The 576,716-nt window shown below is 43.3% G+C and overlaps 10 protein-coding genes and 1 long non-coding RNA gene across 37 annotated transcripts; 6 read left to right on the top strand and 5 right to left on the bottom strand.

Annotated features, from left to right (window-relative positions):
- The first annotated feature begins 160,804 nt into the window (after positions 1-160,804).
- On the top strand, positions 160,805-279,995 carry SPAG17 (sperm associated antigen 17). Its single transcript, XM_074809456.1, has 48 exons — positions 160,805-160,900; positions 169,387-169,527; positions 169,915-169,974; positions 184,269-184,400; positions 188,181-188,385; positions 189,557-189,751; positions 198,379-198,560; positions 201,791-201,946; positions 202,650-202,731; positions 203,095-203,213; positions 204,100-204,237; positions 204,320-204,433; positions 206,899-207,049; positions 208,715-208,945; positions 211,205-211,293; positions 211,957-212,073; positions 213,598-213,752; positions 217,862-218,046; positions 219,682-219,773; positions 221,101-221,334; positions 222,540-222,651; positions 223,199-223,327; positions 226,508-226,621; positions 230,217-230,425; positions 236,164-236,284; positions 239,062-239,426; positions 240,468-240,597; positions 242,217-242,437; positions 242,734-242,878; positions 243,694-243,848; positions 245,658-245,834; positions 247,935-248,062; positions 249,889-250,019; positions 251,666-251,793; positions 252,179-252,361; positions 254,691-254,804; positions 256,805-256,850; positions 258,442-258,544; positions 258,994-259,047; positions 262,733-262,835; positions 263,456-263,552; positions 264,778-264,876; positions 267,369-267,520; positions 267,992-268,161; positions 272,058-272,118; positions 274,651-274,795; positions 275,977-276,114; positions 279,419-279,995. The coding sequence occupies exons 1-47, from the start codon at positions 160,805-160,807 to the stop codon at positions 276,111-276,113; spliced, it is 6,603 nt and encodes a 2,200-aa protein (XP_074665557.1). The 3' UTR covers position 276,114; positions 279,419-279,995.
- A 2,348-nt stretch (positions 279,996-282,343) lies between these two features.
- On the bottom strand, positions 282,344-308,300 carry WDR3 (WD repeat domain 3). 2 transcript variants are annotated; one of them, XM_074809436.1, is made up of 26 exons: positions 308,018-308,300; positions 306,355-306,564; positions 305,414-305,532; positions 303,599-303,677; positions 303,158-303,253; positions 302,614-302,724; positions 301,521-301,622; positions 301,309-301,406; positions 300,296-300,391; positions 299,746-299,976; positions 298,263-298,356; positions 297,803-297,904; positions 295,407-295,492; positions 294,196-294,331; positions 293,429-293,485; positions 292,263-292,363; positions 292,001-292,112; positions 291,751-291,885; positions 289,913-289,963; positions 289,267-289,332; positions 288,369-288,461; positions 287,763-287,810; positions 285,336-285,379; positions 284,716-284,844; positions 283,861-283,954; positions 282,344-283,142 (listed from the first exon to the last, which is right to left on the bottom strand). In XM_074809436.1, exons 1-26 carry the CDS (start codon positions 308,186-308,188, stop codon positions 282,987-282,989), a joined length of 2,817 nt encoding a protein of 938 aa, XP_074665537.1. In that variant the 5' UTR covers positions 308,189-308,300; the 3' UTR covers positions 282,344-282,986. The 2 variants fall into 2 exon arrangements, with proteins under 2 accessions (XP_074665537.1, XP_074665544.1); XM_074809443.1 differs by lacking the exons at positions 305,414-305,532; positions 306,355-306,564; positions 308,018-308,300 and adding an exon at positions 305,222-305,298.
- A 120-nt stretch (positions 308,301-308,420) lies between these two features.
- GDAP2 (ganglioside induced differentiation associated protein 2) lies at positions 308,421-334,367 on the top strand. 7 transcript variants are annotated; one of them, XR_012621172.1, is made up of 14 exons: positions 308,421-308,521; positions 310,167-310,413; positions 311,962-312,101; positions 316,266-316,419; positions 317,993-318,081; positions 320,494-320,570; positions 321,620-321,779; positions 323,810-323,960; positions 324,851-324,927; positions 326,294-326,370; positions 326,943-327,082; positions 327,684-327,738; positions 330,488-330,598; positions 332,586-332,719. XR_012621172.1 is itself a non-coding variant. In XM_074809380.1 (14 exons), exons 2-14 carry the CDS (start codon positions 310,238-310,240, stop codon positions 333,657-333,659), a joined length of 1,488 nt encoding a protein of 495 aa, XP_074665481.1. In that variant the 5' UTR covers positions 308,421-308,521; positions 310,167-310,237; the 3' UTR covers positions 333,660-334,367. The 7 variants fall into 7 exon arrangements, 6 of the variants coding, with proteins under 6 accessions (XP_074665481.1, XP_074665515.1, XP_074665528.1 ...); XM_074809380.1 differs by lacking the exon at positions 330,488-330,598 and adding an exon at positions 333,612-334,367 and having other exon boundaries at positions 332,586-332,729; XM_074809397.1 differs by lacking the exons at positions 308,421-308,521; positions 330,488-330,598 and adding exons at positions 308,560-308,665; positions 333,612-334,367 and having other exon boundaries at positions 332,586-332,729.
- Positions 334,368-366,803: 32,436 nt separating this feature from the next.
- Positions 366,804-384,042, bottom strand: TENT5C (terminal nucleotidyltransferase 5C). 2 transcript variants are annotated; one of them, XM_074809348.1, is made up of 2 exons: positions 383,933-384,042; positions 366,804-372,835 (listed from the first exon to the last, which is right to left on the bottom strand). In XM_074809348.1, the coding sequence occupies exon 2, from the start codon at positions 372,806-372,808 to the stop codon at positions 371,636-371,638; it is 1,173 nt and encodes a 390-aa protein (XP_074665449.1). In that variant the 5' UTR covers positions 372,809-372,835; positions 383,933-384,042; the 3' UTR covers positions 366,804-371,635. The 2 variants fall into 2 exon arrangements, with proteins under 2 accessions (XP_074665449.1, XP_074665439.1); XM_074809338.1 differs by lacking the exon at positions 383,933-384,042 and adding an exon at positions 375,710-375,775.
- Positions 383,253-387,177, top strand: DUSP12 (dual specificity phosphatase 12). 2 transcript variants are annotated; one of them, XM_074809361.1, is made up of 6 exons: positions 383,253-383,668; positions 383,759-383,872; positions 383,960-384,078; positions 384,994-385,146; positions 385,828-386,078; positions 386,697-387,177. In XM_074809361.1, exons 1-6 carry the CDS (start codon positions 383,385-383,387, stop codon positions 386,856-386,858), a joined length of 1,083 nt encoding a protein of 360 aa, XP_074665462.1. In that variant the 5' UTR covers positions 383,253-383,384; the 3' UTR covers positions 386,859-387,177. The 2 variants fall into 2 exon arrangements, with proteins under 2 accessions (XP_074665462.1, XP_074665470.1); XM_074809369.1 differs by having other exon boundaries at positions 383,260-383,668; positions 385,050-385,146; positions 385,892-386,078.
- Positions 387,178-387,675: 498 nt separating this feature from the next.
- ATP6V1A (ATPase H+ transporting V1 subunit A) lies at positions 387,676-419,978 on the bottom strand. Of its 2 annotated transcripts, none has more exons than XM_074809317.1 (15): positions 419,853-419,978; positions 406,898-406,992; positions 405,070-405,198; positions 402,887-403,101; positions 402,044-402,181; positions 401,391-401,542; positions 400,521-400,683; positions 399,239-399,347; positions 398,308-398,430; positions 398,104-398,218; positions 396,853-396,916; positions 395,883-396,086; positions 393,804-393,898; positions 391,892-392,063; positions 387,676-389,878 (listed from the first exon to the last, which is right to left on the bottom strand). In XM_074809317.1, exons 2-15 carry the CDS (start codon positions 406,977-406,979, stop codon positions 389,786-389,788), a joined length of 1,854 nt encoding a protein of 617 aa, XP_074665418.1. In that variant the 5' UTR covers positions 406,980-406,992; positions 419,853-419,978; the 3' UTR covers positions 387,676-389,785. The 2 variants fall into 2 exon arrangements, with proteins under 2 accessions (XP_074665418.1, XP_074665426.1); XM_074809325.1 differs by lacking the exon at positions 419,853-419,978 and adding an exon at positions 410,474-410,621.
- Positions 419,979-420,310: 332 nt separating this feature from the next.
- NAA50 (N-alpha-acetyltransferase 50, NatE catalytic subunit) lies at positions 420,311-442,751 on the top strand. 7 transcript variants are annotated; one of them, XM_074809251.1, is made up of 6 exons: positions 420,311-420,465; positions 424,795-424,885; positions 434,620-434,756; positions 435,226-435,345; positions 436,286-436,352; positions 438,819-442,751. In XM_074809251.1, exons 2-6 carry the CDS (start codon positions 424,818-424,820, stop codon positions 438,997-438,999), a joined length of 573 nt encoding a protein of 190 aa, XP_074665352.1. In that variant the 5' UTR covers positions 420,311-420,465; positions 424,795-424,817; the 3' UTR covers positions 439,000-442,751. The 7 variants fall into 7 exon arrangements, with proteins under 7 accessions (XP_074665352.1, XP_074665394.1, XP_074665386.1 ...); XM_074809277.1 differs by lacking the exon at positions 420,311-420,465 and adding an exon at positions 431,140-431,251 and having other exon boundaries at positions 422,651-424,885; positions 434,623-434,756; XM_074809260.1 differs by lacking the exon at positions 420,311-420,465 and adding an exon at positions 431,140-431,251 and having other exon boundaries at positions 422,651-424,885.
- A 4,569-nt stretch (positions 442,752-447,320) lies between these two features.
- USF3 (upstream transcription factor family member 3) lies at positions 447,321-485,070 on the top strand. 5 transcript variants are annotated; one of them, XR_012621155.1, is made up of 7 exons: positions 447,321-447,449; positions 463,625-463,689; positions 465,856-465,884; positions 468,224-468,306; positions 469,829-469,925; positions 471,060-478,865; positions 482,114-485,070. XR_012621155.1 is itself a non-coding variant. In XM_074809213.1 (6 exons), exons 1-6 carry the CDS (start codon positions 447,402-447,404, stop codon positions 477,539-477,541), a joined length of 6,804 nt encoding a protein of 2,267 aa, XP_074665314.1. In that variant the 5' UTR covers positions 447,321-447,401; the 3' UTR covers positions 477,542-485,070. The 5 variants fall into 5 exon arrangements, 2 of the variants coding, with proteins under 2 accessions (XP_074665314.1, XP_074665331.1); XR_012621158.1 differs by having other exon boundaries at positions 471,060-482,286; positions 484,099-485,070; XR_012621159.1 differs by having other exon boundaries at positions 471,060-484,221; positions 484,528-485,070.
- Positions 485,071-492,387: 7,317 nt separating this feature from the next.
- SIDT1 (SID1 transmembrane family member 1) lies at positions 492,388-540,196 on the bottom strand. 5 transcript variants are annotated; one of them, XM_074809172.1, is made up of 26 exons: positions 539,244-540,196; positions 521,219-521,340; positions 520,072-520,242; positions 519,825-519,870; positions 516,874-516,975; positions 515,625-515,708; positions 514,907-515,000; positions 513,596-513,667; positions 513,106-513,199; positions 511,393-511,436; positions 507,391-507,462; positions 505,570-505,718; positions 504,825-504,898; positions 504,210-504,276; positions 503,486-503,559; positions 502,795-502,918; positions 501,618-501,735; positions 500,462-500,598; positions 498,630-498,738; positions 498,208-498,222; positions 497,356-497,432; positions 496,177-496,223; positions 495,240-495,345; positions 494,845-494,955; positions 493,960-494,073; positions 492,388-493,666 (listed from the first exon to the last, which is right to left on the bottom strand). In XM_074809172.1, exons 1-26 carry the CDS (start codon positions 539,442-539,444, stop codon positions 493,604-493,606), a joined length of 2,487 nt encoding a protein of 828 aa, XP_074665273.1. In that variant the 5' UTR covers positions 539,445-540,196; the 3' UTR covers positions 492,388-493,603. The 5 variants fall into 5 exon arrangements, 4 of the variants coding, with proteins under 4 accessions (XP_074665273.1, XP_074665297.1, XP_074665281.1 ...); XM_074809196.1 differs by lacking the exon at positions 539,244-540,196 and adding an exon at positions 521,446-521,539; XM_074809180.1 differs by lacking the exon at positions 498,208-498,222.
- Positions 540,197-540,264: 68 nt separating this feature from the next.
- LOC141916542 (uncharacterized) lies at positions 540,265-545,449 on the bottom strand. Its single transcript, XR_012621148.1, has 2 exons — positions 545,278-545,449; positions 540,265-540,823 (listed from the first exon to the last, which is right to left on the bottom strand). It is a non-coding gene; the product is annotated as an uncharacterized LOC141916542 (long non-coding RNA).
- SPICE1 (spindle and centriole associated protein 1) lies at positions 545,011-570,433 on the top strand. Of its 3 annotated transcripts, XM_074809141.1 has the most exons (17): positions 545,011-545,153; positions 545,664-545,711; positions 546,776-546,922; positions 550,854-550,956; positions 551,730-551,851; positions 553,471-553,568; positions 553,870-554,012; positions 554,249-554,389; positions 555,188-555,453; positions 559,428-559,559; positions 560,216-560,363; positions 562,771-562,995; positions 565,068-565,462; positions 566,780-566,951; positions 568,144-568,246; positions 568,577-568,664; positions 569,536-570,433. In XM_074809141.1, the coding sequence occupies exons 1-17, from the start codon at positions 545,070-545,072 to the stop codon at positions 569,587-569,589; spliced, it is 2,469 nt and encodes an 822-aa protein (XP_074665242.1). In that variant the 5' UTR covers positions 545,011-545,069; the 3' UTR covers positions 569,590-570,433. The 3 variants fall into 3 exon arrangements, with proteins under 3 accessions (XP_074665242.1, XP_074665257.1, XP_074665249.1); XM_074809156.1 differs by lacking the exons at positions 568,144-568,246; positions 568,577-568,664; positions 569,536-570,433 and having other exon boundaries at positions 566,777-566,863; XM_074809148.1 differs by lacking the exons at positions 568,144-568,246; positions 568,577-568,664; positions 569,536-570,433 and having other exon boundaries at positions 566,737-566,854.
- The last annotated feature ends 6,283 nt before the right edge of the window (positions 570,434-576,716 follow it).

Below are 576,716 nucleotides of genomic sequence, written 5' to 3'. Positions count from 1 at the left end.
AGAGTGCCATACTTAAGACACACCATTTGTTATCCCGAAAAGAAGCCTGCCAAACCAAAGGGCCATGTTGTTTTGGGAAGAGGAATGAAGAGCTGCAGCTGGTCATGTGAGAGCAGTGGCTAAGGTGGCATTTCTGTTTGCCTAGCTGGTCACTCAGAAGATTGCTGCCAGGAACAATGCACTCAGGGATTTCCTGCTACATAGTGATGGGAAGAAGGCAGGCTAGAAGAGAAGGATCCATCTGCTTCATTGGAAAGCTCCCTGCACCCTGCAAATGGACGGTACACAGGTTCACCTGTGGGAAGAGAGTCCTGTGCTGTCCAAGACTGGTAGCAAAAACAAACTGCTGCAGGCTTTGTCTGTTATCAACCAACTATTAATCATGTTTGGAGACATAGTCAAGCTTGTGCATAGCAGATAGGGTGTCCAGTTGCCACTTGGACTTCTGAGAGCCCACTCTGTTATGGCAAGCACAGGCCATGATTAGCGCTAACCGTACCGTGAAGTGGTTGCAGGCTGAATTAAAACATGTCATATGCATAGCCACTAATGTGATTGTTTTGGGTTTTGGGGAAAAGAGTGAAGAAAAGATCAAATACAGCACAAGGGAATCCCTGAGAGACAGAAAGACTCAAGCATTTGTATCTCCCAGCTGGAAAGTTGAGCTGTTGAAAGGACACTGTGGTTTTAAGGAAGCTCACTGGGTAAAATTTGACAGGGCGATAAAAATAGTTTGTATTTTTGTTCCATCTCCAGCAGCACCCATGTTATTCCCAGCATGGTCATGACTTAGGTCTCAGCCTCCATCTGCCTGCTTAGGGGAGATCATTTCATTGTGTCAGCTGTCTCAGAGTCACAGATGTGCACAGCACTGCTAACCTCCTGCAGCAATCTTTCATGGCAGCAGTCAAATTCAGCAATATTCCTTTACCTGCATTTATCTGAGTGACAGTCTCTGCCCTGCCTTTCACAGCAAATGCCTTTAGAGACCAATCCAATATCCAGTGGTGTCACCTGGGGCTAACCTCAAAGGCAGTTGAATCAGATTGTTGGGGTAGGATTCAGCATGTCTAATTTCAGGTGTCTGCAAGGAAGGATTTTATGACTCAGTGGGTTGCCCTGGATCCTCTTTACAGTCACAAAGAGAAATAAACACTTTCGGGACATGATCTGTTTCACTCATTTTAGATGTCTACATTACAGTGAGGTAACTAGCACTCTTATGAAAGGAGACTGCATCCAGACATCTAACTCAGAGGAAGAAGCCCGCATTTGATCAGCTGCATCCCACCCGTTGTGACTAAAGGAAGAGAGCCCATTGTACTCACTCACATTCAGAATTTATATTATCCAAATCCCTCTGTTAAAACCAGAAAGCTTCTCCACATGGTGAGACAGTACTCTGTTATTGGTTCTCAGTTAATCCCTGAAACCTGAAGAAATCAGAAACTGTATGTGCAAGGAACTCTTTAGTGCAACATCGACCTTATCACACAAGAACATCTTTGGTACGTGAAAGCCCAGCTTCTACTCACAGCTTCTGGATGATGGCTCCATGCCTTTAACTCACCCACTAACTTAAAAGCTTCATAAAAGCTTTGTGTAATAACAATGGATACAATAAAGGAAAAGAAAAAAGCCAGCATTTGCTAAGAAATATGGTTCTAATTGTTCTTACTAAAGCACAGGCAAAAGTTTTGCCGAAGCAAGGCAGACTAAACTTACAGCTAGGATTTAAAATACCCCAAGTGACTAAACAGTACATGACCCAGCAAGATTGCAGCTTGAGGTTACTGGCAGCTCATTGTCTAGAAACTGACTAGATGCAAATATGAAAATAAATAGCTGATTACATCGCAAGGAGCAAAAGTGAGTTTATGTGAATTAATTTTCTTCAGATCCTTCCATTACTTACAGTATGAAGTGATAGTTGTTACAACAATATTGTATTTGTAAAATAGTAAGTAGTTTTGCTGTGAATTTGCCTAGAAGGTTTTGTCACAGGAAAAACAAGGAAAATATATCTGTATTGAATTTGACAGGCCGGGACTTTTACATCCTCCGTGACTCCAATTATTTTGCTTACATTTGATCAGAATGAAAAAGCCACGGAAGACTTAAAATTGACTAAAACCTTACATCTTCCAACAGTTTTGTGAACTGTATCTAGATGCTTCTAAATCTGAGCTTCACTTCAGTGTTTAACGACTGGGGATTTTGATGCTAACCTGTAATTGTTCATTCTGTCTTGTGGCACCAGATAGTTGTGGTCCACTTTAGTCTAACTAATTGTGCCTTCTCTACATCCTGATTTGTTGCTGTTGCAGTTCTTATGCTACTGGTTGGTAAATATGTGGAATCCTCAATATTTTAAGCCCTGAACAGAATCATAGAATCATAGACTATCTTGCGTTGGAAAGGACCCATAAAGATCATCAAATCCAACTCCCATACAGATCATTTATTTATATAGTGGGCCTGATTCTGTACCATCTCACATCTGGAGGTGATGCAGTCTCTTTGCAATGGAAAGGACCTGTAAATGACACTGTTGCCTACTAGACACTGTGCAGGATGGAACCTTGTAACCAGGAGAGCAGCACTAGGCTCTTTGTAGAGGCTCCTCAGCCTCAGTCTTGAGAGATACCTGTGCTCTGCTCCTGTCTGCTCCGACTCTCCAACGCAGCACTGGTGTAGACCATGCTTGGTGCCGAGCACAGAGTCCCAGGGCCACTGCACCCTTCTTCAGCCCCAGACATGGGGAACAATATGCACCGCTGAGTCAGCCGCTCACTCTGGCCTTTAGCTTAAGGCCCGCAAAATTAAAGGTTTCTCCACTGTGTTGACAGCTGGATCCGTTTTGGTTATGACTACCCCCCGGCTTCACACTGCTTTTTTGATTTTTTTCAACTAGATGACGCTAAACAAAACTCAGCTGAATTTTTCAAACTAGAAACAGCTTTGTGAAACCAGAGTGCCCCTGTCACACAGCCCTGGGTAACTACCATCATTCATTCTCAAAAGCCAGCTTCAGACAGCACCATCTATGTTTGATACGCCCTTTCCAAACATCAGGATTTATTCTTGGGAGCACACAATGTCCTGGGTCTGTATTAAAGAACTCATTGTTAGAGCCCACAGGACTCAATAAATATGTCCCAATCTTCAGCTTGCCGTTTTAAAGGAAATAATGTCAATTATATAGATAAAACTAGAAAAAAATTGCCTCACACTTCATCTGCCTACGATTAACAAGCTGTACCCTTCACTGAGACTGGAGAAAGGGCACCATCCAGCCTGGCTGCTTGGGGAGCTCCTGGAAAGGACATCTGTTTTGAAACCCCCATGTAACACTTGGCATTGCACACCATTGCTCCAAGTGCCCCTCTACGTGAGGATGAGTAGCACAGCCACCCCTTCCCCACCAGCGTGGATCCCTGTGGAGCTTCATGCTGAAGCTCTTTACCCATCTTGCACTTCTGCAGAAAGCCAGTGTCCTGATGTGCTACATCTGAATGTGCCTGCTGTCTGCAGCGACGTCTATACAGCATTTATCTCCTGAACTACCTCTGGCATTATTCAGCTAGATCCCTGCCTGGTGGAGACATGAGGGAAAGAGCTGAAAATCAATTGCAGTAAAGTTTTCTGATGAGAGGAACGTCACAGGCAAAAAGGGGAAAACACACCAAAGATGCAGGGGGCCAATAGAGCAGCATGTTTTACTGAGAGAAAACTAAGCCAGTTTCAGTATCTCAGATCTCATTTTTAAGAAATTATGTAATACCATTGAAAAGGGCATATAGTGAGAACCACAGTCTTGTACCCTATCTCTGCAGCACTGTCTGCCTCCGAGGTCAAGTGGACAAAAGCAGCTTACACTCTTGGTAGCAAGGCATGGATTTTGCAGGAGATGAGAATGGCCCTGGGTGGAGTGACCTTCAGAGCAAACTCTTTTCTTTAGCCTGTCTTTATGAAAGGAAGAGAAAAAAAAGGAAGGAAGGAAGGAAGGAAGGAAGGAAGGAAGGAAGGAAGGAAGGAAGGAAGGAAGGAAGGAAGGAAGGGAGGGAGGGAGGGAGGAAGGAAAAGGAAGGAAGGAAGGAAGGAAGGAAGGAAGGAAGGAAGGAAGGAAGGAAGGAAGGAAGGAAGGGAGGGAGGAAGGAAGGAAGGAAGGAAGGGAGGAAGGGAGGGAGGGAGGAAGGGAGGGAGGGAGGGAGGGAGGGAGGAAGGGAGGAAGGGAGGAAGGGAGGAAGGGAGAAAGGAAGAAAAGAAGAAAGGAAGAAAGGAAGAAAGGAAGGAAGAAAGAAAGGAAGAAAGGAAGGAAGGAAGGAAGGAAGGAAGGAAGGAAGGAAGGAAGGAAGGAAGAAAGAAAGAAAGAAAGAAAGAAAGAAAGAAAGAAAGAAAGAAAGAAAGAAAGAAAGAAAGAAAGAAAGAAAAGGAAGAAAAGGAAGCCAGGAAGGAGGAAGGAGAAACTGGAGACTAGGGATGTAGGAGAACTGAAGGGAAAAATGGTGAGAGGAAAGATTAATAAAGTATAATAAAAACATAAGGAAAAAAGCCTGTAAGCATGATTACAGAACTACATGTAACCTTACTGGTTTGTGCAGAGTTCTGCTTAAACAAGTAAGTCTGATTAAAAGTCTAAGGAGACAGGTAACCCACTTCAGAAGGAAAAAGAAATTGGAAGAAGGTTTCCTTGTTCATGGGCAGCGTGATGCCAGTTCTTCTTTTCCTCAACTATTCCAGAAACTTACAATATGGTCATTGCTTCTACTCATTTGTGCTCCTTTGCATTGTAAACCAGGGGAATGACTTCACTGTACAGACAAGAGGAGAACCTTGGACCACCCTGAAATTTTGCCATCTCTTGTGAAGAAGGTTTAAATAGTGACAGAAGCTTTACAGCACAACACAGGCAGAGAAACAAGACACTCCATCTTGGGGAGATGACACATACCGACTTGTAGGCTTGTTACTGATGTCCTATCAGATACAACCACACCGGATTATACTGGCAGGAATGGTAACACGGAGCACAGGAGGTGCAAACAGTCATTTTAACTAATGGCAGGAGTACACGCACTCACACACTACACATTTTGAGGATGTTATCATGCGGAAGGAACACGTATCAGCTAAAGAGAGGCATAAAACGTTTATATAAAATAATTTATATAAAATTATATAAAAATGTATAACATTTATATAAAAATGCCTCCACCGGGCATTTTCATATACAAGCAAGCTACTTCTTGAAAACAGAGGACTGAAGCTCAGACAAGTATTTATTTGGCACACACCTACTTAAAATGCTGTTTTTGCTGCCAAAGCACCAGACTCAGGAAAAGAGAAGGAATGAAAATCAAGAACTTTTGAACTGAAGTCCTTGAAAAGCATAGACTCATGAAACCACAATGGCTCTGAGTAAATGTCTTGTCTGAATGCTAATTCTTGCCACTGAAAAAGTACATATAACATCAACAATAGCAACAAGCAAAAAGATGTATGCTTTAAACAAACAAACAAAACCCCTCCCAAACCACCCTGAACCCTACGCAGTGAGGGAATACAATTACTTGGGTATATATTCCCAAGGAGCGGTTTTTATCAGCCACTGGTTGGTTTACATCTCCTCAAATAAATAAATTTTATGTGTGACATTCTATCACTTCATGAAAACAAAGTTATTTAAAAGCCAGTTATTTGCAGCATAACCTTTCTGAAGAAACCTCAGCTGATGTCAGGTAATTATTTGTCACCCGAATCTAATACTTTCTGCCCTGTGCCAAGTCATTTTCATGGGATCTGCAGGGTGTGATGTGGATCAGAAATACCTTCACCATCCGTCACTGCTGAAAACCACTGGCGCTGGATCCATCTGCCTGTGTTTACCCAGCAACCAGAGTCGCGTTGCTAATGCGAAGGTCGCCCCATGTGAACCCATCAATCAGCGAGCTGGCGTTTTCACCCTGTACCAATATCAGAAATAAGTTCAAGGGAACAACTTTTAACCCTTCACTGTTTCTAAATGGCCGGATACATCTATCTTTCATGGAAGTAATTTTCAAAGTCACATCCAAAGTGACCTTCGGTATGCAACTTAAACGCCGTACCTGTGAGATACCCCTGTGACGTGCCTATCCAAAACTGTAACTTACCTGCTGAATACATCACAATATAGATAGTGTAGCTAACCAAGCTGTAACTGTTGGATTTAAGTTTCAAGAAATCTCCTACAGTATATGCTCTAAACTGATTACCAGCTATACTAAGAATACAGTTTAAACATTTCAACTCAAAACACAATGTTACATTTAATGACAAGTAGCTTTAGATTTTTCTGTAAGGTTTAAATGGTTCCTGTGTTTGTTTATTCCTAATTTGATTTTTTGGGGAGGTCTATGTCAAGATTATAAATGTAGTCAGCTGCTCAGTCATACTTTAATGTAACGTGTTATGTCCCTTTTTGCTTTGTACAGACCCATGCCTTCATGCTCTTTTTGTGATTAAAGCTAGCTAGACTAATTAATTCAAAAAATTATTTCTATTTCTAAATTGTCTGCAGACAGACTGGGATTTCCACTAATATCTTTCTTGTCTGAAATCATTCAATGGATGCTTTGTCCAAGAATACCTCAGACCGTAAACTCTTCATAACTGACCTGCAATGACTGATCCAACCATCTCATGTTCCCAGTACTGGGCCTGGGAGAATTGTGTCTGTGTGTGGGTTGGAGCCCTGAACAGAGAAGAAAAGATTTTGAAAAAAGTATGTGCTACAAAGACTCACAATCGTAAAACCTGAAGTAGCTTATCTTGGAGCTTGTGGAAAATAAACTTCTCTAAAAAAGACAAGATCTTCATGTACCACTGAAGTGTATCCACCTCTGGGCAATAGCTTGTAATAGTAGCTAAAATTTCCTAAGCAGTTGAGGCCAGAGAGTGAAATATATCAATGGAAACTGAGGGAGTTAATTTTGATTGGAGGCAACCTACCTCCTCTTGGTGGACCCTGCCCTGGATGCTGACTTTGTAAAATTTTAACCCTGTGAGAATGTCCTGGAAGCACTCCGTTCAACACTTGAGGTGACCCAGATTACAGCTTGAGCTAATTAATGCCGGTCTTCTAAATTTTTCAACCTTGTTGTGTTCCCAATCTCTTTGTGGGGACACAGTTAACTATGAAATCATCCATAACATTTCCCTATGTGTCCTAGATTATTTCACTATTTGTTTTTTATTTATTTGACTGCTTTTGGTTTTTAATAAAACTGTTTTAAAGCATGTACTCTTAAACAAGGTTTATAATACAAAATGGATCAATCAATCAAAAGTCACCTTGTTTTGAAAAAAAACCCCACTGTTTTTAGATGGTGCGATTTTGTGAAAACTTCCAAGAAATGTGTTTTATGGCATGTTTTTGCAGTATCTGTCACTTGTGCTTGAGGCCATTAGTTTACATTCTCGCCTGTATCATTCCTCTAAGGTGTTGCAATGGGGAATGATTTTGGCTTCTTAGGTGTTTTGTTGCTTACACAAAATCCAGTGACAAGTCATCAGAATGCCTGTGATGAGATGGTGGTCTCAGCAGCTTTCTGCAGCAGCAGAGATGTCAGTGAGAGGTGCTAATACAAGTCAGTGATTAATGGGATATAAGAACCCAGCTAGATTAGATTGGATTAAGCATGCATATGCTTCATTTAAATTAAAACCACCACCAAAAAAACCCCCACAACCTGTGTCTTGTTGCCTTGCCAGAGAGAGCAGGTTATTCCAAGTCACTGTCTGGCTTTCCAGTGGCAGGGAGCTTTTACTGCAAGAAGTCTTATGTAGCCCGGCAAACCATGGTCTCTAGGCCTGAACTCTTTCTGTCTAATACCTGTTTTATACCTGTCACTGCAGCAGCAAAGACAGATAAAGGAACCAGCAGCAGGTTCCAGGACAACCCTGGCCCTTGCTATACTGCATGTTACACTGGTGTAGACAAAGGTGGGGTTTAAAAACAACCAACCCATGTAAGTGGTCACTCCTGATCCAGTAATAATGTGGTTTATATGGTGTTAATGCAAGGTAGCAAAGAACTGTTGTTTTATTTTTTGTTCAAAAGAATTGAAGAAATATTAATCAGTTGAGAATAATCCATGCTACAGCAACAGCAGTAGCTCAGTGTAGTACTATTAAAACCAGTCAGAACTCAAGCTATATCACAGATGTACTCACTGTGCCTCATTTTTCCACAGATGAAAAGGGGGTTCGGTACTTAACAGAGTTTGCAGTCTGTAGGAACCCGTGGTAAAGATTGTAGGAATCCATGGTTATGTGTTACCATGTACTGGGACATCAAGTGATCTCCTCCTTATAGACTCCTCCGAAGTTTTTCCTTCCCTGTAGGACCACTAAGACAATCCTCTTATGAACTAGAATTTCCTGTTCTCCTGTTAGCTCATATATCAACCTCAACAAAGCCAGGTCCATGCAAACATGGTTTAAGCTGCCTCTTCCTTCATGAAACAAAATATAGTAGTAGTTGGGTATCTTCCTATTATTTCTGTGGACAGTTTAATTTGAAATATTATGAGGCTTTATTTTAAAAAAAATCCTATGTATTTTCTTTTTTGCGCCAAATCATGCTCTCCCCTTTCCTCTCAGTGCTTAAATACTGAGTGACTTTAATGGAATTGCTGAGATAAGGAATATGGAAGATTAGTGTGTTGCCTCAGATGCAGCTCCTCACATGAGTGAGAGAAGTGTGCTTTGGCCTTTAGATATTTTTTCCCTTGCCTGCTTCAAGGTCTTGGTAAGTCGTTGCCAAGTCAGAGCCCTTCATATCCAACATGCTCTAATCCAACATTGTTTGATCCCAGGAAAATACTGAGGGGCCTACTCAGAGAAACCTGGCTTAGATAGAGGAAGGAGCACATCAATAAACACCTTGGCTGGGTATCTTTACCATGGCTAATACAAAGGAATTCATGGATGTGGATGGGGATAACAGCTGCCAGTTCAGTGCAGAGACCCCACTAGCAGGGCTTTGTATGAAGCAGAAACCACCCACAAACCAGCAGGCAGTGCCATGCATTTGGACCAAGGCACTGATATACTGCCAACACTTCGGCAAAGGTCTCCTCCAAAGCTTTTTTACCACGAGAAAGAGAAACAAAAACATTTGTGAATGCACTACTGCTGAGCTCCGTCTCGCTGGCGGTGATCACAGGCATGCTCAGAAGATACACAGACCTGTCTGTAGTGCAGCTTGGGCTTGAGTGCATCAAAGAAAGGATGAGAAGCTAATTCCACCTCATTCTGCTCCAGCATCTGAATTTTAACCTGGAGTTCTTTGTTGGCCCTGAGCACCCCTTTCCTGGACAGCTGTGATGACCATCGTGGGAGCAGTGAGGGACACCCCAGGCAGGTACCGCACAGGGGTGCCTCGGGTCAGTGTGGAGGTATCTCAGCACAACTGTGGGACATCCGAGGAGCCAGCTCCAGCCATCTCCCAGGTACCACGATGCCCTTTGCAGCCTGGAGGGAAGAGGGCAGTAAAGGAAAGAGAGAGCAAAAGGAGTGTTTAGAAGTGAATTAGTTAAAAAGTTACTCTCCATGTGAACCTGTCAATCTTCTGTAGAGGATTAGGCTCACTGGGGTGAGAAAGCTCAGGCGCGCACGCGCACACACACACACACTTTCACATAGTATCACTAAGGCCTTGCAGTTAATTATAGCTCTGAAATCTGACAGAGAAAAATTAGAGGGGAGAGGGACAGCTGCGGGATCCTGGAGTGTAGGGTCTGATTTCCAATGTAATCTGCAGCCCACCAAAGATCTTCACTTTGGAAAAATAAAGTTCAGCCATTTCTAGTCCCTGCCTGCTGCTTTTCCATTGCCTCATGTGTGCCGTGAGTCTCTGAGCTCCTAGCAGGGTCCCCATAGCAGCAGCCTGGCCCATGCTAAGCAAGGGTGGCTTGTGCCAATGAAAAATATACATAAGTTGGGATTGCTCAGACCTCCTCCTTTCTTTCTACCCTGTTTTTCTTTCTAGCCTGTTGTAAGAGACAAGTCAGGAAGACTAGTGCTGGTTTCTTTCTTCCCAGGTTTGCCTGCAAATCTCTCCTAAACCTGGAATTAAAATGAGGTTGGCAAGTTTTAACCTTTTCCAATCACACATCTTTTGGCGCTTCTGGCCTCCACAGCTGGATCCTGCAGAAACAATCCTGTCGATCCCAGATTTTGAGGACAAGGATAGTACAAGGTCTGCATATTGTATCTGCCTCCCTTTGGAGCATGGGAGACTTCAGGGGGTCTTGCTGCCCATCCTGAACTTGCTTACCTGCTTATATGTAATGATCTCATACTTAAAAAAATAGAGCCCATAAGGTGGTTACAACACGAGCTGAAAGGGTGAGCTCAAAGATTATACAAACATGGGATCAATGTGTTTAAGGTTGGTACCTCTGGTCTGGGTTATGGTGGCTTGATAGTCATTTTAATGTACACAGACAAATAATAACTCCTCAGAGGTCCAAAATACAGTCAGGGGTTGGGAGCGGGTCTCCACTACAGGGTCAACACCATTTCTGGATGCAATCATAACTTTTAATGCATTGTGGAAGGACAATGAAGCTCCAATGAACTGGAAAATATTAGTGATGTGCCAATGCTTGAAGAGTAAATGTGGTGGGGAATTATAGGCGACTTAGCTTGACAAGAACCTGAGGCAAAAATCATGTACTGGCTGATCAGAAGATGGAAAATCCTACACAACTTTAATATCTTCTTTAAGATAGGAATTTCTCGTAGCAGTTCCTTCTTTAGTATTACCGTTGTTTACCAGTATTTTCCAAGGAAGATTAATTTAAAACATTCATACCATCTTAATGTCTTACTGTACTACCAGACACGTATTAAATGTGATTCATCTTCAACATAAGAATAAAATGCAAACCTCACACAAACCCAGACCCCAGACCCTGCCAGAGCTCATTAGAGTTAAGCACAATGCAAAATGTCACATTCCTTTTGAAATCTATGACAAATTATTTTTAAATTTTATAATTATGGTTAATAATTCTCATTTCCCTATTCATAGCCACTCGTCCAGAACACATTACAACTTCCTAGACTTCTTTTGGGTAACAGATACAGTCAGGCATAGAATCATAGGATCATTTAGGTTGGAAAAGACCTTTAAGATCATTGGGCCCAACTGTAAACACTGCCAAGTCCACCATTAAACCATGTCCCTAAGTGCCACATCTACACATATTTTAAATACTTCCAGGGATGGAGACTCAACCACTGGTTGGCCAAGCAGGCACCTTTAGGACATAGGTGAAGTAGAAGAACACATTATCAACCCATGTCCTTCAATCAGTCTTTCAGTAAGAGCTCAGCTGGCATAATATTAACCAGTGCTAAACTGCTGTAATGTAAAACAGGCAGGTTAGTTAAAATTACCTTTGCCAGTGACTTGAACCATAACAGTTTGACTTTGCTCTCACACCAAGATGCAAAGAGCTGGTTTGCCAGCTCTCTGGAGTAGACAATAAGCAGCAGCATGGGTGCAAAGGTAGTTCAGATTGCTCAAAGTCTTGTCCAGTTGTGTTTTGAAAATCTCCAAGGGTGGAGATCTTAGAAAAGCCTAAGATGACATTTCTTCCTTCACAAAATACCCATTCTCCTTTGGAGAGAACATTTCCCCTTTGCTGGGGTCTTAAGAATAAAATCCTCTGTATCCATGTACTGATTTCCAGCCTCTTCTCTATTCTGCTGGCTTTACAAAACAATCTCTTTCCTGTTAACCCATGCATGGGGGCATGCCCCAGGAGACACCGATGCCGTAACCTAACCTCACTACCCACACCGGCTTTGCAGGTCCCACTTGATGCACACATTTACTCCAGGTCACAAGTTTTTCTTGCAGCTGATAATAGCAAGGCAAGAAGCCTTGTTCCAATTTTGATTGCATAGCTAGGTGATGGTGGACGGCACACGTCACCTATCCAAACGGTTCCAACTTTAATGCAGTCACCATGATAGCTAGCCAGTTAGGTGGTTTCACCTCTCAAGAATGCTTTGGGGTTGCCAGACGGAGGCTCTAGTGAAAGACAAAACACTGTGAGCCTGATTCCACACTAACTTACCCCTTTGTGTCATTCAAGAGAAAAACTGCTGAAGGTGTAAAGACAACCTAAGCAAAGCAGGGAATCTGGTGCTGTAGGGCTGCTATTAGGACCACTGAGCCACCCACAGGGAGCCAGAGTTCCCAGAAAGGCAAGTCTGTGATGTGTCCAGAGGCAAATTGGGGCTGCGCACATCTTTGTTGATACGTTGCATTGAAACATTGCTTTGAAGGCCTGAGTTAGTGGGCAATGCTGAGACTAGGTCCAGAGCGCTGACAGAGCCTGTAGCCACAAAGCTGCTTAAGCACTTACTGTTTTCTCCATCAGGGCAGAAATTGCTCCCTGCTTAACTGTTTACACCACAGCCTAGAGAGAATGTAGTCTGAGATATTACCAAGTATTATAACACCGTAGTTATCCCACAGCTCAACTGTTCTTATTTCTGCTTGCCTTTGTTTCCTTCCCTTCCCCTCAACCCCTTCATTCTCTTGGCTTACCCACCATTCATTCATTTTCTCTTCTTGGTATTTTTTTCTCCCATGCCTCCTTTTTACTCTCTTTCTCTGAACCATTTCTCCTCTCCTCCCCCTGTCCTGCATTTTCTGGCAGAGTTTTGGACTCTGAGTTCAGTTTTATTTTTCCCTGGAGAAATGACTTAATGCCTTGGCTCTAATGAGCAGTTTGCTAACTGTGAGACCTTGCTGCTTAGCCTGTGTGGAGATGTGCATGCCAGTAATTGGGAGCCCCATTTTTCTTCTGCTTTGCTTTTCTTCTCCCCCCCTCCCTTCTTTTCCCCAGTCTCATTTAGCCGTATGATGGCTGAAGAGAGCAAAGAGTCAAACAACTTGGTAAGACCTTTTGTATTAGATCACTGCTGTTCAGGCGCTCAAGAGAACAAGCTCAACAGCTCAGGGAGCACGGACTGCAACAGGAATGAGCCTCCCGAGTATATATAAGGTTTCCCCTGTGGGGATATTTTCCCATTTATTTTGCAAGCAGATTAAGCTGCCCACGGATTGCATATGCTCTGCAGTGAGGACACTGCTCTGGGTTGCCATCTGTGGAGGCATATTTCAGCTGAGCCGTGCTTTCCCAGAGCTTGGGTTGGCTGAAGCCAGTCCATTCACCAACAACTTTCCAATGTTCCCAGCTCTGACCAATTCCCCTCTACCTCATAAACACAGGATTTCTCTAAGTTTTAAAGGCCCTCGGGTGCCCTAACTTGATCTGTTCCGTTCAACCACTTCCTGTAAACAGACATTTATGGTAATTTTAGAGGCCACCAGGGCCCCTTCTCTATTCAAAGTGAACCTTTGCTCCCAAATGTCTAGACTTTGACCTCCTCCTCTCCCCAGCTTTCATGCTCAAACTCTGCTGTGCTTCCTACTTCAGTGTTTGCCTCTGAAGTGCCTGGTCCAGCCCCTCTGGTTCTTTCTTGCAGTCTTCACAGATGCTGGACACCCTACTTGTGAGACATGAGATGACACCAGCAGAGTTGTAGTCAGCAGGACTTCCTTGCACAAAGTAGTCACAAGGCACCCCACCAGCCAGAGGCCAAGCTTCAGTGCACTGCAGCTCCCCATAAAACAGAGGCTGGGAATACAGAAGGGATCTCGGCTGCAGCTGACAGAAGGAGACAGACTTTTAAAGTCATTTTAGTGCCTGGAAAAGCTCAAAACCATGAAATTTCACAATGAAAGAGCCATTGATGTTTCTAAAGCTGTAGTTCACATGTCACCAAACCACAGAATTAGCCACATCCCAGAGGTCTCTGCATGTCTCTTGGATGGCCTTTTCAGTCACCTAGTGGCTTCTGTCCTCTAATAAAGGTCATCCTCCTGCCTACCTTCTTGGGATCCACCAGGGCCTAATGCTTGGTGAAACTGCATGTGCACCACCCAGATGGTTGGCCACTGTGGCAGTGCCAGCAGCTATCCACAAAATCTAGCTAGCCTTTGTCCATTGCTGTGTGCCATGCCATGGTTGTATCCAGGTCCCTGATTCATTGTGTAGTCTGGGAACCACACGCAAGACCTTTATTCTGAGTGTGTTCACAAGAGCTGTGCATGATAGCAATCAGTGTTTCTTTAGCTCACAGCCTGGACTCCCTGTCTTAAAAGCACAGTTTTTCCTTGTGCCATTCAATACCACATCCTCCCTTCCAAGCCATAAGTTGATAACAAGACCTAAAGCCCATCATTAATAGAATGCGTAATTAAAAACATTATAATCAACCTGTTAGCTAAGCTGATTAACAGTGGCCAGTTAGTCCCTTGCACTCATACTTGGCTCTGCAAGTTTAACCAGGATGTCAGTGACGTTGATCTCAGGAGACAGTCAACTCTCATGTTCTAGTGATTCCACATTTTGAAGGCTACTGTGCCTCAGACTGCTGCTGCTGTTGCCTGGTGTTATTTATCTCACTCTCTTTGGGAACTGGATAAGGTGACTACTGTCCTCCCACAGACTCAACCTATCACAGGTGATGACCTCATGTCATCATTTTCAAGAAGTGGAGGCAGTTTTGAACACCATGAATCCCATCCTTCTTTTTTTTTCCCCCTTATTTGATTTTTTTTTCACTTTGGCAGGTCTCTAGTATCTCTGACATCAGCTTCTAATTGTTTGGGCCATTCTTGGCTTTAGTTTTCTATTCAGCAAAACATCAAAGGGTGACAAGCCATGATGACAATCTGCAATTTAACAGAGCTAAATATGGATCAGAATCTGACTAAGCATTCTTCTTCAGTTATTTTTACACTATTTCCCACCCATTTGTTGTATTTGGAATAATAATAATTAATAGTTCATGTCCAAACCCCAAATTCACTTGCAACTTCTTGAACTTATGGCCAAAGATTGGCATTAATTTGTCAGACCTCACTGCACCAGTAATGCCATATAAAAGAAAGTTAGATTTGACAGCTGCTTAAATTGCAATAGTACACACTAAGCGTATCTTATGTTGGTTAGAACAGTAGTGTTTTTGCGGATAACACAAATAAACATGTGCTTACTTTTCCCCATGAAGCAATTATTCTTTTCCCATGGGAAGTGTCTCTCTGCTTTTATACTTTTTAATGGCATGGATTTTTTTCCTGTAGTACATTAAGACTCAACAACCTCACACCTTTAAACAAAATTCCACCTTGTAATGAGGTCTTACTCTCAAACTGATGCAGGCAGCAGTCCTAGCCATTCTCAACTAGTAGTTTGAAGAGTATCCCCAGCTGCAGCTCTAGGAGCCAGAGTCCATGTTTCATATGATAGTTACCATCTTTTTGGTTTTATTTTGGTTTTTTTTTAAACCAAATATCATGTACGCTATCTAGTTCTGAAATTTGCTCCATTGTTCTTCAATTTAATGTTCTAAAACATCTCTGAAACCACTGAATGTTTCCCAGATTTGTCTTTAATCTTCAAATTGTACTCTTGTACCTAAAAAATAAATGTGTGTATTGTACAGCATGAGAGGTTACCGGGTCCCTTTTGGCAATGTTAGGAAGGTTTTATGGTCAGTTTAGCTAGCGCTGGCCTCCCATAAATAAAGAAGTGAAATTTTACACCTGTGGACTGGGGCCAAAGCCGCCTTCTCTATTTGAACATGCTGACGCTCTGTTTTTGTTGGTGTGTGTGACATATAAGCCACTGGTCTCCAACTCTGACCACACTGAGAAAGCCATACTGATACCCTCCTCAGAGGCATCTGTGGACAGCTTGCTTCTGCATTTACTGTTATAGTCTCCTGGGACTCCAGCCTCTTTCATTAACTGCTTCAGCTTTGCCAGCTGTTGAAAGTTTGCGCCCTGTGTCTTGTGGACATCTCTTGGTGGTCACTTCCTATGTTCCTTTCCGAGCTTCATGAGCACATCACCCTTGACTAGTTTCTCTGAGCCTTCTTCCATTGCAGGTGTTTGTTGATCTGTCACACTCTGCATGCCTGTGATCTACAGTTGCTACTTCAAGTAAATGACCTAGTTGCAAACTTTCCTATGCACTACACACTGGTCCAAAGAATCTCTCTGTGGCTTCCTCAACTCTTGTGGCAGGAATACTCTTTTTCTGACCACCCTGAGATCTGTTGTCATATCCTACTGCTTTAGCATCTCTTCCCACTCGTTTTTACACTACAAATAATTTATATCTGTAATTTTTTCAGTTTTACTCCAGCAACATTAGCTCTTTCTTAAGATGCCTGAGGACCTGGTCATGCTCTTCTGCTGTTTCTCCCCAGGTCAAGATGATATGTGTGACCTATTACCCTCCCTACCATTCAAAATTCACCGCACTGTCTTAGCGAAACACCTGGAATACTAAACACAGCCCAAATCACAGCCTGCAGAAATTGTCTCCTGAAGAGCATGTTGAATGTGCACAGACATGTGCTTTGTATTTTGAAGGGCTCTTGCCGGAATCCTGCTGGGACATCCATCATAGAAGATAGTTGGCATCAGCTACATGCCCCCAATATTTTTCTCCTTTCAGGTAGTGGAAGACTTGCCCTTTCACATTTTCAGTTCTTCTAAGGATCCAAGTTCATCAGATGTACTAACAATTTCACTTCTGTCATCCCCAATACAATTCTCAGCATGACTAGCCTATCCAACAACTTCTCTCAGTCTCTGTTTTAAGGTAAAAGGAATCATGACAGTTGTATACTTTCAGACCTATTGTTTACTCTTCCTACAGCTTCCCTATCATCTTGAAGATGTTCTCAAATTCTTCCTCAGTGTTTTGCTCTCTCCCTCCTCCAATAAAGGCACCTTTCTGGGAAGACTGAAGGATCATGTCTTCAATCCGATAAGGGCTGCTCTTCCTCTTTGTACTTTTCAAGACTTCAAATCAGTAACATAAGAATCAAGCTCATATATATACTTTTCAGTGGGGGTGAAATCACTACATTTTTACTGTCACCTGTGTGTAGATAAGCTTTTACAGTTAGTGTCCAGTATAAAAGTATAAGTCTCATTTATTAGTTGGTGAGTCCATTCATCTTGAGTTACCGCAAGAACATTGATCCTATGAAAAAGGCATCTGTGTAGCGCTACTGTTATCTTCTCATCCATACGGCAGATGCTCTGTTGGGATATGCAATGCTTAGTGAAGTGGTAGGAGCTGTTCCTTTTCCATTTTTCCTCTTCCTTCAGAAAAAAGACTATCACAGTGTGCACTTTGATACATTATTTTTGCTTGACTCTGGCTGAACACTGCACACCTTTCTGCTTCTGCTTATTTTTTCCTCCAATGTAGTTGAAATCTCTGTCATGTTGCGTAGCCTTCATCCCTTCCTCCCTTCCTTGCCTTTTTGCCACCCTCCAGCATCACATTCTGCACACACCTCTACAGTCTGAACAATCAACCTGTGCACAGTCCTCACTGAGGGCTTGATCTGCACTCTACCATGCAGTTTTCTTTTTCTGTCTAATTACATCCCAGGAAACATCCAGGTAAAGTATGACAACAAAAGTAGTCAACAAAGCCCTCTTTTATCCATAAATACCTATGATGTGTATTAAATTGCTTGTTAAATATTTCTGTGGCTGTTTTTCATCCTGAAAACTGTTTGCTTTGCTGGCTCATTTTTGGTAGCCTATGCTTTTTCATTTAAGAAGCGTATTTCCAATCTCTGAATGGCTGACAGGACTTTTTATAACTAGGAAGGATAGCAAAGCAATTTCAAGGCAGAGACACAAATGCTTCTAGAAAACACTTTGGAACTAATTTCATGATGTGTTGATCTTCCCTGGACTTGGTAACTTAGCTCTGGGGAGCTCCAGACTGAGCTATGCATAGCCCTTTGTTCAGTGTTCATTGTACTTCCCTATTTCCTGTCATTTTTGTAACTGAAATCTATTACAGTCTTAATTATGTTAGCCACTGTTAAGCATATCAAACCATGGATCTTGGTTTTTTTGTAATAATTCGGAAAATTTAATTTAGCTGTTAACGTGACAACATCAGCTACAGGATTACTAACTGTGATTCAGTAATTTAGATACCAGTTGCCACATAGGTATTGCTCATTTAGTCTAGCCTTGAAGAATAATGAGAAACTTTCTTCTTTCACATAGTAGATTATCTGCTTGAATTTTATAGTGTATAATCACTGACCTGAACCATACCATGCTGGATCTGCTTCATGACTACATCAAGACTTGAAAGTTTTAAAGATGGTGTAAAAACAACAAGAAAAAAATTCCCGCAAATCCAGGCATAATAGATTTTTTTAAGTTGAAATTCATTATTTTTAACACAGTGGGCATTTGCTTGAGTGTCTGGAAATCATTCTTGTGTACAAATACATGTGAGTTACCAAAAACCCTAATCATAACCTAAACTAAACTGAGCTCCTGTCTTAAGATTTTCTAATAGGATTTGTCACTGCTCTGCTTATTTCTAATTGATTTTCCAATCATTACCAGCTAGCAAAGGTTTGGTTAAAGGCTCTGATCTCATTTATTCTCAGCTATCATTCATATTGCAGAGTCACAGACTTTCACGCTCTTTCACAGCAGTACACTCATGCCTGAGCAGATTTAAGTAAAACTTTATGGTCCTTGAAACATCTCAAAGCAACATTTGTGTCAAACAGAAAGGCTGACCCCTCTCAAATTCCTGTAAACTCAGGCATTAAATCCAACTTTTGAGCCGCAGTGAAGACAACTGAATTACATTTGATTGTCTCACCCAGACTGCCCAACGGTAGGATGGCTGGAGCATTCCTGCCTCGCATCCTGGTGACTCGGAGCATTCTCCAGTGGGCTCTATACCTTGTCTGCAGTCTGGTCACAACTTTCTCTTCCACCTACTGTTGGATTGCATCGTCAGTCACATTTCATTTGGGGACGATGTGAAGATGGCTGCACACCCTTTCTAGATTTTTTTTACAAACCATGTCTCCCAACTTCCCTGGTATTCCTGAAGAACCCGAGGAGGATTATAGTCTCAAAGTTGGTACAAGACTTATAGCAACTGTAAGTAGCAACATGACAGACAGAACTATAAAACAATTACTACAATAATGTTCTCTTAATATATATATGAGTTGCTGAGATTTTAATTCAGTGAACCAAAGCATACCTATATTCAATGGGATTCACACTGAAAGTTTTTTATTCTTGTATTATTTTTGGAGGAAAGAGAAGCATATCTTCCCCAGTGTGCTGGAGAGGTTAACATGGAAATCAGCCTTAAACTTGGAAATCCCATAGAAATGTGTATGTTAATGAGGATTGTGAGTTTTTCTAACTTTTAAGGAAATAACAAGATTACTTCTGTTCGAAAGTTTACTTGTTCTCAGATAAATGGTATTAATAATATATTTTAAACTGGAGTTATGAACTCCTAGGTCTGTGCAGCTCTGTCCAGCTACATTTAAACACCAGGTATATTTGAAAAACAGTGCCACAGCTGAGGCATAGAATTACTTCCCCAAAGCCAGAACCCTGCACCATAATATTATTATAATCACACTTCTAAATCTATATGAAAAATCTTCAAGGACAGAAAGTCAAAGTTAGAAAACTGGGAGATGCTTATGCAGTATTAACATGTGATTGAAAACTCATTTTCTCATAGGATGCCTACCTCCATCAGCTTGCAAGAAGACCCCAAGGCCCCAAGAATCCAGGCTGAGCAGCAAGAGGAGCTTTCTTACGCAGGAAGCTCACATCATCTGCTGCAAGAGCTGACAGGCGTGAAGCAAAGGAAGGAGAGAAATGTAACAAGACATCCTTTATACATTATGGATTTTCCTAAGTTACAAGAAACAATGTAGGAATTTAAAAGAAGAGAAAAAGTTTGGGTCATCTACCAGACCAGGATGACTAGGCTCACAGTTTATTGTTTGAACTGCAGGCTTGTAACCCCACTTGATCATCTGTTTCCCCTACTCCCACACCACAGCCTGTGTCCTGCTCCTGGAAACATCTCTAGTCTGTCTGCTCAGCAGGGGTGAGCCCATGGGCACACCAAAGGCTACCTCTAGACTAACTACAATGCTGAACAACTGCCTGGTTCCTGCTGCACCCTGTCACGGGAGACACAAGCAAGGAAGCTGGCAGTAGGCGAGAGGGGAGAAAGTGAGGAGAGGGAAAGGAAAAAGTGAAACCTCTGTCCCAGTCAATGTGCAACACTGGAACTATGGGGCCAGGAGCATGCCCAGAAGACATTGAGTCTTCAGGAGACAAAGCTGCCAATGTCTGAGAAACTTCCTGTTCAGGAAGCACAGACTTACTAATTTAGAGGCTAGCAGGTTGGTCAAACTTAGAAGAATTTTCGCAGGGACAAGGAAAAGCACATGCCATATATAAAGGCACCAGCCCTATGCCAAATTTCAAGCCCTTACTTCAAAGCTTGGAGTTTCTTAATGAAATATCTCTCCTTCTAATCTTGTGTTTGGAAAATGTTGTTCCAGTTTACTGAAACAGTTGATTCATCCTCCCAAAGTCATCATTAGGTAGACATTTGGCATGGATATCTTCCATCTGTACTGTTTGTATTTGGCAGAGCATTTCATGGGGAGGTGTTTTAAAAGAGTATAGCTTTGGAAAGTGTAGAACATTGTTAACGGTGAGATGTGTTATGCCATGAGCTGTGAATATTATTCAAGGAGGCTCACAGGCCTTCATGGAATAATTTGCAAAGCAGGGGGGGAATGATCCTGAAGGCATACACTTACTTGCTCAGGACTATAAAGAGAACTAACAAAAGAGCTTTGAATAGAATTGCTGGGGATGGTTTCCCAAGGTTTTTTCCCAATGAATACCAACTTCTAAGACCGAAGCCTCCTCATCTTGCCTCCTTTTTTAGCCTCTAAGATATGTTGACATTGACACCTGTACATCTTTAGTGTGGTTGTTGCTATGATTGTATTTGCACATCTAGAAGAAAGCAATTTCTGCTCAATGTAGGAATTTGACACTGTAGTAGGGTGTCCTCAACCCCACCCTCATCCACCAAATCTCCAGTTCTCTTTTTGGGGCCCCACACAAGTCATCCCCTTACATAAACCCTTGCCCTGCTATGCCTGCAGCTATGGGGCAGCCACAGAACAATCCATTTGACTATAAAGACTCATATTGCAACTCATTCAGTAACACGTCCCTTCCCAAACCATGTGTTGGTTCAGTGGAAGCGGAGATGGCAGTAGAGAAGGCTAATGCATTTTGCAAAGAGAGGAAAGAGAAGGCAAGCTGTCCTTCACCAGCAAGTGGAGAAAAGCAGCTAACCGCAGAATGGTTTCCTCAAGCAGGGCTAAAAGTCCAATGGACTTATCAGTGCAACAGTAGCTCTGTCAGGAGCTAAAAAGGGGAGTTGTAAGAGTTTTCTAGTGCTGCCCTGGTGAGCAGAGAAGGTTAACCACAAGGGATGAGCAGTCATATGGTTCTGAGACCATCTGTCTCAGTTTAAGTCTCCTTAGTCTCTAACAGAAAAGAAAGGTCACCAAAAAAACCCCAAGATCATAGAATCTGCAACTTCTGCGGTGCAGGCTGAAAGTGTCCTGGGAGGTTATCTCATGAAGCTGGCTAGTGCGGGGCTGAGGGCAGGGACAGGTGAGGGTCGCCTTGTGGAAGAATGCTGGAAAGAATACACACTTATTATTTCTTTTCTTCCACTATTTCTGGCTCTTCGTAGGCTATAAAATCACATCATTTAAAGAAAGAAAAGTCACGAAGCACCAAAAAATGGATCCAAACTGACTTTCTAGTCACAGATAGGTCAACACAAGCCAACTGACATGACCACTGTGCAGCTTCCCGTAGCTCTAATTAGCTACTTCTCTTTTCCATTTTGCTCAAGTGATCTATTTGGACCCTCTGCAAAGGGCAATTCATGGAATGCCTTTCCCCATGTAGTTATTCATAAAATGCCAACCCAAAATCGATAGCTAATGAACCCCAACCTGCACTGAGTTCGGCAAGGGTGATTTCATCTTGCTTCAACCTTCTTTCCCCATCCATGCTCATTGAATGTCAGGAGTTTGTTTATACTACTTGTGCCTTTTCTCTCTGTAGCTGAAACTCTTCTAAATGTGTCAGGAGTATGGGAAAACACAAAAGGAATTTCTCTGGCCTGCAAAAAGTGCTAAGCTTAACACAATGGTATCTAATAACAGCAATGCCAGTGTGACTGGCAGCTGGCCAGGGTCCATACCGACTTCAGTGCTAAACACAGTAACACATGCTGAGGCCTCTTTCTTTGGCTAAGTCTGAAGACTTTTGCCTCACACCCAGTCCACACTGCGCTTGGCATGAATGAGTGTGGAGACACTGTGAGGTCCGGACATAATGGGATATCCGTCTGCAAGTTGCTCTTTCTCTAGAGTGACTCCCCTCCTCCTCCACCATTCTTCTTTTCTGCAGATTTAATTTTCTGTAAAGTTCACACTTTCCATCTCAACAGCCAGGATATGCAAACATGAGCTCAGCTTCCACCCTTGACCAAACTAGAAAGGAGATCTTGTCTTATTGTTGTCATTGCAGAGGAAAGTTCAGCTGGAGAGGTGTCAGACGAGGGGGCACAGACATTACGCCTTTGCACCACCACCTCTGACAACACTGTCTCTGAGCTGGACAGACCACCTGAGCATGGCAAAAAGGAGTCAATGAGGGAAGCAGTCAGAAGATGAGGGTGATCTGGTCCAGTTTCAGAAAATCTAGGAATTTCTTTTCAGCAGCTCCCTAGGTTCAGGCAGACTGACACCAGCCCCCTGCCCAAAGGTCAGAGCCCACCACCCTGCAATGTCCTTGACATTCTCCTGGTTAAAGCATTTCCTACTCCTGGAGGATGGGAGGAAACGTCTTGCTCTCCCATCCTCTGGATCCTTTCCAGTCAGTGAAACACTGCATGCTACATGCAGTGCAGCAACGGTGGAAAAATACCACCAGTGTTTGGAAAGGAGCTAAATGCTCCTTCACTTTTGCCAGGACCAATGGAGAAAAGATGGGCTGGAGCTGCAAAACTTGTGACCCAGTCCCTTCAAATGCACTGGTGAACAAGAGACATCCCTCCACACACAGGGTGACGGTTTTGTTGTTTGTCTGGTTGAGACTGCTCCGTAAGTAGACAAAACAGCGCTCGCCCCAAGACTGCTGGGGATGGTTTAGAAACGTAAGCAATGGGTTTGAGGCAGTGAGACTTCAAGGAACTGCAGTTTTGAATCCCAGAAGAACCCATTAAGCAGTTTATCCTTGGACAGATAAAATGCCTATCATGTAGTTACTGTGCTCAGATCTTTTCGATGAGACCTCAGAGACTGAGCTCATTGCTGGGCTTAGCGGAAAGTAAAGACCTCATGATGCTAGTGGTAAGAGCAGAAGTTTTCCTCGGTGACTCTGGTTAAGTTTTTTTCCAGACTCCCTTCTGTGCAGTTGTGTGCTATCCTGCGTGATTTTTTTTTATGGCAGCCCAGCCTACAGAATAGTTACGTGCATATGCTGTGCTCTCTGCAACGGTCCTCTGAGAGGTACCCACTCCAGAAATATACAGCGTATCTAGAATCAGATCAAACAGAGAAGGTGTTGTTTTAAGATTAAGAAAGCTCAACAGAGAAAAGGCTTTCTGAAAAACAAATTCCATTTCAGATCAAAGCAGCAGAGAGGGAGGAAGTTTTCCTGCTGAAAAACATACTTTTGTCAAAAAAAGTCTCTGCCTAGAAACAATCTTCATTTGCAGTTATGTTTTTAATGTGCAACTTCCCAGATTGATTCAGTGTGGCTATTTTTACTGTCTTTTTTTGTTTGTTTCCTGTTGTAATGCAGTTTTCAAGTATTAGATAACTAGGCTGTCACTTCCTCCTTCTTTTTTCTTTCTTAATTTTCTCCCTTCCCTCCCCAACCTTTCTCCACCGGAAACATTTTTTAAAATTCAGAAGCCTGAGGAAGTGGAAGATGAGCATTTTGAAATATTTATTTCTTCTCTTGGAAGACAAAAAGCAAGAAAAAATGTATGTATTTCTTTTTGCTCTTACCTTTGACAAAACCGAAACCATAAGAAAGATTACTTGGGTGCTTTCTTGCATTTTTCATGTATGTACATTTCTCATTTTCCTGTATTTCTTCTCTCTCCTTTTTACAGAGGGAAAGGGAAGAGAAAAGAAGCAAGGAGCAAAAACTAAAATGTGTTTCTCTTTAAGAATCAAATTTAAATGAAAACTTCAACATGAAGTGAAATAAAGTAACTCATTTTATTTTGACTAGAATTTTTCTCCAGAAGTTGTATGAGAACTATGAATATTTTTTTAAAGAGCTTTTTGCTATATAAAGTGGCTTTTTGAGCTAATGTTTCAAAGAGGTACAGCTGGCAACAGGCAGTCTCCAGGACACATTTCACCCATACATCTACAGTAGGAACATATTTTATCAGAGCAATTACCAGACATATAAATCTAACATTGGACCTATTATAAGTCACAGCATAGACATACATTTATGCCAATCAATAATAAGTAACTGCTTAAAGCACAACAGGAATTTACCTCAAATAAGAGAGACAGTGTAAGGAAGGAGTGATTTTATTCAAGGAGAGATGACGGATTTACCATCATCAGATATTCTGAGTGCAAACAGGATGGAAAGATTGAAGCTCCTCACATTTAAGGGACTGTAATAGAGGCTGAAACATTCTCTATAGGAAGGAGATGAAATATTATCAGTTGGTCTTAATAAGGTTGCTCTGAAAAAGAACAGATGGTTTTACACAACTGGACTTGCAGCAAAGCTCAGCAAAAGCTGAAAAAAATAATTTTGGCTAGAATTTGTCTAACTTTTCAAATTAATTCACTGTGGCCATGCTTATACTGCTTCTTCATTCATTTCCCATGAACATCAGAGCGATCAAATTTTACCCACACAAATTCCTGCAGAAGGCACATTTTCAGCTTGCTTCCTCACATACTCAGCAATGATGTATTTTAAAGTTGCCCCTAGAGTTTACAGTCTGATATGAAACTGGTCTTGGCTTAAGAAAAGCAGGCAAAGGCTTCCAAAGTCCCTTACTAGAGCCATGGTGTTGCAGGTTTTCAGTTTATAGGAACTTATATTACCTCCTGAAATAAGGATCCACAACAATTTTCACACTGTGTGACTGTGATCACAGAAAATTAAAAGAAACCCCACACTCATCTGCTAAAATTCACATGAAACAATGTTTGCTAGAGAATGATGCTTTAGGTGTGGTCTGGCTCACCGAGAAGGGGTTTTTTGTTGGTTTGGGTTTTTTTTTTTTGGTTTTCTTTTGGTTTTTTGTTTTTTTTAAAATATTGTTCAGCAAGCCAATCTGAATTCTCTGCTGTTTTACCAAGCTGCAGCAGCTAGTTCAAGCCCTCCTATTGATGAGGGCATGCTAATTAGCAGAGAAGTATATTATAAAACTTGAAACCAAGCACAGCTAATTAACAATATTTCAACTGTGAAATAATCCATAAGAACACAATACCTTAGAGAGAGAGAAGAAAAAGAACAGAATAATTTTGAATGAGGTGTGGCTTGCAAGGAGACTGAATTTGGTGAAGAAATGACCAAGAGATGGAGCAAGCAGCAGGGGTAGGTCACTGACTAAACTCTCATTTGTAACTTTATGAACAATATCTCATTTGCATGATCTAACCTGGCCAGTCCTCAGGGTGAATAAACTTTCTTTATATATATAACAGGGGCTAGGAGGTTTTCCTGACATTTGAGACAGAGACAGCAGCCACCTCTTTTCATTTCAGAAGAACTGCAGAACAAAGCTCTTCCATCAGATTTGCTGGTTTGGCTGAGGGAGGAAGGGAGAAGAGCGGATGCTAACATTGCTGTTGTGAGATTTTCACCATGGTACCATCAACGACATATAAAGGATGAGGCACCTGTGAGTAACAGAGCAGGCGTGTTGCCAATTCTCCTAGACCCTGAGGGAAAAGACCAACAAAGTGCCACTGGTATTTCCTCATCCTATCTGGAGTGAGAAATGGAGAAAGAAACCTGCATTCCTCTGAGAAGACACTGCCACTGGTGTCAGTCCAAGGGTGATGCAGACTTTCTGATGTGATGAAAGCCACGTGATGAAAGAAAGATCACTGAATTACCTGGCTGAAATGCTGAGCCTTACCCCGAGGGTGCTTTGTGAATAGCGCTGGCACATCAGCACTGGGGACCTGCCAGTGACAGCTTTGAACCCTGGAGTGCTGCCCTGCACTGAACTTCTCTTGTGCTTGCCCTCGCTCTCTCCCCTTCACTTTTGGGGGATGGTGGTGGTTAGGTAAATGTCCCCCACCACCACCTGGAGGAGAAAAGACAGTCAGATTGTTCTTCCGCCCGCCCTCTGGAGACATGTAGCCTGGCCTCTGCAATGCCGTAACATGCCAGAACTGTGTCACATGTCATATTTGAGCACAGTGCAATCTCATATGCTGTGGCTGAGCTGGACTTTCCAAATGTCACACTGGTTTGACACCGGGACCAGGTTCACAGTCTGCGGGGAGTGTCTGCAGCACTGAACTTCTGTGGTCCCCCAGCATAGTGCAGACCCTTGGGCACCATCACTGGTCCTGATACATTCAGGTCCTATCTAAACTGGCCTAAACTTAGACTGGAGCTAGTCCTCCTCAGACCACACAGGCCCCAGCAGTGCCCTTCTTGCTGGCTGTTCTGAGAGGTGCAGCATGGGGCCCTGATGCATATTGGTGCTGCTCCCACAGCATGATATCCCCACCCCATCGCAGGACAGAAGCCATTTGCCTCTATCACTTCCTGTCATTTTCCTCATCCACAGTGCAGAGCACCAGATGTCCTATAATGGTTAACAGTGGCGCGATAAATCTGTGCTTTCATTTCAAGCAGCCTCCTATGTGGTTCTCCACTTCTGATTCCTGCTGCAACCAAAGACGCTAAACGCTTCGTTAGTGAGGAAGTCATTCAGTTATGTATTTTGGATCTCAAAGGAAAACCCCACATTCAGGCATCCTTTCTAAATGAAAAACCCCCCAGTTCTGCCAAAATCTTTATTTTCCTACAGTATGCCTATGTTTTCACTTCTGGTCAGAGGTGCCAGAGAGTAAAGAAGGGTGGAAATCAAAGCACTTTGATACACCCAGTTACACCCAAAGCAGCAAGAGCAAAAGCCCCCTCACACCACCTTTGCTCAGGCACTTCATCTCTTGCCTGGAGATGCAAGTCTCAAAAGGAATTTTTAGCTCCCAGTAGCACATGGCTCAGCAATGGAGAATGACGGAGCAGATTTGTGCCCTTGCTTGTGCTGTGTACCTTCAGGACAGGACTACACACCTCGCTCTATTCCACACAGAGCTGTGAGAGCATAGCTTCCAACCACAGCTTCCAGCCACTGTCAGCTTAGGGTGGATTTCAAATCATAATCTAGGGGTGAAAAGACATACATTCCAGTAAGCATTCCAGATCTCACAGAGCTGAGTTCACTGGGAAAAAATCTTGGATCAAGCCAGCATTAAAGGGATCACTTTAAAAAAGAAGGAAAATACAGGCTTAGTATCAGGAAATATTTGCTAGCAGGGAGCTTTGTTCAAATGTGCAGCTTTTTCCCAAAGGAAGAGATGGGGCTGCAGTCAGTTAAAACTAGACCTGACAAAACCCTGAAGAATAATTCACTTGTACTGGCCGGAGGGATGTATTAGATGGGATAAGAAGTCTTTTTTCCACTTCTAAATTTAAATTATTCTTCTTTAACCTTTTTCTGTATCCTCACTCCCCTCAGCTGGGTATTGCAGGAATGGATTTCAGCTAAACGAACACAGAGGAGTAGAAGAGGCACAGAGCTCAGTATGAATTCCTCTGTGGGCCTGAGTCCAGGAAGAAAATGGTTTCTCAAGGCTGGATAATTAATTTCTGATTTAATTATCAGCTTAATATCAAACATTTAAATACAACAGCTATCTGTGCATACTGCAGCCTTCTATTTTCAGGCACTATCTGCTTCAAAACTGCAGCTCTAATGCTGTTAGCAGATGGATGTGTGTTATTGCAGAATAGGGAACTGGAAATTCTCCATATACCAAGCTATAAATATTTCTTTGACATTTATTATCCTCACTTGAGTTCAGGTGCTAAAATACTTGGACTGAAGTCATGTTTGTAGCAGAAAAAGTCAGTCTTGGATCTTACCTTGTTGCTGGCTAAATTATTAAGAACAGACAAAGACAGCAGGGAAAGGGAGTCCCTCACTTAGTGGAGGTCATGCAACCTTGAATCAAATTAGCTGAAGTTTCGACTCATTTAATGATACCAAATCTCAAATGCTCCTGTTCAGACAATATGATAGATCACTTCACCAGATCTTTTCTTATTCTGTCTTTCTTGCTTCCCCCCCCCCCCCCCCCCCCCCGCCCCTTTTCTTGTCCTTCTTAGTGTGTGTGCAGTAGGATTGCATTTGCGGTCATGAATCTGAATCCCAGTTTTGCCAGCTGCATTGGATTGTAAACTCCAAGTCATATGAATCTCAATTTTGATTGCCCTAAGGGAAGTGTTGGATTATGTAAACCAGGAGATAATAGCCCTTATAAAATCCCTCCAATAAAATAAAATCAAGGTGTATGTGTCATGGTGGATTAACAGACTTGCCTTTTTTTTTTTTTTTTTTTTTTCTTTCCCCTATTTCAGGCTCCTGGTTGCAGTTGACTAGAAACACGTACCACAGGGGGAAGGGGATCATGCTGTCGTTTGTGAATCATACAGAAATGTGTGATAACCTTTAAGATGGTAAATCAGTTCCCTGTGGTGAAGATTAAATTGAAGAGAAATGGTGAATTGCCTGTGTGACAGTATTCAGCAACTGTTTATGTAGCAAAGAGCGACCATCTGAAACAGCATGAGAATGTAGTGCAGCCAAATTGAGTGGCCTGACTTGGCGTTTGTACAGGACAAAATAATGACCATCTCTGCCCTTCAAAAACTACGGAGGAATTTCTAATAACTAAACCCCAAATCTACTTCTATCATCAAAAAGTCTAACCCAATGTACACCTTGAACAGCACGAGATCCCACAGCTATTCACTGTGGCAGAGGTGTATTGTCAGCTCAGAAAGGAAAGTCCCAACTGTCCAGCCATTCCCAACATACTCCCCACCTATGGTGCATGTATGGATGGCTGGGATCTTTCTATGAAGATGATTCTTTTTTATGGAGGAACAGGGGAACATCTCTGCAGAACAGGTGTTTTTCACCAGAAAACTCCACATTGGCAGAAGTCCTTGATTTTTGTTTGATAAAACCAGGATGCCCCATTTTATTTGGGGCAACTGGGTGTTAAGGTCTGCAACACTGCAATCCCCAGCCAATTATTGTTTGGGGGACCTAGGTCACCAGTCTTTACCACAAGTTAAATTACCCTGTGGACTGTATCTCCCATGGCACCCCACTATCACAAGGAGGAGCTCCTATCTACAGGAGGACCATGATGGTCATAAGGTGGTTGGGCTTTTCAGCTCTCTTTTTATACAGATCAGACACATCGAACATTAGGAATAGGGAAGGTATACCAAGCAGCCTAAAGAGATGGAGTTGTGGTCCCCAAAATCTTGTGCCTCAGGTCTAGGCTGCAGCGCTGCCATCCTGCTCTGAGGATACTCTGCCAGTCCTGGGCCGCAGGCTGCCACGTCCAGCAGTGAGGAGGTGCAGCTCCGTGACAGCCCACAAGTGCAAGTCAGTGTTGATCCAGAAGTAAATGAAAAATTTTGATTTGTTCAAAAGGGAAAAATTTTAGAACTCTTTCTCCCCCACAAAATTTCAACATCTCAGCCTTTGTGGTTTTTTTTCTCCCCCTTTTGGGGCTGAAAACCAGATGTCAACATTCACAACAGCAATTCTCTGTCTGTCTATTCTCCAGGTTACTTTCAAGATAATTCTGCCAAATACTGTGTCATCCGGACACTACTTCGCTGGCAGCATGGTTCAGTCAGTAGCCTACAGGCTGCATCTGGCCCATCACAGACAAGATGAAGAACGAGGCTACTATAATCACAAATAAAATCTGAAGAACTAAATAATCCTTCCTCCTACCACTGCCCAAAACAGAAAGCCCAGATGTTGGTGCTGGTGCTACAAAATCTGGCCCTCCACAGTGGCATGGTTGTTCTGCAGGAGTGGGACGGGAGCATGTTGGGCTAGGAGGAACACAGTCAGGGTAAAGGGTCCCTGAAAGACAGATTCAGATGCCAGTGTCTTAAAGTCAAACCACACTTATAGAATCTGGTTTAAAGTACAAAATGGATTCAGAAGTGAGTTGATAATAGTATTTCTAGCCTGAGAAGATTGTTGAATCTAGCAAACAAAGGCAAAGTAAGATCAAGACCAAAAAAAAAAAAAAAAAGAAATGCCATGCCTGTTTAAAGCCCTGCAAGTAATTAACCTTTGCAAGAAAACTACTATAGGATGTGGTAAATTCTCCATCACTTGGGTCTTAAAAATCAAGGTTAAACAACTTTTTTTTTTTTTTTTTTTTTTTTTATAAGATACACTTTGGTTCAGCTACAAGTTGTTGAAGTTAAGGCAGGATTTACTTGGTGACATTATTTGGCATGTGCTATGTGGGAGGCCAGGCCAGACCAGATGATCATTAAAGTCCTTTCTGGCTTTACAATCTATGAAATTACTAACCCGAGAACAGAGCCCTTGAGCTTGACCACATTGCTAGTGGGTGAAATAACTCCTCAAGGTGTGGACAGACCCCCTACAAGCAGTAAACCTCTTGCTCTACAGGGTTCAGATTGAGTGAAGGCATCTACCCGTAAGGAACGCATGTTGCATTCACTGCTCAGAGCACCTTTACTGGTGTTGAGGGGGTAAGGCACTTCTGTAGGAATAAAACAGTGTCTTTGCACACTCATGGGTTATTTATGGCTGCTGACATGTCTACATTAACGCTGAGCTGTGTTTTTCTACCTCCAGGACTAGTTAGATAACTTCTATTGCCAGATTCCTACTGGCCATCTTAGCTTCATAAATAAAGGTTGAAAGCTGTCTTGTGGGACAAATTGGAAATGGGGACACTCTTGGAAAGGGATGGAAAGAGTCTTAACCTTTGGATCACTGGCTAAGGTAGACCCTTCCTACTAAAACTGTATTGTGAAAATTCGGAGAAGTGTCATCATCAGGTATTCATTCTTCTCTTTCCGTTCGAGTTCCTAGTTTCTCGTCTGAATTCATGGCAATCTTCCTGAGAGAATTCTCCACCTATAAGAATCTCTTATTCTCTCAACCTCAATCTGAGTCCTTCCAGTATGTGCTTCCATCCACCTTGGTCCTGACTAGTTGTCTTCAGACTTTCCTATAACACACTTGCTCCCAACTCCATCCCCACATCAGAGCAGCACATGGTGGGCAGGAGGGAGAGCACCTCTTCTAGAGGAGCATCAAGAAAACAGAAGACCTTCTTCCAAACGTGGGTTCCAAACTGCCTCTGTGGTCAGGAAGTTGCCTTGAAGTAGTTGTAGCTCAGTTCTCAACACAGACCACATTTGAAGGTATATCAGTCTTGGTCCAATATTGGTTCTAGAACTTCAATAATGTCTGTTGCTGTCCTAGTAGTAAAGTGTTTTATTTCTCTTGACATTCACCCAAATTTTAGAAAGGCTAAAAGGTTAAAAAATCCTAAAGCAGAGGGAGTTTAGGTCTGGGGTTAAATGAATAGTTGGAGATTGATGCAAAATGATTTTACTGATCCAACACGTTTCTTTTGAACTCTCTCAATGTCTTCATTATTCCCACAGTTGTCTCCAGCACCGTATGGCCAACTTCTAACTACATCTACTGTCTCAACAGGAACTCCTTGCAGTTCACAGAAGGGTCAGCTGAAGGGAGGAAGTGGGCAGTTATTTGGTCAACAAAGGCTCCAGTTTATTAACTGCTACAGGTGGCCAAGAGGATAGCAGACAGCGAAGCAGAGAGCACTTCATCATGCAAGTAACCAAGACATTTTCACATGGTTTACATAAAGATTACACTGTCAAGACAGGAGCACAGCCTGAAGTCTACTGTGATTATACATCATGTACAGGGACTGGTAAGAAAGCAAAGGTAAGAAGGTACAGGGAAATAAAATGAAATGAAGGAGACAAAGAATTGTATGCTCTCCTATTTCTGACCTCTGTAAATATGACCTCTCTTTTTAGCTTTGAGCCAACCATATCAAAGACATGGGAACTCTCATTGAGAGCATCCTTTGGAAACCTGTGAAGTCTGTTTTCTGGCAGTAATGCTGTCCAACTGTATCGGGGCTGTTTCCTTCTGAACATATTGAGCTGACTCAGTAAAGTGCAGGTCTTAAAAAATCCCTCCTACAGGGAGATCTGCAGCCATGCAGCCTATCGACAGCTACAGGGAAATACTGGGGGAAAGTATCTGAGAACCATGTGCACAATCCAAACGATTCAGCACTGACCTTCTAGTGTAGTGTTTATTAGCTCTTAACTATTAGCATTTGCTCAGTGTGCTTCATTGGGTGAGACTGACATAATCCAACAGTATGGTGTGGCATCTGGATGATGTTATCACACATAGTCCTGCATGCACAATCACATTCATGCACATATGCATGTACGCACACATGTGCGCATACATAGAGCACAGTGCAAAATGGGCAACTGGAGGCCTTTCTTTTCCTAACATTGTAGGTGACAAACTAGACAGGAAGAATGGTATCAAAGCCTTTCTTTCCTTTCTTGTTGGAAAGGGCAATTTACTTCTAGCACCATTAATGGGTTTTGAAAATTCAGAGAAAGATACAGGAGTACACGCAAAATATAGAGGGAAATGTTTTTGTGTGGCTGGAGGGTAACAACAATACCATGTGCTTTCTGAACAGACTTCACAGGCAGCAACCCATAACTTCCCACGCTGAGATGGAAGAAGCCCATTTATACTTGTCTTTATTCAATAGTGAACAGACTAGTGATTACTGCTGGGCACGATCATATGTCCCTAGATACAGCCCTTCATCCCTTAGCATAGGGTAGCATAAACTGAGATTATAATCTGCTATATTTTCTCTCTTTCTGCTTCCCTCACCTCGGGAAATGAAGGCCACATAGGACTATAGTAGCCAGAGCTGGAAAGGACACCTACACTAAATGTTGCTCTGCTCTTCTTACTACATGTTTCTTCTCTCTGTTTTAATGAACTGTGCTGAACCTGAGACACTGGTGGAGTTGTTGGAACAGATTTTGCCCTGCTGTGGGGGGTCTTCAGGTGCATTTGTTTGTTTGGTTGGTTTTTTTTAATAGCAGCAAAGAAAAAAAAAAGGCTCAGCTATATCCAAGGAAATTGATTAGGCAGAGATACACAGTTTCATCCTTAGTATAAATTTATGGCAGGGATTTCACCAAGAAGTTGGTGCTTCAAATCTTAGGATCAGCAGTGGTGGGGGCTCAGGTGGAGGGGTAGATACAGGCCTGGGAGGAGCATCATGGAGAGAGACTGAGAGAAGAGACTAGAAATAGAAGGGGAGGGTGGGACAGAAGGAAGCAGCTGGTGACTGTCTGGAAACTGAGATGAGAAGGTGGAGATGAGGAGCTGAAGTGTAGGGGGACAAGGGCAGGCTGGAGGGTCATGGACAAGCTGGGAGGGGAAAAGAAGATAAGCATCTGCAATCATTTGATTCAGCTTTTCCACGCCAGGAAAATGCTCTTCACTGCGGAGCCACAGGCACTGCTGCATGGTGGATGTTGCGTGTTGCACACAGAGTCCTGTGTCCTGACAATCTCCGGGCTGTTTCTGCATGGGGCTGGATGGGCACCTCTGCACCACTGTCCTGGAGATGGGCAACACAGCCTGGGGCAGGACGGGGTGACAGTGGCACCTCAGGGCAGGTCAGGGGGACCCTGAGCTCTATAAGAAGGGGGACACTGCCAACTTTTTCAAGTGAGGTCCAGCCAGGATTTCTGGGTTGTCTCCTGTTAGCACATTGTTGCAGACCTCCTGGGCAAAGTGTTTGCCTCCTCATCCTCTAGCCCATATACAAAAATGACCCTTTCCTACTACAGCCAGTTGTGCTGCTCCCTCAAGGGACAGAAGGAAGGGAGGACTCTGGCAATGTGGGCCTTGCTGAAGAGAAACCACCACCACTGACCAGTGTGTGTTGTTACTGCTGAACCATTTTCAGTGATGTGAAAATCCTGAGAATCTAAATGTTTCATTCAAACACTTTGAAAAGGAGGAATTTTGATTTTTCCATGTGGATTTACATCTCGTATAGAGACACACTTCAGTTTGAATCAAAATTATTAACATGTCACATGAAAAACAAAAACTAGAATGAAACCACTTTGCTTGACCCCTGTGATTTTTTTACATTTTTGAGACTTGCCTTTGAGCAAAGGAATCGGCCTTCCTGATGGTCCACATGGGAGTAGTTATTGCTTCTTACAAAGGAATTTCCAGGTTTTCAGTTTGCTGTTTTAAAAACTGAGGAAATTTCCACAAAAACTACATTAAAAGATCATCAGTGTTGTACAATCAAATACTAAAAAGTTAGAAGGGACCAAAATTAAGATAGCCATGAAATTTAAGTTCAGTCCTCTTGCACATGTACACTATGATGATTAATTATAAACGCAACCATTTTTCTCCAGGATCCCCATCTCATGCAATATGCAGATGGGCAGTGCTTTAGCGATGAAAGGGTATTGTGTAATGAAAAAAGCTGTTGTCTACCAGACCTTGCACAACTGCTGAAGAAGACAGAACCTGCAAAATAAATGTGACACTGGGAGAAAAAAGAGAGAAGATGAGAGGGAGAGAGGATCACACTATGGCTTAGACAACTGAAAGCTGTCCTGAGAGAACTGGCATCCAGCCTTGCTTTTGTCTCAGAGCTCCTGAGCAATGTCTGTCGAATCACTCCAACTGGGTATTTTGGGGGGATGGTCAGTAATTGTGCATTCCTTCCTCCGTGTGCCAAAAACAAGAGGCCAAGACCAGTCTGCAGAGCTGAGCACTGAGTCAATGGGAGCTGTTTTTTGAAGACGGGGATGTGCCATGAAAGGAGACACTTATTTATTTATTTTACTTTGGGTTTCCCAGCTTGGCGCTCACATGCTCACAGAGCATGTTGCATTAAAAGCCTGCTCATGGACTAATAGCTCTGCCTTCGTACACAGAGCTGAAGAGTAATCGGTAACACAGGGCCAGGGACCACACACCGAACAATGGGGATTAAACCAAAACACTGAAAAACTTGTCAGTAACTGAACACCACACTCCGAGTGGGGGGCATCTTTGGATAGAAGATGACGTGATCTCATAATAAAAGACTGCAGCATATGCATATTATACCGGTCACCTTAATTGGGGTATTTCCCAACTTTTGGTATTGGACTCTGCAATTTTAATATTTTTATAATCAGTTTCGCTTATGGTGGTAAATCAATGTAACTCATTTCTAAAACACGTTAAGAATATCCACATGTTCAGCTGAATCAGTGACCAATCATATGCCTTTATGTATGGAGAGACCTTTGGATTAAATTCCTTATGGCCATGCGCTTTGGTGAGCTGCAAAATAGTCACATGCGGGCTTATAATAGTTTCAATTCCTTGTTTTTTTAAACCAGTTTACTCTAAGCTGATGCAAATTTCTCGCAAACATGTCTCCTGGGAGACTTTGTGGGAGATTTCCAAAGGCACAAATAGCAGTTCAAGCATTTAACTCTGTGTGAACCAGCAAGACACAAGTTTCATAAATAGGCTGACCTTTTCTTGCTTCCTCTGCTTGCAGCAGACCCATCTGTAATTGCTCATCTGTTCCCGGACTATTTCAGATCTACTTGTTTCATCACATTATCTTCAGGAGGAAAGAATTTGGGGGGCCATTTATTAACAGAAAATTGCCTTTACAGTAGAAAAGCTTCACCTTAGACACATTCCTCAAACATGAAGGAATCCCTGCCATCATGAACCTATTTTAGCTGTCTCTTCTCTAATTGCTGCTCTGTATATCTTTCTTTTCTTCTCTTTCATTTCCCTGATGTTCTCTTTGTTTTTAATTGGCAATGCCAGCCCCGCCATCTGGAAAGAGAAACAGGAAGGAGAGTTTACAGAGAAACAAACTTTGGGTGCTTCTCCCCGTGCAGTGTTCAGAAAGTCACCACGATAAAAAAAGTGTGTGGTCAGTATCCCTTATCAGCGGTTAATGCTTTTCATTCAGTGCCTTTCACTCTAGGACATGACAGCCCTTCAGTCAATGTCCTCAGGTAGCAGACGGGTGTCTGAGACACAGAGAAGGCCAGCACAGGCGAGGCTAGTGGCAGAGGCAGAAATAAAGCTCAGGTCACCTGGTTTCCAGATCCTCGCTCCCAGCTGCGTAGCAGCAGTGGGTCCCTCAGTTCATGGCTTTGGAAATTTATTTCCTATTCTTTCTAGAATTATTTACTTCCCAGTTTAGGTATGTGTACAGTGCATGCCCAAGCAAGTGTGCGTGCACACACACTCACACACACACACTTTCCTTTGTCAGGGTTTAATGATACTGAAAGAGTTTCCTTATTATATTTTGTCATTCACCAGTGCTAGGATTACCAGATATTGCCTGTGATACGGTGTTCCCCATATCATGGTTTCAAGACCCATGTTCCTTAGTGACGAGGACACTGCTGCTCCTGTGTTTTCCCACCTGCATCCAGATGGGAATTCATTACCTACCATGAACACTCATGAAGCCTCTTCTGCTTGTCTCTTGTCACTGCTCAAGGCTGAGACTACCCAGCTGGGGCAGTACTGGTACCCTAATGCCTGCCAGTCCTGCCAGGGTGCTGGCAGCTGATGGGACTCCTGCCCTGATGGATTCAGGGGGAGGCTGCTCCATACTCATTTCCATTTACCCTTGGGCATAAGTGGAAGTGAACCTGTATCCTCCAATTCCCCCTGAACACTAGGCTGGGTGTAGGGAGTTGCACAGGCAGAACACTCCAGCTGAGAAAAATGAGCTGTGTCCACGCTTCTTAATGTAAAAGCTGCCAAATCCAGGTAGGACTGAGGGACTGGCACAACAGTGTGATGGTTTTTATTGGGATGAGATTGAGGGTTTGCTCTGGCAGCGTACATGTCTCATGTGGCACCTTTTCAGGTACCTTTATGACGCAGTGGTTTGCAAGGAGGGAGGATATATCCATGAAAATATTCACAGACAACCCTCTCCAAGGAGTAAAACCAGAATTTGTAATTGCTAAATTATGCTGCTCTTCAAAGGCAACAATATTCTCTGCAGCTAGGAAAAAGATTCAGTTGTGGCGTGGACAGTGTACTCAGTATCCAGACATAAGGATGAAATTTGCTAATGACAGGGAAATGGCTCTCCGGAGTCCACAGTCCCCCTTTCGTATTACACCACAGGGGGTGATTTAGTTTCAGTGTATGACAGGTCCCACAAAGGGAATTATGCTATTAACTTCTGAACCAAAATTAATGTAATCATATAAATAAAATGCACTGTTTCCTGTCTGCACAGTGCATAAAGCTGGAAATTAAAAAAGCCTCCCTCATCTTCTATTTTACATTTAACAGACACTGCAACCTAGCCGCTTTCCCCTTCCATCTTCTCTCTTTATAGCCATCTCTACACACAGAGGTCACACAGATTCAAGAGATCAGTTTAGAAACTTATATAGCTAAATGTATGGAGCCCTGGCATAGTGTCAGTGTAATCATTGAGAAATCAAGGCAAATTAAACAAATAAAAGTTACTTTTCAACCTTTTCAATTGTTTCCTGACTTAAACTGATGCAACTTTTGAGTGTAGAGGTGGTCCATGTACCAACATTTCACTTGCTCTTCTAGTCCAGAAGAGCAGAGCAGTCCTTTGCAGTCTTCCAAGCACGCTTGCCCACAGATGTATATATATAGATCTTCCAGAGTCCTTGTTCCTATTGCAGAGTAATTCAAAAAATCAAAATCAAGGAATCATTCAAAAAAAGTTTAATCTCTCCAAACCTGCCTCTTGAGAAAGATGCATGTTCAAAACTTGTACTTCTCACATTGAATGCAAAGATTCCCCAATTATTTTCCTCTCTAACTTAATCTATTTCTTTAGAAAAATCTATGATAATTGCATGCATCCTGGTTGTACAATGTATTTGAAATATTTTAATTTTCTATTTAAATCTTTTCTGACATATCCTGGTACAAAGCATAGACTCATATACTAGTGACAATCTTCAAAATGCGCAATCTATGCATACATGCACCTTCCAGATGTGCATATAAGTCTGTTACCTGAAGATGAAGAACTTTTTATTCTTTGGGTATTATTAAAGGACACTGTCAACCTGCCCTTCCTCATGCTCTGGGGAGTGACACGCAAAGGAACTCGTTCCCACTTTTCTTTCTTCTCCCTCTCAGCTAAAGGTCCCAGTACAGTGATTCCAGTAAGCAAAAGAGAGAGTGGTGATGAAAGATTGTTTGTGGAAACTATATATCCTGAAGAACTTCAGTGACTGATATGAAATACCATATCTGATATGAAATCAAACCTGTTATGATATATGAAAAAAAATCTTCTTTTTCCATTGGTTCATGTGCACGTTCACCAGTTCGCGTCTCTAACCTCACTAACCTCACAATTACCTGCAAGTGGATATCAGCATCTGAAAGATCACCCACAAAGTGCCCCTCAGTTTTAAATCCCTCTATGGTGACAGAGTGATCAGGGAAGGTATAGGTAGAGCCCCAAATGGCTCATGGTCATCAATAAGGATCGCACTCAGTAAGTGCACAGATGAAGCTTGTGACTGAGTTTGGTCTGATGACCTAAAGGGTCTTGTTTGGCCTTTTGAAGGTCTCATAGCAAGGTCTGGTATAGCTTTCCATCTATTTTTATGATCTTTGGATGAAGATAGCTCTTCCTTTGGACACGTCTATGACTGACACAGCCAGTTTGGGAAACCATTCATAGGGTCCAGTCCTATCAAGACAGAGAGCCATCTGGATGTCCAAGACAGGTCCTATGGGAAGGAACCTCAGGGTATAAGAGAGAAAGGTCAATTTCTTAGATAAGGTGAAACATGTGATTTGGACTATCAGAATGTCCTCAGCCTTAATTTCTTCAGTAACTAGGAAGTTATCACTGCTCAACAGAGCCATTACCTTCAGCTCTGGGAAGCCAATCTCAACAGCCTCCCAAGCCTCAGCCCAAGGGATCTGAAGGTCCCATCATGCCTCACCTGGAGTGGAGAAACACAGCACAGATCTGCAATGCCCTGGTCTCAGATTTTTTCAGGAATATATTTGTCTGCCTGCTGTTTCAACCACTGCCGCAACATTATGAGTGTCTGCTGGTGCAGAGGGAGCAGTGCCCTCCGGGAGGGACCAAATGCCATGTACTGAGATCCAGTGCTGAGTTAATATCCTTCTCACCAGGATGTGTCAAATGAATTTATTCCCTGTCTTTCCTAGTCAGCAGATGACAGTCTTTCAGCATGATTCATCCTGATGGATTTCAGCCCCAGACAATAGTGCTGATCATTCCCCTGTGACAGCCCTGGCAGGAGCCAGACTGGGATGCTCCTTTTTCTGGTCAGGCTATTGGGGTTCCTCTGCTTGCTTTTGTGTTTGTAGAGACAAGACTTTAATCACATAACTCAAGTGCCACCATCACCTGAGCTCTGCGTGGAACATGCTCCGGAAAGCTGAAGTTCCCACAAGAGGTGTAAAACCTGTGAGACAGGTTTCAAAGGTCCTGCTTTGTCTAGGTTTGTAAGAACGGAAGAGGGTGAGCTCTACAAGAGTTCTGAAGGGGCTACAAGTTCCCATCCCCTGCCTAGCTGCGTCACACCCTTCCACATCAAATGGCAAGGTCTATCGCAACAAAATGCACAACTTCCATTGGGGCTGTGACTGCCTACACTACCCTCATTTGAGCACATATGTGAATACACTTGGAGAGAGGAGGAACAAAAGACCTCATTGAATACTGAATAACTTCCTCTTTAACCCAGACTGACTCAGCGCAAAAAGAAACTGTTTATTTTTCCTTTCAGTCTCTTAGACTGAGCTGAGATCCTCGTTTTCTGGAGACTGTTTGTGCGGAGGTGTGCAGGTGGCTGGGTGTGGGTGTGCTCGTGTTTGAACTTGCGAGCATGTGCTTCACTTGGGGTAAGCTGCACGTCTGCAATCTGTGCAGCACTTCAGCTTGGCTATGCAGCCTCATGTAAAACATACTGTTACGTCTATTACCTTGCTGCAGCCACTTACTACCTCTTTCCCATTTATCACTTCCTTCCTTTCTCTACCCTCTGTCTTTTATTGTTTCTTTTATCAAGCCTGGCTCACGTCACTTCCTCTGTCTTTCCCACCATTTTCACACTTTTGCTTTGCCTGCCTTTTACTCTGTTATGTCTCTCATCCCATCCCTTTAACTTCATTCTAATTTTCTTTTAGTTTTCATCTCTGTACTCCCTTCTTCCTTCTTTCTCCACCACCCATCCACCTCCCCTCCTTCCCTTTCCAAACTCTGCTTTTCATCTTGCAGCCACCGCTCTACTCTCTTCTTTCGAGCACAAAAGGTCTCTGGATATATCAGTTCGATCCAATCTGCCTAATGTCCTGTCTCAGATTGGTGTGAAAACTGGAACAGCAGCAGTTTGCAAGATTTGTAAGAGCAGAATATTTCCCACAAGCTGACTTGCAATGAGCCTTTGCTCTTACTTTAGGAAACCCAGTCTCACAATTAGCTTCTCTGAGGTGCCAGACCTAGATTTTAACTCCCAATATATAAGTCAACACAAGCACCAGCACCAAAATATAACTTTGGAATATACACTAGAAAAAACCACACTACTGTAAATAGGTTTTGATGACACTGTATTTCTTTTCTGATCATACTCGTTTGGACCTGCTTTTAGAGCCAAACTTTAAGATTGACCTGGCTAGGAAAGCCAATACCAGAGTTGTGAGTAGCAGAATCAGCCATGAAACTCCACATACATGCATGGAGTATCATGTACATGTACATAGCATGCATGACATACACGTATTACAGATAAGGTCGTTGGTCTGGATTTACATACACCAAAGGCCTCCAGGAAAGTTCATGTCCAGTCAGACGGTTTCCCCTCTCCAGGGGGATGATAGATTATCTCAAATACAAAAGCAAAGACAGAGACAAACTCTCTGTAATATGAAGGAAGTCACAAGCCATTTCTCACTGCTGTTCCTGCTATTGCAGTTGGCCGTGTGCTCCTTGGCCAGATAGTGGGCCATCAACCTAAGGTATTATATGGCTCAAGTGCTGCACCTGGGGCCTTAACATGTTACATTTGGATGTTTCAGCTTTAAACCTTCCTCCTGCAGACAGATGAAAACCTTTAGACAATGTAAATGCTCCTGGGAAGCCTTCTTCAAAACAACCAGATTATGCAGATAACTGAACATGTGGTCCTCTGCAAATCTGCAAAATTGAAATCCTTTAACCTTTTGAAGGGTACACAGAGAATTATGAAGACCTAAAGAAGTCACGCTGGACTGAAAAGTCCTCCTTGAAACACAGACTTGGGGAGATATCTGGAACCTATTTCCACTGTTCAGAATCAGAGTAGGAAAGCAGTACATCCAGACAACTGCATCCAAGGTTTCAGCCTCTTTGAGGCAACGGATATTCATCTTCTGTGGTGTTTTCTTTAAATTTTCCGCAATTAGTCCTCAAATAGAGACACTGTTTATTTTGTAAGTGACATCTCAAGTGCCCAGTACTCCTCTGGCTGCTGTGGAGTACTCTGTGCAGGACTGAGAGTTTGACTTTCACATGCATTTTCTGGTGAGACTCACAAGTGTGAAAAAACTCCTAACATATCTTCTTTTCATGGAGGGTTTTTAAATGGAGTTACTTCTGATTTACAGCAGAATGAGCAGCAAATCAGGACACTGTCACTAATTAAAGTCAAAATGGAAGCTCTTTCACAAAAATTACTCTGCCTTTGTCTGGCATAGCTACCAGTTTGAATGCTCTGGGTGCAACTCCCAATGTCATTAACAGCAAATGTACTTGGACTAGCAGAGGGGAGCATTTTCCTTCCTGGATCAGGGATAGTCATGGGACACTGCTGAAAAGGTATAATAAATCATTTTGGTGTCATTGACAGGTTTTTGCTTACCACTAGCTCAAATATCTGTCATGAAAGTGCACCAATCCAGGCACAAAACACTTCTAACCCACCCTATACAGCAAGAACATCATTACCACCACATGTTGCTTTACCAGTCTTTAGGGAAAGGAAGGAGTATTCATCTTGGCAAATTTTCATTATCTCTGTCCTTATCCATGTGAGGAGTGGGAGGAAAAGTCTAAAACAATTCACCAATGGACTCGTGCACACAGTAAATCTAAGTGAAACTGTAACCTCCTTTTTCCTGTTGGTTTTTTTTTTTTTTTTTTTTTCTCCCAGTGCATCTTCCATGCAACTTCCACTGGCAACTAGTTAAACCTAAAAAGCAAGCCACAGGTGGAGACACTCACTACCCAGTTTTTCCCTCTACCTGCAGTATTCACCACCAAAATCCCCTGAAAGTGTAAAAAGCCAAATTAGTTTTTTCCTCACCTAGTCTGGCTATGTTACTCAGCAGTTACTGAGAATAGCCAGGCTGCTTTAAGCTAAACTACTCTAAATTAGGAGCTGTTTTAAGAATCTAGTTTGGCTTATTTTCCATTATATTAACACTTCAAAATACTCCATCTGCTTACAAGATGGGTGTGAGAGAAGAAGAGAAACACAGCTGTCCCAGAGTGGGAAGAATGTAAGTTTAAACAGCCTCACCCCTTCCCAAATGTCTTTTTGGCGGTACTTTGTGACTTTCTGGATATTTTCAGTTCTCGCTTTCTTTTACAAAAGCTCATCATACCCAATTTAATTTTTATAATAAAAAAATGAACTGAGAATCGCTGCCAGCCCACTTTACTGCTGCTGAAAATGCACTGGCATTCAAGATTAAAAGGAAGAGAAGGAAAGGTCCTGTGAGAAGCCCTAAGAAGGGGAAACTTATCCATTACATTTAAGTGTGAGGATGCTAAAAATTGCAAAGAAAAGATGTTTTTCTCTATCTCCTGCTTTAGCGGTTCTTCCTGATCCTTTTTCTTACAACTATTTATTCATAGACAAATGTTTTATTACTTAAAACCTTGAACTTTTTCCTTTGTAAAGCATGTAAAGAGCCAAATTCATAGATATATTCCAGAAACGATTGCACAATTTCTTGCCATGTGATCTTCAATTACATGCCCCAGAAAACATATCCTTCCAGAGCTCATTGCTAATTTCTTCCTTGACCTGAGACAGACCAGCTTGCAGTTTCTTATGATGCTTTAATTCACCCTAGCCATGAACCTGGAGGCACAATGGGTGCCACTCTCAGCCAGGTTCAGCCTTGGTAGCTTGTAGCCAGATTACAGCCATCATCTGCTGCCACGAAATTTAGACTGTTCCCAGTGGTGTCAAAGGAACCAGATGAGAAAAGGATGTGGTGCTCTTCCAAGCTCCACCTATTGAAATAAATCCTAAGCATGCACCTAAACAAGAGCAGCTCACAGCAGATTTTATAGAGATTTAGAGTATGACGTGTGCTCTCTGGGATCCCATCAGCTCAGCTTTCACTGACTATGCCCAGGGGCTCTTGACCTTGGCTCCTTTTTGACTAGGGGTAGAAACCTAAGATGCAGCACCTCCCAAAGGCCACCATTTAATGGCTCAGTAAACTGTGCGGTTCTACAACTCTCCATCTTCTTTTCAAATGAGTAATGATATCACTGATGGTCATGACATTTAAATAATCATATTTAACTTAAGGTATCATTTTGTTGGACTAAAGGAGGTAATTTACCTTTCCAACATGCTGGCTGCTGGTTCCTATGGGTATCTCACACTCAGACATGGTCAAGTCCTACCTCTGAGTTTTTCTTGGCAATTGCAAAAATGGGAGAGTCTTGCCTTCTTGTTTTCCAGTACAAGCTGAAGTTGTGTGGAGCAGAATAAGACAGACATAGGTGCACTGAAGCATGCTTCTTGCAAAAGGTTATAGTACCCTTCCCTCACCTTGCTTCTGTCTCCACTGGCTGACTCTTTCCGTCCTGTATGCAACAAAACCAGTGGAGGTTTCAATCATAGGTTGCAGCCTGGCTCCCCATGTGTTGGTAGATAGTCACACCTCTTCTTTCCAGTTCTGCCTCCCCTCTTTTTCCTGTGCAGGTTAGAAGATGTTAGTTCAGGCTTCCTTCAAGGTTTGTTTGACCAAGGAGACTATAAAACAAGTATGAAACATTTTTCATATAAACCAGAATGAAACAAACCTTCATCAGAGAGGAATTTTACCAGGCTCGCTTGCAGTTTAAAACAAAGATCATCTCTTTAGCTGGGCTCAGGTCCAGCCCAGAGGCTTCCCCCTTTTGAAGGTGCAATGAATACAAAGGGTCTGGCATGCACCTGAAAGCTGGTACTTTCTTTTAGGCTTGGATTTCAGGAAATAACTAGGGAGAGCACTTCTTGCCCTTAGTAACTCCCTATGCTCATTACAGGGTTTCATGTTTGGGTGAAGGCTACGAAGGATTAAGGACAACTTGAAACTCTGAAGTCAGAAGTGCCTCAGGCACTGATTTTCCCTTCCAACTAATCCATCATTCCTGCTGTGATTTCAGGGAAGTGATATAGTAACCTGTCTCCTTAGAAGAAAGGATGGCCCGCTGCTGTCTTTTATATTCTGTTGAATTATAACACTTTCCTTTTTCATCTGGCCTTTCATCACAGACTTAAGTGTTTTTCTTTCTGCATATACAACTGTGCAGGTTTCTCATTCATTATCTACACAGGGATGGCCACACTGAGCCCATCTGCAATCCTTCCTCTCTGCTCCCATAGGACCTTCTGAGGAGCAAAGTTTTTCTAATTTGGAACAGACTCTCAATTCCTTACCAGAACCTCACCGCCAACTGCATACGAACTCACCACAGAAGAGGATTTTATGCAGAAGTGTGGCCTTCCCCTTCATTTCTAGCCACCCGCAGCAGCAGGCATCACACTATCTTCGAACACTGTAGTCAGATGTCAGTGACAGAGCAGTGAAGCATGAAAGGTCAGTTCTTCTGGTCCTTCACTTTGCATGTGGTCAAAACAAAACATTAAAATCTAGGTATTGGTGCAATTTCTATATATTTAAAATGTGTTTTATACTGTGCAGTGGTAAGTTGCAGCACTCACTCTTTTACCCTGATCAAAAGGTACAGACTATCTCACATTCTGAGACCACATTAAGATTTTATTAGAGGTGCTTTGTAAGATTTTAAGGGTAATTCATTAAAGGTTTGATAGAAATTACTGAATCTCTGCTCAAGCAGGATCATCTTAAGAGGAAAGCAAATGCATGGGAGGTGCAACATTTTTCATTCAGAATGTACAAAACAAACTTACTTCTGAGGCAAAGCGATTACTGTATACTTGGTGTTGCAGGTATGTCAGATGGATTTTCAGTCATGGAAACAAGGTGCTCTGCAGTCAGCCAGCTTCCTTTCTGTCATTAAATCTATATTTTTGCTGTTGATGCTTTGAGGCTCCTCTACATTCAGAGGAGTGCCTGCCCCAGCTCCTGTCTGGAAGTGCTCAGTGAGGATTTCTAAGAAGCAGTGCGAGACATAGTGAAGTTACAGAGTTACAATCACAAAAAACTCCACAGCAGAAAGCAGGTCCAAGAACTTCCCTCTCAGTTTGTGCCCCACCGCAATCTGTTTCCCCCTTGGAGGATGCTGCCCCCAGTCCATCATTTAAAGCACCCATAGAAATATATCAGAAGGATAAAAATGTGGAAATATGGGAACCCAAATGTATATGTGATACTCCAAAAGTTGTTCAGAGTTGTGCATCTATTCCCTGACTTATTTAATCAACCCTATGAATGAATAGGCCTAATGAGGTCACCATTCCTAAGTTTTATTTCTTTATTTGAGGAATAGACATCAAGTAAAAGAGTTCAGGTTTAGTTTGGAATTGTCTCTCTGCTCTTCTCAGTTTCAGTCTCTTAAGAGTAGAAATCTGGCATGGGTTTCATTTCACCTAACTCAGATAATACAGTTCCCTCCACATGGGCTGGTTACCATCAACTCCATTTAGAGTCTACGCCAAGAAACAGGCACCTCTCTGGTGCAGTTCATGACCTATTTTGGATGAGATACATTTTTTCTTCTTTGGACTACAAAGGGATTCCAGACAACTATCACAGTTGAAGAAACCCATATTCTTCAATTCTCAGTTTAAGGGATGACAGATCTTACCCCTGCAGCCTGAAACTGAAGTCCTGATTTTTTACTGCCCAAAACAAAAAGATTTGTGAATTTCTTGATAGGCTGGAGTCTGTTGTGCAGGCCAGTGGAATACCCTCAAGCCTGGTAATTTCTGAAAGCAAGTATTTAAACAATGCATGCAGACAGCATGGTAGCTAAATACAGTGAAGAATTTTGCAGTAAAGGCCATGGCCTTTTTGGTTCAGCATCTTCATGTACTGGATAATCCCTCCTTCTAATACTGGCACTCGGTTCTTTTGATTGAGTACAAAGACATTTTCTTCTCCTGGGTAGTCTTTCTCTTTGCAACTGTTGATACATAACACTGCAATAACCTCCTCTGTTCTCTTCTCACTATCTCATTCCCAGATGCTTATATCATGGGTTGAACCTGTTTTCTCAAAGGCCGTTTTATGTGCTTCCATTTATTTGCATTCCTTAAGTTCTGCTGTAGAATAAATTTGTGTGTTTTGCACTGGTTGAGTACATTTTTCACTCCCCTCTTCACTGAAAACTCTTGAATGTTTTGCTTGTTCAACAGCTTTTCTGATTGCTTTGGGAGTTTATAAATTTAACTCCCATACTCTCAGTAAAGACTCACATATCTTGTCTAGAGCTGCATGTCTGTGGCGTGTTCTTTAATGCTTTCCTGCACCTGTTAGATTCTCATGAGAAAAATGAATTTTTCATGAGATGCATTCTTTTGTTGGACACAATAGGTTTCAGTTTGTGCAATGATCCTATCAATTTCTGTGCAGCTGTGAGTAAGATCTAGAGGTAACTGAAGATATATAGGACATTCGCATCATCAACAGTAAAAATAAGAATTATTTTTCAATTAAGAATATCTTGAAGCAAAAATTTCCTGGCACTGTTCAGTGCCTCTGTTCCTCTTCCAAACATATATAGCAAAAAAAATCCTATTGAAAATGGTACCAAGATTCCACAAAAATAAAACCTCAATTCAGGATATAGTTTCATGCTGTCTGGGCTCATTAGCTGTGCTATGTATGTTGTCCTCATCAAATACTGGGCAGGTGCATTTCATGGGAAAACAAAAGTCCCTTGTATTTGCACTCTAAATTATTTTATTTTTCAGATGGCTTTAAGGGACAAAAGTGAAACCCTGCTGCTAAAATGTATAATCCAGATTTCTGGCCAGGACCACTGGCATTTCTTTGCTCTGATGGGTAAATGTGCAGTCACCAGGTTGATGGGAGGGTGCAGAGGGTCCCCTCAAAGACTCCTGACTGCCCGAGTGGGTGTAAAGGGCGAGGAGAACACGGGGAGGGGGGGGCAGGATACATATTTATTGCATCCCGGTGTACTTTCTGTGTCACCGCTTGTTCCCAAAGCAGTGAGTTCAGCTGCATGGGTCACTTTTGGAGTCAGAGCCCCACAGGATGGAGGTTTCTGTTCATCTGTGGTGCAGGAACACTCACCAAGGTTTCTCCTGCTGCTCTTCAAATGAGACTTGGTCCCGCCTGACAGACATCCCCCTTCCCCCTCTCCCAGGAGACTGTTTCAAAGAAAGTCCGGCCATTCCACTCATGCAGCAGCACAAGAGCATTCTGGCATATGTTTTGCTTTGCCAGATGAGCTGTTCAGGCTCTTTCTAGGAACAGGTGCCTTTCTCCAGCTCTATCTGCTGTTTCCAGCCACAGCTCACCTCAGCAGGATGATGATGAGATAGCTACAAACCTGCTAAGGCCCCTTCTTCTCCCTTTGAAAAGCAGGAGTGTGTGCACTCCTGACACCCTCCAGGTGTGAACCACATGGTCCCAGGCCACGCATTTCATCTTCAGTGGCCCCAGTCTCATCTTCTTGAAGAAATAGCACTATTCTCAAAAGACAAGGGACTTCTTCTGTGGAACTGGTCCAATATTAATCAGCCAGTAGAAGAGATTTTCAAAATTGTTATACAGACAAGCTAACTGTGCTAATCACACAGTTTTGCCCCTGCCTTGCCTATTCAGGGATGGGAATACCCTCCTCTTTGGTCCTTTCTGTCAGTTTCCTTTTACTCTCCCATCTCCTTGGTCCCTTAAATTTATGCAAAGACCATTTTAAAACGTGTCAGAGGGCCATGAAATGATTTTCCTCATGCAGCAGATTTCAGGATCTTTAGCAATGACATCACAGGCCATCTGGAAAGGCCAGCAGCAGCCACATATCATCCCAGAACACACACATACCCAACACCTCCTTCCTATGTGGAAAAACGCAATCAAGTTCTCCTGGCTCAATGGAGTTGTAAATGTCCTTTAAATCTGTCACTTTAATGTCCTCCTTGGAAGAGGCAGAATGAGGAGGTAGTTTTTTTCTTTATGGCTCCTTATATTATAAAGCAGAGGAATTCAAAGTACTCCATGGATTTGTTACAGAAGTTCTTTGAAAATAATGTGTTGTCTTTTGGCAGCAGCAGCGGCAGCAGCAATAAAGTTTTGAACTGTGTTTCCTTCTGACATTCAGGAGAGTCAGTCAACCTGACCATGAGTGGCTGAGACAAGACAAATCTTTCATGGCAAAGTCAGGCATTTCATACCAAAGTCAGGCATTCGCTGTAGGGAAGGTTTCATTCTTTCAGGATACATTTAGGGAAGGTGTAAAAATCAGGTTTTCCATCCCAGGGAAAAACATCATGCTTGGGGGACAGGACTACAGTGAGTGCTGCCTGTGGAATATTAACAAATCTGTAAAAAAATGAATGCACAATTTGTAGAGCAGTTAGCAATCCTCACAAGCACATAACACCTCTCAAAAATTATGTCAGCAAAACCAGGGGTAGTCTGTACTGTAGTACACTGTATTGCTGTACCCCAGCACACCAGTATTTCAAGCACCTTTCCTGACCATTGGAACTACAGTGGCTTATTTTGCTGATCTAACTAGAAAACTTCATGCAATGAGGAGACCAGCACAATGGGACAAACGGCAAACAGAACAAACAGAACAACCAGCAAGCACAACATGGAAATCATCAAATAAGGAAAGGTGCTATAATGGGAAAATCAGGTATTTTCAAGTTGAAAACTTCAGACAAGCTTTTCGTTTCAGTTCACTTAATGCTTACATATATAAGGAAGTTACACTATATTCCTTTTTGTATTTTTTTTACTTTAATCCCTTTTTTTTCCACTTGATATTTATTTTTCAGTTCAGTTTTTCCTTGCTTTTTTCCTTTAATTACCTTTTCACTCTACAGTTCATTTTAGCTTAGTGGCATGCTTGACTGGCCAACCTGGCAGGCATGTAACATTCCAGTACTGCATTTATGAAAGCAATGGATGAACGGGTTTCCCTGCTCACTATTTTTTTTTTCAATTGTTGAGGATACACTAAAAGACATAACCAGCTTTTGCATTTTGATTTTTGTAAATTTGTCTTTTGTAAACTTTTTTGCCTTCTAATTTCTCACTCTCACTGATATTCTTGGTTTGATCTGAAGTCAGCATCGTGGTCTTCTTTGCCAAGTCTTCAGTAACCATCATATGATTTTTCTTGTTCTTGTTTCTTGCTCAGATTTTGTTCCCTTATTTTTCCTGCATTTGAGTTTCATCCTTGTACTTACAAGCCTGACAGAAGGCTTGGACCTAAAGGGCCCTGAACACTATGTCCCTGCTTGAAAGACATGTCACAGCAAGCATTTGGAAGATCTGATCCCAAACATACATGTGGTGTTTTCTGTACATGAGTAACTCCTTGGTTTGCTTCTGATTACTGTACTCATTTTTCTTAAAATAGTTTTGAATCTCAGTCGGTGTAACCTCCCTTCTGCATCCATTGGAATTGTCTTACTGTGTTTTTTACTCAATTATTGCAATTTTCTCCTTTTTTGTGGTCAGTCGCTGTTTCACTTTTGTGTGGGCAGGAAAAGAGGTTTTGTGCTGACAATGTTGATTAATCAGTACAGCCACATGCTGGGATATTTTTAGAGGGAAAAAACCCCCAAGTTTTGAAACATTTTTTATGTGGAAAATGAACAAATGAAAGCATTGCAACCAGAATGAATACTTAGGTAACCATTCTTAAAAGCAAATAATTATTCAGTGTAAAGGACAGATGAAATTAAACTAATTTTGAAATTTTCCTCAGCACTTATAAAACTCCTTCAGTTCTGGCTATTTTAAAATGGTTCTGGTAACGCAGACTGGAAACTGAAGGAATATATACAGACCATGTAATTCTCTGTGAAAAGAGAGAACAGTGAGGCTGATATTTCCATAGACTGATTTCTTAAGAAACCTTCTTCGGAAGGAATTGGAAATGAGTTTTCAGGACTCAGCCAACTTACAAATTCTAAGCAAACACAACGAAGATCCCAGAATGCAAAACCTATTTAGGCATGTAACATCCACATGAATGCTAGACAGAAAGGGCAAGTAAGTGAGACTTTTTAAATCAAAATTACTTTAAAAATCTGAATTCTTCCAAACTGAGAGCTCTGGCTACAGTTTGTAAAATGGCCATTAGATAAAAGCATTCAGTTTGCCAAGCTTAGGTTTATGGAGCCCTTAAGGTCCCAGAAGTTTAGCACAGCCACCTAATGTGGACAAGGGTCAGGGTGTACCAGCCAGATTTTACACTTCTGATTGCACTGTCTGCACATTTTCCAGATGTTCTGCTTGCAGCCAGCTGGCTGGCATGGCAAGTCCTTGTCACTTGCTGGCCATTCTCCGCAGTGCTGGGCTGCTCTACTGGACCAGTGGTCCAAAGGTGGCCAACGGTCTCAGCACCTGGACTTCTGCCAGCCAGCTCCTCCCTTCAGCGAGGCAGCGCTTCAGGTTTGGTTATTGCAAGCGGATTACCAAAACTGTGGATCTCTTAATTTTACGTGTGCTTCTGGGACTTCTGGCACTGTTAAATTGGACTGCTACATGAAGAGAAATGATCTGGGGGGCAGCCAGAGAATTACAACTTCTCCTGAGAGACTTTTTGCACAAAGAAGGTATATGGTACTTTTCTTATAATACCTCTCACCTTGTTAACCAGAAAACCACAACCAGGGGCTGTGTTTCAGCATCAAGTGCAGAGCAACGGGGGGACAGCAACATCCTTTCAGTCTTGCATACAACATCCAAGAAGGGGTTAGGAGACTCCCAGCAGAGCTGGTGCACTGGAACCCTTCTACTTTTTCTGTTTCATTGATCAGGACTCGGAGAAATCTCCTTCTCCCTACAAATGGGAAATTCACACAGATCCTAGTAAAATAAGAACTTGCAGGAGATATGGGCAGTGCAGACTATCAGTGTGATTAAGCAATGCCAATTTTATTGTGGTGAAGCAAGCTTTTTATAATGCAGGTGAGAATCACATGATATAATCACATGGTATAAGTCTTTCTGATTGGACAGTTAGCTTTGCACATGCTCCTTAAGCTCTCTCTTCTGGTTGGATGAAAACTGCCACATTGACATTGTACAAACTTCCTTCTCTGCCCAAACCCACACCCTGAAGTTGTTTAACTTCCTGTGTTCTTCTTCATTCTTTCCGGGTTATGTCCTTGCCGACGCTGAGGCTCTACCAGTCTTGCTCATATGCAGGATTGCTCCCACGTCCATTTTCTCGCGGGGACTCCTTCCGAATCCCCACAGGAACTGAGCAGGGAAGCTTTTTTATGTGCATTTTTGAAGCATCATTTCACTAATCTGCAACCTTAGAGCTTTTGATAAACCCTGTAATTTGTACCACTGAAGTTCCATTAATCTGTATCATTGAAGCTAACGGAGATTTGTTTGAGTGACTGTCTTCCACAGTCTACATTGCTTCATAGATGCAGTGGTAGTGGTGACACACTGATCAGTAGTAACTACTGGAACACTGTGAAACTGCCCAAAAGAGTGTTTTCCTATATGTCCTGAAGGAATAGGCCTCCTACATTTCTTAGAAAAGACTGAATATAATTCCCCTGTAAACATAATGTTTGTCTCCAATTCATTTAAGGAAGATTGTAACAGTGTGGTTACGTGGCCTGCTCAACTGAACTTCACCTGTAAAAGTCACATGCACAGCAAATGTTACCTTAAGCAAAAAAATTATCCTCTATTCAACAAAACAGGTGAGAGAAGAAGGAGAGACTGGGTCCTGGAAAAGACCCAGCATGATCCTGGTATTTCCCAGTGGGATGAGGGAGGAGCAATGCTAAATTTGTAAGGGTAGGCTTTAGAGTTATGGGAGAATTTGGGCTGATGCAGGCTGAGGGCAAATAAAAGCTTTCACTGACATTTTCAAAAATGCCTCAGCCTTAGCAGTTAATGTTCCATTTTCAAGAGTATTTCCAGCCTGGCTTTCTGATGTTTTGAGGTGCCTGTGAGTACAGAAAGTAATTCCTTGAGAATTTCAGCAACAGTCTGTCATATTAAGCACCTAAATTACCCTGAATCAAGAGGCACAAGGAGCCTAACTTTTTAAAATGCTGGTAGATAACTGTTTGCACCGGAAAATCTGATCTAAGGCTCACTGAAAATCAGCAGGACTCCAATATGTTCAGTCATGTAGATGCCTAACCCTCACTGATGTAAATATTGTCAGATTTACTTTTGTAAGTGGGACCTTAGCCATTATGGAGTATGTATAGCATGCTTCCCTAGGTGCTAGTGGGAGCACAAGGCCCAGGAGAAGGACAAGTGAGTAGGGGAAAGCATGAACTAAACTGCGCAAAAAAATTGCATCTGTTATGAGGGCTCAAAAACTTACTAAAAAAAATCAGCCTTAAAATAACAAAAGTCATACCACAGAGTTGAAAGAAATTGGAAATAAAAATGGGGAAAACTGACAGGAAGTACAGATAAACCAGAGACACTGAACCAAACAAAAAAATATGCTGGATGCATTAGAAACAAGAAGGCTCTAGGTATATCTGGGAAAGATGATGTCATAAGAGCAACTTTCAGGTTCTCTGCATGTTTTTATCATGGAAAACAATGGGGAAATTCTTACTGCAAAGGTCCTTTTATGGGAACTGAGTGTAACCATAAGAAGTGTAATTTGCAAGCAAAAGTTTCAGAGCAATCTAAAATACTCAAGTGACTTAAATCACTGCGAGCTGATGGCTTTGTCAAAGGGTATAGAAGGAAAGAAAATATCAAATTGCACAGGTATTTGTAAGAATGTGGAGTTTATGCAGGAGTATAGCAACTGATTCTGAAGATTAGAAAGCCTCTTGCATGTAAACTTGTTCAGCTTTTGAAAGGGGCCAAGAAAAAGCTGGGGAACTGAAGATGACTTACCTCTGTGCTAAAGAAAGATAAAAGACTTTCTCCCTAAAAGCCGATAGACTAGTCTGTAGCACAACACGTATGGAGCACTCCTTCATTTCTTTCCTTAGGGAAGGTGAGTTCCAACAAGCACGATATTTATTTTGCAGCTTTCCTCTGACATGAGTGCATATCAGCATGACCTTTTCAGCACCCTGGTTTTTTACTACAGTACTTCAGTGAAAATGATCCTTGCATATGCCAGGATAAACCACAATTCTTTGCATCATACATAAGAACAAACCATAATCAGATTTTAACAGCAAAAATCTCTGCAAAAATTTGGCTACTGGAATGCACACATTTTTACAATGTCGTATACATTCAGAACAAGGATTGCAGAAGACAATTCCCAACTGCCTTTTCATCCATTTTTCTTCCTCAGGTAGAAGTTCCACAGATACTGATGCTGCCACCAAGCTAGTGCCTTACCAGCCTGGCCAACATTATTCACAGCTTACTGTTTGCAGCAAGATAACTTCATTCCCCAGATCTGTTTCTAACTTGAGAGGGTTGCACATCAGAAACTCGAAGTGGAGCAGAACTGATGCATTCAGGACATTGCAGAACCTCATTGGACAATCATGTATTGAAACAGGCCATTATTTTTAAATAGCCACAAAGCTATCCTGGGCTTTAGCAATGGCTTTAACTTATAAAGGCCCTACAGACTCTCTGTGCTTCCTTTAGTGATGCCGCAGGTGCCAATTCATATTCACAGACATTAAGTGTACAAGCAAGCTATCAAACTTTCTTGAGTCAACTAAATAAGCAAAGATGCAGCCTCCATACTAGCATTTCTTGACCTATGTTTAATGCCTAATTAATAATATTTAATTACACAACCTAAATTGTCACTTCAGAGAGTGCTGTGGTGATTTAAAACATCAACACAGTTATCAATGATCCACTGAGCATGCAATTCTGAGAATTTTTTTTTTTAATTATTCCAAAGCCTACAGTTAATCATGTAAGTATATAAAGGGAATAAATATAACTATGTACCACAGCTTTTTCAAATGTTAAAAAAAAAATAGCTTATTAATACCAATGTACAGTGTACAAAGCAGAAAGTAAGTGTGGCGAATAATGTGGGGAATACAGAAGGGAGAGGGTGCTTGGGCACTGCGTGCCAGAATGCTGTCACAGAAGGTATTGCATGTCAGAAATGCAACCATCTGAAATTTATTAAATATTGGAGAGTGGAATTTACGAAAAAATAGTTTGATACAACTCACAGGATCTTATTTCACATATATACAAACACACATGCTCATACCAAAACTTTCTTTCGTGACGTTACTGAGAATAACTGCTAAGGGAGAGATAGGGGTGGTCTTTAAATTCTGCAACTACTGCTTTCTGTCATTGTCCTGCTCTTCTTTTTGGTCCATCATTTTTGTCATCTTAGATGTCTTTTGGGCCCTAAGCCTGAAGAAGCACAAACACTTCCCTTCAAGTCTTCTATTTCTCATACATAACCTTCCTCAGACCTTTCTTCCTGTTTGCATTTCCTTTTGGCAAGTGGGACCTGTAGGTAGAGAAATATCAGGTACAGCCGTCTTCTCTCTCCAGACATGTATCAGTCACCAGGTTGATGCAGCTGCCTCACACAGATCTTTCTCTTCCGAGCTCAGCGAAGGTCCCTGCGAGAGCAGTTTCCTGGTCCTGGAGATAGGTGACTTGTCAGTTTTTTCTCCTCTAAAACGTAGTGGAAGCACAGAAAAAGCCTTAACCTCAAAATCTGTGGTAACAATAAGATGCTCAAGTGAATAAAGTGAAGAATTTCCACCAAAAGGAGTGTAAGTGGTTTTATTCCAGCTTTGGGGGTATCTCTGAACACGCTGAACAGTAGACCTGACCTCTTTTTTCTGGTGTCTGCACACAGAAAAAACTGAATGAGGAAAAAAAAGACATTCTTTAAAAAATCAACTCCTTTGCAACTTAATAGGACTCTGATCACCCATGTAAAATGAGTCATGTTTTATTACACTCTTCTCTAACCCTGACCTCCTCCACTCAGACACACCTCATGGAAAGAGAGGTGGAAACACAATTTCAAGGGCAAGAAGCAGGTAATAATATTAAATGGCCACGGTGGGACCACAGCAATGGATTGAGCAGATTGGATTTGCCCAGTGCACCAAAATGCCCATTCAGCCCTCACCTCTTTACAGGCTGCCTTCCCAGTCCCTCTGTGCCATATTTCATGGTCAAATTCAGGTGATGACATGGACAATTTAGTGTCTGAGTTCTTTCTAACCCAGGACATGGTGTTGTAATTACACGCTCCAGTGCAGGCCTGCATTCCGAGATAACAAACAACCTTGTAAAAGAGGGGAAAAAAATCCTTTAATAGAGTGCAGTTCCCTTCTTCCCGGACTGAGAAAGCAGAACAGCAAAGGAAATTTCACAGCATCGCCGTGTACGTGGAAGGGCCGATCGGAGTGAGCCCAAGTAGTGCCAGAACTTATTCTCCAAGAGCTAATGACCACTAAAAGCATGGTTTCTCCCTTCATCCTAAGTGTTTTGCTGCAGGCTTAATGCAAATGCAATTTTCATAAGTGGCTCTTTCCCAGATACATTACCTCTGACAATACTACTTCAGTCTCTGGTCTTGCTCGAAACACTCCTCGTTGAGCATCAGAGGTTCATTCCATAAAGCAGTTGTCATGCAAGCAAATTATCTCCTAGCACACACTCAATAAATCTACACCCAAATCATCTGCATTTCCATGCTTTGGCCTCAAGACTGCAGGTTAGGGCTGCAAAGTGCTGTGGGACGCAAATCACAGGAAAAAATTCCCATGTATCGAAGGCAGAAGAGACAGGAGAGTAGAAGATCACACAAAGTTTCTCTTAAAGATATAATTAAGGAGACCTGGTAGGGGCAAGATGGGGCTTGTAGGTAGCAATATCATGACATAGTTGCTTGGAAAAGGTGCCAGTTTTTTGCCAGGGTCAGCTTTTATTAAAAAGATGAGAGTCATGACCTGATCAGTTTGTTGAAAAACTTATGGTTAGCACTGCCTCAGCCACAGGGTTGGTCTCTTTTTGAGTCCTTCAGCTCTCAGTCCTTTGTCCAAGTATGAAATTTCAAAATACTTCCATTTCTAGACTTGGTCCTCAAAGTTTATCATTCTGCCATTGCCTTTTTACAGCCCTTGGCTATTTGTGTACTTTGAGTCCCTTCCTGCTTGTGGTTTTTCTTTTTTCTTATAGTCTATTTATAAATGTGAATGCATTCACAGCAAATATCCTAAAAATCAAGTCAAGATACAGTATTCATGTATTGTCATAGACAAGATGCCCCCTTTTCACTTACATTTTTTCAAGCTCTGTCGTGAACAGATGTTATTTTATCTTCAGGCCAACTGGAACAACAGCTCTAAGAGGTATGAACCATACCATTCATCCCAGCGCGGTGTTAATTCAGGGTTGATCTATAAATAGGCTGGAACTAAAAAAAGACTAGCCCTATAAATCATACCTGTAGCTCAAGTGTGTACATGAATATTTTGGAGGCTCATCCACATACTAACCTGATCTGGTTAAATTGCTACCAGAAGGGGGGATAGACAAACCCCTATGTCAGCTCCAGTATCTTCTGTACAAATCTGATGGAGATTTGTTTAAACAGGAAAAGGCCACTCTGAATGTAAAAGCACAGCATCGTCACAGCAAGATTCACTAGTAAATTCAGATTTAAACCCAACTTGCTATTTTGGTTCCAGTTTGGGTGCACATAAGCCTTCCAATTCCTGGAGATAACAGCTTAAATGTCACTATAATTGACCTTTTCATTCCTGATCACAGGTCTCTGTAACTTATTTACTGTGCATCACTCCATTGCCACGTATGGACAGGCATAGGAGACATGATGCTTTATGTTTCTCCTTATGTTTCTCAGTAAAGAACTGAACTGAACAGAGCCTTGGGCCCTTCTGGTATATATCAAACTCAAGGAACCCAGGGAAGCCCTTTGGATCCTATTTAAACCTCTGCACAAAAGGGAAGAAGGCTGGGTGTGAAAATTTTCCAGCCACTGTCCCTTCCTGCCTTCTCACTTTCTTGTCTTTTCTATGTGGTTTTGCGTCTGTTGCTACCCTGTAAATGGGTTTACACAGAGGTGCACACAGATAGAGCTGAGAGATAATGAGGGGTCTCAGGGATCATTTTGAGTTTCAAGAGCAGCACTTAAAGCTCTCTTCCTCCTTTTCTCCCTTTAACAAGGTATCTTGCATTTTGCCATGTCCTGAGGGCACATCCAAGCTGGCTTTAGGCTACCTAACACAGGTACAAGTGGCAATCTAACTGCGGCAACATATACTTAATATCAGGGGCAAAATTCATGCTAGGGGTTTGATGGCTTAACTATTGCCTCTACAGCTGCCTTGTCTAAAAGCAGCCAAACACGTTAGCTGAAAGCTGGACAGTCTGGGTATGCTGTGCTCAGAATAGTCATGAGACAGCGGATAGACCCACCAGGTGAACAGCTCAGCTACTGCCTCAAGCTGGAGGGGCTGCTCTGGTGCTCAAAAGGATGCACCTCCCTGGATCCACTTCTGCTGCTCCCTGGGCAGCCCCCCCGCCCCGAGAGAGAGATGGACAAAGAACTTGGACTTCCCCCATGCTCTTTCCATAAACCTCTCTCCCTTTCTCCTCTACAGCAAATTATAGGAGAGCAAAGATGCAAAACATTTGGGGTGCAGGGAAGAACAAGGTAGTTGTGGGTGGAGACTGGAGGAAGAAAAAGAGCAGAGTGAATGTTCACCAGTGGACCTGAAACAAGGCAACAGAGCAGCTGGATGGCAGGACAAAGAGGCAGAGACCAGGAAAGAAAGAAAGGATCACTAGGAGTTTGGGGATGCACAGCCCACAAGCGAGTGAGAAGGCTAAGCTGGGGAGGAAAAGAAAATTGATTTCTAAGTGAAGATAGAGCAGAGAGGGAATGGAGATGAATCAGGGAAAGAATTAAGCTCGTGATGGCAAAATGCTGGCACCAGCAGAGATATGGCATTGCACTGGTGGCAATTAATTACAGTGCCATTTTTTTAATCACAGGCTTATTCCTCTTATAATACAACAATACATGGTTTCATTATATGCAGGCTCTGAGAATAAACATAAAAAAATACTCCTTATCCACATTACTGCAAACACAGCTTTAGCACTCTATGCAACACCTGCTCTGTGTTTTATGGGTGCTGAGCCTCCAAAGCAGGCTTGATACATAGCAGAACGTTATTTAAAGGCTAGCAGAGTAAAACCGCTAGTGGTATATACAAAAATGTTTACAGTATTTATTATGTGATTTAGCATGCTGCATAAACACACCCAAGCTCTGTGCACAAGCAATCACTGACATATTTACACTATGGCTCTGGAGCCTAAATGCAAAAATGCACAATAAAGCAGTAGACTGAGACTTTCAGGCACGAGGGAACAATCAAGTACCATGTGATGAAACAAATTTGGAAGCCATTACTTCTTCTGGATTCTGAAAGTAGATTTAAAAAATTATTTTAGTGTTAAATGCTATTTTGAAAGGCATCATAAAAACTTGTTTTCCAATGAAAGAGGATAAAAAAAGGATCCTTCCCTTTGGAAACAACAAACATTCCTAGGCACTGCACTTCATTACAGAAGTTTCCAATGACAGCAAATAATATTGTATTGACAAGCTCTCAAGCGGCAGGCTGCATTGCACATCAAAAAGTGCTATCTGATGGTGATTTCACAGGAGGAACAAGCATCTTCTATGCCAAGCCATTATCTTAAGCCTATGATAACAAAACTGAACTGATTGAATATAAAATGCATGCTAAACAGCAGGGATAAAGTTAAAGAATTAAGTTGGACGATTACCTTACAATTCAACTAGCAGATGATTTAGATAAACATGATGGTTTTTCCATTAATTTTGATGAGCTCATTGATATAAGGTCTGTAATATAGCTACACAGATGCACAGAGTAAAGGAAAGAGAGGGTACTATAGCTATATACATATATCTACCAGATGCTGAAATAAAAAATACATTCATGAAGTTGCCTAACTTCAAGGGCCAGTTGAAGGTTAAGATGTGTGTACAGAGCAGAAGTAAAGTTAATGGCTGAATTGATATTGATGTATCAAAACTTCTAAGCATCACTACAGATGCTCGTGAGATATGACTGCTACAAAAGTCAAATTTGAAAAATCATTTTGTTACCAACTTGTGGCATCATGTTACTGTGTACAAAGAAGCATTCTGGATGAACAAGAGTAAAAAAAACCAGGAAAGATGGTAGTAAGAACTTTATTAAAGTAGTGTTGCTTCACATGGGTTGCCTCTTCACCTAGGATGAAGAGGATGGGTGAAGATGCTCTTAGAAAAATAGAGCACTCAACAAGTAAGATCATTGATTTGTAACAGCAAGAAACACCTTTGCTAAGTGTTTGGAGAAAACAAGTCCATTTCTGATCTCATCAAAATGGTGGAGGAAGGAGATGAGGGGCACTGTTCCAAGAATGAGAAAAAACAAGCATTATCAAGCTCTGTCCTCATCTTTCCTCTTCCATAGCCTCTTTTTCTTCTTCTCAGGCCTTCTGTCCTTTGCTAGTGCAGCTGTCTAAATAGTCTGGGGGAAAGGAAAGAGAAAAATGTTCCTGCCTTTCTTCTTTCTCTATGCCACAAAACTTTCTCATCTTGAATTGCAACCACAGCAGTCTCCTTTTTTTTTCTGGCCTAGGCTCCCACAAACTTCTCCCCACTAACAACAACGTCACTAAAGATAAGTTTTAGGTCCATAGTTTTGGCCACTAACCAGTGACATGCTGCCTAAGTTTTATGAAGAGGCCCTCCCACTCCTGCCAAATGTTCTGCATTTCATACGGGGATATGTGACATACAGGCTAATCACAAATCATGAGCCTCACTCCATCAAGCAACTCATTTTTAATCCCTCATGACTCTTACAGACACTGTAAATCTCCAACCCCCAGCATCTATTTCTTGTCCGTAAGAAAAGTTAGCACCAGCGTTCCTCTAACACACCCATGCTGGGAGACTAACGTAGCCAGTGCAACTGCTTAAGGGTCTGTTTGCTCAACTTACAAGATTAAAAAAAAAATCAAACACAAGAAGCCTGTTACAAGAAGTAATTACACAGCCTCGTTTTGCTATAAAGCTTTGGCCACCCAGAGACAAGAGGCCCCACTCCTCTTGTTCCTTGGTACATTCCCACATTTCCCCAATGTCTGCTAGTCCCTAAAATGCAAGATGCCCTCTTCAGTGCACTCAGACTTTCCTTCCCTGACTTTGTCATTTTTTAAGCTAAAAATAATATATATAATAATAATAAAATAAATGGCCTTGGCATCTCTTCCTAGATTCATCAGTGTTTATTACCCCATAGGAAGGTCTGTCAGATCGAGCCTCAAAGAATTATAACCTCCCTTGTCCCAGGGGCAAAACCATTCCTTGAAAAACAAACCCAAAAAAACCCAGTGAAATTTCTCTCTCAAGCAACCTTTCTTCAGTGAATGCCCTGTGGTCTCAGCAAGTAGGCAGACAATAGCCCAAGAGCAACATCAACAGGCGCTTCAGCAATTTTACAGGGACATTGTCTTAAACAGCACGTTTCCATCTGCTGTAAACCTTTCCCTTCTGTTCCTTGTCTTTTCCTACATTAACTAAGTAGTGAAACAGAGAGGATAGGCATTTGCCCCTCTACTAATGCAAATAAAGATTACGCAAAGCAGTAAGATTGTCAGAAAGCAGTAGGAGTGGGGCTGCCACACAAGGGAGGACAAGCGGGGAGCCAAGGGCCATCCCAGCCCAGGCAGGGACCTGGAGAGGATCTGCAGCGGGAGGGCAGCACTGGGGGGGCTGATAACCATTTCTGCTGAGAGCCCCAACCAAGGCAGGATGATGGATCATGTCCAGGGTCCATCTGGGGAGCTCAGTGAGGAACAGATGGAGAAGGGGTCCAGAGATGGGACTGGAGATGAGACTACAACATAGGTCTATAGGTCCCTGAGCTGAAACAGAGCCCAGGGCCCATGGGCAGTGCGGGTGGGTGGAGTGACCTTGCTGCTCAGGGCCATCAAGGCCTACTAGTGTATTAAGGGCCCTCAGAGATATATCCTGTTAACTTAGGGTAAAGTGAATAATGTTTAAAATTCTGGAGGAACTCCCCAACAGAGAGCTCTAGTCCACAGTCTGCAGCTTTTGTACCTCCCACACGAAGCATCAGTGGGTTATTGGAGAACCAGCACACCACCTCAGTAGTAATAACAGTGGCGATGTATAGTCTCCTGTGTGGTGGACTTAAAGAGGCAGTCACGGCTCAGGACTCCTCAGCGGGGAGTGGTGGAAGCCAAGAATACTGCCAGTGGAGGGGAGGGATAATCCTGTGTAACGCTGGGACACCACAAAGATGAACAAAGAAAACTTTTCCATACAATTTTTGTGGTGGTTTCTTTTTTTTTTTAAAAAAATATTCTTACTGTATCCCTGAGCTGAACTATTCCTTTCCGCCGTAAGCAGATATGTCAATTTGCTTCAATTTTCTGAGAATTTAATACACCTGATGCTTTGCAGGTGTGTTAACTTGTGGTATCTTCTGCATCTCAAGCTTGCTATTCTACACAGCTCTTAATTTTGACATGTAACTGCTGTAAAACATCTGGACTGTAAAGAACCAATCTCTGTCACCAAATAAGGAGTTGTCCTACATTAAGAGGAATGTTATTCCTTTCATTTGCTCTCTCACTGACTTCCCTAAGAAATTTTGCTGGTCCCTTTCCTGCCTCTCTTCTCTGCAGTGTTAAAGACCAGAGACTCCTACACCCCTGCTCTTCTAAACCCGAATTACCTCCACTCCTGCCACAGCTGAGCCTTTCTGTGGACTCATACCCCTCTGTGTCTGTGTTCCCACTCATGTGGGATCCTTATTCACCCTTAGTCTGAGAGAGGACAAACATCTTTCATCTGAACATCACACCAAATGGGCTGCAGGCCAAGGCCACTACCCCACACAGGGCAGGCAGGTAACACCGCACATTGACATCACTTTTTTGAACAGAAATCCTAAGAAACATTTACTTGCTTGTTTTCTCTCCCTGCTTATTTTGCTCTGACATGTACTTTTGCTGTATCTTTCTTTTCTTTCATACAGTCTTCATCAGCCCATTTTTTTTTTCTTTTGAAAAACCTGATGCAATTTTCCCCAAGAAAGACTATTCTCAAGAGGCATTTACTGTACATTTTGTCTTTCCCTTAAGGAACCTATTGACATGGCTTGATTAGTTTCTTTTTATTTTCTTTCTATTTCTTTCTCTATTTTCTCATTGTAATTTGCATATTTGTTTTGTAACATTACTTTGTGAGTTGCTTTGCTTTTCTAAGGGTGAATCCATATTTTAACTTAGATTTTCCTTATTTCCCCTTAGCTGTCTTGGTTACGGCATGTGTGTTCCTCATGAAAAAACAGATCATCAGTGCTTCATTAAGGTGGTTCATGTGGATCAGGAAAGGAGAAAATAAAGGTGAAGAACCAGATCTGTAGTGGAAGAAGATATGATGTTTGGAGAAGCATTTTCCCACCATCTTCACTATTGTGTACCCAACTGCTTTCCTGTGACATCCTGCCAACACTTTTCATGTTCAAATTTGCCACTTTGAAAACCTGTCAAGCCTGTTAGGGAGGACGGAAAAGTGGTGGGGAGGGCCAGCCTCTTCCATTAGTTTCTGCTACCGGCCATGGAAGATGAAAGACCCTGGGGTTTAGAACATGGGGGGGTGTATCTGTGGGAAGAACTGAAATTTGAGCAGAGGAAGACGCTTCCAGAGGCAGCAAAGCGCAGGTCTGCATATTGAAAACAGAAAGCCGTGTCAGACGATACTGATTCCTAGATGTCCCTCTCTTGCCCATGTATACTTCCCATCTGAGCTCCACTCACATTAGGATGGGCCTGTGTAATCTGTCTTCCATATGTTGTAAAGGGAAACTGTCTCTTCAATGGCAAAACCGTATCAATTGTTCCCTGCCAGACCCCTCCTCGTGGCTTGTGATGAATGGCCCCAGCATGCAGTCTGCTCTGGGAGATGCGCACTTTGCTCACTGGAGATTGCAGCCTTTCTCCAAACCTTTCAGCAAGGTTTAACAAGTTCATATTTCTTAACCAGACCCTGTTCACAGAACTCTGTCAGAAGTGGATAAATCAGGCTGGAGAGTTACAAAGAGGCAGTATCTTGTCACTTGGGTTGTTTCTGGTAGGCACTTGGGAACCTGACTCCCACTCCCACTGCAATCAATAGCAGAGATGTAGTAAGCTCTTTGGGATTCTGGGCCTTAGTGGCCAAAGTAGATTTTTCTGCATATTAGGATTTTGCTGTTGCATTTTTATGCTGCCCGTTGACTTCAGTATCAATTCAGTGGTTGTGCAGTGGTCCCATGCTTTAGGGGGCAGGAAACTATTTTTAATCATCAATATTACCTGTGAAATAACTATGGGCCTTTATCACTATATTTTTAATTGAGGATGTTATTCAGTTTCCTGCTTAAAAACATGGTTTTAAAGATGGGTGATTTGAGTTACCACAGTTTGGGTCCTACAAAAAGTTCAGCAAAATCTGAAATCCTGTACCTCGCAAAGAGATTTTACATACCAACACCAGTTACCACAATAGCAGGAAAATGGTATCTCAGGTCAAAGCTCCTCAGCAACTGCAGCATCCCTGGCAGAGTGGAATCAGACTGCACTGTGCTCATTGTCTGGGCATCTATAACATAATCTCACCCAAAGATTGTGTGATTTACCCTAGTGTTTGTGTAGGAGTGAACACAAGGGGCACAGTGCGGCATGGAGGGAGACAGAAGGGTCAAGTGCTTCTTTTCACAGGAGCATCATGACCTTGTCTCTTCTCGTTTCTCAGCATCCTTCCCCTTCTCTATCTGGCTTACTTTTTCTTGTTGTTCTTCCCACCTCGCTGAAACCTTTGTTTCTTCTATTACTCCTTTTTTTTTAATGTTCTGCTATGCTCACTCACTGCATCTGAGAGTTTTGCACCTGCTGCTGTCCTAAGAAAAGTGCTGCCCCTCCCATCAGAGCCCTTCTTCTGGGACCAGAACCTTCAACCAGAGCAGGTGAAGCAGTTGCATTAGCAAAGTCTCCCAGAAAGTTGTCATCCCTGGCTTCCTCCAACAAAAGTATGTTCAGGAGGGTAGGTGCTAGTGCATCCCGTGCCAGCAGGTCTGATCAGTAAGCTCCTGCATGTCACTCTCAAAGGAACGGGAACAGAAATAAGGCAGGAACAGCAACCTGGCAGCAACATGACCAGGAATGGAAGCAAGGCTTGCTTCCCTGCCTGAGATCCTGTGGGTAACGGTGGCAGGAATGAGGATGTGCTATCATCATCTGCATAAGACTACCGAAAAGGCAGTGTGGTGCTCCTGGACACATCCTGCTGAGGGGCCCACACCCTGGAAAACACAGGTTTATAGGATGGCTTCCCCTCCTACAGCTTCAAGCCACGTGAGTAGCAGGGACACTCTGTCTCTCAGGCTGCAGTAACTTTATTACAAAGCCAACCTCCCCGAAATATGTACAGTGTTGATGTAGTTGCCTCAGCACAAGCTTTTCTGATCTATTGGTTTGCTCCTCCTGTGCCACGCTACATGGTAACGTAGATGTAAAGATTTATAGAGGAAATACCGCATTGGTGTACGTGGAGTGTGAATGACAGCGTGCCTGTACATGGGCATCAAAAGGCAGGGCAGAGCAGGAGTTAAACACTGCTGATCACAGAGCAAGTAAAGAGACTGAGACATGCTTTGAGACCCAGAAAGACCACAAATAACACAAAGGAGTTAGAAGGCACTGGACTGCACTGAGTCAATCACAGATGTGGAGTAACAATGGTGTAATACAGCTCTACCTTGTCCTCAGCCTGCCGTATCCACAGGAATACAACCCAAAATTACAAAAATCACTTAATAATGTTTTAATCTCTTTTCTCCTTTTTCTTCACTGAGTAAAAGATAAGTCAATGTACCAGAGTGCAAGCTTGTAACATCCCCTAATTGACAGAGCTGTGCCAATGCTGGAATTATCAAATAGATGTGTTCAATTCAGAAATAAATCTAATGTGTAGCACTAGTTGAGCCACTAGCTGCATGCACATCAAGAAGCCAGGGTAATGGTTTAGCAGTCCAATTGCCTCCTTTCCCTTTTGAAGTGAGACAGGCATAAGGCAGAAAAAGCTGAGGTGGGTGCTCTGTGCACAGCTCCTGTCACTGGGACGTGAAGATGTAGCTGCTAGTGGGAGCGTCTGAAGGTCTCTGTTCTCAGCATTTATGTGACCAGGTGCAAATTTTCTAAAGGAAGGCAGTGGGAGGCAAAAGGAGCAGGGCTGTTGTTGCTGCAGGTTGTTAACACCTCCTGGAGCTGTGCACATACTCCAGGTCATGTAAGAGGGGTCCAGCCAGGCTGCACAATCCTCCCTCTCCTCCCAGCTCTGGTCCCTCCCATGGTCCATGCACATGGCGTGTCACATGTACAATAAATTTGACATGTCCATCTACCCTCTCCTTAGGGAACAAGGGGCACTGACTACACCCACAAGATTATTACTTTAAAACTGAGGAAGTGAAGGGGGGAAGGTGAGGGGCTGATTGGTTTTCTTCTTAAACACAAACGCTGAACCTGTGGGATTCACTATATCACTGAGGTCAACAGTTTGTTGCTGTTCAGAAAGGGATTAGGGGTTTATATGGATAATGAGAGCATATACAGTTTTATTAGACAGACTTGGAAAAAATGCTTTGAGAAGAGATCTAAGTCCTTCTCATGTTTCAGGGCATAAGCCAAACATTAAGTGATAGAGGCTGGAAAGAAAAATGCTGTGTTCAGTAATCGTCTACTTCATCATTCCTTTCTGCCTCCTCTGATACAGCAGGCACAGAAAAGACACTGTAGACTTCAGCTCACTGGTCCTTCCCAGGTCATGCCAGGGCTGTTCATAAGGCAGGAAAAAAGAAAGGGACTAGAGCTTTCCAACACTGCACTGCATGTGCACCTACCCACCCAAACAGGGGCAAACAAGTATTCATCTCTACCCAGGCATGAACGCAGGTCTCTTAAAAAGTAGGCACAGCATTTCCACATTTTTTACAGCAGGATGTTGTTCAGTTTGTGGCACGTTAATTACTATTTACGGGGCTGCTATAAAAATTAGTTACCTTTTTATAACAAAAGGCCCATAGCCAATATTTTATAGACAACACACAAAGAGGTTTGGAATTGATGATTTACAGATCAGGAAATAACACTTAATCAGCTTCCCTACCTTCCCAAGCACGACTGTGCAGTTTTACACCACCTTGCCGTTTTCAACTCATTATTTATTGATGTTGATTGCTTGACATTTCACGACAGGATACACTTGCTCTGAGAGGTGCACTCTGGGATTTATCCCAACGTGGCAGAGAGGTGTGGGCTATATTATTTTGCCCGCAAGTCAGCTATATCGTATGTCCCAGCACATAGAGTGGTCTCCAGCGTTTATGTCACACAACATAAAACCTGCTTTCACGGAGGGCAACCGCTTTTCCTGCACCACACACGGAGGGAGCCCAAGAATGCGAAGCAAATACCTCATTTACACCATCCCCACGGCGTGAAACGCACATTGCCGTCCTGCCAAAACACAGTTTCTGCTTACTGCCACTTCTGTAACATCTTTCATCGGACAGTCTTAAAGCTCTTTACCCCCGTGAATCAATTAACTACACACTGTCACCATGATGTGGAAAGACAGGGGATAGCTGTAGGTAATTTATAGATAGGTAAATGGAGGCACTTCTTATGATCGTATTCCATCTTAAGCGCTACAAATCACAGTCAGTTGATTAATGTCTGCAAACTACTTGGAGTGGCTTGTGCTTTGTGCATCACTGCTGAAACACTGCTAAAGCAGTTTGGGCCATTATGGAGTGAAGGATAGTCTGATGTGCTGCCGCCAGCAGCAAGAGAAGGTGAGCAACCTGCTCAGCGTCACACCTGATGCTCTGCAGAGCTGACAATAACACCGTGCAGGTGTTACCCATGTTCTTCCCCCCACTGTTCTGCCTCCCTCTCTTGCTGGAGGAGACATGGAAGAAGGAGAATTAAAAGCCTACAGAGAAGAAGAATTAAACAAAAGCCTACAGTCTCTGACCCTGCAGATTGCTACCTGCACCAAACCTGGGGTTACAGCGTGATCATCCATACCTAGAGCTCAGCACTCCTATCACAGGCAGTTTTACCTTGGGATCTTCCAGACCACAGCTGTCAACATATTTTTTGGAAATAGTCATTGTAAAAGGATGTCTGTAGCCCAAGATAATCCAAAATAAAACAACAAAAAATATGCTTCTACTAGTTCTACACTCTCATGCAGGCCCATATGAGGTTTTGCAGCTACATGCTGTCCTCTGGGAAGAGTGTGTTTACTCTTGAAGTAGGCACAGATTTACATTCATCTCTGTCATACATGCTGACAAACCAAAGTATGGAACCACCGCTCATTCCTTTACTTGGAAGTAATTTTTAACATAATACTACTTCATGGCCAGCCAAAAGATAAAGTACCCAAGGATAATTTATTGATATATTTTGCTAACTATGTTTTTGAGGAGAGAGCTGGTTTTAAAATTTGACTTCAATGACTCTTCATTTTACTAACTGGGTAACAGTTTTTGTTCTATTTGTTCTCTTTTTTAATTTTTATTTTTATTTAAAAATGTTTATAAAATTATTTCTTATTTGTTCACGAGTATTGCTCTAAGACAAACGAATCAACACACATTTTTATGAAACAGTATGAAACATATTTCAGCAGTTTATATGTTACAGCTGGCTGAAGTGGAAAAAAAGCATCTGCAAATATGCCAGCAAACCCCCCTCCGATGATCCAGTCCCACAGCCTGTCCCACATTTCTAGTCATTTTTCATCATCAGTAGTATGCCAACTTTTAGTTTCTTTAAATGCTTAACCCAGGGCACACACACGCACAGGCATTTGTTACAGCTTTTATTTGAAAGTACTTAGCACCTATTTAAACTCCACTTCACATGCTTGCACAAAGTAATTACTCACAGTTCATCTCATCAAGAAAAGGAAACAATACAGACATGGCAAATGAAATATATAGTAATCTACAATCTGCAACTTTTGGGGAAAAAATGAATCCATGTATGTGCTGGAGCATGAAACTAGTAAGAGAAAACCTTTAGGAGCTGTAAGTCGTGAAGACAAAATGTATGGCCCCCTGAGTTCAGATTTTTTGAGAGCTTCACAGTGAATGACATCCTGATTTTTAACAAATGGCATCTATTTCAGTAGGAAAGATTTTCAGTGACACTGAAGTGAGAGCACAAGTCCAAAAACTTGGTCAGCCTTCGTAAGTGGACAGAAAAAGAAAGGTAATGAGAAAGTTAAATCAGCAGCTAGTATATCTACAGGAAGCATTTAGTGGACAAAAGGGGGTGGTCTGCAAGGCTTTATGAGGAATGATAAACCATTGTGTTACACAGGAATGCACAGTTTCTGGTGCCCCCACCTCAAAAGACCACTGGAAAACCTAAGAGCATCTACATGGTGTCTGTACTGATATAATGAATCTGTCTGAACTCACTAATGTTACAAAACTCAAGAAAGGAGTAGCAACATTAATTCCCATGTAAGATATTCCAATAGCTTGGAATATGTCTATTCCAATATGTCCTACTGTAAAATCCATAATCAGTGTAGTTTATCCAAAATAAAGTTAAGCGCTGACTCAATTCACAACCTTGGAGAGCTAAAGAGCATTCAGACATCTAAGCAGTTCGCGTGGTTACAGAAGACCTTGAAATTCAACCCTTTGTATTGTTCATTAAGATACATGTCTAAAGAAAGGCAGAGATGCAGACTCCCAGCATTGTTCCTGGTAATTTGTAATGACTATCTTTATTATCAAAATATATGCCTATTTTCAATCTGGGTTTGTCTGGCCTTAGCTTCTGTCATCAGTACTAATTATGCCTTCCAATGGTGGACGAAAACCCCTAAAGCAAGTAGTGTTTGCTTTCCATGGAAGTATTTCCACAGTGTAATACTCACCTCTGAATAGTCTATTCAAGGGAAAAGAGCAACTGAGTCTCAAAGTTTTTCCACTTTTTCTATAACTGAAGTTTCTATAGCATCCAAACAACTGCTACGGCTCTTCTCTGCTCTTGTGTCAATTTTGAAAATATTTAAAAATAGGGAACCTGGAATTGAATCCCCACCCCATTTTCACCTGTGCTCTATACAGAGGTAAAGTCTCTGCTCTTCCACACACTTTCACACCTATCTAATGACTGCGTCTGTTCTTTCTGCCATCTGCACCAGGTGGAAAGATGGAGAGATCATGCTGGATGCTTGTTCACTAAGACTTTTAAACCTATTCGGTGTGCCGGGATATAATTTCTCTTTCAAAAATATAGTTTATTCTTCTATCTATAACACTGAATTTGGCTGTATGTTAATTTAAAAAGAATGGTCCCAATTTGCCATGTAACTTAGGCTTGCCAGTGACTCATTTTCACTCTCGTTATTTCCAGTCTGTACCATTTCTTCAACGATCCCTAGTCCTTAGTGAGCTTCTAGCACAGACATAGACTAATTTCTGTCTTGAAGATGGAACTTTGTATTTGAACTGTGTCTGGCTGGGATGGAGTTAACGTTCTTCATGGCAGCTTGTATGGTGGTGTGTTTTGGATTTGTGGCTGGTGTTGATAGCACACTAATATTTTGGCTATTGCTGAACAGTGCTTGCACAGTGTCAAGGCTTTTTCTGTGTCTCACTCTGCACACACACACCCACCCCTCCCAGTGAGTAGGCTGGGGGTAGACAAGAGCTTGGGAGGGGACACAGCCAGGACCGCTGACCTGAACTGACAGAAGGGATACTCCATACTATGTAACATCATGCTCAGCAATAAAAACTGGGGTAGGTGAAGAAATTGGGGGTGCCTGTTGCCTTCTGAGGTTGCTGTTGCTTGGAGACTGGCTGGGCATTGGTCTGCTCATGGGAGGCAGTGAGTGATTGCCTTTGCATCGCTTGGTTTTTTTCCCTCTTCCTTTCACCTATTAAACTAGTATTTTTTAATCTCATCACAGAAGTTTTCTCATTTTTGCTCTTCCTATTCCGTCTCCCATCCCACTGGGGCGGGGGGAGTCAGACAGTGGCTGTGTGGGTGCTTGTGTGGGGTCAACCCACAACAACATTAGATACAATACCTTTCGTGATGAAAAAAATATAGCACATATGTCTTGTAATGCTACTGATATGTAGCATTAGCCCCCTTGGATGGGCCCCTCCTGAGCATGGGGTAAACTGGTAGTAGCTGCCTACTCTAGGTAGCCAGAATGACTCCTCCCTCACGTAGTGGGCACCCTGAACCTCATGATGAAGATTTCTGTCTCGTTGAGAGGTTGATGTGGCAGAATCCAATGGCCTTGGGGGGAAAACATCACCTGGGAAAACCTCGCATCATTTCCTCTTGTGGCAGAAGTCTGTTTCCAGCCTGCACCTTTTTCAGGGGCTCTTTAAACTCAAGGAACAGGGAATGAGCAGGAAAGTGATGCATAAGATGGACAGCTGAACTGTAAAAAACTGTAGGAGATGTCATATCTACTGGGCCTGCCCAGCCCAACTCTGTATGATTCCCTGCTCCTGGAATAATGTTTGTGACTTCTTTGTTCAGAAAAGGACAGGCAGCTCTAGCCTGTTTGAGACTTAAGTTACATAGCTCAGTGCAGAAGTTACTGCTGACATTCTTTGGCCAGTGTTATGCAGTGTTACGTGCAAGACTGACACTGTGGCTTTAAAGTTGATGGATCAGCTGAAGGCAGACTAAAAGAAGAAACATGTCTGGCTTGATTCTGCTGCAGTGATGAGATGGCACTAGTAATCTCTCCAAGGCTTCAAAGATTATAGGGAGAAAGTAGCATTGCTAAAGCTGACTTAGGTGCATATGAGTGAAAGCAAGGGGATATATTGAAGCAAGTGAAAGATATTTTCCATCTTGCCATGGAGGTGTGTCAAGTGGTGATCTGATCTTCTATGGGGAGAGTAGGGACACCACTGCTGTGGGCTTGTTAACCATCAAAACACTGGAAACCACTTGAGAACCCACTCCTTAGAGTACTGCAACAAGGACTCTTGCCCCATCCGAAGTCTTGCTTGCTTCTCATTAAGGATCCCAGAAGAAACATGCATCAGGTCCTCCCCACCACTTGCCCTGGTGGCAGGAATATCCCTTCTTTGAGAGCTAGGTCTGTTGGCTCCCAGTCAGTGAGTGGGGTCCCTCTTCAGTCGCCCTTGCACATGTGCACTTCATTGTACTAAAGCTATGTAACAGTGCTGGCTTGATTTATGAGGGCTGCATTTCTTCCAGTGATCCCTGCTGGTACAGGACTCACTACTTCCCTTTTATGTGTCTGTGTCAGAGGGCAACTGGCAACCAGCTGTTGGAAATTGATTTTAAGAAAAAAAAAAAAACAAAAAACCCCCTTTATTATCATTGTGATATTATTTCAAGTCCCAGTACCTGTCTATAGTCTCTGTAAGGAGGGCAATGGAGACTGTGGCTTCAGGCTAACTTTATCACTGGTGTGAAGAAGTTAAAATGAAATCATCAGATTTCCCACTTGGACAAGTCACAGGAATTAGTGAACCAAAACACATCCCCACTACAAAGCAACAGTGATTCAGACCGAGGATGTATTTTCCCAGTAGGATTTATACTCAGGGACCATACAATATACCAATTTCCCCCTCCTAGGTGGCTATAAAAGGGGGTGGCTATATAAGGGGATATAAAAAGCTCAGGAACAGTAATTATAATAATAACAATATCTTTTTGTTGAAAGTGAATCTCGCCTCATATATCCAATCCTGTTGATCTATTGTGCTGTCGTACACTGTGCAGGTACAGCAGGGCTGGAGGGAGGTGGGTGGTGCTCAGCATCAGGGACAGCTCCAGAAGCACTCTGCCTTCTTCCCTGTCCAGGCAAACACAAGGCTTCCAACACTCCCCAGGTGGGTCTATAGCCTCCTGCTTTCTTTCTGTGCACTCATCCTGGTGCCTCTCCAGGACTGTCACCTGGGGGTGGCTCCCCAGTTCAAAGAGACTCAGTTTCCCAGCTGTGCCAGAATTACTGGGATGTCTGGCCGCAGAAGTTTGGGATGCACAGACAGACACCAGCAAATGGTCCAAGCGTCACAGAAATACATTGGGGAGACATGGCCAAAACCATCAGTTTGAATGTTCTGGCCTCATGAATTCTGCAGAAATGTGCATCTGCAGATCCACACATGTTGTTTACAGAACACCCTTCAGTCTACTTTACAAAGTAAAAAGCCTTTATCATCGCAGTATCCATCCTCTTGAGCATGTCAGTCCCTTCTAAGACCTGCTGAATTTAAAGGACAATTGCAACCAAATTTGAGGGAGAGTTGAATGGCTCTGAGGTAAATTCCTTAAATTTTTATGAAAATTGGCAGCTGAGTAATGGAGAAAGGGCCATATTAGTGTTTTCAGTAATGCAAAGGCATAGGAAGGAACTGGGGATATTAAGGTCAGATGGAGCGAACAGGGAAAAGTCTAGGAGAATCCAGGAGGACCAGAGGTACTGCCGAGGGAGAGGCAGGGAGTTGGCTTCGTGCAGAGAAGAGCTGTTGGGATGCAGGGTACAAATCCATAGGAATCCAGGCTTTGTGAGTTTGATGACTTACGGATGCTACCAGAACTCCGCAAAACCAGTTTGCTAAAAAAAACCGCATAATCTACCTCACCCGATCCTCTTTACCTCTCAGTGAAGTGCAACCAACTCTAGGTACACACAAGACCATTTTTGAGAAGTGTTGTGTCGCTGTAGCACAAGCACGGAAAAATGAACAGAACAACCGAAATGACATGCGTTCAAATTGAGACAGGTCGGCAGGAACTACCTGGGTCCCTCTTTGATGCAGGCAGAGCACCTTTAGATCCCTGCTGAGGGAAGTCATGCAGGAGCTGAACAAATACTCCATATCTTTTTCCCATTGCTATCTTCCCCATGGAAGGAAGGTGTCCCCAGCCAAAGAGCAAACCCAGCTCCTTCATGCTGCCCAGCTCCCTGTGCCTCCCAAGCCGTCTCCATGTCCCCCCCTTGCCTTCTCCTGCCTCCGCACATGCCAGGTGACAGCCTGTCTCAGGAAGGTATTTATTTTTGCATTATTGGTTAGCTTTGTTTTACCTCCTAAGTAAACCTTCCAGTATTTATAGCCTCGCCTCCGCACTTGTAGTATATATTAGCCTTTTATGCCTTCTCTGTCACCTGTTGAAATGAGAACTCAGGGTCTTCGGGCCTCTGCGGCCCTTCCCTTACATTAACTTAAATCACACCAGATGTGGGCCCTTACTGCAGAGGAAGACTAATTGATTTCGCCAGTCACAATATGCCTATTGTTTTTTAACACAAATAAACACTGTGGTGTGTGGGGTTTGGGTTTTTTTTGTTTTTTTTTTTCTTTGCCACAAGAGCCAAAGGTTATTCAATTAAAGGACTCCAGAAAGTGTGACTAATAATCCACGGGCAGGGTATTTCTACAGTAAAAAGGCACGGGGAGAAAAAAAAAAAAAAAAAAAGAAGGAAAAAAAAAATCTCCATGCTACCCTGAGAACAGCGGCCTCACCGGGGCTGGCCATAACTGTGATGGATGGCTGGTGTGTGTAAGACGTTATTATTTGTTATGTGAGTGGGGGGAGATGGCAGGCGCATTGGGTAGTACACCTGCTGGGCTCCGAGAAGCAAGAACAGCTGTGTGCATTGATTTAGACGCTTGCTACTTGGGGCTCCAGGAACGAATCAAGCGACAGCTCATAAAAAAAGAGGGTTTTATGATTTTTTCCCCCTTCTTTCTGCAAACAAACGGCCACATCATATGTTTTCCTAACGCTGCCATAACTCAAAATTAAATCCCAGCCCAAGGTGTCAGGCTGGTACCATGTCAGAATTGTAACGGCTTATTTTAAAGGTCGTTATGGATGTACCAGGGAAACACTGGGGGTTTCTGCACAAAGGTGCCATTTCGTTTTGCTGGAGCTCAGGCACTTAAGGGCAATTAGCTCCACTGTTAAAAAATGAGCTGAGAGTGTTTTAACTGGTGATTTTATGCTAATAACAACTACTAATTCATATTGTTAAAAAAGAAAGTGCAGACTGCCAAAGCTGCTCCAAGCAGCATACTGTATGGCCCCAAAACTTCCCCTTGTCCCCAGGTCCTTCCCCCACCAAGGTGAGTTGCACTCTGAGCTGAATGTCACAGGGTCAGCAAACCTCTCAGAGCAAATGAGAGCAAAGCCTGAGCACAAACACTGCAGCAGGGACAACTAGGACCCCTTTCTCCATCCTGCACCCCTGCACGCCTCTGTTTTGGCTCTGGGCACTACAGCACTACGGATGCTGCTGGATCCCATCACTCAGCACCAGGGAAAAGTCACCGACCCTCCAGAGCATCATGCAAGGCTGCAGTCTAGGCTTTACTAGGCCATGCTCACGGGCTCTGTGCGCCAGGGTGCCTGGGAGAGCCCAGCAGTTACGCCCTCAGGGACACAACTGCAGTCCCATGAGCAGCTGGGGATCTGATGAGATGCTGCCAATAAAGTCTCAGCAAGTCATGCGGCTGCTGTCTCTGGAGGAGCCGGCTCCAGACTGTGCTCTCTTGGCTGTGCTGGCACTGCTTGGAAGCAAGGATAAAACCTCACAATAAATGGTGCATCTGTACTGAGCAGGTACAGCTCTGACATGCAAAGGAAAAAGATCTGCATGAGCTCTCTTTACGCAGATGCTCTCCAGGACAAAAATATACTTTAAGCAGTGCCCTAACATCTGTTCCTCCAGGTGGGTGCAGAAGATGTCAGAGAGGAGCAACTCCTGTGTGTTGCTTTTCAGATGCTCTTTTTCCCTCCCTAATTCTGTTACTGATGCAAAAGATCCCAGGATTTTAGATGGATTTTATTCAGTGCATTATGCTTGTGATGAAGAACTAGTATTTGGCCACTTGTGCAAAAGCCCATAGAAGAAATAGGCAAAAACACTTAAACAAGGAGATCCTTATAGGAAGACTAGACCACATGGCTGGGTTATCCAAGAAAATGCAATTGGTTTTGCTTATCTTAAGAGGGAAGGAGATAATCAGCTTTCAGAATTGGGGGAAAGTTGATCTATTCCCACTAACTGCCAAACAATAAGGTGCAAAGCCATAAAAATTATAAAAATGAAATTAATCTGAACACTGTAATATTATCCGGTCTGTTAGACTTTCAGCCTTGCCTTTCAATTATGAGAATGACAGCAGTGAAAAAGAACAAATGTCTTCACAAACATAAACTTGTACTATGGGGGCTATTTATGAAGCTCCTTCTCTGACCTGCCTCACAGCTTTGACACGGCAGTCAGCAAATAGAAAATTCGAAACAAAACAGGAATAGAATAGAAAATACTTGCACAAATAGAAAATTTTATCACTTTCAGAATGAAATTCTGAAAACAAAACCAATAGATCCCTCCCTTACAAGACATGGATGCGTATGGCCAAGCTGCCATAGGGCAGCAAAAAGCCTCAGAGACCTTTGCAAGCAGCAGAGGAGCCTTTGCTGCTCTTCCTTGGTCTGACTTGACATAGTCTTAGGTCTTTTGGCTGCACTGGCTGCACTGCTTGGAGGTACCCTTGCTCCCCAGGCAGAAGGCAATGCTGATTATTATTATCTCTGAGGATCTTTCTGTAGTGCTCAGCACTTACCATCTGAGCTCTTTGCCACCTCTACTCTAGCCAGAAACATGCTGTCTGTTCCTCAGAAACAAATGGGCTGGCTAGTACACCTGAACCTGGCTCTGCAGAGGCTGTGGCTGGTTTCTGGTGCAACTGCTTCTCCCTGCTGCCAGAGGCCGCTCAGGTAACATCTGTCAGAGCAGAAATGGAAGATGCACTCTGCTGTCTCTCTCTCTGCTCCTGTGCTGAAGCCCAGCAGATTTATGTGAAGAACTGAAGAGCTGTCTACCACTCATATGGTTTTTGTGAGGTGCTGAGCAAGGGAAAATAACACAACGGCTTTCATGGAAATACAAAACTATGTCAGGCTACGTTTTAGATACAGGTTTCAAACACCAGCCAGTGGTCGAGGGGAAAATGGTATTATTTGGATAACAAATGCAACTCAACATAACAAACCCATGCATCTGACTGTAGGCAAAATCCTGAAAGGACATTGAGCACAAGAGAAGGTGATACATGTCTTAATCTTCAGGGCTCAGAAATCTCTTTCTCCTTCATGGGAACAGAACAATAGTCATAGTAACCTGGTGCAATGCATCACTTGCTCTGTTGTCAAATAATAAAAAACACCGTGGAGCAAAACCTCAACTGTTTTAAATTGTCATAACTTCACTGTCTTTGATAATATAACGACACTTTCCCATATGTTTTTGTTTTAATAAAAAGAAAAAAGAAAAAAAATATTTAAAACACAAAGCCCTCCATGGTCCTGTGAATCTCAGAGTGTTTTCTTACGACTCAAGAGTTTTAACTCTAACTTCCCTAAAAACAGGTACTAGAATAAAATACAAGAACACTACCTCAGCCTCTTTCACAATGGATAGACTTCTTTTTGTGTAACTGTATAAAAATTGTTAAGACACCTGTGTTTTTCCTGAAAAGTTCCCCTAGATAGGGAGTACCTGTGAAGTGTGGTTGGCTCACAGAGTCCTTATTTCTTCTGATGTTCTCATGCTTTTCCCATTCTTCTCTCCAACTTAACAACAGGCATGTGTATCTCTCCCTAGATTTATTCTGTACTGTGCAGGTCTGATGGAAACCAAGATCTGGGGTAAAAACACACTTAGGGGCATTGTTGACATCATTATTTTTAAATTGTGCTAAGTGAATGTCCTTACGCGGCTCTGGTAACCTGCTAGGACAAAATCCCACTTCTCAATATTTCTCTGTTAAACTTCTGTATATGTATTGCATCTTATCTCTTTGCTTTCTTAGATATCTCTGATTTAGTAGAGCCTGGGACTTGCAGCAGCAATGGAAAACAATTAAGGCAACTCAAGCAAATAAAAAAAAATCTAAAATTACGTGAAGTGTTTTTTTTCTACTACCAAGATGAAGTGAGGCACGAAAGGTAACAAATTACTCTCTTACAGAAACTGTCTCTAATCCCTGATCTTACCTGTTACTCAAGCAATGAAACTGTCATTTCCCATATGAATTTCCACCTGAGATATGTTATTCCATATAATTTACATTGTTAATGGGTGTGGGTTTTATTCTATTCATTTTAGATTCCAAGAATCAACCCATGCAGTCAGATGCCCGACACCATCTTATTGCATAAATAGGGAAAAATTTCCTTAATATTTTAAGTCATCATAAAGGTGATCCTATATTAATTTACAGAAGCTGAGAATCTGTCTCAATGATTGCAGTAGGGAAGAAATGTGTTCTAAGTCTACTGTCCATTTAGGTTCAGAAAAGTGCTGCAGGTACTTCTCTTCATCTGCTAAGAGCAACAACAATATTCCAAAGCATCTCTAAACTGTAGAACTTATTTATAAACACACCAGTACTTTTCTAGAAAGCAATCCAATAGATTTTAATATTTGTTTATATTAAAATTTATCACTATTTTTTTATCCAAACTACTCTATGTTTTATTTTTGCAGTGAAGACAGTATAGAAGCATAAATAAAATGTTAGCATTTAAAACCACTGATACATGACTTTCAAGCATGTGCAAAACAAATAACTTCAAGGAAAGCAGAAGAATTACAGAAGATATGCACTATAATGCATGTACAACAGCCACAAACCAAATTTTATTCTATGCACAAATAAGATGGCAATAGGCATGTTAGACAAAATAGTCACTACCTGCATCTCTTGAAGGACAAGCTTCTCTTTTGATAGAGGCTCCAGGAGGTATTTTATGAAACACCATACCCCTTTAAAACAGTGTAAGGCAGAGAGTGAAAGATCTCCAGTCCTATTGGAGTAAAATTAAAAAATGAGATGGTATCAGAGGTAAAATTTGACTGAGAATTGTGGTTAATATTTTAATTCTAGCAAATAGCTCTGTAAAATCTTCAATGGTCCCACTTTTTTTAGGACTAGACATTTTCAATTAATGAGAACAAAATTCCTCATAATTTCTTTGTCTGCTGTGAAAAATCTGACATCACTCATTAATATTATTTGCCCAGAAGTAGGCAGGATATGTGTTTTATGTCTAAATTGAGAGAGAGGATGTCTCCAGAGAGAGGATATCTCCAGTAACCTTACTGCATTGATTCTTCCTCTTCAAGAGGAGCATGTTATCTTCTCAGCTTCCGATATCTTCTTCTGACACTCTTCTAATACCTCAAGGTTTCTTGGAAGTTCCCTATTTACATGGTGACCCTAACCTGTCTCTTTTTAGGATGCAAAATCTGATAGGATCATAGCACACAGGAGAATTTATTTGTTTTAAAAATATGTACTGGTTACCTCCTTCCCCTTTCAGGGTTTTGCATAGGGGCAGGCTGCCAACGTTTGACATGTTCCAGATGGATATACAGAACAGCAGTGTGGGTCAGTGGTGCCTTGTTCTGTGGTTAGACCTCAACACAGGAGGATAGGAAACAATGGGGAAAAAGTAGAATATTTCAGGCAAAGTGTCCTAGTTTTGGAAAGGGCCACAGGCTTTTTGTACATTTACAAGCACTTTCTCACATTACGAGCTGACGGGTTTCTACTGAAGCCCTTGTCAGTCAATCTCTCTCTGTATTTCTCCCTGGTGTTCTCTTAAAGCCAAATAAAACCTATTTGCCTCTGCTTTTCCCCTTGTTGATGTATGTAAAGTTATCAGCTTCTTGCAGGTGTCTGCTTCTTGCATTTGTAATGACAGTTTAACAAAAAAATCAACCAAACTTGAGGCCACAGAAAAGCTTTCACAAGAGGGGTCAAAAGGGTTTCCTCTTCTGCTAAAGGTCTGCTACATTATTAGCAGTGCTGTGCTAGAGATATTTACCTGTTGGTTGCCTTTCAATTGATTCAGCATGTGGCTACAGGGAGGTTGGATTCTTTAGATTAAACCCACTTCAAGTTAAAATCTTGGGATAATTCCAGTGAAGAAAATGACTGCTCGTCCTACTTTGGCTCCACTGTGACTTTTCTCTCTGTTTTTAAGTTTAGCCTCAAGTAAAAGAAAACAAGCAAACAAACAGAGAAGAACAATCCCAAACAATTAGGGGTTTGACATCTAAGAAAGCCAATTTTGGATGAGGTCATCTCATCACAGTCCATAAAGCTATCTCTTCCTCCCTTTGTAATACACATGTTCCAGTCCAAGTTCCTCCTTAGTCTTTTCATGGCTAAAAAAGTGAACTAAACATCCCAGGCAAAATATCTGTCTGATTTATTGGTTGTCTGGGAGAATTAATGCTACAAATGCAATAATGTCTAATTTCAATTCAAAAGGAAAAGCAAACCCCAAAAGCATAGACCTCCCCATGAAAGAATTAAGGAACTGATTCATGGTTTATAAAGCCAGAGGGGAGCAGCCTACACATCGATCCTGACCTCCAGGATAGCACAGGACAGACCATTTCTTCCCTGAATTACTTCCTTTTGGAAATAAGGCACATCTTTAAGAGAAACAGTCAATCTTAATTTTCAAATTGCCAGTGATAGAGAACCTTGCATAGTCACCAGATCTGCTCTTTTGATGATTAGCTGTCCTTTTCTGGTAAAAATATGTGTGCCTTATTTTTGGTCTGAAGTTACCATATTTCTGTTTTCAGACATTAGATCCTGTGACGCCTTTCTCCAGTAGATAAAAACAAAACAATGTTCTCAGTGTAGGTAGATATGGACAGTCATCTTTATAACATTCTTTAAGAGACTGAGCTCTTTTGAAGTCTTTTACTCCAGTGTAAGTTTTCCAGCCTTTTAATTATCCTCTTGATTCTCCTATGAAACTTTTCCTGCTATTCAGTATCCCACTTGGATTGTGGACAACAGTGAATATAGATGTTATGGCCATATTGTCACCAAATGCCATACCTGTATTCATTTTTCTCCTTTCTAATTCACCTCCGTAACCCTTTCTGGAGGTCCTCAGGGAGGTCCTAGTTGACTGTGTCTTCACTGTGGTCCCAAGCACCCTCCAGAGTACACATACAGTGTATTCTGTCAGTTATGGCCTGGTTTCTTTTTTCCAAACAAATGCCTTTACTTCCTAATGTGTTGCTTGCATCTGTTTCACCAGGCAATCTGGTCCGCATCACTGTTTTATCTTCTTGCCTTCTTTTTATTTTTTTTTTTCACTCCATAATCTTTATGTCATATGCAGCAGTAACTGCATATTTCTTTCCTGGTCATTGATACTAATATTAAATAGTTTAATTCTGAAAACTGACCCATGCAGGGCTCCACATAAAACACACCTATTTAACAAAGATTCCAGATTTATAGTATTACTTTCCAATCTATCAATTAATTTTAAAAATATTTAACAAATACTGTATTAATTTTTTATTATGCCAGATTCAGAATGAAAACACAGTGACACTAAATGAAGTTCCATATTGAAGGCTATTTTATTGACATACTAATCTTTATGCACTATATTTAGAACTTGATCTCCCCTATATCTCAAGATACTTGGATAAGATGTATTTTACATAAATCCACTTTGAACATACTTATTTTTGACTTCAGAAGCTCTGTCTCAGCCTCCACTATTTTGCCTACCAGTTTTAGACAGGCATCTGATTATTTCAGTCACCCTACTTTCCCTTTATAAGCAGTGTTATCTGAAAGCTTTTACATAGATATGAACATATCTTACATTTCTAAAGACTGCCAGAGTTTACAGCCCTGTTCTGGAAGTCCAAAATTCTTCCTTTCATCTTTAAGGCTCTTTAGTGGTCCTTTGGCCAAGGAGGGCTTTTTACATAATTTCCATCTTCCTTGAAGAGCTCAGAGCTTCAACAATCTGGAACATCTGTATTGGCATTTAAGATACAGCATGTTTGGTGAGTACAGCGACCAGGAGACAACCATTCCTCTCTTCATATCTATAAAGTGTATTTCATGTATATGAATGCATGGGGAGATAAAGCAACAAAAGCAGGGCCTAGAAAATAATTGAATGAGTAGAAATATGGGCAGACAGCAACCCACACAGTGTCCAAATGCATCTTTAGCCATCCTCCTTTTCTCAGATGTGCAAGAACAAGCAAGGGAGATAGTACTGAGCTTTGTGAAGAGAATGAAGACACTAATTTTGAGTAAGGTGTGTAACTTGTGCATATTTTACCATTGATACAGGTCAGACAGACCCTGTTTGAGCTGCAGACACTGCTTTTGTGTCATGAGTCTTAACCTCCAACATTTAAGCTTTGTCTTTAGGATACCAAAGAATAAATATCCACTGCAGCCAGGAGTTTTAAAAAAAAAGGCTAAGGAGTTTTCTGAGCCACTGACATAGCTTTTAAATAAATCTTAGATTCCTGAGGATGTTCCACAGAACCGGAGAAAAAAAGCCAGTCTCATGCCTGTAATTATAAATGATCAGCAGGAAGACTCAGGAAACTATAATCCCCTAGAAACTTGGCTTAGCAGCCCAGGGTCTGGGGCAGGTGGAGAAGAAAGATTGGAAGAGATACTTGTAGAGAGAGATAAGAAGATGTACATTTCCCAGTGGCATATCTAACATCTCCCTGTAGTATTTTGTCTTCTCTTCTCTTTGACTGAAAAGTGGAAAATATCCTTAGCTAATCATTTCTGGAAGAAATGGGAGACTCAGAGTTCAACATATGGAGAAACCCTTTGGTTCCAACAGTCTACTTTTCATGTGCACGTCTGAAGCTGCCAGACACATGCTTCCTTCACATCTAAAGTATTTCTTCTGACCGCTGGTCTTCCTTTTCTTTTTCTTCCCTCGAGACTGGGCTGTGGAGGGAATACTTCATTACAGAGAGTGGATGCTTTGTTTGCCTCACACTTTTTATTTACTGCAATCTGTTGTGTATAATAAGGTCTCTTATTCAACTTGCCCTGGAGAGTATTTACCAGATATCAAAGATCACAGTTAATTTGATGTGGGACTTTAATCTTAAACCACCTGCTTTGACCCTGTTTTGGCTAAACTGTAACAGGCATTAGTCTCAGTGCAGAAGTGGATATTTTTGGAAGCCACAAGAAAAACATCAGTTTTCAAGTTACATGACGTATAGCTTTTCTGAATTGTTTTTAATGTGTTTGTTCTAAAACGATGCTTTTTGTGCCTTCATAACTGAAGAACATCTGAACTTTGCCAGTTGAAACTTCCCAGGTGTTTACTTCATGCTATTCTCATGTTGCAAATAAACAAGTTAAAATAGTGGAAGCATAATCCATTTAGCACACTTCTGTGCACATTCATATTCCACAACCTCTTTAAGTTGAAAAGAGGAGACTCTGGACTCCTAGGGCTATGAGGCACCTCCATGTTATCAATGACAATTCATTCCAACATTCAGACCTCGCGTAGGGGGGATGAAAATATGGGGAGATACGTTATGAAATCAGCATAGTTCAGGAGTTTTTAGCTGCTGCTGCCATTTGGTTGAGGCTGGCCCCACTGCTGTTCTAAGCAGACTGTGACACTTCTTGGCATGGAGTTTCAGACTGGTTAATGGAAAGCTGATAGCTAATAGGTCTCACGGATTTAATCATGAATCATGTACTTGGTTTTGTTCAGTAATTTCTCTCTAGCATGACTGAATAGTGGGGAAATTTGAGCAGTAATAGTTCAGATTGAAAAAAGCTTTGATTCCCCATGTGTTTGCATGACAGTTTTCAATAAATATTTCAAATGTATCAGGATAATCAGTGCATTAATCTTCACTCCAATGATCCATCTGTTTTGCTTTTTCATCTGTGACAGCATCAATATACAGGCTTATTGGGCAAAACTTGCCAAATAGATAAACAACAACGTAAGAGAAATTTTTTCCTATCTTTGATTAGAAAATGAGCTTACATGTTAAAATAGCAAGGTATACACCCATTATCAGCTTTAATTTATTTGTATATTATTTTTGGCACATTGTTTTACCTATGTAGCCTGGCATCATGGTTGTTGCACACTAAGCAGTGCCCATAAGGGAACTACCAGCACTGATACCTGCATTTTTTGTGATGTGGATAAAATAGATTTACAGCTGCAAGGATGTCAGCTGATCTCTTCTCTCGTGCTCAGCTTTCTTGTGGCATTGACCGCTTCTCATTCACTGGAAATTCAATGGCCACGGATGTAAAGAGTATTCAACGTCCACTCTTCAGAACCTTCATTTTTCAATCCTTTCTTAGCAGAACTTCTGCCCACCTGTATTGGGTTTGCATGGCAAGGTTTTGGTAGGGGGGGGCTATAGGGGTGGCTTCTGTGAGAAGCTGCTAGAAGCTTCCCTGATGTCCAATAGAGCCAATGCCATCCGGCTTCAAGACAGACCTGCTGGTGGCCAAGGCTGAGCCCATGAGCGATGGTGGGAGTACCTCTGGGGTAATGTATTTAAGAAGGGGAAAAAATCCCAACTGCACAACAGCAGTTGCAGCTGGAAGGAATATGTGAGAGAAGCAACTCTGCAGACACCAGATCAGTGAAGAAGGAGGGGGAGGAGGTGCTCCAGGCACTGGAGTGGAGATTCCCCTTCAGCCGTGGTGAAGACCATGGTGAGGCAGGCTGTGCCCTGCACCCATGGAGGTCCACGGAGAAGCAGATCTCCACCTGCAGCCTGTGGAGGACCCCATGCCAGAGCAGGGGGATGCCCAAAGGAAGCTGTGACCCCATGGGAAGCCCGTGCTGGAGCAGGCTCCTGGCAGGACCTGCGGACCTGTGGAGAGAGGACCCCACTCTGGAGCAGGTTTGCTGGTAGGACTTGTGACCCTGCGGAGGACCCACACTGGAGCAGCCTGTGCCTGAAGGACTGCACCCTGTGGGAGGGACCCACGCTGGAGCAGTTCATGAAGAACTGTAGCCTGTGGGAAGGACTCATGTTGGAGAAGTTCATGGAGGACTGTCTCCTATGGGAGGGACCCCATGCTGAAGCAGGGGAAGAGTGTGAGGAGTCCTCCCCCTGAGGAGGAAGGAGCGTCAGAAACAACGGGTGATGAACTGACCACAACCCCCATTCCCTATCCCCCTGCACCACTGGCAGGGAGGAGGTAGAGAAAATCAGAAGTAAAATTGAGCTGGGAAGAAGGGAGACGTGGGGGGGAGGTGTTTTTAAGATTTGGTTTTATTTCTCATTATCCTACTCTGATTTGATTAATAAATTAAACTAATTTCCCAAAGTTGAGTGTGTTTTGCCTGTGATGGTAATTGGTGTGTAATCACTCCCTGCCCTTATCTTGACCAACGAGCCTTTTATATTTTTCTCTCCTCTGTCCACTTGAGGAGCAGAGCAATAGAGCAGCTTTGGTGGGCACCTGGTATTCAGCCAGGGTCAACCCACTACACCACCCCAGGGAAGACCTGGGTTTCCATCCACAGTGTCCTCGGGGTGGTTGTTCTCCAGGGAGGAGCAGCTGGATGTGATGCAGTAGATGGGTGGAAGCTTCCTAGGACAGGAGGTGCATTTTGCCCTGATGCTGTAGGGAGGCTGAGGCTGCAGCTTCCTGATGGGCTGCCCCTAAGGCAGGCTGGAACAACCACCCCATCACAGGCAAAGCCTTTTGTCTTGGCAGAAGATGAACGTGCTGAGAATCTGCCAGGAATTACCCATGTGAAGATTATAAATAATTGAAAAAAGAGATGTGGAAATGACAGGAGCATAAAAATCTGGCATTTCCCTTTGTGATTTGCAAAGCAACACCCGGGGCCCAGCTGATAACACAAAGAAGATCCTTAGCTTTGGCTTGCCAGAAACAGAGGCAGGAACCAGCAACCTGAATTATGTGAAGTCCAGCAGGTGCTGGCACAGGTAAAAAGAAGGGAAATTTCAAATAAATAAGGTGAAGTGGGCAGGCTTCCTTAGAGCACATGTACAAAATTTCATTATTGTTAAACAAGGGAGCCAAGCACAGCTTTTCATTTTCAGCTCCCTGCAAGATTGATTTGACCTGTATTTAGTGAGGGACTTCAGTCTTTTGTAGCCACCTGGAGCAGGGGACAGGCAAAGGCCAAGGTATTTCCCTGTCCAGGTGGCCCTCATAAATATCTCAGTGGAATTTATTTTCTTTCATTTACTTTGGCATTGCTTGGGCACTGTTTGATTAAGGGGTGGTGTGTAGGAACTGACATGCCCAGAGATAGACAGCCACATCTGCTAACCATTTGGATTAATTATTACACCTGTACCATAAAACACATGTTAATAAAGGGCTGCTGAACAGGTTCAGGTTGCAGTTTTAAAAAGGCCCAAAGAAAGCAGAATGCTAGCCATGTACAACAGCAAGCCAAACCTTTTGCTGATAAGATGCTGCAGGCTCCAACCATATACAAGGAAGAGGCAATGTCAGATATACACAAAAAATAAATCACACATAGGAGGAAAATGCATATCCTGGCAAACTATGCCTTTGTAGTCTATTGGCTAGAAGGTGAACGACAGTACACGTTCTTTCTTTCCTTCTTTCTTTGCTGTTAGATGTAAAAGGAAAAAAATCATTAATCACTCTGCAGGATACAGCACTTAAATGGGTAAAGTTGCTGAAGGGGTCTGGTTAGCATCAGCCGATTTTTCATTTCCTTTCAGTGGGGACAGTGTGGTGCTCTGGAATCCCTGGAGCCCAGGAGCATGAATGCAGGTATTGAATTTTCAGGAGGAGACAATTAAGAACAAGCATGTGAGATACAATTGTATTTAAATTAATTCAGGTACCTCAGCTGAAGACCTAAACCCTCTGCCTTCCTTCTTCTTTGGGAGGCATATTTGGGAGGGCTTTACTGGGCTGGCATTAATCATTAATCATACAAGCCGTGTGTCAGTTGTGATGGAACACAATGGAGCTCTGTATTTATTATTTCTTCCACCGAAAAGGTTTACCATATCCTTTCTGTCTGTGGAAAATAATTTTTCTGAACAAGTTCTTCAAACAGCCTTTGCCAGGTTTTCACAGCGCTTTATTCTGAGATTCCCTGCAGTTGGAACAGAGTGAATGTGGGCCCTGAGCCTGGTGCCAATTCTTCATTATTTTTAGATATCTCCTGACCAAACCAGCTTCCATTGTGACGTGCAGATGGGCTGAAAAGGAAGAGAGAGCATAGGACCATTGTGAGGACACCTGCAGACCTTCTCACTTTGGGCTCCATCTGTGGTTGATGCTGGTCCGTATCTGTTATCTTTGAGTGTTCCTTTGGCATATTAACACTCATCACTGCAAATATCACCGAGGAAGGGGCACATCATGCTGCTCTGATGCCCAGCACCACTGGGCAATAATGCGTGATTAAGGAAAACTTTCCAAAAGGAGGAATCCAGAGCGTGCACCTGTCCCTCAAATCTGCTCAAAGAGTTCAGTATCTTTGGTCCTGAACTTTGCAATTGCTCTGAGAAACCATGTGATCCAGATGAAAGCTGACGTCTGTGCTGTGCCACCATACCCTGCAGAGGCAATGGGATCAGCTGGAGAGCAGCTGCATGCTTAGCAAGTTGACCATGGGTTATGAATACCACTGTCAGGTTTGAGGCTCTCCAGTCACCAGCCTATTTCAAGCCCACGTCTTCCTTGGGAGGATGGATTCACAAACAGTGTGGCTGTTGGGTTACTTTTAAATCTTTGCTTTTAGACCTTGTTGAACTGTGGAGATAGCAAAGTTGTCTGTGGTGGATGCTTCAGTTGAACACTTCCCAGGCTGAATTTGATACCAAGAGACTGACAAAAGACTGGCAGGTCAGCCAGGTGAAGAAACTTTCCTCCAGGGAAATTCAACTTCAAAAGGAAGCTGGGGCTTTCATATCATCACAACCCCAGCTCCAGTCTCTGCTAAAACGCCTACAAGCCAGGGGCAGTGTATAAGACTTAATAAGCCTAGCTGTGGGTTGAACAGGCAATCTGGCCTGCCACAAAGTGAAGAATGCTTTCAAGGCAATTTTTCACAAATCAGGACAAAAAGATGAAATGAAATGTCTTCCTCACCTGCCCAAAGAAATATTTGTATGGAAATATGACAACCTGAAGGGGATGGGAATAAGAGGTAGCCCATAATAAGTCTGATAAAGGTGTTTATATGTGTGTTTTATTGTCTGAAGGTTACTTTCTCCTACAGCCTCAATTTAAGACTTTGAGCTCTTCACCTGTATATGTTGGTCAGTCTGTTGTGTTCACAATATAAAAATGCAAAGTATTTCCAGAAATGAGGTTATGGCTAATGGCATATATATGGCTAACATCATACTCTTACAGAGGATAACACTGGTTTTGCCATATTACCTTTTCTGATTGCTATGATCTTTTCCAATTGACATCAGTGCATGCAGAAATTTTAGCAGATGGAAAAAAACTAATGTTCCTATGTATTTCTATTTTAGTCTAGAAAAAAAATGGCTTGTGGCAGAGTGACATTAAAGTAAAGGCACCCTTCTAATAGATGAAAAACTTTTAGGTCTGACCTTGGTTACTTCAGTTGCTGGTTTGTTTTGGGTTTATTTTGTTTTGTCTTGTTTTTTTAATATCTCTTACATACAATGCAGGTTGAAGCTTCCTGAAGAGGACTTTAACTCAGTAACATGCATATGCACAGAGTAACTGTTTACAGACCCAAAACCATGCATATACTTAAATGATTTGGAGGATTTGAGTTAAAATTAGCATTTAATTTTCTTTATTTTCAAACCGTACTTCTGCAGTCTTTGTATTACCACTACATTATTCAAGAACATTTTTGTGACTACTCTGGTCATTAGGATTCTGTCCAGGTAACAGATGCCAGCTTTCAGCAGTTGTAGTATCTGAATTGCAGTGCAGAGATACTCCTGGTGTATCAACCACATTCATCCTTCTGTACTGGAATGATCCTTGGAATGTATTAATTGCAAGTTATTGTTTAGATTTACTATCCAGCTCCACCTTCTGGTAAACTTGTATTAAATCTAACTTGTTAAGTTTCTTTCAACTTCTTAACACCGAAAGCAAATGCTTTGCTTTGTAACTATGCTACTGATCAGCATTTTAAAGATTAATTTACTGACCCTGTCAATCACTGAATTTGTACCCCATCATCAGTTTCAGTGATACATGGAATGAAAGCAGGACTTTTAGAATAAGAAATAAGGGACATCATCTCCATTCTCAAGTCACTGAAATTTCGGATTCATGACATGTGTTAATGAATAGCTCCTGGGCTCCAAAATTACAGAATGTCTTCTTCAGCCCCACACTGCCACAGTCCTTTGCTGTTCTTGAAAAAGAATGTGCAAATGTATCCAATAAGGTATCCATTCATTCTTGCACAGTTTCTCAAAAAACATAAGCATGAATACATTCATACTCAAAACTGAGCACTGGGTTTACTTAAAAATTGCTCATTTATCTCTTTGCTTCTTTTTCCCCTTTTGAAGTATTTTATGCAATCAGATTCTTAGCTGTCAAGTACAGGGAACATCCAGTATTACTGGTTTATGAATCACCTAGGAGAACTGCATTCCTATCTCAGACAGTGTGTGGGGACACTGTGAATATCAAAACTAGCTATTTAATTAATCCATTTATCCAGGCTCTTATCTACATTGTTTTTATGCATACACCTTGCCCGTGAAATTGCAGTTTTCTTTTTCATCTTCACCTTCTGTATTAATGCGCTTCTGGTGTACGTGGCTACATCTCTACTTATAAACTAAACAGTTGAGACACGCATGCTCGAGAACTCGTCAACAATCATCTGTAATGTTCACTTCTAGCACACTCCTTGACACAGTTTCCCCAAGCCAAGTGGACTGGGATGGACAAAGACGAGGCACAATCTAAGGGAGGGTGCAGGCCAGTGAGTATTTCCCATAGGCATTTTGGGCACTCTCTTTCACTGCTCATTTTATTTTTTAGGATTGTCATAGTCTATAGCTCCTGAGAACACAGAAGACTGGCACCCTGGTTCATCATGTGGCTGTGCAGGAGATGCATCAGGGCATGTAGTCCTGCTAACATCTTGAACAAACCACAGCCGAAAAGGTGCAGTGTCTTTTCCACTTACTCCCCATAAGCAGACACCTTTGTGTCCGACTGCTGCTTACAATGTGCTCAGAATGGGCTCTTTGTCATGTCTGTGTGCAGATAGCACGCTTTTCAATATGCAGAAGGCTGAGGACGGTGTGTATTTTATTTACTTTCTCCTGAGCCAAATATTTAGCTTCTTCCCGTGTTTCTACTCAAGCAGCATTCAGCTGTGCCATAGCTAATGGGAATTTGCCTGAGTAAGAACTTAGCATTTGTCTTCCTGCTGAAAGCAAACTTCTTATTGTTTCTTGCATATGTTACCATAGGGCACAAGATGCCTGTTTTTAAACCAAAGTCCCACAGTTCTAAGGACAAAGGGAAAACATAGTTCTGCCCCTCAAAGTGATCATAAGACAAAAGACAATGGGCAGCTACAGACAGATGAACGAGCACACAGACACAGGGAGACAACACTGGTCAGTGAGATGAGCTGAAACCTAACCATTGTCACCGTAGGCATCACTGGAAGAAAAACAATTGGAAAGAGAACCGAACCAAGAGAGGCAATTTATTTGCAGAGGAATTTGCATCTCAGCACTTGGAGGCAGTCCAGCCAGAACAAAAACTGGAATTGTTGCAATGCGGGGTGAGAGGGGGCATAGAGCCCCCGCCGAGGACGCTCTCCTGGCAGGCTGGCCCCGTGCGGGACTTGCACAACCTTCCAGTCGCAGCGAACCAGCACATGCCAGCAACCACGAAAACACTTCCGTCACAATTTTTCCAGCCAGTCAAGCCTGAAAGAGGCTGGTGGAGCAGTTTTGTCTATGATTACAGGGAACTCATCCAGGAATGAGGGGCAGAAAAGGAGAAAACATGGTCATTAGATCTGAAAATGTAACATGTGGACACTATGGTATGGCACCATAGGCTGGCCAAAGATCTTCCAAGTGAATGAGAGATGATAGTATAAGAATTGACTGCAGACAGCTAGAAAGGAGACTAGCTCCTTTAATGCAGGAGGTGCAGAAGAAGCAGAGGGAGGTTGCAAACAAAAGGTGACATAATCACAATGGCAGGCTACGAACACAAAATGCAAACTGACAGAACCTGGTTGAGAGTTTAACTGTGTACATGGAAGCTCAAACCCCCGTCCCACTGTGCAAAGTGTGTATATGGCCTGGATGGGACTCATGTGTCACAGGCTCTGCCCACATAGACTGAGTAGAATGGTGATGTTGTGCCCAAGAACTGAGAAAGCGATCTTTAGTCAACCTGAATTTAAACTGTTAATTAGCTGTACATAAAGAAGTGCAGCTAACACAAGTGAGATTTTACTTGGAAGAGAAAGGGATTCTTCTCTAGCAGTGACGTGAATTGCCCACGTGGAGCGGTCTGTGTGGAGACAGTTGATGGATTTGTGCCTGTGCCTGACTAGCAGTTTGAGGGATTTACATTGAAAGAGGTGTCAGAAAGGATCAAGATCATAAGGAAACTTGAGTCTGACTGGGCTCTGGCCAGAGGAAAGAAAAGTTACCCCCAAATTCGGTCATCTGCAGGATATCTTTGTTCTAGAGTGTTAAAAATAGCACAGAAGAATGGTTGGCCACCACCACCAGACTGAAATGGCTAGGACACTTCCTATTCTCTGAAAGCTCCTCTTTTCCTTGGGTGGAAAGAGACTCACCCAAAAATGCCCTGAAATATGATGAAAAGGAGACTGCTTGGCTGAAGTTTCTCCTTACCATTTTCTGTTGTTTGCAGTCTCTTCCTCTGAGCTATGTCTTTTTTTAAACGTCAGTCCTGGCAAGCAGTACTAAGAAACTCCATAGCCTAGACAGGCGGGGATGTGTCAGAGGTATAGATGCATCAGAAAATCTGGAAAGAAAATCAGAAAGTCTCTCCTGGTTGCTGTCAGATGTTTACTTGAGAAATCTGGGAGGAGACCACAGTTTTCTTTCTAAGTCCCTAACCCTGTCCTTTTCTCACCAACCAAATCAGATGTCCTCTGCAAAGCTTTTCCCTACTGGTCTCATTCTAACCTATATGACTTTGGAGGTCAGTAGGAAAGCTGCTTTGCTGGCCCACGATTTTATTCTCATTGGTAATTCAGTGCGTCACTTGGTTTTTGGCCTATAATGACAATATTTACCACTCTAAAAAGTACTTCATCTTGCTTTTTCTTGCCAGTTGAGTTCAAATGTCTTCCGTGCTATGTGGAGACCCATTATATTTAATAATTTTAAACTCTTTTCTTCAAGCTTAAATGGAAGTTTCCACGCCTCTAATGAGTAACGGGATACAAAAATTATAACCGTGATTAAAAAAACACAACTTGTAGTCTGTCACAGTATTTTAAATTTCTTTGCGTTTAGATACTCAGTACAAAATTTTATGCGCTAGACCTCTTAGTGGTTAGGGAAAACAGTGGGGAGTTACTAGTCTGGAGCCAGAGGGTGTCTGATTTTCGTTGGAAGCTGGAATATCCGAAGCAGGAGTTGGAGGAGCCAAAAGTCCTTCAGAATAATTTTCCTGTTTTGCAAAATAAACAAAGGAGGATTCAAATGAAAGCAATGCTGGGACAGATTCCCATAGGAACACACAGCATATTCTGGTGGAGTCCTGGGCCTCTTTTCTGCTTTGATTTATATCAGTAGCATAAATGCTCTTTATCATTTACCAGCTGCCAAGTACCAGGAGAACCTACAGAAATAATGTGATTCAATAACCCACAATACAGTTATTTCTTTGTTACCTTGTAGTTTCCCCATCTCTGTGTTCTCATCTAACTGTTTCTGTGCACGTGATCTGGCTGATTCCTTCAGCAGGAATAATAAGATCCAGTACAACATCCTGCCTCCTGCCACTCTTCTCTCCTTCAAAAAACAGATTTTATTTTATAACAGCCAAGTTATGGTCCCTATAGAGCAGATAGTTACACCAATGCCTTACACCACTGATCATCTGTATGTGTTGTACAAGAACAAGCTGTACCAGTATGACATAGTTATACTGGAATAACTGTATCCACAGTTCTCTACCAACTTAACTACGCTGAAATAATTAAATCAGTGCCAACTGCACACTCAAACGTGTTCTTAGAAATTCTAGCCATAAGCAGGGAGTTGCCTATTTCCTTAACCCCTGATCCAGCTTCAGAGGAAGGTCTCGCCTCCAGTTCCACATCTACCTTGATATCCATTATAAACGGCCAGCTTAGATCAGAAGAACAGTTAGTGGGAATTGCTGTTTTCCAGGACATTTTTCTGGTTACAGAATGGGCCTGGGTCAGCACAAAGTTCCACTCCCGCTCCCTTGATTGTCGCTCCTCCAGCCCCTCTACCTGCATGCTATAACCATGGCAAGCAACTAGGAACCGAGATGAACGGACTTTGTTCATCTTGCATGACAGCAAGACTCTGTTCTGCACTGAAGCCTCCGGTCAATCACTTAACAGCATGTGATTGTACTATCTTTTCCTGCTGTTTAAGTGCCTTTTGGCACACAGGGAAGGTATACTGTACAATGCAACAATGTGTACTCCTGTGTGTGTCTTAAGGAAAAAATACATAAAGGAACATTTTTTTAAAAGGAGAACTGTTTTTTCCACTTCTGGGTTATTTCAACTACTTGCAAATATTTTTCAGGATTAAAATATATCATTCTTGGTTGTTTAAAGCAATATTTGAAGTAGGATGTTTGTTTAAATTCTTTCTGCCAGATACTTTAGGCTAAACAATGCACTGGTGTCAATAAGTCACTTCCCACATATGAAAATTATTTGCAAGGTCATAGACATCAAATACTGGGATATATTCAAGGTCTTCTATTCTCAGCTTATCATTTTACCCTGCACAACCATAGAATTCCAGAAAATGGTCCTGAAAAGGATGTCCAGAGACCATTTTCTCCATTCCTTTGCCTCACAATGTAACAACTCCACCTACAGCATCCCCAGCATCTGTTTTTCTCTCTGTGCAGACACAGCAGTGAAAGGGAATACCACCTTCATTTCTTCAGCCAAGAGAGCTGGAGAGAGGCAACACTGAGAGCTGTGAGTATCAGTGAATGGAGAAAGCGGTTACTCAAAAGCAAGATTTCCCATGCAAAACACAAATGATCAGAGATTTAGGTGACAAATTCATGTTGGTCTGCCTAACTGCTGCTGAAAGATATTCATCCCTCGGGTCCTAGTTTCCTCTCCTGGCTGCACCAGTCCCAAAACTTTGTCACCTGCTTCTGTCCTGGTGCTTACCTGACCCCACTGGAGGCTGATTCACACAACTAGCCCAGCAGTAAGGTCAGTATTATGGTAATTAAACTCCCTAAAGAACTGTGGGATCAGACTAGCACCAGAGAGATGTAAAAGAAACAGCAGGAGCACAGAAGTGGGAAGATGTTTATTCTGTGGAGAAGGAAGCAGGCCACATAAACACCTTCTCTGACTGCCATGTCTTAGGCTTATCTGCAACCTGGAGTAGCACCATCAACCTGCTGTTGATGTTTTAAATGGCCATAAAGCAGCAACCCACTTGGTAGCTGCTAAACCCTTCCTCCATCCTGTGCTCCCCCTGGTGCTACCCTGTGTGTCTGTGTGCCCACACGAGCAGCCAGGCAAAGAAACCAGAGCAAACAGTTGCCCAGGTACAAAGAAAAGGACGAGGCAGGACCTGTGCTGCAGGGACGAAGCAGGGCTGGCTCACTGCCTGCTTGTAAAGCAGGTATGGAAACTGTGCCCCAAGCTGGGACACGGCTTGCTTGAGGGACATGTATGTACCTGTCACACATCCCACTGCAACCACCATCCCTCATGGGCACTCTGATAATTAGCTAGCTACCTTTCCAGTGACCGGTGCTTGTGCCTTATTTGCCCCACCCTTAATATGCCTTTTCAGTATCATTAATATATTTTAATGAGGGGCGGCAGGAAAATGTTTTGTTAGCCAGCACCAGGGAAAACATCCATCTACTTTATCTCCAGTCTGGCACTGACCACTCCCATCACCTGTGGCTGATGTCCTAGCTAAACCATGCAGTTGTGCTGGCCAAGCAGCACTTAGTGATTTTTTTAAAAAATCATTTAAAATTAGGCAAAGAATGGAGGGAAAAGAGTTAGAAGCTAATATGCTAAAATCATCATTGCATGACATGCTTGGGGATTTCATGGGAGGGATTTCTGAGAAGGGACAGGGAGCTCAGTGGTAATTTGTCTCTGTTACTTCCATGTTAGGGGCATGGCATTGGTAGGGTTGATGAGAAACAGTGACAGCCCCGCATTGCTCAGCAGCCTCAGAGGTCTTGCACTGCAGAGATAGTAGCTGTAGATTCACTATGTTTTCCTACCATATAGCATTGCTTCTCCCTGCAACAAGTCACTATGACATCCTTCAGTCACAGTACAACAGCACTTGTCGAAAACGTTACCTTTCACAACAGCAATTGCTGTTGTTATTATCATCACAGCTGCCGCTGCAGACTAGTTTTGCAACACTGACAAGACCAGAGCTATTCCCCATGGCAGCTTCAACTCACATTATCTGCTCTAGCACCAGCTCCTGCTTGTGCTCCAGGCAACTGCATCTGCAGGGAAGGTTTTACAGCTTATAACTCTTCAGTAACATCTTGGTACCTGCAGTGGCTTTTCATTTATTGCCGTATCATCTGTACTGCACAGAGCCCTAAAGGAACTCCAGGCAGTAGGATGAGGGGGAAGACTGAGCAGCTGCAAACCTTTACCAGTGGCAGAATGAACTCCCCAACCGTTTCTGATCACAGCCTGCGATACGAAACAGCTCAGTGCAAACAAAAAGCGTGGCAGGGGAATGCTGTGTTCACAGAAATACATGTTTTCTTCTGTGAAGGCGCAGTGGCCTGGAGGATGAAATGCTACTGCTGAGTGAAGACCGCCCACCTGAGCCATGGTCTGACTGAGCGCTCCACTTGGACTTAGATTTTCCTCGAACCACAACCCTGCATGAATCCCAAATTATCCAGAGAAAGAAAAGGCACAAATGAGGTGTTTGTGGCGAGACAGTCTCCACTTAAATAAACCCAAAGCGACAAGGAGTTTTCTGTGGGACTGGCGAAGAGAAGCCTTGTGGGGCAAGGATGGGGAGGCTGGGGTGAGTCGGGAGACAGGCAGTGCGGGATGCTCGGGGAAGCAGGAGGGACAGCTGGAAACAGGCAGTGCAGCTGTCAGCGTCTTGGAGATGGGGAGATGAGCCATGGCTGGAAGCTGGAGCAAAGTTGGCCGTTCTGCCTCCTGGTCAGATCTGGGGGAGCGTGTCCTTGGTGCTACTGCGTGGGATAATTCAGCGTTCTCCCCTTGACCTGCAGGCAGGAGTTCTGCCAGCTGAACAAAAACAAAACCTCTCTGACTATGTAGAATCCATAGTCTCAGCTGGAAATGCCTTTCTGCAGTCCCGGGGCCTCTCTCAAGAGCCAAGTCAGCATTTTATACCGGTCTGGGTACCAGAACTACAGTCATATTACACTGTCGCTTGTTGAAGACGTCTAGCAGAGCTATTTGCCACGAGGGAATTAATTTCATTGAAGCAGAATTGTTTCACAAGCCTGTGATGATTTCATGGAGGTTTTGCTTCAGTGACAAAGCTGAAGGAGATGGTCTAACACTATCAAAAAGGCCAGGGTTTCTCTGAATGAAGACTTGGGCTGTGACCTTGAAATTACTTTCTGTAATATTTTTCTTTGTATTTTGATTTAATATATTTAAAAGAGGGTGTAAAAATGAAATGTTTCAATCTATCTGAAATGAATATTTTCTAGAATATTATTTCACAAAGAGCATGTCTATTTCAGAGGCACAGGAGTGGATCCTCACTTTTAAAATTCTTTTGCAAAAAAATATTAAAAATATTCCTCCGAGCTATTATCAGTCTGAGCTAAAATCTTTATTTTCTCATTCTTCTTCATAAGCATAGTGCTATGGTAAATATGCAATCCTTCTGAGGAATTCACTTAGTGGAAGCAGTAATTCAGGAGTGCCGTGTCTTCCTAGGGAACGTGTCTGAATCTCCCCAAACTTTTGACCTCCCTCTGATAGCCTGCAAAAACACTAATGACTCTAACGCCTCTCACACTCTGTGCCTAATGACAGCAACTCCTGTTGCCAATTAGATGAGATTAGGGGAGAGCTGTCCTGTGCATACTGTACATGACAGCCTATTCCTAGAGCCATATATTGCCTCTAAATTGGCTAATGCCGAATTCAGGATGGAAATGGAAAGCTATTTGTGGGAGGCTTGTCCTGAGTCCCCAGCAGGGTGTGAGAATTCGTACTTAGTGCTGATGGTACGGTTATGCTGTGTTGCTGATGGATGTAAAAGAGGGCTGCCAAGAAGAGACTCCAGAACCATTTCCTAAATAGCAGCGATAAAAATTACTGTTAGAGCCTGAATCTGCACTGTTTTCCCGTATTCCAGGCAACTCTGAGCTGCCTAGGGAAGCAAGGACATAATTCGCCCTCAGAGTACCATTATGTGAGTTTTTGTACGCTAAGCTTTTTTATACCCACCTCACAAGAAGGAAGAATGAAAGGGAAAACTTGGCAGGAGATTGAGAAAGAAGAAAGTGGAGAAAAGAAAAACAGCCAAGCGGGCTCACCAGGACGGGAGATGTCAGACCACATCGTATCGCTGCATGGTCAGAGGTGTCTTACGAGCCCATGAAAAAAGCTGTACCATAGTAATCAAACCAAATCTTCATGCATTCCATTCACGTTCTGGAGTCTAGGTGGGCACTGGTTTTAAAATGCGAATTTTGAATAAATATCCTTTTTTGATTTGTCTTAGCTATTTTAAACATGACACTGAATTCTTGCTGATCAAAAATTTCTATTGAAAATTTCTATTGCACAAAAATAACTCTTTCTTAGAAGCAGAATTTTCTTTAAAACTGTAATTTAATTTTTTTTTCTGCTTTCTGTCAATCAAAATGCTTCAAAATCCTGGAACGTGAATTACAATAGACTGAATTATATTTAGAGCTTTGTTCAATTTTTCTTTTGTCTTGATGTTTATTTTGTTCAATCTTTCAGTATTTATTTCTTTTCGAATTGATCACAGCACTGGAAAAGTTACAGGAAGAAACCTACAACTCAGCTGCTCTTTTTCAAAGCTGATGAGTTGCATGTTAGCAGTTTCAGTTTCAATTATTTTCCTTCTTAAACTAGTTTTTCTAAGTCTTAAAAAGCCATATGAAGCAAAATTGAAAACTAAAAAGTGAAATAAAAGCATTGACATTCTCAATGATATTTGCTTTCAGTGATCAAAAGAAAAAAACAGTAAAAGTAAAACTGTACTTGGGAAAAACAGAAAAACTGAAAAACATTCTACCTTTATTCACCCAAAGAAAAAACAAATTCATATTTGGTGCTTTTGTGTGAAATAGTTTTGATGTTTTTCTAACAGCTTTAATCCACACATATGTTTGTGCAGTGAAAAAACCAAAAGGGGTACATTCAAAGCTACTCTGTTTTTCTCCAGCGTGAGTGGAAACTATCCTTCCCGATGCCTATAGCAGATACACTTTTATATTGTACAAACAGTAAATTTATCTAAAACATATCTACCTCACCCCCCATGCACTTCTTTAAATAGGGAAGATTTTTAAAAAGAGGAATGTCCATAATAACATTAGGAGTATATAAGAATGAATTCTCCTTCAGTTTTATTTTCACATATGCTGAGTGGCAAAGCCACACAACAGAGAGGTCATATAAAAAAAGAAAGAATATATATCTGCTAGCACATTCTCATTTGTATTTTTCTGTTTACACAGAGTTTTGTGTTTGGCAATCCGATCTAGTTTTAACTTTCACCCTCCAGAAACTATATTTGTCTACAGTCTGTCCCTCTTGTTGGTCACAAGGAAGAATTGCTTTTCAGGCAATTTTTAGACACCCTCTGCCCTCCTGTTGCAATTTAGTTACATCCTATCAGGAGGTTCTGACTGACATCCCCAGGACTGGACTCCTCTACCACGGGGAAATCTCAGGATCTGATATTTCCTCCCCTTTATCTTCAGCTAGAGAAAAAATTATTTTTAAGAAAGACTGCAAGACATATTTGCCCCCTTTGACTTCCTAATTTGGGGTAACCCCGTCATGTTAAGATCAAGAATGCATTGATTACAAACTCAAGATTATAAAGAGGCTGATAAAATAAATAAAGAATATTCATCCCTTTATCCCTTACTTCTTTGCCACCTTTACTACATTTCATGCTTACTATTCTGCAACATGAAACCATTATTGAGAACTTTTTTCCAATTTCCTGATGCTGTTTTCCATGTATCCACCTTCCACTCTTTTCCATTACCTTTCTTCTGTTTTTTCCCTCTACTAGGCTGCAAATGTTGTACAGGACCTTCATCTAGAGACAGCTTTTACCATCTATAACCAGGGGCCTCTACATGCTTCCTCATTCAATTTTATTGGTATATTAGTTTAAGGAATAATGTTAGCCAGTTGATCTTACTAGCTGTGTAGACTAGCAGTTTATATCATACACACTGTTACGATCTCCATCTTACTAATTCATTTAGCAACCTGTTTCTATTTTATCCCAGAAGCTCCCAGGAATATTTCTCATAGTCTATAACATTCAGGTTTGTTTCCTGCGGTATCCTGAGCCAGGTATACTGAGCCAGGTCCCATGTGATAAGCATGACCTGCCATCATAACATCTCTAGTTTCTCTCCTGTGCTGTGATTTAAAGAGAATTGTGATATGAAGATTGCAGAAATCAATATTTCTTTTGGAGGACTCCTTTGCCTCCCCACCCACGGCTGTGAGATCCTCGGGAAAGTCACACAGCAGATCAGATGCTGGTTCATCTGCAGCCAGTAACAGAATATTTTGGGCAAGTGTATATCCCACCAGGTCAGCTGCTAATATTTCGCTCTTGCTTTTCAGCGAGGCAGGCAGGCATGAGATACTCTGACTAAGACCCAACTTGCACATTCCCACTAAAGCTTAATTTGGCTGCATTACAACATCTGTGTTGTGCTGAGTCCAGTATCTCTCTGTGCTTCCAGGGCCAAACTCATCTATCATCACAGGCAGCAGTTTGGAAGATGACAACTGTTGTTGCCTCTGGTCCCAACTTACTGACAAATAGAAAAGAAAAAAAGGTCCAAATTGTATTTTAAAAGGTGCCCGAAATAGCTGAGGCTACCCATCTAGGCAAAATCAGGCCAGAGCTACTCCCCGGACACTCCTCCCACACAAGAGGTGCATACGCTTGAAATTTAATAAAAAGAGCAAATGACACACCGTAATTTTTGTCCCAAGCACTGACTGAAAGGTGACATTACACAATAAGAGTAAATCTCCCACTCCACTTATACCAGCCAAGCACCCAGAGACATTTCTGCCATAACTCCCAAACCAAAATAGCAATTGGTGAAATACAACCTGCGTGCTGTTGTCAAAAACAAGTGCGAGTATTGTAGTTAATGCTTGGCAGCAAGCCGGGGAGCCAAAGTTCACCGGAGGGGCCCTGCTGGGGATTCCTGGAGGCACTGTATAAATCTCTGCTCTGCTCCCCGCCACCAACAGAGGCTCACGACACGCTGTGTACGGGAGCACCCCGAGAGGCATGCCCCAGGCTGCCAGCAGCAAATACGTGGCACAGCCCGAAATAAATAGCGTGAATGCACGTGCCTTGTGTGTGCGTGCACACACGGAGGAGCGAGGGGCAGTTCTTTGTTGCACGCAAACAGATAGTCAGTTCTTCATTTGATGAAGCAGATAATCTTGATCTGCTAATTGTTAACCAATCACTGAAACTCCCATTCTTACTGGGCTCTTACAGGGCTGATATCTGATAATTGTGGCCTGATCTTTTCGGCTCTCACTGGCCTGGCGCCCTCCATGAATCTTCCCCCAGTAATTCAGTTTCTGACTCAACAGCTCAAAGCCAATCCGCTGGGCATCTTTTAGGGAACCATGCAGTCTTATTTTAAAGGTTAAGGGTGATACAGAATTTACCTCACCTACTGCTTTTCTGTCCCGAATCTTAAGTACATTCATTATCAAAATCTGTGCCTAATATAATGTTAGGTTTGAATTGTTCAGCTGTCAGATCTTGTTATACCTTTGTCTGCTAGACTGAAGAGCCCTGTAATATCAGATATCTTCTCCTCGCATAAGTAATTATAGAACATGACTGAATTGTTTCTTAAGCTCTTTTACAAGTGAAACAAATAGATCCCTTCTAATCTCTCATAGTAAGCATGTTTTCCAGGCCACAAATCGTCCTGACAGAAGTCAACAGAGTTAACTGAAGTCAGTGGAGCTACACCAGTCCTCACTTGCTTAGGATCTGATCCCACAAATGCTAACATGAATATTTACAAACTAGAAAGTGTCTAAGTATGTAACTAGACACATTCTAGTTTCATACCTTTTATTCAGTTCACAGAAAGTATTCACTATGTTGACCACAAGCACTCCCATTAAATATAGAATATTCATACACCTACTCAAATACACAGACTACCTGTAAATGCAAAACTAAGCAAAAATCAGAATATTTATCCAATAAAAATTCTGACATCCCACCTTCTCAGTTTATCCCAGCTTAACAATTGGAATGTTAACATTTCTCAGAGAAAGAAAATTACATTTTTACAACCAATGGCAGAACATTGCATGCTCATATTCTTCAGTGCAGACGTATCACATCAACATTCCCCAAATTAAAGCACTTCCACGGGGATTAATGTTGTTGTGAATCTATGTTTCCTCATCATGGTAAATTGTCTCACAGGGACTGCAGGCTGGTACCCGAATGAATGTCCTTGGTGCTCTGCAAAGGGCCAATGCTCCCTGATGAGACCACGCTCCCTCTCCCCGGCCAGCTCATGCCTTCCAGAGGCAGGCAGAAACTGGGCAACAAGAAACCTGTATGGGAAACTGCAGAAAATGGGGACTTCCAGGGAACTTAGCTCTGGGAAATGGTTAAGAGGCTAAGCTGTAACACCAGCATTTGGGCTAATGCTGTACCAAGGTGCTCTGAAACATTTTAGGTAAGTGGAGCATAGCAGAATTGTCTGATCTGAGTTGAATGAAGACTGAAGTATTTCATACTCACAGTATGCTCTGCAAAAACTCCTGCCAACTGCTTGTCATGCGTATGTATGTACACAGACATTGCACAGGTGTCTACATGCATATTTGCACATACAAACCGAACTGCGATATGGACTCCAACATATATAAATATATATCACAAGCAAACGCACATGTCCTTAACACCTACAGTCAGCATACCTAAAAATTAGATGGCTAGTCTAAATAGATGTCTTGCCCAGAGTGCCTCCACCGCCAGAGGAGATGAATGTTAGGGCAGGATGAGTTGCTTGCTCTGAAATTTTCTCTCTACTTACTATGAAGTGCTTAAGTGGCTGATTTAGAGTAGAAGCTAAACTTTAATATGGCTAAAAATACACATTATGCACACCAACATGTGGTAAAAGCACGTAAACATTTAGTTATCCTACAGATCCATGCAAGCACAAAGCATGAGTATATAAGACTGCTAATACGAGCACATACCCAGGTATCTACCCCGCAAACAGACTCTTTTTACCAGCTCCCAAAATTTAATGTAGGTCCTGCTGTTTTCTTCATGCCTTTTCTTAAACCTCAGCTCTTGCAGCAAAATGATCACTGCAGAATCAGAAATCTACTTTTACAATGAAAATGTTGCTCTTCTGTCATCAAAGCTGTAAAGATCAGATTGAAAACATGAATCTGACAAGCAAAGCAAAGAAAGAGAAAGTAGACAAAAGAAACCAAAATCTATCATTTTCCCCGATCTTATGACTGACTTAGTCTCGCTCTGTTATTTTTAACACAGTTGGCAACACTGCAACAAGCTCATACACATTAAAAACGCATTCACAAGGAAAACCTAAAAACATAAATACATGTAGATATTACTGGCATGAACTCAACATATGTGTGCATATCGTACCACCGCTGTGGAAATATGGATGTACAAACTATACGGATGAGGGTACATTCTGCAAAACATCTATGTGTGTAACACCTGCAAATACTCAACACGCATCCTGCACAATACAGTCACATCACCACAGTTATGCACACACAAACATTGCATACCCACATACCTGCAATTTTGGAAGCATGAAATAGTCTGACTTTGTGAGGAGAAATAATGAAAATATTTTCATTTGTAATTGATACTTTGAAAGTAAATGAAAAATTTTGTTTTGGTTCAAATTAAAATGTCAATTTTTGGTTAGAAAAATAAATGAAATGCTTTTATGTCAAAATAGCAATTTAAAATGACAGATTTCCTTTGGTTTCATTTTAAATTGCTGTTTTGTTTTGAAAAAAAAAGAAAAAATATTTAACGCAGAAGGAAAACAAAAATGAGCATTGTGTTTCAACGGGTCAACGCAAGACAAAAATACTGTTTGGAGAAAACGAAAACTGATTAGAGAAATTGTAATGAAAAATTTTCATTCAGGTTTTCTCCTGGGAACCTTTACCTTCTAGACAGTGCTAATGCACGCATACAACTGCCCTCTTATTCCACGTACACGTATGATCTGTAAGAGTGTTTCATAAGGGCACACTCCGAGCACTTTACACACACACACTCACGGGCACTCTGTGTTTGTGCTTTCGACATGTGTGCAAGCATCAAACACGCATTGGCCTGCAGCAGACACACACATGTGGTCTCTGTTAAGAAACCCAAGAAATAAAGCCAATTTTAGATCAAGTGAGCTGTGGTCCCCTGGCTCAGGTTCTACTGCAGGTGATTCTATAAACAAAGTTTAGTGCCAATGTGAAAGAACAAATACGCTATAAATAGTTCATGACTTCCAAAACCCCTTGTCTCATTCCAGTCCTTGTTCTAAACCAAACCAGCAGATGGGCTGAGAGCACTTCAAACCCACTCCTTGAAATAAAATACTGGAAATAAAGGAGAACAGCATGAAGGCAGTAAAACAAAATAGGAAAAGGAGGGGGGGCGGGAGAAAGGCTTTAATTTATTGGGGAGAGCACTGGGAATGTAAAAAAAACAGGAGTGGAAGGAAGAAAGGGGACATCACCCTGCCTGATTGCAAATGTCATTAACTTGCAGCAAGGGTATTAAATTGCAGCGTGGGTGCAAGTGCACGCGGCCCACCTCCAAACCAAACCTCCTCAACATCTGATTCTTCTCTGCACTGAGTGATTTAATGCCCTGGCCCATGCGGTTTATTTACTGCCTCTTGCTCCATTTAATTGAACCCAGGGGCCTTCACACCAGTACGGGTCAGTGACGAAGCATTTGTTACCTGTGCCAGGCAGCACACCAGAGGCAGGGGAGAGGGAGGGGATCGGCCATTCAGGCACAAAAAGCAACAGTTGGAGTCTTTGCCGGGGGACGTGGTTCACTGTGGATTCTGATTAGTTTTACGAAGCAGGAGGTTACTCTGACATCTGGAGGGAGTTTGCAAGGAACTGAGACAACACGGGGCTGATGCAGCAGACTTTGCATGTAATGTGCATTTACACACAGACAGAGGTGTTAGAAGAACTTGAGAAAATCCCCAAATTCTCTGGGGCAGATTAAGTGCCCTAAACACAGTTAAGGAGGCAATTGGTTTAGCTGTAACCTTTATAGCTGCTGAATGTCACATAATGACAATTACTGTGCATTTAAGCGTAAGAACACAAGAGTATTAAGGTATTTACCTCCACAAGAAATTGAGGATTGTGGCAACTAAACAAGGTGAGACAGCATTACTACTAAGTTATTAAAATTGAGATCTACTGAGATTAAATACAACTGGAGTTATATGCAATGCAGTATTTCCATTCAGCTGGCTGAAAAAATCAGTCCCCAGCGCTGCTGAAAAAGTCTCCACAGAAACAAAGTGGCGATGATAGAGTGATAGTGGATCTCCAGGAGAGGTCACTCTAATATGACAACATATAAATATTTAGGGCACACACAGAGCAGACAGTGGCATGGAGAGATAGTGAGGCAGGCTCCAGAGACGATCGTTCTGCATTAGCATGGTGCTCCACACAGACCCAACCGCGGTGCTGGGAAACATGTTCTGTTACACCAGGGAAAGCACAGGGCTGCAGAATTAGCTTCAGTGCATTCTGCCATGCAGACACAGCTTTAGGGAACTCTCTTTTCAGGAAGTGTGCTATGAAAAGGACAGTAGGGCTGGGAGCACGTAACTCAGGAATAGAAACAAGCTGGTCACAAACACCGTACGGTGGGCAAATAAGACTACAGGTACCAGAGACCATTGAAGAGCCGCAGGCAGTGTGAGAAAACACAGTTCAAGCAGAAAGGAAAAAAAAAAAAGAAACACATAGTATGGTCCTGAGCACTGCACTAAAGCAGAAAGTGGATTTTTTTCACAGGAATCCATACAAACTACATTGGTACTGTTAATCACTATACACACTGCCGGCAGCTAGATGTACTGCCAGACATTACAACAGTAGCTATCAGAGACTAAGCAGAGACATTTCAGCAGGCATGGCTTACCAAGAAAGTATAAGACTTTGGTTTTCTTTCAGAAAGGTTGTGGCAGAAGACCTCATCCCCATCACACAGCAAATCAGACAAGGACGCTGTTAAAATTGCTGAAATTCTTTCAAAGTTGAAGAAATTGCTCTCTATGCTATTCCAGGGCAGAAAAATGTCCCAGAGGTATGATATCTAAACAAGAAGTGGCCCAGATTAACCAGTTCTCTTAGGAGAAATCTCATCCTGGGAAAAAAAAGTCAGATGTCAAACAGTTAAAACTTTGTTCATAAGAGTGGATGGTCTTTTTCCCTGGAAGCACAGATAAACCTGTCCATCTCAAACACACAATCAAGACATAAGAGCAGAAGAAAGAAGCCCATTGCACTTGTCGGCAAGAGGCAAGAGGAATTTAGCCACATTATGCCATATGTCAGCCAATAAAGGTTTTATGAGAATATTACACAACGTTAAATATGCAAACAGATTATCCCCCTTATGTTTATTTTATTCTAAATAAATGTGCCAAAAAAAAAGATGGGACCATGGTCTGTAGTGGGACCATTTATATAAAAATTTGCACTCTAATTCCAGATCACAATACTGAACATTACGTGGGCATGTCTGAATAAAAGCTGAACATTGCAGTATCTTGGCATGATATTACACAGAATCAAAACACATACCAGAAGTGTAAGCATTGCCACTCAAATGCTTTGAGAGGATGAAAAATGACACTGGAGTCACTGGATAAGGGCAGAAAACTTGTCTGCCACTGGTCTCAAGCTTGCCTGGGATTGTAAGGATGCATGGTGCTTCTCAGGCATTCCTCAAGGAGAAAATCAATATAATCTTTGCTATCAGACTGAAAGCAAGATGAGGACAAAACCAGAAAAACCCTGAGCCACGTCTCCTAAATTCTAAAGCTTTAAATCATAGGCGTAGGGTGGTTTAACGGTTGTGTTACCAAACATTTGGAAAGTTTCAAAAGGAATACAATCTGTAAAATCAGATCAGTACCTAGGCAAAGTTGTCAGCTTACTGGCACAAACTTCTTCAGTTCATCAGGGTAATTTCTCATCTTTAGACTGCAATAGTACAAAGGTGTTATATTTGAAGAAAGTGAACCTCAGGGAATAAAGGCAGCTAGTAGGTATGTTCAGTGAGATCTTTTAATAACCGTTCTAACAGCAGAGACAATCGGAATATCATAGGTAAGGTCAGGAGATTATGGGTTACATATACAATGCTATTTAGACATCTAACTGGCTTTAGAAATCTGGCCCCGTACTGCTCTGGAAAATAAGGAAGGGAGTTATGTAGTGTCTTCCCTATAAGACTTTTTCATTAAAGAGAGTACACACTGGAAAAAATGTAAAATTGGATGGCTTTTACTTCTTGTAGAGGTGAGGACAAGATGGTTAATAACGAGTGAACTAGAGGGTTCATTTATATCACATGCTTGATTAGTAGGGTTGGGTGTTATTTGCAGGGTGCCCAACCATAGCTGGTTTTACCAAGTGAAATGATTTCCACTAAAGGCTGTTTTGAACTTTACCAAATGGAAGGAGAGCTGATTATAAAACATCAGGCTTCAATTGCTTCAGAGAGAAAATCTGAGAGAGGGATCAGTGATTAGAGAGGGTTGCCAGGAAATATTTGATAAGCAGCAGACCTAAGAAACTGTTACATGTCCATTTTCAAAATCCCTTTCTTTCCTGCAGCGCAAAACCAAGAGCATTGTTTGGCTATGTGTGAACCACGAATCTGAAACATCTGAGGGGGGTGGTTAGACAAAAGGAAGGACAAAGAAGGAAGCATTTATGTATTTCTGTTCCCTCACTGAAAAGGATATTTTTCTGCAATAGAGGTACTCTGTAAGTGCTGGGTATGCTGCAGTATGAGGCAAGAAAGGAGCTTGGTTCTACCTAAGTGTTTCTGTTGAGCACAGAGACAACTTCAGCAGAGCAAGCAGCCTTGCAATCACTCTGCATGTGTAGAAAGAAATATATTTCTGTCAACAGACCAAATAAATTAAGGGTGTCATAGAGAAATCTGTCTCGTGTTCACAGATTTACAGCAAAGACAAGAGAGATGAAAGAATGGGAGAAAGCAGGTGCCACAGAATGCCCATTAAAGCTGTTCTTACTTTGGTTGAAATGGGAAATATCCATGCAGTGGAAGTCCACACCCCACATAGCCGTCAGACATCCTTGGACCACGGCGCTCCATAGGCATTCAGCCTGCCCTGGAGCTGGCAGCCCCAGAGAGACAGTGTGCACTCACTTGGGCTTCTGCAGAGTGCATGAGGGTTTTGAATGTGTTCACACGATGAAACAGAATATTCAAGGCTGCCATGATAGTATGGGGAAACATCAGGTAAATTATTTTTTCAGTGCCTGGGTTTCCTGTTTTCAGACTTTACCAGGCATCTTCTTGTTGTGGTAAAAATCAGGTGATTTTCTTCCTCCTATTTCAATCCACAGAGCATCCTCTTGTGAGAAATTATGAGATTTGCTACCACCTTTTCCACCTTGTTGCATCCATTCATTGTTCCTGTTAATCGGTGGGGTGGCAGCTCTAAGCAGCCAAGCAACTAGTGAGGAGCAGAGGAAAGGAAATGGACTATAAGTGATGGGGCTTAGCCCTTGAGGACTCCTGCAGAAAGAAAACTCACAGGAGAAAGCCTCCCCTGGTAGCTTCTCTAGCACCACCAATGCTGTGCTCTGTTGCCTCAGGACTCTGCATGTCACTGATTCTCCTCTAAGAAAAGATGTGAAGCACAGCAGGAGTAGACAACAGATCAGTCAGCACAGGGTGGTAGGTAGGAGTAAAACTTTGTGAGAGCGATAGGAAAGGATGCTCACCTTGCTCTAAGTTGAGAGAGACATATAAGCCTCTTCAACAGAACATTCCCTGTTGAGGGGGAAACAAAGGATCAAGCCCCAAACAAATGGTGTCCTGTAAATTCAGATTACAAGCCAGGAGCAGGGTACAAAGAGAGACAGACAAGTTTTCATTATTTACACACAAGTGGAAGGGCAAAGACAGATTTGGAACTATTGCCTGCATACTACTGGAGTAGTAATCTCTCCCATAGTGTATTGTCCCAGATTTGACAACTTGATATATCACAACATCCCCTTTTACTGACTGCTGTTGATTTAAATCTTTCTATGCAGCTCACAGTATGGCCCATTACTGACTGTCTGGACAGAACACTTTAGCTTCTGTGTTTCTGCATGAGGTCTCAGGGTGGGATTTCCTCACATCTGCTACAAACTGGACCCCTAGGTCATGTTTGAGACTATATCCATTTGCCTTGAATCTTTTTCTGATGACAATGTGACAGTAGGAGAACCAGGGAGACAGACGATGCCCTGAACACTAGTTTTGACTACTGCTTGCTGTATCTCTGCAAACATCTGTCCTGCTCCACTGCTGAGGGGGAGACCTGGGATAGCTGTGTCACCTGCTGCTACTGCTAATTTACATACCACATCATTGAACCCTGCTTGGAACAAGTCTACTTGACATGATGCTTAAAACAATGGTAGCCACAGATTTTCCTCCATTTACACAGGGCTTTAGGGGCAGCAGGAGTCCCAGTCCAACACAGGTGGTTTGTAACTCTCCCAACGTCACAACTTGGTGCTAGAGTGAGGAGCTGTAACCCCACTGGTTTTCCAGCTAGGGGTAATGGATCAATTCTTTGTCCTACAGCAGCAGGGCACAGCAGAAGAGATGACAGACCCTCATGTCCCATGTTTTGGTTGTTGGGGTTGACATAAGAGAGCCACTAAGCAAAGGCAGTACTTAAAATAGTTGGGCATAAAAGGTGAAAGAAGAAGTAATTTCTATTCAGGCTGTACAAGATTATATTCTATTTGATTTTGTCAGATTCCACCTTTTGAAGTGCTGCATTCATCAGCTTAAAGAAAGCTCTTTCTTTAACAATACAACTTATCTTTTCTGTTAAGAATTTTTAATTAACATCTCTGGGTCTTTCCCATGAAGAATTTTAGCAAGCGTGAAAAACAAGTCTTGTATGCATGATATTCCTAAGGTTTTTAAAAAACCAATAAACCCCAAAACTTCTCTGACTAGATATCTTCTATTGAACACTGCACTAGTTTATAAGCATTGTAGACTGAAGCTCTACATAAACTAGAATTGGAAGGACATAAAATGGCACATTTTTTTCCATACTTCATTTCATCTGTGTTACAATGATGTTGTCTATATTTTAAGAAGCCCATGAACAGATTCAGGTGCTGTCACCACAACAGCATATGACTGTGAGAGCAAGACGAGGAAATAGAGACAACATGCCGTCTCGGTTTTTGCGAACCAAAAGCATCCTGAGCAAGTGGCGTGGCCATTAAAGGAACCAAAACCACACAGGACACATCTCCTGTAGTTGCTTACACAATAAATGAATGGAAGAACCAGTCTCTAAGTCATGCATGCTTGCGTCCCCACACCTTTCCCTATGCCATTAGCCAAGGGGACTCAGCAGGAAGGAAGCCCATAGGATTAAGTGCTCACCGGTAAATATCGAAATCAAATTTCATTAGCTTTGGAGGGGTTTGGGAACTAAACACTGATGGGTCAGATGCACACATAGCATATGTCATCAGGATGTGATGCACTGCCAGTATGATAAATTTCTACCAAAGTTGCTTCAGCTGACCAGCAAAACACAATTTCATTGTAGCACTGAAAGCCACATCGGCTACATCATATCTCGGATCAGGTGATTACTAAGCTGTGATGAAAATTTGCAAGAAATGTTTAAAAATGGGAACCTTCTCTGTTCCCTGCTCCACAAAATGGATGGTGCTTTCTTCAAAAAAGCATCCTATGCAAAAGGTTAGGTCTGAAAAGTTATGTAAAAGACTTAAACTTGGGCAAACTTAAAGATGTACCTGTCAACATGTTTCTTGTGATAATTCATAGATATTAACACTAGAAGGACTATAACCATTGAATCTGTTGCAATGCAAAACATATCTTCACTGAGAGATGCATTTCCTTACTGATGTAATGTCCTCCACTGAAGCGAGTGAATGATTCCCATTTCCACGACCTGGAGAAGGCTTTCATGAAGGAATTGCCCAGCAACCTGAGAGTTGTCTGGAAAGTAAGTTTAAAATAGACATACATTCTCAATTTGAAACCTGCAGCCCGTTACAAATCTAGCTTTTCCCTTGATAAAAAATTGGTGATTAATTATACTCATGGTTGAGAAGTTGAATGGTTTTTTTTTTCAAATTTGCATTTTTCTAACCTCAGTTTTCAGATGCCACATCTAATTATACACTCATCAGATAAATTAAAGGGTATCAGAATGACATACATCATCTCCTTTTGTAGACATCTACTGATCATGATTAATTTACCCATTAATGTTCCCTTTCATGGGCTAAATAAAATAAGTTCTTTCAGTCTCTCATTTTAAGGCAAGTTTTCCAGACTTCTTTCTTTCTGTTCTTCATACCTTCTTCAATATTCCAACTTCATTCTCTAAGTCAACACAAAAATAAAGCAGAGAACTTAAGGAGTAATCTTTGCAGTATCTTACACAGAGGTTTTGTCCCTTCCTTAGTACAAAATCATTTGAACTGCTTCTGGTTTTCTTCTCAGGCCCACAGGTTTGCAGTGCCCTCAAATGATCAAAGTCTCTGTATTAATTTTCAAATCCCAAACTTAGTCACTCAGAGGATTCAGACTATGATGTTTCTTAAAATGTTTTCAGTTACTATAGCACAGGTAAACTCTCTGATCTAAACTTAGTTTAACATTAAGCGTTGGTCAGTAACTTTACAAAAGAAAGGTACAAAGGATGTTACAATTAATCATTAAAGTGAACGGAGCTAATAATAACATGAAGATTATGCAAACATATATTGAACACATACATTCATACGTTTCAGTTCATGGATTTTTGAACAAATGTTCCTATTTAGAAATGATTGATTCTGCTGTAAAGATCTGTGGGAGTACACCTTAGAATAAATACAGGGGATTGTTTTGTTAAAAGTGTGAATAAGCCATTTTGCAAATAAGAAACATATACAGAGTTGGTTGAATACAGTTACATGTGTGCAATACAAATTCACAGAAACAGGCATACCCAAATGTGAGTTTTTATGTGATTACACGTTGCATAGTCTCCGCTACTGTCAAACGATATTTGCACTGACATAAAGAAACTCAAAAACATACAATACCGAGAAACAAGTAACCTTTTCAGAATAAAGAGGGAATAATAAAACACTGAGCAGGAAAAATCTTTCACTTCAGAAAGCCTCATCTTTTTCTGCCTTGGGAATAAAAAATCCCTTTACAGTCAGACTTGCAGCAGTTCTCTCTAGACAGGCTACAGTAGGGTGCTTATTTGTAACATTCATGTTTGTATAAGGCAGTCTGTTGAGTCAAAGACTTTTTTTAAAAAAGAGGCAGCATATATAATCCTTTTTTGCACTCACTAAAATCTGTAATTGTTCCCTAAAGTGATGTGTTTCTGTAATTAAGAAGTTTGAGAGAAACCTTTACGGGAAAATCTGACTGATTTATTTTTCATTAATTAGGCTAATCCAGGAAAGAAGTACTTTCAGAGCCATCCTGATAAAGAACAATCATTTGAAAGAAGTATAACCTGAGAGACACTCTTTCTTTCCACTGTGTCAGACTTATGGTCTCATTTAGTTCAAAAGGAACCACTGAGATCAGCCAGGAAAGTGCATGTGTGTGCGTACGCGGAGCAGAATAGTTCTGTAAAAAGGAATAATTTCTAGTAAACCTGGAGAATAAATATAGCTGTCATGTCAGTCTGCAAACGAACTTTTGGTGAATCATTAGATGGTACTAATTTGTTGAAGTCAGAAGTCAGTGAAGAGGGTGAAGTCATGAGAGGATTGTGCTCCAATGATTAGATCACTGATTATTTCATTTTAATGCCCATGAACCGAAGCTATCAGGTTGTCCCAGCATTTGTGCAGGACTCTTTATGGAGTATTCAGTAGTCAGTGCCAAGGATGTCACTGGCTTTGAGATCTGTTCTTTGCTAACTTTTACCTGTCATTCATAATTTCCTACATAATTTTTCAAAACAATGATAGGAACACAAGGATGAGAGAAATTTAAATCCCCTAAAAGTGGGCTGTTGAACCAGCCAGGAAAAAAAGGGATTCAGCTTCTAATAGATAACAGTTACCCTAGATATGCTTCCATCTCAAAATACCATGTGTAGAGAGAACAAACGTGCCGATGATGTGGTAAGGCATTTGGCCCAAAAGAGGAAGCTACATTCAAGTACAAAGTATTGAATCACTTGGATATGGTTTTCATACTGAAAAAAATAAAGTTATTTTTGCCACAATTGGCACTAAAGAAAAGCTGTTTTAAAAAGGCCTGTCCTTGCCAGTTTTTGTAAACTGCTGTAGCAGGTCACCTTCTGAGGGTGACGCGGGTGCTTTGGGTGGGAAGGAGGAGAAGGCACGCACCAGTACAGGCTTACCAATTGCAAGGATGGCCTTCATCCAACTCCATTATGTCAACCCAGGAGTCCTGATGTTAAGGATTAGTTCTGCTTTGTATGACCTCCTGAGTTCCTAATATCGCATCTGACAAAAATCACAAGATGTTACTAGGTCTCTCAACTCTAACTGGTATTGATCTACATGAAAGTTTCTGATACATGTTGGTTAAGACAGAGTCCTACGCAGAAACCAGTTGTGGACATGAGATGTTACCACTTACAATGAAATACCTACACATTTCAGGAACTGCATGGATCAGGATTTCTTACAGTTATTGAAAAATCACTTACTACAGTGTATTTCAACCTCCAGTTATTCTACAGGAAGACGTATTACATGTCACCACCTATGACAATAAGCTATCCATTGCAACACCTCTAAAGTAAGGGAGAGTGTAGGGTTTTATTTCTTTTCAGTGACCCACCGTATCACCTTTAGCAAGCTCACTTCCCTCTCTTGAAATAACATTCACAGATTTTGTATGAAGCACGCTATTTTATTACAATGAAAAAGTCTTTCAAGCTTGTCATGTTGTCATATGATAGCACAGATGTCCCACCTGATCAACAGCCACTACTTTATGTGAACTATCAGGACAATGCTCAGCCTCTTAGAAGCTTTCCTATATGTGCATGATACCTATAATGTAAAAAAAAAATATTAAGGCTAGGAGGGGTTGATAAGTCATTTGTTTGATTTATAGACTAAAGGAGAAAAGTCCAAAATTGCATATTGGCCACTGTTATGTTATTAAATATTTTTTCTGGGCCATTCTGAGCTAATCTGCTGTCACACTGCCAGGAAAACAACAGTGCTATGCTGCCGGATTGCTCAGGGTTAGGATAACTGATGACATCAGATGGATCTGTAGCAGACTCAGGTTTGAAACTTCATGGTCCATAAGAGTGATTCTTAGAGAAATTATCAGTCCTCTCAGATCAATGCAAAAGGCACAAACTAAATAAACTCTTAGGTCAGTGGGGTGACAAGAAGGTAGCCTAAAAAATGGCAGGGAGGGTTGACACAGTAGCAGGAGGATGTCCTGTTGGCACCCAGTACTGCCACTGACATATTCGACTGAACGGCACTTCTTGTGTGGTGGATTCCAGTGGATGTGGTTATCTTCACCACCGCAGGAGGATGATGTTGTTAACTGGCTGGTACTGAAGACTGTGTGTGTCCATGAATTCTTGCCTTCCCAAGAAGCCACTTTTTCCACGATGTGCTCAGAGAACCACCAGCAGTCAATCTTCTGTTCTGTCATGTACCAAGTGTTGGCAGATAGAGTTGTGATGAAATGCAAGCATGAATTTGAAACAGCTAATAACTTAAAATTGTAAGTGGTTGCTCAGACACTGGCTGTTGATGGAAAAAATAATTTTCTGTGCTGGTAATGCTGCACAGAACAAGAAAGAAACTTCTATGAGCACAATGGATGAAGCAGAAACCACTTATAAACTCAAATAAGAACAAACTTGTCAATCCTTGCCCAAAACTTGAGTCAGGCTCCTGGTTTTACTACCACAGTGCTTCATTGATCTTGTCTACCCACACCTGCTTTCCCCTTTTCAACAACATTCAACTGCCTGACCTGGGACACTATGAAATATCATGTCCACCTTCCACCATCTATAAGAAGTGAGGCCTAAGTTACATCGATATGTACCTCCTTAACAACAAAACCCTGATCCAGTCTCTAAACACCCTTTATTTTGTGCACTGAATGAAGCAGGTAACCAGCAAAAAAGTAGAACAACAATTAAGTTAACAAAGGTAACACCGTAACACATTTCCAAAAAAGGTTGAGCTAAGCTTGGGCAGGCAACTTTAATCCTGGGATTTCTTAGTTTTTAAATACATAACTCCTTAGGCTTTTTATTCTTTTAATATTTGTATGCAATTGAGCATACAGAGGCATAACAAGTATGAACTTCTGCCAAAGAGGTGGCCATATGGCCACTTCTGCCAGCATTAACTAGCCACATAAGGGAAGAGAAGATGTACTCCCTGCCTGCTGCTCCAACCATCGCCAGCGTGCTCAGGGGATAACCCACTCCAATGACACATCTCCTGAACCTCTGTCCTTCTCGCCCCAGCCTGAATGGAGCCTGGATCTAGCTACCTGTCTGAAAATTGCTCTCCCAGTAATAAAATTGTGTCTATTGCATCTCTTGTATCCATTGCAGGATTACTTTTTAGATTGTCCCATTCAAGTCTAAGTATTTCACTGTACTTGCAAAGAGGCAAACATAGACTCAGCCTGCCTACCATACGTGCGTAAATACCGGCTAATGCTTGCGCACAGAGCACAAGGGTGCAGCCTGTAAGCATCCGTCACATCCTGACTCACACCCAGGGCTATAAAATGCGACTTGAAAAAATAGCAGTTCTGTGTTTTTTGAAGGATGGGCTTTAGTTTAGAGAGACAGACAGAGCCCTGGGGGTGCGTTCTGGGCATTTCCTGCTGGACTATGCAGCTGTAAAGATCAGTCACATTATAAGCCTAACCAATTTGACAGAATGTCTTTAACTAAATCTGCAAATGAAGGCAACCCCTGATGGGAAGGAAGGGCCACTATGGCTTAATTAACTGTTAATGAAGAACCTGGGCCTTTCCAGTACTAGTACAGAACAACTTAAAGTAACATAACCAGTTGGGGATCACTCTTGGAAAAACAGAAAGCTTGCAGTCCCCTTCACAGAAATGATACTTCTCTGCCTTTTAGTGTTTCTGGTGTGCTCAGCAAGCCTCCAAAATATGAGATGTAAGGCGCAATTTTAGCCAACCATTGCCAATTACCCTCTTATCCTACCCTGCCGTCCCACTGTCCCCACATCAATGTACTAGCCATGCTTCCAGAGTATGCTGACCTAGAAATTATCATCTTCTGTAAAATACATTGCTTAAGTGCAGAAGTCGCTTAAAGTCTATCCTCTAAATCTCTTTTAACATTACCTTGAGTGATGGCCTTATTTAATTCAGTCAGATAATTCCTGGATATCAAGCAATGGTTACATGTTGTCAGTTCCTCAGCTGCAAACCTGCCTGACAGTCTCAGGTACTGACCTGTTAAAAGACTGAGCGACGGGTTTCTCTGTTTTTCCACAATAGTCAAGTAATTCATGATCACCAGCATTCACTGATGTACTGTAGCAGATGAGATGCAGAAGGAGAAAAAAAACCAGGGGTGATATTAGCTTCCACGTTATTGACAAAGCTTCACTAGCATCCGAAACATGAACATGCCCGTGGATGTTCAGTCATCAGGAGTAATTTTCCCATGAGCTAGCTCTTCATTAATATTCTCCAAATGTTGCACATTGTCATAAAAATCATGGGAGTAGAAGTGGAACAGTCCATTGTTTTAATAGTCTGTTGGGACCAAAGAAGGCACACTCCTTTTGCTATATTCAGCAATTCTGTATTCCTTTAAATGCAGCACTGTTTCAAATGACTTAAGAACTGGCTCTCACCATCTCTTGCAGATGGAGTTCCACAGCTAATAAATGTCACTGAAAAGATTTTTTTTTCCTCAGTGGCCCACCTATGTTTTGGTTTCTTCATATTTATCTCATTACTCCAACTGTAATACTTTACTCTGTTTGCTGTTTCATGCTGGATGTACATGTGGATGGCTCACACAGATTTATAGGGTCTAGAAGAGAAGTCTGTGATGATTTAGTTTGACTTCTATATAACATACTAAAAATTTTTTTGTCAAGCACTTGCTTCATCTCAGCCATTAATTTGTGGCAGAACCAAAGCACACCTTTTAAAAAGACAGTGAGTCTCCATGAAGAGGCTTCAAGTGGTAGAGAATTTATGACGTCCCTGGGTAAAGTGCTACAATGGTTCATTATTCTTATGGCTAAAATTTTAATTCTGGATTTTATTGACCTGACCTCTGAGCCACCAACTCTTGTTACAGCTTTTGCCATTAAAGAATTCTCTATTTTCAACTCTGTTTGAGTAACACCTTAGTTTTCATTTACTTATACTAATTGTGAGAGTTTAAAGCTGTCTATGGTATTTCAGTCCTCACAGAAACAGATCTCAAGATTACTCAGAACTACACAGCCAGTGTTGCTCATTATGATTGAAAGAGGTCCTCCTCTCCCCATATCTTAAGACTTCAATCTTTGTGCCTCTTGTCTTTCCAACCTCCTGTCTTTCCAGAAAAATGGCCAAAAAAAAAAGGAAAATTAATTTTGAATGAATAATTATTATCACTTTTTCTGTTCTACTTTTGTGGTACTTTTCACCCAGAAAATCCAAGTTATCTGTGCTAAGGCAGAGTTCACTTTCATGGAGAGTGGGAGCCGGAAGGGATGGCTCTGAGGAATATATGCACCAATATGGAAAGGAGGAGAGGGCATCAGTTTTCTCCAGAATACTATTGTTATTAAACGAAATTGTTATTATAGAAACCTGTATAAGCCTGTTTCACACTAGTGCTGGCTCTGAGTAAATAGGATCTTGGCTTTTAAGGATTCATCCCAAAAGCCTTTTCACATGCAGAACAGAAGGGAATTCATCCTAAGCACCTAAAATATATGGAAAATAATAATAATCTTTCACTGTGGTTTACACATTTGGCCTTGTTGGGCATACATTTCTGTACCAGCATAAACTGTTTTGGTTAGAGGCTTAACTTTATTTTTACCTTTGAATTATTGCCTCAGCTGTGGATACAGTCACACTTTATGCTTATCCTGGTACAGATTATCTTCCTCTAGTAAAGAACTAAGCTACACCAGTAGAAACAGGTGTGGATTCGCTCACCATAGGTGACTGTGCTGCCACCACCTGCAGTCTGTGCTTGCCTGGGTCACGCTGTGCATTAATGGCCATGCAGCTGCACAGCTGCCTTCCCCATCCACCCTGCCCAGCTATTAGCACCCCTTCTTCAGCCTCATAGCATGGATACAAGTGAGGGCCTTGATAAAACTTTAACTAAAGCAACAAAACAACTGTGTCTAAGTAAGGGGGTTGCATAATAAGTCCACTGTTCACAAAGGGTCTTTTGGATACAAGCAGCAATTGGGTACCCCAGCATGAAATAATATGATGATTTCATACGAAGATTTTAGGTTCATTAGATAACTCCTAGTGAAGCAACGATCCCCGTGCAGGCTCCTCTACCCTGCTGCTCTCTCTGACCTTGATCAGAGATCTTACAGATAGTAACTTCCCTTTGCTTGTTCTCCTTGGCTCCACCATTCAGCTGGGGCTCTACACACAAATGCTCCTACCATGGCCTGGGCATTTGCCAACACATCTTTAGTGCTTCAGTTAAATAGATTTATACAAGTCTTGGAGAAACAACAAAACTTCTTATCACCTATGACCAAACTCTCCAAGCAATTCAGTCCTTCAGGCAGCATATATTTCACATCTGACTTTGATAAGATTTGATAAGTCAGATGTGGGCTAATTTTTCCCTGTAATTTGGGGTCACGCAGATATGGCCCTCAGAATTAAAGACTTACAGGCTTTAAGTTCAGATTCCAAGTACTATTCATTTCGGGAACTGGTCAAAGTATAGAGAATGCTGGTAGCTCACCTCCTAGGCTGATGCAAACTCCATTTTAAGATGAAGCAATGGGAACATAAATGCAAATTCACAGAATTGAGATCAGAAAGCAGTTAGGCCATTTTTTTCAATCTCCTACACAAAACTTCAGAAGGTTTCAGAGTATGACCTTGATACTCTTCCACAGAGTCCAGAGACTTTCATTTGACTGAGGCATATCAGCCAAGAAAAGGACTGTTACAGAAGATGACTGGTTTGGAAACAAAGGGAGCAAAATTTTTTCTGATGCCACAGTAGCGTGACATCCGAGTAAAACTGAGACAGGACAATGAGCAGAAGCCACTTCTCCATCTGTAGCAGAGTAAGAGAGGGAAAATGCTCAAGGATGGGTCAACAGAACCATTTTCTATAGTGCTGTATCTTCAGCATCATGCAGCACCAGGAGCAGTGCACAGCCCACTACCAACTACTGACTGCAACACCTACGATCTTTCTTGGACATGAGACAAAATCCAAACATGGAGCCATCTCAGTTCTGCAGAGATAAGAACTAGTGCGTTAGCACTCCGTGATGGCACATCTCAGGTAACAGAAATGACATATCAAACCTACAGAAAATCTCATCTGGTAGATGGGCTGAATAAAACATAAAGCCCAGATTCTTTGCCACAGGGTGATCTCTACTCTGTGCTGTTTCAGGATTTCTGCAAGTCTATTTAGGCAAAATAAAAATAACTTTTCATAAATAAATAGTTTATTGACCAAACTTGCCAAGGCTGCATCTCTCCAAACCTCAGGGGAAGAATTGGCTGTACTGAATCAGTTACACTGAGAAAGATCCCTCTCTTCATGCCTTCAACACCTACAAATCTTCCAGGGCCTGCCGGGCTGCCCACAAACTGACAGCATTTCTGCAATTAAAATAAACTGGCCCAGAGTCAATTTTACAAAAGGAAAGTGCAGGATTTCTTTCCGGCTTATAAGGAAGAAGGTTGGGGGAGGGTTTTGGGGAAAGATGGAGTAGCAGGTACAGAATAGAAGCAGTGTAGCAGAGGAGGGATAGGGTGTAGTTGCAGAAAGGTCTCCTGTGTTGCCCTCAGTGCTTAGAATTAGTTGAGCTTTGGCCATGTGAGAAAAATATAAGTCTTTCCACCTAACAAGAAAAAGACTTTTTTGGCCTTTTTTTTGGCGTTAAACACCTTGTTAATTTTTCAGCGATTAACAGCCGTTTAGCACATGGAGAGTGCGGTGGGCAACTTATGTAGACGAATAAATTAAGGCTAAGAATGCACACTAAGATGAAAATCAAAGCTGTCTGTTTTATTGGAAAGGCATCTGCAAATGAGAAAGGAGGAAATTGGTATCTCATTAAAAAGGGAAAGAGAGCGACAGCAAGAGAGAGAGAGAGAGGAAACTGAAATCTCGTTAAAATAACTGGAGAGTCTGTCCTAATTATACTTTTCCAATTGCTAACAAGAGGATATTTGTTACAGGTTCAGATTGCTTTTCCTCCAACCAAAACAAACAATATTAATGGCATTATTCTGTCTCCTTGCTGCAGTAGCAGTGACAGAATCTTTTTCAAAATAAACACTTCAGGGCTGGAGATCAGCAAAGTTAATACAAGCAAAAAAGGTCAATTGCTTTTTCTCTTAATGACTAGTTGGAGTGTTGTGGCCTGACCTCTACCCCACTGCACGTAAAGTGGCAGGTGGGGCTTAAAAAGAGGCAGCTCGGCTTAGTAATGAACTAGTCCACAGGGCACCAGAGGCACCCTTGCCCTGAACTACAAAGCTAACAGCTCCCTTCAGCCTCACCAGGTGCCTGTGTCTTGTGCTGGAAAACAGCGAGACCCGTCACTTGCCTCTGAACTCAAAGATAAGCCATTGTGCCTAGCAAACAGAGAAGTGGACTGAATGCCACAAACTTGTGACATTTACTCCCAGTTCTTCCACTGGCTGATTCAATGACTTTGTAAAGGTAGCCTTGCCTCAGCTTGCTTCTATATAGACTGAGGGTAAAAATACTTTCCCCTATTATTTCAAGATCCCAGTAGAAATGAGACAGAAATACAAAGTTCCACCACACTGCAGGAGGAAGCCTAAAACCTACTTCGACTGCTGAACAAACTGCAACTCATCTCAGCTACAATACTCCAGAATTTGTCCCTCAAATAACCAGTCAGGTTTGGGAAACCCATTGCAGGTCATAACAGGGCTTACAGATGCAAGGGCCTGACCCTGTAGCCTTCAGCCTTATCCCTACCTTCAACGTGACAGTGACAGTGACACAAGCTCCAGCCACCAACTGGATGACTTTAACTCAGACTCAGTCTATCCCAGCTAAATGCTTACTTAGCGAAAAACAGCAGCCTGCTTCAAGCAAAAGTAAGAAAGGCATATTTTACACAACATCCTGGTTTTGGCTGGAATAGAGTTAATTTTCTTCCTAGTAGCTGATACAGTGCTGTGTTTTGGGTTTAGTGTGAGAATAATGTTGATAACACACTGATGTTTTAGTTGTTGTGAAGTAGAACTTATCCTAAGTTAAGGATTTTTCAGTTTCCTGTGTTTGCTGGCACAAGAAGCTGGGAGGGAGCATGGCCAGGACAGCTGACCCGAACTAGCCAAAGGGCTATTCCATACCACAGAACGTCACACTCAGTATATAAACTGGGGGGAGTTGGCCAGGAGGGGCAGATCGCTGCTCGGGCATCGGTCAGCGGGTAGTGAGCGGTTGTGATGTGCATCACTTGTTTTTTCTTGGGTTTTATTTCTCTCTCTTTTTGTTATATTAATTTTCATTACTATTATTTATTACTACTATTTTTTAAAATATTTTAGTTATTAAACTATTCTTATCTCAACCTGAGATTTTTACTTTTTTTCTGATTCTCCTCCCCATCCCACTGGGAGAGGGGATGAGTGAGCAAGTGATTGCGTGGTGCTTAGGTGCCAACTGGGGTTAAACCATGACACACAGCTTGGAACAAGGAGGCTAAAACACACTAGAAATGGTGAGCTGGTTGTCATGACAAGCCTTTGCCCAGGATCCTTCTAACAGAACCTCAAATCTAACCCAAACCACAGTGTCCCCATGGCACAAGTTCCCTTCCCTCCTTTCCAACCCAAGAATTATCCAACATGTTATATAGGACATGTTTCAGACATAAGGATGGTAGAAGGTGCCACCTGAAATAGCACAAAATTCTCAGTCTGGAAATGATTCACCTAGCATGCTATCATCTGCCTCCACCTGAGGAACTTCCATACTCTGGCATACTATGCTGTCCAGAGCTCTTCTTCAGGCTATCTAACCTGGTTTGCCAAGCATCAAATCTAGACAAGGCATCATCCTGTAAAGCTGCAAAGTTTGGCTATGGGACACAGGAGGTTGCTGGTTGGCAGCAATACAATACACTGTTCTCCAGACAGTATCTTTGCCTGCACGTGTGACTAATGAATGTTGCGTACAGCTACACCTTCATTGCCACCTCCTCCCTACTCCAGCACCCTACAAAAATGCAATTAGAGGTAGTAGGTGATGAAGAGAGCTGCAGAGAAAGTCTGCCTGTGAGACTAATCCCAGGCAGAGGTAAAGACAAAGGATGCCTACTGGATGGAAGAGAATGATTGCTGGGAGAAAAAACATATGGAATTCTCAGCAGGAGATAAGGGGGTGTTCACATCCCTGCTCAGTATTTGATTTTCCTCTCCCAAAGAGCTTGTGGTCTTTCACCCAGGATGGACAAGCTGCTTGTGTCCCAGAGGGGTGTTCAGATCCTCTGGCAGCAGAGCCCTCCAGCCCAGCTATCCTGAAGGAACTAAGAGCCAAATCCTCTGAGAGGGCAAGAGGTGGAGTGGTTGTGAGCACTTCCAGGTGAACCTCAGTTTTTGTCCAGAAGAACCCAGGTGTCAAGTGTCATGCTGTTGTGGTGCCAATCTTAGTTTCCATGTGCACAGACAGCATCACCACAGCATCACAATGCATATTCATTCCCTGCCCCATAAGCCAACAGCAGCAAAGCCGAGTTGTGAATAGCTGGATCGGTGGCTCAGTCCTGATGTTGTCTGCTTGGAAATAGGCAACATTCCTTAAATCATAGGCGGGTACTCTGAGGCCATGAAGACTGGTGTCTCCTTGGGAGGACAGGGTGCTAGCCTGGTCACGTCTGTCCCAGGTTGCATAAGAATGGATATAACGAACTGAGTTGTTGTAACTGGTACTAGTGGCCATGGGTCTCCAAAGTAATCCAAAAAAATGTTATATATACCTTATGATTAACATGATCACAAGAACATCATGGCAGTAGTGTGCAGGGATGTGAATGCCATCCACTACCTTTCCTACTGGGCTGCTGTGAAATCTTTTTCAGGTGAACAGTCCCATTCAGTAGGTCCTGGCCTGGAGCAGTACAGCTGAAGACCAACTTGTACCACTTGGCCAGAAGACTCAGTTTATTCTTTTGCATGGAGGAAAAAAAGAAACCACCAGAAAACACCAAAACAACAGAAAAGGACAATGTAAAATCTCCCAAGATAAGTCTAGGTAGCACATTCCATGAAACTCACAGGCATGAGAAGCAGCATAGCTACCTCAAGGCAACACTGCACCAAAATCACTCTTGTGCTGCAAAGAAGCAGGAAATACTAGCTTGGTACTATCCTATCTACTAACTGAGCTCTACTGCTCTTGGAGATAGTTTTGAACACGGTTTCTCATCTGTCTCTTCCAGACTGTGCGCTGGGCCACATAGGCATAGCCTTGGGTCCTCCTGCCCTGTCTCAAGGGAAAGAAAACATATATGGCAGATTGTGAGATGTTCAGACATTGTGAGTGGATGAACAGAACCAGGCTCAAGTGAATGTCACTTTAAGCTACTAATCATTTCTGACTTATAAGGAGCAAAGTGAATGCAAATATCAACTACTCAGTGACTTGGTTTGATAATGTTACTAAAATCGATGTTCAAAATAGGCATGTCAGATTCTACCACAAGGAGCCAACAGCAAGCCAAATCCAGTTTATGATCTCTTCATTATAAAACAAAACCCACAAGTACCTTCCCCACTGCTTATTGCTTTTACAGACCGGAACCAAGCTGCCATTAGGCTGTACATAAGTCTAACAGGGCAGGCTGGCTCTAATTTATGTCGCTATGAATCATGCAGTAGACTTCTGCTAGTGTATAAATACTTACAATGATGAGGACAGAAAAGGCCCTGAGTTACTTCACTATGTTCAGAGAAACTCTATGCATCTGTTGTGGAAACCACAGGAAGGCAAAGGAGTGCACTGGTCAAAGTGGATGACGCTGCCCATGCAAATGCAGTGTGGGCCTGAATCAGACAACCTTCTTTCCAATTTCCTTTCTTCCCTTCTCCACTTTTTTCTTTTTCACAGGCGATTTCTCTGATAATCCTGCATGCTGGTATTACCAGCAGCACACAAGTGTGTCTAAAACCTTGACGACAGTAATTAATGTATTCCATCAGCACCCATGTCTCACAGCCAGCTGTTTTGTTGTGAAATCTGCCAAGCCCTAAAGGCAGAAAACTGTGCCCCCTCCTTTCACTCCATACAATGTCTGGTGTAACTTTCACTTAACGATTAGTGGCTTTATTCAATCCATCAGCATAGGGCAGGGGTTACACTACTCTCAGGGGCATCCAGCAAAACCTGATCGGATAGAAATCACTCTGCTGAAGGAGAAGTGCCTATCAGAAGAGTAGCTGCAGGTGGAGAAATGAGAGAGGAAAGAGGGGAGGCCTTTTAGGGAGAGGAATACCACTTTTGTTCTGCTTAGTTATCAGGACATACAATAGGATGCCTGGGGAAGAAAGATCTTGGCTGTCAGAGTAGGCAGATAAGATAGGAGCTATGCTTGATTATTGCAGTGACCACCAGACCGTGCATCTGGGCTTTCTGTCTTATTCTAATCCAAGCAGAGTCTGAGAAACCTGTTTTGTACTGTCAAGCCCCTATAGCTTCCCTGTATGGAAAGATCCACTGCTAATGTCTCTCAAAATAGGAATGAAGTGTTTTTATATACCATACATGTTTGCCAAACTACAAGTAGAAAAGGAACTTCTGATCATCTATAAAGAAACCCACTTGTTTATCCAAGATTTAGAGGAGCTAGAAATGGAAAACCACTTTAATAAATCCTCTTTAAAAAACCTTGGCACTGACTAATGAGTTTATGAGTCATTAAGGTTACTGCTGTCCTCTGATTCATGGCAAGAATGCGCATACAAATTAATTTTCCATTACTATTGTCTCAGTAAAGGCAAAGGAAACTCAGGTAAAGAGATGGGACTTGAACTTTGCCCTCAAAACGGGTAGGTTTATGACCTTTCTCAAATCAGTAGTGTCAAGGCTGTAGTATCAAAGCATTCTCCACCAGGAACATTAAACTTTAAACGTGGCAGACATGAATGCTGCATAAGTTCCCCGTTTTCTCTGGACCCATTCCCCAGCCAAACCTACCTGGCGGCTCTCAATCACTCTATGTCGGCTGCCTTAGAAGTCCTTCAAATCCACCACCTACTTCCTTCCTGAGCTGCGCTGCAGGCTGCAGTTGTCATTGCTGGTTCCTGCATTCCAGGTCCCTTGTTTGCAGTAGCCCTCTCCAGCTTAACTCTTGCACCTTCCGCCTTCTCTTTGCACAGTAAGTCTACGTGTTTTATTTCCACCTTCACAACTCTGCTCTTAATTCTCTCTCATCCACGAAATCAGGAAGGCTTCTGTGTTGCCAGCACTGATTTACCGGGTGGATGAAGAAGCCGTGCATCCTTCCGCTAGAGGTGCATGTTTCTGCAGCATCTGAAGCAGTTGTCACCGCTCAGACTCCCAGCTCGGGTCAAATGTTGGTGACAGCAAATGCTTTCCACCCTCGTGAGGCTAGATGTTTTCCTATGCTGTTGTCTTCTTCTCAGAAATATCCTGGACCATCCACATTTAGGAGATCTGTTTCTTTTCTCCCAGGTTGTTTGTTGGTTTTTTTTTTCCAGGACTCCTCTCTTTTAGCAAGGTCTTCTATTCTCTTTTATGGAACACATGGCAAAGTTAAATTACCTTCATAAAGTCATGGGGGGAAAAGGGAAATCAATAACCTTCTAATTTCTAGAAGAAAACTGAGCTTGACACTTCACTGTAAAACAACCAGTGATGCTACCATGTGAATGTGTAATTTTTTTCATAGACTTTCCCCAGTTTGCCAGACCCAAGTCCTGAGACCTGGACCATGTTGACTGAGAGTGTGCAACCCCATTTGATCCACCACTCTTTTGCAGAAAAAGCAGAAATCAGCCCTTACCAATCATTACTGTAGGTGACAAATACCTTCAGTAGATACATGTAGTATGTAAATATATGTAAAGACTCCCTCCTGTGGAGCTTATGAACTCTGCAAAACCCTATCAGGTTTTGAGACAGCTCTGCAAGGGAAGTTGTAAGTACTAAACAGCATTTGGAACAGGCATTAGCTTTGGGGACAAATCCCTAAAAAGATGTAGGCAGTCAGTCTGAGCCAGTGGTGTCCAAGTCTAAATTTACTAGCCTGAAAAAACGGATTCAGCTGCTGCCTATGTCAGCGGGCAGCTACAGCAAGGTGGCTGCGCATCACTAAAACATTTTCGGAATAACTAATGATGACTGTGATGCTGTCTGTCACCGTGTGCCTGATCTCATGCTCTTTGCACTATTGATGTCATGAGAGGTGTGGGGTCAGGGGCAGCTGGGGGCCGTTGTGGCTCGTGGGGGAACTTCTGCCCCACATTCATGCTTCTGATGACTGCTTGGGCCTTCACAAAGACCTTCTTCCAGTCAACAGGCATGAAGAGCAAAGAGGGCACCTGTGAAAGACTGCATGGATGAAAACTGGGGGTCTGACAGATGAAGTCTGAGCTCCAGACAGGTCAGGTTTTAACACTCAAAGTTTCCCGGGTATCAACATGTGTCTGCAGACCCTGCAGTAGCACAGCCAGTGAGACTCAGTGCCCATCTCACACTAACGCCCCGCTCCAGCTCCAGAAACCAGGCACTGCTCCACACCTTTCCCCTGGCACTGGGGCTGACAGGCATCCCCTCAGGTGGGCTCCAGTCCCACCCCATGGCGGTGGCCACTGAGAGGGAGCCCAGCCAGCATGTTGAAAGGGCTCAAACAAATGAATTTCTGACAATTATTAAGACTAAACTGTGATGTATGAAAGCTTTGCTTGTGTTTTGCTTCATTGGTTTCTCAAGGACTCCTGACTCCTCAACTGTTTCCTTAGGCCCCTTTGTCTATTTAGGTAAGATTGAAATGCTCGTCAGGGTTCCTACGTAAATCACTGATAGCAGACTCAAGGCCTTCAGTGGACACTTGGGCAACTCCTAGAATGGGAAAACTAAGATAAGGGGGGCTCGAACAAAGAGACACAGAGACCCTATTATGGGAGAATAACATAGCACTTAGGAATATGGTGAAGTTGAGAACGGTCAGTGTGAGGTTAATGGTTGGACTAGATGATCTTCAAGGTCTTTTCCAACCTAGATGATTCGGTGATTCTGTGAGTCTGCTGATTTAGGAAGGAGGCACCTGGACTTTACTTCACAGCGCACGCTCTGGAAAGCGTGTCAACTAGTGAACACTGTGAAGAAGACTATTTACTTCTTCCCTCGACCACCAAAGACCCTCACTCTATTTTCACTATGCATGCTCAGGCTATGTAAATGTATTCCAGGAACTCATTATCATAAGACACCCCTTTCTAGGAGATCTAATGAGTATGTATGATTTGTGTGTATGTAAACTGATGTCCCTAGCTAATTCTTGGGAGCCCTTATGGTGGAAAATCCCCAGGGTGACCCCAGTGCTGCTAATAAAGAATACCTGCTTGACAGTAAAAAAACCTTTTCTGTTGAGTCCATTGCTTTGTTTCAGTGTGGAGGCCACTGTGGCTGCTCTCCCTCTGGCTCACTTCAGGCTGCAAAGAGACCTGGGACTGGGGGAGTTGTTGCCACCTGAGCCTCCCCACCCAGATGGCTTTGGCAGTGAGACCCTCCTCAGACCGCCTGTCCTACCTTCATCCCCTTCCCTCTGCCGCTGCAAAGGGACTGTTGCTGCCTCCATGGAAGCCCTGAGGGGGTCTTGGCACCGGGCAGCCTGGTGGGGGGGGCTCCAGGTGAATCAGTTCACATCCCTTGCAGAGCAATGGGCAAGGCTGCCAGCAAGCAGAGGCACAAACACATTGCCCGTTGCTGAGCAGACTTCGCCATCAGTTTTGCTCCTGTCATGCCCTTTGGTCAGTATTTGAGAAGAAACACAGGATGGCCACAAAGAGCTGGATGGTGGCTGCGGGGAGAAGCCCTCGAAATAGCCATGGCTCAAAGCAAGGCAGGACGCGATGGTTGGAAGCCCCCAGTGGTGCTCGGTACAGTGGGGATGCATTTGAGGGGAGTTCAAGACCAGTAGCAAGTGCATTTCATCAGCCCAAAGGAGACAGCTTCTTTAACTCCTTCTTGATCCGAGGCTGGCCATTTAGGCTTCCCAGAGGCAAAGGAGGCCTTTGTGCATTTTATTTCTCTGAGAAGATTTGCAGTCAGCTCTATCATACACCTGCCACCCTGCCAAAAATAATGTAAACAAGGTCCTTCTGTTTAGTCTGTAGCCAAGAAAATCTCTGTATATTTTGAACAGCTCTGGCCCTGATGATCAGGATTTTTTTGAACACACCTTTTTTTTTTTTTTTTTTTTCTTTCACTTGTGCTGCATATAATGCCTTGTAGATGGTGTGTTCTGTATTTATGTACAGCCTCACTTCTACAGGTCCAGGGTCAAACTCCGAAGCATGGCTCAAAGGACTGCAATACTACGTATAGGGATATCTGAGTTCGAAAGTAAAATGTGCTGGATACACTAACAGCCCTGCAGCAATGTTGGTGCCTCTTGCAGAAGGCCTGTGTAGGTCTGTAAAAAGAGAACAATGCTTCTACTGCTTCCTTCAGTTACCTTCTTTATATAGACAGTTATGTGCTGCTGGGGAAGGGAAGTGCACCCAGTAGGCAGAAGACTAAGTTTTAAAACATGTTAATTGCTTTTGCTGCAGTGAATTGTTTTAGTATGATTTAGGATTAATTTCACATTTCAAAATTCCTCTATTTTATTTTAATTTTTTTTAGTATTCCTTGCTCAAAAAGCATCTAAACACATCATACAATGGGAAACTTTTATCACTTGCATAACTAAGAAACATACAATGGGATTGTGGTCAAACTTTCTAAAAAGTTTTACCTCCGGAGCTGAGACCATGCACTGAAATGGGAGATTATAATAAAAGTCCAAACATAACCTTAATGATAGGTTTTGCTGTTTTGAAAGCTATAATATAGGGTAACTACTTGTACCAGCCCAGCATATGGGGGACTTCTTTTGTCTCTGACACTTACAAAAGCTTCCTTTGAGCTAGGAAAACATCTTTGGGTTCCTTAACTGAATCACCAGAAGAGAAGGAAAAAAGGAATAAAATTACAAGAAAAAAAAGGCTTATTGACTCCATCTAGTTCAACAAGCTCCCAAAATAGCAACAGAACTGTGCCAAACCTCTAATGCCACAAGGTTCACTTATTCCCTGACCTGATCTTGTGTTTTTCATTCCACACTGGGATAAAAAATTTCACTAGATTCTTCTGGAGCTGCACGTCTTGTCATGTATTGTCTGCTCTTTCTGTACTGGGAACACCTATGGTCATAGAATACTAAGAGCAACGAATAAGACCCAGAGGAGGGAAAGACCGAGAAAAGGATGGTTATGTGGAAAAGCCAGAAGATAGAAGAAGCTGAAAGGCTAAACAAATTGAGAAGAAAAATACAGGGGATGGAGAAGAGAGGAGGAAGGTGATGAGAGGAATAGAGGTGGCCCTCAGGAAGAAAAGGAGATTATAGAGAGATATTTTACTTTCCCATCCATCTGTTAGAAGCAAAGAAAGCCATAGAATTGCACTCCTCATTTCATTGTGTACTCAGTGGAATTCTCCCATCTGGTTTGACATACCAGCTGAATCTACAATCCACCCTGTAGCCTCTACAAATATGTCAATCAAAATGACCTGCTGTGAAAGCTGTGAGAAGGCACTCTTTTGTGTTATCCTCACATGCATGTTAGACCCACACAGAATCCCTGCTGTATCTTATTTTCAATCACAGGACATTGGAAAGCTCCTGCAGATGTTATTTTTGCCATGCAAGTAAAGGAATATTGTGATGTGACTAAACCATGAAAGATGAGGAAAAGCCATGAAATGGGGTCTGGTGTGTGAGCCAGCAGAAGGGGATCAGTCACACATGGGAGACTCCAACACAGGACAAGCTCAGCACTCTTTTACATGACTCATTCTGGAACCATGGAGACAACCAGCTTTGCAAATATTGCTAGAGAGCTGATGATGAAATTGCTACAGTCAACCCAGATGTTCCTATAAAGAAGCCCTTCAAGAAACTCCTGAAGCATCAGTGATGGCCAAAGAAAACTTCCCCATTATACCACAGAGCAATTTAAACAAGTTTCACCATCCAGCTGCAGGAGCTTTCTTGGGGTTCTGGTCTTTCCTTCTTCTGTGCGTCTCAGATGTTCTTGGACCCACAAAGTCATTTTGGTGATTCAATAACAGGTCTAAATCCCTCACCTCACAGGAATTTTGGGAAATAGCTTCACTGTAGTGCAATGTAAAGTTTAGATTTAATGAAAATCTGAGGAAACTGCCAGACATATGCAGCCTGCCTGGTCTGCCATTGCCAAGTCGGGCTTTATCCAGATACGGTTATATATGCCGGTCCTAGCGTTATCCCTCAGCTGTGTAAGTAGTAGTCACAATAGGTACATGATCATTGTTCATGTTTACACATCTCTATTCAAATGACATATACCTGGACTTGCTGTTGGTACTATAGATAACATGAAACTTTAAGCTATATGAACGTAATTTAAAGAATTGCCTTGCAAAATGTCAGATATTTTTCCTCACCTTATGACCAAGCTTCCAAAGGAGAGACAGGGCCTAAATGTTTTCTTAAGGTCATTCCATGCTACTACCTTTTCATCTTATACCATATGCTTCCTTCATATTCCTAGTCCCATCAGATATAGTGAGAGAGTCCTATCTTTTTTTTATTTAAGCAAAAATGTGATTAATTCCAACCCCATGCTGTAAATTGACCTCAAATGAGAAGTTCTGGCATTTCTGTGAAGAGGACAGAGTCAGTATTTTCACATTTCTGGTACACAGTAGCACAAGTGAAATCAGAATTATTTTGTGAGCATGCTGAGGGTGAGGACTGTAGTAGAACATCCATTATCTTGTGGAGCAATGATGATCAGTAGATAAGAGTAGGCAGGGTGGAGACTAACAATAAAATATATGACAAATATATAATGAAGAGGCATTATTTGTCCCTCTTTCGTAGACGGGTAAAGTCAGAAGTATAGTTTTCTTGGAAGTCCTTCATACTGACTCAGAGAAAAGCATAAATACCCAATAGCCTTACTCCCACCTCCTAATTCTGAACATCAGACTCTGATGCCTTTTCATTAGTATTGTGCTCCTGTTATGTGGTCTTCTGCAAAAATAAGGTGTCATATAGTTCCATTTTAGGGCACTCCTGTGAAGAAAGGCACATTATTTCAGAATAACCAGAACCTTACCAGAGGATGCCTTAGGAAATGTTGCTACTATTTCCTTCCGACAGGTAGTCACAACTTAAATAAATGTGTCTGGGTGGAAAACTGATACAGCAGTGAACACTTGTGCATGATCCCTGATAGAGTCCTTGGATGCTTCACTGATTAATTCATTTCATCTTTAACCGAGTTGCTTTGCTGGCCCTGCTGAAGTTAGTTAAGCTTTCAATTGGCCTGCAATTGGATCTTAATCATCCATCTCAAAGGTACAGGGAGACAATTTGAGCCAACCTGATGACTCACTGTCATGCTAAGCAGGTCACACTTGTCCAAAAGGGTTGTGTAAGGGTGGGGGGAGGGAATTCACCAGGATGAAGCTAAACTGATCTGTGCTGATCTCAATCAAGCCTCTGTCCAGCAGTAAATCAGATCCTGTGACAAGTAATCAAAATAGAAATCTGATGTGCAAGTGTATTTGTGAGATGAAGACTGTTCCTTTCTTTAGACAGCAGACTGGTAAAACGATGCCTCACGTAAACTGAGGTGGAAACAGTTTTAGTAATTAAGCAGATTTTCTGTTCATAGTGAGGGCATTGAAAGTACCATAGGTGTTGGTTTTGCTGTCAAGTTCTGATAGAAGGAATGACAGCTCTCACGCATGTTCTGAGAAAACCAAGAGCCTGTGTTTCAGAATAAATAAAGAAGAATGAGAAAAGTTGACTGGGGTTCAGTTTATGCTTTCTGTATTTACATTGCTTTCTTGAGCATTGGATAAAAAGGTTTTCATATAAATAAGCAGCCTCTTGACATCTCCTCCCATAGGATGTTTCCCTACAGTGTCTTCTCTAGGAGCCTTCCTTGCTACCCTGCTTCGCAAAATTCCACTCTCCATTCCCCATCAGATAAACAAGGTAAAGTTTTAAACAGGGGAAGCGTGGGGCCAGATATATCACCTCATATGGGAGAACTGCTCTCCCTCTCCTCTTTTCCTGTCATATGATCAGATGCAAAACCACCACACGCCAAAAATGCCAGCATCCCACATCATGTAGTCGCATAATGGGGAATGACATTCAGCCATGTGATCAGGCCACTCCTTGTCACTTGATGGAAGGAAGCACTGTGTGGACTTCAGGAAAGAGGATAGCAAAGAAGAAACTAACAGAAAAAAGAATCCAGCCTGCAGCACACTCCCTCCTCAGCCACCTCCAGAAACACTTGCTCCTTCTGAAGGGCAGCTGGAAGGCTGTCCTAGCAGAAAATGCTTTGGCCATGTCTTTGTCATCACATGGCTGAACTATAGCAATGTCATAAACTTTGGGAAGTAGCCTTTAGCCCACAAGAAATTCCAGCTACATCCAGAGGGGAGCAAGCTATCATTTCATCCATACAGATTTGTGAGACATGATGTCTGATACCCCTGTGCTCTGGGTGTGGACTCTAAAGATGTGCAAAATCCAAATTGGGATGTAGGAAATTAGGATTGAAATCTTCTTTACCATCAGCTGCTCCATATACCTGTCATGCTTTTCAATATAGTCTTCTCTAATATAAACACATAGCAGTATGCTCTTCTAACTTTTTAAAATAAACAAAAATGACAATAAATGTCCCTATGAAGCAACCTTTTCCCTTCCAGCAGCAGTCTCTTCCACTCCTAACTCCACTGCTCTGGATCAGTTCCTTCATCCAGACATTCTCTGAGCCATCTCTGGTACTGTTTATGGCATGCCTCCTTGGATTCCCATCCCTTCTGTGCAAGGAAAGATGATAACTTCCTTTACACTTTTTTGGGTAGTTACAGGTCCTATCCCAACAAGGTGCAAGGACCTGCATAAGCAATAAGTGGTACGGTTGATGCTAACAAAGGGGAATGAACCTCAGTAAATCCTGAAATGCCTCATCTAGGATCAGATCATGTGATGGCCTCAAACTTAATGTAACTAGAGCATAGACAGGAAAGTTTATATATTTGACAATTCCTTCAGAATTAGTCTTGCATAGCAGACTATGAGGAGCAAGAGAGAAGCTTAAGCACATACAACCTCCAGGTAGCAAGTCTTTGCATCAGATAAGAGCCTTCTCCTCCCTCCAGCCTCTTGTCTCCACCATAATTTTATCTGGAAGGGGACTATTTTGTGGTTTTTGTCTGACACTTAGCATAGAGAGATCTTCATCCCACCATAGAGGCCTCTGAGGTAATAAGTACAATGATGAGTGTTATATATTGCATGAAATCTATCATGCTGGTCCCATTAGTTTGCATGTTCCTGGACAATGCAAGGATGATTGTTCCTTTGAGGCCTTGTTATCTATAACTTTTGCCACCTCAGTTCAGTAAATTTTTGAAATGCATTTCCCTATCAGACCATTGATTATTTGAATTCACAAGTGTCTGTTCTGTCAATCAAGTCCCCTGTGAATTACCTTCTTCTTCATGTCACAGTTTTTCCTTTCTGACTAAAAACTGATCATCGTGGGTTCAGGTTGACAGCTGCAATCTAGGCACAGAGCTGCACTCAGAGCTGCCAGAGAGGGACATCAGCCAAGCAGCTCCCCAGACAACATGTGGTAGTGGGGACAATTCAGTGTAACGTGGGTTGATGTTTCACAGAACAAACCGTGTCAGTTCAAAAAAGCAAAGTCATCAATCTGAGGGCATGCATCAAGGTTTTTGCTTGGTCAAGATATTAAATAAATAAATAAATAGTCACTATTTCTGAATCTCTCTTCTTTTTTTTTTTTTTTTTTAACAGGAGAAGTTTTGGTGTTTAAATTCTTGTGTTTTGGGAAGAAAAATGAATATTGAAATACTAGGATCTCCCAGAACGTCATGCAATGTAGATAACTCTGGTGTGTCATACAGAGTCCAATTACAGTTCCTTCGGATGGGAACCGGTTGCTTGCAACCAACTGATGAGCTCTGCTGAATTTTTCTGAAGTGGAAGAATGGGCATTATGTCTGTTCCTACTACCCATCACAACCTGGCTTGGGAGCTTTTGGGCCAACCCGAAATGCCAGACTGTGAACTGCAGCGTCTAGGCATAGAGGTGCTTCCTATCCTTCCACTTCTGCTGAAAAAGGTGGTGCCTCCAGAAGAGGACAGAGGCAGAAATGCCAGAGAAAAGCCGTGTCTTTGGCCATCTCAACAGACATTCAGTGTACTTCATCAAACAAAGCCCCTGTGCTTGCTGTACTGCTGGACCTGCATTCCAGGAGAGATATCTGATCCCCTCAGATGAAGGCTATTGCCACGATATTTCTGTGGTTGGCCTTTGGCTTTGCAACACAGCTGTCTTAGCCCTCTGCTCACCTGGCAGCGTGTGCCTTTTTGTTCCCTGACATCTGGCAGAACACTGCGATATGACTTTGCGTAATATAAGTGCAAGTGAACACTAATAAAAGAGGAATTTGGGTTTGTGTTTGTGTGCACATTCCAGTACTTAGTTTTTAATTTCTGCACAAAAGTTTGGACTGAGCTGAGCTAGGGTGTTTCCAGTATAAAAATAAAATATACCTGAAAAATTCTAAGTAATTCACTGACAGTAAGAATGGTCTCTTGATATTTATAAGCTATCCTGACACACTGAAGTGTTAATGATAATGATAATTATCTGCATATAAAATTAACTGAACAGTCAGAGTTTATATCAGTGCTGAATCACTTTTCTGTGTGGCACCTTGTGAACCACATTTCTTTTCCTTAGCTGATCATTCTTCTCTACAAATTTTACTGTGATTTTTTACAAAGTGGAAAAATCTTGATTTGAAGAATACTCACATATCAGCTGAGCAGTCAAAACTACCAAAAATGAAAAGCTGTATATTTTATCATTGGATTCCATTATATTTTTAAAGAATTATTAAAACTAAAAAATCTTTTTAAAAGTATTCACAAAAATAACTTTTGGGGAAAAAACTGAGATGGGCTACTTCAAACTCATAAGCCATTTGCTATTAACATTTTCCAACTTGAGATCAGACTTACGAGAGTTAATGTAGAATATATTGAGATATCTTAAAGGACAATATGACAGAACAGCAAAGTACACTTAACCACAAACTGATTGAGTCCGAAGTATTCTCAATGAGATGATTTTAGAGCTGAGAATGAAACTTCAGGCTTCTGGCTTGAAATCCGCCCTTTGAACACTATTAAAATAATGAATACAAATAATGGAGCAATAAATAGTACTGTTCCTGAGGCAGGCATCCCCAGATGATCCTTGCACTTAGCAAAAAAAGGAGACATTTAATTATATGAAGATTTTATGCATTATGGATTTCAGCCCTTGATAGCATGAGTGTCTGAAGGCAGCAGCTGTGCAAGCAGCAGAAAAATTCTCTCTCTGTCTCGATGCCTGATCAGAGTAAATTCTTGAAACATTGTCTTTTGTGAACTGCATAAGAGGCTGAGATTCCCAAAGAAACAATTACATACCCAGCACTTGACAGCCTGTGTTCCAGAACACATATCTTGTGAACAAAGCAAGGTACATGCAGGTACTGAAATATGGAGAACCCTTTTGTGGGTGTTTCCCACCAATTTGGGAAGCTAACCAGCATAGCCCAGGTGTCTCCATTTCACATGGAAATGCCACCAGCACCTGAAGAGAGCAAGTGCCTGAAAAAGGGGCATCAATATTCTGAAGAACCCCATGAATGAAAGAGTGCAGCACATGACTGTAGACTCTACTTAATAGCATGAGTGTTTAAACCTCTGTTTTTTCTGCAGTAAAACTGTTATTATCTGAACTCTCCATCTTGGTTCCAAAGATCTGGATTTTATCACATTCACCTATTTTTGAGAAATTACAAAATAACAAAATCCATTTAGAAGGAGACAAGGAATAAAAATCCTTCAGGAAAGTAACAGTTCCCTTTAAAAACCTGGAATGAGGCTCTGATCCGCAGTGCCAGATCACAACAATGGCAAAGGAAAAAGTCATCAAGGAAAATGCTGACTTCATATCACACCTGATGGTAACAAACCCAGCTGCAATTTCAAGCAGGGGAACAGTACTTCTCCCTCATCACTTGAAAGTCTGCTCTGTTTTAAAGTTCCTGCTAAATTTGACAGTTTAAAGGGCGTTTAATGGAATTGCTCCTTGTACCTTGTGTTATGCTTTAGCTCTGGATGGAAAACTTGCCAGTTTTGCTGAAGTCATGCCAGGAGTGTGGCAATGTGCGCTATGCGTGATCATCCATTTGGGACAGAAGCGAGATGGTCACTTGCACAGACCTTTTATAGCCATCTGAAGATCGAATGACCTGCTGTGGTTCTAATCAGGGCTCAGCTCTGCGGGAACTGCCAAAAGGAAAAGGCCAAAGGAGAGAGAGAATTCAAAGCTCACATCATAACAGCAATCAAGCGGGGCCATAGTTACAGGCAAACCACAGAAATGAGCAGGGTAAAAGAATTATCCAACTATCACAGGCACATTAACGCTGGTTGCATTCCAAAGCACTCATTACAGCACTCCAGTGTGGCTCCCTGTACAGCTGGTCAAATAATGCTCATCAAATAAACGATTTGACAAATTTTGCAGAGTTTCAAAAATATATTATCCAAAAAAGTGTGCTTTTTTAATTATTCCCACAGCTGTAGTCTTGCGAGTCTAGAAATATGTTCAAACTCGCCTCTTTCCCTCAGCTTGCTCACTCTCTACATTTTCTTAATTCATGCTCCCCAGTTGCACTTTCTGAGCAACCCTGTTAAATAAGTCTCTGGGTGCACATTGCAGCCTTCCTAAGCAACTCAAAATAGCAATGCAGCGTACCTTATCCAGTCCTCCTGCGCACCCCTAAGTTTTAATAATATATCAGCATGTCAGTACACATGACAAAGCCCAGAACCTCGAGGGTTTCTCCCAGACAATTTAGGCATCCAGTTGTACTTCATCAATGTTCCACTGAAGCTAATGGCACCGTGTTGATTTACACTGCATGAGGATCTGCTCCATCATCACAGTGACTCAGGTCAATGCACATTTGAGAAAGGGTCATGCTAAGTTGCCTCCCTGAGTTTGCTTCTCTGTTGTCTAGTACACTGGAGTTTGTAAATAAGTACAATCCTGCAAATTTGTAATTTCCCCTGCTGACACTGTTTGAAAAAAAATACAGAGCATATATTTATTGAATTTCACTTCTTTTTTTCCTTTTATTAGTGGAGCCATCAAAATGGCTATTTATACATATCAGTGTATACTGAGTGCTTCTCCCAAATAAGTATAAAGTAACAGGTCAGCAAATTTCTCCTAGTTCTTCTGAGTGACTTTAAATGACAACTATGTTTGTACAGCCAAGATTGTGCCGTCACCCCTGAATGCTAGACCTGACTGATTCAGTTCTCCATAGATTTTTCTTGAAGGCCCTTCAGGTGAGAAACATGTAGATCAAAGACATTCATTTTTTTCACTATGGTTAGGAACAGAGACACAATGGCAGGAAGAGAGCTTACTCCTTATAAACAAACAGAATTTCATTTCCCTGCTGGACCGACTCCTCCAATAGCATTAAGTGTGCATTTAATTAACAAAAAGGAGTCAACGTAGAAACAACTCAAAATTATGCAGATCATACATTTATTAAATTGTTTGATTCTGATTGCAGATTCAAAGCCCTTCTGCAAGAGGTCCCAGATACCTGGCAGATGAGCTCCTGCTCTTGCTTCTAACCAAAGCTTCCTTCTGTTGAATAGTGAAGTGGTCGGTCGATAGAGGGAGGCTTCTGACCACGGGAAGCAGCAGCCTGGCCAGGACTGGGGCCAGGCGGCAGAATTTTGCTGTCTGGTGAAACAAAAGTGAATGTTCAGTCTTGCTACTTTAAGAATTAAATGCAAAACTTACCTGTTTGGAAAGGTTTGGCTTTTTCTTTTTTTTTTTCTTTTTGGTAATAATACTGCATTCATTTTTTGTGATGCATTCATTTAGGAAATCAAGCCAAAGAGCATTTCCTCATAGCAAGGGAAGAGGAGAAATATTTTTTATCACTTATTCACTACAGTCAAGATAACGAGGGACGTACAAGCATCAGGGTTATTAGCAAAATTATATTGGAACATCATATTTAGATTCAGAAGGAACTTACCACTTCACTGCTGTCCACTAAAAAATGTGTATTCTGCATATGTGAAACTCACAGGAACACAAGTCTCTCACAGTTTCTCATCTCTTTTTGACTATTTTTTTTCAATCTTGATGGGTTGGCTGTGGCTAAGAGAGAGTAATGGAGAGATGTGCACTATTTCTTTAAGTCCAGAGCAGGGGAAGGTCATATGCAATAGTAAGCCTAGAGACTAGCTTTGGAGATAGATTGATTTTCTTTAATCTAATAAAGTTGAGGGGCAGGGGAAGGTGCCTGTACTGATCCATATCATTCTGGTAGTTCAAGACCCTCACAAATCCTCGATCAAAATGGGTGTTAAGCAATGTGGCAGTCTCAGTGGGAAATTAAGTTGTGGATTGTTCTTACGATTAGGACAGGAAGAACGGTGTGTGCTCGTGGAGGCTGTGTTGGTGATTTTAGGCACATGGCCAATAGATATTTGTTAGGATCTGGACAAAGATGTGCCAGTTCACTCCATGAAAACTCCTGAACTACTCAAAGTAGTTCAGTAAATTCATTGGAAATTTAAGCATAAGGAAAAAAAGTTTCAAAAACAGAAACGAGTAAAAATGAAAATGCGTATCTAGGATGGAACCAAAATGTTAAAAGCAGAAGCAAAAAAAAAAAGTGTTTTGAACTGTCTGATTCTATATGTATTGCAAGAGTTCTTAAAACACAAAATCTTATGCATTTACCTTTCTTTCTCTTTCCTCAGTTGTGTAATTTTTCACCTTTTTGTATCTTGCTACCCAAGACTGGATACCAACAGCACTTTTATTATCCAAGGAGGAGCTTTCAATTCTGTCAGAATATTCAGTCTTTAAAATATGGGAGAGGGAGGGGAAAGGAAAAGGGGTGAGAGATGCCAGAAGGCAACAGACTGTTTTTTTCCAGATGCAGAATTACCATTTATTTTGATTTCTATAGGCCGGTACTGAAACACAAAGGACATGCTTGCATCCTACAGGATTGAAATTCAGGACTGTTAGACTTGTAGGTCCAAAGGTTGCAGCCCTTCTGGGGGGGTCTTTCATCTTGCTGTTCACATACAGGAATTGGTTGGACATGGGGTAAGTAAGTCTGGGCTCAAGTGTAGCTGTCATGCAGTCTCAGGAGTCTTCCTAGAAGCCGAGGGATGAGGAAGCTGGGCCTGATCTGTGGCCTCGAAGCAGCGCGCAGCAGTGTTCCTGGTGGTTCTCAGCTACGTGGTTAGTCACTGAAGGTAGAACAGCTGCTGCCACAGCTCCATGGGTGAGGAGGGCTGTGAAAAGATTTCCTTCCCTGAGCCACCTACACAAGTCCTAAGAGAGACTCAGAGAACAGGGTTGAAGAGACAATTATTTGGGGCAATGAAGGAGTTAAGAGGAAAAGAAGGAAAAAAAAAACATGTCAAAGGTAGATGAAGCAGAGTAGGTGTGGGCACAGATGCTAGAGAGGCTGTTACAGAAGAAGACACTATTGACATCCTAAAAGGGCTGAGAGACAAATAAGGAAGAAATGGAAATAAAGAGAAAGAAACTTAGAGAGATAACTATAAGAAGGTAGTGCTTCACAGAAAATGTGCTGTAAGAGCAGCTTGAGTGGGTGAATAAGGGCATTGGGCCAGCGATGAAGAGGATGAAAGCAAAAAGAAATCTACACTTGGATCAAAACATCACTGATGCAACCAGTGAAGTTATTCAACATAAGGACTGAGCACCACAGGGTGAGGGAGAAGAAGCTGGACAGATGAAAAATTTGGAGAAAGAAATTAGAGAAACTGGAAAAGGAACAAGGAGGAGGTTCGTCAACAACAATCAGCCAGGATCCTCTGTGCAGTAGTTGAGTCAGTCCTGTCATCAGGAGAGGCTTGGTCTCAGTGATGGTGAGCAGGTCCAAGGAGAGATCACAAGGTTTAAATGAGTGTTTTAACTGTCAAGCAGGGATTTGGGAAGAAACAAACTAGAAAGAAGAGGTAAGACATATAAGCTGGAGACTACGTCAAGGAGAAGAAGAGAGTATAGGGAGAGCCTGGTATTTAGAACCTGCATATTTCTTCCTTGAAATGATTAAGTGATTTATTTTGGAGAGCTTTATACTTTGTGGAGGGCAAAGGGGCTGTAGATGATCTGTCTCCTGCAAGTTACACTTGAGCCATTGGTGTCAGGTGGCACAGGAAGGGTTAACTTCAAGTCCCACCAGGCGGCTGTACAGCTGGTGAAATGCATCTGTCAACAGAACTATTACTGTCATCCCCAGATCAGCACAACGTCCTTGACCCTGGAGGTCAACTGCAAGGCATTAGCTGTTACAGACAGAGCTGTCATGCTCCGGTGGGAACCAAAAGGTTACAAGACCAATTGGATCAGCCCAAGAAGTAAAACTGTTCCGCCTTATCCAACAGTGGCTTAGAGGCACAGGTGAAGTGCAGTGTGATGGAGTTACTCCAGCACCTTTTCCCCTTGGAAACCTAGATTTAAACATTCCCTTTCAAACAAGCAAGGAAAGGGACTCTGGTTATCGTCCTTCACAGTCCCCATTTATGTGCATCACAACACCATTGTGTAGTTTGCTGGGTGCAAAGCCTGCACTAGATATTGAACGCCTGAAGGCTGGAAGGGAATGGGAAGTAGATTTGAAGGGGGGGACCCCAGGGATGGCACAGCTGGGGGGAAAAAGGCAGCTCGGGACAGAGGTTGTAGGACTGCAAGAGTGAAGAGCTGAAGGACAGGACTATGATGTTTGTGCTTTCAACCATAAAAAGATGAATGCAGGGATTAAAAACTCCTTTTTGAAGTAACTGGTGGCATTCCCATTGACTTCAGCGTTGTTTTTTTATTTTGTTTACAGTGCAGTCACAGTAACAACTTCTCGGTCATAACAGAGGCAGAGGGCTCTTAATGTCACATTTGTCTGAAGGGATGTGAAGTCTTAGAGCTAAGATTTCATTAGTGAACAATTTCATTAAACCTTCTCTGATGATATATATAGACATATAATCCAGTGCTGTTCCATTGCCAGGCCTGGCAATTACATCCCAGCTTAGCTGAAATATTATCTAAATTGCATTTTTAAACGGGTGATTGACAGTGGAATGGCAGCATTTCCCTCAGTACTAGAATATGGCAGTGTGAAAGGGAGATGAGAGAGCTACAAAGAGACAGAGGAAGCAGAGAACAAGACAGAAAAGGGGAAAGGAAAGGGAAACATAATCGTGTTCTGTGGGTTTTTTTGTAAACTGATATTCAACTGTTGATCTGGCAGCACATAGTTCAGCTTGTAGGAATGCCTCCTGTCTTGCTCCTCTAACCTACTCCCCCCTTCCCCCCCATTTTTTTCTTTTGAGGCAATCTGCATTAGCAAGACATTTTTGCATTACTTACATCGGGGAAAACCTCCCACCGCGTGCTGTGCAGGGAGAGGACTCTACCCTTTTGTTTGTCCCTGGGTTCTGCAAATCCTGCAGCATTCGTGAAGTTAGCTCAGTGCTCGTAGCAGGTGGAACCTTCCAGCCCCGCAGCAGCTGTGCACAGCCTTGATCTTCAGGTTTTCACACACAGTCCTCAACCTCCCCTGCCCAAGCCTCCTTTCCCTGTTTTTTTTTTTTTTAATGTGGAAAGCAGTAACCCTCTGGCCTGGCTAGCCCCCCACTATCAGATTCCACCAGAGGAATTCTGGGCATGAAGCTTCACAGGGCAAACAGGTCTCCCGCCCTCTTTAAATGTCCCCCCTTCTCTCCCTCCCTCCCTTTCTGTTGCTGGGAATCCATCCTTATCCACTGCAGCAGGGACAATATTTTTGAATTGTGTTTATTTGTTGGCACCCTGGTGTGAAAGCGCTTCCCATCAACTGCATATTAATCTTGTCAGCAGTTTGTGAACATTTTCCTCCCTCTCTACCGTAACTAATGTATGACTTTTGGGTCTCTTTCTCCTTTCCATCCCCACCTCTCACTGTAATTAAAGAGAAATTAATATTCCTGATTTTTGTTGAAGTGTCTCCAACTATGTCAAAATGGTAAGAAAGGCACTACTTCAGCCCTAGGAAGAGTGAAGTTAGGAAAGTTGTAAATTGACTTTTAGAAAAACATAGGTGGTGATACAGGTATCTAGCCATTATGTGTTCAGATGATCTTTAAAAGTCCTCGGTCATTTGTCCCCGTGCTTTCTCCATTGATCCATAGCCACTGGTTGGAACCTCTGCTGGGTTTTCCTTATCTTGAAAACCCCAGGAACACTGTCAACACCCAAAACTGTATCACCATTAACCTGAAATCTTTGAGACCATTTGCTTTATTAATCAATACAGCCTTTTATTCACTATATCCATTGATACATTAATACTTCTGTTACTTGATTATCCAAACATGCCTGAGAATTTTTTGCAATCCCAGCCTCATGGTCCCTATTTCTTGGGTACATAGCCCACAGTAATTTTTATTTGAGGGTGGTTTTGGGGAGCTGAATTGAATTTATTTGCACTGAGCAGTATTGTTCAGGAAAAGGCACTATTAAAAGCTCTCTGGCTGATGGGGGAAAGTGCAAATGGTGTAATGCTGTTAATGCATGGGGACATTGACTTAAAGGGCCCACCACACAGGGAGCTCACATCCCCCCCCTGACCCTCAGAGAGGAAGGAGGTCCCCTCACCCCCTTGACAGGGTAGAACTAGAAGAAGCCCTGTCCCTTTTTTCACTCATTTGATGGTCACTTCTGATGAGCTGCTTCAGCCTTTCACTTCCTTGGGCTAGTGAGGATTCACACGTCCACATCAGTGTGGACCCAGATGGGTCCTGGACCCACTACCAGAACACTCAACTATATCTAGGATGGATACTGCCAGCTTGAAATAAGCTCTAGCTGATTAAAAGTGGAGCTGCTTCCTTATACAGCACCCCAGGCTATATTTACCATCTTATTTTCCCAGGAACTTGGCTTAACAGCCCAACCAAATGCAGAGCTTTGGGCAATACCTTCTAGTTCTTCTATGGTAAGAGCCCCAGTTATCTGGAAAACTCAGCACATGCAGTCTCAGCTTTTCAGACCTACAACACAAATGGGCATAATTCAGAGAAGCCTCTGAGCTATGCCCATCTGTGAGCTAACTAGATGTCTTCTGTAGCTGTTTGGCATTCATGCAATGGTAGTAACTCTCAGCCTTTACCACCTACATCAGGGTGTGACTTTTGCACGGACCTAACCACTATGCCATTACAATTCATACTTTCATTACTTCAGAAGCAGATCACTGTTATGTTCTAGGGAGAGAGCTATACTTGAAAAACATATGCAAAGATGGGAGTGTGAGGTGAGTACTTGCCTTCTCAAGGAGCATCTTCCTGAGATCACATGTCCCTGGGGCCCTGGGATTTGTACCACATGCCTATTAGACTTCAGCTTTTTCCCTTTGACTCAAAATAGCCAGGATTAACCTGCATAAAGCATCCCCTCTTCCCTGCATCCTGAGCCCACTGAAGCTAGGGAAGGTAGTTTGACAAATCCAGATCCAGAATCTCCAGATCTCATTTTATCTTTCCTCCATCATGGTGTCCAAAATTGCCCAGATCTGTCAGCCTTTTTGGTAAACTATATAAATTGTTTATATGATCAGTGTTTCAGGAAAAGGGTCAGCTATAGGATGAAATGAAAAGAAGGAGCTTTTATCTGGGTGAAGGAAAGTGGACAGTGGTTTGGATATATAGTGTTGGGCTGTCCGAGTAAGAATACTTTGTGATGCTCGCTGACAGACATTTTGGAAGAATTTGATATTGCTAAGTACTTTATCACTATTGTATTTGCATTTCTATTGTTTTTACAAAGCATGTCACAGTAGGCAAATAGAAATCATCCCAGCTGAGAGGCCAATGGTTTGACTGAAAAATTAGCAACTTGTTTCTTGGGGCTGAAAGTAAACTGATCTTTCTTTTTGTCAGCCAGGTTTTTCTACCACACAGTGGAGCTCTCTGCTTCAGGCAAACTCTGCCTCCTTTAAAATATCAAAAGATGGTGCTAGGCACTGAAAAGTACAGCAAGGTGAGTAATCTTGTACTGGTTGAAGACTCGAAATGCAACAGGCAGAGGACACGTGACCCTTTAGATGCTTTAAATTCAATTAATTCCATAACTCAGTCTCTTCCTGCATAGATTTTATTTTCATCCCGTCCAAATACTTGTGTCCTCTTCCTGTTAACAGAGCTACATCTTTCCATTCTGAGCTCTGATAGTGTCTCTGCTACCAAATTTACATCAGTTGAAAGTATGTCACTTTGTTATTCATGTGAGCATCATCCTGGCTGAGATTAATAAGGCTCTGTGTATCCCAGGGCTGCAGCTATTTCTCTTATTTATGTTAATGAGTCCTGCATAAAAGGTTTGGCCAAAGTCTAAAAAAGTGTAAAATTGATGACATAATCGTGGGAGAGTCTATTAAGGAGGATTAGGATACTATCAACAAATCAGGTTTAAAGTATTGTTCCGCTGGGCAAGGAGTGTTTTCAATTAATTTGTAATTAAATAAGGGAAGCAATTTAGTGAACTCAGAGAGATATTCCAGCAAACGGTTTATCTCATCAGTCTGAACCTCACATTCCTCCAGAACAGGATCATTGTTTAGATCTTGGGCATGTTATATGATCCGACCTATAGGAGTAATTTAATAAAACATCAATATTTTCCTTCTATTAACCCTCAGTGTCATGCTGAATGGAGAGAGCTGCCTCTGCCTCCCTTCACAGTCTCTATTAGATCTGCACCGTCTCTAACTAGTAGGACAGGTGTTATCACTAAGCAGCCCGGGGCTTTCAAACATAGACAAACCAGACACATTCTTCAGCAAATTCACAGCACAGCAGTAATATATGGAGGAATGGAGATGAAGCAAGGGAGGGACAGATAGAAAGGAGAGAGAACAATGAAGGGGAAACACACCCTGCTTTCACAGTGGAAAACATAGTGTCAGTTGAGGAGATTTCCAACTAAAATGATGGGATTTGCTCTAATTTTCTCAAAATATGCTTTATAAAATCCTTTCTTCAATCAGACACAGAAGTATAAGGTAGTTTAAGAGGACCTGAGAAGAGATGAGCAATTCCAGATGGGGTTCTATGCATGAATATATTCAGGGCAGGCAGAGCAGGGATTTGTTGATTGCTTAAAGGGCTTAGTGCAACAGCTGGGCACATTTTGTGTATGACCAAAAATAAGAGCACAAATGAATGCTGATGTCCAGACATCTGGCCTTATAGCTATTGTTCTTGGTTGTTGGGTTTTTTTCATAGTCAGAGTTATTCCATGGAGCAGATTGAGGGGGGAAGAAAATTATGACATGAGGGAAAAGGAGCCAAGAGAAGAGATTTAGGAGATAATTAAGAGGTAGAGTAGGAAAGAAAAATAAAATGAGGTTCAAAGGGTGTATAAGCAGATAGAGTAGGAGATGAAACAGGTACAAAACTGAAGAATAAAAATGTTGAGGACAAGCAATTAGAGATGGGATTGAATGAAGTAGGAGGAGACAAGACAAGCAGGGGGTTAAAGAGAGTACCATAACAACCATAACTTACTGCAACCAGTGATAAAGAAAGGAAGACATAGACACCTTTGGCATAGATTTCTTCCTTTTCAAGTCTCCACTCATTTTGGCTTCTCCTTTCCCTCTCTCTCCCTAGGCTGCCCTGATCATTGTCATATTCGTGTAAGACACTTGTTTGGAAAAACCGACTTAAAAAACTGAAAAATGAAATTATGGACTTTTTTTTTTTTTTCTCATATTGAATGTGTTCTGATAAATATGTTTATTTTAGAAGCTGTAGCGGTACTAATGTTCAAAAGGAAAATGTTGTCCTGTCAGAAGGAATGGCTTTTGAGTCAGGAGTGTTCCTCTTTCCTTGTGTAAGCTATCAAAGCTTGGCCAAGTTGGAAAGGTCACATTTTGATATGTGCAGGTCAGAGTTGTGCAGGTAAAGTCACCATGCTCTGCATGCATAAGAAGTCAAGTAGGTTGCTTCTTATGGACGCTGCTCCTAGAGTTAATAGTGGCAGGGCAGACTCCCTCAGGATTGTGATGATCTGCAACTGGCACTCAGAAAACATGTTGGAGAGGACTTACTGAATGGAAGCGGATGTGGAGGGGAGAGAGAAGGAATAAAAACCAATGATACAGAGCAGAAAATTGACTGGCGCATAGAAATTGCAAACAGGAGTTGTTTGGATAATGCTCAGGGCAGGGATCTGAGGAAAAAGGAAGGCTACATTCAGAAGAAAAAAGGAGGAGGAGGAATCTGAGGAGGAAAGACTCACCTTGCGGAGAGGGCTGGAGCTATACTGGAAACCTGTCAGATGAAGAGGTGTGGCAGTAGAGAGATCAGTTTTAGTAGGAGTTGTGTTCAAGGTAAAGGAGTTAGTCTAGATAAACCCAGAGGCTGGAGAGGGAGCAGAGAGTATGGAAGGCAGAAAGGAGTGTGAATGCCAAGGGTGAATGAAGAGTCTGAGAAGCTGGGGTGGTACAGAGCAACAGAGATTGCGAGAAACGCATGTAGAGAGAAATGATTGTAAACTCAGAGAGGCAGAGAAACGTTGATCAGGGAACAAGTCAATGCTGGTGACACAAATCAGAGAAGTCATCCAGGGACAATCTGAGCCAAGAAACTGGGGCAGAGATGGTGAGAAGGGATTGAACTATAATATGTAATATTATAATAACTATGTAATATGTAATATATAATAACTATCTAAGGATGGGGAAAAGATAGAACTGCAGCAAGGACCAGGGAACAGAGATAGGGCACAAGGGTCACAGCTTGTTTGGAGCTGGTAGAGGGGATCCCCTTTGATCACGGTCCCCACTGGAACAAAGTCCACATCTCACCACTCCTCCCCTGCCATGGAGTCTCTCTGAAAGCCAATAGTATGTGGTAGTACAAATTGTATGACCTCATCTCTTTTTAATGCTCATTCACCTACCAAATAGCAAACCTTTGCTGTTACAAGTTATTCCAGTTAGCTCAAGTGACAGGCACTGCTGAAAGTGATCTTAAGTTATCAGTTGTGGAGTTAAGGATGTCAGTGTGATCTTACATAACTGGTTTATTTTTCCTCGAGTTCACCTTTCCTCTTTGAGGCCTAGGAATATAAACTCAGCAAAATATTTTAAGAGAATACAATTAAGCTGTTAAGGTCAAAGACTTTTAAGTTGTTTAAAATAAGGTCAGCATTGTGAGGCATGCATCAGGTCAAAAGTATGAAGTTATGCTACTGTAAGAATTTCACTCTGTTTTTTCTTACAATTTTTCCTGTGATGTTGTATTACTTTCTCTTTTTCATCTAACAGTGAACTCAATGTCCAGTCTGATTTTTAGTACCCTGAGACACAGTGTTCAGCATATCTGGAAATGGTTCTAACAAAAGAATAATGGACTGAGCCCTTCTTCAGCTACATATCCTGTAAAGAAAATGCCTATGACAAGAAACATCTCATATAGCTTTCTCCTTCTCTAGAAACTCCTCCTTTCCCACTCCAGCAGCTGTGGTTCACCCTGTTCCTCTCAAGCTCCTAGAGGTAGGTCCTTTTAAGCTATACAGTGGATTGGATATTTTAAAGTTAAATATTGCTTGAAGAATTGGATCATATTTTCCAGTTCGCATTTAGTGATGGCTCCTCGTATGAGTGTGGCTCAAGCAAGCCCAGCTTCACTGCCCATACCTGAAACAACCACGTGCTGCTATGTCTAAGTTGCTTCAGAAACCTGGAAAAAGATTGTTTTCCTTCTGGAGAGACCAGGCAGGACTGGGTTACAGAGCAGACAAAACATCACGCACGTAGGAATTGATTTGGTTGTGGTGCTGGGGTTTTGTATTTATAGTCTGTCCAACTCCAAGCATGGAATGCAGCCACAGACTTGGCTTGTTTATCTGTGTTTTGGTTGCACCAACACCTATAAATGAAACAGAAACCCCAGAAAAGGGTTTCTGAGCTTAACCGCTGCTGAGCTTTGGCCTAGCTGTACAACCTCTGGCTTTCCCCTCAGATAATTATGGGACGACCAGAGGCTTGATCCTCAGTCATATATGAATTTTCTCCTCTGCAGAAGGGGAAATAATAGTTCTTAAGAGGGGCCAAACAAGACCAGAGGATGTGCTGTATGAAACAACAATGCATGGAGCCCAAGTTATGGATTAGGCAGGGCCTAGCTGGCATCGTTTGCTTCCATTACAGACGATAAAGCCAGAAGAAGCCATTGTAATCATCTGCTCCAGCCTCCCGCATAACACAAGGCATAGGACTTTCCTAAATTAGCTCATCTTCAAGCTATAGCGTCTGTCACAGGAGGAAAAAAACACCAAATCTTGCCTGGAAGCCTTCTAGAGAAGGGTGTTTGTCACAATGTTTGCTGATTGTCACCACCCATTAGCTGTGTTCCACATTAAATATGTGGGGCCTAGTTTCCAGTCTGAATTAGTCAGTCTTCAGCTTCGCCCACTGCATGCGTTTGTCCGCTGCAATGAAGAGGTCCAGTCTGCAGTCTGCCTTACCTGTTATGGTTGAATGATAGGAGGACTCCACCAAATAGTCTCAGCTCAGCAGCGCAACTCTGTGAAAGACCGTGGACCTGAACACCAGTCGTGAATGACCCCCCCATCTCCTTACCAAGGGTGGTGGAGCATCGCTGAGAGAGCCCATTTCTTTTAAAGCCCATGGGGACTCCTAGCGGGAAAGACACAGTGACTTCCAAAACACTGAAAATTGTTTATAATCGAAGTGGTCACTTATAAATAGCTCTCGCTCGTTGTCATGTGGCCAGCTTAATTAAGTAGTGCAGAGCATGTGCGGTCACTCACCTCAGATAGAAAAATCTGTATTGGGCCTTCACCCTAATGTGAATTTCCTGACCTGACAGATGGGGATTGAGTGTCTGTTTATGTCAAGAGGAGTTTGCTAACATTTTTCCTCTAATTACTAATTATACCAGTGAAAGGGGCTTTACGGCTGCAGTCCTGGAAACGTGAAACTCGATCATCAGAGATTTGCAGGAAAGATGGAAGATTGATGGGCGACATCAAACAGCTGACAAGGAGGCCAGGGTAGCCAGACGGACAGCAGCTGCTCCAAGGGGCTTCAGGGGTGGGGGGTGGGGGGGCAGCTGCTCAAGGAGGGACACGGGTCCGTGGGGGAGCAGCACCGAGGGGTTGAGCCATTTTAACAGTTCGCCCCCCACAGTAATTACAGATATGATTGGGTCTAATCTCCCTGGGCTCGAGGCCGCGTGTGACAGTGGATCTACCCACAGGTGGTAAGGCAAAGCAGTGGGGATGAAGGCAGCGGCCGCCGCAGAGGGACACTAGCTCCAGCTACGGCAGATGGCTCTGCAGGGAGCTGTGAACTCCGGACCGAGGAAGAGGAGCTGGAGGATGTAAATCAGCTCCTCTGAACCTCAAGCCTAAATATCAGTGTGTCCTTTCCCCGAGGCCCCAGAAACCTGTCATCCCAGCCAGCTATGGAGTGAGGCCAAGGTCACTGTGAAGAGATCCCCGCGTGGCAGTTTCCTTCTCTGAATGAGACAGAAGTTTCATATTCTCATCAAGCTGCACTGATTCCTGTTTACATGTCCAAACCCAAATCATCCTGGTGGTCTCTGACTCGATGGTGGGATCAGCACATTGCCTGATTCTCCAAAAGATGTTTGGCCAAGGCTGGGCTCTGTTAGCCCTACCCTATTAGCATCCGGCAGGCTGGAGAGCTGTGCTGCCTCACAGCGCTTGTACAAGCTCAGTCTCCGGTGGTCCTGCCACGGTGTACTTCACGTGGCCTCCAAACCACAGGTTTCCTTGGCATTCTTGGGAATTGTGAGGATCAGCTGCTAGACCTTCTCCTACCCGCTCCCTTGTCTAAACTGCAGATCTGCCAGTGTGGCTGTCCACTCAGAGACTCCCATGCTGACAGGAGGCTTTATTCCTTTGGAGGAGGTAAACCACTGTCTTGAATGACATTCCCTGAGTGGACATAAGAGTCCTGGTGCTGGTACAGCTACTCCTGCTCCTGGCACTATTGCCTGCTCACCGGTGACACCCTGAAGAGGATTAATTATCATGCTATGAGCCCACATCACTCTGCCAGCAAACTGCACTCCATATCCTGCCCAAAGCCATTACTGTAGAAAGCAAACAGAGTGACCACTGGAAATACATAAATTGGGAGTCTACTGGGGAGTCGAGAGAAAACAGGCTTTCACTGTCCCGGAGCAGTAGGCATCTGGCTGATTTGTATAATGTTAATTAGAACTTTATTCTTGAAAAGGGCCAAGTAAATGGTGTTTGGTTTTTCATTCCACGAATGTGGAAGAAGCATGTAGATAAATAGTGAGCCATCCTTATGAAAATTGCTTTCTGCTGGATGTAAGAGAGCACACAGAAACAGAAGCATGGAGATGAGCAGATCTGTGATAATAGGAACTTTTTCACTGGTACAGTGAGCTGAATTTCAGACTGGTAAATAGTGTGCATGTACTAATACATAAATAACTCCTACTGCCACCTAGCCAATAATGGAGGTAGCTACCACAAGCTCCATCTTGGGTAATAGGCCTGCCTTTCACCAGATTTGGCAGAATATTACAATTATTATGAGTGTTTTCCAGAGCTCTAGGTCATGAGTGTAAGCTTGAAACAATCAAATGACCACATAGGAAATACTATAGTTTTATGGTTCAGCATGTACACTCTCATCCCACTGTTTCTGGTCCAGGTGGGTAGCCCTCATATGAAGTGCAGTTGGAGGGACAGCACGGGGGATAACTCTGTAACATATATTTTCTTCCATGAAGGAGCCTGGTTATCTATTCTACCTAGGAAAGGCTGTGGTCTCTGACACTGATGTTTGCATTTCTATGTTTGTACTTTTCTTCTCATTGAAACAAAGTACTGAGCATCTGTTAGCTCAGGGGAGAACAGTCTTGCTCTTTCACTGTGTAGAAGAAAACTGCTATCAAGAGTCTAGCCTGAGTTTTGCAGCTCCAGATGTATAAACGCATACAGAACCACACTGAAAATATGGATATTTAACATTACAACTAGCTTCATATTGTCTTAATTCTATCTTTCTTTTTTCAAATTGTGTTTTAGACATACTAGAACAGAAGTGTCTTACATTCTTTGAAAAAAAAAACCCACAGGCTTTTTGAAGCACCCATGATCAAATCCTCAGAAATATCCTAGAAATCAGCTAGGCAAGACATCCCCAGCTTGATGTTTATCAGACTGATAAGCTGTTCTTTTAAAAAGTCTAAAGCAAATGATTTCCAGGGCTTCCTGTCTAGGTCAGGAGCCTTTCAAAACTTGATTAAAACATTCTATTTCCCCACTGACTTGAGGATAACAAATGGATGAAAGTCTGCCTATAATGTTTCCTCCCTTCAACAATTCTTTAAATTCCAAATATATAAGTGGAGGTCTAGAGCCCAGCATGGGAGGATGGGCAAACAAATGGGTTAAGGCAGGTCAAGGTATCTCAGTTTAAAAAGACATTAAACACAGTCCCTAATGGTAACATTGCCGTGCCCCACCAGGACCATACCCCACCAGCAGTGTATTTGCAGGGAGAGAACTGGAATTATTTTCTCCTAGCTTCAAACGCCTGCCTTTAGTCTCTTCTCACCCTTCATCACACTTCCAGCTGCACAGACTGCTTGTTTGTGTGTAGCAGCAGCAACACAGTGTGCCCCAGGGTTCTGAGCTCTGTCCCTCCTTTGTTCTCTCCATGCCTTCACATCCCCTCCATAGCTAAAATCAGGAACAGGAATGTGCTTATTCTTTCAGAAAACCACACTGTTCCTGGCTAGTTGATGAAATAATCGATGATGGCATAAATGCAGCCTTGAGGAATGCCTCCTAAGGCCAAGCTGCATCATCAATAGTCCTTTCTCATGAGCACTCAGGCAAAGAATTTGGTTTATAGCACTGTGAAGCTTTCCATCATTTTGCTGTATTTCTGCAAAGCAAAGAGGATAGTGTTTTCTGCAGGGAACTCCACTGTTCTTAGCAGTAAAGACCTCCAAGTCTCCAATTTGAACAGCACCCTAGTACATGTAGTGGATCAACAGACCAATGTTTCATTAAAATCTTAGAACCACTGCATGAGAAGTTCTGCCAATCGTATCTACTACGTGTTGCTAATCCACTCATTCTGGGCAGAAAAGAAAGGTAAGCCAGCTCAGTCTGCCCTGTTTTGCCCTATTAGACAGCCCTCTAATTAGACATGAGTATACCTCCAGTGATCCAGGATGTGTGGCCAAAGGTGTGTGAGCCAGGTACATAAGCTCAGATCGTTCAAGGTATCTGGGGAGCTAACTGCCTGCAGATCTGGGCCTCAGCCTGTTGTTCGAAGCATCTAGAATTACTCAAACTCTGATGGCAAGGTCTGAATGAGGTAAGTGTTGAACTTTAGTAGTCAGTATTTTCCTTGCTTCAGAACTGATCAGCTTTTCCCACAGCTAGCTTACTGCTCCAACATAACAGCAATATATTTGCACCAGCTTGGAATCCCAAGTACTAAACTCTAAAAAGGAACATAAAGTGCTGATTGAACCTTTTGTGCAAAAGCTACGTTATGATCTCCGAAATACAATTCCATCACCTCTGAAATGAAAACTACCCTAGGAGTGATTCAGTTTCAGAGTAGCCTTTTATTACACCCAAACTCTCACACTTCTTGGTGGCATAGCTCCGTCATTCTAGTGTTGTCTAAACATCATTAGACCAGAAGACAGCCTTTCAATTTCAGTTCATTAATTTTCTGTCCTGGAAAGCAATAGTTGGTGTTGTAAGATCCAAAAAAAGTTCAGATAAATCTTGCAAATGTCAGACTTTTGTATAACAGGAAACCAGACAAGTTGCACTTCACCGATCCACGCTGGTAGTAATGGCACTCAAAGTTTACTGACAGGAGTTTGCAGTAAAAATAACTAATTCATCAGTGCTTCCTTTAAATTGTTATTGCTTAGTCATCATAGGATTTTGTGGGATGATGAAGAAAAGCACGGATAATTCAAGGCAAATGGAAGAAGACGTGTTCACCAAAAAAAGCTTTCTGTTGGCATTTAACATATATTTTAAGGAAAGCTAAGAAATTCTGCTTTCTTTCATTCTGCTCACAGTCTTACTTTGTCATACCTGATGACAGACAGTCACAATGACTTTATGATGTTTGTATACTCAGAATATATCTGCGCAGAAGAGAATTAGGGTTGAGACACCACAGCCGGTACATGGGGTCAAACTGCTGAGCTCAGCTGTTTATCTCAAATCTCTCCACATTATTTTCAAACACTGACTAGTACCTCTCTTCAAAATTACTAAATACAAAATAAGCGTCAAGGATGGCATGATCTGAAAACACTGCCACAAGCAGGTCAATACATTTTAGCTAACGAGTGTACCTTTTCTGGCCCTCAGCATTTTGCAGCCCTGCCACAGTAAATGTTTTGCTTTGTTTGAAGTAATGAGATGGAAAAAGGTGTGATTTTTCATTCTGACTGCTGTTAATGTGAATTAAGGAATTTAGCTGATGGGAATTAGTGCTAACACAGTTCGTTAACTAAGAAAAGTGCTAATTAGAAATCCTTTTAAACTCGATCTCTGTAATGATATAATGTAAACCCTTGATGCATTTTATTTGCTTAAAGCTTACTGAATCCATATGAATGGCTGGTCATGGCAGAAGCTGTGCTATGTTGATGATAAGGTGTTACCAATTCTTCTTTGCAACTTCTATTTATTATACAACACCTCAGTAGTAAGTGGAGCTTTTACATTAAAGCAGGTGTTAGCATCTGATAAGGATGCTATCCGATTGTTTACCTTTCCTAAAATTATTTAATTTGCTCTTTAAATAAAGAATTAGTTTTCTGCAAATTTTAAATTAAATCTGCTCTCCTTCATATAGGTAATTTAAGAAATGCAGAAAATCTGACAGAGCCTTGGTTTTGCTGTCATTTGCAGAAACAAAGACAGCACAAGTTCTTTCAACTTCCCATATTGTTAAGACTCACTAAAATCTTACACGTAGGATACGTACACAGACTTTGGGGGGCAGGCAACTGTCTTTTTCTGTGGTTACTTTGCATAACTGCACAGTGTCCATCCAAAGAAACTGAATACTCCATTACAGATAATTCCATAAAGGTAAGCCACATTTCATGATACTTTCCATCCCTCACTTACCTCGGTAGGAGGGTGCAAGATGAGGCCCTGGCAGTCAGAGACTGCTCATAGCCTGCTCATCCCCATCAGCTGGTTCTCAGCGTGCTTTTCCTAACAATACCTGGGCCTACAGCACTTGCAGGGGGCACTATATAGCTTCAGCACAAGATCCTGAAGCCCTCAGGAATAAGAAAATTCCCAAATTATCTATAGGAGTTTCTACAGGATGGCTGGCTAAATTTCAGGTAGTGAACTCGACTCATTAGCTACCGCAGTACCCAGCCTTCCCATATTCTTTTATTTCATATGTTGCCTAGGAAATGGTGGTAGTGGTGTACTCAATGAAGTGCAAGGGAGGAGGCACTGCAGCACAGCTGACGAGGGAGACGACCACATCTGCACAAATCCATTCGTTGGAGCACTGTGCCAGGAGCTCGCGGGCTGGGGTGCTCGGTGGATGTATCACAGATCACCGGGACCAGCTGCATCTAGAAGCAAGGACTGGCAGGAGGGAGGTGCTGGTCCTTCAAATGTAAAAGATCTGCTGCTGCTGGGAGATGCTGGCTTTGAGTCTTTGTGGTGCTACGGTCTGCTGACACAGGCAGGGGTATGTGCTGGCCAGGGGGAAGCATTTTAGGGAATCAGGGTCCAGCTTGAATTTTGGAGATGCAGAATAAGAAAAACTTGTGAAATAGGAATGATGCAGGTGGGAAAAAGAGAAGTGCAGGATGCTGTTCTGGTCTGAGATCAGGAGACAATAGTCAGATTTCAGATTTATGGAAGAGTAAAGGATTTAGTGGATGATAAGGTAAGGCATGACAGTGTTTTGGGATACAGTCCTAGGACTGGGAAGTTTAACCATGGCTGTTCCATAAAGCAGATTTTAGGCACAAGTATGACCGAGACAGGTGCCAAAACAGGGCAGGAAATAGTCATTACTCCATGTACTTCTTTCCAAAACCTACTCATTGAACTATATCTGCTGGGGAGCATATGTGCTCAGGGAAATAGATTGGAAAGAAAGGAGGGGGACTTAGAGTTGAAGCAACAGTTTCAGAATAGTATATATTGTTGCAATTTAGTTACTCTGCAATCAGACTTTACCCTCAGAAAATTCAGTTAAAAACCATCCAAATACAAGTTCACAGAATTAGGATACCAAGGCCAAAGAATTATGGTTCTAGACATTTAATTAGTCCGAGTTCTGAATGCATGTATTTTCATAAATAATCTCTTCTCCTTTAAAAAATAAACAACCACACCATGTTTTTCCACCACTTATTATCAATATTTTCAGTGCAAACTCTGTCATACATCTCAGGTCTGTTTACCCTCCATGGTGTTAATGTTTGTTTTTAATGGATTAGAAATGTTTTTATTTTTGCACCAGCAATGGTATAATGTTTCAAATTTCCCTTTTTCAGACTTTGCTTTGTTTGGCTGTTGAGAAAGGTTAGTGGTTAGTGCTCAGCACTACTGTGTAAGACTCCCTTTCTTAACAGTGGTAGAAGTGAGGAGTGCTACAAAAGCAGATCTCCGTGGAGGAGGACCCTCTAACCTTAGGGAAACTACTCCTTTTGTGCCAGAAGCAAGCAGGCAATGATACAGGATTTGAAAGTGAAGGAGAATGGTGTGGATGTGGGGAGCTTGGCTTTCTAGAAGGGAGGGAAAATGTTTTCTTTGGATTTATTTCTTTAGGGAGAAGAATAAAACCTTGTGATCTGTTTTGGAGAGGGGCAGGAATAAAGCCTGAGATATCTGAAATTGGACTTTTTTGCTGACTGGCAGCACTGAACTGCTTCCAAAGTTCAGTTACCTAGAGACAGTAGAACTACAATACCAAATGCAGAGGGAGTCTTTCTTTAAAGAGACGGTTGCACAGCATCCAGCTGGAATTTGGAAGTCATTTTACTGACAGATGATAATGGATTTCATTTTGAGCTTTGCCAGGAATTCTTATACCATTGGCCATAGAGAGGAAAAAGCATTCTCCTCGCACATGCATGCACGTGGGAGAGAGCAAACCACGAAAGCATCTTTTCTGAAATTAAACGCAGGGCCTTGTAAGTTCAGGGGGTTTTTTTCCCAGTAAAACAAAGTTGGTGGAGACTCTTAAATGTAAACTTATTTGTATGCATAAAGGAAGTTTGATCTGTTCTGCGTGTTACGCTTGTGATAAACAACAGAGGCTACATACATTTGTAACTCAGCTTGACGGGAAATATTTGAGTGAAGAAAAAAACAATGACCGGCCAGGCCAACACTAAATGCTAGAGCTGGAGGGAGAAGGGAATATCTACAGCTTGCTTTGATTTTGGCCAGGTTATTAGACAGACAGGCTCAAATAGATGAGGTCTATTGATTTGTGCATATAGTGGCCCAGCATCAGAGGGTGGGTCTTGCCGTGTGGTGGAGGGACTTGACTGAATTGTATTGTCTTTACAGTTTAGCTCTTCCCTTTCTCTCTAACCATCCCTGCACGTTTCCATAGTTCAGCAAGCATCTAGCAAGCCTTATATTGTTAGGAAGGACCTTTACAATCTGAGGAGGACTTTATTTTATTGCTTCATTCTGGTTAGAACTCAGTCTAATTAAGAAATTATTGACCTTTGGCACTAGAAATATGCTAAGTGCACCACGCCACATTTGGAAGGGGAGTACATGAATATATTTACACTCAGCTTAACCTTCATCCCTTTCGGGGCACATTGTTAACTAAACTGCACTTATAATTTACTGATGTACAAATAAGTTTTCTAGATCCTAAAGCCAAGACAGATATTTGGTCTGCATCCACGAGGCCAATGCAGTCCATGTGGGAAGCTTTATGCAAATTATATAAACGAATTTAGAGACTGAGAAATAAAGTAAAAGGAATCATTTGGTGGCCAGAGCAGCAACTGTAGGCAAAGACCTCCTACATCCAACTTGGCATGTGAGAGTTCAGGGAGGCTGTGGAAACACACGCCATAGCTGCCAAATCTGTGTAACTTGTGAGATGGTTGTGTCCTGGGGGGCTGCAAACTTCAAGCAAAAGCTGTTCCCAACCCAGATGCTGCAGTGCTATGAAACTAGAAAGGAAAGCAAAATGAGTTTTATGTTCTTCCCCATCTTAATTTTTGAGGAAAAAAAGACTGAACAGTGTTCTCTTAGGAAAAAAAAAAAAAAAAAAAGTGTGCCCTTTTTTTTGAATACTCTTCTTCTTTTAGAAATATAAGGAATATGAAGGACTGTTTTCCTTAGCAGTGCTGAAGGCCATGCTTGCTGTTCTAGACAACCTTCTGGAAAGTTTTCTAAAACGGAAACAGCTTTCTGAAGTCATAATTCAGGAAGCCTCCCCATTTAAGAAACATTTAAATCTTATGAAAGCAATATAAAGCAATTAAGTGTGTTCTTAAGGACTCAAGCAAAGAGGACTCTTTGCTCACTTCTCAGCTGAAGGCGAGAAGTTGATGGTTTTTACTGAAAAGATCATTTTTTCCAAATATTTGTCAAGCATTTAAAATAAGCACTTAAAAAAAAAGCAAGCATGATTAAAATTAATTCCCCTCTCAGTCAATCAGGCTTTAATTATTTAAGATTCAAAACCTTTACTAGTTCTTTAGTCAACTGTAGTCTCTCAGGAAATATCAAGTAGAGAAGACATGACTTTTACAACTAGTAATGCCTTTCCACTCTCCAGTGCAAATGTTCTTTAACTCACCCAAAAATAAAAGGCAACCAATGGTTCTTTTTCCTAAAGGAGGTAAAGAGTATACCTTATTTTTAAATAGTCCTTCTATATTGTTATTAAAAGTGAGGACACAGGAACTTGTTATTGTGTCTAGCTACTTTGCAGTATTAATCATGCATGCTTTCCTACCCTGCTGTGTAAGTTCAGAGTACACAGGCTTGTTAACCCTTCTCCCAGGGAAAGGCAAACTACAGAGTATTATTCAGAATTGCAAGTGTATTGTAAATTCATGGCTTTGGTTACTCCAATCGTGTATTCACAAACGATGTTTTTTAATAAGCCAGAAAATAAAAGGCTGACTTTATGATTTTTAGGTTGCCACTCTCCCTGAAAATCTCACCATAAATATTCTTGTCATACACAAAGTCATCACAGACAGGCCTATTAATTCTTGCACTAATGGTAGACCCAATTTCATAACATGGAAATATGAGGCTTATATCTGCACCTTCCTTTTTTGTGCAGAAGGTACCTCAAACTGTGTATAGGCTCTCTGGATCCTTAATTTGCCTATTCCTCTCATCTGTGGCTTATCAGTATAGTTGAATTACATTCAGCTTTGCTAATACAAGTTTTAAGATTGCAGCAACTTCATCTTTTAGTTATCAGAAGGAAGCTGAAGATTTTCAGATGGCTCAGTGACAACTGGCTGTTTTGCAGTCCAGACCATTTGGAGGAAACAAAGATTGTACTTTCCCAATATTTTTGATTTGTCTCTTTTGTCTGTTGGAGAATTTAACCAAGAGGGTTTCAGTGATCTGGTTTACAGCTTGGCCTACAAGCATCTTTGGCAGCACAACTGAATGGACAGGGTCAAGCAGCCAAACAGGAGATGTCTTTAGCTGACTTCACTACTGGAGAACTTATTTTAGGACTATACACTAGGGCCCTTTGTAATAGGGAATAAGTATAAATTCTTTCTCTCCTTTGTTCAGGAGAGTGGTGGAGGTAATTTTAAATGAACTGGTGTAAGCTCACAGTGATCTGCTGTCCTACCTCCGCTTGACTCGCTATCTGCTACAGCATCCAACAACAAGCTGGAGTAGGCAATAAGCAGCAGAACAAAACAATTTCCTTCAAATAATTCTTATGCATCCAAGCAAACACACCATAGATATAACCAGGCCGGTTCATGGTTGTCACAGCTATTGTTCATGTTCTCAGAGACGTTTGTAGGCTGACATCAGTATTGCTGGTTTTTAACCTTCCTAATGGTCCTGACCATACAGATCCAGGTGTGGGCATAATTAAGCAGCTGTCATCTCCCATAGATATCACAGTAGTGCATACCTCCAGTCATACCGTCAGGATCTGGGTGCACAACCCTCTCCTGTTGGTCCTCCTGAAGATTACATCCAGCCCTGAAAAACTGAGCCATGAAAAATCAGAAGGGTGGTTCTTAATAAGGATATTTGTGCATTCTGCCCCATACCTCTGACCTGTCCTGCTGCATCGACTGGTGATTCTGCCCTGCTCCTCCTTCCCGTACTCTCCCAGTGCACCTCAGCAGGCACAGACTGCATATCCAAGACTTTAATGAAGAGCAAGGATGTGGTGGGAATATCACACCGGCTGTTTCTGTGAACAATTGATGTCTGATGTTTTTTTCTGGACAACAAAAGAAAACCTCAAAAAGAGAAAAATGGACACCAGCCAAGAAATGGGGTGGGAGAAAATGTTTATGGGTGTTGGCAAATCTACTGTGCAGCTTTCCCATGTTATAAACTACATCACTGTCTGCAAACCCGGGGAAGACACCCTTCTGCAAACTGAGATGATGAGACTTGCCTGTTACGTCCCCTATGAACCTAAATTCCTACTTCTCCACTAAAACCATGTAGTGAAAGGTGTTTTATTCGGCACATACACTATGTCAGCATCATCCCATAATGAAACTCTGACTAAAGCAGTAATGCGCTGCACAGCCGGGCGTTAAGGCTCCGATTAAATTAAAATAAAAATCTGGAGGCTCTGAGCAACCCCGGTCGGTATAAGGGGGTGGGGGAAGGGCAGCATGTGGTTTGGGATATTTTCACCAAATGTTAAAGCACACAGAATATTTCACTCGTCTCCAGTGTGAGATCACGACATGACTCCTCTGTAATGAATTCTTTATCTTGGCAGCTCTCCTGCTTTCTCCCAACTGTGCCTCCCTCTCCCCTTCTGGTCCCAGGGAGTCAACATATGGTAGTATTTGGCGGGCGGTCCGGCCCTGGGAGCGGGCCCGGCTGCCCACACCTGTGCGCTCCCCCGCCTCGCTGCTCCGCGGGCGGCCGCGCTCGGGTCGCTCCCCCGCCCTCCTCCCCGGTCAGGCCCAGCGCTTCGGGCAGCCCTGGGGATGCGACATTGACTTTGGTGGCTGTGGGACCGCGCACGGCCCGGAGCCTTCCCGCCAAGCCTCTCCGTCAGGCCGCCTGGCCCTTGGGCAGCGCCCAGGCCGCAAGGCCGCCGCCGGCCCAGGAGGGGCCCGGGCGGGACACACGCACAGCCGGCCCCGCCGAGCACGGAGGCTCCCCCCGGGGCGGGGCCCAGGGCCTCCCGGCGGAGGGTCCGGCCGCTGCCCGTGGCTCGTACGACACGAACGGCCCCGCCGGTTGAGCGCGGCCGGAAAGCGTCACCCCGCGGGGAAGCCGGTTGCCATGGCGACGCGTGGGGCCTTGCCCGCCATCCCGCACCGCCATGGGCCCGAAGCGGCCCAAGACCGGCGGGGTCGCCTCGGCGGGGGCCGCGGTTAAGAGCTGGGAGGCCGCGCTGGTGTCCGCCCCCCTCGAGGAGGTGAAGGCAGCCGAGGGGCAGCCAAGGGGCAGGGCAGGGGCCGCTCGGGGCCGCCTGAAGGGGAGGGGGGGGGACGGACGACGGGACGACGACACCAGGCCGGAGGCGGCCCTCACCGCTCCTCTGGCCTGGTTGTCGCAGTGTCGCTGCCGGGGGCTCCGCGGGGTCCCTAGGGTCGCCCCGCGGAGGGCTGTGAATCGTCTCGAGGGGCGGGGGAGCTGCCCCCCTCCCCTTCCACCCCCCCCCCCCCCCCGAGCAACGGCCCAGCAGGTTTTTTGCTTTTCCTCCTCGGCGCTTTTCTTTCTGGGGCTCTGGGTGCCAAATTTCGGCTCGGAGTGAACTTTTTATAAACTGCTGAACAACGAGGTTTGATGGAGGTGCTGACACAGCATTAACTGTAGCGTTGAAAATGTGAGGCTGTAATTTTCCTGCTTGAGTGTGTGCAGCTAAAAGGCACTTTTCTTTTTCTTTTTTTTTTTTTTTCTTTTACAGCGTGTGAGGATCTAAAGGCATATTTAGGTTTCCAGGTTCTATGTAAGCAATGTAATTCTAATAAATCTTGACTTGCAAGAGAGAATTTGGTTTCAAAATAGGGTCGTAGTTTAGCAAACAATAATATTTATCTAGCACGTGTTTATCTAGCGCTGCTTCTGCAAGTGAGACAAATGACTTCCGTGGCTTCCTTGTTTGGTGGGTTCCTGTTGTGCCCCGTTAAAAAACCGAGGGTGTTTTTTGTTGTTGTTGCTGTGGGTTTGGTTTTTAATAACATGCCAGCAGTTCTGGTTAAGTATGAAGACTTTCGAATTCAGGAGGAGGCTTTTAAACTAGCTAATCAGTTTTCCTGAAAATGCCACAGAGCTCCAAAAATCTCTTAAATACTTGCTTTTACTTGTATTTGGTAGTAACCATATAGTACAAGTTTAGCCAAACAGAATCACTTTTTGAAGCAAGCTGCTCAGCTACGGCTGTTGTTTCCCTTTTTTCCCTAGAATGTAGATTCAAAGGCACTTGAGCCCTTTCTTACTTGCGAATTTCACCCTGACTCTAGGAGAACCTCCCTGAAGCATGAGAAGGGGGTGGAGGTTCAATCTCCATCACATACTCAGTTCCTGACCTTTCTCCTGTGCTTACTAGCAAGGTGCCAATTAGTGATTTATTTTTTTTTTTTATGGTGGTGTTTATTGTGGTTGTGGATATTGTCCAGTGAATTCACTGAACGAAGTGCTTTGTTTACTCTGCTGCTTCCACATGTAATTTATTACATTTGTTAAATGCAAACCATTATATTGGAGTATTTTAAAAGGTAGGAAATAAAGTGCTCAAATTTTAGGAAATGCCAGAATTTGGATTATTCAGGACCACACATTGAGGCAGATGGAAGGAAATGTTGAATATGTTCACTGAATGGGGCAAGAATTCTGTGGGAAAAAATATGCGATCATCTAATTAAAGGTTATCATAATGCCTATACTCATAGGGGCTGAATTAAGATTCCTTGGTTCCTTAATTCTGGTATTGTCCAACTGTTTTCTGTTCCTGTTAAGCTAATTCTACTTTCTGTGTCTCGCTGTTAGCAGACAGAACCTTAGGAACATGGGAAAAACTGTCTCCCTGCTGCGGTCAGCTTAACTCAGGCTTCTGTGATGCTGGGCGGCCGCTGAAATTTCTTATTGCAGGAAGATTCTTATTCAGCTCTTATAGTCATGGGCAGGAGCATACTCCGTGCAAAACTATCAAATGCCAACAAATCTCTTCTGAGCATGTGTGAATCAAGATTCATCAAGTCTGGCCAAATGTGGGTATACTTAGTGTAAATAAACGTGCTCTGTAAAAGCACATCTTTGACTCAAGTATGTCTGTGCTGCCAAATTTAGTTCCTTCCTCTTGAACACGGGGGGAATTTAATATCTTAATTACTTAATCACATAGGGTTTTTTATTAAAGGATAAACATGATTTTTAAAAATCAAATCTCATTCTGCAAGTAGTCTAACCACACTATCCCCACCACCTCCCCAGTAATCCTGTAGCATACAAGATTTAAACTCAAATATATAAAGGTCAGGAACTGAAAGCAGCCTGTAAAAGAGAATGTTGAGCAACATTAATTGTAGGTGTCACCACACACTGCACAAAATTATTTCTTACTCCTCAATATTGTATGTGATATACCACATCAATCTGAGATTATTTGGGATATGACAGGAACTCCTATCAATTAAATAAATTTCCCTCCTTGTAATCCATATATAAAGAATTTTAAAATTTTTCACTCGTATCAATTTAGAGAATATTCTTTCCCTTTAGTGGAGTCAAAGGGAATTTACTAGAACTGGTTTTAAATTGTACCAGATAGACTGAGCAATGAAATTTCACATTTTAATGTGTGTTTATGACTTATAATATTTTATTAGTCTGATCTATGAAAAGGAGTCATTTTTCCAGTGGTGTTAAGATTTTATGGACGGGTATGCTAACTAAAATATGATTTAAATGGTATTTACTAACCAAATAATTGCTTTTACTAAACACACTGTGAAAACTGGCAAACAGACAACTTAAAAACATGTACAGAGGAAATATGGATTTTGCAGAGCCCCACATTATAGTTTATATACGTCTTTTTTGTTTCTAATGTGCTATGCAGAAGAACATGGAGCTGCAAGTTGTATTTGCCTTCAGATATTTTATGAAGATATTTTCATTGGGTTCACTGCAGAATTAAATTACAGAATATAAAATAAGATTCTTAGTTTTAAACTTTGCATGCTTTAAGTAGTTAAAGGGCACTATTTGCTAAGTGAAAAGTGAATTCTGGGCAAATAGAGCCCTTAATTGAAATAACTGTTATCTATTCTATGTTCTTATTAGATAGTATAACTAAGCATAGCAACTGGAAGCCCCATTGTGCTCTGACTTCCCATCTTTATGGTTTCTCTCATTTTATTGGAATTTCAGGGCCTGAAAATTGAACTGAAATTAAACCTTACAACACTTAAAATGTTCTGAATAGGATGGCTCCACTCTTGATTACTATTCACGTTGCTTCCTCTTCAGAGAAGAATTAACATTCAATTGAGCTTTGATATTCTCTAACCTGCTCATATTATATAGCAAAAGCTCAGGCTCTTAAAATCAGAATCCATTAGCAATATGGGGGTGTGTTAATCAGTAGATAATGAAAGTGGACTTGCAGATTTCTTGGCAGTGATGCCCTACACAGTCACTATGTCAGGGCTACAAAATTGCTGATGAGCAACCAACCTTTTCCAGTAATGCAGCTGTATTTACTGATTTACAAGCTTCCTCATTGTTGAAAGCAAAGAGTGCTAGAGGTAATACCACTCTAAATATTCATAAATCACTAATAAATCTCATTATTTCTGAGGCATTACTTAAAAATCAGGAGATTAAACAAAAAAAAAAAAGAGAAAACCCCCCAAAAAAACCCAACAAAAACCCCCCATTAAATACCACAAGAATAAGTGATGATGCAAAATGACAGATACTGAGATTGCCTGGAAATGGGGGGGGGGGGGGGGGGAGATGGCCGCTTGGTGCTTTTCCTGGCCAAAGAGATCTAGAAACTGGTACTGCAAAAACAAACAATATACCTGACTTGTTCAAATGTGTTCTCTAGAACAGCTCCCCTTTTGTGTCTAGGAAATGAAGCAGAAAAAATGAGGTATGTTTAAAAAGGGAACAAAATTTTGTGAGCTACATCTGCTTTTTCTTCAATGTGAATTGAAGTTAGAGATTTTCTAAATATACCTATGTTATTCCAATACTACTGTGACAAATAAAATATATAGTCTGCCTGTACTGGTTTTTAATGGTTGGAAAAATCACATTACAGAGGAACACAATGGAGTCTTGAGAACAAAATCGGGAGAAGATGAGATACCTTCTGTGTTTTGTGAAAACAAGGATTTTGGAAAACTGCTAGCTGCTTACAGGGAGCTTTCAGGGTTAGGTGGATCTTGCTGGGATTGGAGACTCTTCACCTGCAGGCATACAAGCTTCCCACATAGATGGTTATTTCTGAGAGAGACTTTGGTGCATTTCAACTTTTGTCATGGCCAAGAGTGTTAAAATGGCAGAGAGTGTCATTTCTGACAATGATTGTCACTCAGTGTTTTCCAGTGAGAGCGGTCTGGCCTCCTCTTAATTGGAACTTGTTTCAGATTGTTTAAGGAGTATTCAGTCACCAATGCCACATTTCCAGCTTCAATTTTTTTTTCCATTTATGTTTGAATCAGCATTGTTGATTCTGTGGGCTATCTGCTTCCTGCATTTTGGTCTTTGTTCACAGTATGTAGCGCTTGCGTTGTACTCTCAATGACAGCTTCCCTAGACTGTTTCCATGCTTTTCCAGTAGTTATTTTTATGGTTTTCTCTATCCTGTTCTTTAAGCTGGGAACCTCATTTGAGGTAGCCTTAGGGTCACTAATCTATCCTCTTTCAGATCCTTTCTCAGGTCTCACTTCTACAATAACATTTGAAAGAATTAAACTAAGTAGAGGAGCAGTTGTATATTGAGGGAGAAAATATTTTTAAAGTAACCATATACATTTTACTGCTTTTCCTTCTCATTTTTATGTTGTGATTTTAGGTGGTGAGCTGTAGAAGCAGGGTCTGTTTCTTCTCTATCCTTTCAGTGCCTTGAACATTAAGGATAGTGTTACAGTATTGATAATATAAGGGCAATATTGCAAAAATAATAGATTTTTTTAAGGTCAGAAAACAGCATAGTCAATTAAACACCTTAAACTATATACTAACACTGCACATTCACTGTCCTTATTGACTTCAGTTGCTGCTCTCAATGTTCAGCTTTTCTGAAAAATGATTTCGAGGGCTTCAAAATTGGTCAGTCTAGAAATGGATGACATGCTATTAATGACTCTGGGAGTTCTTGATCATTATTCCCTGTTGAAGTGCATGTGGCTATTTCTGGTATTTATCTAGTTCCAATTCCCAGGTATTACACTTTTTTACAAAAGGAATATATTTTTCTTCATTTTGCAGCTAGGGAGATATGGGCTATCTTTAATACTGTTTAAATTTTTACGCAAAAAACCTTGTATTGAGTTGCATATACTTCTGTAGAATTAAGTTAGGTGGGACTATAATTTTCAATACCAGTTATCTTGTAGAGGCTCATTCCATGTATTTTATTTTTGATATATTAGCCTGTGTTTTGCCTATGCTATAAATATTCTCATAGCTGTTCTGTGGAGAAGCTTTAGCAGCTTGTTTCTTTGAAGCAGAGAATTTATGGAGGGGGAGGGATGTGGCACACTGATGTCAAGGGCATACATTTTTCTGAGAATGTTTGTGTTTGGATAAATGCGAAGTTTTTTTAAAAATTCATTTTCCACAAGCAGGACTTACTTTGGTGCTTTGTTACAGGCTGCTGTGAAGGTGAGCACCACAGTGGAAATCAGGAAAGTTCTTTGTTCCTTATAGTGTCTTTCCAAGGCATGCATAAGTATCATGAAGGAGAGTCTTATTGCTCAAACATAACTCTGAAAGTGCCTGGAAAGTATTGGAGGGACGAGAGAGTAAGAGTTTGGAGAAGGAATCTGAGGATGGAGAAAACTGGAATGGGATCAGATAATGAAACTAGGGACTAGCTGGACAAGGAGACTGAGGACAAGAGCTAGGGGAGCAAGTAACAGATGTGGGAAGCATTAGAAGTGGTGGAACTCGGATGAGGAACAGAGTGAAAATGGAAGGAGAAATGAGCTAGGGACAGTTGTGATCAAGAAGAGAGAGGACTATAAGGAAGGCAGGTTTCACAGACATCCTTGTTGAAGGATGATGCTAATCAGCGCTGAGCAGGTTTGATTTGTGGGTACCAAGATACCAGCAGGTTTTAAGGAGGAGCTGAAGAAGGCGTAGGCAGAAGTTTTAGGATTCTCTGATGGAGATTTCTTTGCGTATCTGAAAAACTGCAGGAAGTTGTGGGAGCAGGCTCTATCGTGCTGCTGGACCATGCTTCCCCTAGCATCTACAGTAGAACCTGACATTCTGCTGCTCTTGTGCTGTCAGCATCTGTCTGTGGGACTTCCTGGGCCTTGTTCCCCTCTTTTGGTGGTTCTCACTGAAGTAGGCAGCGTAGTGATATCAGTTGCTCCATTAGCAAATGTTGTAGGTGTTCTAAAGGCTCCGTCTCTGCTGGCGAGCTCTGGGGACACCACAATACTGTCACATGAAGGCATTTCGATCTCAATTCTGAAAGCCTAGAAAATGATGCATTTGCACACAGGTATGGCTGTCTAAATGCTCTCTGTTCAAAGAACGGTAAAGTTCTTGTGTCCCAACTCTTGGCAGCTATACAATGACATCTTTAACTTGAATTCAGATTAACTGTGACTCCTGCGCACATGTTTTGGTGACAGTATTGGAATACCTAGTTCTTTCATATTGCTGTGCACCAGTAGATATCTTGACAACTTTAGGCAGGAGGAGGTATTGTCCCCCGTCCTTCCCCCAACTAGAAAGGGGAAAAAGAAATTCAGTTTACTTGAGGCAGTCTCCACACAGACCATTCCTGCTGCTGCTTCTCCAGTGGGCAGTGCCTGCTGCCCCAAGTCAGCTGGACACTCTCCTTTCATAAATTCCATCGTGTTTGCATGCTCCTAGAGCATCAGTGACATGCTTGCACTCTCCTGCATTTTGTAATTTAAAAAACTTAAGGTTTCTTTTGTGCTGCTGTAAAACGTCAAGGAAGTTTATGGTGTGGGGAACTGTAGGGGCCCTTTTGGATTCGGTATCTGCTCTGTAGCTACTTGCAGTTTCAGAAGACTATGCTTAGTGACCCAGGTGATCTTTCCATCTTTTTTTGTTTCGCTGAATATTCTGTGGTTTAAAAAATGAAGCATGTATGTATAATCACATCATGCCGTATTCATGTGATGTTATGCTTTTTTACCTTAATAGTATGACAAATTGTTTCCCTCCCTGCAAGCATTTATTAGTTTGAAACTTAGGTCAAGTGTTGCTTTCTCCCATTCCAAGTCATTAGTTACTCAAATTGCAAATATTTAGGTAGTCTTTTTTTCTGCTAAGAGAAGGAACAAATGAAGAAGGGTACAGTAAAATGGAAAAAGAAGCTTCTCCTTTTACTATTTATATCTAACTTTTTTTTTGGAGCAGTCCTTTCCCTCACTGTTTTTGTTCCTCTTTTCCACAAGGACTTTATATATAATATACACATATTTTATAATATATATAATTCTATATAATTATATATAATATACAATATACACATATTAAAATATTTCCACCAAAATCCTAAAGTTACCACCCTCTCTTAAATTTGTCCTTAAAATCTTTCCCTGCTATGATGCACGCTGGACTGGTATGTGACACTGCTTAACCTGGTCCTGATCAGCGTGACAGTGTCTCAGGACTACCTTGGTCTTACTGAAGCTCTTTCCTTTTTTACCTTTATGCAGCTTTATTGATATCCTTGCATTTTACACATGCAGGTGTGCAATGAAAAACAAAATATTTGGTGGTTATCCTAAAGAGTGTACAGCACGACCATTGGAAGTAGTTATGGTTCAGGTGCCACTGATGCTGATAGACAATACTCTGGAGTGAGATGCAGATGTGCTGGAGAGCCACTCACTTTGTGAAAGGGATTCCAGTAGGTTAAAGCCAAAGAAATGGGAGGGAAGTGTAGCCAGTAAAAGTTGCTTAAATTACATAATTTTGAAGCTTTTGTGGATGTATATCACTAAATAACGTGTTCCAGTCTTCTCCTGTTCTGCATTTCTTTAATGCTGAAATCAGATTTTTTTCATAAAAATGTGTGTTTTACTGCAAATGTTTGAAAACTGCTAGTGTTTTTCATTTGCCAATTTGTACTGAAATATAATTTGCCATTGATAAATATTTTTTCTTAGTTCAGAATACTTAGTGAAACTGTGTAAGAACCATGGTATGCATAAATACACTCTCATAAAATATAAAAATATATACAAATAATGCTACAATTTTCAGAAAATAGTATCTGGCCATTATCTAATTCTTGGGATGAGGGAGCTGAAATTTGGTTGCTTTTTCCTACAGCAAATTATCACAATAATACATGTATTCAATGTCAATAATACTTACATTCAATATTCACTTCTTGTTTGCATACTGAACTGTCAAATCTGCAAATGACGTTTGAAAGTTACTTTTATCTTTGTGTGCTGCTAACGCAGCGTTTGCCTGCGAGGAGGTTTGTAGGGGTTGTTGGTAGGCATTTGTGTTTTCCGTAGCATGCTGCTGCCACCTGATGGCAGAAAGAATTGGGACGAAGTAGTATGTGCTTGGGGTTGTATACGGTTTATTTCAGTGTGATTAATACAGTGATGTTTAACATGTCTTAAAGGGAGTAACCATCTCTACAGGATTACTCCTTGAAACTGCAGAGAAGCACTTTTGTTTGCTTGAGCATTAATACCTTAAATGTTTTATTTTGGAAAATAGGATGACTGGAAGCCTAGCATCGCTTTCGTTATTGGGACAAAAATTGAGGATGAAATCCACACCAAGGCCCTGTCTCTTGCTGTGCAGGTGCCACAGCGGAAGCTCTTCAGCGTGGTAAAGCGTGAAGACATTTTCAGACAGGTAGTCCAAGACAGGAACTTTTAGTAACAAACCAAACCCTAGATCTTACTTTTAGATACTAACTTCTTTGGCCTGTGGTAACTATAAATTTCATACTCAGTTGAATTACTCTGGAAGTTTTAAAAGTTACACTAATTCATAGAAGTTAAAAATGGAAAAAGAAAAGTTTACTGTGTAAGCTGGTCTGCTCCCTGTAAATAGTGAGGTTTTGTTAGACTTTTCTTCAAGGTGCTAATCACAAAAGCTTCCTCCCTAAGGTAGAAGGGTACCATAAGATGATTCCTCACTCTTTTGGAGTGTGAGTGTAGTGTTTGCAAAAGGGAACAATGGGTAAAATAATTTGTGTAAACTTAAAATCTCACAATAGAATGCTTTATTTTCTTGCAGGTCAGAGAATCTGGGAATCAAAAGGGAAAAAAGGTTAAGAATGTGCCTATGTACTCTGAGGTAGGTTAAAACATGTATTGCAGAGTCAGTGCTCTTTTACACTAAAATAAGTAGAGCCATGTGATTGTGTTACATACCTAAGTAAATGCAAATCTATTGGATGTAGCTGGTAAAAACACTCAAGCATCCAGATACTTAAAGTACTTTCTTTTTGTGATACCAACAGTGTTCTGTTCGATTGCTAATGAAGTGAGGATCAAGATGTCTTCTTAGGGATATAAGTTTTGTTATGTTACGAATATGTTTTGTAGTCATATTTTGATGGTGGTGTCACAAATTATACAAAAATGATTGATTAGACTCTGCTTTCTCAGATGCTCCCAGTAATTTAGGAACTTATACCTTCATTTATGGGAATGCAGTCCCATAAATGAAACACCATCTCTGTGTGATAGTATCCCTTATAATCTCAGTTTGGTGTTAAATTCTAGCCTGGTTCATCTAGTGGGATGTGTCAGCAGGATTAGGAATCATGCTTAGTACAAAGAGTACTTCCTCCTACCTTGTTAATGTTTTACTTACAGCTTGTGAGAGGTTATAAAATCCTGTGATTAATTAGAAGATTGTTTAAAATTTTCTCAGGTAGAGTTTTATGGCTCTACAGACCTGGAGCATAAAGAATTTTGGATCCCTCTAAAAAGATCTTGTTTGCGTTTTAGTCCTGCAACGACTAATAAACTTTTTATGTGTCTCAGGTTTTGGTGGACTTTATAACAGGTCTTTTTAGTTGCAGTCTGTTTTTCAGTAATGCCAGACTACTATCTGAACAAGTCCCTTTGGAATTATTTACCACTGACACAACTGTGAATTTTATGCAATTAACCCTCTTCGTTTAGGACTAGCCTCCCAGGCAAATTCACCCTTGTGTTACCTGGTATGTAAAACCTCTTCAGTCCTACTGACAGAAGGATTTTGAAGTCTGGCTCTAAGCAGAAGCTTTGTATGATACCTGTATTTAATTACTAAGAGCAATTTTCCTTGTGAAGTGGATACTTATTAAATTCCAGCTGTCAGTGCTGTGTCTCATTAGCTACTTACTTTACTCCTCAAAGACATTTTTTTCCTCCCCTCCTTTAACAGAGAATATAAAATGCCTGTTCTGACCTTTTGCTTGGACTCAGTTTCCGTTCTGGCTGTAGCAAATTAAAAGATTGATCATGTTGCCACAAGCATTAAGATCCTGCCTCTCTGGGCGAAATTTGCTCCTGAGCATTCACTTAAAGTCCACGTGCAGTTTGTGCATTCAGAGCTTTCACTGCAGTAAGGAGTACGAGGTTAGCACAACAGAGGGTTGGGAAATGCTCTTCTGAGAGGAGCATTTCTGTCTTCACTGCATAGGGTTCTTCTCTGTGGTAGGATTCCATGCACTGGCATTTCCACAAGCACATATTCATTTGGAGGCAGACTGTAAATGAGATTCCTGACGTTTAATGGTCTTTGAACATAAGACATGTACATGTGTGTGAATTTGGGGCTGATAACATGCATAGTAATGCAGTTGTTAATGGTATTTATAGTAACATTGTTACTTATGTCATTGATCTTGCACACTGTCTACTGAAATGCAGGGGTTTTCATAAATTTCAGTCTGCTGTGCCTGCAAGCCAAGAAACTTTAACTGTTCTTGGTATATTGCAGGCTAATTATATATCATATACATATATATGACATATTAAAATAATTCCTGTTGTCTATTCTAAATCAGGGAATTTGCCCTTCAGGGAATTTGCTCTTATTGTACAGAGTGAAGGATAACAGGGCAGGATTTACGAATATGTAGCTAAAAGATTTCCAAATCCAGAATTAGGTGTCTTAACACCTTTCCTGTCTCTTAAGTGACTTGATGGGAGTAGGAGTCCTGCTTGGTAATTCTGTGCTAATTCCAGCACTTAATTAAATGATGTTAGGCTGAGACTCTCATAAAGATGCTGTGGAAATTATTTTTTTTCTTTGTATATGGAAGGGAGAATGTTACACTTCCTGTAAAATATCAACAGAGTTCATAATGAATCGGATTAATTTATCATGTACAGTTTTTCCAACAGAGAAGACCTAAAACTACAGTATGTTTGAATAAAATATATGCATTTTATAAGCAAAGTATGTATCTCTTATTGTTTATGTACCTGCTTGTTTTGTCAGCTTTCTATTAAGGTTGGTAATGTCATGTGTAATTAAGGTGCATTACCACTACTAAATATGAGAGTGTTCTAGTTTCCAAACTTTGAATTTTGAAAATCTATTCAAGGCTAAATTTTCCGTACTAGATTTATTCATTAGGCAGATTTATTCATTAGGCTGATTTATTATCCACACACACACCCCCCCCCCCCTTGAAAATTCTGGTGAGATTGAGTTCAGGGCCTCTGTGGATGGAAGGATTTTTTTTGGTGTTGTGGGGTTTTTTTTCCTCCTAAGAGTTGTTTTCCAGTTTTGTTGGACTCACTGGGATGGGATCAGGAAAGTTGCCTTTATGTTACCTGGGAAATTTTGAGGAGTCTTGTCCCATACTCATAAGGGAAGAAGCTGGAAATGGGGAGTAGTACCATGGTGAAAAAAGACTGTGAAAGAAGATGGAGCCTCATGTGGCCCCTTCATGTGAGAAGACTGAAAGTAGATAGATAACGTTGCTGAAAATGGACAGTTGAATAAGGGACATGGCCATGAGACAGAGAGGGGTGGGAGGGAGAGAGATATGGAACAATTCTGCGGTTCTCTCAGATAAACTGAGATGCCTGGGAAAGATGAAAAAAGCACAAGTTGCAGAGAGAGAAGCAGTTTTGTTTGGATGTGAATCCCAGAACACTGCTTTCAAAATGTGTCCCTGTGAAGCCAGCAAAATTGAAGGCTTATAACAGCAACATCCTTCCACACTGCTCTGGCTCATCTCCAGGACAAGCCCTCCTGTCTAACCAAAAAAGCTTAATTGCAATTAAAAATATTAATTCTACTACCTGTCAAGAATCAATATATTAATTCTGGTTTCTCACAGAAAGGCTCCTACCTATAGTTGTCAAACTGAAAAATATAATCAAATCATGTCCCACTCTCATCCTGGAATTCTGTGAGACTGCAGCAAAATAAATAAGCTGTAAATAAGTTTTTCCCAGTTGTTAATTACTGGGTTGATAGCTAACTCTACTGACGTCTCCTGCATTTTGAGGATGGGAGGCAGCATGAGCAGTGTGCACTGCACTCCAGAAATCCTCACTAGACTTACGATTCCTTGAAGGTGGATACAAGTTACAAAAGCTCCTAGGCATGGCAGAATTTTATAAATAGATATATATGTAAAAAAGCAAACCGAAGGAGTAAATTAATCTTCTACTAGGCTCTGTATAGTATGCTGTGGAAGAGTGGAAGCATTCTTTAAGTAGAAGAGTTGGGCACAACCCAGGGGAAGAGGCCATTACACAAGTGGAGTGAAGTCTGTGATAGCAGCAAATCCTGTAACTTGCATGGGGTGGGAGGATGATGTGGTTGGAGAACACATTCATACTGGAAAGGAAAAGGTAAATGGATTATCTGGGCTTTGGACCTCAAATGTAGTGGAAGTGTTTGGTGTAGTTGGAAGGAAAGTTTCCTGCAAGTGATGATTTTTTTTTTTTTTTTTTTAAATCCTGCACCCTGTCTTTAATGATGCCGTTTTTCTCCTCTTTGTCTTTCCTTCCCCTGTGAGACACAGCTTCAAAATGAAGAGTTTTACTTCTCCTTTCATTGGTTCAAAACTGACTCAATGCTCTCTGTGTTATTCTCAGTCTAGGCTGGGGAGGGCTTGGTAAATACCTAGTATCTTAGGCTTACATTGTTATGGTTTACACTGTTGGCTTACAAGAGGATTTAAATGGGAGTTATGTCCCTTCTCTGAGAGCTAACTTTTCTGGTCAGGTTTGAAAACTTCAGACTTGTTTTTCAAGTGCGGATATGATCTGGTTTCCCAAGAGACCAGTGAATGCTGCAGAAGTAAATAAATAAATATGCACAAAATGAGATCACTAAATTGTTTTGATTCTTCTTTTTTGGTGAGAAAGGCTATTGACAAGAAAATTTCTGAACACTGTAGCCCAAGAGTTGGATTTCTTACCAGTGTTGCTATCACCAGTTTGGTTTATGTTCTGTGAAATTAGTAGATAGATAGATTTGATTGGCAGAAGAGGCTATCGTGAACTGTAGCACACGTCACAGTATTTTTTTCAAAAATCATCTGTGTGCTGAAATTTTTAAAATCAAGATTGGGTGTTTTTTCTAAATGATTGAAAACAATTGAGAATCTGCTACAACTTCATTTGTTTCTGGGGAGGACCTTTCCTGATAAAAGTTACTTCTAGTTTCAGTGTAAATATATGTTTCAATGTGTGGCTTACAGCCATATTTACTAAATTAAATAAAATCTTGCAATTAATCTTCTCTGCGTAGAAACTTTGAGATTGTGTTCAAATTGTCCTTTAATTTTTCTCTTTATTTAGCAACGTGTAATAAATTCCTTCATGGTTTTTTTCAATTCTTTAATAATTTCTGTGAATCTTCTCTAACAAACATTTACGATTCATTAGTTTTATTTAATTGTGGACAGTGAATGGACTTAGTGTTTTTGTTGAATGCATGTCAAAAACAAGCATAACATAATGCATGTGCTCCTGTTGGATAGCTCACTGTATACAAATCTGAAGGTTGCATAAATTATCTTGGCTGCTGCCTTGCACTAAGAGCTAATTTTGGATTGATTGGTTCATCCTTGACCAATGAGTCCTTCCCAAAGTTACCACTTTACAGGTTCTCCATCCTGTAAATTTGGCCTGTTTTCTTTCTTCTGAGATATAAGTCTTGTAATTTAACAAAATCAAGTCATATTGCTTTCTGCACTATACTAACTACATTAACAAAATTTCTTTGTATGAATGAGGTTTCCACTACATTCTTTGTATTTCCATGGTTATTGTGTCTTCTAGAGATCTTATAATTGAAGACTTTATGTCTTTTCCCAGATCACTGACAAAACTTTTAAATAAAATAGTCTTAATATGTTGTATGCTTCAGACCCTACAAGAAACTCACCCATTTGATGATGACTCTTTGTAGTTGCATATGTAGATCTGTCAGTTGATGAGTTTTAATCTTTGTCACTGCTTTCTAAATCAATAGGCAAAGAATATTTAGGGAATTCTGCTTTTCACTGTATCATATTGTCCGTTTCAACTAGAATTGCAGTCTTACCAGAGAAAGCTATTCCCTTTGTGAAAAGGCCAACTTTTTTTTTTTTCTTTTTTTTTCCCCCCCAAAAAGAACAAAACTGAATTGATAGTAATTATTACACCCTCCTTTTGTTTGTTGTTCATTGAATCCTCTGTTAGGACATCAAGGAAATAATAGCAGCTTTTCTGTTACTCTGCAATGATCAGCATTACATTGCCAGTACTTAAAATACTAGTTTCCCTTTTTTAAGCATTGGTGTGACATCAGCTTTCTTTTATTTGCTTTAAAACTGCCCTTGTTCTCCAAGAGTTGATTAAAGTCAGTATTCATCATCTAAAGAACTCCTCAGCTACCTGTTTTTAATACTTCTTTGATTACGTTGTCCAGGTCTACTGGTTTTTGGTATGCCTAGCTTTAAAAACTACCTTTTTGCAACTTTCTATTGATACAGTATGAAATAACTGCTTATTAATCAAGTGATACAACCATATTATCTGTTGTTTTCCCGAATATAGAGCAGAATAATCACTGATTAGGCCTGCTTTTCCTGCATCTTTATTGAGTCTTCTACTGTTTCCATTTAATATCAGATCAATGCCATGTTAATGATATTTTGTTCTGGATACACTTTAAAAAAATAAAATCTACTATTATCCTTATCTCTGGGGCCATATGTTGTCTTTCTCTTACTTTTCTTTCTTTTCTTCCTTAAATCTGAAATAGTGAGGACTTTTAAATCAGACTATCCAGGATCTTGTTACCCGTCTGATTGCACTGAATGATCTCTGTTTGCTTCTTGCATGTGAGAAGCAAGCAAACATTAGTTTGCATGTCACATGCTGGAACTGTTAATATTTAAACAGAAGAGAATATAGAATTCTGATTACAAACTGTTCAGCTGCTTGTCATTACTGGCTGAACACAGGACCTGTTTGATTCTCCTGTTGACTTCCTTCCAAATGTGTGTGGTAAATGATTCTCATACAAAACCTCAATTTATTTTACCTCCTTGCTAACAGGGAAGTAGTATCAACTCAGATACTTCAGACTTCTGGATTGATAAAAGCAGAACAAGTGCCAATTTTACTGAGTCACGATACATAACAGCCAACCCATATCACCAGGCATATTGAGATACCAACCTCATTGTGCAGTTTCCACAAACAAACCAAAGAGACCCCCAGATTAAATCCTTCTACTGCCAAGCATAATATGCACAGTTTTGCCATTAAAATCCATGTTCAGTTGCGTGCTTGCATGTAAATCTTAATTAGTTCATGCTTTGTACAGCTTATTTTGAGGACTAAAAGGTTATTGGTTAGAAATAGAATCTTGCATTGTTTTAAAATCGTTTATATGGTACATGGCTTTCTCTTTGGTTTATTTTGGTTCCCTAAGATTGTGCTGTCAGAATCCTTGGGAAATTGTGTAATATTCACAGTTCTTCTTGTCTTAACAGGCAATAGGCTGTAGCAGAAACAGAAGGATCCTTGGATTTTCTAGGTGTAAATGACACGGATTCCTCTCATTGCACTGTAGAACAAAATGAATTTTTAAAGTTATCGTGAAATGGAACAGCTCAGGAGTCAAAATTTGTCTGGTGTCATTGTTTTGATGAGAGGGTTTGACAGTAAAAACAACTTTGACAGCCATGCTGAATGGTCAGAAGGATAGAAAGATTTAATTTTATTTTCCATTCCAGTACAGACAGATGAATTTCAAAAGTGCTATTGTGTGGATGCAAGTTAAGAGAATTTTATTGCAGAAGGACTTGGCCCTTACACTGTATGGATATGCAGAGGATCAATGCTCAGGAAACAGTTGGGAATGGTTGTTAAATGAAGTTGCCTTTTAGGGATGTACTGGCTCCAGGAAAGGGTAAGGGACTTTAAGTCCTGCTGTGGGAACCATCTACTCATCTGTTTTTGGCTCTGCTCTATCTGTTACCAAGCTCCTACCAGGTACATCATGGTACAGAATGCAGTATGTTTTGTAAATGAGGTGGTACATTTACCCAGGATATTTATTGTCTTGTCTTCTGAGGAGAGTTTAACTACTCTGCCTCCTGAGTCCAAGTATTTAGGTCAGTTTACTTAAAAGGATGTTAAGCAAAAAAACTGTTAGCTTAGGTTTAGCAATTTTCACATCTCCCATTGGTCTTCAGCAGTTTGTGAATATCAATATGAGCGAGCCTTATGAAAGACTACCAGTGTCTGTGTTACCAGCTGAGGTTAGACTTACCCCCCTCTTTATCTCACAGGAGACCTTTACAGGCAATTCAGTTTGCTCTGCTGCCAATTTATGGCTATGCCAAACTATTCCAAACAAATACTGTCACACCTCAGGTCACTAATCTTTGGCATCTTCAGATGAACTTCAAACTTGGGTTATCCCCATTCCTCCTAGATAATGTTAAGGTAGTCCAAGATTTCCTACACCTTGAAGATTTTGCTAGAACTCACTGAGAAAAAGCTACATGAGCTTCCATCTGTCCTGCTCACCTTAATTCTGACTTCATGATGCCTTTCACTGGTGGACTTCTTAGTGTTTGCTAAATTGCTTGGACAGACAATTGCCTTGCTAGCACAAATATCCAAGACAGTAGAATATCTTTGTCAAATGCTTTCTTATAACTCAGCCAAATTGAAACAAAAGAAAATGTCCTGACCAAAGAAAAGGCATTCACCTGGATTCAGCTGCCTTTCCAGAACAGCAAAGAACAGCTTAGTTCTGTGTTCCATATGCCAGTCCACTATGCATGTCTTCATGACCTAGATCATCCTAGAGGCATTGGAGGGGTCTGTGTGAGATCAAGTAAATAGTTCTAAGCCTCAGATAATGGCAAAGGGATTTTTATTTCAAATATAGGAAACCCATGCCACCTAAAAGGAATGACATACTGCCCAGAGTAAAGACATACCATCATGTCTTTGCATCAGCCTTTGCCATTGTCAGAGCATCTGATGCCACTTCATGATCAACAGTGGCCTGTGTAGTCCTTTGAGTTACCAAATTATATGCCTTCCCTCTGGGATTTATTTATTCTGTGAGACTGACCTATTGTTGCTATGAACCAATCAGTCCTAGAAATTGTAGACAATCCATTACTAAAGTCTCTCCAGTTCAGTATCCCTTTCCAGGGACCTCTCTAAGGACAATATGTCACGTTAAGAAGTACCAGGATTTCTAAATGCTGAAACTGGGGCAAAAAGTCTTGAGCTCCTGCAGGAGAACAATCCATGTCTTCTAATTTTCTGTTTTCTAAAATCTGAGATGTCAGGTTCTATTATTTACATGAGACAATTGAAGAGGTTAATCTTTTCTTTCCATTTCAGAATAGCAATTCTTCGTCATAATCCTAATTCTAGGATTCTAGAAGTAATGCTCTCTGCGTGTATTATTATTTTACTACTGTTAGTTGTAATTATTTGGGCTGAGGCCATTCAAAACTAAAAATTGTTGATGATTTATTTTCTAGGAAGGAAACTTGATACCTTTTGAAATTCATCTGTCTGTTTAAAACCTGCTTTAGAACACTGGTGAGATCTTGGTTTTTTGCTTCCTTGATTAAAAGGTTTCCTGCATGCATGTAACTTGGTATTAAAATCTCCTGCTTTTTCTGTACAGGGTTTGTTGAAATCTCTGTGTAACTAGAGCAAACAGCAATTATGTCTGTAGGAATGTCATCCTTAAATTGGTAGAGGCACCCTCTGGAGTAGGCAGAGGAAACGCTATTCTCTGTTTTGTTGCCTTCAAAAATTGCATATGACTATAACTGGTTAATTAAGGGCAATAGAGTGTAAGACATTTTTCTCAAGTAGAGGAATGAATCCCAGAATTGTTTGTTACCAAAGGAAATTTTTAAAAAATTTAAATGCCCGAAGCTCTGTTGCAAAGCTGGACCAAGGTGGAAAGATCCTGTCTAGGAGTTTTGCGGTGTGAAGCCTACGAGGCCATCGGGACTTCCAGGCCCATGAGTTCTGAGGTGGCTTAGGAAACTCTGGCAAGATACAGATAGATGGGTTCTGCCAGCACAAGGGTTGATGAGACAACTTTGCTTCTTAAATCTTTTTGTTACCCTCTGATTGAGTTCTTTTCCTAGCCAGATGCGATGTTAGAAGCGTGACTAAATCCTTTAGCTTTGTAATGTTCATTGTACGGATCCAGTTGGCTGGAATTCCTAGAGACAATTTACTTCTTGGAAGCATAAAATATTCTTCTCCCTGATGGAAAGACTTGCTGGGCAGTTTCATACCACTGAAATGTAAACATTTCAAGATTTGATCATAGCAATATAACTCTTCTTCTGAGCACAGATCACAGTGAACTGGCCTGTCCTGTCTTTTTAAAAAGGTCTGGGTTCTGTAGGAGTTCTTCAGAAATCACTTAAATCCTATTTCAACTATCTTCCCCAATCGGAGTGTTAAAAGGAAACAGGTATCTGAAGGGTCACATGAGAAAACCTTCTCTATGCATAAATCTTCTCCTTCTAGAGATCGCAATGCCAATGGCTGATCTTTGGAATCACTGGATATTTATATTGTATTTTGTCTTCCCTTAAAGCAATTCATTTTGGTAGCAGTCAGGTGGTCAGGAAGCCATAGGAGATATATGTCATAGATGGTGAGAGCTCTTTGATAAAGCCAAGGTGAAACATCATCCTAATTTGTATGTAATGTATTTTTTTATTTTTACTTAAATTAGGTTATTCACCTGTTTCTATTTCCCTTAAAGCATTTAAGTACTTGTAACACTAAGACACGTATGCTGTACACAGGTCTTAGAAAGTTCTCATTCTGCATTGCTGAGATTAAACCAGGTATGCCCTCAGGTTGCACATTTTCAGTAGAGAGAGGTTTAAAGAGTAAATGTTCTTGCAATGGATATTTCTAAATAGGTTTCTGCTAACCAGATCACAGTGTGTTGTGCTTTGGCAAAAAACAGACTCACTCATATGAGTGACAAGACATTTTTCTAGGGCACAAGCAGCCATTGTCGTTGCTTTGAGAAATGTTCTCGCAATTGAAAAGCAATTATTTAGTACATGAACAATATATGTAATTGCTCAGTACTGCTCAATAGTGAAAGTGTCCTATTCTTATTTTAGTAGGTTTGTTCAAAAAGGACTCTGAGGGGCAGGAGGAGTCATCAAATCCACTTTAATTTTTTTTTTTATTTCTCTGGAATACATGTTGGTAGTCTTCATTGATTAATGAAGATGATTTATTGGCTTAGCTTAAGTTTTACAGTCTACCTTGTGGGTATGTAAGCTCTATATGGAGCTCTGTTCAGATATGCAACTGATTTACCGATTTACATGAGTCCTTAAGCTCAGTTCAGATCGTGAGTCATTAATTCACCAGTGAAGGATAATGATTAAGCAAGTGATCTTTTGACATCATAGTTGGGAAGAGGTTCTGAGAGGACAAATGAAAGTGGGTGAATGGTCTGATAGTGGAGACTAAATTGCCTTTCAACACACTGCAAGTGTGATCTGAAAGAAGTTGTTTCAGTTAACTCAGTGCCTGCCTGGTATACTTTCAAAATAATTGATCTATATGCTATAGTCAGTGAAAGGAAATCAGCAGATTCAGAAATATTTAATAGTATGTGTGAAATCTTCTTTGGACAAAAGAAATTTGTCGGTATGACACGTGCAGCTTTTGTTCCCTAGTCTGTCTTGACAGCTGCTTGTGAGGGATTCATGATACTGATGGCAGATTGTAATAAGAGAAAATCACTTTTTTTTTCCCTCCTGCTTTTATTAGCTTGCTCAGGAAAGTACATTTGAACAGTAAATAATAACTTGGTTGGTACGTATAGCCTCTTGACTGATGGCTCCTCTGCTTCAGATTGACTTGAACTGTGTCAGTTACTAAGGGATTGGAATTACTGAGAAGTTCTTCTAGGAACCATTATGTTTCTTTCAGGAAGTGTTATGTGAGAGAGATATATGTGATGGCCTGCATTTCTTATCGTTTCAAGAACAAGAGGGAAGACAGGGCTTTAGAAAGCTCACCCTGGATGTGGGAGAACTACACTATGAAGTGGGCTGACCACTGTTCATAGCCAGTGATGCTACTGTTTCCAAGTAGTCATAAAGCTGTGAAAGTTGGTAATGCAATTTATCACTTTGAAAGCTTTTCTGATTATGATTTAGCAGCCACAGTGGTTCTGTATATTGAAAAGGAGGCATTTCAAAGAAGGATACCATAAAGACTTTGGCTTTAAATGTTTCCCTAACTTTTAAGACCTGTCTCCTATCTGGTGCTAGCATCTGCCAATAATGTAGTGTCGCTTACAAGCACTCATGCAGTGTTTGAATGGCTTGAAATCTATGCCCTTTGCACCAGGCAGCTACATCTCTGCGTGGTTCATGCTGCCACCATATGAGATCAAATACTGCACCACTGAAGCCTTTCTGCACTTCACAAATGTGACCCCTGCTGTGTGAGGAATGCTAAGTTTCCTCTTCCTTTAAAGGAAAAGAGGCCCTACCTAACTGAGTTTGTCCATCCAAGTTTCCATGGTTTCTCACACAAGTAAAAGGTCATCACTGGCGGGATGAAGTATAGCCAATCTGAAATGAATCCACTTTGTAGTATCCGAAAAAATTCCCTCTGTACTCCTACCAAGTCTTTGTCTTCAGCTTTTTTTATTTTTTTTATTGAGGCTCTCTGGGTTCTTAACTGTTTATGCCAGGTGCCTTCATAATTCACAGGACCACAGATGAAGTAAACATGCATAAATGTACTAAATTTAATTTCTTTTATTTACAGTGCATGGATAGATCCATGTTCTGTCTTTAAACTAGCAGTGATGAAGGATTGCTTTTTATTTGCTTATGCATAAAACAGATCTTACATTGCTGTATGAAAAACTTACTTGCTTTCTTTGTATTGCCAAATGTTGTGTGCTCATTTTGTCTGTGTCTTATTTGTCTGACCTCTCTCCGCAGTCATGGAATGTACTCCTGTTAAATAGTTTGGTTTATGCTTCTCTAATGCCTCACGTAAGAAAATTTGTCCTTCCCACCCACTCGGAGTTGTCCAGCTCACTATAGACTTTGGACAAGTCTCTTCATTTCTGCGTTCTCTCTCTACAAAATAGGAATAGTCATGATGCATTGCTTTTGACTGGTAAAATGCTTTGAACTTCTCAGGAACAATGGGTTGTAAAAGAGCCTAAGCGTTCCTTCCTTCTTCCATGAACAATAAATCAGCAACTGCCATCGAGCCAGGTTACTATGTATGTGCTTCTCAGGAATCCTTCCAGAATCCCTCCGTTTTCCCTCTATTGTGTTTCAAGAAATGTGCAACTCGTCTAATTAGGCAATTGGGAAGCATCCCTTTCCATAGGCTGTTAACACCACTTCTGCAAAAAAAAATATATGAGAATTTTTCTCTCTAAGGGAAATCACTGTGATATTTCTACCTAAGTCTCTTTCTTTCAGAGGACAGGTTTGTGTAGCTAGCTCTGGGTGACTATTTTTTGTTGGAATAGCTAGTAGTTTCTAGTGTGCCTACAGTCTTTGGGAGTTTTAAAGTCTGTTCTTATCATATCCTGATTTTCTGCTGTGACTCTGAAGTCAATGGGGGTCTTTATGGAAGCTGCCTATGGATGGCTTGTTGAGATAGTGACCAGTAAGTAATCTTACTCTGAATATGAAAGATGCAGAGCAGAACTGAGCTTAACCATGATGTATTTTCCTGTGTGTATGTTAAGATCATCAGGTTTATTAGTGTTGGAGGGGCAGGATTGTTTTGGGAGGATTTATAAATGCAAATATTTTGGTGGTTTTGTCTCCCTGTTACGCAATTCAGAAAAATCTGAATTTTAAGAGATTACTTTTTCTGCACTTTGCTTTCATTTGTATGAAACAGTAATTTGGCATATAATAGTCTGGATTCATTTTGCCTTGATTCAGAGAAGCATTTTTAGTGGCTACGTTTGCTTACCTAGGTTTTACTTGAGAAGTGAAAAATTTCTAAGCTGGCCAAGAAGCTATGAAAGCTCAAAGCTAATGGTGGTGTTTGCATTAGACAAGACACAGTTCAGTGAGATGCAGTGTACACCTTCATTGTCTGAATGTTAGCAAGCAAAATTGACACCATATGTGCCCAACTGTAATTGCTCCAAGAGGGGAAAAGAGAAACATGTCAGAACATTTGAGTAACACCTAATTCAGTCCATGGTTATAAATAAAGCTGATGGTCGCTTAAAAACAAAAGTAGGAAAATATTATGGTTATATTATTCCTCAACATCCCTTCCTACATAGGTGAACTTTATTACAGAGACAACACAAGTGAAAAGAAACATATAACAAGTTTTTATGGTATTTTTATGTTATTTTATTTTTTTCGCAGTAAATAAAGTGGTTATGAGGCTCCAAGGAAAACGGCCCAGATGTTAGTGAGTTGTATGAAATTTAGTGGAAACAAGCTGTAAAAAACATAGTCATAAAACAGCCTGTCAATGCCACACATCTGGACAATGCAGCTGTATGTTCCCACTGCTGTCATCACCCTAAGAAAACTCAATAGCCTTATTTCACCCCAATTAGGCTGCATACCAACAGAATCAGAATTACACAGGGAGGGGGGGTATATTTTCACCAGGAGAGACCCTCTCAGATTCCCTTCAAGAAGTTTTTATCTTTCATTCAGGGCTAGTGCCTCAGACACTAGTCACTTTGTAAACAGTACTCCAAACTATTCCCCTTGATTTGCTATCAGTTAAATGCTTTTAAATTTATTACTTTATAATAAGTAGTTGCTTAATGTTGCTTCTTTGTTTAAAACCTAAAAAATGACATTTTACTCTGAGAACTGTGTGTCTGTTGACCTTTACATAAATCATAGAAATTTTCTCCGTTATAGTTTTATCTCATACTACAGCAGATATAACTTCATTAGAGGTCTTAGGAACCAATGAATAGCTATTCATCTTACTGATATGTTGTTTTACTGAAAGTGTGGCCATTTTGACCCATGCATTGTACAATGTGAGATAGCTCTTCCTCATTTCAGCATGCAAAATATATGTCAAATGCAATATTAAAAGTGTACAGTAGTTATTTTTGGCTTTTTTTCTCTGCAGGTGATAGAAGTAGCCAAAGCCATTCTGGATAGTGGTGAAGAAATTCCCATAACACTAACTGGAAAGCTGTTGAAATTTCAACTGCTTTGTCTCAAACAGAAGGACCTTCAGAGAAGAGAAGCTGAAAAGAAGGTGCTACAGTATGCCTTGGGGAGGATGCTTAATTAACTTTGTGAAGACCCTTCTCTTCTAGTGTTGTTTACATAAATTCAGCTTTCTTCTCATGCTTGACTTCCTAGATCTGTAATTGAAGAGAACTGTGAATAGAAATTTATCTTGAGTTAGATTTTGGGGAAGAAGCTCTCAATTACTCAAATGCAGGTGATACAGGGGAAAAAAAAAAAGAAAATAAAAAATATTGTGCAAGAACTCTTTGATAGAGTGAGTAGTAGTAATGTCTTAGCTGAGTCTTAGGACCAATAGGAAATAGAGCTAGAAACTGGCTTCACCTTAATATATCTCTGCTGAGGTAAAGGTGCAGAGCAGCACTGTGAAGAAGTTATTACCATGAATCACCTCTCTGGAGGAAATTTGGAGAAGTTATCTATTCCATCCTCTGGCACTAAGGCAGGATATAATTTACATAACCTATTCCTGGCAGATGTTTGTTGAACCTCTTCTTAAAACCTTACACTGCTGTGCTTTTGCTTTTCTGCGGCAATCAGTATTACTGCTCAACTATCTCTGCAACATAGCCATTTGGAAAAGTTTTCTAATCCTATCAACCTTGCTTTAACTTAAACCCATTACTGCTTCACTTCTCACTGTGTGTGGGACAACAGTTCTTACCCTCCATTCTACAGAAATCTATTACATATTTAACTAAACAAACTCAAATATATGCTATGGTTTCTAGTTTTTGATTATGCTTGTTCCTCTACTCTGAACTCTCTCCAAATAGTTCATATCTTGAAGTCTGCTTTTCAGAACTGGGTACCACATTTTCCAGTGTTCCCAAAACTCACTTCCACATATTCTCCAAGATTGTCACTACTAGCTCCAAGATGGCCTTGGTCAGATTGCTAGGAAGAATTTCACCAAGTTTGCACAGAATCACAATCAGATCAGAACTTGCTCTCTAACATCTGTAATTTAAAAAAAAAAAAAAAAAAGTTGTCAGTGGTACCTTTCAACAACTTACTGAATAATTGGTCTTTTCTATAGTCCTTTTCCAGCAAACGTACGTGCAGCTGAAGACCATTGTCAGAAAGTCATATAACTGCTGCAATAATTTACCCTGTTAATTGATCAAAAACTATAAGGTAAAACGTGATGGCATGGAGACCTAAGCATTCTATGCATGTAAAAGAAACAAGAAGAGAACAGTTTCATGCATTTCTTGTAGTTGAAAAGTCTGTAAATTTCTTTATCAATAATTCTATTTGTGGGAATAATTGGTAGATGAAGTATAGCGCACAAGCACAAGAGCATTAAATGCTAGGTGGTAAATTAAAGTTGTATCCTGCTCCCATAGAAGTCAGTTGCAAAATTGATTAGCAAATGATAACGTAAGCCACGGAAATACATAAAGAATCTTAGAAAAAATAAATGCATTTTCAACCTGAAGAGAAATTGAAAGGTTGAAGCTATAGAGCAGATGTTTTATAGTGAATGGAGAAAAACTGGCTTTTCTCTTAGATATCAGTCAGTGCAGGTAAGTAAACTGTAAAACAAGAATTTGAAGTTTAAAGATTAGGCCCTTCAATATTAAAATGGAGCCTTTAACTTTGATTTTGCAAGGTTACTCTTATAACTATAATTTTATTTCCCTGAAGAATCTGAAGATGGTCGATATGGAAGGTTGAAGAATCTCTGGAACTTACAATTTCTGCTCTGTTTTAGCCAGCCACTCTGGACAAAATTGTCACCTCCCCTGGATTATATCTGTATCAAAGCATGACAGGCAAACATGAGAGCAGCAGCTGAAGGACAAAGACAGAGTCAAGATTTGGGAAAGCTTTTCGCTATGAAGATGCTCTGCAGTACAGAATGGGCAGAAACTGGCTTTTAATTTAGAATTCTAATTCTAAAATTGTCTGCCATAACATTTTTAATCCTTTCCAACTAGCTTGTACAGTATCAGCTCGATTGCCAACAACTCAGGGGTCGAAACCAGGATTTTACTAGCAGATCAGTTCTCAGAAAGCCCATGTAACTGTCCATTGTTTTTTAGAATAGACACTGGTTAATACAATGTATTGGCAGAAGAAAAAGAGCAAGTGAATAAACAAAAATAAATCATTATGAAATTTCTGTATTTCATTAGGAGCAGAAGCTTGTCCTAAATTGACAGGTGTATGCATCTAAATTAATATGCAGAAGAGAAATGTGTCTGAATTAGAAAACTGAGGTAGTAAGATTCTGTAATATGAAGCTTAAAATAACAAAATTACAGAATGTAAAGCTAATGGAAGATTAGAAACTCCACAGAAAGCTGTACCTTGTAGGGAGGGAGAAATAGGACACTGAAAGGAAAATGAAAGAATCCTAGGAAGGAAAGGCTTTTACTTCCCGAGGTATTAAGGTCAACTAGTGTTCTTCATTGAAATCTTGGCAAGTTTGGAAATGTCTCTGCTTATTTGAGACTTATTCACATAAAATGATGCAGTTGCAATAGAAAAAGCTTGTTGTGAACTTTGTAGCCTGATGATTGTATAATCTGTTTTGATGTGCTCATCAGCTTAGAATTCAGAGTAGTACTATCAAAATCTTTGGTTTGAAATGTCCAAAGACAAATAAATTTGAAAGAAAATAATGAAAACATCCAATTCCCCCATTTCCCAGCACAAATAGTTTTAAGAATCTCTTGAAGTCGTTTCTAAATTTTACAGAAAGGGGAGGTATGATGAAGGGAAAAGCAGGAAAAGATTTTCTGCTTTGGTTTTGAATTTGTACTAAACGCAAGTTCTACAGCTGGGAAGTCTGCTTTTCCAGCTGGATGTAGGGAAAGCAACTCTGTAGAGTCAACTGCCTTGTCTCATTTGCATGGAGAGCTTTTCTCCTTGCTTTAATAGCCTTTAAAGGGACACCAGCAGGATGGTAACAGTAAGTTAAGTTAATATCATTTTATTGTATTTAATTTAGCTTTACAATCCTTAAATGTCATTCTTGCATAGTTAGTGCATAGTAGTGCTGCTGGGTAAAAATAATGTGGAGGCTTTCCTGCTCTTACAGCACCTTGCTTTACCTTAATATAGTCTAGATTATTTTAATTTTAGATTGGCTCTGAGCTTTCTGGATTTATAGTGTGAGGCTTTGGGATACTTACAAAATCTTTTTTCATTCTTTACTTTTAAATTACTGAGCAGAACTTAATGTAGTTCTTTTGTTTGAACTTTTGTTTGAAACTTTTGTTTGAAAATAATGAGAATGGCTGAGTAATATCCTGTGTGAAATGAGCACAAGACTCTTGGTTTGAGTTTATAGTAGACAGATATTTACATCAAAGACAAATAGTGCTGGTACCATTTTACACCATACTCAAGAGTGTTAACAGAGATGCTAAAGACTTAATAGAAATTGAATTTTTGTCTTATTTCCCTTCAGTCCAGGGAAGGTTTCTGGCTGATGCAAGTGCTGTAGTGGCAGTAACTGAAGCGCAGAGATTCTTTACTCATCTTTCCACCAGTATGCATTTCATTAGTTTTGTAGGTATAATGTCTACCTACCTCTCAAAGTTCCTTTTTAATGTGAAGTCTTAACACTATGGTTTCGTAAGAATATAATAAACTGAATGGCGTGTTTGAGAAGGATAAAGCAGAGTGTTCAAGACAGCTTTGCCACATCAACATTATAGTGACTGAATGGGAAACGTATTCAAATAAAAAAAATTGAACTACGAAAATTTTACAGCAGTCTGCCCTTTGTTCTGCGTAAAGGCTACAATGAGAACCTAGTTTATTTATCTGTCAGGCTGAAGAAGAGCAACAAAAGGAAAAATATGGAGGGAAAGAGAAAGCTAAAACTCCTGACAAGAAGAACATACATAGCACCAAGACAGCCGAGAAAGAAAAGAAAGGAAAAAAGACAGAAGGAGGCCCTCTAGTACCAGTCATTGTTAAAAAGGACACCCAACTGAAGCGACGGGGAGAAGTGGAAGAGGAAGACAAATACATTGGTATGTAAAAAAAAGCAGATACACTCCTGATAATCTTGCTAGAAATCTTGCAACCTAGCTTCAGAGTACTTTGTTTTGTTCCATGTTGAAAAGTCAAGATCTATTTGGCAATATTAAGGCATTGCCACTTTGCATTTGAAGAGGGCACTGTGTTCTGCTCAGTATTAGGATAGATTGTACAATCCAAGAAATAAAATACAGATGTGGTATATGTAGCATGTCAACATGTTTTAGCATGTTTAAGACTAAAAGAAGGTGGCTAAACAAATCCTACAGAAAACCTTTCTACAGAAAGATTTCAGAGTAATTAAATGCATTTGTGTCAGTATCCAAACGTGTCTTTCTCCTTGTATTACCTACATTTCTCCATGGGCTGTAAAGGGGATCTACACAATTAACTTAGACTAGAGTCAAGCTTCTGGAGGACTCGTTTTTACTTACATAATGCTTAACCTTTTGCTTTGGTTCTGAAATGTTGCTATGCATATTTCTACAGAACTAATAAGACCATAATGCAGGCACTCAGTGAAACGTTTTATCTGCACTTTAGGATGAATTTGGATATGCCCCTTGCCAGCTGAAAGGGCTAGTGTGAGCTGGTATTACCAGCTGATGAGGATTTTGACAGGGAGTCCATCTAGCAAACATGAACCTGTTGGGCAGGGAGCAGTCAGCAGTGAGTCAGCTCATACCTGCAGCTTAATCCTTCAGAATTATTACAGCTAATGTAATCTCTTGTCTAACACACAGTAACTTTGTGTGTGCTCCCTGGACAGTTTTATGCAGGATGAAATAGGATAGCTTAAACTATCATTAGAGCATGTGAATATGTCCTGACACTAACTCCTCCTTAAAGAGAAGCAATTACAGAAATGCTGCTACAGCTAGCATTCTGGTTATAATCAGCTTCTCCAGTTTTTCTTTGGTGCTTCTCCAAGCAATTATTACTTCTGACTTGTATTCTTCCTGCTGAGTTCTAGGTGTTTTCCTACATAAGACTTCAGTCTAATGCACATAATATTTTGAAACTTGTAATTATCCCAATGAAGTTATAAAAGGACTGTTTCTCTGACCTTAATTTGCAGCATCCCTATACAATCAAGAAAAAAAAGGATTTTGTTTAGCTGTTGAATGTCCTTGCTCTAATCTGGTTTTGTTGTGTTTTGAACAGATGATGAACCAGATGATGGTGCCCATCATTACTTTATAATTTTGGATTTCCACAACCCTCAGCTGTTGCCCGTGATGTCTGAGCTTGGGATTAACGTTTCAAGTGTAATTAGAATTTCTTCTGAGAATTATAAACCGTTGCAGACATACTTGGAAGCAACTAAACTTCAAGGAGAATCTTTACTTTCACATGAAGGTAATCTGGTCATAAGAACAAAATTTGTGCAGAAAAGAGACTATTTTATATCCAAGTAAAGACTGTTCCAGCTGTATTTTTCTCCCTCTCTGTGCCTTGTGTTTGTGCATACTACCTGTGAGCAGCTGTGTTTGTCAGTGCAGAAATGGTAGTGCCCTTGGTGGTCACCAAACCAAATGGTTTGCCAGTGAGAAAACTTGCCTCAGCTGGACAGTAGAGAGAGGAACTGGCTAAGCAGGCAGTGGCTGCAGCCATAGTTTTCTGCAGCAGCCACCAAAGAGCAACATTTATCAAATGCATACTTATATGAATTGTTAGCCAGGAAGGTGTGTTGCTAAGCAAACTTGGCTCATTTGGTAATTTCAAGGGAAGTGCACAGATGGCTACTTTGGGACTGTGGCCCCAGCCAGAGAAGAATACACCACAGAATAACACCCTGTAATTGTAGTCGGTTGTCCCCAGGCTGTAACGCCTCTCTTGAACTGGGATCCTGGTGAACAGCAAGCTAAATAGGAGTCATCAGTGAAGGCTAACCATACTGAGCTGTAGTAACACAGCCAGTAGGTCGAGGGAAGTAGTTATTTCCTGTTACTTGGCTCTCATAAGAACAGAGTTCTGGGCTCTATAGTACAAGAAAGATACTAATAAACTTGACTGAGTCCAGCAGACAGCCACCCTATAAGGACTGGCTGAAGAACCTTGGCTTGCTTGATCTGGAGAATAGAGGGCTTACAGGACACCTAACTGCATCCTTCTAACACCTCTGAGAAGGTTATCAAGAACACAGAGCAAGACTCTTCATTTTGAGGTACATGGAAGAAGAAAGTTGTGATCGTGAATAGCCTTTGGAAATCTCAGGCCCCAGAGACAAGGGGACAGTCTGGAGCAAGGAAAATATACCCTTGGTGGAAGAGGATCAAGTCGGGGAACACTTAAGCAAACGACGTGTATGTCCATGGAGCTTGATGGGATGCACTCACGAATACTGAGGCAGCTGGCTGTGATGTCACACTGAGGCCACTCTCAATAACTTTTGAACAATCATAGCAATTGGAAAAGGTGCCTGAGAACTGGAGGAAAGCAAGTGTCACTTCTATCTTCAGAAATGGTAGGAAGGAGGACTCATGGAACTAAAGGCTGCTCAGACTCACCTCAGTCTCTGGGAATATGGTGGAACAACTAATCCTGAAAGCAATTTCCAAGCACATGAAGGACAAGAAGTTGGTCAGTCAGCATAGATTCACCGAGGGGAAGTCATTCTTACCCAACCTGATAGCCTTCTGTGATACAATGACTGGCTTGGTAGATGAGGGGAGAGCAGTGAATATTGTCTGCCTTGACTTCAATAAGGCCTTTGGCACTGTCTTTTCATAAAGAAACTAATGAAGTATAGGCTGGATTAGCAAACACTGAGGTGGATTGAAAACTGGCTGAGTGGTCTGGTCCAGAGCCTAGTGATCAGTGATATGAGTCCTGCCCAACATCTTCATTAATGATCAGGATAGTGGGGCAGAATATACCCTCAGCAAGTACTCTGATGATACAAAAGTATGAGGAGTGGTTGACACCAGAGGGTTGTGTTGCTGTTCAGAGGGACCTTGACAAGCTAGAGAAATGGGCTGGCAGGAACCTCATAAAATTCCACAAGGGCAAGAGCAAAGTCCTGCACCTGAGGAGGAATAACCCAATGCAGCAGTTCATGGAGGGGGCTGACCAGCTGGAAAACAGCTTGGCAGAAAAGGGCCTAGGGGTGGTGGCACTAAGTTGGACATGAGCCAGCAACATGCCTTTGTAGCAAACAAGGCTAATGGTATCCTGGGCTGTATCAGGTCAAGGGATTTGATCCTTCCTTTCTACTCAGCACTGGTGAGGCCACACCTGGAGATCTGTGTCCAGTTCTGGGCTCCCCAGTACAGGAGAGATATGGAGCTACTGGAGAGACTCCATCAAACAACCACAAAGATGTTTAAAGGACTGGAGCATCTTTCATATGAGCAGAGGCTGAGAGAGCTGGGAATGTTTACCCTGGAGAAAAGGAAGCCCAGAAGGATCTTGTCAATATGTATAAATGCCTGAAGCGAGAGTGCAAAGTAGAGGAAGCCAGGCTCTTTTCACTGGTGTTCAGTGACAGGACAAAAGGCCATGGAAAAAACTGAAACATGGGAGGTTTTACCTGAACACAAGGAAACACATTTTTACTGTGAGGGTGACTGAACTGTGAGGTTGGACAGAGAGGTTGTGGAGTCTTTGTCCTTGGAGATATTCAGAAGCCATCTGGACACGATCCTGTGCAGCCTGCTCGAGGTGATCCTGCATGAGCTGAGGAGTTGGACCAGATGACCTCCAGAGGTCCCTTTCAACATCAACCATTCTGTGATTCTGTAATTGAAATAGAAGAATCTGGCAACATGGCGGGGGCGGGGGGGTAGCGGGCAGGGTATGGGGATACGAATGAACAGAAATTACCCCAGAGGCAGTCAAGCATTGCAACAGGTTGTGGGATCTCTGTATTTGGAGGTTTACAAGACTGAGCTGGATAAAGCCCTGAGCCTGTTGTCTGAATTTCCCGTTGACCATGCTTTGAGTAGGAGATTGAGGTCCCTTCTGACCTGAATTATTTTAAATCTAAATCAAAGTCTGGTGATAAATAAACATAAGTGAAAAAACTGAGTTGGTAGCTGTCCTGGTTTGAGTGAGTGGCAGGGTTTTTGGTAGTGGGGAGGGGGCTACAGCAGTGGCTCCTGTGAGAAGCTTCTCAAAGCTGCCGTGGCTCCAAGTCAGACCCGCCTCTGCACCAAGGCCGAGCCAGTTAGAGATGGTGGCTGTGCCTCTGTGATAACGTATTTAAGAAGGGGAACCTGGGAGGGGGAGTTGGAGTTGTGAGGAGGTGTTGAGGGGGACATCTATGCAAACACCAAGGTCAGTGGAAGAAAGGAAGAGAAGTGGGGGTAGGTATGCCAGAGCAGAGGCTCCCCTGCAGCCCATGATGAGACAGCAGGGCTCCCCCCCCGCCACCCATGGAGGTCTACAGTGGAGCAGAGACTGATCTGAGGCCCATGGAGGTGACTGCGTCTGAAGAAGGCCGGGACACTGTGGGAAGCCCCCCCGTTGTAGTTCGGCACTGGGAGGATTGCAACATGCGAGGGTGACCCACGTGCCTGTGGGAGGGACTGGTGGAGGACTGTCTCCTGCAAGAGAGGGACCATGCTAAAACAGGGAAGGAATGCCAGAAGTTCCCCTGCCCCAAGGTGGAAGAAGCAGCAGGACTAACTATATCCCCCATTCCCTGCTCCTGGGCTGCTGGAGGGGATGTGGAGAAATCAGGAGCAAAGCTGAGCCCAGGAAGAAGGGAGGGGTGGGGGAAGGTGTTTTCAAGATGTGGTAATGCTCCTCGTGGCCCTACTCTGTTAAGTGTTGTCGTTGTTAGCGTCTGTATTAAATTTATGGGTTTTTTTAAATTCTCTTAACAAGTCTGTCTTTTGCCTGTGCCTTAAAGGATAAGATCATCCCTCTTTGTCCTTACCTCAAGTTCCTGGATCTTTTGTTTCCCTCCTTCTCAGTGCTGGGGAAAAAGGGGGAGTGAGTGGTGTCTTTGCTTATTTTCCCCTTCTCAGCACTGAGGGGAAAGGGGAAAGTGAGCGGCTGCATGGTGCTCAGTTGCCCTCTGAACTCAAACCCAGACAGTAGCTGTGATTGTTCATACATGTGGTTTTTTTACTAATAATTATGGTTCCAATTATAACTGTGCATACTGATGTTCTGCAACGTTCTCTGTGGTGCTGGGAAATCCCTTGTGATGGATTCTGACAATGTTGAGATGGCACAAGCAACCCAGTAAATAAGGACATGAGATGGGATGGTGTGACTCACTGTCATTCTGACCGCTGATGAATACCAAACCATTTACTTATGAGTGTTGTGAAGGCTGAACTATCTCAGTGTGCTATTCCTTCCTTCCCATTCATGTTGACCAAATGAGATACTTGTATTGCCTCAGGGCAAATGCTACAGGTTAGACTGTGTGGACACTAGGGAATCTGCACCCCAAAGGTGCAGAGATGAGCTAACATGAGTCATGGAGGAGATTAAGACTTAGGCAATCACAACACCAACTGGTAGACTCAAGAAGTAATGTCGTGTTTGAATTTGTATGAGCAATCTTATCTCTGGGAAAAGAATGAGAGGAAAACATTATTTCCAGCTTCTTGTAATTTTGTTAGAACTTGTAAAATTTAAAGGTAATGTCTTGCTAGAAAATAGTGGGAAGTGCAGAGAGCAGAAAGCGTTGGTTTGTTTATTTTCTTTTATTTACAAATACCTGCTGGGGGTGAAGGTTTCCTGAAATATTTCCAAAGTTCTATTATCTTTTTGTCATGTATGTGTAATAGCAGGAAGACTTTAGTAAACTTAGATAATTAATAAGTAAAATTTTTTAGGAAACTTTTAAAAGGGGAAAAAATGTAAACATAGATGATAGTATTTTGTGTAAGTAGTGTTATAGGTAGTAATGTAAATTTTCCCCATTACTAAGAAAGGATAGGTTACATAGTAAGAAAACATCTTGGCTAAACCATGCATTCTTTGTGGACCTTGATAGAAGGAAGCATTTAAGAATTAAAAATAGGTCAGATCACTAGGAATGAGAATAAATGTTCATTATGAGCCTATTGGCACAAAATCAGAAACACCAAGATACAAAACAGGATGCAGGAGGAGGACTGAGAAATGTTCGTCTGTTGCTCAACAGAGAGGAAGAACTGTCAGGAGGTGATCCTAGGAAGGCTGGCTGTGGGTGGTGTTTTGGGCAGCTTTTTGTACTTCTTGTTGACATGTGTGTTGTGGGGGGATTTATCTGTTCTCACTACAAATACCATTGCAGACAGGTGATAGTTATAACTAACCACAATTAATGCTGGTAGCAGAAACATTCAGCTTCAACAAATTGTGGAGGAATGGGTAAAACAACTGAGTGCTGCTCAGGTAAGGTAGAAAAATTTTCAGATCAGCTGATTCAGATTAACTTAAATTGTATTCTATTTAAAGATTTGCCTGCCGTTCTCATTTATATTTGAGAACTCATAGAAAACAAGTAAGATAGTGGAAAAAGAGCTGTGAGGAAGAAGGAAAGGAACACAAATAGCCAAGGCACTGTAATCTGCTTAATTTCTGTTTCTGGAAAAATACTGGAACAAATAATTTATAACCACTTAAAAGAAAAATGAGGACATGAGTAACAGCTAGTGTATGCTGTTCGAGGGAAAATCATGCTAGACAAGTTTAATTTCCTTATAAAATGAAGTACTGGCCTTCTGAGCAGAGGAATAGTCTGTATTGTATATTTGGATTTTAATAAGGCTACTTCACAGAGCCCACGCTGAGCAAGGTAGGTCTAGATGAAAATAAATATATAGTAGGTGCAGTCTTATTCAAAACTCTTAGCCTCTCTAGAGTAACTGTTAAAGGTTTACTATCAAATAGAAGGATATATGGAGTGGACTCAAGGGAGTTTGTGCTGGATCTGGTATTATTTGGTATTGTCGTGGGTGTTGGAATAAGGGGGTGTGATTCCAATGCAAAATATTCTTGGCAGAATAGAGAATAATAATCTGGAAAAAAGACTATTCTGTTTAATATGGACAATACAGTATGCTTATACAAGAATAATTAAATGTACAAATAAAGACTAGGAGACATGGGTAGGTGACAGGTTTGAAAGATAAGCTGTCACGCTAACTTCACAAATGAACATAAGTCAGCAATATTGCTATGCCACTAAAAAATAAATACCATCTCCAGATTAAAAATGAGAATATATCCTTAAAAGTACCTGAAGTAATCTTATCATGCAAGTTAACAGTGAGGTAAGCCTTGTGAGAAAAGTGTGCCAATCAGAAAAATTCCAAATGGTGGAGAAGAGAATTATTAGGGTTCTATAAAATTTTATCTACGAGGAAAAAAAATGAGAAGAGAAGGCTTAAGGAGGTAGTGGAGAAATGATAAAAGTTTTCAAGTTTGTAAAAGGCTAGGACAGAAAATGAAGAGTTTAAATTGCAATAGAAAAATATAATGTAGCAGGTAGAAACTTTCCACAGGTGAGGTTAGTGAAGCACTGAAGTATACTGAGTAGGAATTTTATTGAGTCTTTGAGGATTTTAAGGTTGTATTAAGACAAACATCTGTCAGCAGCGATACAGGTATAGTTAATTGTGCCTTGGAGCAGGCATTAACTCAAGTATTTCATAGTTGAATGACTTACAAAATAGATTGTGGTTGATCATTTCAGTAATGTACAGAGAAACTTTTAGACAGGAAGACATTAACCTGTAAGTGCAATTATGTTACAGTGTTTCTGTTCTTAGCATGAATACACATGAATTGTGGATTAGGGACCACAGCTTTCATGTTCTTTTCCTTCCCAGGTGTTTGCATCCCCTAGTGACTCTCATTTTGTGAAGTTACCAAGTCAAGAGCTTAGTCCCCTTTCATACTGTTAGTCTTCTGTTCCTCTAATCACCCTCATAGATGTGCTACTACTAATTCAGCTTTTCTGAGAGCTAATGAGAGAACTCAGACCAATCTCTGAGCCTGACAAAATGGAATTAATTTTTCTCCATTTCTGCTGGAAACATGTGACTTGGACACATCCTAGTGATTCTAGGATTTCTGTTTTCACAGTGATGTTTGAAATTGCTATTCAGTGTATTAGTATACACTAGATGTTTTTCTTCCACTGTTACATGATGATAACAGATTTTTTGGTCGATGTTTTTCCAAAATCATGTAATGTACTGCTGGGTACTGTCTCATTTCTATTACTGATGACTTCAAGGTAATTCAGTTCCTCTATGGGGTTATGCAAAATCTCTTCTGTATTGACAGAGTGTCTCCCAGCTCCTGCACCTTTTTGAGGGGTTACTCATGAAAACTTTAATGCATTCTGAGAGAGTTTACATGTTGAAAATATACTTGAGGAAAGAAAAGCCTTAGGATTGCAGACAAAAGAATGAAGAGAGGAGGCAGTAGTCAAGGGCAGAGGATCTCATGATTGATCCTGGCAAACTGTGATGTTTCTGTGAAAGGGGAAGCCTAAGTGTTATACACATTTTTGTGTTGGTTATTATTAAACTATGGGACAGAATTAGTAAAATGTTATTACTCTTCTATTGTAAAACAGGAATGTCTAGCTACAATGTTATTAGAACAGTGCCATTCACCTTTCATTCAAAAATGCGAAGAGGTGAATCCATTGACAGAGCAGCCCTAGATGCTGTTACACTGTCGAGATGTATTTTCAAAGCTGAGTTTGTTAGGGGGACATTGCCGTGGGTGAGGAATTATCCTGAATTAGAGGATATCTTTCATGAGCAGATGAAAAACTAAGAGAAAGGATGGTCCTGTGACTGAGATGAGCTATTAGGAGCATAGAACAGATCAAGGGACCATCTAGACAAGAAGTGATCTATCTCCAGAAGTGCTCATAAATTAATGTCCAAGGAAAAGGAAATTAAAGGAATGGAAGGAAAAGGGTAATAAGTAAAACATGTATGAAACTTCTCAATGCATACATCACCTAGCCACCAGTTATTTTCAAGTCAGTGAATTTTCCTGATCCTGATGTGTTTTGTCTTTTTAGTAAACCTCAATGGATTTAGTTTGTCTGTTTTCTAAGCACTTCTTCAGTCTCCCCTTGAACTTATGAGAATGTCTTATATCTACAGAATCTTTTGGCAGAGAGTTCCCAGGTTTTTTACCCAGTGTCTCAATGGGACATATCTTCCAAATCATGATAAAACCATTTTGTAGGTTAATTGGCAAACATTTCTGATGGCTGCTATAGGAGGTGTATGTAACTTGGAAAACCTTAAGAAGATCAGCATTTTTTGAAGAGTCCACAGCCTCATCGAGTTGTTTTGTTTTAAACCTGTGGGATCACTAGAATTATACAAGTGAGGTATTTGGCCTTCATACTTAGGTTTTAGAAGTGCTGAGCACCCATAAGTCCAAATGAAAGGAAGTCACTGCAGGTTTAGTGTCTTTACATCTCTTAAATTAGGTTATAAAAAGTATGGTTGATCTTAGATTCCAGAGTGTGATTGTAAGAGATGGCTTTTTTTTTTTTTCATTGTAACTAGAGCATCTTTGAAAGTTGATCATTACTATGCAGTAAAAATGGAAACCATACAACTTTTAGGGTCGCTATTCATAGTCATACTGTGCCTTAGTCTCCTTTTGCCTCAATTTCCACATCAATAAAATTGTCATAATAAGGATTTCTTACCCTATAATTAAAGAACAGGTTTGTCAGGGTATGTTCTGGCAGCTTTGGAAAAGTGCAACCTGGGATTTTTACACTTCCTGGGTTTCAAACATTCACTGCTGTTGTTTAGTTTGGGGGGAGAGGGGTGTGGTATTGGTTTTGATTTTTATTTCTTCTGAAGGAACTACCATGTTTTACTGAGGCTTTATCTTCCTGGAGATTTTTAATCCCAAAGTTGAGTGTCAGATTTTGCTGAGACTTTGAGGATGGGAATATTTTAACAGTGCTTATGGAAGACTAACGTGTGATTTGTGCCTTGTGTAAAAGGGAGACATTGTACCATGATTTACCTAATACTTATAAATGTTAGTTGTAGAAGCAGAGAAAAGAAAGAAAGATGAAGCTATCAAAGACCTGGAGACATTTTGGAAATACCTGGGGCCAGTTCTGAACAGTGGAAAGCATGGATCAAGTCTCTTTGATGTTGCCGTACTTCATCACCTAGTTAAGGAGAGTGCCTTTCCCCCGGATTGGTCTGATGGAGAAATGCTGGTCAGTAGATTCTGCTTTCACAATCCATGGCATGCTTTGGGGTTTGTAACATAGACCAATATAGAAATGACAGGACTTTTAGTTTAGTCTTCTATGAAACAGAACCAGAGTAGTTAGTATATTTGTAATCTTGAAAAAAAATTATTTCTTATATATCCAACAAGTTTATTCAGCATGTATTCACAAGGAGTCCTCTGAATAAAAATACCTGACTTGGAGTTTCTTATATCGTAGGCCACAGCAGCTGACTTTTAAAACAGTTTGCGATATTAAATTTATTCAGCATCTTAACATAGATGCAGTTTGGATCTCATTAGAGAGTCAGATGTCCATATGAAATAACACAAAAATTATATTTTTGTGCTCATAACAGCAGGTCTACTTACTGTATCTCAGAACAGTCACATGAGAACAAATTAAATGAATGCAAGGATGCTTTTTGATGTAAGACTTTGTTTTATCATACGCAGTGCTGCCTCTTTTTGTCCATCCCAAAACATGGCTTAGGCTAATTACTCATTATAGCCTGCTGAGTCAGGACTTTTACTGGGCACTGCAAGAGAAAGTGAACCATTAGAAAATTTTTTCAGCCTCAGTTCTCAAGTATAGTGAGGTGAAAGTGTCCAGTATTTTTCAGTCCACAATGGCAGCAGTAAAATATAAACTGCTAAAGCAAAATAAAGCAACATGACATAATTTAGCCTACTGTATTTGTGGTCTATTTTATTAGGGTTAAAAGACAGACTACATCCTCCTAACGCCTATTTTTAGTACACTAAATCCTGTATATAAACAGTCTGGTGAGCTAGGAAGTACCCTTGATCCTGAAGGGATCAGAACTGAGTTTGGCTAAATCCAGAGTGGTTTCCAAACCATCCACTAAAAATGCCTCAAATTGTGGAAACATGTAGGCTTGCTACTTACAACATTACTTATCATTATACTCTTGATCTAATCTTACAATATGAAGCCTATTTGGGAAATAAGTTTTTTATCTTGTGTATCTTCCCCATAATCATGTCTTGTAGGGGACTGTTGCTACTCATGAATATCCTGAGAGCAGCTATATTATAGCTGAAATAGAAGAAAAATGATCTGTCACTGAAAGTGTTCCAGCAGACTGTAGTTGTAATTTCACATTCTTCAGTATCTCAGAATTCAGCAGAGCTCTAAAGAAGTAGGAACATTTGTAGGCTTTCAAAGAAACAGATGGAAAGAATGTATGTTATGAAATCATAGTGGATAGAGTAAGTCTGTTCTGGTGGACTTGCTGGAGAGCCTCCGAGTCCTAGCTTGCTGCATCTCTGAAGTCCAAGAGACACAGAAGAAAAACTCCTGTGACAAATTGTTAGACACCAATATAAAAATGATAGAGTATTACATACAGCAAGTCGTCTCCAATTTCAGATCTCTAGGAAGGAAAATACTTTCAAAAATATTTTTCTTTGTTCAAGAGTCACTAATAGTTAGACTCGGAAAACTTTTGACAAGCATCTGTGTCTGTCCTGAGAAGAGGAGAGAGCAAGCAAATTGTAATTATACTAAACTTTACATGTGTCCCATTGAGTAGTGCCAGGTATTGTTACTTGTAACTTTGTAAAAGATCTTTTTTTGTTTAAAATATTGCTCATTCAAAACACTCCAATATTTTAATCAAAATGTTCGTGTGCTCTAGTGATCTCTTTTAAGTAATATATGAATGGAACGTTTTTATACTAACCCATTCTTCAGAAGAGTATTGAATTGGAAAAACAAAGGTGCAGGAATATTAACTCTGAAAATTCTCTTTTCACAAATAGAAATTCTCTCCCAAATATCTCCCCTAGTCTTTAAATGTTATGAAAACTTTGACAACTATTCCGTAACTGATGGAACAATGATTTGGGGTGCTTGTTTTGAAGTGTCATAAAGAGGGTCTGAGTTGAAGAAAGCAGATGCTTAATACTTCTTAAGGGTCAGTTAATATATTTGGTGCTGATTAACACTTGTCAATCCTTATCTTCACTGTGTTTTATTTTAAGAAACTTAAAATTGAGACATCCAATATTGATAGCCACCTGTTACAGAATCACAGAACCATCTCGGTTGGAAAAGACCTTGAAGATCCTGCAGTCCAACCATTAACCTCACACTGACCGTTCTCAACTCCACCAGATCCCTCAGCGCTGGGTCAACCCGACTCTTCAACCCCTCCAGGGATGGGGACTCCCCCCCTGCCCTGGGCAGCCCATTCCAACGCCCAACAACCCCTTCTGGAGAGAAATACTTCCTAATAGCCAGTCTAAAACTTCTTAATACGAGACTTCCCCTACTTTCACAAAAGTGAAAGAATCACTCAGAAAAGGGCTGTTGACAGAAATTGTCTAAAAATTAGAATAATTTCATCTATTCCACAATTTCTAGGATGTACAGGGGGAGAATATGTGCATTAAAGCCACTGAAACTTGAGTGTGTGGCATGTGGTCTCAGATAGGATTTTGGTATTTGTACAAAAGCATTTCACATTTCAAATAACAGTTGCTGTTATTCTTTTTATTCCTCACAAGCTTTGGTGAAAACCATAGTACAATACCTCAAGAACCTTGATTCTTTCCTTGTCAGACTTTTGCAGATACAGCGCTCTGCCTTCAGACGTTTGGGCCACTATGCTGATATTCCTTTGCTTGCACAACTGTGGAACTCAGAGTTCAGTTTTTGAGGTTTTCTTTGTTTTAAAAGGGCAACAGAAAGAAAGAAAATAATATAATATTACATTTATTACTTGGCTGGGGTTTTAATTTTTGGTTTTTATCCCTCTAGGGCAGGAGAATGGTTGACATTGCAAATATGCTGCAGGTTGATCACCAGGAGAAACATGCACACATGATATAAAACAGTTATTTTAAGTTACCTCTCCCATTCCTTCCCATCCAAAAAAATAACCTAAATTCCAGTTGCAGGAGAGCAGACCTTGAAGAGTTACTGTTAAGACAAGTTAGACTTTATAACAACTAAAGCAGTTAGTTAGGCAGTACTCAGTCCATACTGTGGTGTGGGCAAATAAAAATGAGGAGGTCTTGTTTTCTAGAATAACTCTATAAAACATTTTAAATTAGTGGAGAAAAAATCCCTTGGAAGTTTTTTAAACAGTTGTAGATCTGCTCAGTAGAGAGCTAATGACTTGTGTGGCCAAGTTACAATGACACTTTTGTATGCAAACTTCATCCTTTGTATCTGATTTTCTGTCTTAGCTTGCATTTGGCACTGCACTGTTTGAAAGCATTGCTTGTTTGATGTATGACTGCCTGGACTGGAGAAGACAGCACTGTAACTACTTGGAAAACACCAAGTTTATTAATGTGCCTGCATTATCGGAGAGCAAATCAACACAACCACCTGTAACTGAGGCAAGGATCCTTCTCTTCTTATAGAGAATAATTAGTTATAGGCTAGAATTGCCTGTCTGTAATTCTGCACTCAAAAATTCACCTTGGACTGTCACTCCATGTGTGATTTTCTGTGAATGAAAATGGGATTTCTATCTTCAGCATTTTTTTCCATTTTTGAGGTTTTAAATTAGCAGAGCATTGGGGAAACAGAAAACAGAAAATTTGAAGGATCGTACAGGCATAAAGTATGACAGGTGTAAAAATTCCTTGAATAGCTTCTGATGACACCTTCTTGTGTCTGAAAAATCAATATGCATGAACAGAGCTACTATTTTTTGTTGCAGATCTGTGAACTGTCAAAAAAAGATTGTTAGTTCCATGCAAGATCAATTTCTTTCTTTTATTCATGGTAGACAAAAGCTTAAGTGGTCAGAAGAAAGTGGCTTATTAGGACATGTACTAGTGACAGGGAAAGAATGGGCTTACTCTGTAGCAGTACTACTGAATGCTCATTTAAAGCATTCATAAAACTGCATTCTTACTATCTTGTTCCATTCAGAGTTAGGTGGGATTTCCCTCCCCTAATAGCAGCCATTTAAAAGTTTAGCATCTAGGGTAAGTAACCAAAGGTAAATGAAATTAATTTCTCACACCTATTTGTGCAATCCTCACTTGTTCTACTGTTTCTCAGGTTTTTTTATCTTTATTTTTGTTCCTTTAGGTACAATCAACATCACAGATTACACCTTCAAAGAAAAAAGGACAAACAGAAGAAATTCTGCCAACAGTAATATTGCCACAGGGTATGTCTGAAGGATTAAAGCACTTGTCTGTAGCTGTTCACTCTGTCGTACCATTCATTCATCTGACAGCACAAATCCGTGAAATTATTTACACAGTAAGCCGAAGATGTGATTCGATGTTGTGGGAGTAGTTTCTTGGTGAATACATTGTGAAAGTCTCTGGAAACTGTAGTGGTGATAGTTAAGTCCTTTAGAAGATAACTTTTTCTGTCTGTTTCTAGTCACAGTCATATTTAAGAGCTCTACAGTAATGGACTTTGTTAGTCTTTTTAAGAAAAATTGTCTGAAGGCTGAACTGGTTGGTAATATAAATTGGCATTTCTGAAGAAATTGATCTTAATGTTTTATCTTCTATTATAATAGAGGAAGAAGATTTCTTTTCGGCTACTTTTGTGGACATGAGGTATTACAATGACTTGCTGAGTCAGATTCCTGAGGAATACTTTTCTGTACCCTTAATGCTGAACTGCATGTTGGAACAGGTGGGAATATTCTCTTTATAATTCCTGTGGTTAATTTGGTTTAGGCCTGGTATAATGAATTGATCAAAGATCAATAAATCCATCTGTTTCAGCCTAAAGTAAGAGACTGTGTATGGAGGCACTGACCAGGGAGGTTCAATACAAAGGAATCGCAACTCAAAAGTGACATCTTTGGGTTTCTTTTGTATTGTGCACTTTTCCTGTATATACGATGTTACTCCAAAATTATTTTTTCAAGACTACAGATCCAGTATAATCAAATGAGGAAAAAGGTGTCATTCTTAGCTAAGTCAATAAGAAGTTTTCATGTCCTGCAACAATATTTTGACACCCAACTTTACTGTTTTACTCGGTACAAAGGTCTTAGGGCAAGCCTAACATGTAAATGCTAGGGCTAGACAGTTCTGACTTCTGTTGAGCTCAGGCACAATCTATGAGTTAGCAGAGACCCACAGTATGATTTAGAAATCCTCCTTCTTTTAGAAATAGAATTTCAGCACAATCTTATTTTTTTACTTTTGGCAATTCAGTCTGAAAATAGACTCAGGCAAAAATACTCAAAATAAGGTCTGACACCTGATACACAATCAGTTTTTAATTATCTGTGTTCATTAGCAGTTCTTAACATTTCAGGTTGAAAATACTTCTTATCCTTCCAAAAGTGAATAATAGGAAAAAACATTTAATTCTGTTTTCCATAATTTTTGTTTTGGGCAGGAACTAACATGGAAATCGTATTTTTGCTACTTCTAGAAAAAAGTTATGGTTTTCTTTCCTGAAAAAAATGTATGGAAGTGTGTTTAGCTTATAGCAGGATCTGCTTGATTTAATGGAGTTAAGCAGCAGTCATACTGTAATGAAAGCTAAAGTATATCGTGTTTGGCAGGTTATTGCAAGTGAAGAAGACCTTATACCTCCTAGTCTGGTGGTACCAGAGCCTCGGGCAGATGGGCTACATCACACCATTGCAGATCATATAGCCTCTGTCCTTCCTTCTCTTTCACTTTCTGAGAGTGAAAAAAAGGTTTGTGTTGTCTTTCATTCATTTCCTAAAATGACAAATAAATCTGATTTTTGGGGTTTAATACATCTTTCTTTTTTAACAGAATCTATATGACTACTTTTCTCCTAAATACAGTGAAAAGGAGACTGTCACTCCCAAGTATCCTCTGTTATTTAACTACCATGACACCCTGGCTCAGCGGTTGCACCTGCTGAAGGTATAGTGCTACCTATTATATATAAACAGTTCTAAAGTCCACAGTCAGTGAATACTCAATGCACTACTAGAAAGGATGGAGTGGTGTTTTTACAAAGCAGAACAGTATAGCCTAGTTTTGTTTCCTGCTGAGACACACAAACATGTGTTTAGTCAGCTTAAGAAGCAATGAGTTACTGCTACTGACAGAGGACACATCACAAACATAGAGCATTATATTGATTTCAATGATCTGTTTGCATTATTAATAAGAAAGTTTAGCCTTTGGCGTAGATGAGAGATATTACAGAACCCTGTTGATTTACTGTAGTCATACACTGATGAAACTGGAAAATGAGTTACTAACTTGATAACAGTGATTTAGCATGTAGACGAGGTTAAATACTAAGATGCAGAGAAGTATAAGAAAATATATAGAGGCTGTTAGTGAACACAAGAAGTGTGTTCAGGTTGGCTAAATAGTTGGAGCATAGTGTATAACCAAGACATTGCCAAATTCTGACAAAGGCAGAAAGGTTCAGAGACTGCAAGGTTTGGGGTTATTGCAAAGTAACAGTTCCCAGACTTTCTGAACTGAAAGACCGCTGTGATTTTCTCGGATTTTTCCAAAGCCAAGATGTAGTTTTACCACTGAACTTTGAAAACACTCTGAAGGTAATACAAGTGATAATACAGTTTTAGATTTCACAGCTAAGGTGTGTCTGCCTGGCTTCATGAATTACAATTTGTCTGTGGAATACTTTGACAACCATTGATTAAAACAGTATTCAGAAGCAAAATGAGCTTGACACATTGGAGGTATTCAAGCACAGGACAGGACTGAGTAATCACTGAGAAAAATGCTCTTAGCAGGCATATGCTTGATGTATGTGATGTACTTGCTGAAGAGGAAATTCAGGGTATAGCACAATGTTTGAGGAGTGGATAGAGAAAAAAAATAGTAAGATATGGTCCAAGAAAAAGGTACGGTAAGTGCGTAATACTAAAAAGAGCTGTTGTGGTTTAAGCCCAGCGGGCAACTGAGCACCATGCAGCTGCTCATTCACTCCTTCCCCCTCAGGGATAGGGAGGAGAAAATAAAGCAAAAGGCTTGGGGATGGAGAGAAGGACAGGGAAGGATGACTCAACAGGTATGGTCACAGGCAAAAGACCAACTCGATTGGGGAAGAAAAAGAACATCATTGTAATTTGAACACCACCACCACCAATGCTTCATTTACCAATCAAACAGAGTGGGACATTGAGAAATACTCCCACATATTAAAACACCTTCCCCCCACCCCTCCCTTCTTCCTAGGCTCAGCTTTTCTCCCTGTTTCTCTACCTTCTCCCTCCCAGGGCGGGCAGGGGATGGGGGTTGTGATCAGTTCATCACCCATTGTTTCTGCTGCTCCTTCTTCCTCAGGGGGAGGACTCCTCACACTCTTACTCTGCTCCAACGTGGGGTCCCTCCCACGGGAGACAGCCCTCCATGAACTTTCTCCTACATGGCTCCTTCCCATGGGCTGCAGCTCTTCACAAACTGCTCCAGCGTGAGTCCCTGCCATGTGTTTCAATCCTCCCAGCAACAGACTGCCCCAGTGGGGGTTTCCCTCAGAGTCCTGGCTTTCTTTGGGCACAGATACCTGCTCCGGCATGGGGTGCTCCACAGGCTGCAGTTCAGCATCTGCTCTACTGGTGAACTCCATGGGTGCAGGGGCACAGCCTGCCCTTCACCACGGGCTGCAGGGGGGTCTCTGCTCCAGCGCACTTCCCCCACCTTCTCCTTTCTTCCACTGACCTCGGTGTTTGCAGAGGTATTGCCCTCGCCCCTCCTCCCAGGTTGCCCTTCTTAAATATGTTATCACAGAGGCGCAGCCACGGTCACTAATTGGCTCAGCCTTGGCCAGAGGCAGGTTCAACTTGGAGCTGGGGGAGCTTTGAGAAGCTTCTCACAGGAGCCACTTCTGTAGCCCCCTCCCCCTCTACCAAAAACCCCATCACACAAACCCAGCACAAGAGAAAATCTGAAAAAAACCAGTAAGTCTCAAAGATAAATCCTTAAATATATAGGGATGCTGCTGGCACAGACTGATCAATGAGTTTACAGACGTCATTACTATGCGAAGTAGCACAGACTAGCTGAGAGATACATGGAAGGTACCTGCTGCCTGTCTGAGTAGATCAGTACATGTTTCTGTATTCCAGAATTTTTGAGTCAAGCTAGCACAGGCATATATCTTCTAACAAGTGTCTGTTGTTATGCTGTCAGTTATTCTCTTGTGGATCTCATTTTTTTCTGCCTAAAATATCTGACACCACGATTCAAAAACACACTGTGAGCACATGCTCAAATTTGAGTTTATATCCAGCTGACTTAAGCACATGGTTATGTCTTTCGCTATAAAAAGACTTCTTTATTCAGACATAATTTTTAGAAATCTACTGGTGTGAAAGTTTACTTTGGTACTTTCATTTTTGTTTCAGGTCCAGGAGAACTTAAATCCAGAAAAGATTGAACGTGAAATGATGGATAAGCTGCCTCTTACAGAACTTACCCATTTCACCTTTCCTTTAACTGAAAACAACACTAAATGCTTGGCCAGAGTTCATGAGCTCATGCATTATTGTACCAGTGGTAAAGTGATTTTGTTTGTCATTGATATCAGTTCCATTTTTTTTTTCTTCTGGTTGATGATCCTATTAAAGAGCAGAAATTTTGGGACAAGTTTTTTCAGCTGCCTAAAACCTTTGCAGAATTTTCCATTTTCACATTCTTGCTTATACCTTTAGCCTACTATACAAGTTAGGGTTAACTTTAGACCTCAGTTTTATAATTAATGGGAAAGGCTATACAAGTATTAAATATTGCATGACTAAGAGCTGGAAGTATGTTAGAACTCATTTATTTATTTATATTCACAAACATATAAACACTTACTAAATCTGAAAAAAATAAATAGTTGTACAAATTGCTATTTTGATCCTAGGTTGTAGAATGCATTTTAGGAGACACTGAGATAGACTGTGTGTTTATTTATCAACAGTGTTTTGGTGGAGGAGCACATGTATCTTAGCAGATTTTTGCTGGACAATAAATGGCTTTCAGAATGTATTCTGTGTAAGCTGTTGGTGTTAATAATGAAATGGCTTCTATAATAGTCCCTTTATCAAACCAAGTATACATTCACTTCTTCAACCATAATCACTTCTATGGTTACCTTTTCTTGGAGTGTGCATATCACCATGATGTACACTGTGAAACAATCCTAAAGACTGAATAAATACCCTTAGGTAGTTTGGGAAGTTTACTCTAGACTGCTAAGAAATACAAACATCCAAATCCCTTTGGTTACATTATGCCATCATATAAGGCACAGGATTTGAAGGTACTTTCCCAACTATTCAGTCCTGAAATTCCATGTACTGGATTAACTTACACTCACTGCATTGTTTCTAGTTGTTGGTATGTTCTTTTTGGACACTAAGCTATTAAGGTATCCTGTATTGCTGGAGAATTCCAGCTGATGGGTATCAAATTTGATAGTCTTCACTGGACCATACTAAACTATCAAACTCTCCCAACTGTTAACTTAGCTAACAATGTCTTCACTTTTATCAAGAAGGTGATTCATTTGAACAGGAGATGAGATATCCAACATTTTCAAGATGTGTGACATGCTTGGGTCTTTAACTATTGTAAAGAGAATACATTTCAAGATACTCTTTGTATGATTTGGGCACTGAACTACCTGTCTTACAATTCAGTCCTTGTCGTGATTATCATTGTTATGTGGATACCAATGCACACAACCACAAATAGGATCTCTTATTGTCTTTGCACCTTGTGTACTTCTGTGTAAATTACGTGTAAAATTTTGTCTGAAGAGAAAAAAAGCATTTGATACTTGGTTGGAGAAGCTACAGATAATTAAAATGTTTATGATAATGGAAGCCTTTTCATGAACTGAAAATAATTAGTTGTGAACTGGTTTGATAAAGTCTGCTCAGTATTTTAAAATCAGCATAATTTATATAAAGTTAATGAGCCAGAAGGTATTCAGATGTAGGAAGCACTTCATTTAAACTGCATTAATAGTTATGCATATCACTTTGCAATTTGGAAGCATTCAACTTCCAAGGCAGTGTAAAATGTAGCTCACATAATGTGATCCAATGCCATTAAGGAAATTGTTGTTGGTTTTTGCAGAGTTGCCAAGAACAATACACTTACATAGTCTTCTGTTTATCTTCTGCTGAGCTGTAAGGACACTTTCAGTTAATGATTGTAATTCTTTTATAGAATTTCTGAACTGGACTGAAGTAGAAAGAGCCTTCAGAGTGTTTACTTTTGAAAGCCTGAGGCTGACTGGGCTGAGTGACTCTGGTCTCCTGCAGAGCTCTGGATCTATGGTTGAAGGCGATTCTGAAGTGTCTTCTATCCCTTGGGATAATCCAACCAGGTTTGCAAGACAGCTGAGACAACTCTTCCTTATGGAAAAGAAGCTTAATAGGAAATCTCCAAGAGGCTCTGGTAAAAACCTCTCTGTTTACATTACTCCTGAAGAATTTGAATCCACTATTTACGTTACCATATCATTTGGTATTGCAGGGCTGTGATTTTTCTTCCTTGTACAAATCACTGAATTTTCAAGTATTGTATAGTCTGTGCATTAAGTATCTTTGTAGGAATACCAGATAAAGACAAAGGCTAGCTATTTTGTATGACAACATGAACAGTTTATTTAAGCAACTCTTTAAAATATCTGTAGAAAAGTCTGTACTAGAAAACTGTTTTATTGCTTATGACATCAAATGTATTTTATAGGCATAAATTACTGAAGACATGCTTCAATACCTTTCTGAATACAGGCTCTTGTGAGTTATTGATGGCAGACGAGTCTTTACAAAGCCAGTAGCAACCACAGAGTGAAATCAAAAGTGATGTATGAGGTTAATTAGATGATCACTAGTGAATGAGCATTAGGAAATGCAAAAAATACATATTTTACATGAGGACTCTAGAAGGTGATAGAAAAAGCTGAAAATTAAAAAAAGGTGTGCTATGCATTGTAATTACACGTGCATACATACTTTTTCCTTTTAAATTTTTTTCTTCCAGGCTTCCCTCAACTTTCACATACAGGTTAATCCAGCGTAGAGTTTTGGCATTTAAAATTTGGGGCCAAATTCAGAAGTAATGGGGAAAGAGGAACATATCTATTAGGTGTTGAAGAAAGTGAGACGAATGAAAAGAAATCAGAGTAAGGCCAACATGGTAAAACTGATGTCATAAGGTAGAAGTTTAAACAGCCAGTTTTCATAGTCACATTAGACTGTATTTGGCCAGAAATATGTGAAAACCCTCAAGTTAAAATCATAAAGAATGTCTGAGCTATGTTTCAACTTCATCAGTTTCTCTTACTTCATTCCAGCCTGTGCAATTAATATATCTTTAGCAGGTTACTATGTGGCATTTGAGCCATTATAAATATCTCATTCATACCAGAATGGGAACATTTTAGAAAGCAGGAACAGAGAATGGAGAAGACCTCTTGTAGACAATGCAGAGTGACTTTTCTGAAAGTTCTGCATTTTCTCCTGCAGATTCTAACATAATGAAAAGTTGTTGCCCTGGTTAGAGGAGCAGTGTTGGCCAAGAAGCAACATTAAAAACGTGATTATTTTTCTGGGATGCAAGAAAAGTAGAAATTAGGTCAATTTAAGCAGCTATACCTTTAGGTTCATGATGTTGCCTATGCTTTCATAATATAGATGTCTAGGCAACCAGCTTAGATGGGATCCTTTCCTTAGAAGGTTGGAGCAGACAAATATGAATCCTGCTTATCTGCCTCTCTCCTGAATTTTAGGTGTTAGTTTATTTTACTTTATACTAGTCACAGTACTAGATATTACAGTTACAAACATAGCCACCAAGATTCCAAGACTTCTGCAGCACAAAAGCAGATACCAGGAAGAGAAAACATTTGCTTTCAGATTTCTTAAGTCTTCTCAGGGCAGTCAGTAAACAGGTCTAATATCCTAGAGAAGCAGGGTTCTGTTTCTCCCAGGAAGTGTATTTTTCTTGTACATGTGAATTTTGATCAAACATTAGTGATCTGTGCCCTAACTCGGGGCATAAAGAATTCCATTAAAAGGAAATTATTTCAAAAAATTACGAGAATATAGAAGTTAAAGTCTCCATGTGATCCTGTTCATACCAAGTGTCCATTGTAACAATGGAATGACTGGTCAGATCCTCAGCAGAAGTAATGTTTTGTCAGTAGCTTATAAAACTCTATAAATCCAATGAATTTAAAGTTTAAAATTTACATTTTTCAAAAATATGTGAAAATATCAAAACAGTTGATTTTGCCTTCTTTTTTAATACCATCTCTGCAAAGGAATGCTTGTTATTGTTTCTCAGTATGCAGATAAAAAGGTTCTTTGTGTATAAATGTGGAGGACACTTATTAGAGTATTTTTAATGGTTTTGATGATGCAAGGCCAGCATAGGGCAGATAAAGAGGATGATTTGAGTGAGTCTTATAAAGCGATGTTTTTGGTGGGTTTCTTGTAAATTATTTGACTGTCTGGCACTTGCTCTCCCCTGGATTTTAAAGTGCTTTTTCGGCAGAGCTGATCATGTATTTATAGCACTAGTGTCATGAACGGAAGCTTCAACTTGATGGCAATCTCATCAGGGAGGCTAAGGAAATTGCATCACTCCAACCTTAGTGTTTAGGGCTGAAATTTCTGGAACACTTCTTAAAATTCTGCTTTCAATTTCCAGGGCATACAGAAATGAATGGCAAAGATGGAAGAGATGGTCTGGCTGATGGTGTTTTGAACAAAGAATTGGATCTTCTTATTTCTGATATGGCAAGTGTGAGGAATGGAATAAACTGTGCTCTATGGCATGAAACAACAGAAGATATTGTTCAAAATACTGTTACTGGGGATTCCTTCGCAGTGCTGTGTGCACATGTTAATTTTGTGGTGTTTGGCAAATAGTCCCATAACTTTTAAGCACTATGAAATCACTTTCTTTGAATTCTAAGGTGACGGGTCTTGGTGAAGCTACTAATGACAATTCTATGCTGGTTTCACTGAATACCGGGGGTCTAATATTAGCATGAGAGTTTGAGAGAAATTGCCAAACTGTGTCACACTAATAAACTGTGTAGTTTGGCATCTTGAGAAACACCTGCCTGCCATACAGCCCTGGATAAATATAGCAATTTTAAAATTACTTCACAGGACATGTTTAAAAATTCATAATTGCTTACAGAATTCGAAAACATCTAACCTAATAATAAAAATATTTAGATTATGTTTGCCATAAAAAAGCCAAGACCAAAAACCTTTGGGAGTAATTGTGTTTTTATTAAATAGTGCCATACGGGTCTACACATGTGCAGCATTATGCAATTAACTGTGATGCAACATGGGATGCTGTCTATTAAGTCAACAAGATTACAGTTAATTTAATACAACTGACACTGAAATGTTGATACTCATTATTTTGTTTTGGTGTATTTTGAGGTGAGTCTGGAAAATTATGGCCTAGGACCAAACTTAGAAGAAATAAAAAAGACACAGAGGCGTTGTTTGACAGACTGGAATTTTGCTGAGCATTTTCAACCCCATGTTCTTCTTCAGGTATCTGTGAATGACAATCTTATACATACAGTCGCCCCTCAGAATGCTGTACAGAGAATTAGTAGCAGAGTACAGGGTATTTCCTCGCTAGATAATTGATTCAGTTTTATCCCTTTTACTTTTCTACCAAACCCCGTTGTTCTTCAGCTGCTTTTCAGTTTCTTGTATGAAATTTAGCTTGTAATGGGTTTTTATTTCCTGGTTTGGCCAAACTGCAGCTGTCCATTTTGGTTAGTGAGTCTTTTAGCTAAATGTGTGATGTGGACAAAATGATCTTGCCCTTCGGGGTGATCCTCCCTGGCAGTTATGGGACTCATTAGTGCAGTGGATGTGAAAGCATGCTTTGCAAATACCTATGCAGTATATGTTTTATGGGCAAATAGAAAAGTTTCTTGTAGTGGTACTTCACCATTTCAGGGCTACAAGCTTAATTTATAGAAATCTTGCAACCTAAATACTAAAACTCATCTCGCAGAAAGACAGAACAACAAATGGGAAAGACAAATTCAAGTGTAGATGGCTTGTGTTGATAGACATTCTCTTGGGAGGAGTGGATCATCGGTTCCTCTGCTGCCTTGAGCTTCATATGCTGCAGCATCTTATTTGATCCCGACACAGGCTGTACATAGGTGAAGAAAAGGCTGCTTGGACTTTAAGCACCACTTCAGTATCACAACTTTAAAGTTTGGTCATACATGTCAGTACATGGAGAATTCCTTCTTAGGCAATATAAATAGCTAATACTAACTGAACTGTCAATAATTAGCGAGTCTAGTCAAAAAATACTAATGGAAAATAACTGCAACAGAAAATAACATTTTATATTTCCTTATACCTCATGTGATATCTGAGCATAATTTTTACTCCAGCTGCTATTAATGTTTTCATCTTTAAAGAGAATATTTGTTGATATGGAATTATTTTAGTTGTACTTCAGTTACATAGTTCTGTAAAAATAAGAGTTTTAAACAAGGCTTTCTTCTAGCTATAACTATAAAATAAGTTTCAGCCTGAAGACAATGTAAACATTGAAGATGATGAGGCAGTATAGAACAGAATGGAATCATGTAGAACACAGTAAATCTCAGAGATGTGCAGGTCATAGTAAAGCAAATTGAATACCATATAAACTGAACTGAGCTAAAAAAATATATTTGCTTTCTTTTTACCTGGTATATGATAGTTCTGCTTTTCTTTTACTATTTATTTATTTAAATACTTTAAATTTGTTTAAGTATTTATTTAATATTTAAATTTATGTGTTTATTATTTAGCCAAACTTTTTCATTCATGGTCAGTCTGTGAAGGTGAAGCATAGTGACTGCCTCTTCTGGATATGATAGCAGTGGAGTTTAAATTTCCACCTGCCTGAACACTTCAGATTGCTGGAATCCAAATGCTTTGTGTACATCTTCCAGGAGGGTGAAGTTCTGATGGACCTTTTGCTGAAAGCTGTGCTGTGTAGCATCTGTACATACGCTACTGTCAGCAGGGAGGATGTACCTTTATTTCTTTCCTTTTCAGGTTCTTCATACTGCATCCCAAGAATATAGATGTATTGATTCCTTTCATCGTACCCAAGATAACTCTTTGCTAATGGTTCTTCACAATCCTATGAATCAGTATCGTTTGTGCCGAGAGACTTGGGATATTGCATTGCACTCTAATGTTGGATTCAGGTAATTGATTTTTATCTTTCATGTCTCATTCACAGTCATTTTCAATTAAAGTCTGGATGGCTATGCTTGGGGCAAAGCTTTGAAATTAAAAAGATATCACAATGTAGCGCATTTATGAGAAAGCAAGTCATGCAGGTGGAAACAGTGCTATATCAAAGAATTCTGTTGAGACGAAGCTTTTCTGACTGAGAACCATGCAGTAACTGTATATGACTCCTTATTACAAACTATAAAAATATATATAATGCACACATACACACAAAGTTATATTAGGGATATCCGCAGCAAGGCAATTATGCTGAGGACACTTAGGTGAGGGAGGTTAAAAAGAAAATTCTGTCTAAGAATATACTTATCAAGTTTTTCAACTATGTGTATATAAATTGGGTGTCACTGTGAAATTTTTTTGAGAAAAGCTAGAAGCCTTTTATTAATATTAGAATAATGTTTTCACAGAATACCACATTCTTCTGATTTCTTGTCACTATCTGCTCACCAGTTGGAGGCATGCAAGTGGTCAATGTGTTCACTATTAGAGCTTTTGTCAGTGGACCTACTCATTTTTGAATACATTTTTGCACTGAAACAGTGATATAAATAATTGACTAAAAATAAAATATGTGTCCGTGTACTGATATGTAAAGGAGTTGCAATGTCATGGAGAGTCAGCTGGGCTGTCTTCAACCATGTAACTCCAGTGCTCTATGGATTAATTAGAATTGATTTATCAAATAGAATTTCAAGCAAATTACCCAATGGACACACACACACACACACCCCGCCCCCAGTTTGTCCACAGGAATCCCTTTCTAAGTGCCATGCCTCATTTATCAGAGTATGGGAATCTTTTAATGGATACTTTTGTTGGTACCTATATATTTGAACAGGTTTGAATGCTGAATAGGCAAAGCGTGCCTTCCTGAAGACATATTTTGTATTGTATTTTGTATCTTTGCTCTCAGTCAAGGAACTCTGTGTGAGTCTATCTCAGCTTTCCAGGCACTTGGACTTAAATTATTTGCCATGAAAAGAGGCTGTTGTGAAATCTCAGCAGAGATTTACCAGCAGAAACACAAAGTTCCTTGGAGAAAATGCTGTCTGTTTTGTGGTTGTTGGGCAAATCCACTAAATATCTGGTCAATCAATGTTTTTGCATGTATATAATAGTTGAAATCTTCCCCAAAATATAGTGAAAGATGGTGTGTTCAAGTAAGCCTGGATCTTGCATTCAGATAGACCCAGGCAGAGCGTCAGTGGTATCAAAGTCTGTTACACAAAAGTCTATCGGAGCCCAAAGCTGTTCACTTCACTAGCTATTCTTACTCTTTTTTGGGGCACTGGACATTGATATCTGCAAAACAGAAGGTGCTAATTTTGCATCCGGAGAAGGAATGAAGCATGTTCTCTGGTAGATGCATTATAATTCAGTTGAAGTTGGATTAGCTATTTGCTTCCTCCTTCTTACTCTTCCACATACACTGGAAACAAGGCTTAGAGATTAAAGATAGCTTCTGCTTGGGGCATGCCATCTTTGTTCAGTGACACTTTGTTGGGTTGTCTTTCAAAGCAGCAAGGAGTTCCTAAAGAAACTTTCATGAGAGCTAACAAGAAGGCTTGGCTTTGCTCTTGTTTCATAGAAATACCTCACTGCTATGTATGCTACTTAGTATCTTTGAAGAGCTATGGGCTCTTACTTGGTTCTGTTACATGGCATCTATACCTGTCTTTTTTCTGCAGATAATCAGCATATTTTCAGACCTTACTCAGCCTTTTTGCTAAAGATCATTTCAGATTTCCAGACAAAGTATCATAAATATTTGCTAGTGTATGTTTCCAAGCAACATAACACTCTAAGACAGTCTCTAAATACCTGGAGTGCTTCAAGCTGTTGCCTGCAATTAGTTTCCAGATCCTGCTGAGCTGCCAGAAACAGGCACAAACCCTACTTATTAATTAAGCAGTAGTATTACTAGTTTTTACCTGTGTATGAAATAACTGCCTCCTCATGAGTTTAGTAACAATTTATTGGTTTTCCTTTTATTAAAATTACTATCCTTCTAATTTGAGGGATATATTTAAGAGTCATGCTTTCACCACAGGAGAGTTACAAATACACAACAGACACTGTGCTTGACTATCTCTTTGTTAGGAGTTCTTTACCTGTGTTTACTTGTTACTTCTTTGTTGTGACATCTTACAGACCATAGACCCATTTTGTAGGGTTGTTCCATAGCTGTTATCTGGAATATACTTCTCTTACATGCTAATCAGTTAGTTATAGTGGGTCCTGTTACAGCAAATTCTCATGCAAGGAGGAAATGAAGTTTCTGATGTTGCAGCAGCTTTTGCTCCTGGAGGTCCCAGTTACCCTTCCTTCTTCTCTATGGATATCAGGTCCTGTAGTTCATGTAGAACATCCAGAAGTTCAGAAACTGTGCTGTTCAAAGGGTAAGGCATGTGAAATCCAATGGATGCTACTGACCAAGGGGATCCAAAGGCCTGGGCACATGTACCTGCAGTGATACATGTGTATAAAACATTTCAACTCTGGTTAGGATAAGTGGCCTCTCTATCAGGAAGCCAAATGTATTCAGATGTTATCAAAACTATTCTTCTGCTCAAAGTTAATCTTAATGACATTTGTTTACTGTTTCATAGTAAACACATTACACAAGTTACTGGAAAAGAATAATCCTTTCTGAGAAATGATTCTGAGTCAGACATTGGAAGTAGTGACATCAGAATACATATTAATAGAATGTGTATTTTTGACTTTGAATGATTGTTTCATTGCCCTAAAATATTTTCCATGCGAATAATCTCTTTTTATTTATAACGTATATTCATCTTCAAGTTATTCCAGTACTGGCAACTCTAGGTTCCAGCCTGGTTTTGCCTTTTGTTTTCAACACCTTTGTTTTTATAGCTTGTACACTTTTCTTCAGATACAAGCAGAGTCACCTTGTCCCTGCTGAGTATATGATCAATACTTTCTCCATACAAGTTTCCCCAAGCAGGCTCCACCTACGCTGCAGGAGCTGGGAGAGATGTGTATCTTTAAGCTGTTCATGAACTGTATACTTCTCCAGTCTGTGTAGATAGCCTACATATTAATTGTCTCAGACATAAAATGTAATGCTGCAATAAGAACTTTAAACTGTCATGAGGTCAAGAATTGGGTATGCTGCCTACATGTTCACAACAAAAAACTGTAATGCATCCATGAGTGCAGTTCATCTGTACAATCATCTTGAACTTATAAATACAAAACATTATAAAGACACAACAACTGAATCTCATGCACTCTTTAAAAGCCCCTTTTAGTTGTACCCATGGGAAGAATTTTACTTTAAAGAATTGCGGTAGCACTCCAAACAAGGCGTTGAGTGGCAACTGCACATAAAACTTCCAGACTTCATCCTACCTTAAAAGCAGCAGTTGTTTCAGACACCTTTGGAAGGTGAGACAGTGCAACTACTGATAGCAGCTGCAAACTCTGGATCAGTTTGTCACTCAGTGCTCACTTCAACTGTTAATTGTGAATATTCTTAATTTACACCAGTCTACAGTGCACTGATTCTCTAATCTGGATTTGGATGACAATTTCCAAGCACCTTTCTTGTCACACCAATGAAGAAGATCTAGAAATTAAATAGACTAACACTTCCTCAGTTGCTGAACAAACAAATGAAGCGTATTCTAAAAGACAATATAAATCAAGAGCAACTAAGAAAATAAGTTATCCTAGTGGTAAAACAGTGAGGAGGAGGAGAATTAGTCTCAGCCTTTCTTAAACTGAATGTCTCTATGTTTTCTGCCTTTCTGGATTTTCTTTGAGGGCAGGCATTCTTTGGAAGACAAGTTTCTAATATCCCTGCAGAAAGGAGGACCAAAATCCCAAATGTAAGATATATTAGGCAAATACCAGCCAGGCACAACTACCAGCTCCTCTAAAAACTGAGCGAAATCGTTTCAAATGCAAACCTTCTCTCAAAGGTTATAGAATAATATTTGTATGAGAAACTGAGAAGTCAAGTGATCTTGTTTAACCTCAAATCATATTAGTGAAAACTTTATTATGGTAAATAGAGGAATGTCGTGCTTTTCAGGAGCTATCTTGAGCTGGTGGCAAACTCAGTTGAAGACTGGGTGAAAGAGGAGGAAGTCAAATACCAAGAAGAGAAGATGGCTAAGGAAATAGAATCTCTTAAACTGGAAAAAGCCATGGCAGAAGGACCTTTGGAATTGTCTGCATGTGCTGTCAAAACACCTGGCTTCCCGAAGAAAGCCAACAGTGGGTATCTTTTTGTTTTATCCTAGAAAATTAATTTTTCATGTTGAGTGCTGAGACCCAAAGTTGTTCAGAGAGAATTGCATGTATTTTTTCATCTGTATTACATAAATATATTTTGAAATTAAATACACCTATTTACATATTCTGCATCATCCTCTGTTCTGAAAACTGAGACCTTTAATGTCAATTTACATTTACAATAGCTGTGTTTATTTAATGGAGTGACTTTAAGGATTACATAAAAATATGAGTGTTTAGATGACTGAACACATGAAACGATGAGCAGTAGTTGAAGTTGGCAACATGGTTCAGGAAAATTCCTTTCTAAAAGGGCAGGATCAAAGCTGGAAGTCAGAAGCTGTGGGCTAGAAGCTAAAACTGGAAACTGGAATTGACTAGACTGCAAAGCAAACTTTAATTACAAACAACACTTTGGATAATGAAAATTGTAAGCAGTTCATACAGTAACTGTTGAGCAGGCAGCAAAATCTGAAAACCCCTTTTGAACAAAAGAGAACTTCTATCTAAATAGTCTATTTGTATATTTAACAGTGGTTTGTTGATATTTAGCCTTTGCTTTGTTCACCTTCTTTGAGAACGCACTTTGAAACCTTCATAGTAGCAATTAGCATTTACAAAAGTAGGAATGTTATTCCTCAACCCAGTTAACACATCTGATTATAGTTTGGAAACCGAAAGGACAGTTATGATTTCTAAACATAGTTTGTACCTATCTGCCTGTCACAGGAGCTAGATTGAGTCTTGCCCATCTGGTGCCTCATGACAAATATGATTCATAGAGAAGTTCACTTACTGAAAGAAGATAATCACCTGTAGCTGGGACATGCAGATGGGCAACAACCATATCTTTAGGTGATTTCAATTTCACTGGCACTGCTGAAACCCACACTGCAATTTTTACTTTTTAATACAAAGTGATGTAACTAGAAGTTTCTCATAGTGTACTTAAATTTACCTCTTCTAGCAGGTAAATACCAGATATCCAAGCACAATATAAAACCACATACCTAGAGAGATACCCTTTTCATGAGTCATAGGTACTATAAAGCCCTAATAGTAAACAGGGGATATGGTAAGTGTTTCTTCAGTGAAGGTTTGAAGGTTCAGACAGCATTTATTCACTTTTTTGACTAGAAAGGTTGTAATATCTATGATTCTGGTATTAAGCTTGTTCTAGTGTTTGTGAGCTGGTTAAAGCACTGGGTCTGAATTCTGGAACAGTGGTAGTAACAAAAATAATAAACACTGCTTATCATTTCTACAGCATTGCTCATCTGCATAAAAAAAATTGTTGCAGGAGCAAAGCCTTCAATAGCAAGAAGCAGAGAGTCAGTCTTTAAATATGTTGATATATATTGTTTAGCATATTTGCTCTCCAGTTATGACTACAAAGTAATACTAGTTGTCAGATAAATTTCTTCTAAGCTGAACAGTGTTTCTGTCTTACCTCTAAAAATATTTAACATTTTCTTGATTCTACTTTTGCGCTTTTACTATTTACAAATATACTTTTTTGTTTACTTGCACTTCTTTTATTTGTATTTTTTAGTTTTTAAAAATTACTCCATTTTCGTATATATATAATCTCATTTATTCCCTTTTCATTTCTCAAAGGCAGCACGTCAAGACCTGAGAGCATTACGGAGACTATTCCAGAATCTCAGTCCGACTATGAAGAATCTTTTATCAGAGAAGGTTCTCTAAAGGTGAGACAAAAATCTGTGTGTTTTTGAAATGGACTAAATAACACTGCTTTCCCAGGAAGGTAAGCCTTTATTCTTACATAGACTTGACTCAGTCCTCTTAGTTTTTCTGCTCTTGGCTATTTTTTATATACTTTATTTCTTGTTTTCTTTAATTTATTCCCTATTGGTTCAGTTGTGTTATGTTATTTTCTTAAGGGAAGACTGTTTGCAGTTAGACCAGGCATTCCAAAAGCCATTCATAATTGCAGTACTAGGAAATGAGTTATGGATAATATCCTACTTCTCATTGAAGTTTGCTGGTTATAAAGCTATGAAAACATAAGATCCAGATTCATTGAAGTACTTATATACCCAACTCCTACTTTCATTATCTACATCTCTTTGAAATTAAGGCATGTGAATATGGTACCTCAGAGTTCCCTTATGACAGAGAATCCCATTTTATAGATGTAGACCATGGTCATGCACAACTGATGGATTGACTTGCCTAGGCTCACACAGTAAGTTTCAGGCTGAGGTAGGAGTTAAGCAAACGTAAGACGTTAATTCTTAGCATTGCCACTATCCGTTACACTGCACAAATCTAGCTTAATTGGTGTATTCCCCTGCTTTTTTTGACTCCTCACAGCCATAGCATGTCTCATCTTTCTTATAGCGTGTAATGCTCTACGCTTGAAGTACTGATATTGGAATGTAGATATGAAATCGTGTTAACTAATTCCTGGGTACTCAACTTGAGCTGGCATGGCTCAGGTGAGGCTAATGCCTAACTTGTAACTGTCAGTGCTTACCATTTCTTCCACAGAAATGCTTGTGCTTTGGTATGCTTGGAATATAGAATGCTACAAAGTCCTAAATACTCTGGAAAATCTTGGATGTGTCTTGTTGTCTTCCTGATAGAAGTTGGTAGTTCTGGCATTGATATCTTATTCCTCTTTCTGTAAAAGCATAAAATAATTTTATCTCACAGTTGCATTTTAAACTACTACCAGTGATGCATTCTGATTTGGTGATAAACATTGTGGAAAAGTGCACAACAAAATAATTATGACTGAACATGTAAGATACAAATAATCATCCGATACATCTCCTGTGGTCAAGAATGATTGATCCTGTGGATTGAATGAGTCAGTAATTTTATGCAAAATATAATGTGTAATATTGTAAAACTGTAGATACATTTGGAAAACATGTGAGTGACTTAGAGTGACTTAGAACATTGGTTCCTTTGAGTTCATTTACTTGTACTCTTTTCAGCATGCACATATGAAATATCTTGTAATACAAAGAGAACCACAGTCATTTGAATTCCTAACATTTAATGTAGGCTTGGAAGAAAGAGCAGGACCGATTACTAGAGGAAGCAAAACTTAAGGAAGAAAAAAAAGGAGAAAAAGAAAATTTGGGAGGTAAAAAGAAAGGACAGGAGGTAATAGATGAAGAAAGTAAAGGTTCCAACAAGAAATTTTCCAAAGAGAAGTTTAAAGATGAACCAGCAAAAGCCCCTGAACTTGAGGAGGATCCCAGCATCCCAGAACCACGTTCTGAGAAAGTTTATAAGGTAAGGAGTCATATTACTGCACCATGTTAGGAAAGTGCTAACTATTTATATAGGGAGTCAAGATTACAGCAAAGCTATTATCCATTGTGAAATTGGAGTTCAGGGCAAATTAAGCCTAACTAGGCTTTGTTTAACTCCATCATTTTAGCAGCAGATCCTTTCCTAAAACTTTTGGAAAGCAGTTTCTGATATTTAAGATTATCCTACAGAAGACTACCACTTTACAATTAACTGGGATGGTTTTTATTGTATATGACATGAACACAAAGATAAGTTGATCATGGTTTTGTGCCCATGGAAAATATATTTATGGGACGAATTTTGTCTAAAAATGTGATTTTCATGGGAGAGAATAGGAAAGGGGAACACAAAGACCTGTTCCAACTCCCATATTCAGGGACCTAGTTGAAGTTTTGGCTGTCCACAATGGAAATCAAGTAAAAGGAGTTCACTGTTTCTTCCATTTCCTGTTTCAAAATTCATGTTCTTAGAGTGCTCTAATGCAAGGTATTCTGCCTGTTATACTAACAGAGGGGTATTTCTTACAGAGGGAACCCTTCACTAGTTGCATCCAAACAGTTTTTAGGCATTTTGCACTGCTTTATATTTGCAGAGTCTAAGCCTTGGATCTGAAACTTGAGTAAGTCAATATATTTTAGTCCAAACTTGCTGGAGTACAGACTTCAAACTCAGAGATATATAACATTTCAGTCTGAACTTGAGTACACTCACCTAATTTTTGCCAGTTTGTGGCTCTTTGGAATGCACAGAAATCTAAGAATCAAGATTTACAGTGTCTGAATTCCAAAATTTAGAGGGTGGAAAGCTGAATCTTTATTTGCCCTTTATCTGATTGCATGCCATCGTACGTTGTCTCTTTATAGTTGGCCAGAATTTTTCTTTCCTTTCCATTATATGTTAAGCTACCAGTCTGCTTGCTACTCTTCAGTTTCCATGATGGCTCCATACCACTGAAGGATCAGATTCTGCTCTTGTGTGAAACAAGTTACTTCAGTTAGTAACAGAAATTATTTGGATATGAGAATAACATGCTATGTGTTTGGTCAAGTTGTTATTGCATTAGTTAAATATCTAAGAAAAATGTTGCCTAGGACAGTGGGATTCTGAGGATCTGTCCTTCATTTGCCTCTTTCCATAGCTTCTGCCTTTCTCATTTATGCATAATCTAAAACTTGTTTTTCCAGTTTCTTGGCTACAACACAGGGGAGGATCTCATTCAAGTATCAGGTACCAATCAATATCTCTTCCCATCTGATGGAGGACAGATTCAAGTAGAGAAGATAGAGTTTATAAAAGGTGATTCTTTAATTCTTTATGCTTTGCTTTGACTCAGTTACTAAGTGATGGCATAGTTCTTAATCCATAAATGCTTTTTCATGTCTCAGTCATAGAAATTCAGTTAAAGACATTGTGAGAGTACCATGTAATTCCATATTAGCCTCTATGACTACTAATGTTTAGATTTTCCTGTAGTTTAATAATTGATAGATAAATAAAGTACCAGAAAATTAGAAATGAAGAAAATAAGGTCATATTTATCTGTTCAGTGGCAACCAATGCATGGTATTTCAAGAATACTTGTTCCAATAATTTGTCCAGTCAAATGCAATATATCTAAACAACAGGGTTATTCTGCAGATCTAGCTGTCATTAAGTTTTTGAATATTTAGTCTAAACTCAGCTAACCTTAATTTTGTTTTCTTGGTCTACTACTAAGCAGTTCAGTCCACTTTGAGCAATTTTCTTTTTTGTGTGCTTTATAGTCGCAGGTGCAGGGGTTTTTTTGGGTGGGGGCAGTTCTGAAGCCTGATGGGAGCAATAATAGTATTCTGTTGCTTTGCAGGTCTAACTTTGGTAAAGGTGAAAGTGATAAAAGACAACCACAATTTCTTCATTCATATCACAGACCCCAAGAAAAAGTTAAAAGACATTGAAGTGCAAGAAATTAATGAAGAACAGAAAATTAGATCAGGTGGGTGGATTGACATCACTGATATAAAGAATTAATAGTTTGACATATTTAGTAATTGGATGCAAATCTTATCAACTAAAATAAATTCCTACTACTGGCAGAGGGTAAATAAGATCAGTGTTCTGTAAATAGAAGTAAAAATCCAGTTGGCTGACTTAGGCACCATGTAGAGAGATCTTACCAAGATGTAGAAGCCCAGTACAGGTCAACAAGTACAAACCAGTCTCTTTTTCAAAGCAAGGAAATCAATGAAAAGAGTCACCATTCCTTAAGAAAATAATTTTCTTCTTTAGTGGAGGACTCCTTCAGATCTTAATGTGTTCTGGGAAAGCCAGAGAAGCTGCAAAATGAATCATGTCGATTGTGACTAGAATAAATGTCTGCCCTTCAAAGGAAAGATTTCCCCCTTTGAACTGGACCTTCTTTTGTGCGTCAGATGACCATAGCATTAGTGCCTCCTCAAGACCATTGCTGTGGAACCAGATCTTTCAGCAGTTCGGCAGCTTCTAATGCTGGTTGACATGTTGCTAACACTCAGGAGGCATTGAATCCAAATTCATTCTGAAGCCAGATGAGAGTGTTTCCAAGAAGGAAAACAGTCTGTAACAATTTGTGTGTATGTTGCCAAAAGCACTATGGAATTGCTCTCACTGAACTGAAGAGTGTTGGAAAAGTATAACTTTTGGTAGGTGTTAGCTCTTTTAATCTTCATTGGTGTTAGAAAGCATCCTGCTCTTGTTCCTCTCCTTGGCTTCAGCTGCCACTAGTGATTCAATTGTAGGTTGTCTGAATAGCAGATTTGCAGCCCTTCCACAGATGAGATGTTTCTTGTCTGCACTTCTGAAGGTAGACCTGTATCAGGGAAAATCCTGCCTGACAAATTTGGTGGCCTTTTATGATGGAGTGAGAGCATCAATAGATAAGGGAAGAACAACTGATGTATTTACCTGGACTTGTGCAAGGCCTTTGACACTGTCCCACATGACATCCTGGTCTCCAAGTTGGAAAGACATGGATTTGATGGATGGACCACTCAGTGGATAAGGAATTGGTTGGAAGGCCGCACTCAAAGGGTTGTGGTCAATGGTTCAATGTCCAAGTGGAGACTGGTGACAAGTGGTGTCTGTCAAGGATAGGTACTGGGACTGGTACTGTTTAATATCTTTGTTGGCAACATGGACAGTGGGATGGAGTGCACCCTCAGCAAGTTTGCCAATGACGTCAAGCTGTGTGGTGTGGTTGACATGCTGGAGGGAAGGGATGTGCCATCCTGGACAGGCTGGAGAGGTGAGCCCAGGCCAACCTCATGAAGTTCAACAAGGCCAAGTGTAAGGTCCTGCACCTGGGCTGGGGCAATCCCAAGCACAGATACAGGCTGGGTAATGAGTGGATTGAGAACAGTTCTGGGGAGAAGGACTTGGGCATGTTAGTGAATGAAAAGATCAACATGAGCCAACAGTGTGTGTTTGCAACCCAAAAAGCCAACCAGATTCTGGGCTGCATCAAAAGAAGTGTGATCAGTAGGTCAAGGAGGGTGATTCTGCCCCTCTGCTCCCGTGAGACCCCACCTGGAATACTGTGTCCAGCTCTGGAGCCCCCAACACAAGAAGGATATAGAGCTATTAGAACGAGTCCAGAGGAGGGCTACCAAGATGATCAGATGGCTGGAACACCTCTCCTATGAGGACAGGCTGAAAGAGTTGGGCTTGTTCAGCCTGGAAAAGAGAAGGCTCCGGAGAGATCTCATAGTGTCCTTCCAGTACCTGAAGGGCGCCTACAAGAAGGCTGGAGAGGGACTTTTTACAAGGGACTGTAATGATAGGATGAGGGGTAATGGGTGGAAGCTGAGGGAGGGGAGGTTTAGGCTAAATATAAGGAAGAAGTCTTACTGTGATGGTGGTGAGAGACTGAAACAGGTTGCCCAAGGAGGCTGTGGATGTTCGATCCCTGGAAGTGTTCAGACTCAGGTTGGATGGAACCTTGAGCAACTTGATCTAGTGGGAGGTGTCCCTGCCATAGCAGGGGGGGTGGAACTAGACGATCTTTGAGGTCCCTTCCAACCCAAACCATTCTATGATTCTAGGATTCTGGGGTCTGCCAAATGGTACTTCCAATTACCAGTGTGCTAGCACCTGAGGCAAGTTGTATTCACAGCACGAGTGGGAGGCTTTCCTCCAATGTAAACAGGAGTACCTTATAGAAGGGCAGTAGGGAAGAGAAGAATCAATCTACTCTGATATTTGGCAGTAGCTGAATGGCACAATGGTAAGCTTTTAATGCAGTCAAAAGGGCAAAACAGGATCCTGCAGATGGTAGTCACCAATGAACACTTCAATGACAGACAGTAAATAGGAACAGGCGAGGTCTCAGCATGTGTGCCTTGTTGATGAAAGAACTGGAAGATGGCTAAGTGTTGGGTGCCAGCCTTAACCTTCTTTTGTAGTCTTCTCTGCCGCTCCTCACAGTTTTAAGAAGCTGTTCCCCATATTGGAAATGCCAAAGATTTTCTCTTACCAACAGAACATTTCTTTAAGGCAGTAGGAGTTGTACTCGAGGCAAGGTAGGATCCAGTGTCACTGTCTCAGAGGAGTTACCTTGCATAGTTCACGTGGTCTTCAAGGAGGACATACTCATCACATGACATCTTGTCCTGCACCTCTAAGTGAGCTTGTCTCATGATCCACTTTCACAAATGCCAAACATATCTTTGGATCTCATTTCTCAACTTTTTCTCCTTTCTTTTACTTTCTCCTCCAGGTATGGTACCTGTGACAATATCTGAGTGATTTTTATTAGTGCATAGGCCACATGCGATAGAAATGAGCAGTTTAACGTTCTTGTCAACCAAGCAGGGAACAGAAGCAAGGATCCTCGACTCCAGAACTAGGTTCTTTTGCTGTTTAAATTCACAAAGACTTTTCACTAGTTGTTACTATTAAACCTAGTTTTATACACCTAGCTAATTAGAATGAAGCTTCTAGATGAAAAATTACAGCTGTATTACACAAAACTGACTATTATATACTACTCCATGAATGGAATTATAAAGTTTTCCCCATCCTATATTAACCTATTTCATCCACATTGAGTTGCCACTGTTCACACCAGTCATTGGTTTGCAGGTCAGGTGGTTCTGGTATGTGTTGCTATCTTTAAAATTAATTCTAATTCTTTTTAAAGGAAAATTGAAAAATCAAAAGAAAGCTGTGAGCAAGTTTGGATCTTTTTCAGCCACCTTGGAAAATGGAATCCAGCTGTCCCTGAGCTATTATGGACCTACAGGGAAGACAGCAGGTAAAGTAAGCAAATAGAAGTGGATATTTGAGAACCATAGAGGGAATTTTTTCTCTTTTTTTTTTTTCCTCTTCATACACTCCTTAACCCAATAATTTGTTGCATGCAGTTCTGACTTTCTCAGCAGCTGTGACTACATGGTGGAGAATTTTCAGCAAAGCTTGAGATGAGATTACATTGTCAAGAATATTCTATGATTCAGATTTCAAAATGGAGGGAGGTCTCCATGCTTTTTTACTTACTCTGAAAACAGAACAGTGCAGGGAGAAACTTGCAAGTATTGTTATTAAGTAGCCCAGCAAAATCAGCCAATTAATGTGAGCCAAAGAAAATGTAATTTGCTGAGGACTCTTCTTGGTTTTCCAAGAAATAATATTTTTGTAAACTTATATAGGTGATTATGGAACTTTCATTTTACGTTAGGAGTTGGACTTTAGGTTACAGTTGTGCAGACATAATGAGAGATTTCTCTCAGCCTTTCAATAAACACATTCACCAACTGGAAGCAATTGCTTCACAAAACCACAGTGAAAATAGCGTCTGCTTTTACCAAGAGCTTTTTGTTTCCATTACATTTGAAAGGCCACTGAAACCATCATACGGATAAAAGTGAAACCCTCCTCTGATCAGAAAATAATCCCAGCGTTTTTCAGCTCTTAAAATATGAAAACATTTAATTGAATGCATCTTTGTGTGGACTGTGGTAAACCATTCAGCTATAACCTCAGTTTTAATTATTGAAATACATTTTATAAACTAATTACTAAAAAAGAACTTTTAAAATTTGGGCCAAGAGAGCATCCACAATGTAACAGACTGTGAAAACTTTTATTTTGGCATAAAAGAGAGACATGTCTAATTAAACACCTACACATCAGCTGTGATGTTCAGGATTTTTCACCACATACCATAAGCATCCTATTCTTCATTAGAATAATCCCTGCCATGTTGAGCTTTAGTGCAGCACTGCTGACTGGCATTCTTTGATTGTTTTCAGTTTTTCTATAATCACTTACTTATGGCTCATTCCCCTCGTGGGTGTTTGTATCGTAAGTGCTCAGAAAAATTCTGACCAGAAATATTCTGGTTTAGACTATTCTTGTATGCCATCCATCCGTGATGTAGGATGGTATGCCATGTAATCCACAGTTTCTCTCCACTGATTCGTTAAATTGGGTGCAAATTACTCATTTTCCCTGCATTACTGAAATAATTTTCTGGAACCTCTCTAATTCTCATTTTTCTTATTTTCTTATTTTACCTCTTCCTTCTTCCTTTTAGGGAAGCTAAAATGACAAAAGTCCTCAGGCTGTTTGCCAGATTTATGCATCTTTTTTATGTCTTGGTTAAATGTTAGTATTTGTTTAAGTTTTGAATTATTATTTGTTTTCTGTAGCATGACCAAAATCTTAACTTCAGGCCACCTTACAACCAGACTTAGAAGTAAGCTACTCACGGCTTTGTGAATCTGGCACTGCTTGAGCACCTGCAGGGCTTTTGCCTCTGGGTATTACAGAACCTTTGCACTTGCTCTTTGTGCCTTGATGAAATCATGAGGGTACAACTCCAACTGCTAGAGATCTGTATGTGTGTGCAGGAGGAAGGACACCTTCCTTAATCTGACAGTCCTCTGGAATTTTGCATCTCTCAAGATTTCTGAAGACATTTTTCCTCAGTCTCAACAATCCACTCTTTTTCATCGTTGCCCTCAGACACTCTGTTCTCATTTTTCAGGGCAACCAAAGTAAAGGGGTAGGTGAAATTTTCTTAGGTGTCAAGAGCCTATAACAGCTTCTATTCCTAAATTCAGCACTTAGAAAGTAGTGTCATCTGAAACTGAGCATGTTCCACTTCATAGCATGGGTGGCTGTGAAGGACAGCTTCCCTCACTCTATGGAAGAGCTTGCTTATACCAAGTTTGCAGTGTTCACATAGATATTTATACTCACCTGACAAGATGGATTACATTCATTAATGATTTTATTGGACAGTTGCCTCAGAATCCTTCATTTTGCCTATCCTACTTCTCTGTAGAGCACTAGCTCTTTCAAAGTTTATTAGTCAACTGTTTCTTCTCACCTGGAGATGGGTACTACTACTTGTTTATTCCATGGCCATGCTGTCTAATAAATGTGTATCAGAATGGACCCCATGGAGAATTTTAAACTTTCCTATTTTATATAATTAGCTGAGAATTCCTCTCTAGCATATTACAAGTAAAACAGATTTGTTCACCTTTCATCAAACATCCAATCAGCTGTAGAAGCCACACAACATAAATGTCAATACTTGAAAGCAGAGCCACCTAACAAAGCATCAGATTCTCATGCATCAGGCATGTATCAGCTAATGAAAATGGGGATTTCAAAAATCTTTGTGGTGATCTAAATTTTCCTTTCAGGCTAAAGGTCATGGATATATTCAGATATCTGTGCATTTCCCTAAGGCTGGCACCAAGATAAAAACTGAGATTGAAGGCTTAAAAACTAAGGTGGAAGGCCTGTTATCCATCGACTCCTAAAAAGGACTTTATCACCACATGATCTAATAGTTTCTTCTAGCCTTAAATTCTTAAATTGTGGGTCACCTTTGCATAAATCCAGAATCATCCATAAAGTAAATGAACATGCAGGCAGCCTTTCTAGTGCTTTAGAACTTCGTTTTTAAGGTGGCCTCTGCATTTTGTTTTGCAGAGCTAAAACCATCTATGCCAAAACCTTTCAGGAAACAGTGGACATAGTAGCACTTAGGCCTACCTTTTATCTTTTTCAGACAAAAATATGCTAACACTTCATCTGCATTACAGGAAATGCTATGATCTCAAACCAGAATGGTTCTATTAGCATGCTTCCGGTGCATTTCATTCCTTCTTTGTCTGAATGTGATCTGGCTTGCAGTCTGTCAATGAGTTATTTAACATTTCTTTGCCTGATGTATTGGTTTTCACATTAAATAATACTGTTCATTGGAAGAAACAGAATAGAAATGTAATTTTACCAAAACAAAAAAAGGACTTTGGAAGTCTTCCTAGCAACATTCTTGAAATGACTGACTTGGTAAACTTCATACTTTGTAGAAACTACTAAGCAAATCAAGCTTGCTTCATTTATTTAAGAATTGGGAGAATCTTAGCAAGTCTAGGTCATCAGAATCTTCCTGAATCGTTATAGCAAAACAGAGCTATGTAGTGCAATTACTGTTGGAGTCAGTCCATGCTGGATCAGCCCATGATAAAGCATAACAACAGTGATCATTTCCTAGATACTAGACTCAAAATGTCTCCACCTATCTAAGTATTCTGGAGGTAAAAGAGAATTTAAAAATCTGTATTTTCTATTTTTGAGAGGCAAGTGACAACCTGTGGGAAACAATAGTTTCAAGATGCCTTTTAGGCTGATGAGTAGTCAGTCTGTGGAAAGATTTTCTAAATAATTTCATATATTCAGTCCCTCTGTCTGAAATAATGAAGTCCCCCACTAAGGTTATTATTCGAAAGGTAAAATTCAGTGTACAAAATCTTGTTAAGAAATAAAATGTGGCCATTTACATTTATGAAACCTAAATGCATTAAAAATATTGTTTTTCTCTTCCTTAGATGATGAAACAGATCCTGTTTTATCAAGAATTCTGAACATCCCTTCTGTTCACGTTCCGACCGTAATTTCTCCTGTTACATCAGCTTCAGGGAAAAAAGATAAGTCCATCAAACAAAAATCAGGAAAATCTCTATCATCTACAAAATCAACTCATAGCAAAATAGGCCCTCCACCACCTGATGACCTGGTAAAGCAAGAAAAAGGAAAGGTAAGAGAATAGACATTATCCAGTGAACACAGAAAAGAAACAAACAAAAAATCCAGATACATAAACTTACATAAGAGAAGCATATATTCTTCTCAGAGGACTTTGAGCTGTGCCTTAACAAATTCCTGACAATTTATGGTTCTTCCAGGATATGTTTTACTCTTCCAGTTGTTCTCAGATGTACATATTGGCAGCTGCTAATGAAGCTAGCCTTTACAACTCCATGATGTAGAGCAGTGTGTCTTCCATGATCCACATACTTTTGTCAATTTGGGCTTTACAGTTACACCTGTTACATATCTCAGTGACTCAAACTGCTCTAGAAATTAATTTTTAGTTTAACCAAGTAAGAGAACTTCTCTGTGCTTTCCAAAACCTGTATTGCCAAGTCTAACCAACCAGTAAATTAGTGGAGACAGTTTTGCAAAAGCTTGCTCTGCAGTTTGTTCTTTCCAGCTGATCACAAGCCAGGGACCAACCACTTGAGGAAGTTACTTTTGCCTATAACTGAAGTACTTCTATCACAGGACGGGTCTTTGGAAAGGATGGATGATATTTCTGTTATGGAATACTTAGCACAGAGTAATACAGGAATTACAGGACCATGTGCCTCAGAAATGCACAGCATTTGATTTTGAATATCTTCCACAGACCTCTGTGAGAAGCTTTTTGGCATTAAAACATGTGAGTGGGGGAGGCCATAGCAGTTCAGAATTGGGTCACAGTTCCCCTCTGCAAAATGTCTAACCTAGATTATTTCAGGTCGTTAGTAAACTATTGGTAGAATATTGTAGGTAAACACAGGAGGTTTGTTTGGTCCAGTGATCTCACAGATCAGCCAGAGTATGAGTTAAATGAAAAGTTCTTAAAGAAATACGGGAGGAGATATCAGCAGGATGGTGGGAGAGGGTGCAGGAGTTTTCTATTTGAGACGATTTAACCTCTTTTCTTTTTTGACACTGTTTTCTCTAACCAGCGGTGTCCTAGAAATGAACACAATTAAAATACAAAATTCTGAGACAAGGACAAAAATGAACATGAATAGTATTGAGAACCAATTTAGTTACCACCTTCAGTTTAGAAAAGGACAGTCTTCTGAAAATAGGCATAATCAGCACACAAAGCAATGAGGTCCATAAACAGTTTCATTTAACACTAATGCTCTAAAGTATACTGTCTGGGATAATTCTTTAATGATAGTTATGATAGAAAGCTATCCCTTTTAACCTGATCAAGTTACAAAATGGTATCATTTCTACATAATGTGCTTGTTAAATGTGATTCTTAATATCTTTCCAGACTAACTGCAAAAATATTTAAAACATGTAGAAGTGTGTTTTAATTTTCCCCCTACTTGGTTCCATCTTTAATCAAGTATGACTGAAATGTCATACTGAAATTAATCAAGTATGATGCAGAAAGAACCGCTAGTAGAATGTCCCAGTTCTCACCCTGAGCCAAAGTCCAATCTACTGCATATAATACTTTTCATGACCAATTTTCCTTCCATTAACCCAGTCATTCCTCCTTCTTATGTTCTGCTTCTTCTCTAGACTGGTGAGGGATATGTAAAGAACATGAGTGACACCAGGTCTACCATCTTTTCCTCCACTGTTTTTTCTTTTGTCCTGTTCTTCAGAATTTCTCCATGGAAAATTAACACTAGTTCATCCAACTGTGGTGGCTTCCAATTCCAGAGGCATTTTGTGAAACTCTACTTCACTACTTCTTACCATTTTGCAGGGCATTGCCCTGAAAAGGTTCACCACCTCCTGGTCTGAAGATCCGATTGTTCCTTTTTCAGAACTATTGTCGTGGTTTAAGCCCAGAGAGAAACAGCACCATGCAGGCACTCACTCACTCCTTCCCCCCACCAGTGGGATGGGGAGGAGAAAATGTAACAAAAGGCTCAGGGATCGAGACAAGGATGGGGGTATGAATCACTAATTATGGTCATGGGCAAAAGACAGACATGACTTGGGTGGAAAGAACATCAATTTAATTTGAACACCACCACCAATTTACCAATCAAATCAGAGTAGGATAGTGAAAAATACAACCACATCTTAAAAACACCTTCGCCCCACCCCTCCCTTCTCCCTGGGCTAAGCTTTGTTCCCGATTTCTCTATACCTCCTCCCCTGCAGTGGTGCAGGGGGGCAGGGGTTGGGAGTTGCAGTCTGTTCATCAACTGTTGCCTCTGCCACTCCTCACACACTTTCCCTGCTTCAGCATGGGATCCTTCCCATGGGAGACAGCCCTCCATGAACTTTCTCCTACATGGCTCCTTCCCACAGGCTGCAGCTCTTCACAAACTGCTCCAGCATGGGTCCCTGCCACGTGTTTCAATCCTCCCAGCAACAGACTGCCCCAGTGGGGGTTTCCCTCAGAGTCCTGGCTTTCTTTGGGCACAGACACCTGCTCCGGCATGGGGTGCTCCACAGGCTGCAGTTCGGCATCTGCTCTACCAGTGAACTCCATGGGTGCAGGGGCACAGCCTGCCCTTCACCACGGGCTGCAGGGGGATCTCTGCTCCAGCGCACTTCCCCCACCTTCTCCTTTCTTCCACTGACCTCGGTGTTTGCAGAGGTATTGCCCTCACCCCTCCTCCCAGGTTCCCCTTCTTAAATATGTTATCGCAGAGGTGCAGCCACCGTCACTAATTGGCTCAGCCTTGGCCAGTGGCGGGTCTGACTTGGAGCGGGGGGAGTTTTGAGAAGCTCCTCACAGGGGCCACCTCTGTAGTCCCCTCCCCTGCTACCAAAACCCCACCACACATAAATGCAATACAACTATGTCTTGGAAAACTGGTCTTTTGTCTACTCTTGTTACTTTTGGCCACTTCTCCCAGAATCACTCTTGCTCTGCCCTCACCAGAGGCTTATAAGTTGTCTTCTCAGCTCCCTTGGCAATAGAGATCATGATTCTTTTGACAGAGCTGGGCTGAACTGTTCAAATATGTAGAATGGGCAATATGGAAATGAAGGGTTAAATGCAGTGCAGGTTTATTAGAAACAGAAGATAGCTTCCATTACAAAACAAATGAGAGAGAGTAATAAGACAGACAAGAATGAACACCTACTTAGAGTTGTAAGAATAGCCTTGGAAGACTCTCTAAACACAACATACTTATGCTGCTTCCATGGTACCTAGTGAATGAAGTAATGCTGCGGCTCTTGTTTCAACATGGATTCTGTCCATGTCCAGAAAAAGTCCAGCTGACCTAATTTCAACAAGTTTAGGTATTTAAAGAGCATGAGTATGGAAAGTGGTGTTAGAGAGTTGCCAAACAGCACTCAGCACAACATACAGCAATTGTGTGGCACAAATGAACCCTGTACAAACAAATACCCCTACCATTAAAATTCTGTCAGGAGGACATCTAAGTTCATTCTCTTCTTCCAACAGGCTTTTTACTCTTTGGTTTAGAATGTCTTCAGACAGAGAGTATTCATATTAGTGCATACAGCAATTGGCTGTGTGAGTCTGCAAGTATTTTGGAGGACAGGATTAGATTCTGAAGTGAACTTGACAAGTCACATGGACATGGTCTGTAAAATAGGATGCAATTCAGTAAGAATAAGAGCTAGGTTGTAGAATAACATATAAATAATCAATACGTATCTACAGAATGGATAATAGTTATATCAATAACAGTTCTACAGAGAAAGGTCTGAGAGTTGCAACAGATCACAAGCTATACATAAGTCAACAATGCCATCTTGCTGTGAGAAGGGCAAAGACCACATTAAGGTGAACAAACAGGAGTGCAGCCTGCTAAATATGTGAAGTTATTTTCCATTCAGGGCTGGTAGGGCCTCAGCTGAAGCACTGTGTCCAGTTATGGATACTGCGCTGCAGGAAAAATACGTGCCACACTGGAGAGTTTTAAGGAAAGCACCAAGAAAGATCAGACGTCTAGAAAACTTGTCTGGTAGGGAAAGATTAAAAGACTTGGCTTGGGTTTGTATGATGTAGAGTTCAGAGACAGAATAGCCTTTGGTGGAGAGCTAAAGGGACACCATCATCTCTTATGCTAGCCCAAATAATCAGAAGAAATGATCAGAAGAAAACTAATTTTCTGCAAGAGAAATTCAGGCTAACAGATAGGAGAATGTCAGTAAGGTTAATCAAGGTAAAGCACTGGAATAGATTGCCGGGAAACCTCCAGCCCTGGAAATTTTTAGAATATGTTACATTAACAGTTTTTTCTAATGATATAGGTATACTTATTTTTTTTACCATTAGACAGGGAGAAGTAGATGACAACTGAGGGTTACTTCTGTATTCTGCGACTTCTACCCCACGATCCTGTGACTATGATCTTAGGGTATTGAGAGTAGCCTTAATTATCTAGTAATATTATGTAAAGTAACCATAAAATGTACAACATCCTTTATGGTGAAAAACAGGTGGCAAAATATCTGCCAATTTTTCCTTATATTTTTATTCCTAAAAATCAAGAATATGGGGTAATACCAGGACAAGTTCTGTGTGTTACCTCTGTCTGCAACCCAAAACTGTTTTTGTCTTATGACTGCAGGCATAGTGTAGTTCATTGTCACAGACGTGGTTTAAGCCAGCAGGCAGCTAAACTCTACAGAGCCGCTTGCTCACTCCCCGCTCCCTGGCAGTGGGATGAGGGAGAGAATTGGGAAAAAGAAAAGTCAAATTCGTGGTTGAGATAAAGACAGTTTAATAGGACAGAAAAAGAGGGAAAATAATAGGAATAATAATGATAAAAGAATTAGAACATACAAAAGAGGTGGTGCACAACACACTTTCTTACCACCCACCAGTTCCCAAGCAGCGGCCCCCGGCCAGCTCTCCCCCTAGTTTATATACTGAGCATGATGTCATATGGTATGGAATATGCCTTCGCACAGTTTGGGTCAGCTGTCCTGGCTGTGTCTTCTCCCAGCTTCTTGCACCCCCAGTCTACTCGCTGGTGGGGTGGTGTGAGAAGCTGAAAAGTCCTTGACTTAGTGTAAACGCTGCTTAGCAACAGCTAAAACATTGGTATGTTATCAATATTATTCTCATCTTAAATCCAAAACACAGCACTGTACCAGGCTACTAGGAAGGAAATTAACTCCATCCCAGCTGAAACCAGAACAGTCACATAGGTTTTGGGGGGATGACATCAAAGGGGCCAGTGCTGTATTTTTTCCAAATGTTCCAGGGTCTTCAGACATTCCTTAGGTCAACCTAATCTTTTCTAGTTGCCAGAACAGTTTCCACTACAGAGCAGTGCAAAGAGGATTATGTGTTTTGACTGTCAAACATTCCTTCCCATCCTCTTCTCAAGTCAGTGCTGTATTTGCAGCAGACTGGAAGTATTTCTGCTCTACTTACCTTTGTGCTCTTTTAATGATCATAAGTAAAATAACTGATGTGCAACTTCAAGAATTATTTCGCGCTCTTCTGCTTCACATGACCCATTTATTGTCATCTCATCTTGACACCGTGCACAAGATAGCATAAAGACTCAGCAAAATGAATAAAGTTAGGAAGGGTTGTTTTTCAAGGGTTAATAAAGAAGAATAAAAGAAGATAGCATAATCAAAGATGATAAGCTAATGTTTCCACTTCAGAATCCATAAACTCTCAAAATGTTAAACATCAGTGGTAGAAAGCACTTTTTAAAAAATGTTTTGTTACAACTGAAATCTGTAGTCTAATTTTTTCTTTATTCTTTTAAAACATGGAATAAAACTAATTCATGTTTCATTCTGTAGATGGAAATGGAAGAATCGGCTTCACAAACACAAGTGATGTCAAATGCTCTCACTTTCCCAAGTTTGAACGTCTCCTGTCCCAATGGACTAGTATTAACTTTCCTTGGTGAAAGTTTTGGAGGTTGGTTTTCAGAGCCACTGCAAAACAAGGAATTTAAAAGTTAAAATTACAGAAGAAAATTATTTCTGCCTTGATGGGTTTAGATGTAACAATATGAATTTTTTAATGTCTCAGATTAAGTCTGTCATAATGTCTATTTAATAGTATTTGCAACATGAATAATGTGTTTTAATTCAAACAAATCTAAAATGTAGAAGTTCTTGGACATAACAGATTGGAGGCAGGGAAGCAGCAACCCTAAAAAGCACTTGGGAGTCATGTTGGATAATCAGTTGAATATGCATGTATATTGGAATGCTAAAGAAAAATTAACAAATTCAATTCATAAATGCATGTATATCAAGGAATCGTGAGTGATAACAGGAAGATTGTTATGTTACCTATATCTGTACCTCCTTTGGAATTGTATGTATTGTTTGTAAGTCCACAAGATGTTCATATTTTGAAAGAGTGACAAGAACGATTAAAGCATAGGAAGATGATTCTTACAGTGAGCTCATGTCACCAGAGAACTCAATTTAATAACCAAAGAAAAGGCCAAAGGAATGACTGGTGCCAGTCTGGAAGTACAAGGAAACCGAATTTTGGTGGTAGCTTGTAAACACAGTACACAAAGGTATTAGAAATTTCAGGGCTTGAAACTGAATAGTACTTTATACTAGATTTAAGTACTCATTTCTTTACTAATTTTTTAATGGTAAGAATGATTAACAGAACTAACCCATGCTGTGATGGACTCTCTGCTACTGGGTATTTTACAATCAGGTTTTCTTGCCTTTCTAAAAAACACAATCAGTTTCAAACACGAATTATTTCCCATAAGTCCTTTGGTTTATGCCACCTAGTACATACAAAGAAGATGGTCATAATAAGCCTTTCTGCCCTTATCGTTGAATTTCCTTCAGAAGACAGATAGGGTATATAGATACTTGTAAGTTTCTGTGTTTGGCATATCCTTCTGTAATGATTCAATTTCCCAGTGTTTTTGAAAACCAGCATGAGGATTATCTTTGCATACTGTAAACTGTAGTAAATCTTGAGGTTTTGTAGTCATGCCATTAGGTTTTGAAGCAAACAAGTGTGAATTTTGTTGTTGTCATCTGGTCAGTTTTAAAAACAGTCACCTATAGATGTCATTTAATACCTATGTACAACAAATCTGTCCAGTCCAGGCTGTATTGGAGATACTGAGTATGTGAAAATAGATCAGCACAACTGCAGAGGTGCCCATATCCAGGAATAAACCAGATTTATCACACACCAATTATGTGCTAGCAGTAATTCCAACACATCCTATGTGTGAGCTGTTGCATAAAAAACAGCAGAAACATTTATCTTCCTGACAACTGATGAAACAACATATCTTTTAGAAACCAGCCAAGTGTATATAAATTAATAAAAAATAGAAATTTGTATTAAATAGCATTAATAAATGTATTATGGTACACAAGGATCCAGCACAACTTTATAATCATGCAAGACAACAATGTCTTGATTTTTTTTTTGGCCGCATAGACCTGAATTGCTAGTGAAAGATTCCCTCATTTTTTCTTCTCAGACATCTCTTTACTTTTTATAACAAAATCATAGAATCATTGAACAGCCCAGGTTGAAAGGAACCTCAAAAGATCATCTGGTCCAACCTTTTGTGGGAAAGGAAGCCTAGATGAGATTATCTAGAACCTTGTCCAATCGCATCTTGAAAGCCTCCAGCAGTGGGGTCTCTACCGTGCCCCTGGGGAGGTTGTTCCAGTGAATAATTGTTCTCACTGTAAAAAATTTCTTTCTTATATCAAGTTGAAACCTCTCCCAGTTGTCCCTTGTCTTCTCCATGTGGCTTGTTGTGAAGAGAGAACTTCTGCCCTCTCTCTTCTTTTAAAGCTGCCCTTTAAGTACTGGAATACTGTGATGAAGTTCCCCCTGAGCCTTCTCCAGGGAGAAGAGACTAACTCCTGCAGTCTTTCCTCCCAGGACAGGTTCTCCAGCCCTTCAGTCATCTCTGTGGCCCTCCTTTGGACCTTCTTGAGTCTGTGTGCACCTTTCTTGAATTGTGAGGTCCAGAACTGGACATGGTACTCCAAGTGTGGTCTGACAAGCACTGAGTGGGATGATCACATCTCTGTCTCTGTAGATGCAGCCAGCTTGGCACATTTTGCCAGTTTAGGGTAAATGTGCTCTGCTGCATCTGGTGTGAAGTAAAGAGCATGCAGAGGGTTTTCAAACGTACATAGTTTGGCAAGTAGCTAATGGTTGAGGTGAACAGAGCAATTACGGACACATACATGTAGTCTGTTGACACAACTACCATAATTATACTCATTAACACACTCAACACTGCCATAATTCAATATAAAAACCTTAGTTGTTCAAGTAGATAAAATATGTAACTTCAGTTTCTATACAAACTCAAACTTAGTGAAACTCAATAACTTTTTTCACCTGTATGGGCAGTTAGGAAATTCCTCTCACCTAATGTCAGTCTTCCAAAAGTTCAACATCCATAATAAATCCATCTTCAGATCTCCCTTATTTTCATTTGGAATGACAGACACCTCCACAGAAGGATGCAGAGTTTTTGAGTAGATGACTGCTTTGAATTGTTCTTTGTAAAACAGAGTCTGTCTCTCACTCTGTGGATTATGGAGGAATCAGAGGAGGGTTCTTCTTACTCACCTAAAGTTGCGTACCTTCTGTAGACACCATGCTGGTGTTTAGCACTGTTTGAATGTTTGCTATGCAGTATTAAGTAATTCAGAATTTGTTTTCAAATTTGAAAGGTGAAACTGCTACAGCTGAAGCTGAGAAAGAGGTCATAAAGAAAAGTGAGTCCAAAGCAGATGAAGCCAAGGATGAGGAGGTTGGGGAAAGTGAGGCCAGAGCAAATGAAGCAAAGGCAGAAGAGGTTATGGAAAGTGGAGAGAAGGCACATGAGGTTACAGAAGGTGAAATAAAGCACAAAGACACCAAAAGAGAACGGGCCAAGCAGCCTACTCTGGAAATTCTGGTTAGGCAGAGTTATCCCCAAAAGGTAAAGAACTCTCATTTGTATACATCTGTGGCAAGGCAAACAGAACAAGAGGTGTCAAGAGTCATCACCAGTCAAGGAACTGTCATAAAGTACATGATGGATGGATCTAGCCAGGTATGTTTAGTAGAATTCATTGAAAGCAGCCTGCATGTGTGATTACCCTTGAACTTGTGCTTGTCAACTGAGATAGTGTTCAGTTACCACTGAGTTATGCAGCCATGTCAAGACTAAAACGCTGTCAGCTTTTTTCAGAATCAGAACTTAAGGCACATAGGGAGCTTTAATGATGAAAATTTTAGGCATGTGAAGTTTTTAGGCAACTTTGGGATTAGGTGATAGCTGAATTTTGAGAACTTCGTTCCTGGATTTAAACATCTGAAGTGTAGATTAATTGGGCTTTGGGTATTTTTGGCAACACAAAAGCATCCATATATTGTTTCAGTCATCTAAACAGTCGTATGGGATCCAGACAAGATCTGAATGTATTGCATATAGATAAGTATTCAAAAAAGAAGAAATAATTATTTTACAGTAACTCTAGCTCTTGAGATGTTTCTATATGTTGTCCATTTGTTTTCCACATTGTACCATCTTCTCCCTAGAACATCTGTACTGTATTTGTAAATTAATTCAGGGACAATTGTTCCCTGCCACACAGGAAACATACATATCAAGAGTGAAGTATAATGGACAGCAGATCTCCGAAGCCAGCTATGATAAGATAAATAACCATGACTTCTTTTTGTTAGCTGTCTTGATGGCTAAAAAATGAACAACAATCCTGGACATGGGGAATACCTGAATACAGATCAATATGATGATACAGATGCATTACCACTGCTACAAAAACAAAAAAAAAAAGGCATCAACCTTTGATCACTTAAACATTCGAAGAATAATCTTTATTGTTTACTTCTATAGTGCCTGTTTGTTAATAGAGTCCCCATTAATTATATTTGTGAACTGCAGCAATTAGCAGTCCTTTCTTTTTGAGATAACTTCTTTATTTCTTGTATTCATTCAAAGTCTTTTACTTTTTTCCTCTCCTTCACCTACAATATTCTAGTGACTCTTGCATTTGTGACACATTCTTTTGAGACTTTTTATTGGTGTTTGAAGTGATTTTAACCTCTAGTATGTCCTTGATTGCTGTAGATTCTGTTTGCTGATGGCACAATGAGTAGGAGTCCTGATTCTGGTCCTGTCCTACCACCACCTACAATTCCAGATAACATGCAACTGTTACCAGAATCAGAGCCTTCACCTGAGACTGGCGCTAAGAAAGGTAACATTTCCAGTGTTTTGGACAGATTTAAAGTTAGTAGGGCTGATGATACTTGATAAAGGGCTTATTTCTTTAGTCTGATAATTCTGCCAGTGTGAAAATGCAATTTTATCTGTACTCAGCATCTGTACTCAGCTGCTAATTTGTTACCTTCATATCAAATCCTTTTTCTCCTACTCCAGATTTCTTTTTCTTTTAACATGCTAGGACTCTTAATTTAAAGTAAAAGGGTGTGTAAGAACTACATCAGTAGCAGAGTGATTCAACACAAAGCATTTTAAAAGAAATCCTCGTAAATACAGCAGTGTCCAAACATTACATATGTGTTACACAGTTTGAGTCTTGGTACTGAGAACTGCTTCTCTTGCAGAGGACTTGCTGTATTTTTCTTTCTCATTGCATGTACCCCAAGGCACCTACTATTGGTCATTATTAATTGGTTGTACGGACTTATGGTCTGTCCCAGTATAACCATTCTTAACATTATTTTGTTTGACTAAGAAAAAAATAAATAAAAGTTTACTTCATACCTCAGAGTGTAGTCCGAGATCACTGTCAGTGCTCCTTAGTGCAAAGAATAGTTATGACCTGTCATAATATTAACATATAATTTATTGAAAGTATGTGAATAAAAATTGCTGCCAAAGAGAAAAATCTCTCAGAAACAGACTTTCAAGTCATCAAGTCCAGTCCTTGTTCTTAGGATATTCCTTAGGATAACTGGAAGGATGTATGAGAACTTCCCTGACAAACCGTCTTCTAATTTTCAGTCTCAGTATCTGTGACCAGTGTTTATCCTTTATTCTTTATCTTTTATTTATGATCACTTTTCCCCCCCCACCTTTCTTCTCCACTGCTTAGTCTTGACAACTTTACAGTGAAAAATTTCATCTCTTTTTGGCTTTTTTTTTTTTTCCTGGGATGTATACGCTGTGAGCCTTTTAGACTCCTCTCTGGACTACGCTGCTGTCTTTTGCATACACTTAGTCTAAGTTCCTTTTCTTGAATATTGGAGACCAGAGTTCTCTATCACATTCTTAATAAGATCTCTCCATTAGCTTTCACAATGGAATCTCCATCCCTTTTCTTCTGATGCACCATAAGATTGTGTTTGCCTTTTTAGTCACCATATTTTCACACTGATAACTTGTAGTCATTCTGTATGGATGATACCTCCGGGTCTTTCTTTTCTTCTACTGTTGCAAACTTGTCTGAAGCATAAATTATTTTTATTCCTTTTTTCATTCAATTTCATTCTAATAGGCTGTATTGAATTCCTATTACTTTAATCTTCAAACTCATGGGATGGTTTTGGATTGTTTTTTTTTCCTGTAATCCATTCAGATTTTCTTCTGCATTGGTAGTCCCTTCCAAAGTCACATCATAATCAGATGTCATTACCATGTTGTTTACTTTTTCTGTGTCATTAATGAACACATTAAAAAAGATCAGTTCAAGGGCACACCTTTGAGTAACAACGCTTGTAATTTTCCTCCAGCCTGATAAACAGTTCTTTCAATTCTGTCAAAACCAATACTCACAGAAACTCTTCACTTTACTAATTTTGTCTTTTGCCTTAAAGAATACCAAGTCCGATACAGAAATTTTTGTTTCTGCAGGAAGAGGCAGTGACAGAAACAGCATATCACACCCAAACAAGGACGAGTTGTTTCAAAATTCAGTGCAGGGTCTGGTTAATTCTGAGCAACCTAAGGAGAACCGGGCAGGAACCTGGATAACAACAACTCCATCGGGCATTCGAGTCGGCACTGAGGGAGCAAAGAGAATGGATCTGAAGCCACTCTTAGTCTATCAGGCAACTGACCCAGCTGATGGAACGGTATTACTGTTTTTGTGTTATTATAGCACTGTCCACTAATTTAAGAGACAGGACTGCTATCATATCAGTTGTAGGATTTGTTCTTTGAACATATATCCTACAGGTTGTGTTATTACACTATTACTAATACAAAAGCTGTAGATTTTGAAGAAAATGTAAGTCCTTGGTCTCTGAAGTAGATAAAATTGCGGCAGTCTAGCTTCATCAGAGTTTCAGTACATAATGCCTGTTTTACTGTTGTTGCTGTTACAAGTATCACAGAGCTGATATAAATGACTATTCCTTCATTCTTTCAGGTTATGACTGTACGAGATGATGAAGTGATAATTGTTGAGAAGCTAGATGGCAGCAGAGTGGTAGATCATGCTGATGGTACTAGGATCACCACTTTTTATCAAAACTGTGAAGAACTTTTTGTACCAGAGGATAGTGAGAAAACAGGTAAAATCAAAAGGGAGCATTTATCTCTGTTGTATCTTGAGGCAAATAATTGTCACAATATTCTAAAGAAGGCTAACACTAATAGCCTAGATAATAAATCCACTAGTGCAGTCTAGGCTTAGTTTGTCTGCTTGGTCTTTTTTTCATCAGTATTCAGTGCAAAAATTACATTGCAGCAAACAAGCAAATTTCTTTCTTTCCATGGATATACTTACATGACCCTGGGTAAGTTGTGTAACTAACATGAAGTGTATTTTGTGGGTGTCAGGACAGTTGTGTTCAAACACAGTAGAAAGTTCTGGTTGTGGAACACCTCCCTCTGAGATTTTAAAAACCAAACCAATGATCTTGAACTGGTCTCTCTATTCGATGGGAAGGCAATGGCCAAATTAACATACCAGTTTGATTTGTTTTCCCTGACTTCTTCTGCTGAAAGAGAATTTCTTCACATCTTAGAGCTTGTATCACACGCATAAAAAATTTCAGTGGTCCAACTTGTATGGTACAAATATCCAGATCATTACGGTTAGTACTGTACTTGATAAATTAGAGAGTACTCTCCTCACCACACCAGCCAGATGGTTACAGACATGTTTTGCTGTTGCATTTTCCTATATTCAATTCACAGTCCAAAAATTTGAAGGTCGCATATTGTTCACCTAACATAAAATTGTGTGACAAAGGATGATATGAAGTGTGAGGGTCTTTCACTGAGGAGATAAAGGTCCAGCCTTATGAGAGAAAAAGCAAATTGAATCCTAAGACTTTTCCATGGTTCATGTGCTCCTGTCTAGTTGTTTTGTATTAATTCTTAGATGAACCCTCGGAAGCCATCACAAGGAAGGTGAAATGTGTACAAGTAGAGAATCCTGAGTTTGCTACTGTTACAACAAACTGTGAGGATGGTACCTGTTGTACCATCTTTGGAGACGGGACATCTATTATAGCAAAGCCACAGGGAACATATCAGGTGGGAATTATTTTTAGTTTGTGACAGTGAAATTTATCTTTGTGTTCCAAGTTCCCTGACATTAGTGTCTCTCACCTTGGCTATTTTAACTCCCTTCTCTATAGTCTTCACAAATCTTATGATTCCATCTTTTTTATACTCCACCAATGTTTAGATATTAGAGGTCCCAGTCAAATGGAAGCAGGCAAATGTTGTCCCAATTTTCAAGAAGGGGAAGAAGAAAAACCCTGGTAATTACAGGCCTGTCAGTCCCACTTCAGTGCCTGGTAAAATTATGGAGAAGGTTATTCTGGGAGTTGCTGAAAAACACCTGAGAGACAATACAGTCATTGGTCATAGCCAGCATGGGTTCACGAGGGGAAAGTCCTGCTTAACTAACTTAGTTTCCTTTCATGACAGTGTCACCCATGTAGTTGACCAAAGGAGGCCAGTGGATGTGGGTTTTTTTTATTTTAACAAAGCTTTTGTTACTGTCTCTCACAGTATCCTTCTGGACAGCGCACAGCTAGACAAGTCCATAATATGCTGGGTGAGCAATTGGCTGATGGGTCAGGCTCCGAGAGTTTTAGTAAATGGGGTTACATCAGTCTGGCAGCCTGTGGGGTTCCCCAGGGCTCAATTTTAGGGCCAATGCTCTTTAATGGTTTTATAAATGATCTGGATGCAAGAATTGAATGTACATTAAGTCTGATGATGATACTAAACTAGGAGGAGCTGTGGACTCCCTCAAGGTTAGAGAGACCTTACAGAGAGATCTGGATAGACTAGAGGACTAGGCAATCGCTAGCTGTATGGAATTTAACAAGAGCAAGTGCCAGATTCTCCACCTGAGACAGGGTAATCCTGGTTACATGTACAAACTGGGGGACGAGAGGCTGGAGAGCAGCCCCGTGGAAAGAGATGTACGGGTTTGGGTGGATGACACAAGTTGAATATGAGTCAACAGTGTGCCCTGGCGGCAAAAAGGGCCAACTGTGTCCTGGGGTGCATCAAGCACAGCATAGCTAGCCGATTGAGGGAGGTGATTGTCCCACTCTACACTGCACTGGTGTGGCCCCACCCCAAGCACTGTCTGCAGTTTTGGGCGTCTTGATATAAGGACATCAAACTATTAGACTGTGTCCAGAGGAGGGCGACAAAGATGGTGAAAGATCTCAAGGGCAAGACTTACAAGCTGTGACTGAAGTGACTTGGTTTGTTCACGTTGGAGAAGTGAAGGCTGAGGAGTGACCTCATCACAGTCTACAACTTCCTTAAGGAGGGGGACGTACTGATCTCCTCTCTCTGGTGACCAGCGATAGGACGCGAGGAAAGTGTCAGGGGAGTTCAGACTGGACATTAGGAAAAGGTTCTTCACTGACAGAGTGGTCGATCACTAGAACAGGCTCCCCAGAGAAGTGGTCATGGCACCAGGCCTGCCAGAGTTCAAGGAGCATCTAGATGAAGCTCTAGTTATACGGTTTAGTTTTAGGTAGTGCTGCAAGGAGCAGGGAGTTGGACTTGATGAGCCTTATGGGTCCCTTCCAACTTGAGATATTCTATGATATTTCCTCACAACTGTTTGAATGTATGTTTAAATCACAAGCTTAAATTTCCTGAAGTTAAACTATTACAGAGACTAACATCAGCCTGACTCCTTGACCTCATCTTCCTTCTTTCTCTCCCTCTAGTCCTTCAAAACTGGATGATTCAGTAGCAAAGGTCTTAGAGCTCTCCTCTTGATTTGCATCTGTTCTTCATTTTCATGGTACTTCTAAACTGAAGAGTTCACCTTTCAGGCCTGAACCTCTTCCCTTCTTACTGTGATAGGTCTTACCCTTCAAGGCAGGTTCTCTTTTCATTGATGAAGATTGCTCAGCAGTTTATACCCATGAAGTTTACGGTTTCATCAGCAAGAAAGAAGAGAAACAAGCAGGGAGATACATTATGAAACACACTTCCAGCACTATTTGTGAGATGATGGATCCTGAAGGAAATCTTTTCAAGGTAAGATACATGGAAGGAAACAAGTTTCTGCATTTCAAGTAATTTTATCTTAGAAACATCTCTCAGAGTCAGCTTGTAGCCTTGTAGTACTTATTCTTAAAGTAACCTGGCTAATCAGAAGGAAAAGCTCCTGAATCAGGTCTCTAAAATGTTCTTGAGGATGTGATGGGTTTCCCTTTTTTGGTCTTTCCACCTTTTTTAGAGAGACTGAAATAAAACATATAGTCTAGAGTTTACTTTACCTGTAAAGCTACTTTAATTAACATGGCTTGTCTTAAAGCAAAAAATTATCTCTGCAAGTGAGAATTAAAAGTGAGATAGGATATTGACTTTTCAGAAGGTCCATAGAAACACTCTAATCTGCCTGATAAAGCAAATATTGTAAAAGGAATGATTCAGTCTTTAAAGTCATACTGATTGTGCTGTGATCCTTTCACATCTAAGGAAGATTTTTGAGCTAGGTTAATACTTACTTTTGAGTTCAGGAAACATCACCTAAGTGTCTGTGACGTACATACTGTTTTCTAATTAAAGATTGTAAATGTGATTGTAAATCTTCAGAGTATACTTTCTATTGTTGCAATTCTTATCACTACCATTTTCCCAGATCCCTGTGAAACAGCACTGAGGTTCAGCTGGACACATGTATTATAATACAGTTTTTAACCTGGTTTCCTAGGCTGAAGAATGTGCTTATATCAATCTATACTATCTGTCAGTCTCTCCCTAACAAATTTTGAACTGATCAACAGAGGGGAAGAAATTTTAAAGATACAAAATCGATGCAATTCAAAGCAGCACAGAAGTTGCTTGGCATCAGATCAGCACATCCTCCTTTTTCTCAGCTGATACTTAGGAGGCTGAGGAGGCTGTGGGGCAGTTAAAGGTACTGTGGGAGCACTGATCACAGGGGATATGGGGGGTGTAGTAAGAAAGGTACGATTAATGGTTGGTAGAGATGGCAACTGGGTGCAGTTATAATAGGAATGGTTTTCCCTCTGTCCTGGTCACACCTGAGACTACAATGGTCATGGACTGGGTATGCCAGATTCAGTTCATGGGCCACCCTTTGCATCACTCTGGTTTAAACTGTATCTTCCAAAGGCATCTGTCCTTAACTGACTATACTAAGAATTAAAGGCATTATTATACCTTGTGTGCATATATTAATGTCATGTAAGTTAATAATCACAAGAAGGAAATAACTGTAGAAATTCACTTAGTGTTATCATCACATTATCTGAGCCCATATTTTTAAAGCGAATAATGCCTAACAAGGGACCCCTCTATACATACATACCTATATATATCTATAGGCATATATAAGTAGATATAAATATATAATCTGTATCTATATCTATCTATATCTCTTCATATATCAACACATATATAGATGTGAATATATTTATACACCATACATATATAGGTAGATAAATATATATAATGCATATATATAAAATTAATATCTCTTCATATGTCAATAATGTGTATATAAATGTGTGTATATATGGGAGTATATATTCATACATTCACTTATATATCTATATATAGATGAATATATACACATACTTGTATGTATATACACGTTTATAAATATACAGACATGTATATTTATATATATACCTATATATAAGTATATATGTATGTACTATGTAATTATTAACTAATGTATTAGCATATAGACATATATATATAATTGTGTATATATTTGTGTATATCTCTGTGTGTAGGTGTATATACCTAGATACATGTATACCTCACAGAGGTACATCACTACCTGTCTGAGTATACAGTTACCTGACTTGACCAGCAAGTGAGTATTTTTGTGTGAAGTTGCCTGTTGATGCCTGCAGATACATATGTTGAAGATGGAACGTAAGCATGGATGGCCCCATTTGACAGCTAACACTCCTTGAGCATTTATTAAATATCAGCATGTGATATTAGCATAGTTTTCTTCTTCATTTCTTCAGGTTGCTCAACCTGAAATATGGTTCTTCTGTCTCTTTCACTGGGCTAGGTCATATTACAGTTCAGCACCAAGTTACTGTTTTAAATGTATCATGTAACTCAAGTCATTTTATGTAATTTCTGGTATAGGTCATGGCTGATGGCAGCACAACTGTGTGTGTTCCTAGCATTGGCTCTGATGACAAGGAAGACAGAAGTTCAGCATCAGTAATCCCAGAAGTTAACAAACCTATCACTTATGATGAGCATGTCCCCAGGTAAACTGCAATGGATTCATAGGTTTACACTTTCTTTCTTCACTACACTGCATTTGTACAGGGTTTGTAGATTTGTGCTTCCTTTGTTCAGTACTCTGTATTTGCACATTTGATGTCGTCATCTTGGAGTTCCATTTTCTTCTCATGTCATCACAGTACTTTTTCATTTTTGTCATCTAGAAAGGAATGCAATTTGAAAGCCATTGAGTTTTATCAGTGTGGTGGGCTGCCAAACACCCACCCAGCCACTCTCTCACTCCCCCTCTTCAATGGCACAAGGTGGGAAAATAAGATGCAAAAGGGTGTGAGTCAAGATAAAGACAGAGAGATCACTTTCCAATTACTGTCACATGCAAAACAGTTTCAACTTCGGGAAAATTGATTTAATTCATGGCTGATTAAAATAGAGTTGGATGGTGAGAAACAAGGATGAAAACTGAAACACCTTCCCCCATCCCCTCTTTTTCTCAGGCTCAACATCACTGCCTCGTTCCTGACCCCTCTACCTCCTCCCCGTCCCGCCAGTGCAGGGGATGGGAGGTTGTAATCAGTCTGTAGCAGCTCCTCTCTGCCTCTCCTTCCTCCTCACACTTTTCCTCTGCTCTATTGTGGGTCCTTCCCATGGGCTGCAGTCCTTTTGGTTAAACCTGCTACAGCATGGGCTTTCTGTGTGCTGCAGTTCCTTCAGGAAATACCCATCTGCATCGGCATGGTCCTGTCCACGGGCTGCAGGGAAATAGCTGCTCTGGCACCAGGAGCACCTCCTCCTCCTTCTCTGACCTCAGTGTCTGCAGGACCGTTTCTAGTACTTTTTCCCTCACTCGTCACTGCCTGTGCAGCATTTTGCCCTTTCACAGAATCACAGAACCACAGAATCATCAAGGTTGGAAAAGACCTTGAAGATCATCCAGTCCAACCATTAACCTCACACTGACCATTCTCAACTCCACCAGATCCCTCAGCGCTGGGTCAGCCCGACTCTTCTACCCCTCCAGGGATGGGGACTCCACCCCTGCCCTGGGCAGCCCATTCCAACGGCTCACAACCCCTTCTGGAAAGAAATACTTCCTAAGAGCCAGTCTAACCCTGCCCTGGCGCAGCTTGAGGCCATTCCCTCTTGTCCTATCGCTTGTTCCTTGGTTCAAGAGACTCATCCCCAGCTCTCTGCACCCTCCTTTCAGGGAGTTGTAGAGAGCGATGAGGTCTCCCCTCAGCCTCCTCTTCTCCAGACTAAACCCCCCCAGTTCCCTCAGCCGCTCCCCATCAGACCTGTGCTCCAGACCCTGCACCAGCTTCGTTGCCCATCTCTGGACACGCTCGAGTCATTCAATGTCCTTTTTGGAGTGAGGGGCCCAAAACTGAACCCAGTCATCGAGGTGTGGCCTCACCAGTGCCGAGTCCAGGGGTAAGATCCCTTCCCTGTCCCTGCTGGCCACGCTATTGCTGATACAAGCCAGGATGCCATTGGCCTTTTTGCCTTCTGTTCAGCCAGCTGTCAATCAACACCCCCAGGTCCCTCTCTGACTGGCAGCTCTCCAGCCACTCCTCCCCAAGCCTGTAGCGCTGCTGGGGGTTGTTGTGGCCCAAGTGCAGAACCCAGAATTTGCCTTATTGCTTTCTTACACACTTTCCCTGAGGTGCCACCATTTTGGCTGCGGGGCTCAGCTGTGTCCTGCGGGGGGTCTGTTGGAGCTGGCTGGGACCATCTTTGTCTAGCGCAGGGCAGCCCCTGGCCTCTCCTCACAGAGTCCGCCCTGCAGACCCCCACTGCCAACACCTTGCCTCCCGTGCCCAATACAATCCAATCTGTGTGACTGGCTGTGTAGGTTCTTCATCGTCTACGCAGATGGTTCTGGAACTGAGCTCCTGCGGAGCAGGGATGTACACAAGTATCTTGCCGAAGTCTCTGGTGATCCTGCTGCTGCTGTCTTGCAGGATCCTGTACAAGAATGTCCAGGTAGGAAAATTTTATTTCTTTTCTGTCAAGCTAATAACAGAAATAATTACAAAGGTGGAGTCAGAAGTTTCAAAACTCTTATTTGGATGGGAAATTTGAAAATGTTTTTCCCCATGAAGAGAGGTGCCCACATTTCTGGCAGTGAAGCGGGAGGGAGAAGGAGCTTGTGGAAAACTCTGGGAAGCAGAGAATTAACTGAATGACACTGTGAAGGGATAAGTGAACAAACAACTGGCATATCTTAATCTGCTCTCAGACATGCAAACAAAAGCGATTACCAAATGCATGGATTCTATGTGTATTTACCATCAAAAACATTGAATGTATCCAGTTTTCATTAATCCTATACCTCTATTTATCAGTGAAGACAATGATACTCTGATGTTGACTCTCAGTCTGTCTGTTGGAAATGATACAGTTATTAAGAAGCTGGAAAAATATGGCTGAAATAGGGGATGCTGGTAGTGCCTGACACCAACCACCTCATAGTAGCAATCCAAGAAGTTACATCCTGAAATATTGGTTATCATTGTAAAGTTAGTTGGAGTTACCGTGTTGCTATAAAATACATTGTAGTGTAACAGGTAGATCCTAAGAAAACAAATACATCTTTAAAAAGGCAGAAACATGGGTGCCCTGAATATGGGAGGTGTGATAAGGATAGTTTGCTTCAAGCTGTAAAGTACTAAGACATTCTTATCAAAGATGGAGAACAGCTATCCTACCTACTACTCTTACCAGGTTTTGCACATTTTTAAAGGCTACTTCTATGCACAATAATGACCGGTTCCCCATTGTATAAACTGAATGAAATAATTTTTTGCTATGGGAAAAGGAAAAGAGAAAAGGGTCTGGGGGAGACAGAAACATAGGGAAGGTGGAAAATCAGGAAGATGGAGAAGATACATACCCAGTGAAAATCCCAGTCAAGAAAACCTGCTCACAACCAACAGTCATTTGTAATAGTAGCACATCTGCTTTTCCAGACTTTATACTCTACTTTTCTCAATACTGGCTCTATTTTCCTTGACACCAAACTCTACAATTTTGTATCATTGTGACAAAGTACCTCACTGGTCATACCCATTTTGAAGGCCACCTATGGGGTAGATAACAGTAGATTAAGTAGATTTGGGGGCTGGAAAAGATATTTTGAAGAACATTAAAATTAATTAGAACAATAGAAAGAGATAATAAATCATCTCTAATGGAATCCAACCAGTGATCAGATTGTGAAGAATTATGCGTGTTCTGAATATGATGTACTTCTGAGATTAGTATTCAATAAACATGGGTCAATGGTCTGCTCTTCCTTGTTTAGGATACTCCACACACTGTACAACTAAGCCGTTGCCCAAGACTCAAAGCAAGTATCATAGGCAGTTAAACATGGTCTGAGTAATCTGAACCTGTCCAACTATTCTATAATCACCTCAGTGATCCGAGCACGTCCAACTATTCTGTAACCACCTTAGTGATGCAGTATTATCTGTAGCCATGAGTATTGAATTTTCACATGGTGATTTGCCACTTGATAATAAGGGGTTTTATACTTAGGTAAGTGTATTTTTATCTGGAGGTTTGAGACACTTGTCCATCATTTTTGAATTTGAACTGATTCTTAGCAAAATGTGTCTTTGAACCAGGTGTTTTAAGTATTACTATCCTCCACCCTTTGGCTGAAGCCTCCCCCTGGGTCGTGAAGAAAGAACCAGAAAGTATTGTTCCTCCAAATCTTCAGACAAGGACCCGGGACACATTTTCTCCTCCTGAGGTATAATTGTTTCAGAATTGTCTTTTGCTGCTTATGCAATAGATGTTTGTCACGGGGAGGGAAATGCAGCTCTAAACAATGTGACATTGTCCAGTTTATTAAGCAGGCAGAGTAAGGGACAGGGGATGAAAAATGTAGTCACCTTGGTCGTCTTCTGCTCTTTGTAGGGTGATATAGCAATTTTAAGGGGAGTTCATCTTGCCAGATGGAGAAATTTTAGAATACGTAATTTGTGCCCAAGAATCTACTGACTTTATTGTCTAGATCTGTGGTGCTATAAGGACAGCATGTGCTTTTCAGCTGAGACGCATGTTGCTGATATCTGCATTTAGTCAGTTAAATAAGTAGCCTCTTGCTCTTTTTGCTTGTTCTTGTCTATGTTCAGAGGAAGATCACAGGTCCCTCAGTCAGAACACGGAATTGGAGGGGTCTCTGCATTGGATCCAAAGAGCAGACGTGCTTGCCAGTACCTGTGCGAAAATGTCCTAATAAACTGCAAATCCGTCAGCTGTTCCAGTATGAGCCGCTCAGTGATGAACTAAGAGAAAAGCTGCGGCTTTCCCTTAAGGTAATACAATCATATTTATTCATTCTTTCAGTGAACAACAGAGAACAGACAAATTAGGTGACATGAAATTGCAGTATATGCCTGAGACAAAAATTCTGCTACTTCTGAAGAACAATCAGCATTTCATATGTAGATGGGTGCTCTGAGAAAAGTGTATTTTTGAAGCAGCTCAACTGTTTTCATTTATATCTTGTGGAACCTACTTTTCTGTGCAAATATGTGGGATCCAGAACTAACAGTTTGCTTTCTGTCAGTATTGATATCTATTACTTTGCTTAAGGTTTGTTTTCCTTCACAAAGCCTTAAAAACTTAAATGTATAAAGTTGTACAAGAATTGTTAACCCACCATAATTCTACAGTTAACTTGGCTATAAGGTCACTGAGACACACTCCAGTTTTGGTTATGTATTTGTTTTCATAAATCAGTACAGAACATTTCCAGGTTCAAGTCTGAGTTCTGTCACTCTGTCCATGTCTAACAAGTAGCTCTGTAGCCTTCTGAGAGCGTGTGTCCATCCCTCATGAGTGACTGGTTCATAACAAGGTGCAAGCTACACCTCATGTGCAAGTATTCTGAGATGGAAACTGAAAGTTCTGCAGTTGATCGTTGTCAGCATCTTCATAGTTCTTAGTTTTGGTATAAAACTTTGATTTATTTAATTCACGTTATGAAGATGCTCTTAGAAGATATTTTAGAGTTAAAAACTCATTCTTACTTACCAAATAGAAAATAACAAAATACACGTGTTCTATCATTTATTCATTTAACATATATTGATAATGGCGTTGCAGACTAAATTTGAAAGTTAACAGCATGTGAAATTTTTGAAGTTAGTAGCATGTTGTAGCCAGTCAGGTTTGGTTTTTTTTCACATTACATTTCAAAGAAGACATGCTTGCAATAAAAAAACATTGACAGCTGTTCAGCCGTGGGATGTTTGGGATGTGCTAGTCTATTAGAATTAAATTTTACCCTTTTACAGTTTATAAATATATAAAAATTATTCTTTAATGTGCATACTGATCTTTCAAAGGCAACGCTATAAAAAAAAGTTCCACACCAAAATCCCAAGGTAAGTCTATTAACTTAATGTTGTTCTTTTAGAGAAAGAAGAATGCTGTTTGTTACATTGAGAAGAAAGAATTGCAATTATTGGCACTGAGAAAACGTTTGTAATAATTGTGTTAATGTGCAATGAAAATATCCTCGTTGCTCATATATCAGTATTAATTAATGGATTTTTCCAGAAAGAGGAATCTTCAATCTTTAGTCAAATATACACTTTGTCAAAATTAAATCAGGATCTAAAGAAAAAGGTATTCTTGCTTTCTCCATCTCCTTTAAGATTTAAGAGCTATAAAGGAATGAAAAAGAACTGGAACTGGAAACAGATTGCTTCTGCAAACCTTGTCTATTCACAAAGCTCATTACTGCATATAGCTTTCTAGTAGAGTTGTGTGTTAGGACAGCCTTCTGTAAGAACCCTTTTTTTCCATCCAACTGATCTTCTAAAGCATAAAGAAGTCTGGGAAAAGAAAAGTGTTCTTTTCTGTAGCACTTAGTGTGATTCTGGCAAAGTAAACACCTGTCTAAAAACAGAGGTTCCAATTTTCTTCTGAATGTAATTTTTCAATTATGATGTTGTAAATTTCCTTTTCCCTAATAGGAGATCAAACAGGAGGGAGATACAGATCACAAACAATGTTAGAACACCTTATATTCATAAACTGATCTTAATAATATAATTGATTATTATTAATAGCAGCTATTTACTCAACACATTCCTTTATTCACTCACAGGGTTTACTCAGACACTTGCACGCTCACTCATAGTTGCCTGGCTGGTGCAGGGAGGCCAAACCTACCTGCCTTGGAAGCAGGGGGTCACACTGATGGGCCAGGGGCACCTAGAGAGCTGGTGGATGTGATCCAAGTCACACAGTTCATTGGAATCTAGTGTGTGCTAGTGGCCTGCTAGAGATTCAAGAGACTCTTGATGTCCTTAGTATATTAGTTCTTGCAGATTCAACAGTATTGTTAGTCTTCAGAGTTGATTAGTCCTTGGTCAGCTTTTACCTGCTACCTTCTCAGCATGTACTCCTCTCTTCGATGCGTTGGGTTTTCTAAGAACTATTTCTCCATGCAAACCTTTAGATATCTATATAACCCATTCACACAAATTCACAGAAAGGGCCTTTATGACATTGAGAAGCATCATATACGTCCATTACGTCTACAAACTCTTTTCTCTGTATATGTGACCCCTAAGTCTACCTCTGGAAAGAAAACATCTGCATCTTTCTTGTTCTTTCTCATTGTTCTACCAGGAATATATAGACAATATTTTAAAGCAGGAAAATGAGCTGGAAGAGATGAACATAAAAGAACCAAGAACAGAAGAGGAAAAACAGAATGCTGCAAGTCTCCTTGAACTGCTTGCGGTGAGAAAAATACAATTTTTAACTACTTTTTCAAATAAAACCATTGTATTGCATTGGAAGTGTCAGCCTTAAAACACATCATTATCCATTAATAAAACAGCAAAACTTCCATTAGGATGAGAATGTTTTCAGTCTGTTGTCACTGCAGCTGAAAGATTTGTATTTCAACCACAGCCACCTCCATAGTGAGAGTTTAAACCCTGCTTTTGGGATAATCCCAAACCAGTGTGGAGGAATATTGTTGTTACTGCTGAGCAGCATTTTTATTTTTTGTAATATGTACTCTGCTAATTTGCACAGATAATTGGAGCATGAAAAGAAAAGGGAGCAGAATAGGTAATGGAAAAGGTGGGTAAATAGGGGAAGAGGGACTTGGGGTAGCAGTCAGGAAGCAGTGAGGTTAGCAGAAGATGAGTGGTAAAAAAAAATAGAAAAGTTCGAGCAGCAGAAGTGGGTGGAATAAATTAGGATGAATGAGAGAAACACATATCTTATGTAAAGACTGATCAGTTTGCTCTATTTCAGTTCTTTAAATAATTTGTTTCCTACAGCTTCCTTTAAATTGGGTACCTTGCATGATGTGAATTCACACACTAGATTTTTAGTAGTTATTAAACACTGTTTTCTTTTTAGTCTCATTTAGGAAATACTTTTATTTCCATTTAATCAAATAACATGCAGGTAGTGAATACAAACATACTGAATTAAAAAAATCTGGCATTTGAAAAATAAAATCTAGACATGTTAGCTTAAATATTCACTCCTGGATGATCTATCAAGCTTTCAAAAGTGAGTGTATTCTAGCAAACAAACTTCATCCTAGCTTCAGATTCTACCTTTTAAACATTGTCGCAACTTGCAAAAACATTAAGAATGAGATCTTTCCAGTTTTAAATGTCGTTAATTTCCTTTTCCTAGCTATCTGGGTAGATCTATAACTTTACTTTTTTTTCTCCTGTACAAGCTTAATAAAACCCCATGTAATTCTAGAATTTGTCTCTGAACTTTTTAGCTAAGTTAGCATTTTCATTTGCTGAAACAAATAAGGCCTATTTTTTGGTACTACAAGCTTTCATATATATTTTTGCTCAGTACTTTCTAGTGACATACAAGTCTTAAAAAAAGAGTAGAGAAAAGAAGTATCTAGAAAAAAACCAGGAAGGAACTCAAAACTTTTCTGGAAAGAGGAACATAGAGAAGTGATCTATTCATAACTCCATCCACCTCTATCCTCTAGGCAGACATTTATTTGCTTTGATGAGATCCAGGTGCTGAATCTCACATGCTGCTCAGTTCAAATGAACTTGTCTAGTGACTAATTATTGTTGATTGTCCCAGCTCCATGAGCACATTTCCAGGTACAGATTTCACATTGGACTACTCTTTTCTGAGCAGTAGAGTCTCACTGTGGACCTGCTGTGACTCAGGAATCGGTGTCACACTCCTCTCAAGTCTCCACTGTTCCCCAGCTCTGTTACAACCTAGACTGCCTGGTCACAGGAACTCTGGTTTCCAGGTAACTGCTTCAGGGACAGCATGAGAATCAAGGAAACAGCTTAGTTTAGAGTCTCTTACCCCTCAGACACTTTACTGTAAACCAACCACAAGAGAGCTCCTACAAATTCCTGAATATGTTTCCCATTTGACTTCTTGTTGTGACCATGAGATTTAGATCTGGTTCAAATCTTTTGTGGAAGGATTTGAGTTTGATTATGAATTGGCTTAGCTGATTTAGTAAGCAGCAACCATATAAAATACAAAGCCATCTGTGAAGTAGGTCATCAAAGAAGGAAACGAATATCTGTTTAGACCAGCGAAATCATACTTCATTTCCTTTTTTCCCAGCTCATGTTTTCCAACACACTGAAATACCTCCATTCTTGTAGTTACAGTCTCAGGTAACAAGATAACACTTGTATGGATAGAACCCCTTTGAACGGGATGCTGTTTGTGTGAGGTCTGTTTCTCACGTGATCACAGTTATTCCTTCTTCATTGCAGTCCTTCCCTAACTGGGAGAAGTCAACTGAAAATCTCAGTGACAGAGGTAATAAAAATTGAGTATCTATCTTTTAAAATTGTAAAATATCATAGTAAGTTTTAAAGTACTGCAGTATTATTTTTAAAGAGGGAACATAAAGGTGAATTCATCTATATGCTACCTACGAGCTTCTGTGTGATTTTCACAGGTGATTAGACATTGTTAGTATCAATGGTTCAGTACCTCTAAAAAAACAATTCCTGTGTTTAGGCATGTGTATTTGGGATTTTGACTCACATTTCCACATGCATTGCGTTTTCTTAGGTATAAGAACTATGACAAGTATCAACTTTCATACAAGTTTTTCAAAGCAACTAGATAAACCCTGGTTATTTATTACTCTTGAAAATCTGATCTCAAACAATCATGTGTTTTGCTTACGTTAACCTTGCCTAAGGGAAAAGATGGAACGATGTATTAGCTTTCCCTCATAAATTTATGTTAAAGTTTTTCTAAGATACTCATTAACATTTATTGATGTTTTCAATATGTACAAATAAAAATTAAGATGTTTGTTTCTTTTAAAAATCCATAAGCCTTTTCCATAATAAAAATTCCATAGTATTCAATCCCATAGTAATGGTAGCCTTTAAATTTAATGTTATTTTTCTGCCCTTCCTGCCTTGTCGAGAGTATTTCTGCTTGTTAAAAAAAGCATATTGTGCAAAGTAAATAGAAACTGCTGCAACAAATGCTTGCTACACAGTTTCCTGATTTAAATAGAGGTGCAATTTTAACATAACATTATTAATGAAGAAGAAAGTGGGAAAGAAAAGCTTTTTGCAAGAGGTAAAAAATAGAAAAAGCAAAAAAATAAAAGTATATTTTATGGTGAAAAAGCTGACCAAAAAACCAAAATTTTAAAGCTTGCAGTTACATAATTCTTGAAACACTAGGAGATATTGTCATAGTCAAATATCTCTCAAATACTCAAATCTCTTAAGTTTTGCCGAAGAAATTTGTTTTCTTTGGACTCACAGTTTAGGTTCAAGGCATGAACAACACATTTTATAAAAGACATGAGAGAACAAGAAAACATTTCATTAAAGCCCCAGAGCTGGTCACAATCTTAAATATGGAAAGATTGGCTTTTCTCTATTATACATATTGAAGTAGTAGTTCCTTCCATGAGAATGTTGATTATGGCTGCTTCACAGCCACAATTAAGCACAACTTAAGTAAGCTGAAAGTAATAAAGGTCCCTGAAAGCCCATATTATTTTCTTCAGCTGGAGATAGAGACCTGGACCTGTAGTCAGAAAGTGGCTGAGTGTCAGCAACCTTTCCTCTTCACAGGTATTTGATTTGTATCTTGAAAGAACAAAAAGATATTTCAGGAAATACAGGTCGTGGTTTGAACTTAATCTGCTTCTTGGGCTTTCTACATTGAACTGAATTAATTTCATATCTGTTAACATTCTGAACTTGATTTTGGAATGAAGTTCTTCTGCCTCTTCCATCACAGTAATAAAGAATGATAGGTTTTCATCAAGTGACAAAAAGATGCATTAAAAATACATCCTTTTATGGTTTTTATTGATAACACTCAGCAGTGCTTAGCAGAACACACACATTCAGTAATACTCTTTACCTTGCAGCTCACATAACTGAGCTATATGAACAGGCAGTGGCTTCTCATCACCAGTGTCACACAGAGAAGACAATCACTATGCAAAGAGAGGACCAACAGCAGAGGTTCAGGTAGGACAGACTAGTGAGAACTGATGCAAATGTAAATAACACAAGATGGAACCAAGCACACAGGCAAGGCAATGTGCTCTACTGACTGTCATTAAGGACCGGGACCTAGATCTCTGATACATATCACAATTTTTACCAGCTTTTCCTATGATTATTTTGTCCCTCTGTGCCTCTCTTTCCTTATCTGAAAGATACTTTAAAGTTTGTTGGAAAAGGATTTTGAGGGTTTCTTTGATTGAATAATATAATAAAAATGCAGATACGAGCAAACAATTTTGTGCAAACCATACAAGTCCAAGTCAGGAGTCACCTGAGTTGTTAACATAACATACTCTCATAAAAAGCATTTTCTTTCCAGGGTTATCTTGTAAATAAATATTTTTGTATTTATAGAACATAATGCTAGTTTTCTCATTTTCACTACTTTTTTTTCTTTTGTGATCATTCAGGCCAGAAGGAGTAACACCAGTGTCCAAGTGGCAGAGCAGACTAGAAGAGCACAGGTAATAGTATCAGTAGGACAGAAAATTATTTTTTTTATGAGCCAAATTAAGTCTGCTTTTGGAAAGACTGTTACTGATTTCACCAGGTCTTGGGTAATGGTCCAGTGGTTTGCTAGCAAATAATGGGGTGTTCTCTGCAACCGAAATGCTGAAGGGATGGTTTGAGTGCTATTTTTTTCAAAACCTAGCAGCGCTACTGTTAACATGCTATTCAAAACAAGGCTGAAGCCTGGAGCCCTGTATTCTGTTTTCTGGTTCTGCCACCAGTGTGGAAAATAATTTATATTTTCAAATGCTGATGCTTTAGTTTAAGTTTCAGGTATTCCACAAATCCCAGCTGATTTTTCAAATAGAACCCCAGACACATATCTATCACATCTATCAGCTTCAAAGCTTCTCAAGGCAAAACTGTCCCAGCTCTCTCAGCCTCTCCTCATATGAAATATCCTCCAAGCCCTAAATCTTGTGGCCCTTCCGTGTATCAGGGAGCTCAGAAACAGACACAGTACTCCACATGTGGTTTCACCAGTGCTGAGCAGAAGGGAAAAATTCACCTCCCTGGACCTCCTGACAGCACTCCTCCCCCTCACGCAGCCCAGGATTCTGCTGGTGGTCTTTGCCACAAGGACACACTGTTGATTCATGTTCAATGTGGTGTCCAGCAGGACTCCTAGGTCCTTCTCCACAGAGCTGCTTTACACTGGTGGGCAGGGTGGCTTAAGTCTCCCATGAGGACCAGGTATTATGAACCTCATTGCCCTCTACAACTACCTGAAAGGAGGTTGCAGAGAGCTGGGGATGAGTCTCTTGAACCAAGGAACCAGCGCCAGGACAAGAGGGAATGGCCTCAAGCTGCGCCAGGGCAGGGTCAGACTGGCTCTTAGGAAGTATTTCTTTCCAGAAGGGGTTGTTGGGCGTTGGAATGGGCTGCCCAGGGCAGGGGGGGAGTCCCCATCCCTGGAGGGGTTGAAGAGTCAGGTTGACCCAGCGCTGGGGGATCTGGTGGAGTTGGGAACGGTCAGTGTGAGGTTAATGGTTGGACTGGAGGAGCTTCAAGGTCTTTTCCAACCAAGATGATTCTGTGTTTCTATGAACATGAGACTTCTTCTGGTTGTCTGAAGAAAGCCACATCTACCTCTTCTTCCTGATCAGCTGGTCTATATAGCCAATGTCATCCATGTTGGTCTGCCCACTAATCCTAACCTCTCAGCTGGCTCATCACCCATCCCCAGGCAGAGCTCCATGCTTCCCAGCTGCTCTCTTAAATACAGGCCAAGTTCCCCTCCTTACCTTCTTGGCCTGCCCTTCCTAAAGAGTTTGTACCCATCCGCACAGCACTCCATTCGTGTGAGCTATCCTTCCACTTCTCTGGGATAGCAGGGAGGTCATCACCCCGTAAGTGCACACAGACTTCTAATTCTTCCTGTTTGTTACCTGTGCTGCACAAAGCAGCGTACAGGCATTTCAGAGAGGAACCCAGCCCTGCTGATTGCCCAAAAAGGGTCTGAAAGCTTTCCCCACAGTGCCATCCCATACACATTTCCTTATTTACATGCATATGCTTGGTGTGACCCCACTTCAGCCCTGTTTTGTTGATCGTGATGTCCCTTCTGTTCACATCACCCCAGGCCCTTTGCTTGCCTACCACATCACTGCCTCCTCACTTGATTGTTGAGGCTTCTCTCCCTCCCCACCTCATTGTGGAGCACACTATAAAGTGCAGGATACACTCATGGTTTACAACTTGGAAATGCAGCTGCATTTCCGAGGACATTTTAGGAGGTAAAACATGTGGACAGTAGGTAAACTCATTATCTTTAAGAAGAACTTTAAGATAAGGGTCATCTTAAAAATCAATGCCACACTAAAGCAAGGCCTGTGTTGGCACATTTGAACGTTCTACATTGGGAATTACCTGTATCTCAATTTCCTGTTTGTAAAGTATTTCTCATGGGAATTCTGAGGCAGGTGCTATAATCCTCAGATCAGAAATGCTTTTCCAGGAGGAAATGTGTGTGCATGTGTGTATGTATATAAATGTAAAAATCTGCGTAACACTGAAAGTTGTATTTAAGGATGACCCTCAATTTTAATTCTTAATCCCCTTGATTTCACTGGCTCCAAATTTGTAAAAAACTGCCCTTTATCTCCTGCTGATGAATGGTGAAGCTGTTTGATGAGTTCAGGAAAAAAATCTATATAGATGCTTGAAACAGTATATATTGCTAAAAATGTACATTTCATGAATTTTCATGAGAATTTCTGCTCAGATATAAATCAAAAGTCGCTGGATTTCAGTCTGCAGATATGGTAATTCACAAAAGCATTTGAAAAAAAAAACCAGGAGTGATCTCAAAGCCTCTATTAACTGAGAGAAAAATACTATTTTTGCAAAGGAAATTTACAGACTCTTATTCTGTGGAGAGACATAATCATATTGCTGCATTATATAATTCTTTAGTACCACACAAAAACTTCTAATTTAAGCACTGTGCATTAAAACCTTTATCATTTTCAGTTCTAGAGGAAAGGGCTTTGTGAACCTGATAAAATGTCAAATTCCGCAGTGTAATCCAGGCAGGACTGTTTAAGTTTGAAGAATTAAAAATATGCATTTAATTTATGTTGAAATAGAAAACCTGAAACATGAACTAGGATTAATATAGAGAAAGTTATCAGTAACATACCTTCATTCACAATGGAATTAAAATAATTATAGTGACTGCCATTTAGGTCATTTGCTATTTCTTACATTAAACAGAATAACTTGAAATGGTGATGAACTAATATTATGATCAGAAACTTGCTTTTTCTGTCTTATTTTGTGAAAGGTTAAATAAAAATTGAAAAATAAGTTCTTTTCCATACTACTTCTTAGTTACTTGCATGAGATTAAAAAAACTTGTATAATTTCAGATTTATATTTTAATATAGCATTTTACACTGGTTTGCATACTATTTAAAGAATTTCTTTAAATATATATATCTGAGTAGCCAGCACCCAAGAGTATCATGTGTAATTCTGGCTCTAAAGCCAGTGTCAAAACTCTCAGTATGATTAAAAGTGATAATTTCAGAGCTGATCTTAGACCTGCAAGTCAGTGAAACTATAGTAGTGCAAAACTGGACTAAATCAAGCTGAAAACATCACTGGTCTTTACTCTGGTGAATCTGACCTTCAGAAGTTTGAACAGCTTTTTCTGTATCCACTGAGCCATCAAGTTTTTCTGCGATAAAATAAGGAAATGAGATTAGTTTTGTATTACAGATTTTATCAGTGCATCTGAAATACCAGTTTCCAGATTTAAATGTTTGGTGGAAGGTTGGAAAGACGCTATTGGCAGTCTCAGACATGTTCCACAAGATTTAGAGAACTGGAGGAGCTCTTCATAGCAGCCAGCCCACTGTCCATATGCATTTTGGTCAGCCCCTCCATAAATCATATCCTCCATATCTGAGGAGGACACTGTCTCTGTGTGCCAGACCAGCCTGTTCTTGATCTATCCCTGAGAAAATTGCCAGTTACAAGAATATCGCCTGATGTGATTAACCAGGGAAAAAATGCCCCTTGCCTTTATCAATTCCATTCCTCAGGGTTTTAAACTTAATACTGAAAACCAGAGTGAACTCAGTTATAATGCTTTTTTTCTTTGTTTCCTTACCAATGATGTTAAAACTTACTTAGGAAAAAACTTGATGAAGAAAAGAAGTCTTTAATGGCAATGAGAAACAAAATAATCCCTCCATATTTTGAATCAGAATTCAGCAAGGAGTTTTTCCTAAAAAAGGTAATGTAGCTGAAAACTGTATGAGTTTGTGTTAGGCCAGGTAGTTTCTGCCATACTCCCACGAAGACAGTTGTGGGTTTACATGTCAGCCTCAATTTATCTCAAGAAACCATTACAGAGTGTAGTCTGGCAGAATTAATACTGGGAATTATACGCCCTTGTCAAAGGAAACGTATCTTGGAGATGGTATATGTATATGGAGTACAAACTGTGGATTCCTTACATAAACTCTGGGGAGACTCTGATTCAGAGCAGGAGCTGAACCTCAGGTCTTTTCACCTACTCCTCAAAAACCTCTCTCTGCTAACTAGAAAGGGAATTAGTAAGACTAACCCTCCTGAGTTAAAGGTGGCCTTGGGATCTTTCCTGTTGTAATCTCACCTGACAAATGATGTAAGTGCATGAAGCATACTCAAAAATGTACTTTGGAATCTGAGGTATACTTATGTATAACTTTTTTATAATTACCACTTTGGTTCTGCTTATTGCATTTGCAATAAGCTCCTTTGCACCTTTTTTTTTTTTTCTTTTTTTTCCCCAGGAGGGTGGGGGCTGTCTGCTGGGTTTTTTTCTAAATGTTTAGTTGGGAGACCTAAGCCCTCTTTCTTACTTTTCTGTAGTTTCCTGATGTGGAAGCACTGTCTATGGAACTTCCTCCAGTTCAGAAAAAAGAAAGTGGGAATTTCCCTCTAGAGATGAGCAAAAAACCCAGTAGAGGTAATCTACTGTCTGGCAACATTTTAGTGTCTTCTTCATTGTTTTATCCAGTTGTCTCATTTCATATTGCAGTTAAATTTAAGATTACGCTCTCTGACCCCACGTATTCCCAATCATTTTGACACAGGAACTACTTGGCTATATCTATTCTGATACATGACACGTACCCAACAGCCCTCCCTGACATTGAGATCCACCAGTATGGAGTAGGCTGTGTAAATTCAGTTTCCCAAAACAAGGTTACCTTTTCCCTGGCCAAAACACCCAAGAATGTTTTTGGGGAAACTGCTAAGTTGCACAGTCAATATCGTACCAGTGCTCTTAACAAGTTAACAGTATAGATTAGCATGTTCCAGTATCTGGGAATGTTCCTATTTAATCCATTAATATAAATGTGGCCTATGAAACTTCTTTATTTATTGTGTTAAAGGAGCCTTTGCAGACATCACTGAATGTGAAAGCACCGTAAGCTTTGGGTGCAAAGGTGAAGAATTGTGCTATGAATGAGGGGTGGATGGATGCAAAATGCTCAAGAAAAACTTAAATGGAATAAACAGTAGTTACGGGTGGATGAGCAAGAACCAACAACGCAAAGTTTAGAAAAAGAATTCTGAAATGCAGTGGTAAGAGAGGCTGCTTGGGGACTGCAGGAAAAGCAATGTGGAAGAGGAAACATGCAGGCTAAGGGTAGTTTGAAGGATATAGAAGGAGTGTAGTGACTGGATGACAGGAAGCAGTGAAAGAGTGAACCACCATCTTAGGTTTGAGCTTTACAGCACTGAGAGGAATCCTTCAGTTCTGTTTGAAAAGCAGCCTTGAGAAGTTACTGAAATCACATAATGAAATTAAAAGTTATACCCAGCAAAGGATCAGATCAGGAAAGAAGTCCTCTGTGGGGCTTTATCAGACCCCACTAATTCCCATATTTCCTCATTTTGCAATCACCAGAAGACCTGTGTTGGATTGTCCATTAGCCCTGTATGGCTTATTGCCAGAGAGCAAGAAGTGACTGTTCACAGGAGACACATTTTTGATTTCTGTTGCCCAGTGGAGCAAAAATGCAGCATGCAGAATTTACCTAGCCTCTCATGGCTACGTAGACAGCTTCCAGAGATTGTCTAAATGAAAGTGCCAAAGACTTTGTGAATTTTTTTTTCATGTGTTTATGAAAATGATGATGATCATGAAAAACACCTGTCACAGTATTCTGTTATTTTCCCTTTAGCATCTGAATGTCTCAATACCATGAGTGATTCCTCACCCTCACCTGGCCTTCTGCTGCAGGCTCCTTCCAAACAAAATGAAGGTTCCAGTAGCACAACAGGTAAAGCTACCGTCCAGAATGTTGTTTGGAGCAGGTTAATAACTATCTTCTTATAACTTTTGGCAAAATATTTACAATAGAAATTTAAATCCACTTATCTCTGTTCAGCATTCTGAATACATCTGAATGCAAGACTGGAAGAAAGGGAGAGAGGTATAAAACTAATGGGAGAGATTCTTCACCCTAGGAGACTGCTGTAACAACATGGGGATGATGGGGATGGCAGAACTGCAGACAAAGCCAAGAAGTAATTTCTCTACAAAAAAAATTTGCACAAGCCAAATTTTCCTGCTCATTAAGGCCTGTGACAGAAGACTCTAGAACAGAGTTTGCTGTGGTTACATGGTCTTTGCCTTTTAAACATCCCTGTTCAGTTTTGTTTTCCTTGCTACATCTACTGTTTTCACTTCATTTATGCATCTGCATGTGGTGACAGCCTTCTATGATCACCACTGAAGAGCCACCAGTCTGCTTTATTAGCCCCAACCTTTGGTTCTCCTATAATGCCACATCAGCTGAGCTTTGGCAGTGTGTACTTGCAAAATCTATCCTTGCATCCCATAGTTAGAACTTCCCTTCTCCCCTCCTTTCTTTCCCACACATACCAGTACCCTTTCTTAGTAATGGGACTCTGCAAGAGCTGTTGCCTTCAAAATTCCTAAATTTCTGCTGTTATTTATGCATATATATAGAAATAGCGTGGCCAGCAGGGACAGGGAACTGATCTTGCCCCTGTACTCAGCACCGGTGAGGCCGCACCTCAACTACTGTGTTCAGTTTTGGGCCCCTCACTACAAAAAGGACATTGAATGACTCGAGCGTGTCCAGAGAAAGGCAACGAAGCTGGTGCAGGGTCTGGAGCACAGGTCTGATGGGGAGCGGCTGAGGGAACTGGGGGGGTTTAGTCTGGAGAAGAGGAGGCTGAGGGGAGACCTCATGGCCCTCTACAACTGCCTGAAAGGAGGGTGCAGAGAGGGGGGATGAGTCTCTTGAACCAAGGAACAAGTGATAGGACAAGAGGGAATGGCCTCAAGTTGCGCCAGGGAAGGTTTAGACTAGATGTCAGGAAGTATTTCTTTACAGAACGGGTAGTTAGGCGTCGGAATGGGCTGCCCAGGGCAGGGGGGGAGTCCCCATCCCTGGAGGGGTTGAAGAGTCGGGTCGACATAGCGCTGAGGGATCTGGTGGAGTTGGGAACTGTCAGTGCTAGGTTAACAGTTGGACTAGATGATCTTCAAGGTTCTTTCCAACCTAGATGATTCTGTGATTCTGCATAATCTATAGACCTCAGGGCAGATGTACTAACCTGTACTTCCAGAGCCACAGGGTGGGTACAAAAGGAACAGCAGCTTGGGGGGGATGGGGGGAGGGTGTATGTGGAGAGATGCATGAACTTCTAATGTCAGAGCATAAATGTTGCTTCCCTTTAGGCAAAAGAAGAAATGCTAGTGTTTTTTCCATCATGTCCATGCTTAGCTTTTTTTCATAGGATCTGGGCATTTGCTGTGTAGATGGGAAGCCCCTCTCTGCCACCTGCAGTTCTGTTGTTTGGAAATAAGAGGGGAATCTAGAGAAGATGCTATTCTCAAATAACATTTCTGCCTCCTCACAATGACTAACTGACCAGACTTAGCTTTCCAGCTAGACAGTGCCTGCAGTCCAAACTGAGAAAAAACAATTCTCTTCCATACCAAATGCTGATCTAGAGGTTGACCTGTGGTGAGAAGACAGACACCATAATTGTCTTGTGTTTTCCCCTCAGAGGTTATCAGACTTCACAAGTCTTAGGCCATCAAGCAAAAGAAGTTGTATTTAGATCTGAGTTGGTCTGGCCATCCCTGCGCTCAGTATATCTCCATTATGCAGTAGAACACAGTTCACAGATGAAAAGATAGCTAAGATCATCTTAACCCCAGAGTCAGAAGCATACAGGTCATCCATACAAATGAATTGTTGCATTCAAGACAATAAATTGTGCTCAGAGACAGGGCTTCCTAGTTGGTTGTGCTGGCAGAGCTGTACTGCTTTGGGGCCTGGGCTGGAATTCGTTGTTAAATGGACATGTAAATTTGAGCTGGCCAGCCTGGGGGTTTCTGCACAACTGGTGGTTGTGCTCTGCAGGCATGCCTTTGGAACAGTAATGTCCTCGAGTTTGATTTTAGTGCTTGGGATTTTGTACCCCCTCTTCTGTTTTTAATCACTTTCACAGGTATTTATATCTTCATTGCGAGTTTCCACTGAGATGCTTCCAACTAATTAGTTCTAATAATTGTACAACTTTACTTATTAGTTAAATTTTAATTACTTGCTACTATTAGGGGGTTTCTTAATGCCTTTCTTGACCTCTTAAATAAAAATGAGACCAATTCTTCTGTCCTTGTGCTAATCAAATGCTTTCACAGAAAATAAAAATCTTATCTGATCAAGAACTTCAGGATTAGGCTGAATATGATGCTTAGTTTTTCATGCTTTTGGAAATCTTTCCTTTCCAGACCTAGGCAAGGCTGCAAGATCACAAGAGACACCCTTTAAACATAAAGTTCAGAGTCTGCTGGTGAATGCTGCAGGACAGCCAAGAAAAGAGAAAGTGAAATTACCATCATCCCTTCAAGGGAGAAAACCAAACTCCATACCAAATAAAAAGGTAAACCAACATCTTTGTTGTTAATATTAATATCCTCTCAATCATCTCTTTTGCATAAAATCTTCACTCTGGAGTAATACTAGAAAGTATTTTGAATCTGTTTACTGAAACATAGTGGTTGCAATTTATTTGTAAGTTTAATGGCAATTCTAAAAGTACCTTTCCTCTCAGCTGCTAGGACAAACTCATATGCCAAAACCATAGTTCTGCACCAAGCACCCACATAAAAGCTCTGATTTCCAAAAAGAGCTGAGCTTCCCCCACTCCCCCTGTGATATCTCAATGGCTTAAAAAGTCTGAAAACTCAAACCAGTATAAATTTGCAGAGAACATTCAAAGTGCCTCTTCAGTTTTTATTCAGATTCTTCAGGAAGAGTGGACAGAGGTCAAATGTAGGTTAAGTTACTCTGAACTTAACTTGATGGCCACCAACTTTCACTATCATCTAATATTTTAATTCTGTTTGCAAAGATAGAAGATCCTGCCGCAGGAAAGGTCAACACATCTTCTCTTGCAACAGCAAGACAGCATCTTAGTGGCTTCCATCTCATTCCACCCAGAGTGACACTTGGAGTGCTAAAGGAAGGCTGCACCTATGCAGCCACCGTGATCCTGAAGAATGTTGGTGTGAACTTCTCAAGGTTAGTTTGAATTTTCAGTACCTTGGTTTTTAACTGTCCAAACATGCATTGCTTGTTCGTCGTCAACCTTCTGATCTGCTTAACTTTGATAACAAATGGTATTTTTATATGTAGAATCATTTGATAATGACTTGGATAGAGGAGAGGAGATAATGTTAGAAATACTTCAACATTATTTGCATATTACTGTTACTAGGAAAATAGAAAGCAGTAAGAAATAGCAGGTCCTGTATGCATAGTCCTGGCCCATCACAGATGATTCACTGTTTTTTATTGAAGTTCTTCGGTTCAAGGAACAAAGTCTTTCATGGTAACCAGCACTACATTTGGCTTTGGGAAATGCGGATGTATTCAGGCAGACACACGTCTTCAGTGCACTGAGAAACAGCTCCAGTGATGACACTGGGAACAAGAAGAGGCCAAGGATGAAATAAAGCACTTATTTGTGCACACATTGCCCTTACTGTTACCCCTGTCAGTGCGTGGGACAAAATAGCACTGCACTGCCTTCCAATGGATAAGTAAGTCCATTTCTAGGTCTGCAGTCCAGCAGATTGTCTTGTGCCCTACATGACAAATCACAGGAAATTATCATATTTACTCAGCTGTGGTTTAAAGAATATATAAATACATTAAGAAAATGCTTCTGATTGCTCTTCTCTACTTAGAATTCCCCTGTTGAGTGACTGCACATACGTTCATTCAGTCACTCCTGCACCAGCACAGTTCCAGTGGTTTTACTTTAAGCGTTATTCAGGCGGGTGTGCTTATGACCCCTGTCCTCCCAGGTGCCATAAATGTGACAGAAAAGAGGGAAAAACATATTCCTCCCACTCAGTTTGCTCAACTGCACTTGCCTTAGCAGTGCTATATGTACCTTGCTTTTTAGCTTAGAGGAGAGCCTACAACAACAATCTCTTTAAGTCCTTACAGCTTCTGGGCTTCCACCTAAGGTTTGTCACTTCAAAACAGCTTCATTTGAATGGTTATAATCCCTCCAGCTGGTTTCAAGAATTGCAGTACTCGGTGGGAAGCTTTCATTTCAGATGGCTCAAAAGCCCCAGGAGCCAAAAAACAAAGCTTTTTAAATTCCTGTGTTCTAAGATAGCTATTTCCAAGAAAGTTTTCCAATGTCAGCCTCTCACTCCAGCTGCAGGAGGTGATTCTCAATCACCTCCTGCAGCTGGAGAGGTTGTTAGTTTATTTACCAGTTAACTGAAAGCTGCTATTTAGGCCAATCTCATCCATTTGTCCTAATGGACAATTACATACAGTTCTTTCAGAAACTTAAGAATAAGCCAGGCTTGGACCACTCCTGCTATATGGGTCTTTTTTCTGCTAGACCCACAGGTCCCAGGACAGGGAGGCTAACTGAAAGCATTGAAATAAACGTCCTACTATCATGTTGGTCTAGGTCATCCATTCAAAAGCTGGTTCTTCTTCTTAGCACTGGTGATAAACAGTCTTTGTTTCTTCCTGCAACATTAGCACTGGTTTAAGAAAAACAGTAAGGAGGGCATGAAACATTCTTGGGCTTGAGCGTGCAAGTCTCATGGCCCTGATGTGCTGCAGCTTCTGGATCCTGTTTCTTTGGAGCACTCTTCACATGAGCAAGCACCTGCCAAACTTCCTTTTTCCGGATGCAGGTGACCTACAGTTTGATGTCCTCTTTAAAAAGAGAGTGGAGAGAGGTGTCACAGTGACACTACCTCAGCAGTCACAGCATCCCTTTACTATGGTACCTGTCTGGTCCCCCGCGGTGGGTTACGAGGGGGGTGAATCTTTTGAATTCCCCAGAGCCTGTGTGCGGGTGGACGAGCCGGTCACTGCTCGGCAGAGCTGCGGGGTGGACCGAGTCACCACGATGACTCAGAGGAAAAATTGTGCTGGTGACTTCATTAACTGACCACTTTACTAAGTGAATGGAGACAATTTGGCAACAATCAACTGATAACCGTCCCAAGAATGAATAAAGGCGCTTTGGCAATGAGACCCCTCAATGATCAACCGATCGCAATTCAACTCCTACAAAACTTATACACATAAATATGTGTGTGAGAGAGAGAGAGAACAGAAAGAGGAAAGAGGAGGGGATATGAAAATCACCACCCTTGGACCCCATGTTGCCACAGAAGAGCCAGCGTGGTCCGCAGGTGGCAGGTCAACAAAGACATAGGTGGGGTATTGCCTTTATATAGTCTGTTTTATGCCTACGCAACAGGCTGTTTCAGAAAATTCTTGTTTTCTCTGGGTGGTACTTGCACAGTGAGGCAAGTTCTGTCTCTGGGCAACACCAGGAGGGAGAGGGAGAGAAATGACCCACTTCCCCATCTCTGCAGAGCTCGGTCCGCTTCCCCCCCACAGGGCGACCCACTCGAGTTGTTTGAGACATCCTCTTTACCAACAGTTTCTTGCTTATGAACAGTCTGTGACAGTACCACAGTGCTGGAGTGAAATAAACATTTATTGTTCCTCCTCCTTGGGTAGCTAATTATCATCAAAAGAGGAGCTCACAGGAGACTTACCCTGCTGGGATCATCATGATCTCTTGTGAGTACTCAGCCAACTAGACACCTTAGCAATCTGTTCAAGACCAGCTGAGAGACTACTGTACAGCTTCTTCTATCAGGATGGATAGCAGATTACTCTTTTTTTTTTTTTTAATCAGACTAGTTAGATACAGCCTCAAAGAGACATTTTTTACTTCAATGCACATTTAAGCATCATGGCACATGCCATGATAAATCAGCAGATCACATACCAACATCCTAGAGCTCAAGATGTGCACATTACATTTTTTTTTTTTTATTTTTCATGCCAGGGCACCGTATGTAGACAGTCAAGAAAAATACCACCATGATTCTGATAAATCCAACTTATCTTTTAAGCCTTTTGAGAAAAAAACTAAGTGTCTGGCTGCTGAATGACAGCAGAACATGCTGAGGGCAGGGGTAGGGCCAAGGGTGGGGAATTCTGAGCCCTGTCTGCCTCGTGCTGAAGCCAAAACTTTTCCATGACAGGGTCAGTAGTTAACTATGCACCTTCCAAACTATCCATGCCATAGCCTGATCTTGTTGGACATCCTGACAAAAATCAAGCCCCGTTTCTCATAACAGCCAGCACTCCAGAGAAAGCACAGGAATTCTGAGAGCCTGTTTGTAAGTCTGCCAGAGCTTTCTGTATCCTAGGAATGCCTCTTCTCCTGACTTTCCTTTAACAGCTTCTGGTGCAAGTGCATGCAGGTAACTGTTCTTCAGGTGGAAATGAAAACCACAGGATAAAGTCCAGAGCCTTGCAGAAGTAGAGGTCGTATCTGCTCTAAGATCTCTAAAGATCATTAACAGGAGAAGTTGTGTGCACAAAAGGACTGCACAGATGTAAAACAGTGAGAAATGAAGAAGTGAAACTACTGCCTTAGTGGGTACTGTGAAATTAAAGACAGTTTACACAAAATTTATACCAGTATCGTGCCTTCTGCAATAGAATCATATCAAAGCACATGAAATAAAGATTGTTAAGGACTTCTGGGTGTGCAACACACAGGTGTTTGCCAAGATGATGTGGTTTGTCCTTCAGCTCCCTTTGTGTCTGCAGGCTTAGAATGCTGATGTTTCGTGGTCTGTTGTAAGGACCAGGCAGTGTAACAAGCTCCCCGGAGACTTTCTTTGGCCCATTAGTCTGCTCCTTTGGGGTTTTTTGTTAGAAACCTGAGCCTTGGCGAGAAGCCCAGGAATACCGCCGTAGCCCAAGCTGTACGTTGTGACGGGAAGGATGAGCTAACAAATTCTGTTGTCATTTGCACAAGCAGAGGAAGAGCAGACAGCCTGCTTCCCAGCAGTGCCTTCTGCCTGCCTGAGACATTTTCTGGCAAACTGATTCTCTTCTCTTTCTGACAGGTTTCGGGTGAAGCAACCACCTCCACACACAGGACTGAGAGTGATGTACACACCAGGACCTGTACGTTACACAGATCTTTTGGTTTTTGCTAGACTTAGCTGGCCCTCAGGCCATTGAGAACGGTCAGTGTGAGGTTAATGGTTGGACTAGATGATCTTCAAGGTCTTTTCCAACCTAGCTGATTCTGTCATCTAGGGGTTTTCTCACACCAGCTGCCTGGAAATAGAGCTGGCAGGGTACATGATTTGTTTAAAATTATTTGAAGTGATGCTGCCTTTCACTGTCCCTCTGCTGCCTTCAACCAAGCACCCCATGCACTCTGAGTCTCAGAGCCTGCACCAGAATGCAAAGGGATAAGCACATTTAAGTTCAGTGGAAAAGAGCAGGTCAAGCACTGAGGTTAAAGAGAGCTTTTTTTGAAGCAAACAGGATACTCTACCACTACCTCTGAGTTTTCCCATCCTTCAGGGTATTTGTTATATCTGCTCTGTCTTAGGCCTAGACTTTTATCTCCTGTCTTGATACCTTCAAGAGTTGAGCCTAGTAAACTCTTCCATCAACCATTTCTTCTGCTTGCAACTATTCTCCACCTTACGTCTTTTATCTAGCAAAGCACCATAGCATGAGAAATTGCCCCAGTAAGTAGGAAGCTTCCACAGTTACTGCTTTTATTCAGTCTCTCTCTTCACCTCTGCGTTGTATGTGAATAAATATTGTGCTGGCCAGTATCCCCACAGCATCCAGGTAATACCAGGCAATATCCTTGCCACTGTTTTTACATGCATGGAATCAAGAAGCACTGGCTTGTGCAAGGAGGCAGAGTCAGAATGCAAGTTAAACCTCCTAGTCCAGAGCCCTACCCACAACTCAGTACTTAAAAATCACAGAATCATAGAATAGTTTGGGTTGGAAGTGACCTTTAAAGGTCATCTAGTCCAACCCCCCTGCAACAAGCAGGGACATCTTCAACCAGATCAGGTTGCTCAGAGCCCCATCTGACCTGACCTGGAATGTTTCCAGGGATGGAAACATCTACCATCTCTCTGGGCAACCTGGTCCAGTGTTTCACCACCCTCACATTAAAGAATTTCTTATATCTAGCCTAAATCTACTCTCTTTTAGTTTAAAACCATTACTCCTTGTCCTATCACAACTGGCCCTGCTAAAAAGTTTGTTCCATCTTTCTTATAAGCCCCCTTTAAGTATTGAAAGGCTGCAATAAGGTCTCCCTGGAGCCTTCTCTTCTCCCAGCTGAACAGGCCCAACTCCCTCAGCCTTTCTCCACAGGAGAGGTGTTCCATCCCTCTGATCGTTTTTGTGGCCTCCTCTGGACCCACTCCAACAGGTCCATGTCTTTCCTGTGCTGAGGATCCCAGAGCTGGATGCAGTACTCCAGGTTGAGTCTCACCAGAGTGGAGTAGAGGGGCAGAATCCCCTCCCTCGACCTGCTGGCCACACTTCTCTTGATGCAGCCCAGGATACGGTTGGCTTTCTGGGTTGCAAGGGCATGTTGTTGGCTCATGTCCAGCTTTTCATCCACCAGTACCCCCAAGTCCTTCTCCCCAGGGCTGCTCTCAATCCCTTCATCCCCCAGCCTGTATTGATACTGGAAGTTGCCCTGACCCACGTGCAGGACCTTGCACTTGGCCTTCTTGAACCTCACGAGGTTCACATGGGCCCACCTCCCCAGCTTGTCCAGGTCCTTCTGGATGGCACATCCCATCCCTCAGGCATGTCAACAGCACCACTCAGCTTGGTGTCATCAGCAGACATGCTGAGGGTGTGCTTGATCCCACTGTCTGTGTCACTGATGAAGATATCAAACAGCACTGGTCCCAGTACAGACCCCCGAGGGGTCGGGGCCACTTGTCACCAGTCTCCATCTGGATGTTGAGCCGTTGACCACTACCCTCTGGATGTGACCATCCAACCAATTTCTAATCCACCAAAGAGTCCACCCATCACATCCATCTCTCTCTAATTTAGAGAGGAGGATGTTGGGGAGACGGTGTCAAAGGCCTTACAGGAGTCCAGACAGATGGCTAAAATAACTTCCATTCTCTTTTCCTCTCCACAATTCCATCCTTTTTGTATCTCCCTTTACTCCCTACCTCTATGTTCTTTTTAGAGTAGAACAGAATAGACTGTTTCAGTTGGAAGGGACCTACAACAATCATCTAGTCCAACTGCCTGACCGCTTCAGGGCTGACCAAAGGTTAAATCATGTTATTAAGGGCATTGTCCAGCTGCCTCTTAAACACTGACAGGCTTGGGGCATCGACCACCTCTCTGATTGTCCCCCAGCTGTCCCAATTCCCCTTATTCCCTCTGGAACCTAAAAGGAAATTTAAGGGGAAAAAATGCAAACACTTAGGAGTTTTCTTTCAGACTGCAATGTGAAGAGACACTGTTTTGTACAGACCTTTCTAGTGAAACAAATACTGAGTAACTGGCCACACAATCACATGTGCTGGCCACTAAGCCTTTAATTTCATCAGACAAACAGAACAAGAACCAGCTCTGAGGACTAGTGGAGGGATACTATGTATGGAACATGCACCTTACCTGTGAGTAATCCCCCATCTCTCCTAGGTGGCAGCAGGCTTGCAGGTGGAACTGGAGATAGAGATTTTTGCCATGGTAATTGGAGGTGAAGATACCGGTAGCCTTGAAGAAGTTTCCCATGATATTGAAATATTAACAGAAACAGAGACTCTTCTCCTGCCTGTGAGAGCAAATATCCTTTGTTGTCTTACTTCCCACATGCACACACCTTCTAGCATCAACCCTGGGGACCGTTCACCTCCTCAGGAGCCTTAAGCATCGTTTCCAGTGCAGGCTGCTGAGGTAGCAAGTTTCACTGTCCTTTTCAGTGACACGCAGATGGGTGTTTTCAAAAGCACAGCAAATGATTCTGACATCAAAAGCAACTTACACCAGAGTAACAAGGGTTTGAAAAGTGGGGAAAGGAAGAATGGTAAGCTCAGAAAGATGTAGTTTTTAAAAAAGAAATGAAAATAATAGGAACTCTTCCCCACCACCCCCATTGGAAAGCCTTTATAACATTTTTGAACTTATAGTAGCATCTGACAGTACAGCCTTGTGAGCAACAAAATCATGTATCATCCTGGATACTAAAGAGACAATCCCTGCTCCAGCAGACACACAAGCACAGAAATGCATGAATGCTGTCAGAAACCAGCCCAGTGTGGGTTCAGTGGGATTTTCAGCTGTTTAATTGAGGTCAGAGGTAGAGTAAAAGAAAACAATGCAAGTCAAGAACCATTATTTCTCTCTCCCTTGTGCTCCAGAAACTATTTTTTTACATAAAATTACAGGCTCATTTTTTAAGGGCAAGTTCAGAAGAAAGGGTGAAGTTCTGTTTTGACTTTCAATCAGATTTACACTTAAAAGCCTGGGAGAAGAGGTCTTCTTTAAACCTGTAAATGAAATAGCAAGGCAAGAAACTCCACTCCTGGTAAGCACCGCCCTTACCAAAGAAGGGAGAACTTCAGGGTCCTCTGAGACTGACCAGAGGACTAGCTAACAGCAACTCCACTGAGGCTTTATTTTATATGCTCTGAAGTGACACCGAAACTCCCCAACTTTACTTCACAGTCATCCACAGAAGTCCTTCAGGCCCATTACTGCAGAGCTGAGCTAGACAGGACTGCTGACATAGCAGCAAAGGCAACTCCTGCTCTGTTCCCACTCACCCAGCCCTCAGACACACAGTTGCAGACCAGCCTCCAAAACATTGCCCTTCCCCAAGGGTCTTTTAATCTTTGAGCTGAGGGAAGCAGTCCAGATTCAAGCTGTTTCACAGCCTTATTTCCAGAATCCATTCCAGCCTTGACATGTACTATTTAAGTTACATAAACATACAGAAATGGTTAGATCCTTAACATGATATTCCACCTGTGTTAACCAGTGATGTTTATGAGTGCCGCCCACAAGGATACCCCCAGGGTGGGATGGCCACAACAGTCCGGGCAGTTCCTACAAGCCCCAAGCCACGGTTCCGGATTACGCTACCCCGAAAGCTTTCTAGTTAATGTAAGTACTGGATGCAGTAATACCAGCTGTAAATTAAAGTACAGTTGTTTGACCTCCTCTTGGTTTCTGATCCACATCATCAAACCTCATGCAAATGACAGCAAAGCTGTCATGCACACATCACACAGACGTGACATCTGACACTGTCCCGCACAACATCCTTGTCTCTAAACTAGACACGAGTTTGATGGATGGACCACTTAGTGGATAAGGAATTGGCTGGATGGTTTCACTCAAAGAGTTGTGGGCAGCAGCTCCATGTCCACGTGGAGAGCAGTGACAAGTGCCATTCCTCAGGGGTGGGTGCTGGGACTGGCGCTGTTTAACATCTTTGCTGGAGACAGGGACAGTGGGATCGAGGCACCCTCAGCAGTTTGCTGATGACACCAAGCTGTGTGGTGCGGTCACACGCTGGAGGGAAGGGATGTGCTATCCAGAAGGACCTGGACAGGCTGGAGAGGTGGGACTGTGCAAACCTCATGGAGTTCAACAAGGCCAAGTGCAAGGTCCTGAACATGGGTCAGGGCAGTCCCCAGCACAAATCCAGGCTGGGCGAGGAGTGGACTGAGAGCAGCCCTGCAGAGAAGGACTTGGGGTATTAGTGGATGGAAAACTGACCATGAGCCAGCAATGTGTGCTCATAGCCCAGAAAGTCAACCGTGTCCTGGGCTGCATCAAGAGAACTGTGGCCAGCAGGTCAAGGGAGGGGATTCTCCCCCTCTACTCCACTCTCATGAGATCCCACCTGCAGTGTGTGTCCAGTTCTGGGGCCCCCAACATCAGAAGGACAAGGACCTGCTCGAGCGGGTCCAGAGAAGGCCATGAAGATGATCAGCGGCTGGAGCACCTCCCCTGTGAGGACAGGCTGAGAGAGTTGGGGGTGTTCAGCTGGAGAAGAGAAGGCTCCAGGGAGATCTTATAGCAGTCTCCCAGTACTTAAAGGGGCTACAGGAAAGCTGGGGAGGGACTCTTTATTGGGGAGTGTAGGGATAGGATGAGGGGTAATGGTTTTAAACTGAAAGAGGGAAGATTTAGATTAGATATGAGGAAGAAATTTTTTAGTGTGGGGGTGGTGGGACACTGGCACAGGTTGCCCAGAGAGGCTGTGGCTGCCCCTCCCTGGAAGGGTTCAAGGCCAGGTTGGATGGGGCTTTGAGCAGCCTGGGCTAGTGGAAGGTGTCCCTGCCCATTGCAGGGGGGGTGGATCTAGATGGTCTTTAAGGTCCCTTCTAACCCAAACCATTCTATGATTCTATGATGACCTGACACAAGAAAAGGGAAGCACTGGATGGCGTTAACCAAAAGAACTCACTGCAAGAGATTTACAGAGGACTACCACGCCCAGCTCAGTGGGGGCACTCACAGCAGAGCCTCCCCAGCCCTGTCCCAAATCCTACACTTAACCATCTTCCACATTAAATAAGTCATAGATTATCACAGTTAAGCCTTCATAAATCAGCCTCTATTTAACACTCTTCACTTTCTAAAACCAAGTCTTACTGCTGACCCTTTGACACTGACAACAAGTCTAGTAAGGGATGGGAGTCTTACAGGTAGACAGGGCAACCTTAACATGGTAAGTTCACACACACACAACCCTCTGAACACGTTGTTTCATACAGCACATTTCTGTAGCCTTAGAGAATCAGACTGTACAGAGAATGGGTAAGTCTTCCCTGCCAACAAAAAAAGCCTATTGGGAATTTCTCCTCAAACCATCAGCCAACAATTTAACGTTAGGGTGGTGTTTCCTCTCACCCATATCAACTCAGGCGCCCTACAATACAATCGATGGTGACAGTTCACAAACAGGAACCCTGTGGATGTTTCTTCTCTCCTCAGCTCGAGAGTCCCCATGTGCCTCATGTGTAACACTGACATCATCTTTTTCTTTCAGCTTTAACATCTGTAAGTTGGCCATGTTATCTAACAAGTCAGTAAAGAAATCCCAGCTGTGTATCATTTCCTCTCCTCTGGAGGAAAAAAGTGACCACAACACTCAGTTCTTAAAAGAAACTTCAGAGAGACGTGCACCTCTGCTGCATCTGCTCTAGGACTGCCCAGAGTACATCAAACATAGCTTTTTTTTTTTTCCTGTTTAAGTATCTTCTTACATTTTCCAGTGTGGAATTTTACCCCCAGAGTAATATTCAATTATAGTCTAGAAGAACAGCAAATTTAATGCCTTCCAGGTTAGGGGCTTACAACCTGGAGCTCATCAGTGAAGGCAATTTAGACTAACTTCTCTCCCTTTTTGTTGAAATGGAAGAGAAGTACTCACCCAATCAGTTCACAATTCAGTGAGACACCCCCCTGTCCCAACAGGCCCAACTGAAATTCTGATCAGTGTCACCCCTCATCAAATCTCCAAGTGGAGAGAAATTAACTCCACAGTATTCTCCTCCCACATGGCTAATCCAGCTAATCATAGTTGCTGCCACCACAGCCAACACTCCCTTCTGCTCTGACAAAGTTTTTGTGAATTGATTGATAATTCCTACTGAAGCTACCCCATGCTACCCAAGCAATGGTATGAAATGCCTCTTTGAACATTCCTCCCCACAAAATCTCCTGGACTGGTTGGTGACACGTGAAACATGAGACACTGACACTCCTAGGTTAAGTCAAGTCCTGTATTTGGTTAAATAGTCTTGTTCAACCATCCAGAATAGAAATAGTTAAGTCCTTGCAGAGACACTGTGACAAACTTTTGAGTTCACATCACCTTTCCCAGCTGGTTATTACCAGAGCCAGAGATTCTCTCCACTCAGACCTAGAAACTTCCCTGCAATATTAGGCTTGATCACACATTTGCCACACCTCCTAGCAGAGACCAACAAGCAAAAATCACTGATGAAGCATCACCTAACCAAACTTAAGTCATATCTCATTTGTATTTCCTTAGTTATTTCTCATTTAAATGTAAAACATTTCACAAAGGTTCTCTCGGTATACTCAAAATTAAATCCTGCATAGGAAGCTGCCCGTGAAAGCCTTCAGTGTTCCTGCCCATCCTGAACTCATCATCACAATTTTTATGCCACTCAATTTGTGAAATAAAGGCAAACTCAATCTAGTTGAAGCCCGTGTGAGAACCCTTGCTCATGTTGTTCCTTTGTAACAGCAAGAGCAGAGGCCAGTTCTGCTGAAGCCAGGCCACAGCAGTCACAGTGCTCGCACAACACTTGCAAAGGATAGGGACGTAATCGCTGGGTTTCCTTCAACACCTATACAAAGGTAGAGGTGGAGTTTGGGGTTTTTTTTCTTTCCTTCCATGTTAATTTTCTCTCCTCTTTCACTACAGGTCAGAGCCCTAGAATAACCTGAAGATCAGCAATACTGAAATACCTGAATTTTAGTGCAACGTTATGGAAACATCCCAATGTAACTTTTTCATTTATTTAATCTGATTAACGTGAATAAATATTTTGTCTGTCCCCTATCAATGGGAGAAGTGGTCCAAATGTTGCACAGCCTTCTGATGTGGCTCTCTGAAATGCAAACAGAGGAAAGATTACTGTATTTCAACGCCAATGTCTGATACTCTGTACTTCAGAAGTGCCAAATGGTTCCCAACAGCTTTACTTTGTTTCTAAAGGGGTTTAGGCTTCTATAACCTGTGCTGAGGCACCTGAAATCTTTGCATGCAGCAGGTTTCACTGAAGTCAACTGTGACTCTTCAAGAAAGAGCTGCTGATCTGCTCTGGTCTTCTAATTCCTAAGTTACTATTTGCTTTCACAATCATAGGCTTAATTTTCTGTGTGTTCACCTACATTTAATTAGCTGCAGACACCAGATGGGGATTATGAGTACACAAAGTTACACTTGACAGAGAGGGATTGACAGGGATTCTGCTTATATCCTCTTCACTATCAGACTTGATCATCTTCAAATGCTCATCAGCACATCTCTTCACAGTGGAGGACTGAGCCACTTAGATACGGCCTTTTTTCCCCCCTTTGTTCCTACTTACACAGTAGTGACTACAAGAAAACATCTCAGTCTCTTTACGAGGCACCATATTTGTATATCCAAGTGCAGTTCTGCTTTCTTTTTATGAATTAATTTCCAACAGTGTGCTCTCCTGTGCTCCCCTGTGCTTCATCCTTTTTCCAGCATGTGATATCCTGAGATGGGGAATCTTCCTTGACACATGCAAATGACTTCTCTCAACACTTTACAGTGACTGAGAATCCCACGATTGGGTATTAAATAATAGCTTTCACCACTGCGAGCTCAGGTTTGTAAATCCAGGGAGTTTCACTAAGAAAGGGCAAGGTGAGGTGCCCAAGGATATCAGAATTCTAATATATCGGTGGGTTGTTGGCACAGGGCAGACCTCTTCCATTTAAAGCAGATGCTGAGCTCCCTCAGTAGCCATCTGAGTACTGCACTGGTGTTTTCCACTGCCCCACCAGTCACAGCTATTTGTCCATCGAGCTCTTTGAGTCAGATCTAGCCTATTAACCAAGGCTAAAAGCCAGCTCAGGAAGGTGCCGAACCAGATACCCAGCTGTGGATGTTGTTTAAGCCCTGCCTGCAGATGAGAAAACACCACAAGAAGCAGTGTCAAACTTGATCCAGGATTCTCCAATGCCAATGATTTTGCTACTGGCTCTGCTGATTTCTGCCCGGATGCTTTTCAGTTTTCTGTAGGCGCAGCCAGCAGTCCTCCGTCAGTCCCCCTGGGAGCACATTCTGGGCACCGAGGCGATCCAGTGCTGCCGGTACAGACTGGAAGTGACACAAATCAGAGAACCAGAGGGAAAGTTCACTGGGGAAGCCTGTGTCAGCACCTATGGAAAGAGGACAACCAACTTTCCACACCTCAAAGACCTTTTCTTCCAAGGATTCTTCCCAAATCCCAGAGACAAGGAACAAAGGTGAAGGAATCCCACATGTTCCAACTTTGATGATCAAAGGAGACACCCGCCATCATCGTGGGATGACAACTCTGCATCCCAAGTCACTCTTGTATACCACCATCTACATCCTTGTCACCAGTCCCTGAGTTCACATGCACCTGTGGCCATGTTTTTTCTCCCAGGTCTCCCCGAGGATCATCAAAACAGCAGCTCATTACGTAGGTTCCATAACATTTCTCTCCCTGGCATTAAGGTAAACGGAGTACATCACACGGAGGCATACAAGTCAGCCTTCCCCTTTTGGTACCTGGTTTTGGTGTCTCTCTCCTCAGTCATCCCTGCTGAAGGTGCACTGTGGTGTCACAAGCCACCCCTCCACTTATAAGACTTTTGTTTCTTTATTTCCCCAGCGGGCCAGTGCATTCCAGCAGCAGCTCACGTGGATACAGGATGTCCACTAAGGTTACCAACACCACTCATCATCCCACAGCGCCTCCCTTCCCTCCCACTGCAGTAATCCCTCTTATGAGGGGGAGTAAAGGAACAGAACAGAGTAAGTCAGGATGGAGACATGTTTGAGTGAAGCTGTTTGATCACAAGTTTCATCCGTATCTGGCCAAATATAAAATTATAGAGGCAACCAGAAACAACTGGCAGAGCTGTATGAAGACTGCAATTTCCACAGTCTGAGACCCACCTCCTGGAATTGGAGCACAAAGTGCTGCTGTAAATTACCCAGACTCTGAAGAAGCAAGTGAACCAACAGCTCCCTGACAAAGTTATTTACTAACAACAGTTACTCTAAGAGGAGTGGTTATTGCACCTGAGGTACTGCCAAAAGATTGACCAGCTGAACCGCTTGCGTTGTGCATAATTGCTACTAACAGAGAACCTAAGTAAGTCAAAGACAGTCGTCAGTGACAACTGGGCTGCAATTAAAACTCCATATGAAGCTCAAGTTAGAAAGAAGTCCAGCTTCAGACCTATAAGTCCAACAGTCAGCAAAGTACCCAGAAGCAGCCCCCACCACATCCATCAAACCTGTGATTACTGGTAAAAAAGACAGCACATACTACAAATTAAGAAATTGGCAATAGCAGCAGAAACTTGCTCGCTTTATCCTGCCCCACTGCCCCCACTGTGAAAATAAATCATTTTATCTGACACAGGACAAGTACAACATCGCAACAATTCACTGCAATTTCTAGAAGCTGGAGCAGCTACAATGCAAACAACCCACGCTTCTCGTGCTCAGTCTGCCAACTCTACGGAACAGCACAATCCTGGATGGCAGCCCTTTCGTTTGCTCCCACAGGTTTTATTCTCTGGGAAAAAAAAACCAACAAACCTTCAAGAACTGACACACAGGGCAAAGCAGTTGAGGCTTTACTAGCGAAATACCAGGACGAAACTCCATGAACAGAATTGTCTCATAAAGCACATATAAATATGCCTTTAATAGAGTGTGGCCATGTTTTTCCCGGTCTCACTAAAAAGTGAGTGGCTGTAGACCAAGTTCTCACAGTCTGGCAGAAATCACGTAGCTCTGCCCAGAGGCTCCAAGCGCTGCCACAAACCACCAGCAGGTATCAAAACAGCCTAAAATCTTGCCAGCTGCCTTCCCTGGCACGGGCACAGTCTCACCAGCAGTCCATGTGCTGGATTCACTCCGCTGAGTCAACACTGCCAGAATGAGCCCATTTCTTCTGCAGGAGAAATCAACTCCATTTCTAACGGGCATTCCTCTGGAGGAAAAGCACGTACCTTTGACGGCCACCTCAGAAATAGTTCAAATACATATATATGCAGCGGATTACAGAGTTCATCTCAGAGACAACCATTCTGAGTCGGGGTTATATGCTGGGTTATACCACATGGGAGGGGACAGACTGTGTCCCAGCTCAGCGGACGTCATCACAGATGTTCAGCCACAAGAACGCTTCCACAGCCAGCACTGAGGTTACAGGACCCCACATCCAGGTGCTCTGGGTCTTGGGCAACAAATGCTAGAGCACTGCAAGAACCATCTTCTCTTTCTTCTTCCTCTTCTTCTTCTTCTCCTCAAAACGGTCAGTAGCGTCAGCAAAAAATGTCACTTCATCCTTGGCCTCGATCTCCCTCTTCAGGAACTGGAGCCCTGCCATGTTGAATCCCAGCACGTCCTGTGGAGACAGACCAACACCACACTGTTGGGCACATTTCAAGCTTGTGAGGGGGCAGAGGGTCCTGCCCTGGTCACCCTCTACTAAGAAAGGACAAAACCAAGACAATCCACAGATTCAAGTAAAGCAACATTATTTAAATGTACACTTCATCTGAGCAGAACAGTCAGTCCTGCACTCTGTTCCCCATTTCTCTCTTAAGAGCAGCTATAATCACAGAATCATCACCTTGAAGATCATCTAGTCCAACCATTCGTGGCCATCAAGCATAGCTACACATACAGAAGCATCTACAGCATTTAGAGATGGGACTATTTTTATTTCCACTGTATTTTCTGAAAGACAAGCTGCTGGCAAGCACCTGAAGTTGCCTCTGGGAAGATGCACAGTCTGCGTTATTTGAGAGACTAGTAGCCCACAGAAAAGCCCAAGAGAAATGGTTTATTTACCTCCTACATATTTAGAAACTAGCAAGCCAAAGCCCAAATACATACATCAAAGAAAACCAAGAGTAAATGAGGGAGGGAACACGAGCTCATCACTGGGTAGTCTCACATCAGGAGGAACATAAGGAAAAGGCAGCTTATTTGCACAAGAGGGAGGTGAAACGGGCTCAGACCCCCAACCAACTTTCCCACTGGATGCTACAGAAAACACACGCTCCCAGATATTATTCCTTTAGTCCAGATCCTGGAAAAGGGGAGGGTGCAGCACTCACCCGGGCCTCGCTGACTCTGGAGATGGTGGTTTTCTTCAGATTTTCTATCACTGTCACCAGCATGTGGTTGCTTGTGATCTGCCCAAAATGTATCCTGGGAATGAAGCAGGCAGTGATGTATTGCAGCAGCATTCTTCTAAACATCAGAAAGTCCCTCTCCTGAGCCTCTCTATGTTCTGGACGTGGATTTTTCTTACATTAGACCTCCCCAGATCAGCCATATATAATGGGAAAAGCTGTTTTCTGAAGCTTCTCTTTAACATACAGTGGTTCAAAGGGAAGGTCTCTCTGCGGGCACGGGCTCTACAATGCCTCTGTGCCAGTCAGCAGTGCCATTTCAGCCTTGATGCAGGATCTTTCCTGCCAATGAGACTTGGGGGACGAGGACCAACAACCCCATCCGGGCACATCAATGCTCTGCATCCCATCGGTCCGCTCCCACACACCATTTGCTGTGGGCTGCAGCGATTCCTCACCTCCTGCAGAGATCACATCTTTATTCCCAGGGCGCTCCCCAGGAGCTTCAGACCCAGGGACACAGGAGAAAGCCCAAATTTTTCCCCACGCTCTTACGCTACGTTCACAGCAAGCAGCGTCATTTCAGCAGCTCCAGGAAGGAGGGTGTACTGCCCAGCTCTGCGCTGTCCCAAAGCACTGACTCACAGCACAAGAGCAAGGAGGTCACATAACTGGCACAAGGGAGTTCATGACATGCACCAGCACGAGGGGCCCAGAGGAACCAGCAGGCCCACTGCTGACCACAGCCCTGTTAGGGCTTCCTCAGGTTCAGGTTCTGGACAGGAATAGCAACCAGACTAAGACTAGCAGATCTGTCTGGGCAGATTAAGGACTCACTTGAGCAGGAAGAGGAGAGCTCGGCACAGGAGTTCAACTTCTGAACCCTGGTGAATGTATTCATTGAAGAGTCTGAGCAGGTCAGGGACATAGGAGAAGGGCAGCACAAGGAGAGACTCTTCCAGCTCACTGAGGAGAAAGCAGAGGGACAGAAGTATTAGTCTCAGCCACCGTGCTGCTACAGATGAGCAGGAAACACTTCCATGTATGTAGGTTCTGGTACAAAAGCCGTGCTAAGTGTTCCTCACTGCTGGTCTGGGACTGCCCACAGAGCACAGCTCACCCACACAGCCCAGGCCAGCAGACATCTCCTGGCACAGGGAGCAGCCACACAGCCTTCCCTCCTCAGCATCCCCAAGCTGCTCTTCACATACACGTGCACCCCCAAGCAGCCAACCCACGTACACAAGCTTCAGCCAACACTCCCCATGGAAGGAACAATTTCCATGCCCCAATCCCATGCACGCTCCAAAAGAAGCTGCCAGCAACAGTAACTCCAGACTCGCTGGCACTGCCCACACCCAGCACCAAAGACCGTCCCAGGACCCCAGCCAGTCCTGGGCCCAGAAATCCAGTACTCAGTCACAAACCTCTTCAGAAATAAGGCTCTTGGGACTCACCTTGACTTGACCTTCTTGAAAACTTCTAGCACGTACGCAGAAGGCTGTAACAGAGCAAAGACACCGGCTCTGCATATCAAGAAACATTCCAGGACAAACATGCCTTAAGGTCCATTTCATTCAGTCAAAAACACGATTTGCATCTTGTGAGATGGACAGATCAAGCTAAATATAACAGATTCAATCAGCTGCCAGTCTGAGAAGTTCTCCCTCCTCAAAACATAAACCCAGCCTTCTCAGGATACACTAAACTGGTGTGAAAAATCTAATTTATATTCAACCAGCTAAATCATCTCATATTCAGTTCAATGAATCTGGTACAAACTGGATAAAAAGCTTGGTGAAACAGACTAATTATACATATAAAGCATTACACAAACTCATTTCCCAGACTTAATTCCTGCTACTCCTGTTTATCTGCTGAAAGCATCTGGCAAATGCAGAGCAGAGCTGGGAACTGCCAAAGAAAAATGCCTAAGTCATAGGATTCCATTCACTTCTGTTGTCTATTCAACTTATAATTAAATATACTTATAATCATGGAGGAAGGGATTGAAGGGCACTTGTAAGGTGATCAGAGGTGGTTAGAAGGAAGACAAAAGGCTGTTTCATCTGGCATTGACATACTCTTCAGAAAAGGGGAGAATGAAAGAATAAGGATCTTCCTAAGAGTAATTAAAAATGCAGTGTAGAACATACCCTGGAATAAACCAGGAAAACCAAAACCAATCTACTCAGAGTAGTGGATTTTGATTTATCAATGAAATCCATGCATCCATGTGTGCGTATTTTGTGCAGTCAGAAATTCTCACGAGTTCAGTGAAAACTGTTGTGTACTAGCATGACATGAGTGGGTAAAGGCACCAGCTCTAGCCTGCAATACCTGGACATTTAACTACCATACAGAATTTTCTCACTGTAAATTCTTTAGGAATAGAAACAGAGTCAGTAACTGCTGTACCAATGCCACCGAAATAAACCTGGGCAGCTACAACACAGCCCTGCCTTGCTCAGAGCTGCCCTGCTGAGGTGACAGCTGCACAGGCAGGGATTGAGGGTCAGGAAGCCTTCATCTGCTTCCAGTTCCTGCTTTCTGAGTCAAGGCAACACAGTAGATACGCTGGGACCAGTGTTCCACGAGCAGAGTCTCTCTCAAGAAAGAGGATAAGTGACTGTCAGTGCATGAAATATTTTTGTTCATGATCTGACATGCTGAATGCTCATTGTGGTCAGTTCACCACATAACAGGGCATGTCATACCTTGCGGCTATGTTTTTACCCAGCACCTGGACTAGCACATTATTCCAAGACTTTGGAAACAGGTTCAGATTCCCTTTTCTGTACAGTGGGATTCAATCAAACATCACCTGCCTCCAAAGGAATTGCTAGCTACTGAGCCAGGGGATTTCATTCACCCCCATTCAATCTATTCAACTTGAAATTAAAAATGCCCATATTGACAGTGGAAGGGAGAGAGCAGCTCTGGCGAAGGGCTGACTGATGATGTCACATGCACATTCCAGGGGATCACAGAATCATCATCTAGGTTGGAAAAGACCTTGAAGATCCTCCAGTCCAACCATTAACCTCACACTGACCGTTCTCAACTCCACCAGATCCCTCAGCGCTGGGTCAACCCGACTCTTCAACCCCTCCAGGGATGGGGACTCCACCCCTGCCCTGGGCAGCCCATTCCAACGCCCAACAACCCCTTCTGCAAAGAAATACTTCCTAAGAGCCAGTCTGACCCTGCCCTGGCGCAGCTTGAGACCATTCCCTCTTGTCCTGTCGCTTGTTCCTTGGTTCAAGAGACTCATCCCCCCTCTCTGCACCCTCCTTTCAGGGAGTTGTAGAGGGTGATGAGGTCTCCCCTCAGCCTCCTCTTCTCCAGACTAAACCCCCCCAGTTCCCTCAGCCGCTCCCCATCAGACCTGTGCTCCAGACCCTGCACCAGCTTCGTTGCCCTTCTCTGGACACGCTCGAGTCATTCAATGACCTTTTTGTAGTGAGGGATGCTCAGGTATTTTGTGTTAAGATGGCACAGCTCCTCCAGAATAAGCTATCACATGGCAGCTGCACCCTCCTGGCAGCAGGAAGGTGTGCCCTCAGGCACAGAAAAGGTTTGAACTACCTTTCCTGTATCTTGGTGAATACTGTAAACCACTGGCTCATGATAAGGTACAGGATAAGGCCATGGCTACCATCAGGGTTATATTTAACCCTGATGGGGTTAAACTTTTGTAACACACACGCAAGATATGAAAAAAACCCCAAAACCCAGACTGTGTTCCCTCAACACAAGCTGAGTTTTTGTTTCAAGTTGAACCAAGTGGTCCTCCTTCCCCACAGCAAGCCAGTCCAGCAAATCAGCCAGCCCCACTCCAGCTGGGAATGGCCCACAGCCTGGGGCCTGGGCATGCCACTTACTGTAATATTTCCGTAGGCACGGAGGATGGGATTGACAGGAAAGGGAACCTGCAGACACAAAATGGGTTAGAATGAGGCAGGTGCATGCGTACAAATGCATATTCAAGGAGAAAACTTCAACCTTCTGTAGAAGAGAGCTTTTTATCAAGTGTCTTCCTGCAATCCCCACATTTCTACCCTTCCCAGAATGTTGCTGAAGGCCTCATTTGCAGCCACTGGACAATCATTCTCAAGCGCCCATGACTAACTTGGACATGTATGAATTTTCTTCCACTTCTTAATTGTCACTTTTCCTCCTTATATCACAGCCCCTTATTAAGCAGGGAGTGTTGAGATGAAGGCAAAGAATAGGCTTTGGGATGAATTTGCTGCAGCAGGCTCTCAGGGACAAAACTTACATCCTACTGTGACTTTTAAAAGATTGTTGGAAAGAACACACCACCATCCATGCCACAGAGCACAGTGCCATTTTGTTCTCCAAAAGGTTTTAGCAAATCTCTGCTATTTCCAGCTGTCCCGGTTTTATCTGCATGCTGAGCCTTTCCACCTGAGCTGGAAGGATACACCCAACACACCTTAGCACCAGTACATTCCTCAGTCTTTTACCTCTTTTCCTGCAGCTTTGCATATGGCCTCGTGTTCCTTTAGTTTTGCCATCTCTTCTCTGTACAGCTCAATAGCTTCCATGATCCGCTCGGCCTGTGCGACACAAGAACAGCACATCAGTGACACCACCAGAGTCAGAGCGAAGCTCGAGTCCAACAGGACAAACGGAGGTGGAAGCAGAGGGGCTGACACGGAAAGATAACCTCTCTCCAGACTGCACCACTGCCCTGAGCCCAGCAATCACATCCTGAAGACGCCAAACACCATCCACGTTCCTCCCCTGCCACCGCCCTTGTGCTCTCTGCTGAAGCTTCAGTTGTTGCCTTGACATTGAACTCCACCCCTTTGCGGCACAAGTCAGGGTCAGGCCATTTTGATTATTCAGATTAAGGATTTCCTCTGTATTTACAAGAGCACCAGACTGTTGAAATATGTGGCTGTGAAATTACCCACCCCACACCTTCCTGGTACACCTCCTGCCTCGGGAACCACAATACATTTCCACCTTCCACGGATGCCGACGGGACTGGGCAGCCCTTTGGGGAGAGGCCTGATGCCTAGAGAACATCCCAGCAGCCTCGTGCTCCTCTGGGCTGCAAACCCCAAAGGGTAAGAGCAGCCCCATCTGTCCCACATGTGACAGGCAGAGAAAGCTGCAGCTACAGGACCCTCACACCTCTGTTCCCTGCAGAGATCTCAGGAGGAGATAATCCCTGGTGCATGACTCCCCAGTCTCCCCGTTGGCCGTGGAGCAGGACAGGCTGCTCCTGCAGGCAGAGGCAACCTGCCCTTACGTGATGGTACAGGTTACTCCTCTTCAAATTGACCCTGCGACAGCCCCACTCCCCAAGAGGCTGACAAGGCACAAGGCAACGCTGGCAGACCCACGCGATCTTACCGCTTTGATGGTTTCAATAGTCTTCTTTCCCGCGAGCCCCGTCTCTCCTTGCGTCTCTCCAGCCACCTACAAGACACAGAGTTTGCAGCTCCCTCCTTCCACACCTGAGCAGCCCCTGCCTCCTGCCACAGTCCAGACTAAGAAAAACATCAGCCCCATTTCCTAAACTGGTCATTTACTTGGGGAAATAAGAGGATTTCCCAGCTCTTCCTCAGGAAGAGGCACTGTGCTAATGCTGGGCTCAGGGGAGGCAGGTAAACACAGCTCTTCTGCCAACAGAGGGATCCAATTGGTGTCAAAACAGCATGAGCATCTGAGCAAGAGGGATGAGGCTTCCCCATCCATCCTGCACTCCACGGACCCAGAAGCAGGAGTCAGAAGGCAGCCCAGCCTTGGCACAGAGCTGGTGTGGACCTGAACTGGGGAGATCAGAAGGGCAATAGCCCAGCAAAGCTTCAGCACCCACAGCTATTATGTTCAGTCGGCTCCACACACTCTTCTGAAATTGTCTGTAGGAAGTACCAGAGACAGACTCAAAGCAAGAAAATTATCAGTCCTCTCCACGCCTCTTCTATGCTTCTTACAGAAACAGATATTTCAGACTTTGTACAGTCAGACTGACACACGCTCAGACAGTGCAACTCACCACAGGTTGCTCTTCCTTCGCCACGCTCTCTTCATATTCAGCTTCTCGTTGCTACAGCGGATGAAAACACAACATATTAACACAGGGGAGCAGGCAGCAAGCAAGGGGACAAGTCCCTCCCAGACCAGTTGAGCCAGGGAGCCTGCAGCTTCGTGTAGCCCACCGTGAAACCAGGACAAATCAGCAGAGATCAGCCACATCAGTGCAAAATGCCTGCTTTGTCCCTGATCCCAACCCCACGGAGAACTCTGGAACCTCCCAGACAGAAAGAAATCAAGGTCTCTGCTCTGGATGCAGGAACAGTCTGCCAAGCTGAGACTGAGACAACAGCAATTCAGCACCAAACCTTCCACCAGGCACACAGCACGGAAGAAGCAAGCCTAGAAAAGTCCCAGGGTTATGCTGGCCTGTCAGAGGAAAGAGCCTCCTCTCTGGCATCTCTCACATGAATAGGGCTCCATCATAATTCACTATCGGTGTATTCATGCCCACCTTGTTACTCAAACTTGACTCAAAACACACTTTTCTGGCATCTGGAAAAGGAGCTGTGTCTGCCTCTCCTTCTACCACCATCATTCCTAACACACCAACAACCACTGGGCATCAAGATGCTGCCTATGGGTCACCTCAGCTCTCTGCAAACAGGCTGGGACAGAAACAAAAATTTACTGCAGATTCCACTCCTGCTTCTGTACATGTTTCTACATCTTTCCCCACTGTGGTTTGAGAACTGCTTTAAGAAGGGCAGAGCGAGCCAGACTCCTCTGAGGGATACAGTGAAAAGACAAGTTACAAATTGTTCCAAGGGAATTTCCAATTGGATATGTGAAACAAATGCGTCCACCGACCCCAAGGGTGGTTCAGCACTGGAACAGGCGCTCAAACAGCCTGGAAAATCCATTTCTGAGCAGTCTGACACAGCTTTAAGGTTATCCTGCAGTGAGCAAGAGGTTAGACTACAGACCTCCAGAGTTTCCTTCAGTCCTTCTGCGAGTCTCCGATTCATAGAATCACAGAATCATCCAGTTTGGAAAAGACCTTGAAGATCCTCCAGTCCAACCATTAACCTCACACTGACCGTTCTCAACTCCACCAGATCCCTCAGCGCTGGGTCAACCCGACTCTTCAACCCCTCCAGGGATGGGGACTCCCCCCCTGCCCTGGGCAGCCCATTCCAACACCCAACAACCCCTTCTGCAAAGAAATACTTCCTAAGAGCCAGTCTGACCCTGCCCTGGCGCAGCTTGAGGCCATTCCCTCTTGTCCTATCTCTTGTTACTTGGTTCAAGAGACTCATAAATTCCTCACAATACACACTCAAATGGAGTAGAAGGGGCTTCTTCCAGCATCACTCAGCTCTGGGGCCTGTTACTGAGGTGGAACGGACCTGTCACAGCTGGAAAAGGGGAAACCAAGATAAACTGCATTTAACAGGAGCAGTGCTCTCCATCACTCCACAACAGCACCCGCTGAACTGCCTCCAAAGCACATTTGAGTTGAAAGGAGCACAAGAGAATAAGAGAAGATCAAAGACCGTAGCCAACAGACCTGTAGAAAACCATGGCTACAGAGGAAAGCCTGGGAAGCAAGAGAGAAGCAAAGCAGAGAACAAGGTAGCCAGGCACCTGCAACGCAGTGCAGACAGGCAAGCACCCGCAACATCTGTGGTGCTGCCTCCAGACAGCTCAGGGCAACAGCCCCGTCACGCAAAAGATGCCGGTGAACCCTGGGCACCTCAATTAGTAACGAGCAAGTCTGCCAAGCGCAGGGCCAGGCTCTTCCACCCTGAAAAAGGAGGAATCTGGAAGTTGGCTTTGGCAGAAGCACACAACTCTCACCATCTCCCTCTCCTCTTCCAAAACAAGGGGCTCCCTCGTCCTTTCCCAGAGGCGCAGGGACTTGTCGTGGGATGCCGACACCACGTAGTCTCCATTGGGACTGAGTGCCAAACACCACACCTCCTGGTGATGCCCCTGTGTGGGAGACAGAAGAGGTAAGACACCACCACCACGCACCTCCCAGCCCCTGAGGGAAGTCCTGCTCACATGGGGATAATGCTACGTCGCAACAGTCTCCAAAACTTCCTACCTCCAGTGTCTGGATGTGCTCAAATTTATCCGCATCCCACTGTTTAATCTTGCCATCCTTTCCAGCCGTGAAGAAGAGATGGGATTTCGCCACAAACTGCAGATACATCACGCTGGAAGGGAAAAAGGCTCAAATTCACCCCACTCGGGGAACGCTGCAGATCTCCCCCTGCTCTGTGCTGGACAAAATGGTTATTGCTGGAGCACAACCCCTTGGAGATAAGATAACCTACAGCCCAGAGGTGCTGGAGGATTTGCCTGACCTGTCATCGTGGGCGAAGAGAGAGCGGTGACAGTCCCCAAAATCCAAGCCCCAAATCTTCACATTCCTGTCAGCAGAGCCGGTCACAATTAGAGTCCCATCCTACAGAGCAACAAAGAGAGAGGAGGGTGTGGGTAGCTGGCTGGCTGCCCCACGAGGAACTGCTGCTGGACCAGTGACTAAGCAGTGTTGAGCAGGCAGATCCCTGGCTCCCAAAACAACGCCCTCCTGATCCCTCCACCTCCTCTCACCAGGGCAGCCCATGCCTGTGGTACCGGCACAGCCAACTGACAGCACCCTGGCTTTTTTCTGAACTTCTGCAGGCATTTAAGACCTTAGCTATATCTTGACATTTTTGGCTTCCCATTCCAAGGGCACCCCAGAACAAACAGGTCTTATGAGGAGTCGGCTGAGGGAACTGGGGGGGTTTAGTCTGGAGAAGAGGAGGCTGAGGGGAGACCTCATCGCCCTCTACAACTCCCTGAAAGGAGGGTGCAGAGAGGGGGGATGAGTCTCTCGAACCAAGGAACAAGCAATAGGACAAGAGGGAATGGCCTCAAGCTGTGCCAGGGCAGGGTCAGACTGGCTCTTAGGAAGTATTTCTTTGCAGAAGGGGTTGTTGGGCGTTGGAATGGGCTGCCCAGGGCAGGGGTGGAGTCCCCATCCCTGGAGGGGTTGAAGAGTCGGGTTGACCCAGCGCTGAGGGATCTGGTGGAGTTGAGAACAGTCAGTGTGAGGTTAATGGTTGGACTGGATGAGCTTCAAGGTCTTTTCCAACCTAGATGATTCTGTGATTCTGTGAACAGGCATGAAGAGGCTGCTCCACCTCAGCACCTGCTCTCTGCTCTCACTAACCAAGAATTCAGGCTCCTCTCACAGTCAGTAACTTTAGCAGAGCAGGCTGTACCTCTTAAGATGAACCCCCACAGCATTTTGATTTCCACTTGCTCACAAAACACCCTGCTCAGCTCTGTCACGACCACTACTCCGTGACCGCTCCCAGTGCAGGATAAGGAAGAGCTTGCTGTGTCCCATCAAGAAACTGCCAAGTTGGGAGCAAGGAGGTGACAAGAAAGGAAATCCTAGAGGCCTTGCTGCCACCAGAGGTTCTCACAGTCACCCCTACCCCCACAGTCCCACCTAACACGCAACCCTAAGGATACTTACACAGGAGATGTCCATACACAGCACTGGCAGCTTGTGTCCATACAGAGAAAGGAAAAACTGAAGAAGAAAGGCGTCTCAGTTAGACACACTGGATGAAAATCCCACATGCACACATGAAAATCCCAAGCTCCAGGCTAGTTCTGCTCTGCCTGAGGAGCTCTGTCTTTCTAGCACTGCCCCACTTTCATTCTTGCCTGGAACACTGCTAACAGCAGGGCCACGATGGCAGAGCCAGAGCAGGGTGAAGCACGCATGCAAGCTGAGCTAACTCTGGTGCTCATCACCACTGCCTATGGAGTTCCTCTCCGTTCCCTCTTTGCCTGTCAGTGCTGGTCCATCTTGTGACAATTCCCTAACATTCACGTGCTAATACACAATTCACAAAACCACCACTCACAAGGAAGATTCTCCTCCCCCAGGCTTTGCCTCTGCTTTGCCCTATTTAATGCCACATGGGACACATCCACCCGCAGCGCTACAGCGCCTCGCAGCTCCAGAGCACCACCACGCCCACAGGGTTTAGAGCAAACCTTTACACCCGCAAGTTCACAACACTTTCCAGATGCAAAATGGATTTTCTACCCAGTGTGGGTCAGCCATGGTGCTGTCAGGTTCCCTAGCAAACAGGCACCTGAAGCGGGAGGCATGGTCTCTCTTTGATTCTTACTAGCATCCCACAAAAAACAAACACTTTTTCCTATGTATTCCTGATCTGTCAGGCTACAATTACATCACTCCCTGCACAGCCTCACAGCCCATTTAGTCACCTTGAGCGTGTCAATGTAGAAAACCTTCACAGTGCAATCCAGTAAGGAGACAGCCAGCAGTTTCTGGTTGGGGCTGTACCGCACACAGAGAACATCTTCATCCAGCTGCAAAACACGCACGTGCTTCACAGAAAGCCTGGCAACAAGAGGTAAAACCAACTGTTATCCCAAACAAACAAGTCGGGAAGAGGTATGAATACAACTCCCACATTGCGCCTTGGGAAAGCAAGTTCATTCTAACACACAGCATCTCATTCCTTGTTACAACCTGAGCAAGACAGGACTGGAAATAAACATGGCACTGCAGGCTGATACACGTCACTGCTAAATTTACTGCTTAATAATGATCCGGAGGCCCATCCTGTGATTAGAAGCTAAACTCACACACAAGCAAGGGGTCAGAACGTGGCAAATGCCCTTCCCCAGCTAAACTCAGACCTTCACAAAACACCACTGAGCTCACTCTTCTCCACGTGTTGGAGAAGGCCAGTGGCATCCTGGCTTGTATCAGCAATAGTGTGGCCAGCAGGGACAGGGAAGGGATCTTACCCCTGGACTCAGCACTGGTGAGGCCACACCTCAATGACTGGGTTCAGTTTTGGGCCCCTCACTACAAAAAGGACATTGAATGACTCGAGCGTGTCCAGAGAAGGGCAACGAAGCTGGTGCAGGGTCTGGAGCACAGGTGTGATGGGGAGCGGCTGAGGGAACTGGGGGGCGTTTAGTCTGGAGAAGAGGAGGCTGAGGGGAGACCTCATGGCCCTCTACAACTCCCTGAAAGGAGGGTGCAGAGAGGGGGGATGAGTCTCTTGAACCAAGTAACAAGCGATAGGACAAGAGGGAATGGCCTCAAGCTGTGCCAGGGCAGGGTCAGACTGGCTCTTAGGAAGTATTTCTTTGCAGAAGGGGTTGTTGGGCGTTGGAATGGGCTGCCCAGGGCAGGGGTGGAGTCCCCATCCCTGGAGGGGTTGAAGAGTCGGGTTGACCCAGCGCTGAGGGATCTGGTGGAGTTGAGAACGGTCAGTGTGAGGTTAATGGTTGGACTGGATGATCTTCAAGGTCTTTTCCAACCTCGATGATTCTGTGATTCTGTGTTCCACATGCATGTATGTCATGGACACTTCTTACAGCGCGCTACAAAGGCCAAAGCATCCATCAGTGACAATGGATAACTGCACCGGAAGGTAGTCTAGAAAGGTTTCTTTTCTCACCTTTTCTGAATACTGCTCTCATCCTTCACAAGCTCAAACTCCCAGAACTTGACACATTTATCAGCACCTCCTGTCACAAAGCCACGCTGCAGGGGAAAATGAAAAAATTATTATGAAACCGGTTTTGGTATAACCCAGAGAAATTCTACAGCGAGGTTTTTGAAATGTCCCACATTCCTACAGTATTAATGATTAAGTGGACACCACCAGGAGCACTTGCTCTAGCTGGTGCATGTATTACCCACTGGCTGAGCAACCACAAGAATTTCAAAAGCTCTGGCAGACAAAGACTCCAAATGTAAATCAAGACATGGACTGAAACTTTGGGACTGAAAGCAGTCCTCTCAGCTGTAGGTAATGGTGTGCTTGTGTTTTGTGGGCAAGTTGACACTCTCACTGTGACTAGATCACACACACCTTACCACCACCCCACAAGCCCAGTCTTCTAAAGGACGCCCAGTTCAACACTATCCCTTTTACATTAAGAACAAGGGTAAAATCTGCCCCATGTGTTTTCATCTGTAGGGTGAACGAATCTCAGGCAGGTTATTACTTGTTATGATTTTGATCCCACTAAAAACCACTCCAGCTTCTGGTGCAACAGGACTGCGTAAGAAAAATAAGAAACACATACACAACAAACAGAAGAAAGTGGACACTGGTAGAAACCAATAGGAACCTGAACTGTGGTAATGGAGAAAAACTGATACAAGGAGTAAGAGACACAGATTTCTACAGCCAGGGTTAGGCCAAATAGAGTGTGTGCATGTATAATGGGATAATTAAAAAAAAAAAAAAAATTTCAGTAGTATTGACCCATTTCTAGAGGGGAGTATGAGAACTATTGAACAGCAACGCTCAGTAAACATGGGTTGAGTAAACACTTCTCATCTGTTGTGCTCAGGGGAATACCACATACCACAATCACATTCCAAGACAGTGCTGAAAAACTGCTCCAAAAAAACTCACAAGGCTGTCAAAAAGCAGCTACCTATGTCAGCCATTTATAAATCAATGGTTCAGTTCTCCCGAATCCAAGACTTCATTACAGATTAGAATGAGGTACTCTCTAAACTGTTGATGCCCGTTCTCAGCAACTGCAGAAATACTGGGGGAGAACCCGGAAGAAACTAATGTAACACCATAATTCAGACAAACAGGCAGACAAACAGGTGAGCATGGTCAATAGAAAGAACAGGTAACTGCAGTTTCTATCAAACAAAGAAAGTAAACTGAATATGGAGAAAAGAGTTTATGCAAAATTAATTTGATGGGGATTACCCTTTTCCTTAAGATTAAAGCTGTAGTTGATAATAGTAACAGTGGCATGCCTCTTGGTCTTGATTTAGATTTTCATTACAAAACTAGGATAATACAGTTCAACAGAGCACATACTCCATGGATTAAAGACCAGCTAAGAGGTTTCAAAGCTTAATTTTAAATGTAAATATGAGAAGTAATACCTAATAACTTGATGCTATGCTGCTTACAGATTTTATGGATCACTAGAAAAATAACCAATTAAATATACCTATATAATGTCAGAGCTATTCAATTTGAAAAAGAGTGCCCTAACAGAACCTAAACATTAATTTATACTTTAAGAAGCAAAGATCTAAGCCCCACATATATGCCTTCTGTGAAGCAGTGCCCCAAAATGGGCTTTGAGGGACACAGGGGATTATTATCTGAATACACATTCTCACTGCAGAGTTATTGCCAAAAGAGCGAATTCGGTCCTTGGATGGATTCAAAAGGCACTGGTGTAACTCCTATCACACAGTGCACCCAAATCCTGGGGCCACCAGTAAAAAAGACTAACTTAAAAAGTACCACAAGAACAACTAAGAGCCCAGAAAACACATCCTGCAGGGACACAAGTTCAACCCAATGACCATCAGAGAGACGGGGAGCGTGATTTGGTCACTCAAGAGTGCAACACAAAGAAAAAAACATCATTATGTTAATGAGATCTTTAATCCAGCAAACAAGCAGCAAATCTAACAAGGATAGTGGATTAGTGGATAAACAGCCACTGCAGCAGGTTACGAGGGGCTGAAGCTCTCCAGAGCTGGAACACATCCACAGGGTACGTATTGCTGCACACACGGACTCCACCAGGGAATTCTGAGTGTTCTCAATCATGCAGAAGCCAGATGAGGTGATGAGGACGGCCCCGCTCAGCCCAAAGACTCACTGCCACATGCCACACAACTAGAGAGATAATTCATCAAGCTGTGCATGGATCCACAGTTAAAGTTCTTAGATGCTACCAGCTGCATCCTTCAGGATGAGGGGCTCCCACACCCCCACCAGCAGCACAAACACAGCACTATAGGAAGGAGCTATGTGAAAAAATGTGCAACAGATGGTGCTTAGAAGGGTGGCTGAGTTACCTGGTCTGGTGAAAGAGCGATGGACCACACTGCCCCATCGTGAGCATTAACTGTCTCCATCAGACTCCCAGAAGCCAGGTCATACAGCTGCAGCTTCCCTGTCTGGGGAAAAAGATACATCACAGAGGTTAAATCAGCCCCTCTGCCTTCACGACACACGCGGGGTCCTAGCAGAAGAGCTCCCCTGCCACCCATCTCCCAGACAGCCACCTTCATCAGATGCCTGTTACACACAGGTGGCCAAAATCTCCATCAGGAACTTCCCAAAGCTCTCCCCAAGAGCTACATAAAGAGTCTGGGACAGAGCAGAACCTGACTGTCAGAAAGGTTTTTACCCCTAAAACAGAGTGCTCCAGGATCAGGAGATGAAATACGTTTTCTGTAAGGCTGCCTTAATGACATTTTCATAAGGTATTTCCAGACCTGGGCTGTCTGGAGCACAGAGAAGGACACTAGTTACCTTGGTGCCAACGACGACCTGCCGATCTCCTGGGACAAAGAGCGAGCAGAGCGCATACTCACAGTCCATTGTCCGGATGCACTGCAAGGTTGATCTGTGGACAAAGGCAGAGCCTAAAACGCTCTTTTCACACACAAAATCTGGCCCACTAAGAGACACATGCTCCAGAGTGGCCTCTGTCCACAGCTGTCTCTTCAGCTGGGACCAGAAGATACACCACCACCACCCCATGACCCAAATGCTATCCAGCATTACTAAGAACATTTTCCATAAAAACATGCCATTACATAGCCTGCCATCATGACTTATTGCTGTTATGAGTGAAGGGGAATGAAAGGGCTCAAACAAATGAATTTCTGGCAATTATTAAGGCTGAACTGTGATGTGACGTATGAAAGCTTTACTTGTTAGGCTCCCTACGTAAATCACCGATAGCAGACTCAAGGCCTTCAGTGGACTCCTAGACTGGGAAAACTAAGGTAAGGGGGGGCTCAAACAAAGAGACACAAGAGACCCTGTTATAGGGAGGATGATTCTGCTGATTTAGGAAGGAGGCACCTGGACTTTACTTCACAGCACATGCTCTAGAAAGAAGGTCAGCTAGTGAACATTGTGAAGACTACTTACTTCTTCCTTCGACCACCGAAGACCCTCACCCTATTTTCACTATGCATGCTTGAACTATGTAAATGAATTCCAGGAACTCATTATCATAAGACACCCCTTTCTAGGAGATCTAATGAATATATATGATCTGTGTGTATGTAAACTGATGTCCCTTACTAATTCTTGGGAGCCCTTATGGTGGAAAATCCCCAGGGTGACCCCAGCACTGCTAATATAGAAAACCTGCTTAACAGTAAAGAAACTTTACTGTTGAGTCAATTTGTTTGTTTCATGAGGAAGTACAGAGGTCCTGTTCTCAAACGGCAATTCCTGTCGTTCAGGAGAGGAGGGAGGAGTAAAGATAGCATACTCAAAGAAAACAGAGCTTGAAACCAGCACCACTCAGGAAACGCTGGGACAACACTCTAGATCAAAACAGCAGCCTGCTCAGTCTCATACTAGATCCTTCAGAGAGGATGTCAAGAAACCCACATGTTCCCTAAAGAACGAGCAGTAGTTTAGGGTAAGTTAGTACCTCCTATTAAAAAGAAAGAAAAAAAAAAATACAGCATATACCTGACTGCTATGTATGTATGACTTTTGTTTAGAGATCTGTCTTTCCATACCTGCCACTAAACTTAGCCTCAGTGCTGCTTTACAGCATCAAACTCTAGGAGTTAATTAGTCATTTTTAGCTCTATAGCTTCTCCGTTTCCCTAATAAGGAAAGAAGTCAAATAGTTTCCTATTTCTTTTTTCACTATTTTATATTTCTCCATCATCCCATCTTATCACTGCCTCTCTGAACACAGCATCCTTGAGGCCTGGGAGACTGCCACACACAGGGCAGAGGGGACTGACACAACTGGGCTGCGTACCTGTTCCAAATCTTTACAGACTCTGCGGCTGCTGAGAGGATGGCAATGTTGTCAGAGCTAAAAGCCAAAGTCCTGACATCACTGCGGTGGCCTCCAATGGTTATCTTGGACGCACGAACAGCCTGTGGGACTTGTGCCAACAGGTTCAGGTTGTACGACTCAATGATGTTGTTCTGGAGCAGCAGTACGATCTTCAACTCTCCTTTTGGAGAGAGAATCAAGTCAAATGACCTGTTTGATTAGATAAAATCAGAGCTGTACACAGGGGCAAAAAGACAAAACAGAGGAGGGATCCAATATCAAGAACAACCAAGAAAGAGGACTACAGACAGAGTGCATGCCACAGGCAAGTGCACACTAAGCCACAGAGGTGGGCAAAAAGGGGAGGGGACCACTTGTGGAAGATGATGGTAGGCCTCTCCCCAGCTCCCAGCCGAGCAGATGTTGAGGAGGAAACTTCTTCCACCTCTCCCTATACTGAGCTGTGCAAAGCTCTCCCCAGGTAGCTGCGTAACTATGGCTCAGCCTCTGCCACAGGCTTTCCACTCACTTGATTTTAGAAGAAGCTCTGATGTTAGCGACCCGCTGAATCTCCTCCTGCAGGCTCAGCTCCACATTCCCTTCAGGCTCCTCTTCAGAGTTCTGTCTAGAAATGTCAGATAATGGAGAAGAATCAAATAACCCAGCACAGCCAACAGTAACGCAGAGACAGAGAATAACATAAGGAAACCACTTAAACTGCTGAAAAACAACTGCCCTCTTATCCAGCAGTGCTAACTACATTTAAGAACGGGGCAAGACAGTGAAGTTCATGCTGGTATGCAGACTACTAGGAAACTGCCCTAAAAAAGGCAACCTCCTCTGGAGCCAAAGCACTTGAACAAGGCACATTAGAAAGACAGATACAGAAGAGACAACAGAAAGCTGTGTTTGAGAGGGTGATCAGCTTCTGCTCATCTCCTATTACTCACCAAAAGTCCTCAGCCATTACCAAAACACATCTCCAGATTTACATGCCCTGTGCTTCAGTTTCTACCCTGGAGCCAGACCTCTCCCTAAGTGCTGTTGTGAGGCACCTGTTAAGTGCCAGGATACCCAGAGAGACACTTAACATGAAGTAAACACGTAGAGATCTCACCTGTATCTCTGCCTGCTATAACACAGAAGATGAGGTATCAGAGTCACTCTGACTTCTCAGACGAAACTCTCATTCCTGTATGTCCTATCAAGAACTTTATTTGATGCACCAAACAGTGTAAATATGAATGTCAGGTAGAAGCAAGAGGCTCTGAAAAACCCATTTTATGTCCACTCCTTTGCACACATTAGCTCTTTTTTGCAGGGGGAAGACTAAGAAAGAAAGGTATTTCCTTAGTCTCTGGGAGCAGTGTTACTCAGACAAGCACCAAGGATGCACAAGAACAGTGATCCCAAAATACAACAGCTAGCACCGTCAGAATGACCAGTAGCTTGGAGTTCAACCACTGTGTTATGCTGCTGAAGGGCTTTTATAACAGTTCTCTGACACAAACAGCATTCAAATACATCCAAAAGACTGCTTACTTGGCTTTTTTCTTTGCTTTCTTCATTTTCTTTTCCAATTTCTTTTGGACTTCCTCTTCAGAAAGGACAGAGAACACTTCCAGAACAACATCTGTTCCCTGGAGACAGAGCAAAGTCAAAGGCACGCAAAACCCTGGCTGGCCCTTACACAAATTACCCATGGCCTCAAACAGCCCCCTCTACAGCTCAACAGCAGAGCCCCTGTTACTTACATGGCAGGCCAAAATCTTGCCCGTTCGGTCTGTGGCAAGAGTAACTATTCGGTCTCTCCCTTCCCGCATGATGGATCCAACTTTGCTGCACTTTACGAGGCGCTATAGGGAAAGAAGGGGAAGAATTTTGGTCTGAAAGGTCAAGCAGTCTTCTCAAGCAAACTCAGAAACCTACTGGCAAGGGAAGTCAAGAGGAGAAGAGGGGAAAATGAACATACAGGGTCCTGGTAGAACAGCTAGCAAGGATAATCTAGGGACAAAACAAGCATTTGTGTGAGCTGCAGGCTTATCTCCTTATGTTTTGTCGTATTTTAGCTAAAAACAATCACTGACAGTCTCAGTGGAAGAATAACTTTATTGGCAAAGCATAGCCATTTAAGAGACAGAGATGAATTTTTATACTACAAAGGCAGCAGAGCTCAGTTCCTCTGTCAGAAGAGGCAGAGAAGGTGAGAACAGAGACTCTTGAACAGGTGGTTGAAGGGAGAGAAATCCTCTCGAGAGGAAGTTGGAAAAGTATTTAACAAGGTCAGGTATCTACCATAACTACAAGCAGCCTGAAATCTGAGCAGGACCCCCCAAAGCTCCACCAGAAACTCAGATTCAGTGGTCTCCACCAGCAGCACAAGTGGGGATGGCTTTCTGCAATCGAATCTCACACCGTATTTCATCATGGTGCAACTCTGACCTCTCAGCTTCTGCTACTGAGCTGCAAAACTGAGCATCAGCACTGAACTAACTCAGCAGCTGCCAACCAGCCAGTAACTATTTTATCCCCATGTTGTTTGATGAGAGAGCTCTATTAGCACTGTCAAACTCTAAACATTTGCTAGTCCTCCCCAGACAGAAAGCAAAGAAAAAGCTTTTGGTGGAGAGTAACATCTGTATGTGTTTTGGCACACATACTGCTGCTGAGGAAGATGTTACAAAGCAAGACAAGAATTATCACATTTTCCCTATCAGGCTAAATATGATACTTGGGGTATAAAACCAACACAGAGAAGCAATGTGTGAGTGACTAAAACTCCTGCTGGCACCACGCAAATGGGGCTTGACACAGCATCCCACAGACAGCAGGGAAAGCTGAGCTTACTTCCTCAGGACACTCATCCAACTCTAGGCTCTCATTTTCTTCAGTGTTTTCTTCCAGTCCAGGTGAAGACCCTTTGCTTTTCTTGGATTCTGGCTCATCAGGGTCTTTTACCTGTTCACAGACAAAAAAAACCCACACAACATAAGGAGTACCTTAAACCACAAGAGCTATGGTATTCTGGTTGCTGTCTCACTTACACCTCCTTTCCCTGTAGGAACAAGTGGTTAGTGTACACTGCAACAGAGGAGTGGCCTACAGCATGCCTGTAGGCACCAAACAGTCTCTGTCCTCCCCTGCTTATCATCCGTCCACAGAAGACAGAAGATCTGACACTGAAAATCTTGTTCTGGAAGTGCTCACAGCTTCACTTGAAAGCTGAAAACAGCAAAGTCAAGAGCAGCTTCTGGACCCCTCAGACAGCAAAGATACCACTTTGTCTCTGTTTCCCAGAACATCAATCAGAATTAACATCTTCCAGTCCCACCTTAGCCCAAAGACAAACAGCTAGGCAAGACTGTGAGGGGTTACAGAGGGGATATCTTACCTCCTGGATGTACGTGATATCCCACACCCTCAGCTCACTGTCACCACTCCCAGTGATCAGACGCTTCTCTTCAGATATCAAAGCCATCCCCCAAACCTGTCCAGAGACACAATGTGAGGAATTGGCTTATGGCTACTTCAACTATCGGAACAACAGTAGAACTTTTTAAATTGATTTATTTAAACAGCAACCAAGAAGAGACTGGATCTAGCCAGGACCTCCTCTGGGGACATCTGTGTTGGAATTGTCACACACTGCATGCTGATGACAGCTCATGGAAAGTTTGGAAGTTCCCTGTTTGCCCATCTCTAAAGCCTAATGACAAGCAAAACATATCACGGTGCCCGTTTACAACTCCTGAAAGCAAGGAAAGCACGAAGTGAGCCATGACACGTAATCCAAAGTCCCTTCCCACAACAGCTCCCCACACATCCTCTTTACCTCCGTACGGTGTCCAACCAGAGTTTTGAAGCAGTGCTGGGTGTCCAGATCCCACCATTTCACCAATGTGTCTTTGCCACTGGAACAAAGAAGAAAAATTCAAGACATGAGGAAAAACTGCCAAAGTTCACATGCTTAGAAAAGTGGTAGAAATAAAAAAATCTAAAACATGCCACAACATATCACAAAGCAGCTGCTCAGACATTGAATTTCACAAGCTATAGCATAGCTTGTGAAAGTATAAAGTTTATAATATATAAGCTAAAGTATAGCAATACAAAGGTACTGCAAAAAGTTATTTAGCAAGTCATTGAGAACTGCTTCCTCCTCTGGATTCAGCTGCAAGCCCCAGCGTCACACAGTCTCCTTTCTTGCTTATTTAGGGTGAGAACAATAAATACTCTTTACTTCAGGTGAGAACAGTAAGCGCCATGTGCTGATCACTTCTAAAGCTGCCTCTAAAACCCCCCTCCACATTCTCAACCCATGCCATGCCTGGGCATTGACCCAGCTACAAGAAAAGCAGATTCTTTCATTCTGAACTGTGATTTGGAGCTGCTCCTCCTAATGGAGCATTACAGATGTTTCAGTCCTTCAAAGCCCCCCCTAGGATTCTTGAAAACACATTTCTAGCTAAATTATGCTACCCCAATACTACAAGAGCACCTCAGAAAAATAATTTGAACATTTATACAGATTTTTTTAGTGCACCCTACAACAATTAAGACTTTTTTTTAATTCTGGTAACTTTGTTAGAACCTGTTTTCCTCAATAAGTATCAAGTAAATCAAAATATAAAAGCTATTCCATTACTAAGCTCCCTCAGGACATAAAAATTCAGATTACAAGTGATATTTATCGTTACACAGTATCCAAAGGTACTTGTAAATTGGACATATAAAAACATCACAAAAAATCTGTACACAAAGGACTGCAGTTAGCTGCTTGGGCAAAAAAAACAAACTAAAGTAAGGAAACAAAACTTTGCATCTCCAGAAAAACAGGATAACATCTCTACTCTGTTAATAACAAAAAAAAAAAAAAAAAGAGAGGAGTTCTTTATCTCAATTCAGGCACTGAGAGAATTAAGAACCATTTCTAAAGCTGACCTGCAAAGACTTGAAATTGCATTAAGAAACAGGCATCATCTACCAAACCAACAAAATACTACTTTTTCCATTTGAAACAACAAAGAAAGCACAAGAAACTTGTTCTAATTTTACACTGAACTGATTGCATGCACTTTTTTATCAAGCTATTAAATGACAATAAATAAAAAATTATTGACTGATATCGGAGCGAGAGTATCTTCTGTCAACCATTTATTATTAAAGGGATAGAGTCAACTAGCAGCTTAGCAGCTCATGCTGAATAACTGAAAACCAACTCAAAAAAGCTATCATCTTTTAATTAATTCCTATAATTACAGCTTACTAGGAAGCAACTTTTCTGTCACATTGCTGTGTGAATTACACATATAGAAGTCTGCAAAAATAGTTATGTACATAATGAACATATCATCACTATTCCTTGTTACAATAATTCTAAGCTGCTATATCTAGCAGCTAGTTAAACCCTTTTCCAAACACTATTTTTCAGGATAGCCATTACAGTTCTGCTTACCACATCTGGATTCAGGCACCAGACTTCAGAAACATGCGGACGTGACAAAATCACGTTCTAAGATGCCGGTGGGTCTGAGATATCATGAGTCAAGAAGGAAAATACAAATAGCTGTAGCACCTTGGGATGTCTAAATTGCAAGTAAAACCATGGCTGCTTTATGCATCGAGCACTACCCTTAGCCTGGCTCACCTGGTGACCAATAGGTTCTTCTCCTTCAACAAAAGGACTTGAGTGACAGCATCCTTGTGTCCTCTCAGCCGGTACAGACCGCTCTCATTGATGACATCCCACACGATGACATCTGTATCCTGGAACAGACAGAGTGTCTCCAAATTTACAGAATCACAGAATCATCCAGGTTGGAAAAGACCTTGAAGCTCCTCCAGTCCAACCATTAACCTCACACTGACCGTTCTCAACTCCACCAGATCCCTCAGCGCTGGGTCAGCCCGACTCTTCAACCCCTCCAGGGATGGGGACTCCACCCCTGCCCTGGGCAGCCCATTCCAACGCCCAACAACCCCTTCTGCAAAGAAATACTTCCTAAGAGCCAGTCTAACCCTGCCCTGGCGCAGCTTGAGGCCATTCCCTCTTGTCCTATCGCTTGTTCCTTGGTTCAAGAGACTCATCCCCAGGTCTCTGCACCCTCCTTCCAGGTAGTTGTAGAGGGCGATGAGGTTGAATTTTTTGTATTTGCATTTGTCTCTACAAAACATCTACCTCTGCTATGCGACTGAAAAATATTACCTGAGAGCATGCTTTCTCACTCTGAATTGGAAGGTCAGGGGTGATTAATGAAAGTGACATTCCTTCCCCAAAGGAGCACTCTCAGATCAACCAATGCACCTCTGTCCTGGCTTGAGTCGCTTTTGCTACTTCTGACCACACAAGCTTCTTCACTTTAACAGCTCTACTAGCGGCTCACTCCTGCCCTGCAGCCCCTGCTGCTCTCCAGCCCGGGGCTCCCCAACTCCATCACTGTCTTGCAGCCCTAACTCCTCTCACTGCCATCCTCTGGCTATAGGCAAAGGCCACACAATCCACTTAAAACACCAAAAATTTTAGTGCAGGTCAGCCTTCTCACAGAACACCTCTATGAAAAAGTTGTCCTCCAGATGTGCAACCCTCACCTTTGAGCCAGATACCAGCCGGCCCCCCAGGTGGTCATACCGCAGGGCTGTAACTGCAGCCTTGTGCCCGTTGAAAGTGATATTTGATTCTCCGCTCAGGAGGCTGAAGACACGGATTGATCCATCTTCATACCCAACAGCCAAGTGCAACCCATCTGGAGAGGGACAGAGGCAACTGACCTCCTGCTTGAGACCCTTAAGGATAAGAACCTGCAATTTTTAGGAGACAAAACACATATAATGTTGATAAAGGACACATCAGAGGCAGACGCTCAACACAGCAGAAAGAATATACTCTGCTCTTCTACTGAACTTCCAACTGAGTGCTTCTTCCACTTTAGAAGTTTGCTTTTCAGTTTCCTGCGCCAAATACACTGCCATTAACCCCATTTTACAAGGCAGACAGCAGCTAGAATGAAAATCATTTTTTGTAATCAAGCAAGAAACTGGACAGAATGAGGCCTGGAACTCAGAAGCCCAAATTTCTGCCCCTACGTTATAAGTGGCAGACAGCAAAGAACACTGTGAGAGTAAGGTCTGAAAGCTTCTTCCTGACTCATCCTCTCTTGTTTGGCCTTTCTCAGGTATAGAACAGAGCTGCTTTTCCATAGACTGCACAAGAACTTGAGAATGATAAATACATCTCCAAAACAGCAGACCAGCAGTCACCACTCTAGTGGCTGCTAAAGCAAATTCTGAACCCAGCTTGCAGCAGGCAGTAATACTTACAACGATTTCAGAATCTGACACAAGAAAACATGTGGTAAAACCTTTAAAGTTCCAGCTCACAAACCCTCTATGGGATACAACTTTCACGCGGGAAGCCCTGTTACATAGGCAAAATACAAACTCCACAACATCCCTGTCTCACCCAAGAACATTCACAGTGCTGCTGCCGGTCACCAGCTCAACAGGGAACAGCTTTCCAGTTGCTTGGGCAGCAATTATCCTTCCTCAAGTGAGGTACCAAAGGCAAATCTCAGAGGATCAACATGGAGATTCAGCCAGGGTGCACCCAGAGCTGCAAAAGGGGCGCACCCCACCAGAGAATCACAGACTCATCAAAGTTGGAAAAGACCTTGAAGATTCTCCAGTCCAATCATTAACCTCACAGTGACCGTTCCCAACTCCACCAGATCCCTCAGCGCTGGGTCAACCCGACTCTTCAAACCCTCCTGGGATGGAGACTCCACCCCTGCCCTGGGCAGCCCATTCCAACAACCCCCAGTCTAAACCTTCCCTGGTGCAACTTGAGGCCATTCCCTCTTGTCCTGGCGCTGGTTCCTTGGTTCAAGAGACTCATCCCCCCTCTCTGCACCCTCCTTTCAGGGAGTTGTAGAGGGCCATGAGGTTTCCCCTCAGCATCCTCTTCTCCAGACTAAACCCCCCCAGTTCCCTCAGCCGCTCCCCATCAGACCTGTGCTCCAGACCCTGCGCCAGCTCCGTTGCCCTTCTCTGGACATGCTCGAATCATTCAATGGCCTTTTTGGAGTGAGGGGCCCAAAACTGAACCCAGTCATTGAGGTGCGGCCTCACCAGTGCCGAGCACAGGGGTAAGATCCCTTCCCTGTCCCTGCTGGCCACGCTAGTGCTGATACAACTACCCCGCATTAGCCCCCCTCGCACCGCGCCACTGCAACCCCAGGGAGGGCCCCGTTCTCGCCTTCTCTCCCTTCCGCGTGTCCCACACGAAGACGTGCTCGCAGGCCGGCACGGCCACGCAGCGGGCCCGCTCGCCGCGCAGCGCCACAAAGGCCACGTTGCCCCTGGCGCTGGCCACCAGCCCGAAGAGCGCGGCCGGCCCGTACCGCAGGTACTGCCGGGTCAGGCCCATGGCGGCAGCGCCGAGGGCAGAGCCGGGCCGCGGGGGGAAGGCGCTGAGGAAACCCCAGCGTGGCCGCCGCAACCCGCCGCCACACGTGCGGAGCGGCTACAGCCCGCCCCGCCGGAACCGGAAGTGCGTCCGTGGGCGGGGACAGCCATCACCGGAAGTGAGGCATGAGGCCACAGCCGGGCAGGCCGGAGCCGGGCAACCCGGGGCGGAAGGGGCGGGGCTATTCCCGGAAGCGGAAGTGCGCGGCGGCCGCTCCGCTTTTCTGGGTGATGTCGCCAAACCGGCGCCGACCGAGACCCTCTGGGCGGGCGGGGCTGGCGGCGCGGCCTGCCCGTGAGTCCCTGCGCGGCCGCTCGGGGGGAGAGGCCGCTGTTACTGCTGCCGGCTGTTCCGCGCTGATAGGGGCTGGGTGGAGGCGGTGGGGAAGGGGCCGCTGACCGCTTGCCGGCCTCGGTCCCGGCGGCGCCGATTACCCGGGTGCGGGCGGTGGGTTGTAGGAGGTGGGAGAGACAGGGCCTTTCTCCCGGAAAGGAGCGCGGCACCCCGCCCGGGGGCCTTGGGGGCCTCGGGGGCCTCGACTCCCGCTCGCAGCGCTTGGTTCCGCGTTCCGGGCCTGTCATCCCCGCGGGGGCCGCCTCTGCCGCGGGAGGCCCCCGGGCAGCAAATGGCCGGGGGGGGGGGGGGGGGGGCGGTGGTATCCAGGAGGAGCTTCTGTGCCCCCCTCTTTTTCTACTGGCCACTTACTCTCGGACTTAAGCCCCTGGTTTTGGCCGCTCATCAGAGGGAGGACAGCGTTATAGATGAGCTTTTGGTTGGAGCTGCTCTGACTGCTCCTGCCTTCTTGTTCGTTGTTTTTCTGCTAGCTCTTCGTAGCAGAATTCTTAGTTAGATGTTCTTGTAGCCATCTTTGTCCTAGTGTCGACCTTTGTTACCCCTCAGTTTGTGTTTGGCTCTTTAGGTTGTTTCTCTTTCTAGATAACGTATATACTTCGTAATTCATGTTTCAGAATCACTGCTTGTGGATGCTATCTTTTCAAAATTGTTATGAACTTGTGAAAAGGGGTAAATAGGAGGTGTGTATGTGGCAAACTGAAGGTACTTATGTGAGTACGTTTGTGCTAGCTTAACTTGCTAGTATAGTCTAGTAGTTACAATGAAAACATAGTAGCCTAGGTGTTATGTGCTGGCAATTGAAAAGTATGTTGTGGCAAATTTGAGCATTAATCTAGTACCCAGTGTCATCTCAGCCTTTTTTTTTTTAAAAAAAAAAAAGGTCATGTGGCAGAGTTCATTCTGTAAGTTTGTGGGGCTACCATTCAAATTTTTTACTTTTCTGGCTTTTTTGTAAAACCTGTTTGGGTGAAGGGATTTTGTGCTGAAGTCATCTTTGTGCTGCTTCAGAATTCACTGAACTGCAAGGGCTGTATGATTTGGGGGGAGGGAGGATGTTTTCATTGGTTTGTTTGTAAGGGTTTTTTTGCATTTAGGGTTTTTGGTTTTTTTGGGGTTGTGGTGGTTTGAGAGGTTATGTATTTTCTTTTGGTTTAGGTTTCTTTTTTTTGGAGTATGACCCAGGGCTAGACCAAAATCTCTGAAGGAATACATTATACCCTGCTACAAATTTGCTTTTTGTTTAGATAGAGAAATAATAATTTTCAGAAAGACTAAGGTCCTTTCTATGCTTGGGAATTTGTTTTCAGCATTTTCAAAACACAAGATCACAAGCTAGTTGGACCAATTTAATAGAGAAGGTGTTTTCATCTTGCGCTATTGGAAAAGGCTTGTCTTACTGCAAGTATTTGCATTGCCTTTTTGCATACAGATAGCAAAACAGAAAGAGGGAGCGGTTGAATTGGAAATCTGTTTTTCTGTTTTCTGCTAGCTGTAATTGCACTGCAGTCTTGTGAAAAGTCTGGCTCCACAGGAATTACTGTTAGTGAACAGCTGGTGACTTGGTTTGATTCTTCTTCCTTTAAAGCACCTGGAAGACTCCAGTGAGAATTGGAGTGGAACACCTTAGCAGAGGAAACGAGTTGTTGTTTCCATTCCATGGATCCCTTGGGTGCTCCTTCCCAATTTGTGGATGTTGAGAGCCTACCAGGCTGGACTGATGCCTGTGAGGCCAAGCAGCTGGACTCTCACCAAAATGCTGTTGAAAAAGCTCAAGCTGATGTTAGATCACCGTTTCCATACAGGAAAGACATCAATGCAAAGATAATCTTATGGTAAGTTCCATGTGGTTCTGGTGTGTTTGTCATCACTTCTCCATTTACTGCAGAAGCTGGTTGCCTCATATAATGATCACTGCTGTAGAATAAAGCCTTTAAAACCTCTTCTTTTGAATCAAACATTACAGATCTGGGAAGAAAGTAATCTTTTTGTTCACTGTAAATCTGCAGGTCTGAGACTTTGCTCCACTATAGGTTATAACTTGTATGTCCAAAGGCATTCCTTGATACAGCAGACTGGAGCTGTGCTTCCTCCTCTCATACTGTATGCTTAATATCAAAATGTGATTGGGCTCTTTTAAAAATTGGATCAAAAATATATGTGCTGTCTACTAGCTTTTTTTCTTTCTTTGCTGGCTTTATTCTGCTTTCACTTTTCTGGTTTGGATCAGTATTTCTTTCTTTCATGTGGTTCTGTGGCTTGCTTTGGGCTCTTCCCATGCCCCCTCCCTTCTGTGTTCTGCCTCTATGATTTTCTACCGAAATCTATTGATAAAGTACAGTGTGCTGAGGTGAACTTACTCCATCACTTTTTCTTTCCTGTAACTCAGATACTTGAACCTGCTCTCTAGATGAGTAACTCTTTGTTAATCAATGTGAAGAGAGAAGGATTTCTCAGGGACACAGATTCAGGGATCAGCCTGAACCTCTTTCTGGTTAATACATGCAGGAAATGGGACTGTACATGGATTTTCTGAACCTGATTAAGTAAAGAAAGAGAGAAGTAAAAGGTTAAACATCTCTTATGACTTGGGCTTGGGGGTAATAAATGTGTGCAATTTCAACTGTTATTTGAATCTCTCCCCGTGCGTGGGAATCTTTACTTCCCTTCCTGTGCTCTTTGATTCCAAAATCTCTAATGGCTGCTGCTGTGACAAAAGGCAGGTCAGAGTTCTGCTACTCCATTGTCTCTTACGTATCTCTGCTTTGTTTATCTTCTGCATGTCTGATTCTTGAACAGCAGAATGAACATGATCAAATTGCGGATTCACAATTTTTGGAACAAAACCAATGAAAACTTGTCTAGCTGCAGTGTCACTCTAGATCCTCAGCGGTCTGAGAAAGAGCAGTAGCAGTAAGGTGCTCTGGATAGTGTGTATGCAAACCAAAAAAAGTACATTGAAAAAATTGTTGAAGTTTTGAAAGTAATATACCACAAGGACTATCCTCTTATCTCCAAGAGAGAATACATGTTTTTTTGGAACACATTCCACTCCATCATTTTAGCATGCTGCTTCGCATGTTCTGCTAGTTAAACAGCTCTACGTACAACTACAACACTGTCTTTTCTACATACATCACTAAGTTACTGTTGAGGCTGGAAGTTTTTAAGAAAATGACAGGTTGCATGTGATCTTTCCTCATCAGTTAGAGGCAAAGGATGATTCTGCATGATGAGCATGTCAGGGTGTGTGCTGTGCTGTGTGGGAACTGTTAATGCTTTTTCCTTTAACTTGGCATTTCTTTGCTTGTCAGCACTTATTTGAGAATATCCTGCTTAATCTTACATTTAGCCTGCAACAGACTGTTTCCTTGTTTCCTCAGGAAAGGAGACGTAGCGTTATTGAACTGCACAGCCATAGTAAATACCAGTAATGAGTCTCTCACTGATAAGAATCCAGTATCTGAAAGTATATTCATGCACGCTGGGCCTGACCTGAGGGATGAACTCCAGAAGCTCAAAGGTAGGTGGCTGGAGATGTTTTTATCTTATTGAAATCTGTCCTTGCATAGTACAGAGCATCAGGATTTGGGCATAAACTAAAATCAAGGCATAGCGCTTTTTTTGGCCCCCCCAATATCTGGTGTTAATGGAGGAAATGCATGCCAAGCTAGTCTCTTCTCCTTCTGCCATTCAGGTAACAGATCATTGGAAGTCTGTGGCAGGTATTCGAGTTGCTGAGCCCTTACTTTGTGGTACAATAATTCCCATTGTTATCTGAAGCCACTTAGAGTAGTTAGCTCATCAGAGCTTTTACTCAAGGGGCCAGTCTTCTTACATTTTCAGAGTTTGCACTTACCTTGTTCAGTGTGTATACACTGTGGAAGACAGGAACTGAAGTCCACCATTGCAGGAATTAAGTGGGTTCTAATACCCACTTTGTGTATCCTCTTTCAGGCTATTAATATACACACACAGTCTTTCAGGAAACTGTCAATAATAGATGAGTTGATAAAAGACTGCATGTCTAAATAAAGCCTTAGTGACTACTTAAATTGTTGAGTTATTTGCCTCTTCTGCACAACAAAAGGCTTTCTAATGAAGTTACAAGACCATCCCTAATGGAAGGCTATTCTGGAAATGGATGAGATTTGCTTTACCTAGATTCTTTATTGACAGGGTTTATGGCTGGTTTGCATTTAAATAAATTTACATGCATTTAAATAAATTTACAAATGCTCAGCTTTATTTCCAGTCCTTGTTAGATGAAGACTTTCCTTATTTTGTGTGTGAGGAACAAAGAGTTCCTCATATATCTGAGGTATACAGCGGTCTAATATAGTTTGCACTTAAGAATTCACATTTCTAGTAACTATGGTACTGAGCTGAATTTTGAGACTCAAACGGTCCTTGAGTAGTACTGCTCACTTTCTTGGGTAACAGCTCTATCTCCTTATGTAGTAACAAAACAGAAAAGCCATAAATTTCTTATATGAACTCTCAGTAGCTTAAACTACAACTGAATACACATCCTCTTGTTTTTATAAAACCATATTTTGCTGATTCAGCTTGCTTTTTGTGAGTAACCTGGAGGTAAAACAGGAGGAAGAGTAACCATTTCATAGGGGAGGGAAAAGTCAATGTGTCCTTCAGGTAGAAACAACTGTTAAAACACAGCAGATGTTACAGAATGGTTAGGACCCTGCTATGTACACCAGAACTCTTCTAAAATAAACTCGTTTGTGGGCTGTGGGGTGGGAAGAGAGGGACAACGTCTTGAGGAGTCCTAAAATTTGAGATCTGTCAGCTCTGTAGGGAGTTATTTGTAAAAGTTGGGCTTAGCTTCTTAAATTCCCATTTATCATGCTGAGTTATGTAGCTTTGCATCCTCACCGCTGTGATGACACTGATGTCTTCTCTCTGTAATGCATTCTGCAGGTTCACGACTCGCTATACATGACAGTTTCCTTTTAATGTTGTGTCAAGAGCTTTTCAGAAATCGGTTCTTCTGTGACACTCCACCGCGTGTTGCATGGGGAAGGGAAGAGAGGCTGGGTTACAGCTTTGGCTTTTGTGCACCTTATTGTGTTTGTAGCAGAAGTGGAAGGGAGCTTAGTTAAGAAATTAGTTTATGATTTTTTTTGTCACCTCTGCCTCCTTCTTGCACTCCTTCCCATTTAACTTTGAACCTTCTTCATAGGAGAATGTTCTTGGGAAGAAGTGAAAATGTATGGTCTTTGCTCTAAAGCAGTAAAATGGGTGCAGTGGTGACTTTTAGTTAGTTTTCTCCTGCTTTATTGCTACTGCTTGGTATATATTCCATAGACTCCCAAGAGGAATCATGATCTTAAAGCATGTGACGTGCTGACCTTTCAAAGGCCTGTACTTTCGTTAAGATCTCAGCTAACTTGTGCGTTTCTGGGAACAGAGTGTAGTTTTGATTAACACAGAAATACTACAGCTGAGGGTCCAGGCTTGCAGATGAAGTGCTATTGATATATGCTGGCTTATCAACACATACTTGTTGCAGTCTAATAAAGACCTTCTGTAACAGCAATGCATAGTAGTCTTCCAAATCCAGTAAGACTTTTTATTTACTGCATACTTCATATGGAGGATTCAGACTTTCCATTTTAAACTTGGAGAGAAGCTGTTCTAATGTTTGAAATCTCATCTGATAAAAAAAATATCTTGACTTTGTTCCCAGTTTTGCTACAGGCCTTGACCTGTGCAGCTCACTCAGCTAGCTCACCTCACAGTCTATCTTAAAACAGGAATAATATTTGCTGCTCCATTTTAGTTTTATAAATCTTGTAGTGATCTCCAGACAGAAGGCATTGGGAAGTACTAAGTGTGATGTAAGTGTAGTTAGAGATTATTGATGCTACATCTGGTTGCCTGAATTTTTTAGCTGCCCTACTGAATTCACAACTATACCACAGTCAAGCTTGCTTTGTTCTTTTTCACAAGACAGTTTTTCCTATAGGTCTTTACTTGCTCTTTTCAAGTTGCATGACTTGGATGGACCACAAAGGAAGAATAGTAACTTGATGTCTGATATACTGTTTTGATTTTAGCTTCTACTTTTTCCATATTGTGCTTATTTAGTTTCTCTCTTCAGCTGAGGTGCCTTAGAGGATGTGCAGTACTTCAGAGGAGCATGCTCAGTTCTAGTGTGCTGTTATGTTACTTCTCATTAGCCCAGAAGAAACAAGGTGGAGGCCTATAGAAGCTAATGATGTGATTTATTGGATAAAAAAAATTTACAAGATGTTGGCTTAAAGGCAACGTCTTGCTGCCATTAAAAAGACGTGCTCAAAGTTTCGAGTGAGACAGATTCTCAACCTGGGATGACTCTTGACATCAAATGTGCTTTCATGAATGCTGATAGCCTGCCTGAGCACCACGAGGAGCAGAGTGGAGTGGGAGAGGTGAACGCTCCTATTCAGTGGGCAGCTTTGTGACTGACTGAAGCCAGGCTACTGCAGTGCTGCTGCCAGGAGGGTGGTTGCACCACCTTGTTCAGGCCTTGTTTCTTTTTGTGGGCACTAGCAACCTATAAGATCAGGTTGAAAGCTAATCCAGTGAAAATATTAGTTTTCAGCCAGATCAGAAAGCTGAAGTGCAGCTGTACAAGCAGAAGGAAGAAGGTGAAAAATACTTGTCTTTGAGGGCAGGGAAAGACTAGAAGTACTTCTTCAGCTGTCCAGAACTGGAGTGGACTAGATTTGGGTGAAGAAGGGGAGAGTTAGCAGACTTTTCTTCCAGGTGCCAAAGAAAAAACAGACTTCAAACATGGTAGCTGTTCCTGGATTTTTCATTATCAAAAATGTGTGGACTGAAGGGAATAGAGAGGATGTCATCAAGGGTACTGACAAACTGATTTCCCTTGGAAAAATTACAGGAAATAAGTATGAGTAACTTGCAGGGGATAGCCAAAGAGCAGTCAAAACCAAAGAGATAAATAAGTAAAGTATGCTGGCATGCAGTAAATGTACGTATGTATGTACATGTGTACATCCAGAGTATGTAACTGGAGGGTGCTGTGAATAGAACAATGAAATGTGTTGCTTAAACTTTCTTGCCTTAAGACTAGACATCTAGTCTATCAAGAAATTATGATCTCCATGGGAATTATGTCTTCTGGACATGAAGAAACTTGCAAAACAAAGCAAGCTACCTTGTTCTGGGAGCATAGATGAAACAAGTGCTTGATCTATTCATTTTTAATAGCTTTGCCAACAGCTGGTGGGTTTGATCAAGGAGACTTGTAGTCCTTTTATCCAAAAAGCAATCTCCCCAAACCAGGTTGTTAAATTCAGAAGGACTTTTTATTGTTGGCTGTGTAGCATATTTGTGCATCGGTTCTTTGCACATTGCTAAATCATTTCTCCCTTTGGCTCTGTATGTAGCATAGTAAGCACTGCAATTAAGACAGCACTTCTAGAAATTTCTGGTTTGTCCTTATATGCGTAGTTTTAAAATTGAGAGGAATGAGCACAGCTCACACCTCAACCTAAGTGATACTAAGCAGCTGTTACGAGATAGAATGCTGTCCTTAATATCTGATGTCTAAAATACTGACTTCTATGTATGGAGTTGTCTGACTGGAGGAAGTCAAGGGCTTGAATACTTCTAGCTTTCTTATCATGACATTGGCTTTTATCCTCGTGTTTATTTTTTTCAGGGTGCAGGACGGGCGAGGCTAAACTCACCAAAGGTTTTAATTTGGCTGCACGTTTCATCATTCACACAGTGGGACCCAAATACAAAACCCGGTATCGCACAGCAGCCGAGAGTTCTCTGTACAGCTGTTACCGCAATGTCCTGCAGCTCGCAAAGTAAGCACACGACAGCTTACACGAGGGTTTGCTACCTGTGGCACATACTCGGGTCTGTGCAGAGGCCAAATGGCTGTGAATATCTTCTCATGTATACTGGATTTGGTTAAGGACATGAGCACATCAGTGGCTTCATGGTATACTTCATGCCTTTCCTTATCTGTGTTGCAGTGTAGATAAAATGCGCGGAGAGATCTGAGCTGGTTCAAGTCCTGAAACAGCGTAGCTAGAGCTGTGCAGCGTTCAGGTACTCTGAGGACAAGCAGCATTAATAATTGCATTGAGTTCTGTGCTGTGAAAAGCTTTAAATGAGCTTGCTTTCAAGCAGCAACTTCATGTGTCTCTGCAGCCACATGGACATACCCACAGGCAGACCTGGCTGCTCTATCAGTTCATGTATTTGGCCTCTCTGCCTTTGCACAACAGCCATCTCAAATTCTGTGCCGGGGTGCAAGGTTATTTCTAAACCCACAGCTGCTGTGGATGGGTTTGTAGTTTTTCCTCTTTCATCTGTGGTATTTTCTACTTCCTCTTAGCTAACAGGTTTTTTTCTTTCTATTTTTCTGTGTTCTTTTCTGTATTCTGCTGTTCTCTTATGATGGCTGTTGTAATCGTAGCAGTCATAAGAAATACCTGAACAAGAGCAATGTCAGAAAATATACTTTATTAGGGTAAGAATGTCAGAAAATATACTATATTAGGGTTGGAAAGATCAGTTCTTCCAAGGCTGGACTGTGCGTTACAGTGCAATAGTAACTTTTTCATAATCACAATTACAGCTAAGGTTTCTAGTGTGTGCCACTTTTGTTCTGCCTCAGAAGCAATAAGCAAAGTCAGGCCTGGATTGAATCATATTAAAAACAATTTAAAAATTCTAATAATTCTGCTTACTGAATTATGAATGCCTTTCAGTCAATCTGTTCTCTAGAGTAACTTTTGGTACTTGTGAAATTGTCCACCAACTCTGAGCTTGCTCAGACTCCTCTGATGACTGTTGGAATGCCTCCACTTTACTTTTCTAAAAATGTGGCTCTCTGGAAGCATCTCTCTGATCTTAAAGTATGTATCACTCCATGTCAATGATTGTGTAATCATACCTAAGATTGAGTAAGCCACCTCAGTCTGTGTCCAGACCTCTAACAAAATGGGTGATAGATTAGGTGGAGGAACAGGAGAATGTTTGCAATAAAGAGCACCTTATTTTCCCCTCCTTCTCCTCACTGTCAGTCCTATACAGGAAAGAAAGTATTTTGGAAAGGACTGCAGGGAGCTTGAGGGAAGAACTTCTTCATTCGGGATATGAGAAGCTGCAGGAACAGCATAGCTGAGGTAGAAGGAGAAATCTGAGAACAAACACAAGAGGAAACTGTGGAATCATTAATGGTTCCCTCCTTCTCTGCTTAAAGCTGGTATGCAAACATCTTGCCAGGAAAGAATCCTTCTGAAAAAACCTGAAAGAGGGTTGCTGCCGCGTAGAGGCAGGAAAAGAAGTACTGGTGTTATCTACTGTACTGACAGACATCTGTTCTCATCTGACCACCTATTCATTTGTTCCTCTTTTTCTGAATTTCAGGGAACAGGCAATGTGCTCTGTAGGATTTTGTGTCATTAACTCTCTGAAAAGATGCTACCCCTTGGAAGATGCAACCCACATAGCACTGCGTAAGTTTGTTGGAAAGTGACATAAGCTGGATGTATTCACCAGATCACTTACCTCTGACAGACTGCTGTTGATATGAGGAAATAATTTTTTAGGGGGCTGTAGTTTGTTAGAGGCTGTAAAAAGGCAAGGCCTTTCATGGTTGATCAGGAAATGGAGGATAAAAACAAATGATCCTTTCTCTGTTGGGAGGTCATCAGTAAATATCCATGGGAATCTGCGCTGGAACTTGCAGTCTTCAGTAAATTAATAACCTGGAAAAGAGGCTGAACAGTGAGGTGAGAGAGTTTGCTGGTAGTAGAAAATTGTTCAGAATAGCAAAGATAGTCCTTACAGTTGAATAGCTGTAGATGGACCTTAAGCAACAGAGTGATACTTGTGAAATTATCTACCTACTCTGAGCTTGCTCAAATTCTTCTGCCATTTTAGTGTCATCAGCATATCACATAGAAAAGTGATATTCTTCCCCCATCGATCCACCCCTATATGCTTGTGCCTTCACATGCAAAATGATGGGCTAATCCTAGGGAGCAAAATCACAAGTTTTATAATAGATCCATGAAAACAACAGCTCACTGGGGTTCAAAACAGCAAGCTGGGTAAGAGACAAGAAAATTAAGAATGTTATCCTATAAATCTGTGTTTTGTCCATCTTTTAAAGCTGCACATTCAAAAAGAATATAGTAGAACTAGAAGTTGAGGAAGCCAATAAGAATGGGGAAAGTCAAGAAATAGCTAAGTAAGCTAAAATCTTTTTCAAACTGGAATACGCTAAACTTGAAGGGAGTGTGGTAGATGTCTGTAAACTCATGACTGGCATGGAAATGGTGAATAGGAATCAGCTGTTCACTGTCTCCCAAAATAAGAACCTTCAAACAATGCCAGTATGAATTGGGTTCAGAACAAACACGGAGAAATTGTTTGTATGTTATAACACTATTTGTTATGTGAAACTTCTTACCAAAAAACATTGTAGATGCTAAAAGTTTTCAAACTTGTTTGCATTCAAGATGAAACTATATTAAAGAAAAAAATGAAGGCTACTAAAAACAAATCAGAAAACTTCCTAGGCTGAAAATACTTAATAGAAAAGTGCTCAGAGAAGAATATTATATACTTGCCTGGTTCTTACATTTCCCTTTTCTCTTTTGACTTTTTCTATTGGCCTGTCCCTGTCTGCTTTCTACCACCACCACCCAGTCCCTGGACCTTCCTGCATGGTGCTCCTGCACGATAGGAAAGTTGTTGCAAAGGGAAGGTGTGGTTTTTCCTCTTGCTGTGCAAGCTGACTAGAGAAATCTTTCTTACCCTCTTGTTTAGCAGAGGTGCTGACACAGGAGAAACAGATTAGTTCATTGTTTTCTCTGCTATCTGCCTGTTGAGTGAGACATCTGAAAACATCTGCTCACATAAGTTCAGAAAACTGTTTGCTGTGGAGTTGCACAACTGCATTTGTCCCATAAAGTAGTGTTGCAGATCAACCCAATTACGTGTGAATTTCTGCACAGGAAGTATTTGAAAATAGATTTTTTTTTTTCTCTGCTGTTTCTTGAACTCATGCTAATGTATTCTCTGTGGAGTAAACTTCTTTCCTTTTATTGCTCTCTTCTGTTGTCTCTGTAGGCCTATATGCTACTTGATAAAATATTGCTAGACCAACCTATTTGTTTGGACACTTTCTCTCTTGGCAGCCTGATAGGGATAGGAAAGCTCTTGAAAATCCTGACGTGCCAAGATTATTGCAGCTCAAGGACATCATTTGTACCAGCATATGTCTGACTGGGAACTTGATTACAAAACAATATTTTCCATCAGCTGCAAATGCCTGGAAACTTGACTGTGTCCCTGGATCATGCTAAAGCTTTGGGGGAGTCCAAAAAAAAGTAATAGAGGAAAAAGTCTCTCATGATTTACAAACATAATTTTTATATGCCTTTTTGGCATAGCTGACCCCAGAGGTTTTGTGTGGCTGACTCTGTCTTGTACCAGCTTCTGCTGTAGCTTGCTTATCATCTTGCTTTCCTGATAACTTAGGGCACAATGACTTGTTCCAGGAATGTCTGTTTTGGCAGTTTGCACAAGACTCTATAAAGGAAGGATGTGGCTTGATTTTTGCAGGGCTACAGAATCACATTCTGGAGACTGAGGAATACCTAGTAAGCTAAAATCAGAGAGAGACTTTCTCTCTTTGTATCCATCTCAAGTGAACAGCAGGAGAGAGTGGAGATGAAACTTCCAATATGGCCAAAGACCCATTTGGTGTGTTAAACTACCATTTAACCCACACTTGCGTACAGCCTATGGAGCTATTTGGTATGAGGAGAGAGATGTGTGTGTCTATTCTGTGCTCACTTGTAGTTGTGCGTGTGAATTTCTCCTCCTGTTTTGCTAACTGCATTTAATCTTCCTTGCAGGCACAGTTAGAAGGTTCCTGGAGATTCATGGAGAGACTCTGGAGAAGGTGGTGTTTGCAGTCTCCGAGCTTGAAGAGGTATCTCCTTGATATTCATTCCACCAAAATTCATGAGCATGTTTGATTTTCTCTGCAGCAGTATTAACTCCTGCACTGTAGAGTTGGATTTCCCCTTCAAATCACATAGACTTTTGGTCCCACAGCATCCTTCTCTCTCCTACTAGCATGGAATCTTTTCCAGTGCTGTTTATGCAGTCGCTGTGGACATGTTCAGGATCTGTGCCCTCCTGGCTTCCCTGTTTGAGCCATGAACAAGAGGCAGTACTAGCGGTTAGAGCATGCAGTTGTGCTGGATGGTATCTGCCAGCCGGAAAGGAAATTCCTCATACAAGATTTCCTCCTTAGACAATACTGCTTCCCTTGTGCTTTCAAAGGGTCGGTTTAGCATGCCCACAGATCACCTGCAAATGTCTTAAACGTTGCTTGCTGGCTTGTTGAAATAAGCTTGACATTTAATGATCTGTGTTCAGTTTGAATATTGAATTCTCTTGTATATGGGTCTTGCTAATGGCAGTTCCTGGGCAGAACACCCACACTGTCTTTAGGTTCTGTGGCATCTGGATGAGGAAAATAACTGACTCGGGGGTTCTAAAACTGCTAATGAGTTGGAGAAGTATGAAGCATTAACTGTTCAGTAGAGATTTTCACTATTTTCCTCCATGTGGGGAGGGTTTCTCTTGGCTGGTTGTTGCTTTTTCTTTTTTCCCAGTCAGGTCACTAAAGGTGATCTGTGTAGAGGTGCATTTTAATATAAGCAGCCTTTGCTGAATCTGTCATCCATGCCTATTGTAACTTTATTACAAAGCTAAAGTATCTGCAATCTACCTGAGTTCATGCAGGTTAAAGCAGAGTCCTCTCAAGGTCATTTGCCAGCATGGCCAAAAAAAAGTTAACTTTTATCAAGGTTATCTGCCTTTATTGCCAGGTAGCAGCCCAAAATAAGTCATTGAGGGAAGTGGTACTTTGCCTCCAAACCACCAAGAAGGTTCCTGCTACAAGGGCAGGTCTTACTTAACTGAAAAGCAAGGATGCGTGATAGACCCTTCACGCATTTTTCTTATTTGTAGGCCACTTACCAGAAGTTGCTGCCTCTGTATTTTCCAAGATCGTTGGAAGAAGAGATACAATCCTTGCCTTACCTCCCTGCAGATATTGGCAATGCGGAAGGGGAGCCTGTAGTACCAGAGCGGCAGATCAGGATTACTGAAAAGCCAGGTGTTCCAGATGGTGAGTTCTTAACTGGACTTGGGAATAAGTATCTCTCTGTGAAAGTCGATGCAAAAACAAAAAAGGCACATGGGAAAGCAGAGAGGTGTTTTCCTACCCCACCTCACCTAAGGCAGGCTTAATGAAGACAGTTGGCAAGCTGCCTCATTGGCTTCAGGTGTTTTCACAGCAGTAACTTCTGCTTTCTGCCTGGTTGCATAGAGTGGTGTGGTTAGAGGATGTGGTAGAGGTGTTCTGTCTTTTACTTTCTTGCAGGGAGAAGTGGGGTAGTTCATTCCCTTTGCAAATTTTCTCCCTAAGTGATTAGGACCTTTGCAGGTTTTTTGCAGAATGTTGTGCAGCCCCTACCTTAAAAAGACATTATTGTTAACGGTCTATCTTATATATTAGTGAAGTGTCCCTTACATATTTAGCAAATGTTGTATCATGGTAGGTTTCTGTTGATACAACAGGTGCATCAAGTAGATGCTCAGTGAAAACGAGCAGAAACTCCCTAAAAGATAGAACTAGATCAGCCCAGAGATCAGTGTTTGGGAAATGGCTGTCTAAGCTCAGTGAGAGAAGTCTGTCTGTAAAGGGGTTGCCTAGATATCACAGTTAAGGAGGTGATACCTATGGCAAAACTAATATATAAGTGGGCACAGCTGGCACGTTCTGCCTTATTTAGCAGTGCTGTGAAAGTTTTGCACTCCTTCAGGTGAAGCCTTAAACCATCAACAGCAGATAACTTGGAATGGGTTTCAAAGGTTTTTGACTTTTGCAGGGCCAGCTGGGATAGGGCTGAATATGCAGTGAGGGTGCAGACAACTTAATTTTCCTGCTTACAGTTTTGTTACGTGATGCCCTGTCAAAACTGCTGATTAGAGCAGTATTTGCAGCTGCAGCTGATCAGTGTGAGGCATTCAACCCCTCACTAATAATTTGTGAAATTACTGGGTTTGTGTGTGTAGGAGCAAATGGTTGTAGCGGAATCCTGCACTTCAGTCCCATTGCTACTATAGCTTGTCACACTAAGGCTGGGAAACTCAGTTCCCATCCACATTGCCCAGAGAGGTAGTGCTAGAAGCCTTAGCAATGTTCCCTGGTGACATCAGGTTCAGTGGAGCATTCTGGTATTGTGACCAGCCAGCAAGCCTGTGCTCTTATATTTCATCACACAGTCATGTTGTAAACAATGCTATAAAAATATTTAAACTCAGTTTACCACCAGCTCTACAGCATCTGTTCAGGCACTGTCAATGATATGAAAAGTGACCCCTTCCTACAGTACATCTTCTAAACTGAATAAAGCAGCAGCATCTGTCCCTCTGCTTCCTTATTTTCCCCCCCGTGACTGTAAAGCCCAAGTCCCTCTCTCCAGACCTTGCTTTTTGAGAGAGTTAACTGCTATCCCTTTGTTACAAGGTGATGACTAGGACTTGCCCACTTAGTTTCCAGGCAAACCAACATCTTAAGGGAGTCTGTAGTTATCAATTCCATGCCATAATCTGTCAGTGGTACTGGTGAGATATCAGAGCCATGTCATGGTACATGGTACTTGTTTAGTCTGGAGAATAGGAGGCTGAGGGGAGACCTCATGGCCCTCTACAACTCCCTGAAAGGAGGGTGCAGAGAGGGGGGATGAGTCTCTTGAACCAAGGAACAAGCGACAAGAGGGAATGGCCTCAAGCTGCGCCAGGGCAGGGTCAGACTGGCTCTTAGGAAGTATTTCTTTGCAGAAGGGGTTGTTGGGTGTTGGAATGGGCTGCCCAGGGCAGGGGTGGAGTCCCCATCCCTGGAGGGGTTGAAGAGTCGGGTTGACCCAGCGCTGAGGGATCTGGTGGAGTTGAGAACAGTCAGTGTGAGGTTAATGGTTGGACTGGATGGTCTTCAAGGTCTTTTCCAACCTAGATGATTCTGTGGTAGTCTTTTGTGTTAGTCTGTAGCATTGACGACTGGGTTGGCTCACTGAGGTGTACAGCAATTCAGCAGCAGCATTGCTGTCTTGAGCACAGCTTGAACGTTTCACATGACCTTTGTTTCTACTGCAGATGCTTCAGATGAAGAGGGTCTGGAGGCAGATTTGTCTTTCATTGGTTCCCATGCTTTTGCCCGCATGGAGGGAGACGTTGATAAACAGAGACGCCTCATCCTTCAGGGACAGTTGTCAGAGGCAGCGCTGCAAAAACAGCATCAGAGGAAGTGAGAATTTCCTTGTCTGTGTGAATGTTTTGTGTTAGCTGTTCAGAGGACCAACCATTGTGATTATTTCTGTTATCTGTAAAGCCTAATCTTCTGGCAAGGAAATACAGATAAAGCCTGGTTCCCCCTGGATCGCTGTGGTAACCTCTTTGCCTGAAGGGAGAAGGGGCAGGAGGAGGAAGAGGGAAGTTGGTGATGAACCCACCAGCATACCCAGTGCCTTATCTTTCTGCCGCAAGATGTCACTGTTTTGTCACTGCTTTTTTGTGGTGGGGTCACCTGCTTTCAGTACTGCCCACTCGTGAGGCTCTGGGCAGACAGCAAAACGTTTTTCTTCTGTCTTTCAAAGCAGAAAGACAAATGCTGAGACTTTTTTCCTCACCCTCCCTGTCCCTGGAGTCCTCTTGCAGCACGTTGCTTGGCTTGGTTTGTCAGATGAGGCACTGAGTTGTTCACCATGCAAAGGTGTGGGGGGGGAAATCCATAGGCGACATTGCTGCATAGTTGTGTTTGACTTCTAGACTTTTTAAATGGTTTTTTTTCCTATTTTTTTTAAACACTGACGCTGAGGTATTTGAATGGAAGAAAACTCAGATCTTTTCAGCCCCATGCAATGCCACTATAGTTACTAGTTGGTGCATGTTCATTGCCCTAGTGAAGATCACTAGGTATGTAACTGAGACACTCAAATCTCTATTTTATTTTTTTTTTTCCGCCAACACTTCTTTCATTAACAGCTTGATACTTGCTCCATAGGTCAGAAAACCACAACATTAGAGAGCGGGCTCAGTCAGAGCTTGTCTTGTCCTTCCCTTCCCATATACCTCTTCAGGCTTCTAGTGCTAATCTAAAAGGGGATTAGATCTGACCAGGTGTTTTTAACTTTCTAGTTATAATCGCTGGCTGTGTCAAGCAAGAGCTGAGGACCTCTCTGATATTGCTTCTCTTAAAGCCTTGTACCAGACAGGTAAGTTCAGAGTACCAATGACTGATGTATATTGTCTTAAAGTAAAAATACAAAATAAAAGTACAATATTTGATTTGGATGTGAGTGGACAGTGAGTCGTGTTATTAAGCCTGGCCAAGAACTAGGCAACATCTCTGCAGCAAAGCAGGAATTCTCTCGATTGACTTTGAAAGACTGTGTGGTAAAATCCCAAACTGCTCTGCTTTAATAATCTGAGGATACATGCGTATCCTGAATTATCTGTAGTTTTAGATGTAAATCAGTACTGTTAAATTAAGCCAATGCATAAGGTGCTCTGTATGAGATAATTCAGAGCAAAAGAAGAACGATCTCCACCCTTTTGTTTCAAAGAAATGAATGTTGCTTTCAGATGATTAGTGTAGACGATAAGCAGTTACCAAAGCAAATTTTAATACAGCTTTCCTGAACAAAATGGATTGCTTTATTTCCCTCAGGTTAGATGTGTGTTGCCCTCCTCTGTATGTGTCTCCTCACACTGATGGCCAAGCACCACGGGCAGCACATCGTGCAACCTTGAGTTTGGTAGACTGGAAGATTAGGGAGAGAACAACCCAGTGGAGAGTTGGGTGGAAGGTAATATCTGTGAGATCCTTGCAGCCGGGGAAGCACAGATGAGGAACCTGTGCTCTTCAGTTCACTTTTACTCTCTAGGTAGCATCATACTCAGCCATAAAAACTTGCTGTAGTCCCAGTGGCTTATTGCTGCTTTGCACCATGATAGGCAAGTGGTTGAGCTCTCGAAAGCATAGCGGTGTTTCTGCAGAGAAAGTCTGTTCAGCGCTTGGCTGATATCTTTGGCCTCCTGAAAATCCGGATACTTACCTTCATCTTTGTGCAAATACCAAGACTGTGTGATACCTTCTTCTCAGTAGCTAGAATTTGGAATTCTGTTGTTTGCCTTAGACCAGGTGCTGTGAGCTGAGGTCCCTAAGGCGTGCTCTGGGAATCTGTGCGTTGGATTTCAGAGTTTCATTTCTAGGAAGAAGCTTGTTTTGGTGGTAGAATTGCAAGTGAAGGGTGTTTTTGTTGTTTTGGGTTTTTTTTAAATAAAACACCATGTTATTACTTGATATTTAGGAAACATGGAGTACACATGCAACATAAAATTGCAGTCCTTAAGGCTTAAGTTTCTCAAATGCGATGCACCCTTTTTGGGATCAGAATAGGTACTGGTATAGTGAGAACAGTAACTCTGAGCGTATTTCCTCTGTCATTAAGATGGAAACCAGGTGCGCTGCAAAAATTCTGAGCTGTGGCTGGTTCTGCCTGGTTTGAAAGAGACCAACTCCAAAACCTGGCATGACTGAGAGAAGTTGAGAGACTTTTTTTTTTTTTTCTTTTGTAGGTGTAGATAACTGTGGCCGCACAGTGATGGTGGTGGTTGGAAGGAATATCCCTGTAACATTGATAGACATGGAAAAGGTAAGGCTTTGTAAAACTAGAGTTGTGTAGGTTGAATATGAATGTTCAGGATGTAAGAGTCTGATTATAAGGATAATTCAGTCTTAATACCATTATCTGTAGAAGACTTAAAAGAGATTAAATAGAAACTATTTTTATAGGCAGATAAAAACTTTCCCTTATAAAGCTTTATGTGTGTTGAGGTGGCTTTTTTCAAGGAGGAACTAGACTATTTTTACAAAAACAGGCCTAACATGGACTCCTTTTTCTTCCCAAGAAGAGAGAGTTTTGCCCTGCTTCTACAACTGCCAAGACATGAAGAGTGAAGTGTAAAGAGTCAAATTATTTATTTTTTCATGGAAACAGCAAGAATTAATCTCTTGTCTGTGAGGTCAGCTAGACAAAAAAGACACATAAATTATTGCAATCAAGTTGAAGACGTGGAATGTGCACTTTGCTTTTGTAGCTGAAACATAATGCCGCCCAGCCTCATGATTCCTGATTTGTGAAGGAATTAAAGGAAGTCTGTTAAGATGTAATGCAACTGTGAAAGAGTTCTTTGCAAATATAAACTTCATTTCTTTCCGTCTCAGGCTCTTCTGTATTTCATCCATGTCATGGATCATATTGCAGTGAAAGAATATGTGCTGGTGTACTTCCATACGCTCACAAATGATTACAATCAACTAGACTCTAATTTCTTGAAGAAACTCTATGATGTTGTTGATGCCAAGTGAGTGTCAATAGGAGAAGAATCCCTTTTGGTCTTCCTCTGTGCTAAAGTGTTTGTGGTTCCCTGTATCTGCTTTCCCATTTATTTGTGAGGAGTGTTTCTGGGACAAAGACATAAATAAATAACAAAGGCAAGAGGAAGGAAAATGTGTTATCTTTTCTTCTCAAAACCATCTATTAAACCAGGAAGTTCTGCCCTCTGCAGTCTCCCTTCTGGAGCTGTTAGAGAGGCATACTTAGTGTATTGTTTGTCTGTATCCAGAGGTGGAGCTTCTGGAGCCTGGCTTAGTTAAAACTATGTTGCTAATTATGAAGGGGGAGGCTTGGGTAATACTGGCAGTCATAATTTGTCCGTAACTTTCACTGTTCACATAAAAGACTGCAGGCTATGATGTCTTTACCTGAAAAATAATCATTCTGGGGTTTTGTTTTGTTTTGTTTTTCCCCTTTACATATACTTTTCTGGTATCTGGGCTTATATTAGATCTAATGTAAAATTACATCATGGACACTTAAGCAAAATGATCTATGTTTTGACAGTTGGGTTGTGTAAGTGATCTTAGTCACTTTTTAAGATTTTTTTTTTCCTTTCTCTAAACCAGGTACAAGAGGAACTTGAAGGCACTGTATTTTGTTCACCCAACATTTCGTTCAAAGGTGAGATAAATAGTACAAAAGAAAAGTGTATTTGGGTGTTGGCAGAGCAGCATGTAAGGCTGTAGTATGAGTCATGTATAGGTATATAGAAGACTTCCAAAATCAGGCAGTATCTTCTGGATCATCGACAGTCAGCACTTGAAATTCATCCCATCTTTGATCTAGCTGTAGTCTTCCAACCTTAGTGATAAGCTGAACCCCAGTGCGGTGCAGCTGCCTGTGCCCTGTTTTGTCTGTGCTCTTAACAGAGAGAGGTGGAAGCTTTGAATCTTGTTTCTTTCCAAGGGAAACATTTTGTCCTTTTTCCTGCTGTGTGGTTGGCAGTGTGATGGACCATGACCCAAAACTCTGGGAATTCTTTTTCTGTGTAGTTCATTTCCTGGATGTTTCAGCTTTTCTTTCCCCACAAGAGGTATTGCATGTGTGCTGCATATCACTGAAGAGCTGCCCTGGTTAAGGGCTGAGGGCAGTGTGTCAAGCAGCAATAAGATTAGTCAGGATTATGGAGTGTAGAGTAGCAAAGAAAGATGGGAAGAATGCCTTTGACAGAGCACAGAAAAATCCTGTAAAGCCTTCAGATGAAAAACTGAACTCGTCAAGCAGTAAGATATCCTTGGCAACGATTTTTTTTGGGCAACAGAAGATGGAGCTCGCTCCCTTCTGTACATCATACACACTACTCATATTGCAGCAGTACGAGTACTTCAGATGAACTAAGTGTCAGCAGCGGCCCTTACTAAAATTTTTGTGTGTCCTATTAAAACAGAAATGTGATCCTCCATGTTCACATCAGATTAACCTCTGTGTTTATTCTACTTTTTGCTGACATTGATCAAATTTGAGAAAATTATACGCCTGGAAAAAAACATCTGAAACATCTGTTTACACATGTTCAGCAAGAATTTCTTTGCTGAATTTCCCAAGACTCCTTTCTTTGCGTGTGCACAGCTGGACTCCATGAGACTTAGAGCTTCCTTGGTTTTGCGTAGATGAGATTGAGGCTTCCCAACAGCATACCTTCCAGTTTCTGTCAGGATATTAATTATTCCCACAGGGTACAGACCTGAGGTCTGAGTGCTAGAATTACAGCTTCCAGCTCTGATGCTCCTGAAGATGTAACAGCTGGCATAGAACATTACTAAGGTCAAAAAGTTGAGTGGAAAAGTTGAAGCTAGGAAGTACTAGTGTTTCAGATTCTCAGCAGTGCTTTCTTCCCCTACTCTCTTCTCAGAGACTTTGGTCGAGAGGGTTTTTTTGATGGAGGAGAACTTGTGTTCACCAGTCTATTGCCATGTTCTCTGTCCCTTTGGGAACTGCAGTGAGACTCGACAGATCTGTGGGGCAAGCAGATAGTTGATGGGAAGCAGGGAGTGTGAGAGACGTCGAGTTCTCTAACTTGCTGGAAAGGGAACTGGTTTGTATCCTATTCTAGCAGCACAGCTGGAGGCAAAAGAGGATGTGTGTCCATGTCTTTCTGCCAAGCCTTTTCTCTAACTGCAAGGCAAGTGGGATTGCTGCTGGCTGTTGCAGAGACTATGAGCTTATGAAACATGATGGGGAACATGGAGCAGAAAGTCGTGGTGGTGAAAGTAGTTGCTAAGAGGGAATGGTTTTTCTCTCCCCTCCTCTTTTGGCTGTTTCAGGGCCGTTGGTTGCCGTGGAAGATTGCTAGCTCAGAAGCCTCGAATATCTTCAAAAATGTCTGGCACATTCCTCTTCCTATTTGGAGCACTTGACTTTCCTCCCTAGAAGTAGTGGAAAATACCCCGTGTCTCAAGTGCAGGAGGAAGGCTTGTGTGTTCATGCAGCTTCCCAAACACATCACCCTTGTACCTATACCTCATTCTTCAATCTCTGATATAAATTGTCCATTTTACAGCAGTATTGGATCCTGGTACAGTGGATGGCTGCTATCTGTTAGAGTTGCTTTGCTTATTTCTGGGCTAAAAGCAGTCAGGAGGCTTTTCATCGTGTCTCTTGGAAACTCATGTGCTCCTAGAAAACAAGTATAGTTCTCAATGTGCCTTATGGTACCAAGTGTGATTCTTTGTTTGGTTTCTAGATACAAAACTGTTCTAAATTATGTACATTCTGAGGATAATTGCCTGTCTAGAATGCATGGGTTTTGGTACGCAGGGAAGAGTGTTCAGCAGTTACCCTAAAACACAGAGTAACTGAAGCAGGGTGTGTCACTACACAATCCATTTTTGTATGCTGATCCTGCCTTTATTCATGCTTTTATGTGAGCATTCTTGTGATCTGTGAAGGACTTGATTCTCTTGTTGCTGCTGAAATGTTCTTGTGATGAAATGGCAGCATAGGCAACAGCTGGTTTTTAGGCTGACAGCAGCTCTTGCTGTGTAAACGCTTCACCACCAGCCCTTAGATTAAGATGCCCTTGAAGTACTATCACAAGTTCCTTCATACTTTTTGCTTGTTACTGCTATAGCTGCTGATATATAAATAAAGGGCTCTTTAGGGCATTTTTGTGTGAATCCTCTCAGCTCCCCTCTTCTGAGAGCTCTCAAAATGAAGCTTTTTAGAGCTTGTGTTCTGGGTTGAAGCATCGGTAGCTGGATCTGAAACCATCTCACCCAGAGAAATTCTGGTTTGATAAATTTAGTAACTTGGCTGTGAATCAAGGATGTTTCAAAACTGAAACATACCTGAATACTCAAATGAGATACCCGTAATCATCATAATCGTTGTATTTATCATGAACAATTTTTGTCTTGTTTTTCTGTAACAGTCATAAATGCAGTTTCTGGAGATCAGACGCCAATATAAAGGTTGTTGCAAATCACTTACAGCTTTTTCTACACAAGATCTTTCCAACTGTAATAAAATTTCCCAGACTTCAGTAAGTTTCTCGTCGGGGTATGACACAATGAAGAGATTGGTGACACACTTTATCTGTGTTGTGCTGTTTTTTTGAGGGCAAGACTTCTGATACTTTAACACTGTAATTTTCTAGCTTGGTAGAGTGACTGATAGCCTTTTATTTGGATTCAGAACTGCAGGACAAGATAAATGAAGGAAAACTTCAGCAGATGACTGATTTTTCTTTTTTTTTTTTTTTGACTGCTCTAATATAACTTACACTGCTTTCAGTGCATTAAGGGGGATTTGATTTAATTTAAAGCTCTATGTCCTCTTACCACTAAGGAATCAGCTGCTCTTGTATTACTGTTTCTGTAACCTGTGATTATTGAGAATGGAGTTAATAGAAAAATTCTCTAGAAACATTTCTGCTCTCCTCTCTTTTTTTTCCTCTGTTGCTGGGTAAGATGTGTCAAACTGCAATGGCTTGTATACTGAGGGGGGCGGAGGTTGAAAATAGCGTTTTTCTGATATCATTTTTTGTGATGGCTGCAAAAATATCCCCTATTAGGCTTTTATACATTAAACATCCATAGCAATTATGTTTAATGATTGTCATGCATAATATGCCTTGGAATGCATGCTCCTTTGGTACAGGATTGAGAGGGTATTTTTTATTCATTAAACTGTCATCCAGTGTCACTCATAAGAGGTCTTGTTAGAAGAATATAGTAAATAATGGATGCCAGTAATCTGTCTCCATGCTTTCTGCTAATCCTGTCCTTAAAATAATGAACTGATCTTAAATGTTCTGTCCTGTTCTTTACATCCTTTTCTCTTTTTCATTGTTCTTTTCTCACAAAAATAGCTGTTTTGAGGAGGCAGCATAGTTATTCCAGGACAGTTTTTTAAGCATTGACGACAACTTTAAATGTTGTATTCAGACAGATCATTTTTATTGACCTAATGTTTTAGTTCATTTGAAACTCCCACTTTCCTCGAGGCTTTTCTTGTGGTATTGCCTCTTTTCTGTTAACTTACTGCAGTTAAAGTATAAATATCAAACAATCATAGAATAGTCAAGGTTGGAGGGGACCTTTAGATGTCATCTGGTCCAGGCCCCCCTGTTTAAGCAGCGTCAGCAAGAGCTGGTTGCCCAGGACCATGTGAGTCGTCCCTAATATGAGCATTTGTAACCTCTAGAACAGTTTTTTCCTTTCACTTCAGTCTGCTTGGAAAAGACTAGATAAGAAATAAACAAAAAGTAATATGGTGCTTAATTTTGGAGACGGTGGGCTGAGAAGCAAAAGCTTGTGCAGTCAATCTAAACAGGAATATTTAATAACTTGGAAAATATCAATGGTGTCTTACCGGCCTTTGCAAAACAAAAATTCCTTATCCTGTTTACATCCAAAAGAGACAGAGGTGTGAATATTTAAAGTAAAATTTTGTGGAATAAGTTGATAAGGCTTATTCTCATTCTATAGAATAAGTTGATAAGGCTTTGATAAGAAATGTGGTAAAACAGGAGGACACACTCACTCACCCAACCCGAAGCAGAGAGATTGCATTAGGACCTCTGAACAGCTGAAAGTCTCTCTTTCTCTCCTTCAAATTGCCTTTTCTCTGAAAATTTGGAGGCAAAGAGTTGAAAATGCTTCTGTCAGATACAGAGTCAAATAGGTCATTTTCTGAGCTGGCTAAACTGGAAGTGAAAATGTGCCACTATACTGATTTTTTTTGAAGAAAAATAGCAGAATAGCTGTCACTCTTGTACAGTAGAAAGGGACCTTAAACTGGTAGTTGGCGGGGAGTGACTGTGGAGTCAGAAACCACCAGCTTTAGAGCTCTCAAGATAGTGCTTGCTAGCAGTCAGTGGTGTGTACTTCCTGGCCTTGTTCTGTTACTGCTGTGATTTTGGTGTTTCAAGTTTAACTCAGGCTTGCTTAACTGTGGCATATTACATTGAACTCGAAGGGTTTGAAACGGCACTATCTTAATTTGGTTTTGCTGGGGTTTATTTTCAGGTCTCAGCGTGGTTTTTCACAACCTTTACAGTCTCAGGGCTAAAGGACAAAATCCACTATGTGGAAAGCCTTCAGCAGTTATTCACAGCCATACCCCCGGAACAGATTGATCTCCCCCCTTTCGTCCTCGAGTATGATGCCAGGGTAAGTGACTGCATGTGGTAAGCACGAGTCTTGGCTCCTAAGTGGAGCTCTTGTCCTTCCCCCGTTCTGTTCTGCAAGTGTTTTAAAGGGGGTGACTTCCACATCTTAAGAATGGGGAGAAGAAAGGGAGGGTTCCTGCAGAATGTAGGTGTTTTTCTGAGTAACAATTTTCTTCAATTTTTTTTTTCTTCATCAGTCCAAGTAGAGGGATTGGCTAAGAAGCAGGCTCCTTTCCCAGTAGAGCAGTCTCCTGTGTGCATAAAAGGCAAACTGTTCAGCCAAGAACTGTAATGTAACACACTAAGAGCCTGTGGACAAGATAAAATTAATGTTGTATACCTGCTGTATACCTTACACTGACTGCAAAAAGAAATACTGTCTGTTTCATCTTCCCATGTATCAACAAGTGTGCAGGAAGGCGGGCGGGGAAGCAGTGGGGAAAAATGAGCTGTAGAAGGGTGACTTGCCTTTGTGTTGGTCCTTGCTTCTCTTCAATTCTCCATCCCAGGTCTTGCATTGGCCAAATCATTCCGAAGAGGGTGTGCTGTAACTACAAAGTAATAGCCAGAGCTGCGTGTCTGCGTAAGCAACTTTGTTTTGAGTGACTGGCTATGCTGGCACTTGTGGCTTCCTTGCGTCACAGCTTTGGCTTAATAGCAAAATTTCAACCTGCACTTTTTGCTTAAAACAGAGGCAAACCCAAGGCCTGTTTTTGCCTGACTACCAGCACAGTCCTCTCCTGGGTGAGTTGTGGCAGTCGCTGTACTCATGGAAGACAAAGCCAGGAGAATCTATTTATTTCCGCCTCTGTGTCATCATCCATTGCCCCAAGATGTACTGGAGAAGACTTTTGTTCGACTGCTTATTCTGTTCTCATTGCAGGAAAATGGGCCTTACTATTCTTCTTATCCTCCATCCCCTGACTTGTGATCTCCACTCCTGCGATGCTGCTGGTTTCCCATGGATCCAATGACCTGATGCCTGCCAAAACCTGTGCATTTGTCCATGTACAGAATTCAGAGAAAGGGTTTTCCTACCCCAGCTCTGGTATTTTTTTACTGATGAGATATTTTCAAGCACTCAAGCAATCAGAGAACTTTATGCCACTGTGAACCGTACAACTATTTCAAATATATTTATCCAATGGAAAAGTTGATTTAAAGATCACTAGGTGCATTTTATTTTGGTTTTTTGTTTTTTTTTTTTATTTGAAGTGGTTACATTTATTTCTGAACAGACTTTCTCTTTTCTGGGAAATCCATCAAAAGCACTTGATCATGTTTTTAACTATTACCATTTTCCAGCTCCATTTGTAATACCCATCTCTGACTGGTCTGTAAATATTGTGCAGTACCAGCCTGACACATTGCTCATCATATGGTCTCTGTGTTTCACATCTGATTACATCGGTCTTGACTCAGCAAAACTATGTGGAATGGGAATGCCGTGTCTGCAGACTGAACAAAGCACTACAGCCAAGCCAAGATTACTGCAAGACTCAGTACCACAAATGCTAGGTGAGCTAGGAGCCTTGATAAAGTCCCTGTCAGTTTTCATTGGATGATGTGACATGTCAGGATGCCACTACCCTCCCAGTAAGAATAAAGTTGAAAAGCATTTGCGGTTTCTTTTCTCTAACTAGAGTTGTTTACCTTCTCCTTTGCCATGGCCAGATGTGTTTGTATGGTAAGTGAATGCCATCTGCCTGAAGTATGTACGGAGGGGAGGGGGAAGCGGTGACTCCAACCCCAACCTCTGGTGGCAGAGACTGTTTCTTAGAGATACCAGCGTCCCTCTTATTTGCTGTTACGCTGATGCTCACTGAGTTTTGAGAGACATGATACATGTAAGAGCTCAGCCACAGTGTACTTCTGGAACTGGAGGTGAAAAGTTTTTCCGCCTGACGATGGAAAGCTAAAAGAGGAGGGAGAAGGATCCTTTGTAAAACAGATACAAAACGATGAGATCCCTGGTAGGAAGAATGTTACAACAGTACTGAATATGAAAATGATGGTACAATTTTGATGTTTTCATTCTAGCTGCTTTTCTGCCCTGACTTGTATCTGCTACTCTATTCACCAAACTTCAGTTTTCCTTTTCTGCCACTTCTGCAATAACTACCTTTTTTTAAGCATAAGCAAAAGTCATCATGAGACGTCTTAGAAGCTGTTTTTTTCATGCCCATTGAGTTGATTGGAAATAGATATCTCTCTCCTGTTTAAAGATACTGTAAATTGTTGGGATAAACAGGAAAAACAATCCTGTCTTGGTCATCTAATTGCATGTCACAGTTTGTGTTTGCAGTCTGAGAGTTTGGGCTTTTGCAAGTTAGGAGTGCTGTGAGATGGGTTCCCTTTCCTTCCTATCTTGGCCTCCTGGCTTAATGTGGTGCACACTCCTTAGTGTGTTGGTATGTTACAGATTAAGATAATCACTTGGCAGGGGTTTAACAGCCATGCATATACAAAATATAAAAAGCAAGTGGGTTTGCTTTTGAAGTGTCCCCCAGGGTCTTTACGCGATTCCATTATCAGATCCAAGGTGCTGCTAAAAGCTGGAAACTGTAGCGCAATGGAAAACCACCTTGGTGTTAATACTTGGGAGCGTTGCACCTTATGGTCAGTTCACATGTAGTTCTCTCCGCACTTTTCTGGGGGTTTTTTGAGAAGGAAATAGCAGCAGTTTACACAGAGCAGCTACCACGTGTCCCTACCTCCTCTTTTCACCTAGCTGTTTACAGCTGCCCTTGTCTGGTGACTTTTATAGCCAGCAATGACTTTTCCATGCTTCTCTAATGATTTGTGTAGCTTTCCACCCCCGTTAACCATCTGCTGTTTTTCACACCCGTGGCATTTTCAGTGGGGCTGTTGCAGAATAGCGGGTGTCCACTTAATAGGCAGGTTAAAGGTGATTCAGAGCATATTGTGAAAACCGAACTCTCAGCTTCAGTTTTTAGATGGTTTCTTTCCCTCTAGCTCACAGATGGCTCAGAGTCATAAAACCTAAACAGTTCTTAGGACTCAGTCTGCACGTTTTTCAAACCCTAGTCCAGTCATTTTAAGAAATTACTTGGCTCAGTGAAGTGCGAATGTGCCTCCAGAGCATTTGCAAAGCAAAACGGAGATCTTGGCACTGTGCATCTTATTGTGTATATTTTTCCCTTGAAAGACTTTGCTTTAAATTTTTTTTTTTCCCCAAGTCTCACAAATCTCAGTGGCAAGACAGACCTGCATTGTGCTGCAAAGATCCTGCATTTTCCAGTGAGTCTGGAGTTGTAGCCATTTACTGATTTATTTTTTTAATGGAGACTTTTAAATGTAACATGCCAGTGAAAAAAGCCAAATCATTGAAGTGCTCAGGATATTCATTGCTATTTAAATTAATTGTTTAATTTTAAGGTACAAAAAAAAAAATTGCATTAAACCAGCTGAGCTGCTTTTGGTTTAGGCTGAGATACACTGGCATGCCCTAGTTACGGGTGGATACAGTGCTTTCCTCTTGAAGGGGCCAGGGAGGCAGTCTGTGTATGTCATAACTCCATGTGCATTTGGACACCCCTACCCAGTGCAGTCACTGCAGAATTAAAAGTTCTGATGAAGGTTTTATTGCCTTGCTTAAAGCTATTTCACAGCATCTGCAGGCTCAGAAGGGGAGTCTTTGTAGAGAAGCATATTAGTGTAATTATGAGTGTTGTTGTTGTTACTGCTGTAATACCCCGTGTGATGTTGACAGTAGAGTGATATTGTTGTCAGTAAAACTCCAGTGTGGTGCTCAGGCACTCATTAGCCACACCTCTTCTGAAAGCACCCTCTCTTCCCTTGCTGACACTGCAATTAGATGTCTTCAGAGCCAGGGTCTGTCAAGCTGATGTCTGACCAGGGATGGGTGACTCCAAGTGTCTCGGCTTGCCTGTTGTCATTTGGCCGAGCCAGAGTCTGAAGTGATTGTCAAGGCAGTGAAAGGTGAAATATCTGGTAGCAGATGCTTCTCCTGTTGTGCTTTGTGCTTGTTTCTTAACCACATGCTATTGGGAGTGGTAAGTGGCAAAAAGTTGTGGGCAAGGTCAGAATGTCAGCTTTCTACAGGCCACTGAACTGGCATGAATTTGCCATGTACACTTGAAGGTGAGCTGCTCTCTTTTCCTGTGCTCTCCCGCTTACAAGATCCTAGAATGAAAACAGAGCTGCTGATTCCCCCTGGCATCTTCTCTTCCCCAGCAGTCGCCTAAAACCCTGTTTTTCTTATCACCCATGCCTCTGTTGCCTCAGCTTTACACCAAATGAGGCCTCCTCCCTGGTCTGTCCCTGAACATTTATGTGGCTGTAGTGCTGTGAAGGATTAGCATCCTGCTGCTGAGACCAGACACTCCATGTGAAATTAATTTAGATGGTTCTGCTATTCACCAGGCTGCTATCAGCCCTTCTCCTTTGTCAAACTGAAAAACAAGAGCAGGAGGAGTTATCCCCTTTCCTCGGCCTCTCTGGGATGAATCTCCTGTTACATCTGTGACCAAGCAACCCAGTGAATAGTCCCAATCTGAAACTTGTTTGCACCTCTAAGCATATTAAGGAAATTCCTGGATATGTTGATTCTGGCTAAATAGGAACTGATCCCAGTGACTTCTGTTAGCAAGTGCAGTCTTGGGAGAATAAGGGAGGTGTTTCAGGTGTGCTTGGGGAAGAGGGTAAGAAGAAGTGGAACAACTTCTTCTTACTACCTGGAGCAACTCAATTTGTGATCCTCCTGTGCCAAGGAGGGCTAACACCAATACCTAGCCTGTATCCTAAGGCAACTGGCCCACTGGATTTTCTTCAGTCCCCCATGGGAAAGGAATCAGTCCCAAGTTAGGGGGATAAATGATTAGAGTACATAGACCAGCAACATGCTATCTCTGCTAAATTGAGGATGTGGATGAGCTAAAGCAGCCCTCAGCCATCCTGGAGCAGCGAGAGGCGAGCAAACCTGCTGCAAGGTTCTGGTTCGTTCCAAAACTGAATGAGAAAAAGCTGGTTTATGCCTCAATATTGGGGTACAGAACCCTCTTAGCTCATATGCTTAAAACTAAAGCAAAACATGTAGGGTGGTGAGGAGGTGTCCCTTCTCTGTTCCCAGAGTCGATGGAGCGCTCTCCTCCAGGAGAAAGCAGGGAAAGTGCTGTGTAAAGCTGTGTTTTAGTCTGGAGAAGAGGAGGCTGAGGGGAGACCTCATCGCCCTCTACAACTCCCTGAAAGGAGGGTGCAGAGAGATGGGGATGAGTCTCTTGAACCAAGAAACAAGCAATAGGACAAGAAGGAATGGCCTCAAGCTGCGCCAGGGCAGGGTCAGACTGGCTCTTAGGAAGTATTTCTTTGCAGAAGGGGTTGTTGGGCGTTGGAATGGGCTGCCCAGGGCAGGGGTGGAGTCCCCATCCCTGGAGGGGTTGAAGAGTCGGGTTGACCCAGCGCTGAGGGATGTGGTGGAGTTGAGAACGGTCAGTGTGAGGTTAATGGTTGGACTGGAGGAGCTTCAAGGTCTTTTCCAACCGAGATGATTCTGTGATTCTGTAAAGGTTGAGGACTGCAGAGACTAAAGTGCTAAAGCTCCAGGCCCTCTGCAGCGTGGCCTCTGCCTCCTTTGAATACCAGGTGGATTTCTGATAAGTAGTCAACTACTTGACTCTACAATCCCTCTAAAATATTTTAAATGGTAAAACCGTTCACAACATGTATAACTGAAAAAATGCCAAATTCCTAATGCAATTTAGACATAGCTATGGGGGAGGTGGCTTTGCTTGGAAGGACATTATGTACAAAAATGAGGGGAAGGGGGTTGTATCGGATGACCCACAGCAGCCTGGCTGCCAGCACAGCATCTGGTTTTAATTGGCTAATCAGATCCTGTTTGAAGCCTTTCTCAGCTGTGCTTCCCTTGAAAACCAGATTCCTTGTCCTGATGAGGCAGGACTGCTTGCAATTACAGTGTGGTTAGCACAAGAGCAGCAAAACTCAAAATGTTAGCTTGTGCTCGACACTTCCACCAAAATGTTACGAGAAGAAGCCCTTACTCCAGGGAAGATGTAGGCAGCAGAGCCTCTTCTTCATTCCTCCTGACTACTGGAGGAGTTTATTCTCCCCTTTTTTTGGGGTAGGGAGGAAGGTTGTTCAATGCCCACCCCTGTGCTGTGGAAGAAGGACCGCCTGAGGCACCAAGCAACAGTTCTGTGTTCTCCTCTAATACTGATGCTTCTGGGTGGAACTGGTTTTAGGAGTAAGATCTGACTTTGCACCCAGGGAGTCAGTAATGGCGTGAGTAGCCTGAGCCAGGTCCTGGGAGGAGGGTCTGGAGAGACTGTACCTGGGCTCGAGCCCCGAGCCGGCGTACACACCACATCTGCGTTGTGTCTACGTTAGTGTGGTCCTGACTTGTCTTTGCCTGGTACCTGCAGCTGAATTGCGATCTGCATATGTGATTTTCAGATCACCCATGAAGGGAAGTGGTGGGAAAATGTGACAGGCTTAATCTCAGTCCTTTGGGAAGGCCCTGTAACTCACTAAGAACTGACATGAATAGCATACACTCAGAAGAAAGGTGCAGCATGATCATTTTGCTCTTGCTACATTGTGGGGTTTTTTTTTTTCAGAAAGCAAAAGCAATTTTTAAATAGTTGATCAGGAGAATGACTGATTTAATCATTGACCTTTTAATGAAGCTCTGGAATGAGATACTCAGCACCTCTGCTGGGACGCTTAGGGATCTGGTGGAGTTGCGAACGGTCAGTGTGAGCTAAATGGTTGGACTGGATGATCTTCAAGGTCTTTTCCAACCGAGATGATTCTGTGAGTCTGTGACCAATTGTGTGGGCTGTTGCAGAGCAGGAGATGTCCTGCATTGTGCATGGTTTCCCAATAAAGGTCTGTGTGCCTGCTACCTTCAGGAAAGGGGCTCCTGGGCATGACTGGGGAACACTTTGGGTGGGAGGGTCTTCGTGGTTGCCATAATCCTGAGCTGTTACCCAAGCTGCAGTTCTTACCTGGCACCATCTCCTGTGTGGTCTGTGCGACTGGGCTGTAATCTGGGCTTCTGCTTGAAGAAAGGAGTGGAGGTGAAGTCTTAAACATGGCTAGAGTGCTGAGCAGAGCTACTTTATCAACAGGATCATTCACAATTGAGTCTTGTTTAGAGGGACTGCTTTGGGTTTCTCTCAACACTAACAAACTACCATAAAGCAACACTGCACAAAAAAAGATATATCGGTATGTGAGCGTCCTGTGCTGGGGTTAGGTGCTTGTCCCACAGAACCTGCCAAGTGTTGGCCATTGGGTTACTATGCTTATTTCCTAGAAAGAGCTGGTTGCAAACCTTCTTTCTGGTTCTCACCAGGATGTTTGAGCAATAAGGAGCTCATAACTCGCATGGTTTAAAAGGTTAATAACAGCAGCTGGCCGTTGTAACAACTTGGACACACTTAGGCATTGCTAATAGTTTGGCAGGAAAAGCCGTATTTACATCATCTGAACAGGTTTGCTTATTTGCAAGTAAGATGTTACCCTGTCTGCCCCGAAAGAGCGTTTCAAGGGTGGCTTTGCATAGCGAAGACTAACACTAGTGAACATCATCACAAGAACAGGGAAGGTGTAATGTGGCCTCTTGACTGGATTAATTAAGCTGGCTGGTGTGCGTTAGCTTCTCTGGCTCGCTGATCCATCGGCACCCTCTTCACTGGATCTTGCTGCGTTGGGATTCTACTGGAGCAGTGAGCCACCACCTGCCTGCTGGATCAAACACGAGGGAAATGGCAAAAGCACAAAGAAAAGGTGTGCATGTTTGGGGCAGGTGGATCCATAGCAAATGAAGCTGCTCTTCTCAGTAGCAGCCAGCAGCAGTAACAGGCTAAGTCTAACCAAAGTCTACCCTCAGAGTCACATACATCCTGTGCGGATTTGGGAGTTCCTAAAAGACTTTGGGCCACCTCCTCAGTAAGCTGCAAGCACCCAGAGGTGAGCCAGTAACAGGAGATCCCGAAAGAGTCACTGAACCAGCCTGGCAAGTGCTCACCCAAGCACAGAAGAGCAGAGAAAGAAACCTTAGACCCTAAGGTCACTTGAATCTGCTGCCGTTGGTAGTTAAAGCCTAATCAGACCAGCCCATCAAACACTTTGAGTCTGCAGGTTGTGGGGAAAGCTGACAGAAAACTGCTGAGCATAGCTAAAATGCTCCCTGAAAGTGCTCTGCACTGCAGGCCGGGGGCAATCCCCCTTTTCTGGTCCCAGTGGGCTTCAGAGGGCTCTTCCAAAGGTGGCTGGACAGTACAACGTTTCAGGAACATGAGCCGCTCTGATTTGTTATGAAAACACATCCAGAAGCTTGTACACACAGTGACTATGAAATGTGAACTTGGTAAGATGTTACCGAGCAAAGACCAGCTGGCGGTTAACGGCATGGTCAGAACAATAACATTAAACAAGAATTTCTGTCAGTCCAGAGCCGTAAGAAAGACCACTAAGCAGAAGAGCTGCTCTGTTATGAGACCAGACAAGAGCATTTGAAAAATGCAAACATATTTCATGGTGATGATAGGATAGCTCTTTTGGCAGATCCCAATGAAGTAGTTACGTTAAAGGGAAATGTTTCGTGTCCTATCTTGGTAGCTTTGTTTGCACTTGAGCATCTCTTTGAACTTAACTCTGTTAGAGCAGCATACCAAAGCATTTTCAAGGCCCTGATCCAGGAATTAAAAAAAAAAAAAAAAAAAAAAAATGTTTCTAAACCCCAACAACTGACAACCCCAAAGCACAATATGTAGAAAAGTTGTGCAGCCTGGCTGGTGCAGTAGCAGCCATCAGCAGGACTTGCTGGTGTGCCAGCTCGGGACAGCAGAGCCCCGGGGCATGGGATGAGTACTCAGTACAGCAGAGCCTACCAAGACCAGAAGAAGATGGTGGAGTTTGTGCAGCTGGAGTGGCTGTCAGCAAGATGCCCTTTTAGACGTTTTCGGAGCCATTGATGCAGTTAGGCAAATTCTCCTCTGCTGCATCGCATTTAAATATTTCACTCTATGTGCTGCAATCATCACTGTTATCATTAGTGAGCAAAACTAGTTAAACAGTCATTACAGAAGCAGCAGTGCAGAAATATTTCACAATTAGCAATGAGCCTTCAAAGCAAGTCACTAAAAACAGACTTAGGGGCTGCCCCCCTGCAAAACCCATTTCTCCCCCCCTGCCCCATCCTCCAGTGGCCCATTTCCAAGGGGCTGAAACATCTTTCCACCACCTGGGCTGGAAAGGCATGTCAGTGTTTCCTGTTGGATGCAAGTTCTCTTATTGATTCAGAAAGGCCACAAGCAGTAGAAGCAGCACCAATCCTTACACCTGTGGAAGATACATTGCAGCCAGCAGTGAGGTTTTCTGCTGGAGGACTACTTCATTAGCCTGGTCTCATGCACAAACCCTGCCTGAGGCAACACTCATCAGCTGGCCCAAGGAAATACACTGCAACCCTGGAGCAACCAGCAAGGACGCCTGGGGCAGCATCCCACAGCACCCCATCCCACAGCATGGCTTGGTGCGGGTTTAAAACATCATCATTAAATGAAGTGTGTTTTGCCCAGGTGGCCAAAAAGGCCAATGTCATCCTGGCTTGTATCAGCACTAGCATGGCCAGCAGGGACAGGGAAGGGATCTTACCCCTGTACTCGGCACTGGTGAGGCTGCCCCTCAATTACTGGGTTCAGTTTTGGGCCCCTCACTACAAATAGGACATTGAATGACTCGAGTGTGTCCAGAGAAGGGCAACGGAGCTGGTGCAGGGTCTGGAGCACAGGTCTGATGGGGAGCGGCTGAGGGAACTGGGGGGGTTTAGTCTGGAGAAGAGGAGGCTGAGGGGAGACCTCATGGCCCTCTACAACTGCCTGAAAGGAGGGTGCAGAGAGGGGGGATGAGTCTCTTGAACCAAGGAACAAGCACCAGGACAAGAGGGAATGGCCTCAAGCTGCGCCAGGGCAGGGTCAGACTGGCTCTTAGGAAGTATTTCTTTCCAGAAGGGGTTGTTGGGCGTTGGAATGGGCTGCCCAGGGCAGGGGTGGGGTCCCCATCCCTGGAGGGGTTGAAGAGTCGGGTTGACCCAGCGCTGAGGGATCTGGTGGAGTTGAGAACGGTCAGTGTGAGGTTCATGGTTGGACTGGAGGATCTTCAAGGTCTTTTCCAACCGAGATGATTCTGTGTTGACTCCAGACACCTCTTGAGGTTTGGAGGTTTCGGCTTCAGGTTTTTTGGGTGAGGAGGAACAAAGCTGTTGAGGAGTCCTCTAGACACTTCAGTCATTCTTTGATGTGTGATGGGGTCCATGAAGGAGTGCCTGCGCACTTCTAGGCCCCATGGGCGAGCTGGGGGCTGTGCCCATGGTTGTGCTGCCAGCTGGGAGCTCACACTGCCCTGAGCCCTCCACCTCCAGCTGCCAGCACCCCGCGCAGTCTAAACAGCATGGGGTTTGCCATGTCTGGCAAATCCCAAGAGAGGAGGAGCTGTAGCAGCTCCAGGACAGCGGTAAAGGACGTGCACATGAATCCAGAGAGAAATATTCTTTTCTCTTGGCACTGTAACAAGCCCTAATGAGAAGCAGCCCACCCGAGCTTTTGAAGAATGAACTCACCAGGAGACTCCTCTGCTCTGATCAGCCTCCAACCCTCTCATCCGCTTAGGAGAAATAATAAACTGGGACATGCGAGTTATTTTCATACGCACAGTTGAGTAACCTCACCCAGGGAGGACTGGCAGGGAGGATGGGGGCGATGTTGGGGCTGCTCCCCCCAGGACCAGGCAAAGCAACAGGGAGCCTTGCAGGGCCCGCAGAAAGTCTCTCAGTCCCTTTGGGAAGACGTGGGAGAGGGGCAGGACAGAGACATTCTGTTTCCCAGGGCCCAAAAGGCTGTATTTTTTATTTTTTTTTTAACCTGGGCTCAGCCCTGGCTCGTGCAGGCTGCTGTGTTCTGACGTGCCGTTGTGTCCCAGGACAGACACCCGCCTGCCGCCAGCGTGGGCAGGCACAGTGCTGGCAGCGCTGCTCGGCACACACCAGCTTCTTAGGACTGCCCAGAACACGAGCCAGAAAGCACCGGGTCTTTTTCAACCAAAGAATAAACTTTGAGGATGTTATCTGATGGCCCAAACTGTGATAGTCGTGAGGCTTTCTTTTTAAATTTTAAATATTTCACTTTTTAAAACCTTATTATTTTCCCTTTTATCATTTGCTTTCCTGCTGGCAGACACCTTTTTGAAAGGTCACATCCAGTCAACTTCCTCCCATCCTATTCTTGCCACTTTCCAAGGCAAGTAAGGAAGATTTGACTTTCTATTTGGGGAGGAAAAAAAAAAAAAAAAAAATTACAGAACTATTTGTTTACCCAAGGACACCAGATGTCAGGAGCGGCAGCACGGTGAATGGGGAACCGTGTCTAAGTCTCCACTGGTCATGAATTTGGTCCCTCATCCCCATCCCTGGCACAAAACTGGCCGGGCACGGGGAGCCGTGGTACCCACCGGGGCTGGGCTTTGGCTCAGCTGGGCCTTGGCGGGGCCGAGGCAGAGGGAAGCTGAGCAGCTGCCGCCGCAGCGCCACTTTGGGGGGTGGTGGCACTGATAGGGTGACCCTGAGCCCGGCTGTGCCCGCTTGCTGGCCTCAGGCCCGGGGCATCTCTGTTTGCGCTGCAGCAAGGCTCCGAGCTGGGGAGGGAATCAGGAACAGGCCACGCGGGCCCCATGACGGCCAGGCTTTTTGCAGATTTCTGCGCAAGCTGTTCAGCCCATAGCATGCAAGTACAATTGCCTCTTTTTTCCAAGACCAAAAGCAGCAGTGCAGCTATCTCCCTTTTTTTCCCCAAAGCTTTAGCTTTTTGCAAAAGCGTTTTGCAAAAGTTTTTCGCATTTTGCGAAAGCTCCTCAGCCAGGCAAAGCAGGCAGAAGTTTTTTTCCGAAGCCAGTTTCAATCTTCCCCAAGACGCACACCATATCAGTTAAGCCAAAGTGTCCTCCCCAGGTAGAAAAAGGGCTCGTGTTGTGGAATGAGTCTTTGCAATGGCACTGCTGGGGGCAAAGACAGGGCGATGACAGTGGCTTATGGTCTCCAAAAGGTCACAGGCAATTTGTGGCTTTGGGCGAGTTTTATTTGTTGTAGGGCTTTCATTTTCTGGTCTATGAAAAGCCCAAGGTAGCCAAGAAGGGGTTGGGGTTTTGGGTTTTTTAGCCATAGATTTGTTTTTTTAATCCTGAATTGCATTCTTTTTGCACGACCTGCTTTCCCTACCAGCTCCTGTCTCCCTCCTGTTTCCTGCAGGAAGACGGTTAGATAAGGATACACAGAGACGGAAACCTTCTCCACTGCTCGCTGAAGCAGTGACCACTCTGAATTTTCACATAAAACACTTCTTCCGACCACTTGCCAGACATCTGGAGACAAACAGCTGCTAAAAGGAACCAACATAAAATATGTATGTTTTGAATTGTTTGACTGACTAAAATATTTTTGGAGCCTCTTGGTTGCTCTTGTTTTTCCCTCTTGCTTGGGTTGCATCAAATCCATCTTCTACACCACCAGTACCAAGCAAAGTCTTCCAGGAAAAAGAAAGCGATCAAGACCTAATTTCCTAAATAAAATTAAAAAAAAAAAATAGAAGAAACCCAAGTCTGCCAGTGTTGCAGGTATTTGTGTCTCTTCCTAAAGAAATAACCAACCAAAACCAGAGAAGTGCAGACCCATAGGGCTTATACCCCTACCTGGCAAATCACCGGAGGCAATAAATAAAGGAGAAGCAAAGACATATTCAGAAACAACATAAACCCACTGGCTGTAGCCAGAGGATGCCTGCTGCAGAGCAAATGCCATCATCTCACGAACCCAGTGGGCTGTTCATCTAAGTCAGCCAAATAAGGGGCTAAAAGGGAACAAACTGTCATTTATTTGGCCTTTCAAAGGTTTTTATAAGGTCTTTTCTAAGGTAATCTGCAGACACAGTGTATAGATAGAGGTTCTCCTGTCTTTTTTTCTTTCTAGCTATTCTGCCTTGTGGTGTTTAACCTAAAGCTTATTAAAATAGATATTAAAACCTTCCTTACTAGGCCATATGGACTTTACTTGTTGGTTCCTGGCCCATATATGTAAGGAAGAGCAAAGCCCTGTGAGTCGTCCCTCCTGCACTACAAGGGGAGAAACGCTGCTGCAGCTCAAGACAAGGCGAAGGGGTACAAACATGGAAGGGAATCTTTGATCAGCCTTCCAGGGCAGTGGTGAAGATTAGCGAGCCTAAAGATGGGTTTAGGGTTTAGGATTTGGGTTTAGGCCAACGAACTTTCTCAAGCATGGCTGGAGGGACACCCACGGACCTTTCGTGAAAACACCACGTGCAGCTTCTCTTCAACACCCCAGCATCTCCTGTGCTGCCACGACTGTACCGACCTCTTTCAGCCCAGGAGCAGCACACAGAGCTCAGTAGACCTCTTTTTTTAATTATTCTTGGCTCACTTTGACTGACAATCCTAATCGCCTGGGCGAGCAGAACCTGCCCCAGCAAAATCCGCCCAGCAGGCTTGATGCCAGCCACGTTCGATGGCCGGCAGCTGCCCGGTGGGTGCCACAGCCTGAGCAGTGCAGGCACAGCCTGAGATGCTGGCACTCAGGAGAGGGGTTGGTGCAATTGCTGTCTCCCTGAGGATGCAGCTTCTGCAGCACCTCGGAACACGATGTGACTTTTCAGCTATGGCATGAGCTCGGGGTTTGTTTTGCCTCCCCTTTCTGGGATAAACACTGAGGTCACGCAAGCCTGGAGACATGCACCGGGGCAGCAAGCGTTGCCAGCAGCCAGATGCACACGCTAAGGGTCTCTCTAAAAAGAGAAAAGGAAAGGGTTCCATCCTGGCCCAGAGCCTCACCTCACTGCCTCCTCAAGGTCTTTTCAGGATCTTTTCCTCCAGGACAAAACATCAACAACCTTGCTCGCAGCTGATGTTTAGTCTGACCTCACTGCTATGTCTCCAGCGTGCTGCTGCCTTGCAGGGATCGCCAGCTCTCGGGCATTTGTGACTGAGCTGCAGGGTTACGGCATGCCCTTAGCACTAGTGCTGGCTCCCCCGCAAAGCCGAGAGGCAGCTCTCAGGGTCCAGCGTGCTGGCCCAGACGCAAACGCTGGAGGATTGGCACCAGGCATGGGACAGAGCAGCCAAGAGGCTGAGCCAGCACTGTGAACTCTATCAGATGCACCACGGCTGCCATCCACAGCTGCCAAACTCTCTGGAAAACTCTTGAGTTCTCTTCAGAGAGTCCCTCCCCGCTGTAAAACAGGTGTTGGCCAAGTGAGCACATTACTCGCTCCGTTTGCTGCACTGTGCCACTCAGACACGGGGGCACAAACCCTCATGGCATCACAGAGACTTTTTGGTAGGCCCACACGTTGGGCTGCTCTGCATTCCCAAAGGAGTAAATGCCTCCAGGGACCACACGCACTGATTTCTCAGATCAGTTACTGGCATGGGCTACGAACAGCTCAGAAACTTCCTAAGCGGGTAACTAGGTCCACTCACATCCACACATCGCTCCTCCAAGGTGGACAGGAACATCCCCACCCAGCCCCCCCACCAGTTCCAGGCTTCCCAGGGGATGAGCACAAGCCGAGCAGGGTGTGGGCAGCACTGGGCACATGGAGGACACATGCCAGGGCACTAAAGAGCGTGCAGGGTTTTCTGCAGCCATCTGTCCAGGCAGCACAGCCACGGATCCCATTGCAGGACACCGGCCGATGGTGGGACGGCGACTCAGTCCATCACCAGCCTGAACCAGGGCTACAGCAGAACCTACAAGAGTTTGCTGGTGCATGGCATTTCACTTGCAAGTCAACCACCAGCTCCCCGGAGAGCTGGGGCAGGGTGGGGTTGAAGGCATCGTACGACACCTCTACTTAGAGACCCTCACCCAACTCAGCCAGCCACCTGGGTGCGGGTCTTCTCCACCTGCCTGTGTCAACCCCTGCAGTGGCAGGTGATGGTGACAGATGGAGACAGAGCAGAGCCCCACCTCAACAGGCGCTGTGCTGGCCACAGCCCCAACTAGCTGCCGGTGCTCGGGCCAGAGCACAAAACCAGGGGCAGGAGTTGTTTTGTGGGGTGTAGGAGTGCTGGAAAGCCATGGGACAAATTCCTTATCTCAGGAGCACAGAGGTGGCTCTGCTTCCCACACTGTCTGCAGGCACAAGAGGAGAGGAAGAGGAGGAGGATGGAGAGCAAAGCATCTTGGAAAAGGGGGTAGCAGCAGTGCACCCCAGGAAACACCTGTTTTGGGGCTGCGGCTGGGAGCCCGAGCTGCCATGCGTGCGCGGGAGGATGTGGCTGGTTTCTTTCTCCTTTTCTCCCTCCCCTGTTCAGTACATTATTGGCATCTGGGAGGCTACAAAAGCTTTCGCACAGGCTGCACCTGGCCCTCTGACTTTGTCCCGTTTTAGCTGCCATGTCCCCTCACAGAGCTGCTGTTTTGAGTCAGAAAAGGGCACCAAGAGAGCGGCTATTTCCAGCCATAAGCCCTGCTGTACCACCACCTGGGGTATAAAGCCGCCAGCCTGACTGACAGCACAGGTCAGGAGAGGGATGTGCTTCGCAGAACACTGACAGCCCCCAAGTGTCCTGGCTTCAGTGTGACCAGGAGGCCCCTTTTTTGGAACATTTTCCCTTTTGGCTCTGGCTCCCCAGGAAACTTGGCCTCTCCTCCAAGGCAATGGCATGGCCACGATGGCCACAGTAGCCGCCAACCCACACCATTCTTGCGCCAATGGGGAAGCCAAGCATGTGTGACACCTCCAACAGAGGGCCTCTTCTAAGGCTGCTGATTTCTGGTGGTCCCTACTTGAACATGAGCCATCTCTTGCCTAGATCCAGCCCAGGAGAGCTCTAAGTCTGGCCTTAGGTTCAGAGGTTCCCCTTTCCTTTTTCTCAGGCTGTGTCTGACACACAGCTCCCTCATCCCAAGATGTGCCCAAGCCTACAGAGTGGCTCTCCTCATGCAGGCTGCCTGGGATGAACGGGGAGCACCAACTTATCTCTTACAGCAGCTCCCAGCGGGCTCAGAGGGGCAGCAATTTATCAGTTGCAACCACAAGCATAACCCCACGCTAGCTCAGCAAGGCAAGCCACCCAAGAAGGGAATAAATTTCTCTGCTTTGCATTGCCATAACATGGGTCTTCTCCCCGGGAAGAGCTGAAGCAGCACACTTCAGCTGAAGCCTCATCATGGGGCAGCAGAGGAGGCTGCTGGGCAGCTGCAACCTCCCCATAGCATCTTCCAGTGGTTGAGAGAGACTGCAGCCCCCTTGGCCCATGTCACGTTACACCAAGCCAATCTTTCCACCATCTGAAAACTGTGGCCAGACCTGTCAGAGAGGCCAAGGGGGACTGAAGCTGGCCGGTAGCTGTGTTGCAAGCAATGTTACTTAGCCCCTCGCTGAAGAAGCAATCGGCTGGATGAAACCCAGTGTCAGTATTTATAAGACCTCCAGCTGCCTGTTCTAGAGGTGAGGGGGAACCTCTGGGCTCCTGAACTTTACTTCAATCCACCAAACTTTTCCCAGGCACTGCAATCTCTTGTAATATGGGGAGCTGGCTTGTCTGCTGGAGCTCCAGCTCTGCTGGGTCCTTCTGCAGAGCAGGAGGAGGGGTTGTGCAGAAGAGGAGCACAGTCCCTTAACTCTTGGTCCACAAGCCAGCCACGAGGCTGCTCTGAACTGCCAGCTGAGATCACACCCAGATGTTTTGGTAACAACACTAGAGCTAGCAGTGGAGATGGGGAGGAGGTGGGGGCTGGCTGCAGTGACTCTGCCAGAGGTGAGGGACTGGCACGTCACTGGGACATGCCACCATGCAGGCCACGGTAAGACTCCTATCCTGCATAGCAACAAGGCTGCCTGTGACGGGGTATTTTGCTGTCCATAGTCTAAATCAGGCCCTGCGGCCAGCACCAACTCCACTGCTGAGAAGGCAGGGTAAGAGGAAGTGAAAGCTGCAGGGACTGCGACACCTGCTCTGCCTCACTCTTTCGCTTGTCTGTCTCTCAGGAAACCTTGAGTTGCTATATTTGAGCACTGATTATGGCCTGGCTCTGTTCTTATCCTTGTTTGTGAAGTTTGAGTTCACACACTCCTGGGTACACACCGTGCCACCCTCCGGCTGCCAGGGAGCGTTCACAGCTGGCTGGGATCCCCCCACCCCACAGGGACACCCGGCTCCCGGGGAGGATGCAAGTGCTATCCCTGGGCTTTCTGCACCACTGACATGCCAGCACAAATGTGAAACTGGAGAGGAGCTGCTGACAGCCCAGGCTGGGCGCAGGCATGCGGTTTGACCCCCCCACGCTGCATGGCAAGAGGTGCCCAGAGGTGGAGGGTATCAGCCTGTGTCCTGTAGATCAGAGCATCCCTCTAGAAAAGGCAGGAAAGCTGCAGCGGGGGCTCTGCAATTAAAGAAAGATAGGATGGGACTAAAGTCAGTAGAGCAACCCTGCAAAGGAGTGTGATGGGAGAAGGCTGACAGGGTTGCAGGGGGAAAGTGGGGGAGCAAGCAAAGGCTGTAAGGGTTGGGCTCTGTGGGAGAGGAGGGAGAAGAAAGGAAGGCCACTAAGCCCCAGGCCATCCTGGGTGGCTGGGCTCCTGAATTCCCTGTTCACAGAATCAGAGAATCATCAAAGTTGGAAAAGACCTTGAAGATCATCCAGTCCAACCATTAACCTCACACTGACCGTTCGCAACTCCACCAGATCCCTCAGCACTGGGTCAACCCGACTCTTCAACCCCTCCAGGGATGGGGACTCCCCCCCTGCCCTGGGCAGCCCATTCCAACGCCCAACAAGCCCTTCTGCAAAGAAATACTTCCTAAGAGCCAGTCTAACCCTGCCCTGGTGCAACTTGAGGCCATTCCCTCTTGTCCTATCACTTGTTCCTTGGTTCAAGAGACTCATCCCCCCTCTCTGCACCCTCCTTTCAGGGAGTTGTAGAGGGGGATGAGGTCTCCCCTCAGCCTCCTCTTCTCCAGACTAAACCCCCCCAGTTCCCTCAGCCGCTCCCCATCAGACCTGTGCTCCAGACCCTGCACCAGCTCCGTTGCCCTTCTCTGGACACGCTCGAGTCATTCAATGTAAATGAGTAATTCAATGTTGTCCCCCATCAGCTGAGGGTGATAACAATGATTTTCCCACTGTAGGAGACCTGCCAGCCTGGGGAGGGCTGTTCGACAGTGTGACCCCTCTTCTCTTCAATCCCAGCCCATGACAGCTCTTCCTCTCCATCTGGTTTTCTACCATCGAAGGGACTGTTAATTCTCCTGGGAGTCAAAGATCACTCAAACCCGCTCAGGCTTTCAAGCCAGGCCCCAAGTCCCCTCACCCTTTTTCTCCCCAACCAGAGGGGCACACTGGAAGGAGGCAGCTGGGGTGGGCACTCGAGTCCTCTTTGACTAGGTGCACCAGCACAGTAGGGCACATACCCCAGACAGAGCTTTTATGGGAAGTCCAAGAAAAGTCATCTGTGTATCCAGCTCCTTCCTGCCATTGACATTCCCACAGATCTAGTCCTGACCTATCTATCCTCAGTTACATGTTCTCCTGACATTTTCTGTCTTTTACACACTGGTATCACACTCTTCAATACAAAGCCCTACGCAAGAAGCCACACAGCATGGTCTACCCGTTATTTTTCTACTACGTCAAGAGGATTAGAAGTTACACGTCAAAGTACTGCCCAAACACTGCTGCGAGCTCATACGTGGTGTCTGGCCCCAGAGAGCAAGCAGACTGAGACAGGGCAGGGAGCTCACACTGTAATACCAGAAAAGAAGGGGGAATCTGCTATTCAAAACCAATATCCAGGTAAGCGTCACCTTTTAAATGTTCTCAGCTGGCTGGAAACAAGTCCCCAGTGTTTTTTGATTAGCATACACTGAGCATGAGGTGGGAGCTGAGCTGGGAAAGCTTTTCTTCTTGTATTTGTCCTATTGTAGCCCTAGACCTGAGTTATCTTTTCTGTGCAGCTGCCTACTAAAGAGGATTTGCCTTGAGACTGTGCTATTTGAGGAAGAAGCAAAAAAATCTTAGCAAGCCCGTGCTGCAGGGAAGACTGCTTTACAGTAAGGATAGAGGTGAGCCTGGAGGCACACGAAATCATGAGGTCCCAAAGAAAGGGACTTTACTGTGTGACTATTTCAATTTTCTTCTCTTTCGTTGTCTTTTCAGGTCTCCACCAATAAAACTGGTATTGAAATACTTTCTTCTCTCATCCCGCAAGGCAAATTAATTGATCCATACAAGACTCTCACAGTGAAATGGTATTGACAGTTTGTGACTGAGGGACTGGTACACATATGCCATAGCTGTGAGTAGGTGGATGCACAGTATTTGTGTGGGTGACAGGTACAAGAAAAGCCCTGAGAAGGTTGGAAATGACCCCTCGTCTTCTCTTCATACTTCTAACCACGAGAGAACATGAGGATGACCTGAAAGCTCAGGAAAAGTTTCGTTACAGACAAGCTTTGAAGATAAAGTCTCCAACTTCAGGCCAGCAGGCTGGTACTTGCGCAGTTAGCAAAGACCCAGCTTCAGTCACTTGCTGCTTGACCAGTTCCCTCCCTGAGCTGAAGGAGGCTGTCTTCAGAAAGACTGGTAGGAAGAGCTTGTCTCATCCCATGCGGTGGCTTATGAGGCGGGTGAATCTTTGGAATTCCCCAGAGCCTGCATGCCAGTGGAAGAGTTGGTCTCTGCTCAACAGAGCCACAGGGTGGGTCAAGTCACAACAATGACGCAGAGGGACAATTTTACTGGTAACTTTAGTGAGCGAAAGGAGACAATTTGGCAATGATCAACTGATAACCTTCAGTGAGTGAAGAAAGGCACTTTGGCAATGAGACTACTTTCCTAACAGCCCGTCACAATTCATACAAAACTTATACACTTATATATACACTTATATATAAGAAGGAGACAGAGAGCAGAAAGAGGAAAGAGGCAAGATAAGAGGAGGGGATAGGAAAAGGGGAACCACCACCCTTGGATCCCATGTTGTCGTAGAGCAGCAAGCTTGATTCGTAGATGGTGGATCGACAAAGACACAGGTGGGGTGTTGTCTTTATATAGTCTTTCTTACACATGCGCAATAGGTTGTTCCAGAAGGTTCTTGTTTTCTCTGGCTTACCCCTGTGCAGTGAGGCAAGTTCTGTCTCTGGGCAACACCAGGAGAGAGGGAGAGAGAAAAACAGCCCACCACTTCGCCCCCACAGGGCATCCCACTTGAGTTGTTTGAGACACCCTCTTTACCAACAGTTTCTTTTTTTTACGAGCAGTTTGCGGCAGAGGTCTTGGAGAATAAGGGCTCCATCTAGAGCCTTCCATGGATCGCAAGGAACATGGCAGCTCAGCTCGCCCAACTCCCCATCTTCTTGCCTGCAGCATCTCTGCATCATTTTTTGGAGGTTCCTCCATCGGGAGAGGAAGCTCTTCAGAGAGTTGATTAACTCGAGGATGTGCGCATCACCCAAACTTCCTTTCTTCCCCCATAGACACCTTTCAGGGCCCCCCCGCTTACACCGCTGGCTTCCGCGGGGTCACCCGCGCCCCGGGAGCCGGCGCCTCCCCCCGCGCAGCGGCCGCTGTCCGCGGTGCTGAGCGCGCCGCCGCCGCCGAGGAGGGAGCGGGGAGCCGAGGGGCGTCGCCGGGCTAAAAGGGAAGTGTCTGCCCCTTAGGTGAAGCCGGGTGACAGGGAAGAAAACAAAAAAAAAAAAAAACAAAAAAAAACAAAAACAAACAAACCCAAAACCACCCCAAAAAACCCCAACACCCCCGACAAACAAACAAACAAAAAATCGTAAAAGTTGGAATTTAACATTGGAAAATGAGTTTGAGGCATAGAATCACAGAATCATCAAGGTTGGAAAAGACCTTGAAGATCATCCAGTCCAACCATTAACCTCACACTGACCGTTCTCAACTCCACCAGATCCCTCAGTGCTGGGTCAACCCGACTCTTCAACCCCTCCAGGGATGGGGACTCCCCCCCTGCCCTGGGCAGCCCATTCCAACGCCCAACAACCCCTTCTGCAAAGAAATACTTCCTAAGAGCCAGTCTAACCCTGCCCTGGTGCAGCTTGAGGCCATTCCCTCTTGTCCTGGCGCTTGTCCCTTGGTTCAAGAGACTCATCCCCCCTCTCTGCACCCTCTTTTCAGATAGTTGTAGAGGGCCATGAGGTCTCCCCTCAGCCTCCTCTTCTCCAGACTAAACCCCCCCAGTTCCCTCAGCCACTCCCCATCAGACCTGTGCTCCAGACCCTGCACCAGCTTCGTTGCCCTTCTCTGGACATGCTTGAGTAATTCAATGTCCTTTTTGGAGTGAGGGGCCCAAAACTGAACACAATCATCGAGGGGCGGCCTCACCAGTGCCGAGTACAGGAGTAAGATCCCTTCCCTGTCCCTGATGGCCATGCTGTTGCTGATACAAGCCAGGATACCACTGGCCTTCATGGCCACCTGGGCACACTGCTGGCTCCTGTTCAGCCGGCTGTCAATCAACACCCCCAGGTCCCTCTCTGACTGGCAGCTCTCCAGCCACTCCTCCCCAAGCCTGTAGCGCTGCTGGGGGTTGTTGTGGCCCAAGTGCAGCACCCGGCATTTGGCCTTATTGAAGCTCCTCCAGTTGGCCTCAGCCCATCGCTCCAGCCTGTCCAGGTCTCTCTGCAGAGCCTCCCTACCCTCGAGCAGATCAACACTCCCACCCAACTTGGTGTCATCTGCAAACTTACTGAGGGTGCACTCGATCCCCTCATCTAGATCATCAATAAAGATGTTAAACAGGAGTGGGCCCAACACTGAGCCCTGGGGGACACCACATGACTTTCTCCACCCCATACCAGCTCAGGGGTATCATCATCTTCCAACCCTAAAGGTACAAAGTTATTATGAGCCAGTCCTCTGTGTACTTCATGACATACTCAGTGCACATTCTGAACCAAATTCCTGAGCCACTGAAGGAGAGGGCACCTCACTGAACATTGTAGCAGCCTGAAAAGTGGTGGGGGGCGAAGGTTAAGGAGTTTCAGAAACCAATTCTGTAAGGATACGTAGTTAATTGCCCATACAGCTTTCAACAAGCCCACCTCTTTACAGACATTTACCCTTAGAGTCCCTCCAGGCCTCTCTGTGACCTGGAATTAATACAATTCATAGACTGAGATTCAAGGCAGGGGTGGCCCACTTATCGCTGGCCCAAACAGGCACACGCAGCTGCTGAACAAGTGTGTGATATGTGTAAAAGGTGGTGGGCAGTAATAGAAAATGACTCAGGGATTCATCCAAAGAACACGGCAGGCATGCAGAAGTAGAATGAGTCACTGCTCATTCATTGAGGCAATTAATCAGAGACAAAATTAGAGGGGAATGACTTATCTGAGCCTACAAATGGGCTTTTAAATGCCTGCCTCTCTTCTCTCTCACACCTGTAGAGCCCATGTTTCTCTAAAATGGGAAACTGAAAACAAAAGTTTTCCTTGTTAGCAATATTTATTTAGAGTAGCAGTATTTATTTAGGGTAAGGTGAACCGGGTTTGGAGACAGCAGGAACTGTTTTAGAAACTTCAAGGGATAAAGTTTATTGGCTAAGCTGGGCAGGAGTTAAACCACAGGACATACATTCCCTTTTGCAGACAGGATCAGGGATCTGCACATCAGTGATGGGTAAATTTGTTTTGTTTCCTCTTTAAGAAAGTCTGCATCATCTGTGACTTTCAGTACCCATAGCACTAAACACATAGGAAGAAATCCTTTCAATAATTTTTGAAGACAGAAGTTCAAGAACAAATCATGTCTCATATATTTCCTATTGGGAACACTGCCCTTACAGCCTTGAGTTACATTCTCCAAAACCCTGGGTCGGTCTAAAACACAGGCAGCAGGTACTTGAAGCATTTTCAAAGACTCTTGGCTTACAAAATTTTGGAACAAGGTTCTCTGTGCTCCAAGTCCATTTTATTTCTCAAGCAGGCAAAGAACGCCAAGTGTGTAAAGCAAAGTTTCTCTCATGTACCAGCCTCATTGCTCAGTGCAGTGATCTACTACATCCCCTTTCTTCTACATAGGACAGGGAATGCAGGAAGTGAGAAGAGGATGAGAGATGTCATCAGAAGAAAAAGTTTCATGCAGTCCACCACGGTTTTAATCTTTGAGGCTGAGGTGGCTGAAGTTTAAGGAACTACAGTAACTCACTCCCCCTCCCAACACACGTCATGCCTCACCTTCCCCCTTTCTAAACACTGAAGCCTGGCTGTAGAAAAAAAATACTCTATAAAGATGGTTCTAGAAACCTCTTCTGTAAAGTTGTAATTATTTCAGGCTGGCCACGTAAAACTGTTCTAAGGAGAACTTCCCCATGTTTTTTAATACCATGTAAAAAGTAGAAAGTACGCACAATCACCTTTCCATTGCCATAAAGAAAGACTTCTTCTTTAGCCATGTGACCTGGTTGAGCTATCCAGATTCACAGAATCCCAGAATGGTTGAGGTTGGAAGGGACCTCTGGAGATCATCTGGTCCAACCCCCAGGCTCAAGCTCTAGAGTCAGTTGCCTGGGACCATGTCCAGGTGGCTTTTAAGTATCTCCAGTTGTCCAAGCCACATTCAAAACTGGAATGGTCATAGTGGGCAGCAAATACTGCACCACCACCATTCGCATGTGAAAGCCTGGCCTCCATCAAGACACTTGTGAGGGTCCTCAGATGTCACCTTTTCATTCAGGAGGGTCCATCTGAAAGACTTTCATTCAGTAGTGTCCCTCAGGATAGCTTCTGGGTGGGGACAGCCATAGAAGGACCCTGTCTTTCCATGAAGGCAGAGTGGCTGGTTTCCTGAGGACTCCTATCATCCTATTAAAGGATTGTCAGAGAAAAGTGATTTTTGTCTTTATGAGTGTCTCTTCCCTGTAAGTTGGCTTTAAGGAAGGAAAAAGTTGCCTTACACTCAGCAGAAGCACCATGCACTGGGACTGGTGAGGCTGGTCTGTTATTGGATGCACCCTAATTGCTGCTACTAAAGGGGACAGGAATAAGTGTGGAGTGGGCTACTGCGGGGGACCCCCTGCAGCCAAGCAAGGCTATGGGAGGGTTCTCAGAGCTGACACCAGGCTTCCTGTTGTCAGCCAAGTGGAGCGTGTGATCCAGAATTTGGGTGGATTTACTGATTGTTCCTGACTGGGGCTGTATGAGGTCTTAGGCATTTGCTAGCTAAGCCTAGAGAAGGCCTGTTGCAACTACCAAACCCCTTATGCTGGTGACACAAGATGAAGCGGCGTGTCTCGTATCATCTCTCCTTAACCCAGTTCCAGATCTTCTCATGTGTGACTGAAGCAAGTGGGGACTGCTCTGTTGTGCTGCAGTTGCAGAAACACGCTGCAGCAAATGAACCCGATACCTGCAGCTGATGATCTGAGTCTGTGGCACCCCATGCTCTGCAGTGACGCAGGAAGTTCATTGCCCCTGCCCACATCCAAAATAACAGACTCAAGAAGCCCAAGGCAGGAAAAAAAAAAAAAAAAAAAGGAAAATCTTTCCAAATTGTATCTTTTAAAGTCAGTATAATGCTTCCCTGTGGACCTCACTTCATATTATCTTCAACAGCTTATGGGAAAGAGTCCCCTGTTCACCTCACATGCCAGGACCACTCCCTCACATGTACAAGGCATTTCTTCCACTAATCTGTAAAACTGGAGTCAGAGATGAGGATTTACGTGGTTCTTCCTAGATCCCCTCTTACAAATTGGAATAGAGGCTGTATGTTTTCATTCTCCTGGAATTTACCCAGTACTTCAAGATTTAACATTAATATCAGCAGACCAGAATGCTCTCCAACAAACTCCTCTCACAAGTTGATGTTTTCTAATAATTTTCCCCTATTGCTAATGGGATTAAGAGTAGTTTGTCATCTAAGCAGAACACCCTCCCTTCCAAACATTCATCAGAAAAAATTATTCCACCTTTCGGAATCTTTATTAACAGACTTACTTCCAAAAAACAAAAGGGTGTATGCCCTTAGCACAGTAAGTTTTGTTCCAAAATTAAACATCTTCCCGTTATCTTTAAGGAAAATCTAGGTGGTTTTCAGCATCCCCTCCCTACAGTTTTTTGTACTTCAGAAGTCTAACTTACACAAAATGCTAACTATTACTGCCTTTTCCCCCATACCCAATATCCTGCATATCTGCTTCTAATTGCTGCCTTCATTGCAGTTCAGTACAATGGCTTTTAGCTAAAGCTGTCATCTCTCTTGAACGTGGAAATATACCTCTGACTATCTAATACGGTCTTTCTAAAGATTTTCTCCCATTTGAAATTTTTTTTTTTTTTCCACAAAGGTTTCTTCCTATCTGTCTTACTCAGAATTTCCTCCTGTTGGGACATTAGGCTTTTAGAGACACATCACAACATATCAAACCACTAGCAGGAACACCCTGTTTCACATCCTAAAGGCTATTGCTTGGATAGTCCAAGACCAGCTTCCAGACCCCTGAACCCCTCCTGGCTGAACCAGTCTCATCTGTGTGGTCACCAGCTGCTTCTCAGAGCTGTCTGGTTTTCTCCTCCTGGCTCCTAAATGTTTTGGAGAAATTTTAGAGTCATTTTCACTTGGAAACAGGGGAGTCCTTGAAGTCTGTGGGGCTGACAATGACTTCACCCAACTGTGGACCAAGGATAATTGGAGAAAAATGGTTAAACATGCTCAAAATATGCGAATCGTTCTCTGATAAAGCTCTGATCTCTGAGTCAGAATTTTCCCCTGAACCGCCTGACCCTGCCATTACAGCAGGACTTCCTGGCACAGACGTGGAAAAAACAGAAGCCGAGGCAGGCTGGATGGGCTGGATCGCTAGGCTAAGGCCAACTGTATGAGTTTCAGGCCACTCCTGTTTAACATCTTTATTGATGATCTAGATGAGGGGATTGAGTGCACCCTCAGTAAGTTTGCAGATGACACCAAGTTGGGTGGGAGTGTTGATCTGCTCGAGGGTAGGGAGGCTCTGCAGAAAGACCTGGACAGGCTGGAGCGATGGGCTGAGGCCAACTGGAGGAGCTTCAATAAGGCCAAATGCCGGGTGCTGCACTTGGGCCACAACAACCCCCAGCAGTGCTACAGGCTTGGGGAGGAGTGGCTGGAGAGCTGCCAGTCAGAGAGGGACCTGGGGGTGTTGATTGACAGCTGGCTGAACAGGAGCCAGCAGTGTGCCCAGGTGGCCAAAAAGGCCAATGGTATCCTGGCTTGTATCAGCAATAGCGTGGCCAGCAGGGACAGGGAAGGGATCTTAACCCTGGACTCGGCGCTGGTGAGGCCGCCCCTCGATGACTGTGTCCAGTTTTGGGCCCCTCACTCCAAAAAGGCCATTGAATGACTCGAGCGTGTCCAGAGAAGGGCAACGGAGCTGGTGCAGGGTCTGGAGCACAGGTCTGATGGGGAACGGCTGAGGGAACTGGGGGGGTTTAGTCTGGAGAAGAGGAGGCTGAGGGGAGACCTCATCGCTCTCTACAACTCCCTGAAAGGAGGTTGCAGAGAGGGGGGATGAGTCTCTTGAACCAAGGAACAAGCGACAGGACAAGAGGGAATGGCCTCAAGTTGCACCAGGGCAGGGTCAGACTGGCTCTTAGGAAGTATTTCTTTGCAGAAGGGGTTGTTGGGTGTTGGAATGGGCTGCCCAGGGCAGGGGTGGAGTCCCCATCCCTGGAGGGGTTGAAGAGTCGGGCTGACCCAGCGCTGAGGGATCTGGTGGAGTTGAGAACGGTCAGTGTGAGGTTAATGGTTGGACTGGAGGATCTTCAAGGTCTTTTCCAACTTAATTGATTCTATTATTCTATGAGACAAGTGGGTCACTCAGCTTTAGGGGACAGTGGAAGACAGATGATACAAAGACTTCTGTTCCCTGCAGGAGACATCTCTACCCTGCTCCCTGCAGACCTATGGCTGGGAGAGTTGCTAACACCTGGCGTGACAAGGAGCCGAAAAGGAGACTCGAGCAACCTGCAAGAACACACCACGTTGTCATCACAAAACCAGAGTCACAAGAAAGGAAGAAATTCCTCCAGTGGGCTTTATTATTTTTAAATAATTTTTAAAATTATTTGTATTTTTGTCTGCTTTCTAGCAGTTTGGGATAAGACTATTCTTGACCCTTTTCAGGTGTCTGTGTGTAGGTATCTGAGCCACTCGCTCCAGGATTTCTTCATAGTTGCTGTAGAGACTTGGAGATTTTTAGAGCCCAGTGATCTCACACTACAGCATGGCTTGTCAGGAGAGACGACAGGGTTAAACAAAGGTTTCCAAAACGTACTCCCAACAAATGGCGTGTGCGCAGAAACCCTCACATTCTCACAGCTTGTTCTGCTATGCCTGACACGACAAACAACAGCTTTTCTCCTCCCCAAACCTCATGCCCCGACACCTCATTGACCTCAGCTGACACCTGGTGCACCAGCCCCTTGTAGAAGCAACTCTGTGAAGATTAACTGAAGGCTGAGTTTGGATCCAAAGCCAAAGTGACAACGAGCAAAAAAGCGCCAGAGAGGTTTTGCAGCCAGGCACCAGCACCACTGGCCGCGTCGTCTCAGAGTAACCCGCCGAGCACAGGACACAATGCTGTGTGAAATGCTATAAGCAACTTATTTTAGGTGGCCGTACATCAGGAAAGCTCGGCCAAAATAAACCTCTAGGCTTGCTCCAATGCATCTTTTTTTAGAAAAAAATTTATATAAATGATCTTTCGTGAAAGAAAAATACTGTTGTGAGCCTGTGCAACATTTCACTGTGACTTTTTAAAGAAAAAATTCTCTCCACTCCGGAGCATAGGAAGTACAACATTAGCCTGAATAACAGTCATACCTACATTTTGCTGTCCTTATCACCCATGACAGGAACCTCTGGGTGATATCTGGGAACCAGGCTACAACTGGCACCTACTCGAAGAAAAATTAAAACTGCAAATATATAATAAAAGCAAGATTTTAGCTCTTAAAAAGTATTTTCACTAATAAGGGTCCTCTGAACATTAAAACCAGCTCTTTAAGTGTTTGTTTACAACATTTATACAATATTTACACCTTATTTTCTCAGTGTTTGAGTTCTCTGCTAACTCTGTACTGTGAGAATGAAGAGTTGGTTGAAGTCTAGGTAATCTGCCAGCACTCTGGCATGTCTGGATTCTCAAGAATCCATCGCTACGGAAATAAAAAGGAAATTAAACCACTGGAAAAATAAAAAAAGTATGTTAGGTTGCTATGGAGCCCGATTAAATTTGGAGGTACGGTTTAACTTGCCGCTTAATTCACATCACTTGGAGGTAAGATTTAACTTGACGCTTAATTCATATCATTATGCAGTGAATACAGCAGGAGATTGAAGGGCCCCGTGCTGCTGCTTGGCACTCAGCAGCGTCCTGGGGTCCTCTCTGAAATGACCCGTGCACCAAAATGTCTCCTCAAAGTGCAGAGCAGGCACTGCCAGCTTCCAGACAGCTCTGGTCAGCTGAACCATAAACATCTTTCTGCAGGTTTCTCAGTCCTCTGATGTAATTTTTAAAAGTAGCGTCACTTCAGTGGGTATAAAATGTAGCCATTTAGGTCAGACTGTTTCAAACAGTTCCATGAGCCACTGCTATTACACTGCAGCCTATTTGTGATATATTACAATGTAATATATATAGCAATGAGCAGCCTCCTCTGAGATGGTCCCTCTTACAAATTAAACAGTTTGTAATCTGTCAAGCACGCATGCCTGAAACAGCCTCAAGAACAGTCATCAACAAAGAAAGCAGGTTTAAGTTGTTTTTTCTGCAGTTTTTCTCTTATTCAAGTACAGACCACTATAATGCATTATAATAGTAGTACTACTACTTTTCCATGAAGTCTGGGATCTGGAGGTTTTGTTGGCAATGGACAAACTCTCTGACAATGACATGGTGTTATAGTACCGCAAGTCAGTCAAAGGATCCCTGAGATGAATTGTAGCCCCTTTCACTACTCATCTATTCCTTACTAGCAGTAAGTAAAATCAGTAATCCAATAGTAAGCACCTTCAAAGTAAAAGCTGCTGTTCTGGAATTAAGTGTCATAACTTCACAAGCAGTTTTACAGTTAAAGGCAAGACCACTTCTGTCAAACATTGCTAGTTAATGAACTCTTATTTATGAAAGAAATTTCCTTTTTTTAACTAAACCCACGTTTGCAACTGGGACTTTAATTAAAACAAAAATTCAAGTTCTGGTCAACTGAAACTCCTGACCGTAGTTGCAATTATACCCATACAGCAATTTTTTACTTCTAACTAGACAACAAAAATCTGGCTGAAAATCCCAAAGGCCAGAGTTCACACCGTAACTGCTGAGGAGAGCCATGTGTGTAACACATGATAACAGAACAGCACATTTACACCCCTGATTTTATATTGCAATTGAGTATCACAAGAAGTTACAAACTACATGTATAGGTCATCCGAAACATGGGTGCAACACAGCCCCTCTGCAGGTTCTGCTGGTGCAGTGCTGCAGTTTTAAGTCATGCATGCCTGTGAGAAGATGGTACACCTCTACCTCAAAACTGTGGTTCCCCGGTTCATCTGTGTGGTTTTTAAACACCCACATCCTTCTATTCGATTTCTGAAACGTCCGAGTACCATCCACCCCCCTTTCCCTTCCCATCTCATCAATAGGCAGGGCTTCCAAAATATCTACTCCTGGCCCTGCCAGCAAGTCCCTGTGTTACTTAAGTGTGCTGCTTCCCCTCTCCAGGGCTCATTTTTTGGTCTGGGAAATGGCAGTAAGTAGGAATCATCCTTCTATCAGAGAAGTGCTGCAAGGAAGGAGGCTAAACACCAATTTGAAGCATGCACATACGTAGCTGGAATATTACTCCACATTCAAAGTTTCCTCTGCTCCAAAACAGATGCTGGGTTTTTTATGAGCAGCATTTCTCTGGAGTAACTCCATGAATTTGCTGCCAGAGGCTGAGCCTCACCCGCACGTGTTGCTCCCACCGATCAAACAGGGCTGCGGAAACCCAGCGCAGCACAGCTGGGCAGCAGGACAGCCATAACGCAGGAGCCCGAGTCGCTCAGGTCTGCCAGGCCGTTAGCAAATCCCTCACAGCATTTGACAAACTCCCATCAGCGTCGCAGGGAATTTGGGCTCTCTTCCCCAAGATAACTTTTACTTTCCCCAAGTCTGAAGAAAAGCTGCCCAGGAGGAGAAAGTGGAAGGGAGCTTCAAGAGGTCTAGAGAGCTACATCAGTCCTGGCAATTAGTCAGGGCTACACAACATTTGGGGAGCCCCACATGAGCAGTAAAACAGACAGGCAGATGACTGTGATGACTAACAGATGTGATGGCAAGAGCAGAAACATGGAGCTCTTTGCTTCGGTTGTGTTGTGAACTCGTGCCCCAGGGATACTTGTCACCACAGCATTTTACAAATGGGGGTGCAGAGGACAGGACTGAGGAACTGCTGTTAAGCAGTGACAGAATATACGCTTTCTTTGCTGCCTCTACCCTGTATTTGCAGAAGAAAAAAAATACTCCCAAAATAACCTGCATCCAGTATCCTTGTGGACTTTGTGCTGACGCTGGCTTTAAACCACCTGCAGGTTTCAAAGTGCCCACAACAACCTTGTGTACCCTTTAGCACGCAAGAACACCCCACAACTGTGAGCCCTTCTGTCATCTCCAGGCACTATGCCACACTCAGTAAGGTAATAAATAACGAAGCAGATGAGTTACTCTGTCCATCTACATTGTGACTATTTGCCCATGGGATTCAGACAAAATGTTTTTCTAATACCAAGTGCAAAATACAACATCTGGAAACCAGGAGCACAGATGTTGTTGATACCAGATGGGAGAGGCTGCCTCAAGAGGCAGCAGATGGACTTCGAAATCACCATGAATAACTGACTTGGCATGAGCACTCAGCATGCCATAATGTCACAGTAAAAATGGTGGGCACGGTTTGTGGACACAAGTATCAAGAGATTGAGAAGCAATCTTAGCACTATTTATTATCCATGGTATGTAGAGCGCTGGGCTAGCAGCTGGTGCTTGGTTGCAAGATGCCCAAGAACTGCAAAGTTCCAGAAGAAAAGGTTTCCAGCTTCTGAATCCAATATATACAACATAAAGCTTCAAGTTCTCATTTCCCGCAGTTCATCCAAGAGCTGAAGGGATTAGTGGATAGCACGAGACAGTCTGGGACTTTTCAGCCCTGTCGTTAAGGATGCAGCAATCCACAGGTCGAAGATGAAGTTCAAAGACCAATGTGGAAATGCAGATGAATTTCTCAGTAATGACCACAATCAAATATTAGAACGGGTTCTCCAAGTACACGATGAATTGCCACTATGGAGCACCTTTAGGGCAAGACTGAATAACTTGCCGACAGGCACACAGAATATGTTACTCAGATAAGCAATAGAAAGGGGGTGGATGAAGGGAATTGTTGCAGGTGGATGGTCAATTCTGAAGCAAGAAGGGACAAAGGGCCCAGCCTGTGGGTGTAATTCAGCTGCCACACATCCAACACGCTCAAAAGACTTGCCTCGCTGCATGGGGAGAGTGGCTGAATCAGAAGTCTCACACTTCAACCCTTCTCTTGCAGGGGAGACAATTTTCCCTTCATTTGAGGTGCAATCAGTATAATCCCTGGGTAGTACAAGTTTCACCATTTTCTGAGGCAGATTTTTTCCCTGAACAGGCAGACTAAAGTTCGCATATGTTTCAGGGGTATGAGAGCACATGAACTGCCTGATTATGTCATCCACATGTGAAAACACAGACTACACTTACCCTGTAACATCAGAAGGGAAATTTTCCAGCTTTGGCAGTGAGACCACCCTTGCAGCACAAATCAGCAGGACAGATTATTTCCCCAAAGCAGTTTAGGCCTCGGACATTTGTTGGGAGTCTCCCGAAGTACATGGGCAGGCTACCTACAGGGGTTTCTCGGTGAAAAGAGGTTTTTGCTACAGGTTAGTCTGGCCCGCTTCCCCGTGCTCTGTCTCGGCCAGACCTCCCCAAGGGTTTGCACTTCTCCGAGCGGTGAGGTGGCATGGATTGCCCCCTGCTCTACTTATCGGCAATGAAGACTCAGCACAGCATTTTGTGGGATCATCCAGCCTAGGAAACTAGTTCCTGCTGGTTTACTAAACCACCCAGCCGAGAGTCAATGTGACAACACTGGAGTATGTCACAGAGCTCTCCTTAACATACATGTGAACTACCACTTTAGGATCTAGCAGCTGCTTTGCACACAGTTCTTGGCAAGAGTCTCTTTTTCCAGCATGATGACTCAACTCTTTCCTACTAGGAAAATTCCTAAGGTTTGGCAGGTTAACAACTCCCTTCACCAGGCAGTCTTGCCTATAGGATATGGAGCTCATCTTTTTCTTGTTGAGATGAAGCAGAACAGATTGCAGCACTGCTACTGAAGCAAAACATGACCGCTGTCTCTATATGTTACACCCTTTGATATAGTTTGCTTTTAAGTTGTTGGATAAATACAGACCCTATTTTATTGCTGAAAATAGCAGCTTCATGTATTTAGGGTATTAGTGACCTAAATACATAGCAAGCAATATTCAAACTAAGCAGGCGTGCAAAGCAAATCTTTGTTTTTCTCATAGGAACATCTATTCTGTCTCTGTAAGGGCACACTGAATACTCCAATTTCAAAATATTCCATATTTCATCACAGAAGGAAGGAGGGAAATAAGTGCATCTGCCAGAATAATGGCAACAATTTAAAGAACCATTTGTGTAATGCTTCTCACTCCCCCACCACAAGACTGAGCTCACCTTGCACAGCATGGCTAAGGCTGGGTTCTAGGCATACAACAGAACAGGACGCTTGTATTTTCACTAACCATACAACAGCAATAGAGCAAGAACACCTTTCTTCTTTAGTCTTCTCAATTTTTACCATTATTTAAGTTCCTTATGGAACTGAAAGAGTACATACTGCCACTTGCTTAAGTGTAGCTATTTTGCTGTTTCAGTATCAGACCCTGCAAATCTAAGTTTGGCATTCTAGAAACATAAGGATGTTACCCAAAATAACTCTGCGGCTTTTATAATGAGATGAACTGAGTTGAGGTAAGGGAGTTTCAGGTGACAAGCAGATGGTTTATGTTGCCCAGCCACATCATCAGTTCTCCAGTTAAGTTCAGAAGGAAGCAATTACATCTTGAAAAGGGGCTACACAAGCTTCAGGTAATCATCATTCATTGCACAGGATCACACCGCCTCTGCTAATCTCCACAGAAGTTTCAACTGCAGGTGTTACAAGGTCCTGAAGACTGGAATTTCTCCAGCATTATTTAGCTGAGAGGCTAGAGCTTGTCTGAGCTCTGGAGGGGATTAGAAGCAAGCCCACTTTTTACAGTCCATTTATTTTTGATCCTAGAGCAGGAGGAGTAGCAAGTAGACTGCCACATGCCCCTAGCTTTTATTTAGCTTTGAGGGGTTCAACCCCATTGACCACCGCTATGTAGAAGCATCAGCTCTTTGGACACAGAGTGAAAGCACAAAGACTTTCAACCTGTAAATAACTTGAAGAGCAATTGCTGACTGTTTCTCCCCTCCTTGGCTCATGAGTTGAGGTAGGCAGGAGCCCCTGACTGGAAGCAGCATATAAACTGGAGTGCATCACAGAACACTGGCAGGCTCTAGCTCAGACCAGACACCACCTAACAGGCCTAGGGATGTTCCTCGACATGTTTTAAAGTCAAGTTGAGACCAGAAAATGGTCAGAGAGGGCAAAATAGAAACTGTCACTACAATGTGAAAGATGAATTGTGTCTCACTTAACTGACTAACCTTCAGTAAGTTGAGGTAGATGTGTACATTCATGAGGGAAAAAAAAAAAAAAAAGTACCTTGAATAATATCTAAAACCAAGCATCACTGTGTATCCCATCACTACTTCTCCCCCCAGTGTACTTTTACACATTGGCCAGTAAGTTCCACAAATACTCTGTCAGCACTATTTAGATGCAAGAATTACTTGAGGCAAGCAATGTTTAGCATAAGTTTATTTGCACAAGTATTTCAGAATCATTAAGGTCCAAAACCCAGTTTCCAAGAATGACAAGTGAACACCACAGTGCAGAACAGCAGACAAAGTTCTGTGACCAATCTCACATTTGGGCTCATCACAAATCTAAATATCTCATTTTGCCAGCTTAAAAACAAAACAAAATAGACTCACTTCTTCCAAAGAGGTATGAGACAGATCTTCCAAAAGCTGACTTCTTTTAATAGTAAAAAAATAATATAAGAGATAAACATAGAAAAAAAGGCCTTCTAAATTTCAACAGAAAGTGCAATTTTAATCAGAAAGAGACAAGCCCAATTCAGACATTTCAGTGAGTAGCCTTCTCTTCCAATATGAGTCAGGAAAACCAGAATGCTCCAACCATTCCCCCCCAAAGCTTCTACAACTACAGCCCAGGATCCCATTTCATATCTAGTTTCATTGAAATTAAAGAACATATATGAAATACACTGCACTGTATTTAACAAATGGTCGAGTAAGACTTAGATGCAAAGTCTAGAACTATTACTATCCATTTGGCTGTCCCAGTGCCCAAATTTGACCAAGTTGCCAGTGACTATGGTCAACTTATTGCTTATTCCTGTGCCTAACAATTAAGGCACCCTGACTGAATGAGTTGAGTGAGAGGGATAGTGAACAAGCACCATCAGTACACTGACAGCTTAGAACTGAAGCAATTTGTCCAAGTTCTCTTCTAAGAGGCCTTTTCCCAAGCACTCATAGTGATAAGCAGAGGTCACTGCCAGCATTAGGAGTTATTCTAGTGATCAGAAACCCACAAAGCCTAGGCACAAAACATACCAAATGCTTAACCCCAGAACCCAATCCCAAAATATGGGTCTTTAAGTTTCAATAAAAAGCTTTAGGTATTCAGACTAGATTTAAATACTACCTACTGCTTTGTGGACAAGATTATTAAAGTGTGAGGATCTTTTGAAAAATGATTATTCCAAAGCAAGCAGTAGTCCTCAACCTCCAGCTTAGTGATTGACTGAACTAGCTGAGGACAAACACAGCAACAATTAAATCTTGAGCTGAGGAAGCACAAAGCATGCTTTGCCTTACAACTTTTCAGAGTGACCGTGAATCAGCACAGGGATTTTACCAAAGTGACTAAAATCCAGTCTACTACTATGTCTCCTAGGTAGCGTCTTTATAAAACTAAAAAAAAATTCTATCTTACAATGAAGAAGTCACACCAATAAACTGTAAGTCAAGGGGGACTTGGCAATAAATATTGACAACAGATGCTTAACCTCAGACTGGCTTAGCCCAGCAGAGCTTAAGTTACAGGAAGAAAACAGCTATTTTAGACCACACAGTCTAGTTGACTAGAAGCCTAGTCCTGAGGAATGATACACGGATACAAGACTTGCAGTCTAGTGTTACTGCAGCTTTGTTTTGATGCCACTGCTCCAAGGGAACGTGTTAGGGTAATAGTCTGGAGTATTAGTAGTCTTTCTCTAACCTCCATGTGACACACAAGTGAGCAACAGAGGATAGAGCAGGTTTGCAGAGGCATCATTAAGTACCGAAGGGAGACTGAATCAAGCAGACAGCCTAGACTTGGCCTTGGGTCATCATTTTTACCCGCTTTTACCTAGCGCTCGTGTTACTCCTTGCTCCAGAGGCCACCATAAACCTGAACTCAAACCAGCTAGCACACACCAAATTAAGCCACTGCCACGTGCAACAGCAGACTGTTGGGACAACCTGAAACAGAAAGGGGTAGACTGCTTGCACCACAGTGATGAACAGCTACCAAATATTCCAGCTTTACCGGCCAAGCCAGGATTATTTTGAAGGCAATGAGATGAACGGCGTCCCAGCAATCCCTTACGCAGCAGGGTCAATGCAGTAGGTAGCGTGCAGCTTCAGGAGACAGTTTAACTATTCAAGAGCTTAACATCCAGGCTACATAGCATTGATATTTTTAATATGCAAGAGCAACTTAAGAGCCAGGCAAGGAACGCAGCAGTCCTGCAAAGCTTAAACCCAGGAAAGTCAGCTGTTTGGGGAAGAAGCATTCAACGTAAAGCTTCCTTAGAGGCCTCGGCAATAGGTTACATTAGCAAAAGCACAACATTTACAGCACAAAGCTTAAATTCTCTGTAGCTCTATCTCAGTAGAAACCCAGTAAAGCCTTCTTCCTAGCACTTTTCCAATAGATGCGCCTGGCCTGATGTTCAGCAGCCAAGGTGTTCAAAGACTGGTAAAACATAAGTCTGTTTCAAGCTTGTGAGGAGGACTCCTGAGCACCTGACCATTTCTTCTACATGAGCTGATGCACTGGAAGTTTCTAAAGATCAGCCATGAGATCACACAAGACAGATACATGAGTCTAAGCTATTTGATGTGTAAACCAGTGTCCCTCTAGGCAATGGTGTACTTCTGCAATGGGTATAGCTTCGGCTGGCTTTAAAAACAGCTATTTAAGAGATGATAGCAATTCCAAACTCCTAAGCAAAAGAATTCCTTCTTTCTAGCAATACTCTATACTAGGCCACCTCTTGCCTTGCATGCAGTAGTTATTCACACCTGCGTCTGCATCCCAGCAGTAAGCTTGCACTAAGTTTAACACACACAACAACACTGGCATCATATTCGTTTTTAAAAAGCCTTCCAAATAGTCAAAGTCTTGGGTGAGAGATGCCTTGTCTGTAAGCTATGTCAAGTCCAAGCCACAGTTTGTGAAAGAGGCTGGGTTCACTTTCAAGTTTAGCTACTTTGGCTGACTACTCAGGAAGCCTTTAATGACAAAAACACAACAGAAGACACCAAATTATTTGTCTATTTGTTACTGACTGTTGTTTACAAGACTGTTCAAAGAATTAAGCTAAAGCATGCTTGGCTACAGTCTGCTTTTGAGATTGTATCCCTCCCTGCCTTCCTAAGCCAAGCGAAAAATTCTGAACAAGAGTAGGCTCACTGCTTTACCAAGGCAGTCTTTATGAAGTAGTTATAACGAGTGAGAGAACTTGCAAAGTAACCAGAAGTTTTTGGTCCTGATTGCTGCACTGTTACTGTTCTCCACCTTGAACAGAAACCATACATTGGTGTTTCACCTGCTTTCCGCTTGACCTTCTAAGCTTAAATCATTTGTTTGATCAGGCACTTTGGTTTTGCAAGCTTGCAGAGACAACTAGAAGTCATGAAAAAGGTTTAGCAAACAAGTATTCTTAAACATTGCACCAGTACATATTAAATAGCTCTAAGATTTGCCTTTCTAGTCTATTTCTCTGGTTAAGCAAACTCAAGATCATTTGCTATATGTATTTTACTATTCAGTGAAAATCATCCAGTTCATATACCAGTTTCTAATACAGCTATATACATAACTGGGGAATTCTTAACCTTCCCTATAAAACAGAGGAGTTTCAAAGCAGCAAATTCAGCACACACCCTTTAGGAAGGTCAGCCCCTTACACCTCCAAGGGAGTTCATACTCCTCCAGAGGCTATTCTGAAAACAGGGGCAGACTTTCACCACCCACAGTGTCTGCAGAGAGCTCTGCTTAGGGTTTATATACCTCTTCAAGTGCAGGTTAAGACCAGTAAAGGGGAAGAATTTGATTAACCACTCAAAACACCACCTTATACAGTGACCCAGTGATAAACCAGTAAGTTCAACCCTTAAGTGGTGACAGAAAGACAAGCCTTCAGGACCTGCCTGAAGTTGTTCAAGAAAATCGTTTTAGGAGGCACTTTAGGAATTTATACTGTGGCAGGCGTGCACATCATCCTGCAACTTACAGTGGTTTAGGGATTTTTTGGTGTGGGTTTTTGTGGTTTCTTTGCTTTTTGTTTTTTTGCTTGCTGTGGACCTGTGAGGAAGTTGGGCCAAACCTCAGTGTAAGAGCTGTGCTACTTTCCAACTGTGCCAAAAATTGTTTCGAAAGATGCAGTCAGAAAGGCTTTATCTTGAGCCTGGACTTCACTGTATTCTTCCATCCTAACTGTTCAAACTGTGGTTCCAATTCTATTTAAGGCTTCAATTCCTTATTTCAAGGACTTTTCACATTAGCAAGTTTTAGATCACATTTTGGTGCAAATGTTTAGAGATGCCACCTTCCAAATTTTTGTACTCAAGAAAAATTTAGCCAGCTTATGCTTTAGAGATAGACTAACTAATCCATCTTCAACTTCCAAGAAATTCATCTTGAACTTGAGGCAGGACCATACATCCCTAGGTACTACAGGAAACAACATGTAGGCCCTCTACAAGACAGACAGTATCCATATGGTTACCTGTTCCACACAGACAGAAAGTAGAAGCAGCCCAAGTTCAACACAAGCCCACTCTTCCGCAATTAGTTCAATAGAAAGTTGGCCAGAACTTGAACTGAGGAAGTGTAGGTTATGCAATGAGGTTAGGCAATAGAAAGCAGAGTTTTGCTACCATTCCAGGAGTGGCTTCTGCTCTGCTCAAGACATTTTACAGTCTTTCCTCTATTAACTAACCTAGTTTACTGAATACTCCACTTCGATCCCATGTTAATAGCCACTTCCAGAACTAGTACCAAGTTTTGTAACTACTCCTCTTAACAGTTAGCTGCTGGTTCTCTTCTCCTAACGAAGAGGTAATAAGGCTTCTTGGCATTTGTAGAGATATACTGAAAGGTTCATAGCAGGTCACCTGGTTGCATATTCCTACTGCACACCAGGAAATGGACAGTCCAATGCAGCCACGTTTCCATCGGAAAACCTCCAACTTACAGTTATTATTTGTCTGTATATACACTCAGCATCTTGGCTTCCAGTAGCCTCCACTCAAGAACACTCAAGTGAATCAATCAATTGCAAGGCAACCAAGTGGGGTAGGACTGGCTGTACGGCACGGGAGCATTTGCAAGATAGTAGTTGCTGAAGTTTACGTCACTGACATAAGGTGCTGGCTGGTAGTAACAGGTAACATTAGTGGCATTAGGGATGATGTTTTGTTCTGCCAGTACTTTGAGTGCTAGCAGAGAAATCAAGTTGAGAGTCTGCCTTCGCTCGTGTCCCATGAGACAGACCGTGCTCTCATTCACCACCCTGCGCAGAATCATGAGGTAGTCATATTTCCTCCTTTCTTCTTTGGAGAAGTGGTTCTGGAGGTAGGTCTCTAGTTTGCGCTGCTGATCCAGGATGTCTGGGAAGTCTATGAAGAACCGGGAGCACATGTAGCGCTCTAAGGTTTTGATCTCATCCTTATCCATGGGCCTGAAGTCTCGTACTAAGAGGTTACTATACTTCAGAAGTCCACCACCTCTGATCTCTTCAGGATTTTTGGTAGCTATCAGTTTGTTCTGGAGGTGATCAAAAGCTGCTTCAAAGTCTCCATACATGCTCTCCCCAATCACAGTTGGATGGAAGTGCTCCGACATGGGGGTTTCCGAGTAGTCATAGTAAAAGAGCAGGGAGTCCAGTATGATTTGGAAGGAGTCCACACTGAACTCAAACTGTCGCCTTATACAGTCTACAAACTTCAGCTCCACATTCCTGCCATGTTTGTTGGAAAGTGATATCAAGCTCCAGCGGTCAGACTCTGTGTATACCTTGACTAGCTTCTGGATGTAGGCTTCCTTCAGTGTTACTGGACTGATTTTTAGCTTGCTTACTCCTTCTGGCAAGAAATTCAGGAGGGACCGCAACACCACATCTCGAACTAACTGAAACTCTGCCTCACTTGGAAGAGAAACTTGAAAAATGAGATCCAGGTCTTTGCATCCCAGCCCGTTATCCTTGACCAGAACATGACCAGCTGCAGAGCCATTCAGACGGACATCACGTACCACAATGCCTGCTTCACTCAGCCTACTCCGAACCGTCTGAACAATGTCCTTCAGGGTTATCTTCAGCGTTGGGAAGTTACCTCGTCCATGGATTGGAACCACCTCTGTAAGAACCTCATGCAGACGGCTGACCTGCCCCCAGTTCAGTATGCTGCACGACATGCAGTCTGCGTTACTTCCTTTGCCTGCCATCTTCAGGTTTTTCTTCTCCAAAAGAAACTACAGGGAGGTGGAATAAAAAAAGAAAAAGACAAGTCAGACTTTCTGTTCATGCTTCCTAGATACATCCTATGCTCTAAGTTTCCACCTATGCACACAGATATAAACTAGAAAGAAATAATTCTACGTAAAAATTATTATCAGGAAGACTTTCACCTGAAATGATACTCAGCTTCTCTATTGGTGCAGGCACAAAATTTTAGTTGTCATTGTCCTCCTACAGTGAGGTAGAATTAAGTACTTCAGCAAACCAGTTTGTGTCAAAGGGAAACTATCAACGAAGATGACACATAAGCTTGACCTAAATACCACCTGCAGCACCAGTCAATGCCAGAGGAGCCATAAGTGCAAAGCACTTCTGAAAGTTAAGCTTTGAACTTGTTTCATTACACATAAAGCTCAAACTGCTCTCTCCAGTTAACACAATGGAAGACACTCAGGTGTTAGTTTCAGAATTTTGACATCCAATCTTTAATTGTGTGCTTTAATTACGCCTGAGATGTGTGAAGAGGAAAAAATCATATAAGTTTTTCCTTTCTTAACCATCCAGCATCTACCACTCATGGGCTAAGGGCCAAGTACAGCTTGCTCCTGCAAAAAGGTACAACACTTCAGCATCCTGGACAGAATTTCAGCTACAAAGTCAGGTAAGAGAACAACACAATTTGCACTCCAGTCTTCGTAGCCAACTCTGTTCTTCAGACACACTGCATAATCAAATGACCTTTCTGGAAATATTCATGCTTGCCCCAATCTTTTGCTCATTTGTGGAGGGCAAACAAGCTGTTAAGAGCTGGCATACACTTCGATGAGGTTAAGGCACATGTAGTGTTGCACTTTAATACTACAGACTTAAGAACCTCACTGGCCAGACATGGGTCACAGCCTTGTCTGAACTTCTCCACTTTTTAAGGAGTCTTGTCACAGTTGACCAGATCATTCTCTTGAGCTCAAGTGGCTTGTGTTTTGAAGTATGCAGATACTTACATATGTTCCACAGTCATGCAACTCCAACTGGTATTAATACACTTTTCTCTTTTTAAGTGTTCCAGGTTTCTATTGTGGCCAGGTGCTTCCTGCCAGCTACAGACTAATTCAGGCCTCACCTTCTTCTGCCCCAAGTACTTGTGAAGACCACAGCTGCCAAGGTCAGACTTAAGGTAGTTAACTCCTGCCTACCAAGAATTGCTTAAAACCCAACCATACAGTTTCCTAACATGCACCAACATAGTGCACGGAACACCGTTTAAGCAAGATTCAAAGAGCAACTACTGTCATTTCATGCCTGTCCTCTTCCAGCTTTTAATTTTTGAGCAGCTCTTTTGACCTGACACCTCCTCTACAGGAGAGAGTCAAATCCCAGATAAAATATACAGTAAAAATGCTCACAGAGAAGCAATTTCTGTCCTTGAGCATGAGCTGCTGCACTACAAGCTCTGCTGCTACAGGTCACATCAGCTCCAGTGGGCACAAAACCAACCTGTGATTCTCAAAATTATTAGTCTAGGACAAATCAAGGGGTTCTTCAAACTCAATCCCTTAAGGCTGCAATGCAGCATAAACCCAGAGGCATCAAGCCTGCCAGCAGTTGCCCTCAGGCACTTCAAACACATTAAAGTACATTTTCATCTTAAACCCACTGTATTTTCATTAAATCCTTCAGATCACTAAAGAACACAAGAGCTTTCCATGACTTCTAGCTTGAGCTGCAAGTGCTTTCAGCTACTACCTCTGAAAGCTTTCCCTCACCTCCTTCCTGATGTAGCCTTCTCAGCAGCCAAGACAACACAGACAGCCCACCCAGGGACTAGAAAGGACTGGCAGCAGTGCTTCCCAACCCGCCACATACACCCCCTTCTGCTGGCTGATCCTCACCTAGGAGAACAACTCGTGTTGCTGCCCTTGTGGGGGGAGGATGAAGGATTGCATTTCCAGTTCAGGGGAGAGCTTAATTCTCAGGCTGTGAACCTATGAAGCCTCCCACCCCCAAACCACTCACATGTTTGCCTACTCTGCAAGATTTATGTCAGTGACAACAGGATCTTAGTGACTTTAACATATTTGGGATACTAGCAGTTCACATGTCTCTTGTTTCACCAGCAACATTTTCCATCACAAGAAGACCCAACACCTGAAAATGCTCATTCACTGGGGGAGAAAACAACTCTGAAGCTAAAACGGGCACTATCTTCAATACCAAGTGTAAAGAGTACTGAAGCTTCACTTGGATGCAAACCTCAAATCAGAGGCAGAAGGGGAGTGAGGACAACACACCTTCACCTTTGTCATCATGAGCTACATTACTCCAGGGCAGCAGTTTTCCCCCTGTACGATACAACTTGACACAGCCCCTCAAAATCTTTAGACGACCGTACCTCCCGCCGAGCAGCACCCCTGTGACACTTCAGTGTTACAAGTCCCCTCCAAACTTCAGCGGCACTGCAGGCGGCGGGGGGGGCGGTGAGCTCCTTTTGCAAAACGTTTTCTCCCGAGTGGAGAGATGAGCGGGCTCCCCTGCACCCCTCAGGGCGCCGCCGCCCCCCCCCCCGCACCCCTCAGGGGGCAATTCGCCCCCCTTGTATCCCTCAGGGGGCAATTCGCCCCCCCCCCCCCCCGCACCCCTCAGGGGGCAATTCGCCCCCCCCCCCCCCGCACCCCTCAGGGGGCAATTCGCCCCCACCTCGCACCCCTCAGGGGGCCGTGCCCGCGCTCACCCGGGGCACGCGGAACGTGCCGTTAAACGGTTTTAAATAACAACAACCATTGAAAAAGCGCTACCAAGCGCTTGCCTGCAGGAGACTCCTCCTGTCAGTCACCCCGCCCGGCTCTGCCCCGGAGCGGAGCCCCGAGCCCCGTCCCGTCCCCGCCGCTCACCGCTCCGCTCAGCCCAGGCTCCCCGCGCTCCCCGAGCGACCGCGCCAGCCTCCCGCGCGCGCACCCCGCTGCCCCCCCGCGCCCGCCCCTTTATCGCCACTGCCCCGCCCCGCCCCTTCCCCCCCCCTCCGTGAGGTAAATGGCGGGCGGGGCGCGAGGCGGCGGTACCGGGAACGGCCGCCTCAGTAACGGCCGCCTCAGTAACGGCCGCCGCGGCGGGGCTCCCCCCCCGCCCTAAATCTCCGCCCCGCGTCCCAGCCCTCCCGCCGCGGGGCGGCGGGGGCGGGTTTGGCCGCCGTTCGGGCCGCCGGGCGCTCGGCCCGGGAGCCCGGCGGGGATCGGGGTGGGGAGAGCGCGGGGGAGGCTGCCCGCGCCATGGAGCCCTCACCCGCCCCGCCTCCAGGGGCTCCCCCCTCCCCGACAGGTAGCGGCAGGGGTGACCCAATGATCGCTTTCCGACCCCTCCTCCGGGTATGTCCGGCTGCACACGGAGGGGAAGGCCACGGCCTAAACGTTTCAAGGGAATAACGGAAGGGAGGGAAGCGGACTACAGCGAGCAGCGGGCTGAAACACAGCATGGGTTTCCCAAAGGTAACCTTGGTCTCAGAACTGTCCGCATAGAGCTAACATTTCCAGGCTCTGCTACAGAGTTTCCTTCGGTGCCACATCGGAAACAGCCAAACTAGGAGTTAAGACAAAAACTTCAAGGATGCGATCTCAAGGACACGGCAAAAGTGTTGAGAGAGCGAGAGGCTGAAAATCCCAGCTGTGGGAGGCACTGGAGACATGGGGGAGGACGAGCTATCAGGAAGCAATGAATTACTTGGAGATCCAGAGTAATAAAAATCTGCTGGCCTTTAATAGTACATGGTGCAAAAACATGCGCTGCGGGGATAAAAGCTACAGTTCCTGCTGTAAACCCTCAACGTTTCAGCAAAAGAGGACAGAAAGGACCTGGGATATTTGCCTTCTGTGGGATAATCGGAACTCAGTACACAGGAAAAAAAGCAAAAGTTATCCTAGGACAGGCCAGCTGACATATTTCTAGTAGAGCTAAAAAAGTATTTACAAAGCATTAGGGAAAAAAACCAACACATCTGTTACACTGTTTGGTCACACACAGTCAAGAAAGATAAATTATAACCTGCACACACACAGAGGGAGAAGAGCTGACCTTGTAAGAGGAAACTGAAAAGCCGCTCTTTGCCAAGCAAACACAAACAGACTTTGCCTTGTTTCACCAACAAAGCTGAAACTGAGCAGGAATATAGGGTAGGTTGGTTGGTTTATTTATTTATTTTTCTCCGATAGCTCACTATTGGGATAAATAACAGGAAACAAAAAGAGCTATTTAAAGGATAACATTGACACAAGAATCACATTCAAGGCAAATTACCATCTTTTTGCCCCATGAGATAACCATGAATTCAGAGCATCACGAGAGGGAGGGAGGGGAATAAAACAAACTCATTTGAAGACAAGGCTAGGAAAGAAAATACGTAATATGATTGTGGTGGTACAGAGTTGGACATGAGGATCCAGATCTCTCTCCACATCTTTTTCCTGTGTTTCTAAAACAAGAAAGCTAATAGGGGACACAAAAAGAAGTAGTAGCAGAGATGATGGAGGCATAACCACCAGTAAGGAAATGTCTCACTTGGAGATTAAAATAGTGAATGGTCTCATCTCTTAAGAATATTTCTTCAGCAATATTTCTGCCTCAAATACTATTGTCTTATGACAATAACTGATTATTTTGGACAGTATATTTTCTGTTGCCCCCCGGGCAAACAGCAATTAAATTACATGTTGAAAAATATTTTCTATTTGTAATATTCATTAGATACCAACAAAGGCAAAGATAAACTGCAGCGCATACTGCTATTACAGATGTTAAAGTCTTACTAAAAGGTTCACAGTTTACATTATTTGTTTAGAAGTTCTTGTTTCACAAAAATGTTTGAAAAAAGAGAGTTATCTCCACTCTGTCTCAGAGGATACCTGGGGTGTTTTCTGCCTCCTCTGGTTTGCAGACCTTGAGTGTTTGTCAGTGGGAGTGCAGCACTCTCTGCAGTGAATTTAGACCTCCTGACAATTACACTTGTTCTTTTTAACCACTTTTCACTGGTCCCACAGAAGGGGTTCATGGGATGGGATTTTGAAACGCCATTTAAAGTCTGCTGGACCTGGGTAAGTTGCAGGAATAACAAGGTAATGAACGCCTAGGAGAGCGAGCCCGTTTCGCTCTGAGGAGAGCTGGCCTGCTATCCATCGGCCCGTGTCTGCGCACTGCGTTACTGTGCCGTGAGGATGGAAACTGTGGAAGCATGCAGCCCACCCGTGGGAGCACACAGCCCACCGGCGAGATGAGAGATTAAGAAGCATGGGTTACTGCTTGGGTGCTGTGGCTGCCGAGGTGGCTCTGATGCGGACCCAGACTCAGCTCTGGGGTACTGTCTTAACATTTAACGTTTATTTAGGACTGACTTTGCCACTGCCAACTGCAACGCTGAGCCTAGGGAGAAGTAACGGATGATCCCAATCCTGGCAAGCCGTCCTTTTTCCTGAGAGCGACTGGGATACAGACAAATTCCTGCCGAGAGGCAGTGAGTGGCAGCAGCCGCAGTCCCCCTATGCTCTTGGACAAGCCTTCTCCCACAGCCGCTCCACCCCTCATCTCTGCTCGTTTTCCCTGAGCCTCCTCCCAGCTACAGTCCCCCCTCACCTGTCCTGCAGTGTACCCTATATCAGGATACACACCACAAGACCCGTTTCAAAGGGTTTTCAGGAAGGAAGAAGGACCAAATGGCTCCTGGGATGGCAGTGAGACGGGGAAAAAGAGTCTGGAAGCTGCCAAAACAGAGGCAAGTACAGTTTTATGAACAGAGTGCACCTTGTTGATTTCAATCCAGTAAATAGGGCAGCAAATTTGGCAGAAGAAACGCACTTAAAAACTTGTAAGTCAGCTCAGTGACCTGGCACTGTCAGATTAGTTTCCTTACGTGATGCATTGCTGAACATAATGTGTCATTATAAATCTTGGTTGCTACAGCTGTTAAAGCCATAAGGGGGAGCAGAGTTATTAATACACGGTAGTAGTAGCTGTCATGCTCCATTCTATAATTGAGCATCAAATCTGCAGTTGGGAAACTCTTCTTTTTTGTCTGACATGTGGCGTAACTGCGTGTCTGCAGATGCTGAGAGCGTGGAGACAGGTAGGAACATCCCACCCACGTGGGGCTATGGTGAAATCCTCCTGCAGAGTATCAAGAGTGAGGCCCTTTCTCTGTCACTGGCTGCCTTTACAAGCCTTTGAGGTTTCCTGTGGGGAGATGCAGCAATCCTTCCTCCTGATACATGGATAAAAGTAGACACGTGAAGTCCAGTATAGACGTGCAGAGTGTACTCATGCAGGGAACAGCGTTCTTTCAAAAATCTGAGGTTAAATTTGCTGTTAAGAAGCACAGCGACATCTGGGAAGTTCCTGCTCCAAGGGATGAGATGCTACCGTGTAGGGCTTCCCAGCTCCCACCAAGTTCTGAGCTCAGCAAAAGCCAATAAACACCCCTTCTCTAAGAAATGCCAGCAGGCCCCTTCACCAGCAGGACCCGTGCAAAGTGGGAGCTCCATGCTCCTGCTGCGTTTAGACACGAAGAGAACACAGAAACCTGGAGTCGCTGTCTTTCACGAATGTCTTTTTGAAGATGTCTCCACCCTTTAGCCCTTCCACTGCCTTGTTGCGTGCCACCTCTGGCAACTCGGGCTGTGGGCTGCAGACTCCTTCTCACAAACCCTCTGATGTACACGCCCAAAACTGCTTAAAACCTGACGGAACGGAGCCACTCGAATGTGTGACAAAGTACACAGGCCAAATTCTTCCAGTAGGGAAGAGGAGGTTACGCCTCTGCCTGGGCCTCCAGCACTTTTGCTTCCACAGCAGGAGACTCAGTTTTGCTGACCCAGTTGTGCTGTGAGGCTCCGGAGCGGGCAGCCCAGGGAAAGCCCAGCATTTTCCTTTCCCTTATGAAGTAGCAGGGCAGACCCATGCTGAGATGGAATGCACTCACTGGAGCGAGTGGGCCACGGCCCGTCATCTGACTTGTTTTTTTCCTTGCACCTGAGCTTGCCCCAACTGCTTAATTAGTCACACGGTTTCCTGGAACCCAGGGGGAGAACGAACCGTCAAAAATTTCGGTGGTGCAGGAAAAGAAGACAAAGGCTGAAGGAGGAGGCGGAGGTGGGGGGAGAAAGAGGGTTTGCAAATCAGACTGAAAAAAAATTTACTCTGATTTGGGAGTTGTGAACAAACTCAGGACACGTCACGTCAGGCTGCAGGTGGCAAACACAGCAAAGGCAAGTACAGAGAAACACCGAGGTTTCGGGAGCGCAGCCTTAGTTGTGCGAAGCTCTTGGGTGCTGAGCTGCCCATGGACTCTGCCCCACGCAGTTTGTACTTTCCTCCACCACAGGTTTTCTCTTTGAAATCACATCTTTTTCACATCCCCTTATCCACAGCTCTAGCAACCAGTGTGGAGGAGTGTAGTGGTCACATCACGACTGGGCCAACCCCCTGGGAGTCTGCATCTGTGAGCCCTACCTCTCGCTTCTGCCACTGGTTTTAGTTGCAGATGGTAGTTTGCCTCTGCAAATTCACAGATTTGAAGGCTAGTGGAGATGATTAACCACCTCTTAGTACTCATGTAATCCCTGGATAATATAATCTCACCACAAAACTCACTGCACCTTCAATAACTTGGACTTGCCTGCAGAGTTTCTTCAGATCGCTCAAGAGATGGATAATCCAGTGTTTCCCCGTGGTAGTTTGCTGCAGTTGTTATCAGCTCTCACAATTAAAGGTCCAAACACAGTTTGTTCTGTTTTAAATTTCCACCTGTCTTTCTTTTCAGCATGCTCTTTTTCCCTGGTAGATTATATGGGCTGTTACTGAAAACTTGTATGAATTCTTTAAGGTGTTTTCAGTAGGCCCTTTATATCTAGCTGGTGGCAATGGCAACTGGAAAAGAGGGTTTGCACAGTTCTATAGCTTAAAATAATCTAAACAAGAGCTGTCAGAGACTCCCCATCTTCGGAAACACAGCCACGCTCTTTCTTTTGGGTCAGGTTTATGCAATTTAAAACTAATCCATCCAAAGAGGGGATTTGCCTTTGGCTGGAGCCGCTTGCTAGCTGGGCCAGCATGTGATCACACCGGCACCAGGGCAAGCACAGGAGATGAGGCAGGATGACAGCGAACTTTAAGCTGCAGTGGACTGGCAGTCTCGGAAGCCTTGGGGCCCATCTCAACTACAAAGAGCCATCTCCATCTCCTCGGTGGGCCACCAGCACCACATGGAAGCTCTGCAGCTCTGGAAGCCGCTGTCCCACTGTCCATCTCCCAACGAGGCTGGATGCTCCCCGCTGGCACTGGTGAGGGAGTCCTTGATGAGCACACGGGTGGGTAGCAGCCCCAGCAGGACCTCTGTGGTGGCCCATCCCTTCTGCGGTGTGACAGCTACTCCCCGGTACCCCAGTTCCATCTGCCTCTCCTGTGGGAAGGGGATAACAATCTCCCTTCCCACCAGGTTTTGGTCTCACCCTATCAAGTGTCGGTCTTAACCTCCTCTGTGGCCAGCCGGCATCCTGCAAGGATCCAAGAGGCCCTTGCAGATGTTTTTGCAACAGTTTAGCCTACAGCTGTCTCGTACAGAGCTGTGCTACAACACTCCTCCCAGTAATGGATAATCAGGGCTTTCAGACTCTCTTATCTCATACAGGGGAGGTAGGGTAAGGTTACACATCCCACATGAGGAGATAGCTTTACCATAGCTCTTTCTAGTGAAATCTGACATTTTACCTGGGCTCAGAAACTTGCAAAGTCTAGCCTATGCTGGGGAAAACTTGCAGCTATGTGGTAGAGATCCCTCTGGACAAAAAGACTTGAGGAGGAAGTGAAGTGTTGGGGTCTCTGGAGACAAGAAGGAAGAGCTAAGTCTGGTGATGTGTTGGGTGGTAATGTTGTGCACAGGCATCCTGCTAAGAGCTAAGAGAGAGTATCCTTGTCTATGGGAGGAAAAGTGAGTGCTTTGTCTACTTTCACCATAGAACAGACCAGAACCTTATGATGGGCAGAAAAAAAGTGGCTGCACCGAGATTTCTGCATTGCTCCAGTCTTCAACAGTGTCACACGGACAACCTTGGAATCAAGGAAGATTACCAGAATACATGATTCCTCTTCGTTAAACTGCATCGGATTTCAGTGCTGAATACAAGTCATAGCTCACTTAACGGTAAGACATCAGAATAAAAATCTGGATTTAGTTACAATTCCTGTTTTGTAGTTCAAAATCTGTTGCATGAGAGCTGCTGTAAAACAGAGGAGTGGGGCAGTTTTCAAGCTGGGCCAGACATTTGATTTTCAGTGGTAAGAGCCTATTCAGATGTTTCAGACGAGGCCAGTAAGGAATCATTTGGTCTGGCTTCCAGTTTAGGTTGCAATGGGAAGTGTAACCGGTTTGTAACGTGCATAACAAAAAAGGTTCACGGGGATGCAAAACCTGTGACATTAAAAAGGTGCTTGCAGTTGAGTCTGGAGTGAGAAGCCTCCATCTAGAAAGAGTTAAGGCTAACTGCTGTCTGCTTTCTTCAGCATGCCGACTGTGCTCCCACTTAGGTGGATGCGGCCGTGTAACAGACCTTAGCAGCAAGCTGATGCATTTTCCAGCAGACTTCCCATGTGCTTGATTTCCTTGTCTCAGAGAATCCTGCTCACAGTGACTGTCCTACAAAGTAGCCAGGGATCGCACAGTAAGTGAAGGCTCCTCACAGTCCTGCTGTTTGGTTTTAATCTCCAAGCCAGCGATTCACAACCATGAATCTGGATCACAGCGTGGCTTCCCCAGGCTTCCCAAATAACTGCTCTTCTGGGTCTCCTTTCTGCACCATTGGCATCACAGGACTATTCTGAGCAGTAAGGATAGCAGAAATCCGAGGAGCAAGGATAGCAGAAATCAGAAGTTCAGACTGGGTTGGATTTTCCTGGGGGGTTTACCTCTGATCTATCTGTATCTATTCTAAACCCCACAGGAGGTTGCACTGAAGCAAACTCCAGGCACCCATCTGGAAAGAGCAACCCACCGACTCCGCGCAGAAGAAACCGGTTACGAGAAAACCACTCTGAGAGTGTTGGAGAATCATTTCCACGTCATCTCCAAAGTAAAAAAAAATGTCAATGCAAACCACACAAACAGGGGCAAATGGGGGCCTCAAAACCACAAGATTAATTTGAAAATAATGGGAGTCCAATCACAACGTATTGGGAGATTTTTTAATAAGTATTTGTTTTCTGAGTGTTTGTAAGGAGGCAGGACAGGAAGGTGGGAGACTCCTTGATTTTAAAGAGGACAAGGTGACGACGGCCCACGGGTGACACTCCGCCCCGCCACAGCCACGAGCGGCACCGGCCCTGCCGCCTTCCTCGGGCTGCTCCCGGCGGGGCCGGGCCCAGCGGGCCACCGCCCGGCGACAAGGCGGCCGCCGCCGTCTCCATGGCAACACCCTTCCCCTAGCGCCCTCGGCTGCCGCGCGCGAGGGAGGCCGGGCGCCATCTTGGGAGTGGCGGCCGCGGCCCCGCCATCTTGGGGGCGGCACCCTGCCTGGTCGCGGCGGGCTCGCCGCTATGTCGGCGGCTCCCGGTTGCCGGGGCGGTGGCATGGTGCCGGTGCTGCCGGGGCTCTACGTGGGCGGCGCGGAGTCGTGCTCGTCCCCGGAGTCGCTGGCGGCGGCGGGGGTGGTGGCGGTGCTGACGGTGGACGCGGAGGAGCCGCCGGCGGTGCCGGGGCTGCGGACCATGCACGTCCGGGCGCGGGACGAGCCCGGCACCGACCTGCTGAGCCGCCTGGACGACTGCGCCGCCTTCATCGGCGAGGCGCGGGCGGGCGGCGGCGCCGCCCTCGTCCGCTGGTGAGGCACGGGGCGGCGGGGCGGGGGGGCCGGCCGCCTTCCCCCGGGCGGCGCTCCTCATGGCCGGCCTGGCCTGTCCTTACCTTGCAGCCAGGCCGGGGTGAGCCGCAGCGTGGCCGTGGTGACCGCCTACCTCATGAAGACGGAGGGACTCGGCTGGGAGGAGGCCTACGCCGCCGTCAGGGCCGCCAAACCCGACGCCGAGTGGGTTCCCCGCTCCCCGCCCGCTGACCCCCGCTCCCCACCCGCCCGGCGCCCCCTCACCCCGCTCTCCTCTCGCCCCCGCCGCAGGGTGAACCCCGGTTTCCAGGGGCAGCTGAAGCTCTACGAGGCCATGGGCTGCGCCGTGGACAGCAGCAGCGCCCTTTACAAGCGGTACCGGCTGGAGATGCTCACGGAGAGGTACCCCGGTGAGAGGCGGGGGGGGGCGGCGGGGCCGAGCTGGGCCCCGGGAGCATCGGCCTTGAGCCGGGGCGGGTGGTCCCAAGGTGGGGCCGGGCTATCCTGAAATGGACACAGAAGGCCATGTCAGAGGTGATTGACTTTTTTGAGTATTGCCCTCAAAGCAGCCGAGCCTTCAGTTGGCAGGGCAAACGTTCACATCGTACTGGCCCTAAAGAATTCCAGCTCATCAGTGGGGAGGGAGAGTGTCTTTGAGAGATGCCTGAGAAATAAGATCCATAAGGAACTGTTCTCTTTAGCAAAATGCAGCAACGGTAAAGGTCGGTGTGGTACGCTTCCTGATTTTTATGTACCTGGCTAAGCAAAGTGAACATCCTCTAAAAAGAAAGCACTGAAATTAAAAAAATAAAAGTAACAAATGCAAAACTGAGATAAAGTTGAAATGAAGTATGAAGTAGACTTTCATACTTTAACTTGACAAAGAGTGACTCTAGTAGTAGATACATGTGCATATGTGTAATTTTATAATAAAATAATAATCCGTAGCTGTTTTGCAAGATCTGTGTTGCATATTCAGCACAACAGTGCTCTCTCTCTCCCTGTATGTGTCATTCTCCCCAGCAGTTCCCGTTCATAAGCTGACTTTCTGTATTGTGTGCATTAAAAGACTGGCAGAACTGTTCTAAATCCTACTCTGCCTTTACCTTCTGTTTAAGTAAGAAATCAAAATGCAACTATTTTGCCATTCTTAAGGCCAAAGTCTAGATCCCAATTCTTGCGTTTAAGCAAATCTTAGGTGTGGTGGGATGAAGCTCTTTCATTTTTAGCTTATCTAATGGAATTGGTGAGCAGACAAATAAATGAGAAGGTGGCTTCTGCATGCTGTGACAGCGGCAGAGGCACAGTGCTGTCTTGTCCCACAGAAATGCAGCGTGGCTGCACTGATCTGATTCACAACTTGGTACTGACCTCTCTGCAGAACTTCAAGACTTGCCCCGAGAAGTCTTTGCTATTGATCCATCTAATATATGTCAGACTCCAAACACAGAGGTTCTCTACAGGTGCAGGAAATGCAGGTACTGAATCTTTTCTATGTCTGCATAAAATGTCATTTTGATATCAACTGAAGAGAAAAATAGCCCACGTAAATCAATGGGCATGTCATTATTTTCAGGACAGGGATGAGCTCTTGCCTAAGTTTCCATGCCTTGTGTGCCACAAAAAAATCAGATGAATAAAAGTGTCTTAGGAAATACAGAACTTTTTGTTCCTTGGAGTTGTGCAGCACTTGTGCAGCCTAACCTGCCACGTTCTACAGGCAGGCATAATTCCGCTTGGCACTGTGAAGTTACTTGCTCTGAAACCATAACTTCTAGTTTTTGACAATCAGTTTCTCCAGAAGAAATTTCTGGTAGATTTTGGGGTTTACTGTATTTAACTACTTTTTATGGATTGCTTAAAGTGAAAGTGAATAATCGTGCTATTTCCTATGTGTAGGTTTCTTCAAGTATATGAGCGTAGATTTAAATGTTTAGTAGGCAGGAATTGTTTAAAAATAGATCTATATAAAAGACGGCATCCAGCTGTGGGGCAGAGCCCAAAACTACAGAAATCACTAGATTTGTTAAGAAGCAACCCTGAATGGAGTCAGTGCCTGCTGACTTTCTTGACTAAATAAAAAAAAAATGTAGGATTTGTAATCTTGTTTGATTATTTACTCTCAAGAGGTCCATGTCTCTGTTTTCTATTGTCTGTAGGTTTCCCCAGTAAAAAAAAACAACTATTTTACTTCTTTTTTCCCCTCTTTGTCGTGGAGGGCAGGCGTGCTCTGTTCCGTAGCTCCAGCATTTTGTCCCACGCGGAAGGAAGCGGACCAACAGCCTTTGCCCACAAGAGGATAACGGACTCTGCTCAGCTTTGTGGTGATGGCCGAGAAAAATGTACCTCTTACTTCACCGAGCCCGTGCAGTGGATGGAGCCAGCGTTGCTCGGAGTAATGGAAGGACAGGTAAAGGGCAGCACATGCTTTATTTTTTGGGTGCTTTTTTAGCAAAGGCTGAACAAACTCTTTCTGTTCCCTTATGTGGAAGCGCCCCCCCACCAAGGACCTAGGTCTCCCGGCCTTTTTGGCATGAATTTTGCAGCTTACGAACAGATTCTTAAATACCCTTTTATAAGGATAAAATTATTAAGGATAAATCATTATAAATTATCCTTTTATAAGGAAAGGAACTGGTGATCTCGTTGGACTGAGAACACAAGCCAGGGTGTTGGAGAGGGTTTGTTGGCTGTTTTTTAGTATGAGAAAAGAGTTTGTGGGATTTACAAAACCTGTTGTGGTCTCAGGCTGACCGAGGCTTTCTGGAGTCTGGCAAAACTGTCCTGGAACCACATTGAGTCCGAGCAGCTGCACTTCCATCCCCTCCCTTCTGCCAGCACAGCTGTCTGCTACACCCCAGGGCTGAACAGCCATGCCAGTTGAGCTTTTTTGCCTGTTTTTGCAGCCCATTTGCATTCTGTGAAGTGTTACAAGGGAAGGAGCAGGCTCAACACAGGTGTACCATAGAAGTACCTTTTAAATAGACACACGTCTGCGTGCACCTTAGTTTGTGTGTTTTTCTTGCAGCTTCTGTGTCCCAAATGCACGTCGAAGCTGGGCTCCTTCAGCTGGCGGGGTGAGCAGTGTTCCTGTGGCCGCTGGGTGACGCCTGCCTTCCAGATCCACAAAAGTCGAGTGGATGAAGTGAGGACGCTGCCAGTTGGTAACTTCCAAACTGCCAAAACCTGAACTTGTCGCTTCCCTCCGTGGATTTCTTAATGTCCACGGAGAACTGCTGGCTCATCGGTGGTTGCCAGGAGCGAGCTTGTGACTTCCAGCCCTTTGTAATGTGGTGGAATTACTTGAATGTCTGCTCTATTCAAGCTTGTTGTAGCTATAATATATATAAAATAGCAAAACACTTCACAGAGGTGTTACACAGTGGTAAAATATGTACAAAAATGCCTGAATATGATGTTTTTAATACATTCTCACTTCATCTGTTGCTATTTACAGAAGGTCTCAACTCCTCATTTACAAGGAATGCTAACATGTTACTTCCAGGCTGTGGCCAGCAGTGCTGCTTATCTTCTGATCCAGGAGTTATAATCAGTCTGTCTGAAAAACACAGCTGAGATTTTTGGGAGGTCTATTCCACAACATGAGGTACACAGCAGGGAAATACTTCTTAAAAGATTTATCAAAGTGCCAAAAGGTGGTACAATTACAACAGTTGCATTAGTATGCGTGGCAGCTACTAGCAGCAAAAGGCAAGTTTACAGTTATACTTTAATTGTCATAAAAGTAGTCCTGAAAATGTCTACCCCAAGAATATCTGTTCCATTCTAACTCTTTCCTGTAATGGCTGAGGAGATTATGCAAGCTGGACAGGAATAGGAGAACTAAAGTAAAGCATCCCTGCCAAATTGCTGCTTACAGGTTTAAAGAAATCCTCAAAATGATGAAATAAGATTTTAAGCAAGCTGTGAGCTTTCCCGATGGTGTGCTGTGTATACCACTGGGGCAGAGGTTTGGTTTGACAGAAGGACATAAGACAGGTAAGACCTACTTTAAATCAATTTTATTTTCATTGACTTCAACAATTTTTTTAATTTTTTTTTTTTTTTTTTTTTTTTTTTTTACACAATTTCCAGCAACATACATTATGAAATATACAAGATAAAGTAGGTGGTGGGGTTTTGCCCATCTTTTAATTCCTTCCACAGCTGTGGAGGGAAGACTTGTAGTACACAGTGAACATCAGAATCTCAACACTGAAAACAGACACAAACCAAAAAAAAAAGACAAAAATATATATGAAACTGTTTGAACTGGTCACACTTCAGGGCCAGGTACAGCACAATAAATATTAGAACTGCATTATCTTAGACATCTTCTGTAAAGTTTATAACATCCTCTATTTAAAGAGATAAGAACATCTGGTTTCTAGCGTGAAATGCCACAGAGGACAGTGGTGAGTACGAACAATGAGGAATCCGGCAAGGGCTTGGATGGTGACTACTCATTCACACATGCTCATTGGTAAAATAAGCAGCATACACCAGAAGTTTAGTGAGCTGTAAACTTAACCATTCACTACCAGAATATCAGCTGGAGGAGTAGCTCCTTTTGGGAGAACCAAAAAGAGTCAATCCCTTAAAGTTTCTCCCTGACAAACAGCGAGTCGATACCGTAAGGGAAGCGGCAGCGTTTGGTCCGTAGCGGGAGATCCCTTTGCATGGCCCCTGCTGGAAGCTGGCAGCCCGGGGAAGTGTTGCGGTGCAGGATTAACGCTTAGCTAGCCACGCCGCTGCCGCCGCGGTGTCACCGGCAGCCGTTTCACCTTCACCGTGACGAAGCAGCAGACAGACGTCAGCTGCTGTACAACCACGCAGCGCTGGACGCCGCCTGACGTGAGCGAGGGAGAACGGACTGGAGGGGATGTCAGTGTTTCTCTACGGCCTGAGCGCTGCGCTCCCGGGGTTTGACAGAAAAGGCTGCTCTATGCTCATTCCTCACCTCGTACTAATTTTGCCAATAAGGAAGCCCCAGACACAGCAGTCTCAGCTGTCTGACAGGAACAGAGGCCAGAGTCACTGGTTTCTCTTGCATCAGAATCAAGGAGGCAGGATTAAATCCATTCCGTACTTGACCTTCCCCCTGTTCATCCCCCGCCCCCAGTTTTAACATCCTACATTCCTCTCGCTCGAGAACTGGGGACCTTCTGTGCCACCGCGTGAGCACAGGTGGAGGAGGAAGGCGAAGCACCCGCTTGCCTTTCCTTAGTGTGACCTGGGCATTGCCCTGGGAGGCAACTGCGCTGGCAGACAGAGCGCCACCGAGGAAGGACTCCGTGACGGCTCTCTACGTCCTGCAGCTTCGCAAACTAAAGCAGCTAAGGGTCATGAAATTTTACGGGGTGAGTGGGAGGCAAGAAGGTAAAAATTCTGCTGGAATCTGAGCACCTATGGCTTTGATTTTAGCTGATGCTGACTCCAACAGTCCTATCCGTATTAAGTAGGAAAATAAAATTCTATTTCTCCAGCGTACAGAAGTATTCTGGCTGCTTGTACGTGCTCACCTAGTTAGTCCCTTCTTGGAGAACTACCACATTTCAATACCAACAGACTCAGCTGAGGGTTGCAGAAGGGACAGAGCAGTGAAGAATTTTTGGTTGTGTCAACACGTCATCAGAATACGGTCAAAAATGCTGTTTGAGAATAGGGAGTTCTACGTCACGATAGTCACTTAGCAAAGCGCCAGATGTAAATGCCCTTAACATTGCCAGCTCAACGCACCACGAGACTGTGTTAAGATCTACACCTCCTCTGCCAGTAGAGCTCAGCTGGCTCTGGTTACATCCCAAGGTGAAAGACCGGTTACCACGAGAGCTGGGAGAGGCAAGGTGAAATTTTTCCCACCCTAGAAGCGTACAACAGCATTTCCTCACTCAGCCAGGCCCACTCACGCATCACTCACCATTGCAGGCACACGAAGCAATGCCAAACACAAACTAAGAGGAATGTTTTGTAAGGACACTCTCTGAGTATGAACAGGGAAAACATGGGGCTATTTATCAACTCAAGTACTGTTGCATCATTCTTGTAAGGTAGGGAAGCCGAGGAGTTGAGATGAGGAATTGAGAGGACAAACTGGAGTGGTCACAGAGGTCGAGTCTAGTCTTCCAGACTGCGAAACGCATTCTGCATATCCTCAAACAGCTGAGCATAGTCCGCCTTGATTTTTGTTTCACCATCTTTGACGGGGTCCTGAAAGACAACACAGCAAATGAAGAGATCCACCAGGAAAAGCCTCGGGTATTTGGGACAACCCTGCTTTTGCCAGTGCTGTAATTTCTTGGCCTCAGGATTAACCCTTGCTAACTGCAAGCAGGCATCATAGCTCCATCTCGCCTCCCGTCTGTCTCACCAACAGCCACAAGGTTTAAATCTCCCCCTCTTTCCATGTTCAGCGAGCAGGCAGAACGGGACGGGGAATTCTTCTCATGAACAGTGCTGACTTTATTGAAAAGCGACTGATTTGGAGAGGATTCAAGAATACTGAGGGTCTTAGTTCATGCTGTGTGATTCAAGAGCTGCAGTGACTGATACCAGCTCCTACCCCAAAACCAAGTGAAGTAAAGATCTTTGACTCAGAAGTGCTCTGCTGTATTTCTTGGGGTACATCCCCTATAAGTGCAAGAGTTACTTTGCCATCACTCGGAGGTCGCTCGGTTCCAATTAAAATCTTATTGTGCAATCAGAGCAAGCTCAAAAACATCTTTGTACAGCTTCATTTTCTCAGAATACTTTTCATGAAAGACAAGGGCAAAAGCTGGAACAATCAGCTTTGCTCTGAGGCTGCAAGGCCTTCCCTGCAAGAAGCATCAACTGCCAGGCTGCAAAATCTGTTCAATGTCTTCTCCATTCCCCTCTCAGCACTACGTTCCTCTGGGTCAGGGCAGCTCTTGGGAAACAGAGCACTTACGTGTGTGGATGCGTTACTCCCTCATTGTCTCTCTAAAGCACACGGACCGCAGGACATCTAAATTCTCACACCTTTTAGACTGTTACCCAGGAAATATAATTTTCCTTTCATAACTATTACTGTATTAGAGGGCCGGCTCCACTTGGCATGTATTCACCCCCTGGATTCCCCTCAGCCCCGCTGCCCACCGCTCTGCTGTATGCCAGCTGTCTTCCGGCAGCCAGGGTTTGTAAAAAGTTTTACTTCCCCTATCTCTGTATAACCAGCTCTCAAAGAAGCTCACGTCCCCAAGTGTATCTTGTTACATTCCTGATGCTTTGAGAATATATACCAGGGATCTGCTTTCTGCAGAAACAAGCCAGTATGCTGCAGGAACAGAATACATTGCCATGCCAGAAGATTTAATTTTCTTTATTAATAATCTTCTGGTACTTGTTCTGGAAAGGTTTGCAATATTCGCTTGTAAGGATTATAACAGAGTAAGCATTATACTGCAGAGATCATTCCTTAGCTGCTTTAACATCAGCCAGCATCAGAGGTTACTGTCCTGCCAGGAACTGCCACACCAGCATGCTCTGGAGGAGTTTTAGGAAAGCTGTACCCTAAAAAGACGGCCACTGAAGTTACCCGGAGCCCCTGCTCCCAGCCCCTTGTTTTCCCTTCACCCCATGTTGAACTTATTCCCCGCTTCCTCTCCTCCTGGTTACCTGCCTGAGGCCCTGAAGCCAAACACGGTGCATCTGCATCAAAACACAGGGTGCATCACGTATCACTGCAGGAGACTGGCATTTCTTTCCTTAATTCTATTTAAAATAGCTCAATCAACATTTTGATCGTTCACTTTTTAGCACATTCCTGGATTTAAACTCTGGGCTGCTTTTATCTGCTAATAGTATTGGAATTTCTTTCCGCATTTTCCCCCAGAATTTATTGCAATTTTTTCAGAATTTCTAGTATAATTTTTATTATAATTTCTACAGCTTTTTAAATTATAATTTTTTCAGAATTTTATCACAAAACTCCCAAAACAAATAAGAAAGGTGCTTGTACTATTACCATGAATATCTATAACATAAAAGAGACTATTGAAGGTGGGCTTGCCAAGGCTCTGCAGCCAGCATCACCCATTCCTGCGCTCACAAACTAAAACCAGTTCTTAAGTGTACTCACACTGATTGCAGAAAGCCTCTGTTCATAGACCTCTAAGGCAACTGGCGACCACCCCGGAGTGAGAGCCTTTCAGAGGCACCGGGAGCTCGCAAAGAGCAGTGCAACCCCGTTCCTTCCAAACATACCTTGAACTTCATGGAGGTCAGTCTGTAGAGGATCTCGCTCATGTTCTCTCGGATGATGGACCACGTGATCTTATTGTCACTCTGGGCTGTGGTTTCTACAGCGCGGCGTGCCATGTCATAAAACGCAATCATATTGGAAAGCATTCCCACTGTTTTATAGAAAGGGCAGAACCTGGTGGGAGAGAAGATGATCTGTCAGACATCTTGGAACACTTAAACAGGTCAAGCCTTTGCTCCTGCCCTCACAACTTTGAATTCTCACCCGACGGAAGGAGCGCTAGCCTGCGTTACTCCAGGGATTTTTAATACGTACTGTCAAAGGAGAGAGGCTGCCTCTGATCGGTCCTGCATTTTAAACTGACAAATCATAGGCTAAGACAATCAGCCTGAAGTGAGGTTTCTGAAGCACCCCCCAAACACTGGGCAAAACAGGAGAGAACAGGAACCTTCGCTGTACAAGTCTCGCGTTTCAATCTGTGCCAATGCTAACGAGAAAGGGAAAGCACCAGAGCAGCCAATGGAATTCCTCCTTCCTGTTTGGTCCACCATGGGAGCAGGCTTCCTCCACGCAGCCTGGGATGACCTGACAGCTCAGCAAGTTTCTTTGGTTGCAGGAAAGGTCGTGTTCCTGTAACAACACTCCACGCACAAAAAGCGCCATTTTTAATGGGTAGATGACTGCCACAGGAGGTACTTCAGTATTATTTATACGCTACATTGTGCTACTTCCTGTGCTTCCCTGTGGCATACAAGCACAGCTGCCCTAGTAACCTAATGAAAGGCACACATCATTACAGAATGATGTACGTCTAAAGTTTCAGTGATGAAGCATCAAGACCTGATCTACCTGGACTGGGGAGTGAGATGAAGTACAGGCTGTTAAAACACAGGATAGCACAGAAAGAAGCAAAGCAGACAGGGATAATAAGCACTGCACTAGGGAAAAGATCCAGTAAGTTTTTTTGATGGATCAAACTTACTCAAGAATTATGCAACAGTAACTGAAAGCAGATTCTTGCAGTCCCCCATGCATTGCAAGAATAAACAGGAAGACTTTGGGTGTAGACTGTGAAAATAAAGTGGTCCTCTCCTCCTAAGGAGGACATGCTATTGCAGAAATATTGGCTAACTGAACAATAGATGAGGGCCTGAAAAACTCAAAAGGTGTGACTGCATTCAGAAAAGGTCTGCATGCCTTGAATCTTAACCCCTGTACTCAGCACTGGTGAGGCCGCACCTCGATGACTGGGTTCAGTTTTGGGCCCTTCGCTACAAAAAGGACATTGAATTACTCGAGCATGTCCAGAGAAGGGCAACGGAGCTGGTGCAGGGTCTGGAGCACAGGTCTGATGGGGAACGGCTGAGGGAACTGGGGGGGTTTAGTCTGGAGAAGAGGAGGCTGAGGGGAGACCTCATGGCCCTCTACAACTCCCTGAAAGGAGGGTGCAGAGAGGGGGGATGAGTCTCTTGAACCAAGGAACAAGCACCAGGACAAGAGGGAACAGCCTCAAGTTGCACCAGGGCAGGGTAAGACTGGCTCTTAGGAAGTATTTCTTTGCAGAAGGGGTTGTTGGGCGTTGGAATGGGCTGCCCAGGGCAGGGGGGGAGTCCCCATCCCTGGAGGGGTTGAAGAGTCGGGTTGACCCAGCGCTGAGGGATGTGGTGGAGTTGAGAACGGTCAGTGTGAGGTTCATCGTTGGACTGGAGGATCTTCAAGGTCTTTTCCAACCTAGATCATTCTGTGATTCTGTGATCTGTGAATACACAGTTCGATGGCCTGCCCAAGCACAGGTCTACCATTTGTTTATTGCAAGTGAAATTAATTTCTTCACTGATCCATTTCCAAATAAAATAGCTGTCTAAATCCAGACTACACAGGACCAAGAGGACAGAGTGGCCAGTCAGATCTTACCTGTCATAAGGCGTATAACCATTCTGTTGCAAGAAGTCGTCTTTTATCAGCTTGGCAACCTCCAAGGTAATTTTGTCTGTTTCTGCCAAGGAAGCCTAGAAAAGTAAGGTACGCTGTTAGTTTAGCACTTAAGTCCATGAGGAAATGGTATGTCCCAGCCAAGAACTGTTATTTTTCAGTGCCTGTTTTCTTCCCACTTTCTTAAGATGGTTTCCAGCAGAATTCTGTCTTTTGGGTATTTCTTACTCCCTGCTATAGAACAGCCAATTTAACTGACTGCCAAATTAAGATGGGCCAAACAGCCAGTAAGTCTATTTTAAGTCTGTCTGATGATAAACAATGGAAAGGAAGTTTCCTTTAAGAGAATGGAAAAGCCACCCAACACTGAAAACATGCACAGGTCTGCTACGAGGCAAGTCAAAACATCATCTTCCTACATAAAGAGGTAAATTCATTTTTACCTTCTTCAATCCTTATGTCCATGGAAGAAAAACTAGACCTCAGCATGCTAGATCATAAGTAATCTTAAGAATTTGATACTAGCCTCCAACAATGGGCTTTCCCTGTCTGGCATTCAAGAAAAGGGAAGGAGTTGATGACAATGCCTGCCCTGCTCTGCAGGACAGCCACAACCCTGCTGCACGCTGCTGCTGTTGGCACCACAGGTCACTCTTCTCTACCTTCATTGTCCTTTAGCTAAAGGGGGAAGACTGAGTTTTAAGCACCCCAGCTTGCTTTCTAGATGGGAAGTTTGGACCTTGTTTCATAAGGAGACTAACAGAATTCAGTGCTAAAAAGAAAAAAGTATATCTGATTGTTTTTCTACAATTCCCCCCTTCTGAAGGTTTGTTGAAGTTGTTAGCCAAGCGCAGACTGAAAGAAACTGTTCAAGAGAACATCTTTGAGAACACGACCACCAGTTCCAGTACTTCTACCATGGGAGTAATGCCTAGTTACACACACTGGTTTATCAATATTCCTTCCACACCAAGGAACTGATTCTACCCTGCTCCGTAAACTAGTCTTTTAGAACATTTTTGTGTATAGAAAACTGCAGAAGGCCCCAAGATCACATTTCCTTTTCTTCGAAGACACATCTAAAGAGAGCTCTGCTAGGCAAGATCTAGTGAAAGGCCCCATCTGAGCTGGGCTAGAACATCAGTGAATAGGAGCAGACTTCCTCCAAATAACTGTAGTTAATACATGTTACCACACACTACTAACACCTTATAAATCAGCATAGCTCATCCGAACATCATGGGATTAAATTTCTGTCAGATTCTTGCCAGGCACCTGTCAGTTATCATGTTTACAGTGCTAAGCTGAAACAGAGTTTTCACTGAGTCCCTTCTGAGAGCTCCCAAGGGAAATTTTCCTGTCCAAGTTCAGCTTTCTCTCCAAAACAGTGAAGTGAATGAAGGAAATTAAAGAATGCCTGTAAAATGGAGCCATATGTCATGTCACAGGCTTCCACAGAGAAACCAGGCAATCATCAGTTTCTAGAAAAAGCAAACATCACTTCTGTTTCTACAGGCCAGCTTGTAAATGCCAACACCTCTGTTCTGCAGCTGGCAACGTGGTTTCTAATAAATTGTAACGCTTCAGATGACTTCAACAGTAAAGATCAGTTTGCATCACTTCTCTTACAAAGATTACTACCACTCACCTTCCTTTCTTGGAAAATGAGCACTAAAAAGTCCACCAAACTTTATAACATCAGCAGTCAAACTACTCAGCAACCTAAGTTGCAACAAAGGGCATTTCAGCAGGACTGGAACACTGAAGCAAGTGAAGTTTAACTTCAGTATTAAATGCCCTGCAATCTAATTTGTGAGAAAAGTAGCATCAAGCCAAGGTTTATCAAATCTGAAAAAGTATTCGTCGTTAGAAGTCAAACAACGTGTAAGAAAGTTGGAATAAAGCAGTTAAAGGAAGGAGAGCCTGACATCTCCCAGTGACCGTTTGCCTTTTCTGCACAATGCAGTATCCATCAAGTCTGGTATAAGACATGGTCAAAAGCCCGCGCTAGCAGTAAGGAGGACGGCTCACTGACACGTTTCCTCCCAGCTGGTTACTCACCTTCCCCACAAGCTGCACAATCTCTGCAAGGTCCTCTTCCTCCTGTAGGATCTCTTTGGCCTTTGTCCTGAGAGGGACAAACTCTGTAAAATGCTTGTCGTAGTACTCATCCAGGGCACGCGTGTATTTGCTGTAACTGATCAGCCAGTTGACAGAGGGGAAGTGCTTGCGTTGTGCCAGCTTCTTATCCAGGCCCCAGAAAACCTGTCAGAAGCCAGAAAGATCAACCAGTGTTCTAAATCAAAACCAAACCAAAATAATTGCAGGCAATAAAAAAAACAAACCAATACAGAAAGCAACTTTGAGCAAATGCAACATGGCAAAGGCTATCACAAATGAAAGCGTGAGAGAGAAAAACAAAGCCTTCCTTATGTTAATTTAACTATAGCAGTGACTTTCAAATACACTTCTCAAAAACTGATGCATCTTTTAAGCTGAGTTCAGACTTATTCAGCTTGAGATTCCTTATGAGGGAAAAATCAGCCATAACAAAGACAATGTCAATACTGGAGTCTAATTAAAGTGGAGACCTATTAGATGGAACTCCTTTTCCCAAAACAGGGCTGAAAAACATCCTTCTCCCAGTCAGCTGCTCTGGGGATTGTTTTGGTGGTTTCTATGCACCTATTAAGAGCAGTTCACTTTCCACCTCAGGTTGAGAGCAGCCACGCTTAAAGCGCAGCTCAATGGGCAGCAATCAGGAAGCGCACAGATATTCCGGAGGAGTCAGTGTTGGAGGGAATTGCCACCTTCGCTCCCTCTTCCAAAGGCATCTCAGACACCTCAGCAGTTCAGAGACCTTCTCATAAGGTCTTCTTTTACACTGTTAGAACATTTTCCAAAGCACCCTACAAAGCTTCCTGTGTCAAATCAAAGCTTTTCACACACCAGCCGCTGGCACAAGCGCCCTGAAGCAGTCATTTCAAGTTTAACAAAGCGGGCAGAAGAGCTGCAACGTGGTGGGACGTACCTGAACAATGCCCAGTGTAGCAGATGTGACAGGATCAGAGAAGTCACCACCTGGGGGAGAGACACTGAGCAAGAAGAGATAAGTTATCAGTTGCTTTCACAGTTTAAGCTGAAGTACTGAACATATGACTGCACAGCTCAGTGATCACAGAAACCAGAAAAGTCAACATGATTTCAAGTAAGAGAGAGCAAGCTTCCACTGCAGAAAGCGTTTGCTGCATACCCACACAGGTGTAATACCAAGCACACCATGAAACAGAGTTGTCCAGTGACTGACCGACAGCATCAAGGTATGATTTCAGTCACTTTAGCTCCAGGTAGTAACTCCAACTTGGATTATCAAACCTATCTCAACGGGAACAGATTCAGCAAGCATGCTAATAGGACACTGTGAAACACAGTGCAATGATTACAGAAAACAATACCCCAATTTGAAACTATTGCAGATATTGTCCTCTACAATAATCACTTCAACTATGGGGTAGTTGAGAACAGTCAGTGTGAGGTTAATGGTTGGACTAGATGATCTTCAAGGTCTTTTCCAATCTAGATGATTCTGCAATTCATTTGGGCTTCAACCCATATGGCTTCCCAGAGATAAAAAAAAAAAGATAATCTTCCACCCTCAAAAGCACGATGCATTTGTGTATGTATGATGTGGACAGCAGAACTAAGCAGAGCCAAGAATGGACTCTAGGAGCTCCTGCAGATGCTAGAGGGTCTCCTGAAAACGTATAGGTGGGAAATTCACTTTGCCCACAGTATGATATACAAATCAGTATAGCCTAGAAGAATATCTGGGGATCTCAAGCTGTGAAAGCATGTGATACGCTACTCCATGTAATTCTACTCCATGTAAGCAACAGAATCACGATACATTATGCCCGCAAGCGCACACACTGCTGCTCCAGCTGCCCCTTCTTTCCTGCTCTAAGCATGGTTTTGACATTCTTTTCAGTGACAGCCCTAACGACATTCTTCCCTGAGCCACTTGCTCTGACTGCTGCAAGTGACTGCGATGCCGCCCCTCACAGAACTACCTGTCCACATTCATTCTTTCTGCCCCCATGCACAATTTAGCAGCAGTTCTGGGTGAGCAGAGACTAAATACCTACCTACTCGTTCACATACTTTGAGTTCTGCAGCTGTGCAGAGCAACAAGATGTTTTTGTCTGAAAAATGGGTACTTTGACATACAAAAACCACAGAGGAAGAACTGCAGCTAACGCAAAGCAAAGAAATGAACACTCACGCTCCAACGATGCTGACGCTGCCTTCCCTTTCAGGGTTTCCCAGACACTTCACTCTGCCAGCTCGCTCATAGAAAGAGGCTAGACGGGCACCAAGGTAGGCTGGATAACCACTGTCTGCAAACACCAACACCCAGAAATTGAGTCAAAGGCTCAGAGTTTAAAGGATGCGTTTACAAGGCTAGACTTGAGAAAAGACTACTCACCAGCCGGCATTTCAGCCAGTCGCCCTGAAATTTCCCTGAGGGCCTCAGCCCATCGGGAAGTAGAGTCTGCCATCATACTGACATGGTAGCCCATGTCCCGGAAATACTCAGACAGGGTGATTCCTGCAACAAAGACAACAGCGTGCTGCAGGATACAGTTCAGAAAGGAATTCTATGCTTGTATGTTGTCACTAAGATGAAATAAGCCAAATTATTTAAGTTCACATTTTGATGGAAACAGACGCTGGAAGTTATTCTTTCTTCTCACTAGATCATGTCCTTGCTGTCTTTTTTTTTTTGTTTATTTCTTCTCACTCTCTGCATTTTTGCTTATGAACCACTCTGGCTCATCTTATATTCCCGTGTATTTCTTTGAAGAGACATGCCAGTGTCACTGATGCTACTCTTTGCCTCGCTGAAACCATGAACAAAGCCTCTTCTTACTGTAAAGCATCTCCTTCCCTTTCAAACTAACAGAATAGAACAGCGAGAAAAGGTCGTGTTTTATCTTAATTATCTGACAACTTTTCATAACAAAGAATTTTAAAAAAACCTCAAAGAGGGTGCAAAAGAAAGAAAACTAGCCTGCCAACTCAGAGAGTACTATTCCTGCCCATTAAGTGGCTGTACTTGTCAGCAAAAAGCTATTCACAAACAAAAGCTTACATAAACACATGGAGAAAAACTACATGGGAGCTGGCGCACTAAGTTCACCTTATAAGCAAAATTTACTCAATATTTGGAAATCATAATTATATACAAGCAAGCCAAATTCAATTAAGATACTAGGACTTTGTGCAGACAAGGCCCAAAAGGGTTGACCTCTGAAACTAAGGAGGTTTCTTGGTACTGACCATCTCAGCAACTGAAAATACTAGAGCATGATGGCTTGCTCTACACACAGCCTTTTTCAGCCTCCTGTAAATCTTACCAGTATAGATGGAGGCTTCTCTGGCAGCCACAGGCATGTTGGAGGTATTTGCTACCAGAGCTGTTCTCTTCATGATGCTTTCTACCTTGCCATCAACTTCCATTGTTAACTAAAATGCAAGAAAAGAAAAAAAAAAGGTAACACTAGCAAGTGTTTTTGTTTATTTTTAGTTGTTTTTTTACTGTATGACTTTGTATCAGGATACTCTCCTCACAGCTACTCTACCAAGAGCAGAGACTAGATTCAAGATTTCAGGATGGTTTACCTTCCAGATTGCCACAGCTTAACTCTTCAACATATGTGCCTCAGACTCATCTCATCTCCTGCACCTGGCAAATCCCTACTGATCCCATTCAAATGACCAATGATAACTCCACTGCATCAGGTAGTATGTTATTCTCACTCAGCTTACTAGGCTGGAAGAGCCAAAAATCTTAGCCTCCTGTCACAAGTCTGTTAGGAATCAGAGAACTTTTTGCCCCACCTACACCTATCCGAGTTCATCTTTGACAACTGGACATAAAGCCACATACGTAACCCAGGTGAAACCTCACAACCACCTGAACAACAGAATGTATATCCTGACATTTGTGTAGGATTCCACTTATGAATATCCTGGGATTTACCTTTTTCATGGCCACCTCAGCTTGACTTTCTTATCTTATAATCAATCAACACACCCAAGCCTTTTACCCCTTATTTCTGATTGGAGTTTCAACCTAACAGTTCAGACTATCTGGCGTCTTTCCTGTATTTTACAGAAGACTGTGCCACAACTAATTCACTGACATATAACAACAGTTAGAAGGATTGGTAAACTTGCTGCCTTTTTTTTTAAGCAGGCATTTTCTACTGCCTTCAGAAGGTATTCCAGAGCCTCACATATCAAACCAGTATCTGCTAACTGTCTGTATCACCACGCTGCACCATGTAAATACATGTGCTGTGCATGGTTAAGTTAGACAAGTTAGAGACACTACCAGTGAAAGGTAAGATGCTTATAACTGTGCTAAATTACACCCTGGCATTCATTTTGGCTTTATTTTAAACAGGTTAGAAGGTACACCCAAAAACTAGTCCAGATGTTTATTGAGGGGCCACTGAAATCATTCCTGAATGAGCCAAAAGGGATTTCTGTTACTACAGCCAGAACTTACAGCAGGGAGGCAACAAGATCATTTCAAGTCACTCTACCAATGAGATATTTAATTCAGTTACAATACCACTACAATAGCAAGTCCTTCCCAAGAAGGTTTACTCTCCATGAATTGTCCATACTAACCTCCGGGAAATCTCTCAGTACTTCAGACATTTCATTTCCTCGTTCTCCACAGCCTACATAAATGATGACATCACTGTTGGAGTATTTTGAGAGAGACTGAGAGATCACAGTCTTTCCACAACCAAATGCCCCAGGAATCGCTGTTGTACCCCCTTGTACACACCTGAAAAAAGAAAAAGGACTCTGATTTGCAAGGAACTCAAAACCAGCGGTCTCCCATCTTAGAGTATGTTTTCCAATAAAAACTGCCTAATTAAAAGCAGAGTGATGGGAGTCACATTCAGTGTTCTGGGTGAGAAGCACAGAGGTATTTCACTAAACCAAAAGACTTAGGGAATAAACTATCTTTTTCTTCTACTGCCCTTGAAGTACATGAGTTATGCTGGTACAACAGCTAAACTTTCAGGCTTGAAACACGGCAGTGTTCACAGCTGGAAGCACTGATGGAATGTAAATGCTAAGAAAAGAACGACTGTACTTAGCTGTGCATTATAAGAATAAGCAGCACAGTATTTTAGGACCAAAATTACTGAATTCAGTGTATTGGAAGTTAGTGGCTTAAACGAGCATTTTGTGTGACAGTTAGAAGTGCAACAGTTTTCATTAAGTGGCAATGGCAAAATCACTGGGAACTATACATCCTCAAGACCACAGAAAGAGATGCTACTTTATGTTCAAATGGCTAATAGGTTCTCCTGCCAAATACAGAAATAGGAGGAATTCAGCTAAGTATTTTTTGAGATTATGCTGTGATACATAGTGAAAGCTTGGGGTCTGTTTGCTCTCAAGAAAAATTTAAGGCCTCCTCCCTCTGCGTCCCCCCCAAAAGAGAGATTTCTTACATAGTAGAGAATAGAAGGTAGTACTTACGGGAAGAGGGCATCCAGGACCCGCTGGCCAGTTAATAAAGGATGATTGGCTGGTAACTTCTCAGTAACAGGACGAACTTGACGTACAGGCCAGACCTGGACCATAGTGAACTTCTCCTTCACACCTTCAAACTCCAGCTCTAAGACGACATCCTAACAGACAGCACCAGACACCCGAAGTAAGCAAACCAGTGCACACCGGACCAGCATGCAAAAACCTCATCTCAGCTACTCTGCACAGCTACATCTTTGATACCACCACAGATCTCTCAGAACCTCAACACGCTATCATCCCCTCCTCAGGGAAGGCTCTTTCCCTTATGTACAGTGCTACTGGGAAAAAAAAAGTATGAGATGAAGCTTCAACTAAAAATACGCTTGTGAAAAGCAACTGGATTTTACATATTCATAAGATACTGTAGATCTGCACAGAGGTCAGCGATGCTGAAGTGCCATTGGGAAGCCACATACAGAGAAAGTAACTGCCCGAGGTAATCGTGTAACCCCTGCGGGCAGGGTAGCAGAAGCAATCATTAACTCAGACATCATCTTGTGTGAAACACTTTCAGTTGGCATCATGCAGAACAGAAAAAGTACATCAGCCTTATGAAAGGGACATGGAATATACCAGAAACTGCTGTTTGGGAGACTTACTGAAGCATCGTAGTTTCCTGGCGGAGCAATGTATGTAACTGTACCCCTGTTCCGTGGGGGCAGCATGATTTTGTGTTTGATAAGGGAGTTTTCATTCACCACACCATAAATATCTCCACCAGTGATGTGGCTGCCAACCTAAAATCAGAACAGGTCTATTAGTCATAAGTGAGAACACCAGTTTTAAAAAAGAACCTTGACAAAGAACTGTATAAAATAACTGTAGCTATTAAGTCTACCACTGTGATTACTCCCTTTATAAATGCATTGTTACAGCACCGTAGCCCATTTACATAACTCATTACACTAAATGCACATTGCAAGTAACACTATCTGGGTTCAGGTGCCTTTCAAGGCTCAGACAGTAGCAATTACTGACTGATACAAGGAATTTTCCTCGTTTCTTTTATACCTCTCAGCTTAACATGTTAAGTAGAGAAGGTATAGCATATGCTAACCTGCAGGGTTGGAAAAAAGATGCTGCCAAGGGCTAAAGCCGTGACATTTTCCAGCTCTAAGGCTATCTTCACCATTTGCAAAATGCGTGCTGCAGTCATTCTTGCTCCTGCTAATGCTTAGTGCAATTCCACCAGTTTCTTTATGGTTTTGTAAATACATAAAAACTTTGCAAGTTTCTCATATGCAGCAAAACCACACAGAAGTCACATCAAGTAAGTTTTGGTGATCCCCATCCAGTCTCATACATCACTACCGCCTGCCAGCACCCCTTTTCACAAACTTAAATACAGCGTTAACCATGGCTCCTGGCAGTCACACCCTGCTCCGGCCCCAAGCTCTGGGGGCAGAGGAGCAGGAGGGGAAGACGGGCTTGTCATAACCTACCCGCAGATTTTTAGAAGGCATGAAGTCCCATTTGACATCTCGGCTCAAAGCTGACACGTTGACACCTCTAGGGATATAGATACTTTTGGTCAGAGTGCTGATGTCTGAGAGGGGCCTCTGGATACCATCAAAAATGGCTCCCATAATGCCAGGCCCTAGTTCCACTGACAGGGGTTTGCCAGTACGGAGTACAGGATCTCCTACAGAGACACCAGCTAAAGATTTGCTGAGGAAAAGTTCATCCAGAGAAAGGGAAAGAAACAGAACAGAAGGCATCACATTCACAACATCATACTCTTAAACCACCTTTCTGACTTCAAGGTAACATTTTTACTACTATATTACACATAGAATAGTTTGGGTTGGAAGGGACCTTAAAGGTCATCCTGTTCCAACCCCCCTGCCACAGGCAGGGACACCTTCCACTAGCCCAGGCTGCTCAAAGCCCCGTCCAACCTGGCCTTGAACCCTTCCAGGGAGGGGCAGCCACAGCCTCTCTGGGCAACCTGTTCCAGTGTCTCACCACCCTCACAGGAAAGAATTTCTTCCTCATGTCTAATTTAAACCTGCCCTCTTTCAGTTTAAAACCATTACCCCTCGTCTGGTTGGACTAGATGATCTTCAAGGTCTTTTCCAACCTAGATGATTCTGTGACTCCACCCTATCCCAACACTCCCTAATCAAGAGTCCCTCCCATCTTTCCTGTAGCCCCCTTTTAGGTACTGGGAGGCCACTATAAGGTCTCCCCAGAGCCTCCTCTTCTCTGGGCTGAACAACTCCAACTCTCTCAGCTTGTCTCACATCATCATTTGAGAAGCACGCAGGCTTTATACTAAACTCAAGCTGAAAATGTTAAAGCAACAAAGTTGCTCATCCTCCAGAGAGGCAAAGTAGGGGGCAATATTCTGCTTTACGATCATTAGTTCAAGTCAACTATATGGATGAATTTACTGGAGTGACATGCAGCAGTATCACAAAATGCCAGGCATTTCTTAAATCTTCAAACCTAAAAAACAGGTTTGATTGTTGAAGTCAGACAATGTTATGAACTATGTAACTTTTTGCTTCAGGATTTGTTAGAGAGCACAACTATTTTGACCTCGAGCCTTGTACAGACTTTTTGACAGCAGTCTAATTTTAAAGGGAGTTTGTTCAAGACCAGCGTTATTTCCCTCCTCTCTGGTATTAAGTTGTCCAGTCTATGCACTATCTAAGCTCCAAAGATGCACAATGGACCTCTCTGCAAAGAGCCAGTAGTTTGGCAAAAAGCCCTGCTAGAATACAAAAGAAACCCCCAAAACCCTATGCAAGACTCCAGAGATTAAATGCAAGTTGACTTCAGAGAGCCCTATGACAGAGCCTAAAAGTAAACCACCCTTAAACTTGTTCCACATGCTGATGGAAGGCTACTAGATATTACAATGATGATGCCATCTAAAATGATAAAGTAGTAGGTACGGAGAGGAGCTAGTCACCAGTTTACCATTCAACTCCTCAGAACAAAGCTTTGGCAGCCAGCACAGGCTTCTTCCTAGTCTCTATGGATTCACAGAGCCAACTCTTAAGTTTAAAAGAAAAAAAAAAAAGAAGATCTGGCCTCAAGTTTTATGACTTCTTTTCTGACATTCGCTCATATATGTGTAATAGATAATACATTTTAAGTTAACTAGATTTTAGAATACATGCTGCGTCCTAGCTGGACCAAGATTCTGTAAGCACACTGCAGAAACAAAAATGTAGTCTTACATCTGGCAAAATACTCTGCCCAGATGAAGGCATTCTGCCCACTTTACATTTCCTATTTAAGCATCTAGTTTTTAAAAGCAAAGAAAAAAACAAAAAAAATATACTGCTTGGTAGTTTTACCATTTCCGTTTGACATTTGTCAAACAACTTCCTTAACAAAAAGCCGTAATATTTAAATCAACTTAAATTCTAAGATACACATTATTTGCTTTCCACTTAAAATAAAACCCCAGTCTCCTCGGTACATGGCCAAGCAAGATAAGATTTACCTCCGAACCATCAGAATTTACAAAAGACGTGCAGAACAGACGTCCTGCTGGCACCAGAAATACCAAGTGCTGGTCCCAGTCAGCTTTGCTTATCGTCTTCACTCTAATCACCCCTGTGTTCTGGACTACGCAGTCTGGTAGGCCCAAAGGGATCAGTGAAAAGGATACATGTTTCTTCATACACCTGGACGGTTGCCAAATCACCTTCCAGTCGGATAATCTCCCCCACCAGTTCACTGTGGCCTACTCGTACCAGCTCGTACATAGCAGCACCTGCCATGTTGCACGCCGTGACCACTGTAAAAGACAGGCACGTAGGTGAATATTTTTTCCTGTAGCTCATGAAATTTGCTCATCAGAAGTCGGTGAGAACTGCATAGCAGAAGACTGGTATTGACCCAAATGAGAAGTACATTCTTGATTTCACAAAAGGGCTAACTTGGCTGCCCCAAATCTTGATATTTCTAGTCTAAAAGTCAAAAGAAAAAAGTTTCCCTATACTTTTCACGCTGTTCCTTTATGCTCAATAAGAGGACACTACTATCAGAATGTAGTAGTTCAGGCAATTCACGCCATAATTTCTCTTATCTATCTTGACAGATGGCGAACGTTTAGGGTTTTAGAGACGCAGTGAACTTTGAGAGACAAGTTACATAGGTGCTTCTCCCTTTCAGTTGGCTGGGCCACGTTCCCTTCTGACTAAATTAAAACATACAAGAAAACAGCAAAAGCTCACCTGATACCTGGTAGTTAAATAAATCTGTGGTTGGGGACCAGCATTTTCAAGTCACTCAAACTTACCTTGGTAACATCTGGGTGCTCACATAACAAACTATTTCCACGTGTAGGTCAAGCCAAGGCGCCTGCTAAAGGCCATGCGTACCCTTGTATCTAGACTAGCAGGTGCCTACAAAGCTTTTAAGGAAACACTATTTTCATATTTTATTTTGTAGGAAAGTGATGTATATCTTTGGACACAACTTTCAGCAGATGAAAACTGTTTTACAGCATATTTTGGGCCTGAAACCTCCTACTGTTCTGAGTTAGATTTCAGCATGTCATACAGGAGGCCTAGATGCTTTAGGACAAAATTTATGGTGTCTTTATATTAGAATATCAATCTTGCACACAGGATTCACGTATTTACACAGAAATACATTTTCCACTTCTTAAGAAAGCTGTATCAGTTTAAAATTGTTGTTAAGTATCACTTCTACAGTTAAGAAATTGGCAGTGAAAGAACAGGTATTTATTCAGGTAGACACAAGCCAAGGGAGTTTCTTATTAAAGAAGCTGTACTGACAAAAATACATGCTATACTTTTGCTCTCACATTCCCATCCTTTCCTTCACCTCTTGAAAAGAGTGCAGGATGGAGCAGAAAAGCTGGTAGAGTCTGCAGGTATTCAAAAGCTGTTACCATCAGAGTAAAGAAACTATTTAAGCTGACAAAGAAGGAGGAGGAATCCTCCTTCTCCCAGATGCACTACCACCATGCTCTGCCACCTACCCTAACCCTTGCAGCTCCTTGCTGAGCTTCTCCAGCCTGCGGTGCAATAACAGAGAACAGCTTGATACTGGCAGGGGACTGAGTGTTCCAGAGAGTGCAGGGTCAAACTGCATTTCAGCAAGAACGGACTACGCATCTCACCCTTTTAGAGAAGCTTAATTCATTGGGCCTGCAGATATCTGACCAAGGGGCTTTACCTCATCCAGAAAGCTTACTACCCTTTAAAAAATTATTATTATTATTCATCTGCCTGCCTCTGCTCATTACATCTTTAAATAAGGCTAATTAGCAGTAACATCTCATCAGTATAGTCTTATAAAATATTCAGAAATATAAGTCAGTGATCCTCCTTAAAAAGCTCACCTGAAAAAAAGAAAAAGCCCCACCCAGAGCTCTGCTATACTTCACCACTTCCAAGTTCACTTCCAAGTGAACAAGACACTGGATGAAACAGAACCTATGATTGCCTTTACAAAATAATACCTACCAGGTCCCGAGACTCCGTGGACATAGCCAACAAAAGCCTCTCTGTCCTCATCACGAATTTTGGGTAGCTTGGAGAAGTCCATTTTGCCTGTTCAACTGTACAGAAGGAAAAAAGAAAAAAGTCAGTCCTGAGGAATACATACATGTAATAAGCTCCTCCTCTTCCTCCCCTCTGCTCTCTCCTTGTTCCCAGTTAGAAAGAATTCTGAACAGAAGAATTCTGAACTTGTGACGCCTGAAGCACCTTGACCACACTGATTTTAAAACTATAGAAAGTTAAAAAGTAACTCATTTAAACAAACAGAAGAACTTACATCCCCTATTGCAGAAACACAGGGGTGGAACATCACTCCACAACATGCTCCACAAAACAGCGCTGAGTGAAACGATTACGCTCCAAAATGCCATAACACCACTGGACTGTTTTCAAGCCCAATAACAGGATATTTATACAATGGAGAGTCTCTTCTGTCTTCCACATCTCACCTACCCCCCTTCAAAGTACGGAGTTTTCCATGATCCTGAGTGAGCAAGAGAATGTTCTGGGGCTGCTTCACTGCCACCAGCCTCTAAAAGGCAATACTACAAATATTAATTGTGAAAATTCTAATTTTGCTATCTTAAGGTGCTGAATCAGTATTCAGAGGAAGAAACACATGTTTTCACAGGCACTATCATACACACACGTGAGTCCTCTCTATATGCCTCACAGCCAGGTGTTACACAACCTTTGCTATCAGTGAAAGCCGTGGAGCGTTATAGAAGAATTGTGCTGAATAATGGCCCAAACCCCCAACTTGCAACAGTTAAACAGACTGACATCTCTTGCCAGTAACTGCTTAGAAGATCTAAACAAGTGGCACAGGAAAAGCTGTTTTAGAAACTGAACTCCTCCATCTACATTTGCCCTGTAATCAACAGTTGGGCTCTCCTGCTTCGGGTGCAGATAAGAATATTTCATGTTTTTGCTTCGTCAGCCCTTATCATGCTTTGCGTTACCTTGGAAGCTGATTAGTGTTAGAGAACTGTAAGGCAATTCTCTCCCGTTTCTACTGTACTGACACATTTACGACGCAGCACTGGTGAAAAGAGCGGTATGGCAGACCCAGCATACAATGCTCTCTGCCCATCAACAGCCCCTACCCAGCAAAAGCCCGTGGTTTGGTGATGTGAACTGCGTGAGGCATCTGTTGACACTCGGTCTTTGCAAGAAGCTTAACCTAACACAGCGTCTTCTGCACGGCAGCAAATAGAGGCATAATCAGGCTTGAAAACCTGTCCTGCGTACAATGAGGAAGACAACTATATTGCCACCTCTTCCATCATCATTAGAGGATGCTTCTCTGCCTGTTCTTCAGGAGCAGTAAAGCAGCTGACATCTGCCATTCTTAAAATCTTATGACGACCCTTTTCCAGCTTTTCAATACTACAAGTCCTCTGCCCCTCAGCCTCTTTACCAATCTAAATGTTTTAAATCGGTGGCTCTACTCTGGAAGAAAAGAATCTCCAGTGATTCCAAACTCCTATTGATCCTGAAGGAATAGCTTCTTTCAGGCTGCCTGTCTCGCTGGAGTGGACTGTGTAACATGGCTACCATTGACTCATTTCACAACGGCCACCCCAACAGTTGATCATGACTCAGTCACCATCAGCCTGGAGTGGAACTGCCAACTGCTCTCGAGCTCAAAGGCTAAGTCAGATATCTGTTACATCCCTCTACTCTCCATGATAGCTTTATCCTTTAAGCTGCCTGTTGTTTAGGCCCAGAAGACAATTTTAATTTCACTGCTTATTTTTCAAAAGTCTCCTCTGACAAATATCCTTGAAAAGCAGTTCCTAAGCAGCTGGTGAGAGCTGATTCTGATCAGACTAACATAACTACCTCATCATTTTTGGTTTTACCAATTAAAAACATTGCAAAACTCAAGTACAATTACTGTCCATACTGAAAAAAGCAGCTGGTCTTACAAATATACCCAAAACATTTCTTTCAACATACCATGATACAGAACAATCTCTAGAGTCCTACTACCAAAATCTTCTATAGAAGCACAATAAAGAGCTAAACCAAATTCTCATAACTGAATTAGTGACGCTGTTTGGCAGTTAGACAGTACAGGGTCCCATATGAAAGAGTCAATTCACAAAGGCAAGGAAAGGCAGGAAGAACACTGGCCAGTTTCAATTTAAATTAACTTTTCTTCATATCCAAAACCTGAAGGTCAGCTGACTGCCATTTGAAGCAACTGCTTATCTTTTTGGGACACAAAGAACCTCAGAACAGTCATTCTGCAGTTAAACAGCATCCTGACACCCAGCACCTGCCTCTTGTTCCTGTGGCTGCTCTGCTCCCTCTCTCTTCCTAAAGTCACCTTCCCAAATTACTGGCCAAGCCAAATAAAAGAAAAAGGGATTCCTCTGCTAGCCCACTTAGCAACACACCATTAAACCCTGTCTTTGTCCAGATCTTTAGCTTCTGCACCAACTGCTTTTAAACACATACCTATTAACTATTCCAAGTGTGAAAGATGCAGTAAATTCTTCCTCACCTTTCTTCTTTCCATCTCCTATATACCTCCAAACAAAGTACCCACAGTCTAAAAAAGCCAGTGCTTACTCAGCCAAGCTGACCTCTTTTTTAAGGGGCTTACCCCTCTTTTAACAGTGAATACAAATTAAGAAAAAAAAAAAAAGCTGTTATTTCTCTCTGCATAGTTTTCCTGTGTTTGCATATTAGTGCTACAGAGTTTCATTTTATATGGAAAAGTCCTTGAGGGCAGAAATGTTGCCTTACCTACCTACACTGTTAAATGTTTTCATTGTTAGTACTCAGAAAAAATGAAATTCCCTAAAGCACATCAGGATTTGTTAAACATAACATCATGTGTGCAGGCAGTGTGTACTTACCCCAGAAGCCATGGTAGCTAGCCATTTTAGAAATCTGCTGAGCTCCTATAGCTTTTCAGAGGCCTCTTGCCAACACAGGGTATTAGGCACTATACGCAATCCACTCCTACAAACTCCACTAGCACACCTACACAGCATATTAGCTTAATTTTAATTTTCTTATGAACAAAGATACATCTTGTATCCTTTACAACTCACATACAGGAACCTTCCTTGTCTTAAACAGTTTACCAATTGATTTTAAACATGCTTTTAAGCTCTAACATTGTCATATTCTGCCTAACAGTGCCAGAAATCAAAATATTACTTGCTGCAGAACCATCCCTGACTGAAAGGTGATTTATTAAAGTAATTTTATAGTCATAATTAAACAAGAAGGGGCCAACAACCTGAGTCTTCTATCCTGGTTTCTCCCCAGCACAGCAATTTGGCTGCACAGTAACCCCAAAAATGTAACTGGCTTGCTCTCAATGCTGGAGAAACCTGTTTTCTGTTACAGTTCCTTGTTTGTGCTTCAAACATTTGATCTGACCCAGAATTTACACGATAAACTGCCTTTACCACAAGGATCTCTTCAAAATTAAGACTCCAGTGAGATTTTTAGAAGGAGCCTTCTTTCAGCAAGGAAGAAAATCCGTGACTATTTTATCATATAAACACAGATTCTTACCTTGTTTTGCAGAAATGGGGAGTAACAAAAATCCACAGGCCCAGTGAAGCAAAGCCAGAATTGAGCAGTTAAGCACCACCACTGAGGAAATAATTGTCCTTCTAGTGCCCCTACACAGAGGGATGAGAAAGCCTGCTGCAGAGGGGAAAGAAATTTCTGACACACAGCAGAGGCATAACCACCTGACTTGATGAGTCATCAGTCTCCCTCTCTCCCACCAGCACCGAGGAATGCCGCAATAGCAAATCCAGCTACCTAGAGCCCAGCTGAACTCCCATCTGCGCCCTCCTTACTGCACAGGACCCAGCAGAAGAAATTAAAAGCGGCGTTCAGCATTCGCATTAAGCGACTACAAAGACAATAATCTCGATGTCCCAAGTGGTACATGCTACTACATAAAAATCCTTGCAAGAGAGATGCGTGCTTCCTGCTGGAAGCCGTTTACCTACCAGTCCTCCAGTGTTATATATCCGTGTCAGCGCGTGCTCTGTTCTGGAGGAGCTTAACAGAACAACCGTTTAATGACAGACTGCACAGGGAGGCGATGAAGCCGCCGCAACACTAATTGCTTGGGTATGTAGAACAGGTACTGATTCTTGTCAAAATAAAGAGTCTTGTGGGGCTTACTTCTGCTAAGAACCCCTTCCCCTAGTTAGCAGAAACACTGATGCCACTGCACAATATCCAACACCTTAGCAAAGCAGACTGATGTGCCACCTTGAGTGACAGCTGCCAGAATCTGTTTTCAAAGATCGACAGGCACAAACATTGTCCTGCATGTTGAGACAAGCAGCTATTCAGTCGCTCCCTTAAGAAGCTGCCTGAGTTGAAGAGTTGCCTGCAGTCTTCACAACTTCTCAAGACTATCTTTGCAAGTTCTAGGATTAGCAACACATCAAATTGGCACGAAAGCTTAAAAAAACTAAACAGAATTGTAGTAAATAGCACAATACCAGCAATTTGGAAGCAGCAGCATTACATTATTAAGTCACCAGTGCTAGGATTCATTCTGCTAGAGTAACTTTGAACTAAGGTCATAGATTTTAGTACATCTGAAACAGACTATGTATTTTAACTTCCTAGGGTAGAAAAATGGAGTCAGAATGTAAAACCTTACATTCAATATCCAGGAAAGCTTAATAGACATGCACAGTAAAAAGTCACCAAATAAAGTTTTCCAAAGAAAATCCCTCCTCCTCCTCTTAGTAAAAAACCTAGACGTTACAGAACAGTATAGATTAAAACCCACACTGGACAATCAGCACCACATTTGAGTCATGCTTTAGAATCAAAACTGCCAACATTTACTATGTTCACCTGAGCAGACTTTGGTACAGTGCATAGATCCCAGTGTCCAGCTGTACAAGGATGTGTTGCAAGGGCCTCATAAATAATAGAATAATCATTGCCATAGATTTCCTGTAACTTGAACAGTTTATACTTCCCCTTCCAAGAGACGGTATTTTTAAGAGGAAGTATTAAAAAAATAACTAGACAAATGCAGAAGTTCAGCAGCATTTCTGCATCTAGAATTCAAGATACTGACCCAGAAGAAACAGCATGCCCAGAACTCTAACACAGGTCATTTGAAAGGGAAGCCAAAGAGTATTCTCAGGAAATCTGCTCCTTCATACTAAGCAGAATCATAATTTTACTATAATGCAGCAGGGAAAAATTACTCCAGATTTCTCAGTCACCAAACTACGGAATTGCTGAGGTTGGAAGGCACCTCTGGACATCACCTAGTTCCAACGCCCTGCTCAAAGCAAGCTAGAGCAGGCTGCTCTGGACCACATCCAGCTGGGTTTTGATTATCTCCAAGGATGAAGACTCCCCAACTCTCTGGGCAACCTGTTCCAGTGTTCAGACACCCTTACAAGTAAAAAGCATTTTCTTATGTTTAAAGGGAATTCCCTGTATTTCAGTTTGCTCCCACTGATTCTTGTTACTTCAGCAGATACCACTGAGAAGAGTCTGGTTCCATTCTCTTTGCTCCCTCCCTTTAGGTATTTATATACTTCACAATAAGATTCTCAGAGCCTTCTCTTCCTGAGGCTACATAATCCCAGCTCTCTCACCCTCTCCTCATATCTCCAAACCCTTAACAGTCTTTGTGGCCCTTTTCTGGACCCGCTCCATCAAGCCGTATCTTCCTTGTACTGGAGAACCCAGAACCAGACACAGCATTCCAGATGTGGTTTCCCCAGAGCTTTATCAAGGGGAAAAACCACCTCCCTGAACCTGCTGGCAGCATTCTTCCTCACGTGGCCCAGGATAGCGCTGGCCACCTTTGCCACAAGGCAAGCTCATGTTCAACTTGGTGTCTGCCAGGACCTCTACTCCTTTTCAGCAGAGCCATTTTATAGCCAGTCAGTCCCCAGCCGGTAGCAGGGCACATGGTTATTCCTCCCCAGGTGCAGGACTCGGCATTTCCCTTTGTCAAACTTCATGAGATCCCTGTCAGCCTATTTTTGCAGTCTGTCAAGGTCCCTCTGTATGGCAGCACAGCTATACCAAACACCTTCCAACTCTGTACCATCTGCACTCTAATGAAACCAGGCAGGAGTCACCTCCCGTGCTCACAATGATGCTGCTTAGTCTTCTCTTCACACAGACATCCAGAAGCTAACTGTACCAACTTCTTGCCATAAGCTCCAAGCTAGAAGTATCATCATTTCTTAAACTCAACAACATTCTTCCATTTAATACAATTCCATTTGCCACAGGGTACTTTGAGGCCACCACTGCTCTCAGTAGGTCAGGAATCTGCTTAAGCGATGCTCACCTACATACCGTGGACCCATCCGCAACCATCAAGACAACTCATCTTTCACACAACTTGTTCCTCGGATACTATAAAGCCCCTTCCTCTCACATAAGGCTTGCTACTCTGCACAGGTACAGGCAAGTCCAGGTGTATTCAAGAAAAAAGACAGGAAATAGAGTTATGCTGCCACTGTCAGCACAGCACATAATGGCTACAAAGTGAGCCTGTCACAAACATGGCCCATCACAAACTCCTACTGCCTTCTTCCTCAAAACAGATGGGGACTTACCTGTGGGGATGCCAATACATACAAGCCTGATACTTCAAGCAAACATCATGCCTTGCACACAAGCTAAACATATATATATTTATATTTAATACATATATACAGCATAAGAGACTTCCCCCCTACCACAAAGACGGAGTGTGAAAATCTGTTCACGCAAGAAGTATCACCACCACAAATTGTTGCTCAAGTACCCAAGCTTTTATTTGGAAGCTTGGGAGATTCCTTCAGTTAGCCCAGAACAGGACTAGAAAAAAGTTGTGTTTGAACATGACTGAAGTTCGCAGCAGCAATAAAACTAGATAGAAAGGCTGGCAAGGCATTCGTTGCATAACTGCTTTGACCCACGGAAGATTTGATCAGTGCAGGAGATAACCAGCCTCCTGACTTCAAACGCAGTTGTCACGCTTTGATTGATAAAGATCCTGGTTTTATCAGTTAAAATACTCCTGTTACTAGAGAAAACCACATTGTTCACGTGAAAAAAAAAAAAAAAAGATCTTCATCAGCTGACTGGTTATATGCTACAGAGTTTTCCGTAATAGGGTTTTCTACACCAATTCTTTCCTCCCAGCCCAGAAGGCTTCTCCAGAGGAGCAATAGAGGTGGAAATGGATGAGCCTCCCCTTATTTCTTACTTGCTACACTATTTCACAAGTTTCCTACTGTGAAAAATTTGACATTCCTTACAGCCTGCTACACATCCTGCCCCTTCTTTGGCTTGATAGACTTTCACGCAAGAGGAGGATCTAATGCAGCTGAGATCCAAGCAGAATACTAATACGATGTTCATTTCTGTGTCCCACAGTGGTTGTCTTTTCTCATCCTAATCCTGTCATCTAGCTGCTAGGGCTGAAAATTTCTGCAGCCATCTGCTTAGTGCAATGCTCAGTCATTTCCTCTAGACAAGCAACATTTTTATTAACCTCACGAACACTACCGCAAAGCTAACATCCACCATTGCTTTTTATTACATAAAAGTCACTGTACTTTTAGGTGTATTTGGCATCGTTACTAGAAATACTTCTTGTTGCTCTAACCTTCAAGATGACAAACATCAAAATGAGTTGAACACAAAGCTGTAAGCAATTACAGCAGCAAACTTCACTACAGTTCAGTAGAGTCACTTCTGAATAGTTGAAGATTCTTACCTCAACACACAAAAGGTGTGCAGTTTCATAAAACAACTATTGCTAGATTTGTAAGTCAGGCTGTTTTGCATGCAGACACATATTAGCAGTTTGGGCTCATTGAAACACATCAGGTCCTCTATGAGCCTCACCACTGCCTAACTCCTTGTCCCTAAATGTAATAGCTAAAATACTGAGCCTAAGTTTGGAATAAGCATTTCATCACAACACTTAACTTTCAGAACAGTCTTTAAAGTTGAGATATTATGGAATCTTCAGTTTATTATGTGAGGTATTTGACAGCTAGTTTGAAGAGCTGAACTAGGAGTAACTTTGCATGAGTCTTTGAGAAAGATCTAATACCCCTTGCAGATAGAAGTACTCTTTTACAGCACTTTGGTATAATGAAACACCTGGCTGGAATCACAACACACATATTGCCATTGGATTCCAGTAAAAGGAAATTAAGTTGAGGTCGACTTTTCCTGTAATGGAAAACTTCATGTTTTAAAGCAAGTTAAGCCACATTTGGAGATTTTATGTTCAATTACCTGAAGTATTTACAGTTTCTTTAGAAGAGCCAGAGCCCCTCCAACATATTAAATTTTAACATTGTTTAAGCTATATATTGTGGTGGTTGTCTGAATATCCACCAGGTGATGCAAATTTATCTCACGATAACAAAACTCTCAACATTTCAAGGATCTAGAGGAAATCCACATAATAGAATTGCCTTTTTAGAAGTCCTTACCAATGTTATCTGCATTTAGCCAGAAATACTATTTCAGCTTTTTCTTAAGAGCTGGTTTTTAAGTTATTACTTTCACAGTGAGAATCAAAATAACGATAAAAGGTAATAATGAGAAGGACCAAATGTATGCCCCACTAACTGAACTTCTTGGAAGATGCCATTTCTTTGCTAGAATATTAAAAAACAGTCAAGTCATTCTTCAGGAAACTTGCATACCTGAAAGCTTTTGTCCAGTTCTAACAAATTATTCTAATGAAGACACAGTTTTCTCTCTATAAAGCCATAGCCTTTCTCTCCCTCATCACACCTAACCAGCCACAACAGGACTGCTCTTCATGCTTAGGGCACGGAATGCAGACCAGCAGCACAGACATTCAGACCACCTGTCTTTTACATTGTCCTAACATCAAACCACCCCAGTAAGCGAGCACAGCTTATAGCATCTTGAAGAAGGGACATGGCACAGGGAACACTGCATCTTCACAGTGAAGATTTGGGCATTTTTCTTGGGATGCCATCTGGCAGAAAGAGTTAGTTAGATTGGTCAGCTGAAACTCACCAGTGCACCAACATTTCAACTTGGCCACAAGAATCCTTACAATGTGAGCACTGTTCAACTGATTAAAAAGGACAAAGATAAGACTTTCACATTACAGACACCCTGTAGGAACACTATTTCTCTCTTAAGCATTTGCATCTGCAATGCGTCTATTTTCGGCACATGTTTTAGTTCATTTAACTGTTCAGCAGAATGAGTCTCAGTTAATGGGGGTAGCAATGGTGTTAAAAATTATTGTTCCCAGGATTAAACAGATGTCAGACAGCTAATGCAGAGAGCCTGATGCTCTAAAAATGTGGCCACAATGGCAGACTCCCATACTAGTTTTAGTACTTCCTGATTACTTCCGAGTTGAACATTTTAAGACACCCACAACGGACTCTCCAAAATGCTGTGAACTATGACAAAATTAAAGAACCGTCAGCAGGCACCATGCATGTATTAGATCTCTGTCAGACAAATTATTTCTGAAGAGAGTGAGCAGTGACATTGAAATTTACACAAGCTCAGAGGAGTAATCAAGCTGATGAACCAAGAAAATAAATTCAGCAGCTAAAACTGATCTTCATCTGCAGTTTGGTGAAGTGCTAGTAATAAAGTCTGTTAGACTAGGACTTTCAGGATTTATCCATATACATCTTACTGATTTTCAGAGTAAGCGTGTCATTTCAGTGAAGACAGACCTTATAAGGCAAAGTTTGTTATAGCAGCCATGTAATATATGGAAGTCTAAAAAGCTAGCAACAAATGGTCAATCCTTCTAAGAAGTGGGGGCGTATAACTTGAGAATTTGTCAAAAACAGGATAAATAAATGCATAGATGAAATAAAGTAACCAAACAAAAAAATATTTATGAGATTGTAGAACTTATTGCCATGACATACGACCAAACCCAAGAATTTAGTATGAGCTTAGCCATCGACTTTCAGGAGGGAGTAAACACAACAAAAAGAACAAAAAAACCTTTCAGAACATAAAAGAAGGTAGAACAGTGACAACCAGAAGATCCAGTCTAAGCCAGTTTTGCATGTTGGACCTTCAGGTGATTACTGGCTTAATATGTACAGGAAGAAAAGGTTGAAAAGTTTAGATTCATTCCACCACTTCTGCTGGCGTAGGTCCCCATTTCTGTCTGTCCAGCTGGCAGGCTAAAGAAGTCACATGTTTTAAGATGGTGAGTAAGAGTGAACAAGCATGATATTCCAGTTGACTACATTGTCTGTTTTCCTGGGTACAGTTCCAGCCTAAAAAAATCATGTGGATACCATTGTTCAACAATACCTCAATATTTCCAAGTCTAAAATCCCCCACTTTTCTTTGTAACCAATGATACAAGTACGGAGGAACAAAAACCTATTTCAGTTCTAGGCAATGTAGTGTTGGGATGCTGGTTGGTTGGTTGGTTTGGTTTTTTTTGTTGTGGTTTTTTTTGGTTTTTTTTTTTTTTTTAAATAAAGAAATAGAGGGACTATTTATTACTTGGCCAGCAACAGCATGCAACATTTTATGGTCAACACCAAAGTAACCAAAGACATCAACTGGGTTATCCTGTAATCCTTTTACTCTTTTAGAAAGAGTAATTAGGAACACGGCTTTAGCTCACAAACAAGCAATTTTAAAGCATGAGGGAAAAGCGTTGGTAGGAATTTTCAGGGCTCAGGAACTCAAAGAGACAGTATTATGGTATCAAAACACAAGAGTGAAGCACAGTGCCTCTAAACGTATCTCCTGGGGAATCATCTAGTAACCTGCAGGTCTATAGCGGCTTTGATTGACAATGTGTAATACCAGTACCCACGTGTGTCTGGAAGATAAATGCACAAAGTCATACTGGGAAAAAATTTAGACAACAGAAGTACATCGAAGCCTGCAGACTTTGTAAGTCAGGATTAATGAGGTATAAAACAGTTAATATATACCTAGACCAAAAAAAGAGCTCAATTTAAGCTAATGCTGCATAAAAATTAAGCAAGTCGTACTAATTGTATGTGGCTCAACCCTAATATTAGCATTATCTGTAGAAAATAGCTCTTGATTTGGAAAATGGAAAGGCTGCATTTACAGGAAACAGATCTTGTGTTATACTGTTGCAACACAAGACTTCAACCCCCATTTGAACAGTCAGCTGATGCCAGCAGTCATTTTCCAGCATTGTCTTAATTTCTCCTTCCCCATCCTCTCAAGCTGATGTCCATGGTGGTTTACTATTTCTGAATGCCAAGCTTTGTCCCCTGATTACAGAATTTATAATAGTTTTTTCCCCCCACATAAAAGAGTAAAACTGTTTTCAAGAAGACTTGACATAATAAACTGACAAGCCCAGCAAAAATAATTGCAATATTTTTGGTAATTCAAAGACCTGTAGACAGTGATCTCACTTCACATGTTCTTAAGTAGAAAATAAGAAAATGTAGATACTGTTAAATATTTATACTTGCAGCTCATTGAAAAGGCCTTTCAAAGTACTGTACAGAGAAGCCAAACATTCAGCTGCTGCAGATCTCCAGAGTGCCAAAGTCGGCACAAATACAGCAACTTATAATTTATTGAGGATCCGCCTCAGTTATTCAAATGTCCGCTTGCAAATACCAACCTACACTCAGCACGTTTTTGATGAAGTGCTACAAACCGGTGGGCTAATAAACCACCTTTAGCAGGCTGTCAGCAGGTTTTCCTCCTTTTCCACCCCCTCTCCGCTTCATCAAGTGGTATTAGCATTTGAAATACCATGCTAGATCAAATAGCCAGTGTACTTTGCTGAAGTATTGCGTTACAATGAATAAAACTATCACCAAATTGCTTTTATTCCCAGCTGGAATGCAAATTCTCTGAGGGAAGCTAGTAAAATCTTAGGAAGGAGTCACTTTGGGCAACTGCACTGAATGGATAGATCTTGACACACGTGTCACACGCTCCGATGTCACAGCTACCTGTAACATGTACAATATCATCCAGAACTCAGTCCTGTAAAATTTCTTTCTTGCCTTTATGTGTGTGACATTTGGAACACCTCATCTAAATTAGGATTTTGTCACTGGCTACAGGAATAGGAAACACATTTGATTTGCCCTCAATATTTTCAACTGCAGAACAACAGGTGGGCCCTTTTACTAAAGAAGAGCTGCAGTCAGAAGCCAAGAGCAGCATTCCTGTTCCACAGCCTTGCTACTCGCTCACTGCAGAGCTACAGACAAGGCACAGAAAGATTTGGTTCCACCCAAGATGGTGGGGTGACCCAGCACAGAAACCGAGCCACTGTCACTGCTCTCCTTTATCATGGATTCTGGCATATCCTTGGGATATCTTGATGGGCATCTTTCAGAGTGCTCTGCAGGTTTCTTAGCCGGGGAAACCCTACTCAGGGGGCTGCTTCGTTTTCCAGGTCTTTTCTCCCTGAGACACGGGCCCAGGGAGAGCACGGCCGCCGTCAGCGGGCTCCCGCTGGGGAACAGCTCCGTACGGACAACAGACACCGCGCCGCGCCCTCCTCACTTCACTGGGGGCCGGAGAGGCGGCAGGCTCGGGCCTCCGCTCCCAACGCAGCCCGGGCAGGCGGGGCGGGAGATGAGGGGGCCCTGGCCGCCGCCAAGGGGACACCCGCTTCGCAGGGCGCTTTGCGGGTCCTGCCGCCCTCACACACACACATACACACACACATACACACACCTCAGAGCGCTCCGCGAGGGGAGGGCGGCCATTAGCGGCTGCGCGGGGACACCGCCGCCCCTCCCGGGCAGGTAACGGCCAAGGTGGAGGAAGACGACACGTCCCCCCCCCACATCGCGACCCACCGGGCGGAGGGGGCAGCTCCCAGGACCGCCTTGGGAGAGGAGAGGGCGGAAGGAGCGGAGCAGGACTGGGGCGGAAGGGGGACGAGACGCCTCACCTGCGGCCGGCACCGGCACCCCCGAAGCCTTCACCACCTTCCTCCGGCGGCGGCGGCGGCGGCCCTGGATCAGCTGATGCCGGTCCCCGCGCGCATGCGCCGCGGCCCGCGCCGGAAGCGTCCCGCGCGAGGCGGTGTCCCCACGCCCACTTCCGGGCAGTGCCATGGGCGCGAGGGAGGAGCTGAGGGGCGGAGCGGCCGCGGCGCCGCGCGGCTCCCCCTCCACGTGACTCGGGAGGGCGTCCCCGAGTCACGTGGAGGGGGAGCCGCGCGGCGCCGCGGCCGCTCCGCCCCTCAGCTCCTCCCTCGCGCCGCGGGCGAGGGGCGGGCACGGCGCATGCGCGGGAAGGAAACCTGCGCGGAGGGGGGCGGGGGGTGAGGGGTCATGGCGGCAAGGCGGCGGGCGGGGGCGCGCGCGGCGTGAGGTGAGGGGTCACGGGGGTGGGGCGACGGGCGGGCGGGCGGACGGAGGCCCATGTGGAGCGGGCGCGGGAGCTGGAGGCTGAGCCGCCCGTGCTGCCCGGGCCGAGGAGGGGGAGGCCGGAGCCGCACCGCTGGGCCCTGCACGCAGCTAGCGCGGACGCCGGCCAGGCCGCGGCCGCACCATGAAGGGGTGAGTGCGGGCGGGCCCGGCGCGCCCCGTAGGACTCGGCCCGGCCCGGCCGTGACAGGGCGGCGGCGCCCGCCCGCACCCGCCTGGGCCGCGCCGCCTCGCCTCGCCTCGCCTCGCCTCGCTGGCGCGGGCAGCGGAGCGGGGCGGGCCCGGGCGGCGCGGCCCAGGCGCGGCGGGCGGGCGGCGCCGCGTCTCGGCGGGAGGTGGAGGGGGTTGAGCGGTGCCGCCGCCGCTTCAGGGTTGGCGAGGGGGGGTTTCGCTGCGCCTCTCCTGCCTTCTGGGAGAGGGGCAGCGGGCCGTGCCGCGGGGCGCTGGTGTCAGAGGAGCCCCTTTCCGGGGGGAAAAGCCGGCGGTCCCTTCGCTGCTCGAGGGGGGGGCCCTTTCAGCCGAGCAAGAGCTCCCCGCAGGAGCCCTCCTGGCCGTAAAATTTATTCTGCTGCCGGAGCAAAAATTCCCCGTGCTCAGCCGTGCTCTGTTGAGCCGGTGGGACGCGGCGGCTCTTCGTTCTCCTGAGGGAATTGGGCTTGTGGGCTCCAGGAAGCCGCAAAACGAAGGGAGGAAGCAGTGGGCTGGGGGGATGCTGGCTGGGATCTCGTACTTGTCTGGCGTTAGCGAAGAAGCACGCTTGGGTCTGTGTGAAAAAGCTGCCGGCCTCGGACAAGTGGTTTTGCAGGGCTATTGTTTGTAACATTCTCTTAGCACTTTTCTTGGTTTAAGTCTCTGAAGTGTTTGTCTACACGGAGGCTGTACAACGTGGATGGATGAAAACGAGCTGTGTTTTGTGTCCGATTTCCGTAGCACACTGCTTTGGGCCTGGCTTCACCTCTCGGTGGCTCTTGAAAAACCTAGAGATTTCAGATGTGGTTGGCTGAAACACTCGATTTCCTGCTCGGTGGAGGCAGCGAGGTGCAGTGTTTGTACAGGAGACCCTGGAGGCCTTCAGAGTCCCGGTTCTGCTCTGGTGTCAGATGACCTGCCTGACCTTGTGCAGGTCACTTTGGGACAGGTTTTTCAATGTTGGTTAATCACCTAATGTTTATTACTTTCAGCATCACCTCTGCTCCACAAAACATGATCCTTCTACTCTGTGCCTCAGTTTCTTTATAGGCACAAAGGAAGCTTTCCACAGCTGTTTCTCAAAGGAGTATTAAATCAGTCCCCTTGAAACTGGTGTTATGCAATGCTGGGTATTATTATTCCAGTTTGGCAGCTTAAGGCAGGGTGAATGGAAGCTGAAGCACTTAAGCTTTTACTAAGAAATGGTAAGGGGTTTAGCTTATTAACAATTGGGGTGGGATCACACGACAGCACTGCTTGATAACATACTATTTCTTACAGTGTGTAAGCAGCTTCAGACATCATGAGGGGCTGGCAGGTATCTGTAGAGACAGGTTCGGTGATCATTGCAAATAAACTGACTCTCAACTGACATTAAATAGGTGTGTTTGGGATATCGGGCAATCCTTTATTCACCTGCACCACCCTACATGAAACAGGGCTCCCTGCCTCTTAGTCACCTTATAATGAGGATGACGGAGTTTACGAGACGGGTGACAGCACTGATCAGCCAAGATGAAGTGGCAGTTGATGTGATCGTTGTTCAACAGAGCCGCTGATGAAACTGGGTTTCCTTTTATCCTCTGCTGGCTGTTCTGCCGTTTTCTTCAGCTTAGCCCTGGTCAGTCGTGAGTTGAGGGACGGGGTTGCTGGGACCTGGATGTGTGAGGTGGAAGGCGGCCCAGGTGTGTCAGACCAGAGCCGTGAAGGTCTGGCAGGTTGCAGCCTGATCGGGCTGCGGTGCTCCCCGAGGAGGGGCTGAGCCCTGGTGTTGCTTGAGCTGCTATGGAGTTCTCATTTTGGGGAGCTTTTTACTTTTTGTAACTTTTTTTTTTTAAATTAAAAAGCTATGGAGCGAAAAAACACATACCCCTCTTCTGCTTCCAGAGTACCAAACTTTATTTCTGTTACTTTACTTTTACTTACAGGCAGCTTTATTACCGATTCGACTTCAGAACTGATCCCTTTGGGTTTTGTACTTACGTATTTCTGCTTTTGTGGTACTCATATTTCTGCTTTTCTGGTACTCCTTCACCTCTTTGAAGAACAGCATATTCCTGTCTTGTCCAAATACTGTTAGCACCACGTAGCAAGTTCTTGTGCAGAATAAAATCTTCATATTGAATCCAGGTGTTCTCTAAAAATTCAGATTGAGGCAAACAGGCCGATAGAACTCAAACTGAAAAATAACCCAATTTAAGTACAATGAGAGAATCAAAGGACTAGATGAAGATTTCAGACGGAACATATTAAATTATGTAGGGGTACTTTGGAACAAAACCAAATTGTCAAGCTACGAAGATCGGAGAAGATCCCTAAAAAACAAGTACTGTCAGAAGATGGATCCAAAAATAGCTCTGAAGCTTCAACTTCTAACATACAAAAAGTAATGTGGTGTTTGAAGGGATCTGATCTGTCTTCAGTATTGAATCCAAAATTGTGGATCAGTTCTTTTGAACAAACTGACTCCATCTGAGTACTTTTTCTGGGAGTGTATGCGTTGCATAGTAACCCACACCACAAAGTGCAGACATAATTTCGGGAGCACGAAGAGCCGTAACATCAGCTGTAATTATGAACAGTCTACTTTGGCAGAGAAAGAATTAAAAAAGAAACTAGCAAGTTCTCTGACGTTTTGAAATTTCAGATCTAAAAGAGATTGTGTAGTCAATTGTGCATTGCTTGCAGCCCTCTTTCTTGGCTCTCTGAATTAAAAAGGGCACGTAGCCCTGTGTTAATAATGCACAGGGGGCTGTACTGTCTCTGTCATCAGGGTGTTTGAGATCAGGTGACTTCTTTTACAGAGGACCTTTGGTTTCAGAGATAGCAAAAGATTTTTTTTTTTGCTTTCTCAGCTTCTTGAAATTTTGTGGGTTTTCTCTTATTTGATGAGTTAAACACCAGCTTCTGAACGGGTAATTGCTATTACCTCCCACCTGCTTTTGTGATACTTGGCTTTATGTTCACTCTATCCTCGTCTTCTGAATGATTTTAATAGTTTAGAGACTCGCTATGTTTCCCTTTTTTTTTTCCTTAAATGTGAGTTGGAAAACTGAGGTAATTCACTGTTAGCGAACTTCATGATTCTCTAGAGATTCGTTTCTTTTTTCATTTATTGTATTCCTAAATGTTGTTGTTGTTAGTTCTGGAATTTGAAAATCTATTTTAGAACTGGATTTGCACGAGGAAAAATACCAGTGGGAGGGACTCGGGTTCTACTGTCTGTAGTAATTTGCCTGTTTTTGTGGAGCAGCTGTAAATAATACTCCCTGCACTTTACTACTTTTGCAGTGTTGATTCACCTGTTGCTCAGTGGTTTTGTGTTTTCATTGCAGTTGTTATGCTACTGGTGTTAAGGAAGGAAAACAGAAAGTTTTGCATTGATTCTTGAGCATTTGCTGGTTGCTGTCTGTGGCCTTTTGATGTCTTAAAGTAAGGGTGCTTTCCCAACCTGTTTCAGCTCAGATGAAGCCTGTGAGAAGTCATCCAGCCTTTCCCTGCTGCCCCTACCTAAAAACCACGTTACACAAGGGGTGTGATGCAGGGGACACGTGCTCCTTCATGTGCCTGTCCCTGCCGTGTGACCGGGAGTAGCAGATATATAGAGCATGCAGTGCACGTTACGAGCAGGGCCCAGTGCCTGTGATCCTGTGCGTCTGTGTTATTTTCTCACATTGACCAAACCCCTCTCCAGTTTTGACGGGAAACACCTGCGGGATTGTCATGTGGCAGTGCACTTTGAGCCACGGGATGAAAAACTGATTGAAACGGGCAGCAGAGTGCCGGGTGTTATACCGTTGTCGTCGAAAGCAACGTGCGCTACTTTGGCTAAGAAACTTCTAGGAGATTGCTTCTAAACTTTCATGTGTTTGCAGTTAAATCTTACGCTTTGTAGATTCTAAGGGTCCTGACTTGCTGCAGAAGAGCCTTCAGACTCCACGCTACCCGACACGTAGCTGCTGCCACAGAGAACTTGGTAACCCAGAGGCTTTGCAGGCTAGCGCTGTTCTAGCTGCCTCTGTAGGAGAGACATTGCAGCTGGGGAATACTGAGCATAACAGAAAAATAACAATAGTGTTTTTAAAGTATGGTGAGTTGTTATGGGTGAGCTCTGATATCTCTGCTTGTTTTGCCCGGATTCACAAAGTAAGCCCTTCAAGGTCTTGAAGCTGTGCGTGTTTCTCGTGAGAACAGTGAGGGTTTTTTTCTCTCCTCTTCTGAGTTAGTATTACAGAGTTTGTGCAGAACTGTTGATGTGTTTCCATTCACCAGGCACAGTGCTAAGCTTAACATATATGAGAGGAAGTTCCAAGTTTGAGAAAACTGCTGAATTGTCATATGCACTGGAGGCGGGACAAAAAAGGTAATTGAGCTTGAAAATCACTGTTTGGTTTTAGGGTTTTTCTGAACCTAGAAACGTCAAAGCATGAGCTGTGCTTTCTGTATTTAATTTCATGGATGGTGAATTTAAACCTTGCCTATATGCATGCTTACAAATGGCTTAATATCTTCTAAATTAGTTTAGAAAAACTCGGTGAAGTTTATTAGAGGTACTTTAACCTGATTTATAAGTCTTGCCACTTTGAGTTTAATTCCATAGCCAGATTAAGACATTCCATGAAATAGGAGGGATTGGGAGGATGGGAAGGCAGCATAGGGATTGTAGCTTTTTTTATTGAAGCACTTTAGAACCCAGTCTTGGCTTTTGAGTAGTGTTTTGACCATTCAGTTCTTTTTACATGTATGTGTGGCTTGTTAGTACGTAGATTGGCTTGCTAGGTTGGGACATTTCTTCTCTGAAAAATGTAGTATCTTTAGTTAATCACCAGATGCCACAGACTCTGCTGCCATCTCCTGAGGACAAGAGAAACGATGCATCCTCCTTTGCCACATTACATATCTTCTAAAATGGGGAATAATGGGTGATGGTTGAGCCAAAAAAATACTTTATCCAACTGGAAATGATTCAGAACTTGAAGAGCCTGCCCGTTTGGCAAGTATTAGAAGGGTTCAGACCAGTAATCTGAGAAGGAGGTAGATTTTTTTTTTTACCAGGAGGAGGAAAGGACAGGAGAAGTTGGATCTTTATATTTCTTTGGGAATTGATAAGAGAAGTGCAGTACCTCCTTGCATCCCTTCTGCTCTAAGTGAGGCAGGCAATGTCAGGATTACTTTGTGCTCCCTGCTGAAAGAGGGGAAGGGAAGAAGTGACCTATGTGGGAGTTTTAGAGCAGCAAAAGTTTGTCAGGGGGGAGATTTGAGGTGGGGAAGCGGGGCAAAAGAGAGAAGTAGTCGGTACATAGAAGAACTGCTGGTTATTTGGAGACTCTTGGACTTGAAGACCTGAGAGCGGAGAAGCACGGCATTGAAATGGGGTAACTCTGTATTTGTGTCAAAGCATATTGAATTAATTCATTATGGGAAGGAAATGAAACGAGCCTTTATAGAAAATAGAGCCAAAAACATTTCCACAACACTGTCACTAGGTGACTAAGATTAAGATATTTGAATTTTCCTGGGGGCAGAGTAATTTTTTTTAAAATGGATTGAAAATACCATGCTGCATGGTAAAATCCTGATGCATGAAGTACTTCCTGAGCTCGTCTGGCCTTTCTCCTCCCTCTCTCTGTTCTTTTCCAGGCTCCATGTGATTTTTGGCCCTTAGCACACTAGACTCTCAATCCCTGAAAAAAACTCCCACTTCCATCATCTGACCATTGTATTTATCTTCTCTTGAGAGTATGGGGTGAGACCCTGGGCAGCAGCTGAAGGCTTGTGAAAGTTTTCTCTACATGGCACTTGGAATTTCTTGTCACTAAAGATCCAAAATTAGGTTGAAATTTGCAATTAAAGGAGACGTGTTTGGTTTTAGCTCTTTAGCACAAATTTTCATTAGAGAACAATTAATTCATATTGAAAATTGGGAAGAGGAGGGGGGCGGGAAGAGCTTTTTGTTGATGAGTTAGGTGCTTGCAATGATTGTTGCCTTAGAAATAATTGAAGGTAGGCACATAAAACTGATAGCGTGTTATTTTTTCACAGTACATTATTTATATAATCCATGTTTTGAACACCTCAAAAAAAACCACCAACCCTGGGACTGAAATCCAAAGTATAGGCTGGAGACCCCTAATGACCTGCCATTTTGTCTTTACTAATATAATGGACATGGGCATTTGTAAAGAAAGGTCTTCAGTGACCTATAGAAATAGTTTGTGGGAAGCAGAGAAATGCCTTTCTCCTGATGTCAGTTCTATAGTGTCTTACCTACTATAAGTACAAGAGTGCCCTTGAGCTATATAGATTTATGTAAATAAGGCACTTTGTGAACCCAGCATCACTTCTACTTTGAATTTGAAGGGAAGCCTCTGTTCTTACCTGAGGATCATCAGGTACTTCATGTACACCAATTAGCAGAGGCTCATGATCTCCTGGGAGGCAAGTAAGGGTTATAATTGTTATATCCGGGGACACTGAGGGTATGGAAAGGGGCAGTAATTTATAAGATGTCTCAGTATTGATAAGGGAGACACAAAACTAATTTTGAGCTAAGTTGTTTCAAACTGGTGAAGTATTTCTGCTCTGTAATCATGGTTCAAAATCTGAATGTTCTTGTGAGCTTCCTCGACTAATAAGGAGAAGTGGTTAGACCAGCAATGGAGAGTTAGGATTTCTGGCAGCTCTTTATCTGATGTATGATCACAGGCAAGTTGTTTCCTCTTTCACCTGACTTTGATGCACCTGGGATAGGCAGATATAATATCTAAGCCTTTACCTCGTGAGGTGCTTTGAAGCAGCAAAGTGTTAGAGGCTACTAAGCGATGTATGTATGGCTGCTTTTCTGTTCTAGAGCAACTACATTTATTTCTGATGTTTTGGAGTTTGAAAATCCTGTCAGCTGGGCATGGTGATTCCTCTCTTTGTATCCAGCTGCAGAATGTTTCTTGGGAAAGTTTATTTTCATTCGACACTTGTCGAAATGACTTCACTGTCTCCCCTTGGCACTTGCATAATCAGACAGTTGAGGTGCTTCATGATTGTACTGCTACTTTAGCTTTAAGGTTGTTTGCTGGGTTTTTTTGGTTGAGATCAGAGTTGAGTCTAGATTTCAGGTCTAGGAAAATTCTCAAAGAACAGGTTTGAGCTGGGAGAACTGTGAGGCTATTGTAGCATACTGAAAAATTGGCTTCTTGCATGTGAAAACCAGGCAGTCTTGTTCAATGGTCAGGTTGAAGCAGAGTGAATTATCCAAATGTAATGATGCAGCCTTGACTGTAACGTGCTGTGTATTTTTTTTTTTTTGTTATAAAGGAGAGAGGCAAGGAAGGTCTGAAGTACGTTTGGCGAATTATGACACATGCCAGTGAAACCTATTCACGCTGAGATCTGTTTGAATCACAAGTCTTGAGTGAAGTCTTCTGTTAACTCTGATTCTAAAATTACTTAGTGTTCTTCTGTACGTCACCGTGTCCTTCTATACAATCCAGCACACAGCTGGGGGTAACTTCCACCAGGGTATCGGGTGTCATGCACATACATGTTTTCAGTAGTAAGTGGGGCTAAAGAAGATCAGGGGGGCTCAGAAGCAAATCAGTAAGACTTTTTGCGTGCTAGGCTTGTACTTATCCTTCTGGTTTTCTGACAAGTGGAGCAGAGTAGATTTACAGCCCACAGATCTCCTAAATAATTGAAAACATACCAGTCTGCCCACAAGAACTAGACTAACTTGTGTGCCTAGCAAGACAGCTCATCTGTTTAAAAAAACCCAACAAAACAACAACAACAAAATAAAATAAACCAACCCTGAAACACTAGAGAGGCTCTTTGGGTTTGGAGCTGAATCTAAGCAAAGCCACACCCTTCAGGTCTATAGCTTTCATAGCTCTGGTTTGCTTTTATTTTATGAGTGGATTATCCTGTCTAGACTCCTGCTTTGACTTGGAAGCCAAAATAGAAGCAATAAAGCTAGTTGGCCGCTTAGCGGGTGACAAACCTTCTCTGAAGTCCTTTAATTTGTTAGGGCCCTTTTCCCCCTTGTGCTCCCTCTCCTGACTGTTTGACGATACCTCAGTAAGTTTTATGAGTTGCAGATACAGCTCCGCTAAATTTAGCGTGCAGATGCCTTCAATAAGCCTGAGCTGAGCTATCAGTTTCACCGAGATCTGTTTTAGTCAGGCATATCCCTCTGGGGAGAGACTTCTACTATTTAAAGTTGAATGAGACCGAGATTCTTACAGCATTAAGAAACTCGGAATTCCCCCTTTTTCTCCCTGATGTTGCTTCTAAACTAGTGTTCAACGCTTGCTATTCCCTGGGACTGAATTTGTGTTTCCTCCTGAAATTGGCTTCCTCTTGAGCTATCGTTCTGTGTGGCAGTTCTCCTTTGGTATATGTCGAGAGGCAAAAGGCAGCCTTAGCATAAGTGAACACCGTTGTCTCCTTTAGCCTGTGTTACTTCCACCAGTATAAATTTAAGACATTACAGGAAAAAGAGACAAGTGTTCAAATCGCAGCTTATCTGTAGTAGGCTGCAGATAGAGGAAATGCAGCTGCAGTAGGACTAACTGGATGGCCTTTGGTCCTACAAACAGTGTGAGGGTTTTTCTAGCAAGTGCCTGAAGGATCTTAGGGCACTGGCATGCAAGAGCAAGAGTGTTAATGCCCATGTTCTGGGCACGCATCCAGTTTCAGTAACAGCTGCATGTCACTTCGCTAAAGTCCCACTTCCATTCGGATTTTGTGGATCACTCCTCACTTCCGCTCTTTCATCGCTGGGCAGTGTCGCTGCACGCTTTTAACGAACAGCAGCCTTACGCACAAGAAACCGGTGCCCCTCGCTAGTGAAGCCTCAGTGTGCTTTTTCCCCAGTAACGGAGTCATGGTGTGCTGCAGTTGTGAGAAATGTGAGCGTAGTCCTAGGGTAGGTCAGGAAAATGCCTCTGGCAGAGATGGGAAAAACTTACTGCCATTGTACAAGGCAGTAGTAATTATTTGGGGTGCTGTAAGCAGTTCTAGTTAGCCATGTTTAAGGAAAATTAACTATAATCTGAAGGAACCGAAAGAAGAGCTAGTATGACAATAGTAGGAATTAAAACCCAGTCTTAAAGGAGGAGGCCAGGAGCTTGGCTTTAGTTAGAAGAAGGAAAGTATAAAGAAGTCATGGTAGCTCCCTGAAAAGGCATGTGGGTTAGGCTGTATGGGTACCCATCAACTACTGAAGCTAATGAGCAACAAGAAATGGCATATGGGTAGACTTCAGTACATTTAGGATGGAAATCAGAAGAAATCCTAACTATGAGGGTAATGGTAGCTTGGGAAGATGTTTAAGTGGCTTCAGGGGGCTGGCATTCCATCTAGGGAAGGGTATGGATTTGTAGAGCATTGTAGTAATAAGAGACCTGACATGAGGAGCCAAGAGTCCCTCATTCCTCCATATTAAAACAGTTGCTTGGGATGGGGTGGCTGACTTGGTCCAGAAGCTTGGACACCTAAGCTGAGTGCAGCTGACTGTTGTGTGCTCCATGGAGTGCTATTTGAGATGTAGGATGTCAGTAATAAGTGTGTATCTTCTTAGGAATATTATTGGAATAATAGAATAAAATAATCTGTTAAGGAAGGGCACGTCCCTTCTGGGTGCTTCAGGCTCTTTACACATCTTTATGTTCTTTCATCTGCTAATTTGAGCTCATGATTTAATTTTTTTCTTTGCAGCAGCAGAGGATAGGTATTTCTGGTATAGGCTGTACTGAGCTGGAATGCACAGGACTGGCCTAATCAGACCTTAGCTGATACAGTAAACTTACATTACTGATTTGGCTGAGAGGTAACTTGAAGAAGCAGGTCTACTTGTAAACAGCTATTAGAAAACAAACAAACAAAAGGCCAAAAAACCCCCAAAGCTATTTCTATTACTCCAGTGAAAAGAAAGGTCCTTTGTTATAGGTGTTTTGCCTTTTGAGGCTGGGGTAGTTTTAATTCCTTAGGTTCAATTACTCTGTAAATGATAAGGTGTAGCACAAAATCATCTAGATGCTGAATGATGGCTGTGCTCCTCGTCCACAGTACTTCCAGTTTAAACTGGGGCAGGCTGGCACTTCTGCTCAAGAACCGACGCGCTCTGGCAATTTTTTTTCTCTTCTTCATGCTGGCAGGAGACTTGTGTGGTGAACCCAATCAGGGGACTGATGTGGGTTAAAATGAAACTTTTCTTTTTTTGGCTAGGTTAGTTTTAATTGGGGTTGGTTCACCACATTGTTGCCCAAATGTCTGTGCCAGCAAGAAGATGGAAATGAGTGGCTCGGGGACAGCAAGGCTGCTGCTTTTGGCAGCAGTGCCAGCTTTCCTGTGTTTTTACTTGAGGCCCTAGTGGCACTTCTGCCGTGCTGCCCTCGGGCAAAGTGATGAACTTTCATGATGTGGGTCTTCCTTTCCATGTCCTCATTTAGTTTACTTATTAAATGTTTTTGTGTGTAATAGATGTGGTGCTGATTTAATCAGCTAGTGCTATACATTAAAGTTATTTATGATTTGAGTACATACTATTTAAACAAACATATTTAGCATATTAATTTATGCTTCCTGCAGTGTTTCTCAAACTTTTTTCGTATTGTCCTCCAGGATAAATTACAGGCCCTGGTGCAACTCTCAAGCAACGAGGAAACAGCTAGTGACAGAACACAGGAGGCAGGCAGAAGGAGATGGCAGGAGGCAGCAATGAATGTGGCAAGTGGTGAGAGATAGGGGGGAAGCCCAAGGGCTCAAGGAAACTTGTCAACAGAACCTCTTAGCCACCTACTACTGAACTTGTTTCTCTGGCCTGATGCCAGCCTCAGAGGTGATGTCTTGGCTCAGCACTTAAGAGCAGCCTTAGACTCTGCTTCTGAACTTACTTATTTATTCCCTGTCTGAAACCTTCTTGGTGAAGGTCTGTCTTCTGGCCATGGTCCCTTTCTCAGCCATCCTGTCCTGGCTTCCCCTGACAATATATCTTTGTCCTCTTGCACTGTCATAATAAATATTCCATACTGACTGTCTTCTAATGCCTGATTTCTTGCTTCATTAGTAACTAATTTAAAAATAATATTAGAAAACAGACTACTTGGTAATAGTCTATGTCAAAGATTTTTGTTCAAAGAGGGACTTGCTCTATAACAACTTTGCTGTGCGTTTATCATAAGAGTTCATGCTAGCATTACTCATGTACTGAAGCTTGGATCTACCGATCAAAAAAAGTATCACCAAGGTTAATATACTATTAAATCTTTTGGATCAAAGGTCTTGGCTTTCAAGGGACTGAATGTGAATGTGAGGTTTTACTCTTCCCTTACCTCCTACTCTGCAGCTAATCTGATCTAATTGAGCAGTTGAGACCTGCGTCCTTGCTCTGATGCAGACTGCAGCAAAAGAGGCTGCTGGGTCTTCTCTTTGCTCCTAGTATGAGATTACTGAGGTGCTCTGCTCCAGCAAAACTCCCAGACACAAATACACCTGGGAATCCACACACTACAGTCTTATTCCTACCCTTTGTGAGGAACAGGTAGCAGCAGTGCTGGCTGGGATTAGAAAGGGGCACAACTTGCTTTCTGTGTGCCTGAAGAAGCCCTGCCATGCTAGGCTGAACAGCTGTGCTAAGCTGGGCATAAAACAGGTATTACAGTTATCCCACTGTCTAATAACTTTGATAGCGTGCTTGTTTACAGTGGGAATACTTCTGTGGTGTGAGGAGATCATCCCTACTAGCTCAGTACTTCCTTTATGTTGGACTGTAATTATCAAAGGGACTTGCACAAGTGGTGATATGTGAAGAAAGGAATCTTGAGAGCAAAAATAATCTAGAAGATGGAAAAGGCTGCGAAACAATGGGCTGGTGGCTGTAGGAGTCACGGAAAAGAGATACTGCAGACTGTTTCTGCACAATATAGTGGTTTATAGCTGGAAACTTTAGAAATATATCCCATTGCTATTATTTGTAGTATGTCTGTGTATCTTGACATGGATGAGATGCCAAAATATGGAGACTGTTGCTGCTTCTGTCATTCTTGAGATCACTGTTGGAGAACATACTGTCCAGCTCTAGTGAGATATCTCCCAAGAGACTGCTGTACAACTGGGCAGAGCTCAGGGCCAAACTACAAAAATTTGTTGCTTAGGAATTGTCCTTGTAGTGAGGGAGGAAAAAGATCAACACATTCAGTGTGGCAGGGGCAAGATAGATGAGGAGCTGCCCAGAACAATTTGCAAGCACCCACACTGGCATGAGATGCTTGACACCGAGAGGCTTTTTAATTTCTTTGGCAAATGTGTGATGAAAGATTAGACTTTGAGTCAGCAAAGTTCAATATGTAAATGCCATCCATTAATTCTAAGTAGTCACTGGAACATATTAATCTGATGGAGAATTACAAAATCATCAGTAGTCCATTAGTTAATGCTAGATGATTCTCTAAAAGGTAGGCCCTACTTACAAACTGTTTAGCTTCTGTAGGGCTTACTAGGGAGATTTGTCTGATCTGTGTCATACCAGAGAGTAGACAATGGTGTTCCTTGATATCTTTGCAGAACTGAAGACTGTATTCTTTGCTGTAAAAGAAAAGGAGAAAGTGGGTGTGAGGGCAAGTTATGCTTCTTGAAGTAAATGGTAAAGGCTCCATTCCTGTAGCTTTTTCTGATAGTTTTGCAGGCTGCAGTACAATGCCTAGAAAGCATCGTATATTTATCACCCAGCATTGGTAGCGACACCTAAAACTGATACAACATCTGGAGTAACAATTGCTTAAGGGCTTCTGATGTATAATCAAGGTCAGTTAATAAAGCAGAGACAGATCATACTCCACGATGTTTGGTATAGTTCTTGAAGAAAAAAGCTGGTGGTTGTTTCTTCTTTGTTTCACTGTATTATGTAAATCAATCTCGGCTGTTGTGTCCTAGGCATCAGCCTATTCAAAACAAGCTGCCCAGGCACAAGAGGCACTGGGGATGGAAAGCAGCTACTGCACACTACTAGGAACAAACTTTGAAGCCTGGCGTACAAGGATCTTAGAAAACTGCCTTTGTGAAAACAGAATTTGACTTTTTTTTTTTTTTTTAAAAGCGAACAGTGTCTTTACCAATGTTTCGATAGAAAATAATCTGGTTGCCTGTATGTATTTGGTAAAACAAGGCTGAGTGAACCTAGAATTGTGTGTGTTTTGAACTCGACATGCATTGGCTTTGTACCTGCCTAAGTATTCTGGTAACTGTTTGGGAAAACATTTTTATTATCTTGATTTTTTTAATTTTTCATTCTTGTAGTGCTTGTTAAAACTGTCTATGTGCACGCAAGAAATTGGTTGGGGGAATATGAACACCTAATAGTTTTTGGTTTTTAATTTGCTTCTATACATATAGTGTTTCTGTCAGGAAGTTAAGTCTTAGAAAAGGGAGAAGCTTGGTTTGTTTCTTTTCAGTACAATTCAGTGCAGTACTGGTATTTTAAGGTTGTGATTCTGCTCTCAGCAGGAAGAATGATCATGACAGATGCAGAGACCACCTTGACAGTGGCATGCTTGCATATTAACAGGCTTAATATGCTGCACACAGTATTGTTGCTTTTTAGAGACAGGTGTCTAGTAATGACTTACGTCTTTGTCTAAGCATAAGCTTTATATTGATAGGTGGTAAAATTAGGGCTGTCTTTGAAGCATGGATAAGGACTTCATTTTCTTGGTCTCTATTCTAGCCACCTGTCCCTCCCATCTTTCCCCCTGCCCTGTGATCTTGATGATCAGTGAGGAAATTAATGGGATAAAGTTAAAGCTAATACTCCTACAGAGATTTGTGTTCTCCTGTCTCCCACCCAATAAAACCACTACAGAACATCAGTGTTAAGTGTGGCCCGAGAAACTTCTGACTGTATAGTACCAACTCAAATGGGGTTTGGGAGTTAAATCGGTCACCAACAGAAGACTTAATTGTACGGGCTGGACACTGCAGTTCAAATATGTATTGAACTGATTATTAGGTGGGACAGTTCTCTAAGCGTAAATAAAGTAAATGATTTTGGTGTCCTTAGAAATTTTGCGGTGTGTCAGATGTAAAGCATATTTTGATTTGTTCCAGTAGCCGGATCGAGCTGGGAGATGTGACGCCACACAACATTAAGCAGCTGAAGAGGCTAAACCAGGTCATTTTTCCTGTCAGCTACAATGACAAGTTCTACAAGGATGTACTGGAGGTTGGCGAACTAGCCAAATTAGGTACAAATGTTCTTGCCAGTAATTGTGGGCTATGGTGGCAGAAGTGCTCATCATTGCTATCCGTAATGGTTTTGAATAGCAGATCCTTCTATTTTGTTGTTTTACATAATGAAAAATAACTGTTTGGGAACCTCAAAAAGCCACAGTGCCAACCTCAGAGGGTTTGTGTTCTAAATAGATTCCATTTTACTGGGAATAGGCATGTTTTCTGCTACAGCAGAAAATGTGAGCTATGTGTGCTGTCTGCTTACCTCCTGATGTCATTGCTGGTTGGTTTGAACTGTGATAAGCCAAGCCCTGTGTCAGAGCACCACTGGTAACTTCCAGTGTTAAGCCACAATATACGATATTTTATCTGGATGGGAGAATTAGCAGGAGGGAAGGAAGGAAGACACAGGGTGTAAATGAAGGAGCTGTACGTACAGTTTGAGACTTGTGACTTATAACACTTCGTTTCCCTCCCTGGCAGCCTATTTCAATGATATTGCAGTGGGAGCAGTGTGCTGTAGGGTGGATCACTCCCAGAACCAGAAGAGACTGTACATCATGACACTCGGATGCCTGGCACCCTACCGAAGGCTAGGAATAGGTAAGGAGGATCTTCTTTTGTATCTGAGTCATCAAAGAAACCAGACTGCTGTGCAGCCTTCTAAATGCTCTTTCAGATTTTTAACCAAGATAGTGCACTTTTAGACCACTGATTTCTTTGGAAAGGACTCTGGGGAAAGAGTATGAGTTACGTGCTCTTTTTTTCCCACCTTTCAGAAATGGACTTTTTGTAGAACTTTCTAATTCAGAATTTCAGATTATTTTAATCACATTATCATAGTGTGATGTAGATACTCTGCTTCTATAGATGTGAAAATTGATGCACAGAGATATGAAATAGGTTTAGAGGTATGCAGCCAGTATGCAAGTCACGTATAAGTAGAACACAACGTTCCTTCATTGGGTTATCTCTTCACTCTTCTAAATGTAGGTGTTTTTCTATTTATTTTGTCTTTAGCACTATGATTGTTGCTGCTCAGGGGTAGTACCTACTTTCTGTCTAGACTGCAATTAGCTCTTTTCTCCATGTTGCAGATCCATAGGCCAGATTAATCAAGACCTTACAGTAACCTGTTTGCTTTGACAAACTGGAATGAAAAGATAACTGTTTTTTAAATTGTTTTACTAGGTCTTTATTAGAAAAATTTACCAATGCTCTCCCTGCTTTATACATTTTTGACTGTATTTTGAGGTGAGTTTGAGACCTTGAAGCTAGTATTTAAATAAGCTGCTTTATACGCGTGCTTCTGGGCTGGTGGATCTGTTTTCTCCAAAGAGACAATGAATTAAATTTGGTGAGCAGTCAGAAAGATAGAGCAGTACTTCTCCACCATGTTTTATTTGCCTTTCCTAGTTCTCACAAGCTCTGTAATTTTAGCCTACCTACAGTTAACCTGCCTCTCCCTAAGAAAGCCATTAGCTAAGTAGAGACTTGGTTGTGCACTTCTGGTTTTCTTAAGTATCTCTTTACCTTTCGGCAGGAACTAAAATGTTGAATCATGTCTTAAACATCTGTGAAAAAGATGGCACTTTTGACAACATCTATCTGTAAGTAAATGAGTTACTCTCATGCATTTTTGGAGAGGTGAGAGAGGCATATATGGGAGCAAAGGGAGGGAGATCCAAGAGCATTTTAGTATGTATTTCAGTGGGGTCGTGGGACTTATAATTACTAGCAAGAAAGCTAGGGGTCATGTTCTGGGCTTGTGCGATGCTGAGAAAACCAAAAGCTTGCTTGCTTTAGAAGGGCTTCTCCAAATTTGCTGAATTTGAAAGTAGTTTAGTTACAAAATGATGTTCTACAGCAGAATTACACTGTATGACTGAAAAAAATTGGGAAAGAATTTGGTTTGTTTACCATACAGTGTTGTCCTCAGAATGGAAAATACTGCGAGTCTTGCATGCAGTTTGATGCATTAGCTGTCTGTCTTTTATGACAGTAGTGTGTAGGTTAGAACAACAGATCAGAGGTGCTTACAAGCACTCTAGGTTTGCATTCATTAGCAAGGCCCAACTGCTCAGTCCCATTCTTGCACTGTGCCAAGTCAGCTGTTTGTGCAGCAACACAGTAAACTAGCACAATAACCTGACCCAGCTGGGGAAGCAGTTTTCAGCTTTGCTTCTGGGTGTTGGTTTTGGTTTTAGTGAGGTGGTTTTGGTTTGTTTCGTTTTTTTAAATCAACTGCATGTCTGCATAAGCACTTGGCATGACACAGACATGTGAACAAGCTCTGGGGTAGAGAACAGGGCTGCTTTAAAGAGCACCGCCATCCTAATAGATCCCTGTGGAAATAGAGCCAGAAATCCATAGATGCCAAAGCTTTGCTTCCCCTTTGCTGCTGGCTGCACACTTCTGCTTCTTCCTGTGCGTTGGTGTCTGTGTGATTACCAAGTGAGCTGATGAAGTTTTTGGCCAAATTTCTTCTCTGAGCCAGCTTCTTCCTTGTCCGTCACTGCCAGCTTATACCAGTACAAGCCCAGTGCGCTGGTAGGGATAGTCCCACAGCAGGTACAGCTTGGATGGGCTTCTGCTGCCACAGAACTGCACCCTAAACTCTTGCCAGGACTGTTGAAGACTATTAGTGAGGGGTGTTTCATACACTGCTATCACTATAAATGGAGTGACTTTCTTCTCAAGCTTAGTCCACCTCTGCCAAGGAGGTGCAAAGTCTTCCAAGTCCTCTACTGTTGTAGCTTTGTGCCATCTCTGTAAGAGGAACAGGTGTTTTAAAGAGGAGTCTGAGTAAAGCTGCTTTTGGCTTGTATTCCTGCTCTCCTGCCTCAGAAGAAGTGGTAATGAACTCTCTCAGATGCCTGCTAGTTGGCACAGGCTTTCCTTTTTGCTTTTGCATGTTACTGTGTGCACAGTGAAGGAGCTGTTTGCTGATTTTAATACAAAACCCAAATCCTTCATAATCCTTCTTTCTACTTCCCGAAGTAGGATTCTGGGATGACAATAAATAGCCCCCAAAGTTGGGCACAACAAAGTTCTTTTAGTGGCCCATTGATTTTATTACTATGTCTGTTGCTTCTGCATCTTCTTATCTTTATGTACTGTGCAGTTTAGCACCCAGTTTGATATCAGTGCTTAAATTTGTCATTATTATGAAGTTCCCTTTTAGCTATTTGGTGGTTATTGGGCTTAACACTAAGATCTTTTGTTTTGTTCTGCTGTTGCTTCCAGAGTTGCTTTGGTTCTATGGTTATGCAGCATGCTTTCATGACAAAGTGATTCATGAGCTTGTGCAGTGTCCACTGAATTTTGGGAGTGTTTAATGAATGCCTTTTGCTGAGCCAAAGATCTCTTTTTTCTTTTTTTTTTTTTTTTTGATAGAACTTGTGCAAATAAACATCCTAGTTGCTTAGGATGAAGAACTGATGGCTGTTTGTTTTGGAGGCCTTGAAACTCTTGCAGTATGCTAGCAGGATCTGTAAAACTGGGGTAGATAGATAAGAGGGGAAAGGACTTTGTAAGTCCATAGGGCTTCTTTGTGCTGCCACAGCTTTTTGTGAGGAGAGGGGAGTAGTTACAAGTGAGCAAGGAGTTAAAATTGTGTCAAACACAATTGCCAGTTTTGTGTTGCACCCTGTATGGACCATCACTCAGGTCATCTGAGAAGTGTCACTACAGGAAGTTGAAATTGGCCCTACCCTGAAACTTTGTCATGTATTTCCACAAAATACATCACTTCCAGCTTAAGAAAAATTGACATTACTGAGCTCGTAATGCTTCAGAGTGTCTCTGCTATTTGTGTTCCTCAGAAGAATTTTACTGAGGGGAAACACTTGCCACTTCTCAGAATGATTGCCGCAGGCTATCCAGGAGCTGTACGTTAGCTCAGGATTGATTCAGGAAAACCAAAATTTCCAGTCCTGAACTCACACTGTTGAGCCTTTCTCTTATCTAGATAGCTCCTTTCCTTATCTTGTCTTGGACTGTTCTGAATGTGGAGGCAGAATACTGTACCGCAGAAAGTTCTGATAGCTGTCTCTCTATCCTCCTTTCTGTCCCAGGCATGTCCAGATCAGCAATGAGTCTGCAATTGACTTCTACAGAAAGTTTGGCTTTGAGATCATTGAGACGAAGAAAAACTACTACAAGAGGATAGAGCCCGCAGATGCTCACGTGCTGCAGAAAAACCTCAAAGCCCCTTGTCTTGGCCAGAATGCAGATGTGCAAAAGACCGACAACTGAACAAAACCCCAACGAACACTTTCTTGCACTTGCTTGTCGCCAAATAAGGAAAGAGAGGCCTCTTGATTTTTTTCTTTTTTTTTTTATTCCACCCCTTCATCCTCTTAATTGTTTTTTTTCTTGACCTCTCTCCAACAAAATGTAATGCTTCTTCCAAGGATTGTCCAATCATGTTTGGGGGTTTTTTTTTTTTTTGAGCTCTCCTTTCTGGGTTGGTTTTTTTTTTTGGTTTGGGGTTTTTTTTTGGGGGGGTGTTTATTTGGGGGGTGGGAAAAGGTGTGCAGATCTCTTAAGTTTGAGGTGTGGAGGGCTTGAGCAGGTTATCCTGGTGACAAGTTTCCTTCAGAATTATCTCTTTCAGTAAGCAGAATGTAAATCCAATGGGGGGGGAAAAGGAAAAGCAATATCTTGTCCTTTGACTCCTACATTATTGTGTTTTTTATAACCTACAGGGTACTTTACTCCACCCCAACCTTTGAATGTTACTTCAGTACTTCCCACTCTTCCTCTTAATTCCCCCCACCTCAAAAAAGTATGTTTAGTTCTTCCCAATATTTTTTGAGTATGGCTTTTCCCTCCATCTTTTGCTGAGAAGGGTGGGCTACTTTACCATACCTTTTCACCCTGCCTGGGCTGATCTTTTTTTGAATGCTTTTTTTAAATACTCCTCACCCAAGCTGGTGCTACACTTCTTAACTGAGAGGAGGGTTTAGAGTGGTCTTTATTTTTTCTTTTTTTCATTTACCCAACTCCCAGCAGACTTCTGCCAGAGTAAGAGTTAGATCTGGTGTTGGCAAGAGTAACCTTGTAAAAATATGAATCCCGAGGCAAGACCCTTGCTTTAAAAATGGGTGAAATGCTGTGGGGCTCATTGAAAGTTAGTTTCCTCTGTGTTGTTGGGATGGGAAAAGTGACTGTGACCACCTTACCAGCTTTGATCGCATAAGGCAAGCACCCGTCTCCAGATAAATCTGTTACAGCTACTAAATCAATGGTGGCGCATCTGAGATGAGGCGAGGGTTGAGGAAACCAGGCAGCGAGGCTGAGAAGGCAAACATGGATCTGACCCTAATCACATAGCTTTGCAGGGTTCTCCTGGATTTGCTTGGGATTGGCTTGGCTTGCTGTGTTTATGTGCTCCTTCGGGAGGAGGTGGTGAAGAACTGCACAGTTTGCTCCTTTGAAGATTTTTTTTTTTTTTCCCCTTTCCCCATTCAGTGGTAATAATGCAGTTCTCCTCTCGTGAGAGGGTGTTCACGGAGCACCGGGGAAAGCGGCATATATTAGAGCATTTTATGGGTTTGGAAAATAGGCTGACTGGCTTCTTTCTAGTACTGTAACCTCAAAGCTACAGTAAACTCTACTAAGCTCTGCTTTGCATCCTTTCATGCTTTGTTTGCGTGAATATCAGTGCTCCTTTCTATGCACTGTTGCCAGCAATTTTATGTATGCCAATACAAATACCAACTTGAGCTTGGACTCTTCTCCAAGCACCTGGGAAAGTGCACTGAGCTGAGACAACACCAACCTGCCCCATCCCCCAAGTAGATACCGAGCTGCATTCCTTTCCTGTTTGTTCTTTAAAGTTGAAACCCGCATCTTGAATTCATCCGCTTTGAAAGCCTCTGACCGACAGCGTGCATCGCAGCCTACATCTGGTTAGTAGGTGCTGTCCAGCCATTCAAGGGTGACTTGGGAACCAAGGATTTCAAGACGGGAGTTGTGGTGAGGCAAGGGATGGCACCCCTCATTGCACATTATGTGGTCTTTGATACCCGAGGGGTGACTGTACAAGCTGCTCCAGAATTACCTCCTCCTTTCCCAGAGGCACGTAGTGCTTGTTGGAGTGCATCTCGACAGACCTATGCTGTAAGATGGCTACTTCTATTTGCTGGGTTTGCACTAATTGAGTCTTGGGGACGGGCGAATCACAAACAACAAAAGCCTGTCGGCATGGCCTGAGCACCTGTGTTTGCAACACTCAGTGGCAGACTCTGGCTAGAAAGATGCAAACGGTTTCCTTGGCCAGAGGCAGCCTAGTTTTGACAAAAGCTTATTTTTAGTACTGCTAGGACCTGCTCACACTGGTTTTGGCAGTTCTGGCATCTTTCTAGAAGGGAATGTATTGAAGCACAATTAGCTTGTCATATGCCAACACAGTTTCCCTGGCCATCTGTAGACCAAACCAAGAGAAGTACGTGGAGGGAGAGAGACAGTATTGTATTTGAGGATGTTTGTGCAGCACAGCTGTAACTCAGACCATAGCTGCCTCTGGTGCCAAGCAAAGTGCTCTTCATTCTTCTAGAACTAAGTGGTAAGTGTTTGGGTTGGGTAGATGGGTGTGGGGTTATGAACTCTTAGGATTTGCTGTTGTCGTAGGCTTCCACAGATCGGTGTGTTTCACAGACAGTTTTCCTTCAGGTTTAAAAGTATGAGTCTGATGTCTGAACTTACTTGGATTAACCTTTGTTTCTGTCTCTTTTTGCTTTGGGCTGCCATCATTCTATGAATGTATCCCTGAAAACAATTCTTAAAGCTCCTATTCCACAGCAAACCTGCCTCATTGTAACTTCTGATGAAATGTTTCGTAGGAGGTGGAAGAGAGAGTAACCACAAATCTAAGACTCCTTTTCCCAGGCTATTTATCCTGGAAAACGGTTGTTGAATCTTGAATACAAGGTTTAATCTGAATCTTGTAGAAAGCTGTGTTCCCTGTACGTGGATAAGGGCGAGTGACAGTCAGTAGTTCTGGATGACAAACAGTTGTATTTTATAGGTGTATCAGCCCTGTTGAGTGTCGGAGAACTCTTAGTGCTGTTACCCGGAGACACTGAAATTTGTGTGAAGTATAGGCTTACTGCAGAGAACTTCAGTTACTTTGGTTGTTGCTGCAGCAAGACCTCCTTTTAGCTTGAAAATAACAGCTTACGAACAACTACATTTTTTAAAATTAGTTGAGAGTTTCAGTTGGGGGAAAAAAACCCCACCAGCGCTTCCTGTTCCGGATGAAGATCTAGCAAGAAAAATGTACGTGACTAACAGCTTTAGAGTGTAAATTGTGTATATATGAGTTATTCCTGAATCTTTGCAACTGGTTTTGTCATACATTGGTTGAAGTATGAAGATACTATCTACAAAAAGAGTCCTACTAGAGGAAACCATGGTACAGGGGAAAAAGAATCATCCAGGAGAGATATCCCTCATTTTTGGGAGGGGGAAGGGAGAGAATTTTATTTTGTGTATACAGAAACTGGCTGAGTTTACATGATGCAGCTAATGGTTAAACCTGCCAACTAAATATGACATACTGTTACAAATGAAACAAACTTATGTGATATTTCGTTAAATCTCGATGGTGCCCTGTGTCTAGTAAAAATTTGATCCCCCAGATTGTTTTATTCTCGCCCATGTTGTAATCCAGGGTCAGCTGCTATGCACAAAGTCTGTGTTTTGTAAAGTGTTTGCTGACTTGGATGTTTCTTTTGAATCTGCAACTGCTTCCTGATTAATTTGGCTAAGACTAAGCCTGGTCTCTTGAGTTAAGATTTAATCAAAGGTATGCTGTATGCAGTTTACAGGTGCATTCTCAATGTTACAAGTTAAGTTGCAGGGGGAGCAAATTCTTTACAATAAGATGGTCCATTTTTAATCTATATCATTGCCCTTGTTGTACATCAGGAGCATGTTTTTGTTTTTCTCAAACTCTTTAGAAATACCGTTCAGAATAAACGTGCACTATTTGAGTTATGTCATTTATGACTTGTCACGTGCAGTTTTTTGCAGTCCAGCTGTTTCCGTCTGAAATCAGATACAGAATATTCCTCAGATGTTTCACAAGCTGTGTAACTCTAAAGATTTCTAACATGCACTGGGAGTGGGGTTGCTGTGATGAATGCCATGGGTGTCTTGACAACTGAGTGGGGTCTGTTTGTTTGTTTTCCCTGAATTTATGAGCCTTTTCTCAGAAATCATCTGGTGTGGGGGGAGGAGAGGAAGAGTAACTGTCCTGGAGTATTTTTGCATTGACTAGTGAGCAGTCTTGAAACAAACAGACCAGGCATCAAGAACTGTGTTTTGGGCATTACAGGTTAAATATTTTAAAGTATTCAAATTAATTGCTAGCTATTGCTAATCTTGATGACCATCTTTGAAAAACTGTGGTCTGTCCCTGTAAAAGTAACTGAGTACTCTTCCATACTGACTTTTCTCAGAAAGGTATTGAAGTAAAACTCATCTCTCTTCTTAACTATTCCAATCTCTTCTGTTAAAGCCATTTTTGGTCTGTAGTTTCTTTCTGCTCGTCTCCTGCTTTGAAGTGCCATTTTATAAAGCTGCACTGCGGCACAGTTTCTGGAGACAAAGAAATGTTACCCTAAATATTCTATACCTTATTCTATCTGCTCATTTGAGTGCTTCTGGAAACTGTTTTATCAGTGGATGGAGTTGCTGCGTTTCATTAGGATAGCATGCGAAAGCAAAGCTCAGACTCTCAAACTCGCCTGTGGTCTTGAGCTACCACTACCAGCTGCCTTCCCTGACCTCTGCTGGAGGGCCTGGAAGGCACAGCTGGAGCACACTGCTACCACGAGTGCCCCCTTCATCACTCTGGCCTCACCAGCAGCTGCAGAAGCTGGAAAACTTCAGCTGTGCTTAAACTGCTGTAGCTGTTCTCCAAACCATGCAGCTTTGATCTCTGTCATGTTTCTTTCCTTCTCCACTCTCATCCCAGTCACACCTCTAACAGCCTGTACAGTTTTAGGCAATTCCATTACTCCTTTACAGGGAAACTAGCAGATCATTCATGTGACCTCTTCACAAAGCTTTGCTGGTTCTACTAGTATCTTAAGACAGGCAGTTCCATTCCCCTCACTGTATTCAAAACTTGGTTATTTATGGGGTCCATGTAATAACTTATGGTGTACTATTATTTTAATAGTTTGCTTTTTTGTTACTGAGATGATTATTTAAAGAACAGTTCAATGCCAGGATCTAATAAGTGAATGGTAAGTTAAGTCATTGACTTCACACAGAAAACTGGGATTGTTGTTTCTTCCCCCAGTGTGTACATCACCCTATTTACCTGTGCTGGCTATAATTAACTGTTACAGTGGTTCAGTCACTTAACATTAGAAAGTTCACATGTTATTCCTCATTATTTTGACTAACCTCCAGCAAATTTTTACCTCGCTATTTCCTTTTTTAAAATTCTGTTGAGGAGTATAGACCCCAGCACAAATCTTTGACTCCACTGTTGACCTCCCACTAGTGTGAAAACTGATCTTTTATTCCATGCCCTGTGACTTCTGTCCTTTAATCAGTTCTCTGTCCTTGTGAGGATACTGTCTCTGAACCTGTAGCAGCCTCGATTACTTTTGGACAGGGATCCTTTATTTGAAGTCCTTTTGAATCTCTGTAATCTCTGTGAGCTGGGTGTTGTAATCAGTTCCTGGCAATACTTTTTCCCCTGTAGGGGTTCTCCAGATCTATTCAACCCATCTAGTCCAGATAGTTTGTATGGGACATGATTGTTGCTCACTACTGTTGTGATTTTTCTCTTGCCCATAAAGAGGCATCAAACTAGACGATGGAGAGGTCACCTCTTCCATATCTTTTTATCCTGCTTTGTTCCTTCCCCCTGCCAAGTCCTTCAGTACTGTAAAAGCATTCAGTTTTACTACCATTTTGCCTAAAGGCTTTGTGGCAACACCAGCTCAAGCTCTTTGGGCTGCTAAGAGAGTTGCCAGCTTTCTCTTTCACTCACTTGCATGTATATGGCCCCTAGTCCAAGAAACTTAGGAAACTTAGCGCTGAGGGATCTGGTGGAGTTGAGAATGATCAGTGTGAGGTTAATGGTTGGACTAGATGATCTTCAGGGTCTTTTCCAACCTCGATGATTCTGTGATTCTGAAACCCCTGCACCTGGGGAGAAATGTGCTGGCCTGTCTTTTGATCACCTTTCTATCAGCTGTTGTATCACACCACACAGACTTAGGCCGTTACTGTTCACTAAATTATCGAATCCAAACCTGCACTACAGCCAAGTATTATGCCCTCATGCAAAAAAAAAAAAAAAAAGCACTCAAGTTGTTCTTGGTATAAAGCTGCAGAAACTCCTCCTTTTTACCTGTTGCACTAACAGGAAATCAATGTCAATGTAAAGCTTTTCCAAATATTTGTGCAAAACCTGTTAAGTTTTGTTTTTTCCAAGCTGTCTTGCCATATAATTGCTAGTCCATATTCACTACCAGGAACAGGCTACTGATACTCAACAATTTCCTGTTATATATGATTTCACCAGTGAATATTTGTCTGCTGCTGGATTTTTGCTACAGTATTTCCAGTATTTACCACCATATGGGTAATCTGAAGGTTTATGAGCTCAAACACTCCAGAGCACAGTAGGGTGGCAGAAGGTAAAGTTGGGTTTGCTGCTTTGGACAGGAGGTGCCTTTTTAGTGAAAATCTTCACTGAAAAAGCACACTTCCTTTTAAAAGAAAAAGTACCTCAGTTTATACTGGAATAAATTGACAGAGCACAGGTATTTTGGATTTTGTTTGTCCTCCAGTTTGGTTGTGTCATGTCAACTAAAAAAAAATATGAAAACTGGAAAAGTGCATTTACATTCATACTTTACATTGTGAAGTTGCTATTTACAGTAACTTTAGAATTTCTCTGCATAAACAGCTAGGGCTTTTAAATTTCTTCACAGCTGGCAAATGGGTCTACCATTTAATGTCAGCTGCAAGATTAGTTTGCAAGCAGCAGCTATTCAAAATTAAATGGTGTGGGTTTTTTTATGTCTAATTGCTATTATGATTCATTTCAGCAGCAGAAAAGTTCTTGGACACTGCTTCAGAAACTTGTCCCTGCTCCATATTATATAATATTTTAGGAGAGTATATGGACACAAGATGCTTTCTGGGGGAAAAGGCATGTTTTCCATAAAGCCTAAGCATCACAGCTCTGCCTTTTCAGGTTGTCTCAAAGAAGAGGCTTTGCAGCTCCAGTATCACTTACAGGTGAGCAGAGATGTAAAATACTTTCTGGAACTCTTTTCACATGTAACTGTGGCAGAACATCTGTGGAGGGAAACTACTGAGGCTGGAAACAGGAAGGCTACCTAATGACTAGTAATTGAATTGGTGTTAGCAGGAAATACAAACTCTGGTAGCGGAGAACTGTTTATGATTCTGAATCCCTAATTTAGCCGAACACCTTTTCTTAAGATCTGGTTTAATTCATGAGGAAGATGGATGAAGGGTCTTGCTCCCTGGAACTAAAAATAAGCACAGTGTGTCATAAAACTCACACTGAAACAACTGATTCTGTTAAAGACCCAGCAATGGCAAAGAACTAACACTCAGGAGTCGGTTGGGTTCCTCATAAACAGCTGGCTGCTGCTTATGATTTGGGAAATCTTTAGCCAGCTGCCTTTTGTTTTTTTAATCGCGATTCCTTCGATGGCGGGGGGAAACAGGGCTGTTCCAGTGCATCAGTGTTGTTATCGCTGGGGTCCATCCCGCTGACAGGCAGCGCAGCTTCCTCCGGGGGACCCCCAGCGCCTGCAGTCAGCGTTCAGCCGGTACCAGCGCCCGCTTTAGCGCTAGAGTTTTCCTTTTAAACGCTATTCTGACAGAAAAAGATTTTACATCTGAAAAAAAAAATAATTCTATACACGGTTATTTTTTACCTGCCGGCGTGGGAGGGTCCCGTGGGCTGTTCCGTCACGGAGGTTCATTAAGCCGCTGGAGCCGACCCCGCGCCGCAGCAAGTTCCCTCCCAAGCCCCTCCGCTGGCGGCGGGCGGGCGCGGGGGAGGCCCCGGCGGTGCTGGGAACGAGCGAGGGAACCCCGCGGCGGGGACGGGAACCCCGCGGCGGGGACCGGAACCCCGCCGGACCCTCACCCCGGGGCGGCGAGGGAGCGCGGCCGGCCGGCGGGGGAAGAAGCGGTTTAAACCGGCGCTGAGGTAACGGCGGCGCCACACGGAGCATCAGCGCGGCCGCTTCCCCTTTAAGATTTTCCGCCCGCCTCTCGCCCCTCCGTGCTCGCCTTCCGCTCTTCTCATTGGTCGGCTAAGGTGCCGGTCTCCGGCAGTTCCTGTTTCGGCCACCTTAACTTGTTGACGGTTCGCACGCCACTCTCAACCTCTCCGGCCTTTCATTGGGCCGCCCCGCCAATGTTTGTGGTGCCGATTGGTCCGCGCCGGCTCCGCACCGCCCATTTGCGGCGAGTAACGCCTTCCCCGTCCCGACCTTTTTGATTGGCCTCGGCGGCTCAACCCGTGCGCTCGGATTGGCTCGCTGCGGGCCGCGCGTGCGAGCAGCAGGGTGGGCTGCGCGGGAGGGGGGACCGGAGTGGAGGCAGCGGCGGAGCGCTGACACGGGGTGTCCGCTCGGAGGATGGTCCCCGCGGTGGGGCCGCCGCCGCTCAGCCCGCCCAGCCCCGCGGTGAGTGCCGGCCGCTGCCGCGGGGCGGGGCCGCTGCCCGCGCTCGGACCGGAGCCTGGGCAGCGGGAGGGAGAGGCGGAGGGGGGGGGAAGGAGGGGCGGGCCGGGGCGCGGCAGCGGGGCCGGGGCTGAGGGGGCGCGGGCCGCGGGGGGGCTGCCGGTGCCTGCGGCCCGCCCTTCCCCCGCGGCTCCCGTTGCCGTGAGGAGGCGGTGGGCAAAGGGCGCCCACCCACCCCCCGCCCCTCCCCTCCGGGCGCGGGGCTTCGGCCCTGTCACCGTGGCGACGGCGGTGCCGCGCCGCCCCCCCACCCCGCACCCCCCGGGAGCCGCTTCGGGCCTCCCCGCCCGCCGGCTGGGGCGCCGGGCTGCGCCGGGGGCCGCTCCCCGCCCTTCTCGGCCCGGGACGCCGGTGGCGGCAACGCCGTGGGGGCGGCCGGCGCCCCTTTGTCTGCCCGCGCCGCTCGGTGTGCCCGGGGGCTCCCGGCCCGGCCCGCGGCGGCCTCGGGCCCGGTTCGGGTGGGGGCTGCGGGGCCGGAGCAGGCCGGGGCGGTGCATCACCCCCCCCTGCCTCTCCCCGCGGGGAGGCGGCTGGAGAGTGCGGGCGGCCCTTTGTGGGGCGGCCGCTCGCTGCCCCTCGGGTGCCGCGGCGGGCACCGGGCAAGTTTCCTATTTCGGTGGTGAGGGTCGGCCGCCTCCCCGCCCCGCGTGGTGAGGGCTCGGCGTGCCGCTGCGTGGCATCGGGGACAGCGTCAAGATGAAGACACCTGGGCTTTGGAGATTGGGGTGTTCTGATCGTTTTGAAATCTTAATGATCTTGAGGCAATTGGCTGTAAATCGCCGTGGAGGAAGTTAACTTCGGAGAGGGCAAAACGTGGGCACTGTTTCCCCAACCGTAACATCTTTTCGGCATAGTCCAGGATAGAGAATGTGCTGTGCATCACCTCTGTGTGCTCTTGTGCAACCTCTCAGCCTGGAAGTTGGTTCAGCTGCAGAGTACAGTGTAAAAGTTCAGCTTTTTTATTTAGAATTCGGCCCCTGGAAACTAACTCTTCTTGTTGGGTGTGTTTTCAGCTTGATCTAAGTAAAGAAGGCTTCTGGACGCACTCTATTCCTTCTCCACCTAGTAATTTTAGCTCTCTGTCTGATTTCAATCAAATTTGCCAGCAACAGAGGTCTTCAAGACTTTGAAGCCTTGTAGTTTAATGGAAATCAACATCTGACAAGCACAGAAGATCACAATTATTGCTCACGCGAAAGGCAGGGCGCCTAGAATCCAGCTCCTTGTGACAGACAGCACGGGTGAACCGAGTGCGTCAGCGTAGACACGGCTAATACAGCCGTAGCACACCCGTTTGTCCAGGGAAGTTTGTAGGAAAAGGTGGAAGTAAGGCGAAGAAAAAGAGAATAGTGATGTGTTGAGTCACTGGCCGCACGGACATAGAAAATCACACATCTTTATTTTTGCTTTTCACGTCATAGCGTGGCCTTCTATTAGACTCCACCCAGACGTATGATTATTAAATACTCTTAGTAAAGATAACTTAATGATTGCACAGTTAAGCATTCAGAAGCCAGGTAATGTAATAGCTTGCTTTGGAAGCACTATTTTAGCTTTGCTTTTTCATATACAGTGCATTGAGACAATCTTATTTATGTGATTACGTTATGCAGCACTTAAACTGCAGAGTATCATTGGTCACTCGTGAATTGTGTGCAGTAATCAGACAAATAGGAAGGAGGAAACTGCCTGTGGGGGAACGTTTATTATTATAAGGATTTAGAATTTTTAATTTTGGCTTTCAATTAGTGCGATAATAATTCATAGATATGTTTCAGGGTGAAATAGATTTGACAACTGAAAATACGTTTGTCACTGAATGGGAAATAAGCTTAGAAAATGCTCATGTTGTGAGCATGATTTTAAGATGCATCTATTCAAATTAACATATCAGGTATTTGAAGCAGTATGAGAACATTACAAACTTTGAAGTATTTGGATATTACTTATTCCCTTAGAGACATACTTATTCCCTTAGGTTATGGATAAATGGGAAGATTTTAACGGAGTAGATGAAAAATGGTGGTGGGTCCTGGAGGAGTCTGACAGCTGCCAAGAGATAATTAGGATGTAAGTGCTTGGTAGTGGCTTTGCTGCTTTGATTCCTGTTTTTTTCCAAGTAGTGTTCCCAGGAGCTGACCAGGGACAGACCAGTGACTGTCACTCGAGTGGCGCTGTGATGTGTGCCTGGCACGTGCCTGCTGTGCGCATCATGGACTCGACGTTTGTAGCTGAAGTTAGTTGTAGCTTGAAACTCCAAAGACACCTTCTGAACGAGAAGGCAAAAATTCAGGGAACGCGTTCTGCTGACGCTCTTGGCCGTGCTACTCCAGCTGCTTTTCGTCTTGTCTCTTCTTGGGGGGAACGTAGAAGATGCTTCTGACTTTTTTAAAGGGAGGAATTAAAGAGCTGCTTTTCTGTGGGTTGTTTTAGTGGTGGTTTTTTCCCCCCCTGTATACTGAAATTGTAAGAACACCTCTGGCTTCCAGGTACTGAAGTATAACGAATTAGACAACAAAGAGATTTGGAATAGTGCGTTCCAAATATTCGAGCATGCTTTTAATTTGCAAAGTGCATTGGCATAAGGTGTGTGATTTTGTAACCAATCATATCCACCTTGGATGTGAATTAATACAATGTATGGATTGAGGTTGGGTAGAGGAAATAAATAAATATATAAAGAAGTCAAGGGCTGGGGCGTACTGGGTTTGACAGGAACCGTTCTGTTTAAGTTTTGTACAGTTGAGCTTGTGGTTTTGTAATAAGTGTTTGGATCCGAGATGGTCTTAAAAATAACTTTGTAAATGACATGTGACTGGGGGGAGATATAAGTAGCATAGCATTTGATAGGAAGGGATTCTCAATGTATCATAGTTGCTTGCATCATAGGAACTTGTAAAAAATATCATGAAGTCTGTGCCACTTCGAAGGATAGTGAGTAAGTGTCACAGCACAGTGTTTCAGCTGAGACAGTTTTCAATTAAATAACAATATTGAACGTTGCCCCTGATTATTAAAATGCCAGCGGAAACGTGTGCCTAGCTGCGTGTACAAACCAGGTGTTTAAATGAAAATGGATATGCAAACCGTGTGCATGCATAGCATAGCATCTGACAGCTTTAAGGTTCCTTATTGTTTCGTAATGGGTCAGTTGTAATTCTCAGGCCTCTGAAGAAGCGTTATACTTGTCTCCAGCCTGAAGGACTGCTCACCCTTTGCGTTGCTGGTCACTTTATAACTTGGTTCCTGTGCTAGCATTCCTCATCTCCGACATGTTTGTGGCTCCTTTATTCCAGTTGAGTCCCTCGGGAAGACATTTTCCTGTTCTGAAGGGTATCAGTCGTAACGTGAGTGGTGGGTGGGTGTGTGTGTGTGTGTTCTGGAAAGGCAAGTGAAAACATCTCAGATTGAATGCTTGAACAGTAAGGTTTTCTTTGTTTCTGATTGCAGTAAAATACGTAAAGGTCACATATCCCTGATTAAGAAACCTTGTACAGCGCCCAGTTTATATAATGCTAACCTAACTTGCTGGTTAAAATACAATTCCAGCTTTTATATGTGCATATCATGTGTCCAATGTGTTCTTTGGTTTGACCTTACAAGTGTAGCACTGTTGTCATGCTCTGAATAAGCATGAAAGTGAATCTGCTGTGTGCACAGGACTGACAAATTGTGTGTGAACTAAGTTTGTTTCCTGTATGAAAAGCTATGGCCTTAGTCTTTCAAGGTGAATGAGTTACTTTTGCAACCATGACATACGATAGCAATCTCTTACATCAGCCACGCCGTGTGCCATTGTGATTCAGATAAGAAGAAAGTAGCAGACTGTTAAAAATGTTTCATGCTTCCTGTTAACAAGTGCCTTTCTCACCCAGTCACCTGAACTTCTGTCAGGTTAATTGACTGAGATGAAGACCATGAAATGAGATCAATGCCATCTAAAAGCACATCTCAATCGTGCTGGTACTCTGATACCAAAATGAATTCTTTGTGGTCCATCTCTAGTGAGGCTGGAATGATCGGAGTATGGATCTATTCACTTTCACATCTAAATGCAGGTTTCTCAGGTCTTGTGATCTGAAAGTCATTGCTGTGGTGGGCAGCGCCGTGAGAAAATTATTGAAAACATTGTTATTTAGGCTGCTGACACTATTAAAAGCAGTGTAAGGGTATTATGGAAGAGGAGAGCTTAACTCTTTAAAGTTTTGTTTCTTCCTCAAGTAACTGAAGTTTAAAGTAGCTGAAGTTTAAAGTGAAAATAATGTCCATTTGTGGTGTCTGCCTGCATCTGTAGTCTAATGAGGGGTCGGCTTAAGGGACACTTAATTCATGACAGCCTTCAACCTTTGAAGTTGGACTCTGCTTTGCTTTCATGCATCAGTGAAGTTAGCTAGAAATTGAATGCAAATCCTGGATGGGCTGGCAATTGCCTTTTGCTCTGTACTACAGCTCTTCTTACTCATTTACTACAATAATAAAATGGTGCTAGCCCAACACCGCGCAACTCCACATCAGCAACAAGAGAAGGAACACCATTTCACTTTTTCACTGCTGGAGGATCCATAATATTCAGAGATGCTGTTTAAATATTAGGTATCTATAGTTTAACCGCTTGATTCTTCTACATAGGTCTCTTGCTTGGTGTAAATTTTGAGACTTCCTGTGTAATTGGAGAAGTTTAGTTTTGGCATCATCTTGGGTCATAGTTCCACAATTATTAAGCCAGCGCTGCCACCACAAGAAGCACTCTTGTACCAACATAAGCGGTTTCAGTGTCCTTGTTTGGGAGTGGAGGGTGTCTTTGCGATCCTTTTGCAAAGTAAATTTTAAGTTGAAGTAATGTTCTTGTTTGGCTTCCTGTGGGAGTGCCAGTGAAGTGGGGGAGAGGCTACATCTCTCAGTGTTGTTTTGGAGCAGGTGGGACGGTAGGGAAGGGTAACCATCTTACAGATTTTCCTATTATTGCTATAAGGGCAATTAATATTTGTTAACTAAGAAAAGTTAGGTAGCTAGTTTAGCATGCGTTGCAGTGTAAGTCATTTACTGTTAGCATTCAGATTTGATAAAATAATACAAGCAAAAAATTGTATTTTGCAGTGCATCAGATTTCAACTGCTAGTTACCTTTTGGAACTCTGTGTAGCTTGCATCTCAACGTAAGGAGAGTTAGGCTGAAGGCTGGGCCCGGAGGGTGGTGGTCAGTGGCACAAAGTCTAGTAGGAGGCCAGTAACTAGCGGTGTACCTCAGGGAGTCAGTTCTGGGTCCAGTCCTGTTTAATATCTTCATTAATGATCTGAATGATGGGACAGAGTGGACTGTCAGCAAATTTGCTGATGACACCAAAATGGGAGGAGTGGCGGATACGCCAGAGCATCGTGCTGCCACTAGGAGGGACCTCAACAGGCTGGAGAAACGGGCTGACAGGAACCTCATGCAGTTCAGTGAGGGCAAGTGCAAAAGTCCTGCACCTGGGGAGGAACAACCCCATGAACCAGTATATGCTGGGGGCCACCCAACTGAGAAGCAGCTTGGAAAAGGACCTGAGGGTCCTGTTGGACACCAAGTTGAACATGAACCAACAATGTGCCCTTGTGGCAAAGGTGGTGAATGGTATCCTGGGCTGTGTTAGACAGAGTGTTGCCAGCAGGTCGAGGGAGGTGATCCTTCCACTGTACTCAGCACTAGTGAGGCCACACCTGAAGTCCCGTGGCCAGTTTTGGGTTTCCCAGTACAAGAGAGACGTGGACACACTAGAGAGAATCCAATGAAGGGCCACAAAGATGATGAAGGGACTGGAGCATCTCTCATCTTAGGAGAGGCTGAGGGAGCTGGGACTGTTCAGCCTGGAACAGAGAAGGCTCAAGGAGGGATCTTATTAATGTATATAAACACCTGAAGGGAGGATGCAAAGAGGATGGAGCCAGGCTCTTTTCAGTGGTGACCAGAGGCAATGGGCACAAGCTGGAATGTGAGAGGCTCCATCTGAACATAAGGAAACACTTTCTTACTGTGAGAGTGACCAAGCATTGGTGCAGGTTGCACAGGGAGGTCGTGGAGTCTCCATCCTTGGAGGTACTCAAAAACCATCTGAACATGGTCTTGGGTAACTGGCTTTAGGTGGCCCTGCTTGAGCAGGGAGAGGTTGGACCAGATGACCCCCAGAGGTTCCTTCAACCTCAGCCACTCTGTGATTCTGTAATGCCTTAACCTATTTCAGAACCTAAGAAACTCTCAGAAGAATGCATAAAACTAAAAAAGACAATATTCATATCGCATCTTGCTTACGTGACCATTGGTCTGTCATCGCTGTCTTTAGTTACAACTCCAGCAGTTACCATTTGTATTCAAACTATAAAAAAGTGGTGATGATTTCTATTTGGTATAGTGTTTGTCTGTATTCAGTCAGCATGCGTGTGCTCTGTACTTCTGAGTTGTAATTTCCTTGCTCTGTGATACTAGCTAGGGGCTGCAGCTCTGCCCTTGAGCCTCTAACCAGTGGTGCCCATAACACTTGCACACCCTTTCTTCTGTCTTGCTCTCCATGGCTCAAGTTCAACACTTCTGTTGGAGGCAGCTGTTGGGTACTTAGCTGGTGTCTGTGTTATTTTAAATGGAAGTGGGGGAGAGCTGAGGGCTTCTTGGGTTTGTTTTTAAGTCTGTGACTGAAAATGATGCTCAGTCTCAACAGCTGATGATTTGGGTCTTGATCTGAAGCAGTAGTGTCTGTCGAGGTCGTGTTTTATACTTGCTGTGGTTGGCAAGTTATAGAGAATCCCACCTGTAAATTGTCTCAAGAGGCAATTCTTACTTACTTTGTGGTTTTTCAGTTTTATTCTGGGTGGGATGGAAAGACCCTGTGTTTCTTATCTTGGAAAAATTAACTGCTTGAGCTATCCCTTGCTAAGGATACGCATTGGAGATCTCCCTCTTCTAGTTTCACTTCAGGATATTCTTGCCAAGTCAGTCTCAGGTGGCAATAGGGAGGTGATTTCAGACCGTGATAGAAAAAGAAGATGGAGGTAAGGCATTTTAATTTTACAGAATGATTTGCTAATGAAGTAAGACTTGCAGGGTCATGGTATCGGTCTGTCCCTTCCCTTTACCCGTTCCTTTCAGACCTCTGCAAAATAATAACTTGGAAATCTGGTTCTAGTTTCTGCTCCGTTGTCAGTGCTAAATTTCTACAGTAATCTTATTTGCTTTTTCTAGTGCTTTCAGAACTGCATATTTACCCCTGGATAGCTCGTGTATAGTAATTCTCCTGAGCTAAATAAGTAGTTCCTAAAGCGATAGAATTAATGAATTCTGGTTTCCTATGGATTTGCACCTAGTGGTTCCGTTTTCTGCTGTCTGTAACATACATCGATCTTGCTTTTGAATTTCCTCTTTGAAAGTGTTTAGAAAATGTGCCTGCTTTCTGTGGTCACCTGGGCTGAGATATCTTTAGTTTGAACCTCTCTGTTAGATCTAATTGAAATAGTTTGCAGCTTTATCCCTGCCAGTATTATTCAAAACTGTCAAACACCAGATCACAAGATGAGTCCTTTATTCCTGGAATGGAAGCAATTGCCCAGTGGACCCAGTTTATATACGAAAAACTCTGAAGAGCAAAGGTGCAAAATAACGTTGAGGTTGTGAAGGAGAATGAGCCCTCTTTGAGCTCACTAAAACCTTTTGTGAAGAGCCTGGAGTGAAATGTGTGTTGCAAAGTTGTGGGCTTTCTGCTTGGTTTTGTTGGGTTTGCGGACAGAGTGTGTGTGTGGGGGGGTTTAAAGATCATTACAGTTGGCAGTAATGAAAGCACCAGTTCTGGAATCATGTGCTGGCCTTTTCTGAAGGACGTGGCAATACACTCTCTGGACAGGTGCTTTGGAAGCGCTTTCATACAGTTGCCAGTTTCCACGATTCTGAAAGTTGAAGGGGAGTTTCATTAACTGATTCTTGTAAAGTCGATGTGCTTAGAAATTGTGTGTCTTAACAGTGGACTTGGGGAGTAAGTTAGATCAGCTAGTACATTAAAACTGAAATACCGGGTTTTGGTACCTTCTACCTCGGCCTTTTTTGCCTTTAGTCCTGTATTTGTAGGGAAATCCTTTACTCTGGAAAGTCAGTGTTTGTAACCAAATCTCGGGATGGATCTCTTCTGCGTGTCGTAAAGGAGCTTTGTAGTGAAGACCCATAGGATATTGCTTCCTGTATCATGAACCCTTGACAAGTTCTTAATTTGTGTCAGATTTCTCAGACCCCACGCCTGTAAAGTATTCAAGAACTAGACTGTGTAATCCTTTGTACTTAATGACTTACATCTGAAAAGATGAATTTTAAAAATTGACACATGAAGTCTCTGGATGCCCTGGACATTTCACTTCTAGGATATTTTGCACTGCTTGTAGTTAGGGTCCTCAGGAGAGAGCAGCACATCAGTTTATCATGTGTCAGTGTGTCTGGCGTAGCAATCACTTGATACCTCCTCAAGACCTTACGCAGTTTTATAAATGGACTGTGAGGATCCTTTGTAGTTGCAGAACAAAAAAGAGCTCGAGTTAAAACTAAAAAACAAAGCAGAGAATAGTATTCTGCCTATATCATTGTGGCTAAAATGAAAGTTTTTATGTTTTGATTCTAAATTGGTTATTAAGCCCTGTGACGAAGTACTGTTCTTCGAATAGAGATTTCATTTGGAGATAAGGGCACGTCAGAAAGCAGAATTAGGCTCTTGCTGAAACTGTAGCTTCTACATTTGTCCAGCTGGTCTTTGGTGTTTCAAATACAGCTTTCATATGTGGATGGCTTACTCAGTTATAAATAATCATCTTGGTCCCAGTATTCAGAGACCATGATGACTTACATGTTACAACTTTTTTCAGGAAAAAGAAATTATTTGTTCTTTAGGCATCGTGCTGACAGCAAGGTTTGGCTCACCAACAGGTGCTCTTGCACCAGAGTGGGAGCACACTCAGCCCCGCTACAGGCAATCCTTGTCATCTAATAGAGGTAACCTAATCCACACAGAGATGATGACCTGTTATAGGAGGAAGTTGTTTGCAATCCACTTAGTTTTCACCATCAGAACAGACTTTTTGACTCCTGTGTCAAGCATAATTAGGTATCTATCTTCTATTTGAAAATAATTTTCTATTTTGAAGTGTACTATGGATCACTGGGCATTGAAAACCAGGGAGATGAGTACTATCTTGCAAGTTAGAAACATTCTTCATGCTTTCTCACTTCCTTCATGAAATTGGTATGTGGTAACTTGCGAATCTTAACAAAATACATGAAGAACGTGGGGATCATGAGGATTTTCCTGGTCATTGCTTTCTGATTTCCTAAAGAAAAGAGTGACGTTCCCTTTATTTTGATCTAAAGTAGCTGAGGATGCTCTTTAGGGCGACGGCACTGGTCTTTGTGATTCTAGCTTGTGCACTGGTTGTGTAATTACAGCTTTTTACCTCCCAAATGGCTGCTTCTGTACAACAGTTTATCCAGACCACAGGAGATAGTTTGCGCAGGCACCTTTCTTTACTAGCGCTGTGCGCCGCTTCAGTCTGTTCATATTACCAAGATCATCCACATAATGTGTGTGGGTGGCAGCAGCTCACATCTGGATGCAAAATGTTCAGAGATACCTCTCCTTAAATAGTTTTCAGAACATCATCAGCAAGTAAGAGACTTGGTTCAGTAGACGTGATCTCTCTCTGCCCCTCCTCTAAGGTTTAAAAATAAATGAGGCCATACTAACCTAGGAAGACTTGAGGGACAACAGTAGAGCAAGAAGAATAAACATGAGAGGTGGATCTTTAGGTGATTAATAGGGGAGTTTCATGTTTTTTGTGGTTTTTTGGGGTTTTTTTTCCCCGAAGTTTCATAAGCAGATCAGGTCAGGATTTCTCAGAATGACCCTACAACTATGCTGTCCTGAAACTGCATGTTAGTAAATGGTCATGGGCAATTATGTCTTTAATATTATGAAAATTATAAATGAAAACAAAAATTAATGTAGATATGAGGGATTATCACTTGAGTGATAATGCTGCTTCTTCTTCCAATGCTGTTACCACCACCCCCCCCGCCCCCCCCAAAAAAAGGAAGTTTTCTTTCTTAGCTCTATTGCATGTTCTTATATAATGGCCTTACTGAAACTTGATTGCTTTAAATCAACAGGAGGAAAAATACCAATGTATTTGAGTTTAGATAGTACAAACAAGAGGTAAAGGAAAAAATTCTAAAAGCAGGGAAGGTTTTTTCCATCTGTTGTTATTTGCAGACACCTTAAAAAAAAAAAAAGTGACTTGTGTAACAAGTTTTAGCTTATTGGTATTGGTTTTCTTAACTTTTGCAGAAGCTCTGGGAACAGTCTGGTTGCCCTACGAAACTGTCAGTTGGTTTGCCTCGGGATTCTGTGTATTCTGTGAAAAATTGAGATAGCGCTCTCCTGCCCTTTAAACCCTTGTACATCTTCCTCAGCAAAAGGTGGTGCATGTTGCGACCAGTCTGACGCCAGCTGGTCAGCCAGCGCATATGTGCTACAGAGCTGGTCACAGACCACACTGTCACCGCTGACCTCACTCCTCTCTGCTCAATCTTAGGTTTTTGTGAACATCTGGGAACTTCATAGCTTTGAGAGGTTTCATTTAGGTCAGTCAGTGGGCCCAGCTGTTGTTGTGGGTGAAGAGAAATGGTGCAGTAAGAAGAAAACCTTGGTTTCTTCAGAAACCAAACTGAATGCTATCAAAGGGATTTTTACCCTTCCCAGGAAAGAGAGTCCTTTTCAATTTCCTGTACGGTAGTCTTAACAGGTTACTTTTATAGGCAAAAGTAGTTGATATATGTAGGTAACAATCACAAAGGTAAGCTTTCGAGTTTAATTTCCTGCAGTCGTTTTGTTAGGTAAATGCAAAATCGGAATAGAATTGTTTCAAGGGGGAATAAAGAAAAGGCAGTAAATGGTGTCTTTTTATCTCAAGGGCACCTTGCTTGTGATTAAAAGCTTGGATTAAGTCCCTGGCTGAAGCTAGCTTTGTTGTAAAACATGCATGGAAGATGGGAAAAGAGAGCTCCAGCAGTCACTGGAATGAATGAAGAGGACGCTGTCTTGCAGGAAGAAAATTTGAGTAGTTATTGTCTGTGCCTTGGAATTGATCTTAGCTTACAGCTAACTACGTGATTCCATAATTACATGGCTAACTACATGAGGTGTACAAAATTAGTAAGAACGGTGAGACTGTAGGAACATAACAGCGTAAGCTTGCTGAAGTATTTAAGAGGCAGAAAGAAAGATTTGGACTGCTGATAGTTTTACAGAATATGCGTAGCTGCATATTAAAAAGATTCTTTCTGCCTCATGTAGAGGAATGGAGTAGCTTTATTAATTTGAGGAAGATTGGTTTGTACAGCCAAAGGTAACAGATTGGAAGAATTATTTTCTTATAAAATATTAAAGTTGGAAACACTTCCTAAATAAAGAGTGAAAAGTTAATGTCAAATAAAATAAACTAACTTTTTCTTAAAAAGCTAAATCTGCCAAGTGCATATGTTTTGAAGGAAAGATTTCATACAATAAGTTGCCAAAAAAGACAATTTGTTTTTGAGTTTTTTACCCTACTTTTTCAGAACTGTAGAGGAGATTAAATTACATTAAACTTAAATCTCCGGAACACAAAATATCTTTTCATTTCTGGGGATGACATTGCATTTAAATTAAAATCGATATTTCAGGTTGATATTATAAGAGCTGTAAACTACATAAAGCTTGAGGGAACCTTGGTACTAAATAAATATAAATGTTGAATTGCTTCTCCTTCATCTGGCTATAGAATATGGAATTACGTTCTCTCTGCAGAACGCTTTCAGCTGAGTCACGTGAACATATTTCATGAGTGAACTTAAAATACATTTACCCCCGAGCTTATAAAGCAAATACACATCTTCTGCTTTAGAGAATCAGTGACGGAATCTCTCCGTGGAGAAATATTACTTGAGATGGAATGAGTAAAGAGAAACCCATTGTCAAAGCTCTGGTGATACAACAACTGTGAGGAAGAAATTGAGATGGTATAAACGTTATCCAGCAGCCCACAGAAGTCTCAACTTAGTCAGGTTTTTTGTTTGGGTTTTTTTTGTTGTTTGTTTGTTTGTTTGTTTTTTAATTTGCAGAGCCCATATTTTCAGCAGCTCTTAAGAATACCACCTCCCTGGTGTTGCCAGCTCTGTTTTGAGGTGCAGCAAGTAAAATGCAAAGGTTTTTGTCCTTGTAGAATAAGAACAAGAAAAAAAAAAAATCCTCTCCCTGTGTTTCTTATGGTACAATCTAGCAATAGGAACCTCAGCATGGTATACAAGTGCTGTTTAATAAACTTAACCACCTCTTTTCAGGTAGAAAATCAGAAATTGAAATAAACTAAGTGGTTAATTAGATAATGTGTACCGCCTTGTTTTTTCTTATCGCTCCCACAAAACTGCTTTGAAACACTTGGGGAAACATTGGTCGAATTGTGTGATAAATTTCTGACCTAAAGAAATTCCACAGTAAAGTGAATTTAGAATAATATTCATTGCATTCCGGGGCCCTGTCTTCTGTATGAAATGGGCTGTAGATCCCAGCAGAACTGAAGCATATCAAATAGAAGCTTAAAGTTGTTTGTGTTTGATAGTTTGTGAGGATTATACACTCAATGTGGTGGCATCTGGCTTGAAATGTTCAGGGAATGGCATCGCTTGGACGAAGCTTAGTGACATAATTTTAAAAAGATGAGCAAGGGAGGAAGAAAGAAATGGAAAGTCTTTGACACACTGTAATAAAGACTTTCCATTTTCTCTGGCTTAAAAAATGGTTACAAACTGTATTAAGTTTCAGCACAAAGTTGCACTAAGGCCTTGCCTGTCTTCCCAAATATTGTATACAATGTATCGCTGAATCATTAAAGGCATCTGCTGAGGACGAAGAAATAAGGCAATCAGAAAATTGTGTAGATCATGACTTTGGGAGGTAGGGACGCTGCTATTAGGAGTAAGAGTTTTGCTGAGGGGAAACAGACCCTGCGCAGAAGCAGCTTGAATATGGAGAGCCCGTGTCAGGAGGGAGAAGGGGGTGCTCTGACTCAGGGTGAAGGGAAGATGGGGTTGTGGATGTGATCTGGCCTGTGTGCAGGGAGAAGCAGGTGGAGTCAGAACAGCTGTGTTTGTTCTGGGGGAGGGTATTTGTGGGTGCTTTTTTACACCCTTTACCTTCGCAGAGTTGTGCTTTATCTGTAGCCTTGCATGGCAACTGGCCGTCTAAATTCACAGTAATGCTTTCTGTATTAAATACAGTCATACAGAAATACTCCTTTGTTCTGAAGTTGTATAAATTTGCAAGATTAAAAAAATATGGTTGCTTCGTGACTGCATTAGTCTTTTAAAAATGCTAAGTTCACCAAAACTGAGACCTCTTTCATTGTTTTGCTCTGATTTCCAGCATAGTTGTCATAGTGTAGCAATGCCCAATAACAGATACATCATCTCTGTCCTCACAGAATGTGCAGAAAAGTGAAGAAACCAGGTACAGGACTGCCACAGGATGCAATCCAGTGTCTTCCTTTTTCTAAGCATAAAGTTTGTGAGCTTTGCTGTACCAAAGCTATGTCCACATACTCTGTGCTCACATCCTTACCCCACTACACAGAATCAGGACCGCATACGCTATATTAAATAACCCCTTTGCCCCCTTGAATTAGCTATTTTACCTGATAAACAAGGTATTGTCATAGTGATGGATAAATGAGAGTATAGCGTTACTGGCTAGCTGCTCTGCTTCTCATGTCTTTGCTGGTAGCCTTCGTGGATATAGATTCTGCTGGGCTGCTTTGACAGCACTGAAAAAACCCCACTAAAACAAGGTGTGCTGACCTCAGTCTCTCAATGTACGTGCGAACATCTCTCTGGTTGCCAACAGTGTAAGAGATGGCTGGCTCTAACCAGATTTACTTTTTTTATGATCAGAATCACATACCTGTTAAACTCTCCCAGCTAACCCCTTCATCATCACCTGGTACAATGAACACAGCTAGAATAAGTGAGTAAGTACTACTGACTATCACCAGCTACACACAGGAGGGAAAACTTGTAGATGCCTTGGGTGGGAAACTGGCTTTCCGGGCTTTCAAAGTTGTGAATTTTCACTAGCTTGGAGGACCTGAGATACCACCTGGACTAGTCTTACCACATATAAACAAGAATAAATTTGTTAGTGAATTAAGCTAAATGGATTTAGTGGAGAAGAAATCTGGTTTTAAGATGAAGTAACACAAGGTAATTTATAACAGTGAATGAAAGTGCTGAACTTGCATCACTACTTTCTCCCACAGTAAAAGATTCTTAACTCTGTCAAGTTTTGTCATAATGCATGCGGAGCAGCATGGTCAGTGAGAATGGAAAAAGCAACGCCTGTGGAGAAATATAAATAGAAACTGATTCACTCTCATTGATGGCCTAGGGAAGCCTGTGGTGACTGTGTTTCAGGTAGGCTGTATGTAGCACCCAGCGGAGCAGTGTAATGCGGTAACTCGTCTCGGAGAGGATTGTGTCTTAATTTTGTGATGGTGTGAACACTGTTGTGTAGGTGGAGAAGTTTAATTAGATTCCTGAAAACTTCAGGCACTTTGAGTTCCCCGAGCTGGATCTATTTGCAGGATACCGCCTGTTTGCTTTACTTCATGGTTTGCCAACATTTCCCGTGTCTTCACAGGAATAGAGAAAGTACTTAAAGAAGGGGTAGAGTGGTAAACAGAGTCAACCCTAATGTTTCTCCTCAGTTAATCTTTACTGAAGGAGACGACTACATCAAATTAACCTTTTAGAGTGTAAAGACTGGAGAACAGCATCCGAGTTCTGGTCTGGTACAATACAGATTATTTCTGTTAACTTTGCACACGCATGCACACAGAGGTGTGCACAGAGCCCTTTCCAATGTGTATTCTTCAGTGCTTTGGGAGCTCTATGGATGGCTGGCTTTCAGTTCATAAGGATATTTGTTTTGTTTTGGTTTTTGAGGTCAGTGTCAGTGATGGTAGGCTCGGTTTACATTAAGAACTGCTTGGTGTTGAAAGTTATATTAAAAACCGCCCCCACTTCCTTACAGTACAAACAAAACAAACAAATAAAATACTCTAAAGATACAAAGCATGTTAAAAGAAGCCGATGAGCTTTCCAGGAGGAGCCAGGGAGAGGTGAAGCCACGAGCAGTCTGAGGGCCCATGGGAAGAATTGCAATAACAGGTTGGTTGGTGAGAGAACGAGCAGAGCATGAAACTAAATATAGAGCTCAGCCTTATCAAAAACAGATTTTTATTTTTTCTTCTAGTCATCTACAGTATACTTCATGTTACTTGTTCTCTAAAATTCATCCGTCTGGTAGATACGTGTTCAACTATCATTGACTTAATCTCTTATTTTTTTCCTAATGTTTTTGTTTGTCTAAATACAGGCTACTGATGTGTTCAAGCTGAGGACAAGTTAGGTGCAATTATTAGTCAGTTATGTATAACTGCATTTCATAACATTATTTTTAACTGAATTTCATATATCTGAGAACATCGGGTGTCATTTTTGGCCATTTTAGGCTGTACATGAATTCAATAGCAAGTAAGTTTTGTAATTTGCTACATCAATAGCACTCTAAATTTGTATTTAATAAAATGTCCTCATTGTAGCTTGTATTCTGCTTAGCATTCATGCTTTATTTAGAACTGGGAATTGAATGCATATTCAGTTAGGAAGGGCTGATGAAGGAGAGCTCAACCGTACCTCCTCCCATTCAAAAAAACAATCATATACTCTAATTTTCCTTTTTGCTTCCTTGAAGTAGTTGGGATTATAATTGTTTTTATATTTAAAGTACTTGAGCAAATGGAAACCAGTTCATCATAGACAGTGGGAGTTCACAAAGCCCCCCGATAGGTAACGTACTTTGTTTTTAATGCTCACATGACCAGCTTCTCTACATCAAAGTGATGGACTTGTGCATACATTGTAGTATGGCCCTGTCCTCATGGTCAAAGGCAAAACGATGTAACAAATGTCATGTTCTACGAATTCAGAAGAGTGCAGGAGTTGTTAATTCCTTCCTCAATTTTCTTCAGGCTCTCTTCTCCGAAACCATGCCAGAGATGACAGAGAATGAGACACCTACTAAGAAGCAACATCGGTGAGTTTCTGTGGGTAAATGATAATTTTGTAGTTCTGTAGTCTGCAGTCATGTCGCAGTTAGGAAGTTTCTAGCTAAAAGTTCAGCAATAAGGGTGTTGACAAGAAGTTCTGAGGGTTGACCAGGGTTGATCCACAAGTTTGGGAACTGTGGCTGAAAAAGTCACTTCATCTCTTCCCCTGTCTATGCCCAGTGATTTGTCAAAGACATGTCTCCCTGGGCCACCTAGGCAATGGAGATTCTTTGATTATTACACTGACTACTCCAATGTGTATAAAACTCTGTTGCTGCCTCGGTTAGAGCGCAGCCTGTATTATTGCAGAGACTCCTGGTAGATATTGGGGGGTCAAAATTACTCATTTTGACAGAGTAATTTTGATTTCTTCCTCAACTCCCAATAGAATCTGGATCTTACTTCTCAAACCTCTGCTGGAACTCAAAATACATCTTGAGGTTGTACAGCAACACTATGACCAAAATTTGTAATAAAGTGGCTCAGAGCTCATTACAACTTTTCCAGATTTTCATTCCTTTGTAGTAGCATGTTGATCTAATACCTGACTGGCAGGGAATCCTTCAGTCCCTAGTTAAATACAGCATTCATCTTATGCTAGCTGGCCACGTAGGATATGATTTATGATAAGAGAAGCTCAGAGAGAACATTGATTTGTCCTACAGAATTCTTTTTCAGTCTTCATGGACTTTGTGACTCTTTCTTACCCCATGAATAAAGTATTTTGGATTCTGTATTGGTAATGGGAATTAACGGGCAGCTGGTTCTCTCCAGCCCATATATTCTTGTGCATATTTAGGCTATGTGATGAATTCTGACTGGCAGATGATTGTTTTGGATATAAATGGGAGAACTGCAGCTTCCTGTAAAATAGGAGACCATTTTAAATGATAGCTTATATGCATTCCTGTTCTGGTGGTGCAAGTTTTCAATGAGCAAAAGATTCATCATTTCCTGAATAGTTGTAGAACAGATGTGCAGGCTTCAGCTGGCATTTATTTGACGTGTTAGGCATAATTTCTTAGCAAATGTCTCCAGGTCTGACCATCTGAAGTAACGTTACTGTCTTGTAATCGCTAAGTTGCTCAAATGCACACTACTTTTGGTCAGTTACACCAGAAATAAACATCTATCAACTCAAAGCATAAAGGATACACGCCCCATAGTAATCACACGTGTCATGCACATTCTCACTTCGGATCCCTTGTTACATCTGGACTGTGCTGTAACAGTGGAGAAAGAGAGCAGAAGATGCTACTCTGCTTTTTACATACTCTAGCCAAATGTCTAGACTGAGAGTGCACTGCTGGACAGAAATCTTTCGAAAGATCTTTTTTCTGGAATGATTCTTTTTCCAGAAAACACATGCTTTGCTTTATGTACTTCCTGAAAGTATTTGGCTTACTGTATGTGTACAGTACATCTGATTTTTATGTGTAGAGTACACATTTGGGATTTACTGACTTCCAGCAAAGCCATTTGAGGCATTGCACAATGATTCTGACCTGGTTGCCATCAGTCCAGAAATCCCAGGTCAACATCTGAAAACAAAGACAACCCTCACATGCCCAAATTACACAGAATTTTGAGGCAGTAAAGAAGAAAAACTGCAGAGGAATGGTAATTCTGATTTCTCAAACAGAGGAAACATGTTTGATACCAGAAGGTTTGATGTCTGAAGGTAATGTGTCTGGAAAAATCTATTTGCATCGTAACATCTTCTGTTTCATTGATCCAGTGAACGTAAAAGCAACATTTCAAACAAATACTTAACTACCTCGCTGCTCAGAAATAGAACTGTTTTTTTACTATTTGGCCTTACTGAACACTGGATAGTGTAATAGTTGTCACTGAAACGAAACATAAAAACTCAGCTCTGCACTATAAATATCTAAAAATAATCAAATGAATATTATGGCATGCCTTATTATACTGAAATTGATTTGTCTGAACACAAATGATTTTTTGTTAGAAACCATTTAATGTCCAAGACAAATCCTTTTGAGTGTGACTTCTACTATGTTCTTGTTCACAGAGCAGAATAGAATATTTAGTATTTTTAGCTATAATGGAAATAATAAAAGAAATACTTGTTTGTATGCAGATTTTTTCCCTTCTGTTTCACATCCCTGTTTTCCCTTTATGTTTCACAGAAAGAAAAACCGGGAGACACATAATGCAGGTAGGAACATTATGCTTTGTTATTTGGTCTGGAAATATGCACAGATGCTTTGAACTAGTAAAACATATTTTGCATGGAGAGGGTTCCTCCGTAAGAGTTTACTACACTTAAAAAATCCACCCAACCAAACACCTTTCTGTGTCCTTGCATAGAACATCTGTGCAGAAGGGCTTCTTGATTGTTTCTCATTTGCTGTTTTCCATGGTACAAGGTTACAGTAGCATGCTCAGGTATGAAAGTAGGACCATACCCCTGGCTTTCCAGTGCTAGCAAACTAAGAAGTAAACAATTTCAGTTGTGTTCAGTTCTAAAGGAAAATAAATGCACAGGCATTCACACACAAATACTACCCACCTCTCTTTAAACAGAGACAGATATCTGAACCGAGAGCTTTAGAGGTTCCCTGGATTAGAAATATTCCTGTAGCCTGTCCCTGAGGCACCCACCTGGATGTTGATATCCCAGAAATTCTGTGTGAATACTGGCTGTATGTTGCAGGAGTCACATCCCTTGGGGAGCAACTAGTCAGTGTCTAGCTCCAATGCCATCTTCTGCAAGTAGCAGCAGAGGGATGGACTGGGAAAGAGTCTGACAGGTTTGGGCCTGGTTTATCCTAAGAAATTGATTCCAGTTCTTCTTTTACTAAACAGCACTATTGTGTGGTTTGTCACAAACTCAGCTGGTAAAACCACTGAGGATTTTCCATGTGAAGGCTGTGGAATATAGTGCTTGTCGCTCTGTGCCCAGGGTGTGGCCAATTCCTTAAGGATTAAGAAGGATCAGGAAATAGTCTTATCAAGTCTACTTTTAAGATTGCTGACCTCATTCTGATTCTCAGTTCCTGTTTTACTTGCTGATAGCTTTCCAAAGTCTTCGTCTCCTGGGCTGGACTCTGCAAGATGTGGGGACCAGCTCCCTCCAGCCCTGTAGCTTGCTTAGTCATTAATATCTGGACAACCCGAGTGGAGCATGGAAAGTATTATCAAAACAAAGAACAGCACTTTCTAACCGCTGTGATATCTGCATGAATTAGTAAGATATATAAAAATTAAGTCCCAAGGATCATGTGTTTTAATGTTTATACAGCTTCTCTGATTTATATGGTAAATTCCTTTCAGAAGAGACTTTGTCTTGCTGTATTTAGTGTATTTAGGCCTGTCTCTGTCAACACCACCAGTCTGTCCTGAAATGCAAAAACCAATTTAGTAGTTTGAAAAACATAAAATGAAGAGACAGACTACTGAAATAAAACTATTTAAATTAGATCTGTATATCCTTTGTAAAGGAGCACAGTAAAATATACTCACCTGCAGATTGCTGTTTGTTTCTGTGTGCCACCAAAAGCAGCTGGGCTCACAAACCACAGGGTGATACTCAGCACAATGAATGAAGATACATTGATTTGAATCTTGACAAAGCCATGACAGAACTTTTTTTTCAGGCTTTTTGGGAAAAAGGCATCTAATAGTTTTAGTTTGCATAGAACACCAAAATATCTCGGTCAAAAAAATAACTACATGAGAGTGAACTATATTTGAAAGAAGCTGACTATGGTGGGTGGAAAACAGAGATTAATAATGTCTGAAAAAAACATGCTAGACTTGTAGCACAGACCCTTTACACCAGTGTTTAGGCCTTGTGAAAAGGTAAATGATGTCACTAGAGGGCTATAAATGAAGCATTTTCTGACTTTCTCCAAAATAGCTAATTCACTGGAAATACTGTTCATTCAACATTTTCTTTACTCCCAGTCATAATTAGACCTTGTGGAGCACAGAACATAAAAAACAGTAACTGATAGTCCATATGCCTCGAGCTTCAGCTATATTCAGTGTTGGCTGTTCCATCAATATAGATCGAAAACTGGTAAAATCTGAATTATTTCTCTTTTGGTGCCAAACTTGACATTAGCATTTAAGAGACACAGGTTTCCTTCCTAAATGTGAAACTGATTCTTTCCATAATCTTTGTTCATTTGCTTTCTATATGCCTAAATTTAATCAATCTGCTTTGTGAAAAGAGTTTCAGAAAACTCAGCTAGAAAGCATTATCAAAACCTGAATTTTGAGTTGCAGTAACTCCTCTTTTCCACAAAGGGGTCCAGAACATCCCCACCTTTTAAACATATGGCTGTTTATGTTACAGCTCTCAATTCTGCTGAGTATTAATTCAATAACTGACGTTTACTTTAGAGGAGTTTTTTTTCCTCTCTCGAGTTACTAAGGGTTCCAATAGGTCATGAAATAATGTATTTATGAGTCCTTACATTGGTAGTAGTTGTGATGCTGCTGTGCTGACTTGCTCGGCCAGATGACACAGCACATGTTATTTTTGCTTAGTGGAGAGACATCGAAAGAAGAAGATTAATGCTGGGATAAACAGAATTGGAGAACTCATTCCCTGCTCTCCAGCACTTAAGCAGGTGAGTCCTTTCAGAGGTGCATACGAGTTTTCTGTAAACTGCTTTTGTGTTTCCTTGTCTGTAGAAGTATAAATATTTATTTTTCTATTTGTTTGGGGAAGAAGGCAAAACTGTCTGTATTAGATTTTTGAGCATATTAGTATGTAAAAAATGATTTGTAATAGAATTCCTTTCTGGACGTGCAGGGCCATGTGAATGTAATTACACAGATTTTGAGCTTTTTATCTGAAAGTGTTGCATATGACTGCTGAAGGAATGAAATGGTATGAGTTGGACGTGTGACCGACTTTCTCCTCAATTCACACATGCAGTATTTTTGGGCAGGTGTAAGCTAGACTAATTACCCACAGCGATTTGGTCAGCTTGCTGATGTCTGCCCGCCTCTTCGATTCACACAAAGTTCTCGTTCAGGGTGCCTGAATGTTGATAACAAGAGAAGGTGAAAATCCTGTCTCGGCTGCTGCCTGCCCTGTTGCGTTGTAGCTGTTCACCCTTTCCTCTGTAGGAGGGGTGAGACAGAAGTAGGTTGGATCTGGCCGGTGGGTTGCTGGTTATGTTGTGCAACTCCTGTTTGTCAAGTTATTTTCTACTGATGCTGTTTAATGCCGTCTGTATGATGCTTGAGTGGTGAAAGCTGTGGGTTAAGCAAGATCATATTTCAGGTTATTCTCCAATCCCTTCTCAGCCCTTTATGTCCTAAGATGTAAATAGAATTGCATGTATGCTTCTTTTTTGTCGTCTTTCATACAATGGGATGAAAGCAACTCAGAAGGTAAAATAATAATAGTAATTTAAGATGCTGTCCTTGTGAAAGATGAAGCCAGACAAATGGTTTGAGGTTGATGCACAGAAGCATCTTTGTCAAGACAGGAATCTACAGCAGGGGCTGTTCTTACAGAACAGTAGAAGAAGAAGTTAAGACGTGAACAAGAGGTTTCGCAGGCAGATTAATCGTAGTTTCATAGAAGGGAGAAGATGGGGGGGTTATGGCATGTTTTCTCTTCCCATATTCTCCAGTATATTACTTTCAAAATTATGCATATACCTCCCTGGATAATTGTTCCATGTTTGTTTCTTTCCTAATAAAATATTTACAAGGTAGTATCCTAGATATTTCATGTGATGTATATGTTTATTTGTGAACACGGATTTTAGCCTGGTCAGCAAGAAATGATGCTTGCTGTTTGTGTTATGTGGCTTTCCGATGCCTTCGGGCATTGGAAAATGTCAGCTCCAGCACTGAAAATGTCATTCTGTAAAAACTCATGGCATTTTAGGGTCAGTATCGCTCATGAAACCTGTGATTCATCAAAAAAAAAACAACAAAACACTACACAAAAGTACCTCAAAAATAAATTAACACCACCACCGCCCCCCCCCCCCCCCCCCCCCGAACAGTATTCGGAGGATCATTCGGATTAGCACATTTTTAAAGACCTCTGGGAGCAAATGCAATCTCATCATTAATGGATCTACCAGTAATAGACCTTTTTCCTAATTGTGTATATGTTTTCTTTTAAAGAGCAAGAACATGATCCTGGATCAAGCCTTTAAGTATATAACAGAAATGAAAAGACAGAATGATGAACTTCTGTTAAATGGAGGGAACAATGAACAGGGTAAGTACCGATGCTGCTGGAGGCTCTAGAGTTTCTGTCAGTCCCTTTCATTGTGTGTCTGTTTGACTGACAACAAAGTCTGGATCAACAAACTTGGGAATCCCAAGACATTATACACATACAGGAAAAATACAGCTGCTTAGAATATCTTGAAACAAGAAGCCAACAGAATGCCCAAGCATGTGTTCTTGCACATGGCTATGAGATAATGAAGCAGTCATGTTGTGATGTAAAGTAATTACAGAGCTTATAGGTGATGCGACATCATCTAATAGATTCTGTCCTGATTTATTCTGCTGTAGCAACCAGAACAATTTCTGACAAACTTCAGCGTTAGATTTTTTCGTTGAAAACATGGAGTTTCCTTCATGCATAGAGCTTTTTTTGTTTTCCTTTCAAATGCTGTAAAAGTCATAACAGCCTATTTTATAAAAACATAATACATCATATAAAATCTTCCTGAACAGATGGGTAAAATACAGTGATGGAGGTGTGACAGAAATAATCTCAGAGCTAATGTTGCAGTTTGTGATTTTTATTTCTACCCATAGAATGGAATTCTAAATAGTTTATTTTTATCTTGCCGATGTAATTGGATTTGAAAACCCTGGGTGATTTTCCTAGTTAGGTGAGCCGTCTCCAAGTGCGTTGCTGGTTTTTGTGGCTTTACGTAAGTGCTTTGTATTTCATTTTGCATATAATTTTTAGATGTAATGAAACTTAATTGTCCTGGAAAGCCATGAGATTATCAATTAAATTAAAACAGTTTTAGTGTTTGCAGACAAGGAGGGAAAAGAAAAAGATAAATTAATGTGCTCATCTTTCCTTCAGTAATTAAATAATTTGATTAGTGTTCAGTTTCATCTGAGTTGGTCCTGATGGTCTTTCTAACTAAATAATTTGACATATCCTGCTGTTGGTAATGGAATAGTCTGTGAAGTTCATTCACTTTCCCGCTCAGTAGAGAGGCTTATTAGGATAAGAGACTTCACTTATGTCAACCATTTGAAGAGAGCGTACATTATTAACAATTTATTTCAATACTACATAGTATTTAGTCTCCAAGTCATGTGGTAACATTACCTAGTGTTTGCTCTGGTGCTGATGTAATGGACTGCTCTCACTGTTTTGTAGCTGAAGAGATAAAAAAACTCCGGAAACAGTTGGATGAACTGCAAAAGGAAAATGGGAGATACATTGAACTACTGAAAGCAAACGATATTTGCCTGTACGATGACCCGACGATCCACTGGAAGGGAAATCTCAAAAATGCAAAGGTCTCGGTTGTTATTCCTGGTGATCAGGTTCAAAAGAACATTATTGTCTATTCAAACGGGAGTCAACCCAACGGAAATAACCAGGGAGCATCTGTCCAGGGAATAACGTTTAATGTTGGTCATAATTTACAAAAGCAAACAGCCAATGTTGTGCCAGTCCAGAGAACTTGCAACCTCGTGACTCCTGTGACAATTTCTGGTATTTACCCCACAGAAAACAAGCCATGGTCACAAACTACAGTGTCTCCGCTGGCATCAGTTCAGACAGCTCCAGCAGGGAACGTTCTTGAGCTCTCCACCCCAGAAAATGAGCGAGGCGTGCTCGCCACTGCTCCTGCCAGCTCACAGAGCACACCTCGATCCGGAACAGAACAGGAACTACAGTGTTCTTCAAGTAACGCACCACAGAATGATCAAAATCTCCCCAAAAGTAAAAATGAGGAGGAGGGCACTAAATCAACAAAGAAAACACTCCTGCAGGGAATCAGCCTTCCTTCCAGTGCCTCCACGGAAGCCTCCCAAGTTCAACAGGTGAATGCAACCTGCTCAAATACACACAGTTCTAGGAGTGACCTTCAGGAAAGCTGTGTTGTTTCAACCACGGACACAGCTTGTGTGCCCTCCGTGAGACTGTCTACTGCGGAAAGTTTTTCCTCTGTAAACGTCCTCAAAAGTACAGACTTAGTAAGTAGTGCTGGAATGGCTGTGACTTCTGCAGCAGAAGGAGTTAAGGCTGCGACGGCAATAAGCACTCTGCCTGCCAGTCCCCTAGAGAACTGCTGGTCTTTTTCAGGCTCTTCAGGTGTTGGCACTTCAGACTTGAAAAACATGAGTAGCCTTACACGGATGCCTTCAGCTGGAAACACACAGACCACGTGGACAACTCTGCAGCTAGCAGGAAATACTGTCCAGCCACTAAGCCAAACGCCATCCAGTATCATGACTGCACTATTAAACGAGCCAGTTAACGGTGCTGGGGCTGTATCTTCTGCTCACAGCAGGCCTTTGACTACAAGTATCAGTTTGAATACTTCTCTGCCTGGGGATGGCCAGGCAGCTGAACAGATTGTAGTTACCTTGCCCTCATGCCCACCCTTACCTATGCAGCCATTAATCAGCCAGCCACAGGTTAAAACTCAGGCTGCAGGAAATATCCTTCCATTAAATTCAGCTATGCAGGTGATCCAGATGGCTCAGCCAGTCGCGGCCGCTGTTACAGGAGCGCCAGCGAACCAGAATGTCATCATTCTCCAGCCTCCAAACCCCGCTCCGTGCCCTCCGATTGTGAGAGCGGAAGTACCCAGCCAAAATGTTAGTCAGCAAATTGTAATTATACAAGCTGCTAATCAGAATCCTCTTCCCCTCCTCTCCGCTCAGCCTTCTGCTTCTGTAAGAGTTCCTGTGAACGGGCCGACTGCAATCGCGAACTCTAGCAGCTCCGTACAAAACGCCTCTCTTCCACAGACTTTCGGAGGGAAGCACCTTGTCCATATATTACCAAGACCATCTTCTTTGCCATCTTCTAGCTCTACGCAAACGTTTTCAGTTACAATGTCTGGTCAACAGCATCCTCAAACTATCTCATTAAACGGGCAGCTTTTTGCGTTGCAGCCTGTGATGTCTTCATCTGGAGCTTCAAATCAAGCCCCTATGCAAATTATTCAACCCACCACCAGCGAAGATCCAAATACCAATGTTGCCCTCAATACATTTGGTGCTTTAGCTAACCTCAATCAAAGCATATCGCAAATGGCCGGACAGAGCTGCTTGCACTTGTCTCTCAGCCACCCTACCAATCCCACAACTGTCAATAACCAGATTGCCACAGTTAACTGCGTGTCGTTACCGACTTCTGTGGCATCTTCGGTACCTGCAGAGGTTTCAGTATTAACTAGTGCATCTACTTCAATAAATGCTTCCCCAAAAAAAGTGGCTGCTGGCTTGCCATCCAGTGCAAAATCAAAAAGGACAAACAAAAAGCCAAGTACAAAGAAACACCAAGCAGTCAACAGTAAAGTGTCCTGCCCAGCAGCTCCTTGCAAAGACGCAGGGAAGGTGGATTGTGCTCCCGTGGAAACGGTGGCAAAGCATTCAAACGGCGAGGGGCTGCCTGAAAACGCTCCAGCGGTATCGGTCTCACACGTTTTAACGACGTCGCAGGCGAGCAGTGTTGTAGCATCGAGTGGCGTCAGCGTTTCTGAATGTCCTTCCAAAGAGACTGCGAACTCCGAACAGGCAGCCAAAACCTGCTCTGTCCCTGAGCCAAGCGCAGCAGAGGCGCCCGCTTCCTCACCGCTGGCGTCCGCGGTGTCTGAGCCACAGGCGCTCGTCCCGCCGCCTGCCAAAGATGCTGCCCCTCGCCAGCAGGCCCGTGGGTCTCAGAACCGTCCTCCACCAACCAGCTCTGCCTCCTCAGAGTCTCCCAAACCCTGTGAACCCCCCAGCACCTTAACGTCCTCTCGTAGCGAAGCACATGTGACACATTCTCAGGTCGCTGGGACGTCAGCAGCACAGAGCAGCACAGTGGGTCATACTTCCAAGGCAGGAACGATTTCGGAGCCCTGCGACGTCGCGCAGGATTCCTCAGTGGTAATGCAAGACGCGGACTTGTTAGGAGGACAGGGTCTAACCAAAATGCTGTCTGATCTCACGAAAGAAAGAACAGCTGTGGAAAAACCCTCTTCATTTACTGTTCAGGGGGAACATTCTAATTTTCCCATGGAAAACTCTAAATCAGCAGAACCAAATGTTGATTTGCCTGAGAAGCAGGACCTCTTGCTAATGAACACAGAAGGTGATCCTCTCCCCCAGCATCACTCCTGCATTTCTGACCAGGAAGTAGTCAATGCTTCCCTTATGGCTAGCAGGCAGGCAGACTCCCCCATGTCAACTAGCTCTGGCAGCAGTCGGGGCTTCTCCGTCGCGTCTATGTTGCCAGATACCACCAGAGAAGACGTCACTAGCAGCACCTCAACCAGTACATGTAACAGCTGCACGTTTTCAGAACAGACTGACATTGTAGCTCTTGCAGCAAGAGCTATTTTTGACCAAGAAAACCTTGAGAAAGGTGGCGGAGGAATACAGGTGAACATGAGGGATGCCATCTCTAAGTCGACTGAGGTTGCACCTTTGGAGAGAGAGCAACAGCCTTTTAAACCTCAACCAGTGAAAGAAAACAACACAGGGCCGTTGGAAGCGACACCGAGCAAATTCAGTGCTCAAGATACAGTACAGACAAACGTCGATAGGCAGGTTGAAAAGCCAAGCTGCTCTGTGGGAGGTGTGGTAACATCAAACACTTCTTTGCAGATTTCCACTTCCCAGTCGGCAAGCATAACCAGTTTAAGTGTGAATAATCTGATACACCAGAGTCGCATTGTCCATCCCCTTGTGAGTTGCTCCAGTTTATCCCAGTCTTCAGAGCCAGCGAGCGTCCCTGCAACTGTGAGCCTCTCCCTTCCATCTAGCACATACGTCAATCAGTCTCCAGGGCCCACCATGATGAGTGACTATGCTCAGGAACAGCTGAATGCCATTCGGGCAAGCACCATGCAGGCTCCCCAGCTGCAGGAACCACACTTAAAGCAGCAAAATCACGAAGGTCGCAAAGACTCCGCCAAGAGAGCTGTTCAGGATGACCTCCTGCTTTCTACGGCAAAAAGGCAGAAGCAGTGCCAGACAGCACCCATAAGGCTCGAAGGGATGGCGTTGATGAACCGGACGCCAGAGAGCATTGCCGATCAAACGCAGATGCTCGTCGGTCAGATTCCTCCTAACTCATCCAATTCAGTGGCATCAGTGAGCAATCAAGGGCACACCGATGGCCTTAATAGGTTATTCCCACCTAACAGCAACTTTGTAATGCCAGCTTTGAGACAAACTGACGTCCAGTGTGGTTCTCAGCCCTCAATTTCCGAGCAGCAAGGCCAGGCAGGGCAGCACTTGCAGCCGATTCAACATGTTCCTGCTCAAGGCATATCTCACCTTCACAGTAATCATCCGTACTTAAAGCAGCAGCAGCAGGCCGGTCAGTTAAGAGAAAGGCACCACTTGTATCAGCTGCAGCACCACGTCACACACGGGGAAAACTCAGTCCACTCTCAACCCCACGGTGTCCACCAGCAGCGAACAATACAGCAGGAGGTGCAGATGCAAAAGAAACGAAATCTCATCCAGGGAACACAAGCCACACAACTTTCTCTACAGCAAAAACACCACGGGAGTGATCAAACACGGCAAAAAGGTGGTCAGCCTCATCCACACCACCAGCAAATGCAGCAGCAGATGCAGCAGCACTTTGGAGCTTCCCAGCCTGAAAAGAACTGTGAAAATCCTGCAACAAGCAGAAACCACCATAACCATCCTCAGAGCCATATAAATCAGGATATTATGCATCAACAGCAACAAGATGTTAGCAGCAGACAGCAAGGTTCGGCTTCTGAACACGTGTCAGGGCACAATCAGATGCAAAGACTGATGACCTCAAGGGGCTTAGAGCAGCAAATGGTGTCCCAGGCAAGTATCGTAACCAGACCATCAGATATGACGTGCACCCCTCACAGGCAGGAAAGAAATAGAGTTTCCAGCTACTCTGCCGAGGCACTGATTGGGAAGACGCCCTCCAATTCAGAACAGAGAATAGGAATATCTCTTCAAGGCCCTAGGGTTTCTGACCAACTTGAAATGAGAAGCTATCTTGATGTTTCTAGAAATAAAGGGTTGGTGATTCATAATATGCAGGGCCGCTTATCTGTTGACCATGCAGTTGGCTCAGACGTGCAGCGGCTTTCTGATTGTCAGACGTTTAAACCAGCTGGACCCAGTCAACAGCCAACAGGCAATTTCGATGTACAGGCTTCAAGAAACAGCGAAATTGGTAACTCAGTGTCATCCCTCAGGGGAATGCAGTCGCAAGCATTTCGAATCGGTCAAAATACTGGGCCATCCCTAGAGAGACAGAAGAGATTGCCCTACCAGCCAGTGCAGGGTATTCCAACAGGAAATGCCCTGCCGTCAAGGGAAAATGAAAACACATGCCACCAAAGTTTTATGCAGAGTTTACTTGCCCCTCACCTTGGAGATCAGGTGAGTGGAAGCCAAAGATCAATCCCAGAACATCAAAGGAACACGCAGTGCGGTGCCTCCTCCACAATCGAGTACAACTGTCCCCCAGCGCGAGAGAGCGTCCACATCCGAAGAGACGGTGATGGCCCAAGTAGGGAGAGCTGTGACATGTCTATTGGTGCAATTAACACGAGGAACAGTTCTTTGAATATTCCTTTTTCAAGTTCTTCTTCCTCGGGAGACATTCAGGGTCGCAATACAAGCCCGAACATCTCTGTGCAGAAGTCCAATCCCATGAGGATGACAGACAGTCACGGAACTAAGAGCCACATGAATACGCCTGTTTCTAGCAACATGCATGGGGTGGTGAGGCCAACTCACCCTCACCCTGCAGTGTCTCACGGAAACGGTGACCAAGGGCAACCTTCCGTTCGTCAGCCAAATTCTTCAGTTACTCAGCGGTCGAGGCATCCTCTGCAAGATAACGGAGGTTCTAAAATACGTCAGCCCGAAAGGAACCGATCTGGAAATCAAAGGCATGGAAACGTCTTTGACCCTAGTCTTCCCCACCTTCCCCTGTCCACCAGCGGCAGTATGATCCTTGGGCGCCAGCAGTCTGCGATAGAAAAAAGAGGAAGCATTGTCCGATTTATGTCTGATGGCCCTCAAGTGTCTAACGATAACGCGGCCCCTGACCAACATACCCTCTCTCAGAATTTTGGATTCCCTTTTATCCCGGAGGGAGGCATGAATCCACCGATAAATGCCAACGCCTCTTTCATCCCACCGGTCACTCAGCCCAGTGCCACTCGAACACCGGCTCTAATCCCGGTCGATCCTCAGAATACGCTGCCGTCCTTCTACCCGCCTTACTCGCCTGCCCACCCTACCCTTTCCAACGACATCTCCATCCCATACTTTCCCAATCAAATGTTTCCTAACCCAAGCACGGAGAAGCCGAGTAGCGGGAGTTTAAACAATCGATTTGGATCCATTTTGTCTCCTCCCAGGCCTGTTGGTTTTGCTCAGCCAAGTTTTCCTTTGCTTCCAGATATGCCGCCGATGCACATGACCAACACGTCGCACTTATCCAATTTTAACTTAACGTCTTTGTTTCCAGAAATAGCCACAGCTCTTCCTCCAGATGGTTCAGCAATGTCGCCTTTGCTTTCCATTGCAAACACATCTGCTTCAGATTCTTCCAAGCAGTCCTCAAACCGACCTGCCCACAATATAAGCCATATTCTAGGTCACGACTGCAGCTCAGCTGTATGAAAACTGATAGACTGACTTCTCGTCTGATGTGTTGTTTATATATTTAAGAAGAAGAAAGTGGAGCTTACTGGCATCCCTGAAGAGACCATTCATAGCATCACTGTTTATTTGCCTAAATGTATGTATATGGGTACTTTTCGTATTTATATACACACTGTATTTCCATCCACCTTACTAACTTTAAAGCACCAGTGCCTATAGCAATGCTTACTTACTCATAAACAGTAAGGATGCAACATTGAGAGCTGTGCAAATATTGGTTGTTGATTTTCCAACAATCAAGTTTGATGTCTGATTGTTCCAGGGTAAGGGCCACCCTCAGTGATACGTGGATGTAAAGAAAGGAGTGAGAGCATCCGAATGGGAGACAGGAAACAAATGCTACAGGTTTCATTTTGTTTCTGATGCGTTTACCTGAAACTACAGACGAACTTGAAGTGGCTTGGGTTTCTCTTTTTCCTTTGTAAAATATCTTCAGGAGCCTCAACACAAGTCAAGTCTGTGTTAACCCAGCGTTAATTGATAAAGGCATTTGTTGTACAGCTTTTGTCTGTTTGAAGCTTGTCACATGCACTTGAATTCAGGCTGACTTTACCTGGCAAAAATTACTATGTGTTTCCGTGGTCAGCAATTAAAAATACTGGTTTTGAAAATTCAGGTTTCTTTAACCCATGACTTTCTGTTTCTAAGAAGAATTTTGTTTGGATCTGTTTTAACAGTTACTGCTGGACTTGGTCAACGTTTTAATGCAGCTTACGACTCCTTCTGGTGTAGTCAGTGGAGACAGCAGTCGTATTTGTTGCCATTTCATTGTTCATATGCTGCAAGTTACCTCAGGGTGGGTTTTGTACCTTGTTTAGCACCTTCTTAATGTCTTTTTTTCCCCCTTCCCCTCTCCTTTTCTTTGGCCCATGCTCAAACACCAGCTTTCTGGTTTCTGTGAGTGACAGCCCTTTGTTGTACCAGGCCAGCACGTGGGAGGAGGACGGAGCCTGTGGCATCCCGCAAAATGAGCGGGGGATCCCTGGGGGCGCAGTTCTTGTTTAACATTGCTGACCGTATCAGCCTGAGTTAATATCAGTATTCTGCACTCGAATGCACCTTTTGTCTAAATGCGTGTGATTGTGGCTGAAGGAGGAACGTGAATGTGTCGGGACCGAAACGCTGCGTACCAGGAAGAAGTCGTCGTGATGTGAGCACCGCGAGGAAGGGGGGTGCGTTTGTGTGTGCGGGAGAGACGGCGTGAATGTGTCTGTGCTGGCTGAGTCTCCGGTACTTGCCCAAATCTCAGTCCCGTTTCTTTTAAAGAAAAGGGGAGAACTAGGTAAGTTTTATTTATTTAATGGCTCTGCGGTGTGCTTTTTCTTCAGACAAGGCAGAAATATATGTCTTTTCTTTTTATGTGCCATTCTGGTTTTGATTCTTCAAATAACAAAGTAACTTCAGGTTTCCTTGTATGCAATCCCCCTCCTACCAGCTGGGGAGTGACAGAAACCGCTCCAGGGCCTCTTCTGCTGCTCCTGGGACCTGTCACAGGTTCTTCCCCAATGTCTTTACTGTCAGTGTTAGGTCAATGGTTGGACGGATGATCTGCAAGGTCTTTTCCAACCTAGATGATTCTGTGATTCTGTCTCTGTTAGCAGGGGGCTGGGGAGGAACAGGCTCCCTGGGATTTTTTTAGGGATTTTTTTTTTTTCCTTTGAAAAGTAAAAAGGAAGATAATCCTCCATCTGCAAGAATGGGATCCACAGAGAGGGAACTGAAAGTTTTTTCCATAGCTTGACTGCCCAGGCCACATTTTTGCTAAGTCCTTTTACACTAATCCAGGAAGGTAAAGAGGCTTTGACATAAAAAAAAATGGGGCTGTGTCTGTAGTCTGTCCTGATAATGTTTCCACTCTTGGAACCTGGGGTCTGATGTTTTCCTGCAAAGCTAAGTAAAATGGTTCTGATTCAAATTGACACTCACTTTTTAATTCAGATGGAGCTTATCTTAGGACACTAAGTGGTGCATCAGTTCTCTGTGCTTATTAAAAATAATAGATTGCATATTTATTTCACTTCAAAACAAGGCAGCTTGGCCGAGTTTGACTGTGAAATGGGCTGCCAAAGTGTAGTTACCAACCAAATGGCAGCAACTGGCCTGCGCAGAGCAGGAGGGTTAGGAATGACAGTCAGTCCTCGACTCCGACTGACTAAGCACACTGCAGGCCTGGCTGTTCTCTGATGAGAGAGACGCTTGATCAGACTGATTTCTCTAACAGTAGATCCCAAAGGGGCTGCCTCAGGTGGTGAAATGAGTACCCTAACGATGAGTATTTCCGTGGGTTGTGGATGATAGAGACAGGGGTGTTGAAGCAGCAGCTACGCTGTGCGTTACATACTCGTCTGGACCTTGAGGAGGGAAGCAAAACAGCCCTTCTCACTCTTTAAATGGCATTGTGTGTGCAATGGTGTATTTGGCTTTCAAGACCAAGCAGTGAAAAATTAAGCCCTGACTTCCAGGACTTTATATAAAGATGTTAATCCTGCTCGTCATTCCAGGCATTTACCTAGTGAAATTAAAATATGTTTCTTCTGCTGGGAAAACTACACTACTTCATGGTGTCTTTGAAAACTGGAGTGATCTTGTAAACTTACACGGAGCAGTTGCAACAGCTGAATGTTCACAGGTCAATGGGGCCAGAGGGGATTCACCCGGAGTACTGAAGGAGCTGGCGGGTGTTACGGCAGGACCCCTCTCGACCATCTACCAAAGGTCGTGGCAGTCTGGGGAGGTCCCTGCTGACTGGAAGGAATAATATAGGAATAACAAGGGCGTGAGGGAAGACCCGGGGAACTACAGGCCTGCTAGTCTAACCTTAATTCCTGGAAAAACTGTGGAGGTTATACTGGGTGCTATTGGAAGGCATTTAAAGAATAATGCAATCATCAGGCGCAGTCAACATGGGTTCACAAAGGGAAAAGTCCTTTTAACTAATTTGGTACCCTTCTACGATGAGGTCACCCGCCCAGTGGGTGAGGGGAAGGCAGCAGATGAAGTTTTTCTGGATTTTACTAAGGCTTTTGATACTGTCCCTCACAACATCCTTCCGGACAAGTTGTCCAGCTGTGGGATGAGCAGGTTCATGGTGCGCTGGGTGAAGAACTGGCAGAAGGGCAGAGCTCAGAGGGTTGTAGTGAATGGGGCCACATCTGGCTGGAGACCCGTCACCAGGCGTGTTCCTCAGGGCTCAGTTCTAGGGCCAGTTCTGTTCAGTGATCTGGATGCAGGAGCTGCATGCACCGTTAGCAAGTTTGCTGATGATACCAAACTGGGAGGTGCTGTTGACTCTCTTGAGGTACAAGGTGCCTTGCAGAGGGATCTAGATAGATTGGAGCACTGGGCTATGGTTAATGGGATGAATTTAACAAGAACAAATGCCGGATTCTGCACCTGGGAGGAGTAACGCCGGGCACAAGTGTAAACTGGGAGAGGAGTGGCTGGAGAGCAGCCCTGCAGAAAGGGGTCTGGGGGTGCGGGTCGGCAGCAGGCTCAGTGTGGGTCAGCAGCCTGCCCTGGCAGCCCAGAGGGCAAACCGCATCCCGGGGGGCATCAAACACGGCACGGCCAGCCGGCAAAAGAGGTGACTGTCCCGCTGTACTCAGCGTTGGTGCGGCCAACCCTGGAGTGCTGGGTGCAGTTCTGGGCCCCACAACTGAAGAAGGATGTGAAGGTCCTTGAATGTGTCCGGAGGAGGGCAACCAAGCTGGTGGAAGTGAGGAGTGGCCGAGGGCTTTGGGCTTGTCTAGTTGGGAGAGAAGGAGGCTGAGGGGCGACCTCATTGCTCTCTGCAGCTTCCTGGGGAGGAGAAGTGGAGAGGGAGGTGCTGAGCTCTCCTGCCTGGGATCCAGCGATAGGACATGTGGGAATGGCTCAAAGCTGCACCAGAGGAGGTTTAGACTGGACATTAGGCAGCATTTCTTTACCAAGAGGGTCAGATACTGGAGCAGGCTTCCTGGAGAGGTGGTCGATGCCCCAGGCCTGTCAGTGTTGGAGGCATTTGGACAATGACCTTAATAACATGCTTTAACTTGGTCAGCCCTGAAGTGCTCAGGCAGTTGGACTAGATGATCATTGTATGTCCCTGCCAAATGAAATAGTTCTATTCTATTCTAATTCTAATTCTATTCTATGTATTTATTCCTTCATATTAATTTCACTGATGTTCTATCGAGGTTAAATGCAATCCTGAGTGTTCACAAAAGAATATGTCAGCTGTGATTTTGGGTGTTGGGTTTGGTTTTTTTTTTTAATGTTGTACAGCATCTTCTGAAGAGGCAGTAGCTGTGTCAGTATCTTTCATGTGCCCCTTTTCTGTTTACAAAGATGACCAAAACTAGCAACCAGTTCCACCTGTAAAGCAGGTAATCACAACACAGGCATATTAGTGATACAAAGACTGTTGTGATTTTGCAGGAACTGCACAGTTTTGTGGTGTGTGACTCCAAAGTAACTACCATGTGACCCTCAGTCTTCTCTAGAGGATTGTACCTGGCATTCTTGTGACAGGGCTTTTGTCATACTTCTCAGGACTTTTTCTGAAACCTGCCGAGACCAGAATGGAGAAATATCATTTCATTACTCTCCTTGAACATGGCAATTTCTGTTGAAGTTCAACCACATACCAGTGTGAGTCTTTTTATGTGCCATAAATGATCCTGTGGCGTTGGTGTGGGATCAGGAAGACTGCTATGAAAAGAAAGGTAGGCTCTGCAAGAGCTTCACAGAAATGCATTTGTCCAACTGCTATTATTTACTCCCAGATTCTATAATTTACACTGCTGGCTAGCTTTTAGATCAATTTAATTAAAGAAAAATTGGCTCTATTGTGCAGTCTTTGGTCTAATTGACTGTCCAAGACGGTCTTTGAATGCTGAATCTGGCCAGGTCCCCTGGTTTAAGAGCAGCTTGTGGGTTTGCCACAGATTTCAGCTTCTCACATGTCTGCGCTCACATGCCTTTAGGAAGAACAGTGGATGGACCGGGTATTTCACATTAAAGAAAGGAAATCAGACGTTAAGTAATTTTTGTTAGTTTTTAATTCAAAATTGTTTCTGTTTTCCTCTTCACCGCAAACTAATCACCCCTGCTGCTCCACGCTGACCAGGCTTCTTGTGTTTAGTTTTGTAGGTCAGTTTGTGCCACTGACAGGTCAGTGTCTCCACTTCTGACTGCTGGCCCTTCCCAGGGCTTTGGGCTCTGCTCTCAGGATCAGGAGCAATGGCAACATCTTTGCCACCGAGTGGAAACTATTCTTTCTTTCTTCTCTTAATTTTCCTTCCCCCTGCCATTGAAGCTGTGCGTTTAGGTATCAGGTCAACAAGATGTTAAGGAAGGCTCAGCTTATCTCCATCTGTGCTTGGGGCTGGGGGGAGTTTGAAAAAGGAGTTTCTGTAAGTTTTGCAGATCAAATAATTCTGTTTGACTTGTTACAATTTGACAAGCAAACACATTTTCTTCAGCAAACATCTATGACACCAACAATTTAACTTTTTCTCCCAAGAATTACCTGTCAATTAAGAGTTCTTTTGTTTTACAAGACATATTTGGAAAATATTTTGTAGTTTTAATCGCAATTTTTTAGCTCCAAAATGGCATTTTTTTTCTTTCGTAATACCTTTTGAAGTTTATTTACACTCAGCGGAGGTTGGTTTGGCTTTGAAGAAAGGCAAAATACCCAGTACTGCTTAATTTAGCAAAATAAACAGCAGAAAGGAAAGGGTTCAGCACTACCTCCTGGGTGGGACTGCCACAGCTGACAGGTGTTGGGTGGCTGTGGCTTGCAGCTTGGCCTAAGTGACCTCAACAAATAGCAAATGGTGTCGGGCTGGAGTGCATGTGTGTCAGTGTAGTCCTTGATTAATCCCTTAAGAAGCTGAGGAGAATAAGAGCAGGGTCAGACTAAGTTGAAAGCAGGCAATAGAACCGTCATGTATTAACATTTATGTACCTTTTCATTGAGGGAAGGGACCTCATTTAAGAACAGCTAAAGGAAATGGAGAACTGAGCCTGACTGGCACATGTTTTCTAGCTCCCGCTCCCAGCTGCAATCACTACGCTGCTGCCCAGGTGGAAAAGCACCTCCCTGAAAAAAAACCAACCCAAAATGCTATGCTAGTGCAGAGCCTCCTGAATTTTGCATAGATTCCCCACTGCACTTTAAAGGCCACGCTGCTGCTGTGGTTGGTGACTGTAGTGCTGTTGCAGGAAAATCATGCGGCAGGGCAACCGCAGAGGGCGTGGCTGGAGAAAAGTGGTCATTTCATTATTTCTAATCTCCTGTTGTCACCTTATTCCGAGGTACTTGCGCAGTCCTCGCTCAAGGACTTGGTCACAAACTCACGCTGTTTCTGGATGACTGAGTGTGGTCAGCTGTGCTGAGAGCTGTGATCTTTTGCTATTCCCCAGTTTCATGCTCATCACTTTAACAACGATCTCCCTTTGACTGGAAAGGCAGAGTAGCATCGTAGCTATTTATAGCAAATCAGTCAAATTTGTGTTGTTTTCTGATACAGTGATAGAAGGAGCTCCATTCTTTACCGTCGCCTAACCCGAGTTACCTGCTGCTGTTCCCTTCTGCTGCCACTCATCCCACAGGGGTAGCAGCCACGTGGACCGGAGCGCCAGTGCAGACACAGGTTTGCGTGTGAGGGTGTTTTCAACCTCCTACCACCTCTGCGATCCCTCGAGTAAATCTAACACCTCAGAGCACCAACGCTTTATTCCCACTAGTTACACTAAGAGCAAGTTACTTTGCAAACCAGTGAAAGGTTTAGCAGAGGTTTTTGGTCATGACAATACAAAACCATCTTCTCTCTGCAAACAAGCCCTGCTTAGTTACGCAGAAGCCATTTATTATTTGCCGATACCAGCTTTTATGAGATAAATTAAAAAAAAAAAAAAGGCATTTCTTTCTGCCTCACCAGAAGTATTTTTACAAGTAGGTCCCAAGTTTGCGATACGCACTGCTGTTTCCACAATCACAAATGTGAAACAACCAAGCTCACCGTGGGTTGTACCCCTGTTCCTGCCTGCTCACTGCAAGAAGGGAAGCAACTATGGATTTTGCCACAGGAGATTAATCAAGGATGCTGTTGCCCTCCATGATGTAAATTATTTATATTCAGTCCAGAGTTTTCTGCTGTGCTTCTGTTTTATACAGCTGTAAATTACTTGGATACAGCCCCAGTGGAAAGTCCTTACTATTTTGTAATGGAAAAAAGGAACTCTGCAGTAGAAATCTATAATGAATGAACAGGAACATCATCTTCCAATTGTAAATAAGATCTTGTTCTGTTTATTTTGACATCTTTTTACAAATGTGTTGCGTTCAGGTGTAAATATCCCAAACCATGATCTTGTTCAAAGTTCTGAGATTTCTATTGTTAAATGTAATACTTTGTTTAATAGTTGTAATAATTATTTGTATAGATATGAACATGATAGTATTTTATTAAAAAAAAGAAAAATGTTTTTTGAATACAGTATTCTTGTTGGTACAGCTTCTTTCCCACCTAAAGCCACACATTTCACTCTTCAAGATAGGTTAAAATAAAAGCTTTGTTTTGAGACTATAATTGTAAATTCCCCCTTTTCCACTGATGTATATTCTCCGCATATACCAGAGTTATGCACCACTTAATTTGGATACCTAAAACTACATAATCCAGAAGAAACATATAGTGATAAGGCAACGTCTAAATAATGCAAGGCCAGTGCTGTCCCTGCCCAGGTGACAGCAATCCCTGTGTGAAGATACAATTTCAACTTTATAAAATGCTTCTCAATCATGCACCACCACAATGATTGGGAGGTGCTCTAAGATGTCAGAGTCTGAATCTAAAGGATGTGGTTTGGATGAGACCGGTACAGAGATGCTGAAAGGTAAGTAAAGGCTTTTTGGGAGGCTGCGTAATACAGGAGGGGGTGGCAGAACTGCTGTTAAACACTTTATTCTGGGGGGTCCGGGCTGCCTTGCTTGTAAACCTTAAAAATTCTGGATGTGAAAGATGCCCTTATGGAACATGTTTTGGTTTGGGCTTTTTTTAATTAAAATTTAGTATTGAGAGCTGAGCTTCTATTTTGTTACTTCAGGGACAGCGAGTATCTGTAGCTCAAGGAGGCGGCTGTGTTCAGAGGTCACGGAGGTTCAGAACATCTAGAAGGTCGGTGCAGGACTAGGGCCGGTCCCCGAGCAGTCACCGTAACCTGCTCTGAGCTCACTTCTCCTGCCCAGCAAGGGCAGCTCGGGCCTGAGAGCTGGCAGGCAGGGCCAAAACCAAGAGTTGGCTTGGCCAACTGCACCAGCCAATGCCAAAGAGCAACAGCCCCAACCTCAGCATCGCCCTGGTGCCAGCCCACTGCCAAAATACAGTTTCCTGCTGTACCAACCTGCTCTCTCCCATCCTTGGGAGGGTCTGAATACCTGTAAGGATGGGCCAATGCCCCCAGCCCTGGCTCCCTGCAGCAGATGACCTGTGGGAGATTGAGCAGGGCTGCTGGCACAGCTTCCACTGAGGCCCCAGCAGTGCCCCAGGGCAGCAAGGTCCTGTGGGTCAGCCCTCCAGGCTGAAAGCTGCTGGGGGCCCTGTTACAGAAGCTCTCAAATAAACAAGCAACCACCAAAAATTAAAAATTTATTATTAACACAATTAACTAGCCCTCTGCAAACTACAGGTTCAAATGTCTGTGAGAGGAGAACAGAACAAATTCCTAGGGTTTAACGACAACCCAAACTGCTCTATCACTCACCTAACAAGTGAGACTCTCAACCTTGAGGACCTGCTCAGGGCAGTGTCCTGACCCAAGTCACCTTGAGGAGTTTCCTTGGGCAGCGTCCTGACTCAAGGGGAGAGTCCTCGACTGCAGTGTGCTGCTCCAGGGGACGAGCTCAAAATGTCTCCCCCAGGGGACTCCACTGATCCCCAGGCCAAATCTGATCTGTAGTCAATAGCAGCTCCCATCGGCCAAAGGCCCCAACTACCATGAACCCCGGAGAGCAAAGGCAATCAGGAACTGCTACATTTCAGCAGCCAAGAAGCCCTATTTTTACCAGGCGGGTGCACCTGCCACAGGCCCTTGGCCCACTGGGCTCATACAAATGCTTGGTGCAGCCACATGCACCTGAGCACGAGGGAATCCACATACAAAAGCACAAGTGAAACTGGCTTAAAGTGTTTCTTCCCCCATTTTAAGCTAGAGGTGGAGCATAGCCAGGAGCAGCACACCTCTGTCTCAAATACACCCTGTTCATGGCACGGATAAACTCAGTATCTCCCTGTTACTGTCATTGCCAATTCCCCCCCCCTCCTCAAAGACCCTTTTGCTCAGTGTAGATGTGGCTGTTTAAATAGGCAGAAAATCTCCATTTAGCTATGAAGTTAACATTTTTCTTAACGTTTTCAGAATGCAGCATACTCCCCCTGCCTGGGCTGCTCTTCTACCACCCCAGAGGTTTGGGTGGTAGTTTTAACACTGTCAGCTTGCATGATCCTAATAGCTTCCCTAAACTGTGAGGGGGGGGGTTATTATTATTATACAAAAGCTTGAGCTGTTGCAGGCAGAACAACGCTTTACCAACATTTCTTGAGAAAACAGGGAGCATATGGTTGTGTCCACCTCTGTGGCTTAGGTCACCACAGCTGTAGAAGAGGGGAGACAGCCCGAGGTGCCCGGGAGCTGTGTGAAGAGCGGAGCAGAGGCAGGAGACAGGTCATATTGCTACAGGGGAGGTAGAGCAGAGCCCTCTTGGCAGCAGCTTTCTGGCTACGCACCACACAAAATCACCTGACCCCACCACAGCACTTTTACTTGGGAAAGCGTTACAGGCCCGAGGAAGGTATTGCAAGAGGTGTAACACAAAAACGATGCAAAGCTGAGTGTTAGTAGCTCATCTGCTTATAAAAACAGCAAACATATCTCATGACTTGGCAAATAAGCCTGAGTATTTAATGACCAACTGCAGAAAGCTTAGGGCAGGCGATCCTGGGCAGGTACAACTTCCACAGCATACAGAGAGATACTCTGGCAGCTGCCATTTCCAGTCAGGACAGCTCCTGCTTCCTTCAAGCTGCTCAGCCCCTGCAGTGAACCGCTTAAACTCACTGAGAAGGGAATTCTCCAGAAAACCGAACTGTTTGCTTCCCTTTCAAGTGTTGTTACAGCAGTTTGTGCTGAGCGTAGGAGGGATGAGCACATGATGGGGGAAGCAGGGACCCTGCTACTGGCCCATGGACAGCAGAAAGGCCCCCAAGTCCTAACACAACTCACACCAGCTCCGCTTTTCTCCCTACATACCTCCGACTAACACTGTTTTACTCGGTGAACAGAGGAAGGTAAAACAACCAAGTGACACCTGCAAGTTGGGGAACACAGGTTCACCCCGGGGAGCTGTTCTTCCTTCCCCGAGGGCAGTCACCTGGAGAAGGGCAGCAGGACTAAAGTCACAGGCTGCATTTTGGGTGGAGAGCTTGACCAGGACAGCTGGGAGGCAGAGCTGGGGTGCCCAGCCAGACCCCCACCCCCAGCCAGAGCCACCAGGGCACTCCTGCAGCCACCGCCTGGGAGAACTGAAGTATGAACAGAAGCCAGCAGGCAGGAGGATATTTTAAAAACTGATGCATCAAGCTAGAGGCACAGGAGCAGCAGGGAGACGATTCCAACCCTTCCTCCCATCTCTTTGGCTTGAGATGCCTTTCCTTAGATTTAATTTAAATCTTTTTTTTTTTTTTTTGCTTGTTCTGCACTGTTCTCCACCCTTCTCCAACCTCTCTCCCTCACTGCTACCGCCTTGCCATTCACATACTGTGCTCATCTCTGCTTAGCTCAGCAAGCCCATATGTTGCTCTTCTACCTCCTACATTGAGCCTTCCAACTGCTGTTCAACATTAGTTTTTTCTCCCATTCCTATTTAGAGAAGATAACCAGATTCCTGGCTAGAAACAAATACAAGCGTGGTACAAGGTCTGAGACTACAGATTATGGAAGACACAGGCAGAAGGAGTATCTTTTATAAAAATGTGTCCAAAACTGAACAAATTTGGGGCACAAAAGCCTTTCTTCAGTCTGGCACTGAAGCAATATTTCTACTACCCCAACACCTTGTCCTGTGGCCTTGACTTCTGTGCACCACAAAATACACCAAGAGCGGAACATACTTGTACAAGAGAAAAAGCTGCTCATCTTTCTCCACACCTAAACAAGAGGTACAGGCAGTCCTGCAAGGCAAGAGCCCATCCTGTGCGTGACTAAGCAGGGCTGTGAAGGCTGCACAGTGAGCAAAGTGGACTTCAGGTTAGACTTGCAAACAGCAGGATCCAACACTGGATCCTCCAAGTCCCACCCCCCACAGATACCTGCCTGTACACCAGTTCTGGTGATCTGCCAAGATCAACAGGTTTTTGAACTAGTGTCCCTCTTCTCCCCATCTCTCTGGCTCAAAGGGACTGAGGGAGGCAGCATTTGCTAATTCTACTAAGAAATGACACTGGAGTCTCTGGCCAGACTTGCCCACTTCATATCAAAATATTCAGGGGTCTCTGGAGTGCTTTACCTGGTGCAGCTGCAAGGTGTGGCGGCAGCATGGGCTCCAGAGAAACCCAGCAGTTAAAAGATTAAAGGCTGAAGTTCCTACAGGAGGCAGATGCTCAAACTGTTGAGCCCCAGGCAACAGCAGAGCAGGATCTCCACTTCAAGCACCTTTAACCATCCCAGGATAGCCTCCCACCTCGACAAGATCCCACCGGATCTACGCATCTTCCTGCAGGTCCCAGAGGAGCAAGGCAAGCTTTGCCTCGAGTAGCATCTTCTTTTGGTTTAGGAGTCGGTGCTCAACCTGCTGGTGCTGGCAGGCTGTTACAGAATCCCAGAATCGTCTAGGTTAGAAAAGACCTTGAAGATCATCCAGTCCAACCATTAACCTCACACTGACCATTCCCAACTCCACCAGATCCCTCAGCGCTGGGTCAACCCGACTCTTCAACCCCTCCAGGGATCAGGACTCCCCCCCTGCCCTGGGCAGCCCATTCCAACGCCCAACAACCCCTTCTGCAAAGAAATACTTCCTAAGAGCCAGTCTGACCCTGCCCTGGCACAGCTTGAGGCCATTCCCTCTTGTCCTGGCGCTTGTTCCTTGGTTCAAGAGACTCATCCCCCCTCTCTGCACCCTCCTTTCAGGGAGTTGTAGAGGGCCATGAGGTCTCCCCTCAGCCTCCTCTTCTCCAGACTAAACCCCCCCAGTTCCCTCAGCCACTCCCCATCAGACCTGTGCTCCAGACCCTGCACCAGCTCCGTTGCCCTTCTCTGGACATGCTTGAGTAATTCAATGTCCTTTTTGTAGCGAAGGGCCCAAAACTGAACACAATCATCGAGGGGCGGCCTCACCAGTGCCGAGTACAGGAGTAAGATCCCTTCCCTGTCCCTGCTGGCCACGCTATTGCTGATACAAGCCAGGATGCCATTGGCCTTCTTGGCCACCTGGGCACACTGCTGGCTCCTGTTCAGCCGGCTGTCAATCAACCCCCCCAGGTCCCTCTCTGACTGGCAGCTCTCCAGCCACTCCTCCCCAAGCCTGTAGCGCTGCTGGGGGTTGTTGTGGCCCAAGTGCAGCACCCGGCATTTGGCCTTATTGAAACTCCTCCAGTTGGCCTCAGCCCATCGCTCCAGCCTGTCCAGGTCTCTCTGCAGAGCCTCCCTACCCTCGAGCAGATCAACACTCCCACCCAACTTGGTGTCATCTGCAAACTTACTGAGGGTGCACTCGATCCCCTCGTCTAGATCATCAATAAAGATGTTAAACAGGAGTGGCCCCAAAACCGAGCCCTGGGGGACACCACTCGTGACCGGCCACCGACTGGATTTAACTCCATTCACCACAACTCTTTGGGCCCGGCCATCCAGACAGTTTTTTACCCAGCAAAGCGTGTGCCCATCCAAGCCACAAGCAGCCAGTTTCACCAGGAGAATGCTGTGGGAAACGGTGCCAAAGGCCTTACTAAAGTCAAGGTAGACAACATCCACAGCCTTTCCCTCAAACCCCACATGCCCCCAGCACCCAGGGATTTATCCTGCCCACCGCAGCACTGTTGTCCAGCAGGCCCCTCCACACACAAAGCCTTGTAACCCACCCTGCAGGCACACACACGGCTCGACCTGAACTTTTCCAGGCACTTGTTAGACCAAGAAACTGTTCTTGCAAGGCCTGTGGTGAGGACTCCACCAGGAAATTTTCTCACCTCCTTCTGCTGCTACCTCCCCTGGTCCTGGCCCCGAAGCACCTCACTTGCTCCCCAGCTCACCGCAGCAGCAAATGATGTGACTGTCACACAAGCACCTCATCTCCCAACAGATCTACCGCTGCAGCTCTTCACGCAGCTTCCAGGTGGCACCATGCAGCTGGGCCTCAGATCTCTGCTCCTGCTGCTGGGCTGGAACTAGAGAGGCAGAGAAAAGGGAGGGAATGGATGGTGCTGGCAGCAGGGCTATCACTGCGTGTTACCGCCTGCGCTCCAAGTAGGGCTCTGAAAAGAGCACATCCTGCACACCCCAGATATTATCACAACAAATTTTGGTTTCACTAATCAGAACTGGAAGTGCAGCGCTTGGGCTCCTACAGCAGCCCTTGTGTTTGCAGGGAGGGGAACAGGGCAGCACAGAGCATATGTCGCAAAAAAGCTGTCAGGTCAAACATTCGTACACCTCTGAGTACAGAAACCCAGATGGCTCCATCTGCTCAGCACGTTTATAACCACGCTGGGCAAGACAGAGCACCACGGCCTCACCAGGAGTCCCTGATGGGGGGCGGCTCAGTCTTGCTGCACTCAGCAGTAAGGATTTGGGGCTTTTTTTGCGCCTCAGACTTCCTGGCAGTCTTTCCTTATGGGAAGAAAAAGGAAGCTACAGGCAAGCCCATGTAGCTAATATTGGATTCTGCCATTTTAGACACATCAAGAACATATGGCAAGACTGCAGGGTGGCTGAATGGAAAACATGGACTATCCTCAACTTGATACTCCTCTGCTGGTGCTACTCAGAAAAAAGCAAGTGTCATCTCCTTCCCTGCCACCCATGCTGACACTGTTAAGAGAAGCTCGTGCTTTGCCACAAGCCAGAGAAACCTACCTCTATTTCAAACATGAAACATTCACAACTCCATCTGCGTGGCAAACCTGCAAGTCAAGCCCAAAGCACTGTAATACAACACAGCACACAGGGACCACCACCACCTTCTGCATGTGCTGGCAACTGAAATGCAGCTACATCACCGAAGCTGTGCAGCTCTGCTCAGGAAGATAACAGCCTTGTGTCATTCCTCCTCCAGCCCTCTCCTCACTCTGCCAAAGGGGCTACAGGGACAAACAAGAGCATCTGTTCTTTACTTTATTTAGCCTCACAAAGGCAATTTGGTTAAGAAAACAAGCAGGTCATCTGCACCTATGCTTAGGAAACTGTTTGCAAGGGTCCTAAGGATGACAGCAGCTGTGTGACACCACTGGGCACCCCTCTGCCCCAAGTGTTCTCTGCTGCTCCTGAGAGCTGGAGCAAAAAGAATTCAGATCAACCTGCAGGGCAGGGAACCAGAAACATTCATTTTATTGACCGTCTCGACAAACTCCAACTTAGAAAAAAAAATAAAAACCAGCTAGTGCAAAACCTTTCTAGGAGATACAGACTTCTTCGCATGGAAAATTACCATAGTCTTCTGCTTTGGTAAGCATAAGTGGAATGGAGCCTTTGCATCACTGTGTGCATGCACGTACACCAAAGGAAAAGTGTTCAGACAATGACAAGAATAAGGACAGCAGGCCTCAAAGAATACTTTTTAATTCAAAATTAGCAAAAGAGGTCACATTTTAGATGCAAGGCCTGAAATAATTCACACCTTATTCTTGTTTTTTAAATTACTAAGAATTCAGGAAGAATGCAGAAGCCATTAAAAAAACCACCTTATTTCAGATGCAGAGAAGTTGGAGAGGAAAGAAGTTTGGTCCAGATCTTTAGCTAAAGAGCTCGACCCCAGCTGCCCCAAAACCTCCTCTGCACTCCAAGCCCGTAAGGGAACCTGCTTTGCCAAGTTTGCCCAAGTCAAGCTTGTGGGAGGAGAAAGTCTGAGGCTGCCGGACAGTCTCCCTGTTCCACCTTGCCCCTCAGCAAGGCCCCACCGCAGGAGCCGAGGAGCTGCCCACCGTGCAAGTCTGCAGCTTCACCACACTGTCTCTCTTAGGGTGGCTTGAGGACAGCACTTCTGGTGCTGTGAAGGAGACCATTACACTGACAAGTGCCTGCGTAGGGGCTGCCAGAGAGAAGTGAGGCTGTTCAGTATGAGTGGGAGAGGCTGCAAGAGCAAGGCAGGAGGTTCTGTCTCTGGCAGAGCGCTCTGGCAGCTCTACTCTGCCATCTCCCTCCAACGCCGCAGTCTCTTGTTACCGTGGCTCCTCACCAGCTACAGGAGGACCTCTCCAACAAAAAAAAAAAGAAAACAGTCCCCCACTGCCACCTCAGCTTGGAGTCCTTTGGTCCCTTGGTGACTGCAGGACAGGAACCAGACACTCTCCCCGTGCTGCCAGAGGGACTCTCTGAGGGCAGCAGCCTGCAGGATACAGGCACCCGCTGCCAGTGCAGGAGGAGCTGCATTGTGCGTGTCAAGCCCGCTCACCGGAGAGGAAGTGGAGCACATCAGCAGGGAGGAAGGGAAGCAAAGGTCCCAAACACCCCTTATGCTTTCTCCCTCTTCACTGGCTCCAGCACCCGCTGCACCTACAAGCCAGAGGGCTGTACATCGGCCTCAGCCGCTGGGTCATGCCTGCCCCAAAGGATGCAGTGGGAAAGGAGCAAATGTCGTCTTCCCTCCTGGTCCCGCCCTCAGTTACCACAGCACCACTTCGTGCTTGCTGTGGGATCTGGCTCCCCTGCTCCCACGGGGTTGTCGGCCACGGAAGCAGGCTCATTTCCCACAGATGCCGGTGGCCCGGTGTCTTTGGCTGAGCGGTTTGGGACGCCCCCGCGCCCCCATCCCCTGGGGACTCAGAACACTGGGATCTTGTCCCTGCGCACCGTGTCCAGGTCATCATCCAGGGTCAGCAGGACCTGAGGAGGAAAGCACGAGGCAGCTTCAGGTCTCACTGGCCAGCCCATGGCTGGGGAGAACGACCAGCTCCCGATGGTGCAGGGAGCCACAAGCCAAAGGAAAAAGCCTGATCCCACTGACAAGGAGCATCCCACTGTGAAGGATGGCTGGAAGCAGAGCCAAGCAGAGGAGTTGGGGCACTTCTGTGGGGTCCTGGGGCAGCCACAGCTCCATGCAGATAAAGAGGGACAAGGAGGAAGAGGAGAGGGTGAGGCCATATAGCAGAGTAGGAGACTCGGCAAGACTCACTCACCAGAAAGGAGAAGAACAAGGCAGCTGCAGAGAGGAAGTGCCAGACGTCGTGGTCATCGAAGAAGCCCAGCAGGATGCACGGCCGGTTTTTCTCCCGGGACTCTGCTGGAGTCTCCTAGGGGAGAGGGCAGGGGGTCAGGACCCAATATCCACTCACACAGGGCCCTTGCTGGCCTTGTTGGACGCTCTGGAGATTGCCCTCTCTTAACCCTCCACACAAGAGCCAGGAAAAGGCGCTGTGCTGGCCAGACTTGTGGTGAGAGAGCAGGGCAGGAACACAGTGTCATACTTAGGCTTAGGGATGGATCTGGGGCCACAACCTGCAGCTGGGGGGAGGGAACCTCCTGGTCTCCACAGCACACAGCACAAGCTGCACAGTCTCCACCAGACCACCCTGCCACAAGCCCCTCACTTCCACGGAGATGGACACAGTATCTTGTTAGAAGGTATCCAGTCAGGATTTAAGAGCTTCCCAAGGCCATGGAGAGCCCCGACAACCCCAGGCAGGTTATTTCCCATTGGCCATCTGCTTGAGGGAGAAGCCTTCCATCCAGCACTGGTCAGGATTTCCCCAGTTTTGCTTTCAGATCCCCAGCTTTTGCTTTCAGATCCCCAGCTCCTCCTCTGTCCCCTGGTGAGAACTAGCCACCTCTGGATGACCTGGGTGATAAATAGCCTCTCTACAGCTACATGCATACAGTCATTTTTGGCTCAGCACAGCTTCCCAGGCTCCCTTCCCAGCCTGCTGAAGGAGTTAAACTCTTTCAGTTCTCCATGAGCAGCCCAAGACTCTTCCCTGGAGTGTTTTTTGTGTAAAACAAACAACAGGAAAGGAAGATGACGAGAGGGGGACATGGACAGAAAGACAGTGAAAGGGGAACTTTACCTCCCAGCTGCTGAGGGTCTGGAAGAAGAAGTAGAGGGCAGCTGCCCACACCACTGCCGTGGCCACGATGCAGAAGAGAGGGATGGGCAGGAGCTTCTCAGAGCTGCGGAGCTGTAGACAGGGAAATAGCTTCACAACGTGCCCTGAGTCCTTCCCAGGGGCTGGAGCCGTGCGTAGGGCTGACACACCAGCCTGGACCATCTGCATCAGCGAAAGGCTGCCCACCCCAGGGAGACACAGTCCAGACACTATGCGGCATCCCTCCCCAACACCAACACCTTGTCCCGCCCTGAGCCCCACAAAGGTCCCTCCACATCCATCTGCAGCCAAAAGAGACCCATCCTGTCCCATTTGGAGACACACACCCCAGGGACAGTTATAGCTGCCTCCTTTACCTTCATGATGATGTAGAAAGCCAGGTACAGCAAGAGGTTACAGATAAAGATCCCCAGTATGTAGGATGCAAAGTCTCTGGGCCGATATACCAGTCCAAAGATAGCACTAAGGGAGGGGGAGGAAGGGACATTAGACAGCCTTTTTCACTGGGGACGGGGTACATCCCCAAATGACTGCCACCCGCTGCTCCCCCCAGACCACAGGGCCCAGCAGCCCTGCCACAGCCTTCCAATTCCCTGGAGGACATGCATGGTTTGCCTCTGCTCCCTGCTGAGAAGCAAAACAGAGCAAACTCAGCCACGGTCAGCTGCTGAGAGCAACCAGAGACCCCAGAGGAGAGGCAAGGGCCCTGGGTTGCTTCCAACCCACAGCCAAACGCATCTCACTCGAGAGGAGCCGGCACCATATCTGTATGTTCAGCAGAAGTTATGTCCCCAAGAAACAGCTTTAGTGAAAAGCAAGAGCTTGGGGCAATGACTTGAGGTCTCATCCAAGAGCTGATCCCTCCATCCACGCAGTTACTGCAGAGACAGGCTCCACGACTGTGACTAACGAGCATCTATCAAGTCTCCCGCACCTTGGCTGCACCAGAGAGCTCCCAGCTACACGAGAAGCACGTGTACAGCACAACACATCACCGTGGTACCAGGCCAAGCCCTACGCAAGCTCGCTCAGGAATGAGCCATGAGACAGCACCAGCTGAGACGCTTTGGGGTGCCTGACGTAGCTCTGTAGTGCTGCACGGCATCCTACGGATCTACCACCAGCGCTCAGCTGATCCAGGTCCTCGCCAAAATGCATCGGAAAGGCCCCAGCACAGGATTATTGCACAGAGACTGCTGCATTTCCCCATCGCTTCAGGCCACTTGTGTGTCAGTACTGAATCTCGCTGCCCGCGTGCGCAAGTACACAAGACACCGACACCCCACTACTTACAAGGACCAGTTGACCAGGTTTCCAACAATGAGCAGCACCATCCTGTCCTGAGGAGGAGACACTGATGGTCATATAAAAACAGAAGGAAATGCAAGAAGAGGCCTCTGCCTCAGAAATTCAGGATACCACTAGGTGAGGATTTGGAGTCTGGTTCCTGCAAACACACATGCTCTGAAGTTTGCTCTGGGGGAGCTTTTGACAGATGGAAACTGCTCTGGCCCTCACAAATTTGAGGAAAATGTTGCAAGGAGGAGACAAAACATCTAAAAAAGGACAAGCCCAACAACACTTAAGGATCAACCTCAGAAGGTTCTGCAAATCCTTTGATGGTTTCCACTGCTTTTCTAGTTAGATTCCTTCCCTCTCACCATTTTACAGAAAAATTATGGCACAGAGCAAGGATGTGCTTGAAAGAGCAGCAGGGGCAGCTTTGGATAGCATCCTGCACATACTCACAGAGCCCTTTTTCACCCATCTCACCATTAGGTGGGGAAGCACTGTAACTACAGCAGGCAGAAGGGTTACATCTGTGGGGCATGTGCATTTATGCTTACAGATGTAGCTGTTTCAGGCTGGCCAGGCTTACTTTATGCCTGAGTGCACTGAGTTTGCTTGCAAAACTCAGCCTGACATTTATTCAGAGATGGGAGAATAAATAAGTAAAAAATATAAAGGATGCTCATGGATAAAAATTTCATTTGGCTTCAAGCTCTAATTAGCGCTCTGTGCCAGGAAGTAATCAATCAGTGGGACACAAGGAAACAGCTACTTTTTCATATTTTTTTGCTGTCTGCCCTGAGGTGCTGTAGAAATAGCAATAGCTGTTGCTTAAGCCACAGAGCCAAAGTAGTCGCTGCCTTCCCCAGAGAGGCTGCGCTCCACAGAGCCTCATACCCAGTCCTTTGAATGGATGGATGCCCCCAGAGAGCAAGAGAAAAGGCAAATCCTATCATGCTTGTATCACCTTTGCTCTGATGTTTTATTCATCAAGCCTGAGATCAGGGGAGGCCTAAAGGCAGAGGGTAAACCGCTCCAGTGGAAGCCTGCACTTACCCCAAACATTTTGGAGGAGGGCAAAGAAGGGAAGCAGGGAGCATCACTTTTTCAAATAGTCACACTCTGCACATTGCCTAGAAAGTGAGCAATTGCTGAGAGGTGCCGAGATGAGAAATCACCTACCATGTACATTGGTCGACTGCACTGCTGGATACAGTCTGTATACAGCACCATTGCTGCCCGTCGAAATATCCCCAAGTCTGTCAAAGAAGAGGATAAAAAGCCAGAACAACCAGCAGAGCGAGCTCCAAAATGCCTACAGAGGAAAGACACGGACACCCACCGGCTGACAACAGAGGACCCAGCCTGTGGATGGGTGAAGGTGTCACTCATTTCCTGCCCTTTGGGAACTGTGCTGAGAAGGGCAGCCGTCACAGCGTGTGGATGGCATTTGGTCAGAACAACAGGTTCAAACAGAAATAATTAAGATTAAAAAAATCCTCTCAACGCTAGCACTGCCCAGAAGTCCAACAGGCCCTCTCTGTACATGTGAACAGGCTGGCTTTGCAACTGCATCTCTGGAAGAGAGATGTGTGTGCAGGAAAGGGGAAAAGAACCTTCCATGGAACAAGCTGCCAGAGTGGGGAAACAGCAGAAACAGATCCCACAGGCCTTAGAGGGTCACAGAAGGGCGGAGTGCACTCAAGACACTCCTCCTGCCAAAATCATAGCAGAAGCTTCACTGGAGAGCCATCAGTAGCAGTGGGGATGGACCGACATGCATGCACACACAAGATTCAGCCACAAATGCAGAGCTTGAAAAGGCTCCTGCCCCAAGATGTGAGCTCTCCTGGGCTATATCCTGCCAAGGAACGGGACTGGCAGTGCTGCCGGCAAACTGACTTCACTTCTCAAGAGCTGTCCCCAGGTGGCCCACGAGCCTGCCTCCCCACACACATCCATGCATCCTCGGTGGCTACATCGCTGCTCAATCAGTTCAACAGAGGAAAAAAAATGAGAGCTGCTGACAGTTACCTGAGTCAGGGCCATCTGAGGCAGACAGAAGCAGAAGAGGAAGGAGAAATATGTTTGTAAGCAGAGCACAAGAGCTGGGTTCCCCACCAGACCCTCTCCCCCTTCACCCCGTGACAGGGTTTTACGTTGCTCACTGCTCTGAGCACAGAGCTGTAGCTGCAGGGCAGGCTGCCTCAGAGCCCAGCTCTTCTGCCACCACAGAGCAGACAGGTCCTGCTGCCTCCCGTGGGTCTGGGAAGCAGCAGCACGAGGACTTCAGAGGCCAGGAAGGGCATCGGATGGGTGAGAGGAGAGGATAACCCAGAACACAAGCACAGGCCATGGGACTGTGCTCGCAGATGCGCCACGTAGGTGACTCACGCAGGTGAGGACAGAAAACACCTGCACCCCCGAGAGCGAGGTGGTTCAGTCACAGCACTCACCGATCTTGAAGCGGCCCATGTAGTAGATCTGGGTGCTGAGAGCCAGCGAGGCCAAAACATGGATCATTGAGAAAATGACCCAAAACCACATGTCATTTTTCCCAAACACCTGCAAAAAAACCAGAAGACTGAGCTCTGTTATCAGGAGGCCAATCCTTCTCTCTCCTATGTCACCACGGGGCATTAGACAACCTCAATGAACACGGGAGAGAAACCCCCAAATCTTCCAACCCGAAAACAGATCTTTAAATCCAAACAAAGTCCAGAGAAGCAAGAGGACCTCAGCACCTCTGGAAGATGAGACCATTCTTTCTGAACGTCCCTTCAGACAAGGATGACAGCTTGGAAGGACTGCAGCTGGCCCAGGCAGCAGAAATCCAAGGATTCCCAGGCTGGGCAAGCTCTCCCCGATGAGGTGGGCAGCAGCTCTCCAGCCAGGAGCTGGGTTTTTACAAAGGCAATCAGGAAACCAACTGTTACTTTAAGAAGTACATCATAGTACACCAAAAAGGACAAAGCTGCTCTGCAGGCACTTGCACCTGTTTTACACTTTCACTTTAAGAGAAGTGACCTACAAAGGCGGGATAATGTTGTATTAAAACTTTATTTTTTCAATTATACATTAAGGAGTCCAGAAACTCTGGTCTGCCATCAGGCTGTGACCACACACTCCCCTCCCCTGGGGCACAGCACATGCCTGAACGGGGCGGGGGGAAGAGGCAAACAGAAAAGCCACCTCTGCATGAATAGAGCAAGGGAGACATATAAACTCTACTCTACAGTTTCAAATCATCCCCCAAGAAAAAAAATACAGCATCCCATAATAAAACCCCAGTGTTTTGAACCTGGGTATGCAGATCTACCACAGCTATCGAGAGATCCTTGGGAAGTCCCAAGTTCACCATCTATTCCTGCATGCCTTATCCCAGTCTCCTACCTAGAGACCATCGCAGAATCAATTGTTATTCTGCATTATGTCAGGTAGCGAGGGGCTGACAGCCTGCTGGGACTCAGTGCCTAGTTCAGAGCAAGAATTCACAGAATGATCTAGGTTGGAAAAGACCTTGAAGATCAATCATCTAGTCCAACCATTAACCTCACACTGACCGTTCTCAACTCCACCAGATCCCTCAGCGCTGGGTCAACCCGACTCTTCAACCCCTCCAGGGATGGGGACTCCCCCCCTGCCCTGGGCAGCCCATTCCAACGCCCAACAACCCCTTCTGCAAAGAAATCCTTCCTAAGAGCCAGTCTGACCCTGCCCTGGCGCAGCTTGAGGCCATTCCCTCTTGTCCTGGTGCTTGTTCCTTGGTTCAAGAGACTCATCCCCCCACTCTGCACCCTCCTTTCAGGGAGTTGTAGAGGACGATGAGGTCTCCCCTCAGCCTCCTCTTCTCCAGATTAAACCCCCCCAGTTCCCCCAGCCGCTCCCCATCAGACCTGTGCTCCAGACCCTGCACCAGCTTCGTTGCCCTTCTCTGGACACGCTCGAGTCATTCAATGGCCTTTTTTTTAGTGAGGGGCCATCCCACAGGACACCAGCTGCACACTTAGTCATGGACACCTGGATGCATGAATTTCTCCTCATAAGGGCACGTGGGAAAAGGCCGAGAAGGAGCCCACCTAGCAAAAACTGCTCTGCTCTTCCCCTCCCTGCAAGCTTAGGGGAAGGGAGGAGGAAGACCCAAGAGTACTGGGAATTCAAATACTCACAGCTGCTTAACACACTCTTATCCTACCCCGCTGCTCTCCCATCATTTGCCCACTTAAGCTATGTTCCCAGCCACACCACCTCCTTCCCAGAGGAGCAGGTAGGTAAGAGGGAGCCATACCACTCCAAGGACAGCCAGACAGATCACCACAGCAAACGAGGCATAGGCAGAGTAGGCGCTGGCATTGATGTCCGGGTGGCGGGTCTGGTAGAGCTTGAGCATGCACAGCCCTGCGATCATGTACATGAAGGAGGTGTCTGTGGAGGGAGCACAACAGAACCAGTGAAAACAGGTACTGCCAGTAGGCTGAGAAAGCTGTTCTGAGTGCGTGTAAAGAAGTGCAGCAGCAGGGCCAAACCCAAGGCTGGTAGGCACGGATCCCTGATGCTGTGCTACACTGTACAACGCTTTGTGCTTTGCCATCTTGCAGCACATCTACCGTGCTCTGGGGCAACAAAAATCAAAGGGGCTCAGAAAATAAGTGCAGCAGAGAAAAAGGCAGGGAATCAGAATGGTTGAGGTTAGAAGGGACCTCTGGAGATTGTCTGGTCCAACACCCCTGCTCAAGCAGCATCAGCTATGAGAGAGTTGCCCAGGACCATGCCCAGTCAGGCTTTGAATATCTCCACAGAAGGAGACTCCAGAACCTCTCTGGCCAACCTGTTCAGTCTTTGACCACCCTCAAAGTAAAAAAAAAAAACAAAAACAAACACAAAAAAAATCAAATAAAACACCCAAAATGTTTTCCTGTGTTCAGATGAAGTTTCATCCCTTTCCTGTGTTTTAATTTGTGGCCATTGCCTCTTGTTCTTTCACTGGGCACCACACTAAAAAGAACCTGGCTCCCTCATCTTCATCCCTTCTCATCAGGGATTCACACACACAGAGAAGATCCTGCCTGAGTCTTCTCTTCCCCAGGAAGGTGAAGGAGCCCACAGAGGAAAGAGTTTCCACTGCGATGGCAGTCATAGGCTTCCTAGGCTTGAGTACTCTGCCACTCAGGCTGTGCACTTACTATCTTCAAATACTGAGCTACAAAAGCAAAGGGAGATCCCCAGCAGTGCACTACTATAGTCCTGAGGTCTGGAGAGGAGGATGAAATGCATTAGAGTCCCCAGCATCCAAAGCCTCACCGCTTCCTGACTGAGTCCTGGAACAGGCAGACTCTAGAGAGGTTTGCAAGGGTAGAGGAATGGGAAATGCCAGCAACTCAGCAGGAGTCAGAGCTTGGCAAACCCTAACCCCAGCTCAAAAGGAGAAAGGAAACTCAGCTTACCAAACTGGAAATTGGAGTAATTAGGGCAGACATGATAACAGGCACTGAGCACCCCTTCCATCATCAGAGCGATGCCCATAGCATAGAAGAGACCAAAATGCTTTGGGATCCCATAGTCCTGGAAGAGAGCACAGCTGTATAGTAAGTACCCTCACTGATAAGCAAGCTTCCACTCCTCACCACTTCGTTCCTTCCAACCCCTATGCATGTTCTTCAGTCGCCAGTGCAGCACAGTGCGCTGTGTGCAACCACGGGCTCTGCATTTAGCCACACTGTATAGCCAGGTGATTCCACGGGCAGCAAACCCAAGCTAATCACACAGAAAATTCTGGTCTGAAGACCTCAGTGTCTTGGTACTGATATCTTGAGACTAAATATCTCTGTCCTGTGCCTTGTGCCATGCTACATCCTGCCCAAAATTCAGAGAGCACTGGGGACCCAGAATAGCAGTCTTGTTCTTGTGGTCAGCAGGGGGTTAAAAGCACCTGAGGAGCAGAGCCCATCAGCCCAGGTGAGAAAGCATCTCCATCACAGTCTGGCTGAGATCTCATCTGAAAACCATAAGCAGCCGACCCTTAAAACCGTTAAGGCCTTTCCTTGCTACCGAGCCAGTGAAAACAGAGCAGTTTGTCTCCAGAAACGACCAGCACCACTGCCCACAGGGCTGCAGATTCCTCTGTCCTCTCCCAGAAGATACTAAAGAGAGTGCAGAAGCTCTGGCTGCAAGCAGCTCTGCTTCAGAGCTAGAGGCAGCCAAATTCCTCTGGGTTATCATAGGCAAATCTATTCCCTCTTGCTAACAAGAGTGCCAAGAGGGAACTCTTGACCTCACTATAAACAAAAGCATCTTGGGACACTCCTACTGTTCCAGTTCCTCCACAGTGAGTGCTGGAGGAAAAGCCACAGCCACAGGAGTCTTTCTCTCTACTCATCTCCTTGTCTTTGCAAGCCCAACTTGGATCACTGTAGCAGTATGGACATACTGTAAGCAGCAAAGTACTGGGGTGTGCAAGAACTTGAGTGTCTCACCTAGACCCCTTTTCAGGGGAGGAAAACCAAGGAGGATTCAATCCTCCAGCAATGAAGGCAAATGGAAACCCACTGTGTATCACTCTCGTTTTCAAGTTCTCCCAGTCTTTCCTCCCTCCACTCAGCTCCACGCAACCATGCTTCCTACCAGGGTATAGACATCTTTCATCTCCATGGCCCGACGGTGGAGAATGTCCCTGCGCAACACAATGAGGAGGAAGAGAAAGCCCAGCAGCATGTGGCCCACGTTGCTGAGGATGTTGTTGAAGGCACTGAAAGGAAAAAGAAGGTTTAAGACAAAGGCAGCACAGCAGCAGGAAGCTGCCCCCTGGGCCATGATTAGCTGAATCCATTTCACTCCCTGCCCCTTCTCCATCCTCCATCTCAGTAGGTGCCAAACACCTGCCAGTTTTGCACCCTGGATGACAATTTTAGGTGGAGTAGTTCCCCTGCCCCAGTGGATTTAACACGTCCTTTGCGAGATGTCCAACTCTGGGCTTTATTTGCCCATTAGTTCAGAGAAGTGCTGCACTGAAAGGACTGTTCTGCACTTCTCTGCAGAGCTGCTGCTCCTTGGATACAAGTGAAAAATGTCCAAAAGAGCACGGGAACACCTCATTGCTGTGCTGTAGGTTTGCTAGGGGAACCCAGGTGCCATATGTTCCTGAGTGCACGTGCCTCACTGCAACAGAAAGCCACTGCTGAGCAAAACAGCTGAGCAAAAAGCTCAGAGTCCTACCCTCTCAGTGGTCTTAAAGTTACTGTGAGCCTAGCAAGGATAAAATCCTGACACTCAGGAAGCACAAGATAATAATGTAATGATCATGGGGCTCACTCACCTCAGCACCCCAAGGGGATGAGCACACAGAAAGTTGTAGTAGCAGATGTCCTGATTGCCCGTCACATTCACTACCTGCACAGAGAGGAGGTGGGAGACCTGATATTAGCAAATCCTCTGTGTTCTGGGGGGTTTGCTTCGTGCAAACACTGCATGTACACAAGGTGTACCAGGACACAGCCTATCTCTCACACTGGCACTGGGGAGTACTGACATCTGCAAGGGAAGCTTTTAGTGGGGGACAAGATATTGCCACAGGCCACAAACCTGACAACAGTCTTCAGAGGAAACATATTGTGCTCTCAACCTTACCACTAATAGATCTGCTTGCAGATGTCTGAATAACTGCAAGGGTGGGGAGAAGGGAAGAGAAATCACTCATATCACAGCAAACCCTACTTGCTTTCAGTTGCCTTTTAGAGAAAACAGCAGATTCCTCCTGCCTCTAAAATGAAACAGGCCCCAAATGAGACATCAGATGAGCAGGAAAACAGCTGCACTCCCATTTCCCCAGCAAAAATATCAGAACTGCAAGCTCGGCGAGCCAAGCCAGCAGCAACACTCAACACACAGTGCAGGGAGAGCAGCTAAGGTAAACTGCTCCTCAGACAGAGCAGGATTCCTGGGTGATCACTACAACCGTCATCCTCACACCATGTCACCAGAGAGCAAGTTTAAAGGCAAGGAGACCCAAGCTTGGGGGACAGCCACAGAGCTGAACGCACCGTCTGGTAAGTGATGACAAGCTGGATGACTGGCAGGGCATAAAACACTGCAATGGTGATGATGTTCCTGCAGAGAGAAGACAGTAGGAGTAGTTACACACACCAAAACAATTGGTGCACACCCAGGACAGAGCTCCAGAGTGCTTGTGGAGCATACACCCCAGTGCCAAGGGGCACAGACCCCGCTCTCCCAGCCAGAGCTTTATACCTCTGGTTATGATCTCCTGAAGCAGAAGAGCAAACGTGCTAATGCGAACAGGAAGCAAATGTCAAGGGCACAAGAAGAGCCAGGATGTGGACCACAAGCTCGTGTGTTTGAGTGCCAATTTCTCCCTTTCCCCAGTATGTTCCAGCACACCAGTTGTTACCACACTTTAAAGCAATTATGCAAACCAGAATCCATTGCAAGAATCAAGCGCTGGTCCACAAATATCCTTATTTGAGGTACGTGGAATCTGCAGTTACTGGCTGGAACAGGGTCAGAATGTGTAACAGAATGGCTCAAAAAATATCCTCAGGTCTAAAGTGTAGTTCAGAAGAAGGGCTCATGGACAGACTGCACAACCAGAGAATGGGTCCAGAGCTTGGGCCTTACCAGTGTTGTCTTCTCCTTACCAGAAATAGATTTTGTATTTTTTGCTGACAATCCTTCGGTCCTTCCTGGACAAGTCTGATAGATAGAGGAACACCTAAAACATTAGTAGGTGGGGAAAGAGGGAAGAAAACAGAAAAGAACTAATGAAGACAACAGAAGCCAGTAGGTCTTGACGTATTTGGACAATATGCAGTTTGGTGTTACTTGGACATTTTTTTTTTTTTTTGGTTTTTGTTTTGTTTGGTTTTTTTTTTAAACACAGCAAGCTCATTGTGTCCTTTGAATCTATGGGGAATGAGCTCTGTAAAACCTTCTGACCTCCAGGAATGGCTCTGACCACATGGAGCAGCGTGGGGTGACAGAAGGAGGCAGTCAGAGTTGTTAGCTTAAAACCCCTCTGTACATTCACTGTAGTCACACTACTCATACCAGATAACTACCTACTATTGTACATTATTTTCTCCCTATGCTGTCGCACCTCCTTGGACTGTCTGAGACACTCTGGGCTTCCTCCTTCTTTATCAATAGCCCCCAACACGTTCCGATTTTCCATATTAAATCACTCATTTCAACAGCACAATTAGCACAGCAGGAAAGCTTCCTAGACTCTGAAAAAACACTAAGAAGCACATTCAACTTTATTAGATTAAATCCACCTAAAAGGGAAATGGAAACTTAAAAATCCTGGCATGTGACTAGCGCTGGTTCTGGCCCAGATGTATCCATGGCCCAGCATCACAGCCAGAGTTGCAACACCAGCTGTACCTTAGTGCGGATGACATTCTTATCACTTTCAATTTCTGGCATAGTGTCGAAGTCACTCTCTTCCTCCACAGAGCTGTCTGTGTCAGAACCAGCTGGCAGCCCGCACCCCGGGGAGGACAACTGCCGTCCACCGCTGGAGCTTGACTCGTCTGGAGCAGAGCAGGGAGAAGGAAACAGGCAGAGTAAAGGCTAAATCCATCTATGCACAGCAAGAAGAAAGCTGTCCCAGATACCAGCCGCAATCTGCTGGGACACATTGATATGGCCATTTCAGGGAACAAGTTTTTCCATGATCACAAACCTTCCTAAAAGTCTCAGATTATCAGCTAAGAGCACTTTCAAGGACCATCTTCCCCCCTCTGCAGCATTTCAGTTTTTTCCTCTGCTTTTATTCTATTACTTTTCATCTCTATCATTTTCTACTCTTTACTAGCCTGGGCTCTGAAATCTGGAAGTCTGAGACAAGACAGAAAGTTCTAGTGAAAGCAGCAGACTGTTCAGGGGTCAGAAACAGGCTGACCTAGTTTATCTCCAGATTTTATATAAGCTTTATATATAAGCTTTTCTAAAAATACTGTAGAACAAAAGACAAAGAGGAAGGAAAGTCAATTTTTCAAAGCAGTCAGAACATCAGCTTTGCTCCCATTGCATCCACAGCATCAGTCACCTGCAGGTCAGCAGGACCTCCCTGCACTTCCCACAGACTGGCCAAGCTTCCAGCCAGCCCATTCTCCATACTGGCATGAGCAGAACACAAGTTTCTTCCTCGTTTCCCAAATGTTTTTAAAGCATTTCCTTGGGAATTGGGAAAGGGTGGTAGGTTGATGATGAAGCCCTCAACTCTATTCAAGGACTTAAATCCTCCTGAATTTTTCCCAAACCTCATGAAATACAAGTTCTGTGTTTGTCAGGTGTTTAGAGATATCACATCTGCAGTGTCCAACAACTGGGTAATATCTGGAGTATCAGGGCTGTCTTTACACCACAGCGAGCAAATGCACCCTGAGAAGGGACCAAAAATTACACAAAGCTGCTCTCCTCTCTCATTTGAGCAGCTGCCTCACACTGCCCTGGACCTGCACCACCTCACCGTGCAACCTGGGTCTCCAAGCTGTCAAATTCAAGGATTATGTCCAAAAGTCCGCAGCACTGAGCTATTCAATACCTATTCCTCCACAGGAAGGAAAAACTGTTGTAAGGAGACTAAGAAATACTCTGGCAAAGGAAGGCATTTCCTATCATCTCAGATTAGCAGGACCCTTGGGAGGTTTTTCCTCTCCTCTGCTGCCAGGGCATGGTTCACCTGTTGACAGCATGACATTATTTCTCCCCGGTGAAACCTCTGGACTGCAAGAAGTTCTGATTCTGTCTTGCTTTGCAGCATACAACCCTTCAACCTTCCAGTGAACAGTATGCTTCAGTCTAAAGGCAGGCTTGATGAGCTCATAACAGACACCTAGAAGCTTGGCTGGAAGGGACTTTTGTCAGTCCCTAGTCAGCCTTGCCACCAACACTTTGCAGGATTGTCACCAACACTTATCAGGTGACTGTGGCTTTGTCTAGCAGACACAAACATTTCTAATGTCAGTATCTCCAGACACCTTTTCCAGAGATTTGCCACCTTTTTGATGTTGATGTTTTGCCCTAAAGCACAACCTGAACCTCCTAAGCTACATTTATTTATTTATTTTTAAGTAGTTGCAAGCTGCTTCTAAAGCAGCTTGGGGCTTTATTCCCTTCTGGCTTTAAAACACCTTAAAGTGCCTTCCCCTGCCCCAGACAGAACCCTCCCTGTGCCCCCAGTTCTGGAAGATACTGTACCAATAGCACCATAGCTGCTTCCCTCAGGAGTGCTGGCTGTGATTGGGTGCGAAGACGTCATTATCCCAGATCCTGCAAAGAAAACAGACCCAAAAGGGACAATTAGTTTCATGTCAGTGCTTCAAAACGCATCTCTGAGGTGAATACAAACAGATTGAAAAACTGAAGGGGCTTGGGAAAAGCAGCATTTCTCCAAACAGATGGCAGTCTCCCTCCAGAGCATACTGTGCAGAAGGGAAACTCTTACTTTGCAACATGAAGCAAACCCATTTCCTTCAGTGTCCCCTCACAGGCTGCCAGTTCGACTCACAACAGCACGAGCCTCCCTCCAGCACCCTGTAGGGATCATGTTATTGGGCTGCAAGACCTGGCAAATTCTAGAGCAAGTCTCACAATACTCAGAGTGAGGATACTCTCACAATACTTCTGAATTGCTAATTCTTCTCCTTCCCCTCCTCACGCATTGATCTAGTCAAATATTGCTACCTCCAGTTATCCCTGGAAGAGTCATAGACAGCCTTTGGCAAGACAGTTGCTACACAGTTTTAACCCATCAAGGAGAAAGCAAAAAATGCTCCATGCAAAAAGCAGTCACAATCTTGTGGTGATGACAAGAGGGGCAAGCCTTTGAGGGCTGGGAAGTCCCTGCCTCCTGCCCGCACGTCTGAAGCGAGAAGGGCTGCACCTCCCAGTCAGGTTGCACTGAGACTTTCCCCTCCTGCCTCCACATTCCCTTTTTTTGCCTCTGTGACAGGACTCAGCTGCTGAACTGGCAGCAGACAAACAGCAGGAAACACAGCCAGCTGAATCCCCACAGTGAGGGGTCAAACACCCATCTCCCCAAAAGGGAAGGAAGCAAGAGCAGCAGGAGCAGGACCATGTCTTCCAGCGGTGGCAAACAGCAAGACAGGTCCAGCTGCTTAAAAAGCTTCACCCTTGCAACAACATCGTGCAGCCAGTCAGCAGCACAGGGACACAGGACGTGGGATAGTATTTAAAGCCAAGCAACTTTACTGCAGCCTGGCAATGGCCTGGCTTCCCAAGCTGCACCTCTGGCTTCCCAGCACCCAATCTGTCCCAAACTGACAGGCACAGGCAGACTCCTCTTTCCAGCTGCTAATTCTGGACAATTCTGTAACAACTTGTGGAGGTTTTTATAACATTTCTATTAGCCACACATGTAAAGAACCACAAAACTTTTCACTGCCTGAGCCCAGTTCCTAGGCAGGGGAGCACCCATACAGCAATAACATTTGATGTTTCAAGTCCAAATTACTACTTTCCTTTGACACATTCACTGTGCTTTTATTGGGCTGTGGGCTTAGACTTGGTCTCCATTTCAGCTTCTCTACCCTCCTGCCCCATCCCTCTGACAGGGCAACAAACAACTCAGAGGAGCAGAAGTGGACATCATGGCATGGACTGAGGACTAGAGGCTCTGACTCACCGCAGCCCCCCACATGACACCCCTTCATCCCTGAGCTGGGCTTAGCAGGATGCTGTTGTAGGTTGCTGGAGTAGCAAGATTCACCTTCTAGTCATCACCTGCTGTGCAACCCTCCCTCTTTCATGGAAGTTTTTCCTGTTACTTTAATGTCATTCGGGCATCCAGATCACTGGTAAAAGAGTGAAAGAAGCATTTCCCCATGTTCACAGCACCAAGGCGCACACACAATTCCTACTCCTGTCAGTCCTGTCCCACAGGGTTGCTCCCTCCTTATTTTAGACCAGGCTTTACGCTCTCAAATGACCTGTCAGCCTTCTCTCCCAAGTAACCAAGATTTAAATCTTGACAACCCAGGGATGTGAGGGAGAAGAGGTGCTCTGCCCTCTTCAGACCCAGCTCACCCACTAATTTCAGTTCCACTTCCCAGTGTGTGAGTGAGTCAGCAAAGTAAATATACCGCACTAGGTGTGGTTCCTCCAGCTATTGCCTCCACCAGATAGTGATGATGTGGAATGGGAGGTGTGTCACAGGATTAAAAAAAAAAAGTTAACCACAGAAGCCAGGCATAAAATGGTTGACAGGAACAAAGGGGCACATGGAGTTGGAGGATATTCAAAGACAAAGGGCAGCAACAGATTGCTCAGCACCTCCATCCACACTTTCTTGGTGGGGATGGGGAAAGGAAAGGGGAGTGATGGAGAAGGCAAGACCCAGGGGTACTTTGGAGGAAGAGAAATTCCAGTGGGTGGGAAGAGGAGAAAAAAAGTGAGAGAAAACCAGCATGCCCTGGCTGATCTGGAGGACAGGGAAGGTGCTAGTTATCATTTTCTAGGCATCAGTCAGACACACACCCTGAAGCGACACAATAAGAGAAAGAAACAGCACGTGGGTAGGACATGGTTCCTCCCCAGAGGAAGGGACATGGCTGTGGCATGCTGTGCCAGGCATGTGAAGGCGACAGAGGACAAGGGAGAGGACAGGGCAGGTCACAGAAGGAGCAGGTGCCTCTGTGAGGAAGCCTGTAAATCAAGAAGGAACTGTGGTCCTCTGTTCTTTCTTCAGGAATCCTCCCCTGCCCAGCAACCCAGTTCTCTGCCCTTCAGGTCTGTGTTAAGCACAGCATCTGTGCCCTGCAGCTTCTCTGGGAACTTTCCAAGCACCAAAATTTAACTTCCACCTCTTGGCAGGGCAGCTTGGAAAGCAGATTCTAAACTGCCTTCAGCACATGAACGCTCAGCTGCAACACTAGCAGCACTCCCTGGGGCTTCTGGTCTCACCTGGCCGAGACTGTGCCTCTTTGCCTTAGACAGTGCTCCCTTGTCACCACCCTGGAGCTCTTCCAGGGCCTTGGCCAGGTCCTTTCAGCTTCCCCAAACACCCTGACACACAGGCCCTTTCCCATTTCTCCAGGGCCCTAAGACCTGCTGTCTCACAGCAGGATCCATCCCAAACAACTTAGAATTAGAATATTTTAAGCACATATTTACAGTCCCCTTGTTCATTCAATCATGAAGAAAACCTTTCTCGCACATTCCACATACAGGGATGCATACATGGATCTCAGTTGCTGAAAAAGCCACTCCTAAGAATCCAAATGCCCCCAGATCCTCAGCAGAAATATTAACTGATGTTAGGTCTGATTGAAGTTCCACTGCTGATCCTTTAAACACAGCTCAGTCATACTAGTATGCTTATCTGGTGGTATGTAGCAGACCAGAGAGACTGAAGCAGCTGGGGATTAAAGAAGGGAACACACCAAGGATCTTTCAATGCTGCCAAAACATAATGTACTCCCTTTCCCCAGGAGAGGGGTACAAATGATGATGCCTTTAACCTCAGACCAGTGCTTTGAACTACTTGGCAGGCACTAAATATTTAAACAAAATGGAACTGTCAGCCTCCCAGACTTCTCCAGAAAACAAGAACTCCTAGTTGCCCCCTCTATCCACATGACAAAAATATTCATCTTTCACTGGTAGCCTCTTAGATGCAGCTATGCTTTTATAATGCTTAAATCTGCAGTATGTTGAAATGTGGGTGCAGCATAAAATAAACTGAATCCAATACCAAAGTAAATAAAACAAACACCACTACCTATTAGTCATTCATTTACTTGGTTGTCTGCAATTCCCAGTTAAAAATAAATTAGAATTAAAAAATTATAGAGACCCCATGTTTAAACCAGGCAGAGGAAATCTTAAAGCATAAAAGTTGACAAACTCAAAGTGCCTTGCTTAGAAATGAACAGACCCAGCATCAGGAACATTAGCCTGTAGCCAGGCTTAGCCAAGGCTTGCCCTTCCTCCACCCCTCTAAAAGCCAGCTCCTCAGGGTAGGGGTCAGGACCAGGTTCAGGGGAGCCTGCTTCAAACATTCTCTCTTGTGAGAGCAGAGAAGTTCTAATGTCTTTCATCAGCACCAGAGACTATGTGGTATGTGTACAGGGAAGAAGGCTTAAAGGGACAGAAGGTACTGGACTGACAGCCTGCCCTTTGCCTGGCCTGGGAACTGTGCTGTTCTTTTAGAGCTGTCAAACCACGGAAGAGAGACCTTACCATCCTCAGGACTCAATCTCCCAGCCGAAGCCTTCCTCCGAACCCTGAAAAAGAACAGGCAGCACTCATGAGACAGCCAACAAACCCCATCACCTGCCAGCCATAGGCAAATATGGTGCAAGCTCTAATAAACACATAAAAAAACCCCCACAAGAAACAAACAAAAACAACAACAACAAAATACTGGTTGGACTAGACACGGCTCATCCATGACTGCTTGCTGTCCACCTCTCCAATTTCCAAAGCAAGAGAGGTTGTTTTTTTATCCCCTGAACTACCCACCAGAGGCAGGACAGCCAGTTATATGACTGTCCCATCCTACACTGCTCAGTATGTTGGGAGAGACTCTCAGACCACCTTCCCAAACTCAACTTCACCATTCAGGGGACCAAGCACATAAGAATCTACTGAAAGGGCAGCAGCAGCTAGAGGCACACATAAGCACGATGCTTAAGAAGCCAATACCACCTCCTGCAATGCAGGTGCCGAACAAGGGAGGGTAAGAAAAAGAAAAAAACCAAAACATATGCTTAAAACAAAGAAAAAATAACAGCAAAAAAGAGCACACACATGCAGACACTTAAGTAATTTCATTGAATTGTTCCAATGAAATGTTGTTTCATTGATGTGCCTTGAAGCCATCTCCCCATCTTGAAACTCTTTTGTTTCAGAGCACTAAACTTTTAAGAACCCCACTTCTGAAGCAGCTGAAAACACTTTGTCATGTTTGGTCTGAGGAGCTGGCTGACAAGTGTTGTTCCCACAAAACCAACCTGCTACTTGATGAAAGCTTTAGATGGCTTTTCTCACACCAACCTTTGCCCAGTAGGGCAGGAAAGTGTTGAAGGGGCCTCCCTCCTCTCCAGCCTCCGTGCTTTGGACAAAGGATTTGCTTAACCGTTGTCACTGCCTACACAGGCAGCAGTGACTGATCCCAGCAAACTCCACCATCCCTACCACCTTAAGAGCACCTGCCCACTGCCCCATTGAGGCTCTCATCCTGTGCTAGCTCCTACTCACCCTACAAGAGTAAATCTTACCTCCCTTTTATGCTACTGTCCCCTTCCTGCCCCTCCAGTCCTTTCTCTCACTCAAGAGGACATCAAGATCACCTCCAGTGAGCAATAGGCAACCCTGGGGTAGCTGGGAAGAGTTTTGCCTTTTTTTTTTTTTTTGCATCCTAGAATAACCCATCATGGTAGCTGTGCCCAAGTTCACCTCTGATGCAGACCTTCTCCTCAACACAAGCCCAGGCACCAAGGCCTGGGGCAGTGGAGGCAGGTCAGGAAGGAAACCAGCACTCTTGAGACTCCAAGGCCCTGTTTGGGTCACTGCCACTTATTGCAGTACTCAGTCCAGCACTCTGGGAAGCACCTTGGTTCCCCAGTGCTCTGGCACCCCATATCCCACACTGGTCCCATCATAATTCTCACCTGACACCCAGTGTCCTCATACATAAGGAAACCCAGGGGTGGGACATTACAAAAGCTAGAGAGCAGAGCGTTAGGTTTTCATCATTGCCATGATCCCCACAGCAGAAGATGACAAATTTTCTGGCTGATGGTCAGTAGGAGCCCACTGAGTAGTCATGGACAGTTTTGGCTGCTCTGTTCAGATGCTTGCTGCCCTACTTGCCGCAGATGTACTGCAGGGTGACGCATCTCTGAGGATGATGAGAAACAAAGGCTGTTCTTGTAAAACCCCTCAACGCACCTGATGTAGTGCACAAAAGCAACAACCACCGAGCCTAGGTAAAAGGAGAGGAAACTCAGGAAGCTGAAGAACATGGCCTGGACATAAATGGATTCTGAGGAAAGAGAAGACATCAGTCAGCTCACAGAGCAGGGAAAACTCCTCTCAGAGGCAGCACTCCTGTCCTGCTCTTCCCAACAGCACCTGGTGACAATGCCCAGCCCCAAATAAGCCCTTCAAAATCCATCTGCTTTCTTCAAGACAAATTGCCAGAACTTGTTGCAAGATCTCCCCCTATTTCTCCACTCCCGGTGCTAGCTGGTGTGTCTGGGAGACCACCCCGTGCCACACAGCACCTCCTGGAAGGAACCAGGGCTCCAATTGGTTTTGACTCCTTTGCTGGTTCTTTCTGCACCATCCCATCAGAGGGCTGCCAGCCCAGCCATACCCTTCTATGCAGAAGTGCCAAGTCCCCCTGTAAAGTTGCATTGCTCTGCCCAAAGACACTGACTTTTAATAGAGGGCACAATTGTCACTTGAAGGTTCTTCGTCCGCTGCAGGTTCCAGGTACGGTTGACATTCCCTGTGAGATGCAAAGCGTACAGCAAATATAAAAACAATCAAACGTTACGATCTCTGGCCCTGATCTTAGTTCTCTGAAGTTGTAAAAATACCAGGGTCTGGCTTTTCACTATAATCTGTGTGTGGTTTTGCTTTAAACCTCTCAGACTTGCCAACATAGAGTCTTTTCCATATGTTTCGTCCCTCCTCCCTATCCACAACCTCTTTTTCAGACTAGAAATCCCTGCTTGAGCCTTCCATACATTGCTCAAGTCTGGATGCCTGAATTCCAAGGGCATCTCACCCCCTATTCATCTATTCCCCAAAGGGCAGTTTCTCTCACTACAGCTACTGGGACACCATTTGCGCCTTTGGCCAAAGCTTTGCTGGCAAAACACTTGTGTACAGGATGCCATGCTAGCAACCTGCTGTTTCAGCAGGGCTTAGCACACCCTGCCAGTAGACCTCTGCTGACAGCTTTAGGATAAAAGAAAGACACCCAGAAGGTGACAATTCTTTTTTTATGGGGGAAATTGGAGGGGTGTCAGGGTGTGGGGGTGTTGGGAGAGCCCAGTATATCTGTTGTTTGCAGTCTTGCTTCTCCTACAGGTAGGAAACCATCTGGCTTTGAGGATAGGAATGTCCCCACTCCCATTACAGCCACCACGTGAGTGGTGGAGGCTTTGCTTTTACCACTGCCCAGGAAGTGGACACAATGTTTTCTTGCTGGGAAAGGCTCTAGAACAAGTCTCTTGTAAAATTATTCTCCCAAGATTACCAGTTTTTCCTGTTCCCCCAAGTCCAGGGCTGTCATAGAGCCCAAGATAGCAGTGGGACAAGATGCTCCCTGCAGGAACTGTCATCTGGGCCTCCATGCAGGCAGGAGGTTAATACAGGAATGGGGGGGGGAAGAAAAAAAACCCCAAAACCAAACCACACAACCAAAAAAACCACAACAAAGCCAACACACACACACACCCTACCCCACCCCCCCAAGCAAAAATCTGTAAGCAGCATTGCCTGGACGTCTCCAATACCCAAGACACCAGTGACTCCTTTGAAAAGCACATAACCCCAATGAATCAGGCATCTCCTGGATTGATCAAGACTTTTAACTTTATACTTCGCTCTTCCTCACAGCTACATGGATAAGACTGAGCTACATGACCATCACATCTCATCCCACAGGAAGGTTCCAAAGGGCTCCTGCTGCTCCATTACCCAGATGCAGCAACCAAATCCACCTCCCAGCACAACTTACCATGAATGGAAGAAGGCACAGAACCCCCACAGGCATAATCCTCCGGCTTGATGACAAACACAACGAAGAACTGCTCACCTGGGAAGTCCTTTCTCTGCACAGAAGGATGGAAGAAGACGGAATCCATGAGACATGAAGGAGCCTCTTCCTCCAATACAAAGCAGAGGTGGTGCTCCAGAAGGCCAGAGATCGGGTTTTAGTTGCTACACAGGCATCAGCCTTACAGAGACCTGCCTGCTCTAGACAGAGCTTGGCTTCTGTGGATGCTCCCCTCATCCTTGCCGACAATAAGCTGACTGAGTTCACCAGTATGCAGCACAGTAGTGCCCCAGTACAAGCAAACCAATACTAACGCATTTATTAATTTACTTTAATTAGTGCAAATCATCTACCTCAACTTTGCTTATTTTAAAGGCCTTACTAACACCACTCAGTGGTAGAAGAGCCAAGGTTCAAACAGAAGACCCTTGGCTGCAGCCACTCTGATCTACAGCCTCAGCCCCTAAGACATAACACACCTACCTAAGCAAACATAAGCAAGGTTTTGTAATAAAAGGTAACGTCACTTCTTCCACTTATATCAGCTGATCCAATAAAAACAAAGGCTCACAGCCATACCAGAAACAACAAAAGAAAACTTGAAATACATAAGACAAGCCATTGAAAAAAAAAAAAACAAACACACCAAACATCACTGGGACAAAAATCAGCATCTCACCTGCACCGTTATGGCTGCCTGCTTAGTCATAGACTGGTAAACACCGTTGAACTCCACATTATGGTCCAGGTCATACACTGGGCACTAAAACAGACACAACTAAGGGTTAAACCAGGGACAAAATCCAAACTAATTTTGCAGTGAGCCAGCAGGAGAACAGACAGTGCAGAACAGCAGAAAAAGGCCCCACTCAGGGTAACAAAGGGAACAAAACCACCAGGACCCATTCAGAAGTTAGAAAAGTTGTTCTGAAGACACCAGCTGCGGCCTGCACTCACTGATCTCAGCATGCTCACAAGAGGGCTGCAGTTTAATCCCAGAAGAGGATTCAGCCAGATTGATCACTCCACCATTCCCACAGGGCAGTGCATACACTCAGCTGCACACTGGTTGCGTCACACGCTTTACACTCTGTACTAGATACCAAGTGCTTGCCCTCATTTTACTCTTTCTCGCTACTCTCAATACCAGACAGGTTGAAAAATCACCTTCAGAGTCTCCCCTTCTGCCCTTTGGCTATTCAAACACAGAGATGTGGGCAGTTGATGTTACCCATTTCTCTCCTCACCCTGGGTATTAGCGATGACTTCAGAGCCAGCAGCCAAGGCATCTTCCACCTCTGTCACCATCTTGCTGCTCCCACCCTGCAGATCCCTGCATCATTCAGGGAGGTGGGAAAGGGGGATAAATATGGGGCTATTTCCCAGCTGCAAGCAACAGCCAACCTCCGTGGCAGGGAAGAGCTGTTCTTCCCTTCCTAGGAAAGGGGATGAGTAAACGCATAGAGAGGAAATTGAATTGGAAAGGAGGAGAGACCTCATGTCTGGAAATCAGAAGCTCCCCATGTTGCCTTGAGCCAGGGGAGAGTCAAGGGAACAGCACCGTCCCTTTCCTCAGCCACCAGCATCCCATCCAACACCACTCTGTGGAGAGACAGACCCATGTCACAAGGCAGCAGGGTATTAAACCTCATGAGGGGAACATAACAAGTGCCCTACGGACAGGCTGGAGAGGAACAGCTTGTTCACCTATTTGCAACAAAAATCTCTGTACAAGCTGCTTGAACTCAGCATGTCTGTCTTCACCTCCTTCCCACAGGATTTTCATTCCTCTTTCAGGGGCTCCCATCACCACCACACTAGGGTGAAGCCCTTTCTAGGGTGGTTCTTTCTGTTGGGGCACAGACCCCCTCGCAGCAGGACACAGAACTCCAGCAGACAGCTTCTTACCCTTCTCTGCTCAGACTTACCACAATATCCTGGACGGAGACAACTGAGCATGGGTAGACTGCATCAGACACCACCTTAATAATGACTGAATCAACATCCTGAGGAAATTTGTACAGAAAATACTGAGGAGAAAGCAGAGGGCTGAGAGTTACGGTCCAGAAGTCACCCCTGCCAGTAGCTTCACAGCCCAAGCTGGGCTTTGGGGTTGCATGTGGAGGGCTTTAACAAAAATTCAAATTTCAAATATTAGAACCTTACACTACAGAAGAGCAGATTAAATACATACCAACAACTCTTCCCCCTTGCACATCATGCTGTTAGACATGGACATCTTCAACATGCAAGACACAGCATAGCTTCTGCTCCCATTAAGCTTTTTTCCACCTGATCAAGCTAAAGTGACTTCATTTTATACCCTACCCCATTTTCTGTAGCTATGAGCAATTTCGGGATGTTTCCATACTGCTGGCTGTACTTTATATATGGAACATATCATGGAGTTTATCTCAGATGGGTTGCCTCAAAGACAGACTGTGAAAAGTCAAATGGTTGAAACTGTCAAGAGCTTCATAAATAAATGCCTGATATTAGTTGTAGGATTTAGGTTTTTTTGGTTTTGTTTGGTTTTGAGGGCAAAGAGTAACAGGGGTTTCTCTTTTCACTTCAGCTTTGAAAATAATTCAGCTATAGCTCTGAAAAAAATTTGGGAGACACTAACATCTGCTTTTTGACTAACATTCCTACTTTTCCTCTGAGGACAAGGAATTGTGTTTCTTGTGCTTCCGTGCTTTGAGCAGGCCCACAGGACAGTCTGCGGGGTCAGGAAACACCCTTCCCTGTCCCAGCAAGGGCCTTTTCAGATTTGGACAAAAGATGTCACAGGAAACATCGTTATTTGCATATTTTTCCAGTAAAAGTTTGATGTACTACACCAGCCAGCTGCTGGAGAAGTAGGGTTTCTGTGCCTACCCCAGCAGGCAGGCTTGTTGCAAGGGCTCCCATCGTCCCACTTGGAACCCAGACCCTGAGAGTTCAGGCTCACGGTCACAGCTACCGTGAGGGGCTGATGGGCACCTCACTCCACCTCAGAGAGGATGCAAGACTGGCCACCTTCCTCCCTTCCTCGTGGTCACCTGACAGCCACTGCTGCCACCCCAGAAACTACTACAGCTCCTGCTCCAAAACTGTAACCTACGACATTCCCAACAGGAGAGTTCCCTTTAGGTCACATAAACCTTAGTGCTGAGCAAGGACCAGCCACTTCTTATTTCCTTTCCCCCATTCCCTTCCCAGCAAGCAGGGCCCCCAGCCAGAAGGGCAGGGATAAACAAGAAATCACCCAGGCTTTTTCCAAGTTTGCCCATTTCTACTAAAGCATTTATTCCCATCACCCCGCTCCAAGCATGGTCCCTTCACTGCTGAGGGAGCACTGGCTCCAACCGCAAATCCTCACAAACTGAAAACTCACCAAGCCGGTTTCTTCAGCAGACTGTGTTTTATCTCCATCGAGCAAGGACACCGGCAGCCTGAGCTCCTTGGTTTCCCAGGTGTACTACCCTTGGAAAGCTTTAGGTCCTTGAGGAAGTCACCCATGAGGACCCTTCTATAATTTTCTTTTTAAGCCACACTTATACCAGAGTACAGAATCAGCATAAGGGGCACTGAAGCCTACAGTTCTCCGCTGCACAGACTAAGGGGTATAAACACATCCACACCACTCCTGACCTGTACGAGCATATCTAATTTCTCCTCCTGCCCTCAGGCATGAGCTGGGTTCCAGACAACAGCTCCTTCAGTTGCTTTGCTTGTCTTTTTCATTTTAGGGCTATTCCAACACACATCTAGATTTTTGAATTGCCTTTTTTTAATCCTTCCCCCCACAGACTATATAACACTTTGATTTACAAAACTCTCAGCATTGTAACAATTAAGCACTACTCACCTTCTACTCTCTATATCTGGTCTATAATTAAAAGTCACCAATGTCATATTATTAATTGTGACAAATAACAGACTGAAGTCAGAGTTAATTCCAGGCCAGATCCTAAACACTCTACGTTCGGATTACAAGATCTTAAGTAATGAGGGTTTAAAGAGCCACCACCATTTCCCATGCTTCTGTAGCATAAAACACTGCATGTATCTGCAAACCAGCTTAAGACATTTGACAGCAAAAAAGATTAGCTGGGATGCCTGGTAATAGGAAACCTAAAATTAAGTGGTGTTACTAATGGTGATAGCAACAACAAAAACGGAGTACCAGACAGCCTGGGTAAATGACATACTTTCCCAGCTCTACGAGCTCCTGTATCACTATAGTTACTGCCAACAGCATTTTCATTTGAGAGAGGACTTGGAGTATCTGCAGAGCTCTAAACAAGGCTGCTCAGCTGGATGTGCTGTACATGTGTGCTCTCTTCTGAACTAAATAGCCAAACTTGTCAGGCGTTTCATTTATCACCTTGCAACTTGACTTGCTGTCCTGAGCAAGAAAGTGCAGTCTGATTCTGCTGTACCTTTACAGTTTATTTATTTATGTATTTATTTTTCTCCAGTAAAGACCACATCTTAGCAAGTCACACTCAGGCAACTGAACCAGCACTGGCTGGATAAAGACGCTGGTGCACACCATCTCACATCCCATGAAGTGTAGAAATGTAGCAGTTCAATGGCCTCTGGACTTCTGTACATTTCTGGAATTTCCTGAACTGCAGATACCATTCATTTGCTCTGGTCATGGTTTTCAGGTTTCTTAATTTGCAAGAGGACCCAAAGGTGGCCCTAAAGGGGCCAAGGCACTGCTACCTCTTCATTATATCCACAGAAAATTCAACAGTCAGGAAGTTTCCCTGCATCCTAAGAAGGAGATGACCTAGTCATATAAGACTTTTGCTATCTCTAACAAAGGATTACATCAACCATTTGGATGTGGCAAGACATACAAGCAACACCACATAGGATTCCTCCTTACCTGGGGCTGGGAAGGGCTGGCAGTGAAGTTAAAGGCTTTGTTGGTCCTAGAAAAGAAATGACAGCATGTTGAAGTCTAAAACTTTCAGATCTAGAATACACACAAAGTACCTTCAGATTAAGCAAAACAAAAAATAATCTCTTTTTGGGGGGGAAGGAAAAAGAGGGGAAGAGTAGGCAGAGGGACCAAATCCCCGTATAACAGATACATGAAGAAATTACATTTGTATTCTCACATCCCAGCTTACTCAAGTTGGAAGTTCTCGAGCCTGGTGACTAGCAGCTCATACGCAATATTAAACGGTGCCATGGAAGCGACATCCACAAATATAATTTGGTCAGAGGGTCCTGTCTCAGGTGTTGGCTCAGAGGGACAGAGGGTCCGACTCACTTCTTGGTAATTGTAGGTCCTCTGATAGCTACAACAGCCATGGGAAGGAGGGAAGGGAAAGTTAGATGGAAAAGAGAGAGACAGAGAGCAGTTAGAAAGTTGTTTGGCAGTTTTAAGAATGACATAATTTTTCCCCTGCTTGCATAAGTGAAACAGTAATCTGAAAGGCCAAAACTTTTATTTGGAGCTCAAACTCCACCTCTGTTGCCTCTGTGGTCTGCACAAGGGACTGGTTATCCCCAACATTTTGCTTTCCTCAGGGCTGCCTGTGCTATCTGCAGATCTAGCACATCTGCCATTTGCTGGAGGCAGAGACAGCAATGACAGCCCAGAACAGCCGCTGCTGTAGCCATCCCCTGCCTCACACAAGACACTGCAGGGTATCCGCTGCCTGGCACCAGAATTCCAGTCACAGGATGAAGCTTCACATCTCAGATGGTCTAAGGTGCCTGCAAATTCTCAGTACTTGCAGCCTAACTAGCTCTGAGGCTGCTGAAGATACACAGTACTTCCATAAAGAAAACACCCAAAACAACCACCAGTCCCCAGAATAGACTCAACTTAAGTGTACTTGGGGTGAGAAACAGAAGAGAGCCCTTATTCCCCAAATGCACTGTAACACAGTAGTTAAGGTGCTCTTTTGAGAGCTTGTTCAAGCCCTGCTTCAAACTAGAGTTCAAGAACTACTTGTGCACACCATAAGCAGCTGTGGAAAATGACAATGCCATGCAGTAGATTTCACTGACTAGGGACAGGCAGATCCCCAGCAGACAAGCCTCCTGCTGCTCTGTGTATGTACTTGAGAAACAAAGATACAAGAGCAGGCTGCCAAGAGGTCACCTACCAAATCTCAGTCTTCCTATGCTCAGCTGACAGTGAGGAAGCATGCTTTGCAACCAAGCCCTGCAGTCTACACACGTAGTAAGATCTAGCACTTGAGGAAGGCTGATGATGGATACAGCTGGCAGCCAAGTGTGTTACAAGGAAGACACTCCAGTACTTACAGGCCTCGAAAAATTAGCGGGACCTGCCATGACAGCACTCCCTTCTGTTGGCGAACTACAAACAGTACTGGATATTGGAGGTTCTCAGAGCTGCTGTTCACATATACCCGCACAGCATCTACCTGTGGGAAGAGAAAGGAGAGTGCAGATGGGTGTTAGCTGAAGGCAAAGAACAAGACAGCTTCAAATCTAGGTGGGAGAAGCCTGTCCCCCTTCCTCAGTCTGACCTAAATGCTGGCAATGTCCACAAGGAGATCAACAGCGTTTGTCACTGGACTGGTTATTCCGATCCAGAGGTCATTTACAGAAGTGCCTCCTTGCTGCTGCTCCAATCCAGAATCACAGTCCTGTCCCCAAATCAGAGGTCACTGTCAGACAAGACCCAGTGGACAAACGCAGCAGACATAAGAGGAAGAGAGTTCAGTAGGTTCCACTTACCCAGTTGGGAGAAACCTGAATAACTGGTCTTATAAAATTAAGCAAACACACACATAGACCCACAGCTACAACTGAGAATTTTCTTGCTTGGACTCTTATACATCCAACTCAATCAACATTACTGTGAAAGTCAAAGGTGACTAAAGACAACATTAATAGTTAGGGATGAAAAAGCAGGTTAGCAGCTAGCACCTGGCTCTGGTGTAAACAATACTGAGATGACCATAACCCATATATACCCCATCTAACAAAACAGGGACACACTGCTGACTGCCCTCAATTGGACAAGGAAGGCTGCTTTGGTTTGTGAGCAAGGGGCTTAGTTTAGCAAGGGTTTCAGTTACTACTGCCTGCTGCAGTAGTAACTGAAATTTCTCCCTACATTATCTGGCCACCGCTCAGTTGCTGAGGTAGGACAGCTGTGGGGTAGAACACCCTCAGTTCACTATTTGCTTTGAGAAGCAAGCAAGCAGTTTGTCTGCACCAAAGGAAAATGGCACCGCCTCCATTTGAAAATAACATCTCTTCAGCCCCCTCTCCAGAGCTGCATGCATTGCTCAAGAAAACAGGGTATGAGAATGCATAGCTCATCAGAAGAGACAGTACATCTCGATCAGAGGCCTTTAATTGGTAAAACGATATTAATTAGATACACACATTTTAAACCCACCACATCTCGAAAGATTAGAGTGGACTCTCACGAGATCAGTGAAAGGCTTTTCATAGATATCTCAACTTTATACCCTCCAAGAAGAGTAAAGGTAGAAGGGGGTGCCACCTTCTGAAAAAACATACAGAGTTAGCAGGGTAGAAGGGCAGCTACCCGAGTTGGCAGCTTATGCTTACACTGAGGACACCAGGTTCAGTGAAAGAGCTTGCATTTGCAATCACAGGTCTAAAAGAAAACTTCCTATTTATTCTTGTTTAGCGATTCTAGGCTCACATGGGAGTTTAGTTTACTGGAACAAAACACCTTCCTGATAGCCATAATCATTATCAATTCTCCTGCCATCATCACCATAATACAGATGTTACAGCCACCAATTCCTAAAAAATAGTGTCTTCAACAAAAAACGTCATAAATAATTTAATTAAAAACACCTTGAGAGAAAAGGGCAAACACTGGAATCTTTTTCCACTGTTTTCTAGTTTCTAAAACTTTATAATACTCTTTTGGTATGTCTTCCAGCTTTTCCTTCTGAGCACAAAAACTACATATGCAATTTTATTTCCAAGTAAATTTCACTGTAGGGTGCTAAAACCAAGTTCAGAAAAACACCATCCCAAAGCAAGACTCACAGGTAATATCTGAAGGGTTACATCAACACAGTAGGTCACTGCCACCATACAGCACTGGAAAGTTACTCTGTGGCTTCCTTAGTCTACGTGGTTGTGCCGCTTGGCCGGGGGAGCCGAGCCAGCACACGGTGGTATAAATGGGAAACACAGGGACCAGGCTGAACAAGCTGCTGCTTGTTTGTAGGTGTTTGCTGTATCACTGTGACAAGGAACAGGGACCTGAACGAAGCAACATTGGAACTGAATAAGAAAACAAATCTAAGGAGCATGAAGACACGATGGTCAAGCCAGAGTCCCACAAGCACATGGAGCCATTCTCCACCCATGGGGAAACCAACTATCACTGCAGAAAGGACACATTCCAGTTACCTGTCCAGCAGCTTTTTGCCCATAAAACAGGTAAAGCAAGCCCACCTCCACAGGTGAAGTGACTCACCCTGCCTCTGCTTGGACACCACTCTGAACCCTCCAGGGCTCAGCACATCAGCACAACGCAATGGGGAGCTCACATCAGACTCACAGCAAACAACACTGCTGGACTACGCATCCTCAACCACTCAAATACAAGCTAGATGTTGGGAAATCCTCTTCTGCACTGACTTCATGAATGCAGAACATAACCCACCACATGAGTTATGCATATGGTGCAGAGTCAGGTTTACTTTGAGTACAGTTCATTCATATTCGAAGACCTAAAGTTGCATCTCTACTTCTAAATTCTCATTTTAAGAAATATACTAGCTAATTGAAGTATATGCTAATGCTGAGCAGTATTAAAAGAAGAGAAAAAAGTACTACTTTTTACAGTCTGCCCAGGCTTTGGACACAGAAGTGAAAGTTGCATACGTATGACAGTGCCTCTTCTTCCCACCTCACATCTTCCTTTTCAGCAAACTAAGTATTTTCAATATCGATTCTAAGAGGAAAACACATAAACAGAAATTCACAGACTGTTTACAAAGTCAGCCAAAAGAAAAAAACCTGCTCTGAGGTATCCTATAAAACAGGACAGAGCTTACCTTTCTGTCATTAAAAAAAAATAAGGCTTTTGATATGTATTAAGATTCAGTAAGAATAATTCTATGATTTAATCTCAAACCTTTTGGAAATCCCAGCTCTTCCCACTATTGCATTATAGTGCACACACAGCAAGTCATTTATCTCCAGTGGCACAGCGTATTTTCCAGCTTTATTAGTTTCTCGTGCCACTTGGCTTGCACTACCTGCATTCTACAGTGTATTATTTGAGGAGCCACAGCCATGTAATCAAATACTATTTCATAAGCAGACAAGCAATACACTGCCAACACAAGACCTTCACTAGACGTTTTAGATGATCTTAAATGTCTGTTGGGCCAGTCTGTGGAATTTCTAGATTTTAATATGAAGAGAGGGGAATACCACACCAAGACCACATCCCTTAACACTTTTATGTATGATGATGCAAGGAAGTGTTTTCTTAATATTCACCAAACAAAGCAGTGCCCTCCAAGTCCTGTGCAAAAAGGAAGGATTTTCTACCCTAATGCTCTCTGAAAGGTGTTGAGGTCTGACATTACCTCCTTCCTCCCAAAGGAGCTCCACAAGACCCTTGCCTACCTCGTAGAGCTCTACAGCAGGTGTGGGGAATGTGCTCTGCTTCACAAATGAGAGAAGTATCACATGGGCAGACCAGGATGACCATTGCCTACCCCCTTCATCCAGTTTGTAGCCAAACAGGAACATAAGAAAACTGCCCTCATCTACTTTGGGAGTACACAGCAGTAGGGACTGGAGGAGCCTTATGTAGATGTAATCCCAAGCACACCTTTGGGTGAACGAGATCACCCAGCCCATGAGGCTGCTCATGGGACAGCAGCTGGGAGCTTGTGGCTGGAATTAGGCTGGTTTACAGACATATCCATGCTGCAAATGCTGCAGCACTAGTAACTTGACTTCCCTCCTGACTAAACCAGGCTGGACAAAGGGAAGCAGGGCAACAGCTGAAAGATTTACACTCCACCTGACACGCTGTAAATCCCGGCAGAGGACAAGCCTTTGTAATGCCTCCATCTCAGTCTCAACTACTACGTTGCAGCCCAGAACCTGGGAGCAGGAAGTACCTGCACAGCGTAGCTCACCACTGGATGAGGCAGGCCCTTAGGCTCTGAGACTTTCCGGTCCTCGTTGGATCTATTTCTCCCTTGGGAGCCTCTATTAAGAATCCAGTTTGAAATGGCAATTCCTGCCCTTGCAGGAGACAGTAACTGGCAGTGCCTAACAGGACATAAGCATCCTATCTTCACCCTTTGTAACCTTACCATACCTTGCTCAGTGCAAAGTTGCTCAGGGCTCAGTCAGGCTCTGGATATCTCCATAGATGGAGACTGCACAACCTCTCAGGCAACCTGTTCCAGTCCTTTAAACGCCCTCACAATTAGAAAAAAAATGTTCAGATGGAATTTCCAGTGTTTCAGCTTGTGCCCATTACCTCTTGTCCTGTCATTCTTGCCCAGGCACCAAGAAGAACCCAGTTTCCCCTTCTTCATTCCCTCCCACCACGTATTTATACACACTGATGAGATCCCCGAGCCCTCTCTGCTCCAGGCTGAACAGTCCCAGCCCTCTCAGCCTCTCCTCCCAAAAGATGCTCCAGTCCCTTTGTCATCTTCATGGCCCTTTGCTGGTCTCTCTGCAGTATGTCCACCTCTGTGGTACTGGGGAGACCAAAACTGAACACACTAGTCCAGGTGTGAAAGCTTTGCAGTTTTGTAACTGCCCAAGGGAAATCTGTAGAGCATTACTCCTTCATCTTTTACAAGACAAAGCCATGTCTGTAAGAGCTTCCTGGACAAGCCCAACAGTCAAACTTCTCATAGAGTGACTCATTAGCACTCTATTCACACACATTTTTACCCTGACACCCTCCTGCTAGCCTTAATGTCCATTGCTGAATCTAGCAAAAGATTTAGCATTTTCATTTCCTGAGAAAGGAGAGCTAATTAAGACCATGGCTGCAGGTGCAATAAAGCAGCTGAAAAATTTTGCAAGCTGGACCCAGTCAAGGCCCTACTCAGCACAGGCCCATCCACATCCCAGTTTGAGCTCCTGCTGCTCCTCACCCAGGGTGGCTGGAATGTCCCTGAACAAGAGCTACTGCCCTTATGTGCACAGGGTTACAAATTGTTTCCTCTTTGCTGCCGACACTGTTACTTGCTTCTCTCCTAAACCTATAGGTGAACACACCGAGCATATCTTTTCTGAGATCTCAAGGTTCTTCCAGATTAGATGCTTTACTAATCTGAGCAGTCAAGTTTCCTTTAAGGAAGGGGGGTAAAAGAAAAAAAAAAGAGAAAAAAGAGAACTGCCTATGAATCAAAGGCTATTAGATGTTTACTTAACTAACAATAAGCAGTGCCAGATTAGTTCATTCTGTTAAGGACGGATCATCTATTTTCAGGCAGCCCTGCTGTTGTGGCAACTGTTGCTCCAGATGCCTGCAGGGCCTGCTCAGGTAACCACAGACTTCTGCGAGTTTTCACTTCCCCCATATAGTTAATATACAACTACTGAAAGGCCCCTTTATTTTGCAATGACATGCTATGTGCCCACAGCAGTAATCATCTCCATTTTACTGATGCTGTAACTCAAGTGTGCAAAAAGAAGTAGAGAGGTGCAAGCAACATGTTTGGAACCTAACTGGGGACGGTGACGGAGCCATTCAAAGCCCAAGATCCACTCCCTGTAGAGTTTCTACTGCATGATCCTCAGAAACACCAGGTTAAGAGGGACAGTGTTATAAAGCCTGCAGCTCACAGCTCTGTCACCCTCCTGCTGCAGCACTGAATGTCCACGAAACTGCCTCATTTGCAAGTACTTGGGGTGCATTCTTCCCCCCACCCAAGTTCTACCCCTCTTGACTCTTTCCAGCAGTTGCCCATCAAGGCTTCTGCTCCCCAGATGACAGATCTGTAGTCTCTCTTCAGAGCAGCACTCAAGTATCCCGGTCTCCTCTTCTTTGGTGCTCTGTTGATATCTCAACCTGGAGACCATAGCCTGTTTTTCAAACTCTGGTGGTCCTCAAAGCTTCAGTCTTTGCAAACAGACCTCAAAGCAATTTTGTTCATGTAGTTACATGAATTCCGATTGCAAGGTTGTTATAAAATTAGTGGAACTGACCTCCCCGAGATGATAGCCAAATCTTTGATCCTGATGACCAAAGCTTGTGCAAGATGAGTCTTGGAGGATACTGAATGTATTGCTTACCTGTGCCTCTTGTACCCTTTGACCAGAGAAAGGCTGCAGCATTTCCCTGGGGGTATCGAAGAGCAACGGCTGCCACAGAGCAAACATTCAGGACTAGGATTTCTGCTCTGCATCTAGGCCAGTATCAGGAGATAAATCCTGTGGCCCACACCCTACTACATGAAAGGATTAATCACTGTCCCTGTGGCACCTCTTCATCACAAAGGTAAAGGTGCAGGACACTTACATGTTTGGTGCCCACCATGGTATAAGGCTCAACCACACAGCACCTCTGAAAAAGACACCGCTGTAAATCACAGAATCTGAGAATGGGTGAGGTTGGAAGGCACCTCTGGAGATCATCTAGTCCAATGCCACTGCTCAAGCAGGGTCACCGAGAGCCAGTTGCCTGGTCAGGTTTTGTAAAATATTTTTTGTAAAAATTTTGTAAAAATACAGGGAGACTCCACAACATCTCTGGGACACCTGTTCCGGTGTTTGACCACCCTCAGTAACCAAAAAAAGCCCACAACACAAAAAAGTTTCCCATCCATCCCAGAGAAGGGCAAGGGAAGGGAAACAAGAGCTTTGGTGATTAACACTTTGACAGGGAGAAACGTGAGAAGGGAGAGAAGGTCCCTTCCCTATGCTGTGATCCAGCAGTTATACCCCTCACTTGGTTTCCCTCTCTCCACAAAACTAAGCTGACCATATACCAGCTACAACATTTACTCAGCTTTGCTGCCATTTCCATTACCTTATAATACTGCTAGTATTATACTAGTAAGAAATAGGAGTACTAGGAGGGAGGCAGTATTCTCAAGGCTCAATATTCTTTAAAATCTAAGCACTTACAGCATATTCATGTGGGTAAGAAATGAGAGTATTACCATCATACATGACTTCTCTCCACCTTTCCTGGGTTCAGCACTCTGTATTTGCTCCCTGTAACAGCTGGTTAGAGCTCCTCTGCCTTGTTCCCATGAAAGTCCATGTTCAGGTGCCTTGAGGTCTTTTAGGTCTGATAATATCTGGGGCAGCATCTAGCTGCATCAAGGCAGGACCACCTCTGGCCTAAGTACAGTCTCACAGGTGTAATCCCACTACACTTCTTTCATCCCTCTCACCTTTCCCTCTGCACTTCCCATAGGTAAAGATGCTTACCAGGCCACACTCAAACAGGGTGCTTCAGACAGAGAGGAGCATCAGAAAGTCAGAAGCAACATTTACAGAACAGCTCACCAAGAAGATCCCAATGTACTTTAAATTTCACCTCAACATATTAACAGTTCACTTGCAGTGAACACCTCTGCTCTTCCTACCTTTGCACATAGCCCAGACTAACCAAGAACATCACACCACCTAATCCCATCAAAATCTTCATAATAAAAACCCAGGAAAAAAAAAAAACAGAGCGATTAAGAAGTTGGACAGATGGCAATTGAGGTTCCAGTCCATCTAGTTATTTACTCTGCTGCCACCACCAGAGTAACACTGGGCCTCTCGTGGCCAGATCCTGCATTCCAGTGGAGGGGCCAGATCCCAGCCCCAGGATGCAGCTCCACTCTCCCCCCTTACACATCTCAGGGTTACAGCAGCAGCTCCCAGCAGCACAAAGCTTTGGTTGATGGGCGTCTGCCCAACATAATAGCTATTCCTCCAAAACATGGCAATAAAACAGCTGGGATTTGCCTGTGGGCCAAACCTGCTCAAGAAGTTCCCAACTAACAGTCCCTCCAGATCCTCCCCATCACTTGCAGATGAGTTCGGGGATATCAGAGCAACAAAGTTCAGCAGAATCTAGATGCAATTATGAGGAAGTTTGGGAAAGTGGAGAAAGGATTAACATTTAACTGCAAGCAGGGCTTCTCTTATTTGCTGTCAATCACACTCTGATTTTGTCCTACAGGGTGGAAGGAACCCTAATTAGCATCTTAGAGAAAGACATTTTGCCTGGCAGGGTGAACTGTCTAGCAGAAGCATCACAAGAGACAGGGATAACAGTGTAGCACCAATGAACTTTTGTGCTTTTCAGGCCTTCTTCCAATTAACCTACCTTAAATTGTTAATCCATGTTTTGCTTCTAGATTCTGTTGTCTTGATGTAGACAATATACACATTTTCATGCAACAGATTTAATTAGTTCACCACTGAGTCAGTGCTAATAGTACCATCCTTCCCTTTGAAAGTCAGTATTTGGCGTTTGCCTCAAGGGCATCATCTCCACCAAAATATTTTTAGAAGAGTGGAAAAAAAAGCAGGAGGTGAAAGAAAAAAAAGATTTATTTAGTTCAAACACCATTCTCCTTCCACACCTTTCCAAAGATTATTTCAAGAACAAGCTGTTCTGACAAGACGACCCTTCCCCACTACAGAACCACTGCTTCCATCACACACAGCTCTTCCTTCCAGCACAGAAATCAGTTCCTAATTATGTTGCATGTAGAGACAAGAGGAACTCCAGCTAAAACACACAGCTTTTATCTAAAAATAATAATCCCACACACTAGAGTAAAAGACTATGAGGCTCCTCTGCATCCACCCCTACTCACTTAGCATTGGTGAGATGAGGAGGAAGTTTTGCCTGGGCAGTAAGAGGGTGACCCAGGCTGCTGTCACCCCTGCAACTCCACCACTGCTGAGGGACTTCACTTGGGAGCAGAGTGTTTCCAGCACCGCAGAAAACTAGTTACACCTCTCCCTTCTCCTTCCTTGTACACACACAGGAGGAGGTTGCCTGTATCAGTACTATAATATGGTGCTAGATTTCATCTGTACCTTCCAAGCTGAAATCCTCGCCTCCTGTAGATACCTGCAGTTAGGTTTGAGGTGGGACAGTCCACGCCGAATCTTGGGAAACAACCTCATGTACCAAATACTCCCTTTGACATCCAGGCCCTGCACGAATGTTTGTTGGCAGTAATCACACTGCTGGCTTTCGTGCTGCCGGGCTGAGACAGGGTCAGGACTGCTTCAGGAACTTCTGCTTCTCACATTCCTTCCCATTGCCAGTCCTCTGCCATGCGCATCTCTATTCACCAGCCAAGCTCACGACAGTTTTGTTTCTCAGATGACTGACCTTGAACTTTTTTCTGTATTTCAAGGTGGACAGAGCAGTCAGACAGCTGAATAAAGAGAGAGCTCGCAGCACTACATAAAAATGTGTTAGACCAGGAAAGACAAATATTTGTACTTCAGTTCTATCACCACGCTGGAGACGGGACAAAAAAAAAAAAAAAAAAAGAAGAAAGAAAGAAAAAAGTGCATCTGAATTCCATTCTCTAGATGGGATTAGGCAGAAGGAGCCGGTCCCAAATTCATACAGCTGAACTGGACCAACATGGTTGCAAACATTAAGCAAAATAAACCAGGCTCTTGTTGACATGACAGAGTCCTTGGACTGATTATTAAGTCTGCATTTCCCACAGAGATTACACATCAGCTTAAGACTGCAGGGATGTGAATTTAAGGGCGGGCAGGAGGTTGCAACAACAGTTTCTGCTGCAAGCAAAGGTTTTCAAGAGCTTTACTGTGGATTCCTTTCCACCACCTCACACTAAGCAAAACCTTCGAATCACACCACGGCTTCGCCATGTTCACCGCCACACCCGCACACAAGACGCTCCTTGCGAGAGCGTTGGGGATTATTGGTCCACATTGCGACAGCACTTGGTCGTGGGCCTGACGAGGCACCAAGCCAAGCCAGTGGGCAGGGAACACATCCAGCAAGCACACGCACAGGCTGCTAGTGACAATGGAAGGTCTCAGTGTTGGATATGTCTACAAAAGCCACTGAATTGCTGTCATCTGCTGTTGCAGAAGAAAGAGGTGCTTCATTTTTATAGAAACCCTGAAATTAAATGAAGTAGGATTCAGCCAGATGGGCTAGAGCAATTGAGGCAGTGATTGAGGCACATACCTGTCAGTGCCAAACTTGGCTGCTCTTCCCACTAACAACGCAACAGGGGAAAGCTGAGAGCCTGAAGGAAAAGAGCTATGAGACACAGTGACGGGCGTTACAGAGCCTCTCTCCTGCCCTCCTATGAGATACAAACACTACTCCTGCCTGACAACAAAACAAGTGGAGCTCAGAGGAGCATTCTCTTTCAGCCTTTCTCTGTCTCTGCCCTAATGTCAATAAGTCTTAACTGCCAAAAGCAATCTGTCAAATAACCTTGGCCCACGGTCTTCTTCAAGCATTTCTGCCAAGAGTATTAAATATCCAAAGCAGCATAAACTAAGCAACAGACTTTGGGTATGTCAAGCACAGCCTCAGTCACATTAATGTAATTGTTCCAGGATTAATATTTTTCATTTAAAAGTTCCACTTTGTGCAAATATGCTGTGTGGATTTACGGTCTGCCATGGACATTCCCATGAGTTCACTTATTTGCAACAGTATCTGTGCAGCATAAATGGAAGCAAGACAAATATAAATCATGTTAATATTTACCTTTTTCCTTTTTTGAAATTTTGTCCTCTAACCAATGTCTCTAGGTAGTCTCCAGGACAGCCAGAAAGAAAAACTAGGAGTCACCATGCCAGATGAAGTAGGTACCTCTTTCTGAGCACACTCAGACTTCAGGAAGACATTTAAAATAAACAAATAAATCCTTTTTCCTACAGCCAGTTAAGGAACAAACTACTCTCTAATAAATAGTGTCTTCCTAACCAGAAGCTGGAACTCTGGGCTAGGGCAACCCTTGAAACAAAAGGAGTTATAATCTTCCCAAATTTGCCACCACCCCAAGCTCACAGCAATAACTCCAGGGATTACTGTCACAACACAAATATCTGGTTCTTTCTTGGCTCCCAAGTTCTTCACCTCAGTGACACTTTGGATATGGATTGAATTACGTATCCTACATGTTGGTTTTTCTTTTTTTTTTTTTTTTTTTTTGAACCATTGTTCGTTTGTTTTAAACCACACCAAAGTAGCTATTTCTATGCCCAAAGAAAAACATCAGCATAAAGAAAGTAAGGAAGGCTGTTTCTGAAATCCTCTGTGTTTCTCTTAAGTATACACAGCAGGAAATAACGTTTGCTTATGCAAATGTACTAAGTGATATTCTCAAACTGAACAGATGGCACACCCTTGCAATACAGCTTCTACAGACTGCACTTTCATTCCCTAAATATCCCCTGAAATTGCAGATGAGGTCTGTATAGGAAAAGCATACCTTCCTACCCAACAACTTCTGCACAAGTTATTTAAGGACATCTCAGCCTCCACTTACAATGCAAATGTTTGTATTATAAATTGCTGCACTATTCTTGGAAAGAGTTCAAACTGAGGAGAGACATTTTGATGAAGTTGCTCTTATTCAGATTTTTTTTCTTTAATCTAAACATCTTGGGGGGCGGGGAGGGGGTGACAGGGGGAACAACAAAATCTGATCAGCTTTGATTTTAAACAACAGGACAGCCCAACAAGAATAGAATGATTTTAAGATTTAGAACAACATCAAAATTCAAGAGAGATGTTTTAGCTCAATGACAAGTTATCAGGCTAGAAAGCATTAGATTACACATTAGAAATAAAAATAAAATTCTTGCCAGCACCAAAGTCACCATCTGAAGGTCTGCAGGCCACCCTGCAAGAAGCCAGAGCAGACCTCTCAGGCTTTTTTCTTAAAGCCTGCAAACTGATAGCTTCCTTCAAGATGTACTCTCTTTTGCCCCTCTAAGTAGGGAAACCCACAAAGAACAAAATCCTAGAAAGCCAAAGAATAATTTAAGCTTGAAAGGATCTCAGGTGGGCACATGATTCCATCCCCAGCTCAAAGTAAAGCCACCTCCCACACTATTCTTTCACTTCAAATACCCGTTTTTGCCAGAGCCAAAGTTTTCAAGACTATATTTTCTGCTGCAGAAAACAGCAGCCAAGCTTGTGCTTTCAACAGATCCCCACATCATTTCTCTCATAGTTTACTTTTGCTTTCTCCTGTAAGAAAGAGCTTTTTGCATGACGCTGTGCAGGGTGATGAGTGGTCAAGAGACCCCACTGAGAAGCAGCAAGAGCTTTCCAAGCACTGTGTGCTCTACACTGCCTCCGCTGTCACCTCCTAGGGTTGGTTGTTTTCTTTAGAAAAGATAAATTATATATACAAAAGTTATTCCAAAGGGATTCTGTTGAACCTTGCTTGGCTTCAGACATCATATATATAACTTGCTTTGATATTTCTGGATTTGACATTGTGCCTACATTTCTGACTCATAAGGAATTTAATATTAGGCTCCAAAAATGGTGTGCTGAGGCCTGTCCAGTGTCCTGTGGTGAACAGACGAGAGCCAGCAACCAAAACCAACAGCATTCAGGCTCTGGAGGTTCTGCAACAACACAAGCTCTACTGACCTTAGGAGATCTTCTCATTCAAACATTTTCAGTCTTCCCAATTTATTTGTTTACCTGGATCTTTGTAGCTAAAATGATGGGCTTCCACTCAGCATTAAGGAAAGACAACACCTAACCTGTTCCCTCCCACCATTATAGCTCAGGTTCAGCTGTCTCCAAACAGGAGACTGAAGTTTTATTGCATGCACGGTGTAGCTGTGGGCTGAAACTTGGGCTGGAGTCAAGACTAACATTATGGAGAAGACATGCAAGAGAGCAAGGGAATACTTTGAGGTAGTTTAGTTCCAGCCTGAAGAGTCCTACACATGAAGCCCAAAAACAGCTCAGAAGCAAGAGGTGAAAAAATTGCTCCTAGAGTTATAAGAGACACAGGTGCTGCTGGAGTGGGACCTACATTCACATGTGGAACAGCAGAGAACAGTAAACACAAATTTGATTACTGCCACTTATTAAACCAGGTTGCCCTGTGTAGCAGACCAAGGAGTTTCCCTGCAGCTAAAACAGATGGCTTTGGTCTGAGCAAGTGACTCATCACACAATCCCAGAGGAACGTATGGGTGAATTCCTGTTCTGGCTCCTTGCCTAGAGCAAAGCAAGCGCAACTCCCATCCATAGCTCAGATAGAAGAGACCCATTCACTAGGGGACAGAGGAACCCAAACGCATCACACTCTTTGGGCTGGAAAAGGCACTTGATCTCTACTAGAGGGTCATGAAGTTTAAGGCATCTAACTGAAAGACTTCTGTTCTTCTTGCTGGTGTTGATTTCCCTCTTCCCTTAGGTCAGTCAACTTTCTCCCATCTGCAATCATGAAAGAAGGAAGGGTAACAATGTTAGCAACCCTCCATGGTGGCACACAGCCTCTCCAACAAATTCACTGAAGGTAATTTTTTACTCATCAGCCCTCAGATACACTCCACGTAGGAAAGTCACTCCAGGGCGACACATCCTCACATGGCACAACTGCTCAGCAGAGAAGCCACAGCTTTATCTACTGCCAATCACAGCTTACAGCAAGGCTGGGCCATATGGGAACCGAGACTGGGGCTCTGTTCCTAGTCCTGGCAAGGGAGGAGGAGGAGGAAAATATCACCCACTCCTTCTCCTAAAATAGGCGCAGCCCACTGCTCAGCTTTTGAGCTCATCATATGGGTGCAGCCCACTGCTCAGCTTTCAGGCTCATCGCAACCAAGAGGCATGGCCTGAACACCCAAGAGCTGTGCCTGGATTGCAGCAGCTTTGCCTACAAATGGGAAGTTGGAAACTTGTTCTCCTCAGAGACACTTGGTTTTCTAAATATAGTCCAGGTATCTCCCATATCATGCATTCAGCTGATCTGAGCTCTGATTAGGAAGAACAACTTTTGTTGTCTCCGACAGTCTTCTTCCTCATGATACTCTCCTGCATCACTTAGGAGCTGGTACAGGAAACACCCACATGCACAGTATTAGTGGCATTTGTGTTTTCAGCAAATTAACCATTAACAACTGCCAGATCTTACAGTGGTGGGAAGAGTCATTCACTTTGAATTCCCTCAGTACTCCCACACACACCTTTTTTTCTTTTTGGAAGTCCTTGTATTATTACAATCATGGAACTAGGCACATTCTCTCACTTGTCACATAAAGCGTTCTCCAGCCAGTGGTAAATCCAGCAGAAACATTTTACAACTCTTGTTCAGTCTTCTGGGCAGGAACACAGTGCACAGGCAGCTCCAGCAAATCAGTTCTCCTTCCTTCCTCCCTCCCAGGTGGGACATGTTGAAGATGTGGAATTGGGGATGTTCATGAGCATGCTCATTTTTTCCCCCCATCCTAGATGTCTCCAGTTTAAACAACCCTAAAATAAGATAATCCTGTTTGCTCCACTAATTATTCACCAGACTTCTAATAGTGCACATCTGCCTTCGCTATTAGAGCATGGGTGCGTAGTGACAGGTGCAACAGCTGGTTTTATTATTGTATTTTTTACACTCACAGTTAAACATTAAACAAACAGCTGTGCAGAGGGGAAAATTTCAAAGTGCAGCTAGGAGAAGAAGGGAACTAGAAAAGCAGTAAGACTACCCCATAACAAATTAAGACTTTCCACCATGAGGAAGGAGTTTGTCACGTCCCTCTGTTCACAGGCCAACTCTAGAAGACCCTTGCAGCAGAGGTGGCTGTGCTTCTCGTCAGCACAGCTTTACTTGTACAGCTCCACCTCAGCAATTAAGGCCTAAATCCTAGTTGCCAAGTAGAAAAAAGCCTGACAGCTCTCCTGCCTCAGGACACAAGGTGAAGTGTATCTGCACAGCACAGAGGAGGGTTTTCCCCCCCTTCCACACACAGAGACCTGGCAACGTATAGATGCATAAGAGTTTCAGCTAGGTGACTCGGTCAGCATATAAGTACCCTTATTTTACACACCCAGGAACTGCACAGAAGGAAAGTCACTTGCCTGTTTCAAAGCAGTTCTCCTCCAGAGCCCTGAGTTGTATTTTCTTCACCTTGTGTATATTTGCTCACAAATAATCTCACAGGACTTGCTTTTCCCCTTCCTACAGGTGCATACCTGTATCTCAAGGAGTAAGGAAGATTGCGTGGATGAAGAACATCCTCCGAGATCAGTCAAGCACAACACTTTTCAGAAACTGTTAAGCCTCTAAAACACCAAACAGGAGTAACGGTCTTGTTCCCTCCTTTCTCTCATCCATCATTCAAGCATTGCTCATTTTCAGATGTGCCCTGGCAGCCATAGCACACGAGCAACCACAACATTTACAGAGGACTGATGGGTCAACAAGCCAGCCCTCACGCCTCCTCCTTGCTTTGTAGGCCTGCCCTCATGAGAGAGGGCAGCAGAGAGGAGAAAACAGCAAGATTCACAGCATCGGGAAAACAAATCCCTGTTTCAGAGCCAGATTGCTCCAGACCTGGCTTTGCTTCAGAGGAAAAGCAATTAAACTCACCCACTGCAGCCCTTCCACAGGGCTCTTTTTATTCAATTAAATTTCCTGTAACTAAGATTAATGGTTCATATGTTATCTGCCTCAAGGTATCAGAGGCTTCTGGCTGACCTGCCATCAGCAGAGACAGGAGGAGACTGAGAAGACCAAGAAGAGCTGAGAGCTCACAAGTGGCAGGCACTGGCAAACACTGGCTGACACTCCACTCGCTCAGAGTTCAAGGCCAAAGATTGCAGTGAAAGGCAAGAAAACGAATTTTTACAGGACTTGTGTTCCTTCAGAAAGTCCAACAACTACCTAGAGGACAGCATGCCCCTAAATATCTCCACAACTCTTGCACACGAAAAACCAGCCCACAGGAACACAGTCCCAGATTGAAATCAAAATTTCCACTACCAAGCTTCTAAACTTTGAGCAATCCTCATCAACAGGGAGACGCAGAACCACCAGAACAGGATCAACCTCTGATCAGGCTGGCAAGGGGAGACCCAGCAATATTTGTCTCTCATCAGTTCCAGGCTTTGGTTGGGGAGGGGGCTGCACACACCCACAGCCAATTATCCCCATTAGCCCAGACACCCTCCTGCAGGCTTCTGCTGGTTACACTCAGGAATAGCACTGTAGGGCTTCTCAGTGAAGAATCATGGAATGGCTTGAGTTGGAAGAGACCTTTAAAGATCATCCAGTCCAGCCCCCTCTGCATGGGCAGGGAAATCATCACTAGACCAGGTTGCTTAAAGCCCTGTCTGACCTGACTTTGAATGCTCCCAGGGATGGGGAATCCACAGCTTCTCTGGGCAACTGTTCCAGTGCTTCACCACCTTCCCTGTAAAAAGGTTTCTTCCTTATGTCCAACCCAAATCTACCCTCTTTCAGTTTAAAACCATTTCCCCTTGCCCTGTCATTAGAGGCTGTTTTAAAAAGCCTCTCCATCTTTCTTGTAAGCCCCTTTATATATTGGAAGGCCACAATAAGGTCTTTTCTCTAGGACCTCCTCTATCCTCAGAACCTGTTCTGGGCATCCCTCACCAGAAAGCCTCCTAGGACAGCCCATCTTTATTTAAGTGGTTTTTCTCTTCTAAATTAGTTTTTATAGCAGGAGCTGGCTGCATGGCCCTCTTTAAGCACATTCATGGCAGCACTTAAAAGAGTTCTGCATTAAAAAAATTATTAAGGCTCAAACCTGAAGTTTCCCTTCTTAGATACATTCTTGACCAGCTCGGTATCTCTGCAGAGATTTCGTGTTCCAGCCTACAGGAACATGGAGATTAGTCCACTAATGTTTCCACTGAAATGCAGTAGTAGCCTGGACTGGGTGGCTCTTCACCGCCATGGGCACAGCCTAGTCTCTGAAAGTAGCCGTTGAGCAGAAGATGCATTTAGATACCCACAAACATCACCAAGCAGCCGCATACTCCCTGCCTCCTCCCGCTCCACTATCACCCTCTATCTCCAGAAGAGAAAATTTATTTGTGGAAGATGTCCAGCAAAGTACACAGCTTCAAAGACCACATTAATTTGAAGGAATTAGACTCATTTTAACTGAAGTCAGTACACGTGCTGTCTCTGCTAACAAGCCCCAGACAACATTTGGTCTGCCAACAGGCCCTCATCATAACACCCAATACCTGTAACACCTGAAAAAGCCTAACTTAGGTCACCACCAGCTTCTACGAGGAGGCTCATGCCCAAACAGTGCTTCTGACCTCCTGGGTTCAGCAGTGACACCCAACAGTGAAGTGTTGCTGGGCTCAGTTGCATCATAGCCCCGACACCAAACTCCTGCCCCATAAATACCAAGCACATTTTATTACATACATAGTAGAAGAAAGAGTAAAGCAAAGCAAGGGATGATTAACATCAACTCCCCCCGCCCCTTATCATGCTCTCTACCAACTCCCTTCACATTGAAGCATTAGAAATATAGTGTGGAAAAAGCAATGTTTTCGTTTTCTCTTGTCCTGTGCAACCGAGGTCAGGAGGGAAGATTCATTTGCCCAGTTCACCATCTTTTGGTACATCAGAACATCTTGCCCAGCAATTAATGCCCAATCCAAACAACGGGGGCAGAGTTTCCAAGGTACCACTTAGCTACTTGAGATAAACACGACATTAAAAAGGGGGGAGGGGGGAAACCCGCATTAGCTAGGCATACATAAATGACAGGTTTCCTTCCCCCATCAAACAGGCATGGCTCCTCGCATCACACTCACCTGAGCAGCCCTGTCTCACCTCCCCGCTCCCCAGGGGAGAGCACCCTGATCCTACAGAAGCGCTCAAGTGAAAAATGATTTTTAAAAAGGTTTATTAAGCACACACGCATCCCCCCCCCCCCCCCCCCCTTTTTTTTTTTTTAAGGTAGCACTATTATCCTCACCATTTCTTTCCGGACTTTAACCCCATTTTGGTGCTAGAAGAGCTGGATACCAAACCCCCGCCCGGGGCGGGAGGGGGGCACCACCCCCTGCCCTCTGGGACGCCACCAGCCTCTCGCCCCGCGGTGCCTTGGCCATACCGGTGAAGCCCCCCCGGAGGGCGAGTGGAGCCCGTAGGTGCCCCGCAGCGGCGGGAGGATGCGGGAGGACCGCGGGCGCGGAGGGAGAGCCCGGCCCGCTCCCGCACAGCGGCTGAGCCGCAGCGGTGCCCCGCACCCCCTCCCCGGCCATACTGGCGGTGGGAGGGTGGGAGGGAGTGCGGGTGAAGGGGACACGGTGCATTCCCCCCCCCTGCGGGGAAACCAGTGCCCCAGGGAACACTCCTACCTGCCCGGGCTCGCTGCTGTAGGCGAAGGAGTAGACCCGCTCCGCGCTGATGTTCACGGCGCCCCGGTAGACGCGGCCGAAGGCGCCCGGAGCGGGACTACCCCCGGGGCCGCCGCCCCCCCCCGCCGCTGCTGCTGCTGCTGCTGCCCAGAGCAGGGCGCAGAGCAGAGCCCCGGGAACGGGGGCTGCCCCCCCGGCCATGGGCTCGTCCCTGCCAGCCCCACGGGGCAGCCTCACGCCCGCCGGTCGCCCGGTGCAGCGCTCGGACTGTCGCTCCCCGGTTGGGCGGGCGCCGAGGCGCTTTATTTGCAATTTAAATAAATAGCTCGGCGACACGCACAGGGAGGCGGGGAGGCAGCCCTGGACACCCCCGCCCCTTCGCCCGGGGGGTGCCGAGGAACTTTCCCCGGGAGAGGACCCTTCGCCGACCGACCGGCCGGCCGGCGAAGAGGGGAGGGGAGGCGAGGCCGGTGGGCTGGCCGGCCCCGGGGAGGAGGGTCTCCTCCCTGTGCCCGGCCCCAAATTCTGAGCCGGCCTTGGCAGACCGTTGTCAGTCAGGCAGCTTTTCCCTTTGGGGAGTTGTGCTGAGAGCTTAGGGGCACGTCGGCATCGTCAGGCAGATCAGCAGGGCTTCAACACCTCCGGCCCACCGAGTTTAGGGGCATCCTCACTGGAGCGGCAGCTTGCATCCCCAGTACACCTTGGGGACCATCTCCAGCCTTTATTTCTGGCTACTCATAACTTTGGGGTAAATGCCTTCATCTTTTAGTTCAGTCCAAAGGTGTGGAAGGCTACAGCAAAATGTCATTTTGTTAATTCAAGCGTGGCTTAGCACATCTCACGAGTTGATCGTGAAGCTGCTCCAAACAATACTGTGATGCTCTTAAGCTTTTCAGCAGGATGAGAGTGATAGTGTTGGGCTGTGAAAGGGCCAGCGGTCTCTCTCTCATGGCTTACCCCTCCTATGTTCTTCTGTTGAAAACACGTCTGGGAAATGAATTAGAAAATGAATGAGATACATTAGAGTATTCAAACATTATCGTATATTAAAAATACTTTTAACATATCAAGACACAAATCTATTATAATGCTTTTCTAGCCACAAAAAGTCATTCTGTAGGTTAAAATTTTAAGTTACACTACCAGTAAAAAGTTGATTTTTATGATCAGGGTGGAAGGAGGAAGAGGAAGGAAAACGAAGCTTCTTTGAAAGAGGGGTGGGGATTTTTGCCATTGGAGTGAGGATTAGTGCATTCATTTTCTAATTCAATGAATTAGATCCCACGGTGGAGGGATGCACTTCCACGTCCGAGAAGACAGAGCGTTGCTAGAAAGCAACTGGAAAGGTTTTTCAGACTGAGGATGAACTCGCAGGAGCCGCAGTGCTATAAAGCCAGTCTGCAGTCTCTAACAGAGGTGACTCCAGCTGCAGAGGCTTTCCAACCTCTGGGGTTTGTTTTCAAGACTGAGAGACTTCCCCAGGGGTCACTTGTCATCTTTGGAGGAAAAGTTGCAAAGCTCAGCAAAACGAGCCAGGGTGGTTATGCCATCATTTTGATCTTCAGGCCTTTGTGTGATCTCTGCCAAGAGAAAAAAGAAATGTCAGTGATTTCTGTGTTTGTCTTGAAGCAGGCTGCTGTTCAAGTCACCCTGCCTTTGTCAGAGTCCCAAGAAGTGGTGTTAAGGGCAAAAAAAAAACATTTGAGATTTGCTGGAAGACGGACACTCCAACACAAGGAGTTTGTCTTTCAGCCTGGGGTATCGTGCTGTGCATGTCTTCTCCCAGAGAGGAGAGGCTTCAGCTAACAGGAGGAGGTATGGCAAAGCAAAAGCATGTCAGGGCCATGCCAGGTTCTCAGAGCAATGTGACAGATGGCACAAGGCCAGTATTCTGCAAACCGAGGTAGCTCGGGCAGCTGCAAATGATTTTTGTGTCATTTGGTGCCGTGTGTATTTCAAATCAGGAGATCAGCGCGGTGTCAGGGCATTGTCCCTCCCTAGCTGTGTTCATGACAAAGAAGTGACTCTTCACGTAGTCCACACTTTCCAATGCAGAGTTATGGATTTCTTAAAGTACTTGCCCTGCGTGGATGTACGTTCTGGTATCTTACCAAAGACTATGCGTTTTTTTCTCATTTTGAATTTGAGAATTCAAGTTTTCTTTTCAAACTGTAATACTCTGTTCTTGTCTTTATTGAATTTCATCTCACTGTTTGGAGGCTCCTTCTGCGATTTAGCAATGTTAAACTTTTGTTCAAATCTTTGCCTCCAAAGTGCCCAACTTGGTGTTATTTGCAGAATTTTGAAGTCAAAGGTCAATTCAAGTCACTAATTAAGGTAATCAATCCTAGCAGACAGATCAGATCTTTTAATTTGATGAATCACTGCTATGGTTGCTTTTCAATCACACACCCCTCTCATGTTAATACTACCTGAGACCTATTTGCCTTTATGGGAGTGGTGTTCAAGGCACTGTCAAAAGCCCTAATAAAGTCAAAATATGTTTCATCTATTCCTTTCAGCACCTACTAAGTCAATTATCTCGGCAAAGAAATAAATTAGGTTACTTCGACATGATTTGTTCTGGACAATGCACACTGCCTGTTTCTCATCACTGTTATTTAGTTGCTCACACACCGATTGCTGAACAGCTTGTTTCATTATCTTTCCAGATAACAAATGGAGGGTGGCTGATTTGTAACTCTTCACTCAGCCCCTTTGATAAAGGTGAGTAGCCCATTTTCCCTTTTCACTTCCACCTGGATCTTGTTCTTGAACGGCAGCAGGTATTTTGGAAGAAAGAACTAGTCCCTGTAAGAGAGAAGATGCTGATCCAGACAGACCATGGGCCTGGGTCGGTGGAAGTGGTCTGGTACTCCTGTATGTGCCTCTGTACGCTGGTGTCAGGGGCCAACGAGGGCTGGCTGCTCCCTGAGGGACAGACAGGGAGCCAAGCACTGTAACACAGCCAGCGGAGCAGGGACCTCACTGGCCATGGCCCCATCCCTCAGGATCTGAGCAAGGCGAGCTGGGCAAGGCCTGGAGATGGCAGCTGGGGTCAACAGAGAATTCAGATCGCTGGACAAATCGATGGCAATGGGATAGGTCTGAGGTCAAGCCAGGAAGATAATATAACGAGTCAGGTCTGGTGATGGCCATTGGGGACGGATGCAGCCCCCTGATCAGCAGGCAAGTCCATAGCGGTGAGGCAGGTCTGAAGTCTGGCCAGGAGGGTGGCCAGCAGGTCTGGGTCGATGGATCCAGACACGGCTGTCACACAGCCGCAGCTCAGCCAGCCTAGCACCACAGCCTCGGCTGAAACGTCGCTGCCATGGGAAGGGGAGGTCAGCCCTCGCTGAGGTCTCCCTGCAGTCCTCCGAGGTCCCTAGAGGGAAGGGGGCCAGTCCTCAGCTGCACTGTCTCTAGGTCGGCAGCAAGTCCAGGGTGCCCGACCCCCAGGAAGGGGGATGATGCTCTCAGAGGCCTCATGGTGCTCTCTCAGATGCTCTCTGGCTGGGCGGGGTGGGGGGGGCACAGATTTCCTAACATGGCCCATTTTTCCAGTATAAGCAAATCCCGGGGTTGTGAGTGTCTCAGGGAAAGGAGGAACTGTGCTGAACCAGAGGCTCACAAGAGTGTGGTGTGGGGTTTTTGTTTTTGTGTTTGGATTTTTTTTTTTCCTATAGCACAGAAGTAGAAAATCTCATTGCTATTGGGAAAAAAACACAGCAAAGAAATGACATTTCTCCTGGTAACCAGGGCTGCAAAAACATCCAAGATAGAGGAAAGATCTTAATTACAAAGAAATTCTCCACATCATATTAGCTTGGAAGGGGAAAGAGTATAAATGTATAACAAACCAAATTGTTTGGAAACCTGATGGTTTTAAACCACTGCTGTTTGAATATGTCGTCTCCATCTTATGTAAGCTCCACTGTGAGTTAATAGATGCTGTAGATGCTCAGCTGGCTTCTGCAGAGATAACGCAACATTTTCAGACTCTGCTGTAAATGCAGTGTGAAGAACAACAAGAGCTGAAAGGTAGACAGGCTTTTAAGATATCTGATAGAATCTGCTCCCCATTTTCTTATAGGTGGCTGAAGTGTTTGAGAATAGGCTGGTTGAATGGGAAGTGTCTCTGCCTTGTATTATATTTGCTTGTATTAGGTATTTAACATCTATGTTTGATTGTAATTAATAATAGCAGAGAGGTTTAAGAGGTTTCAAAGTGGATGATATATTGATCTCATTGTGCCTTTATTGCTTTCTTCTTCAGTAGACTTTATTCTTCAAGACAGTTCAAAGCGATGTTGGGAGAGAATTCCAGATGCGCCCTTAATTTATGCTTTTGGGTTCCAAATTTTCAAATAAACCAAGAGTAATGAATCCAGTGCGTTGCCTTGCACATGTGCCTGGGGTCAAGGATTTGTTTTATCACAGGCTGAACTCTGGTGTTCAGTTTCAGGTTGCATATGGTATCTATGTTTAGTGCCTAAATGGAAACTGAAGTTCAGGTGCAACCTCCAGTATAAAAAGAAGACTTAGCCACATTTACAGCATTTCAGCAGAGGCAATTGCTGATAGTATTTCTCTGTCACTTTTTTCTCCCCTCATAATTTCCATCATTTTCTTTTTGTATCACATGCCACCGCAGTTCCTACCCTCAGCACATTAACCATTACCATCTGCACTTTCACATGGATCTTCTCACAGTGATGTTGGTAAAGCCTGAAATAGATTGATGAGGACCTTAAGCACCAGAAAATCTTGCTGAAAGGGAATTTTTCTCTTTAAGTAGGGAAGGAGTTTTGAATGAAAGTCTGACAAACTGTATGTCTTCACTTTCCAGCTCCCACGGACAAAATATCAAGCTCACACTGTAATATGTTACCTTTAACCCTTCAGAGTAATTTACATCTTGTCTGCATGTATGTGACAGGAAAGTGGGAGATCTGTGGCATATTCATGGGGCAAGTCTATAGGAAATGTATTACACTTGTGTATAAGCTAAATGACTCATTTAACAACAGCCAGTTCCTTTGTGGAAGCTAGAAATCCCTTGTGGGTAGGGAGGTACACCCTTCCTCAGCTGATGAGATCTGTTTGTTGAAATACAGTCAAGGGCCACTCTTTAATTTGATGTCACCTTAATTTAATAGTTTGTGTGACATTCTGCTCTTAATTACCCATAATAGGATTTGAAATACATTATCGCATGGGGAAATTTCCAAGGCTTCCTCAGAGGGACATTGAGACAGCTTGGGAGGGTGTCTGCAGCGAGGAGGGATATTAATGAAATGAGTGAGTGGAAAAATTAAGGTGAAAGGTGGACGACACGGTAGAGCGACACTGCTAGGAGCAGCTCATGGGGATTTTCTCTGTGGAGTGTAAAGACAACCCCGCACCCCCGCTAGGCTGGGGTTGCCACGGCGCGGCCCTACTTCGGGGGGATGGCGGGGGGGGGGGGGGTTCCTCTGCACCCCTGAGGTGTCTCACGGGGGCGGGAAGGGCCAGAGGCCGCTTCCTCACAGAAAAACCAAGAAGCGAGGGAGCCGCAGGCACCCGCGATACCCACCCGCGTGGAGGGGCCGGCGGCGGGAACACGGCGGGTGGACGAGGCGGGGGGGGGCGACACACACCGACACCGGGATTCAGCGCGGAAGGCGGCGGTGGCCTGGGGTGCCCTGAGGGGAGGCGCGGGCGGGCGGGGCGGGAAGAGCCGTTTGCCGTGTTCCTCCGGCAACGGCGGGTGGGCGGAGGCGCCCGCGGCCCGCTCGAGCCTCCGCCGCGGCGCCGCGTCCGCCCCTTCCCGCGGCGGCACCGGCCATGTCGCTGCTGCGCGGGCCGCGGCCCCGCGCCGCCGGCAGGAAGGGCCCCAGGAAGCCGCCGGCGGTTAAGCGGGACTGGGACGTAAGTGCTTCCCCCTCCCCGGTGCCGAGCTGGGCCCCGAGCCTGCTCCGGCCTGCGGCGGCCCTTCCCGCTCCTCCTGCGGCTGGTGGGCGGGGGACAGGCAGGTCGCGCTGTGGCCTCTCACCGGGCTGGCGGGAGCCTCTGGAGGTCACCGTCCTGCGTGGGGGCTGGCGGTTGGAGAGAGAGAACCCGGTTGGTGTGGAGGTTCGGGCGGGGAGGTGCGTGTCCGTGGCGTGTCCGTGACCCTCTCGCTTCCTGGGTGCTGCCTGAGGGGAGGCCCGCGGCCGGCAGCCCGCGCTGGGGGCTGGAGAGGCGATAGGGGCAGCGGTTCTGCCCATCGCCTGCCTCGCTGGGGGTGGAATGCTTCGCGACGCCGTAAAAATGCACCGTTGTATCGCTTTGTGCTAAATACATGGTAATTTAGAGGGGGTTTTTTTAGATGAAACTTGAAGAAAATTCAGTTCGTCCTCAGTTCTGGCTTTTGATGTGTTCTCTGGTTCCTGTTCGCAGAGCACCGTCCAGGATTTGACAGTCCACCGTGCAACTTCTGAGGATATTGTAAGTTCAATAGCAGTCACTACTCCTTCTTTGTAGCAAGGAGATTTGGCTGGTTATCCAACATAAGTGTTTACCATACTTATGGGGATATTTTCTGCCAATGTTTAATCTCCCTTTTTAAGCTTCTGAAAATATTGACTCTTTAGTGTTAGTTCTTTGTTTATGATACCATGCAGCCCCAACTCTGGCAGTTGGTGTTTTTCAGTTTTCCGTTTCCATTGGGAAGCAGCAGCAGTAGTTTTTATTACAATAAACTGTATACCAGCGTAGAAACATAAATACGCAAAAACTCAAGTGTAGTAGTTGAAGTTAAGTCTCATCTCTGCTGGAAGGACTGAAAGACAGGGTTTATTGTAGGATTCTCTGTAATTCTGAGGATACTCAATTTTCATTTAAACAACATCATTTCTTAATACTGAATGACCTGTTCATTACAAAATATGTGAATTCCACTTCATTTTCCTTGTTAGCACTGATTACCAGGATGGAATATGCATTAGGAGCTGTTGTGGCTTATAAATTTTGACAGGTTAGTCAGGATAGATGGGCACAATAGCAGGAAGAGGCTTGATTCTATAAATAGTTGGCTTGATAGCCTCCAGACACTTTAGCAAGCACCTCACACATTTAATTTGTTTAATTTGTATTTAAACTGAATATATATATATCTCATTGTTAGAAGAAAAGAGAATATCGTTGGTGATTGACATTAGTGTTAAATCAGGGAAATGCATTATGTCTTCTTATGCATATTACAGGTGGTAGTGTTTGGTTTTTTCCTCACTTAACAGCTGAGAAAACTCTTATTGAGTCAGTGGTGTAGGGCAGATGGAAACTGAGACTTTCCCCATTCACCTTTGACACCACTTTAAATTTGGCTGCTATTTTTGGCCTTTTACAGTTCTGGATGTTTGTGAGGCTGTCATTGGTACTACCATGAAGTTAACCTAAATAGTATTCAGCGCATGAATGATAAAATCAAGAAGAGCGTGTTAGCATTACCCTGCAAATTTTGTTTTAGATTGTCCCTTGATTTTGAAATGGTTTCTTTCATGTTTACATAGCTGCGTCGCCATGAAATACACAAATCAAAAAACAAAGCACTGGCGCATCTGGAACTACAAGAGAAGGCACTGAAAAGAAAATGGAAGAAGCAAAAACAACTGACTGCTGATTCCTTGGAGAAAAGGAAATTGACTCTGATGCGTGAGGTGAGAGCTAAATCTGCACTTTGAGCCCGCTGCAGATGATTCGCAGCAGTGGAAACTGCTCTCGCACATAGGTCAACATTTGCTCCTCTTGTTGGATAATTTGACTTCATATATGCATGCACTCTCCCTCCTCCGTGCTGCGTGCATGCAGTGGTTGGAATAGGCTGTATAACATACTGATGTGTGCGGTTGTGCCCTCTGTAATTCTGCAGGCCTTTTTGTGTCTGAACAGGAACTGTTCACAGAGTTAAACTGTGTGTTGTGAAAAGGATGTGTATTCTTTGTGTTCTTACTGCTGTCTTGCCTTCTCTTCCCTCTGTCTAGTATTTTTCTTTGATGGAAACGTGAACATTTCTCTTTCTGGGAGGGACATCCTTAATTGTGATTGCTTATTTAAACAGGGAAAATGCAGAATCATAGGGGCTGAAAGGCTGAGGCAAGAAATAGGTAAGGAAGAGCTTGTCTGGAAGGAAAATTGACACAACGGAGGTTGAGGAGCTATGGCTGCTAGCAGACAAGCTTGTCATCTGGGGATCAAAAAACTTGTTCTATGCATTCTGAAGCACTTTGAAAATATATTGTTTAATTTGCTTTTGAATATAGTAGCAGTTAGCTAACAGAGACAGTAGCTGTCACTGTCTGAAGAAGGACTTCAGTGGTAGACAATCCTTTTGTTTCACATGGCAGGCAACTCCTTGCTGTGTGTCAGGAAAACTAATCTCAAAACAGTCGTTAGCTTTCAGACCTCATCAGTGCTTGGACAAACTGAGAATTGTTCTTGTTGGTAAGGAATGATGATGAACAATGTTCACCTAGCAGTTAAAATAAACATGATTTAGTAGTCCTGTAAATATGCAGTGGATTAACCATCACAGACCTCTTATCTCTTTTGTCTTTTGTAAATTTTCAGAAGTTGTTTTCTGATCTCTCAGAATGTTCAAGCATAGACAGAAACAACTGAAAATACTTACAATTGAAGATCACCTTCTAGTTTCCTGTTTGACACCTATTTCTCTGCAATCACAGCAGAATTTTTGTGTTAAGAATATTGTGCTAATCAAGCCTCAGACTTGTAATTTTGGCCTTTGTTATTTTCATACTTCTGCCAAGTGCATTTTAGTGGAGTATTCAAAAAAGCTGTGGACTTTTATACAAATTTCCCTAATATAATAGCAGGCTAGTTTCAATAAGACTGCCATGCAGAAATAAATTGTGTATTGCAAGGGTAGATTAGACCACCTGCTCTAAGATTTGGCTGGATTACCTATTATGTGACTTTGTTATTGACACATGTGAAACTCATAATTAGGAAACAGTCTTCTGTATTTGTTGCCATTTCTAATGACAATTCACAAATTTCAGTTCCTCCTGAGTGGCTTTCCCTGTCATATTTAAGAGATGACTTTATTCAACAAACCCTGTGTCTACTTCTGAATTAGAGGAAAGATGCTTCCAGATAGGAAGACAAAAGGAGATGATGCCAGGCAAGATAAAAGCCCATCTGGCTGTTGCTGTTTGAAACGCTGGCATCTCCTTGTGTATAGAGAAAAAAATAGATGGAGGAGAGTCACCATTTTCACCTGTCCCTAGCTTAAATCTTGTTAATTGCTGGGTCCTGTTGCTCAGAGCCACTGGGGTGACTCTTCCATCTGTGTCTCCCAGTACAACACAACCACTGTGGATTGTATCCTTGTCTCTGTCATCTTGGTGACCTTTTTTCCTTAATTACTGCTGTGAGAGTGTAGCTTCCTAAGCCCCTTGAATCCTACTCAACTGCAAAAGATTCAGACAAAAACTAGGAAGATGCTGCTACTAGTGTTATTTTTTTCTTGTCGTCGTAGGTAGAAGAGAGCAAAAGTTATAAAATGGATGCACAAAATTTTTGTCTTTTTGGGATCTGTCTGCTTAAAAATCTGAGTGAAAAAATGAGTTTGTCTGTGGATTGTGAATGTGTAGGCACCACTGATTGGTCCTATAACAACTTGTTTTTAAAATACATTAGTGTATTGCACTGAGGAGTAGGTGGTGAGTGGGTTACCGTAGTAAGGAGGTGTTAGGATTAGTCCCATTTAATTATCTGTAGTTACAATCTGAAACAGGAGGGAAAATGAATTTTAATGAAATTCATAGGTGATACTAAACTGAGACAAGGTACAGCACTCAGTGAATTTCTCATGGGTATATAAGTGGGCCTAGAGGGGTTAGAAGCTGATACCACTTTGTTTTCTGCTGATCACAAGCAAATGTGAGCTAATTACCTCGGGAGCAATGCTCTAAAAATGTTTGTAACATGTTCAGCAGGAGGATGTAGCTTAGGAACCTGCTAATGCTGAAAGAGATCACAGAAGGGTGAAAACAAACTGATCAGGATAATTTTTGTCTGATTAAACACATCACTTTAGTTTTAATTGTGTTAGGGAGAGGAATCATGTTTTGGGACAGGTAAAGTTGTTTTTTTTTTTCCTTCTGCAGATCTGGCATGACTGTTTAAAAACCTACATCAGGTGGCTAAATGGAAAGACTAGATTTAGTTAGTATCAAGTGTAAAAACTGAACAGTGATTTGGTAAAGTAGATACGTGAGATGATTGAAAGATGAGTATTCACTGATTTGCTAAATTGGTTATGAGGGGAAGTATAGTATACTGCAGTGTAATTCAGGCTCAAAAGACTGGAAAGACATGGAAACTAGGTATATGGGGAAACTTCTTGACATAACAAAGAATAGTAAAATGGGGGGGTGGGGGGAAAACAGTGAAATGCCACTGCCTAGAATTTTTTGAATGAGGCTGAATATAAACCAGCAAATTTACCAATGGACACTGAAACACTGACAGAAACAGCATATAGTGGTCTGAAACTGCTGCAAACCAGTCCCTCTTATGATTTATGGGGGAGCAAAAATTGTCACTCAGTTCTCAAATTTTGAGTAGGAGGACATACATGAGCCTGTCTTGTCTGTGGGATCTTCTGAAGTACTTGCAATCTCTCTGGCTTAATTTGCTTAACCACCATGAAGTGGAAGTCACTTACATGTCAGGTCTCCTCTCAGGTGTTGCAAATAACTCCCTTCTTCCCAGGTTGTGGGATATAATTCTACTATGCCATTTCCACCTTTGTGAATGAACCCATGAGTCAGTGAGGAGTTTTGAATCGTGTTCTGCCCAGGAAGCCGTGTTCACAGTCAGCTCCCTTCAGCTTTGCACTCCAAGACCTCCATCCTTAGGAGGCAGCTGTTGTGGTGCTGGTGATAGTCTTCAAATACTGGGGGAGGGAGATCTTGAATACAGAAGCTGTGCCTTGTGAGAAATGTGTGGAGATGACCAAAACGTCTTCTGATACCAGATGTAGTTGGCTGTGCTTGTGTTGTTTGAAACTTTTTTGGTGGTAGGTGGCTTAATTTCTAGGCAGGATTTTCAACAGGCTGAATGAAACAAGTTGGCTTGAAGTGATTTGGATCTACCAGACAGTGCAGGTTTTGGGTGTCTGTCAGATGTAGGTAAGTGTTCTTTGACTTGACAACGTTGAGATCAAATGATTCGAGGATGCATACTGATTTTGTTTAATTGCCAGATACTTGTCTTCATTTTGACGAGCGTGTCATAAACACCCAGCTTCTTGTTTGTGTCAGGCTGGGAGCAGGAGAAGGGAGTGAGAGGATTGGCTCTACAGAGGAGGAGTCAGTGCTGATGGGGACCTCAGAAGTAATAACTGTTTAATTTTTCAGAAAAACAAGGTGAATTCTAGTCACTCAGAATGAAGTATGCATTTTCTGATCTATCTTAATTAAGATCTAATTGCACAGTACCAACTTGGCAAACGTTGTCTTGTTGACTGTTCTCTTGCTGTTTAGAAGAACAATACCAAAAAAACCCAAAGGAAAAAATTGGTCTGCTGAGTATTAAATATTTCCTTATACGCTATACTTTCAGATTCTGTCTGATCAATACAATTTGCAAGATGTATTGGAACGATCTGATCAGGTTATGGCTGTGGCAAAAGACTTGTTTGGGGATGCTCCTCGCACACGAACAGGTAGACCATCTCATTTATATGTGGTAGTACATTTAAGACTGTCTCCTTGCTCTTCATAATTAGCCTTGCTTTGCAAAGTGTTCTTTTTGAATATTCATCATCTAATGTAGTTGGATTGATCCCGTTTGCTTTAGATGAAACACGGATGAGGATACCATCTCCCATGGCAGGGGAGAGCGACCCGTGGCTGGTTATTCTACTGGAATGGATTCTGTGGAATATTCTGTTCCACTGTGGAATTTTGGATCACTTACCGTGAAACACCTCTACTCACCATTTCCACAGCCAAGCCACTGGCCTATATGAGCCACTGTAGTAATTCTCATTCTCATTGCTACGTGGGTTGACTGCTTGCTCGTGGATATTGTTGAATATTTATCAGCAATTCATGAACACGGCTTTTCCTTTTCTTACCCTGGTTTGTGGGTCGTTACGCTGCTGGAAGGCAGGACTGGCTGTTTGCATGTGAAATCTTAAACTTAGGTTCTTTTTCTCTGTAGGCTGCCATTCTCTTTTGCTTATAATGACTGTTTCATCCTACATGCTTCTGCACAAGTGTATTTACACAGGTGAGAGGGACAAAAGCCTGGTACATGGCCGAATGTGTTAAGATAGCTCTATAGTTGGCCTTTGGCTGTTGTTTAAAGCGACGTACATCCCTGCGACTCTTTTTGTGCAAAGTATGGGAACTTGGTTTTTGGTACAAAGTCCTGTGACAAAGTCCTACAGACAGAGTCCTCTGTGTTCTTCCCTGTTTTGTCTGATTCCTCCAGGTTTCCCTAATGTAACAATGGCTCCTAACCGTGACCTAGGATCATCTCAAGGACCCATTGTACAAAAATGTGATCCTCCCACTCAGCTTTCCATCCCTAGTGAATCTGTTGCGGATGCCCAGGTAATTTATGTTCTGTTCCATGCGTGTCCTGTGGCTTTTTTGTTTGTACAACATAAGACTGTTCAAAGGTAGAGTTTCCAAGCAGACCTAAACCTGTCCTTTGTGGATGGTATACCAAATTAATAACACGCATAGAAAATAGTGTTAAATGGGGGTGAGTTTGTTTTGTGAGGCTCTGGGAATCGTGATTTGTTTTTTGACTTCTTAACCTTTGAATATGAGAAACAAACATGTCTCATAGAAGCCCTCTCATATTAGCATGCTCTGCCTTTTAAGTTCTGGAATTATCAGCAAGAGAACAAAGTAATTGCAGACTAAGAAAACAACTCTTGTGTCACTTAGCTAATTGCTACAGATTGAAATATGCCTTTGATTTTCTAATGATGTCTGCATATGTGGGGACATAGCCAGTTGGGCTCCAGGTTATTTCTGATAGCAAACATGTAAATGTACCCCAGTTAACTCCAGAGCCTTGATTACAAGTTTATCCTACAAGTTTAACTTTTAATACTTCATGTTTGTTTACAATTATCTAGATTTGTTTTAAAAGTTTAAAAAGTGTTTAGATTTGTTTAAAATTTCATTTAGATTGCCTTTGTGTTCTGTTTTCATAACGTGAGTTGTACCAGAAATGCTCACTGTGGTTTGAGAACAGGCATATGACACTCCTGGAAGGCAGCTCACTGAAGGCCAAAAGGGCTGTAGGAGTGGAAGTGATGGTGTCATATTCTCAGGGTTCTCTAATCCTGTTTCCTACTATCTTGCACAAATATCTGCCATTTGAATTGCAGTACTGCTCTGTCATGTATTTCAATGTGGTATTTGTTTTTTGTTTTTTTTATGTGAAGAGTTAACTGTAGCATCTTTGTAAGCTGTATTACTGGATGCATGCTGCAGGATAGGCTTAATTTTTTAAAAGAAACGCGTACTGATAGTTGTATGCTGAGCTTCTGTGAGATTCTTTTCCTTATGTGTCTGTAAAAATCATAGTTAAAGGCTCTCTGGTGAAGCCTACCCAGAAGCACAGAAACCTGGTCATTTGAGGAACCCTAATTCCAAATCTGATTGCTTAAGTTTTGCTATGAATGTGGTACATAGGATTGTATTTTGTTCTGGTTGCATTTTACCCATAGAATATAAATGTAATTTTGCAGATCTCGTTACAAGGTTGTTTAGCTTGTAATGTCAAATGGCTGAAATTTTAGAAATGCTATAATTTAGCTTGCTTTTTCCATCTTCTGCCTGCTATATCTCCGTGTTTCTTTTGGTACAGTCTTTTTAAAGCTTTTTTTATCCTACAGCATATGTGGTCTTTTTTATTTAATGTAAATCATCCAAATAAAATATTGGATATTGAATTAATCACTTGCTGTGTTATTTTCAGAGACAATTACCAGTATCAGTATTTCTTGGGTACTAAATTCCCCCAAAACTCTTTCCACAGAGGTTTGTGTTTTTCTTTCTTTTTTAAAAAATTTTGTTTTGGAGGTAGAGACTGAAACAAATGTTTTTGTTTTTTTCTGGAAACAATTTCAGGAAATTGATCTTTAACTTCTTCCTAAAGACAAATTGAAATTGCTCTGAAGTCCCTTTTATTTTCTTTGTTGTCTCCTAAAAAGACTCTTAAGGAAGTGGAAGAGGAAGCATTGTCAATCTATCAATCAGAAGAAGGACACCACGACTCTCTGAATTTCAAATCCAGCATCAGTTCTGACAGGTCAGTACAAATACGTCCATTCAGGATTTTGTCTTCTTAACAGTGGAAATAGATGGAGTTAAAAGGGTGTTGCATGGGAATAGTTAAGTTACCTTTTCTGTTTCCCCCCCTTCCTCCTTTCCTGACCTCGTAGTTCTAGGGAAACCCCTTGTTGTAGCATTCAGGCTGCGAATCAGTGTGAGCAAGGAACTCACCTGAGCAGTTACAGATATTTTAAAAAGCTCTTTCTAGGTTGTACAGATAATCTAGAATCATGCTATTGTCCTATTGCAATTCACTGTTACACCTGTTTTGAATGTAGGCTGCTTCGATTATTGAGAGAAGAAAATTCCTTGGTGAATTCTCCGTTGTGGGCTGAAAAGGATATGAGAAAAACTACCTTATCACAGGAATCAAATGTGCCTTTGACTCCAACAACTGTTTCTCCATCGCTGGATCAGTCAGGTTGGATTTGCCAAATCACAGCCTCTCAAGGGTTGTTAGGCTGTTCACAGGATCCTGTCTGGAATCCCTTTTCTGGGGAGGGGTGAGAGACAGAGACATGCTAATTTGGCTCAGATGAATTTCCAGACTAAAAAACCAGCTCTTCGAATAAAATTACTTTATAACATATTGTTATTAAGAACATAGCCAAAATATTTCATGTGTGTATTTTTTGCTTTGTTTTGTGTTTAAATCAGCCCTCAATGCTACCAGTGTAGTCAAGAGAATCCATTCAAGACTTCAGAATGAAGATGACGAAGAGACTGTAGACTCCACTTACACTGTGAGACAAGTGCTGAACCCGAACTCAAGAAAGCAAAACCAAATTGCAGCAAAAAGTTTAGTACTTTTAAAAATAGCATACCTCTCTTTGACCAAGGTCCTTAATATCATAAGAAAATGTAGGTTGAAAGGGATCTTTGGAAGTCATTGCAGGGCTAGCTCCAAAGTCTGATAAGGGGGCCTCGTCCAGCTGAGTCTCGAGCATCTCTAAAGATGGGGATTCCACAGCCCCTTGTGTAGTGTATTCCCCTGTATTCTGTACATTCATTGGTGAAGGAAAGTCCATAGGAATCTGGGAACCGTAAATACGGCCCTTTGACATTACCCGTTACCTTCCTAGCCATGGAGTTCTCTCCTGTGCAGGGCTCTTCTATTTCTGATAGAGCTTTCTATTCTATGCTGCACAGACTTACGATGCATTTCAGTCCCCATATTCTACACGCATTTTTATGTGGGGACTGATGTCAGATGCAAACTGTAACATGAAAGGATTGTTGTAGAAGAGTTGCTCACTAAATCTGAGACCTGAAAGCAGTTGATACTTTTCACTGGCTGTTCATTTGCAAACTGTTTCCATGCTTTTAACTGAGAAGGAGGAAAGTATAAACATAGTATAAACAATACGTAAGATAAAAGCACCAAACAAAGCATACTTGAGAGGTACTAACGTGGTGGCAGAAAATGTGTGTTTTGATGAAAAATAACTGGGGACTATCTTTGATGGTCCATTTCAGCTCAGGGCAAAAAAGGGCCTCTCTTTTGATTTACTTCAATAAACGACGTAATTTCATTGGTACTGCAAAGCTTTTTATACAAGTTGAAATTCCAGTGACACTTTTCTTTTTCCCCCTTAGTGAAAAGAAAACAAAGTGCACAGAACTCTGCAAGGCAGCGGAGAGATGATTCTCCAGCTAATTCAATCCCCATTGACCTTCAGAGGGACAACAAATCCAGCCTAGATGTTCTCAACCGCATGATACATGAAGTGGAGCGTGAATTGGAGGAATATGAGCAATGTACAGGTCGTGAGGTTCAAAAAACTGAGAGAAGTGAAGGCCTCACCGGGTTTACCTTGTCACTGGTGAACGCTCTCTGTCGTTTGATGCGCTACCTCAAAGAGGTGAGAAGACTTTGAATTGCTTCTTGTAGAGTGAATGAAATAGGGTATAAAGTTACTTTACAGAGGTGAACTTTGGTCTTTCCTGGCTCCCGATCAGTTTACTTTGAAGTCTGATTGTCATTGCTTATTATTTGGATTGCATGCAGTCGGGAGTTAAAACTTTTAGCTTGCTAGAAATGGGTATCCCTAATGAAGGAGTTGACTGCAATGAAAGTCTCTCAGTGACTGTTAGCAGAAAATACCAGTTGAAATTGTTTTAAATTTGTTATTTAAATATGTTCAGAGTTGTAGCAGGGTATTCACTGCAGCCTTGTTTACAAATTCTTTTTCTTCCTTTGCTTCCCAAAGACGATGCTGCTGTCACTAAAGCAGTGGACCCAAATCCCTAATTTTCTTTGAGGGACTCCTTAGTTGGCTTTTTCTATCATAGAAGCAACTTCACCTTAAGCAACAATGTCCTCAAGTGTTCACTATAGCAGTGCACAGCTGGGGATCAGTGGAATTCCATAAAGAAGACTACCTGTAAGCAGTGTAGAACTTCTTTTCAAAAAAAGAAAGAAAAAGCAAAAAAGTGTGGTTTATTTCATCTCTAACACAGCTATTCAAGATGCAGCAGTGGCTGACAGTGTCAGTGGGCCTGTGTGAAGTTTTGAACCAGATGATGACAGTTCCTGCACAGAATGTTATCTAAATATTATCTAAATATTATCACAGTTCCATGCAGCAGAATGTTATCTAAATCCCTCTCCATTTCATAGCAAACGCAATAGATTCCTAATGACTATGGAACTGTCCTATTTTGGTTACTTTTCAGAGCGTATAATAATTGGGGGAAAGAACCCACTTTATTTTAAAATCTGATTTATTTTTTTTTTGTCTGTATATATAACAACTTATTCCTTGTATTACCTTGTATTTGTGTGGAAGAATTTACTCTTAAGACCTGTTTCAGGAACAAATGATAAATAATCAATTCAAGAGGGAAAAGCCACAACCATCTGAAGATGGACTTTGGCTGAGGAGATCTTATGTCTTAGAAGTTAAAAATGCTTGTTCTCTGTTGAAGTTGTAATACCAAAGCAGAGTATTAAATTTGGGGTTTTTTGCAGTTATGGGGAAGGATCTTCTGGACTTCCAATAGAATGCTTTCCATTTATTAGGAAAACATCAATTTAATAGCATCAAATTAATATTGCAAGTATAATTGCAATTATAACCCTGTTTAGATTGTCTTTAGTTTTCCACAGAAATGAGTTATTCTTGACCCTCAGGCTTCCTCCAAAACTACTCCAGATTTTCTTGTTCATTTTTTTTTCTTTCTTAGTTGCTACTTTATGAATGTAACATTCAGTGTATTTTAAGAGGTTTTACCCTATTCATGCGAAGGCCAAGGAGTCTGAGTGTTTAGGGAGATTACTTATTTTGAAAGATGTATGCTGACTCTTGTATTCCCAGTTTTTACTGAGCACCTCTATGATGCTGTTTCTACTTTATTAGATGTATTACTATTCCTTCCTTCCAGGAGTTGATCATTGCTTGGAGAATTGTCTGCAACTTTTTTAGATTTACTACCCAAATTCATGAGTAGGAAAGTCGCTCAAGCTACAAAGTGTGGTTAGTCATATTCAGAGTTGCTTGAGATAATGTGCATCCATAATGTTCACTGACTTTTCCCCTTTTCAAGGAGCTTTAATTACAATTAGAATTTGAGAATTCACCGGGAGGAAACACAGCTTGTCTGAGTATTTCCTAAAACCTGGTTCCTGGGATGCTAGGAATAAATCAAGTGCTTGTGTGCACCATCTGTCTTGCCTAGTGAGGAGAGGTAGCAAAGTTCCAATGCCTGAATTATAGCTGGCAGTGCATTTCAAGAAAGTGACTTTGCAGCAGATATTTAAAAAGCCTCTGACTTCAGGTAAACAATGAGTCTTCAAGAGGTTTTGAAGCTTCTAGAAAAATTTCCTTCCTCTTTTGGGGAGAAAAAATTATTTTCCAGCTTTGCTACAGAAAAGCTGAATGCAAAAGAATTACGGTCAAGAATGTTGCTTAATTTATTATCAAAATTATATATCAAAAGTAGGAAGAGAAACTCAAATTACTGAATCTTTCATGAAAGTTCTATTAGTAAATGATAAAAAATCAACTCCTACAAGAAGCAGCTTGTGAATATAGAAGAGGCTAGAGAGAAGGGGGAAAAAGAAACTTCCAAAATGTTTGCCAAGCTATACAGAATTCTTAAAGGGAAGTGGATGAACCTGACTTGGTTCCTAAATGAATTTCAGTGTTATCTGCCAAATGTTAGAATTATTTTTTTTCCCCCATTCTACTAAGTATGCTCTTTCTTTGCCAGACTCCCAGGGCAAAAAGTTAGAGTATGTGTGTACTACTTTAATCTGTGTCGCTCTGTTCTCTTTGCTTCTGCATATTCTGGTGCAGTGTTATAACAAAGCTTATGAGGTTAGAGGTACACCTGGCAGTGGGCTGGACTGAAGGTACGTCCTTCAGGGTATACCAGACACAAATCCTACCTCACAGCAGGAGTGGATCTATACAGCTGTTAACCCTGACAATTGCTCCATGCATAAATGTAAGACACATAACTGCTTGGAAGCTTTTCCTCCAAGCCTAGGTTAACGCCGTGTAGGATGGGTAGATACAATAGCTCATCCAGATGGTCTAAGGCATCAATAGACATCACTGTTACCAGGGTTAAAGTTCTTATTTTGTGCTGTCCTTGGTTTCTAAAAAGATAGGACTGTCTACATTTTTTTTTTTCCATTTTCTCTGCCAGCCTGCTTCACTTGGATCAATACAGAAAAGCTGTTCTCTCTAGGTGGGAGAGAACCACGAAATGTATGGCTTGTCTCTGATATGCTTGAAGGAGGTATATCTGCCTGTCTTTGTGTCCTGTGACAGAATCTGTGGTTTATTCTCAAAATTATTTATTTATTCATTCACTTTACGTGGCTGCAGAGCTGTTGTGTCTTAACACTTCTTCCTCGGTGGTTTTTCACTTCTGGTCCCGACACCAGCAGAAAATAATCTTATGGTATGTTATGGGCAGCTCATGCTTTCATTTTGTCTGTGCAGCAGAAAAGAGTACCCCAGGTGCTTTTCAGGATCTCTTGTGTTTTGGAGATGGGATGTATTTCTCTTTTTCAGGGATTCCTTTGAGTAAATGCAGGCAACTATCTGGGGAAGGGCTCCATCTGCTAATTCTGACGCGTTTATGTGACTTTGTGGCCTCTGCTCTTTCAGCTATGATGGTCCAAAAAGTGGCAGTCAAGTATTCCATTCACCCATTAAGAGGTGGAAGGGACTCTTGTGTCTTGCACAGGAAGCCTGGCTACTGGAGTGGTCTATCTTATAGATTGATAATTTTTTGAGGGCAAGAGGTTCAACAATAAGGTCTTTTGCCTCATGCTCGAGTAGATTACTTAACAAATAAGCCTTTTTGTTTTCTTTTAAAAAAAGCAAACTAAATTAAACCCCCTGGAACTTTTTCTCTCTCTGAGGGAAAACAGTAGAAAGCAACTATTTTCTCCTTTATTTAGTCAGATTTGTCTTCATTAACGAATTAAGGAAACCAAAGAATAGGCACAAGTAGCACAGGATACTGACAAACATCAGCACACTTGGAGTTATTTGATTCAGTGACGCAGGTTCAGTGACTTACAAAACGGTATCTGTGCAGAGAGACAATGCTTGTAGTTACAGCCTGTAGAAGCTGTAAGGGCAGAAGAACAGGGATGTATAGGATTCCCTACAGGGTTGGGGGGGGAACAAAGAAGGAACAGTGAGCTGCCTGACAGTTCTCAGGCTCTGAAAATTGGATTTTGCCATGAAAGAAATGAAGTCAATTTAGCAAAAGGGGGAAGAGCTTTTACAATATGATGTGATACGGACCCGTTCCTGTTTCCAAATAGGAATCTGTATTGGTTATGATAGGTTTTTAAATTTTTCTCCCCCTTTAGAGTGAAATGCAGCTGCGTGAGAAAGAGGTGATGAGACAGCAGCATGAGGAGATGTTGAATGAACACAGAGAACTGATTGATGCTCTGACTGCAGAAATACTTCTAGTGAGGGAAGAAAACACTACTATACAGGTACTGAGTCCCCATTCCCCTCAGAATGACATGTTAGAATATTGAGTTGTGTGGCAAATGTGTGCTGAGATACATTATCATATGTTCGGGAGATTTTAACAGTAAACAGGAAGAAAATTATAAAATTGAAGGACGAGTCTGAGAATGATAATAGCAGGCCTGAGGGTGGGGGGAAGGAATGTTTGCAAAGTCAACATTTTATCTTCCTGCGTGATATTTAAAGCCTGATAAAATGCTAGTTCCATTAAACTGAGCTTTACTTTATCAATCTAAAGGTTTAAGCATCTGCCCTCCACACTTCTATACTGTTAACACTACTGGAGCAACAAAGTAGACTAGATATAATACTACATTTTTACTTTTTTCAGTTTGCAGCGGAGGTAGATTTGTTCAGTGGGGAACAATAAAGCTATGTTGGAGAGGAAATGGGTGATGAGTTAGGAAAGGGAAAAACAAAGCATTTCTTTGAGTCAGGAGAGAAAGTAAATGAGAAACATGGAGACACCAATATTTAATACCTTACTAGAATCATACAAATTTGTGGAGTGGTATTAAGAGACCAAATTTCTTCTCAGAGCTGCCTCTGCTATATAATGTAATTCCTGTTGCTAGAATACAGATTTCCCTATCTCTTTTGTTTTTCCTTCATCCTTTAGAAGAAGCTTCAGCAATACATGACAGTAACAGATGAACAGCTGATCTCTCTCACGGAAGCATTTAAAGGCCTCCCTTTGGTAGAATCTAGAAGAGAGCAAAGTCCAAACCATTTTGGAATTGCAAGCAAAGGTCCAGTGAACAGCCAAGGTGTGTGCATAACTGTGTGAAGGATGACATGGGAGTTGTGGCTCGTTTATCCCTGTAGTGGAAAATTTGGTATTTAATAGGCATCTCTTTGACTAAATACCTCTTGCATGAGCATGAATCTCACTTCTGGAAATTCATATGCCATGGGTTCTGCTGTGAGCCCAAGCAGTTTGCTACTCATTTTTTAATAATATTATAGCTTGTATTCCATCCCCACTGTCATCCTTCTGTCTGGATCAGGACTTCAAGATTAACCTTCTAGCCAAGTCCTGAGATTGAGTTTTAAGTAATAGAATATATATTTTGCCCAGGGCAGTGGTGGAGTCCCCATCCCTGGAGGGGTGGAAGAGTCGAGTTGACCCAGCACTGAGGGATCTGGTGGAGTTGAGAACGGTCAGTGTGAGGTTAATGGTTGGACTGGATGATCTTCAAGGTATTTTTCCAACCTAAATGATTCTGTGATTCTATATTATATTTTTTAAAAAAAGGGTGGGGGAGTAGCCTTCACCCATTAAGATGACTTACAAAATCAGGTTTATTCTGAGGGTCCTAAAAAACCCCTGCTGAATCAGGATCCCGCTTTTCTGTCGCTGAGGCAGCCTGACAGTATGAGATTGGTTCTTCCATAAGACACTGGAGGTCGCTGCTGACCAGAAACAGCAGCTACCGAGGCCTGTTCACTAACCAGGCAGAAGCCTGTTACTTTATATTTGTGACTTCATATCAGAGGTGAATGACCAGTTGAGTGATATATAACATAGGCGTGGGCTAAGTTACCCAGTAGTATTGATGGCCAGACTAACCAAACGTGATTCACCTTGTACTTTTTACATTCATTCACCATGGAGTTTTTTTCCCAACTGTCTTACACAATTGGTTGCTTAAATGTGTCAGTTTTGCTCTCAAGATCAGTAATTCCTTGTTAATCCCGAGGTTCCTTGGAGCTATTTGTATTCCTTAAAATGTTGCTTTTGTGAACATCTTTGCAGTCGAAAATTTTCTTCCTGAGTGTTTCTGTGGGATTCTCAGGAAGAAACCACATACCAGAACCCTTTTTTGTGATTTACCCAGGCTTTGTAAAAGCAAACAAATCCTATGCCAAAATATAAAATGCAGACAATCAGAAAAGCACCCCTCAAAAAACCAAACCAAGCCTTCCTATATAACAAGTCTGCAAGACTAGAGTTTCCAAATAATTTTTCCTTATTGGTCTCCTCAAGAAAAGGCATCTTCCTGAGAGGAAAGCTTCCCGAAGTTACAAAAATTTTTTTTCCTCCTCCTCTTTCAGAAGGAGGTATCTTGTATCCTTAAGGCATCTGACTGGATGTGAAACATTTGAGATAACTTACACATGGTTTCTGTGCTAAAACTCACTAACATAGGACTTTTCTGGAGAGACAGGAGTGGCTGGGAGAGGAGTGGGGGGTATACTGTAGTGACAGCCAGCATGCAAGGAGGATACTCTGGAAATGCAGTTCTGTACAGTGAAACGGGGCAAGAAGATGTTTCCCCTTTCTTACCACGGTCTTTGAATTGTGGGTGGCAGGTTTTAAGTTCAATCTCAGAACCTCAGCAGTGTGAATCACAAGCAGTATCTTATGTGAAGAGCCTCCTCTGGCTCTTTGCCTTTGAAGGGTGCTTTTTGTCTCGTGCATTTTGGGATCGGGTATGTTCTGCTTAATTTTCCACTAATTTTTCTTTTGGGAATAAATATCCTGAACAAAATTGTGAGGAGAGAATTCAAAGATAGCAATGATGGAGCAGTGGATGTAAGCATGTTAAAATTACTGTGGTTCCACAGCTAGCTACAACTTTGATTTCATGCTATTCATTTTGTGCCTCACTGATATGTGCAAAACAGATGGCCACATAGATGCAAGCTAGTTGTAGTTAAATACAGAAAAATAACTTTTTCTTCTTTACTGAAGAGATGTCTGATTGAATTAAGTAATAAAAGATCATCAGAGCGCTCAAAAAAGCTTTGAATTGTTTTCCACTCCACCATTGTTGCCATCAGATTTATAATATAGGGTCATTAGGACAAGTGCGTACGTCTGCTTTTCTCAAGATAATATTACCACATGCAGCAAACTGTAATACCTATTCCTCACAAGTCACATGTCTGAAAGTCTTCTGCATGGGTTCCAAACAATCTCTTATTAGTATCCTGAAACTGTGGGGCTACATATAAGAGCTCTTCTTGCTCTTAATATCAGTGAAAATGTGCTACACTCCAGTGAAAGAGTTCTGTACCTGGGGATCAGAAGGAAGTTGGCAGTGTGTGGGAAGCATACTCTAGCCTGTCTTTTCAGATACCTGAACGTTGAAGTTGTTATTGAGAATTTTCCCTAAAGCTAATTTTTTTGTTGTTTTTAAAGTTCTATCTCTGCTTTGTCTCTTTCTTTAGAAAAACCCGATTTGAGCTATCTTGAGTCTAGGGCTGGTGCAGGCAACAGGGAAGGTATGCTGAAATTCCCACAGGAAGAACTTCCTTTCAAGATTCTCCAGAGGTCAGGTGCTTCAGGTGGTGCTGGAGCTGGTAGAAGCTTGCCATCTCATGTCTTCCAGCCAGCTGTGCTGTTGTCACCCCCCCGGCAGAAGAGCAGTCAGGAGCTGTCCCCTTTCCAAAACGGTGAGATCTCTCTGGCTGTAGTAGACTTGAGAGTCTGTGTAGTGCGTTCCTGTTTCAATCTTGCACTTTTCTATGGAAAATTTGTAATCTGTATGCTTAGACACATTGGCCCTATAGCTGGAATATCCTGCTTTTGCACCCAGATATGTATTTCTTTTCTTTCTATGCCTGTTGCTAGATTTCCTTTAGACTTTCCGTCCCCTGCAGTTCTCCATCTGCTGTCTGCAGTCCTGTTGGTGGCAATCCAGACTGGCATTTTTATTTTGTCCTGGTTTTGGTTGTCACTTCTGCATGATTTTGTGCAGCTCTTTGTCTATTACGTACAGCACGTCATCTCAGATTTCCATCTGTTGATAGGGTAACCCAGCCTCCATCACCTTGAATGGTGGGACCACTGAAGACTGGAAATCGAATGCCTCTGCAGACAGACAAGGATGTCTGTAGGCCGCGTACTCTTGCTTTGAGCCAGTCTTCCCAGCAGAGGTTTTTCTAAAAGCTTTGGGAGCAAGTTTCCATTGGGTTTCATTTAATACACAGCAAGTGGCTGAAGAAGTTTTGGGTGAAATTAGGTGGTGCCAGATAACCAGATTAACTCAGTCTTGTGTCAGTATCCATAGGCTTCAGGAGTTTTAGAGGTCAGCTCAATTCCGATTGTTTTGAGGAGGGACGTTCATCAGGGGTTATTAGGGAAGGTATTTCTCATTTAAGCTTAACGAAGTGAGTAGAGTGGAGGCCCCTTTGTGACTCTCAGAATTAGTTGCTTGCTCCTGCAACTGTTACTGTAACCACAAGCATCTTACTGAATGTGCTGGGCCCCTGTAACCCTCTGTTGTTAGGGCGGATAATTACGTCTATGGCTAGCTTGATGGTTGCTGACAGGAAGTAGGGCACAGCAGTGGAGTTTGTGCCTTCCCTCCCCCTTGTTTTCCCCCCTTTCAGCTGTGTTGCTCTAGAAGTCTTTTCCAGGTCAAAAGAATAACCCAGAAGTCCTTTTGATTTTTAAGGAGTTGGCAGGGCAATTGGAAGTTTATATCTAGTTCAGCCTTTTGGTGGGCTGCTGTGCTGTGAGGAGGCACATAATAAATCAGGAGGTGGTGAACTAAAGGTAGTGTTCTGCAAAGAGCAACATCTGGTTTCAGCCCCGTTGAGAACTCTCAGATGTTGTCTGTCATTTGAAACAAGCATATAAAACTGTATTCCTAGACTTCACTATGGTTTAGCTATGTGAGAAACGTATTATTACTCTTTTAGGACTGTTAAGGATGCTAAATGCCTCAATAAATGTTAAACTTCTTGACTGTTTCTTTATGAAAAATGATTCATAAACCAGATCTGTGTGTAAATCTTTAAATGTCATGCTCTGCTCAAGAGGCAAAAGCTAAAGCTTGGGAAGGAATGGCCTATTCGGTATATAAAGCATAGAAAATCTGTTTTTGATCACAAAATCCAACTTGGATTTAACGTGTAGCAGCTGACAGTGCTGTAACGTATTTGGTCATGTGTGTGTGGTGTGTTATCTGTTTGCTAATGATGACCACAAAAAATACCTAACTACTTTTGTTGGCCAGAGTGCTTCCCCTTTTCTAGGGGCTGAGTAAATAGCTAGTTTATTATTATGCCAAATAATAATATGCTTGTATCATTTTGTTTTATTGTTCTAGAAGTTTTGTTACCAACCCAGTATAAATACCAGAGCTGAAACACAAACTTGCAGTTTATTATGTAAGGTAACGAACTGATTTTGGAAAATGAAGGGCTAACTGAGAAGTAGTGTTTGATCTATCAGCTAAGGAACTCAAAACAATTTATCTTCTCTCTGACTTTTCCCTCAATCTCTCATTAAATAATTTAAATGTAAGTCTGTTTGCAATAGAAATGTTAAACTTGGTGAGTTCTTGCAGCAGGATCTTGCATAGAGTGATTTTAATCAGTAATATAACACCATTCAGGCTAGGTGACAATTCAAGTTCCTGCTGGATTATTACTAGCCTGATGCAGTAAGGTCACTGTTAGTTTCCTTCATGAGGATCACATGACTCTTCCCTTACTGTTCCTTTATTTCTTGTGTATAGCATTTACAGCCGTTTCTCAGCCTCCTGAAAACACTGAAAGAGAACCGTGCAAGGAAAGGAGCTTACCTTCCTGCCTGAGAACACAGAGCACAACTGAGGAAAACTGTGTCATCTCTCAAAGGCAACCAATTCCTCCTGCAGACAAAGAATTGGAGAGTTCCCATGAGAAAATCAGTCTGTCCTGCCCAGGTGACACTAGAAAAAACAGCTCAGCTGAAGAGCTATTTCAAAATGGTGACCTGCTGGGACAGATAGCTGAGCTCACACGGCAGAACTCTCTAATTAAAGCTCAACTGAGCAAATTCAGAGGCTTCTCTGAAGACACAAGTGACTGCCTACATCAGTCAGACCCGATACCAAATGCAAATCCTAGTCCAGACTCTTCACAAGGACAGGTGAGAATTTAACAGAAAAGGAAGGCTGGATTCCCGTTTCTGCTATCTGCTTTCCCATAGCTTACTGATGCTTTGAGACTGTTTCTTTCCTGTTGTCAGTTGTTTCAAGGAAAAGAGTAGCAAAACAAATATTCTTTTCATTCATTTGCTTGGAGAGTTGTGATTTTTATCATTCCCTAAGGAGCTCACCAGTAGTTTTTTACATTGGACCTATGTTGCATATGAGTGCTGAAAAGTGTGCAGCACATCTAGAAGTTTAGGATAAGGTTATGCTTCAGAAAGAGGCGTGATTGCAACACGATCAGGTATACCTCTTGTGGTTTGGATGGTATTAACAGTGAAGGCACTGCACCAACCCCCCAGGTTCTTGTCAAGCTTGTAAAATACACATTTAAATCCATGCCATACATCTCTTCTGCTATTGTGACCCAAAACCCCATGAGATTAAAGTTAGTGTGGGTACATCTCTTGCACATACTTAATTTTAGTGTATATACTAGTTGAGTCTGTCTTGTCAGTCCTGCTGGGTGGTGAAAATCCCCAGACCTCTGGGAAAGAGAGAATTTGAATGGTTCAGTTCACACAGAAAACCTTTAATCTGCAACTAAGCAGATATTCAGTGGCACCCCAGTGAGTGGAGTTAACATCACAGAAATGCCTAATCCTTGCCCTTGCTACTGTCTTTACTTTTGTTCCATCCCAGTAGCTGAGTTACTGTTCAATTAAGGATCGTAAAGCTTTTAAATTTCCTCATGTAAATGCAGGCTGAGAGTGTTGTCGCTTTCCACACTGTGCTGTTGTGTAATATTTAGTCATTTAGTTGCACAAGATGATGCAAACTTTTTTAAGTGTTGTTTTTGTGGAAGCAATTATTGGAGGGGGAGGGGAAGTGGTCAAAGTGGATGAAAACCTGGTTTAACAATGAGTTCCAGCATACTTCTGCTAGAAATCTGCATTTGCTTCCCTACACTATCCTGAATATGTGTTTCTGATTAAATATTTTCTTAATTATGGTTAATTGCTGGATGGTTGGGGGTTTTCTTTTTTCTTTTTTTTTTTTTTTCTAATGGTGCAGACAATAGCTGTTTTTTCCTATTTGTGGGAAGACCAATTTAAAATGTTGTTGTGTTTAGTCAATTAAGGACCTAGATACAGGACAGTGAAAGGGACAAAATCAGATTTTTCACAGGAGGTTCTATATAATTATGTTTACTTTCAGTTTGAAAATTAGATGCATAGAAGTACTTGAAATACGTTGCATGCTCTCCCTGAAGGTGCAAATTACGAGTTTTTAATTGGAAGTAATTATCCAAGTAGACTCATCTTGTGGTATCGAAGAGCTTGGAGGAAAGAATAGCAGAGCTGAATCGCCAGAGTACAGAAGCACGTGATAAACTGTTGCAGCTAATAGACCAGCAGAAATTAGTTGCTGCTGATACGGTCCCTCCGATGATATCTCCTGGTCTGTCCCCATCCCTAAATTATACTGGTAAGTACCGAGCTTCAGGAGAAAGAAAAACTAGTAAGACAATGTTTTTCCCCTTTTGGGAGGGATTATCTGATTGGATCAGCGCTTGTGGTCAGCAGTACCCGTGCTGTTAATGACTGTGTGGTACAACCACTCCTTACTTCAGAGAGCTAAAAATATATCAGCTAAACTTCTCCTGAAGTTAGTTTCTTAGTAATTAGTCTGCTGCAAATATCATGCTTCATGGTAAAGTTGTTCTTTGCTACGTCCTTGTCTGCAGAACAGTTCTGCCACATAGTCACTGACGGGCAGAACTGGGCTTTTTAATCCGTCCTCTCTGCTGGAGAATCTTTTATAAAAAGACTAAGTATTTACATTAGGCTTCTAGAAATCACGGCAGAGTGGTTATCCAATTCTCAACCACGTTTTAGTTCTTGGTCTTTTGGGTGCTGCTTCCATCGGACTACCTTGCTGAGTTAGTGCCGGTGCTAATAGAAAGAAGTAACTGGAGCTTCCAGTCATCTGAAGTGATAAATTAGCAAAGGGAGTATTCTTGCTGATTCAAGATTCATAGATTAGCTGCCATGTAACTATAAACAAAAATACTTTACAGCAGGTGAGGGCTGCTTTACCTTTTCATGGAGTCATTGGAGTTACAGGCAGAACTGCACACGAGCACGTACACGTGCTCTGTCCAGGACACCCAGCCTTTCCCCCTTCCTAAACCACAGAGGATGTATAAAGGGAAGGACTTGAGGGGGAGAGGAAGCAGGGGGAGGAGAGACCACGTGTGTGTGCGTATGCATGCAGGTGCATATGCAGTGACTCATGCAATGGGATCATAACGCTTTTTAACACTTCTGTGGCTGTTGTCACATAAATTCAGCACAATAAGTAAAATCTTAAAGGAACGAAGTAGAGAAATGAGAAGTCTCTAAGCCTCTGATGGGCAAAAACCAGAAAGTTTATCCATGGAAGAATCATTTTATATCTATGCCCATTGTCCATAGTTACTCTGAGTATCTTTCGATATCTGTTGTTTTCAGAGAGTGAGTGTGGGGTTGATGTTTAGCCTGATGTTTTATGTCTGCTCCGTATGTTCTGTGCAACTGTGAAGAGTTATGCGATACCCCTCAAAAAATGGGAGAACGAAATGAATGTTGTGAAATATTGCTGTGTTCTCATCCGAATCAGGCTATTCTTTATTGCCTAGAAAATGCAAGGAGGACAATTGAAGTGTCTATTCCCGTGGCAGTTGCTATGGACAGCTCCAAAGAAGATAGTGTTTCCCCTGCCAGTATGACCAGTATAAGAAGGTAAAAGTGAACCCTTTACTATTTCATTTTTGTAGTGTCTTGACTGCCCATGCAGTAGAACTTGAACACAAAGGAAAAATTGCACGTTTTTCTTTGGTTTCACAGACTTTCCCTGACTTCATCACATTCAACTCTGGAAATTGGACAAAGGTCCAATAGCTTTTTTACAATTTCCATTGTTTGTGTTTACAATACCTGCAATGTGACCTAAGACAGATGACATGTGTTGTTGAAGACTATTGATGACAGGTCCTAACTCAGGATCTGAGACCTGATTCTAGTAGTCACTTCCATATTTCACTTTTTCAATCTCATTTTGAATGTCAACAGGTCTGTAGGAGACTCTAGCAAACCTTGTTCGCCCCTGAGTGCCACATCAGAAAGTGTGAAATTAACTCCTGTCAGCCAAAGGCAAAAGGTAAGACTGGAAAATCTTCAGCCAGAAAATTTGACTGCAGTGTCATATAAGGAAAAAGGAAGACAGATAAAGAAGGGGAGAGCGCTCTGTCCTACCTTAAATCTACAAAGGCTAATAGTAATTGATTTCTGGCAGTTTGGATTCTGAGCAGTTAAGGGGAGACCCGAGTGCTACTGACATTAGTGGTTTGCTGCCACAGAGCTGTTATTTACAAGTGAATAATCCTGTAACTACATTTTCTGCTGTGGCATCTTCATGCGTTAGATTTGGGAACCTGTGGCATCTTTCACTGGTGGCTCCAGAGAATTTGAGATAATCATTATGAGGTACTGGTAGAGCCACATATAAGAGGCAAGCAACCTCTTACCCAGCCACTGCAGAAGTCAAGTTGCTGAAGGATAAATAAATCCAAATGCAAAATAAAATCCCCAATCTAGATTTCCCATTCCTCGGGTGCGAAGAGAAGAATAGACTAGAGCGAGATGCTTTCATGGGGGACTCCAGGCAGTCTGGAAACCAGTCATAGATCTGTTTATGTGCTTGAAAGCAACCATGAGGAGATATTAATACTGTTTTTCCTGATGTCCGGAAGAACCTAAATTAGGAGTGATAAACAAAGTTAGCATGCAAGACTCCCTATCCTGACAGCGAAGTATACATCCCCAGAGGGGAAATTTGGAATATTTAAGGTAGATGTGGCTTAAACTAAGTGTCTAAAGGAGGTGGTATGACTCCCTCCATGGTGCTGATAGCAGACAATTGCTACATATCAGTGAACTGAAGTGTAGCAATCCTACACAAGGCAGCACTAACTAGCAAGCCTGGGGGAGATTTATGATAAATGAATCTCAACTGGTTTCTTCTTTTGCAGGTGGAAAAGCAAAAAGAAGAAGGCTGGTTTGCATTGTCAATGCACATTGTGTAAAGGAAGCTGCACTCAAGTCCTATATTTTTAAAAAAAAATTTTTTTATGAACCACAATTAGATCACAGTAGTCCCCCTCTCCAGATGTACAGTTTAACTCTGAAATGCTTTCATGTCCATGCCATTAGCATAAAAAGGTCCATATGCTTGTTGTATTTGTGTCATACAAAGCACCCTAGGAAGCCCTGGGAATGAGTTTCTGAACTGGACATGCTGCTCTGACATTACGCCTCTTCACCAAATAAATCTTTCACAAGATTGTAAACTCAGGCTGCTGTAGCATCTGATATCTGTGTTAGATATGCTGAATTCAGGAGGTTTTAGACATTGCACGTGAAACTTTCTGGAACACGTATTCACACAAGATATGGGAATGAAAAAATAAGAAAAAGTGGGATGAGGGAATGTAGCTATGTTCGAAAGCAACCTGGAGCTTAGGAAGCCAGTCTATTCCTGCTGGATAAGAATTTGCATCAGAAATAATTTGTTTCTTCTGTGGTTTATGGTTGCTCCCAAAAGTTGTGTTTTCTGTGCAGTTAACGTGTCAGGGATGACATCTGGACTTGAGGATTGCTTTTTAAAAATCTCATTTAATATTTTTATAGTAAATATAAAGTGACTATTTGAAGTTGAAATCAGAATCTCTATTTGCTATGTACTAAAGTATGCTCTCTGATACAATAGAACACTGTGATATGAGTGCAATTGTATTAAGTTGTTTTGTTATGTGTATATAATAATCTAATGACCATGGTTTTATATTGGTTTTATTTGACTTTTTAAAGTAGCCATCATTTTATTATTAACATTTAACAATAAAATCTAGGACTGTGAGGAAATGCTTATATACCTATTCCTTCTGTTTTAGTAAACTGGGGCAAAACCCCTTATAATAAAGGTTAAAAAATGAAAAAAAAAATCTGTAAGTCTGGGGAAGAAGGTATCTGCAAGTCTCAAAACCAGATTTTGAGTGAAGTTGGCTTAATTTTTTTTTTTAACTGTTATATTTGCCCCTAATGATATTGGTGGGTTGGGCCATTAAAAGGGGCCAGCCCATATCCTTTCAATCAGTTCAGTCTTAGGAGAATGAAGAAAAGATACTTCTCTTTTTTTCTTTTCCTATTTTAGTTTTTTTCAAAGGAGGGTTTCTTTTAAATAGATTCAGAAAATCTAAAGAACATGGGATTCAAAAGAGGACCTGTTCATTCTGACTTCCTCCAAGCTAATGGTTGCTACAAATGCTCTGTAAGATCTTGAGATTTCCTTTTGGATTATGTGATTGGAATTAATCTTTTGAGTCATCATCTGGTTTCCTTAACTTGGAAGCTGCTCTATCAGATAACTACTTGTTTATAAGTTGAGTCATCTAGCTGTGTTCCAGTCCAAAGCCACTACATGAGATGAGAAATACTGCTGCTTTTCCTTCGCGTTTTTCGTGAAATCTGTCTCCTTGCGATCAGTAGAACTCAGGGTGAGGAGGACTGCAGGTCCTGCTTCAGAGTCAGGACGGGTGAAGGACCTATTGCCCCATAAAACAGCCTCTGTGGTGCAAAGCACCTGGCTTGTGGCCATCTGAAGCTGTAGGACCACGCACAGCTCCAGCCTGGCTCCAAACCACCGCACAGATGCGTGAGCAGAGCAACGCATTCGAACTAGTACCTCTTGCCTCTCGGCACAGCTAACCAGCTCAGGTGCCACCTTGCATGGATGGGGCCGGTCTGGTGCCAGAGCTCGCTTTCAGCAGCAAGGGCTGAGTGCTCTGTGCTCATCTTGGAAGGCAGGGACGTGTTACTGGGTATCTCTATCACAGAATCATCTCGGTTGGAAAAGACCTTGAAGATCATCCAGTCGAACCATTAACCTCACACTGACCGTTCCCAACTCCACCAGATCCCCCAGCGCTGGGTCAACCCGACTCTTCAACCCCTCCAGGGATGGGGACTCCACCCCTGCCCTGGGCAGCCCATTCCAACACCCAACAACCCCTTCTGCAAAGAAATCCTTCCTAAGAGCCAGTCTGACCCTGCCCTGGCGCAGCTTGAGGCCATTCCCTCTTGTCCTATCACTTGTTCCTTGGTTCAAGAGACTCATCCCCCCTCTCTGCACCCTCCTTTCAGGGAGTTGTAGAGGGCCATGAGGTCTCCCCTCAGCCTCCTCTTCTCCAGACTAAACCCCCCCAGTTCCCTCAGCCGCTCCCCATCAGACCTGTGCTCCAGACCCTGCACCAGCTCCATTGCCCTTCTCTGGACACGCTCGAGTCACTCAATGTCCTTTTTGTAGTGAGGGGCCCAAAACTGAACCCAGTCATCGAGGTGCGGCCTCACCAGTGCCGAGTCCAGGGGTAAGATCCCTTCCCTGTCCCTGCTGGCCACGCTATTGCTGATACAAGCCAGGATGCCATTGGCCTTCTTGGCCACCTGAGCACACTGCTGGCTCCTGTTCAGCCGCCTGTCAGTCAACCCCCCCAGGTCCCTCTCTGACTGGCAGCTCTCCAGCCACTCCTCCCCAAGCCTGTAGCGCTGCTGGGGGTTGTGTCTCTAGTCACCCTCTAACTCCTCCCCAGCTCATGAGTGGGGGTAGGCAGCCACCTGGCTCAGCCCGAGGTCACGCAGTGTGTCCTGGCTCAGAACAGCTGCGGCTACGATGGGGTGGAAGTGTGTGTGTGTGTGTGCTGGAACTCCCTAGGCTGGTGTAAAGCTGAAGGCAGTTGCTGAGAAGCTGTCACTGCTCCGTGGGGTTTTTTTTGCCTGTTCTAGACCAGGCGATGACCTGTAGCTGTCACTAGGAGTAACACACCTCATTTTTCAAATCAGGTGAAAGAGAAAGTTTTAGTGCTTCATTTTATCTTTATTTTTCAGTTGTGTTAAATCATAGAAAGGCTGGTATCATCTAGTCCCAGTGCTTTATCAGTACAGTGTGGCTTATTGCCAATGTCTTTCTGATTTTGCAAGATAAACATTTTACTGCCTTGCTTCTTTTTTTCCCAGGCCTTTCATGTTCTTCCTTTTCATCTTAAATGCCAGCAGAAGGACATTTGGCCACACACCAGGCCAAGCACAATAGTAAAGAGCAGGTAAAGTGAAGAGCTGCAGCCTTTGTTTTCTCTCGTCCTCTTTTATCAGGTGTATCACATAGGAATTGGTTTCCCTTTGAAAATGTTTCCCTTGGAAAGCATGGGAAAGTTTCCTATACCTATTTTGATTACAGAATTCTAAACTAAAAACTTCATTGCGAATAGTTTCATTTTATTTTTGAAAATGGGAAAACTAGGGGTTTTTCTGGGGTTTTCGATTGTTTCTTGTTTCATAGTCACCAGTTCTTCTGCAGTTACATGAAGGAGACTGCAATCTGTTGCCTTGTCTGGGTTTTATTTTTGTTTTGAGATATTAAATAGTTGATAAATAGCTGAGGGTAAGGATCCCAGTCATGAAGTCCAGAAACAGATCTTGCTTTCTATTTTTAAGCTTATACCCACTTGTTTCAGTTTCTAGAGGCAAACTGAAAGTTCTGTAGGTCTGATGCTTTGTGTTTTACATTAGGCTTTAGGAGGACATACAAAGTCCATAATGACTTTTTAAACAGAAAAATCTCAAATGAAAGTGTTTTCCTCTGAAACCTTTAGCTATCGCAGTTGCCACCTTCCATTAAGGCAGCAATCTGGCACTGTTGATTGGCATTGTCACGGGGACTGGTGCTGAGATGCCTTCCCCTTTCTAACTGTGGAAACAAGGTCTTACAGCCTGAAGAACCTCTGTGATGACAACACAGGGGAAGGCTACTATGACAAAATAAGGTCTCATTTAAGGATGCTTTAGGGCCACGCTTACACCAAAAGGTGGAGGACAGTGCAGAGCTCTACAGGTCCAGAATATTGAAATATTTTACTACTGTGAGATGCTTAATCAGCTTAGTGCATTAATAAAAATTTGCTACTTTATTTAACTTTTTTCAGTACTTTTTCTGAGGCTGAAACTTTTGTAGTGCAATGAATTTAAATGCCTGAGACTAATTAAACCCCATGGTATCCGAGTGCCTTGCTTTTGCCAAAGTTTGGGATGCTTTTCTCTGCAACTTGTTTCTTTAAGAACTCAAGATGCAAGGAGTTTTATGTAATAAAGGAAACTTCAGGCACACAGTTTTAGACATGCCCCTCCTGAGAGCTGAAGTACAGTGTCTGGATATTCAGATCAGCTGTGACATAATATATGTTGCTTTACAGTGTCTATAGTATAAGATACAACTCTTCCATTGCAATAGCTACATGTAATCATACTGAAGGCTAACATGCTTCTTTTTCATGAACATGGGGTTCCCAACATCTGGAGGATGTTTAGATTATTCTGTCATCTTATAACAGTTATTTCATTAAGCTATTTCATTGGGCCTTGCTTGCTGAGATCCAGAAGCAACCCTGCACTGTCTCTCTCGCCACACACGCACGCTCACACACACTTACTGCCTACCTTTGATTTCCTGGGGCTGTGCTCTGCTTCCACCACAGCCAGCAGTGTGCTTCTGCCGAGCAGAGCTCAGGGGAAGTGCCTTGAAGCTGGGAAATCTCTGCTGTTCTGTGCAGGGCACCTGGCTCGCTTCCCTGAGGGGTTGTATGGTGTGACACATGTGCTGCATTTTGCTGTGATAATTTATTAGTCTAATTGTTAGGATAGATCAAGGGGTGACTTGTCTGGGGCAGCATGAATGCCTGTTCTCTTTATGCAAGATGAAAGTGCAGGCACAAGCATTGCTGCCCATTCTGCAGGGTACTGCAGACCCAGAAAGGTCCCAAATGTGGAATGAGATAAATAGAACAAATCTGGATATAGAGAGGGATGGGGAAAAAAACAAAACAAAACAAACCAAGCTAAAATGGCACCTTGTAGAAAACAAGGATGTGCAGGTTGGCTGGGAGGCATGCAGCTGCCGCAGTCCCAGCTTTGCTGTTCTGGAATTGCAGTCGTGTGCCAGAACAGTTTCTCTGGGAAAAGGCCTGGGAATAATTTTTCACATATTAAAGGTGTCCCTTTGCGTGATGTGTGTTTAGCTTTTTACATAGTGTTTGCTATCTAAAGAACCTGAGATCTCCGCAAAAGCATTCTTACCCAGTTTTTTAGCTGCGAAAACAGACACAAAGCAAACTGTGGAAAATTCCACGTTTCCTAGTCCCAGCACAACAGTGCCTCACCCGTGGGCTGGTCTCAGAGATACAGTGCCCCAGGACTGTGAAAGACATACCCCTGAGTGGATGCACGACTGAGGAGTCCTGGGTCACCTCTGCTCTTTAGAAGCACAAGTTTTGATCGAGGAAATCCTCACGACATTTATGTTTCTGCTGTTTAGGTGAGCACACCCCATCCTGGCAGCTGCCGGTGGCAGGATTCACAAGCCTCCTGTTGTTTTGTGTTGCCTTCTGTGGCCCTTGAATGCAGGGGTACTAACCGGGGGGCAGGGGGTTTGCGTAACGTGGAAGAAGAACACAGAATTCTCTGAAGAGAATCTCTTTTCCTGTGCTAATAATGGACAGATAGAAGTATTACTGGATATATTCCTTGTATTTCAGTTCTTAGACATCTAAGTGAGTGTGTTGCCTCGGGAGTGTTTTTTTCTGAGCACAGAAAACACAGGTGATTGTCACCCTTCACTTCAAACGCCCCAGTTCTCCAGGCAAGGAGTAAGAAGGTGTGGGGCAGGCAGGAAAAGGCAGCACACAGACCAAGTGCCTGGCTCCAGAGTACAGCCCTGGCGCTTTTAACTCGCAGTAGCCTCCCTTTGCTGCAGAGAAGTGGGCCTCCAGCTCTGGGTAGGGTGGAGCTGAACTAAAGAGCTGCCAGGGCCAGAGCCTCTCCCCTGCCCCAGGCTGCTGAGTACAGTTACTTCACCGTTAATAACAATTAGTCACGATCTCCAGTCTAGACCCATCTTTTTGAGAACTGCTGGGTGCAACTGAGACGGCACCAAAGAGGAATAGGCTGAGTGTCTCTCTTCAGCCCGGTGAACTTGCCAGGCATAGTTCTAGCAGAAGCTTAAAAAAGGCAAAAAGACTCTTGTCTCTGAGACTGCCTGTCTGTGCCTCCTCCGTACTCTTCCACACAGCACCTGGGTGAGTTTCTGAGGTAGGAACAGGGAGTGAGGTGCTTAGGAAGAGCCATCTTGGAGTATTCTGGTATTATGTGCTCACCCCACAGACACTCTCTGCTGCAGGATCTGTTCTCCCCCCACAAACACTCCCCTCAGTCATACAATCTGTAGCTGCTCTGTGAGCAGCAGAACTCATTCAGCCTGTTTTTCTCCGGAGTGCTGCCCCATTTTTCCTGTTGCTTCCCACCACCACCATAATAGCTGCATCCCTGTGTAATACCCTACTGTAATATCCTCCTGTCTCTCATGGTCCTGGCAGCGAAGCAAAGAAGAATGGCTCCATTGTCTTCTCAGTGTGAGTATTAAATGTCTTATTTATCAATCTTTTGCACGTAGAAACACAGTCTCTCAGATCACTTCCCCTGTCTCAAATATGGCTGAAGGGGAGGTAAAAATGGCTACTGGCCTGACATCACAAAGAACTTGCTTCTTTAAAAACCTGGCTTGAAAAAATTCCAGTTTCATCTTCCCTTCAAAAAACCTATGCAGGAGGAGAGATTAAAAAGAATATATATAGCAACGGAAAGCTGGAAGTGGCAGCAGGTGGCTGGAAAGCTGCAGGGAGGAGGGGAAAGCAAGAATGTCTGGTCAGAAGCCACAGCAAGGGCAAGTCTGCACAAAGCCAGTGTTGCTGGGTGGCTTAGCTGCAGCTGCTTTTGTCTTCAAATTGCTGCTGCCAACTGAAAGGGATATTGCTTGAGCACCTCCAACTCTGTGTTTCCTATCCCAAATCTGGAGGACAAGAGAGATCCACACATTTTTTTTTGCTGCTTTCTTTCTGTGTTTCATGTGTTACCAGATCTCTGTACCCTGTCCACTTCCAGTTGGCTATTTCAGGGTCAATCCAAGCACATGTGTGTGGTGTTTGTGCCTCTTCCATTAGTCAGTGAGTGACACAGGTTTAGTTTGCCAGGTGTGCTGTTTTGCTGCCTTCTTCCTTCAGCTCTCCCAGGTCACACTGCAATGACTTGTCTTTCTGCTGAAGCATGGGTT

This window comes from Strix aluco, chromosome 2 (assembly GCF_031877795.1).
Source record: "Strix aluco isolate bStrAlu1 chromosome 2, bStrAlu1.hap1, whole genome shotgun sequence".
NCBI classification, from domain to species: domain Eukaryota; kingdom Metazoa; phylum Chordata; class Aves; order Strigiformes; family Strigidae; genus Strix; species Strix aluco.
The sequence above is the reverse complement of the archived record's forward strand: the minus strand, read 5'-3'. Positions and strand labels throughout refer to the sequence as shown.

Coding starts and splice junctions, on each gene's coding strand:
- SPAG17 (XM_074809456.1), top strand. CDS start 160,805: ATGGGCCCGAAGCGGCCCAAGACCGGCGGGGTCGCCTCGGCGGGGGCC. Junction 221,335..222,539: donor GTTCTGAGAAAGTTTATAAG/GTAAGGAGTCAT, acceptor TTGTTTTTCCAG/TTTCTTGGCTACAACACAGG. Junction 264,877..267,368: donor AGGTTCCAGTAGCACAACAG/GTAAAGCTACCG, acceptor TTTCCTTTCCAG/ACCTAGGCAAGGCTGCAAGA.
- WDR3 (XM_074809436.1), bottom strand. CDS start 308,188: ATGGGCCTGACCCGGCAGTACCTGCGGTACGGGCCGGCCGCGCTCTTC. Junction 303,678..305,413: donor AAGAACCTATTGGTCACCAG/GTGAGCCAGGCT, acceptor TCTTTGTTCCAG/TGGCAAAGACACATTGGTGA. Junction 285,380..287,762: donor GTGCCTACGGAAATATTACA/GTAAGTGGCATG, acceptor GCTCTGTTACAG/CCTTCTGCGTACGTGCTAGA.
- GDAP2 (XM_074809380.1), top strand. CDS start 310,238: ATGGATCCCTTGGGTGCTCCTTCCCAATTTGTGGATGTTGAGAGCCTA. Junction 320,571..321,619: donor CAGTCTCCGAGCTTGAAGAG/GTATCTCCTTGA, acceptor TCTTATTTGTAG/GCCACTTACCAGAAGTTGCT. Junction 327,739..332,585: donor ACCCAACATTTCGTTCAAAG/GTGAGATAAATA, acceptor GTTTATTTTCAG/GTCTCAGCGTGGTTTTTCAC.
- TENT5C (XM_074809348.1), bottom strand. CDS start 372,808: ATGGCAGGCAAAGGAAGTAACGCAGACTGCATGTCGTGCAGCATACTG.
- DUSP12 (XM_074809361.1), top strand. CDS start 383,385: ATGTCGGCGGCTCCCGGTTGCCGGGGCGGTGGCATGGTGCCGGTGCTG. Junction 383,669..383,758: donor GGCGCCGCCCTCGTCCGCTG/GTGAGGCACGGG, acceptor CTTACCTTGCAG/CCAGGCCGGGGTGAGCCGCA. Junction 385,147..385,827: donor TACAGGTGCAGGAAATGCAG/GTACTGAATCTT, acceptor TATTGTCTGTAG/GTTTCCCCAGTAAAAAAAAA.
- ATP6V1A (XM_074809317.1), bottom strand. CDS start 406,979: ATGGACTTCTCCAAGCTACCCAAAATTCGTGATGAGGACAGAGAGGCT. Junction 402,182..402,886: donor TGCCTTCTAAAAATCTGCGG/GTAGGTTATGAC, acceptor TTCTGATTTTAG/GTTGGCAGCCACATCACTGG. Junction 398,219..398,307: donor ACTGGCTGAAATGCCGGCTG/GTGAGTAGTCTT, acceptor TGGTGTTTGCAG/ACAGTGGTTATCCAGCCTAC.
- NAA50 (XM_074809242.1), top strand. CDS start 424,776: ATGTGTTTCCATTCACCAGGCACAGTGCTAAGCTTAACATATATGAGA. Junction 434,757..435,225: donor TGGCGAACTAGCCAAATTAG/GTACAAATGTTC, acceptor CCTCCCTGGCAG/CCTATTTCAATGATATTGCA. Junction 436,353..438,818: donor ACTTTTGACAACATCTATCT/GTAAGTAAATGA, acceptor TTTCTGTCCCAG/GCATGTCCAGATCAGCAATG.
- USF3 (XM_074809213.1), top strand. CDS start 447,402: ATGGTCCCCGCGGTGGGGCCGCCGCCGCTCAGCCCGCCCAGCCCCGCG. Junction 447,450..463,624: donor TCAGCCCGCCCAGCCCCGCG/GTGAGTGCCGGC, acceptor AATTTTCTTCAG/GCTCTCTTCTCCGAAACCAT. Junction 465,885..468,223: donor CCGGGAGACACATAATGCAG/GTAGGAACATTA, acceptor ATTTTTGCTTAG/TGGAGAGACATCGAAAGAAG.
- SIDT1 (XM_074809172.1), bottom strand. CDS start 539,444: ATGGCCGGGGGGGCAGCCCCCGTTCCCGGGGCTCTGCTCTGCGCCCTG. Junction 513,200..513,595: donor AATTGTGCCCTCTATTAAAA/GTCAGTGTCTTT, acceptor CTCTTTCCTCAG/AATCCATTTATGTCCAGGCC. Junction 493,667..493,959: donor CCTTGTTCTTCTCCTTTCTG/GTGAGTGAGTCT, acceptor TTTCCTCCTCAG/GTCCTGCTGACCCTGGATGA.
- SPICE1 (XM_074809141.1), top strand. CDS start 545,070: ATGTCGCTGCTGCGCGGGCCGCGGCCCCGCGCCGCCGGCAGGAAGGGC. Junction 559,560..560,215: donor AAGAAAACACTACTATACAG/GTACTGAGTCCC, acceptor TTCATCCTTTAG/AAGAAGCTTCAGCAATACAT. Junction 560,364..562,770: donor AGGTCCAGTGAACAGCCAAG/GTGTGTGCATAA, acceptor CTCTTTCTTTAG/AAAAACCCGATTTGAGCTAT.